The sequence below is a fragment of the Mirounga angustirostris genome, unplaced genomic scaffold, assembly GCF_029215605.1.
Source record: "Mirounga angustirostris isolate CCGP_5_RB_7025 unplaced genomic scaffold, mMirAng1.0.hap1 SCAF_2, whole genome shotgun sequence".
NCBI classification, from domain to species: domain Eukaryota; kingdom Metazoa; phylum Chordata; class Mammalia; order Carnivora; family Phocidae; genus Mirounga; species Mirounga angustirostris.
Window position 1 is genome coordinate 89,132,058 of NW_026991710.1, and position 572,185 is coordinate 89,704,242.

The window sequence follows — 572,185 nt, forward strand, 5'->3', positions numbered from 1 at the left end:
AAGGACATAAGAGCAAACAACAAAGATATACCTCTCTCTTTATGAAGCAAAACCATGTCAAAAGTGCTATGATAAATGACATACAAGATGCAAAGGGAGCAGAGAGGAGAGATGCCTAATCAAGATCTGAGGATCTAGAGAAGTTTCCCCAGAGCTAGCAATGTCTAAACTGAGACTTGAAAAATTGTCAGGAGTTAGGGAGATAAAATGGATTTTTAGTTTTTTTAAAAAAAAAGGATGAAGAAGTGGCAGAGATAAGACCTGGAAGTGATGGAGAAGAGCCTGGTTGAAGAACTGAAAAATAAGTACAGGCTGTCTAGATAAAGTGCAAGGGAGAGAATGATGAGTGGTAAGCCTGGAGAAGTAGATATGGGCTGAGTATAGAGGACCTTGTAAATCAAAACAAGAAGTCTGAAATTTATTCTGAGAGAAGCAAAGAGTTTCCATTTAAAGAGTTTTAAGTAGGGAAAGATCATTCTGGCTATTGTGTAAGGTAAGACCAACTACAGTTGATCCTTGAACAACACAGATCTGAACTGCGTGAGTCGACTTCATGTGGAATTTTTAAAATATAAATACAGAACTGTAAATATATTCTCTTTTCATTAAGATTTTCTTAACATTTCCTTTTCTCTAGCTTCCTTTATTGTGTATATACACAGTGTATAAGATATATAACATACAAAATATGTGTTAAGTGTTTATGTTATTGGTAAGCCTTCTGGTCAACAGTAGGCTATCTGTAGTTGAGTTGTGGAGGAGTCAAAAGTAATTCACAGATTTTCCACTATCCGGAGGTTGGTACCTCTAAGTCATGCATTGCTCAAGGATCAAGTGTATTATAAGATTTGCTACTAAAGTAATACTGGTAAGAGATACAAGTTACCTGGTTCTCACCATGGAAATGCTATGAAGATGATAGGTCTGGTATATATTGAGCCAGGAGAATCAGTTGGCCATGGGGAGAAACTGGGGATGGTGAGGGAGAGGGTTGAGTCAGATATCACGGGTAAGTTTTGGTGTTGCCAACAATGTGAGTGGTGATCCCACTCCCTGAGATATGGAGCACAGGAAGGAGAACACGGTCAGGAGGCAAAGGGCAAGTTTGTTTCTGCGCATACTGAGTTTGAGGTGCACATCTGGAAGTATGCAGATGTAATCAAAACTGGAGTTTGGAGAGAGATTGGGGCATATTGATGGTAACTCAATTTGTAGGACTTTAGAAGTTTACTACGGGAGAGTGTAGTTAGGTGGACTGGTGGGGCAGAGCTTATCGGTGGATTGAGAAGTTAATGGGTGGTGAAGAAGTGGGTAGGCTGGGTATATAACCAACCTCCAAGCTCTGAAGGGGAGGCAGCAAAGAGAGAGGGCAGCAGCTAAAGGGGTACATGGCGTTGAGGAAAGCTTTTATAAAAACAGAAGATACCTGAATATATTTAAATGTGATTGGGATGGAGTCTGAAGAGAATAAGTCGGTGTAACAGAACAAGATCTCTGCAAAGCCTGGGGTGGAAGTGGAGCATCTGGAACAGAGGTTAGCCTTAAGTGGGAAGAGTGACATTATTTTCTATCATAATAGAAGTGAAGAAAGAGATTAACGGTAAAGATACGGGCACATTTTCTGTCTTGGTGGAAGGATTTGAGGGAGTCTCTTTTGTGGATTGTTTTTCTTCTGTGCATGCAAGACCAGACACAGAGAGCAAGAAGGGTAGAGATTAGAGAAGAGGGGGAGAAGTTTGAATTACCCATCTTCACTAAGGAAACACAGATTGTTCATTGTTGGTAGTTGTTGAATGCACAGGTGAATTTGAAGACTTTGAATTTATGGTGAGAACAATCTGTATTCCCATGTGATTTTCTCCCATGACACTAAGCAAACTAGACCAGGTAAAGAAATAGAGAAGATGGACAGATGGGTTATTATGGGAGTTGGCTTTTCTCAAGTGGGCGAATGGAAGAACAATTAGATAATGGAGTTATCAGCATCATCGCAGATGAAAATTTGAATTGTGTAACCTAAGTTCAAGAAGAGAGGCAGTGGACTTGTGTGGGACCTAGTAGGGAGGGGGCTGAGAGATAAAGGGAACGGAAGTTGTGTAGGATTCCAGAACAGATATAGTGGGAGTTTTGGGGTGGGAAGTTCTGGCAGGGTAAGGGAGAGGGCTCAGAGTGAGATGTTTCAATATATTATTCCCAGAGTTGGAATAGTTCCAAGAATTGACAAAATCAGTGTGTCAGAGGAGGGGGTGGCAGAACTGAAGGTGCAAAAATTTATTAAAAATGAGATCTGAGGAGATAACGGACTAATGTGTGGGTTACACTGCCCATGTTGACATTGAAGTCACCTTTGGTGACAGCAGCACCAACAGTGAAGAAGATCACCATGAACAGGGTGCCAAAGTCTTCAGTGAATGTAGGGGAATGCCTAGGGGCCAGCAGACACTGTATTGAGGAAAAGTAGAGTGTGGGGAAAAGATAGTCATATGAGCCTCAAAGAAGTAGGGCTTTGTATCATATAGATGGAGGATTAATTGTCTGTTACTGGCAATGAGGAGCATTGTGGATGCTCAACTTTCTTTCTATCCTAAAGGTATGTGAGGGCTGTTGGAGAATTAGCAGCTTCTACTTGAGAGAATTGCTGAAGAGCAAGCTGAGTTTTAGTTGATATTGATGATGAGAGAAAATTTCCAAAAATGATTCACAACAAAAGGAAGGTTGTGACCCTCATATTAATGCCACCAACATTCCATTAAGATAGACTAGACTAACAGTCCTTCTCAAAGAGTGGACCCTGGACCAAAAGCATTATCACTACTGAGGACATTGTTAGAAATATAAATTCTGAAGTCCAATCTCAGACCTATTGATTCAGAAACTCAGGGGGCGGGGCCAGCAATGTGTGTTTTCAGAAACTTTCCAGGGGAGTATGATGAATGCTGAAGTTTGAGAGTTCCTGAACTAGATCTAGCTTCCTCATATGGAGGGGCAATGGAAAGATAAGAAACACAAATTGAGAGAAAGAAGATTTAGAAGGTAAACATTTGATATTTAAATGGTTGACAAACCAAGTGTACCACACAGAAGTTCAAATAGTCCCATAACAAAACCATGGTTCCCAGCTTCACCGCCTGCTCTATAGCCCTCAGCAATCATGTGTTTCCCTGCTGTTTGCTCCTAATCTCTGTAGAGGTAATTCAAATCCTCTCCACTTTCTTTAAACTTTGAATCCTCTCTAGCCACTTATTAGATGACACTGCACCTACTTCATACATATTTTTAATTTAGACTTGAAAAAGATTTTTTCTTTAAGAATCTTTAGTTTAAGAACTACTTGGAAGGCTAGGAATTCGCTGTGTGGACTGCTTTACTCAATGTGTATATTGATAAAATTGGTAAGTCCGAGTGAGTTTTGTTGTTGTTGCAACTTTTGTCATTCATTTAAAAATATTTATTGGGGGGTACCTGGGTGGCTCAGTTGGTTAAGTGTCTGACTCGATCTCAGCTCAGGTCTTGACCTCAGGGTCATGAGTTTGAGCCCTTCATTGGGCTCCACATTGGGTGTGGAGCCTACTTAAAAAATTTTTTTTTTTTATTGGGAACCTCCTATGCGTTGGGTTCATGTTTGGCTCACCATCTAGTGGAGGAGACAGACAAACATATACTTATTAACAATTGGATATGTGGTTTAGGTGACAAGTAAAATTATTGGAGCAGAGAGGTGGAGCATCTAAAGTTGGCAGGAAGGGGTTTTTAGTAAGTTGATGTGTGTATTGAGTGTTGGAAGAGCAAGAGTCTTTTAGATGGATAGTGGGGATGGGAAGGGAGACAATTTCTGGCCTAGAGAGCAGCCAGAGGGATCCTCAAATAGTTTAAGATGGAAAACCTTTGGGTGAGAGTTTCTGACCAGCAAGACATGATGTTATAAAGTGAGGTAGAGTGTGATCCCAAAAGGCTCTTGTTGTATACCAAAGTAAGTATCTGCATGATAATGGGGGACTACTGGAAGATTTTAAGCAAGCAAATGGCATGATTAATATTCTCCTGAAGAGCTGTTCTCAGTGGTTTTTGGCACGTACACTTGGCTTACACTGAGGAACATTGTAAAAATCTGCTGTTATGTTCATTATAGGGATGCCCTAAAAGACAGGATTTTGTATAAGAAATCTCACATAAGTAATTTCTTACCAATCAGCTTTGATTCTTTTGAGAAAATACTGTGGTATATTTTCACTTTATGGATGATGTAAACATGTTACTGACTTATTTCTCTTTTTTCTATGAACACTGTGAAGCTCAGAGCCATAAAATTTTAAATCTTATATCCTTTCATCACAACTTTCTTTGTGATCTTGAACTTGGTTTAGACATAGTTTTCTTGGTTATTTTTAAACATATATTTTACTTTCTTTATAAGCATTCTTTTAATTTGCCTCAAATTCTATGTGAAATGAAATGGGAGGATGAACTCACAAGTAAATAAGACATGGCCATATTTGCTTTCTTTGAATCATCACCTTCAGGGTGACATAGAGTTTGAGGTGGAGAGGAGGTGGTTATTAGAGGCAGGGAGGCCAACTAGAAGGCTTTTCTAAAAGTCCAAGGGAAAAATGGGGGGAGGGGAGATGAACCAAGGCAATAGTAATGGGGATGAAAAAAAGGGGGGAGTGGATCTGAGAGACATTTAGGAAGTAGAATTGAAGGGATTGGTAATGGATTAGATGCTATGTGAGGGATCGGGTCGGTGACAAGAAGTAGGCAGTGTCCAGAATGGTTCTGAAGTTTCTACCATGTTTGCTTAGATGGCAGGGGGGGGGATCGTATGTTCACTCTAATATGAAGTCTGGAAGAGAACCAGGTGTGTAGGTGAAGGTGATAAGCTATGTGGGTACATGCCCATCACAGTTGGTCTGGAAGTTGGAAGGAAATCTGTGATGGAGATAAAAACTTGGATTTCATGGGAATGAACAGGCTTTCCTAGAGTGTGTCAGAGAAGAGCAAAAGCAAAGGAAGGATGCAGGTCAGAGTTCTGAGGGTCACGATTTAACAAGCAGGGAGAGGAGGTAGAACTGGCAAAGGAAAATGAGGAAGAAAAATAGGAGGAAATATGAGGAGAGGGACATGGGGACTAAAGAGAAGGGTGTTTAAGAGGATAGCTGTGGACAACTACATCTGGTGGTGCTGGTGAGGGCAGGAAAGACGAGGACTGGGAAGTATGCTCTTTTAGTCAGGACTGGGAAACAACTGGTGACTTTAGTGGAGGCACTCAGTCGTTCATTATTCAATACATTTACGTGATTACTATGTACTGCATTTTACTCACACAATGATTGATTCGATGTGGTAGAGCTAAGAGTCAGTTGGTATAAGGAAGCTTAATTCACCAAAATGGAGAATCCTGGAAAAAAAAGTGAGTTTGGAAGGGAAGCCCAACCTAGAGGCATAACCTAATAAACAGAAAGTGCTAGTTGTTGTTGTAATTGTTGTTGTTTTAATAGAAAATCACCATAGCTAGTTATGTGCACTAAGTTGAACAGTGACATTACAGTATGGTAGAAGAATAGAACAAAATTTTTTATGGACTGTGTTTAAATCAGAGAAAACAGGCCCAGGTGTTCATGAACATCAATAAAGCTTTATAACAGTACAATTCATTACCATAGTTTGGATTAATATTGTAATAATTACACACTTTTTACATTATGAAAATAAGTCATAAATAGTGTAAAAATAATTCTGAAGATCAACTTCTCACAAACTAGGAACCCTGAAAACAAGTTAAAAAAGCAAATAAAAACAAATTAGAAACTGAACACAATGCAATTATCTCCAAACTGCACATCAAAAACCGCACGTCTTTTGATTCGGCACTATCAGCTGGAGAAATTATAACGAAATTGAAATAAGAAGTCAAACAGGGAGAATTCAATCTTTCAATTATGTACACTATTGAGAATATCAGGTTTGTGCCATATTTACAGTGATAAGACACAACACATTCTTAGAATAATCAATTACATGAGACTGGCCCACAAAACGTTAAGAAAAATATGCAGTGTAATGCTTGCCAAAATTTTTTTTTTCATTTTCCTCATTTTGTATTTATGTGATTTTTTGGCAATATAAAAATAGCTGCACGTAGAGATGAACTTTAAAATGTAAAAAATACAAATAAAAATATAATATTTTCTAATGGAAAATCAGATACATACATCTTTTTAAAATGTTATTAAGTTGCATGAAACATTTACAACAGTATAAAGAATATTCACATAAATGTCAACAATAGGTAAGACATTCTTTTGTGAATCCAATTTATTAATATTTCTAAAATACGTGAGAATATCTACCACATTTTGAGAAATGTTAGTAATATATTGATAAATCAAACATAACAGGTCAGGTTGAAAAAGTCTTCCTATTCCCCCAAGGACAGTTCTGTCAATAAAGCAGCATAGGGAATCTTATGCATTAAACACATTTAAAAAATCAGAAATGCCATTAAAATGTTTCAGTATTGGATTAGCAAAACAAAATCCACCAAAAGTTTAAGTTGGAAGCTTATCTCTGCTATGGCATAAAGTAAATCTAGCCAATATGAAAATATATCCAAAAAGTGGGAAAAAGTAGGGATGGAAGGTCCTCACATTTTAAAATAATTTTAGGTATGTTAATTCCACTAGAAATGATTTTTTAATTGTCAGAATCATATGTGCTTATTCTTAATTATTATTTTTGAGAACATAAGATTAGATTGCTATGGACTTGATTTTTCAGAGACAGCAGAGTTTTTTTTGTTTGTTTTGGTAGAAATTTAAAAAGTTCACTTTAGTAACATTAATTATTAATGTAACTTGATTATGAAGAAAGAGAAAAACAAGATTTCAAATATCAATCTTTGCATGTTTCTATGATTGCTTATTAGAAGATTAAAACACCACCCGCCATTCAAGCATAACTTATTTCTGGGTAAGATAATATATATAGTGCCAAAAAAAAAAGGATGAAAAGCAGTATTAGCTTTTTATGGTACAATAGTAACATAAAAAAAAATTGGAAAATTAAGCACACTTTTTAAGTGATAAAAACATAAGATACTGGACAATTTTTCCATAGGTCTTGAACGCTGTTCTGACCATTTTCCAAACTAGCAGATATATGTATGCATTGTAGACAGAGGACCTGTAACATGAACTACAGATGCATACGTTCTTACTGTCCCATCAGAACACCATGCACAGAAAGTAAATTCAAGAACAGACTTTTTTGTTTTTGGTAGAAATCCTAGATATTCTTATGTTTTCTATAAAATCAAACAAGAAAGAAAAATCCTCCAAGACAGCTTCTCATAATGAAAATGAAAGCTAGAAAAAAAAATTGGGGCATATTTGTGTGTCAGGTACTCTATGGATGTGTTAGACTTCTCTAACATTGGTTTTGTCAGACTTAATCAAATGAAATAAGCTAAAATATGAGGAAGAAAGTTGATAAAGGCATATGGTACATGAAATGAACATGAAATAAAAGGATCCATGATCCAAGTAAACACACATCATCTATAGGTACACTGTTTTGTTTTACATTAGGAAAGACTGGTCATTGAACCATATTACAGCAAATTCATGAACTTGAAAAATAAAATCACACACTAACAGTTTAGGAATGCTATTAAGCAGAAAAATGAAATTATCCATAGTAGAGTTGCATTGTTCATAAAGAAAAAAAATGCATTAGCACCAACATGAATGGAAAACAATTGTAAAGCTACAACACATACCAATTTGGCATCCTTAAAAGATGCTTATCAGAAATAGAAGTAGCTCTTGACTTATTTCCAATGTGTCTTTCATGTATTTTTTTCTCAATCCTCTACCCAATAATACAAATTAAGGGTTGAAATCTTGAAGAAAAATAGGTATCTGCCAACACATATACCAGCAGACATAAGTTATTAGTTCATTCAGCAATTATTTGAGGATTCTCTATATTGATGACAAAATAGATGGCTGGAAATATTTTAGTAACCAAAAGTTTAAGATTATCCATGGTGGTTAAGACCTAATAATTCCACTGAACAAAGAGAAGTACTATCATCTCTTTGTTTTTCCCAAGGAAATAAATGTAACAGGAGTCTACAGCTTCCTTTGCTCATAGAATAAAAATCAATGTTGTCATATCAGTTGTAGAGCAAAAAACCCAGTATACACATAGGACAGAAGAGTATTCTTAAAGGGCTATGTTCAAAAAAGTTTTTGTGTGTGTGTATAAAGTGTTTCTCTTTGATGTTGAGGTATTTTGTTTTGAAGCTGCTCAAGTTTTCAATAGTGATTCATCTCAATACCTCTTTCTACTAGAGGAGTAGAAAGAAAGATAGAAAGAAATATAGCAACCAGATTTTTTTCAAGACACTGCTGTTTGTTTTCCTGAAGAGACAGTAGTTCTACCTGCTTTGGTTCATGTTTCCAAACCATGTAAGACAAATTGTTTCAGACACTGAACAATACTTTTTCCTAACCATGTGAAACAAGAGATGGTTGGGAAAGGAAGGCTCTCTATCATTTTAAAAATGCTGAACTGGCTTCAGGTGTGGAATGTTACTAGAAATGTTACCAATTAGATTGATCTAATAATTTGGACATCTTTCCAGTCTCAAAAACTTATTAGAAATAAAAAGAAGGCATTTTGTATAATTGAACATTTGGTTATACAATATGAAAGAGATCACAAGCATCTTAGGATCTTTGTCTTATAGTCATATCTTAACTGTTGTCACCACAAGCCAGTGATGAACTAATTTCCCCTCTAATGGTGAAAATTTATGAATGGAACTAGAAATTTTCCCACAAAATGGCATTAAGTCAGGAGAGAAAGTATATTGTCCTATGGGCTGAAAGAGAGACTACTCCTCTTTGATGGTGTTTCTCCTAATGTAACCCTTCCACTCAGAATAAGCATTTCAAAACATTACCAACTCTTTACTGTGCAAAGAAATGCTCAGTCTAATACAATTAAGTAAGTTTTGAGCAAATAGATGAAAAAATACTCTATGGCAACTATATTTCACAGCTTTCTGACACAGATTTGGTCTGTGCATAAGACAAACATTTAGAAATGTAAAAAAAGATAAAGAAATCTAAATATGGACAAAACTTAGATCTAAATAGAATAAGAAATAGAAAAGAGTTAATACTATCAAATGTGACCAAATCTTGACTTAACTGATGATCACTATGTAAGTTACAGTCATCATATGAAAAAAAAGTCAAAAAGTACTCAAGAAATTGCTTAACTTTGACTGAACTGAGAGTGGAGTTTCTTTTATAGTCTCTTCGATTATTCAGAACAAGAGAGAAGTTTGTAAAAAGTCATCTTGACTATTGCTACCAAGTTATTAGGATTTGAAGACTTTAAAAAAAAATTGTTCAAAACAAATGTGACAAAAACTGAAACAAATCTTTTCTTAATATCTCCCGGGACTAGAAAAGAAAAGCATAAAAAAGGAATGAAAAATATCTTTCTGTTTCTAGAACTTTGTAGAAAATGTTTGAAATGGGCTGGATCTTGGAAGGAAGGAGAGCATCAGCTTCAATAGAGGTTGTAGGGTGAGCTCCCCTACAATTTCAGAAGAGGATATTTCAGCCAACCTATTCTCAGGAGTGGTACCCCTTCTCTTTGGTGGGATGTACGCATCCTTTGTCTGCGGAACAGGGGCTGCCATTCCAAGAATCTCCTACCCAAAAGAAGTGCTATATGCCCCTGTCAGTTTCCAAAAGCACCCATATTAACATTTGTTGGAATACAGTTTTTTTTTTTTTTTTAAAGTCTGTTGTTCTGGGTGCCCGCATGTGTAAACCTCTTTCCTACTTGGTCACAGGAGAGACAGTGCAGGATGCCGAACCAGTCCTCTTCCCTTATCTTCACAGTCAAGGGCAGCCCAGGGAAAAATAGTGGCGGCAACCAGCTCAACCCCTTGATATTTCAACCAAGGTGGCCATGTGAGCCCGCAATACTGGAAGTTGGAGGTCTGCAGTTGGGACTGCAACTCCCTCAAAATACAAGACCATTTGTGTGTATGCGCTCCGCCACCTTATCTCTTTTTGGCAATAAGCCATGGTGTAACCCCCTTGAGATGACAAAAGAAATAAAAGCTCAGATGTGATCAAAGGACTCATTAAGCGGCATGCTAGCATCTGAATGACAAGCAGGCTTGGCACACGGTCATGCTTTTTTAGTCAGTTTCAGTGGGTGGTGTGGGCACAAATCAATGCTAACAGTGAAGGTGAGTAGGGATGCGATGATAAACTTTAAAATCAGTTAGTTTGTATAGTACATTTTCATAGTTTTGAGTCCATATTTGGTCACAATTTCATGTAAACTATTTCATGGCACTTTTTGTCCATGCAATTAACAAGCCCAAAGTCAGAAAAGAGCAAGAACAATCATTCTGTATCACTGATGTGTCCATTTAAATACATATCTTCACATAAGATAAAGAGATACTGATTTATATTTTTTTTTGCAGGCTTCTCACTGGTTTCACATATTGCCCAATTTCAGATGTAAGTGGAGAAAAGATGGACATGTGTACTACTGCAAACAGGAAGAAGCAGCTATATGTAAACATATCTCAGACTTGTAAAATCTGCAATTCGATTTTCAACTATAAATATAAAAAGTGGACCCTTATATATACAACTTCATGCTCGGAAGGTTAGATTCATCACTGCAGAAAAACAAACAACAGAAAGACATATATAGGATTAGTGGTCTAGAATAAAAATTCCAAAGTAACATTTATTTTAAGAAAACTGGTAGAACCCTGAATATAGTTTTTTTTTTTTTTAATTAATGAGCCGAGTGATGTGTGTCCCAAACATTGCTTTTCTAAAACTCCAGGGTTTTATTAAAATTTCCATCCTGAGTTCAACCCACATTTTTCTTTGGCCACTGAGAAGTTTGTGGTATTTTTCTCAGTAACAATTCTGGGAAAGCAGAAAATTAGGATTTTATCACATATGTACCATAATTAAGATACATGTCCTATACTTATATGAGGGTTCTAGAGGGGAGTGGGGTGGGAGGATGGGTTAGCCTGGTGCTGGGTATTGAGGAGGGCACGTTCTGCATGGAGCACTGGGTGTTATGCACAAACAATGAATCATGGAACACTACATCAAAAACTAATGATGTAATGTATGGGGATTAACATAACAATAAAAAAATTTTAAAAAAAGGAGAAGGAAGGGAAAAATGAAGGGGGGGGAATCGGAGGGGGAGATGAACCTTGAGAGACTATGGACTCTGAGAAACAAACTGAGGGTTCTAGAGGGGAGGGGGGTGGGGGGATGGGTTAGCCGAGTGATGGGTATTAAGGAGGGCACGTACTGCATGGAGCACTGGGTGTTATATGAAAACAATGGATCGTGGATCACCACATCAAAAACTAATGATGTACTGTATGGTGACTAACATAACATAATAAAATGAAATTTTTTAAAAAATTAAAAAAAAAAAAAGCCACTGGGGAAGAGGCTGAGGATTCTGCCCTTGGTGGTACTGCTTACTTCACCAACCTGACTATGATTCTACTCTCCTTTGGCTCTTATTTCCTCTTGCCTTTTGCAAGCCCTGCTCTGTGCGGACGGTGTGCCCGGTAAACCTGCCTGCTCTCAGGTCTTCAAGCTGTACTGGAGGTTCCACGGTGATCTAAGGCACCATAAATCTCTGGTTGCTCATTCTGAACCGCCGTAACTATTAAGGTTTTCCTAGAACTAAAGTTAAGTCTGAGAGAACTGAGGGACAATGGTCTTTGAGATATAAATTTATATTGCAAATCTTGGGGACTTGACTTTTACTAAAAAAACAAAACAACACAACAAAACAAAACCCAATGAGAAAAGTAGAATGCCCAGTTCATTAATTAAAAACATTTGTTTTTCTCTCTCCAAGAAAAATAGATGCTATAGTAGGTGGGATTAAGAGGCCAGGTACTTTATGATCTTCAAAGATGGAGTTCACTCAATGCTTCTGCATGTCATGGCAACACCAGAGAATGTGCCTATGGAAGTATTCTTTTCCCCAAACTCAAAATTCAAAGAGATGTATTTTTTTGAGTACCAATGTTTGGTAAAAAATCTACACAATTTTAAAGATTCTCTTTTTTTTTTCTTCTTCCAGATTTTAAAACTTAACGAAAAGAATCTGTCACCTTGCTTTAGGAAGGTTTTGCTGCAAACCTGTCAGCCCTACCTCACAAAGTAAAGTTAGTAAAACATTAAAAAATATAAAAAATAAATAAAGGAATCTGATGACTAAAAAATATGAAGCCTATAGGTCTTTTTCCTATTACATAGTTTTTAATCTCTGGATGAGGATGGATAACTTTAATAGCCTGTAAGTACTTTCTTTTTTTTTTTAAGATTTTATTTATTTATTTGAGAGAGAGAGAGAGCACAAGAGTTGGGTGAAAGGCAGAGGGAGAATCAGACTCCCCACTGAGCAGGGAGCCCGATGTGGGGCTCAATCCCAGGACCTTGGGATCACGACCTGAGCCGAAGGCAGATGCTTAACGACTGAGCCACCCAGGCACCCCCTGAAAGTACTTTCTTAACCATAAATTCTGCCATTTATTTGCTGTACAAATTACACTGTGAACTGGTACATCATTATTCTAAAAAATTTAGAAAACAGAACTGTATCTAGAAAGAAAAGCCATTTAAACAAACACCAGTTTTGCATGAAAGTATTAGTATTGAGAGTATCATGACCAAGGAGACTTACTCATTAATCACAGTAATTTAAATTGCTACCACATTCTGAATTTTCAAACATTTACCACTGTACTCTAGAGGCTAATAACTTTAACAGTGTTTAAAAGGGTAGTCCATGTAAAACAGGACTAACTAAAATAATTGACTAGCCTTCTTTAAAAAATATCACTTAAAAAATAATTTGAGATAGCTAAGTTGACCACAGAAGAGATTTTAGAACATTTTATTTTTCTAATTATTTCTTTCTTCTTCCTCCTCTTCCCCGCCTTCTTCTTCTCTTTTTTTTTTTTTTTTTTTTTTTTGGAGTGAGGAGGTGTTGGCTGAGGTTGAGCACAATGATCTGCATTTGGGTGTGTTGGGGATGTGGTAAGCAGTACTAAAGTTTTCTTGAGTTTTTTGTATAAGAAGATGTTAGAGCGGCGCCTGGGTGGCTGAGTCAGTTAAGCATCCGACTCTTGATTTCGGCTCAGGTCATGTTCTCAGGGTTGTGAGATCTAGCCCCATATCAGGCTCTGCGCTGGGCATGGAGGCTGCCTGAGATTCTTTCTCTCCTGCTCCCCCTCTTCCCCACGTACTCCCTCTCTCTCTAAAAAAAAAAAAGTTATTAAAGAAGTCCTTAATCCTATGTAGAACATAGTATCTATTCTGTGGAAAAATGAGTCCTTAAAAGGGAAATTTCTGATTTTCTAATGCTATTCATATTACTACTAGGTTTGGCCATTTCATGAACCAAAAAGATGAGTCCTTTGCTTGGTGCCATGATTACTATGCCCTCACAAAAAGGAAGTGATTTAGAAGCAGCCAATAATTATGTAAACCCAAGTTCTGAGTTCTGTCAGAAGGCTGGATAAAGTAAGCCTTTCAACATCTCCCTCTATGTAAAGTGTACCTAGGACTGTATTAAAAAATCATTACAGTATTAGATTACAGGTCAACAGTTAAAGAGTAAATGGTAATTCCAGCTCAGGATGGTATTCAAGATTCTGAAAACAGGGATTCTGAAGGTGAAAGGATACTTCCCTCAGGTGAAGAAGAATATGATGATAGGCCCACCTTCCTGAGAACCCCCTGACCCCAGCTGTGATTGAGCTAATTCTCTGACAGGCTGAAAGTGAGTATGCGGAGCTGCTAAATATAAATGATGCTCCTGACAGAGAAGGTTTTCTTTCCCTGGCCGGGGGTAGGGGGGTGGGGGGACAGCTAAGCGGGAGAGTGAGTTACACAGGATCTCCTCACCAACAGAGCTGAGGAGATGAGACACACTGAGGAGAGTCAAGTTTCTCTCCATCTCTCTGCAATCCTGGAGTTCTGTATAGTTTTGCCAATGAGGCATGCCTGTCAAAAGTTACTCAATAAGCCACAAGGTGTTAGAGAAAAAAACTTCAAAATGGTCAAAGCAGCATGGTACGTCCCCTAGCTCATTTTTCCATCCGTGGAATTCCTTTATCTGTCAGTAGCATATATGCACAGTTCTTTATAATAAGTTCTCAAAGTTATTGTGTAAAGGGTTGGTATTCTTGGACTAGGACAGCACCTACAGACCTCTCCCCTGCTTCAAGTCCTGCCATTGTTTTCCACCGCCCACTTCTCATTCTGTTTGGGTCCTAGCTCTTGCCCTTGGAAGTGACTTAACTTCTCTGAACTTCAGTTTCTTCATCGGCATCATTCAGGATAATAATACCCTCTAGGGTTATCATGAGGATTAAATAAAATGCTATCCCCTGTATGAAAGGGCTCCTCATAGAGCCTTTGTACTGAGAAGGTTCTCTATGAAGTTCCCTTCCATACTGAATATATACACAGTGACCATGGGTAGCCATATGAAGAGGCTAGAATAAATGGATACCATAAAAAACACCAGCTTAAATATAAACAGATTCTCCTAAATAAATCATCACTGAAGAAAAAAAAATCATGCTTACACTTTCTGCTTTCTCAGCTTTGTGATTAATATTGGCAGGGTTCTACCATGTATTTGCATGTTTGCCTACGTAATTGGGCATAAATAGAAAAAGAACCACAATTAAGAATAGTTTTAAATAGTAGGAGGACAAGGAGTTTATTATGTAAGCAAACCATTGTCAAGATGCACTGCCCCTTTCCATTCCACAAAAAGGATTAGATAGGGAAGGTTTCCAAGTTAGAGTGTTTGTTAAGAACTGTTTTCACTCATCAGTTTAGGTGGAAATCAGCAGTAAACATATTAATCAAAAGATATTCTAGAGACAGAATCTTTTGCTTTTTAATGCCCAAACAACTTTCAGGAATGTCAAATTCAAAAGGTCTATTCTAACTGGAGAAAACCAGGCCAGGGGAAGAGACAGGGGGAGTGCTTCTTTTAGAAATAATTCCGTGAAGCCTACCTTTTGCCAACAGCCGGGCATGGGTAATCCATCTGGCCCCTGTTTTAAAAAGAAGAGTAAGAATTCTTCAGGCTCCACAAAAGTGAACATACTTCACAATTCACATGCTCACAAGCTTAAAAAATGGATTTCTACCCGTTAGGTGCCTGTAATCATAGGCATTTTTTTTCTAATTATCAAGTCCCAATAGAATACCCAACGTTAGTTAAAAGGAAGAAAATTCAAATGCTTTCTAGTGTGAGAACACATTTTGAAAATACATATAGAAAAAATTACGCCTAATTTTGAAAAAGTAGTTTACAAAGCATAGGGGCCTACCCAGTTCCACCTTTAGATAATAAATCTGTACTATTCCTTTTAATTTCATTAAAACACATTTCACAATTATCTTTATTAAATAAACAAAAACAACTTCTCTTCCTGGTCACTGTGGTCTATGGTTGAATGCATGATAATGATGAATAATCAATGATGAACCATTTGTATCTGAAGTTCATAGCTCTTCACATGCCAGTATCTTTTATTTTTCCATACTAAAAGCCAATATAGTAGAACGCATTCTATTAATTGAATTAAAAGACAGGCAGTCCATCGATATCTTTATAGTAAGACGTTATCCATAGCATTAATCAATTTTTTAATTAAAAAGTCTTTAGAAGTTGGTTAACCAATTTTGATTCAACAAAGGATTCTTAAACATTGCACAATTTACTTTCATTTAAAGTACAAGCACTCTTCAGATACAAATGATAGAAAAAAGGCAGGAAGAGTTGATATATTATGAGGCATGCTTGTGTTTTCCTCTAACAAAATGATTGTAAGATATTATTGATTACTAAAACAAGCAAATAAGACTCATATTGAGATTTTTTAACTGTAATTATTTACCAAATACATTTTTTCCTATAAATATAATCTCTTAAAAGGCTTAAGAAATATAACTTTGTCTTTAAAGAATCATGCTTAGCACTGAAGAATAATATAAGAACATGCAGACCAAGTATAACAATCAAAAAGTATAAAACAACTCTAAAAAGTTTTCTTTTATACCTCAGAAAATATGAATATACTTTCTTTTTAAATGTTAAAAAAAGAAAACCCACTTTGAGATAGCTTTATATTTGGGAAAAACTTGGTAATGCCAGATTGGTACAAGGAGAGGGTCACCCAGTAGAATTTTAGATTTTAGTATAAGGAGGATTTTGAGTTCATGCCAATGGGGATAGGGGAGTTCTGTCTACTTTAGGAAAGTGAGTTTCAAAAGGAGAGACCATTACATTGAAAAGGTTATGTGACAAAGAAGAGGGTTGGGCTGCAGACTATTACCATCTTTAGAAGCTCAGGGAAGTTTGGTTTCCTTCCCTATGGTCTCTTAACAGCATTCCCTTGAACTGGTTAACTCTTGACCACAGAAGCTTAACTCTGTCGGTCTGGCTTTATTTACAGCCTGACAGAAATGTAGTGGAAGAGGCAAAAATGTCTTTACTTCTTTCAGAGAAAAAAGAAAAAAAAAAAGAGAGAGAGCTAAATTTAGGGATAGAACCCAAAGTCATGGCCTAACAGTCCCTTTACATAGAAGATTTTTACATCATTTGAATGTACTCTTTCAATATTTTTGGAGTAGGTTAATATTCCCCAGAATGCAGACATGGCAGTCAGGTCATTTGTGAGGACAATGTCAGGAGGTTAATTTGCAGTCTTTGACGGAAAGGCGAGCTTGCTCTCTTCACTCTGCAGAGATGCTGAAGGAGCTGTTCATGCACATGCATGTAGTGTGTTTATCATGTAAAGCTTGTTCCAGAAGTACCACTTTACACTGATAGAAATGAATATGTAATAAACAAAAGAATTGCATGCAGGGTGGTAGGAAAGAGAAATACTGTACCAATTGGCAAGGGGCATCCAGCCCATCCAGGCCAGGCTGGCCTGGCTCCCCTTTTTCCCCCTTAACGCCACGGAATCCCTGTTTGTAAAGATTAACTCATAACGTTACTAACACAAGAAATCACTTAAGCACAAATTCTGCTAAAGAAATAACTACAATACCAAAAGGCTGGGAGAAGAGCAACTCTGAAGGACAAAGTAACATCCACTGAAGCTGGACGGAATAAGAGCTCGACCTATCCCTGTAATCAAGGCTTCTCTGGGAACAGTGACTTTCTCTTTTGAATAGTGTGGAATAACACCAATTCGTCTTCAGATGCTACAGTCACATTCCAGTTGCACGTCAGTATCTGAGTGCTAAGAAACCAAACAGAGCTGGTGGCCAGAAACGAGGCATGGAATATACCGGGATAGCCCGAGATAGATGCGTGTGGTCCCTTGAAGCCTCTGTTAAACACCCCCAATCAGAACCCCTGCTGTTACGGGTCCCTCCAATTTGCTCTTCTCCCAGTTTATTCCTTCACACATGATATCTGGATGGAGACAGAGTTCCATGAGTCAGACATACCAACGGGCAAGGTGCATCTAATCCAGGAGCACCCTGTTCTCCTTTCTCCCCTTTAGGCCCCTTTTTGCCTTTCTTTCCCTTTTCCCCCTGTGGATATAAGGGTTTAAATAAAAGACAGGTTTTATTTGGGGGGGAAATAATGGCGATTCAAAAGATGGTTTAGCCAATAAACGTCTGGAAGGTCATTTACCACTGTTTTCTGGTTTAGGTAAGGCATGATATTATAAAAGATAACGTAGACTTTCAAAGTGACAATGGATTCTGGGCAGTGATAGGTGCGATTTTACTTAAGACACTCAACAAGATGAAAGAAGGAGATTTAAAAAGCAAACACATCAAGTGCTGACTTAGACCCCAGCACCCTAGTCTTGGTGAATGAGGTGTTTCCGCTGCAGATCCGGCGAGGATGATGGATACCAACTGTATGGGAGCCAGCCGGTGGCAGGTCAAATTCAGAGGAATAATGAATACTTCACCCAATTTTCAATACTGTCAGCTTACTTTTTTTTTCTAATTCTATAACAGATGAAAGCTACACTGAGCCGGACGAAAAGGACAGAATATTAACAGCTTCTATCTTTTGGAAATGTATCCAATTTTATGACATTATTTTTTATAGCTCTCATTTAAAAAAATATTCAGTATATTGAAATATGCTTCTCTTTCTTTTAACATTTTTTTTTTTAGGAAACTAAAAGCAAATACTTTCTTTATTAAGTCAGGTAAACAAATTTTAAAAGTGCTAATACTTCTCAGCAATGCCAATTGGAGAAACGGGCTTATCTATAAATCGAGGGATTTTCTTTAATTCACTCTTATAGATCTCATGCCAGGTGTTCACAATGGTAAATGGGTTTCCAGCCTACTCACAATGTAACAAAAGCCAAAAGCCAAAAAAAAAAAAAAAAAAAAATTCTGTTCAAGAGAGGAAAAGCAGTTTGGACTCAGTTGAGCTAATGCTAAAAATGAGGTAGGCAGGATAATTACATAGTGGGAATGTAGCCATGGAAATTAGTATTTAGGAATCAAGGTAAAGGTTGTGGAAATCTGCATGGATCATGGGAATGGAGGAATTAAGGAAAGGAGGCAAAAGGAGGAGAAGGAAGGAATGCACCTCAGCTGTTTCTTATTAACATAAATATCTCTGCATATTTATAGACAAGAAGTTGGTGCTGTACAGAATACAAAATACTGTGCAATACATATTTAAATTAGTGTATTCATTCCACACTCAGGAAGGCAGTTACAATAAAAGTGAATAATTTCAGAAGCGAAACAACATGAATATTCAAAGACATATACATAAGATATATATGAGATAAGCATTCAAATTAATGCATTCATTCTGACTGTGTGAGTGAAAGCTCCTCATTTGTCTCCTGTGTGCCAAAAAGATTGCATCAGAAGGCTCAGAATCAAAAACACTTGGGTTTCTTGAATACTGGGGAAAGAGAAATTCTGTGTTGTTTAGTTTATCATGATCAAAGACGAAGACCTGAGAATCCGGGTGAAATGAGAGCAGGTGTGACAGGAAGTAAGCTGGGAGGATCGTTCAGGACTAACTTGCTCACTCATGTAGGATCCGTCAACATCCTCAGCAAATAACTTCAATGTCACGACGTAAAATTGTTTTAAACTTGTTTGGGTGAGCTTTTCCCTCCCAGAAGGCAGGGGACTCTTCATCACATAGGTGAGACAGGTGTGTTGGGTATTGATAATTTAGAATTCAATTCATTATTTGGTAAACCAACTGAAATTAATCACTCCCCAGAAAAGTGTTGTCATATGAATGTTGACTCTAACAGGCTACAGGAATCATTTTTCAGTAATATGTTAGCGGACCTCAAGCTTTATGGAAAATAGACACTTTTATACAAAGAACAATGAATCAGCATTATTATGAACCAACATAATTTTGTAACAGTTAGTGATTCCCTATGCAACACAAAACTATCTGCCCTTGTGTTCCTAGGAGCACATGAGGGCTCTTGCTAATTTTTATCTCCCATGTCAAAGAATGATATACATAAAGTGTTCCCATTTGAATCTAATTTTCCTAAATATAAAACTTCTAATCATGGAATCTAAAATATGGAAATATTTTTGTATGAGTGATTAACATTATTCTGAGGAATAAATTTATAGCTTTGTGTTTTCATAAGTTACAATACTGGTAATTTCTTCTTTGTTTGAAAGATCATTAAAATGAGTATCCCCATAATGGTGACATACTTCTGAGTGAATAAGATTTTAGACTCATACAACCCATTAAATAAACATAAAATAAATGTCTATAATCTTTAAAGCACCTCGACCTTGGGCCAAAAGCTTGCATGCACAATTATCTCAAATCAAAACATGCATATTTTATAGTTAGTATTTATAATTCAGAATAAAGGAATTTTTTTTTTTATGTTTCAGTTTGTCTGTGAAATGGGGACAATAACAGCACCAATCTCAGGGGGGGTTGTTACGAGGATTAAAAGACTTGGCGTATGTAAAGCTTTTGGGGAAACATATAGTAAGTGTTCAATAAATGTGATGATATTGATAATGATGATGATCTTGCTTTTACATAACTATGACAGGAGCTCTCTTACCAGTGGGAAGCTAGGTAATGTCTAAAGCCTAAGGAACACACAGCAGGCTTAATACCCCTCTTTCTTTGACAATTCTAATTTGACCTTGCTTTTCAACAGCAATCAAATTCATGGTTAGAGAGAATTTATAGGGTTTTGAAAACTGTTAAGTACAGCAGGACATAAATTAACCTGAGAAACACAATTGGTTTAAATTGGAAGTGGGAAGGTACAATTTCAGCCACTTTTACTTCTTTTGCTGTGTCCAGTGTAAACAATTACTATTCAAGGACCCAAGCAAAGGGGAGAGGAAAGGAGGAAATGATTTCAAAAATCCATTATCCAAATTTTGCTTTCAGACATAAAACCAATTTGCCTGATATTGGCTGCTATATACCCTGGGGCCGGTGGTCCCGAGATAGAACCTGAACACCAGCCTCATGAAATACACTAATATCTTCATTTAAAAATATCTCGAGCATCTGAAAGTGGCAAGTCCTAGTCCCTGATAAACTCACTGGGGTTTATCAGTCACAGTGCTTTCCCTCCATTTTCCGATAAAAAAATTAGGATACAGGACACGTCTACTAACTCTACTGGAATGCTGAGCATAAAAACGAGCTGCTGGCTTTACAGGGTTCGGTGAGCTCTGCCAGAAGACCCTTGCAGATTTGTGCTATTTAAGTTTACTTTGATGTAACAAATGCCTTTTTATTTCACCTTCAAGAATCCCTGGACATTACATCTTTCAATAAATTGGTGTCAGGTAAGCCTGCCAATTTTTTTCTTCTATGCTAGACTGTGCCCTTATTTCTAGCACTGTAGCCTTCTTCATTCCTCTGTGAAGACCTGGCTTTTTTAGATCAGGCACTGGTGTGTTTTTGGGGCACAGGATGGAGAAAAATTAGATATATGAAAGAATCGCATAGATTGAACAGCAAAGCACACGGCATGAGAAAAATCAAACAGGCACATGCTAGAATGGAGAGGTCACCTTTTCTCCCTTTTCTCCTACATCACCCTTCTCGCCTCGTGGACCAGGGAAGCCCTAGAGGATAAAAAGCAAACCAAAGAGATCTACTGATGTAACTGTGGCAAAATCACATTAAAAAAATGTAAGATTCCGTGCTCCTGAATGCAAATATGAAGAAAAATAGCACCCCCCAAGAATCTCAAAACTTAGATAGTTAAAATAGCTTAGGAGTAATAGTTGTCTAACATCTCAATTATCTATATGAAACACATTTCTTGCTTTTTCTCCTAAGATATATATAGTGGAAAGTATATCAGGATCCTAGTTTGACTCCTAGCAAGGACACTGACTTGTGTGGCCTTGGGCAAATCACTTACCTCACGGCATTTTATGCTTGCCCCAAACAGGTGCTTAATAAAAAGTTAACTATTATTACTTTTGCTATTATTATTCTTCACATAATAAGGCTGCTATGATATTCACATAATACAGTGATCATTTCAAGAGGCATTTACTTTTGACATTCTCTATTTTTTATAGAATTATGTTATTATAAAACATAGACACTTTATGCTAAGAGGAAAAAAATATTGCATAGCAGCTTTGAGAATAAACATAGTATACCATTCCCGAAGGGTGGCATATGAAAGATATTTCAATTTTATGCATATTTTTAAATAAGTGGTTCAACTGCTGATGTTCAGGGTGTCCCTAATTTGGGAAAGTATTTTGAAGTGCCATTATCAACTGTTGGTTATTAACTTTATACTAATTATGTGTTTTGCTTTTCTGTTTATCTCATGCAGACACTGGTGGTGTATTTTATATTGCAATCTACACACACAGCAATATATGCTGTATGCATAACTATGTGCACAGAAAAAAAAAGTATTTTTGCTGTTATTGATGATGGAGACCATCAGCATCTATTATAATAGGAAGATGTTCATTGTACATGTATTACTTACATCAAGACCAGGCTCTCCATCTTTCCCCTGCCAAAGAACCATAGTAGCTACGTTAGTGTTCCTAAGTTTCATGAATAGGTTATTGTTATTGTTTTATTTAAGGCTGCCTGGACATGCAACACTAGTATTAGAACAACTACTTCAGAAATATGAAAAAGAGTCTTTATTGATTGATTAGTAATACAAATTTCTTTCACCAAATCAAGTGAAGTGACCATTAATGCTGCAGTGAAGGGTCATAAAAATTTTTTTATTATAGATTAGTTTACATAGCCTGATATTTCGCTGAAGTTTAATGCTTGGCATCCAACTGATCAATCCAGGAATAAGTTGAAAGCACAAATACCAGTTAGTTGATTTAGAAACATACCAGCACTAATAAAATATGCAAATCAATACTGCTTCCACTTGGTAACTTAGTACTTGGCTCATAAATGAGAAAAGAATGTGAAAACTGTTTATTGTTAAGTATAGTTTTAACTTGGCTAGATGTGTACCTTGTCTATAAATTTTGAGGGTGTGTCACGATTTAAAAACTGTTTTTAAGTAAGCTTTGTCAATAAATAATTCCCAGATACAAAGGAGCCACCAGACTGTTGTGCTTGATAAATTTACCCCCGTGGTGCAGATTACTGGGGCCATGAGCCTATTGGGTCACACAATGGATCCATCCAAAGTTACTGGGAAGTTGCTTTAATTCTGACAATTAGATTTTGAAATCTATTTCAAAATCAGCATCTCTTTCAGCCAGCACTAATCCTGGCTTAAGTTTATTACTTTGGTTCACAAAAACTAAGGAATAAAGCATGTGGTAGGCACACAGGGGTTAAAAACCTTAATATACTATATGTTTCTATCGTAGCCCTACCCTGCCCTATCGAATTAGTTATAATTACCCCAAAGGGAATGTTCTGAAGCGTGCCCGCAGCCTCAATTTGAAGACTGTATAACAGAATTTTCAGAAGGCAGGCCACTATCAACATTCTACGTTCTAAAGAGGTCATTACAGTGCGTTAGGTCAGAAACGTCAAAGTCATTGTAAAAATCAATGTGAGAAATCACCTTTATTAGCAAGATGAGTTTTAGTAGGTAACCTATGAGAACAGATAAAGTCTGAAGAGAGTTGTCTTACATAAAACTTCCCCACCCACTTTTGGTAGCGACCTTCTGAGGAAGTGCCAATTATGGGCGTCTAGTCAGATGGTACAGAGAGGGTGGTTTCTGACAGTGGGAGTCCTGCTTTCAGGTTAGGTCTGTACCTTGTGGACAATCTCTGATCCTCTCAAGCTCATGATGTGTGTGTGTGTGTCTGTATGTGAGTGGGAGAATAGATGTGACTATGACCCATCGAGGACATGGTAACACTGGTGTTGTGGAGAACTAGTGGATGGTTCTTTGCTCCTCTAAGGTGATCAGTCTGTCCCCCCAGGGAAGGGTTAACCGTGCCAGTGTCAGGTCATCTATGCATGCTGAAGGTGGAGACAAGAGACAGAACTCACAGGCAGACCGTAGGGTCCTCTGGGTCCGGGTTCTCCCATAGCTCCTTTTTCACCCTAAAATGAAAGCCATAAAGTTCAAATCATATACAAATGCCTATATTCACACACTTTCCCTAATGGCCTGTATATAAAGCCTCCACGTGAGGTACCATTCTATCAAGATTCCAATGATGCAGGCTCTTCTGGGGTCTCTGTCAGTGATCAGGTAAAAGAAACCCACATTTAGGGGCACCTGGGTGGCTCAGTCAGTCAAGCGTCTGCCTTCGGCTCAGGTCATGATCCCAGGGTCCTGGGATCGAGTCCCACACGTCAGGCTCCCTGCTCAGCTGGGAGCCCGCTTCTCCCTCTCTCTCTGCAGCTCCCCCTGCTTGTGTTCTTTCTCTCTCTCTGTCAAATAAATGAATAAACTCTTTAAAAAAAAAGGGAAAAAAAGAAACCCACATTTGCATATTTTATCAAATTACCTCTGAAAGAAGGGCAGTAAGAGTGCTGCAGCCCAGTTGTGCAAATGACTTGCATATTCTGGAGTGCTGTACTTGGGTTTCTTTGGCATTCGTGTGAAACATTTATTTGTTACTATTTTAAGTTACTACATTTTTAAAATATAAGAATAAAATGTCTTTTTTTCCTATCAAATATCTCTTCTTTGGCAGCCTCTTCCTTGGCCGCCCTGGCCCTTTACCAAGGTATATTTTACTTTATAGCCTCCCACACAAGCAGACACGGGTGAGTTTTATTCTCTGTTGAGCTCCTCACTAGAATATGCACACTGGGGGCCAGGGCCTCTGGTTTGGCTCCCTCCTGCATCCTCACGGATCACAGTAGTGTCTGGTGCATCAGTAAATATTTGTTGAATTAATCAAGTCAAATCAGTACAATCCTGTACATGTTTTGTTTCCTTTCTGAAAAAGAGAGTTTAAAAACTTCTGTGCCTTCTTCTAAATGCCTGAGAAGGTAGGCATATATGACCTTCATCACTTGCTCTCCACGTGCCTATTTAAATAGAATCTTTTGCTCCAGCTATAACAATATATGTGATAATGATAATCTTGAGGGCTTATAAAGAATAACGTGAGATTGGAGGTCATCCCATGAATACAAAATAATAATAAAGAGATCTTCTGCATTTCAAGTAGTGTTTTCTTCTGCTGCCATCTCCAAAATTAAAGTGTTTGTCAGGATTTAGCATGCAAACTTCAGGAGTAATGGTGATATATACATATTTTTTTTTAGACAGAGAGAGAGAGAGAGCACAAGCAAGGGGAGCAGCTGAGGGAGAAGCAGCTCCCCACTGAGCAGAAAGCCTGACTTGGGGCTCGATCCCAGGACCCTGGGATCATGACCTGAGCCGAAGGCAGATGCTTAACTGACTGAGCCACCCAGGTGATTTATATGAGTGGCCAAAAAGAAAATGTTACCTTCTTCTATCACACCCTTAAAGTTTAAAGGTTAGCAAATCTTTTTCATGGTTAAAATGCAAACTTCCTCTAGTAGCTGCATTTGCTGATGCAAGTATTATGCTGTGTGTTTCTGTACTCCCGATTCCCGTGTGAGCAAATTTCAAGTCACTATTCACATTCTTCTTTCTAAACTTAGGGGTTGGTGGGACTAATGAACACTGTCACCTAGAGGCACATATCGTGTAGGGAGAGTACTGAAAATAAATATGATAAAAGCTTGTTGAACTTCTACTCATCATTACTTTATGTTTGTTACCGAGAGATCAGCAATCCCATTCAGGAAGGTGGCCAGACTTTGAAATGAAACAGATTTAAATCTGAATTCCAGTTTGGCACTTACTGACTCTGTGGTCTTAGCTACCTTTCTTAACCTTTCTATGCCTGAGTTTCATTGGCTGTTAGATAAGAATAATAATACATATTCTGCAAGAATTTTTCTGAAGATTAAATGTGATTGTAAAATATGAAATGATATGTCACCAAATAATATGTCCCCAAAATAGTAGCCATTGTCATTAATATACAGTTAGAGGTCTTGTTTTTAACAACAAGGGTTTGGCAACCCATTCAAATTAAATTTCTTTCAGTTTGATCTGGCCGTGTGATTTATGATGTTTTAAAGATTTTATTTGTTTATTTATTTATTTTAGAGAGAGAGAGAGTGCACAGAAGGAGAGGAAGAGGGAAAGAATCTCAAGCAGAATCCATGCTGAGCACAGAGCCTGACACGGGGCTCGATCTCACGACCCTGAGATTGTGACCTGAGCTGAAACCAAGAGTCAGACGCTTATCCAACTGAGCCAGCCAGGTGCCCCTATTTATGATTTCTTAAATGGTGGTGGTGGTGGTGTATATGTGTTCGTGTGCAGGGGAGTGGGCGGTGTAGTAGGAGGTGGGGGCTTTAAAAGGAAAGCTCACATAACCTGGAGTAGGTCTAGTTTGAAAACTCTCCACAGATTTTTTTGATATAACTATTCCCTTTTTCCTCCTCTGACAGAGTACTTTCAGCTTTATTGTGTTTTTAAAATGTATACACCATGGCTTGTTTGAATTAAGTTGTCAGTAAAGCATTTGTCTGTGGAACTGCTCTTATAGAATTGCTCATCCCAAATAATTATTTTTAGGTAATGTCAATTCCATTTCACTTGCCAGTGACAGCTTCAGAAATGGACACATGCCCCGATTCTGGCCAATGAGGTGCTGGGGCAAGTCTGAGGGGAGGCGATGGGGAAGGTTTGCTCGTGCTGCTAAGGAAGAGACACGGGAGAAGATGATGTGTGTTGGTTCTCTGCGGATGCCTCACCGGAGGGGAGGCTTGTAGGGACTGTGACCAGCTTGCATGATCAGAAGACCAAGCCAGCATGTGGAAAGGGCACAGAAGCAGAGCCGAGAGTCCCTCCTTTGAATATTTTGTTATATAAAACAACGAATTTCTCTATTGTCCTAGCCATTTTGAGTTGGGATTCTGTCACTTAGAGTCAAAAGCATCCTTGAAAATTTTTAATTTGAATATGAAATATCAAACGAAATAGGGATTTGAATTCTCCTGGATTAAATAATTCTTGAGGGGCGCCTGGGTGGCTCAGTTGGTTAAGCGACTGCCTTCGGCTCAGGTCATGATCCTGGAGTCCCTGGATGGAGTCCCGCATCGGGCTCCCTGCTCAGCAGGGAGTCTGCTTCTCCCTCTCCCACTCCCCCTGCTTGTGTTCCCTCTCTTGCTGTGTCTTTCTCTGTCAAATAAATAAATAAAAAATCTTTAAAAATAAATAAATAAATAAATAAATAAATAAATAAATAAATAAATAATTCTTGAAAAACTTCTGAACCTCTCAAATTTAACACCCTTCACAGAGTTCCAAAGCAGTTAAGGCCAGATGAAGAAATCAGCTCAAGGCAGGGAGACCATCAGGTCCTTGAAGGGCTCACGCTGTCACTCACGTATTTGACATTACTGAATGACACTGTAGAATGCCTGGTTTCTTTTAGGCCCATCTCATTTCTTTCAGGCTCTTTAATTTGCATGTCTACACTGAGGAATTCTTCTCCAATGGATTCCTGATTCCTCCCTCTTTAAAACTGGAAACTTTTCCAGGAGAGTCCAGATGGCCCCTCAGTCAATTAACTTGGAGAATCGCACTCCAGTTTAGCACTTTGGGTGAGGGGCACTTGGAGAGTACTGATACATGATCCAGTTAAGATAGTTAACGTGCTGAGTAAATACAAGTGTAACACTTTACACTGCACACCATTTGACTTGAACTATGTCTTCAAAAATTCTTAGCGACTTCATTTGCTCTCGCTGAGACCTGATACTCTTGTGACACTGTGGAGCTCGGAAGTAGCAGCTGATTTACCAAACGGTAAACCCTCTTGAGCCCCGAGGGCATCCTGCCAAAAGACTACTTGAGATTTGCTGCTCCATTTTTAGTACATGGGCTGGATTTCTTGACACTGCTTGAATGTGTCAGCAGCATGAGGCTCTTCGCTTTTAAATATTTTTATTTAAGATGATCTTCGTAAGTCGGTTTGATTTCAGAAATCAGACAATTGCAGAGTCAGATGATTTATTCCTTTAGGACTCACCTCTTTCTAGAAGCATTCTTGGATAAAGCCAGACTTCCTCATCATTGTACATACAGTCCGTGCTATTTGTATTCACTTTGGTCTCATTATCTGGCTATTTCTTGCCGATATTTTTTTCCCTCTGCAGTTAGACTGTAAACTCTGCTAGGTCAGAGAAAATAGCTGCTTCCTTTACAGTATTGAGTAAATATATACAGTGTAGTAGTAAAAGGTTATAGGATGACGAATGCCAATTATGATGGCGTTATTCAATTCACTGCAGCAAATTAGCAAAATAGACTACACAAATGGGAGGAGACTGCTTCCATTCCACACTAGGAGTACACTGTCGTTTTATAGATCATAAAATGTAATAAATATTTACTGAATGAAGGAACTCATTTTATAGAACACAGAATTATGGAATTGGGATGGATGCCAAAGAAATCACTCTGTGGCCCTCTATTTTTAAAGCAAATTACCCCAGACTGAAGAAACTCTATCTAGTTTTAAAAAGACTGCAGCTCGCACAATGAATCATCCCAACATTTAGAAGCCCTTACTCGTAGGACACTTTCTTTCCGGCCTATCCTGGATGGTGGGGAAATTGATGACACAATTCTGCTCAGACACAGAAAAAGCTTCCAAGTTTCCCAAAGTGAAGAAAAGAAAAAGTGGGAGAAAAACAGAAAGAGGGGAGAAAAGTTCCAGACAGATGACCAGCTGCTGAGGCTGCAATACATTTTTTGGTGTCAGATATTTATCTTCTGCTCTGAAAGTCTTTTTTTTGTTTTTGTTTTTGTTTTTTTTCTTCTCCCAAGGATATGGAAACAGGGCCTAGCAATAGGGAGGTTAGTGAAAGGTTTTTGTTCTATAGTGCACTGAAATTATTTCCTTATGGCTAAAGAAAGGCAGCCTATTCTTCTGCTAAAAAAATAAATAAATAAAGGAGCATGTGTAACTGTGTGGAGAAGAATACTTAGGTTTGGTAATTTCCTTTAAAAAATAAGTTATAACTTACTCTGAATGAATACAGTAGCTTTATATAAAAGATTGTCAACCAAATATGTAGTCCTGGATATTTTAGCCCCATGGACTTCAACTTTCTGGATTAAGGCCAAATGAAAATATCTTCCTTATGGGTTAAGAAGGAATGGTCTGAGCTATTTATTTTAGCTATATAGATGTATGCATGATTTTTGATTAAGGCAGCCACATTCTATTTTAATCAGTGGGAGAACTCTGATTAGGACTTAAGATGGCATATTTTCATTTAATATTTTAGATGGTCCTTTTTTCTTCTGGGGAATGAACAGTTCAACTAAAACAGAAAAGCCACACTGTGTTTTCTTTGGGTCACAGCTCAATAACCTCAGGAGCAACTTACTCTTTCTCCTTTGGGACCTGCGGGGCCATGGGGTCCCATAGGGCCATCTGTACCCTAAAAAAAAAGAGATAAAAATAAGATAATATGAGACATAGCCCAAGGGCCATAAGAAAAGCAGTTATAACTCATCCCGGACTTTTCCTGGGTGAATGATGCCTTGAACGCAAGTAAGATGACTCATCTGCTTTCAAAGAGCTCTATACTTGATTCTTTCAGGCCAGTGGTTTCCAAGAAACTCATGCAGAAAGGATGAGTTATGTAACTGCGTATTTCAACGAAAGGCACACACGAGAAGATGGAAGTTGGATTTAATTATATACCTCCTCCCTGACTTCACGGAACATCTTCAGGAGAGAAACGGAGTCGTTTTCCCCTCATACCACTTCCCCAAGTCCATTCTCCACCCACTGTCACCCCCACGCTCCTGGGCCACGAAGCTTTGTTTTCAGCTGGTTAAGAGGCTTGAACGGTCACACAAGTGGAAAAAAATATGAAATAACCGAGAACAATATTGAACTGCCCAAACCAAACTTCCTTCGGCTCTGCGGGGAGCAGCGGGGGGCTTAGAGGAAAGGAGTGATTCTCAGAGGCTCTGCTGCTGCTTATAAGACACAAACCCAGCAGCTGGCTGATTTAATGGTGTAATTGCCCCCTGGCCTCCTGGTGCAGGATTAGGATTTCTGTCTCAGACTGAATGGACATGGGAACACTAGGTCCAGTGAAAACAACGACTGCCTGAAGCAGGTTTTTAGAATTGAAGAGCTTGGAATTTCTTTTTGATTCTTAGACATGTAGCAAGGACTTCAAGTAATTTGCTCATTTTCAGGAAGACTGCGCTTATTTGCAAAGAATTTGTTCTAATATTTGCAAACATAGGAACTATTCCAGCATAGGTTTTTAACATAGTATTCCTATTATGTTCTAGTCTTCTTTTTTTCTCCTATCAGAGCTTTGTGATATGAAATCATTTAGGGCTTCAACCCATTCTGATGTTGGTGAATTCTCATCCTCTTATCTGATCTTTTTCTTACTGCCTGAACTCCCAAGTTCATCTTCAGAAGACTTCCAAATACTGATTATCTGTGGCTGATATTTAAGAGATGGAGCTGTTAAGAACCAAAGAGACAAAATGACAGAAGACAGACAGGTCTTTCGATGAACAGAGATCTGAAAGTTAGTGTCAAGGTAGAACTTACCTTTTTAATATGGACAGAAACATAAAAGGAAGAGCAAATTCAAATAAATTCACATTATTTTGATCCCTTCAGAGGAGCTTGCTCATGGAACTATAGGAAATGTCCATTAGCTCTGGAAAAATTTGTCTGGGATTCTAAGATAGTGAGGCTAATCAGACTGGTCATTCCTGCCACCTAGCAAGTTCTCCAGCCCGGAACTTGGGCTTCCGAAGGATGTCCTGCAGTTTAGGTTGTGAGTCAATCAGAGCTGCAGCCTCTGTTCTGCCCACCTTTCCCTTTTGTACCACATCTTTGTACACCTTCTCCTTTCACTCCAGTCTTATGTCCCCCTCATCACGTGATGGGAGTACATGGGGCAAAAGAGTCTGTCCCAAAGCACAAATTCATAGCCACAAAACATGTTGGAGCAAGATGAGGTACTGACTCACCCGGGATCCTGGCTTTCCGTCTAAGCCAGATGCTCCCTGTGTATTTGGTTGGTAGCAGGGTTGGTGGGTATGACACGAAGGACAAGAACAGAGATTAGTATGAGGTACTGATGAACAAATGTAACGCTTCAAACAACATCATACACAGTCACGGGGTTCTGGGATGAATATCACATCGCTACAAATTGTTAGTTTAAAAAAAGAAACAAAACACGTGACAATAAACACCCCACAGATGATGGCATTTTAATGACATTTCCATTCGACAAATTCTTGTTTAGAAATCAAGATAATGAGGTTTATAAAGTGGGCTTTAAAGTAGTTACTGGTAACATTCACAGACTGCTAATTTCCATATGATACACATTTTCTAAAAAGTGTACTGTTGACAATAAACTTCTTTAGGTTTTGAAAAAAACATAATGGCCGATATTTTAAGAAAGGGCTCATTATAATAATCAATCAAAGTTAGCATTTCAGAGGAGAAGAAAAAGGCTCTAGTTTTTCTTGTTAAAACAGCACTTATGAATAACAACTGCAGAATTTCACCATGCCAAAATGACTGTGGATTTTACATGAACAATTCTCATTGTTTTCTGGGTTTTCTTACTGTGTTCACATTAGTTACCACTAGAGGGACTTCTAGGAATAGGAAAAAGCAGGAAAAAAATATCACGAGTCGAAACAATAAATAACTGTCACAAACAAAATTGTTCCTCGATTCACTTCAAACAATCATTGCATCAAAGTCTGAAGGGGAGATGCTTTAAAAATATAATGTTATTCTCAGGCAATGCATGCCTTTTTTTTTTTTTTTTACCTTGAACTCCAAGCTATGCATAGTGTATGATTAAAATATGACATTTTCAATGCTTGTTTCAAGAATAAGCACAATTACTTCTTTGAATATGTCTTTTGTATCTCAAAACTCAAATACTGATTTATAGTCCTTTAAAAATATTGATTAAATCAAGGAGTATTTAAGAAAGACGATACACTAGCCCTATAAATTCTCTTGGCAAGGTTGAAGAACTATGTTCCCATTTTATGCTTCAGATATAGTTAATAATAAAAAATGGAAGAAAAAATCTATTCCAGCTGCAAACTCTACCAATAACGCTATATATATATACTAGGATGTTTTTGGTTTTTTATTTTACAATTTCTTCTGTATAGTTCTATTATGAGTCAGACTGTAATTGCAAAATGCATCTTTAGTTAGCAATGATTAAAATTTTTAAAAATCTGTGTGGTGCTTAATGCTAACATATGTAGAGCCTTGACTAAATATTGCATAGAAATTATCACTAGCTCTAACTATGAAATTAGGGCAAACTTTAATGAAATCAGATTCAGGGTTTAATAAAACAGAAACCCAAACTTCCTTTTGCCTTTTGATACTTTGTTCAGAGTCACCATTGTTATAACATTTAAAAACAAATAGGGAGATGGTAAAATTTTGTACTGATAGTATAACATTATATTTGTTTGGAATGTGAATTAATGACTCACATATATTATAGAGGTATTGTGCCTCTAGTCCATGGTCTAATTGGTGTGATTTAACCTATACTCTAATACACGGTTTATATCATTCACTCATAAACGAGTACATATTGAGCATCTACTATGTGCCTGATCTATGTAAGGCACTGGCTACTGAGTAGAATACTTTAGAACTTAAAGTACCAACATTTTTTAATATGTTAAAATATGTGTATAAACTATTTTCTACCAATTTTATGTCTTATTTTAATAACGTAATTTATAATGTTCTTTACTGACTTTTATCTGCATTCACTGAATAGTCAGCATGCTAAAACCTTGAAACTAAAACCTCATATTTAACAATCATTTTTAAAAATCTCTTTTTAGTTATAGGAAGAAGACCGGCATAAAGTGTATACAAGATGAAAATTCCCTTTTCACTAAAAATAAAAATCTCAAAAAATAAAAAACAAAAAAATCTCAAAAAAAATCTCGAAACTACTGCAAAATACTTCTTCCATCCTGTCCACTGTTGCCAAAAGAACCAGGTAAGAGGGCATTTTCAAAACAAACAACACAAAACATTGAGACCATGATAGGATTGATTAATGTAAGGAGCCACGGCACTGACCTCACGCCATCAGCAATGGCCAATTGCATACCTGCCACCCAACAGAGGGCTACAATTTTTGGTATCAAAAGAGAAAAAAAACTGAGGGAGGATTCTGAACTGCACTAAATTATTAAAACATTTGGGAGAAATTAGGACATAATCAGCACAATGCTTTTTTTTAAGGGCAGGGTGATGGGAGAAGAATCATCCGTGTTTGAAGAGGAAGGTTGGCATGTATGTAATTGAATGACAGAACACTTAGAGCATCGCTTGTCACGGGGTCTTCCTCTGACACAAGAGCAGGCATCAAACAAAACTGGGCTGAGCTCTGCTCTAATAGAATATGTTTTCCAGTCACAGAAATCTCACATGTAAGATAGTCACCGAGTAAACCAGAGTTGTTACTTAGGGTAGAAAGAAAAGTCTGAGATTTGCACTGAAATGGAAAGTTTTCTTTACTTACTGGAAGACCAAGGGGTCCTCTGTCACCCTTTTGACCTGGTTCACCCTTCAATCCTTTAACACCATTTAACCCTGGTTCACCCTAAATGCAAAAGCAAATGCCAATTTTGGTTGCTATCATGGGTGTTTCAACTGCGAAAGAAGAGAGCCAGTCTCTGAAATGGTTGCAGATTCCAGTTCTAGGTAACAGCAGAGTCAGGCTAGACTTGTCTTGCATCCATTCAAAATTCATTTCAGACATTTAAAAAAAATTAATAAACTGAAATTGACAAATAATATTCTAGGAAGCAAAACTCCTGAGCAAGTGTACTCTTTACAACTGAAATGCATATGACTGAGTTCTACAGTTTTCAGTTCTATATCAGAGAAACTGGTGTTATGCTACCTTGTTCTCACCAAGCAAATCAAAGACAGAGTGGAGGATGCTGAAGGAGGTTCAGTAGGAAAAACCCACTCTGCTGGAATGAAAAACTGGAATATGCAGGACAGTGTTATATACAGATATTTTAAGCCTTTAAGCATTTTGCCCTGGGGAATGAGCTAGAAATGTAGCAGCTGATGTTTGAAGTAGTGCCATTTAGTGAGTCCTCATTCACTGACATTGCCAAGTCAGATCCCTACATGGATTAATCCACAGAATAGACAACAAATAGCTAACCCCAGAAGAGAATATGAAGACCACAGTGCTTAAATGTAATTTTACTAACTGTATTTCTATCCAATGTTAAAATAAAGAAGGATGGAATTTAACCTCAGGTGACATTACAAAAGTCAAGGTAAGTGAGAAATTCTCTTGACTCTGATATTTAAAAACCTAAGAATACAGTACAACTATTTTCTATCAGAAGCAACATGTTAGGGGTAAGAGTTCTGACCTGTCCACTTTTCAACTTTTAAGTAAAGGCATTAATTTCATCACAAAAGTCTGGAAAGATTCGTGAAAGGAAGATGCAGTCTCGAATGCCCTATAGAGTCTCGCTGGGTAGGAGTGGGAGCGGGGAGAGAGTGTGCTTCTGTGGCAGGAGGAATTACTAACCTCGGCAGTATTTTCCCCATTTGTCTGACTGAGGGAAGTCAGTGTGATGTTTGTTAAACACAGAGTCCAGGGCCCCACTTAGCGTTGAACTTCCAAAGGGGTCACAACGTAATGAACACATTGGCATGACCTGGTGGGTTCTGGGGATTCTGAAGGCAGGATGTTTGCTGTGCTGCCACTATAGGAAGTCCAAATGTGCTGTGGTGGGTGAAGTGTGATCCTGGGAATGTCCCAGAGCTAAAGTCAATGTGAGGTTAAGGCCAAGGCTCAAGAGTCAGCTTTAGTTAACTGGTCTCAACTTGAGATTGATGGCTTTGCCTGTATGTGGACTTTCCACTAGAGGTCTTGTGATGATGAATAGGCAGGGCTGCCTTGCTAGGTCATGAAATTCTGTGGTGAGGAATCATACATTGACACAAGTGGGCATTAACTGAGAAGGTGAATTTATAAACAATCAAATGTAGTGGCAGAAAGACCAAATTCTAACTCTGGACCTAAGTTCCAGTCCCAGATCAGTCATTTAATTAGCAGTGTAACTCAGGGCAAATGATCTAAATTTCATGGGCCTATAGTTTATCATCTGTAAAATCAAGGAATGAGCACAGGTAACCTATAAGGTCTTTTCAACTTTATAATTTTCTGAAGTCTATGATTTAAGTGGTGCCTTGAAATCCAAGGAGAAGCCTAGAGTAGGAACTACTGATTTAGTCCAGAGTGGGGAAAAGAGACCCAGAGAGGTTTAGATAACTACCAAGACCACAAAGCTGATAGATGGGCTCTCTCTTCTGACCCCCAGAAAACAATGCCCTTACCCCAAACTATAATCCATACTTCTGAGACATTGTCACACACTGCTCTTACCAGAAGATAGGGTGTTCTATGAAGAGGCATGAACTCTTCCCATTCTTGAGTGAGTCACCTGCCTGACCCCAAAAATGAAACTTAGTTTTCTGGGGTCAGACCAATACTTCTACACTCCTAAAGTTGGGTGGGCCAGGGGAAGCCTAAGCTTTCTCATTTCTAGCTCTTGCATTTATGTGTTCTCCTACCCCTCACCATTTAAACGCACCAACTCTCTCCTGAGGAGCTTTCAAGAGTGCTTGAAGCTTCTCTCATGCATTTTTCCCCTTGAATTCTTAAATTCAGAACAAAGCATAAAATCACAAGATGCTAACAACTGACATTTATTGGGTGTTTATCGACAACTGCACCAGATATTTTGCTTAAGTATCTTATAAATATACCTCATTAAATTATCACAACACTAGGAGGTAAGTTGCCTAGTTGAGTAAGCAAAGGATCAGAGCAGGTAAATAGTCTGCCCAAGGTGACACAGCCTATCAGTGTCAAAGCTGAGATTAGAACATAGGTACTCATTACATACGCTCTCTAGAAGAAGGAACCTTTCTTTCAGGGCTCATTTTAATCTTCCAAAATGTCCTCTTGGTCTACACAAAAGCAGAGAACAGGTGCAAACCATCTTTACAACATAAACTGCACTAATTCTGACAAGGAGGGGTATTCTCTATTGTTTTCTTGTTAATCCAGAGTATAAAATACATGTAAGTGATGTAATCTTCTCTTCACTAGAGCACACCTGATCCACCCCACCCCATTCTAGACCAGTGATCTCTGGGGGAGCACAAAATTAAGATGTTGGATAGTCAAAGCATTTAGATGCAGTACTGTTATATGACAAACAAGGAGTACCAGTAACATCTGAATCTGCAACTAACGATACATAATAAGAAAGAGCATCTGGACTAGTCTGAGAATCTCATCAGATTCACTTCTAAATTGTTGATTTTGAGTATATTATGATTAGTAACTTAAGAAACTTACATAGTGTCATGGAAAAAGGCAAAATGAGGAATAATTCATCTCCAGGTGATAACACTTAAATTTGTTGTAAGTCATTCTGTGTTGTGAGATTTAAACATCTGGATACTTAAAGGCTTGTCTACGGCCATACCACCCTGAACGCGCCCGATCTCGTCTGGATACTTAAAGGCTTAAAGATTATCAACATTACTTGACAGATAAATAAGACAGGACAGACATGCTTCCGTCATGCTTCTCCATGATTAACAAAGAAACAGAAATCAAATAATCAAGGGATTTTTTTTGGATTACCTTTGGTCCAGGAAGTCCATGGGGTCCCTGAAAATGAAAAACACAGATTTTAATTAAGAATTGATTCACTATTTCCTAGCAGAAGTGATTATTGTATAGCATAACCAAAGAGATGTATAACAAGAATCCTCCTGTTTGAGCTATAGCTAGGAGCAAGCCAGTGGATGCTATCACCTAGTGAAAGTTCCTTCTAGCTCTCGGATTGTTCTGTAATTGGAAATTCACTAACAGCAATTCTTTCTGCTCAATACCTGTGAGAGGGAGGGAGAAATCTGCCAGGGTTATGTGGAAGAAAAAAATTTTTTTAAAATACTGTGACTATACTACCCCTATTTCTCAAATCCACATTTTTATAAAATCTAGGTGGAAAATGTGAAACATGTTATGAGTTTATATGGAATAGAGGTAGGTCTTAAAATACAGAAATTTGCCAAAGAAAAGTTCCAAACTTTAAGTATGGATGAAGAGGAGACCTTTTACATTATTGAGTCCTCCAACCCAAGAGGAATCTAAAGGAAGAAGGAAATGAGGAGATGACAGTCAAGTTTGGAGCCCTGTTGCAATTTAATTAATTTAATTAATTTAATTTAAGACTAAGGAAAGTATTTTAATACAGGAGCACTATGCATTATTAGTTAGAATGCATTTGTTCTTACAAAGATGAATTCTTCAAGGCTCTTGTAATAGTTGTTTACCAGTGGAAAGAAGTTATAATGCATACATGAATCAGGGTTTTTCCCCTGTATTTTGTGGAAAATCTAACTATAGATAGAGACTAATTTCCAACCTAGATTAGCTTAAGATTATTATGGGTTGTTTTAAACTTTTCAAGTGATTTAAATGAACTCTTTGGAGAGAGGAGTATTTAAATACCCAACAGCGAAATCATACAACAGTACGAAAAAGTTTTTTACCAAACAATATACAGATAGTTGTTACATATGTCTGTATTGGAATAATATTTTCCCTTTAGGTAAGTGGCAGATAAGCATTTTCAGGAAATGGCTGTTACTTTATCAAGTAGTCTTATTTCAGTAATGGTGTAACATCCCTTTAAAGTGATTGATTTTATATGAACAGGATATAGCATTTTAAAATTTAATTTTCTAACTTAAAGTGGAGGGAGTATTAAAAAAAGCCCAAAGTATGCCATTTATTTAATTCTTAATGAATTGTTTAGTTTCAAGAAAATAAGTTTAATTATAACTTTTTTGTGGTATGAAATAGAAATGGCAGTTAGTAAGAAATAGATGATTGGGTCTACGGCTATGCTTTGTGGCTTAGATCATTTCAGTGACACTCTTTCGTAGAGCACAACAGGAGGAAAGAGTGACCCATGGTTTATTTAATCGGTATGATTGAAGACATGGGGTTTATTGAGACACCTTAGAGATGAATGTGACCTTAGAGGCTGCCTACCTTGTCTGAGTCCTGCCCCAGTCAAAGGCATTTGAAGCACTCGGCCTTCTACGTTCTAGCTTTAACACTGGTGCCATTGGGTGGACATTTTAAGAATGACACCAGTTTAATGGCTGCCTTCGGCACCTGACATGGGTTCTATGAGAGCATGGCCATTGACTCTATTGGTCACTGAGCTATACTCGTAGTAAACACTGGATCCACCAGAGTACCATAAGGATGAGAAGAAAAAGAAGCAACAAGACATGTCATCTGTGGAAGTGAGCTTCAATTTTTACCATATTATTTTATAAGTGTTCCTATCAAACATCTCATTAAAGGATTTCAACCAAAGTTGGTTAGACACATTCATTAATGGCTACAATTATTAATTTTGTTATGCTACTAATGGCCTAAACGGTGGTTGGTTAAGATGATTTTTTGATGTACATACTGTAGGTTGGAGTAAAGCTTGTTAAATCTACCTTCAAGTCTCCTATCACAAAACTACTCTATCTCTTTTCAAGAGATGCGTTTGGGGGACTGAAAGACAGCACTATAATAAAGTCAGTATATCTCAAAGCACCTTGTATTTTCTGTCCATTCCAGAGAGTAGCACAAAATACAAACTGGCTGTTTTGAGGGATGGTGTTCTTGTTGTTTTCTAGTAGCATGCTTGTAAATAAATGATTACATTTTGTAGAGAAGAAAGGCTTACCATGGGGCCTGGTGGGCCATGGGGGCCTGGTGGGCCTGGTGGGCCTATGATCTGTATGTCCAAAACATAAACAAGGATTTGGTTACTTGATTTAGATAAGGCAGTTTGGCTTGAATCTTATGCTGGCGTTCTGCTAAGGCCATTAATAGCTGCAGTGGAAGAATACTAGAAGAAGTGATGCATTTGATTCTTTACCTTTAGAAATTCCTTCATGAGAATTAAAAAAAAAAAACCACTTAAAAAAATACAGTTGTTTTACAAAAACCAGAATAAATTTAAAGTACATTAAAAGAGAAGAGAGCAACTGATTACCAAGAAATGCTATAATGCCACAACCACTATTAAACTCTCAAATTATTTCTCCGAGTAGCAACAGGGCTCTGGAGAAAAAAAAAAAGTATGTTCTGTATTCACAAAGCTCTACCCAAAAGCATTATGGGAAAACCATTGATTTTCTCCTTATGATTAAAGAGTCCCCTAAAAAACTGCTTTTAACTCAGACCTCTGAGACAATTTGTCTCTCATTGTACAAGGCCGACAGACATATTCTCTACAGTTTGACAAACTAAGAGGTTCACGGTCTTTCTACTGTTGATAAGCCATCTGGCACAGGTCGAACTGGGTAAATAAAAGGTCTGTTTCAGAGTTCTTTAGGAACCATGGGAGTTCAGCTGCCATGGACTTACAGAAGGACCCTGAGGACCTGGCAATCCGGAGTCTCCTTTTTCTCCTTTCATTCCATTGGCACCCTACAAATAACCAGTAAGAGTTGAGATGGTAAAGTTGTTCCCAAAGTGTAAGACCCATCATTCTTTTGAAATTTTTATAACATTATACACATGATATATAAAAGAAGGATTTATCCCCTTGCATTTTAATCTCAAACAGCAAGCTTCTCCAAATCTCTAGGATTGTGGGTGATATGTGAAATAAAATATAAAGTAAATTAAAACTAGGGTAGGCTTGATTGGTTAAACTTATACATTGTTAAATATATCAGATTATAAATGTTCTATTTCTTATGATGGTGCTCACTTTAAATAGCAAAGTTCAGTCTTTTAACTTAGTTTTCATTGACATTTATTTATACACTTCCTTGCTTTAAAATAGATCTAGGGCAGTGCAGTTTTCTACATTTTTTTCTATTTTTCCTTCCAAATTCTCAGTAGAAATTATGGGGTAAAACCATAAAAACACCATTCCATTCACACAAAGAGAACACTTTTCAAGAGTAACTTGTTTTTAAATTGTTTTATATTTTTTAGTTTGTTAATTTTTTTATTATAGTTTATTTAAAAATGACCAGCTACCACCATTCTATGCATACCAAATTAAAGTGATCAACTATATTCATTTTACTATCTTCTGATGAAAATAATTCCGGAAAACATGAAGGTTTATTTTATAACTCATTTGGTTAGATGCTTTAAAACTTGTTTTAGTGGCCCAGTTGGAGTCATTTACCAACAATACCTCAAATATTTAAAAATAAAAATATTACATTTTTATGTAATATTAACCACTAGATGAGACTGCAGCTAATCATATAACTCTTTTTTGATTATTTAATTTATCTTAATATGAACACAACCTAAAAAGTATAAACATACCGGTAATCCAGGAAGTCCAATTCCTCCTTTTTCACCTGGCATACCTGGGTCCCCCACGTCTCCCTTTGAGCCTTTAAGTCCCTACAAATGATATGGTTTGCATGTAAGAATCATACTGACCCTTGATAATAACATTCTAGGGAAAACAGAATTCCAGATCAATTTTGTCAGTGGGTGGTCCCATGCTGAGATGATTCTGATTTTTACTATTAGGTAGAGTTATTTCTTATAGCAACCTTCCACATTGAATCAATACTATTTCCTCATGTAATGAGAGGGGTTAAGTTCTACTACGTAGGTCATTTAAGTATGAAAATCATGAATTTAGGTGTTAACATAGTTTCTCCTGATTCTATATTTTTACCTGGAAGCTAATTCGATACCACTGGTCCTGAAAACAATTTAAGGGATTAAATTCTCAGCAGGACAATATACATTTTGAACCAGGACTAACGTTATAGTAACAAAGGTTCCAATAAATTTCTCCCATCTCTATCCATACTTCCCTACCCCTCTTAAAAGCAGGCAGAAGTTCCAGTCACCATCAGTTTCAATGGTTCAATATAGAGAAAGGTAAATAATGTCGGCACCAATCATTAGGTGCCTAGTCATTAGGCACCAGTGCTCAATTAAGTTTAGAAACACTTCAACTTTTCCACAGTGTTATTTTATTCTCACGACATCCCTGTGAGGTGATCCATGAGGTTATTTTAATTCGTTTACAGTGAGAAAACAGATGTATTTTTTGAGTGCTAGCAAATCTGAATTTTGTAATAATAAGAATACTGAAGTTAATTTATATTGTTAAGCATTTTCATCCAAGGGTCTTCACTATCCTATGACCAGATGGCCCATTCTTGAGCAGGGATGATCATAGTTTTGATAGTCAGGGGCCCCTGGCTGCACAAACCTGTTCATCTTTTCCATACTACAAACTACTTAAGGACAGGAACACGTCTTTTCTTTACTTTTACCTATAGCACTTAGTTCAGAATCACTCGCTAGGTGGGTGGCTGGGTAGGTATCTGAATGGGCAGATGGATCCTACTGGTTAATCAGCTCCTGGTTGGTTTTAGGAAGCTAGTGATGGAGAGCAGCAGGGTAGCCAACCTCTGCTATTAGACTTAATAGCAGAAGAAGACCTTGTGAAGCTTATAGAAAAAAAAAATCCAGCTATTGTATATGTAGGGACCATGTAGTATGTTACTCTGCATGTCAGATTAATTATTTTTAATGACTAACATTGGGAAAGGAATACAACTAGCTTTTCTTTGTATTCTCTTTGAGAGAGAGAGAGAGAAAGAGAGAGAGAGCATGAGTGGGAGAGGTACTGGGGGAGGGAGAGAGAATCCCAAGCAGACTCCCAAGCTGAGTGTAGAGCCCAATGCAGGGCTCTATCTTAGGACCCTTAGATTATGACCTGAGCTGAAACCAAGAGTTGGACATTTAACCAACTGTGCCACCCAGGTGCCCTAATACAACCAGATTTTTAAATTCTAATGTGATTTCTGATTAATAATAGCAAATCATCTAAAGTCTCTTAATTTTTAAATTATCACATTTATTTAATGTGACATTATAGGATTTCAACATTCAACTCTGATACTAAAATAACTCTTAAACTTAATTTCTTTTTTTTAATTTTATTATGTTATGTTAATCACCATACAGTACATCATCAGTCTTAATTTCTTATCTAATACTGTCTCCTGGGGAGCATATTTTGCCAACTATATGAAGAATCTTTTTGATTTCTTATGATCTTTTTTTTTAAGACTTTATTTATTTATTTAACAGAGAGAGACACAGTGAGAGAAGGAACACAAGCAGGGGGAGTGGGAGAGGGAGAAGCAGGCTTCCCGCTGAGCAGGGAGCCCGATGCGGGGCTCGATCCAGGACCCTGGGATCATGACCCGAGCTGAAGGCAGACGCTTAACGACTGAGCCACCCAGGCGCCCCTGATCTTCTTGATTTTAGCCATTTCTTGGGTAAATAATGGAAGCCCATAAAACATCAAATATCTTGAAGCTAACCATTGTGATTTGACTCTGAATTCCCCATAGTGTCCACATTCTCCTAGTCAGATTCTTTTTGGGCAGAGGTAAACCACAACTTCTAGGCCAAATCCAGCCCAGGGATTATTTTTGCACAGCCTGAATCTTTGAAAAAAATTTTAAGGGGTGTTCAGATAAAAAACAAACGTGACAAAAACCCTATGTGACCTGCAAAGCCTAAAACATTTACTATCTGGTCCTTTATAGAAAAAGTTGGCCAACCTCTGTTTTAAGGGAAACCTTTGGAGATACTGCCATATTCTGTGAAGGTACAAATACCCAACTTGTTTCTGTTTTTTTCCAATGATCTTGAAATTTAGGTGTAATCTTTATTTGGGAAAAAATATTGTCAAAATAACGTATGTAAGCAATATCTAATTTTGTGGAAACTTTGATTGAGTGATTTTAATCTTGAATGATTTGTATTCACTGGCAAAAATTAGCCTATTCTTACTAAATTGGTAATGATCTTATAAGTCTAATAAAAATTTACTGAAGTGTCACTGGTAGATTGATAAGGAGTATTAAGACAAAACTAAAATGTCATTATTGCTTATATGTTTCTGCAAAGAAAACTAATGTCTAATTTAAAACCAATTGCTTTTTAGAGTTAATGTAATCTCTACAACAGATGGTGAAAAAAGAGAGAGGATATCATATATCAACACTCATGTCTTTTTGGCTCCAAATCTATAATAAAAGTGGTGATCAATTATGATGCTTTAAATGATAGTATATATCTTTGAAAATTACCTGCTCTCCATCAACTCCTGGGATTCCTGGAGATCCTGGTTCTCCCTGTTAATATAAAAAGTGATGGCTTGCCTCCATTTATCATTGGTAAATAAAAGTCATGTTAGCTGGTGACAGTACAATTTGACTTTCAGCAAATGCATCATAACCCAGGAACAGTTCGTTACATCATACACATATCAAAACTAAGTGAAATAACATTTTCTTGAAGATTATATATAACAATACTTATAAGTAGCTAAGATCCAATGTTTTTATTTTTTGCCCCAAGTGAGATGTAGGCTAAAGGAAAAAATGGTGAAAGAAAAACTGATAGAGATTATTTGGTAGCTGACCATATTCTATAAAAACAACCTATATGCCTTAGTTAATTTTTTTCTCCTTAAAAAATCTGTATGATTTCTCTTCATTTTCCAACTTGAGAAAAAAGCAAAAACATGACAGTTGACCTAAGAACAGAATGCAAAGCCCCATAAGTTTACAATATTTTAACTGATACCATTTGAACAATGGATAGAGGTTCATGATTGTGAATGTGTATTTCCAGATAGAATCAATCATAATATCTTTTAAAAAAAACTTTTATTGTTATGTTAATCACCATACATTACATCATTAGTTTTTGATGTAGTGTTCCATGATTCATTGTTTGTGCATAACACCCAGTGCTCCATGCAGAACGTGCCCTCTTTAATATCCATCACCAGGCTGACCCATTCCCCCACCCCCCTCCCCTCTAGAACCCTCAGTTTGTTTTTAAAAGTCCATCGTCTCTCATGGTTCGTCTCCCCCTCCAATTTCCCCCCCTTCATTCTTCCCCTCCTGCTATCTTCTTTTTTTTTTTTTCCTTAACATATATTGCATTATTTGTTTCAGAGGTACAGATCTATGATTCAACAGTCTTGCACAATTCACAGCGCTCACCATAGCAATACCCTCCCCAATGTCTATCACCCAGCCACCCCATCCCTCCCACCCCACCCCCCACTCCAGCAACCCTCAGTTTGTTTCCTGAGATTAAGAACTCCTCATATTAGTGAGGTCATATGATACATGTCTTTCTCTGATAGAATCAATCAGATAATATCTTAATCCACATAAAATTACTTTTGGATCGATTCAATTACCTATACTATGCTAGGTATGAATTAAAGTTTACTATTCATATGATTTATTAGAAATCTCGACAAACCCAAAGTCTATCTATTTATTTTTTCTTAACTGAAGATGTCCCATTAAAAACAAATGTAAACAATGAGCTAGATATTTATTCAAACAACAAATGCCCAGTCACTTTTCATTTGGAAAGGTGCTGAACAAACAAATTCTTTGAAAGGTAAAATATTATTTTAGATCAATGCATCACTTTTGTAGATCTCATTATATTGAAATTGTTAGATCATTTCCCCAGTAAAAACTGTAAGAGCTATCAGCCACAGCAGGAAATTTGAGCTTTCCAATGTTTAAAGAAAGCCTGACAAACAAATGCAAAAAAAAAAAAACCAAACAACAACAAAAAAACCACAAATGAAAAAAAGGAAAAAAAGGAAAAGTCTTTCCTTACTCCTGATTTCCGGTTCTTTGTGGTAGCAGCAAAGTTTATTTTGCCACAAGCAAGTCTGCTGAGGTTGGATGCACCTGGCTAAGACCTCATTTCACTCAGTCTGAATACTTGTCAGCACTCTGGGTCCAATAATGATTGTTTTGCTAAGCTTTTACCTTCAAAATGTGACCCGTGAGTGTTTAAAAGAAAACGTAACTCATGACTTATGAATTTATCTTTCACTCATCAAATGTAGTTTAGAGAGTTACTTGATGTGTAAGAAGTCAACTGATCCTGGTTTGATAAAGGAAAGAGAAACACTGATGGAATAGTTCCCATTCAGTCTGAGGTTGTAAGTCCCTGGTGCAAATGGGTTCTATATTTGACTCGGGCTGCATTTGCTGATTCTTAGCCATAGGCACATCGCCCCTCAATTATCCCAACCTTCCCAAGGAGAGATCATGGAAAGCTTGAAAGACTGTATCAGTCAGTCCAAGAGCTCAATTATGAGATCATTGTGCCTTGTGTGGGGTGGGGCAGAGTGGTCGCATAGTAGGAAGGCTGGCAGGGGTGCGAGGTAAGGGAGTCTGACTGATCCCCTCCCACAACCCACTTGTCATGACATTCATTTGGCCAGCGTCCTCCTATCTCAGTTTCAGCCCAAAAGTCATCCTTGATTCCCAGGACTGAGAGTAGCCTTCCCATATGCACATCCATAGCATGTATTCTTCATCAAAGAAGTGCCTTTACTTGCCTATCAAAAGGGTAATCTTTTTGTCTCTTTAGGACAAGGGAGGGGTACCCTTTGGAATTCTGTAGATCCTTTGGGCTTTAAAGAAGGGTAAAGTCCTAGTAGCTCTTGAGGTGTGTTTAGCACTGAGGCCAATTTTGGTTCTGGAGACTTACTCAAGTGAGGAGAAGAACAAGGAACTTAGATCCTAGTTGACTCTACACAGATGAAAAAGGAATCTGCAGATTTCCTTCTTGGTTGTCTAATCCAGCTCACCAAGATATTAGAGAGTAGGGATCCAGGCTGACATGCTTACCAGGAACAAATAACTGGAGCATTTTTGTGTTACATTTCTTAGGGACCAGAATGTGATAGAGAAATAGAAAGTTAAAAAACCCCAAACCTTACATTTATGTTTTACATGAGATCTGTTTGAAATTAGGCTCCATGTTCTAAATATATCTTACATGAGTAAGGACCTCAGCAATATTTTACTTTATACTCCTTTTTATAATAGAAAAAGAACTTTCTATGTGCTAGCTTTCTGTTTTTAAGTATCTTGAAAGAGAAGGGTACAAAAGCTGTGTGTGTGTATGTGTGTGTATGACAGACTTAGCAAATAAACTGCCTTAAAAGGCACCAACAAAAGATGAATTTCAAAACTACTTGAATCTCCAACAGAACTCCAATGATTAGTCATATTTCAACAAACATAGCTCAGTTCTGAAAAACTAGAGACACTGGCCATGTGTTAATTGCTCAAATGTGGTTAAACAACTAAGTTTAAGTTTGGAGGGATAAAGCTAACACCACTAATAAATTTGAAATATAATCAAGTAATTCTAGTTTTCTGCTATTCATAGGTGCTATGTTTCATTAGATAAGATTTAAATGGCAGAATGTCTGAATAAATATAATAGGATATGTTATAAAAAATGACTCAAAAATGATTCCTCCAATCATCATCTGTGAATACATCATGTTAAAGCTTCTCTTGTTCTTTTTATTACAAATGAATTGAAGGGAAAAATCTTTTTCAGTGTTAGAGTAAATTTTCCTTCAATCCTCCTCTATAGAAATATTTTCCTTTTTTCATACACTACATTAGTGGTTCTTTTACCTTTATAATTTCTGTAAGATTTGTTTTTCCCTTGTTTAATATTCTGTTTTTCTCAGTGTCCTCCCTCTAAATTTAATGTTACTCTTATTTCTCTCCCTTCTTTTCTAATTTTCCTTTTTTTTCTTCAATCCTGCTTCCTTCAGCCCAGACCTCAATGTCTATTCTTAGCTGCCTTAAGCAATATTGTGATCTCAGCTCCTTCAGCATTTTGTAAGAATGATTTTTCAAAGATACATATATTTAAGGTGGGATTCTCTATACCATATATGGTAAATGGAAACAAGTAAAATAAAGAATAACCTTTGGCCCTTGTAGTCCTTGAGGTCCAGGTGGTCCAGGGGGACCCTAAATCAAGAAAAGACAAAGTTATAAAAAGTAGCAAGTATATGTATTGCAATTTATGCTTTAAATAGTAAGTACACTATATACTTCCCTTATTTCTGTCATAATCAAACATCCCCCAATATTAATTTGCAATGAGGACAAATTTAACCAGCTATGGAATTATAAAAATGACTTACTTATATGCAAAAATATCAATACATTTAGGTAAAATAACACTGAAGATGCTTTTGAGTTTATTCTATAAGATAATGCAAAATTGCTGCTGTGTCCCACATTCATCTCCTTGGGATGAGTTAGCTTACTAATATTACCTGTGTTTCTAGACACCTGGCCTCCCCCCACACACAAGGGATTTGATTTCTCAAACACTAAGGAACACAGCTATATTATTATAAGGCCAAAGGTTTTAAGAAAAGTAACAATAACTTTTTTTTGGTCTTTTTCACTAAGCAAACAAATGGTTTAATTGGGGTAAATGTTATAAAAGGATATAAGGAAGCATAAAACTAAATATCAGACAAAAACAAGTGCTACATTAGTACCATTATGACTGGCATGCATCAACACCAAATACGAAGTCACAGACCACAGAAATCATGCAACGGGAGTTACCGTGACAGTTAGGGTGGTAATCCTCTGTTGGGAAAATGTATTGACAAAGACAGAATTACCTATTTTGTGTGCTAAAGTACAATAATACATTTCTGAAAAAATCAATTTTTGAATATGTTCTGGAAAGTGTGATGTCTTATAAGGGACTGACAAGATACTGAAAACATATCCTATCTTTAAATGAATATAGTATAGTTGTAAAGATTTTGGGGGGAGCAGGGGTCAGAATGTCATTCATCACCTGATAAGATTGTTTTTTAAACTATTTTTAGATTTTTCTTTAAAAAATCTATGTGTAAAGAAAAAAGAAAATGTCAAAATTTTAATTCACCTGATTAAAAAAATTTATGTAGTAAAATGGTATACCATAGAGCTTTGTTGGCATGACTGTGCACTGAGAAATTGCTATTCACAAAAGTTTCATTCTAGAGCAGTTCAATTAGAGAAAACAAATATCCAATTGTATGTATAAGCAATATTATTTTTCTTTTTTAGACTTTAGCTTATTTGTTGCATTATAATTAGCTTTTTTGGGTGCCATGGCTAAAGAGAGGAGTTGACATGGAATTCATCCAATTTCTTAGTGAAAAGTACTAAGTATGAATTTCCACAACATTTCATCCTTAATCCATGAATCATTTCTGCATTAATGTTTTCTAGACTAAGTCTTGTGCTAAAAGTTCTTTTTGTGTTGTGTGTGTGAGAGAGAGAGAGAAGACGTGTGGCCAGAGGGACGGAGGGGGGGGGGGTCGGTGAGGAAGGGCATAGGGAGAGGGAGAAGGAGAGAGAGAATCTCAAGGAGGCTCCACACCCAGCATGGAGCCCCAGGTGGGTCTCGATCTCACCACCCTGAGATCATGACCTGAGCTGAAATCAAGAGTTGATCGTTCAACCAACTGATCCACCCAGGCACCACTCATGCTAAAAGTTCTGTAGGGCCCATAACCCCCTGATGTGGTCACAGAGGGAGCACATTTTCCATCAGCGACTCTGGTCACAGAAAAACGTTACCCAGTTATTCGTAAAGTTGTGAATATTGGTTTAAAACCATCCTTTTGTTTTCCACTCCTCCATTCCAATTTTTGATTCAGGTTGCTGCTGTTGTTTATTATCGTTGTTGTAAAAAATAATCTTAATATTACCAATCTTGCTTCAAACACTTGGGTCTCTAGTGACATGGTGTCATCATTCCTTAGAAAACAATATATTTATGCATGTGTACAAATGGTTAAAGTTTGTATTCTATGATAAAATCAGTCGTGGTCATTACAGCTTCATGGAAAACACAGTAGGGAAAAAAAAAACACCACCAGTTCTTCTAAGACAAAAGGAAAAGTGGTCACAAATTGGGGGCAAAAAATTTTTTTTTATTTTAAAATTAAAAAAAAAAAATCAAGGTCCAGATTTTTATACTATCATATTTGTGTAACATAAGGCCCCACTTACTTTATTCTTAAGGGATTCACCTAGAGCAGGAGTCAGATTTATGGTTATGAGAAAGCTACTTCTTTGCTCCTATAAGTAGGTGAGTCATTTTAAAAAAGGCTATTAGAATATTATAGAGTAGAAATAATTTCTTTATCACTGCCTTCCAATTATATATTATATTTTTAACTACAAAGCAGAATCATAAAACCTTAGAAAGGGAAGGGACTTTACAATTTGAACTCTCTGACATTTTCCAAATGCATCATATTTGAATTCATTTTCCACCTGGACACAAAACTAGTTTGTCTTTTTTTAAAATGTAAGGATAACAACATGTTTTATAATGAGTTGCCTAATAAAGGCATATTATTAATGGTAACTGTACTATCTAACAGATGGAGTTTATGTCATCTTGTTAAATAACTACATTTTGTGAGACCTAACAGTTACATAGGGTAGGTTTCATCCAGCTAATAATAAAAAAAACAAATGACAAACTAAGCTTAACTTCTAAACAACATAGTTTTTACCACCATCCTGAAGCACCCATGTGCAGACACACAGACACATCCTAAAGATGTTGACTCACTCTGGATGTCTAAGTTAAACCTATGTGAACTCAACAGTGTTATCTCTCGAACTCCAGGAATGATGGGAAAACCAGAATTTTTGGTAGTGATGGAGAAAGACACCTTGTTCTCTATGAGGCACGATGTGAAATGGGAGACATGAACTGGAGCAATTATAAACAGGTTGAAGCCTTACAGGCTGTTTTGTGATTTATTTATTCCCTGAGATGCTTATGTGAATTTCTTTAGAATTAAAAGTTATTTTTCTTTCGTTTCTCAAATGATGCAAGCTGAAAATCACCCATATTTACACTAGACAATAGGTTTAAGTTAGATGGTATTGAACGTTTTTAAAAACTTGAGTTAGGAAATAGAAAGGTTTTACTGCTAATTTTGGAAACTTAAAAATCAAAATAAATGGCTTATGGCAGATGTTTATGTAAATAACAATTTTCAATAGAGGCAATGGTCAAATTTTATATTTCTAATGTGATGTTTTTATAATTGTAATATACACCTATTTACCTAATTATTCTAGATTTTGGGGGGCAGATTTATTTTTAGAGGAGGAGATAATAAAATGAAATCTGTGGAGCACCTGGGTAGCTCAGCTGGTTGAACGACTGACTCTTGATTTTGGCTCAGGTCATGAGATTGAGCCCTGAGTCAGGGCTCCACGCTCAGTGGGGAGTCTGCTTGAGATTCTCTCTCTCCCTCTTCTTTTGCCCCACCCCGCTTGTGCTCTCTCTCTCTCTCTCTGAAATAAATAAATAAAATCTTTAAAACAAAACGAAATCGGTAAAATGGTGAATATCTATCACTGGTTAAGAATAGAAGAAAAAATGTCTACTACCTCTTCGCAGGCTAATGGCTTAATTAATTTTATTAGGGGGTCCTTGTTCCAGTAGAGTACTATATCAGGAAAACAAATAGTTTTAAAAAAATAACTATAAGCTATTTACGAGCATAACACATAGTTGCCCTAACATCCCTATTAAAACAATAAATCTTTAGGTTGAGAAACATGAACTAGTTTGGATGATACATGGAGAAACATGAACTATGATGGATATTGATTGGTTTACTGTCATATAGAACTTGAGGTGGAAGAAGAAACTGAGCATATACACCATTTCATATCAAGACCTAGGTGTTAATTTTTTTAAAAAGTATAGTGCGTTTACACATATTAGCCAAGAGTGTTCAGGAACTCCTAAAAAATGACCCTAAGCATTTTTCCATATCCATATTTTATGGACTCTTAGAAAAAATCTATTCCAAAACATCTTTACTTTACAAATAAGATCAATGAAGTATAGATACACTAAGTGATTTCCCGAAAATGACTCCGCTAGTTAATAGCAAAGGGGAGATGAAAACAGATTTTTGGTTTTAGGTTTTAGCTTGCTTCATGCCTGGCTCTGTTTAAGCAAAGGTTACTTTAAAAGACACAATTTTTCCAAAAATGGCCATAGCCTAAAATATCAGAGCATTTCTTGGAAACTAAGAGAATGTACACCTTTTAAAAGTAGTAGTATGAGTTCTAGTGTCACTGAAAGAAGTTGAAGGGAAATTACAACATTGCTAATAAATTAAGTTTAAAAATATGTCCCTATATTTTGTAAGTAAAAGCTTTGAAAACACAGTAGGTATATCAAAACTTTTTATTCTCTTCTTCTCTTTTCTTCTACATGCAGTTATCAATTTGTGGGAAAAAAAGGAACAATTTAGAAATCTGGTTCTAGAACTTGACAATAGCCTAGAGGCTACTGCTTAAGTCTTATCCACTTGCATTGAGCACTATTTCAAGCTGTTGACTGAACATGCTGACCAAGCAACATATCTCCAAGCAGTAAGTATGCTTCCCTTTGTATTTTACCAGAAGAAAAAAAATGAAATGAAAAGAAAAATAGGCTGAGGGGCGGCTGGGTGGCTCAGGTGGTTGAACGTCTGACTCTTGATTTCGGCTCAGCTCATGATCTCAGGGTGGTGAGATGGAGTCCTGCATTGGGCTCTGCCTCAGCATGGCATCTGCTTGTCCCTCTCCCTTAGCTCCCCTAATCCCTACCCCCATGATTCTTGCTCTCTCTCAAATAAATAAAATCTTTTTTAAAAAAAAGAAAAGAAAAATAGGCTGAGCTGAAGGCAGATGCAAAAACTATTTAATAGATGCTTTACTAGTTAAAAATGGTAGTTGTAGCAAAGGACCCATAGAAATGTAGATCTATCACATTAGATACTAGGAGTGAAATCATAAAGATGGGGGAAATAACTCAATCAAGTACAAAATGGCAAATATTTAAAATTAATGTGGCTTTCAAGCAAAGAAATGGATTGTACATATACACTAAGTGTACTCACTCATCAATCAGTAACCATTTGTTCAATATTTACATGCCCAGACCTGTGCCAGGTATATTGGAGGATATAAAATAAGCATGAGACATATTTCTGTCACCAAGAAACTTACAGTCTGGTAAGAGGCAGGACTAAAATAAATTATGTGATTTGACAACAATTAAAGGTTAAGCTACTGGGGACCTGACTGCTAATGTTTGAAAGGATCAAAAGGAAGAATCATCTAGGTGACACCAGTACATTGTTGGATGGGATTTAGATGGATGAGAGAAAGGGAAGAAGAATGGGATAAACCAGGCAAAAAAAAGGGTGATTTTTATGGATATGGTAAATATGCCCACTCTTGGGGAAAATTTGTGTTTCAGAGAAATGGAAAATTCCATACAGGAAAGGCAGGATTATAGAGCTTTGAAAGTCAGATGAAGGTCAGGCTTGATAGAGTAGGTAAGGGGGTCATTGAGGTTTCTGAGCAGATTAGAGCCATTGAAAAAGAGATAGTTTAGGAAAATTAGTCTTAGAGTGATATGCAGAATGGGTTAGAAAGGGCAGGGAGGCACTAGGGCTAGGAGAGTTGGTCAAGGGCCTGTTGCAGTGTTAGCCCTGAAACAAATAGGATGTGGACCAAGTTGGGAATGCAGAGAATGAGATAACCTTAGGAGACACTTTGAGAAAGGAAATAGCAGCATGTGGTGAGATGTAAAGAATGAAGGACTAACAATAGTTGAAAATGACTCTAAAGTTTCTATTTCAAGAAAGTCAAAGAATTTTAGTATCACTAACAGACAATGATTAGTTAAAAAAGGGAATCATTTGATTGGTGGGAAAAGTGACCAATATAATTGTGTGTGTTGGTAGAAATTGATAAGGCAATGGTGCATTCCTAGTGGAAATATTCTTAGATAGCTGGAGGTACCCGCAGCTTAGACCCAGAGGTGAAAGATTTGGAAGCTACAGCCCAGAAGAACACAGAGGGAGTGACTGAACCAAGAAAAGATCAGAGACTTGAGTATACCAAAAATTAGGGGATGACAGAGAAATTGGAAATACTAACATAGAATGGATCTATCAAAGCAGAAAACTAGAAGAAATGAGAGTAGAGGATTAGAAAAACCAGAAAGAAAAAGTTTCAAAAGGAAGGTGGTTTAGTAGAAATGTCACAGAAAATCAAGGGTGAGAAGTACAATGGGCTTGACTTAGAGGTCATTAATGGCCTTTATAAGAGAAGTTTCAACAGAATGTTGATGCAGGCTACAATGGAGGAGTCCAAGCATGAAAGGATGAACAAAAAGCAAAGGTGATGGAGACAAGCCACATGGTCTATGGATTTTTACTCTATAGGTATTTCTCTATGGTAATACATTATATTATGAATGGTAATAGAAATAAGAAATACCTACAGAGGACTTAGTATGTGCCAGGCACTGCTCTAAGTGTATTATATGTATTTAGCTCTTTATTTCTCATAACAACTCTTTTTTTTTTTTTTTTAGATTTTATTTATTCACTTGAGACACAGAGATACAGAGAGGGAGAGAGAGAGCATGAGCAGGGAGAGAGGCAGAGGGAGGAGGCGAAGCAGGCTCCCCGCTGAGCCAGGAGCCTGATATGGGGCTTGATCCCAGGACCCTGGGATCATGACCTGAGCCAAAGGCAGATACTTAACCATCTGAGCCACCCAGGCACCCCTCATAACAACTCTTGAGACAGGTACTACTACTATCCCCATTTTATAGGTGAGGACACTGAGGCACAGAGAAGTTAAATAACTTGCCCTCAGTCATGCACTTAGTAAGCAAGAGATTTGCACCCAGGCAACTCTGATTCTAGAGCCACAGGGCTCTTAATTGCTTTGCGAGGCTTCCTTTTGAAGCAAGGAGACAAAAATTGGCAAAATGAGCACAAGGTTTAAACCAGATAACACTAAAGCATATCTGAAGGCAGAAGGGAAAGAAAAGGAAAGACTGAAAAATGCTATGAAATAAAGAGCATACACCGGGGCATGGAGAAGGGGATGGGCTCAGGAAGAGGGTGTGCTTGGAATAGTGGAGCCCTCTGGGATCCTGGGGCATGGGGCATGGGAGCTGATATTTACACATATTACATGGGTGTTCATTAGTGTCTCTGTGTCAGGGGAGGGGGCAGTCACTTGCCTGCAAGGCTTCATGGAGGTTGCCATTGTAGTCTATGATCTCGGTGGCTCCCTGATCTCCCTTTTGACCAGGTGGACCCTGTGAAGAAAACCAACCAAGGGAAAATCATGGAAGTTAAGCTAGGCTGTACAAGGGACTGTGGCAAAAACAAAAATAGCAACATGCAGCTCTCTCTGATCTATTCCGTTGTATGGCCCAACAGCACTTCAGAGTAATCACGTTCAAATTTTGTCCTTATTGCAAAGGAGACAGCGGTTTTAACTTCCTATAGATGGTAGATTAAAGATACGAAATCTGATTTTTTTAAAAAAGAGATGATTCAATTTCTGAAGCTGTTTTCTGAAAATTATAAAATGTAGGCTAATCTGATTTGACTTGCAATGTTTTGTTGGCTTTAACAACAAAATTAAAGCAACCCCTAATCTCTTTCTATACTTCTACATCTCATTGATTATTTCCTCATTCTTTAAGAAGATAGAACAATGTTCTGTAGGAAATGCTTGGCTTTCTCAGTAGGAACAGAATTCCATTAAAATTAAAGCAAAATAGGGTACAGATATAAGATGTCTACCCTAGACAATAGCTCTGCCACTGGATTTCCATTAGTCATGTCCTAATTTCCTGCCTATCTTTAAAAAAGGCTTTGAAAATATGGGCTATTGCTTTCTTTATAATTGGACTTAATTGAAAAATGGAAAATTCTATTAGCTGGATGGTTATGGGCTTGTTATTGCTCAGTTAGCAGAGGGAAAGTAGATAGAAAGAGTTCTTTAGACCTTCTTCTTGTGGAGCTTATTTTATGTGTTAGACTCTACATACTCATTGCACCTGGTGACCAAAATAAAAAATAAGAAAAACAGGGGAAGCAGCAGAAATAATCAGTAGTCTACCTCCAGTGCTGTTGTTGGGTAATATTAGTCCAGGTGCCATGTGAAAAGCCACGTGGACACATGAGTCAAATCTGGGCTTGTAGGGGCCAAAAGCTTAGATGAGAAGTGTACTCACCCTTTGTCCCAGGGCTCCAGAGTCCCCTTTCTCTCCATGATCACCCTTTCCCCAGTGAAAATAGAAAAAACTGAATTAGTAGTGGGGCCAATGGTCCAGAAATTTCTCAAATCTAAGGATGTATTTAATACCATGCAGCAGCACCTTTTTATGAACTTCTGACATGGAAGTAACAACTAGAAGAACAAAAACCACTGACATAGAAAATACTTTTTAAAGATGCACCGTAAATTCCCCTTCAGATGAGTATCTTGGAACAACAATATATACGGTAACTTTCTTACTAGAGATTTTCAAAAGCAAAGCAAGTGGTTTCTATGATACCCAAAGTAAGCTTTTATCTCTCAGACTGAGCCATGTTCTTGTTTTTATATTAAGAGATTTGGGGCAAAGGGAAAAAGAGCCGATCAATTGGGTTGTCTGTTTTCTGAGAAAAAAAAAGATGTGTCGATAACCTGGACAGGGAAGGAATGGAGAGCTCAGTCTTGGGAGGTTTAGAAGGGAAAGGTCATCAGTGAGGCCTCTCTTTGATGATGATGAAGATCTAAGGAAAAGTCTATAGGTATAGGCCTTTTAACACTCAGAAGGTGCTGAAGTGGACAGCAGCTAGTTAGAGCAGGTTGGCAGGGCTGAAGGTCAGGGGTAGGGCAAAGCCAGCTTTGTTTTTCAAATGCAGGATGAAAAATCTCTAAAGTTCCATTCATGGTGTTATGACCCAGCCTGGAGAGAAACCAGGAATAGTCCATGCACAAACCACACAGGCATCACTCTGAGAACACTCAAAATTCTCCTAAGTCTAAAGAAAAACTTTGGAGTAGAGATATATATGAACCTGTGTCAACTTGAAAGTTTTTTAAGACAGCCTTAAATTTGTAGTGTCCTTTTCCTAGGTGTAATTCAAAGCATTTTACTATATCTTTCTACATATTTCATAAAATGGATATGGACCAATGAAAGTAAGCAGGAAAAGGGTTTTTGATTTTTTTCCACCCACATTATATGAATAACATTGACCATAATAATTAAATTTGTTATGAATAGAGAATTAATAATTTCTACTCTCTGTTTTCCTCATTTTTTACCCATTTTTTTCATGTTATTAGCTGATAGCATCTTAAATAACATGATTCTGCTAACAGTAGTTAGCAGTAGTATATAGATAATGGCAAATATTATAAAGACTACGATCAAGGAAAGAATTTCAATCAGCGGTGAAATTTTAATGCCATGGAGGGAATCAACTAACTTAAAAGCAAAGTATAATTTGAACATTTATCACAAAGACAGCCAGGAAATAAATGAGATTATACCCTACATAATGTAAATTAAATAAAGTCCTTTTTTTTCCCCCAAGAAGCTATTCTCATGAAACAGGAAATACAACTTCTTTTAAAGAATAGTCAGAAGCACAAGAACACACAAAAATAAACAAGATGAAACAAACCAATTGTTTTGAGATAGTATCACAGGGATGAAAATATTGCAATCCCAGTGTGTGAGAATTTAAAACATGATTCTCTGTGGAAGAGGCAAAAGGCACAGCTCTTGAAGGCCTCATGTGACATTAAAATGGTTACTTGGTTACTGACCTTTGACCCCTTTGGGCCTCTAGTTCCTGATTCACCTTGTTTCCCCTATTATAGCAGAATATGAAGATGGAAAAGAGAAATAACAGAGGAGATAAGAACAGAAAAAAGAAATTAGCAGTGACTCAGAAAAATGAAAAATGGAAACACTTTATTGTAACTGCCTCAATATATGGCTGGACATAATTTTGGCTATTATAATACAAAGCATAAGTAGTTATCACCATATCATTAGCTCATTCTCTGGTCTCGCCACCACCTTCATTCCATTATAATTCTGAAGACTGCCCACCCATCATGGATGGGAAGAGTTCTATGAATAATCCTCATTAGTCTCAACAGTGTTGGCATAGATTTCTTTTTCATCAAAGAGTAAACCATTTCCTGTGTCTCTAGGATGGGTTATTAGAATAAAGTGTTACCATATTAGTTTATAGGAAGTTTAGAGGAATAAAGACTGAATAGTGAAATAAATCCTTAGCTCTGATATTTTCAGGGTGTTCTACAATTTCAAGTTACCACAGAAACTAACACAATGCGTATCAACATTTTTCTCAGTAAGTTTTTTTTTCTTTTAATTTTATTTTCTTATGTTAGTCAACATACATTACATCATTAGTTTTTGATGTAGTGTTCCATGATTCATTGTTTGCGTATAACACCCAGTGCTCCATTCAATATGTGCCCTCTTTAATACCCATCACAGGCTAACCCCTTCCCCACCTCCCTCCCCTCTAGAACCCTCAGTTTGTTTCTCAGAGTCCATAGTCTCTCATGGTTCCTCTCCCCCTCCGATACCCCCCCTTCATTTTTCCCTTCCTACTATCTTCTTTTTTTTTTTTTTTAACATATAATGTATTATTTGTTTCAGAGGTAAGTTTTAATACACACTGAGTGATAGCATGTTAATATGACAGTACCTCCCTCTTTACATTTGGATGTGTTATTAAATTTGTTTACTGGACAGAACAAACTGGAAAAGTTGAATTGTAAAATTCCTTTTGAAAAGAACCAAACAGTGTGCATTTCAATAAATTGTGATTTTTGCTGTTTTAATACCTGTTGAGGAACTGTATTTTAGTTTCGTGTTCTAAAGTAAGTAGGACACATTTCCAAACCAAAGAAAACTATCTTCCAATGCAAGAATAACTGACCTTTGGTCCAGGGGCTCCAGGCTCCCCTCGCTCACCTCTTCCAGGAGGCCCTGCCACCCCACGTTCACCCTGTCACAAAATACAAAACAAGTAAATGGCAATTCCTCCTTCCCCCCAGGCTGGTCCCTGTAGATTAACAAGTGAATTCAATAAAATCAAGGAAGGCGCAGAGTTACCATTTATTTACCATGTATCCTGCATTGTATTAATCTCAACATGGGTTATCTCATTTAATAATCAAAACAATTTTTCAATGTTTGTATTATCATTCCTATTTTATACACAAGGAAATGGTTTGGTAATGCCTATCTGATACCTATGTTGGTAAATGGAAGACCTTTAAAGGGAATTGATAAGAACCATCATTATATCTCAAGACAGACATGGACACAGTTTTCATTCTGTAGCCACTTTTTAAGATCTGCCAGGGAGAAGCATGGCAAAGTGGCTAAGTGCCAGGTTTTATAATTTGATGATATCCTGGGCTTTAATCCTGGCTCTGTTATTTACCAGTTCCGTGTTTGGGACAAATTAGTTAAGTTCTGAAAACCTCAGTTTTCTCTGTAATGTGAAGAAAAGTATAGTACTGATCTCACGATTTATGAAGGCAAAGTGCTCAGAATGGTGTAAGATACATAGGTGTTATAGCTTTTAACTATATTCATAGCTCTATGAAGTATGAACATGATCACTGCTCTCAAGGAGCTAATGATCTGGTTAGACAGACAAGATCCATATAAACAAAATAGTTAAGAATTAAGGAGTAATTAAGGCTAATGGTGAGAGAAGAGGAAATCCCATAGGGTTTTGAATGGTCCAGAATGGCTTGCTGGAGGTGAGATCTGAGTCATGTCCTAAAGGTTGTATTTTATAATTATTGTTGTTTATGACTATGCTGTTGATGAGTCCAGCAGCTGCCTAAAACACTTCACATGCGCTATCTTATTTAATCGTTGGGACAAAGGAGAAAGGTGATGGTTCTCAGAGTCTACAAATGAGGAGACTGAATAAAGCTCAGAGAGGTTAAGGAACTTGGCCAAAATCACAAAGCTTTTAAAGTGGGAGAGCTGTGATGTAAAACTGTGCTCAAACTTCTGTATTTTTTTGCATAATGTTTCTGTATGTAAATCTTTGCACATATCTGGTTATTTTATTTTTTTAAAGATTAGACTAATTTTTTTTTAATTTTTAAAAAGATTTTATTTATTTATTTGACGCAGAGAGCTCATGAGTAGGCAGAGCAGCAGGGAGAGGGAGAGGGAGAAGCAGACTCCCCACTGAGCAGGGAGCCCGATGCGGGACTCCATCCCAGGACCCTGGGATCACGACCTGAGCCGAAAGCAGATGCTGAACCGACTGAGCCACCCAGGCGCCCCTGGTCATTTTCTTAGAATAAATTCCTAGTTGGGGAATTGCTGGGTCAAAAAGTACAAACATTTGAAAAGCTTGCCAAATTGCTCTCCAGGAAGACAGTGTTGTTTTCCATTCCTAAGCACAGAGTAGAGAGTGTCCGCTTCCTGCCTGATAGGTAGAACTGCAATAATCAAAAAGGTTTGGAATTCAGACTGGTGATGGCATGTTTATGGGTGAGAAAGCCACCCTTCTCACTGAAGGAACTGATTCATCATGGAAAGGAGAATAAAATAGCACTGGATCCATCCTGGGTGATTTGGGGCTCTAAATTCCAAGATCTTTATCTGTATCATGCCCACTTTGGGATGCCTGTGGGGTTTTGCAGGGGAGATGGGATAGATTAGGGCAAGGATTAAAGAAGACTCAGCAGGTTCTTCAGCATGAACTGAAAAGAATGTGAAAATGGAGAGCCTGGGAGAAAGGCAAGGAACTTGTCTGGATAGAAGAAATGGAAGAGATCTTCCAAAAGGGATTTTCTAGGGATTAGAGACGGAAGGGTCTCTGTTGGTGTATGGAATTTTAATTTTTAAAAAATGTACCATATTCGGTCTTTCTTTTAATATTTTACAGAAGAATTCTAAAGTAGTAATTATAAGCTTATTTTAAAGAAAAGCAAAAACCTGAGAAAATCATTTATCTATAGCATATTACAGGAATGGAGCCTATATATGTGTACCTAGAATCACTTTTTGTCACAATGCCCCTAATTAGCTGCTTGTCACCCTATGGAATTATACTATTTATGTGTTTACTTCTATCTCTCCTTCCACCTCTGTCTCACATATACTGGAATGTAAGCTTCAGGAAAGTAGAGAGTTTTTGTTGCAGTTACTCTTCATCCTTAAATATTAGAAAAATCTCTGGCAAAAAAATGTGCTGAATTAATGAATAAAGATTTTACTCAAATATTCTGAATTATTTGTAATAAAACCCCATTTCTTTAGACTGACATAGGTTTCTCTCAGACACTTGATACAGATGCTGAGGAAACAGCAGTACATAAAAACAAATTTTTAGATACCATCATACAACTTCCTTCCTTACAATCTCTCTTCACTGTGTTGGGGATAAAATATGCAGGATTAGTTTATTTTTGAAGTCTGAATTTAGTGGTACAAATCCAGACTTGCCTACACAACTGGAAAAAGGCCACTCTTCGGCTCAGAGAGAATTTTAAATAAACATGACTTTTCCATTATGATACCAAATTCATGTTAAGCAATTCAGCTGAAAATTGCTCATATTGTTAATATAATTGTTAAAATATTGTTAATAAAACAAATTTCCTGTCCACATCCCTTCTTGTGGAAAGACAAAACAAGTACAGAACATTCTTTACTTTTATTGGGAATTCAGAGCAGTATCTGTTAAAATCAGGCTGGGTTCTTCATGAACAGAAATCAATGTTGATTTTGTGGCTTTACACCTGGATTTTTTTTGAAACCCCAGAGTAGTTTATTTTTATTTTTTTAAAAGACTTTATTTATTTATTTGAGAGAGAGAGAGACAGAAACAGCAACAGAGATAGTTAGAGCATGAGTGGGGAGGAGAGGGAGAAGCAGGCTTCTCCCTGAGCAGGGAGCCCAACATGGGGCTCGATCCCAGGACCCTCGGATCATGACCTGAACTGAAGGCAGATGCTTAACCAACTGAGCCACCCAGGCGCTCCAACTCCAGAATAGTTCAAAGATTTTGTTTTTAAGTAATCTCTGTACCCAGCATGGGGTTCGAATTCACAACCCTGAGATCAAGAGTCTCATAGTCTGCTGACTGAGCTGGCCAGGTGCCCTGAAACTTCAGGGAAGTTGAAAATCAGTGAACTAAAGAAATGATATTTAGGGATGAACTCCATTCCCTACTACCTGTGTTTCTTCTACTTCCCCCTTTTTAGCAAACAAAATGCCACAAACATTTAAAGATCTAGTTCACACCTGGTTCTCTCTGGCATTGACCAAGTTTTCTATTTCTTTTGCTAATCTATGAGGCTGGCTTCTTTCTTTACCTGGCTCTGAGGCAGCAAGCCTGAATAAATACAACAGTTCTCATATGAACACGGAATTCTCATTATTCTCTTGCTTCCTCTCTCTTTATTCCAGAAAGCACATTTCTTGTGTGAATCTGTTCAGGCTAAAACAGGCATTCCTCATATTTTGTTAATAAGCCTGACAGCTCATAATGTGAAAAAGAAATTGCTTGAGAAAACAGCAATTTTGCATAAATTCTACTGAGTTTCAGTCCCCCTTAGGCCACACATAGTTTCCATTTACTAGGATTAGAGTTATTTTTTCTTGATCAGCAGAAATGAGGACCCCTCTGTCAAAACAGACCATGAACATATTTCCCTAGCTCTTAGAAATCATCCTGGCTTATTTCTGGTGAATGCAATACACACTGAGGCAAGGACTTCTACAGTTTAAAAATAAAAGAATGTAGTTTGATCTAATTTTGCCCCTTTGATTCATGAGTCTGTCATGAGTAAAGTTCCATCCATACCTTTTTATGTCTTACTGAGTAGATAAAAAGAAAACTATGGGTCCAACTACATCCACAGCAACATAATTTTTTATATGGTGGCATATAGATTTTGCTTTTAGGTCCCTCTCTAGGGTTGCCAAGTGTAAGATCATGACATGGTTTTCATTACAGGATCTTTCTCAGACATTATTCACGATAGATCCTTTTGAGATGAGACACTTAGGAATCTATATGACATCAGTACTTGCCTTTGAAATCTAGGGAGTGAGCAGGGGGCAAGGGGAGGGGGATAATAATAATGTTTGATTTATAAGTATGTCCTAAAATTGGCGATAAGGAGCAGCAGTTAATGAGTTCTATCTCTCCTCATCAGAATTCCCCCACCTTTTCATATGGTCAGGAGGCAAACAGCATCATATCAATTTAGGAACAATTTGGGGAAAACAGGAGCAACTAATATATTTCATTATCCTGTTGTCTTACCTGAGGCTTTCTGGAATTAGCTTCCTATTACTCTATTTAATATGGTTTTCCGTTAGAAGTGTTAGTAGTAGGTGATAGGTGTTTTTGTTCTCTATTAGGCAAAAATATCTGGTCACCTAAACAATAAAGTCACTCCACACTTCTTTCAACACAATGGATTAAAAATATATGACAAAATATTTCAGAAATAAAGGAAGGAAAAAAACTCCACTAACCTTTGTTCCTGGTAACCCTGGTAAACCTGGTTCTCCTTGAGGACCAATGAAACCTGGTTCTCCCTTTAAAAAGATGGGCATATGAGATTGTTATTCATTTGGCAGTAAATAAGTAAAGTTAAACTGATTTACTTTTACTGGGATTTTACCCCTTTGATTGTATGCAGCTTTCCTGCTAGACCCAGCTACTGAGTATAAAATTAATCAGAATTGGTTTTGGTCAGTGAAAATACTCTGAGCAAAACTTTGGAGAATCTTGAGAGAGTAAAATTGACAAAGAAACCAGACCGATGTCTTTACAAATTTCTTTGTCATCTGTTGTCCTCTATTTCTTATCATTTACCAAATTAAGATCCATTATGTTAGGGTGGATGTGGTACGTGGCCTCTAAGACAGGCCTCAATGATCCCACCTCCTGGGTATTCATGCCCTTGTGTAATTCCCTCTGCTAAAGTGTAGACTGGACTTACTGGCTCATATCTAACGAACAGAATATATTGGCAGAAGTAATGGGATATCACTTTGGAGACTAAGTTATAAAAAGACTGTGGCTTCCATCTTGGGGGCCCTTTCTTGTTCTCTCTTACTTGGATCACTTGCTTTGGGGAAAGCAAGCTGCCATGCTCTGAGCAGCTCTATGGGGAGGTCCACATGGTGAGGACCAAGTTCTACCAACAACCATGTGTGTGAGTTTGGGAGCAGATGGTCCACCCCAGTAGAGTCTTCAGATGAAACCACAGTCCTGGCTGACAGTTTGACTGCATCCTCGTGGGAGACACTGAGCCAGAGGCACCCATCTGAGTTGTGCTCAAATTCCTTTTCTTCCAAAACTGTGAGGTATTGGATGTTGTTAGTTTTGGGGGTAATATGGTAGGCAGCAATAGATAACTGATATATAGGTGTGGCCAGGGAAGAGATTCAGGAATGTTCAGCATGAAAGGAGAAATATCTCTCCTTGGTATACCTCCATAACCTCTTCCTCACTACCTGGAGGAAACCCAGTTGTGATATATTAAAATATATATTTGGTCTTGTTCCTGGTTCCTTGAACAGAGCTCCTAAAGCCCTTGGAATTTCCTGAGTGATAAAGAGTAATAGGAGTATCTTTTGTTATTCATAACAAACCCCTTTCAAACATACCTGAATTTATGCTAATGAGGTGACTTGGTGGGTTCCTAGATAGCTTCAGGAGGGGGGTGTTAAAGTTGGAACTTTCAGTCCTTCTCCTCTCACCATCTTCAGAGAGAGGGACTGGCAATTGAATTCAATCACCAATAGCCAATGATTTAATCAATCATGCTTATGTAATGGAACCTCTATAAAAATCTTTAAACAGTAGGGATTGGAGAGCCTCCAAGTTGATGAACACATCAATGTGCTGGCAGGATGGTAAATCTCAACTCCACAGGGACAGAGGCTCCTGTGCTTGAGACTCTTTTGACCTCACCCTATCTACCTCTTCATCTTAATCTTTTATAATGAACTGTAATAGCATGACATTTCCCTGAGTTTTGTGGGTTATTGTAGCCAATTATCAAACTTGAATGGGGATGAGGGTGGGTTGGTTGCTAGTACCCTCGAATTTGTAGCCAAGTCAGAAGGGCAGGTAACCAGGGGACCCAGTACTTGTGATTGGGGTCCCTAGACCATCCTTTATATAAAGAGGTTGAAAGTGAGGGCAGCTTTGTGGGACTGAGCCCTTAAAGCCTGTGGAGTCTGATGTTAACCCTAAATAGTTGGTGTCACAATAGGACTGAATTGTAGGACACCCAGTTGGTGTCAGAGGATCAGAGAGTTGGATAATTGGTGTTGGAAAAGACACCACATGTTTGTCAGAAAACACCTGAGACCAGTGTTCATATTTTCTTCAGTATCCATAAAGTTTTATTTCTTTTTAACAATGTGAGCTCAAATGTAAGAGTCTAACTTCCTGAAATCTATAAAGAAGTTTTAAAGCAAAAAATGTAATGGCTCTGTTCCCAAACTTACTGCTTCCCCCACCTCCATTTGGATTATTTCTGGAGCAGTTGCTAATGTTATTAATTTATTTGATTTTTTTCTAATGTAGTAATATTTCAACATTTGTTTTTTGATACTTAGAGTTGAGCAGGAAGATACAGAGAGGATCTTTTATGAAAAGTGTTTAATGTCATCAAATATTTTGTAACACGTTAGTTTTAAAATATGCCACATAAAACCTTGGGTACTGGGTGGGGAACAAATGGATATCACTACCACAAAATGTATCACACTGATACAGAACTCAAATATATTCATCTCTAGCTCTGATGCTCATGGTACTGGTTTAAGAAAAAAAAAAAAGGTGGAGGCTAAGTAATGCTTTAGGTTCATGGTTTGTGAATTTTTTGAGACTCTATTCCCATATCCTTACACATAATGGAAAGGGCCTCTGAACAAATAATTTTTGGATGATCTCTTAATTGTCTAAAATGAAAATCAACAATATTCGGAGAAATCAATGATGACCATTCTACATTAAAAAGAGTTTTAACAAAAAAATCACATGGAATACATTTATTTACAAGTAAGATATTTCTCCCAGTAAAATTTCATATACAAATTCATAAACATTCTCTGTCCACCCTCAAGAAAAAATTGTAATAAAGTAAATGTGTATCATTAGTAATGACTTACTGTCATGAAAATCTAATGTTAGTTGATAGGTTGAAAATTTATAGGCAGAAAAGACTCTTGCATATCTTCAAGTAGAAATAAACTGATCTCACTATTTAGCAAAGCAAATAGAACACTATTAAAGCATACTAGTAAAAGAGAAGAAAAAAGAGTAAATGTTGAAAAAATGTATTTCTTATTCAGGTTAGTGTTTAGTTTATACAAAGATGAAGCATGCAGTTTCAAAATTCACAAATAACTAAGTAAGGCTTTGTGATCTCAGTGGTCAGACAAAAGTGATTTTTCTTCCTTTAAAAAAATAGAATATACATTAAATTTTCCTGAGGAAAGTATAGTAAGTTCCCTTAAATAGAATGTTCAGGGGGGAAATTTTTATTTCCAGATACACAATTAGCAATGCATTTGACAGTCACAATGATTTTAGCATTGCTAATATTGGCTAATTTTAAAGACTTTGAGTACAATTAGGTTTACCTTATTTCACTCTAAGAAAGCATCTACCATATTGATGTATTCATTTCTTATCTCAATTTATTCAAGGGGAAATAGCATACTTAACTTTAAGATCACAATTTTATGTTTATTTAATTCCAGAGCTCTCAACCACTTTGGAGACATTTTCTTAATCCTCTCTATATCTTGGCAGGATGGGGAGGAAATAATCAATGGTCTCTTTTCTGTCTCAGGCTTGAAAGCCAATTGTTGAAGTAAATAATGCATAAATATGTCTACTCATAGTCTTGAGCTGGTCGGGTGTTTCTTAACTTCCTAAGCTAATGACAGAGGTTCTCAACCCCTTTCATTTACCCGTATTAGTGTACACAGTAGGAAAAGTTCATTGATATGGTTTCAGATTGCACATTTCATTTAACCTTTAAGAAACTACCATTTGTAGAGTTTGGGTAGTACTGAAGAAGAATATCCACAATTTTATGAAAAGGCTATTAAAATAATCTTCCCTTGTCCAATGACATATCTGTGTGAGGCTGTTTTTCTTCATACACTTCAACTAAAACAACAAATTGCAACAGATTGAATGCATAAGCAGATATGACAATCCAGCTACCTTCTGTTAAGCCAGACATTAAAGCGATTAGCCAAAAAAAAAAAAAAAAAAGTATAACAATGCACTGTTCTTGCTAATTTTTTGTTTTGTTTTAGAAAATTCAGTTATATTTCATTAAAAAATGCTATTTAATTAACACATAATGATTTTTTAAAAATTCCTCAGTTTTAATTTCTTTTTTTTAAATTTATTTGACAGAGAGAGACACAGCGCGAGAGGGAACACAAGCAGGGGGAGTGGTGGGAGAAGCAGTCTTCCCGCTGAGTAGGGAGCCCGATGCGGGGCTCCATCCCAGGACCCTGGGATCATGACCTGAGCCGAAGGCAGACGCTTAACGAATGCGCCACCCAGGTGCCCCTCAATTTTAATTTCTAATACAGAAACCTCAATAGATATAAGCCTACATAAATGAAAATTCTTTCAATCCTAGTTTTTAAGTGTGTAAAGGAGTTTTGAGACCAAAATTTTTGAGAACTCTTGGTACAAAAGTACAGAATTGAGTTAAAGCCTGGCTTTGCAAATTGGAATCCTGAGGTGCCTAATAACAGAAGATTCTACTGTTTTTAAAGGGTGGCTTAGTCAAGAGTTATAAGATAATGCAAGCAAAACACTTAATGTTGTCTTTAGAATAAAGTGAACAATAACTTTGTTATTATTGTTGCCCTTATCTTATAGTCTCAAAAATGTTAGCTATCATCATTATTATTGTGCTTAGTAATAGTATTACAACATCTCTGCAACTAATTGGTGATATACAAGGTGACTTTTTGATTCTCTACGATCTATATGGGGCTATTCGCAATACCTCTCCAACTTCTTCCAAGAAGTAACCCTAAATTTTCTCATGTGAATATATCATCATTTCATGAGACAATATCCAGCTGTCAGAGACTATAGGACTACAAAAGCAGAAGTGTATAAGGTAGAGAAGTGACAGATGTACTAAGAATGAGTTTTCTTCCTGTAAGGAAGGAAAAGGAGAAAATGGTCATACCTAATGAATTTCTCTAAGTAAATCTAATCCTTTAAAAAAAATCTTGCCTCTTTGATTAAAACCTCAATAGATATAAGTTGATTATATTATATATATATATGAATATATATATTACATATAAATTGATTAAAAGTTCTAACCTCCTAAAATGTCTAGGAGAAAAGCCATGACAACCTATGGTTTTGTGGTGAAAAAAATAAGCAATTGGTTATTCTACCGTAGTCCCAATTCTAGTTAATCAGGATAGAGGAAGGAGGCTGACTTAGGAGAAGGTAGGGGAAAGCAGCTGAAATATAATCTAAACACAAAACACTCTTGGGAAAAAAATCTTTGGAGAAAATCAAACTATATAAAAATGAGGTTATATAAGTTTTCAGGGTAAAGAGCAGGAGAACTATTTTTATTGGACTATATAATAATCCTCAGAACTGTTTTTATACATCTAGTCTGATTTAATCAACAGGAAATAAGATTGCTAAATTGGAAATTATTCACACATATTTGTCTGAGCACACAAGGTAGGGTAGACAGACAATAGAGGAAGTTGGAACAACAGTGCAATTAAACCCTTACACTACTTTTAATGAAGGGGCAACTAAATTTAGAGTTTTAAAAAATTTATAAGACAATTACTTGAATTCGAAAATCCAAATTATAATTTCTATGAGTCGTTTCAGGAATTACATGCAAACATAAGGCAGAGATCCTTTGAAAAGGGAAGATGCTAACTGTCATAATCAGGGAAACATGTATTTACACAGGTAAACAGCAATTAAAATAGCTCCACCATTGAAGTGAAAACAATAAAATATGACATTTTCTGAAACAATATTAATCTTTTCAGTTTATGATGTATTAATGCTTTTTTTTTAAATGACAACAAAAAATATCTAAGAAAAACAGGGGAAAGGCAGAGCTTTAAACATTGGTTTGTCATGAACACCAGGGCCCCAATGAATAGCATAAAAATGAGTTGAGAAAGGGCGCCTGGGTGGCTCAGATGGTTAAGCGTCTGCCTTCGGCTCAGGTCATGATCCCAGGGTCTTGGGATCGAGTCCCACATCGGGCTCCCTGCTCCTTGGGAACTTGCTTCTCCCTCTGCCTCTCTCTCTGTCTCTCATGAATAAATAAATAAAATCTTTAAAAAAAAAAAAATGAGTTGAGAAGATCATTACTTCAGAGCCACTTTAATCTGTTCTTCTCTCAAGTTTCATATATGTATTTTCTCTCATTTCATAAATACATTTAAATTTGCCTCCATCTCTCTCTAGTCAATCACCATCTCTAGTGAGATAGCATTTTAGGTTTTTACTTTTGTTCCTATTGAGAACAAGATTACAAAGCCAACTGGGATTCCATTCCTATTGGTGCTGCTGATCCTGTATGGAAGGGAATCAAAAGAGTGAAGGCAACCAACTGACAGATCTTAAAATGTCATTGTAAAGTTGGTGCTCAAATACAGGGAAAGAGAAAAGTAAAAATTAGAGAAAGAAGGAGAAGAAGGAATCGTGGAGGAATGTTGGGACAGAGCAGGGAGAAGACAGGAGAGAAAGAAGAATGGAGAGGAACAAGTATCTTAAAATTTTCTGTTCCTCTACCATGACCATAACTATTAAATCCAGGTTTAATCAGTTACTTTTGTCGTCGTGTTTTCACGGGTCCTGGAAACATCCAACTACATCTATGCCTGAGACAGACACAGGAAAATAAAACAATATAATACCTAACTCTTAAAAGAAATACAGAGCTCTGATTTAACCAAAGCCCGGAGATAAAATATATACAGCACTATTGATCAGAACCCCTTAACACATTCCAAAATTTTAACTGCTTAAACACAGTTAATTGCTGGCACAATATTCTGCTCCCCAAGCCACATGCTAGCCAGTGATTAAATGGTTGTCAGAGAAATGGAAAGCCTTGTCTGTGCTATTGTAATATGGCACTAATGCAGCATTGAATTCCAAAATGAAGAAAAATTTGGTTTAATTTTCTGCTCTTGTCTTGGATGTTGCATCTGATTTCTTCCTAGGTTGTTTCATGAGTTTTGTCCTTTGTTTATTCTTTAATTAATTAGCTCACCACCAATGAGTTCAAAAATCAAGTCTCTTAGCATAATACCCTCTAGTTCCATCCGCATCGTTGCAAATGGCAAGATTTCTTTTTTGATGGCTGCATAATATTCCATTGTATATATATACCACATAACATAATAAAAAAAAATCAAGTCTCAATACCAAAACTGTAACATGTTTCCCTGTGTTAAGCTGGTAGGAAAAAAATCAATAATAGAGTAGCTGTGGTTTAGGCAACCAGACTGGGATTTGGGTTGGGCAGAAGAAATGCTATTTATTCAGCCCATAGCACAGTGTAGGCCTCAAAGTACATTGCTGGGAGCCGCTGCAACGCAGCAAGCAGTCCCATCTGAAAATCTGACACAAGTTGCTAATTTGAATGAAGGTTTTAATTAAGCAGCCAGGGCACATAAAGATGCAGAACCAAGCCTACAGAGAATAGCTCTAGCTGAGATCAAAGAGGTATCTTCCCATGACCAACTTTGGAGGGCCTAATGGTCTCACATTGACCTTTCCAACTGTAGCTAACCATTTCAGCAGCCACAACTTTGATCTTGCAGTATGAAGCTCAAGGAAGATAAGTCACAATAGCTAGTAAGTACTATATTTGAACAATTATCCTGATTTTGCACCAAAAATTTTCCTTGCTGATTAGAGTGTTAATATTAGATCTCTCTTCTTCTCTCTCTTTCTATCCACCTAGCTTTCTTTCATACATTGGCAATGTATGCATAAATAAGAAAATTAAGCTATAGGTAGGTGGGATCTATTCACTCTATAAGATTTAAAAAGATACAAAAAAGATAAGATTTTTGACTGAAGCCACTTTTACTTAACTCATTTGTTGTTACTTTTAAAAACTTTCAATAGCTGGGGCGCTCAGGTGGCTCAGCCGTTAAGCGTCTGCCTTCGGCTCAGGTCATGATCCCGGGGTCCTGGGATCGAGTCCCACATCGGGCTCCCTGCTCCGTGGGAAGCCTGCTTCTTCCTCTCCCACTTCCCCCTGCTTGTGTTCCCTCTCTTGCTGTCTCTCTCTCTGTCAAATAAATAAATAAAATCTTTAAAAACAAACAAACAAAAAAACTTTAAATAGCCTAATGGGGCGACTGGGTGGCTCAGCCATTTGGGCGGCTGCCTTCGGCTCGGGTCATGATCCCAGGGTCCTGGGATCGAGCCCCGCATTGGGCTCCCTGCTCAGCGGGAAGCCTGCTTCTCCCTCTGCCTGCCACTTCCCCTGCTTGTGCTCTCTCTCTGTCAAATAAATAAATAAAATATTTTTTAAAAAATAAATAAATAGCTTAATGAGATAGCTTATAAATTCTGTGTATTCTGACAACCGCCCCCACACACAAAACAAAACACCCTAAGACAAAACAAAATACCCCAAAACAATGCAAACAATTACTTTCTTTAACAAAAGAGGGCAACAAAAACTGGCCTTCTATATTAAAACAAGGCAAAGGAAAGGTAGAAAATTCCCTAAGAATATGATCTTTCTGAAATCTAACAATAACCGTCAAAGGTCTCATTAAGTTTTAGAATTCCATAATAAAATCTGGACTGATTTTCCTTCAAGCCCATATTTAATACATAGCAAGAAAGTATTTGAGACCACCTTCCTTTATCTTCGAAATGGCTATTGGGACAGTCTACTGAATACTCTTCTATCAAATTTACATAAAGGTGAGAATTTCACAAAGGTGAGAAGAGTCAACAAATACATAGAGGGGATTATTGGTCAAGGTAAGAAAGGAAGAGATGGCTTCATTCACACAGAAATGGCTCCCCGGGTGTTTCCCTATAAACTTCCAGAGCTTACCATCTGTTAAGTGGAATGGTGGCCAGAAAGTCCTAACTGATTAGCTCTCGCCCACAGAAAAATCTCTGGTTTTTCATTTATTACCATTTGTTTTATTTTTATGTCATTATCAATTAAAGCAGTAAAAGATATTATTTTTTTAACCTGTCTAAAAAATCCTCTAACATACCAGCTTAACCCAAGTCATGTTTTCCATGATATTTATTACTCCCAAGCAGATCCAATTTTCATTGCCCAAAAATAGTACAATAGGCCTTAAAAAATATGTGCTGATTTGCCTGGGTGCTAAAGCATCACCAATAATTTTGATTAATGTGTCTTGACACTGAATGCATTAGCCATACAATATTCTCCTTGCTTAAAGGCTAATTAGAATTCAAGTCAGCATGATACCTGCTTCTGAGGATTACAGCAAGAACATTTGTTGTAATAAGAACGTCCAGGCAGCTAGTTTTTGTAATGATTGATTTGTAAAATTATTGAGGGGAAAAAAAAAAAGAATGAGAAAGTAGAGTCTGTCCCCAAAACAGTATTTCCCTTAAGGATAAAATTTGAGTATAAATTAAAACATCTTGGTGATATGATGAAAATGAACTGCAATAGTAGATTTATTTAAAACTCAGAAACATACCTTTCTGCTTTTTTTTTTTTCTTAACAGGATTACATCATGAAAACACATTCAGTATATTTATTGGAGGTTTCATTATGGCTGCTAGAAAATCTCTGATTTCTGGTTGCATGAGTTTCCTAATTGTATTCTTAAACTACTCAGCTGCTCAGACACACTCTGTGCAGGAAGGAAATAATTATAAGTAACAATAACACAATCTTATCCTTTTAACCAGTATTTCTTCCTTTTCTTTTTTTCTTTTAGGAATACATTTCACATCCTATGTTACTTCCAAAAACTTTCCCCTCTCACTTTTAAAATGTGACTTGATGTTTCTGAGGAAGGAACCTCATCTCCAATGGATTTAGATGGTAAATTTCTATTAGATTATTAAACACTGTAATTAATCCTAAGAATGCCAACATAAATGTTCCTGCCACCTGTAAAGCTTAGCCTTTATATGATTTGGTGGCAATGATGATTTCATATAATGAGGTATAAAGAACCAATTACTGTCTCATACCCTCCCAATCCTCAAATTCTTAATCTGAATGTCAAATTTTCACTAATGTGGAAGCCAGAAGAAATCTATCAAGTTTGAGGGAAAATACTTAAAAATTTTTTTTGCCACCTAAAAGCTTTTTTTCATTTGATGTAATTTTTACTGTATTATGTTTCCCTATGCTATTAATTTTACTGTGTTATATAAATTTTTTCCAATCTACTTTCTGAATATGATGAGATAAACTGCTGGTCTCTGTTGAAAGGAGAAAAGCACGCTTTGAAAATCCATATTTGTAAAAAATGTCTTGGTCCAGGTAACACTATGACTGGGGCCTAGAAAATTTTCCTCATTACATGTTCAGTTTCTCTTGTGAACAGTGTAGGAAGGAGAATTTTGACAGTACCATGTCTTATGCACAGATGGTTCCTTCATCCTTTGTTCCTGGAATATATTTGAGTTATAGGAAAAGGGGATCGTGTGATGTTCAAGAGAAAGTAGGTTTCTTACTGCTCTTAAAGGTAATATTCATCTATCACAGCAAAGGAGTTTTCAGAATTTACCTCTATTAACCTATAGAATGTAAATGGCTTTACGTTCTCCAGGTTAAAATTACTCACATGAGGAAAGACTATATTGAACATGTACATAACCAATGCAATATTCTGAGCTGCTCTAAGAGAAAGAAAGAGTAATAGTTAAAATTTATATAGGATTTACTATATGCTTGGCAATATTTTAGGAGCCGCACATATATTAATTCACTTAATATACACAACTCTCTGAGTTATGTACAGTGATGATTCTCATTTTATAAGGAAACCAGAGGACAGGGAGATTATTGTAACTTGCCCAATGTCATGATACAGCTTCATTACTGGTGAGGGGTTGAACCAGTACCCACACATTGGTGGTCTGGTTCTAAAGTCAGGTCTCTTGATCACTGCTCTATACTGCTTCATTACTAGGGTAATATAATCATAAAAGGGGTAAGTAACATATTTACATATTTCAAAATAAGTGTGGAGAGAAAAAATTTTTTTAAATAGGAACTTCAGATCTTACCCTTTTATGTGATATCAGAAAAGCTAGTTACAGTAAGTTTTACCCATGAAAAACATATATGAAGGCTTGTTTATAAAAATCATTTTCTGAGCTCAAATCTTATTCCAGAAGATCAATGTCTACATGGTACATTGTGCATAATTTAATTTTCCCAGCTGAACATCTTGACACTATATGAACCATGAATGCATGAAACAGGAATTCCAAATGTCTTCCACATGGTGAGAGAACTTTCCAATACTTGTGCAGGAAGCTTAAGAGTAGTTTGAAATTAAGGTATGCCTGTTCTTGGTGACTTTTTTTATGTATGCCCAAGGTATCAGCACTTTTCTCTGAGTGGGACTCTGAGGTGATAGATAGATGAGTCTGCTGTCTGTATTTAGGTACTTTGCTCATTTCCTAAGAGCTATGTGGAAGGCATTTGGGTGCTCATTAAGTTCCCCACCATTCCCTGAGAGCAACAGGTGGTGAATCAAAGCTTCGCTGGTATGTCATGGCTGGTTTCCTCAATGTCTTGTAAAATAACGGATGGCATTTGCATGCTCTCTGTAGTACCAGCAGATAAGAAGGGGATGAATAGCAACAGGAAGTATTTCCAAAGCATGAACTATCACACAAGTTCTTGCTACCACACGTTCTAAATCCATACATGTGGTTTCATCTTTTAAATATTGTTACTCATTCAAACTATGAAATCACGATTAACTATCCTGTGGCTAGCAACTGAGTAGAAGCAAGGTATATTGAAGGAATAAAGAACAGCTCAAGTTAATGAAGCTATATCTTAAGGCTATAAACTTGTAACTCCACATTTATAAATATCCAATGCCTGCTAATGACTATGTGTTCTGAAATAGTCTCCTTCACAAGATGACTTCTGTATTCTGAGCACCTACTACATTATAAAGAACATTGCTCATATCCTGAACTAGAGTGAGACAACAAAGCTAATTAAACCAAAAACAGAATCTGTGATTTAAATCAAATACTGGGTAATTCCCCAACAGCACTTGCTAATTGCACAGAAAAGGATCTCTAGTGAAAGATAAAAGGTTTTGTCAATTGCTAGCTTCTTATCACAACAATCACAGTCAAGGTTTAAAAAACAAAGGAAAATATCAGCTATATGACCTTGACAAAATACATCTGGCAATGTCCTAGGACCCTTGGAATAAAAGCGTTTACTGGAGGTGACAAATCACCAACACTCTTCCCAATTTGAAAAAGTTCAAAATAGGTCATAAAGTTCAAAAGGTCACATATGACTAGGGAAAGGCCATGGGATATTTTTCGTGGTGGGAGACATAAAATGAATAAGAGGTAATGAAAACAAATAGAGTAATTCAAATTGGGTTTTGTTTGTTTCGGAGGGAAAAACCCCAACACCTTCACCGTAACCTTACATAATCTTTCTCACCAAGACAGTGCATCATACTCAGGAGAAGGGACAAGCGCATTTCAATGAAGCGCTGAGGTTCCTGGCGCACTAAGCCGGGCATTGGAAGTACAGCCCTGCTAACTTAGGAGTAAGTGCTGCAGGAAACCCTCCCCCAGCCCTTCCCAAATGTCCCTCCTTTCCAATGCCTTCCCCCTTATTTATAATGCAACAGTGTTCTTTTTAACTCATGTTGAGTATAATTTTCTTAAATTTGTTTTAAACATCTATGATCTCCCAATCATTTGTAAAAGGCTCTTTTTTTAATGTGTGGGAATTACTAAGGAACTGCCATAAATTAACTCTACAATATGAAATCACATATTTAATTATTTTGCTAAATATCAAGTGATAAGGAAAAGACTTGGCCCTTTAGTATGCTTTGTCATACAGTGTACTTTTTCACTGTGGAAGCCAAAGACAAAATATATTAAAAGGACATATCTGAATGTCCATGATACTAATCTGGAAACATCAAACAAAAAGCAGAAATTTCTGACTGCCAGACTGAAAAACACAGTTTTCATGTCTGTTACTTATACCAAATAAAGTCATATATTTTATGACCGTATATATAATATACGTATATAATACCGTACGATGTCTGGGGAACTCAATAATTTAACATGTTTATTTCTAAAGCCATATTATTTCATGTACCATACTTCAAACACAACCTTCATCTAACAGTATACATAACCCTCACACTGAAACTAGGATTATTCATTTTAGAATGGTCTAATGCACACTAAAGATTGATTCAAAATCTATGAGAACAATGTAAGGAAAAATATACTGGCGTTATGTTACTCTATCAAACTGTTCTAGAATTAAAAAAAAAAACCACTTTAAAGCTTTTAAGCTTTAGAAAGCAGATTTTAAAGGAGTCAACACTGCTAAGGCAGTAGAACTTTAAGCCTTGTCAGTTGCCATGTGAAAAATTTTCAGCAATTAAAAAAAAATGTATGTTTCTTGACATTTTTAGATGGTTTTAAAACATGTAAAACAATGTTTTCAAACTAAGCTTTAAGTAATTATTTCAAAAGATACACACAAAGTTTATGGAAATAGTATATGGGTCAGAATAGTCATCTGATTTGTCCTTTGCAGTGAGAGTTACTGACAGGAAGTGGAAGCAGAAGATACTTTAGAGCGATTGTTACAACGAATGAATTGCAAAAACAGCTGCCTAAATAGTTCGATTTATGGGGATGTTAAGACTCTGATTCCAGTCGGAATCTGACAGGATGTTAAGAATAAAATTAAAACGTGAAAGTGGACATTCTAGACTTTAAAGAATTCCTATGTGGCACTTACATTTTTTCAAGTGGCATAGTAGGTTCTAATAGTAGAATATACAGTCCAGATAGCAATGGCAAACGTCAGCAATACCTGTGCCTAGTTTTCAATTTAAAAATGCCAATGCGGGCCTCAAACCCATGACCCTGAGATCAAGACCTGAGCTGAGATCAAGAGTCGGATGCCCAACCGACTGAGCCACCCAGGCGCCCCTCGATTTAAAAAATTTAATTGACTGAGATGGTTGGAGAGTATTTAAAGAGTAGCATTATATTTTTAGTTTTCATTTTTACCTATTTTCCTTTGATTTCTGTGACTTTCACAATTACAGTTCTACGAAGCTGAGACTGTCAGTGCAGTATTTACCTTTATCCCCGGAAGTCCAGGAAGCCCAGGAAGCCCTGGTTCACCCTACATAGGAAAATCACATAGCATTATAGAACAATAGTCACTCAGTCATAGTATCTGGAGAAAAACATGGCAAATGTTCCTAACTGAATACTTGCTATATATATATGTATATGTATATATACATATATATACACATATATACATATACATATATATATACACACACATATATAAATACTGTCTAGTTTTAAGAACTTTGGTGAGATTATACAATTCAGTCAACTCTTGATTCAGGGATTGGTTGACCATTTTGCAGATTTTTCAGGGTTTTCTCTCTTCCTGCCATCTCACTGCTCATTAGCAACTCGACCAGAAGGCAAGCAAGAGAAGTAAAAGGAAAAGGAACTCCTACTTTTTATTATTTCCTGGTAAGTGATTTCTTGCGGAAGCTGAAGCTCTTTGCTGAAATGAGGATTATGTATGCATTTGAATAATGCATCCTATTCCCAGGCTCTCTTACCTCAGATAATCAAGAGTTGGCTGTGTGAACAGATGGTCACATCAAAACAATATACATTAAAAGTCTTGCTCACTTAAAAGTATAGTAAGATTTCTTTTCCATTCCTGAATGATGAGAAGATAAATGCATGGTTAAGATTATACTTAACTCCAGCCTGTATTTCTGACAATTGTTGAGTCTGGGTCACCCTGCTTAGCAATTTAGGGCTAATGGTACCATGCGTGCAGCTGTTTCTGAATACAGGTTTGAGATTAAGTGGTACATTTTGTGTGAGCACACTGGAGTCAAGCTAAATCTCATTTTCACAGAATTGTCTACATTATTTTAAGGACAAAGTATAGTGACAAGAGGTTACATTGCTTAGAAAATCTCCTGAATTCCACTAAAGAAGCATAAAGGAATCGCCGGGGAAAATGAAAGTCCATCCTATATTGGACTGAGGTGACTATTATTTGTGGAAACAACATTTGAGGGTCAAAGGCACACACTGTTTCAAAATGGTCAGTCAGTGGGACAGACAACTACACTAAAAGAGACTAGGGCATTAAACTAAATAAAAGTGGTAAAGGGAGACACTTCATCTAAATGCTTTAATAATCCTCATTCCAAGGAAAACCTACAATCAGATATCTTGTCTTTAATAGTATTACTTTCATATCATGAAGAGCCATAATTTGCTCTGGTATTATCAAAAAATGACTCTAGAGACTGTTTATTAAGCTGTATGGTTAGATATAAAGGGAACAATGAGTTTCCTGATGGTTTAGGTCACGGGTACTTCAGGAATGCAAAAGGAAACCTACGCTGTTTGAAACTATATAACTCAAATTTTGTACAGTGAACAGTAAGACTAAGATGAGGTTATGCCAGAGAAGAAAGAATGATCATTAAGAATTTGAGATTGCATTCAAAGAATACTTGTCCAAGTGGATTAAACTTCCCAAAGAAACATTATACATTATACATTCTATTTTATTTTTCTTTCCCCTTTGCCCTTCATTTGATAAATTTAAGAAGATCCAGTAGAAGGGCTGCATCCATATTTTACTGAAGATTCTCTTTTACTTAAAAGTAATGATAATACCAGAGCAAATTATGGCTCTTCATGATATGAAAGTAATACTATTAAAGACAAAAAAAAAGTACAAGGCCTTCGAATAAACAGTAAACTGCAGTAGAATACACAACAAATAAAAGTAAACCTATTGGTGACAAATCTATAGTTTTGTATTGTTTTCGGAAAGGCCCCCGAAACTCAGGGCATCCTGAGTTTGAAACGTGTGAAAATACAGCGGTCATAACACTGTTTCCCTGCAGAAGTTCTCACCATACACTTCCCTCCCACCATATTAAAAGGATTGTATGACTACTTTAAAAAAGATATTTATATACACATGCATACACAGACACACGCCCGTGTTTCCTGATAATGAGAAAATGAGAAATATGTATGAAACATTATGGGATATTTTACAATGTAGGTTGAATACTTACAGAGACTTTAGCATTTAGCTGTTCCTTGTATTACATGTGTATGTATGTAGGTATGTATTTATATTACATTATTAAATGGACTTTTTAAAGGAAAACTATTTCAGAAAGGAATTTGAACTTTCCAAATTTATGTTTACTTAATGTAGTAGTCAATGCAATGAAAGATTATAAAATATTTAATGTTACCCTTTGTGGAACATCTCAACATTCTTAGGAAGACTTTTCTTCCTATATAAATTCCCTGTATTTACACCATGAAGGCTTGTCTTCCAGTGAGACACAGTTTTTGTTGACTTCTCCACTCTTGCTTATTTCTTGGCCCAGGAGCTTCTCTGGGTTGAGTCCTTGGGCATGCATGGCCCAAGGTCAGATCTGGGTTATAATTAAGAATGGGTTTGTTCTTCCGTTCAAAGAATACTTGTCCAAGTAGATTAAACTTTACACATTATACTTTTCCTTTCCCTTGACTCTTTACCCTCCATTAAAGGAGACCCTTGTCCACTGTCAAAGTTGGGATTCTGCTTTTGCCCCCAGTACTTTTGGATATACTTCAACTGGGAGGGTCCCTTCCAGAGGGGGATCAAGTATTTTTATCCCCATGAAAATTAAAAAATATATTTAAAAAAGATGCAGAGAAGTTAGAAAGAACTATGTGATGAAACACAATACCTATTTTTATAAATCTACACATTCAGTTTACAAACATAAATACAGACTCTAACTCATGTAGCAATCACACACTTTACTGCTGAATCTATCAAAGAAAAAAAAATGATGATAAAATCATTCTACATTATTGGACAACACCAGAGAGTGGAAAGCTCATCAATGGGCTTTTCATTCTGTCACGATACTCTACATTTCTGGAATGTCCCTCACGCAGGAGCTTAAATATAGAATCCACAACACAGTTCTTCAATGATGAGGAAAATGCCATGGAAGATCTCTTGAATTGATTCTGTACTCAGTTCTGCTTGTCATTTTCTAATCTTAAGTAAGCGGCAAGCATGGGAATACTCTACTTTTAAAGCAATGTTGGGGTAAGTATTGCCAAATCCTGATATTAGACAAAGGAAGTCATAAATATTGTGGGCAAGTGAGATTGCGTCAAAGGATAGAATCTGGCCTAAATACTGATGAAAAAGATGCTGTTCGTTTCAGGGCACGTACTCATTCAGATAGGTTGTGAGCTTTTAATGAATCCACCCCTTCTCTCCATATAATCTAAAGCAGATTTTTAATGAAATACAAAGGAAATCCAGTGTTTCCATATGTAAACCTATAAACTTCCAGGAATGAATCTAAACTGTATTGCTAAATAATCATGATAAGGGAATATTTTATTAAGCAATTGAAAATCATTTTGGATCTTCCACTCTGAGAAGTGGAACCTCTGCAAAATTATAGCAGATTTGTTTTGTTTTGTTTTGTTAAAAAGGCATAATCGTCCTGCAGATATTTCTTTTAGTATATCACATATTTTGAGAGCAGTTTAAATTTAGCCTTTAATTTTTAAAGATGAAGGGGCCTAAAATTAGATCATCTGAGAAGATTATTTGCTTTTTCAAACCAAAGCAGACCACGGATCTCTGATGATACCGCTGATTTCAAATTTCTTACATAAAGAATCAATAGGAAATCTTAGGCATTAAGTAGCAAAATTTGCAGAATTCTGCTGGGGTCTTTGGAAAAGTCTGAACTTTGCCTGAAACTGGGCGTGATGAATCATTACTCTTACAGCCCGAGTTTCAAAAGAAAACTCTATTTTTAAATTAAAGGAATTTTAAAAGAACATGAAAGACCTGCTCAAAAATTACTTTAATCCTAAGTGTTTAAAACAAAGCAATCATCCTCCCAATGACTTCAAGAGTGTGGAAACATTATTTTACCAGGCCTTAGGATTCCAAACTCCTATAATGAGATTTATTCTTTCTTTTCATTTACACTAATGAGGTAAATTCTATGTCTCCAATCATATTTTTTCCTACAAAATCAGCTATTGCTGGATAAAGGGAGAGTCATGATCTTAAGAGATTTAACCTAATGTGGAATTCACATTTACTCGTTAGCTCCAACACATCCGTCACCTAAAATCTGACAGCACTGGGCACTGATATCCAGATGCTCAGACAATAAACTGCTAACAGTTGTTTCCTGCCTCAGACTCAAATGAGAATATGAATCTAAACATTATCACTGCATATCCTCTAATTTATCACTGAAGTGAAGTATAAATGATTAAAAGAAATCCATGTATGTATTCACAGATTGGTTAAAGTGCTTGGCTAGTGTCTCCAATTAAAACTTCGTTTATTAACAAATCTGGTTTGTATAACATAACATCACTGCAGAGGTAGATACAATTCACACAAAAAAATTATCAGTAGGGAAGTATTTGAAATGAAAGAAAAAGGAATATAAGGAATATAAGAAGCTATCATTCCCAACTGAAACAGTTTAGTAAATATTCATTTCTTCTCATGAATGATAGAAACATGCAGAGTAACTTTAAACATGCAAGATAAGTTGTTGGCATTCCAACCCGACGATCTTTGTTAGCCTCAGACAGCTGAGTATATGCAGACCTTAGTTTATAAAGCATCTTTTTCACATGTACAGGGCATTTCCTATTTTGCCATGGTCAGCATCAACCCTTTTAAAATGCAAAACAATCAATAACACTCCGCATGCAAAGCATGAAAACTACATCATTTTCCAATCATGGTTTTCATATCACACAGTGGATAGTAGGTATAAAATGGCAAATACGAGGCAGTACAAAGAACACTAGAAGAGAGGTATTACCTTTTGCCCTGGACGACCAGATTCTCCAGGTTCCCCCTGGCCAAAAGAAAACCAAAGATGATAAAAACAATCTTACAAGAATTTTCCAAAACCTTTAGGCCTCTGGACACTTTCACAGAGATGGCCTAGCCTTCTTGATCACATGCATTTCATTCACTTTATTCTATTACTCTATATCTCACCAGAGACAGGAAATTTTTTTTGCTGTGAACATACCTAAAGCTCACATACAAATCCCTATTTCCATAAAAACCAACTGCAGAGAAAGTGAAGGCAAGACCTCTTATTTAAGCCTTTATCAGATTTCCAGCAGATACTCTCTGTTGAGTTTGGGAGCTGATTATTGCAGAAGAATAAAAACAGTTATAACCATCAAAACTGGTACAAAAGAAGAGAAAGTAGAGGTTTATAAAATTCAAAACTGTAACTCCTGGGGTACAAGCACTCGCAAGGTGATAGTTACCTTAATTCCTGCAGCAGATGATCCAGGGTCACCCTAAAACAAAACGCATGAGAGATTAGTCCACAAGTTATGAGAATAGGAAACACACAAGCACACAGACAGCCATTATCAACATGGCACTCAAAGGAGCCCCATGACTAACAGGCCTGACTACGCTCCATAAGACCATTCCAACATGGCATCTATTAAGATGTCAACAATTTCCAAGCTAAACAATGCACTTTCTAAAAACATGGGTTTATTTTGAATGCAAAATACTTAAGGGCTATATTCCTTGAGGTCAATAGAAACATATAAATATGTATCTCTTCCCTTGATACAGTGCTAAAAGTGTATTCTAAAGTAATAAATTATAATTTTGAGATCTGGGATTTTGGTTTTCTCTATTCCTGGAATGTATGAATGTCACGGGCTCTCAGTTACTGGGAGTTCCTTGACCCTCTCAGTCTTCAGAAAGTCAGGGTTCAAGAGATAAAGTCAAAGGGTTAATGATGTCGAGTTGGAAAAAGCCACGTAGCAGGTCGGTTTGTTTAACTCACGAGGCACTGTCACAGTTATGACCAGCACATTTTCTCTAGCTTTACACTTATTTCATTGTGACACAGTCACCGGAAAATTACAGGATGATGGATGACTCCTGGGTGACAGGGACATATGTAAGACCTGAGAGAAAATCTTGAGGTAGAATCTGCTTTCCTAAAAGGTACTGTACTCCATCGGGATACCACAGAGGGTGACTACATTCCCAAAGCAAATATGCTTATAAAATCAGCAGAGAGGGATTCGTGGAAAAGAATATGGAGGTTAGTTAAGAATGTTGCTTCTTTCTTTTTTTACCCATGAGAGACTATGGACTCTGAGAAACAAACTGAAGGTTCTAGAGGGGTGGGGGAGGGGGGATGGGTTAGCCTGGTGATGGGTATTAAAGAGGGCACGTATTGAATGGAACACTGGGTGTTATACGCAAACAATGAATCATGGAACACTCCATCAAAAACTAATGATGTAATGTATGGGGATTAACATAAGAATAAAAAAATAAAAAATAAACTAATGATGTAATGTATGGTGATTAGCATAACATAATAAAAAATAATAATAAAAAATAAATTCAATTAGCCAACATATAGTACATTATTAGTTTCTGATGTAGTGTTCAATGATTCATCAGTTGCATATAACACCCAGTGCTCATTACATCACGTGCCCTCCTTAATGTCCATCTATTTCTAAAATGAGGCCAACAAAAGTGCCTTGGTTTTCAAATTCCTTCTAACCCCCCTGTCCCATGAACATGCTACAAGCAAAAAAAAGAGGGAGAAAACAGCCATTTGAGACTGTCGAGAAAATAGGAACTGCCACAGGAGGAAGGTACACAATGGAATTTCTTCAGCTGTCATATCCATGCAAGTGTTCAAGGAACTCCAGGGATCTGGTTCCTTGTTCTGGATTTAGGAAGCTGCTCATTACTCTCTTTTAGAGACACAGATGAGGCCTCAGGCCTCTGTCCATGGAGCACTGGTCCCCCTCGCCCAATTCTTCCCACCTCTTCTCCAGGCTGGCACCTTCTCTTTCTTGAGGTCTCAGCTTACGTGGTTTTGCCTCAAAGAACACTTCACCAACCAACTTCAGACACATACCCCTCACATACAATATCCTACTGCACAGCATTGAGCTCTGTTCATGTCCTGCATAGCTCACTTCATAATTACGTATTTATATTTTCTGCCCATTCATTGTCTGTCCCTTCATCAGACAATCAGCCACATGGGGGCATATTCAGTGTCTACTTTTATTCAGTGCTTAGCCCATAGGAGATGCTCAGTACCTTTATGGCAAGTGAATGAACAAATCTCAAAAAGAATGTTTTAAACAAGTCAGGAGTCAAGGATCAAAATGAAAAAAAAAAATTAGGAGGGAAAAGCTTAGGAAGGAGAAGGAAATCATAAATTAACTTACTGAAGAAACTGATACATATGTGAGCTTCTTTGATGTCTGTAATTGTTATTACCCAAGGAAAAATTAAAACATGACAAAATATAAGGGCCCTAAATACTGTCTTATACTGACTTCTCTTTCTGATCATTTACATTCAACTGAGTTCCAAATGGGGAGTGAAATAGATGTGGCTAATAAAATAATACTTATTTCTACTAAATCAAATCTGAAAGCTATCAACACCAATGAATCAGGTTTGCAATATTTTGCACAATAACACCTTTGTATTCCTAAAAGCAATTTTGACTTTGCTAACTCCCTTCTCTCATCTCATTTATACCCCATAAAACTCTGATGAGATAGGGCAGATATTACTATTTTCATAAGGAAACTGAAGGAACTAGAGGATAAGTGAATTTTGAACTTCCTAAGTTCCATTGCCATGTTCTTTTTATTAGAATAAGAATTATTGGTTTTTTTCATTTTGACAACAGGGCTTAAAAGTTGCAGTAAACTTGTAAATAAAAGGAAGTCGCTTGTATTAACTGCAGTTTAAAACCTTTTATTTTTAGTGTCCTAATGGAAAGTGGCTGGGTAATCTACCAATGAGACTAAGGACTAGATTTAGTTCTCATAGAAAGTGGATGGAGAGAAAAAGACAGTTTCCTGAAAGGCTGATTTATTTGTGGAAATTGGAGCAGTTTCATTTGAGGGGACTGTGAGTGATATTTTAATTCTCTTTTTAAAAACTTAGACTGTGAAATCTCGAGGAATTTTTATAACTTTTAAGTGGCAAGACAACTGCTGAAAGACAGTCATAAGTTAAACATTTTAAAGGATAGTCCTGCAAGTAGTGGAAATAAAACAGTCAGTGTTATAATCCTCATTCCTCCAAAAGTGAAAGTGAATACAGGATTAAAGTCAGAAAAACCCAACCATGTCTTAAGTACACTCTTTGCTTCATAAGTTGGCTGGTCTAGAAACACGTTTCCACAGGGCGAGTCACAAATGGGAAAATCCTTTGAGAAGACACTCGAGATAAATGAATTAGACTTTTGATCATTCAAACACAGAGAGTTTCTGTTTTTGGTCGTGATTATTTTCAAACACAATAGTTAGTATATAATGTTATGTATGTATTAATAAAGTCTAAGCAGATAAATGAAGTGAATGTGGTGACATTTTTATCATTCATTAATTCATTCGATAAGTTGTTTGTTGAGCACTGATTATGAGCCAGCCGTGTTCTGTTTGCAGGGATGCGGGGAGGTGGGTGAGAACAGGGAGCAATGCACTTACAGTCCCCGCCCTTGGCCTGTGCTCATGACAGTCACATACTAATACACACACACAAAAATGTTATTGATTGAAAGCATGAAAAATACTTTCTTCTTCTTCCTTTCTTTCCATTTTTTTTAAAGAAAAATAGGAAGATTCTCATGTTTGGGAAATACTGTTATTTCTGTATATAGCAGAAGACATGATAAACAAATGCATGTCACAGGAAAAAGTTCTACCATTCCATGAAAATAAAAAGCAGTTGAAAGGAAAACAAACTTTTTATTCAATAAATATTGATTATCTCACAAGTATGTGCCAGGACCTTGGATTGGTGCTGGGAGTAGTTTGGCATCATAGAGGTTTTTTGTTTATTTATGTGTTTTTTTCTTTCCCAATGAGCTAGATGGATGTCCAGTTAAACAAGGAATGACAATAAACCCTGATAACAGTTAAGAAAGGGATTTTATCGCAGGAATCAAACTGAGGGTTGTTGGAGTGGGGGGTGGGGTGGGAGGGATGGGGTGGCTGGGTGATGGACACTGGGGAGGGTGTGTGCTTTGGTAAGCACTGTGAATTGTGCAGGACTGTTGAATCTCAGATCTGTACCTCTGAAACAAATAATGCAATATATGTTAAGAAAAAAAAAAAAGAAGAAGAAGAAGAAGAAGAAGGTAGCGGGAGGGGAAGAATGAGGCGGGGGAAATCGGAGGGCTGGACGAACCATGAGAGACGATGGACTCTGAAAAACAAACAGGGTTCTAGAGGGGAGGGAGGTGGGAGGATGGGTTAGCCTGGTGGTGGGTATTAAAGAGGGCACGTTCTGCATGGAGCACTGGGTGTTGTGCACAAACAATGAATCATGGAACACTTCATCTAAAACTAATGATGTAATGTATGGGGATTAACATAAGAATAAAAAAAAAAGTAAAAAAAAAAAAAAGAAAAGAAAGGGATTTTAAAGAGTGTTGTGGGAGCACAGAGTAGGTAACCTAACCAATCTGAAGGAGACTGAAAGGCTGCCCCAGGGAAATGACCTACAAATTAAGGTCTCAGGGGACTGAAGAATTGATGGTGGAGGTGGGAGTGGACAGACAGTAGGAGTGTTCGAAGCCGAGGCAACCACACGTGCCGAGTTAGAGAGGGCCCCGCACTGACCGGGGGGTGTGGGCCCGCGGAGATAGACCTTCACATGTGATTTTAAGAACAGACAATTTGATGGTTGCTCCAAATATGGGTGCGGCTTCTGCAAAGGCTCAGAGGATGCAAATCAAAGATGCTATGTAGGCATAAACCAAGAAGGCAGTGTTTTTCCGGGAGTGGAGACTGAGGGACCAGAGAAAGTGAAGGCACCTGTCGGGTTGTCCCAAGACCGCGAAGGTGGAGCTTCCGAATCAGCAGACTGAATTGTGAATAACAGATGGGCACGATCAAACCATTCAGCTTGCCGCACAAACACCTACTTTCAAGTTGCTCGAAAGAGATAACAAAGCCATTTCTACATTTGTTGGTGGGATTACGCTCCGAAGAGCAGAACATGACCTTTGCGTAGTAACTCCACACATGATTGAAATCGTTCTTTGGTGTGTGACTCTCAAGCCTAGAGTATACTGCAGTTGCTGGCAGGGACAAAACCCAGCCTCATGGTTTTTACAGCTCCACAGCATTTCCAGATGACCAGTCTGGAAAGGTTTAGATTGCTTTACCATCCAAAGGCACAGAGTTGGATCAAAAGGAAAAAAAAATCCTATTAAAGTGAATCAGTCAATGACGTAATTTACTACTTCAATGGCAGAAAAAAGAAGAATTTTTTGATTTTACATCTCAAACTTGGTAAATGATGAATGAGTTTCACATACTGAACCCAAAGGCCGTGAGAAGAGTGTTTCCAACATACTGGAAACAAATTATATGACAGAAGCAGGAAATGTTTTAAAAAACGCATCAAAAATTATATTCCAATTACAGCATTCCCGGGATGAATGCTACAGGTCAGATTACATATTATACATTACAGATTCTTATTTACAATTCCCTTTTAGGCCCATTGAAAGTTTATAGAAATGATTTCCCTTTTAACTGAAGCATTTCTTGTACTTAATTTCAGTTGACTAATAAAATGTTTGATAAAAAAGAAAACAGCCCATCTAGTTGATTTCAATTTCCATGTGGTAAGAAAGCTAACATTTATTGAGAGTTTACTCTATGTGAGTCGGTATGGTAAATGATTTGCAAAGAAAAAAAGTTGCTTTACTACTGGAAAATTGAAACTTAAAATGTGTCATTAAAGAAACAATTATTGGCCTACATTCCAAAAATGAAGCTTTAAAAATACATCTTCTAAAGCATAAAATTCTCTACAGGAATCCACATAGGTGTAGTTCAGACTTGGCATAAGCTTTTTTCACTTGAAAAAAACGCCCTCTGTTTAGAAGATTTCCTTTCTTTAAGCAGAGACTGGCAGCTAAGGCCCGTGGGCCAACTCCAGCTAGCACCTGCTTTTGTGTGGCCCATGTGCTAGGAATGGTTTTTACATTTTTACATGGCTAAAAAAAAAAAAAAAAAAAATCAAAGAACAATAATATTTCATGACATGTGAAAATTTCATGAAATTAAAATTTCAGTGCCCAGAAATCAACTTTTATTGGAACATAGTCATACTCATTTCTGGACATACTGTTTATGGTTGCTGTCACACTGTAAGAACAGAGTTGAGTAGTGGTGACAGAGACCACAAGGCCCAGAAAACCTAAGATATTTATTTTCTGGCCCTTAATAGGAAGTTTGCTGACCTCTGGTTTTAAGTATAAACAAGAAAGTTAAATATAACATCCAAGTTTATATATCTGGGGTTTGAAATTCTGACTTCGAGAGTGATCGAAGTACACCATTGGTCTTATTAAGTATTAAGCATATGTATGTCATATTTGATTGCAGCATGATAATTAAATTTGACAGGTATATAAAATGGGTCTACAACAATGGTTTCAACTAGAAGTGATTTTGTGCCCCAGGGGCCATTTGGCAATGTCTAGAAATAGGTTTGGTTGTCACAACTATTGGAATCTAGCGGCCGCAGGCCAGGAGTGATGTTAAACATCGAACAGCCCCCACAACAAAGAATTATCTGGCCCAATATGTCAATAATGATGAGGGTGGGAAACCCCAGTCTACAAGAGACTGAGGGTCCACTCTAATTTCTGGACTGCTCTTTGAATACAAACATAACTGCGACTTGGTGATATTAATTCATTCCTACCATCCATGCCATATTTATATTAATATTTATAAGAATGAGAAAGATAAATTTCTCTTTATTTTATGGGGATGCTTTTATGACTAACATTATCCATCTGTACTGTAATAATTTTCAAAGTGAAATATTTTTATCCTCAACTCTAAGCTTAAATGAATAAATCTTTTATCGATAACTCAATTACTTAGCTTGATTTACATGAAAATCTGACTATTCTATTTTCAGTTTCTTAAAAGATCTTTTTCTTAGTCCTTTACAGCACAAGTGAAGTGAAATACCCTTCTTATGCCAGAGATATCTGTGAAGTATGAAGCCAAAGCAGAAGCTACAATGATAGACGGGGAGGGGGGTGTTGAGAAGAGGTAGAAAGATGAGCCACAAGACCACTGTAATATAGATGCTAATAATGATTTAAAAGATTAAAAAAAAGAAAATACAACACAAAGCCTGGCAAAATATCTGGATTTAGTAGATTTCAGGTCAAGGCAAATTTTCAAGATTGCATTAGAGTCTCTAATCAAATGACATTTACTTTCAAACTTTTAAATCTCATCCCAATCCTTATTCTCTCCCCAAATCGGAACAAATGGAATCACTTCAGAAACTTTATTTTTATATCTCTGAGTATCAAGGGAGTGCCCCACTTACACATGAATAAATGGTTTTCTTCTTTGAAGGCCATATTACTGCAAACCTAGCTACACATTTTCTAGAATTTGTGACATACCATTCTACTTTTAAAATACTTAAATTTGGGGGCGCCTGGGTGGCTCAGTCATTAAGCATCTGCCTTCGGCTCAGGTCATGATCTCAGGGTCCGGGATCGAGCCCCACATTGGGCTCCCTACTCTGCCGGAAGCCTGCTTCTCCCTCCCCCACTCTCCCTGCTTGTGTTCCCTCTCTCGCTATGTCTCTATCTGTCAAATAAATTAAAAAAATATATTTTTAAAAAATTAAAAAAATAAAATATTTAAATTTGTAGCTAGGAGTTTGTGGAACGATCACCTTCATAAGTTAGATATTCAAATGTTCTCTAAAATTGTGGAATTATTTCCCATCTTATCACACTAAGTTACTACCACTCATTTACCTGTCTCAAAATCTTCTGTGTTCACATACATGAAATAATATTTCTTGCTCATACACATACTCTTTCATATTTTACAACACTGTACCTTTTCGCCTGTGTCACCTTTGGGGCCATTCTCTCCAGCTTCTCCCTAAACGGGGTGGGGGGGGAGAGATATAGTAACATATATCGGTGACATTACACACAGTAGCCTTCATTATTTTGAGTTTGCTTTCATGTGCACTATATATTAAAATCTGTTGCAAATGTTCTACAGAGCTAATGTATTTTTACTTGAACAGCTGCCTGATATCAAGTGGTCCAAATAAAATTTATTACAATGAACATAGCTGAACAGTTTTAAACTATTCTATGATAGCAACAGAAAGCAGTACTTTCTCTGACTTCTACTAGCTCATTCTGGCACGTAAAGTCTCCTTAACGATATGCCTTTTCTCCTCAAGAAAGCCTTTTTCCTGACCATTCCCTCAATATGCCGCATGCCTTAGCACCAGCGTGTCCTTCCTTCCTGCCATTCCTGCCACCTGAGCTCCTGCCCCCCCGCCCCTTCTCTCTGTGTAAATCCTACTCTGTCTTCAAGTTCAGCTCAAATCAAATCTCCAGGGCTTCAAAGTGCATGACACAGCCCTCAAAACTGTGGGCGGAAGATTAATTTGTCTGCACCTATGTGTTTTGCATTTGTGAAATGAACTTTATATTTTATTTGAACACTCTCTTTTTTAATTATAGTAACAGAAATTGGAGAGTTTATGCTTTCTGGGTTATTTTTGAGATTTCCTGTGCTTATTCCCTCACATCTCTTTTCTACCACAAAGCAATGCATTAGGAAAAAAAAGTCATTCACTCATTATCCATGCTTTGATTCCTTCAAAGCTGAATTCTTTCATTTAAGTCTTACAGCATGTTATAGTGGAAACATCATGGACTTTGGCGCCAGAGAGATTGAGCCCAGCTCCAGCACCTACTGGGCAAATGAAATGCTCCCTACATCACGTTTCACATGTGTAACAGAAGGGCAAGAATGCTTTACGGGGTTATAAGAAATAAACAATATGCTGTGTGTAAAGCAACTAGGCCAGTATCTGATGCAGCATAAGCTGATAGCCATTAGCGGTAACAATGCATTATTGTTCATAGATTCCATAAGCTGGAACACCCTTCTGTTTAGCTTCATAAGAGGTCACTTTTGCATCATTTAAAAATTTCCTTTAAATAAGAGATAAAGTACTGATGATGGTTTCCCTGGAAGAGGGAAGAGATGTGGGGGAGAGAGACTTATTTTTTCTCTCCATTTTCTTTTCGTGTTTCACATACATATGAAGCTAACCTGCTCAGGTGTTTGTCTATGGTGATCGACACACCACAGAGCCTGGGAGCTGGAGCGGCTCTATCTGATGAATCCCTGGGATGGTGCTGGCACTGATCCTTTCCCCTCCTTAATTTCTACACAAAAGAGTGATCTGATGACTAATTAATTTCAGGTTAATTACAAGGAACTGGTTGGACACCAAATAAATATACTGATAATCTCTTATGAGGAACCTTTGACAGGCAGCCTATTAGCATACTTTTCAAAAGTTTGCTTGGAAATCCCTTTATTAAAAAACAAAACAGACACAACAAACTTTCTTATTAGGAAGACTGGCTCAGAGTGGTCACGAAATGAAGGGTTTGACTGAGCCGTCCCCTCTGCTTTGCTCTCCCTCCATTTAAATAAATCCCTTTTTAATTTTTGCCTCACAGTGCCGAAAAATACAGTTACATTCAAGAAGCGTGCGGGGTCTTTAGATGTACTTCTTTTAGGATTAGAGGTGATGATATTAATTTATCAGAACGATCACATCACTTCTGAAGAGCATGGTGTAATGTGTTGGTAGCTTCCTACGCAGGCAGCACGTTTCTCAAGCATTATTAAAGTAAATAGCATGAGAACCAGAAAAATTAGCACCACGGTATGCACTGAGAGTCTAAAAATAATCAGAACGCCCCAAAAGTAGTCAGGAAGGACATCTGTGAGAAATTTAACATATGGCACTCTCCTCCTCCTTTTGTTTCTCTTTTTGCTTTTTTATAGGAATTCTTTGTGGGGCAATTTCCAATGTATTTGTTGCAGGTAAACATCTGTATTCCTTTAACTTCATGACCTAAGAAGCAGTAGGGAGAGATATGGATGCTTAGAAAAGCACTGGGGTGGCAATAGCAAGTAGGTAAAAACAGAAGTTTTGCAGACCTAGGGATTTTTGAAAACCACTTAGAAGCTTGACATAGAATGTTCAAATATCTTCCTTTCCCTCCATTTCTTTAAACCTTTTTACCCAAACCTCTGTCCATACATAAGAATTACACTATTCTCTCCTACTAATTAAGAGTTTGACACGAACAGTGGTTGTTATATCTATCTATGGATCTATATCTATTGCTATGTAGTCATCCATACCTCTATATATTTTGGTTTGATACCTCTTTAGGGAAAAAAAAAAAAGATAATTACAGGCAGAATCATTCCTACCTTTTCGCCTTGATCTCCAGGTTCTCCCTGAGCAAAAGAACAAAGATTGAGTGACACATTAAATTATAAAACACCCAATTAAACACCACCTACCAAAATCAGATATTGAACATACTAAGTCAATTATATGCGACACTTTCTATTTTGGCAACATAGAATTGCTATATTGAAAACAAATGGTAAGATGAGTTTCCTGAAGAATTGGGCATGGATATCAATATCAAATGTAATCTTAGTTCTTTGCTTTTAAAGGACTAAAGAAAGGTATTTAAAATTATCATCCAGAATCCAGCTTTTGGGGCATTAAGAACAATGTGGTACCAGTTCAATGTCTTTAGCAGCTTCTTAGTTTTCAAGTTTTTATTTCCTCCAAACTCAGAAGCAGTAAGGTGGGCTAGCACATTCTTTCATGGTCTTTTACTCAAAGCAGCCCTCAGTGTATAGATCATTTCAGGGGTCTGGAGTCTGTGTAGTTCTCCCATCTGTCTTCTTCAAACATGATCATAAACACGGTCCTGAACTTGGACTCCTTCAGAGTGTCATGAATTCTCCCTAACCTGCTGGTAACCAGCATGTTCCAAATCAGGTATATTTTAGGCAGCAGTGGTACCTTCAGGAAAGAGACTAGAATGGGGCAGAGTCCATTCTAGTCCAGTCATATGACCTGGACCATATGAGGACTAAAATGCCAAACTGTGCTTTGAAGAGAATCCTTATTTTCACTTTACCCAGGAAGGCATAGGTGATGGAGTGGGAGAATTCTAAAGTGAATCATACACATTATGATAATATTCTTCTTATGAAAAGCATCAGTAAGTGTTGCCATGAGATCAGCCTGCTTAAAAAAAATTGGCTTAAGATGATTATTGTGTTTTTTAATTTAAAAACCCCTCGAAGTCAGTTTGGAGGCAAGACTCTTTTCATTTGCTGGGACTCAGTCTGACCCTTGGGCTTTCTGAATTTCTGGCCACCTTTCAGTGCTCAACATCCATCCTGATGGTTGCTAGGCAACAGAAGAATAGACCTGAGAACATGCATTAAGCATTAACTCTTATCATTTGGCTGTTTAGCATGGAGCAAGAGAGGGGAAAAGACAGGAGAATGGCTGTAGTCCCAGAAGGAATATTTCCTTTCCTCTCCTGCAGGACAAAGGGCAGGTCTATAAATTTTAGGTCTGTCCTAGGCGCCTGTCAATAGCAATGTGATCTGTAAAATCAGCTGACAGGCATCTGTGGGTACAGATACACACCCGCACAGCTGACGGGATTAGACATTAGTTATGTACTTCAAGGGATGTTCACTCATCAAAGGATTTGGGATTTGTCTGCCTGTTTGGTTTAAACTAAACTGTCACCAATCTTTTTATATTTAACAGATTCATTTGTTCTTCAAAAAAACAAAGAAAATTTGCAACCCCCAAAAATCCTCGTTATATGTTTTCCCTATTTAGTAATTCAGACTATATCCATTTTTAAATTTTAGACATGCCACATCAGCCAGTAGAGCGTACCACTCTTCATCTAGCAGTTGTGAATTGGGTGTAGAGATTACTTTAAAAAAGTAAACATCTTAAAAAAACAAAGCAAAACATGCCACATCTTTATTCTGCTCTTCATTTGATTAACTGCTTATATGTGTAAGTGTTGGAGGTGACCAAATATTGAGGAAAGGCCACAGTGGCACTGTGAAAATCATCTTTAGTAAGTCTTATAAATATTATGCACATTTGAGGCAGTATGGACAAGGCCTACATTTTAATACACTCATTAAGTGGCAAAATGACAAGAGTCATATTTGAAATATGGGCTTTTTCTCACGTTACTGAAGTATCCCAGAATAAAAATTTTGACAACTGTTATCTTATTTGTTTTTCTGCATTTTTAATGCTAATGAGGATCTTAAACAATTTAGTCATTAGTCACAAACTTCTATACTGCAGCAGATTATACTACTGACAAATATTCCATCCCAGTAAAACCAGTGGGATATAAAAAATTGTTACAGCTTACAATTTCATGAAAACTCATATCTCAAATGATTCTGCTTGGTTTCATTTGTACTAACCTTTGGCCCTGGTATTCCGTTTTGTCCTACTGTTCCAGGCAACCCGGGCTCACCCTCATGAAAAAAATAGATACTATTAAATAAAATACACAAAATCCATACATTATATAGATTATTACAGGATATAGCTATCCAATAATGCTCTAGAAGTAGAAAAATAAGTGCCTACTAGGGTAAATACAAACTAGCTCATTTGGTCCAAAATTCTATGTGCTGGGGGCCAAGGATAAAACAGGGTTAGTTTTCTTTGTTCAGTCTTTTCTCCATTAAGAAAGCTGAAGCAACTTACCGACGGAAATGAGTATCTAGCATGGTGCTGGGTACCTTGTAGGCAATAAATAAATGTTTGTGGAATGAATTAAAGACATCTGAAAACATAAGCTCTCTTGATGGAGAACTTTTAAGTGGTTCATCAGCTCAGGAAAATAAAGACTAAATCATTATATTTATGAGACTTAATCAAATGAGCGTTTCCAAACCTAAAGCTTAAAGAACACACACACCTTTGAACACCAACAAAATTAGACACATTTGACACAAAAGTCAAAAGTAAAAATGCCTTTGGTTTCTCTTCTCAACTTCGCTGTAAAAAATAATTAGAATAAGACATTCAGAACCGTGGCTCTCATTGTCCTATTGAGTGATAGGCATTCAGGAGAAAGATGATGGTTACTAGGTCAGACAAGTTTCCCACCTCAGCAAGAAGAGATTGTATAATAGCTTTCCTAGGCTCTGAACCAGCAATTGTTTTCCATAGAGGAGAAGTCATGAAGTGCCCAGCAGCAAAGGTAAGATAGGTAAGCTCTTGCTGCTTCCATGTGGCTCAAAGTCATATCAACTAGAATTTCATTTTCATTTAAAAACATTCCCAAAGCCCTTTAGAGTGTGCACCAATGATGGGACAGCTTTCTTCTTTCCAATGAGGGAGTAAAGTTGCTCCTTAGTTGATTAAAAAAAAAACAGGCTTTATTTTTAGGGCAGTTTTAGGTTCACAGCAAATTTAGTTGATTTTGAAGCACGTTTTCTAAGTCACCTACAGGGCAGAGATTGTGCCATTTCAATATTTGTGCTCTCAGCTTCGAAAACATGTACATTAATAATAATAGTACCATTTTTAAGTGCCAGGAACTTCACATTCATCAATTCACTTAATTCTCACAAATTTCTATGAGGTAAGTACCACTTTATCTCTAGTTAAGAGATGGAGAAATTAAGCACAGAGAGGTTAAGCAACTTTTCTAGTTTTACACAACTCTAGCCAAGATTTCAACTCTCATGATCTAGCTTAAGAGGTTGTGCTTATAACAATATGATGCATTCCAAAATGAATGAAAGCATCTAAAAATTGGGAGAGCATACATAGGAGTATTTCTATCTTCATTATCATTTGGCTTAGAGTCCTCATTTATAAATGACCCTTCAAGAATGTATGGAAACCTGAACTAAATATAACTTATATAAAGATGATTTATATTTACCTCCCAGATAAACCAAGAATACGAAGCTTACATTATCCTTCTAGAAGAGCAAAAAATATTTTACTACTATACTGGACTATTATAATTGCTAAAGTCTTAACTTCCTGGAAGAAATTCTGCTTTGTATATAAAGTTACACTATAATTGTAACTCTTGCACTTTCTTTGGATAAATGGCAAAAATGCTGACAGAAAAGCAATGGCTATTATAGGAAAATTTTGATTGGCTATTTGTACATCACAAAGAGTAAGAACTCAGAAATAGAATATGCCTGGAAAGAGGACTATCATTTACTCTGCAACAGAAGAAGAGCTATCAAGTCGGCTTTCTTCAAAGAATCCACAACAGGATGCACTAATATCATAACTCATGGTTTAATGTAAATAAGAGATGCTGCCAGGAAACAATACAAACTTTGTTTAGACTTTCAAAGAATAACCATGGTAGCCAGAATAATAATAAAAAAAATGGTTAAGCCCCTGGAACTGAACAAAGTACATGCTGAGATTTTGAAGCAAGGAAGAGAGACATTGCTTAGGTATCTGGTTAACATCCTCCTTAATATATGAATACCGAGGGACTAAAACTTGATCCTGTTTTAAAATTTTTATATACTGTTAAAATAATCTTTTAACATAATAGGAAACAAAAAATGCACCTATGATTCCACCCCTATAATAATTGTTTTCAGTTTGTCCTGTTTCCTTCTGGTCTTTTTTATTTATGCTTACATATTTTCAAGCAATTGTAAGCTTATTACATAGTATGACATTCTGATTTTTTATTATTTGATACTACAAATTTGTTTTCACATAGTATTCATGATTGTCTTGTGAATAGTTTGATTAACATCTATCAAACTCAGGCGTGATCATATGTTTAATCTGTCCCAAACAGTTGAATACTTGGTTGTTGCCAATCTTTGCTATTAAAGATAAACTAAAACACCCACCTCTGTAAATATTTCTAAGTTGCTTTCCAAAAGGATTCAAGTTTTATCTGTTTTGATGGACCCCCACTCTGTGTTACTTTTTTACAACTTCATCAGCATTGGATATCACAATTTTAATTATTTGGGGGGCAATTTTAATAAGCACAAATGAGAGTTTACTCTTGCTCAGTTCTACATTTATTACTTGCAAGGTTAAATATTTTTTCGTGTGTTTATAATTTCAATAGGTATCTCACAAAATTTTAAAGCTATTTAAATAAATAAAGCTATTTCCTGAATGAACCAAGGGAAAATAGAAAGAAGGAAAAGTGAGAAAGTGACTCACAGCATTTTACCTTTCTAATAAGTTATATCAAGAAGAATATATTCAAACTTAGATTAGGAGGTTCCTATAACCCTGAGCGCCAAGTCCAAGCTACGGGATTCTGGAAGGCATTAATTCATTCAACTAACATTTAGTGAGAATTTTCTACCTGTTCTACTCTGGCCTGAGTGTTTCATGGGATAAAGACGAAATAGGCATGATAGGAACCGGTGCCCAAAGAGCTGATTTTGAACCAGAAAAAAACGATACATACAAAAATAACTTAAGAGGACATCTAATTGAGGTCATAGAACTTTTTTTTTGAGCAAAGTTTTCTTGCACTTCATGAAATAAAAAGACCTAAATCAAAAGGAAGTATTGAAGAAGAATGAACCATATGTCGTGTAGTGTATTAATATTTTCTGGTGTGTGAGCATAAAGTATTATGAGTCCCCTTCAAATAAAGTTACAATGACATCACTACATAATGTAGTAAAAATATACATATGCAAGAAAGTCAGAAAAGTACAGACAAAAAATGACAATTAGGTTTCCTGGGTGTAGAGAGTAGGTCTCCTATTTGTTAAGAGAATCTGTCCATCTATTTCTGAATGCATTTCACAAGTACTGAAGGATATTCCAAAGATAGTAATAATGAAAAACAGCAGCTAACATCTTAACTACAGGTAGATTGATAAGGTTTTTCTCTCTTATACTTTAAATTCTAAAGCATTCCCTGTGTATTACTCACAAATGATGATGTGTGTATTTAAGCTAAAAATAAGTTGGACTGACTTTTAGGAAAGCCTGCTTGCTATTTTCTTTCTTCCTTCCTTCCCTTCTCTCTCTCTCTCTCCCTCAAACCAAATGCTCTTTAGAACTCTAACATAAGACATCACTCAAGACTCAATTATTTCAGGTACTGCTAATCAGGGGCAACTTGAAAGAACACTAAATGATTGGAAGGAATGGAGTTGTCTTATGAGGATTAAGTGCTAAAGGGAAATAGGTCATTTAGAGGTAATATCACTCGCCTGAGGGCAATTGTTTTCTGTTCTGGCAATGGGAATTTACAATGAGTTGTAGCTTAAAATTTTTAGCATGATATAATTTTACATTCACTTGTCAAAACCGATTTTGCTGCTTTTAAATACTGCATTTTCAAAGAGAACTCATTTAAACAGAAGAGGAGAATAACTACAAGGAACATGGACCAGCCGTGGATGGAAAGAGTGATACTGAGAAGAACATGGCTTTGGTCTTTTTTTATTTTTTCCCGGAATTTTCAACTCTTCCTTGAGGTTTATTTATCTTTATTAATTTTTTAATTTGAGTATAGTTGACACACATTGTCACGTTAGTTCCAGATGGACAGCATAGTGATTCAACTTCTTACCAGGAGCATAGCCACTATCTGTCACCATACAACGTTATCATAACATCACTGACTAGATTCTCTGCCCTGTGAACATGGCATCAGTCTTTAAGGTTTTCTCCTGCCTCTGGAGCTCGGGAGTGTTGGTGGTCACTGACACCTATCTGAAACACCAAGTGTACTTTTTTCATGACAGTGACAGTGCACGGAGGGATCTCAGTGGTTTGAGGGGTGAGCAGGACTGGTTTTTAGTCCCCTTCTGCAGGCAGCCATGGTGAGGAGTGGGTGTGCTTTTATAGGGCTTTGGGGCTTCAGTGGCTTTGGCAGCAATTGGGTAAGTAACACTTGGTAGAGGAAGATTCTTTGAAAACAGTGAGGCACCCAACAGGGACTTCTAGATACAACTGTTTGCGGAAGTGTCAAGAAAATGGGGTTTCTGCTCCCCATTCCTATTTATTCTCTCTAGTTTTCCTTAATTTAGTTTTCTACCCTGGTTTCCTAATGGCAAATGAATATGAACACAAAATTGGGTGAATGTAGGAGGTACAAAATGACGTACATATTTTGAAATTTATAGAAATGTAGCATTTCACGACACAATAAAATAAAATAAAAATCCTAGCCCCAACCTGTAAGTGTTATTAATGTTTTGGAAAAATCATTTGTCTTTTTGCATACCTCTCACATCCTTCAGGCTTGTCTCAAATGTCCCCTTACTACAGAGGTTGCCTGGATACCCCACCACGACTTCCTATGCCTACTATCTTATTTAATTTTCTCTACTGCACTAATTAACACATAAGGTATACTTTTTTTGTTTCAAATCTGTCTCCCCTACTAGGAATGCCAGATTTGAGAAACAAAAATATAGGACATCAATTGAAATTTTAATTTCAGATAAGCAACACAATTTTTCAGTTACATATATCCCAAATATTGAATGGGACATAGTCATTTTAGAAATTATGGGTTGTTTATCTAAAATTCAAGCTTAATTGGGAATCCTGTATATTATTTGGTGACCCTATTTCCCACCTCCACCCTCTTACCACACTAGAATATGAACTTTGTCTATTTTGTTCGCTCCTCATTCCACATTGCCTGGAAACTGTACCTTACACATAGTAATTGCTCAGTTACATATATGTTGGAGAAATGAATGAATATAGGATATGCATACACATTAAGCACACATGAAGGTGTAAAGCCCTTATAGGCCTGGTGAGAGACAGAGACAGCAAGACTTCTGGGAAACTGAAAAACATATAAGAGTGGTGGCAAGAGATGACTTGGTCAGCTATAGCGTGGCAGCCATCAGTGGGAAAAGAGATGGGGACCCAGGAAAAAGATGGGGGAGATGTTAACCCAGCAGTGATACCTACAAGTCACGTTGGTCAGTGTGAAACATTTGAGCTGAGGAAGGGAGGGACAGCTCCGGGTAAGTGAAGGGCAGGGTGCACTGCGGGGAGGAGTCCCGCGAGGGGCAGGATGCCTTGAATGAACAGAACTTTCATGGCTTCCAAGAGGCTCATGCCCCCGAGCACCCCCAGGACTCTATCGGGGAAGGGTGGTTGCAGAGAGCACTGAACGCTGCACAGTTCTGCCTGTGGGTACAGAGACTGGATCCTTCTACATATTTCCATATATTCTTCCATCTGCTCCTTCCTGCACCCCATGTGCCTAAGGGGAAGGGTGAGCAGTAGCTGGGGCAGTGCTGGTTATATGAATTATCATGTTGTCTAAAGTTCGCACAAGACCCTTTCAGAGCTTACACATGCCATCATTTACCTCATGAACTCACCCTGACTCACATCTGCTCTTCCCTAAGCAGAAGCACTCACAAAACAGTGAAATCTTTTAGTTGAAAGGAACCAAGCCAGTCATTCTTAACAGATAAAGAAGCACATTCAGAGAGTAACTTTTCCAGAGGCAAATACCTGCAAAGAGCGGATGTAAGGTCAGAGCCCAGGTCTTCCGATTCCCCATCCTGTGTTCCATCCAAGCAACTTGTATCTAAAGAAACCTCATACATTTTTATTATGTTTCTTTTCTGTTTAATTTGAGCATGAAAGAGGAAAGTGGCTTCAGGAAGCCTCCAGTCTAATTTCAGGTTTTCCTCCTCTGGTCTTGTGATATAGAGCAAATTGCTTAAGCTTCTGTGGGGCTCAGCTTTCCTTCTCTGAAGTGTGTGGGAGTAGATTAAATGCTTGCTTTCTCTTTGCTCTTAAGGACTAAGATTTGATTTTATTATTGCTTTAAATAGGAATTAGAAAATTTTATTGAACTCATGATACCTACATAATATTAATATTATTACTATTTGTTGCTGTTGCCGGACTCAAGATGTCAACTGGTGACTCCTTATTCCTCAGACACCTGATTAAACTCAGCTTAGGGCCCAATTTTACAGGTGAAGGAAGTCTAGAATCCAGGGCTCCCCTGGGCCCCTCTGCTGGGGTTCATCGCGGTTTTGCCCCAGACCATTTCAAATGGGTTAGTCAATTCCCTTCACCAGTTGCCTCCAGAACCCCACTTTCCCCAGGCCTTTTGTAAGTTCATGATTGACTATCTGGTGTTCCTGGGAAGGTGTCACATCAGAGAGCATCTTGCTGGCTTCCATCTCACCTTTCCCCCTCCTCCCCTATCTCTCCTAGACCACCCTGGGCATTCAGCTTTACTCTCTCTTACCTAAAGAGATTTAGTAGTTTCTAAAAGGCTTCTGCTTGCATGCCCAGTCTCCAATTCTTTTCCTCCTCCTTGCCTACAGGCAGAGGAGGCTTTGTAACTTGGCAAAAGAAAACCCAGTAAACCTGGGCACTTGGGTTTGGTTATAGGACAGCGAATCCGGTGTCCTGTAGAGGGCTCTGTCTTGTTTATCTAATCAGCAAAATCCCTCCCTAAAATTAGAATCTCTCTGTCCACATTGGTAATACAAATACTAATGAATAGAAAGTTGACGGGTATATCAGCCAGGAGCCTAATAAAAACATTTTATTTAAGATAATATACTGAAATGGGCCTTAAACTGATTAAAGTAATAACTAAACTGAACCTAGTAATCAAACCTTCATTACGCTTTTTTTAAAAAGTACAAATGTCTAAAATGCCAAATAAGTAAACATAGCAGTTGTAGCAATAATATTATGCCATGGACTATTTCAGAAATAAGTCTGCTACTTATGACTATTTCAGTTTTTGTTCTGCTAAGAAATGTACAAAATATCATTTGAACAAAGAAAGTCAAATTCGTAGATAGCTAAGAATTTAGTGATCACAGAAAATAGCTAAGTTGCATTAATTTGGTTGAAATTTACATTAATGAAAATTATGTGTCTTGAGCACACCCCTAAGCTTTGAAGGTCTGGGTAGAAGTACACATGGATGACCCCACATTCCACCCTACAGTTCTAATATCTTCCCATCTCTTCCCAACCCCAGTACTATTCTTCACCAAGAAGGGCCCTGGAGGTTGTATGTGAACATCACAGCCTGCAAGCTTTGCCCACAGCTCCCCACCCATAGTGGCTTTAGGGGTGCACACACCAGCTGTGTGGTCGCTCGTGGGACTCTGGACCCAAAGAAGAGGCCAATACAAGAATCAGGACAGTTGAGGCAGGAATTCTTGGGTTGTGGGTACCTAGGATGTGATCAAGAAGTGATCTTTCAGTAGGACTTTGAGTAGGCATGCCTCTTTGGCCCTGTGGACTCCTCACTCTGTGTGGGAGGGTCATACCACAGGAGGGACAGAGGAGGCATAATGAGAAGCACTGCTTGCCTGGGTCTAGGAGAAACACTATCCAGTACTTTGTAAATAACTTATGAAAGGTACCAAAATGCGCAAAAACCAACCAGAGAGCATGATGCCACAGAGGATTGCCTTTTCTGTGTATATATATAAAAAATTGTTCACTATGTGCATGCTTATGGGTGAAAAAAGATTAAGAACAAAGATGTATGTTTTAGGAAGAAATAATAAAAATGGATAAAATGGGTTATGTGAAGTGGAAGAGTTTCTTAGGACTGGGATAAGTCAGATATAACATAGTTGTCCAGCTCCCTCGTATTACCCGAATCTCTTCTAAATTACACAACTAGTGATTCCTGCAACTTTCCATGTGACTGGGGCTTCTAGAAAAGAAATTGCAGTGGCAGTAGCTAATCAGCCTCTGACATTTTCCAAGCCAGGGGAGAAGGGGGGGCCAAGACCTCTGTGTGCCCATTTACAAAGGAGCTCCAACATTTTGTAAGAGGTTTGGGGGAAAGCACTCATTCAGTCTCTGCATGTTGATACGAAAGAAGGAAGCCCCAGGCGTGACTGGCAGCCACCTAACAACCAAGGGGAGAGCAGGAACTAGGATGAAGGCAGCAAGGAGGAAGACAGGGTGAAAAGATAAAAGAACGTGGATTCTTAGTGATGAGGTTTAGTTGCCAGAGCAAAGCAAAGCTGAAGCCCGCATTAGCTTTCAAGTTCTATAACCAATAAATACCTTTATTCTAAAAAGTGGTTCTGTTAAGTATTCCAGGACTTGCAACATAATGTGCCCTTGATAATATATCGATTTTTTTTAAGTTTTAAAAGCCAGCTAATTTCTTCTTTCCTAAAGCATAGTCTTCAATGATAAATCTATGTATAGTTTGAATGATAAATTATTTTTTTCTCTTGGGAAGGGAATGTGCCCAATTATTAATAGAAATGTTAAGTGGTTATGTCCAGCTGGAAAAACTCTAAAGATCAGTGAAGAGTAGTAGAAAGAAATAATAGTTCTTACTAACATTTGCTTCTATACCCAGGAGGCTTCTGAGTTATGGAGTTATCAATGCCCCTCGTACAGAGAGAACCATAGTCTGTTCTTATTAATATTTTAAGAATATTTAACATATTTTAATAAAGTTACATTTATTACTTTATTTTTTCTGATTAAACTTCGAGGTAAATATTTTAATCTTCATTTGATGAACGAAGACACTAAGGCTTAGAGACGGTAAGTAATTTGCCCAAGGTCATGCAAATACTGAAAAGCAAAGCTGGGATATTCTGAATTTAAGATCCTCATTCTTAACAGTGGAAGCAGAGTCGTGTGCAGTGAGAACAGACTGCCTGGCTTTGAAGCTGAACACCACAGACACCTCGGTAACACTGGGCAAAATATTTATCCTTTCTGTACTCCCATTTGCTCATTAATAAAGTGGAGATGCTAGTTGCTACTTCATAGGATTGCTGTGAGGAATAAGTGAGCTAATAGGCACACAACACTAAGGACAGTACCTGATAGTAAATGCTGACTAACATGTTAGGAATTATTATATACTGCGCTCTTCTGTTCTCTGTATTGGGCAGAGAAGACAGAGCAGAGGATCCTGAAAGAAATTCAATTTCTCATAAATTAACCCCACTGGTGCTGTTTCGCAGTTGGAAAATGGTTACTATCTGCTTGGCAATGTGGCCTCCTATCAAATGGATGGAATTGGGTAGATGCTAACCTGTTAGGATTGTCACAGTAAGTTATTTCATTGTAGGCTTTATTTTATTTTATTTATTTATTTTAGAAAGAGAGAGAGAGACAGCACGAGTGGGAGGGGGAGAGAGAGAGGGGGTCATAAGCTTGGAGAAAAGGTAGACCATGATGAATACAAAAGCCCCACTGTGATTGATAATACGGTGTTTTAGAAACCAAATTCTAAGACCAAGGTTGTCTGTAATTTAATTTGTAAGTACAGCACCATAGGGGTAGTTTCTCTTCCCTTGCCAAATGCTGCCCACCTGTTAGGTCTCACCCAAAGTCACCTATCCATACGGAGAAGCATTACTTGGCCTTACTTGGCTCTGTGCACCAGGCCAGGCTGCCCTACGCTTCTCGGCCACAGTCCTTAAAAGAACTGTAATGTAACAGGTTTCTAGTATAACTGTTCATTTAATGTCTCCATCCCCAATTAGGCTGGAAATTCCATGAGGACCAAGAGAGATGCTGCCTGGCACTTAGTAGTAAGGGCTGTATGGATGACCAAAAAAATCAACAAGTGAATCAGTGGACGCATTCATGGGAAGTTTCTTTAAAAAGCTTTCCCAGATTACGTATACAATCGAATCAGATGTAGTAAATCAGTATTTTTGTGATCCCTTCTATAAAATATAGTGTTTTTTCAATTAAAATGGAAAATAAGTGGACCTGATGATATCATAATTCAAACACATTTGCTTTGTTGTTTGTTTTGGGATGGCCTGTGAGCAGCTTGCCTTCTCTCACACCCCTTTCCCCAGAAATCCCTTTCCCTCAACTTTTTATTCTTCCCTCTCCCAATATTTTAGTAGAATGATAGAATTTAGTAGAATGATAATTATTATCAAATTCTATAGTAACATGCCTTTAATGGAGTTAGGGGGAAAGTGGTTTAAAAAAAATCTTTACTGTACTTGATTTATTTCAAGCCAACATTAAACTACCTCTTGTAACTAACTTTTCATTCCTCTCTAAAGGAACTTAAAATTCATTACATAAAGAATAGAAATGTTGTTTTTCCCACTTAACAAGTAAAATTGAGTAAAAAGTCTCTTTAAGAGTAAGCATGTATATAAAAATGCCTGAGAATACATGAATCACACTTAGGGCTAAAGTGATTTGACCACATGAAATGTTCTGTAATAGGAAAATGATGATGTTTCTTTTAGAAGAAAGAACACATCCTATTATTATAGTTACTAGAGAAAAAAACTCATGTATTCTGAGAATTCTAATGCACATAATTGCTAACTTCAGAAGATAGAAAAACTAATAAAAATAATTTGTCTCAACTTTAACCTGTAAAATGATTGAATTGCTGTAAGATACTTTCCCTGAACTATTCATTAATCTGGAATCAGAAATCAATCACTTCATTTGCTCTGCGTATCTTTTCTTAAAGTCTAAAATCAGAAAGTCACAACTATATTGGGTAATGGGACCACTGAATAAATTCTGCTATAGGAAAATTTTAAGCTAACCAACCAGAAAACAAACAACTATATTCAAATCCTTCAGGAATTTAATTCAGACTGCTTAATGATAGAGCCAAGGAAGCCAAAGAAAAGAGTGTATTTAGTTGTTACAGTAAGTGAATCAAGGATAAAAAATATTGAGTTCATTGAACGGCCCACTGAATAGACTTGAATAAACAGCTTGACCTTTGGAAGTCTGAGAGCTTCAATTTATCTGCTCTCTAAATACACTTACAATAAAAATGCCATTAGAAGTATGTTGTGAGGATTAATGTCAGTGAAGACTGTGAGATCCATGGATAAGAGATGAAAAGGAATTCTAAATACCATAACTATAAATTAATTAAAGTTTAATGTTCCTTAAAAATTACATAGCTATCTGGGATAGATTCGTAGATGATATGCTAACATCATTTTTTATTTATTTTATGTTTTGAAGTTTTAAAAATAATAAATTCTAGAAAATACTTGGAAAATCCATGAATAAGATCTTCTGATATTTGTTTTGCTTTGGAAACAATCCCTATGATTCTGGGGTTTCAAAAATATTCTAGCTTGCTTAGACAAAATAATTGGTTTTTAATCCTAAAAATCTTTATTATTATTTTCATAGTAACAAACAGACAAGGGTGTTAACTGCACCAATTAGACTTTTAATGCTCCCTGTCTCTGTCCCCAGACCTCCTCTTCAGTTGTATTTGCCCAGTGCTGGGCATTGATTGCTATTCAAGTAAATTGTCATTATGATGATTTGCTTTTATGGGTGCCAATTAATGTGAAAATGTGGAAAGAATAGAAAAATATAGGGTTCTAATACCACCTAATAAAAGTTGAGATTTTAAAAATTCTGATACACACATATATACAAAAATTGATTATGTTCAGCTAGCCAGCATATAGGTACATCATTAATTTCTGATGTAGTGTTCAATGATTCATTAGTTGTGTATAATACCCAGTGCTCATCACATCACATGCCTCCCTTAATACCCATTACCTGGTTACCAAAAATTATAGACAGCAATTAATTTTGTCAAAGGGACAAAAGTTAAAAAGATAGTTTAAAAGATGGTTTGAAAGATGGTTCTACCACAAAATTATTTTTGAAAGCTCCCACTTCTCCATTATATCTGAGAAGTAGGGTTTAATTGTCAAATATTTAGATATACATCTCTTCATGTATGCATGTGTGTGTGTGAGAGACAGACAGACAGACAGACAGAGAGGGATAATGAATAATGGAGCACAAACAAAATGGTAATTATACCTTTAGACTGACAAGATCTAAAGGTATAATTAGATCTTTTTTTTAAGATTTTTATTTATTTATTTATTAGAGAGAGAGAGAAACAGCATGAGAAGGGAGAGGGTCAGAGGGAGAAGCAGGCTCCCCACTGAGCAGAGAGCCCAAGGTGGGACTCGATCCCAGGACTCTGGGATCATGACCTGAGCCGAAGGCAGTTGCTTAACCAACTGAGCCACCCTAGACTGACAAGATTTATTCTTGAGAATTACAAGATTTTGTGTCCAATACAATTAGCTAGGGAAGAAGAGGACAACATTTCATATTTTTAGGTAAGACTTAGTATTAAATCTACCCTAACTGCTTTGGCTGCTGGCAACAAATCTAAATTATGGAAACAACAGCTTTCAGAATTGGGAACAGAGAATACTAGAAGCTGGTTGAATCAAAAATGAGACACGGGTGACTTTATCTCTTGGAGACTTAGAAATAAATTAGTACAGCCCTTGGTCTCATTTCACAAATGCAACTGCCTTAAGACCAGACAGGAAAAGGGTCTTTCAAAGGCTGCACATGAGGTGGAAGAAAACAGAGCATCTTGACTCCAGGACAGCGCTCCTGGGAGGGTGAGTGGGGAAAAAGCCGGGGCACAGAGAAACATTTTACCTTCCTGTGTAATTTTGCATATTCATACTCTTCCTATCATGATTCAGCTGGCTTCTTCTCCCTGCTTGAGGGTAAACCTAGGGCTCATTTGCTGAAACTCCTACAGTGTGATACTATTCCTACAGATACTTGATAATATGTATTGAGCATCTGTAACATTACCTTCACTTTAGAGACATTATCTAGTTAATACTGCAAGGTCTGTATTTATATTTTACACCTAAGCCTTAGAAACATTATATAACTTGCCCAAATGAGAACTACGATCTGACCCATTCATTCTGACTACAGAGTCCACACTTTTTCCTCCATACCACACTGCCTTCCACATTTCACAGAAGATGTTCAGGAGCCCTTTGTAGATTGTGATGCCAGAAAAAGCTAGATTTGGGTTTAATGCCATGTTACTGCTTATGTAAGTCCTTTCTCCTAATACAATCTGAATCACTGAAAGACCATTACAAAATAAGAAATATTCAGATTAGCAGTCAAGGTGACCCGTATTTGAAGGAAAATAGTGTAAAAAAAAAAATGTCAGTACCAAGTTTATTAGCCAAAGCCAATCACCAATTTTGTCAATCTGGATGGAAAACAAAATACTTTTTAAAAATATTTTTCTTCCTTTTTTGTGAGAGAAAAATCTTTCTATTTTCTAGTTGTCATTTGTTGTATTTCTGATGGCTTAGAAATCATATTCTTCCTTAGCCATTATTTGAAAAATATTTTCTAAGCCACAAAAGTACTTCTTTGGAAAAGTGAAATTGTAATGTAGAAAAAATGTTTTCTTAAGACAGCTTGAGGACATTTAGGTGCTTTAAAAAATTATGTCATTGTAAGCTCTTTTCTTAGAAAAACAAATTGTAGAGATCCAAAACATATGTCATATGCTTAAGTACAGAATTATTACTCCATTTCCAGCTTTGTTTTTACTGTCTAAATGACCTGCTGTTTCGGTGAAGGACTCATGGTTTTGCACTTTATTTTCCTAGAGATGATACAGCAAATATTACAAATGTTAGATAATCACTAGTGTTAACAGAAATTTCATCCACAAAGTTTTAGGTTAAATTCTATGGAGTAGGAAAAACAATCGTAAACTACATTTTGCTAATACCGTCATAAAAGTGTGAAATTATTTACCTTCCCTAGGTCCTATAGAAAACACTTTAAAATGCCACAAAGATGTATAACAAGACATAAAACTGCAAATATTAACTGTCTATTTTCTTGAAATATAATTTAAACTTGGTGACTAGGACAAGAAAATGTCACATTCCTTTCTCTTGCTAAGGAAATTGCATATTTCCTTTGCAAAAATAAAGAATATGCAGTTTTCATAAACATGTATGTGACAGTTTTAAAGTTGTTTTGTTTCAGGTTAAAGGTTTCTATAAATTTTCATGATTGTCCCAAAGTTGAAAAAAGAAAAGAAGCAAAGAAGACAGAGCAAACATTAACCTTAAGGGTATAAGCTTTGTTCTTCACCAATGTTAAAAACATTTCTCTTATATCCATATCTGTCTTCTCCAAATATTATCTTGACTTACATAACTTTAAAATCCATCTTAGAATGAATATACTTCCAAATTTTTATGTATCCCTCCATGATCTGAAATATTCTAAATAGAAAGTTAATCTTTGCTCTTTACCAGGATTTGTGAAGCAAACAGATATGTATTTTATTAAGTGGCAAATAGAGCAGTGAGCTGGGCAGTTCATTCCCATGGAGTGCGCAGTGTTTGGTTTGTGGATTAGCGGATACCATAAGCCTTGGTTGAGGACATCAGTTTCACTGGGAATTGAGTAATCGTGGAAGCAGAGGACCTTGTTTAAGATACAGATCAATGAAGGAAACGTTTCATTGTAAGATCACCACTGTCATAAAGGCTTTATGTCTACTTGCCATTTAATCCTCACGTTGACCCTAGTAGGTAGAAACTGTTTTTGTCTTCCTTTTACATATGAAGAGACTGAGGCCAGAGAATTCAAGGACTTTGCCAAAATTCATGCGGCCTGTAAGTGGCAGACTCATGCTTTTTGCTAGCCACTGTAGGTTTTAAATAGTGATTGTTAGTATCTTTTTGAAGAAGAAAAGATGGACAAGATGGGAAAGGTCACTAGGAGGTCTCTTCTGTCTGTAAATATTCGGCTCCTTATGATTTCAGAATTTAATCCAGAGTGCACAGATTTAAAAATTTTCTGTTGAACACAAGCTGATGGGTCACAGGATTTTATAGGGTTAGTCCAAAAACTCTAAGGGAGACAAGAAAGTCCCTAGCTCAGCTTCCTGGCTCCTGGTAGACTGGCTTTGTTAGCTGCCCCTATGGTTTTCCTGGTCTCTGTAGAGGTTCCAGATTGAAAAGCCAGTCAGCACTATTGGGGAGCATAGAAAAGCAGACCCACTTGTGGGATGATGCTAGATGCTTTGTCCAACCAGTAAGTATGTTGAAGGAATAGATGTAACCACACATATAGATATGTCTATGTAAAGTTGTGGGGTTTTCTTATTTTATTTTCCCCCTCATTATTAACAGTACAGTAAAAGTGTACTACCAGAGCTTGGCGAGTCTATTTAAACCCTAATTTTTCTTGATAGTAAAAAGAGCTTGCTCCTAAATTCAGAATATTCCAATAGGTTCCCTCTGTAAGAATTTTTGTTAATGAAAGAAATAATACATGTTACTTTTGCCATGACAAGAATAAACTGGAGTATATTTTGTTTATGACAATTACTGTTAAACACAAAATTTTTCCTATTCTATGTATATTTATTATATATATATATATATATACTTTATAAGAAAGATATAGTTGTATCTCCTACAAAACTTATCAAAATAGAATGGAAATTTTTCTAAGAGTTTCTGACTATTTAATGCATCATTAAAAATTAAATTAGTTTGATCTTTTGCACATAATTTCCCTGCATTTCAAAAGTATATGTAGTGCTTTTATAAGTATATAAACTTTTTACTAGCATTACTGACTAGAATAATTTTGTGATTTTAATCCCTTTAAATGATCAAAAATATTCTATAGAACTTACCTTTTGACCATTCACCCCTGGAATTCCAGGTACTCCAACAGAACCCTAAGAAGACACATGATTAAATTAAGCATAGAATCACAAAATATTTCAATTCTAAGTTTGTATTGTATTAATTATGTCAGCCATAACCTTACCTTGCTAAAACATGTGTGAAAGGCTAAGTTTTTCAGATCTTATGCATGGTATTCAGATATATAATAATGTAAGCAGATTCATCAAGCATTCCCAGAAACTACGGAGTTAAATTTAACCATGTTTCTAAATATCCACTTATCCCTAATATGATTTTAAAGAAATTCACATCATAAATTGGGATCCACAGCTATCAGAAGGCCACATGGCTCTAAATTTTGGTGCTTTTAAGAAATAAACAGGCTTAGTTCCATCTGGAAAAGCCTAGCAGTAGCAGTAACTCTTGCATTTCAGGAGTTTAAATACCATAAAACAAAAGGTAATTAAAATAACAACCACTTGTTTCACAATTAGTCAAATAAGGCACTCAAATTTGTTGTATTTGAAGCATTTTCCCCTGGACTTTCAGGGTGTACATTTAAGCCAGGTGAGTGTGAATATGTCTTCCTAGACTAGAAAAGGTGTTACAAATGTTAAACACTGACTAGGAATAACACAACAACACATCAAATATTAAGTTAAGAGTGTGTGTGTGTAGACATGTGTGCACATCTGCACTGGGGTGATTACGAACGGTTGGATGTAGGTGGGGTGAACTGAGAATAAGAAACCTAATTATCACCTGAGAAAATCTATGACATTTACCTGGATATAGAACATTAACAAATGTTTTCGGATAGTGATGTCACCCCCTTTCAGGCTCTGGAGAAATCATTTTTAAATAAAATATGTTTATTCTTTGTCTAGCCCTAGAAAACAGATCTTTCTAAGTTGATGTATGATATTAAATTTCTTTAATAATAATGGGAAAAAAGTTTTTTTAAAGAGTAAATATAAACCTCAAGCTGCTCTAAAAGAGAAAGTTTATTAAAAATATAGTCACTAAAAAATATATAGTCATTATATGCAAAACAAATTGAGATGGCAAGTTCCTTAGTGTTTTGGTAATTATATTGAGTGGGTCATTAAAAGACTTCCTGAAGCCTCAGGCAGTAATTTTAGCCTGGTCGCATGTGGATTAGGGTAGCTTTACAATTTCACACCATGCTTAATAGAGACATTATTGCGAAGGACAAAGTGTTCTTATACACAAGTTGTCTCACAACTCATTGGCTTTGGACTTGGTTTGTAGGATTATGTTTCAACAGATGCCACATGCCCAGTGCTTGGGGAATAAAAAGTCTCTATCTTTGATGGATTCCAAAGATAAAGAATAATCACTTTTCCACCTGTTGTAATACAATTGTTTTCTTTAGTTTTCTGCAGGTTAAATATCCCCTTTTCCCCATTGCGTGGTGGGAGTTGTAACAGGGAATGGGAACTTAGCAATATTTTGTTGGCAAAGGGCCACCTACTTACTATTGATATATTTACTACTGTAGTATTGATGTAATTTTAGAAGCGCTAGACCCTCTCCATCAGAATGTAATGGTGAATTCTGATGACTGGGAAATGACAATCAGGAAGTCACTTTTCAGCTTACCTCAGCAAAGGAAAACACTAATGGACCAATGGAATACAGTCACCAAACAACAAGTACATCTTTTGTTCTGGTCTGTTCTACGATCATTTGGTCATAATCCTTGAGCAGGACCATGCACTCAGTCTGCAAAGTCATATGACCTTTCAAATTCTAAGTTTTGTCACAATGTTTTGCCAGTATTTTAATTAAAAATTCAATAACCTAAAGTTCGACAGACAGCTTAAAAAGAATTTACTCTGGATTTATTGGATTTTCTATAATGGAGTTGATTAGAAATCTAATGGCTCACATTAAATGATTGTATTTTTAGAAAGGAGAATGCACAATCCAGATGCTTCAGCATGGCTTACAGGAGCTAATTCTATTCACCTCTCATGCTAGGCATTAGGCAATGCAAGTATAATTACATCCCCAGTACTGTTTATACTCTACCTTTTGTCCTGGAGGCCCCAGAGGACCCTAAAAATAGAAAAATTATTCAATTAACATACTAATGTAACCATTTAAACTTAAACGGCCAATTAAAACTGTCCTAGTCTGCAAGGTTCTCTATGCTGTGCAGAAATATGCTGATGTTTTGTATGTCGGGGAAAACGGAAATTACTGGTTGGAAGTACACAATAGGTCTTTTCTTCTCTCTTGTTTTCTTTTGAAGACCATTAAGCATATGCAGTTAGATTCTGATTTTTCCTTTAAAAAAAGAATCTTTGCTGTTCTGGTGCATTTGTTTCTTCAAATATCTGTACATCTACCACCTCAATCTCATTTAGAAGAGGCTGGAGATGTTACTGCTAGGAGCAGTGAAAATGCAATGCAGTTCCCCAGCAAGCAGCACATTATGTGACTTATGCATCTGCAAAACTTCAGGAAGCGGATTTGCAAAGGGAATCATTGAATAGCATTACAAAGAAACATGTTTTGTCCTATTCTTCCTCTTATGAAATGTGGCACAAAAACTTGTTTACAAACTAGGGGATGCCAAGGTCAACTGTGGCACCTAGGGTGTACCAGAAAAGGAAACAAAAGATGCTGTCAGCTGTCGATAACTATGATACTGGGCGCGTGGGGGGAATAGAATATTTAGGAAGATGGATGGGAATATTTACATATAAAATGGAAATACGGCAGTTCTGAGATTTAGCTGTTTTTCAACCACAAAGTCAGCATTGGGATTCTGTTGGCTTTATGTAGAATTAGGCGAAGCTTTGGGATGGTGGAAAAGAGCACAAAGACATCCAGCTATAATTCTGACTATTTATGTCTATTTTTACATAAAATATTGAGCATTTTTCTTCTAATTCTTTTTACAAATACTTTTAATTTTAGTATATTTTAACAAAGTTATACTTTATAAATGATAGTAAATGATAGTTTACTCTATCACTTCATGTTAACTGGCTCTGTATTCCATTACACCTAATGAATGGCTAGCCTATTTTCAATGTGTGACATTTCAGTTAATCAGCATCTTAATTCATACTCTGTACTATTAAAGAAAGCACTAGAGTGCACATTAGAGGGAGAATTAGTCATGCATAACTTTTTTATTAAAAATACACCATGTTTAGGAACATTCAGAGAATCTGTTCCTCATAAATTATTTTGTAATCCTCACAGGAACACTAAGAATTTCCTCATAAAATCAGCTTTAGGTTGTTGAAAGCGCACTGTGCAATATCACCTTTCTATGTTCCTTGTTTATTTACTCAACTGACTAACCTCTTAATGAGCTGGTTATCTGGTATATCTGTGCAGTCAGACAGCCTCCCTCCCCATTTCACCCCTTCTACTTAAAATTCTCCCTGTTTCAGATTTTGCAGAGAAAATAGAGGATATCAAGTGTAAATTCCCTCAACATTATGTCTCTCATCAATCTAAACCCACGTGGACCTCCTTCCTATGTCAGAGGGAGAAGAGGCATCCCTCTTCTGCAGGCAGATGCATCCAGTAGACTCTGGAATCCATCCTTGTCTCTGTCCTCGGGGATCTTTCTCCAACAATTATCCATGCATCTGTATCAGAGCCTCCTGCTTTCCACTAGTTCCTTCCCCTTAGCACATAAACAGGCTTAATCATCTCTCACTTGGGTAAATTGTTTGGGAAGTGAATGCTAATGTTAAGTAAAGGCAGAATTTGGAAGTTGTAGCGATGGGAGAGCTGAGAGTCGAAGAAGACTTGGATTTTATCATGGTCTATGATTCCATTTGCCCCAGCATCTCTAGGGCATTTCATTTCTTAAAATGTTGATGTTAGAAAGGAAATCATATAACAAAAAGTACATTAATTCAGTGTTTAGACTGAGAATGGAAATGTTCAATTCAAAAAGGTTTGTTTCCATTTAAACCTAACTTTGCCACTTGAAAAAAGATTGTGCAGTACAGTTGAGTTTTTCACTACATTGATGGATAACCCAGGAAGGGAATATTTCATAGAAAAATCAGAGCAAATTTGAAATCAAGTGTTTTAACTAGAGACTGACATTTCTGTATTTTCTAATTTGGTCTCTGTTGCATGACCACATTAAAGATTCAGAAAGACTACCCATAACCATGAAATCTACAAAATTATATTGTCTATTTTAACACAATATTTCATGAAAATCAAAAGATAGCTATAGAGAAAATAAATACAAAATTTTTCTTCACGGTTAGGAAACTACTTCTATTTTTGCTAAACTCTAAAAATAAAAGCGGTTTTAAAGATGTAACATTAACTTTGAACTGTGAATACATGTCTTGTGGATTATTCATAACGAAGTTGCCAAGGATATATTCTCAGCTACCAAAAATGTGCATATAGTCCTTAGATCTCACTGGTGGGAAAAATGGTAGCAAGCCAAGTGTCATCTGTTACTAGCAGGGGAGTGGGAATAGACTGAAGCTGGATATAAGGCACAGACATACATTCGAGTAAGTATAGACACACACACGCGCGCACACACACACACACACACACCAAAGAGTTATTTTGCTGATCAAGATTTTGCTTAATGTGTTTTGAGTGTCCTTAGATTAATAAAACCATTATATACCTATGACATTGTGGTCATTAAATTTAAGTTTACAAATAAAAGCTTCACTGCTCAAAAATTGATTTTAAGGGCTCCTGGGTGGCTCAGTTGTTTAAGCATCCGCCTTCGGCTCAGGTCATGACACCAGGGTCCTGGGATCCAGCCCTGCATGGGGCTTCCTGCTCAGCGGGGAGCCTGCTTCTCCCTCTGCAACTCCCCCTGCTTGCGTGCTCTTTCTCTCTCTCTAGCAAATAAATAAATAAAATCTTTTAAAAAAATTGATTTTGAAGTTAAAGTGTGTTGCTACCAGTTGGTTAAGATGTTTACATTTGTCTAGTTTTGTGACTTCTAGAACAAATATAAATTAATAAAGTAACGGGCAAATGCCATACAACCATTCACTAACCTATCTAATCCTCTTAAATTTATTTATATTTTCAGTCTGATCAAAAGTCATTACGAATAATGACTCAGATGAACAATGTCGTAAGTTCATTACTCACTAGTCAAATTATTCCTTTTATTATTCCTTAAATTAAAGCCAATTGTTCTAGTGTTTTAAGATTTCTAAAATAATTCCATTATTATTGTCTCCATGACTTAAGTTTGGATCAAATATTTTTCCAGACTAAAGAGTCAATTTTTCATTCCATTTTTATTAATCAATAAATTGTTCTTTTTTAGATATTTTTTGGTGGGCACTGTTATGTTTGCATATACTTTGTAGAGGCTCAATTTAAATGGGAACAATCTGGTCTCTTCATTTTTCAAAATAATTTCTGTGTACATGTCTCAAGATTAAAAACTGTGCACCATATATAATCTCAACATATTAAACTGTATTTCTTTAAGTTTACCTCCAGAAGTGTAAACTATAATTTAAACCTTAAAATACACTTATTTTGGTACAGGTTCTAGATGATGTATTCAAAAGATAAAAACCAAATGAGCCACTGAAAAATTCCAAGTGCGGAGTAATAACATCACTCATCTGCAGACAAATTTTAAAACCAAAGTTTTTGTGATCTTTTTGGAAGAGGCCATGGAGGGCTATGCAATGTTAAAACTTATAAACAAGAAAGAAATTACACAGCGCCCTTGATTTTCTTTCCTGTTTACCTTCACCCCTGCTAGATTCCATTTTTAAATACTGTAAAATATGTGGACTATGGTGAGCAAGTAAGTCAGAGAAATACGATCGTCCTACTTGGTGATTGCCTTCTCCAAAAAGTGTGTGACTCATGGCCTGGGAGTGATCCTTTACCCCTTCCTGCTCAAGTATATCAGATAATTACTCAAGAATCTCTCCAGCCTGCCCTCTTCATCACCTGCATCACTATGCCCTTGTTCAAACCCTCTTCTCTCCCAGCTAGCTGATGGGCGTCCACCTGAGGGCCACTCTGCCTTTAGTCTCCTTCCACCTCTCTGCACGGTGCTGCCTGAGTGAGCTTTCTAGAAGGCTAATGGGTTCTTACCTTTCCTCTACTGAAAAACTCTTCAATGGCTTTCCATAGCTTTTGAGAAAAGCAGGAGCTTTTGTAAGATTGGTAGCTCACCACAGGAGGCATGCTTTTGCGTCTCTGCACCACTGTACCTCTGGCTGGCTATTCCTACAACTTCTCTTTGGTCCTCTCTCCTCTACCCATTCCATCACTTAGAGCTCAGTGCCCCCACCTGTGGGCCTGGTCCCCTTCTTTTGTTCTTCAAAGCGCCCCTATGACAGCACTTCTTTCATAAAATTTACCAACAGTACTGTAATCGTCTAGTTACTTCTTTCTTCACACCAAATGTCTTTTGTCATGCACAGTAGCTGGCATATGGTAATTGTCCAGTGACTCCTTTTGCATGCATTCATTAACTCATCCACTTAATAGTTTTCTAGTACCCACTGAGTGTCAGGCAATGTTCTCGGTACTGAGGAAACAGCCCTGAACAAAATAAGCAAAAATGCATGCCCTCCTAGACCTCATATTCTAATGAATGGAGAAAGACAGTAAACAAATAAATGAGTAAAATCAAAGTGTGTCAGGTGGTAAGTGCTAAAGCAAACGGGAATAAGGATTGGGAGAAGTAGATGTGGTAGTATTTTAAAGTGGGGGTGGTGGGGAGGTCAGTGAAGGCCTCAGTGATAAAGTGACTCTTGGACAGAGCCCTGAAAGAGGTCAGGCAGAGGCATGCCTATAAAAGGAAGAAGAATGTTCCAGGCAAGGGAACAGCAAGTACAAAGGCCAAGAGGTGGGCACATGCTAATTGTGTTTAAGGAACACCAAAGAGGCTATAGGTAGGAAGTTGAAGGTGGGGATATGGACCGGGAAGGGAGACTGTATTTGTGTGGACTTACAGATTCTTGTAAGCACAATAGTATTTACTTTGAGGATAATAAAAATTATAGGAATAAATACATATGAATAAATCAAGTTTTTCTTGTACCGTAGACAACAGTGTCTCAAGATGGGAATGAGATTTTTCACCCTTGCATTTACCCAAGTCATTCCAACACTACTGGAATATTCTAATAGCCTCTAGATTACCTCTAAAGACAAAAATGAGAGGAGGAATTCAGTTCATGCCTTTTATATTAAAACAGCCAAGCAAAAATCATCTTAGTTAGTCTCATTAATATGGAAAGTGTTGTGGATGTGGATGTAGGTCCAAGGTCTCTAATGCACTTCAGAAAGCCATTATGTAAACCATATCTAGAATTATCAACCCCAATTAATCTTCAAACACACAGTTAAGAAATGGATGTTTCTATAACCATTATGCATTGGCTGCACTTCCCAGCTTGTAAAAATTTTAAAAAACATTTTTTAATTAAAAAAAAGTCTTTTTAATTTAAGAAGCCTGATAGATCATGGAATGAAATGGAATGGAAAAAAATTAATGAATTCTTCTGACACCACCGATGTTAGCCCAAATTTGATTGAGGTATTAATTACTTAAACAGGATGCAGAGTTTCTAAATGATGTGCTTTAGGTTGCCTCTTGGGAGGTGTTTTAAGGCAAGTTCTGGTTGCCTGCTATTAGGAAATGATGTTTTGTGTGAGCAGGGGGCGGACACAGTTCCTGTTCTGTCCCTGATGGCTAACAGTAAAATTTGAAGCTCTGAAAGCTGCTGGTCATTTCTGGATACAAGAATATACAACCAGCTTCTATAATAAAAAACACAGGGAACAAAAAAGAGGTGGTCCATCTGTAAAGAGGAGGATAAAAGCCCCAAACGATTAAGCCATTTAAAATTATTTCCTTTTTGAGTTAAGAATTTTTCCATGACTTAATAAGAGTTAGGCAAAACGAAGAAAATACATTAAAGTCAGGTTCTGTAGGGAAGAATGATAACACATATAATCTAACTTTTGGAGTCATAAAATGTTAGTACCAGAATTTCTCAGGGACGTGGTGTAACAGACTTTAATTGTAACTTTTTCAAAGATACTAACCCCGTCAAATGCATTGCAAGATCAGAAAATGCATTAACTTGGTTATTAAAGAGTAAGAGGAAATTTGAAATAAATAATGAAAATTGGTCTTAAGAAGAATTCATTTAAGATATACTTATATAAAATTCCATATTCTACTTGGATGTGTGATGAGGGAAGGTCAAGAAACATAAACTCTAGCCACTATTATATGTATGTCTGGAGTATACTTCAAGTAATGTTTTACAAGATTCAGATTTCATAGCTTAAGTGTGTGGAAATGCCCAACTAGGAACTACTGGGAAATGTTTAGAATATAAGAGAGTGTGCTGAAATGTTTTCAGTGTAAAAGCCAATGATTTAGTTGAACTGGGTATGAAGGAATACAGCATAAACAAGAAAGAGCGGGATAGTGCTGAGATGGGAGAGCCTCATATCTTGTTTTGAGTCTTTCATGGACTCTGTCTTCAGTCACACTTAATCATTTATATTTTCCCAAGCAGTCTCCTATTAGTCTTCACGTGAAGTTCTTAATAATTCTTCGGGGCTCAGCAGTCATAACTCATGTCCTTTGTGAGCCTTCTCCACTGCACCCAGACAGAGCTGATTTTTATCCTCTGTGTTTCTCTAGCACATTTTAACCAGCTATATTTTAATATATTCACATATTTATAAAATCTACTTGACTAGGCAGCAAGTTCTTCAGGTCATATATTTTAAATCCTCAGTACCTAGTTAGTGCCTAGCAAATAAATATTGACTAAATTGAAACAATGAATTAATGAACATAAAAATTATTAAATTCCACTTACCGGATTTCCTCCATATTTTTACCACTCAAACCATTATTCTTCTATCATGGGAAAGAGTTCCCAGTTTTGAGGGAGTTCTTCCTCTGTAAGTTTCTGGGAGTTTTGTGTCAATAATATAGCTCCATAATTTCTACTATTTGAAGTAGTTCTTTTTTAAAAAATGATTTTATGTATGTATGTATGTATGTATGTATGTATGTATGTATGTATTTGAGACACACACACACACAAAAAGCACTTGGGGTATGGGGCAGAGGGGGAGGGAGAGGGACAAGCAGACTCCGTCCTGAGCACAGAGCCAGACCTGCAGTTCCATCCACCCTGAGATCCTGACCTGAGTGGGAACCAAGAGTCAGATGCTCAACGACCGAGCCACCAAGGCACCCTTGAAATAGTTCTTCTAAAACAGGTCTACTTTAGAGACTATCAGTAAGATGGCATGTAATTCTATTAATTCATGAATATTTGACCCCCAAAAAGTTTTAAATGGAGTAATTATTTTTTAAAAGGAATAAATTATTTCTGACTTCTCTATCTCAAGTGCTGAGTTTCTGGGGGACAAAAGGATGAATCATCCATTGGTGTTTCTCAAGATTATGAAGCTGTGACCTCTGTAAGGAAGGTCTCTTAAAGCTCAGGAAATTAAAGAAGTAATCCGTTTTTTTCACTACTTAACAAAACCAGGACCCAAGACTAAATATTGAGTATAAACTACCACCTCAGATTAAAGACAAATCTAGGTATTTGAGAATCTATGTTCTGAGTAGGTCCCAAAACAGAGACTTTATCACCTCTCACCAGATATCCAGAGCTGAAATTAGCTCATTCCATTCCTTCTAAATATTTAATAAATTGTTTCTTGTTGCTGAACTCAAAATGGAAATGACCCAGAAAGAAAGAAAAATTAACAGGCTTCCTCTGCCCTCTGTGATTAAGCATACTTCCCTAGCGTACCATAAAGGAAACAAATTTATGGTTCACGAAGGCCTATCACTGTAACTACACTCAGTAAAAAATATTTCTATCGAGTAAAGTGTAAGTGCTTTTCCTATTTTAAATCAACAATGCTGAGAAACACTAGCTGCTAAAATTTAAATATCCCATGATCAGCAGAAGGAGGACATAAATTTAGGACTATAATATATAGTCATCTACTCTTCAGGTCTATTTTCCGCCTAGACCACCACTGTCCATCAGAACATTCTGGAATGATGGAAGTGGTCTATTTTGCTTGATCCAGTATGGTAACCACTAACCACAAGTGGCTATGGAACACTGGAAGTGTGGCTAGTGCAATTGTTAGGAATTGGATTTAAAATTTTATTTAATTTTAATTAATTTACATTTAAAGAGCCACATGTGGCTAGTGGCTACTGTATTACAAAATGCAAATCTAGACTTTGTACAACACATAAAACTTCAATCAGGTGAACTGAATTCCAGCCTAGTTCTGCCACTGACTGCTTTGTGACCTTGGTCAAGTCATTTAACCACTCTGATGCTGTTTCTTTATCTGTGAAGTGATAAACTAGATGATTCCTAAAATTTCCTCTAAATCGGGGTGCCTTGGTGGCTCAGTTGGCTAAGCATCTGCCTTCGGCTCAGGTCATGATCCCAGGGTCCTGGGATCAAGTCCCGCATCGGCCTCCCTGCTCAACCAGGAGCCTGCTTCTCCCTCTCCCTCTGCCTGCTGCTTCCCCTGCTGTGCTCTCTCTGTGTGTCAAATAAATAAAATCTTTAAAAAAAAAATTCTTCTAAATCTTTTACACTCTGCTTTAAAAATAGCCACGTAGTGTGACTAGAAATAGATAGTTACTTTTCAACTATCCTCATGAAAATTATTTTTTTTAGTTACACCACACATATTCATGAACACACATATACTCCAAATAATCTATAATACATAAATGAATTTAAGAAGATGCAGGAGAAAAAGCAGTTTTATAGTAATCCTGTTGGATTTATCCTGCCTACTCCCACTCCTGGTGTGCAATGACTCCTGTTGGGAGAAAAATATAAAGCTGATTCCTTTGTATTAATACCTGATTTATTGATTCACTGATTTATATAATTTATAAATCTATATAATTTATATAATCCAGTCATTCAGTTGTACAATAAGTACCAAGCACAATTATTGTATGACATGATAAATGCTGTGGAGGAGAGAAGACAGCTTCTAACTTAGCTTAGTGTGAAGGGGTGTGAATATGTGAGTGTGCATGAAGTTTTCTCAAAGAACGTGAAGAAAGCGGAAGTCTAATCTTTAAAGAATCCACTCAGACACGTGGACTCTGTTCTGCCCTTAGCCCTGGGCCAGAGGGCTCTTGCTTTTGGGCCCATGCTCTAAACCCATGTACTCCTCATGGGCAGCCCACCCCCTGACCTCAGACTCTGCTTTGGGCAATAGGGACCCTGGAATTCTCTGCCCCAATGACTGGAGCTCATTTCAATGACTCTGAGTTGCCTCTACCTCAGGTCGGTTTTTCCAAAAGTGAACCACACCACTGGTGTGCACAAGTGAACTGGTAGAGGAGGCAAAGAGGTGGGTATTTCGAGGTGTGCGGACATAGTTTGATCTTTGAACATTCCAGAATGTCTACAGGTGACAGCTCTAGTCTCATAAAGTTGAGGGATGAGGTAGGTGTGGGAAAGAAAGGGAACAGGCCAGGGCCAGGGGCTGGGACTGGGTTATAGCTCTCTGCATGCTGCCACACTCTGGCGTGGATCTCCAAGGAGTGTAATAATTTTGCATTTCAACTTTCCAAGTCACTATGAGAACATTCCTGTGAAGGTCATAGGACAGAGCATATTTTACCTGTCACTTTATTAGTTTGGTTAATACCTTTTAAATATTTCAACACATTGTATGAGGGCATCCATTTATATTCTTGCCCTAAAATGTGCACGTTTGCCCTTAATCTGCAGATGTAAGGCACAGGACTTATACGGACACAACTTTATTTTGAGAAGCTTCCTCTTAATCTAATAATGAGATATGAGAATTTGGTAAAGAGATTTCAATGTCATTGATATCCTCATACAAGAGTGATTTATTTTGCCTCAGTTTAGCTCTACAGTACGTTGGATCCTACAGTTAAAAGAAATGATAACTAGAGAGGTTGATGATACATTTGAAGGAGACAATTTTTAAGGCCTTTTTCCACTGTTGTTTTTTGTACCTCATTATTTACAGAATGTGTAGGTGTGCATATATAACATGGATAAATGGCTATGTAATGTGTGCCTGTGCGTTTACAAGGAAAACAGAATAGAATGAAAGGACTTTAGATCTGGAAGGGGACTTAGATATCATTGAATTTCACCACTGTTATAGATGAAGAATCTAAAACCTAGATATTAAATTTGTCTGCTATAGCTTTCTAGACCTTTAACTGGAACCAGAGTAAGACAGTTAAAAATAGAGCTGATGCACATCCTAGAGGTTGTTACGAAAGACAAAATGAGATAGAGAAGAATACATACAGTAATCTATTCAGCCTTGTAGACTATCTTTTCATACTTCTGTTACTTGATTGTACTCTTTTTTAATGTTATGTTAATCCCCATACATTACATCATTAGTTTTTGATGTAGCGTTCCACGATTCATCGTTTGCGTGTAACACCCAGTGCTCCATGCATTTTTTAATTTTATTATGTTATGTTAATCACCACACATTACATCATTAGTTTTTGATGTAGCGTTCATCGTTTGCGTGTAACACCCAGTGCTCTTAAACCACTAATGCAAATGCTCCCTTCAAGGTCAACTCTTTGTCTCTAAGACACTGAGCCAGCTTTAAAGAAAAGTCAAATGTCACGCTCTCCTACCACACCAAGGTGACCTTTCAACACTAGAAGTCCATGCAGACAGGAATCCAAAGTGAGTTCCTCTGAGTTGGGCAACTAGACAGGGCAGTGGGACTGCACCAAAAGGAGGCATTACTTATCTACTCTCTTGGTCCATTTGGAAAACCAAACATTACAGGCTCTGGACAAAAGCACCAAGGAGATGGGAAGAACTCTGTTTTTGTGGCCTTTACTTGTACTTCATGGACAATCAGATTAGGTGAGGATAATAAAGCATTAGAATGGTTGCTAAGGCATCCCAGCAGGCAATGTACACAACTGAAGTAAACACAGTTTTACTCAACAAGATTCCATTGTTAAAATCTAGTCTAATAGCTAAATATCCTATGATGATTTTGGTCATTTTTGTTATTTGTGATTTGAAGGTTTGGGGTGTTGCTTTCTTCGCTAGATTAAAATCACAAAGAGAAGCCTACTGTTGTCTCCCTTGTCTGCCATTCTGCTGACCAAGATAGTTGGCAGAAAAAGTACAATTGAGTAAAATGATTTTTAGATGTGGGAGAGCAATACATTATAACTAAATATATTTAAAGTGAACCTTCACAATTTGCTTATTTCAATTTTATTTTAAATAAAGCAGAAGTGGGCGCCTGGGTGGCTCAGATGGTTAAGCGTCTGCCTTCGGCTCAGGTCATGATCCTGGAGTCCCGGGATCGAGTCCCACATCGGGCTCCCTGCTCGGCGGGGAGTCTGCTTCTCCTCCCCCTGACCCTCCTCCCTCTCCTGCTCTCTGTCTCTCGTTCTCTCTCTCTCAAATAAATAAATAAAATCTTTTAAAAAAAATAAAGCAGAAGTAATTATTTATGCTTACGTTATTAGCTAACATAAATGCATTACATTCACTTGACCCTAATGTATTAAATGTGTTTGCAGGCAAAATTAAAATAAACTGAAAATATCTATAACATGTTCATACATAAGTCCAAATTTCACTGTAAGGAACAATAACAGCAAAAGTTTTTCTGAGTTTTGAAAAAAAAAATCTCTGACACCACCAGGGCCCAATGAATGACATTTGAAATACTCTTATAATTCAGAAAGAGATGATGAATGGATATGCTATGGAGTTTGCATATATTTGGGAGGAGAATGAGGGATGAAGATAGGGTTTCAGAGTAGAGAAAGTGACTTGGTCTATAAAGTCTTGGATGTAGACACTTTGGGCCACAGAATAATTTCCAGGAAATTGGGATGAATTGGCATATTAATAAGATATTTATAAAACATCTATCTTTTATGCTTTTGAGAACTCCTGTATTTGCCAACAAAAGAAATAGTAAGAATATCAAAAGAAAAGCTAACTTCAAAAATGGTATTTGAACAACTATTTAAACCTCTGAAGAACTTGAAAAATAAAGATCACTTACACTAGGGTTCAGAACTTTAGCACTTCCAATTGTGGTCTGTCCTTCCTTTGATTCTTGGGTCTAGTTTACATTAAACCCAAGAACATTAGACCCAAGAACAGAGCTAAGAGCCGCTCTCTTCTTATTTAAATGGAGTCCAATTTATTTTAGCTTGAGATTCCATCTTTTAAAATCTCATCCTGAGCTTCTCAGAAAACCCAAAGGTCATGTTTACAGAATAGATGCACAGCAGGATTAAATAAATGTGGAACTGCTTGAGCTGCAGGCCTTCTTTTTTATTCTATCAGAGATGCTGTTAATCTTCAGATGATTGTTTTTGCAATATAAAATATATATCCTGGATTATGAAAACTAATTCCCCACCTGACACACTCATAAACAGTTTTGTAAGAGCTAATTTTAGAATGTTCCCAGGTTTTTTCATGTCATCATCAGAAACAATTTACATTTTAAAAAATTCTCCAGTGCCCCTCAAGACCCTTTTATAAGCAAACACTCCTCCACAATACAAAGCAATAAATGTAGTGAGTTTTGCATACTGTGGAAAAGATGAGAGCCATGCTTTTTATTATCTTTCCTTGTTTTCACTGGTGGATGAGAAGAGGATTGTTATGAAAAATTGATAATGTAAGATGATCAGAGAAGGCCAAAAAAAAAAAAAATGACAACAGCAAATACGACCAAAGGAATAAGTTGCACTATCAATCACAGTAGTTGATACATTGCAATTTAACTGATAGCTATAATCACACTGTTCTTAGCTCTTACATTCTTTCTGTGTGCTAAGTTATGTCAGCAGGGATTCATCTCATGAGCAATATTTCTTGTTTATGGAACTCTCTTAGTTCATAAAGCATTTTCATGTTATTATTATTTCATTTGCTTCACACCATAACCCAGTGAGATAGATGAATTAGGAATTACTGCCTATATGTTATAGATCAGTAAAAAAGATCACAGACTATAGTCATACACTCCTAAGCAGTTTTGAGGCCAGAACTACTGATGCAATGCACTTTTCTCCCTACCAGACTTTGAGTCAAAACACACATGAGCATGCAAACACACACACACACACACACACACACTACTTAAAAGAAAAAAAAATTTCCAGTGAAATTTTTCTCCCATGAAAACTGCTATTATTTTTCCAGGATCCTCTTCTTTCTTTGAGATGGGTTAAAATATATAGGTGCTATTTGAATTAACAAATATAACTAGTGGTTTTTTGAGAATGATAGTTTTTTAAACCATAGAAATATTTCATTTTAAGCAAATATAAGATATAAAAATTCAGTTTGCTGGGAAGAGGAATTAGAGGATTATATTGCTTTACAAAAAGACTCTGAATGGAATTGCTTTAAATAGCAAAATTCCCCAGAACATTTAAGATATGTTGATTTATGAAAATCTGATTCATATAGAACTTTACAGGAATACATCTGCTATATAAATCCGTGTTCACCTGTAATTTACTCTAGGGGGAACAACTGAGTGATAATAATAATAACACACTCATATAGTTCTTCGTTATGTATTTTAAAGTGCCTTCCCCTAATTTATTGCATTTGTCTTTGGCAACCTTATAAGGGAGGCAGAGAGGGTATTATTATCCTTTCTTTATAGATGAGAAATTGAGAGGTTAAGTGACTTGCCCAAGGTCAGACAGACTATTCATTCATTTACTGCTATTTGAGTGATGTAGTTTTAACGGGTTAGTCAAGGAAGTAAGGTTCTTCCTCCTAATTTTTTTAAGCAGCTGTGAAGGCTATTAAAACAGAGGTGGATGATCTCACAAATATAATGCTGAACAAAAGAAGCCAGACACAAAAGCATACAGACTGTATGATTCTACTAATATAAAATTCAAATGCAGGCAGAATTAATTTATGGTGGCAGAAGTCAGAATGGTGGTGAAATTTGGGAAGAGGCGGATGGTGACGAGGAAAAAGGGGGGCTTCTGGCATATGCTAATATTGTATTTCTTGCTCTGGTTTGTGGTTACATAGTTATGCTCACTGTGAAAAGTCACTGAGATGTATACTTGTGATTTGTTTATATTTCTTTATATATATTATGGAAGTTTTCTTTAAAAAAAGAGTTTTGTATCTTTAAAAACAGTACAGCACTTTAGAAGATCATTACATATCCTTTGAACATATGTGATTTCAACTAAGTTTCCTAGCTGCATTCTAAAATGAGAATCTGAACTAAATTAGAAGAGTTTAAAGAGAAGGAAAAGTTTATAAAAAACAAACATCTGGGATCATCTTCACCTGAAAAGTTGCTATCTGAAATGGGAAATCAAAGCAAACTAAGATAACATAATTCATTTAGGACCAGTGGAACATTTACATTTAATGACATTAAGCTGGGAATTGTAGAGAAATGACATTAAATTGTGATTCACATAGTGTATTCTAGAGTATATGTATGACTCTAAGGAAGATCCGATTTTAATTTTTTTAAAAAATCTGCTTTATTTTAGAATTTCGTATATTAGGATGCTGCATTGGGCATCAAGGTAGAAAGCCAATGGCAATGATAAAAATCTGAGGAGAATGTGCATACCTGGGGACAAACATGGGCTCCTGAGAATCCCAAGTAGCCTTCCATGTAAGAATGTTTGAGAGAAATATGTTTTGACCATCATGCAGGATAGAAATTACAGCTGCATTCAGTTGCTTAAGGCAGTTTCAAAATTTATATTGCAGTTTTCTAAGAATCCCTCACCCCCTGTGACCCTGTAACTCTGAGAACTAATACTGCGCTTGTACCCAAAGTTACCGCTGACGACATATGTTTTGTTTAATTTTCACATATTATCTTTTTTGTTGTTTTTCTTTCATTTTATTTTTCTAAAAAAGAATCCATTATAGTACCTTCAAGTCATCTGAATCAATTCTCTTATCTTGATATCATAGGTCGGGAACAAAGAATTTCCAGGTGTGTGTGTGGGGGGGGGTCAGACTCCATTTCAGGGTGCTTTCCTTTCACCAGTGATGTCTCAAAGCCAGCTCCACCACAGCTAGGACTACAGCTTGGTGAGTTTTTCCCCAGGAGGGCCCTTGAAGGCATCCTGTTCAGGGAGAAGCCTTTAACCTTTAACCCATTCACACATTTGTTTTAATTCCTGACCAACTGCCATATTCTTGTGGGTTAGGGCCTTGCTAACTAATTTTTTAAAAATACATGTTAGACCCGAAACACCTGTAAGTAGCAAGCTGCACATTGTGTATAAGGCACACAATCAAGTTCATTGTGATCACTGCATCCAGGACAAGTGTGAGACTTAGCTGTCTTCTGGAATCTGGGTTATTAGAAGGTCAACCCGTGTTCCCCAGAACACGGCTCCAGAGATAGGGAGGAAGAGACAGGAAGAGGTAGGTTGAAGGAATTCTACTCTTCAAGGCTCAGCAAGCTGCCCCAACTTCTCTTTCACTGTCAAAGGATAAACAAATCACGAGGAATGGGACATGAATGTCTATGGGCAAGTCCATGTGGAATCATTTCATGATGTTTTTTAATGACAGGGATCAAGAAGGCACAACTGTTTCTTTCTGGGGGAACCCTTCAACAACAAAAACTCCTTGAATCCCTGTGGAAGCCTCACTATATTAATTCACAGTTAGTCATATTCCTCTGAATGTGACTTTTGAAAACTGAAAACTCATTCCTTCGAAACTCATTCCTATTTAAGCTAATACACATATCCCTGAATTTAATCTTCCTTACAGCAGCTGAATAAAGCAAATTCCATCCTTTGACCTTCCTCACTGTTTCTCATTCCTCCCATCTGAAATCTCTCACTTTTTCCTTATCCACAATCTAGACCACAGTTTTAAATAACTTAGACTTCCATTATTTTTAGTATAGAAAAAAAATTGAGATACTTGCCATCAAGCCTTGTTCTCCTGGTTTCCCTGGTTCACCCTTAAAAAAGAATAGTGATAATTTTTATTAATGCCATAAACATTAAAAAGCAATTTCAATCTTTTTTTTTCTCTTTCACAATACCCACCGGGGTGTATGAATGTCAAATATACTTTTCAGGCTAAGTAGAGAAATGCAAACACAATGTAATAAAAAGAGAGCCAAGTTCTTTCTTCAAATGCATTTTATAAACATTTTAGGATTTAATAAAATGAGTCTAGATCACAGCAGAGATTTAAGAATCATGCCAAGAATGTATTCTAAATAAAACTAGTAGGGGTGATTATATTGTAAGTCAATAAATGGTCCTAGAAAAATATTTAATTGTAATTCTAGTAACATCTCATTTATTATGTTCTGTTCATGATGACATAAAGATGATGACCTGGGCCTCTTTATGAGAACTCAGAACTTCCATATACAGGACAGAGAGACAACCTGCTCTTAGTACAGGAATTAAATAATAAAATGAGCAGATTGATTTTGAATTTTGGTTTCCCTGGATTAATGATGGCTGAAATAACATGTTTTATTAAAAATAATAGCATATGTTAAAATACATAGAATTTTGTGCTGTATCATACCACTATCATAGTTTTCTAATACTCAGATTCATATAAAATTCCTTATTATGTTTTATTGTTATATTATTATATTGGCAACAGATAGCTTTTGGAAAGACCATCGTGTAATGTTGATAGCTATAGAAATTGTTGGACTTTAAAAATAAGTATTTCTCAGTTTGTTTTTATAAAACCTTTTTCTAGTGGTTATGATGGTACATAAAAATTAACTGTGAGACTATAAACACAGTTTAATTTCTCTGTGGAATTAAAAAAAAAAAAACCCTGTTCATACTTCCATGTAAAAGCTCCATTTCTTACTCAGATGAATAAACTATATTCATTTAGAGGATAACATAATTTTTCAATATTTACAGGTTGTCATACCTTACCTTTATCTTATTTCTTGAAAGTAATCTATACTTTGAATTTTCTGTAGAGTATACAATACCCAATGATCTGACTAATTTTGTACCACCAAAATGGTTTTAACTGCTCTTCTTAGTTGAAGAAACACTCATTGTATCTTTCTTGGCAACCAGCAATCATTTGGGGAGCTTTTAAATATCCCTAAAGGTGTGCTGTCTCTATCATTTGCAATATCATCCCAGGAAAATATCAGACCTTTGAAGACAGTTTCAAGATGAAACCACTACCTTTGATGGTTCAGTGAAAGCCGTCCTAACAACCAACCAATCATAGGTTGGGAGTCAATCCCTCACTTCAAATGACAAATTTACAGCCACTTTCAGAAAGGGAAATGGGACTTCTAAGAGATTGTCTCAGAAAAGCCATAAAGTACCCTATATTCTTACAAAGAGATTCACTCTTTGAAAAAAATATGTAAATATATGAATATAAAAATGAAATACACCAAAACATTAATGACTATGGCTGATTTTTTTTTCTTTTTGGTTCTTTAGTTTTAAAAACTTTCTACTTTGTGGATAACTATTTTCATTATTTTGTACTATGAAAACATTCATGAAAATAATTTAAGTCAAAGAAATAGATTAAAAAAAGGCAATAGATAAATAAATTAATTCAGCAATAAATTTGAATTTCAAGTCCTAAGGCCATAATATAAGTGTAAAATTTTTTTATCTTTTCCATATATTTCTTTCAATTGCTGGGTTGTCTCAACCAAATCAAACCATGTAACTACTGTATTATTGACACTTGATCAATCTTAGTGACTAAGTACTTAGATCTAAGTATTGAGATTGCTTTAAAATCATTTCTATTAATAAACTTCACATATAAAGGACAAATGATATTCAAACCAGACCTATTGATGTTTTAACCATTAATGTTACTATTTTATTAGCACTTTTTTCTTTTTTTTTCTTTTTTGGTCAATTTATTTATAAGAGAGTAAACGTTGAAAAGATTTACCTCCTTTGCTTTCCATAATTCATATGGGACTTTATTGTCTGCCACTGACTGATCCTTTGGAGAATGTTGCCAATCTCTCACCTAGATTTTCAAGCTATTCTCCCATCATTTAAGCCAAAGGCACTGATGTATTCCAAGGTAGTCAGGACACAAGTGAGATCAGGCATGCTCAATCATGGACTTCTTGAGGCTTACCTGAAAACCAGTTTAGTTGCCTTTTCCGGGTCTCTCTTTGTGTTTCATGTGGGTTCCCCAGAGATTGAATGGTAAAGCAGAATCCTGCTGGCAGTGCCCTTTCTGCTTGGGACTTTCTATCACCCCACTTCCTGTAACCCCCTAACCCTAAGGCCCCTCCTTACCCTACTCCATCCCAGTTCTCAGCCCTTAAAACGAATGGATCCAAAATGCAACTCACGGGCACTCCTGGCATTCCACGGGGGCCATCTTTCCCTGTGTCCCCTGGAGGCCCTCTTGGGCCAGGGGGCCCTGGGGGTCCTGGAGGCCCAGCCTGTCCTTGGTCACCCTGTAATGGAGAAGGGAACAGACCAACGATGACCATGAAAGATAAAGACCCAGGTCTTCTTTTCAACACTTTAAATTTGTATTATCTAATCCACATTTACACTATGAAAAGAACCAGAACAATCAGAAACATGAAGCCTGTAGGCAATTTGCCTGCCAGCAGGGAGCAAATAAATATTCATGCTGGGCAAGCTGAGTAGATGCTATTAAAATCAAAGGAGCTCAGGAACCAGCACTCTCAGCTCTTAGAAATAGTGTGTAAGTTATCATGATAGTCAGAGCTGGTATAAAACTTTTGCATAACTTGATTCATGACAATGCTGCATCAGTTATATTCATCTTAATAAAATGGCTGCATTTGTGGTTGGACAAATGTGTTTACTTTTTCACAACTTATAAAATTAAACATACAAGCTCTTGTCAAACTGTGTAGTAATTGATAAATTACCAAAGCAAGAGAGCTTAGAAACTGGATCTATTACTGGATATAATTTCAGCTGTCTTTCTTTAATTAAGAAAAAATTAGGCATTCTATGCCTTTTTACTTTGGTACTTTCATATACATTTCAAACAAATGCAGCTCCCTAGACATAGTTTTGCTCCAGGATAGTTCCAAATAAATACCCCCACCCATGAGAGATAAATGGTAAAGCAACTGTAAATGGAGTAATAACTGAATGTTAAGAAGAAATCAGACTTGAGCAAGAAGAAGCACTACCTTAATGAGGCGGCGTTTAATGAGCTGCTGATCAGCAGAGAGAAACCCATGATTGATTTTAGGAAACACCATCTGATCAGTCAGGTGAGGTCAAAGGTTGAAGTTCAGAGGTGAGAGAGTTGGAGAATAGACATCAGAAGGCCCCAAGAAAGAAATAAAGATATACATATTAGACTTAGAATGATCATTAAACAAAATGGAACTGGTGCTTGTGTCTGACGTCAGACTTTCTCTTCTTGTAAGAAACATAACCCAAAAATGGGACGGCGAGACTAGATTTGTAGTCAGAGAAGAGTCTTTTGTGTATCCCATCATTTTGCCGTGGGCGTTAGGTCTCTTTAATGCAGCATATGAAAGAAGCAGGAACGCTCCTATCACCCGCACCCTGCAGACTGAGCAGAAAGTCCGGAAACAAAGCACCAGTTCCAATTCCATCAGACTTGTCAACCAGCATAACGTGGCATGAACGCAACTGCCATTTTATAAATGCCCGAAGTCCAGAGTCCTGAGGGTTCTTTAATTGACCGAAAAATGTCACAGAGTGTTGGCATGCATGCAGATCAAACCATCGAGGTGTGGCACCATCCTAGACGGTCATGCCTGCCTCTCTTCATTATCCCTGCTCGACTTCAATATCCTTCTCTCTTCTATGTTCACGATTCTCCCCCTCTCAATAGCTATTTGGCCTCGTTGATGTAGGTGAGGTCCCAAGGATCCAAGACCTCAGTGCATATGGTGAAAGGGAGCAACTGGACTTGGCAAGCCAATTTAGCTGTTCTTGCTCACTCTTATGCTGATTGCAGGCTCTGACTGAGCAGCAATGGGTGTCAACCACAAACCTTGACGGTGAGGATCTGATTACTGTGCAGAGCAGCAACTGTGGGGAAGCCTGGTAGACCCTATGGACGTGGGACAGTACCAAAACAACACGACACAAAACGTCACACAGACATCCCACTGATAGACAAACAAAACAAGCATGTACCTAAGACCACCCTGTCCCGGCTCTAAGTCTTGTCTTGTTTGACACACTGTACAGGAAATCAGACACACAAGGCACCCCAGCAAAACATTCCTTTAGTGGAAAGGCCAGATTGAGAACTCATTGTAACTTGCCCTTGTGGCAGTTACACTGGGATCTGTGCACACACTCTTAACAGTTCTGGAATCTTACATACAAAATGTTAGCACAATATGGAGATAACTGCAGACACTGTTACGAAAACAACACTGTAATTTCCCTCCACTGATATTTTGTTTACAATTCAGGACATAACATATATTAATTCTTTTTTGGACAACGGTGAACAGAATTTTGCAGTCTGATCAGAAATATTCCTCAGAATAAATGCAGTCCTCCTCACAAAAGATAGTCTTAGCACCCACATATCAAAATTTCTCTCTCCAATCACATGATGATTCTCAGGTCTTTCCTGTTTCAGGAATTCCTGCAGAGGTGGTGGATGGAAATCTGTCTCTTATAACATGCGTATTTCATGTCAGAGGGATTTATGGTCACACTCTGCAGTAATCGCTTCTGTCACGTAACTTTTCCAAAAGAACTTGACAGTTCACACAACCCCTTGAAGCAGAAAAGTGGTTTTTGAATTCCTTAACCAGAGAGAACGGGGGAGAGATGTTTTAGACACTCATACTTCACTAACTTGTGCTAACTCGTGTTCACAGGCGTTACCAATTGGGTAGGTCTGAGAGAGAACTCTCACCTTTGTTCTGTTTCTTTTCCAACAACATGAGATATTGGAGCCTTTTATTCCAATTCTTTTTTCACACAGAACATGTTTATCATACAAATAAAATCAACAGCAACCACAGCTTACATGGCCTCAGGTGCCTGCAGGCTTCCTAGACGTTCTCTCCTCGTTGCCCTTCCCCTCTTCCGCTCAAATCTATTCTGAGGATATTTTTAGTGAAGGCCAGTAAGTTTCTAGTTCTTAAATGTTATTAATCGTGGTATGTTTTTCTCCCCTATTTCCCCCTTATTCAGGATATATTTTCCTTTTTAAAAGAACCAATAAAATTATGTCTGTGGTATGAAGACATCTCTTTAGCCCTAATGCCTTTGTGCTTCATTCCTTAGAGCTGGGACTTCTCAGGAAGCAAAGCAGGGGAAATCTTAATCTGTTTTGCCAAATCCTTTCTGATAAGGCTATTAAGTTTCTGGGTAATTTTGAGGTGACCTGTGTCTTCTTTTTCTTCTCCCAAAGTAAAAGTCCTTGAAACATAGACGCTACCCAAATTCAGAAATGCTACAAGTTGGAAAACAGATGTGTACAATTTGCTTTTGTTTTACTATGGAATATGAGCTTAAAATGTTATTGGATGGTAATGTGCCAGCATCTTTCCATCTGTGACTCATTAGCCCTATATTACACAGTCAGAATTTTATATATAAATCTCATATTTATGTAACAAAGAACAAAAACAGATACAAACAAGAAGTCTATGAGGGATCAGAATCTTGACTAGTGGCAATAAATCATAATGTCACTTTGAACAGGATTATCTTACAAAAATAGTTTAAAATTAAAAGGCTTTTAATAGCATACATGGTAGGCTTTACAAATGTTTTGAAATTTGAATGTATAAATAAGTCACTTCTTGTACTCCTATCTGAGCACGACCAGCTTGCTGTTTGATCATATTTTCTAAATGCTCACAAAAAGCATTAGTTTTATAACTTCTTAGTTTGGTTTCCAGTGTTAACGAGATCTAAAGAGGAAAGTGGATAGGTAATTCTCTCCTTGGACAGGTCCTTTTCATCAAACAGAAAATCTCTATTTGAGGAAGCTGATTTTATATTCCTCAATCATCTTAACTGTAGAAAATGCTACCAGTTAGGTGCTTAGAGCTACATTTTGAAGATTTTATTAGTCAGTTAGGCAAAAGGACTTCAGAAGTTTATATGTAACAGAGTAGAAAGAGACATGTGGAAGAATTCTCTTAAATTCTAACAAAAGTCCCATGGCCTGGGCTGTAATATCCTAGGACCCTGTGCTTTTCAAACCTAGGCAATGCTTAAAGGGTACATGCCAGTGTTGGGCAGGGGAAAGGCGAGGGGGGGGGGGTAGATAAGGGTTATTTAAAGGCAATAATAAATATGGCATATCTTCCTTAAGATTCAAGTTTGATAAACGTTAAATAATTTTAAATTTTTATGTAAATCAAACATTGTCATATTATGGGGTAGAATGTAAAATTTGTACAAATTTTAAAAAGTTTTACCATTTGCTGGTGGTAGAGAACTTCATGCCACAGGGGATACCTCTAGATTACAGGTAGATACTGAACTGACCCTCTCCTTCCCATGGGAGGTCTTTGGAGGATAAGTTTGAAAAGTACTGGTGCCGAATACTTATCTTTAAGTAATGGCTTTACGTGGCCATAACAGTTAGACTTCCCTGGCTGTTCACACAGAGTGTACTTTTTCATTAACTATGCCATTTTTTCCCACAGTATCATTAGTCATAGTCCTTTCTAAATAAATGGAATGGACATATTTCACTTGGTTTTACATCTTGGAAAGCTTGCCTGGTACACAGATGGTTCAACTGGGTGTGGGAAAAAAAAAATTTGTCTCCGGAAAAGCATGGAGAAAGAGTCCAGGAATAAGCTGAAATGCTGAAATAATGTGTACAATTTTCACTCCCAAATATTTTGAATTCTTTTTTTAAAAATTTTTTTAAAATATTTTATTTATTTATTTGAGAGAGAGAATGAGAGAGAGAGAGAGAGAGAGAGCATGAGAGGGGGGAGGGTCAGAGGGAGAAGCAGACTCCCTGCCGAGCAGGGAGCCCGATGCGGGGCTCGATCCCGGGACTCCAGGATCATGACCTGAGCCGAAGGCAGTCGCTGAACCAACTGAGCCACCCAGGCGCCCATATTTTGAATTCTTAAGAAATTGGATGTACGAGAGTATAAAACTACCTTCCACAACCTATTTTCCTCTTGAGGGCCTACACAGACAACTTCACGAATCTTCCTGACATTCCTCAAAGTAGGTTACAATCTCAGACCAGTGTTTTAACATCATTTTAGGAGGAGTTTTATGTCCCTTCATTACCTTCTAGAAGCAACGAGGGAAGCCTACCCCAAAGAAATGCTGAACAAATAGATATTTCATAAGACATGCTCCTAACTACTTAGAAGTCATAAATTCAAGATGCTATTATTTATTGTATACTCAGTAATGGTGTTAGATGATTACATTATAGTGAGAAAACTTTGTGTTTTGTCAAAAGTATTCAATAAGGCAATGTTAGAGCCAGGAATTTAATCCATGACTTCTAATTCCAGACTTTGTCATCATGCAGTATATGTGTTTATAATTTCTTTCTACCTTTACAGTTTGAATATTAGAAATATCAACAATATGTAAGAAGTATTTATTGAGTGCCTTCTGTGCAGCATTTGCTGTACTAGGCGAGGGGATTGAATGGTAAGCATGACCACAAGCTCACAGGGGTCAAGATCTAGAGGAGAAATAGAAAAAAAGAAGCAGGCAGTAATCAGATGGAGGGGTGACCATTTTGGTGAAGGAGAGGGGCTACAAAGTAAATAAAATGTACCTAATGGCAGATTTGAGGAACCCTGGAAGAATTCCCAAGCATGTGAATGAGGGAATGGGAGTTAGTACAGCAAGAGGAAAACTAAAGACAGAGATCTCATTTAGGAAAATATTACAATAGTCTAGTTGAGGGACTGGGCCCTAGAACTAGAGAAGGGACAAATCCAAAGTTTCAAGTGATATTAAGGAGGTGAGATTCACAGGACTTGTAGTCCGGCTGAGAGCAAAAGGGAGAAGGAGGAGCGGTGAGTGGTCCTAGGTCTCTAGCCTGAGGAGTGGAGGATGGTAGAGGAAACACTAGAAAAGAATGGGTTTTCTGGGGCAGCTAGGTGGTTATGGATGACGAATTCAGTTAGGGACCTATTGAATTTGAGGTGTCTCTGAACAGCCAAGGCATGGCAGTTAGATATGCATATAAAATAGTCAGGAGAGAGGTGGGGTTCACAAGTCTAAGGGCTGCTGAAGTCACATAAAGAGGCTGTAGAGAGAGCAGATTTAGAAAACAACTCTTGGAAAGACTTCAATTTAGGGATGAGCAGAGGAAGAAGCAACTACAAAGAGAAATAATAAGTGTGGTTGTAGAAGTAGGAGGAACGCTAACTCACCTCACAAAAAATTCTATACAGGCAATGATTCAAAATGACTCATTAGTGAAAATTGCATTAATTAATTGTGCTGTATAAATAAATATACATGAACTGAATTCCTCCACTCACTGTTGCACTGAGAGGTACTCTAGAGGCTAACAGTGGCCAATGCCACCAACAGTGGATGCTCACTAATATGCACAGGGGAGTATATCTGAGGTTGTAGAGGTATAAAGGAAAAATTAAACTATTAATTATAAAAGTGGACAAGGAACCTCAAGAGCAAATCATATTGGAAGAAAAAATATATTACGCTGAGAAATGAAAATCCCTGAGTTTCTCCATAATGGAAATAGTATCATGACTCTGCTGGCCTCAAATATATCATGCATTACAACACAACAATTACAGTGGGTATGTGTACAGCATAAATAAAGATGAATATTCCTAGAAGTTGATAAAACAATTTCTAGCTAAGAGAGACCAGATGGGGAAACATTGTAATAGTATGCAAACATATTTAGGTAAAAGAATAACTTTAGTTTAACAGCAGGAACTGCTAGAAAGCAAAATAAGGAAAGAAAAAAAATTAAGAGAAAGGAATTTGCTGCTAAATCATTTCATATTGCAGTAGATGGTATACTCTGTCTGAATAGAAAAATCAACTACATGAAGCTAAATAGCTAATGGAATCCTTTGAACAACCAAATACCATGAACCTATGAAAATCAGAATTTATAACTGAAGGAAAAAGATTGGCTTATGGAAATATTAATTATGGGAAGAACTAGCTTTCTGAGTTGAATATAATATTGGCTCAAAAAGTTAATTTCTTTTTTTTACAGATACTCTAAGTTCCAAGCTATTGGGTTCTATCATAAATGTTAATCCCAGCCACTCCAAGAATTATCTTTTTGTATATAAATGATACATCTGAATTTGAAAATTATTTAGAAGAGAAAGAGAACAATACAATCTCTACATTGACAAATGTCATTAAATACTATAGCTACTAAAATGCTAAGTAAAGACAAACTGCAAAAGATTTGTGAATAAGCAGAAAGATGGCAGATACACTTCAACACTGGCAAGTGTTAAGTATAAGAAAAACTTTCTAAATTACACACACTGAAAAAGGCTCCATTAGTTATGTATGATCTCGTAAGGGATTCCATGGGTTGTTGTAGTGTTTGCTAAAGATACACAGTTAAGAAAGGCCAACAGAAAATGAGAGCCCATGAAAAGAGGTAAGAGTCCTAAAGAAGCATTGTTCTGCCCTGAGGCAACGAGAGAAATGTAGACACAGGATACAGGGAAGAAAAATAAAACAGACTTGCAGTCTGGAAGACTGCACAAAAATAAAATTTTGTCAGTTTTATTTATATAAATTTAGCTATCATCAAATCAGAACAACTCTCTTGAAGTGAACATCAAGCGAACAGTCCTTAGAGGTTCCTCACAATAAAGATAATAAATAATGATGATGATGGTAATGATAGTGATCAGCATTCACATGATACATACTATGTGCCAGATATTATTCTAAGAGCTTTATAAATGTTAACTCTTTTAATCCTCACAACAACCATTTGCCAGATGAGGCATTTGAGGCACGAAACGGTTAAGGGTTTTGCTCACCTAACTAACTGTAAGTAGAGGAGCCAAGATTCACACTCTGGCCATCTGCTCTAGAGTCTATGCTCTTCATCATTACACTTTCCATAAATCCTTCATAGTTTCTGAATTTCTTTCCCATATATTCATTCATTTTTCAAGGAGAATTTAATAGCATCCTATTAGGAACAAGGCAATATTTGGACATTGAGATTAGAAAGCCTTATCCCAGGCTTCATGGAACTTAGAGGATAACCAAGAAAGGCAGATGTTAAACAAGCAATTACAAATGCGGCTGGGATCTCTTTTGAGATATATATTTATATATATATATACACACACTCTTTTTTTCTTATATTTTTTCCAATTCCTTTGGTCCTCAGTCAAGTTCTTAGTTAGCTACCTGCTATTGCCTCAGACGAGGTATAAGGAGGCAGGGTGGAAAACAAAACCTGTCTAACAACATGTCTAGAAACCAGAAATATCTAGGAAGACACTCCCTCAAACTGGAAGGAAGGAAATAGGTCTGTGGTCCCCAAGAGCAGAGGAAACCTAAGCCCAGCTTCCCAGAGGCACTTTCAGGAAGCAACAACACCCTGAAGAAAAATGGCCATGTGACAGGTCTAGATGCAGATCATGGGCAGCCTTGCAAAAGATTCCCCTGTATTAAGCATGGCACAGAAGTAGCAGAAATTTTCCCATGCCCTAAAACCTAGAGAATTTTTTTTTATTATGTTATGTTAATCATCATACATTACATCATTAGTTTTTGATGTAGTGTTCCTGATTCATTGTTTGTGTATAACACCAAGCGCTCCATTCAATATGTGCCCTCTTTAATACCCATCACCAGGCTAACCCATCCCCCCAACCTCTGCCCCCCTAGAACCCTCAGTTTGTTTCTCAGAGTCCATAGTCTCTCATGGTTCGTCTCCCCTTCTGATTTCCCCCCTTCATTTTTCCCTTCCTACTGTCTTTTTCTTTTTTTTTAACATATAATGTATTATTTGTTTCAGAGGTACAGGTCTGTGATTCAACAGTCTCACACAATTCACAGCGCTCACCATAGCACATACCCTCTCCAGTATCTATCACCCAGCCACCCCGTCCCTCCCCCCCCACTCCAGCACCCTCAGTTTGTTTCCTGAGATTAAGAATTCCTCATATGAGTGAGGTCATAGGATACATGTCTTTCTCTGTTTGACTTATTTCGCTCAGCATAATACCCTCCAGTTCCATCCACGTCATTGCAAATGGCAAGATCTCATTCCTTTTGATGGCTGCATAATATTCCATTGTATATATACACCACATCTTCTTTATCCATTCATCTGTCGATGGACATCTTGGCTCTTTCCACAGTTTGGCTATTGTGGACATTGCTGCTATAAACATGTGCTGCTGCACATACCCTTTTGGATCCCTACTTTTGTATCTTTGGGGTAAATACCCAGTAGTGCAATTGCTGGATCATATGGTAGCTCTATTTTCAACTTTTTGAGGAACCTCCATACTGTTTTCCAGAGTGGCTGCACCAGCTTGCATTCCCACCAACAGTGTAGGAGGGTTCCCCTTTCTCCGCATCCCCGCCAACATCTGTCATTTCCTGACTTGTTAATTTTAGCCATTCTGACTGGTGTTAGGTGGTATCTCATTGAGGTTTTGATTTGGATTTCCCTGATGCTGAGCAATGTTGAGCACTTTTTCATGTGTCCGTGGGCCATCTGGATGTCTTCTTTGGAAAAATGTCCGTTCATGTCTTCTGCCCATTTCTTGACTGGATTATTTGTTCTTTGGGTGTTGAGTTTGATAAGTTCTTTATAGATTTTGGATACTAGCCCTTTATCTGATATGTCATTTGCAAATATCTTCTTCCATTCTGTCGGTTGTCTTTTGGTTTTGTTGACTATTTCTTTTGCTCTGCAAAACCTTTTTATCTTGATGACGACCCAATAGTTCATTTTTGCCCTTGCTTCCCTTGCCTTTGGCGATGTTTCTAGGAAGAAGTTGCTGTGGCTGAAGTCGAAGAGGTTGCTGCTGCCTATGTTCCCCTTTAGGATTTTGATGGACTCCTGTCTCATATTTAGGTCTTTCAACCATTTTGAGTCTCTTTTTGTGTGTGGTGTAAGGAAATGGTCCAGTTTCATTCTTCTGTATGTGGCTGTCCAATTTTCCCAACACCATTTGTTGAAGGGACTCTCTTTTTGCCATTGGACATTCTTTCCTGCTTTGTCTAAGATTAGTTGACCATAGAGTGGAGGGTCCATTTCTGGGCTCTCTATTCTATTCCATTGATCGATGTGTCTGTTTTTGTGCCAGTACCATACTGTCTTGATGATGACAGCTTTGTAATAGAGCTTAAAGTCCGGAATTGTGATGCCACCAGCTTTGCTTTTCTTTTTCAACATTCCTCTGGCTATGCGGGGTCTTTTCTGGTTCCATACAAATTTTAGGATTATTTGTTCCATTTCTTTGAAAAAAGTGGATGGTATTTTGATAGGGATTGCATTAAATGTGTAGATTGCTCTAGGTAGCATTGACATCTTCACAATATTTCTTCTTCCAATCCATGAGCATGGAACATTTTTCCATTTCTTTGTGTCTTCCTCAATTTTTTTCTTTTTTTTTTAAAGATTTTCTAAATTTATTTGACAGAGAGAGAGACACAGTGAGAGAGGGAACACAAGCAGGGGGAGTGGGAGAGGGAGAAGCAGCTTCCCGCCAAGCAGGGGCCCAATACGGGGTTCGATCCCAGGACTCTGGGACCATGACCTGAGCCAAAGGCAGATACTTAATGACTGAGCCACCCAGGCACCCCTGTCTTCCTCAGTTTCTTTCATGAGTATTTTATAGTTTTCTGAGTATAGATTCTTTGCCTCTTTGGTTAGATTTAATCCTAGGTATCTTATGGTTTTCGATGCAATTGTAATTGGGATCAACTCCTTAATTTCTCTTTCTTCTGTCTTGTTGGTGTATAGGAATGCCACCGATTTCTGTGCATTGGTTTTATATCCTGCCACTTTACTGAATTCCTGTATGAGTTCTAGCAGTTTTGGGGTGGAGTCTTTTGGGTTTTCCACATAAAATATCATATCATCTGCAAAGAGTGAGAGTTTGACTTCTTCTTTGCTGATTCAGATGTTTTTTATTTCTTTTTGTTGTCTGATTGCTGTGGCTAGGACTTCTACTACTATGTTGAATAGCAGTGGTGATAGTGGACATCCCTGCCGTGTTCCTGACCTTAGGGGGAAAGCTCTCAATTTTTCCCCATTGAGAATGATATTCACTGTGGGTTTTCCATAAATGGCTTTTATGATATTGAGATATGTACCCTCTATCCCTATACTCTGAACAGTTTTGATCAAGAAAGGATGCTGTACTTTGTCAAATTTTTCTGCATCTATTGAGAGGATCATATGGTTCTTGTTCTTTCTTTTATTAATGTGTTATATCACATTGATTGATTTGCAGATGTTGAACCAACCTTGCAGCCCAGGAATAAATCCCACTTGGTTGTGTTGAATAATCCTTTTAATGTACTGTTGGATCCTATTGGCTAGTATTTTGGTGAGAATTTTTGCATCCATGTTCATCAGGGATATTGGTCTATAATTCTCCTTTTTGATGGGGTCTTTGTCTGGTTTGGGGATCAAGGTAATGCTGGCCTCATAAAACTAGTTTGGAAGTTTTCTTTCCATTTCTTTTTTTTGGCACAGTTTCAGGAAGAATAGGTATTAATTCTTCTTTAAATGTTTGGTAGAATTCCCCTGGGAAGCCATCTGGCCCTGGGCTCTTGTTTGTTGGGAGATTTTTGATTACTGCTTCAATTTCCTTGTCTGTTCAGGTTTTCTATTTCTTCCTGGTTCAGTTTTGGTAGTTGATACATCTCTAGGAATGCATCCATTTCTTCCAGATTATCTAATTTGCTGGCATAGAGTTGCTCATAATATGTTTGTATAATTGTTTGTATTTCTTTGGTGTTGGTTGTGATCTCTCCTCTTTCATTCATGATTTTGTTGATTTGGGTCATTTCTCTTCTCTTTTTGATAAGTCTGGCCAGGGGTTTATCAATCTTATTAATTCTTTCAAAAAACCAGCTCCTAGTTTCGTTGATCTGTTCTACTGTTCTTTTGGTTTCTATTTCATTGATTTCTGCTCTGATCTTTATTATTTCTCTTCTCCTGCAAGGTTCAGGCTTTATTTGCTGTTCTTTCTCCAGCTCTTTTATTTGTAGGGTTAGGCTGTGTATTTGAGACCTTTCTTATTTCTTGAGAAAGGCTTGTATTGCTATATACTTTCCTCTTAGGACTGCCTTTGCTGCATCCCAAAGATTTTGAACAGTTGTGTTTTCATTTTCATTTGTTTCCATGAATTTTTTTAATTCTTCTTTAATTTCCTGGTTGACCCATTCATTCTTTAGTAGGATGCTCTTTAGCCTCTGTGTATTTGAGTTTTTTCCGACTTTCCTCTTGTGATTGAGTTCTAGTTTCAAAGCACTGTGGTCTGAAAATATGCAGGGAATGATTCCAGTCTTTTGGTACTGGTTGAGACCTGATTTGTGATCTAGGATGTGATGTATTCTGGAGGATGTTCTATGGACACTGGAGAAGAATATGTATTCTGTTGCTTTGGGATGGAATATTCTGAATATATCTGTGAAGTCCATTTGGTCCAGTGTGTCATTTAAAGTCTTTATTTCCTTGTTGATCTTTTGCTTAGATGATCTGTCCATTTCAGTGAGGGGGGTGTTAAAGTCCTCTACTATTATTGTATTGTTGTCAATGTGTTTCTTTGCTTTTGTTATTAATTGGCTTATATAATTGGCTGCTCCCATGTTAGGGGCATAGATATTTACAATTGTTAGATCTTCTTGTTGGATAGACCTTTGAGGTATGATACAGTGTCCTTCCTTGTCTCTTATTATAGTCTTTGGTTTAAAATCTAATTTTTCTGATATAAGGATTGCCATCCCAGCTTTCTTTTGGTGTCCATTAGCATGGTAAATGGTTTTCCACCCCCTCACTTTCAATCTGGAGGTGTCTTTGGGTCTAAAATGAGTCTCTTGCAGACAGCATATCGATAGGTCTTGTTTTTTTATCCAATCTGATAGCCTGTGTCTTTTGATTGGGGCATTTAGCCCATTTACATTCAGGGTAACTATCGAAAGATATGAATTTAGTGCCATTGTATTGCCTCTAAGGTGACTGTTACTGTATACTGTCTCTGTTCCTTTCTGGTCTATGTTACTTTTAGGTTCTCTCTTTGCTTAGAGGACCCCTTTCAATATTTCTTGTAGGGCTGGTTTCGTGTTTGCAAATTCCTTTAGTTTTTGTTTGTCCTGGAAGTTTTTTCTCTCTCCTTCTAGTTTCAATGACAGCCTAGCTGGATATAGTATTCTTGGCTGCATATTTTTCTCATTTAGTGCTCTGAATATATCATGCCAGTCCTTTCTGGCCTGCCAGGTCTCTGTGGATAGGTCTGTTGCCAATCTAATGTTTCTACTATTGTACTTTACAGATTTCTTGTCCCGAGCTGCTTTCAGGATCATAAGTTTTAATAGTAGATGTTGGGGTGTTGACCTATTTTTATTGATTTTGAGGGGGGTTCTCTGTGCCTCCTGGATTTTGATGCCTGTTTCCTTCCCCAAATTAGGGAAGTTCTCTGCTATAATTTGCTCCAATATACCTTCTGCCCCTCTCTCTCTTTTTTCTTCTTCTGGGATCCCAATTATTCTAATATTGTTTCATCTTATGGTATCACTTATCTCTCAAATTCTGCCCTCGTGATCCAGTAATTGTTTATCTGTCTTTTTCTCAGCTTCTTTATTTTCCATCATTTTGGTCTTCTATATCACTAATTCTGTCTTCTGCCTCATTTATCCTAGCAGTCAGAGCCTCCATTTTTGATTGCACCTCATTAATAGCCTTTTTGATTTTGACTTGGTTAGATTTTAGTTCCTTTATTTCTCCAGAAAGGGTTTCTCTAGTTTCTTCCATGTTTTTTTCAAGCCCAGGTAGTATCTTTATAGTCATTATTCTGAACTCTAGTCCCGACATCTAACTAATATCCGTACTGATTAGGTCCCTGGCAGTCGGCACTGCCTCTTGTTCTTTTTTTGAGGTGATTTCTTCCGTCTTGTCCTTTTGTCCAGAGGAGAATAGATGAATGAGGGAACAAAATGCTAACAGGGTAACAACGACCCCAGAAAAATATATGTCAAACAAATCAGAAGAGACCTGAAACTGGGGGAAAAGAAAGGGAAAGAAAGAAAAAAGAAAAAAAAAAAAAGGAAAAGAAAAAGATTAAAAAAAAGAGTATGATCAGATATGATCAGGCTGGTGAATAGATCAGTGCCACACACTAGATTTTGGTTGTATTTTGTTCTGTTAGAAGAAAGTGCCTCCCAAAATTTTAAAGAAAGAAAAGCTTATATATGTACAAAAATAAGGGTAAATATGATGAAGGAATGGAATATGACTGTAAAGATGAAAATTATCAGAGATTTTATAAAAGGAATTGATAAGAAGTTGGTTGAAAAAAGAAAGAAGAGAAATTTAAAAAAAAAAAGAGAGAATGTGATCAGGCAGGAGACTAGGACAAAGCCATACACTAGAGATTTAGGGTATATTTTGGTCTGTTAGAAGAAACTGTATCCCAAAATTTTAAAGAGAGAACAACTTATGTATATACCAAAAATAATCTTAACTACTATGAAGGGATAGAATATGACTCTAAAAATGAAAAATAAAAAAGATTTTTAAAAAAGGGATTGATAAGATGTTGGTTGAAAAAGCAAAAAAGAAAAATTAAAAAAAAAAAGGAAATTAAAAAAATTAACTTTGAAAGACTAAAGAATCAGGGGGGAAAAAGCCACAAATTCTATGTGCAGTATGCCCCTAGCGCTGGAGTTCTGCCATTCTCATTGATAGGTAAACTTGGTCTTGGCTGGCTGTTCTTGTGGATCTTCTGGGGGAGGGGCCTGTTGCCGTGGTTCCCAAATGTCTTTGCCGGAGGCAGAATTGCCCCACCCTTGCTGGTCTGGGCTAAGTAACCTGCTTGGATTTGCTCTCAGGAGCTTTTGTTCCCTGCAAGCTTTCCGTACAGCTTTGGAGAACGAGAGTGAAAATGGCGGCCTCCCAACCTCCGCCCCGGAGGAGCCGAGAACTCGGGGCCCCACTCCTCAGTGAGCCCCCAGAGAAAAGCAGTCACTCACTCCCGTCTCCCCGGTCTCCGGCCACACTCCGTGCTCCCCGGCCTGTGACCAAGCGTCTCTATCTCTGGCACCTGACCCCATGTGGAGTCTCCAAACCCAGCAGATCCCTGCGGTGCACTCCCACACCACTCTTCCCGGGGGAGGAAGGGGAGTCTCCCCCGATCTGCCACTTGTTGGGTCCCTGCTGGAGGAGCAGTGACCTGACTGTGCTGCAGATCACGGTTTATGGCAACCCCCAGCTGAGAGCCCACTCCTCGGCTCCGTCTCTGCAGCCAGCTTCCCTGCTCCGATACCTGGGAGCTCTGCCGCACTCAGGCATCCCCAGTCTTTCTGTGACGCCAAGGGTCCTGAGACCACACTGTCCCCGCGAGGGTTCCACCCCCCGCTTCACCACTGGAGCGACGTCCCTCAGCATAGCTGACTTCTAAAAGTTCTGATTTTGTGCTCCACGGCTCTATCACTTGCCAGTAGCAGCTGATGGAGGCCCCCTCCCCACCGTCTATCCTCCCGAATATTGCCTCGGATTCACTTCTCTGCACGTCCTACCTTCCAGAAGGTGGTTGTTTTTCTGTTCAGCGAGTTGCTGCTATTCTTTTCTTCGATCTCCTGTTGAGTTCGTAGGTATTCAGAATGGTTTGATCCCTATCCAGCTGAATTCCTGGGACCAGACAAAATTTAGGTCTCCTACTCCTCCACCATCTAGCTCCTCCCCCCTGCCCCCCCATGCCCTATAGATGCAGCAGTGACACACTATTTGTGAAGGCCCTTGCAGGTCAGCCAAGCCATGCTGCCTTCTCAGTAGCAAACTGTGTGAACTGATGGCTGAAGAAGACGAGATGCCCCTCAATTTTCCCCCCAAAGCTTTTGATACTACAAGACCTCGGAAGTGTGAATCAGTCCAAAAGGAGGAGGAAGTGTGGAAATCCCAAGAAAAGTGATGTCTGGTTTTTTGTCAGCTCAGAAGAAGGGAGGATTGAGGTGCCTAGGTGGCTCAGTCGGTTAAGTGTCTGCCTTCAGCTCAGATCATGATCCTTGAGTCCTGGGATCAAGTCCCACTTTGGGCTCCCCGCTCAGCGGGGAGTCTGTTTCTCTCTCTGCCCTTCACCCTGCTTGTGCTCTCTCTTGCTCGCTCACTCTCTCTCTCTCAAATAAATAAATAAAATATTAAAAAGAAAGAAGAAAGTAGGATTCAGTTTCAGAAATCAAGTAGGATTCAGATTCGGAAATCAAATCGGATTCAAAAATGAAATTGTTACAGAAAATTAAGTCACACTGCTTATTCACCTGAGTTTTTGGATTGAAAATCATACCCCAGAAGTGAATATGATGACTGTTAACAAAACAAAAACTATTAAAATGTACAGAAAGTGACCTAACCCAAGTCAGCTGGTCAGGCAGGACTGCCCCAAGAAAGTAGTATTGATGTTGAGACCTGCAGAACAGAAACTCCATATGGACCCTCTGTATCTGGTCACTCTCTAAGGACACTGATACTTTTTCTTCCTGATAGTATCATCAAGGTGAATACTAAAACCAAAGAGAAAATATATTTTTCTTTTCCAAAGAGATACCAAATGTACACTCAGAATACAAAGATTGGGTCCTGTTTTAGGTATTCCCTTCAGCTCTAGGTGCCATTCTCCATTTGGGGAAGGTTAGGATAAGGGCAGTAGCAATGGCTGTGGGAGGTCCAATTGATGAGAATGAGAGCGAGATTAACTAGAATATTCATTCCTTTGTATAATAAATGTCTCTTAAGTACATTCTACATGCCAATTACTGTGAAAAAAAGCTATGGGGGTTTAAATCTAGTGGAGAGGGGAGTTTATCACAAGAATATCAATTTAAATGGAAAATATACTATACTAGTGCTGTAATTAGAGGGGCAGGCAGTAGGCTATTTAAACACATTCTGATTGGGAAATGGAATATGGCTCCTAAAAAGATGGGATTTGAGCCATGGGAGGAAGGATGAATAGGACAAATGTATTTGAGGTGGGGTGTGGACTTGGACTTGGGAAGCTGGTATTCCAGTCTGATGTACAGTAAGCAAAGAGGTGGAAAGTGGGGATTGCTGGTAAGTTGAATTTGGTTGGGGTGAAGCATATACTTTTTAGGGAAGAGCCTGGAGAAGTTGATAAGGTATAGATGGGCAAGGTCTTCAAAGCAGCTCAAAGAGGGAAGTAATGGGAAGCCACAGAGATATTTCCAAAATGAAGGTGCCATGGCATATGTAAGTTTGAGAGAGAGAACTTAGTAAAATTAAGAAGAATAGATTAAAAATCAAAATATAGTTCATGATCCCTTATCTGCAATTTCAAAATCCAAAGTCCCTGAAAATAACATTTCTTCATAAGTTTAACTAAAGGTTTTCTAAGTTGGCAGCAAACTCCTTTGGTGGCAAAAACTTATTTGAACAGATGTGAGGCTATTTATGGTCACTAATAATTCTTCTTAGTGTGAACATGCATGTGTTTCACTGCAGAAATTGATGGTTTGATTACAGGGTGCCTCAGACCTCTCTAAGGGTGTCAAACAATATGCGATGTATGAGTAATAATAACTTTCTAATGTCTAACAACTAAATTCTGAAACACATTTGACTCTGAGGGTTTCAAAAAAGGATTGTGAGCTTGTTCCAAAGTTGATGACAAAGATTCCCTTAACAGAATTAAAAATTATAGGAAGAATAGTAAGATTTAAAGTTAAAGCAATGAATTTGGTTTTGAACAAGAAAATTTGTTAATATAGGCCAGTTTGGCAATCATCCTGTCTAAACAAATGGCAATCTGAATTATATATTATATGTAACCAGTTTCTAGTAATTAAAGATACATTTACTTTTATGATTTCAATTTTATATGTTAATCAGAACTATCCAACGAATTGCTATCTAGTATATATCTTTTTTTATCTAGTATATATCTTTTATTTCACTGCTTTAATGAATAAATAAGCACATTATAATTAGGATATGTTTTGCAAGTAATTGTAAAAAAAAAAAAAAAAAGACCTATGAAAATGTTGCTCTTTCAGGAAATTAAAAAAACCTCCAGAAGTCTTGTTTAGAACATTGTTTGATTACCAAACACTGCATAATGATTTGCTTAACAACCTCCACTTAAAAAAAAATAATAATGCAAAAGTAAGCTTACATTCCACCCCATCTGAATTTCATGCAATTTGCATTTGAAATACAAATTCTGAATTATGGAACCCAAATGAATAATCTTTTAATTTTCAAGGAATCCTTCCTTTAGGGTGGTACAGCATCCTGATAGTGTGCAATACAATATTTTACATTTATTCTTCTGTAAAAACCAAGGGTGCTTTTAGTTGAGGGTGCCAGGTAAAGGACTCAACTCAACATGAATATGCTCTATCCATTTTATGAAAGGAAACAGTCTACACTGGGGAGAGGGAGGCACAGCATGTTTCAGGAAAGGACAGTGTCACAAAAATAGAGGATTCATTAGCAGACAGGGTACCTTATACTGAAGGGAAAATAAGCATTTGACCAGTAGCCTGTGAGAAAAATTCAACTTTTTCTGCAATCTTCATTCTGGAAGAAAAATCAGAAGTGTCCTGTTGTTCCCTAAAACCTCTAGTGTCTGGCTTGACGGTATTTGCTAAACTTCCTTTGTGTGATATTAGATTGAGTTGACTAAAATTCCTTTGGCATGCTCCCTGGATGGTAGCCTCTTTTTTCCTTCCCACAAAAGAGGTAGATGGCTGGAAGCCAGCCTATAAAAGAGCTGGTGACAGTACCACAGGGTTCAGCTACAATGGGTGGAGAGTTATCCTTGTATTTCCTCTCCACCTGTGAAGGTCACCATCTTCCATAAATAAATTTGAGCCCACAGCAAATGTCTAATAGTCCTTTGGGATAATGGAGCTCTTCAAAATGACCTAGCACCAAAAAAGATAATAGAGTACTTGGGCAAGTTCACCAGAGAGTAATGTTACTTGAAGTAGAACTCCTCTAGATACCTTCCTCCACTACTCTTATTTTAGATATCTTCCTAACTGGTTCTGTTCTCTGATGTCCCCCTTTAGTCTACATCCTAAGTTTTTAGTATTTTCCCAAGGGCTGTTCAATTACATAAAACTGGATTGTGGCTTGAAAACATCCCTGAAATTTGCAGGTTTCTATACCGGATAAAATATCTATTGCAATTTAGAACATGTTTGAATGCCCTACAGTTATCTTTATATTTGATGTCACTTGTGCATATGGAGTAAACTCAAATGACTACAAGGACCAGGCCGATGACATAGATAAAAGAACAGGTTTATGACAAAAAGAAGTGGGCAGACTTGCCTGAATAGGAGACAACCCAGGGCTAAAAGGAAACAATGAGGACTCAGTTGATTTTGCCTCAGGGAAAAGCAGAATTAGGGCTGCTACATCTTGCGTACTTTAAGAGAAGCCAGAAATCCAAGGATTCTGTTTTAAATGAATGCTTCAGATATTAAATGTTTGTAACCAATTCAAATTTACTTAAAAAAATTTTATAGTCCAAACAGAAATACATTTGAAGGGAGGATTTGGCTCACAGACCACCAATTAAAGGTCTCTGATCTAGTCCTTTTGAATACTGAATTAGAAATAAGACTAGTGTAGAAATGCTTTGCTTCGGAAAGGAAATAATTCAGTTAGTTGACTGAAGGAACTTTATTTTGTTGTATTAGCATTTGAAAAAAGCGTTACAAATTCTCATTGCCTCAATCACATGTTGTAATTCAGAGCACTGGTTCTTAAATCATAAAACCTTTAAAATGTGATTGTTATACAGGACCTCTAGGAGGAAGAACAGAACAAGATGTAATTCCTTTTTGAAAAGGAAGTACTGCATCCCATAGTGATGAATCCAGTTGGGAGGAGTCCCATGATTTGAGCTCCTAATGAAAGAGGCTGTTGTAATCTATGTGAGAGTTATGGGTTCTTTGGGAATCTCAGAATAGAATTTCCTGACTTTTGTGAAATTAAATCTAAACTTGATATGGATATTGGAAATCATAATATGAACTTTTACTTTTTGGTTTTAATTTCCTGGCTGTGGTTGATGATAATGTTATTTAATGAAATGCAGTACACTTTAAATATTAAGTTGTAACATACTATAATGCTTATTATATTTAAATTTTAAAAGGGGTATTTATTTGCACATATAATTTACTTGAAACATCTATACTGATCATATTCAAACTTTTTTACCTCAAATTTCTTTTTTACCTCCCAATTTCAAATATCTAGATAATAATATGTCAGCCAAAAATGTTAAGAGTAGATATTAACTTGTCTTGGAAAGTTACAGAAAATGAGGGCTCAAAATAAGCTGTAGCTGTAATTTCTGATAGGGTCAATTCTCTATTTAAATGTACTTAGTATTCCAGCTATCAAAGGAATTTGCCATATAAAACAGAAGCAAGATTTTTTTTCTTCCTATGATTACATGAATTAATTCAAAGTGTAACATGGTCTTTTAATTTAATAAACATTTAATGAAATATTTGCCAGTAAATAAAAAAGAAAAAAAAAAAGCAACAGTGAATAACCATGTTCTGTGTTTGAGCACATGAAGCGATCATATCACACATAAGTAAGACCAAGGAAAAATATTTCTCTGATGTCTTAGACGATCTGAAAGCAATAGCCCAGGCTCCAAAACACAAACATATTTCATAGGTCTTATTTTTTTCTTCAATGGATCTCCAATTTCAGCACCCACAAGGAAAAAGTTTACATTTTAAAAACCGGGTGGCATCTGGTTTACTCAGATAAGTAACTAGTTCTGCCACTTCATCAGCTACAACTTTTATGATTCCCATATGTGGCTAAAAGATTACAATATGTGTGCCTATCATATCATTATTGAAATTAAATTACTTATTTACACATAAGGCACTGTCAACCTTCCTCCTTGTGTGATAAGGGATATTAGTAATTATGGAACACAAAAGTGAGGAAGAATAATTTCATCATTTTCCAGGGCTGGGATGAAGCTTCATAACATTAACAGTACAATTATCTGTATATCTTGACTTATGAAATGGGGAAATTATTAAATATTGGGAAAATGGCACAAAAATGTGACAAAGAAAAAAAATATTTTCAAAACTACCACAATCAGCTTTTCCAAGGCATCATTATCCAATTTGTGAATTATTAGGCCCTTAATTTCCCTTCCACTCTCCTATTCTTTGTAAGTTTTCCTTTGTTATGATGAACATAATTAAATGTAAGGAAAGAAAGAAAAAAGGAAGGAAAAGTCAAACTAAAGATTAATATAGGAGAGTGGCATGGAGCATTTAAATTTATGTTAGGAGCACTAAGGTCCCACTGACTTTGGGGAAAAAAAACTAAGGGAAAAAAGAACATTTTTAGTTAGAATCAGAAGAAGAAGAATAAAAAAATAGACCTTTTTCCCCTCTTTGGTCAACCGAGAATAAAACATTAATAGTTGACAGTAGAAAGCAATAGCAACCAGTTCCTATTTAGCTTCTAACTCTCAAACAGAAAAAATATACAGATATTTTGATTAAAAATTGGCATACATGTTGGTAGTATAAAATACCATAAAAAGTGAAGAGACTATAAGTGAAAACTTTGGGAACCTAAATCAGTCTGAAGAAATGACTTTCAAAATACTGAGCATTTGCCACAAAAATTATCAAACCATTCAGATAATTTTTCAGGAATGTGAAAAGTAGAAGTAATAGAAGAAAAAACAAAGAAGAAGATAAATCCTGCAAAATATAGACAGATTGGTAAAATTTTATTGACTTAAGACTAGACTAAATCATTAAAAGGTTTGTTGGTGAAATTTTGCAAAAAAAAATGCTCTTTTAAAATATTTTCTTTATTTCCTTCTTAAAATAGGTAAAATAATAGATGGATACACATATATAACCAGATTGCAGCAAGAGGTATGTCCAGGTTTCTTATATTATCCTTAGATACTAAATTGAGAAACCTAACTAAAACCCAATAAAAATAGTGGATTTATAACCAATTGAACAGTTCACTTATAATATTGCTTAATTGGGCACATAGTTCTTGTTCTCAGTCCTGATCCATTCAACATTTAACATTTGTATCAATGAATTAGATTATTAGTCTTCTCAAACTTTGGGCCTGAGAATAATTTCTCTCTATATATGTATATCTGTTTTTATATCTATGTCTCAGATCTCCAGAAAATGTGACAAAGAGATGTAATATTGTTGGATGGCAGACTCAAACCCCAGAGAGAATCTCAACAGGATAGAGTGTACTTATACTATGGCAATAAAAGTAAGGAATAGTGTCTGGATCCAATAAACAAGCTATATAAAAACACAACTGAGGAGCTAAGGGTTAGTGACAGTGAGAAAAAAGACTTTGGAATTTAAGGTGATAATAAACATGTGCATCAATCTACAATACGACTGCCGATGTTGTTTAAAGCTAATTTGATTCCAGGCTATACTAACGTAAACAGAAGCAGATAGGCTACCTCCCACTTAATCAAGCTGCATTAATGTGTTTAATTTCTGGGCATTACCCGTTAAGGAGGACATAGACAGGAACATATGCAGAGAATAACCAAGATAGTAAGAAAGCGCACAACGGTCGGGTGAGGAATGGATAAAGGAGCTGGGGCTGGAGCAGGGGAAGATGAGATGGAATTTAAGAGCTACTTTACATAGGTTCAGAATTGCATGTGGAGCATAATCGCCTCCACCACTGCAAGGCGGGATGTAATGCATGAAGGTTTGCATGAGAAGGGCTTTGGGGTTCATTTTAACCTTAAGCTTCATTCATTGTTTCTATAAAATCACTGAAGGGTTGTCACATGTAAGAGAAATTATTTCAGAAGGCAGGACTAAAACTAATGGTAGAGGAAGTAGAGAACAACAGATATTGATTCAAAAGAATTAACAATAAATACTTGTTGAATAAATGATTTAATTATTTTATAACATTTAGAACTGCCTCTAATTATTAGTGTGCCTTCTAATAGCCGGAATTGTCTATAATTATTAATCTGCTTTATAAGAGAGTGAGTTCCTTGCCACTGGAGGTGTTTGAATAAAACTCAAGAACCATGAGCTTAGCATACCCTATAGGAGTTTTTAGGCAATTGGCTGGCTATGAAATGGGTTTATTTTGTAGTTATAAGATAAAATTTGATGTAGCCGCAAGTGAAATCTGTTACCCATATCATCTGCCTCCTCAGCACCTTTTCAAAATCGAACAATCAAGATTTATCTAGAAACCCTTTCTGGCATTGCCAAAAGATTTATTATTCTCACAAAAAGCAAATTTTTAGTTCCTGTATTATCCAACAGTTAAAAACACTATAAGAAAGAAATTTTTCAAATGCATACAACTCTTTTCTATAAAAAGAAATAGAGTCTACCTTATAGGACCCTTTTAATGCCATTAAATAAAAAATCTTTTGGACCACACCCTCAAATTGTGTATTTGTTGCACTCAGAAAAATCAGGTTTCAATTTAATTTTATATCAAGGAGAACACAGGGAAAAAAAAGATAAAATAATACTAGCCCAAATTAGTTCTTTTTCTTAAGATTTGTCAGTATAGCTATAAAGGGCAATTCCAAACAATTCATGAACTTGTTTTTTATTGGTGCTCCATCAAGACTATTTTGTTAGAAATGCTGTAAGGGGAAACGTTTCCATTAATCCAACTCTGCAAAACAAAAACCCAGAAAATATACACAGTGCCTTAAGATAAAAATGTTCCTAGAAGTACACTGACTAGTATCATAAAGGACATTATTTGGGCCCAATAAAAAAACATATGAAACTAAGTTTATATTATGATTTTAAATATCTACAAATTCAGCTACAACCTATATAATGTCTAACCTATATGATCTTCAGTAATAAACCAACATCTATACTTTTAAGAAAAACCAAAAGAAATTCTGAAATTTGGGGCCAGATTTCTCCTTAAAGCAGTGACTTCGAAGTGCAAGCCTTCAGAGTCTGTGTTGTTTCTAGTTTTAACATATAAAACTAAAGGACTAAAATTTATCTTTTCACTATTAATTTGCATATTATTTAATTACTATTCAATTCTCTATATTTATTCTCTCTGTTATTCTCTGAATATCAATTCTCTCTGTTATTCTACAATTCATACTTCAACAAAATTCTTAAAGATAGCATAAATTATGTTGACATCTTGATTAAAAAAACTACCAAGTTTGAACTAGTATTAAGATTTTCCATTTGAGTACAGATGACACACAATGTTACATTAGTTTCAGGTGTACAACAGTGATTCAACAACTTTATATTGTGATATGATTTATATATGTGATATATATATATCACAATTGTAGTTAGCACCTAAAACCATACAATCCTATTACAATACCATTGACTATATTCCTTATGTTCTACTTTTTACTCCCATGACTGATTCATTCCATAACTGGACGTTTGTATCCTCTACTGCACTTCACCCATTTTGCCCATTCCCCCCTCTCTGGCAACAACCAGTTTATTCTCCGTATTTATAAGTCAGATTCGGCTTTCTGTTTGTTTATTCATTTGTTTAGTTTTTTAGATTCCACATATATGTGAAATCATATGGCATTTATGTTTCTTTGTCTTACTTCACTTAGTGTAATAACCTCTAAGTCCATCCATGTTGTCGGATTGGTATACTAAATAAAAAATTCCATCGATTGACAATCACCAATGTAAGAAGAATTCTATGTAATTTAAAAACAAATGGTATACAAATAAATTAAAGGGAATAATGTAGCCTTCTTCCTAGAAAATAAATGTCATTAATTGTTTTGTTACCTGTGTGTCTGCATATTTTGATGGACTTCGTCATCATAATATCAGAGGCAAAATAATCTCAATCTCTAATTCAGGTATTGCAAACTCCAGTGCCAACAGAGACAATGGACATATGTAAATAAATGAAGAAAGTAGGCTAGGTGTCACTGTGTATAATGAAGAATGCATGCTCCATCTAAAGCAGATAGACCTGATTCAGCCTCAGCCAATGGAAATTATAAAGAAATGTGTACTCACTGGTTACAGATATTCCAATTTTCCAAGAGGAATTAAAAATTATATTGTAATAACTTTGTATGGTGACAGATGGTAACTACACTTATCATGGTGGGCATTTCATTATGTATATAATATCAAATCATTATGTTGTACACCTGAAACTAATATAACATTGTATGTCAGCTATCCGTTTTTGTTTTGTTTTTTTTAGATTTTATTTACTTATTTGTCAGAGAGAGAGCACAAGGAGGGTGAGCTGCAGGCAGAGGGAGAAGCAGGTTCCCTGCTGAGCAAGGAGCCCAATGTGGGACTCGATCCCAGGACCCCGGGATCATGACCTGAAGGCAGATGCTTAATGGACTGAGCCACCCAGGCGTCCCTCAGCTATGCTTTTTAATTAAAAAATTTTAAATGAAATTTCCCAAAACTAAAATGTTAGCAACTAATTTGGGAAAGACAAATAAAATTTATCTCCTCTCAGACTCTGGTCCACAAGCTACCAGCTTGTAGCCTCTCATCTGCCTCATTAGAATTATTAATTCAAAACATAGAGGGAAGTTTGCACAAAATAGTGTATATATTTCAAAAATATGGAAAAATAAAGACACTGAATTCCTTTCCCCTGCTACAGCCAAGGGTGTTACCCTCTACCTTAGAAAGAAATCCCATATAAATTGTGACAGTTTCTCAAACTACAACCCTGTTGGCACATGCCATTTCATTTGACACATTCTAAAAATCTTGAGTTATTGTAACAGTTACTATATAAAATTCAGGGTAGATACCATGACTCAAACTTTGCATTCTTCTGTGACACATTCTATTAGAAAGACAGGGCTCCAAAGTGGAAGTAATACTACAGACCAGTATAGAGTTACAGCATTCACATTCAACATTGTACTGGAGACATAGCAAGCTTTCTCTATTTCGGTTTTGTTTGACTTTTCTGCCTCGAAGTGTAAAATGAAGGGTAAAGTTGTAAATCTCTACATTAATTTTCTGAACAAATCTGAAATGTCTACTAGATCTCCAGATATTCCCCTCTTCCTGTAACTCCTCAAAATTAATTTCCTTTTATAATATTATTGAATAATTGTGAAAGACTACTAAACAAAAGTTTGTAAGACTGAAAAGTAATTTTGTACTAAGCCAAAAAAGGCAACAAAAATGGCTTTATAAAAAAAAACCGGCTTTATAAGGTTATACTCTAGAATTTCCCAACACTGAAGATTCTTTAGAAACTTCACTTTGTCAAAGTCAAAATAATGTGTGTTTATCTATACCAGAAAATGAAAGTGGTGAGTACAGGGTGAAGTTGTCAATTTAAACATAACAGTTATCTACTTGGCAGTGAAAGAATAACATATAATTAAAAGGTCAAGTATTCCTTACTATTGTTTCCATCATCAAAATTATATTGATTGTTATATAGATTATAAAGTCTTTAAAACAATAAAGACATAATATCACAGAAATGTTTAAAAAATCAATAAAAATGGTTAAGTTGTAGCTAGCAGCTTTTTACCATATCCCGGATAACAGCTATGCTAATAAAGACAAAATAGTTTCTGATTTTCAAAACACCTGATGAAACTATACTAATGATTTACAATCTTTCCAATGTTTACTTTCTCAAAGAACAGTTCAGTGACAAAAAATAAATTGAGAGTAAGGAAGAATCAGGACTGAAAAATTACAAGGTGCTGCTATAACTTACATTAAATGCAAAGAATATATTTGAGTCCCTTTCATATCAAAAAGTTTATATCCCTAAAAGGAAATTCTGGTGCTGGCATTCTAGAACCTTATGACTTCCTCAACCACTAAGAAATATAAGGAAGTGAGATAGCTAAGAAAATGCTACTGGGTTCTGAGCTAGGTCTCAAACGTTCCTCTGATGTTCAAGTCAAGGCAAGTATTTGTCAAATAATTAATTAATTAGTATTAAGCAAAAAAGCTTAAGCTTAATCAGTGGATATATCAACTTAGTCCAATAAAACTTCACAGATTGCTTTGAATGTTTGCCCTTCTTTCCTTCCTTCTTTCCTTCCTTCCTTCCCTCCTTTTCTTTCTTTCTTCTTTTTCTTTCTTTCTTTCTTTCTACAATACTTTGACTATATTCTCTATGCTGTACTTTTCATCTCTGTGACTTATTTATTTTGTAATTGGAAGTCTGTACCTCTTAATCCTCTTTATCTATTTTGCCCATCTCCCTCACCTCCCGGCCCCTCCCCTCTGGCAACCACCAGTTTGTTCTCTGTATTTAAAGAGTCTGTTTATTTTTGTTGTTGTTTGTTTGCTCCTTTGTTTTGTTTTTTAGATTCCACATATAAGCTTAATCATATGGTATTTTTTTTTCTGACTTATTTCACTTAGCATAAGACCCTCTAGGTCTATCCATGTTGTCACAAATGGCAAGATTTCATTCTTTTTTATGGCTGAGTAATACATTGTGTATGTACATGTACATTGTGTATATATGTATGCACATCTTCTTTATCCATTCTTCTATTTATGGATATGGGTTGCTTCTATATCTTGGCTACTGTAAAGAATGCTACAATAAACAGAGGGGTGCATATATCTTTTTGAATTAGTGTTTTCATTTTCTTTGGGTAAATACTCACTAGTAGAATTACTGAATCATCTAGTATTCTTATCTTTAATTTTTTGAGGAACCTCCATACAGCTTTCCACAGTGGTTGCACCAATTTACATTCCCACCAACAGTGCATGAGGGTTCCCTTTTGTCCCTATTCTTGTCAATACTTGTTATTTCTTGCCTTTTTGAAACTAGCCATTCTGACTGGTATGGGGTGATTATGTCTTTGTGGTTTTGATTTGCATTTCCCTGAGGATTAGTGATGTTGAGCATCTTATCATGTGTCTGTTGGCCATTGCCTATCTTTTCTTAATAGGAATTAGAGGATAAACAAAAGTAGGTTCAAATTTGAATGTATCTAGATCTTGTATATGTGAATAATAACCTATACTCATGGGGAACTGTTTCATAAAGATAGTATAGGCAACTGCAATTTTAAGTAAATATTCACACATAGTATATGTGTATATAAAATATCTCTATAGATAGAATAATTCCTTAATGAAAATTGATATATGTACAAACACCTATGTACAGAGTGATATACAATGTAATATTTTAATCAACTGGCTGTGTAAAAGGCAAGTGTTTGATAATTCTTAATATGAGAAATAACTTGTAAGCCTTGAAAAAGACAAAGTAACACAACCTACGCAACTTAGAACCAGGCATGTTTTAGAAGATTCTCTGGTGTGCTCTGCATTTGGGCATGTCTCCCTGAGTCACACTCCTCATTCCCTACTTCCTATCTTCCAGCAGAAGAATTTCTCTTCAGCCATCCTGAAAATCCCACAAAGTGATGACCTCCTCTAAGTCACAATGGGCTCAAGACTTGGGTGAGACATCGAGGTTGAGCCACAATTTTAATAGATTCTTCTGAAAATAAGCTTGATGAAAGGCCCAAGGAATAAAGAAATTAAAACAACAACAACGGAATGTAATCTTAATAAAAAAGTTGGTGGTATCTCATTCAGTCTTTTTTCAAACCTGCCAATAAACTCAGAATGTTCAGGCTGATATGAAGACGTGGGAATGAGGCAGGAATTACCACCTGTTGCCCCTCTGCACTTCCTAAGGTTACAGTTAATTTTTCTATTTCACATCACATCTCATGGGCTTCAAGTTGTAACAGCATTGACATGTGCCACATCAATTTCTCTCTCCTCTTGCTTACCCATCATCATTTCCCTATTTTCATTCTTAATTCTAATGAATTCTTTCAGGTCTGTTGCTAACTAAAGTTCCTGTCTTGGAATGAATGTTACTAGTTCTTTGATGTTTTGAACACTACGTTAGAGGGTTTTGATACCATCTTTTCCATCACTAAGGTTCTTTTATTAACAGATTCATGCTAGACTCACAAACTAATAAAGCACGATAAGACTGCCCAGTTTTCTTGGTATAAGGAACTATGAAAACAATAATGTTGCATTATTACTATTGCTATTATTTTTATTCTTATGACTACTGTTTTTATTATTTGTTTGTGTGTTAAATCATTCAAAAATTTGTGCAAAATATTTAAAAAAACTAGTGATCGGTAATGAATTCTCTGAATATCAACATTTTTCAAACAAAATTTAACTGACTTCTAAGAGATGAAAATCAAAGCTTCTTGCCTCCCTCCAAAGTCACTATAGAACTGCATTTGAAGTAGGACCTTGCAACTGACATTATTTTTCAACAAAGCCAGTCCTGTTTGCCACTTGTGATTTACAGGCTATGTCTGCTACCAGAAGCTGTTGGACACATTAATGCAGGTATGCTTATGAAAGGGTGCTGCTGTCTGGCACTAAATGACTTTCCAGAGATTCATCTCATTCAGACCTACAGGAACTGTTCTCTCTAAACATGATCTGTCAATGCATAAGCCATTATTTCACCCATTCTTAAGGGAAGAATCAAAAATATAATCCTGTATTCTAATCCCTTCTGCAAATCCTGATGCACCATTAAAAACCTGCTGTTTCATACTTTCTTGATTTCTACTTGGTGAACCCACTTCATTAACATTTTTGTTGCTGCATTTGGAAGTGATGGGAATAGAATGGTGGGAATTGTGTTGGATTTTGTTAGTGTCAATTGCTTTTAATTTTCTGTATTTCCTACTTGAAATATGCATGTTATTCATAGATATTATCAACTACAGTATGTTCAACCTTTTGTCCATTCAAATACAAATTTTAATATATTTACCTAAAGGCTACTGTCTCTTCCTTTTCTAATATTGAAAGTCACCAACCCCAAATCTATCTTTCCCTCCACGTTTCATTATATGCTTCAGCTGCAGGCATTAATGCAAACCATAGCTCCAAACTATATGGATTAATAAACATAAGACTCCTACATTTGAATTCAAGTGAAAATTAACTTGCTTAAATACACGATAAAAAAGAATAAAATATGTATAATTTTGTATTTGATAGAAGATCATGAATGTATCAAGGAATTATTTAAATTATTTAGAAGATACCTGTAAGTACTTAAAAAAATTCAAACAAAAAATATAAATGGAATAATATTAAATATATATGCATGTATCCTTTTTCATCTGAAAACTTTCATTCCATTCATTTTTTTTTTAAATGTGAAATGGTGCACATTAGCCTGAAAAGATTGAAAGGTATATATCCTTTCAATAAATCATGTACAAGAGTAAAAAGGAGACTACTGCAGTTTATTTAAGCATTGAGTACAAGACTGGGGACAAATGAAATCTTTGCTTCATAAAATGGAATGAATAATTATTTTATTGTGAAGTCATTACATTAAAAACATTGAAAGAAAACCCAATGGCTATTTATTTATTTATTTATTTATTTATTTATTTATTTATTTTTCCCAATGGCTTTTTAAACTGGTTGAAATCATTCTCTAGAATTCCTTGTCAGAGGATATGTTTAGGATGGATTTTTATTTAATTTTAATACATCCATGGTTATTAATAGAATTTTCAGCTAAAGGCTCAAATCTGAAGCTTTCCACTATTTTGTTGTTGTTTTAATATAAGGGTTGGCAAATTGTTCACTTTACTTCCAAATATTTTGTATAAAGGTTTACCCCACCGGATTACTATATTTATAGGTTTACTAACATATTTTTTTTACACTAGACAAAAATGCACAAGACCTGAAATGTTTTTCTTTTTCTTATTTGATGGGCTCAGCCATACAACCAATAACTGAGATATAATTCGCAACACTGAATTCCAAGGGAAATATCGTCTACATATCAACAATTGTTTGCAAAAACAACTTATTTTTTTAAATAGACCCACATCAGGACACATTTACAAATGTTCCTAGGTTTAGCTCAAAACCAGTTCTTAGTGGTTTGAAGTATGACAGAGAACACTCAAAAGAGAATTCTGATTATAAAAAATACAATCAGAACGTTTGCAAATCTTAATGAGCTTGCTGTTTCTATGCCAACTTCTGCTGAATCTGGAAAGCATTAAAATAATTTTCTCACAATTTATTTCTTTCCATTGTGTTTTATCCCTTCGCTTTTCACAGGCAATACATTCAGTACCAAATGAGTAGCGTATTCATTAGTGCTGAAGAGAAAGCAAGGGTTAAGTAAATAAGGACATCAAATTAATATCCAGGCCTAAATGTTTTAGCAGAGCCAAAGAATCTGTTTAATCATTCAAGTCAACAAGGTTAAGATAATAAAATAAACTTCTAAATGCTTTCCTCTTCTGGAACTTAATCTGTCTTGCCGAAGATGTTTTTAAGATGCTATCAGTTTTGCGTAGTCCCAGCTGTTATGAAAATTTACTTGAATACACGGGGAAGAGAAAGAACTTTATGAAAATAGTTAAGCGGAGCTCCTGGGTGGCTTACTGAAACTGTGAGAGCCCAGGACTCATTTAAAACCAGCTGCTGGCTGGTGATGTTAAGACCAATAACCACTAAATCTTTTACTTATCAGGTCTCTGTGTTATTTGGCAAGGTGATGGTAGCCAACTGATTAGAAGATTAATGTATAGTCAAAAGATAACTTCATGATGTTTGTTCATTTTATTGCCTAAGTTTGATTGATAAACTTGCCACAATTTCAGAACAACACAGTACCCTAATTTAAAAAGACAGTATTAAACATTAAAACAGTTTTGCTTATTTTTAAAAATATGTTTTTAAGTCCCTAAGATAGGGAAAAGAAATATGAGCCATTAACATCAAAGCCTTGAGTACCATTGTGATTCCCAGGGCTGTGGTTCATGACAAGGGCAGAGGCCCTTAAGAACTGGGCAAACAAGAAGTCCTCTTTGAAGAGCGATGGTAGTAGTAGTAATGGGTGCAGACAACAATGGTTTTGAAAAGCCTTGAAAATCTTGAGTCTTTTACACTTGACATTCAGGTTCTGTGACTGACGAAGAAATGTAAAGCAATCTTTTGCAAAGAGAGGCTCAGAATAAAAGCAGAATCAAAATACCTTGTAGAACATGTAAACACAGCATTATGAACAGCAAAAAACAGACTTTATTAATCTGGTTATCTATCCTAAAGGAAAAAAATCACTAATAGCTAATATACCAGGATCTTGATATTATACTATAATTTTCAAATTGGTGCCACCCAGTTGAGAAGAAAAATTGTATTATAATGAGGTGAATGGGTATTCTGATGTCCCTTGGATGGGGACCAGCATTTCCCTGTCCCCTCATGTTACATGAGGTTCTTGGGTATGACTATGGGACATTCACTCATTTGTTTTCTGGAAGGTCAACAGTGCATGAATTATAAAGATTGAAACTACCACGACTGCAAAGAAAAAGATGTTCCTATTTGCACTTCTGTTCCCCAGATTTTTCACTCTCATTACCAGAGGCATGGAACTTTAAAGTTGAAAAGGTCCTAGCAGCCTCCTGAAGGCAGCTTGCTATCGTGGAAAGAGAGTGGAACTTGAAATCTGGGTTTGACTCCTAGCATTGTCTTTTGGTAGATGTGTGTACAAGAACTTGTAGAAGTCATTTAACCTGCTTGGGCTCAATCCTCATCAGAAAAAAAAAAAAAGGTCATATTATGGGGTGTCTGGGTGGCTCAGTCAGTTAAGCGTTTGACTCTTGGTTTCAGCTCAGGTCGTGATCTCATGGGTCATGAGTTCAAGCCCCAGAGTTGGGCTCCACACTCAGCGGGGTGTCTGCTTGAGACTCTCTCTCCCTCTCCCTCTGCCCCCCGACTCTCTCTAAAATAAATAAATAAATCTTTAAAAAAATGGTCATATTATTATTTGTTCTACTAACTAACTCACAGCATTACTTTTCAGGATAAATGAGAAAATATATTGGAAAATGTAATCTAGAATTACATAGCCTCAAATCCTGGCTCTGCCACTGACTGGCTCTGTTATCATGGACAAAATATTTAAATTTTCTAAATCTTGGTTTCCTCATCTATTAAATGGAAGTAATGAAGACAACTATTTCATAGGGTTGTTGAAATAAGATATGTCTTCATAGGGGTGCCTGGGTGGCTCAGTTGGTTAAGCAACTGCCTTCGGCTCAGGTTATGATCCTGGAGTCCCAGGATCAAGTCCCGCATCGGACTCCCTGCTCAGCAGGGAGTCTGCTTCTCCCTCTGACCCTCCCCCCTCTAATGTGCTCTCTCTCTCTCATTCTCTCTCTCAAATAAATAAATAAAATTAAAAAAAAAAGATATGTCTTCATAGAATGGTTGGTGTATTTTAAGTGATCAATAAAATTGCTTATCCTTATTATTGGTGTTATTATTTGAGCCATAGGTATTTTTGTCATCCCTGTTGCTTCACATTAAAGATTTTATTTATTTATTTGACAGAGAGGGTGAGAGCCACAAGCAAGGGAAGCAGTAGGACTATAACAACTACCTTGTTGATAGGGAGCAGCCTGACCCACTGGCAAAGGTACAAAATGGGGGCCGGGAGAGCTGGGTATGAATCCATTTTCCTACCACTTATAAATTATGTAAACTTGGGCAAGTTATTCACCCCAGATTCTTCATGTGCAATATGGTGAGAATGATCAGCTATGATCTGTCAAGGACTTGTTACAGATTATTTTCATACATTATTTTATTTAATCCCTATCATAACCATAGGGGCAGATAGTGGTAGAGTCATAATTTGGTCCCATGCAGTCTGACCCCAGCCCATGTGGATATAATCATCTCACCCCACTGCATGCACTTTTCCTACTTTTCTTCCCTCGTATCCTATCTTGCTGAACTGTAGTAAGGCTCAGAGATGATGTGCGCAACTTGCCTAGGAAGGTGTTCAGCAAGTTGTAAGACTAAGTAATTATAATTATGATGTGGGAGGTATTATTTCCTGGTCCAATGCTTGTTCAGCCTAGGAATGCCCCTAAAACTCCCTGACAGCAGGTCTCCAACCTCTGCTTGAATGCAGACTACAGTCATAGCCTCAGAACTCTGTACCACAAACTTATGAGGATGAAACGGAGCACAGACTTGGTGACTGACATCACAGAAAAAGCCCCATCCCCACCATACAGCCCAAAGGCCTAACTGCTGAAGTATGGACATTTGCACAAATGCACTGAAGATTAATGGCAAATCTGTAATGACATCTCCCCAGGAAACAAGGAGGAAATGCAATTCTAACGTCAGGATGCATTCAGCTGTGGAAATCTAACACTCAGTGTCTTGTAGGATAAAACCAAATGATATCTATGGTTGCTATATTATACCTAAAATTGTAAGCTCAAAATTGGTTCAATGTACACTGACAGAAAGCAAGCACATGCCAAAAAAGTTAGCCCACTTTCTTCTGCATTAAATCATGCCATCAACAGTATTCAAAGATAGTCAACTCTCCTCCAATTTACCTTTTCACTTCTTGCAATCTGACTTCTGTTGTTTAACAAAATGTACTCCCTTAATATCTCATGACTCCAGAACATCAAAATCATAGGCTTTTTATAGACCTCATCCCTGTGGCTTTCCTTTTACTAAGAGCATTTCGTTGGCCACCTTTTTTTTTTTTTAAGTAGTTCCCCCTTGGGCACCTGGGTGGCTCAGATGATTAAGCGTCTGCCTTTGGCTCAGGTCAGGATCATAGGGTCCTGGGATCAAGTCCCGCATCAGGCTCCCTGCTCAGCCGGGAGACTGCTTCTCCCTCTCCTTCTACTGCTTCCCTTGCTTGTGGCTCTCACCCTCTCTGTCAAATAAATAAATAAAATCTTTAAAAAAAAATAAAGTAGTTCCTCCTTTAGTGTTCAAATTTTGTAGTGTCCTGGTTTTGCCTTTGAATGAATACTCACTCTCTTTTCTGACTCTCTTTCTTTGACCCACTCCCTAAATGTGGATATTTCTAAAGTGGTTCTCACTTCACTCTTTCGCGCACTATTTTTCCACTTCCACGGTTTCAGTTCTCACTCTGGGTCAGTCCAGCTATGGAACGGTTATGATACCATCTCAGATTCCCAGTCTCATGCTTCCAATTGTTTGCTACGTTATTCCAGTGAAATAATTCATCCAGATCACAAATTCAAGACAACTAAAATTTAACTTATTTATACTTCGGACTGTGACCTGACCAATTTTATCAAGCCAGAAACTTCAGCCCTATCCTTACACCCTTTCTCAACATCAGCCCCTACATCCAGTTAAAAGATTTGTGCTGAATTTTCACCTCAGTATCTTCCTATTTTATTCCCTGACTGCATTTTTTTTTAACTTGACCCTGGCCACAAGTCACCAATGATCACAGCTCTTAGATGTAAATCCAATATGGATTGAATTCATCTCCCACCCTCTGCTTAAAGACTCTTTCTTAGGGTGCCTGGGTGGCTCAGTCATTAAGCATCTGCCTTTGGCTCAGGTCATGATCCCAAGGTCCTTGGATCAAGCCCCGCATCTGCTCCCTGCTCAGCGGGAAGCCTGCTTCTCCCTCTCCCCTTCCCCCTGCTTGTGTTCCCTCTCTCGCTGTCTCTCTCTTTGTCAAATAAATAAACAGAATCTTAAAAAAAAAAAAAGACTCTTTCTTATTAATTTCTCCTCTACTAGTGTCATCCCTGGTTTTCCCTCTTTGAGTTTTTGCTTGGCACTTGTGACAAATCCTATTGATGAGATTGAAACTGTGCCCATAGGGTCAATGAAGTTGAAACTAGCAGAAAGTTTAAAGCTTGTTTTTCAGAGAACCATTTCCCCCTAATCAGCTATTCTGTCTTTTCAGACCCCACTAACAAATCCACTAATAGTCTCTACAGAAGGCTAGACTCAAGGTCAACTGATATGGTTCCAGCATATGAACAGGCAAGGCCTTTCATTCAAGCAAGGCCTAGGAGAGATAATGAGCCCAAGGTCCCATCCAATTATACTAGCTCTTAGTGGATTCCCATAGCACCTTCCACTTGCCCAATAGTTACCTCTGCCTCAGTATAATGTTAAAGTCTCTGCTCAAGGAGGAGCACAAGCTTCATTAACATAATGTACAATGCATGTATAGGCATGTTTTCTCAGTACGCCTGTGTAACCTTATGCCCGCCTTTAAATGCAATGGCAAATCTCTCCTTTCTGAATATCCATCCTAACCCTAAATGAAAGGAACCAACTCACTCCCTGCAGGGAGTCTGCTTCTCCCTCTTCCCCTCACCCCGCTTGTGTTCTCTCTCTCTCTCTCAATATCGGTCTCTCTCTCAAATAAATAAAAAATCTTTTAAAAAAATTTCAACCTATATGATATAATTTTTCTATATTTAACTTATATCCTTGGCAATTAAAAATATTATTGTCCTTTAATGAATCCTGTCATTTCCTACTTGTGTAATACTGTTTGTACTATTTCTTCTTTCTGGAATGTGTAATGTCTTCCTCTTCATCTTCTCTTCTAAAGATTCTCCATTTATCAAGTCCTAGCTCAAGTGTCACCTCTTCCACAGTGTCCAATGATCATTTAAAATGGAAGAATGTTCACTTGTTTAGCATCTCTTGGTATTGTTATTTAAGGCAGATAACACAACGACATAGTTTTCTTATTCAGGCACCCATGAGATTATCAGCAATTTGAGGGCAGTAATGATGTAATAATATTTTATTTTAACATTCAACAAATATTTATTGAGTCTTTATTGTTCTAGCTGATGGTGGTATGAACAAGGTAGACCAAGTCCTTGCTCTCACAGAGTTTATGTAAATGGTGGGGCATGTTTTACAGATAACAAGCAAGTAAATAAATACACAAAATAGGATAATCTCATATTTAGATTGGGTAGTCAGGGAAGTTCTCCCCAAGGAGGTATTTGAGATGAAATCTCAGTCATAAGAAGAACCCAATCACCAGAAGACCAGAATACAGCAAATAGAAAGTCATTCCAGTGTGATGTGTTTGAAATACACATAGAGGACTATGTGGCTGGAGCATGGTGGGGGGAAGAGAAGAGTGGTGTGACATGAGGTTAGAGAGTTAGGCAAGGGTCAGATCTTGAAGATTCATGAAGGCCAAGAAAAGTGGTTTGGATTTCATCTTAGGGTTTAAAACAGGGAGCAACATGATCTAATTTACAATATAAAATGATCTCTCTGGCTGCTGTGTAAAAAATGGATTATACAGGGTCAAGAGTAGAAGCAAGATTACTTGGAAGCATGCCACAGTAGTCAAGAAGATGAGATGATAGGTTGAATTTGGTGGTAGTAAAAGCAAGAGAAAATGGATCCATTTATAGTTTCTATAGTATTAAGCATGGTATCTTGAAGATAACAGAAGTTCAATGTATATTGCTAAATATATGTATAAGTGTTTCAAAATAGTTTCACCTTCTTAATGTATATATTATCTTCAACACTTTCCTGCTTTGAATCACATAATATGGCTTAATATATTCCTGTTTGACACTTGGGAAGCCAAAAAGAAAAAAGGGGGGGGAGCCCATATTGAAGGAAACAGTAGAAATCCTTTAACAGTAGGTAAGCTAACAAAGAACTGAAATGATGGAGGGTCATATTGTTAATTATGGAAAGAAATAAGCTACTTGAAACAAATGGTAAAAAGTTGAATTCAAAAACTATGATAGGATAAAAATGGGCACGGTATTCAAATACAAAGATCTACATTTTAGAAAAGAGATCTTTTCTCCATGAGCATTAACTAGATAGTGTGCCTACAGAGCATGTGAGTAAAGTGAATTCTCATTAAAATAGAAGACTTTTCCAGTTCTAACTTACCTTTGATATCTCTGGAAATATAAACCCTTCATTTTACTATCTTGATATGATAAATTTCCTAATAAGTAGCTAATACTTTCTTACCAGAAAGTAAGGTTTATTTTTCGGAGAGTGCTACATGTAACCTGCCTTGTTTCTAAATTAGGAATCTGAGAAAAGACAGGCAATTTGGTAGGTTCTCATTCTTTTTCACATATACTTTCCAGGACATTTTAGTTTTTCACCCATGAAGATTCACCCTGCATGATAAAATCAATCCAAATTCCTTCAACAAAAAGCAAAATCCTGGGGAAAATGGGATCAATTTTTGCCACTTTCCACCTGAAATGCTAAATGGGCCCTGAATTGTGTGAAACCAGGCCTCAGTCAGTGTGAAAACTGGCTGAAATCTGTATGAAAGGCAGTCTGGGTTCGTCAAAGAAGTTCATGAACTTTGGCCAAACTCACAAGGAACCTGGTCCAAGTCTTAGTTTGTAATGCAACATGAAACCAGGTGAATTTCACATGGTTTCAGGTTTCATCCTGAAAATTTGGCCTGGCTTTATAATCAATCATCACTTTTGGGAACGATGAAAGCCAACACACCTTTTTGAAAATGAGGACTGCGTGCATACTGATGACAGCTGAGCTGTGAACCACCCCTTCACTTCCTTTGCCAAAAGAAGATTTCTCAGAATGGAAACAGTTTCCCCCTTACCTGGAAAGGGCAAGTTGAGTGATTTTGATATGTCGTGCAGAAATAAACGATACTCGATACATGGAGACATGCCATGTGAATAATCACCACATACAGAGCAAGTGGCTATGTTCTAATCATTTAAGGTTATGAGAATTTTATTCCATTCACATCCATGACAGATATCATGATGTTTAATCTCCTTGACCATTAACATGAGCTTTTAGCTTGAAGCTAGTCATCGGCTAAAATAATTGCCTTGAGAAACAAAATGCTCTGAGGCATGGTCATTATTTTTATATAAAGAAATGGCTGAAGAATGGAAAGGAAAACAAATCATAGCCTACCTTCTATCTAGTTTAATAAACATGAAGAGATAAGACAAAAAATTTTTCAGGTTTGCATCAACTACATCTTTTGCAATAAAACCTCTATCTACTGCAGTATAAATGAATTCAATAATTAACTACACACAGCGCATTTTACAAAAACCCTACAGTTTCTGTTTTCAACCTGAAAGTTTTAAATGTGCTTTTCCACTGTAAAAAATGACTCTTCAACCAAATACTCGCTTTTGTGCATAGTGACATGAGAAAATTGAGAGGTATGTCTGAACGGAGCCACTACATCATTGGAACAGTATGTCTGAACATTTGGGTAATAAGGCACAGATGTGAAGCAGAGGACTTGGCACTACCAAGGTAACAACAAAGCATTCACCATTGTGTTATAATGGTTAAAAGAGCCACATTTGAGAAGAATAAAAGAATGCCCCTCCTCCTTGGAACACTGTTATATTACACCTTTTATCTGTTTAAAAATCTATAAAAAATAAGAAATTCAAATAAGTGTTATTCAAATTTATGATGAGGAATACAAATATAAAATGCATTAATATTTTCATCTATAATGTAACATATTTATGCAATAGCACATAAAGTTTAACTGCAGAAAAAGGCCAAATTCGACAGGAATCCAAAACAATGCATACAAAACAATGCATGCAAATCTGAAGGACCCAATAGCCATCGGAATGGTGGTTGTTATTGACTCTTTAGTAGTGATCTGGCCCTTCATCAGTAGGGCTAATTATTGTACAGTGTCCTACTTATAGGTATGAACTTAAAGCTATGCTACAGGATATACCCATTAATTATTATTAAGGCTATTTCACTTACAAGTGGGATGGTATTTTTTGCCAGCTATTACTAAACCATGACACAAAGACATGTTATAAAGCCAGGGCTACTTTAATTCAATAAGTTTGGAGCTGAAAACCAATTTTCTGCCCAGGATTGGAAGAATACAACTTACCCGAGGTCCCTGATCACCTTGTTCTCCCTGTAGAGTAGGAAGATGAGATGATAAATAGTTTTAGCATAAAGGCTGCATTCGATGCTCATTAAAAAGACCAAAATATAACATAGCATAAGTCATACCAATGGATTTCCACTAACTTAATTAGTTTCTGCTACACATTTTCTTACCTTATCACCTTTTGGACCAGGAGGGCCCTAAAAAAAAGAAAAAGAAAGAAAGAAATGTTTTAATAAATTTAAAAAATTGTAGCTTGAATATATCAGCTAGTTAGCTGCAAGATTCATGCAAAGGGCAAAGAGGTATACCGGTCAATGAGGTTTATCAAGGAATTTTAGGTTCTAAATTATAATTGTAAGATGGTTAGAATGTGAAAGTGGTATAATACACATACTATCATATATAGTATAATGGTATATATAGTATGGTATATATCATATACCGGTATGCATTGTACTATACCATATTGGTACATATACCAGTAAAATATGGTACTATACCATAGTATATAGTACATATATACTGCTATACTACACACACACACACAGAAAAGTACACAAAGTCCACGTGTCATAAGTATATAATATGCTGGATAAATTTTTACAAGCTAAATGTACCTATGCAAGTAGAAATCAGCTAAGGAAATCCAGAAGGACTGTGGTGACATTTTCTTGTCATTACTCTCAACCAACAGTGACTACTATTTCTGACCTCTGACAAAACAGTTTGTCTGTTTTTGTAGTTACAGAAATGGAATGATACCAGTATGAGTCTGACCTCCTTTGCTCAATGTGTAAAATGTATTCATAATTTTGTGTGTGCTGTAGATCGTTTGTTCTTACTGCTTTATAATATTCCACCATGTGAATAAACCATAATTTATTTGTTTATTCTACTTGGTTGATGGCCCTTTGTTTTCAGGCGTTTCTATGTCTTGACTACTAAAAATAATGCTGCTACAAATATCCTAACTTTATGTCTTTTGATTAAAAACTGTATGCATTTCTGTTGGGTGTAAATCTAGGAGTGGAATTTTGGGTTATAGAAAATACCTAATATGTTCAATTTTAGTAGGTACTGACAAATCGTTTTTCAGTGTGGTTCTAACAATTTACACTCCCATCACCAGTATACAAGAATTTCAGTTCTCCTATATCATCATCAATACTCGGCATTTTCCATCTTTTTTTGTTTTAGACATTCTGGTGGGAGGTGTAGTAGTTTCACACTGTTTTAATTTGCATTTCTCCAGTGATTAATTAGCTTAACTCCTTCTAATGCATGTGTTGTCCATTTTGTAACTTCACCCACAAAGTGTTTATTCACGTCTCTTGCCCTTTTTCTACTGAGTTGTCCTTTAGACTTACCAGAGTTCTTTACATATTATAATATCTATATATATCGAGAGGTGTGAGAGTACTTTACATTATTCTGATTATGAGTTTTCTATCAGTTATTTTTTGCAAATATATTCTCCCACTCTGTGTACTGTGTTTATATTCTCTTAACTAGGTTTCAATGAACAGAAGTTTTCAATTTTAATAAAACTCTATTTAACATTTTTTTCTCTTTATCTCTTTTTGTATTCCACTTAAGGAATCTTTGCTTACTCCAAGGTCATAAAGAGGTTCTTCTATGTTTATTCTAAAAGCTAAAAGCCTTATTGAAACTACTATAACACTGTATGTTAACTATACTAGAATTAATTTTTTTAAAAATTAAGATAAATAAAAAAGAGATGTAATATATACATATATATGATATAATATCACTCAACCATAAAAAAGAATGAAATCTTGCATATGTGATAACACAGATGTATCTAGAGGGTATGATGCCAAGTAAAATATGTCAGACAGAGAAAGACAAATACCATATGATTTCACTCATATGTGATATTTAAGAAACAAAACAAAGAAAAAAAAGAGACCAAAAAAGCAGACTTTTAACTATAGAGAACAAACTGGTGGTTGCCAGAGGGGAGGTTGGTGGGGGATGGGTGAAATAGGTGAAGGGGATTAAGAGTACGTTTATCATGATGAATACTGAGGATTGTATTGAATTGTTGACTCACTATATTGTACACCTAAAATAAATACAACACTGTATGTTAAACTTATACTGTCTGGATGGCATGGAAACTGAAAGAGGAAAACAACAATAAAAAAATAAAGTAAAAAAATAGAGGCTTTATTTCTTTATTTTTCATACTCAGATCTAAATTCATGGGGAACTGATTTTGTACATGATGTGAGGTCAAAGTCAAGATGCTCTTTTTCTCCTATGTGAATATCAAATTAACCCAACACCATTTATTGAAAATGAATCTTTTCCTCATTGTAGTACAGTGTTATCTTTGTCATAAATCAGATAACCATATAGATGTGGCTCTTTTTAGGATTTTCTACTTTGTTGGGCAGCTGTCTGTTCTTAAGCCACATTGAGATTTTTCTTTATCTTTGAACAAAAATGCCAGCAGGACATACTAATTCTAGAGACATCAATACTTTTTTCCCCTAGCTCTTAAAGACGAAATCATGTTCCAGGGCTCAGCCTACTTGAGGAATTGGAGCATTTCAGAGTTACCTTCAATCTCTCACCTTCACCTTCGGCAGGGCTGGAAGACAAGTGTAAGTCTAGACTAGAAGCACAGCCAAGGTTCTAGCAAAGTACTCCTTCCTAAGTCCCTGCAATGTCACTTCAGGTGGAAATGTGGGAATACTCTGTCTACTAAAACATCTCCTGCTAAGTATCTGCTGCAGAGGAACTGTACTAAATTCCTACTCTCAGTTGTGACACTTCTGGTAACAGCTGTGAGGTTATCATGAACTTAATAATAACAATAATATCATGTCTTGTAGTTTATATATTTTACCATCAACAAAGAACTTTCATCTGGTCCCAATCCAATGAAGAGAATATTATGATATTCCTTTTATAGATGCCAAAAATGAAACTCAAAGATTATCAAGGTTAGGTCTCTTGCAAGTGAGTTAGCCAGGACTTTAACCTAGTCTGTGTGCCTAGGTTAGGATGGTAAGTGTTGGGACACAGCCCTAGAACTAGATTCTCATAAAGAATGATGACTATGTGCCTGCCTTCAACAGATGCCTTCTGAAATGCTGCCAATTACATTTCCCAGTATCCTGGGTAGTGACCCCAAGATCTCAAGTTCAAAATGAGAAAAAGAGTAATTGTGGAGGGTCAGAGTGAGAGAGAAGAGAGAGAGCTAAGATAAGGAAATCAACTAAACAAACCCTTGTTTCTCTTGTCCCAAAAATAATTTTGCCATTAAAAAAAGGGAAACCAAGGAAATTATTTTCTTTATGTTTTCAGTAAAATTTTAATGTTTTATTAATGTTTTCAGTGAATGAGTAGTGAGTAATTGGTATAGACTGTGTGTCTACCTCTGTAAAATTAAGTTTAAAGAATTTATTTGGTTATTTTTAACACATGAAATGTTCTCTAATGCTCTACAAGTAGGGTTTTATTTTTGGTGGGGCAAAGGAAACCCCAAAAAAGAGTGAGAGGACACCTACCATCCAGTCTCAGAAATACAATGGAGATTCTAGTCTTGATTGAAATACCATGTTATTTAAGTGTATTTTGATTTTTATATACATTTATATATAAATGCCTATAAAGAGTTTGGCAATGTTCCAGGCACTGACGGAAGATATGGTGGGAAAAGCTGATTTAGAAAACCTGAGTGGTCTGTTTTGGAAAAGCTTAATAGTCTAGTGCCACAGTTAAACACTTCCCGATACCAGCATTAAGAAAAACTCCCTAGAAAATCCAGCTACTATAAAGATACTTATAGTTACTATGGAGCCCCTCCCCTGCTCCCACTCCTTTCCCCCCAAAAGCTTTTTCTCTTTGAAGTTTAGTTTGCTTTTGCTGGTGAGATTTCAGAGGCCAAGCCTCTCATTGTACCAGTCCTCGAAAGGCACTTTATTAGGTTATATGGCATGTTTGAGGTCAAAGCTTTTCTAAAACAATTTTACAGTGGGGAGCAGAGATGACTTTTTCCCCCAAAGTCCAATGACTAATGCCAAAGCCACATATGAAAACTAGACCTCTTTAGACAGTTTGCCATAAGCAAGGATCCTTAATTCATGAACACATAAAAATCTGCATTCACAACTGAGCAATAAAATACTGCTGCTTCAGAAGGGGATGTTTCTGAGCAGACAGAATGGCGTCCTGGCACCTGCCAGCTCAAGACAGAACCGAAGCAGAGGTCAACCTCCATTCACAGCTGTGGCGGCTGCTTCGGACACTCCAGACCCCACTTGTGCTCTTGGGATTAATGGCAGGTGTTTTCTTCTGTTCTGACTGAAATCCCACTCTCCTTTCTGAATTGGATCCTCTTCACTGCAAATATGGATTGAATTTGAAGGAAAACGTGGACGACCTTAGTAAACACAGATAGTATTTCAAAATTTGGGAGCCATGGTTTTCTTCTAGGTCAAAATATTACAAATGAAAGAAAGGTTTTTTTGATTATTAACTTTTTTTTTAAATATTTTATTTATTTATTTATTTGACAGAGAGAGAGAGTGAGAGCACAAGCCAGGAGACAGAGGGAGAAGCAGGTTCCTCGCCGAGCGGGGAGCCCGACATGGGACTCGATCCCAGGACCCCGGGATCACGACCCGAGCCGAAGGCAGCCGCTTAACCAACTGAGCCACTCAGGTGCCCCGATTATTAACTTTTAAAATTAAAGCTGGGTAACTAAGTTATTTTGTCCTTAGACTGATATTAACTAAAGGATAGGCAATAATTAAAATGAATGAATATTTGAATTATAGTATATTTTACCATGGCATTTTGTTGCTTCCAACTGCACCAAATTAGCAATTAATAGTGGACATATCTGTTGTTCAGGTATCAGTATCAGTGATTCATTGGTAACTATTTGAAAATAAAACTTTGTTGCTAAAACAAGGTTGAGGTCAATGATAAGTAAATATGGTAAAACTAGTGGTCATAAATAAGGGAATAGTGAGTCATTATTTATGACTCTTTATGTAAGGCTTGGGATTCCTGTCCTTCTGGTCTGGTCCAGTAGATTGGAGTCAGATCTTTTATTATGTCCATTTAAATAAATAAATAAGAATATTTGAAATGATTATTTTTAATTAGTTTTATCTTATTAGCCCTAATTACATAAATTTTGAAAGTGCTAACAAAGTTTTTATTATTAGTGTTCTTGGTCAGTAGTTGGAACATTTCTTTTAGAGTGTTGTTAGAGTGTTATTAATTTACTACCAAAGTATTTATAAATATCAGTGGCAAACTTCAAATTAGCCCTTATTCAAATTCAGAATTTATGGCAACAATCCTTCTGTTTGTACCAAGACTTTAATGTGGATCTTGGCCTATACCAATTTCAGTCTCCCCAAATCTATTTCTATCCAAGTAACTAAGATTTTAGATCTTTTTCCATGCTCTATTACCTATTTCAATTAAATTATAAAGCCAAACTAAAAGCATTATGAATGAGAGGCACAATAATTGAGATTCAGTAAAATGTTGGATTTCAACCTGCATAAAAGTAATTGAAATATAGCTGGAAAAGACATATATTCATGGAGCCTGGATATCTCAATTAAGTCCTTTCATTCACTAGAACTGTAAATTTGCCTACTTTGAATGGCAAAAGCTAAAGGGGGAATGATTTTTTATAGATGGCAATCATGAAAACAAAATTAAATTCTGCTAGAAGTTAAAAAAAATGGAAAAAGAGCAAACCCTGGATATTCTTGGCAGCCAGAGCTGCTGGAATAAGAATGGAGTTATGATTTTTATCCCAGAAAAGTGTAGATCATTTTCATTTTTGAAATGTAACAACCCTTTTTCTGATTAATCTTTTCATTACCATAGACTTATGAAGACCAGCAAGTTTCATTTTCTAAGCATTTATGGCCAACTACCAGCCAGTCAATGTGCTCTGAGTCTGGAGGAGGGATATGTAACCATAATTGTAATCAGTGGAATGAATGCTGTGCTGTGGCAGTACAGAGAGAAAAGAAAGTGGGAGAACTGGAGTTCCAAAGATGATTTTGGAACTGGCTCTTAAAAGTTGGCCAGAGATAAAGGGGACTGGCAAAGGGTGAAGCAGTTCAGGTGGAAGGGGAGAACATGCTAACTGTGAAAAAATATCATGCTATCAGAGAAAGACAAGGAGTTCAGGGGAGTAAGAACATATGTGGTGTGAGGAGTGGAAATGTGGAATAGTGAGATTTGGGAAGGTTGGCTAGTAATACCCAAGTCCCTGGGCCAAATTCTGTCATCAATTTAACAAGGGAGTGGTAAGATCAAGTGTGCTCCTTGGGACTCTGAGAGCATGGAATGTTACCCTTAGGAAGTTGTTGCCTTGGTCCAGGAGACAGATGATCGTGGGAACAAAGAAGAAGTTCTAGATTCAGAAGACATTTCTGAGATAGAACCAACAAGACCAGTTAGTGGAATGGACATGAGAGCCATTGACAGATCACCAACATGGTGATTCATTTGAAAGTTCACAACGTAGTGTATTAACAGAAAATGGTTGACCTACTCTGCTTCAACTCTGATGAACACAGGAACTCCAGAGCCAAGTGAACCATATAGAATTTTAAATCTGGTTTTAGGGGTATTCAAATCAAAACTGATTGTTGGCAGCCTTGGCTGGCCCAATCAGAAGTAGTTGAGAAAGAGAGAAAATTCTCTATCGTCACTGTTGGGTAAAAGGAGCACAAATGACGTATGGTGGCCATACTCTGCGGCCATCCTTCCTCTGTGTTAACTTATTAATAAAGTGCCCCTTTATTACATTTTTTCCTCTGCTTTTTAGACTGCATGATGAACGTGGGCTTACTATATTTAAGAGCTGTAATTTCCCTAGTTTTTTAAGGATAAGGAAGACAAAGTCTACAGCGTTGGTCATTCTCAGGCATTCTTGCAAACATTACTCTATCAATGTTCACAGTCTCCTACTGAGGAAGGAAACAGGGAATATCCCATTTTCCCTTATTCAAGTAGGATAAAAGCCTCAATTATACAGATGGTAAGATTTCTCCCTACTCTCTCACTGCATCATGAATTTGGCCCATTGTGCCAATGAGATAGATGCTCTTAAGCCATACATTCACGAATAAATTGAATTTGGTAGTTTTTAGCAGGTATCTGAAACTCACAAAATCATACAATGGATACAATCGTAACAATGGAAAAATCCAGTGCTCACTTGAAAAATAAGGACCCTAGCTATTTACATGTTGATAAATCTACCATACTTCTGAGTAAAGTGTTTTATGCAGTTAGCTTAGGCTCACTTCTAACTAAAATGTGAACGTGTGTTCTTCCAAGTATATACCTAAAACCTTGAACTCTATAGTTTTCTGTTTTACTAGCATAATATACATTTTTAGGGACATTTCTTCCTAAAATCACCTTTTTTTGTTTCATAGACTTTTCACTTTGCAAATAACTTCAACAGGTAATGTGTAAATTTTAAACTTTTTATGGAAAACCTGACATGAAAATGTAGGAGGTCCTATATGTAAGTATAGATCTGTGTGTGTGTGTCTGAGTGTGTATGTTTGCCTGTAATTTCTTTTTAAATGCTTCAGAAAAAAATAAAAATAAAAAGCAAAAGTATAGGGGTGCCTGGGTGGCTCAGTTGGTTAAGTGTCTGCCTTCAGTTCAGGTCATGATCCCGGAGCCCTGGGATTGAGCTCCGCGTCGGGCTCCCTGCTCAGTGGGGAGTCTGCTTCTCCCACTGCCCCTCCCCCTGCTCATACTCTCTCTCCCTCCTTCTCACTTTCTCTTTCTCAAATTAATAAATAAATCTTTTTAAAAATTTGATAAAAGCAAAAGTATAATTTGGAGAAATTATTTCAAAATAAACTACATAAAGTGTCTTGGTGGTTAAGAGCTCAAGATTTGGAGTCAAACAGATTCAGATTGAAATCCTGGTTGTGATCACTTGTGTGAATTTTGGCAGGTTAATTAAACTCTTTAAGCCTCAGTTTCTTCATCTGTAAAATTGGGAAAACAAAGCTTATTATTTGGCTAACATAAAACGTTGTCCATGAAACAATTTGTAGAATGCCTGATTGACCAATAGTAGTGATTATTAAGTACACAGTTAATGTTTTTAATATTTTAATTATGGTAAACATATAATAAATTTTTTTTCTCAGATATCTGACCTGAGGATAAATAAGGTAAACATAATTGATTTCCTAAAATCAAGAGGCCATGTGGTAAGAAGTATGTTAGGCATATGGTTGAAAATGTTTGGAGAATACAAGGTTTAATATAGCTTACCTCGATATTTAGGAACTATTACCAAAAAAAAAAAAAAAACCAAAGCAAGACAAAAACAGTTCATTGCAGTTTTAACTACATTACTTTAATGACTAACCAAGACTACATTTTAGGCCCTAGAACTACCTAGTTGCCCTCAGCATATAGTAGGTGCTCAATCAATTTTTTGCTGAATTGAAACACCCTGAAAGAAAAGAATGCAATAAAACTCCTGGTGTTCAAAGCAGCAACACATAAAGAATTATACAAGAACCAGATTCAATGTTGTTGCAGAAGAGCCGTGTTTATTATAGTGTCAAACTCTGCTAAACCAGGGAAGGGAATTATAGCCATAAACAGATTTATAGCTTCAGACTTTACACCTTTCATTTTGCATTGAAGATTAAAAGAGACCCAGCAGGAAAGGGGGTAGGTATAAACAGAAATTTCAAATATCAAAACCAGCCCCACTATTGCAAAACTAATTTTTACAGCTATTCTTTTCTGGGCATTTTCTGTGGTGAGATCGTAACTTTAAGTTCTTTTGTGATGTCAGTTCAAGCCCTGAACAAGGGACTGACTATATGTGCCCACGATCAGTCTTAAATCATAAGCAGCTGCCATAAGGAAGCAATTAGTGGGGTCTAGCACTAAAAGAAAATTTAGAAAAACTAAACATTTAAAAAGGACTCTCAAAAGTAAGACTGATGTAGCTCAATGGAGTTAAGGGCTTATAAAACAGCAGGAATCAGGGAAGCTCACTCTGGCTTTCTTTTCTAACACAATACAAATTAAATACAGCCAAATTACTGCTCCTGCCAATCAAAACCAAGGGCTCCCTTCTCTCCAGCCTCATCCCTTATATCCAAATGTTTTAAGTGACTGCTAAAATTTTTTTGTTTAACTTTGTTTTTTTTTTTTACTTATTTTTAAGAGGTCAAATAAAATGAACTCCATGGTGAAAGACTTGGAATCCTAAACATTCTTTTTGTTGAAAGAAAGTATCAACTTGCTCTCTAAATGCCCACAGTAGCCCCTGTGATTTTACAGCTAATGGTGTAAGCTATCCTATGATACTCTTACCCTCCTCAATAGAATTCAAATGTATAAGGAGGTATATCCATCTTTAACCTTGGGTTTAATCTACAATAGTTTATTTCAGCATGCTTCCTAATATACTGTCCCAACATAATTTTGCCCAGGCTACTCAAGAAAGCCTGCTTTGCAGGTCAGTTTGATTCTTTGCTTCATTCAGAGTATTCTATAAAACGATGCAGTTCTGTGAAGGGCAACTGAGCGCAACACAGGGATAAGGATAGATATCTCTTTGAGTCTAAGGAGATATGGAGAAGGAATAAAAAACAATCAACTGTCAAATGAGACTAGAAGAGCCTGAATCTCAGGGCTTGTCTATGATTCTCAAGCTTCTCATACAAATTAGAAGCCCAGTCTCTATCACTCTCAGTTGATGACTAAAAGATCAAAAGCTTTTCATGTAAGCTTCTACAACTACCATGCTCTCCATCTCCAGATTCTTCCGTAGCTTCACTTCCTCTCTGTGTGGAGCGAAGGTGGTATTGTACCTATGCATCCATGCCTCCTCCCCAACCTTGCCTGCTATGTATCATTGCTCTCATGTCTTTTCAACCAATACAGTTCCCTTCGGTTCTTCCCCTTGCTCTCCAAACACATCCATTCACCCTCCCCAAAAGTTAAAGGGAAGAAAAGTTGCTTTTGCCCTCTATTCCCTCACTTTAAGGTCCTATCTTCTCAAACTATCTCCATCAAACTTGTTTAATAATAGATTGGCCATAGAAAGAAAATTGGATTTGAGGAAAGAGAAGGGAGGTAGCAGAGTAGAAGTCATATTTTTATAATCTGGTTTTAGGAAAAATAAAGTAACAGGAGTTGAAATACATATTGGTCTTGGGGGCATTTCTTTCCATTAGGAAGAAGAAAGCTAAGCTATGAGAAGGGAAACTGCTGAGCCAGTCTTTGGGGCCCTGGAAAGGAGTCACCTTGGGCTGAACTATAACTAAATAAACCAGAGCTTTGGGGAGGAAGGGTTGACAAAACCCAAACATGTCACAATTGCCCAAATTTGTGTCTAAACCTTTTGTCTTTTCACTTTACTCCCTTCATCAGCTATCAAATGTACCCTCCAGGCTTTAATTATTACCTGACTCATGTCCTCAATTCTTTTCCAGGCTGCAGTGCTGCATTTCCAACTGCTCACCAGATGTCTAAGCCAAGATACACCATCATCAGCTAAAACTCATCATTCTCAAACCAAACTTCTCAATTTCTACTGCAAGCCACTCATGACTCCTGACCTTCCTGTTTTTGTTAAACACACCACTACTCCTCCAACTCTAAAAAGTCAGTGTTATGTTTGATTTGGCAATTGGAATCTATTGCCAAGTCTCAGAGATTTCATTCTCCACAAAATCCCTTGAATCTATCTTTCCATATTTGTTGCCAGCATCCTTATTCCTGGAAAACAAGAATAGTCTACAAGCCTCTCCAGGTCTTCCCTCACTTTATTTCATCCTATATACTTTTGTCAGATTAGATTTCCTAAAGCACATTCCTGAACATATTCCTCAGCCCCAAAACTGTCAAGGGCCCAACGAAAACGTCATTATAGGCAACAATCCTCCATGGATGCAAAAGCTGTTACAGGATAGGTTGCAGGGAATCAGGCCAATACCATTTGACCTGCTGATCAAAAGAATATTACCTGCCTCTTGATATAATGAAGAAGGGAGTATGCTACACCTTCATAAGAGATTATTCCTAAAAATTGAACCAGAACCTAATCAAACTTCTAAATGGAACTTGCAGTTTATGAGAAATACAGAAGACAGGGGAACAAGCTAAACAGCACCATGAGGATTTAATGAGATCAATCCAGAACATGGGGCATTCCGTATATGGAATACAGATCAACTGTTGTGGGAAAATTGGTGACGTGAAAAAATTTTTTTAGGAGAAGAGGCCTAGACAGTAAAAGAGACCGAAGAGTTATAGCAATTAAATGCCAACCGGGTTTGGGATCTTGATTCAAACAAGCCATCTATAAAGAGACATGTTTGAGACAACCGGGGAAATTTGAATATGATGATAATAAGAAATTATTGTTGATTTTATTAGGGTTGATAATGAAATGATGGTTATATTTTAGAAAGGCCCTATCAGAGATTTGTATTTTAGTATTTGCAGATGCAATGACATGATATCTAGGTTTTGCTTTTAAAAATATATCAGCAAACAAAACAAAACAAGAAAAACAAGGGAAAGGGATTTATGAAACAAGATTAGCCAGCCATTGATAATTCTTGAAGCTGGGTAGCAGTTCCAGGGCAATTTATGATACCATTTTCTTTTCCTTTTGAGTATGTTTGAGAATTGCCCAAAGAAGTAGTTACATAATTAAAAATTTTATTTTAGGCGATGCTTCAGATTCCCACCAAATGAAATGTTAACTTCTGCCTATGTCCAAAGTCCTCTATGATCTGCTCCTAACTTTTCTTTTCTCTTTTATCCCCTCTCCCACCCCTGCCCCAATTCCCCACATGAGGATCCTGTCCTCCAGTCAGCCTTGAATACTAGATGTTCTCAGAAGACCCTTCACAGCTGTCACCACTGTATCTCTGTTTATGCCATTCTTTCCACTGAATAAGCATTCTTAGTTATCATTAGACTTGGAATAATTATAGCACACCTTCTTGAAACCTCTTTTCTGGCAACTAGGGCTATGGAGCTATTTGGAAAAAAAAAATAACCATAGCAGAAATTTGAGTTTCTAAAAGAAATGTTAGTCCCAGTACAAATTTTAGTCCAGTAAGCATCCTGTATCCACCCCTCTACAATCTCACTGTCATTACGGCCCATCATTGATGGCTCATCTCAGTGATTTCTCTTCCCTAAGCTTTACTTGACCCTCCTTTGGAGATGTTTTCCCTGTTTTGAATTCCTAAAGCACTTGTGACTCTTTCATAAAACCCAGCTGACCATGCTAGGTATAAGATTTGTGCTTCATACTAAGCTATCAGGGCTCCTAAGGGCAAGAAGAGAGGTATATGGGAAATACAACAAACAATGCCTTTGGAGGCTTTAACATGTACTAAAACATGACCTTTGGCAGGTCACTTAACCTCTCTGAGCCTCAGTTTCTGCATCTGTAGGATGGAACAAACAATATTTACCTCATATGGGAGTTGCAGGAAGTAATTAAAAGAACATATGGTTTGTAAATATTATTTCCTTCCACTCTTCTCTTCCTAATTCAAATGTAGTCTTGTATTTTATACATGGTAAGTGTCAATAAATATATTATCAGGTTTCCTGCAACAGAGAGCTCTCAGAAGTTATCAGAGCCAAAATTAGTATTCCCTGAATAGCCTGCTGACTGTCAAAGTCACAGATATTTGTATGGCCAACATGCTTCCAGTGAATGTTTATGAGGATATATTTGATTTCAGCCAGAAGTTGTGCTTTTTGGGGTCACTATAATTTCTCATCTGTTGACTCATAACTCTAGTTCAGAGAGTAAAGACTAATAGTAAAAGGAATAAAACAACTTTGCACAGTCTCTTGAAGATGAACTCTACTCAGTTAAAGATCTTTTCTCACACCTCAAATATGGACAGATGTTTTTGGCTCCTGTCTGCCTCCTGCCTGTGACTCCCAACTTTTAGGAAGAATGTTCTATTTTTAATCTCCCCATATTTTCAATACTGAGTCATTCCTAAAACCATGGCAATATTGTTTTGAAAACCATCAGACCACTAAAGTTGCTAAGTAACCTTATAGCTGGAAACCCTGTGACTATAGTTCACAGAGCTGACGGCTCTCCTTTAGCTTCTCTGGCAATGCCTTCTTCTGGGTCTTCCACTGTCTTGGGGGTTTCTCTGTAGGAGACCTCCCTTTTCCTCCCTCTCTCTGTACTTCATAACTAACCCTCCTCCACCCATGACTTCTCTTACCCTCGATATACACTTTCTGGGCATCTCACTCATTTCCACAACTTCAGCTGCTACTTGTCTACTGCACACCTAGCTTCTCTCCAGGACAATGCCTACTGCCCACTCTACCTTTCTTCCCGAACACACTGTTCTCATCTCAGATCCTGCGTCCCACCACTAAGACTGGTTAGTTTTCTTCGAGTAAGTTGCTTGCACTTCATTCAGGGTCCTGATGGTCCACGCTGAGACTGTATTAATTAGATAAGAAGGCTTTCCTCCAGGAAGATGCAGCCCCATGCCAGAGCTCACAGGTTGGCAAACGAAGCACGAGCTGAATTTCAGACCTTCCCTGTCCCTTTGCTGAACAGCTTTGCACAGTACACAACCTGCATGAGTGTAAATGGTAGCCCTGAGTTTATTGCAAGGATAAGATTTCTTTCAGAAACTGAAAACCCCACTATGTTTATTCTTTTCCAAATAGCTCCATTGTTCAGGTTGCCAGGTAAAAGGTTTCAAGGGAAGTGTGTCATAACTATTCTTACTAAATGATACTCAGTATTTATTCAACTATATCAATTAAGGATGCATCACCTTTGATTTGTTTTCAACTCAGTGTATTTTTTTTAAGATTTTATTTATTTTTCAGGGAGAGAGAGAGCACAAGCAGGGGAGGGGCAGAGGGAGAAGCAGGCTACCCGCTGAGCAGGGAGCCCAACGCGGGGCTCGATCCCAGGACCCTGAAATCAGGACCTGAGCCAAAGGCACGTGTTTAACCCACCGAGCCACCCAGGTGCCCCTCAGTGTATTTTTTTATAGAAAGACTATTTACTGAACGTGAATTATGACAATAGATTATGCCTGATCTAAATCTTAAATAATTAGCATTGAATATACTGACCATTTGAAAAAAATAAACCTGAAGTATAAAGACTCACATTAACTTCGAGAAGTAGTAGTCTCCCGTAGTTATTATTTAAACTAAGTTTAATTGTGGCCTACCCAAAAGAAAGAAGGTAGAATAAAATGTTTCTGGAGCTATCTTTCTACCTACTATCTTATAGCATTCCTCCATTTTAATTTCCACATTGCACAATAAATACATTCTATATTTAAAACATGGTATCAACTAAATATGACTGGAGATATTTAGATATTTAGAGAGAAAATAAATTCAGCCGATTAAGACTATTGGTGATGATATCAAAATTGTCAAACCAAGGAATCCATAAAAACATATATGTGAAATTACATATATAATATTTAACACTTATATAATATTACTTGAGAAAATTCATAAATTTTTTTGAAGTTTGAAACATTTCAAAGTGAATTAATTTTACTTCACTGAAGAGTAATATTTTTAACTAAAACTCTCCACTAGCTTTGGAAAGAATTAGACACACAAGTGTACACTAAATATTTGTTTTAGAGAATCCTATACTAGAATCATCTCTAACAGTGATAATCACTTTTCATGAATTTCTTAATTTTAAAATTGAACTACTTAACCTAAATTTCTATATGACTTGAGGCCATTATTCTACTGGATGTTTATCCAGCAGATGAGGTCCCATTATAAGGGTTATATGATGTCATGGCTGTCTCAGTGTGAGTGCTCATATAAGAGGGTTTGTATGCAGATGTTTACATGTGCATAAATAGGACCTGAATAATAACACACGTGCCATACACTGTTCTAAATGCTTCATTAACTCGCGTATTAAGTCAAGCCAACCATCTTTATTTTACGTTGAAAAACTGAAGGAAAACAGATAATTTGCCCAAAGTCATACAGTTTGTAAGTGACCAGTATTTAAATGCAGGCATCTGCCCACGTAGCCCAGTCCCTTAACTCTACGCAGTGTATTCCGTATGCTCCCTTTAAAAACGGACTGCTAAAAGCTGATATTTTCAGCTGTTTCAGTCTTTTCATCATTAAATATATATAAAATTATCTTTAAATCTGAATTATTAACTGTAGGCATTTATTTTATATTTTTAAATTTTATTTTCTTATTTTAAAATGAGAGAGAGAGTAGGGAGGGACACAGGGGGAGGGGGAGGGACAAGCAGACTCAATGCTCAGTGTGGAACCCAATCTCAGGACCCTGAGATCACAACCTGAGCCAAAACCAAGAATCGGCCGCTTAACCGACTGAGCCACCCAGGCACCCCAATTGTAGACATTTATTCAATAAAAATTTATTGTGCATTTTATATATATATCAACACCAGATAAAGAAATTGAGATACAAAGATGAATAAGTTCAGGGATTGATAACAACTTCAACATATGTAAATCAAAGTTGGACTAATTTAATTGTTCATGAAAGTCTATGTGCCATTCACCTTTATTCAGGCAGAATTAAAAGGAATATGTTTGATAGAAAATAAAACATAAAGTTGGCAATAGAAAGTAGTTCTTCAATTAATTTCAGTGGGAAAGAATTTTAAGCTAAAATTAAATATTGAGATGACATTATACCATTTCAATATACAAATCACCATGTTAAAAAAATATATATGGATATAGTAAAATAAATAAGCTGTTATGCTATGTGTATAGTATATAAGTTTATATTTATATAGTATTAAGTATATAAATATATAAGTCTATAAATATATATATGTATAAGCTATATGGAGTACAATGGAATCTTTCAATTAACCAATTACTTAATCAAATACCAAAAAATCTAAAATGTTAAGACTTTTATAATCAATCTCTTCATCATATAACCACCACATAAAATACAGATAGTGGGGAATGATACTACTTTTTCAGATCTAGTGTAATTTATTCAGGAATGAAAACATTACTAGTTTAATATGATAGTTCTATTATATATTGAGCAAAATAAATACTTTCTATACATACACACACATACACACACATGCACACACTGACACATGCTTTTCAAATTTCTTGAAGAATGTACATGTCCTCCCCCTGCCCCCAAGTGAGACTATATGGATCTGAAAAAGGCTGGACTGGAACACAAACATGAAATATGGGAATTGCTAAAGTGTTAGGTTAGAAGGAGCTTAGTATATAATTAAAAACATATGAACAGAAAGTTAAATATTGTCCCAAAATATACTGTTTTATTTGGGAATAATTCCTTACAAGACACACACAGCCTGATTCTTTACATTTTAGTAAAATATTGTGAAATGGCAGTGACAATGTCAGAACAACAACAAAACAGCAAAAAGGGATTGGGGGGGAAGGCAATGTGACATCTTCTACTTCTTCTCAAGTGCATTTGAAAAAATACAAATGGAAGTCACACGCCTTCATGTGCAGTTGTCTGATGGTATTTGCTTGTGGTTTTCTCTTACATTTTTTTCTCACTGAGTAATACAGAATTACAACATACACGCCGCATTAGTCCTCCAAATTCCTAAGGGAATTATATCTCCTTTATGTTCACATGCAACTCCAAAGGAGAGTTATGAGGAAGGCTTTGAAATTCTGAAAATTGTACGCAAAAGAAATGCCCTTGGTACAGAAGGGGTACCTTTCAGTTAATACAGTGGTTCCACTATCTCACTACCTTCTACTGAACATACTGATGGAGTTATTGGAGATGAAGAAAAGGCCACTGTATCTTTATAATGCGTACAAGATGGACTCCTGAGAAGGTTTTTTAAAACCAGTTTCTATAATTTCTATTAAAATATTTATTAGTGGGAGAATGTTATTGTTTAAGAAATGTGGCCTGAAACACAACCACCATAAACTACTTTCTGTAACTGTCTTGATTATTAAAAATCAAAGATAAGCCTTGAACCCTACAAATAAATGGTTGAAAACTAAAATAGTACATCTTAAGTATGGCCCTGGGCTAAGGCTATCTGTTTATTTTACCAAATATTAAACATCAATATAAATAAACTACTATAATAAAAGGAAACAAAGGTATCCCAACTCTCCAAACCAAGGGAAGTGAGATATTAAAATTGACAAATGTTCAATAAAATCTCAGAGCTTTGAAACCTCAGAGGCCTGTTTTAAGTGGCATTATTGATGACACACAGTATTACTGACAGGATACTTAGAATCATGAAGAGCTGATAGTTTTCTCTCCTCCTCAGCTTCCTTTTCCTTAAACCCTTGCATTTACCGTTCATAACCCAACATTATTTTTGAACATCTACTATGTACCAGGTACTAAGTGAAGTGTTATGGAGGATACTAAAGATGAGAGAAGGCATAGCTCTGCCTTTGAAGACCATAAAAGCTAGTAGTCAAGAGAGAAGGGATGTGTATAAATGACTACGATACAATAGAAAGAGGAAAAAGTACAATGGAAGGAGGAAATTAATATTTACTAAGTGCCTGTCATGTACTAGGCACTGCATTAAAAGTTATACATCTATTATTTTAATACTCACACTATCTGTTGAGGTAAGAAATTATTATTATTATTCCCCAGCTTTACAGATGGGGAAAATGGAGACTCAAAGTGATTGAGTAACTTGCCCAAGGTCACAGAGCTTGTAAGTGAAAACCTAGGGTTTGACTTGCAGTCTATCTGGCTTCGTTGTCTAGGCCCCCCTCTAGTGTAAAGGAGTATAAAAAGCTGTACACAGGGATGCCTGGGTGGCTCAGTCGGTTGAGTGTCTGCCTTCGGCTCAGGTCATGGTCCTGGGGTCCTGGGATTGAGTCCCGCATCTGACTCCTTGCTCAGTGGGGAGCCTGCTTGTCCCTCTGCCTGCCACCTGCTTGTGCTCTTTCTCTCTCTCTCTCTCTGACAAATGAATAAATAAAATCTTTAAAAAAAATAGTTGTACACATAAAGTGTTGTGGAGATTCAGCAAAAGAGAGAGCAGATATCTTGATGGAAGAAGTGTCATGTAAGTATGAAAGGTGACCATATCTGGATGTGTGGAAACTGAGTATATCTAGGGGCTAAGAGGAAAACAGTTCTGAGAAAAGGCTATTCTAAGAAAAGACAAATGAAGAAAAGCATATTTGAAGAGAAAAAAAGGAACATGGTTGATTTTTGGTTTGGATGATGCATAGTGTTCAGAGCATTAAATGAAAAATTAGTGAGAGATAGGGCTAGAAAAACAGGCCAAATCAAAGGATTTAAATGTCGGGCAAATAATTAGATTTTGTTGGCCTCTAAGTGGTAATCACATTGAAATTTAAAGTTTTGGAGTCAGAAGAATTACATCATGAGAACCATGACAGAACAACTTTATCCAGCAGACATATATGGGATATTAGCTGCTGCTATGCTCCATCCTACCCCTCGATATCTCCATCATCAAGACAGGAAAAAGCTGAATGTTCACTTTCCTGACTCACCTCCCTTGCAGTCATGTCTGGCCAGGCAGGCAAGAGTCATGTCCTCACAGCATGAAAAGTGGCAATGGTCAGGATCAAAAGAAAAGGATCAAAAGACATAGAAATGTGGGATTCTGTCAGGTAGGCAGTGAGCAAGAGGGATTTCACTGTGGTTGCATAGAGCATGAGCACCTCGACTCTCACACCTGCTAGTAGAGAGGAGAGGAAAAGGAGGACCTGGGATGAAGAGCATCATGTAGACAGAGAATGGTAGGCATGGGGAGGCAGGACTCAGCTATCAGAACAGAGGTGCCTGAATGTGGGCAGAAACTCAATCATTAGAACTAAGGCATGGCACCAGGACCACACTTAGAGCAATGGGTCACTTGCATGTTGGAAAATAGTTTTCTTAAATGCCTCATATTTAAGGTCCCCATTACACCTGGGGATTACCAGGTGTGCAGGTGCTGGACAGGATTTGTAGGTGGGGTTGAACTCATCCTTGGAATGGTGGGTCTGCGAGAGTTGAGAGAACTTCAACACTCTCCTTGACTACTATTATTTAAAGAACTGTCAAAAGAACAGAGACTGGGTCTATCTTGTTCACCACAATTTCACAGCCTTATTGCTGTGCCTTGTACATAGGAGCTAAATAATCCTTGAGGTATTGACTTAAACTGTGCTAATATGAATTAATGAACAAATAGTAGGGTGACTTTCATTTCAATAGATTAATTTTGCCCCACCTCCCAAATAATTCTCATGACCTCTAGTTTGAAATACAAACTCCATCTGTCTTTTTTCTCATTTCTTTTCCTCCTTTCTTCCCTGACTTGCTCTCTCATCACTGATTTTTTCTCTTCTTACCCAGCCATTTTTTTCCCCGTGTCTGACATTATTTACTCTATTCCATTCTTTTTCCTCTCCAAGGATTTGATTTCCTTTGATACAACGGATTCACAGCAGCATTCTCTCCACTCACTTTCCTGCCTCTTTTCCCATCTTAACCACAGCTGCTAGAATTGCTTTTTTTTTTTTCTTCCTAATACCCTTTCACCGTCTCATTTCCCTTGTCAAGAACCATTTGCTCACCCATTTAGGTAAATGCAAAGACTCACCTCTCTTCCCTAAGGCCTATTTTCATATTCAGTTTCACACTATCCCTGCCATTTAGCTTTGCAGTCCTCACAATTTCTTAACAACCTAAGCTAAATCCATCTAGGCCGCCTTCAGCTTTTGGATGATGATCAGAAGAACTCCCTGAATAATAGACATTTTCTCTTTTTACCATCAGTCTACAAAATAAAACCGTATTAATCTGGAAGTCCTAACTAAAGAAGGCATCATACCAAAGAAGCAGAATTAAGCCTTTCCCTCTCTAAGGAAGAGTTTTGCACTGAATAATACCGTGAATAAGATGACGCGGGAATGTTCAACCTATGCAAGAACACTCTACTGACATAAATATTTGCACATGAATAACAAGTTGCCAATTATAATTCTGCCCAAGTACTTTACTAAACTTTAAAGGATGTGCAATCTCTCAACTCAAACATTGACAACTCTTTTTTTTTTTTTTTTGAAGTTAGTTGTTTGGAAATCTGATTGTATCTTCCCACAGGAATCCTAATAAAATATGGTTTATGTTCCCAGCTTAATCCACAAAAGCCTATTCCTAACACAACAAAAAAAAATTCTTATTGTACAATAGAAACAGTTTTGGTAATGCTGTCTTAATGGAAAATCCACTGTAAATTGGGATTTGGGATTTTAGAAATGTATCTCTCACAATGCTACCCAGTCAGTGGGAGTATGGATTTTCAGTGCAATAGGTAGTCCAGCTAACGAGTCATCCCTTGGTGACATGGTTATGACTCAGGGATTGGGTGAGAAACTTGGGTTTGAGGACTAGTTAAGAGAACTTGTTTGGAGAAATCTTGTTTAAGTAGCAAACTTTCTTCTTTTTTTTCCTCCCTTAACTAGTTGCAAAAGGAGATGGGGAGAGAGGGTAAAGAGAAAGTTTTGCAATGTTCATGCTCTTTCTTTTCCCCACAGTTAACAATATGTGCTAAGAAGACACAGGGATAAGGGAGGAGCAGTATTAGCAGGGAAGGAATATGGCACTTTAGTTGCATTGAAACTTACATGTATAAATAACAAAAAATAAGTTATGAAGAATTTTAGCTCAGAAATCTTATAAAATTAGGGAAATTAAAGAAGTAGATATTTCAAGAAAAAAAGTGGGTATCATTTTAAGTCACCAAAAAGTTGAAGGAAAAAAAGGGAAGACATACCCCAAATTATAAGTTCCTGTAATGATTTTATGCGAATAAAATCATTTTTAGTAAACAAGAAAAACAGAACATGAACATTTTAAGAGAAATTTGAACAAATAAAAGAAACCTTTCAACCATTTAAAAATCCATAAAATTTTCCTAATTTAGATTTTAAAAGTACACTGCTTGCTTATTCACTGTATGTACATTATAATACATATTAAATAGATTTAATGTGTAGTTTATATAAATTTACTCAAGGAAAAAGTGAATTTGTGGTAACTGGTAATGTAAAATATAATTGTATAAAATACTATAACTCTGCTGCACATATTGATAATCACGTTTACTACATCATTTCTAAGTGTTCATATTTTTAGATAGACAAAATTTGTTCTTGGAGGTAAAAGCCTATTTAGTTTCTACTTTTTGCAGAAGAAATTTCCCAAGAGTAGATTAGAGGCTGGGAAAGTAATACATTATGATAGGTGGTAGGGAATATAAAAATACAGATGGAAAGGAGCCTGTATATCAAGATACATCTATAATTTATAAAAATCTCAGTGCATAGTTAATAATCATTAAGCACTAAATTAAAAACTCCATCAAGAATTACTTAATTTAAAATCTAAAATTGGAAGTTTCTTTTGAAAAATGTTATGATGATGATGTAGAGTTAAGAGGTAGGTCAAGACTTTTCCTTGGGGACATACCAACAACTCTTTGCCTATTTTTTGTGCCATAGAAAGATGATGTGAGTTATTTCCTGGCTTTGCATTTGCCCTCATGCCAATTCTTCCTGAATCCATGGCTTATCATTTTGTTGTGACAAGTGGAAGACATTTTGAACAAAATGATCATGTGATTCGAGTGTCCACTAAAGGCAAACAGATAGCCAAGGTGAAGGAAAACCAGAGCAGGTCACCATTTAAAAAGGCCAATTCTATGTTCCTTGAAAGGTTCCAAAGTTTTCAAGTACAGACAGTTAGATAGACTTTACTTTTTTAAGTGCCATGATATATTTTCAAATCTTGGTTACAGTGATCTATCACGTTCTGCCCATTCTTGGCTCCCTACGCTGGTTTATCACTGGTTTATCATCTTTCCTCTGCTCATTAACTGTGGCTGTGAACTCAAGATTTATTATGAACATGTTCTTCTTCTTAGCTATTTTCTTTAACATCTCATTAACTAATATGCTTTCAATGCTGTCTTTTTGTCCCATTTTCCAAGTCTTTATATCCATATCTGAAATTTCCCCTCTTTGTTTTGTCTGTAAGACTCTTGCACTTGGACACTGTCGCAGATGTAGGTGCCAACCCTCACGGCTGCCTCCGTCCAAGGCAGCGTGAGGATAGAGGTCCCACATGTCCTACGGCTGCCTGCATTCCTCTAGCAGCTGGAGAGCGCTGGACCTTCTGGGCCAGACTAGAAGTGCCGGGGAGTTAACACCTAGGCACAATTCTCAACAATAGAGCAAGGGAAATTAGTAGATAAATACATCAATTTCCCCAGCTTTTCAGTGGGCAATTCTGAGACAAGCTCTATGGTCTCTCACAGCTTCCTCAGGAATACATCTATTTTCTGGCCCTCTTGCCTCTCCTGTGTCATTTCCCTACTCTCTCACAATGCTTCCTGGGATTGTCTCCCAAAGAATTATTTATAGTCAAATCCTTATCTAAAAGACTGCTTTAGGGTAGGCAGAGGTAATCCCAGCTAAGACAGAGGTCCTATTAATACTTAAAATATGTTGCAGATTATAATAATCTCAAAACCAGCACCCCAGCTTCTATTATCCTCTGTTATTCCACCTTTTCGTCTTCTCTTGAGAGCTGAGTGCTACGGGGGTAGAGGTTTTTACAGACATACTTGATTTCTGCCCCTAGTTTTATGGTGTCACCCCAGGTGAGTCATGGATCTCTTCTGATTCTCTGTGTGTGTGTGTGTGTGTGTGTATCAAATTGTTCTTCCCAGGGCTGTTTTAAGCATTAAATAAAATAAAGCATGCAAAGCACCTTTTACTTTGACTTCATCCCATTATAATGCAGCAGTTTCAAATTTAGGAAATAAGCTACAACTTTCTTTTCTGTTTTTTTTTTCCCTCCAGTAATTGAGCCAACTTAGAAAATAAGAGTGGAAATCACAAATAATGAGTATTCTCTGATATGAATATAAATTAATCACACATCAAACTTTTTCTCATGAGCGTGCTATGAGAGTACATGGGGTTTTTTGTTTTGTTAGATAGCCTTAGACACAGAGCTCATAAAAACTATAAATAATATTCTCATGGTCTAGTATGAGAATTAGCCCACAACAAATAATTTGGATATTGACTTATAAAGATATCATGAAAATTGTTTATTTACAAAATAATCCAGGGCAGAAAGAGCATTTGGCATATCAAGGGGAAAAAGACGTAAGAGGAACTCAATAAATAGCTATGTTATTTATGCGGACTATGGTGTTAAAGGTAAAACATTAATAATGGCTTTCCCTTTTCTATAGCTTCCTACAGACCACAATCAGTACTAATATTGAGTGTGTTGTTTTTTACTGACTCTTCATTTCTGACAACTCCCTTCTTTTGGACTTTCATCTTCCTACACATTCCTCCCCTTCCTCAAATTTCCTCATTTTCTTCAATATGATTTATAGCTCTAAAGATTTTTCTGTTGACTGCATTCACATTTAATTATAAATCATATCTTCAGCAGTTGGTTTATATTGAAAATGTAGATCAAATTCAATATCTGTCTGTAATGAATCAAAAGTCGCTGGTATGATCACAGTCTCAATAATCAGAGTCTGTGTGGATTTACGGCAACATTATTAGTACATGATTAATCAGTACCTAACGCAAACCAGTTCATGCCCAACATCCACTAAGTCATTTTATCTTACATTAAAGTCCTGTGGCACTGTTTCAGATCAGTTAAGAGTTCTGCTTTGTATGATAGTACATTGTTAAACTTGCCATCTGGCCCAACAGCTGATGTGGCTCACACAACCCTGGAGAGGCCCCAGAGCTTTACTCCTGGGAAATATTTGTTCTACTGTGTGGTGTCATGATTACTGGTTCATAGCTTTTTTATAGCCTTTGAAAAAATTGCAGAAAAATCTCCACATTGAGGAAATCCTAAATTGAAATTAATTTGTTAGGAAAAGAATTCACTTACGTGAGGACCAGGTTGACCCTGAAATTGAAAAGAAAAAAAGAAAAAAGAAAAACAGTTACAAAATTACCTTATTTTAAGTGACTATTTTCACTAGCAAAACTTAAACTAGTTCTGAAAATCTTTACAAAATGTTTTTGAAGATAATACTAGCTAACTACTGACAAATTTTACATTGTAGTTTTAAAAAATCATATTATATCTTAATATTTTTATGCTATTTATCTGAAATCTTGCTATCATGGTCTATTATATGTTAACTCCAAAATGACTCAAGGCCTTTAGTTTGCTCTAGAGTTAAATTGGAGAAAAAGAAGGAAAAGGTGAACTACGTTATCGTAATGAATGGGTTACCTCAACGGAGGGCCTTCTAGCACAAACTATTACTATGAGCTACTATTCAAAGAGCACAGTGACAAGAAAAAAAGAGGCAGATACTTTTAGTTTTAGAATTCCCTGAGTCTTTGGATTTCTCATTGTTTCAATAATACTTTGAGTCAATTTTGAAAATAAACACCTATCTTTTACGCTGTACAATCCAACCTAAGGGCATTTTAAAAGAATATAAGAAGCCTTAGGCTCAATTAAAGTGCATCATAACTCCTCACTTGGTCAATAGATTGTGGAACCATTGGACGATCTAATTCAATTTGAATGTCCCTTTCTTGTTGTTTAAGCTGATGAAAATTTCAAAGCACCGTAACTGTAAATGTTTCTCAAGGAAAATCACCTGTGAATAAAAGCATTGATTACACGTCGCCTTCTTAAAACCTCTAATTGGGTTTCATATAAGATGAGATAAAAGAAAAAGTGTACACTGAGTTAAGGAATCTTTAAAAATAAATTAATAGTGTACAATCTCATTGTACCAGCTGTATGCCACTGAGTATCAATATAGAAAAGCACAGAACTAATACAACTCCCAAAGAACACTCTCCTTCTCTCTCCCTCCCTCCCTCTCCTTTCTCTCTCTTTCTCAGACCCTCTCCAGGCTTGGAATTTCTCTAGGTACTTATTCTCTGACTGGGAATAGAACAGATGATTTTTAAGAGCTTTGTCTGAAAATGTGGTTAGCCAGGTTTTACCTGATCACGCCAGGAAAGGAAGCTAAACTAGTTACTGTGGATGTTACTCACACCACTCCTGTATCATAGTGGTGGAACTTTCCAAATACCGGGCACTTTTGGACATGTTAGTCCATTTATTCCCTATGACTGCTCTGCATTTTACAAATGAGGAATCTGAGGCTCATAGAAATAAACTAATAGTCACACAGCCTATAGATGGAAAAGCCAGATTTTAAACCCAAATCTGATGCCAATGTTCATGCATTTTCCACCAGGTCATTCTGCCTCTCCCAGTTGTACAACAGACTTGCTCAGATCCACAATGGTATCAGAGCACCTTTCAACTGAGTGGATGCTCTAAACTTCCCAACCACTCCTGGACTGCAAGCAACAGTGTGAATCTCTGCTTGGAGATGCAGACCTAGAACAAGCAGCCACCCAGTCTGTTAACTGATACCTGTGCACAAACCACATCAGCCAAAGTCCTTGAGGGTAGCAGACAACCTAAAATTAGCACTAAACATGGGGAACCTACAAAGGCAAGGCTCTCCACCTACATGTGAATGCAGAACTTCCCAGATCCATGTAATGGATGAGATTACAATACGTGCTCACTCCCACTTGCACTCTGCCTCCCTCTCTGGATGCTTTAAGCTTCTGACCTTCCTGAAGTTTCAAACTAATGCAAACTCAGAAATATGAACATCCATCTTTTAAAGAAACCCAGAATACATTACATCTTTTATAAGTTTTGTTTTTGTTTTTGTTTTTGGTGAAAACCCAAAGGTAGGATTATCTAAAATCAGAAATACTTTTGACAAAAGAATAGAGTTTAGCATCATTGCTGAGAACGTTTGATTCCTACGATTGTTCTACAGATGACAGACTTCTCCTGTCTTTAAAATGCGACATTCCTGGGGTGCCTGGGTGGCTTGGTGGGTTAGGTGTCTGCCTTCGGCTCAAGTCATAGTCCTGGGGTCCTGGGATCAAGCCCCACATCGGGATCCCTGCTCATTGAGGAGTCTGTTTCTCCCTCTGCCCCTCCCCACTTTGCTCATGCTCTCTCTCACTTTCTCACTCATGTTCTCTCTCCTCTAAATAAATAAATAAAATCTTTTTTTAAAAAATCTTTTAAAAAAAGATTTTATTTATTTATTTGATGGAGAGAGACAGCGAGAAAGGGAACACAAGCAGGGAGAGTGGGAGAGGGAGAATCAGGCTTCCCACTGAGCAGGGAGCCCGATGCAGGGCTCGATCCCAGGACCCTGGAATCATGACCTGAGCCAAAGGCAGACCCTTAATGACTGAGCCACCCAGGCGCCCCAATAAATAAAATCTTTTAAAAAATGTGACATTCCTGCCATTGCACTGAACAAAAGATTTTAGTACAATGTATGCATATATTTATGTTACTATAGACAAATATACATTATGTTCTGGATTTTATGTTAGTGGTGGTGAAAACAAACAATAAGTAACAGTAAGATTAAAAAGTTGACTTTTATATAAGCGTTAAAAATTATATAGTACCAGGAAACTCGGACTACTGTAATGTGTGATATGAATTTCAAGTGTCTGTGGTATACATGAGTGTGTGTGTGTGTGTGTGTGCGTGTAGGGTGGGGAGCATGAAAAGGAGGGATGGAAGTGAGTTGATAGACAGGCTTCCCCCAAAAACGATGCATATAACATGACAAATTTGATAACTCTCCCTAAAACGTGGATTACACAGTGCAAGCCTTACAAATGTTACACAAGATTCCAGGACTGCCTACATCAAATCTTCTCACTCAGTGGGATGTAACAAAGATTCGCCAGCAGATGCCTAGAATATTGTAAGGAAACAGTCTAATGGCTGGAGTCTCTTAGTCTTCCCAATAGAGCTATCTGGATAAAGGAGTAAAGTGATCAGAGGACAGGTTTCAGTGGGCATGGCAGTGCCAGCTTCCCTGATGGGAGTGCAGAGCATAGAAGGAGACTGGACAAGAGCCCAAAAGTGAAGAGCATCTCAGAAACTCCCTGGTGATTGAGGACACTGGCCATGAAGACTTCTTCACAAACAAATCACCAAAAGAAATATCTCAGAATTCCTGTAAGTTGCTTCTGAGTAGTTCATTGAGAAATCCAAGTATTCTCATTCATTCGTGGGTATTTTTCTAGTCTATTCTAATTTACGGGTAGTGAACCTTATTAGTAATCAACTGTGAAAGTTAATTTTTTTCGGTTTTCCAAAACACACTCCTAATGAATAGTTATCAATTGCGACCAAAGCTTACATAATACAACTTACGTTGAATTATTAAAAACGGAATTCCTTAAAAGGATGCTTTTCCCAAGCAAATCACCAAGCTGTTTCTAAAACTCAAATCTAGGATAATCAAGAGCCACCCCAAGGGTTAAATCACAGAAATACTGAAGTTTGAAAAATAGATGCAAAGGTGGAGAATGCTGAGTGCCATGAGTCACTGATTTACTGAATGTCAACAGCTCGATGCAATGCCCTCCAGGCAGTTAAGGCACCAGCGTGAAGAAAAAGAAACAGCAGGAGGAGTGACTTTAAAAAGTGGTAATCAGAACAGCATGGTAGAAAACAATCAGCCAGTAGCTGATGCCTGACAGAAAAGTGTTCAAAGCAAGTTGAAAGTTTTGTGAGGCAAATAAACCACAATGGAGCATGATAAATGAGATGACATATCACTTGAGTATGTATTGTTACTTTAGGCAATTAAAGAGCCATATTAACCGTTGGGTTAGGCTGTTATCACAATTATGGCTGCCAGAAAGTGCTAACATCCTTCTCTAAATCGACAAAGCCATTTAGATTTCTGAGGCAATTAGTTTCACTACATGATATTTTTTTTGGATGGTAAATCTGTGTCACTCCTTTTCAGATGGGAAAAATGCCGTTTTTCCATTAACACATGCACAGCTAGGCACACAAATTTGTACTTTCAAAGTACAATCTTACTTTGAAATACTAATTGAGATAACAGACCCACATACATCTTTATTGCGATAAATTCTGAAATAAAAACACTCTGATTTACAAAAACTTGAGGGAATATTAGTATTGTTCATGCAACTCTAAAAGGTGCTACCTCTGCTTCAAAGTAATTAGAAAGAAATTACTTCAATTACTTAGAAACTCACCCTTATCAATCCCAAGCTTGCTACTACATTTAGTACCCTCAGATGCAGATTCATTCCATTCCCTTGAACTGAAAGAAAATACTTCAAAATAATAATTTCTAGGTTTTGCATTTTGGAACCCTTACTGTCTAAAAAGGTCATTGGAAGATGATTCCTATAATTTCATTATCTCTTGAAAAGTCTCAAATCCACACATTCGGATGTCAAGTTTATTTTTCTTTTCAGGTGAAAATAGCATCTAAAGTAGGCATCCAGGTAAAGCTTTAGAACAACATCATAGCAACTCTGAGTGACAACAGGATTGTCCTGGTGGCAGGATGTTTTGAGGACCAATAGATCCTAGCATTAAGCCATCTCAGTGGGATTCCTCAACCTTTTAAGAATCGCAGGCTGACCTAGAGTCTGTGCCACTAAGTGGAACAGATACACTCTACCCCTGCAATACCAGGAAGAGGAATCTTGCCCATCCTCACCACATGGTGAATTTGTTGACATTTCATCCCCAGTATCCCAGTGCCCAAATAATAAGGTACTTCAGAACAATTATTAAAGTGCTAAAAGTGAGACTATTTTGACTGGCCCAAAGATGGTGTCCAGTATCTTTAAGGAGCTGCTAGTAAGTCTACTATTCTTACACTACAGGATTATATTTTAAAAATGTCCCTTCTCAATCTAGTAGCCCCTTTGCTTCTGGTCGCTGCAGAATAAATACATCTATGTCAAAGAAGAAATCTTCCCCCTCAATGGAATCTTATTCAGATAATAGAGATGGAACTAAGACAGAAGCTGGCGGAGACTTCAGAGGAGGATGTACATACCTGTAGGCAAGCCACTGAACAAAAGCATGAGAGTTCCATCCTGAAGAAAAATCCCTCCCTAGTTTGATTAAGCCTCCATATCCAATTAATGTGAAAATATTATATTCAATTACTTTGTAAATTATAAAATGCTATACAAATATAGCATGGCAATTTATAGTAGCATATAAAACCAATACCAACAATTCATTCTGCTAATTCAAATTTAGATAAAAAGTGTCTATTAATTTTAAAAACAAATTAACATGCAAATGATATATTACAGAGAAAAGCAATTGAAGAAATAAAGCATTATAGATTATGTGTATTTCATTAAAAAATGACTTTGCAGGGCGCCTGGGTGGCTCAGTTGGTTAAGCGACTGCCTTCGGCTCAGGTCATGATCCTGGAGTCCCGAGATCGAGTCCCGCATTGGGCTCCCTGCTCAGCAGGGAGTCTGCTTCTTCCTCTGACCTTCCTCCCTCTCATGCTCTCTGTCTCTCATTCTCTCTCTCTCAAATAAATAAATAAAATCTTAAAAAAAAAATGACTTTGCAAAGATCTGCATAATCTCTCAATGTCTGTATAAGCGGCTCATGCGTCCAAGGACTTACACGCTTGGATGAAATAAACATTCATAATTTATACTGCCTGTTGTGTTACCCTACAGGATAGATATTAATAATTCTTACTTTAGCAATATTCACATAATACTACTTAGATAAGAGTATTTCACTTTAAGGTTTTCTTTTAAAAATTACTTAACCCATGGTGGTTTTAATTCTGGGAAAGAAAAGCCATATTCTACTCCAAAGGGAAAAAAAAAAGCTATTGTCTCAAGAGTGGTGGGTGTATCTTTTCTAAAATTTGAGAGAAAGAGTGAGAGCAAACATGGAGATGGTACTGTTGGGTTCAATACAAAGAAAACAAAAATTGATTCAAAATGGAGGATTTTGGGGTGCCTGGCTGGCTCAGTCAGTTAAGTGTCCGACTGTGATTTTGGCTTAGGTCATGATTTCATGCACTGTGAGATCGAGCCCCATGTCAGGCTCTGCACTCAGCGGGGAGTCTGCTTGAGATTTTCTCCCTCTGTCCCTCACCCTACTTATGTGGGTGCTCTCTCTCTTTCTTTCTTTCAAATAAATAACTAAATAAATCTTTTTTAAAAATGGAAGATTTCTTCTATGATATTTGCCTTTCATAATTAAATAACATAACTTACTTAAAGATTTACTCTTATATACAGATTAACAAATCTTCACAATAATTAAAAAGATTATTATATTTTCTAACACAATACCATATTTATCTTTTCTTTCTGAAGATTAAATGTTCATAATGAGAACATAGAACAGTAAAGAATTTTATCATGTGCATGTTTTGTCATTAAAAATTCCACATACTAAATACAAGAAAGATAAAGACTCTGCATTAATTTATAATATTAGAATTTATTGGATGCCTACCATTCTACTGAGGTTGATTTGGATTTTTGCTTACATATTTCTATATAAATAATTCTATATTTATAAATATATAGATATGTTTATATTTTTTATATTTTATTTTTATTTTATATTTATTACTTATAAATATATATTATTTCCTTATGATACAACACTGAAAATTCAGTGTTATTCCAGTTATGACCTTCATATATTTTATTTACTTATATTGTGGTATATAAAATACAGATTATACATTTTTTAGGATATAATTTTACATGTGAATACATATGTATTCATTCAGTCATATATTTGTAAATCTCTATGAAGAGAAGAAAGGAAGGAAGGTAGGAGAAGAAAAGAAAGAAAGAAAGAAAGAAAGAAAGAAAGAAAGAAAGAAAGAAAGAAAGAAAGAAAGAAAGAAAGAAAGAAAGAGAAAGAAAGAAAGAAAGAAAGAAAGAAAGAAAGAAAGAAAGAAAGAAAGAAAGAAAGAAAGAGGAAAAGAGATGGGAGGAGGAAGAGAGGAAAATGTATAATTCTGGGTGGTGGACTTATGGGTAATTATTTCCATCTTTAGAGTTTTCTATACTTTTCAAAATGTTACTAGCCCCATGTCTTGATTATAAAAATATTTATCACACAATACCTAATTCACTGCAGAAAACCTTTAAACAGAATCTTAATTAGGTTGTTAAATTTTTTCCAAACTAAATTATTTTATTCAAAGATCTAGGCCAGTAATTTTGAATTCCATTTTCCAACTTCTCCCAATTCAGGCTGTTTTTAATCACTTGGAAGAATGTTGCAAAATTATTATTATTTTTTTAAAGATTTTATTTATTTATCTGAGAGAATGGGAGACAGAGAGCATGAGGGGGGGACGGTCAGAGGGCGAAGCCTGATGCGAGACTTGATCCAGAGACTCCAGAATCATGACCTGAGCCGAAGGCAGTTGCTTAACCAACTGAGCCACCCAGGCGCCCGAATGTTGCAAAATTATTAAAACTATTCTTCAAAATTCAATAAGTAAAGGTTTTGAATTCACTTTCAGTGTATGTCCCACATCCCTTTTAGAAGTAGACTAGGAATAGGGAAGGGGACGAGAGAGTTCCAGAGTCAATCACCCAATGATAGAAGGCATGGATCCACGTAGTGTAGGGATCCCTATTAGGCCAAGTTTGTTAGAACCTTTGCTATTTTGCAAAGGTTTGGGGATTTAGCTGTGTTATTTCATGGAGTCATTTGAAGAACTTATGCTTTAGGCTATCAGTGTGTGTAACAAATTTCTAAAACATAATACCTATCCAAATCTTTTCACCAACTGGCATGGAATCAGGAAGAGCTATCAAGGTGTAAATAAATGACATGTTTTACAAACATATGTTTAGTAGGACACAATAAATATACAGAATACATGTGAGGAGAAACACCTGCTCAGCTTCTATAGTTTTAAAAACACATGCTTTTTGAAGAACGCAAAGGCAATTTTTACTGCCTTGCCAATTTTTGTTACATTGTATAATTGGGTTTCTCCAAAATAAAAAGATGTTTATTAACATCTTTAAAAGTGTGCTATTTTGATTATTCCAGATAAATACTGGAAACGAATTTACAAACATCTGTCAGGCTTATTAAATTTACATCAGTGCCCAATTCCAATTTTCTAAATACTGTACAAAAGATGGACATAACAGTGCTCTCTGTAGCTGCCTGTTCTAGATGCTTTGCATTAACACATGAGTGCTAATGGAGTCAATAAGTTCATAATGCCTGAGTCACATAATGCTTATTGTTCCAGGGAGAAAGAACCCTAAGTATGAAAACTTATTTTAAAACTGGGGAGAAGAGGTTCTGCAAATTGAGAAGCTCATGTGCCTTAGGACCCAAGATGTGTGGAGCTGCATCGTAATAACTACCACTTACAGACTATCATAAGGCACCAGGAGTGTTATAAATGACACTTCTGCTACAATAATCCTACAAATTAGGGATTATTTCCATCATTTTGTCACTGAACTATCCAAGTCGCAGAGAGGTTAGGGTCCCCAAAATCACACAGCTTCTAAAAGGGGAAGCTGGAATATGAACATGGGTCTGACTTGAACCCTTTTGTGCCCTCACTTGCATCATGCTGGTGGCTGAAGCCATGGGTTTGGAAGAGATTCCCCCTGGGGAAGCATGAAGCAGTGATTCCTAACCCTCTTTTGAATTGAATAAAAGTTATTGTTGCTGTGAGAAATATTCATCCATGAAACACTTAAAATTTTATACATACACACACACAAAAAAACCCTCCTTAAGTCTATCCATCAATTCTCTAGTGAATCATTCACCCCAGGAAAAGAGAAATATACCCCTGGGTAGAGAAATAGAAACATTTCAGGAACAAGAGAGGAACAGTGTCCCAGAAAGGAAACAGGAGGAAAAGAATTAAAAACAGCAACAACTAGAGTTATAGAAGTCAAGATTGGAGAGAATTTCAAAAAGGGAAATTAAAATGAGGACCACAAAGAGTCCATCGTGTTTAACCAATAGGAAGTCAGAATCTTTACTGTAATTGAGTGAGGTGAGGAAATTAAGACAAGAATAAGCTCCTTAGATGGCAAGCAGGTGTCATCTGAAGTGCCGAGTGTGACAGGTTATTAATGGCTGCCTGGAATAATGGGTTACAAGAAGGTTCTGATTGGGAAAGGTATTCGGATTAACCAGCAAAGGGTAAAAAATAGAAAATATGTGTACCAACAATTTGCCAACCTGTGTAGACAATTCTTTTGAGAAACTGTGTGTGAAGGGAAGAAAAGAAATAGGATATTAGCTAAAAGGGACACACGGCTGAGGAACAGTTTTTTTCTTTGTTTTTGTGGGAAAGTGAGAAAAATTTGAAAATGTTTGCAAACTGACAGAAAACTTAGCTAAGAGAAAAAGAAACAGCTTGTAGGGGCGCCTGGGTGGCTCAGTTGTTAAGCGTCTGCCTTCAGCTCAGGTCATGATCCCAGGGTCCTGGGATTGAGCCCCGCATCGAGCGAGAAGCCTCCTTCTCCCTCTCCCACTCGCCCTGCTTGTGTTCCCTCTCTCGCTGTGTCTCTCTCTGTCAAATAAATAAATAATAAAATCTTAAAAAAAAGAAAGAAACAGCTTGTAAAGCAAAATAAATATGTACGAGAACACAAAGGAAGTGGCATCAGAGAATAAAGGTCAGGAGATGGGGCATCATTTTGTCTGAGAAGAGGAGAAAGTGAGGACAGATACAGATACATTAGGATATTAAGAGGCAGAAAATGGAGGTATTCCATGCCCTAAATCTCAAGGGACTCTGAAGTTTGCTGGGCATATGATGGGTGTGGGAAGAGTAAGGCTGAGTGTTTACTTATTCAGCTAACATTTGTCAAGCACCTCCAGGGTGCCAGGCATTCTTTGGGTACTAGGAATACAGTGAATAAAACCAAGTCCCTGCTATCATTCTTGTTGGGGGAGATAAGACTCTAAAAGAATGTTTATAAAGAATGTGGCAGGTGGTGATAACAGCTAAGAAAAAAAATATATGAGGATAAGGAGGCTATAAGAACCATTCAGTGGGAGGGTACCCTTTTATAGGGTGGTCACAGAAGGACTGTCCAACCAGAGGAAAAGGGCTAAAAAGAACAGCAAGTGGAGTGCCCAGTAAGGTGGAAATAGGGTGTTCAAGTAACTGCCAGATTTGCAGATAGATTGAATGAGAAAAAAGAGGAGTCAGGAATGACTCCAAGGTTTGCCTGGGACAACTAAAGGAATGGAGATGTCATTTCCTGATGGGGAAAGGCTGTGAGAGGAGCAGCTTTGGAGAGCAGAGGCTCAGGAACTGGTTTCAGACATGTTAAGTCTGAGAGGTCCATGAAACACCCATGTGGAGATGTTGAGTAGAAAGTTGGATATACAAGACTAGAATTCATAGAAGTCCAGGATAGACCTATAAATTTGGGAGCCTTTGAGATATAGATAATATATAAAACCATGAAATTATATGAGATCACCTACTGAGTAAATGAAAATAAGGAAGAAAAAAGGCCCAAGGACTGAGCCTTCGAGCATTCCAACATGTACTGACCATGAAGAAGAAAAAGAACTAGCAAGGCTGAGGAGAGGTCAGTGAGGTAGGAGGAGTACCTTGAAAGAGTTATATAAGCCGAGAAAGTGGCTTCAGGAAGGGAGCAATCAAGTGTGCTGAATATAGTCCAGTAAAATTTGAACTGAACCCTGACTACTAAATTTGTCATGGTGAAGTAATCAGTGACCCTGACAAAAATGTTTCCAGCAGAGTGGTAGAGATGAATGCCTTGTTAGATTCAAGAGAGAATGAGAAAACAGTACTTTGGTGACTGTGGACAACTCTTTCTATGAGGTTTGCTGTGTAGGGCAGTGGGAGTAAACAAATGCAACAGTGTCTGGGAAAAGGTATGGGGTCAAGGAAGCTGCTGTTGTTGTTGTTGTTTAAGATGGAAGATATGGCTTCATTTTATGCCAATAGAATTATCCAGTAAGGAGGGAAAATCACTGATATGGGAGGGAGGCAATGGCAAGAACAATGCCTTGAGCAAGGCAGAGAGATTAGCTCAACTGCACAAGTGAGGGGACAGTTGATCCCTTGTAACAGGAGGAGAGGAGGGTACAGAGGTGAGTAGATTATCAGATCTGGTGGTGGGAGTATATGGAAGCTGTATTCTGATTGCTTCTATTTTCTCAGGGAAATAGGAAACAAGGTTATCAACAAAGTTAAGTGGGAAGGAGATGCTGGAGGATTTAGGAGCAAGAAAAAGTTTGAAATAGCTAAAAAACAGACAGTGACTGGATTATGAACATCAATTGGGGGCCTGGGCAGCATGATGGATCCTCGTGAGATTAGTGGTGTGAATTGAAAATGAAACCAGTTAACGGGGTTGTTTTTGTCCTCCTTCATTCTGTGATATGGGTGCAGGTGCAGAGTAGAGGGTGAGTTGTATTTTACGAGGCTTTGGTTTCCCCAGGCCGGGCAAGAGAGAGGAAGAAGGGCGTTTGCAGGTGTATTTAAGAGTGTGATTAAAGTGACCACACTACAACATCCCATGTATTAAAGAGGAAAGTGAGGATATGGGAGGCGTGTAGGTAGCGGTCTCCATTTCTCTGTTAGATGTATTTTTGTTCTTCCGCATTACTTTGTGACATACCCACTGAACTGTATTTAATAAGTTCAACTGTACAAATATACTTTTGTAAATTAGTAGAACGTATGATGTGTTGATCTGTGGTTATAGGTTTTACCAGCACTGTTTTAACAATTTCTTTAAACATGCTTTTATTTTATTTTAGTTATTTTATCTTTCTATCTCTTTAGACTTAATTGTAGGAATATGGTCTCAAAAACAGGGGATAGCAATAATAAAGATGTCATCTATATTTATTCAATAAGGACTCAAAAATCATTGAAGTATAGAGTAATGACACAAATATTTGCCTAAAGCACTCAAGATTTTCTTATAATTCTTAGTGTCTTTAGACATTGTTCATGACAAGCTGCCATAGAATTTGTATGAATCACCCATTTCCTACATTTTCTATAACAAGGATAAATAGACTTTACCAACCAAGTTACAAAACTTTAAGTGTTATGGTGGCTATGCAAACAAGGCACTGTGGAAATGCTGGAGAAAGAAATACGGCCTTTTGAGCACTCAGGCACTGCCAGCAGAATGGAATGACCAAAGTTTAAAACTTCATTTTTACCCTATCAAAGGGAATGACATCTTATTTTGACCAAATCAAGGCTCAGGTAGACCTGGCAGTCAAAACCTGTGGCTCAGCCTCCGAAGAGACCCTTAGCCCTCACGACCTCCTGCAATTGCTCCAGGCTCCTGACATCTAGCACAGCCTTGCCCGGTTCTCCTCTCAGCCTGCCGTGCCCCCTGCCCATTCGTTGTCAAAATCCCATGCAATATTACACTAGATGTTAACTGACTAGAATTTAAATAAAAACATGAAACATGCCAAAAGAAAGAAAGAAAGAAAGAAAGAAAGAAAGAAAGAAAGAAAGAAAGAAAGAAAGAAAGAAAGAAAGAAAGAAAGAAAGAAAAACAAAATCCCATCCAGGCTTCAAGGCTGTCACAAAGATTTGTCTGGTTTCCCACAGCATATGGGAACTTTATTTCTTAATATCCACAGATTGTTTTCTTAATTCCTTCATGATGTTACATTCTGCCTAAAATCATAACTATCAGTATCTTCTCTCCCCTATTAAACGGTATGCTCCTTGAACAGCTAACATTTAACCATGCTGTTACAAGATACCAGGCACTGGGCTGTTTGCTTTGCACACATTAGTGGGTACAATTATTAGCCCATTTTACAGTTGTGGAAACTGAGACAGAAAGAGCCTGAGTGACTTACCTAAGATCACACAATTATTAAGTAGAAATACTGAGATATAAATTCAGGTCTGTCAGATTCCAGAGCCTATGCTTTTTAATTCTTATGCTCAACTGCACCTTGGACAATGGAAGGTAAACAATAAATATTTGGTTTAAAAAAATTCATCCTTATATGAATTTTCATTCAATCAACCTACTAAATTCTAGGCATTGTGGTGGTGCCAGAAAACAGAAGGAAAAGTATGGCATGGACTCTTCAACAGGGAACCCACAGTCACAGACAACTGAGAAGTGCAGACATCTTCAGATTCCCATATTTTTACTGGGCTTTTTCTTCCCACACGACTGAAAGGCCTGTGACAAAGGCTCAAATTGTGAAAACTAGTTATAGTGCTCTCTTGTCACTGCAATAAAATTGATTTTATTAAAAAATAAGCCACCTTAATTTAACTTTATATGGTTGTACAGTTAGTGATGCTGGGACCGAATTAGATACTGTAATGCATTCTTCAAGAGCATACTGAATACACTTCATTTCTTCTGTAACATAAATGTTCTCAGTTGAGACAGGGAACATAACTTAGCATTTTCAGAGCCACTGGCTAAATTACCTCTATTGATGAGGCTCGGCAGGTTCTTTCTGAATGATTCTAAATAACTGCCAAGGGATAAAAGATAGTGCTCCATGGGCTGTAGCCACAGCATGCTTAGAGCCTACTGGGGAGAGAATAAAACACAAGCTCCTGTGCATGAATGGTTCTATGTTCTGCCTGGAGCATGGCTGACTGACCATCCCTGAAATTGTATAAATGAAAGGAAGGAGGCCAAGGTAGACATTTGTATTAATAATTGGCATGCATGAAGTAAATTAGGCTATCCCATCAGGTCCTTCCTAAAGGAGTGGAAAGGCAGTCCAAGCCTCCAGAAATAATGTCTGCTAAAGCAATCTTTTCAAAGCTTTTGACAAACTGCAAACCTCAGCCATTTATTTTTTTCTCATTGAAAGGAGAGTTCAGGGAGAAGTTTCAGTCCGGTTCACACATGCGCGCGCACACACACACACACATAATGTATAGGTGTATGAAGCATGAACTAGGACATCAGAGTTACGTAGCATTGTCCTTATTCACAAAGGAAGTCAAGGGACCTGGTTCTGTGATTAATCGGAGGGAGGATTTTTCACCAATGTCAGAGGGCAGGTGGAGTGCAGTTCCAGGTTCCTTTAGCTCCTGTGTATATTCCCACGTGCGCAATCTGTAGTACAGTGGAATCTGGTCCCCTTATTTGTACAGTCAAGTTGAGACTGCAGGCAAGAACAGCAAGAGCCATCCCAATCAGTAGAGAGAAGTCCAGAAATTCAACCAAACCATAATTAAGATTTCCAATTTTTTGAAGAAAACAATAACTTTGAAACCTTTTTGCTTTCTGATCCTAGAGATAGAGTTTAACCTGCCTATTTCCTGGTGTAGGAATTTCCCAGTTTTCTAAATTCTTCTTTTCAACATTTCCCCTTCATGAAGAGCCCATAGTAGGGAAAGCATGGTGAGAAATAGTAAGCCATTCAATAATGCTATAGAATCGTGTTTTCTTCTAACCTCTGTAGAAAAATAAAATGAATCTGTTTGACCACAATATCCTTTACATCAAAAATATGTATCACTCAATCTTATGTCATTTCATAATGAATTTTTATTTTCACTTGCACAAATATTAACCATGTCTAAGTAAGATTTGAAACCAAAAGAGCAATCAAAGTTTATAAATAATGCCAAGTCATTCAAATACTTTAACTCAATTCAATAATAAATAGATTCCCAAACTTTCTCTTAACCTATTTTCATTTAAATTGGGGTAAAACATAAGATTTAACTCAAGTAATTAAGGAGTAATATTACTTAAAAGTAGGAAATAAATTTCCTTCATGGTGTTATTCTATTTCTTAACCACACGAGCATTTAAAAAACAAGAATGTAAAGGTTTATGGCTGATTAAAACCTGAAAGACATTATTACCTAAAAGCCCTTATTTTTCTTAAGAAACTGAAACCTCCATGTGCAGAAACAGAATGCACATGACTAATTCATCTTAAGCACTGCTCAAGAAATACACTTGATGTGGCTTGTGCCAGGATGATGAGAACACAATAAACTGTGAAAAATGTCATTTCTGGAAAATTATTTGGCTAGTATTCAGCAAGAGACCAATCTTTGTAACAGATGTGACATGATGACTTTGATGAATTGAACTTATTAAAATATGGAGCATTTTAGAAGATATTCCCTTAAAACTGAATTAATTAAGATAGAATATACTGCATACTATTATTCATACAACCATTTTCATCACTGCAGAATAGGTCTGTGTCAATGAGATGAAATCTTCCTTCAAATACCTGCTTGGGGTCCACTTTTAGTTCTCTAAGTTAAAAACTAAAGAGGAAACTTGGACTTACTCTCTGAGGTTTCCACCAGCTAGAATTCTATAATTTTTGTATTTTATGTACCCTGAAACTTTCCATATTTGAAGAGAAAAATCTCAGGAAAAGATCCCTCTTCTAAAAAAAAACGGTTTTTTTCTACTTAGCAGAAAATTCTGAGCTACAAGACATTCTGACTAAAGAGTCAATATCTTGGTCAACTGCTACAGATGTATCATTTTTCAATTTGTTAGAAAGAAATTAAAAGCCCATAAATACAAATATCAGAACTTAATACTCTACTATGGGGCTTTAGGGTCCCATAACATATATATTTGGATGTTAGACAAGGAGCCGGTTTTATATAAGTGCACATATTCATATTTCTGGGCTTCATATGATGCCCTTAATGGATCATGCCAAACCACATTTAGCTAATTTTGGTTATAGTTTAAAAGTAAGAAGTTTGAAGATCTGTAATTTAGGAATCTATTTAGATACCATTCTTGGTATCCTAAGGCATTTAAAAGGCTAGCCAGCACAGAGTGAGACAAGGTGAGAACAAATATGTAACAAAAGAGATGTCATTTTTAAGAGATTGATCATGTTGATTTTAAGAGTAAGCCACCTGCTGTAGCTACTGTCAGCAAGCAAAAGCAAGATGTAGCAAAGAAACATTTCACACTTAAAATGATGCTAACTTCTAGTCCCCAAAAAGAAACATTCTCATATGAACTGTCCGCTTTAACTGTTATCAAAACTCTTCCTAAAAAGAATGCTTATATTGTCCATGGCATCTAATTTACTGACAATATAATAAGGGTATTATAAATCACTGAAAGTACTAAAATAGTTTACAACTTAGCAATCATTGTACTTTAGGGTAATAGACTGAGTTCCTGCTTCTACAGAGAGATAAGACAGGTCAATTTTCACTAATAATTTACAATGAATGAAAGCATTCTTATTTACTCAATTTTTAACAGAAGTCTAGTAGATGATCAAGGTGCTTTAGTTACTAGAGTTTCCAGAAAGTATTGGAAGTTCTAAAAATGAAAGAAATTGCCTACTCTTTAATGACAAAATGAAAGCTTCCCCCGCCTCACAAATAGGAGGAGTTTCTCAATCCAAATTCATTTGCCTTGTGGTTTTGATTAAATATAAGCACTTCAGAAACTTCATATTACAAAGAATGTACAATTTTTGTAGTGAGATTCTTACAAATTATGATATTTGATACAAGGTCAAACAATCTTCTATTTTGTTCAAAATGTTCCTACAATCTGAAATTGCCATCAGTTTATGTTCTGCAAAGTCTCTCTTCCTAAAGTCTATTAATATCACCAAACTAAAGATAAAATAAAGACTTTTCCCTCCCTCTAAACAGGGGAGTTAATGCCTATGAGAAAATAACATTTTTAACAAATAAAACCCAGGGGATCTAATCGGCCAAAGGAATAAATCCTCATCCTTCTCACAACTTTCAAACTGGTAAACAATATGGGAATTCAAAAATCACTTCTTTTCAACTCATGCCATATAATGTACAAAGTAAGGTTTTATGTAATGGCCATGCCAGATCCACTTTGCAGTCAGACATGAGAATTCAATAGTTAGAGGTTTAACTTTAATATGCAAAATAGAGGGTTGGGTGGAAATGGAGGGGGGCATCAGGTATAAATAACCCACACAACTGGAAGTAGAAGATCAGGTCATTTCCTATCTGAGGATATACAGGGCGTATTTGGAGAACAGTCAGACTACCTGAAAGGAAACCACAAGCCGATTAGTTCCACTCCAAGGGATGGTTTTTAAAAACCCATTCTTATTCTTTACCATTGATTGAACATCTAAATGGAAGGCTACATATGGTGAAAGATATATACATTCAGTCATTACAACAGAAGGGCGATAAATTATTCGGGGTGCCTGCAGAGAACTCTGTAATCCACTCTTTCCATTTTCACTCTCACCTGTAAAAAAGCCTGAAACTGTATGCCAATTGGTTGCTAATAACGTGCTCTGGAAGGGAGCAAGTTGAAATTGTTCCCAAAACTGCAAATCAAGAGACAAAGTATGTGTGTCTACTACTGCTGAACAAAATTATATATCAGAACAAAAGACCGTGTCTGCAGTACAGGACTAAAGTATGCTTTCATGTGTCCTATAAAATCCAAAGCTCTGGGCAGCACAAAGCTCTGGAGTGCTTATATTTCTACTCCCAGAAGAATATCCTAACATAGATGTAGCTAACGGAAGCCTCCAAAAGGAAGTTTGTGATATGAAATTTAAAATAATTGTTTTTTAAATTTGTAGTTTCCAGATTGAGTTTCCACTGTGCCTGCCAAACATTCTCCTTCTTTTTCTGTGGGTTAGCTACACAAATATGGATTTCATTTGTTTATCAAGAAAAGGAAGTGGTGATTCAGCCACTTTGTATAGATGCCCTAGTGTTACTGTTTCTGTTCTTCCACTGGACACTGTAAGAGGTGACAGGTCAAAAGCTAAGAGGAAGGGAGAGCACAGTGGGGCAGTGATTAGGAAGAGCGAGTTCCTTGCATCTCTGGCTTGGTCTGCAGCCTAGGCTGCCTCCCTCAGACCTTCTGACTCACCTCAGTGCCTGGCCAACCCCTGCTGATCCATTTTTGTCCTTTTCCTCAGTCTGGATGGGCTCTCAGCAGCAGAAAAGCTATTACCAAATACTCTCTCTTTTACTCTCATTAGGTTCCAAATGCTAGTCTTCCAGGAATCTTTCATCCTCAAATGTGTCAAGTAGGAGAGACTCTCTTCTTGTCTTTCTCTAAAAAGTTTGTGGATCTGTATTTATTTGCTACAGGAACATCAAATATAAACATTCCAAAGCTTAGTGGTGTCCACATGCCACTTATGAGCCATGTGTCACAAGTATGTCACTCCCTTTCTCTGAGCCCCACTTTGAGCTGGTAAGTAAAACAGAGCAATGCTAGCAGTCCTGTCTACTTCACAGGGTTGTAGCATCAAATGATCTACATGAAAGGGCTTTTGATCACTAACTTCCAATTAAATGTATTACATAATAATTAGCCAAGAACGCTTGCAAATGAAGGATGCATATATATTTACACATCACAGGCAAAGTTAAAAGGCCATGCATATGGAATATGAAAGCTGAATCAACTAAAGGGACAAAGAGGAAGGAGGAAGGATTTACAGAGAAGGGAGAAGACAGAAATAAAGGACAAGTATGAAGGTAAACTGCATATTCAGCAGGGATCTGAAGAAGTATGGCTTGAAGAGGTGCTTATTTGAAAACATCACTATGATGATTAATTTTGTGTCAGTGTAGCTAGCCTATGATGCCTGGTTGTTTGGTCAAACCCTAGTCTAGATGTTGCTGTGAAGTTATTTTATAGATATGATTGACACAATCAATTGACTTTAAGTTAAGCAAGTAGTCCTTAATTATATGGGTAGGCTTTGTCCAATCATCTGAGGGCCTGAAGAGCAAAAACTGGGGCTTCCCAGAGAAGAAGTAATTTTGCCTCAAGACTGTGACATAGAAACTCTGTCTCAGTTTCCAGTCTGCTGGCCTGCCCAAAGATTTCAGACTTACCAGGTCCTACAATTATGTGGCCAATTCCGTAAATTAAATCTGTCTGACAGATATTCTATTGGTTCTGTTTCTCTGGAGAACCTTGAGAATCACCAAAGCCATTTTTATTGGAAAACGCAGTGGATTCTTTTCAGCCTTTATCTTGTTTGCCATTTTGCTGAAGCATCACTCTAGCCATGCCAGCAATACAGAGTAGAGAGAGTATAGCCCCAAGTGAATGATCATTTTTGGTCACAATGAGAAGAGTTTGGTATCTTCTAAAATCTTAATTACCTCCATTTAGATATCATACCAATAACTCAAACTCAAAATACTCAACATTGACATCTTTTTCCTCCATAAAATGTTCCATTTTTGAGCTGCGGCTCCCACGGTGTCCTATTCTGTCTCCACTGCAGAATCATCCTTCACTTTTCCTCTGGTTCACGCCTCATATTCATTCTATAAATCCTATAACTCTTCTTTGGTAACTTCTCTCAGATGAAGCCCATCTTAGATTTTCTTCATGTTTCCTCCAGTAGCTACCCTGCAAATTACTCTCAGATCAATCACTCTAAATAAGCTTTCATTTATTGCTTACCAACTGCCTATAGCTTTTTCTATTAAAATTGAAAACCCATATACTGCTAAGTCTGGCATTCAAGGCTCTCCGTGTGGAATCCTGACCAGTCCTTCCAGAATAACCTCTACTACTTCTATCAAGAGCCATCTACGCTAGACACCTTTGCCTCTCCAATGGCTCATTACCACCTCTTAGGCCACCTTCTCTTTCTTCACCAATCCAATTATTTCCCATCTTTCAAGTCTCAGCTCAAGTTCCAATTTTCCTAGCCATTCATATGCTTAATAGAATTTCTTCATTCAGAACTAGTGCTGTGACTATCTGGCTCATTCATTTGGCATTTAAGTATAAAGTGACTTGTATGGTTAATAAATAGTAAACAGAGGTGAAGACTAGTCTCTTCAACCAAATTAGAAGCTGTCTGAGACAGGGACTATATTTTTATTTTTATTTTTTGTTTGTTTTTTTAAGATATCTTTTATTTTTTTAATTTTTTTATTATGTTATATTAATCACCATACATTACATCATTAGTTTTTAACGTAGTGTTCCATGATTCATTGTTTGACTATATTTTTAAATAATTTAAGGAACAAAAGAAGGATAGGAGGGATGGAGGGAGAAACTAAATGAGAGACCTTCCTTTGTACCCATAGCTGTGAGTTACAACTTGGCACTGTGTGTATCTTCCATCCAAATGCTATATTTCCCATTGTGGGAATAATCAAAAGAGACATTTTAATAACATGTGCTGTCCCGAGGATACATGAGTTTTCCATTTGTGGTTGATTTGTATTATACCCATTTTACCCCCTCTGGGAAAAATGGCTGATAGGTATAGACCGTAGTCAGGGAACAAAGTGATGTTAATTAATGTGCTTGGGGATGCCCTGAAAAGCAGCACCAAGGCTTTTTGTATGGGTAAACACAGTGCACACTTCTCAGTCTTCATCCTATTTGCCAGTTTGCAGTATCTAACACTGTACACCACTCTCTTCATTTTAAGACTTTTCCCTTTTCTCCCTTGACTGTAGTATGTACTGATTCTCTCTCCATCTCCTTAAGCACTCTGTCTCAGTGTTCTTTAAGGGCTCCAATTTTTCCACCTATTTCTTAAATGACTAACTCTAAAGGAGAGTGGGGGAGGGTCTCATCTTCACGAGCTGAATAGCCTGATAACGTCAATCACTTCAACAACCAGCTATATTTTCCTACAACCACTTCATTATTCCTAAAGCTCTCACTCCAGCTCAAACCTCTCCCCTGAGTGGAATAACAACATAGCCAACTGGCTACTGGATGCTTCCATCTGGATGTCCCATATGCATCTATAACTCTCCATCAGACCAAACCTCCTCTGCCTTCTTTATTCCCTGTCCCAGTGGCCTGCACTATTATTGCCCAGAGCAAGACCTGCGAATCACCCCCACTTCTCTCTCCTCCTCACCCCTACATCTAGTCGTAATTTCTGCCATTTCTACCTCATTAATAGCACCTGAATCTATCCCAATTTCTACTTCTCTCCAGGCCATTATATTTCTCACCTAAATAACTGCAACAGTACCTTAATCATCTCTCACTTCCCTTTTGTCCCCTTGTCCTTTAGCAAGAATGAACTTCCTAAAATCTTCATCTGACCATGCCTCCCTACTTCTTAAATCCTTCAGACTTTGTATACTCTCAGGGTAATGACTTAGCATGGCCTGCATGGTCCTTCACAACCTTATCCACAACAATCTCTGTTCTCTTGATTTATGGCCCTGAACTTTACATTTCAACCTGTTTAAAATGCAGCTTCCCCCAAATGCCGTTCTGTCTTGTGCCTCAAAGTCTTTGAAAATGCTAGCCTCCCTGAAAACATTGCATTACTTAAATTTTTCACGTCAACAACTCCTTGACTTATCATAGATCCAGAGGTATCCCTGATCCCCTCCCTACCCAAATCTGGGTTATTTACCCCTCTATTGTTCTCCTATTGTACCTGGACATAACCGGAGCATACTTCTTCTCACATAATATTGCTATTTTTTTGTTTGTTTTGTTTCCACTAGACTCTTAAGTTCCTTGAAGACTGTACCTTATCTTGTTATTTTATCACCACCATATCTAGCAGAGGGCATGGCATATATTAGGTACTCAATATGAGTTTGATGAATGAATCAGTGATAAACAGCACTATATTTTAAACAACTGTATTAGCTAATTATTAATAACCCTTTAAAGTATCTCCTGACTCTATATCCTGATTCCATCCTTTATTCATTTCCTTGACCATAAAGAAATACTTTCTAATAAAAAATTCTGCAGAGATAAAAGCTAGAGGTGTATATGTATTTCTGAGACTGAAATTATTAGCAAGTAAGAAAATAAGAAAAAGCTTTATTTTATTTAACCCTAAGCAAATCTCAAGAAAGCATGGGGGGACCTGTGAAAATAAAAAAGGCATTAAAAATAGCATTCATAATGATTTTTTAAAAATCGTATGAACATTTAGGTAACCTCAGACACTTTAGATTCACGACTTGGTGTCTTTTAATTTCACCAAAGCAAGAACTAAAGTTCATTGGACATCTAGATAAGGGAATTCTTTCTATATTATAGTCTAGGACTCTATTCAAATCAAACAGGTCACTTAGTCAACTGAGGCCAAATGTAGGCCATCTTCATGATGTCCACATAATCAGAAATTAAGCAGGAGCCACCGTTTTTTAAGAGGAAATCATAGCATTTTAAATAGCTAGTTTGGAAGAACGGGGATATTGAGGACTTCTCTGTAATCACATGCTCCACAAAGATTATTGAGTGTATAGACATTCACGAGGAAACAATGAGGTACCCTTCAATCACTTGTTTGACCTTGTTCAAAGTGCTAACATTCAAAATGAGTCCAAACTGCTTTCTAACAGCACTTTATTTTAGAGTAGCTTTCTTGACCAGGGCTAGTTATTGCCCCACAAATCCACGATTGGGGGGGTCATATAACTACCTCCCCAATTTGTCCAAGAAGCTATCTGCAGGCTTGCATAGGCAGACAGTCCTAGGAATTCAGCAACATGAGTATCTGGTTACAAGAAAGTCAAACAGGAAAGAGTGATGTGACACCCCATTTGTGTGTAGACTGGATATTTGAAAGGTTTGCAGGTATCCGATCAGCAACTGACAGCAAAAACTTTAAAAGCAAAAAAAAAGTTGCTTACTTTTTAATAATTCTGACTGTCTTGTGCTACTTGTTCTGTTTTTTATTTTTTAATCTAAAAAGAAACACTCTTTTAGCTCTCTCTTATTTCTTCTACCAAGTATCTTTGGGAGAGAGAAGATCCACATCTAAACTCTCTTTGGTTTTAATCATCTGTTGCCCACCAAAGAGTGACAGTTGCTTACTTTTCAAACCTTCTAAGAGTTGCTTTAAGAACATTAGTCATTTTTTTCATAAAAGTATTACTAAACATTAAGCTTTCACCTGAAACAATTGGGAATATGAAACAAGATGGACAACCAGAATTGTTCCTAGTTGAGGAAGTTACCCTGAACCCAGAATTGTTGTAGACACAAGGTAATGAAGTCACTCAGTGGCATGAGAGACAGTAGAGAGAGGAAAGAAAAAGCCATAACAGAGTCTGATTGTGCTTAAAGATTTTGCAAGTGCTTAAAGTTAAAAAGCCCTCATTACCAATGATGTTACGAAGTAACCTGGGCAGAGCTGGGGCTCATGACCTGGCATTAATACCCTACTCTTCTTATAAACCAATGCCCAACTTAAAAAAATAAAATAAAACAAACTTTTCCGTTTTACTTTTTTTTTCTGTTCAAGGATTCTAGTGATAATAGGTTTTTTTTTAAGATTGTATTTATTTATTTATTTGAGAGAGAGAGTTTGTGTTGGGGGATGAGCAGAGGGGAAGGGGAAGGGAGGGGGAAAGAATCTCAAGCAGACTCCATGCTGAGCTGAGGCTGGATCCCATGACCCTGAGATCATGACCTGAAGGAAAACCAAGAGTTGGACGCTCAACCTACTGAATCACCCAGGTGCTCCATTCTAGTGATAATCATTTTGATGAATATTTTTCTTCTGTAAAATGTTACAATAAGACAGAAGTTACATTATTACCCAAGTGACATACCTATGTACATCTCTCTGAGGATTTCTGGCTCTTTCTATTCCTTTTTTTTTTTTCTTTCTATTTCCTAAGGAATTATTTCCAGAGATTGGCTGTTCACTAAATGTGTTTACTTTTCCTTCTGAGCCCACAGCTACATTTCTTGATCTTTCTTGCAGTTATGTGTGAAGATGGAAGTTGACTCTTGCCAAAGCAATGTGGTCAAAGTGATATAAACCATAAAACCCTGTATTTCAAGTGCTGGCCAAAGAAAATCCTTCTATCTAACCTTTCACTCTCTTTCCTTATTTTTCTAATCTGATGGCTGCATATCTATGCTCAGGGTAACCTTAGAACACTCAGATTAAAGATAGCAGTCTCCATCACTCTGGGTCCCTGAAAGATTGTCCCTCATCATGTATAAGAAATAAATGTATATTGTGTGGTAAACTACTAACATCTAAGGGTCTGTCTGTTATAATAAGTACAGTTATTCTAAAACAGATGGCATCTAGAAATAGACCAGTAGAAAAAATAACGTTGCAAAGAAAAGCATTGTCAATATTTTTGTATGTCTATTTCCTCCTCTCTCCCTCTTTTTAAATTTTAACACCCTTATTTACCTCAATTTGAGGGTCTTTACCCATTATCTTGCCCTTTTCAAGAATTCCAAAGTTCTGCTTAATCTGGCACAAATCCACATAAACAATATGAGAGGGAGCATTGAAATAAATTGCCACTGAGCGCAGTTCCCTCTTCAAACATGGCAGCTTGAATCACTCAAAACAAGACATAAAAAGACACTGGGGAATCTATTCTATGTAAGAATTATAGTTATATCCTCTTTCTCTACCTTTTATTCCAAGAGACAAACCTGTGTTCAGTGTCCCAAAATGAACTACCCATCTGTGACAACCTATGGTCATTCTATTATAGCCCTGTCCCCAAACAGCCTTTAGATGCAAACTAATTCTCCAGGCTTGTTTTGTCTGTTTCTTTGGTTTGTTATGGTGACTATATCTGAATTTTATCTAGCCATCCTAGTATATGGTAGTGATTCTGCTTCCTATGAGATAAATGGTTTGCTCTATAAACAATAATGCCCTATTATTACAGAAAAAAAAATAAGCCACTACACATCCAAAAGCATTCTCTTTGAGCTCAAATAGAAATAAAAATATGCTAATAATTAAGCAGGAATATAACAAAGAAGAAATTAAAGGAACATTTGCTGAAATACTCCAAGACAATTTTGTATTTATTTTTCTTCACTCAGAGGCAAAGCTCATTATCACCACACATTAGATGTGAATTAGATGATTTATAAGCTTGTCTTGAGTAACCAGCAGTATGAAAGAGCACATGGAAGATGGGAGATCTACAGATAACTAAGAAAAGCTTAATAGGAACTGCAGATAACAGAGGGTAGGATAAGACACAACAAAGAAGGTATTTGCAAAGAAAGTGGTAAATCTTAAACCTTACTTGCCTGAAAAACATAGAAATATGGGGGGGGATGGGCTTTGAAGAGAGATAGAGATGGCACGGGTTCAAATTTTGGTTCTGCTTCCTGCTAAATGTGAGTGCTTGGGCAAAATTACTTGACCTGACCAACCCTCAGTTTCTTAGTCTGTAAAATGGGTATAATAAATCTCTAGTTCACGGTCCTGGTATGAGAATTGGTCTGTAAAGTGACACGTGGTAGGAAGTTTACCATAAACTGTAATTATTAGTGTATCTGGAAAAGATTTACTATTGACTTAAAAGTCATATTGTTTTTTTCAATATGAAGTAAAGATATCAGAGTTTTTCATCTAAAATTTCCTCAGAGATTTCTTTTCCTAATTCATCTACCACATTGGCAGAAATAGCATTGTAAGCTTAACTTGGCTAAGTCTGCTTCATTCATCTGTCAACAAGATTCTGGACTTCAAATTGAGTTGACAATTGCTGAAGGTAGATGGGACAGAACAGGCTGCACAAGAGCATCGTATTTCACACCTCAGAGGGTTCTATGCTACCAACAATAACATCATATCTCTGTCAGTCAAGCACAATTATACAGCTTGATAGACTGATAGAAATAAAAAGCCAGTTAAAACAGGTCTCCTGACTCTTTTCTGGCGACAGTTATAGGACTCGTTTGAATCTGCTACCTATGAATATTAGAATAGCATCTCCTTTGGGGACAAAGGACAGAGAAACCACATCCCCTACTGATTCTAAAAAGGGTCCAAAATAGTGCAAAGTTTGCTACATTTGAAAACTTGAAGTCACTTTGTAAATTTAATCTTACTTTTTGCTTCTTATTGAAATATGAATGTATTTTTAAGACATCCAAAATAGAAGGTACAATTTCATGCCATAGGCAATCAGGTAACACAACGGTCAGGCAAATCATTCTAACAAACATATTCGTGATATCCGAGCTCCGCGATCAAAGCACTTTCATGGATTCCTTTAGAGCACTGTTTTAATACATGTTACCTTTATGAAAAAGAAAATAGAAAAAAGTATCTGATATTCATGTAAAAGTAAATTATGTTATCATAAAATTACTCCATTGTAGCCTTTTATAGTAGGGACTCCTATGGTAACGATATCTTTTTGTCAAAATGGGTAACTGAGTTATAAGCTGAAGAGATTCTTCCTAAAGGATAAATTGATATGTGGGATCTAATTTAAGTTGTATTTCAAGCTTTAAATTATAAATGATCTCAATATGCAAGACATAGAAACTGACAGAGAAAAAACACTTTAGCCACACATAATTCTAGTATAATGCATCCAAGTTTTCCAAAATACATCAAATGAAGATGTAAATGTAAGGTTGCTAAATTAAATTTTATCATTATGCTTTTTTTTAAAAAATTTACTTCAGGATATTATTTCAGAAGGGCAATGAAAAAGGTGACTCTTAGTGGCAAAAGAGATCTGTTACTGTCCCTCAGGTCAATCAATCTTTTATTTGTTTGTTTCATAAGTGCGTGAATGCTGTTTTTTACACTACTGAGCACATTTCACAACAAGTGAAAATGAATGACAAGAAAATACACACCAGGACACCAGGTTACACTTCATAATCTTTCTGTACATGCGAAGCCATGGGACCACAGAAGCTCATGGCTAGAAGGAGCTGGAGGAATTTACTTTTGCCAAGCATTCTGGCACAGACTCTGTGCCACGGATTGCTCACCAAAAGCAAGACCATGGAACTTCTCAGACTATCTTTGTGCTTTACACTGAATTTACAGGATGGAGGCAAGGGCAACTGCCATTAAAATGGCAGCATAAGCTTTGATATTTCAATTTCTTATTTATGAAGATAGTTAAATATACTTTTTTAAAATACAAAATTAGAAAAATAAAATTTCTCTAAAAATAAAATTACAGAAACTTAAGATTTCAGTTCATGGAAAAGAAATGGAAGGGGAAAATACACATAAAATTAAATGATGCTAAAACCTGGATGAGTATGGTCACTTCAAATTATAATTGTCAATAATTAGATATTATACCTCAATAAATATATCATTGGTAAACCTATTTAATCATAATAATGCCACCGCTCATTTATTTTTATTCAGATGCAAGAAATATAATGGAAATATTTTATAACTCTAAAGTTAAATTTGATAAAAGGCAAATACTTCTTGAAAATCATATATAAGGGTTTAGAAATTAGAGGCTCAAGAGGATTTCATTGTAAGATATTTCACCCATAAGGGTTCCCATGATATGGGGTCCCAAGTACTATAAGACTCCATTGTATTAGAAAAGATAACATGATCAATACATATTTTTCCTCTTTTTCACAATCAATGGTTCTTCATCTTTCCAAATGTGAGTGACTTCAATTATTTTTTAGTCAGTATTATTAAACTCATTTTTATTAAGTTATTTAATTATTAAATTATTAAAATTATTAAATTATAAACTCAATTATTATTAAAACTCATAATTATACCTCATTTCTTGGATTTGATGCAGTTTGCTAAACACATTATAACTTCTTCAAAACGTTGTCGAGATGGGACAGTATGAATGCTCATTTTATAGATTAGCTGCTTTACATTTTTTAGACATGTTTTTATTATATATAATTACTTATATCAAGGAATATGATTTGACCATAGCCTGACAAACCTGTGTGACAATGATCCATGTTGTAACACATTCATAATTCATAAGGGATAGAGATAGTGTGGTAAGTGGAAAGGGTTTAAAATCAGACACATCTAAATAATTCCAACTTTGTAAACCCTCTCTAGAGGTGCAACTATTGATAATTAACCTCTATGAGTCTTTTCCTCACTGAGCAATGGGAATGTTAACACTAGGATTTATGTGAGACAAAATGAAAGTATGTGTGTGAAGTGCCTAGAATATTACTTGCTGTACAGACATATGTCATTATATTACATTTCACATTATTGGGCTTCACAGCTATCGTGGGTTTTTTTTTAACTACAAATTGAATGTTTGTGTCAATCCTGCATCAAGCAAGTCCATAGGAACCACTTGTCTAACACCATTTGCTCACTTTGTGTCTCTGTGTCACATTTTGGTAATTCTCACAATATTTCAAACTTTTTCATTATTATTATATCTGTTATGGATCTGTGATCAGTGATTATGACTCACTGAAATCTCAGATGATGGTTAGCATTTTTAGCAATAATGTATTTTTTAATTAAGGCATGTACCTTTTGTTTTGTTTTATTTTGTTTTTGGAGATAATACATTACACACTTAAGAGACTACAGTATAATGTAAACATAACTTTTATAAGCGTTGTGTTATTCGCTTTATTGCAGTAGTCTGGAACCGAACCCACAATATCTCCCAGGTATGCCTGTACTCAGGGCTTAAACATATTAGTTCTATTTTCTTTTTATAGAATAAGAAAGGAAAGAACAATTAAATCTTTAGTGGAGAACCTGGACTAATAGATGGCCCCAAGAAAGGAGGGGCTGTGTGGCTGCTGAAACTTCTGAAGGACCAAAGAGGAAATACTAGAACCCGGACTGTCACCATATGGCAGAAGCAAGATTTAACTACCTCTTGGCATGTCTAATACTTACACCCACCAACAAAAGCCTGGAACACTCTATACTGGTTGTAATTTCCAGAGTTTCCTCTGGGTAGTAATGGCTTGCTTCTAGTTTTAAAGACAGAGGCTTACATATGAAGCCAAAGAATAAGGCTCCTAGACCTGGGCCATGCCATCTGCCTAGCATTAAGCCGGAGCTGAAAGTCAGTTACAGAAGCAAAGTCACTTCTAACATGATTTATGTTCCACCCTTGAACGTGGCAGGAAGACTGCAAAAGATATTTGGAAGCCAATGCTTCCTCTGAATAAAGTAAACGAGTATACGCTAAGCCCCTCTCCCCAGACCATGCTGGCCTGTTAGATAAGTTGCCAATGTGGAGTCTTTGAACCCTGGAGCAAACTGGCTATTCGGGATGAGAAAATATCTCAATGTCAATGATCATTGCTACCGTAAACGTACAGTGGATAATGCAAACACTGGAGTCAGACAACAGATATCCAGGATATTATTACTCAAAAACACATCTAGCTCAAAGCTGACAAGATAATCTGTTCCTGTGAGTGCAAAGCAGGCTGGAATGCTGCAGCTCTGACCTACTCAAGGAAAGAAAAAAGAAAGTGCAACTCTCCAAGGGCTCCATCTCATGTTCTTTATGCAGGCAAACTCCAACGGACTTCAAAGGGAGCGTTGCCTAAGGAGGGAGTACCGGACCAAGCCCATGGGGGGTATCATTTCCATGATCATGTTGCCATCTACATTTGGTGGACTGGCAAATGCAAATATTTCAAATACAAGTTTAAACAGATGAAAAAAGAAGTGCGAAATAGCTTGGGGATTTGCTTGCAAGAGAAACCTCAGAATTCCAGGAAAAGATTTAATATCAGGAGCTTCATAAGTTATCCCAAAAGTCCCAGGAGAGTAACTGGTTCATGATAGTATTAAAAATAAAGTTTTTTTTTTAATTGACACGTTTTGCACTTCAACATATCCAAAATAGTGTACCAGAAAAATAATTTCCCAACGTTAAATACTCTTCAAAGGTCAGTAACATTTTTCTAATTGAAATATAGACTATATTTTGATGCCTTAACAAAGTTTTAACATACGTGATCCCGATTAAGGTACAAGAGCCCAAATGCAACAAAAATACTTACGGGAGGACCTGTGGGGTTGGGGTGGGGTGGAGAGAATAAGAGAAAGGGGGAGATGAATTAGTGAAGATGCAAAATATTAAGATCAAATATAAGATGAAAGCATTGTCATAATCATCAGCAAAATACAAGATGATGAAGTCATCTAGAATTCAATGAATCCTAATCTTTTTTTTTGGTTCATGGACAACTTTGATACCATATCAGAAAAGTGCATTTACATCTATCTGCACACAAAATTTCACATAAAATTTTGGAAAATGTTCAGAGTCCCTGAGGCCTGTCTATGAATTACTGAGAGGTTCATCTTAAGATGGCCTATTTATACTTAAAAATTTAGATAAAATATGAATCAGGAGGATCTTTGGTTGTTTATGATAGCCCAGTTAGACAGAATTGATATATAACTTTCTTGAGTTTCGTAAAATGGTTAAATGAGAAATGTACCCATTATTTGTTCTAAGAATGTTTTTTCATTCAGTAGCATTGTCAATATATAAAAGACTAAACCCTGATATTTATATTTCTTTAAAACTTTGTATTCTCATCAAAACACAGGAAAAGTCTAGAAAATTTCAATATATCCACACTGTACACTCAATTAAAACACAAGTTTTTAGTAGCTAATAAGTTAGGAACTGACTTTTTAATTTTTCTATAAAACTGCACATCAGTACAAAATTTTTACTTTTTTTCCCTCAATCCTTTGTATTTCTTTTGACAAAGATCAATTCACTGATTATTTGATCCCACTAATGTTTCATTATTTCATATTCCTTAAAACACATTTATAAACCATCCTCTAATATAAAACTTTGTAAGGTGAAAGGGATACTTATACAAGTATCCAATTACTTAGATTAAATGAGGTTTAAGGATAACTTTTAAGAACACTCTTAAAGGAATTAAGCAAGTATACTGCCCAAATTACTGAATTTTCATAAATTCCTTTTACTTCGACATCTTTTTTTTTTTTTTTCGAAAAAGGAAATGAGACAAAAAAGCAAAAACACAACAAATCAATCTGCTGCTCTTTTTGGTAGGCTAGTATTTCTACTACTTCAACACTTAGAAATTGGTTGTTTTTAACACTGATAAATACTTATTAAAAAATACTGGAAAAGAGCATTTCTTAGTACACTAGAATGAAATCTTAAATTACCTTTCAAAGTGAAGAAAAAAACTCAAATAAAAAAAATTTTTTTGAAACCAAATATCCAAATGAGTGTGTGCACTTACTGTCTTGCTTGTTTTATAAAGTCTAAGACTCCAAAAATGTAAATGACCATGTGAAGTCTTATCAGGCCATCAGTTCTTCCTTGCAAGGTAAGAGGAAGATACATACAGAGATTCGGCCTGAAAGCAAAAACTCACTGAAGTGGGCATCAGGACAATTGGTCCTGTTTCAAATTCTGCTCATAAAATATTGCGTAGCCTTGGCCGAATCACCTGACTGCTCTGGGGCCTCCATTTCCTCAACTACAAAATGAAAATGCTGGATTGATTACTCAGTCTGCTGTCATCACTAAAATTCTAGGGTTATACAAGAGGAATAAAAATTCCAAATTTTGAAATGAATGAGAGTAAAAGCATGACAAAATTGTACCAGTTGGATAAAATAACAATAAAGTTTTCCAAGACATGTGCCCCAGTGTCCCAAAGCAGATGTTTTCATAAAGATCCTGCATTTGCTATCTGTGGAGACGGAAGCACGGCTGTATCGCCACACTGCGTGCAGCTAGGAAACCCTCCACTGTACGCGGAAAGGACAAACTTAACCTGACACAGTAAATAACCCAAAATTGGGTGCCAGTGGTTATCAAACATAACAAATCAACAATATTTTCCAAACTTCTACCTACAGTTTGATGGAAAGAAGAAGATTAAAAAAAATTCTAGGTCTAGCAGAGGCAACTTAAACACACAAGCTTACGCGCAACCTCCAGCAAGACAATATAATCATTAATTAGGAGGAACAGATGCAGGAATCTAACCAAAACATTAATGACAAGGAGCAGCTGAAAGAGAGACTTACCAGATTCTCCTCTTCGGCCCCTCTTACCTCGTTTCCCTGGAGGGCCTAAAATACAAAGAATAATTTTTTAAACATGGTTTAATATTTTGTTTCCTGTTCCAAAATGGCTAGTAAATAATTTCTACATATTTTATCACTGTTTTTAACAACTTCAAGAAAGGGACCAGATATTTGTAAAGGCCAGCATTATCCTACCAGCATAACTCTTAAGCCTCATTTAATTATAAAACCTACGCCAGATGTCTAATCATCTAGCATTACTTAAGAATGCTAAACATTTAGAATTTTTATTCATCCTGCCTGGATAACATCAATAAAGAAAGACTTTAATTGCAAATTGGTGGTGTTGAGATTTCATGTTTCTTAGGAAAATTTTTTTTCTAAATGTTGCAGTATATTAATAATTAAAAGCACTAAGTACAAATGACTATAGTTTCTCTTCAGTCAGCCATTGTGATGCCCTTAAAAATATTTAGTTGGCAATTAATTAAATGTATATATTCACAATGGAAATAATCCTTACAATATTTCTATTTTATTAAATATGAATTTTCATATATTGGAATTTCTCTAATTGAGAACCAGCTGAGTTAAAATCATACTCTTTTAATTGGAAAGTGCTTAGGTACTAACAATAGGTCTCATTTTTCTAGGGAGCTGGCTCATTATTGTCAGTCAGTAAATATTTAATCTTTATGATGATCCCACTTTGAAAGTGGAAGAAAAAACTTTTTTTTTCCCAGTGAACTGCCTATAAAGACCACCAAGCTAGTATGTATCAGACTTAACACAGGATTCTAGACATTCATGGCTTTCAAGCCATTATTCTCAATTTTATAATTTCTGCCCTCATTTCTTTGAGTAGGAATAGTTCCCACTGAATTATGGTTCAGGCAAATAGAAGAGAATAATTAGCCCACAATGAGAATTAAGGTCTTATAACATTTGCTGGAAGAAAGAGGCCAAGGAAAATGCAGACCCTCCTGGCTTTAAAGAATGAGCTTCTAAGTTGGACTGATGACTTCCAAACTCTAGAAAGTTCAAGACACAAGCAGCACAGGCCTTAGCAGCCAGCCAGGTCTCGACATGATCCTGAGTTACCAACTTCCACATGGAAACACTATCATGAGAATAGAAACATCAGTGGGCCAGTTAGTTTCCCCTCAAGCCTTTACACAGAATAAGTGTGGCCATCTGTGTTTTATAAGAGATTAAAAACAATCAAGCAATAAAATTGACTGAAAATGTTAGGAGAAGAATTTTTGCAGCAGAGTCCAAAATTGTCATTCGAAATTTCAGATTTCTCTCTGTATTCTGGAATAAAGATAAATTTCCTTCTTTCTTTCTTTCTTTCTTTTTCTTTCTTTCTTTCTTTCTTTCTTTCTTTCTTTCTTTCTTTCTCTCTCTCTCTCTCTCTCTTTCCTTCCTTCCTTCCTTCCATCTTTCTTTCTTTCTTTCTTTCTTTCTTTCTTTCTTTCTTTCTTTCTTTCTTTCTTTCTTTCTTTCTTTCTTTCTTTCTTTTTGAATAAAGAAAAATTTCTTGGATCCTATTCAGGATATTCTTGGCCAAACTGAGAGCAGAAGGAGAATCACATAAACAGGTAAATAAACTCAGTAGGACCCTAATAGGTATGAAAGACATACTTATTTACACACACACACACTCAAACACACATGCACAGAAATATATTGACATATTCTGATATATACAATGTCCTTAAGATTAGGAATCATATTTTCTTTTCTAAACAAAATCACTTAAACTAAGAAGTAGTTAGCAACAACTATATACTTATGATGTCTGTGGTCTGCATAGTAGGGGATATAGGCTATGTATAAGATGTATATCTGCCCTGAAGAGGCAAAGAAGTTGAAAAGATTCAAATAATACATACAAAAAATGCATTAGTACCATGTTGTAGGCACCATGAGTTTAGGTTCTGACTTGTTCTTTCTACTCAAAACATAAGGTCAATTATAAAAAGAGAAAGAAAGAAAAAGTTTTTAGAATAATTTGTATTCAAAAAAGAAATGGGCATGTCCACAGGCTAGAAATGGACCAGAAATGCAAAGTGGAAAGCAGGGATAAAGCCATGAGCCTGCTGGGCTCCAGTTCTAGACATAGGAATGATGGCCACAAGTACTATTTCTGGAGAATAAATACTCAAGAGTTCTCTAACCAGAGTCAGTGGCTTAGAAATGCTGAAGACAAGCTGAAAAAAACCCAGGTCTCTGGCTTAAAGGCTGAAGAATACAGATATAATCTCTCAATCAGAAAATGAAGTAAGCATCTGCTGGTTGGATGCCTAACTCTATGATATCTACAACATAAATCTGCGACAGAAGTCCAGAAATGCTAGTTTAGGACCAATCTGGTCTAGAAGGCTGAGGATGTCAGGTAAAGACAAATATAAAAGGGCTAGATAAGAAAGCGTGAGCGCAGAGAAAGGCATTCATAGTAAGAAACTATAGCGAAAGAAAGAAAATACCTCCTACTCATAATGGGTACACAAAACAAAAATTCCAAAACATATGAAGAAATCTAAGGCTGAGACAGGCAGTACTCAACAATAGGATCATGAATTCATTCCAGGTAAAATTAATTTTTAAAAAGCATCAGACTGGGGCGCCTGGGTTGCTTAGTCCATTAAGCGTCTGACTCTTGTTTTCAGTTCAGATCATCAGGTCATGATCTCAGGGTCATGGGATTGAGCCCCAAGTCCTGGGCTCCACTCTCAATGCAAATCTGCTTGGGATTCTTTCCCTCTCCCTTTGCCCCTCACCCTGCATGCATGCACACACACTCTTTCTCTCTCTCTCAAATAAACAAATAAATAAAATCTTTAAAAAAAAAATCAGACACGGGCCCCTGGGTGGCTCAGTCGTTGGATGTCTGCCTTCGGCTCAGGTCATGATCTCAGGGTCCTGGGATCGAGCCCCGTGTCAGGCTCCCTGTTTGGTGGGAAGCCTGCTTCTCCCTCTCCCACTCCCCCTGCTTGTGTTCCCTCTCTCGCTGTCTCTCTCTCTCTGTCAAAAAATAGATAAAATCTTAAAAAAAAAAAAATCAGACAAAAGTTGGTATGTTAATTATACTTTAAGAGGTAAATGAAGAAGTAACATCCATCAAAGAGCAAGGGATTTTAAAGATAAATAAGAAAAAAAATGTATTTGAAAGAACCCTTTAGAAACCTTGAAGATAATAAAAAGAAAAATAGTCATTGAAATTAAAAAAAAAAAAAAAGAACAGACCATTCAAATGCTAGCCTGGATATGGTTGAAGACAGAATTGATGTAGAAGGTGCAGAATGCAGCCCAGAGACAAATCCAATATTGATTATCTATCTATCTATCTATCTATCTATCTATCTATCTATCTATCTATCTATTACCTATTCTTCTCTGAATGTTTGTGTGCTCCCAAGGTTCATATATTGATGAATTCTAACTCCCAAAAATGATGGTATCAGGACATGGGGCCTTTGGGAGGCAATTAATTCATGATGCTGGGGCCCTCACGAATGGGATTATTACCTTATAAAAGAGACCCACACAGACCCCTAGCCCTTTCCCTAGCCCTTTCCACTCTGTAAGGATAGAGTGAGAAGACACCAGCTATGAACCAGGAAGAGAGCTCTCACCAGAAGGTGACCATGCTACCACCTTCATTTTAGACTTCTCAGCCTCCAGAACTGTGAGAAATACATTTATGCTATTTATAAACCACCCAGTCTCTGGTATTTTGTTATAGCAGCCCAAATGGACTAAGACATAGACATATCTATTTAGATATCTATATACCTACCTATCTACCTACCTATTTATTTGTGTCAAGAAGCAAAATGTTACTTATATCAATAAGAGAACCCAAAAGAAATGATAGAGAAGCCCTTGTTTAAGAGATAATAGATGAGAATTTTCCAGAATATAGGAGTCCTGAGGTTGAACTTATACCCCAAGTGGCAATAAAAAATAATAATAATAAGTAAATAAATAAATCACACTTAAGTTTAATAATGTTCAAGAATAATGAGAAAATGTTAATAACTACCAGAGGGAAAATTACACTGGAAGGTACTTAGATTGCCTGCTGTCCCACCCATAGAAAAGATGTCAGAAGAGCTGAGTCCTGATTTTTATAATAAATTTCAGAAATCTCTAGTTATTATTTGTTTATTGGAATTAGTTTCTCATTTTCCCCTGAAGAATGTTCCTTTTAAATAGTAGAATTTATCAATAAAAATAAATCGCATTAATGTTTAAAACTAGCTTGAAATAAACTATAACAATAATTTAAAAGATTTTAAATTATGAAAAGGTGATTGAAAAAAACAATGATATCTTTTGAAGAAATCAAGAAACAAAGAATATTTCTGAACATGTCTGTCTTAAATATTTAGTCAGAGGGTTAAAGAAATAAACCAGCAGCGCCTGGGTTGGCTCAGTCAGTTGAGCATCCGACTCTTGATTTCAGCTCAGGTCATGATCTCAGAGTCTTGAGATCAAGCTCCACACTGGGTTCGGCACTTAGCAGGGAGTCTGCTTGAAGATTCCCTCTCACCCTCTCCCTCTGCCCCTCCCCCCATTTGTGTGCACACTCTCTCCTTCTCTCTCTCTAAAATAAATAAATAAATCTTAAAAATATATATACCAAATGCTGTGGGAAATACATCTGTTATATTGAGAATTAAGACAGAATAGAATCTAAGTAAATGGAAAAGATATTTGGCAAAACATACCTATTGAAAGTCAAAGGTTTTACAAAGAATTTCATAATATGTGAGAGAGAAAATGAAGCTAAACTAAATTATGATAAAGTGAGAATCTAAACTCTATGGGATTTACAAAGAAAATACTAGATTTGAGAAGAGTATGTTACAGTTACTATAAGAAACAGAAGACTGGAGTGAGCATTATACTAGGCTGAGTGAACTAATAAATTATATAATCTCTCAGAAAGACATAGATACAGATCTTGCTTAAAAGAGAATAAATAGAAATTTTGAAAAAGTCTACTGTGCAAATGTATGGTGATTAACATAACATAATAAAATAAAAATTAAAAAAGTCTACTGTGCAGGTAAGACAATTTGATATTGCTTGTGAATTCAAGGATAAAAATAATTTTTAAAAATGATTGGATGGGGTGAATTTAACAATAGACAGCTGGCAGATCACTAGAGTGAGAAAATGAAAAATCAGAAAAGACAAATGATAGATGTTTCCCAGACAAAACTGATATTAATAATAGTGGAGAAAGATAGTGACCATTTCCATTCCAAACTGAGAGATGAAGTGTTGGCCAGGCATGAGCTCTAAGAACAAATAGAGAAGCTAAAACCTCACTCTTATTCACTGAATTTGGCCAGATTCTTAAAGCAGAAATTCTCAGTGAATTCTATCAGCAGAAAGCCATGAGTCTGCAAAAGAAACTGGTTCAAGAATATGAATGGGAAGCTATCAACAACAGAGAAAGTGAAAATTTACAAGCAGAGAATTCATGAAATGAAGAATGAGTTATGGAAAACAGAGGGAGGGCATAAAACCAGATTGCTCTTTATAATAAGAAAATTCATGACAATCGGTACTGTTCATGTTTCAGAGTTGTTGCTTGAAAGACAATGCAAACTGTCAGCCTGAGATAAACATTAATAACAATTAGCCATGATGGTAATGCTTTAAAGACCTGTGTCAACAAACCCAACTTGAGACAGATCCAGGTCATCAAATCACATCAAAGCAAGGTGTCTTAAGCCAAGCCAATTCTTTTGGCCCCAAACTAATATTGCTGGAGCACTCTACTCCTTACTAATGGCATACCCACCTGTCACAAGGCTCTTTTCTAAGGTGAAATATGTGCCAAGAAGTAAATATATGCTTATATATGGGCCTTCCCATGGTCTTGGGGATGAGTGGTTATGGCATATGTCTGGAATACCCTTATCTAGTTTATCAGATAAATTACCAAAACCTGTCAATTGTACTCCTATTACTTGAATCTATTCACTCTTCTCCACTCCTACTAGTATGTCATGGCTGAGCTTAAACATAACCTTTCTGGGTACTCAGAGATTTTTTACTAGGATTTTACTTGTCTTTTTTTTTATTATTATTATGTTATGTTAATCACCATACATTACATCATTAGTTTTTGATGTAGTGATCCATGATTCATTGAGTATAACACCCAGTGCTCCATTCAGTATGTGCGCTCTTTAATACCCATCACCAGGCTAACCCATACCCCCACCCCCCTCCCCTCTAGAATCCTCAGTTTGTTTCTCAGAGTCCATAGTCTCTCATGGTTTGTCTCCCCCTCCGATTTCGCCCCCTTCATTTTTCCCTTCCTACTATCATCTTCTTTTTTTTAACATATAATGTATTATTTGTTTCAGAGGTACAGGTCTGTGATTCAACAGTCTTACACAATTCACGGTGCTCACCATAACACATACCCTCCCCAATGTCCATCACCCAGCCACACCATCCCTCCCACCCCCCACCACTCCAGCAACCCTCAATTTGTTTCCTGAGATTAAGAATTCCTCATTATCATTGAGATCGTATGATACTTGTCTTTCTCTGATTGACTTATTTTGCTTGGCATAATACCCTCTAGTTCCATCCACGTTGTTGCAAATGGCAAGATTTTGGGGTTTTTTGATGGCCGCATAATATTCCATTGTATATATATACCACATCTTCATTTACCACCTATAAATATTTACAGTTAAACAGAAAGTATTTGAGAAAATTTCAGAACTCATAATGGGCTGGGGGTTTTGTTTTGTTTCATTTTTACCTCTTGCTTTGTATTTCAACACATATTTCTGGCTGTCTCTGTTTTGGGGGGAAAAGAAATAATGTAGATAGGGCATCTGGGTGGCTCAGTTGGTTGAGCATCTGCCTTCAGCTCAGGTCATGATCCCAAGGTCCTGGGATTGAGTCCCACATTGGGTTCCCTGCTCAGCAGGGAGTCTGCTTCTCCTGCTCCCTCTGCTCCTTCCCAGGCTTGTGCTGTCTCATGCGCTCTCTCTCTCAAATAAATAAATAAAATCTTTAAAAAAAAAAGAAATAATGTGGATAGAAACAAAGGGAAGAAATCAAATCAAATGGATTAAAGACTTAAACATAAGAACTGAAACTATAAATCTAGAAGAAAACATAGTGAAAGGCTCCTTGACATTGGTCTTGGTGATGATTTTTTGGTAATGACACCAAAAGCACAAGCAACAAAAGCAAAAAATAAATAAGTGGGATTAAACTAAACTAAAAAGTTTTTGCACAGCGGGGCGCCTGGGTGGCTCGGTCATTAAGCGTCTGCCTTCGGCTCAGGTCATGATCCCAGGGTCCTGGGATCGAGCCCCGCATCAGGCTCCTTGCTCGGCGGGAAGCCTGCTTCTCCCTCTCCCACTCCCCCTGCTTGTGTTCCCTCTCTCGCTGTGTCTCTCTCTCTCAAATAAATAAATAAAATCTTTAAAAAAAAATTCTTAAAAAAAAAGTTTTTGCACAGCAAAGGAGATGATCAACAAAATAAAAACTCAGTCTATGGAATGGGAGAAAATATTAGCAAACCATATATCTGGTAAGGGGTTAATACCCCCAAAATATAAGGAATTCCTACAATTCAATAGCAAAACAAGAAATCATCCAATTTAAAAATGGGCAAAGAACCTACATAGATATTTCTCCAAAGATGACCTAGAAATAGCCAAAAGATATATGAAAAAGTTTTCAACATAACTGACCATCAGAGGAATGCAAATCAAAACCACAATGAGATACCACCTAACACCTTGTGCACTGTTGGTGGGAATGTAAGTTGATGCAGCCACTATGGAAAACAGTATGGAGATTCCTCAGAAAATTAAAGCTGAAACTAACCTATGATCCAGCAATCCCACTTCTGGGTATTTATCCAAAGGAATTGAAATCAGGACCTCAAAAAGAAGTATCTGTACTCCTATGTTTATTGCAGCACTATTCACAATAACAAAGATATGGAAACAACCTAAATGTCCATCAATAGCCAAATGGTTAAAGCAAATGTGACATATATATGCAACGGCATATTATTCAGCCTTAAAAAAGAAAAAAAAATCCTGCCTTTTGCAATAATATGGATAGACCTGGAGGGCATTATGTTAAGTGAAATAAGCCAGATGCAGAAAGACAAATACTGTATGATCTCATTTATATGTGGAATCTAAAATAGTCGAACTCACAGACACAGAGAGTACAATGGTTATTGCCAGGGCCTGAGAGGAGAAGGAAATGGGAACATGATGGTCAAGGGTACAAAGTTACTGTTATGGAAGATAAGTTCTGGAGATCTACCATACAGCACAGTGCCTATAGCTAACAACAGTGTACTATATCTGTAAAATTTCCTAAGAGGGTAGGTCTTATGTCAAGCATTCTTACCACAAAATAGTACTAATAGAGAGTGGAAAGAAACTTTGGGAGATAATGGATATGGCTATGGCCTTGATCATGGTGATGGTCTCACAGATGTATATTTATCCTGAAATTCATTGAGTTGATAGATTAAAAATGCACAGTTTTTTACATGTCAATTATATTTCAGGGAAGTTGATTTTTAAAAAAGGAACAAAGGAAAGGCTCATGCCCTGAGTGATCATGCTTAGATGTATTGTCCTAAAAACCTGAGAACAGAGAAAAATGTGCTATCTCATTATGAGAATGACCTAATGGTCACTACTGACATGGATCATTTGAGAACTAGTTCCTGACTGAATTTCCATGAAAAAGCTAATGAACATATATAATGGCACAAACTAGGAGTTCAATAAATATTAGCTCCATTTTCTGCATTATTTATATTATCTTGTTATATTTAGTCAAAAGTAATAATGTATTTGAGTATTTAATAAGAAAAGTTGAGTGTGTATATGAATAAGATTGTGAGAAATTAACGTTACCTTCCAATTAAAATATTCAAAGGGGCAAGTTAGTATAAAGAAAGAACATGGAGGGCGCCCGGGTGGCTCAGTCAGTTTAGCATCTGCCTTCAGCTCAGGTCATGATCCCAGGGACCTGGGATAGAGTCCCATGTCAGGCTCCCTGCTTAGCAGGGAGCCTGCTTCTCCCTTTGCCTGCCAGTCCCCTTGCTGTGTGCTCTCTCTCTCTCTCTCAAATAAATAAAATCTTTTTTTTAAAGATTTTTTTAATTTATTTATTTGAGAGAGAGAATGAGAGAGAGAGAGCATGAGAGAGGGGAGGGTCAGAGGGAGAAGCAGACCCCCCGCTGAGCAGGGAGCCCGACGTGGGACTCAATCCCGGGACTCCAGGATCATGACCTGAGCCGAAGGCAGTCGCTTAACCAACTGAGCCACCCAGGCGCCCCTCAAATAAATAAAATCTTAAAAAAAAAAAAATAAAGAACATGGAATGCAAAGTTAAAAGACTTACAGGTTTTCACTACTGTGTAAATTGAGCTAATTTCCAATTAACCTCCTTGATTTTAGTCTACTAAAAGATCTGGTAAATAATACTAACTCTACCCCATTTATATGATTGTTGTGAGGATGAAAACCATAAGGTGCTATATACATATTTTAAGTGACTGTTTCCTTTATTTCTCATAAATTCATTGAGGCTTATAAACTATTTCCATGACAATATTAGTCATATTCATCAATAGAAGTAGTAAGACTTCAAAATTCAAATTAAACAATTTGACACATGCTAATAAAAAGCTGAATTTTTTTAGTCAGAGGTTTCATCTCCAGAGGCAAAGAGACTCTTTAAGGATGTCAGAGAAAATGATGTAAAAATACCACAAACAACAGTGAATATTCCAAAAATTAAATACTCTTATCCAGAGTTCTGGAGGCAGAAAAACAGAAGTGTTAAGGCAAAGGAAAAAGCAGGAGACTGAGCTGGTGGTCAGGGAGGGAAAGTGTGAGTAGGGAGCAGATGTTGAAGCCCTGTGTGCCCATGCGTGCTCTCGTAGGGGGGCCTACAGGAGAAATGTGTGCGAGCCTAGGATGCCCCTCCCCTGCAACTGATCCCAGGAATAGGTCTCCAACAGCTGCAGATGCCTCTTGGGAGGGAGGAAGCTGTCTGGGCACAGAGGAGACGGCAGATCAGCCTTCCTGAACCATCCTCCTCCATCCTCCAGCTCCTTTGAGAAGACTAAACCAGGTTTACCTTCATTCAGATCTTCTAGATTAACCTTACAAGTAGGCACAGATTAATTTCAGAGCCTTCCCCAAAGTCCTCCCACCTGCTTGCTTGCTTAATGCCTGAAATTCTTTCAACATAGACCAAAGCCTTTCATTCCACAATTAGAAGTAAAAGGCTTAAACAGCAAATGCTTGGTAGAAGTACAATATTAGCTAAAATGTATTTTCTCCATACTCATAAAATGTCTATACTACAATATACCCAAGAGGTCATATGGCCCAAAGGTTTTCACACTGCTTTATACCCAACTATATGAGCAGCTCCAATTTGCCATATTGAATTGCAACCATTTGCAGTAAAAGTTCACTGGCTAAAACAAGCTTATATATCAATGATTCATATTTCTGTAAATGTAAGATTGAAGCCAAGAGACGTGAAAACAACCTGCTGAGGGTACCATACAGTAGACCCCAGCTTCCGGATTCCAAGCTCAGTGCTCTCTGAGTCAGCACGCCACTTCTCACTTCTGATCTCATGCTCCATAGGTTGCAAGACTGGACACAACCAGCGCCAACTTTCCAAACTGCTTCATTTTCTCAATGGCCTGCTTCATCTTTTTATAACATGGCTACTTAGGCAGATGTACTATTATTACTTATTCCAGTCTCCCACTAGACTGTAAGCTCTTAAGGATACAAATTCCCTTGTTCATCTTTGTATCTCTAGCAACTAGCAGAGGACTTAGCACTCAACGAACCTTTAAAGGAATACTGCCTATGGGCTATTTGATGCATGCCAACATTATTTCATATGGTGTTAATTTTTAAAAGAAATGACTTTTTTATTCAAGAGATTTATTTCCCAAGATAATTTAAAGATCGGCATGTACTGCACTATATGTAATACAGGCTTGTTTGTTTTAAATATCTTTTATGTGTGTGTTTTTGTTTCAAATTTCCTCAAGTTTCTAATCTCCATGGAATTTCAGTTTATAAAAGAAAGTTAATCATAATAAATAATAGGTAATAATTTAAGTTTATAATATCTAAGCTCCATAACTCTCTACAGAGTATTAGTCAGATGTACATTATTTATTTTAAAGGCAATGAGTTCAATTGAAAAGTTGTAGAAGTATGTTTCCTTTTTTTTTTTTAACAACACAAGAGACACACTAACAAATGTTTCAGGGGATTCTATTCTTACTAGTTATTCCAGTAATAAAAAATATAAAAATTAATAGTTTGTTAGTAAAAATAGTTCATTGGTATTTTAGCTATAAACAACAAAAATGAAGTGGCTCAATTTTTATTTTTGAGCCCTCACCAGGCTATATCATAATTTCAGTAAGGCTAGGGATATCTATAATGTACCAGACTCCTAAGGTTAGTAATTAGAATGGTTTTGTCAAATTCCTGGAGGAGATTTTAAAAATCAAATAAAAAGATCAAATCCTTAAAGTAATCTTATGAATATTCCTTTCATAAATCTGCTTATTTTCTAGCTTTTACACCAGCAAGTTTTTCCTGGTAATGATTTCAAGTAAAACTTATGAAACATAAAATATGTGCAGAAATTGTGTTCTATTAATGAGGATAAAACAATGTGACTCATGGAAGATATAAAAAAAAAAAGGAAAAAGAAAACAAGAGAAAAGACTCCCTTAGGTGGATAATAAATGTGAAAACATTAGGAGTACATATTAGGACACCTAAAGCTAACTGGATGGATATGTATGTGTGCAAGGGCTTAAATGTAAAATGTAATACTTCCTTGGGGTAGTAGCCAAATAGTTTTAAAGGAACTAGTTTAGAAGAAAATGGGCTACTTATTCCAAAATATACTTCCCATTAGAATTTATAAGCAGCTAGGCATGCCCTTCTGGCAAAGTATGTTTTTATTTTCTCATGAAATGCATTGAGAACAAGACTTTTGATTTATCTCTTTCTACATTTTCTTCAATGTTAAAATGGAAATTTTAACAATTGCTATTTAAATGTTTTAAATAAATATAAGCAACTTACATCAGAATTGTGTTGAATGTGACTCTCAACATTACTATATTATTGGCATTTTTTTGATTGGTTGAGTTTCTATGCCTCATTGAGGGTGTCCAGTGGGCCAAAACTGCCTTCCAAATCTTCTTCCCAATTATCTCAATGTAAGTTTAGTTCTAGCTTGTGCTTGGTTTAAATGAAGCACTTCAAGGGCGCCTGGGTGGCTCAGTTGGTTAAGCAACTGCCTTCGGCTCAGGTCATGATCCTGGAGTCCCGGGATCGAGTCCCGCATCGGGCTCCCTGCTCGGCGGGGAGCCTGCTTCTCCCTCTGACCCTCCCCGCTCTCATGCTCTCTCTCTCTCTCTCTCATTCTCTCTCTCCAATAAATAAAAATCTTTAAATGAAGCACTTCAAGTTTACTCAAGAATTAATCAATATTTGTAAATTTTATAACTAAGGAAAAACGACCATATTTATGAGACAACTGGGGACTCTCATAAGAACATACTGGAAAACAATTGTACTTCACAATTAAAGAAAAGGATTTCTGAACCAAGGGCAATGGAGTCTTTTCTGGGCTTTATGTCAAGGCTTTGTTTCCAGAAATGGAATTCCAGCAAATGAGGAGTTGTCTTTATCGCTATTTTCAATATTTAGATAATAAATATAATACAATAGTCAATAGAAGCTGTTCAAGACTACAAATAGTCCCATGTTACAGTTCATTGACTTTAATGAGGTCTGATGTGGCACAGTTGTTATTTCTATGATTTGTCTCCCACACATAAAGTGTTTCATTATTTAGTACTAGAAGTTTTACCCCATGATCCTACAGGGGATTTGTCATTACAATCTTTTCTATTTCTACTTGCAGGGAAAGGGGCTGCAAGATGTCAGAGAGTAGGGGTTGGGAACAAAGAAAGATGTGTTTCTTTGTGAAATTATATACTATATAATGAGTGGTTATTACATATACAATGTAATATATTAACATGAAAAAAAAGTTTAGTTCCAAAGTTTACAGAAAAATTTAAATGAGCTCTCTAGATTCCATGTTTCTAATGGAATGCACAGCAGTGAACAGATCTTTAAAGATAAAGAGAATTTTTAAAGTAACAGAAAAAAAACAAGATCAATGGTTGAATGTAGTTCCTCATATATTCAGTAAATAATGTTAACTCTTAATTTATCAGAGATTGAAACAATGGAAAATGGGAAAAAAAAAAAAGTGGGCTAATGGTAACTGGGATTTGTTTTCCTTAATGGCTTTGCAATGTCACAAGCTTTTGCCAAAGAGCTGATGAATGAATTAAATACAGCAGCACCACATACACCATTACACACGTGTCAATGGCCCACATTTCTTTCAGCTGGTGCTAAATGAATTATTTAGCATGCCCATTGTTAAAGATAGTCACCAATGGGGAAAAAACGATCATCATTAGAGAACTGGTTTGACACTGAAAATTAGTGATGGAAAATAGTAAACAAGAAGTCAAGAGGAAGCCATCAGAATAGGAGTAGGAGTACTTCAGGGGGAAGGGTAGCATGGAAGTCCAAATCTGATGAAATAAGCACGAAAGCAACCAGAGCAGGCATGAGAAAGCAAGGGTCCGTCTATGCAAAAAAAAAAAAATCAGCCAACCTGATGGCCCCATAGTGTCATGGGGAGAAATAAAAGTACTTGGACATAATGAAAGATATAATGATGATGGTTAATATTTACAAGTGCTCATCATCTGTCTGGCACCAGACTAAGTACCACCCATGCATCGTTTCATTTATCTATACTAGTTGAGTGATCTCTATAAAATTGTGGAAAGCAATGCTATAAAGAGGTTAACTGTCACAAATTTAGTAAGTGGTAGGTTAGGGATTTGTACCCAGACAGTCTGACTCCTAAATTGTCAATTCCAAAACTAAAGACTTGCTTGTTTATTAAGCACACTATATGGATGACTCTGTTTTCTGACACACAGAGCTGCCATTAAGGAAAACAGAAGCTTTGGGCGCCTGGGTGGCTCAGTTGGTTAAGCGACTGCCTTCGGCTCAGGTCATGATCCTGGAGTCCTGGGATCAAGTCCCACATCAGGCTCCCTGCTCAGCAGGGAGTCTACTTCTCCCTCTGACCCTCCTCCCTCTCGTGCTCTCTCTCATTCTCTCTCTCGCAAATAAAAAAAAAAAGAAAAAGAAAAACAGAAGCTTTAAATGAAGTTGGAAAGAATTGGTTCATGAGTATTCCTGAAGGTCTCTGTTTACAATTCTAGTTTACAGGTTTATTTTTAGCTTCTCATTCTAAATGTAAAATAATCATGAGAAATACTTGCCAAAAGTTAATAAACTTTTATTTTACAAAGTTAAAAAGGAACCCTGGTCCCTTCATACACTGAAAACACTCATGGGGTAATTTAGGTGGATGTGATTAGCACATATTTTTATACATGCTCAGTTAATATACTCTTACACCATGTATGCCAGTTTTTTCTTTTTTTTAATGATGTTAAGAACACTTAATGTGAGATCTACCTCTTTACAGTATTTTAAGTGTACAATACAGTATTGTTAACTATAGCATGCATACCAGTTTCAACAAGCCTGTTACATATAAATGTTGAGAATGAGACAAATAAAAAAATATTGGTCTTTAAAAATGAGGGATGGTGCCTTTTTCACTATTGTATTCTCTGTACCTGGGACATAATTCAATATTAGTTAAATGTTATTAGTTAAAATAACAATAACAGTTTTGTAGTATTTCTTCTGCTTAAAAAAATAAAATAAATAAACAAAATAAACAAAAACCCAGTGGAGTATAATTTTTGAAACCAGCCATAGGGATACATGTTTGAACCTTATTCTGCAACACACTAGCTGTGTGTCTTTGGATGGATTAACTTTGTAAAACCCAGCTCATCATCTACAAACTGTAGATAATATCTACCTCAGAGAGTTTAGATCTTTGCTCTTTAGGTCTTAATTCTTACTGGTCTCTCCTCAAAACCATCTGCAAACAAGTACAAAGTTAATCATTTTAATATAGGGAGGAAGTACTTATTAACCCAACAGACGAGGTTTTCCCACAAGGAAAACGCAGTCCCACTATTTCTCAACCCCAGTTCTCCATGCCTAATCCCTGGTCTTTCACAATTCTTGTCCTCTCCTTACTTAAACTTAATTTCAAGAAGACGATATAATAGTGACAATCCTTTCTCCCTTGCCATGTATTTGGCCCATTTTTCTCTCTAGTGTTTTTTCCAATATACCCAAGATCTAATTCTGTTGCAATATAAATTCTGCCTTCTTGCAATATCACTACCAGTTTAATAAACATCTTAACATGGCTGTGAAGTAAAAGTACACAATTTTTTTTACCATTAGTCTCAGTTTCCTAAATAGGAATGGGAATGGCATTTCATACTTAAAACTCTAGTTTAAGGAGGAGTTGCTATTTGCCTGGGTGAGGAACTAATTTTCTCAATGCTATGATGTATTTGAAATGTCATGCATATGAAAAGTGCTCTACAAAATGTCAAATTATCTTGTTAAACTAACTGAGAACAAAATGTAGTACAGGTTAGGATAATGGTTGGCCTTCCATAGAAATGCTAATATAGGTGATCTTCACCAGAAAATCCAGGCCCATTTGGCAAAAAAAAAAAAAAGATACTTGAAATCTCCTAACCACCCCCACAGAGTTTCATTGCTTCCTTCAAAACAAACATAGTTGTTTCCTTACAGTTAAATCTCAGATTCATCCTGACAGGCAAATTCCCTAGAATACAAAAACATTATGAGTAGACTTCTATGAATAAAATATTTCCGCATATGATTTCACAATAATTCTGGCACTTTAATGCTGCTATATCCATCACACAGCGAGCAAACATTTTCCAATGAAACTGCAGAAGGACCAATCCAAGAATACAATTTTAACTTTGCAAATTGAGGGTTTTTTCTATGTTGTACAGGAACTAATACAAACTTAAAAAAAAAGAAAGTCTTTTATTTTGGTAGACACACACTCTTATGGCTTTAAACAATAAAGAAAACATGCACTAAATTCATATTGACTTTTTATCTGACATCTTTTATTTTAACCAAGATGGGAACCTCAAAGCATGCCAACGTTTAGATGTGTGTCAGAGGCCAATAAGTAAAATGTCTAAGACCTAGCTACAAATGCCAATCAACTTTAAAGGACTTATGAAAGACCTCTGATAGAGTAGACCAGGAGCTCTGGAATTAACTATCAGGGGTGAAAGTTCAAGTGTTACAACTTAGGTTATGAGGGAGAGGGTAATTTCAAAGTAGAATTTGAGTACTTTTATTTTGCAACTTGCTCTCATAACAGCTTTACATAAAATATAACAGTTTTTAAATATGGCGTTTTATTATGATACCAGGTAACATTAGAGGAAAAACTTACAAGGGAAATATTAACTGTGGGAAATATAGATGAAGCCATGATACTCAGAAATGGAATTGATCCATGAAATCTATTTTATGCTCCTTAGTAAAAGGACTCATATTTTTCATGTGCCAACAAATGGGCCCATTATGTGTCTTTCAAGACACAAAAGATTGTGTCTTGAATAAGATAAGAGTACAATATCAATAAAACAAATTTCTTACACAAAGAGCTTTGTGTAAAATGTTCAGTAGAATACATTTTCGTTTTTAGTGGTTCTCCATATCTATATTTGAGTGTGAACAAAAATGAGGAAATTAGGATCTTAATCCATTTCAACACTACCTATACTCCCTCCACATGCATATTTATGAATATGTATGACTTAATCAGGTCATGCATCATTAATCATTCTTCATATTCAGCCTCTTCATTTCATAATCATTGTAAAGAAGTTCTTAAGTTCTACTGGTAAGCTTTGAAGTTAGTTTTTAATAGTCAGCATAAAAAAGGATTCCTATAAATGAAATATATCCCCTAGATATCTGACTGAATTTGATTGTTCTCTGAATATTTTGTGCTGAGATAAAGGTGAGCATATCTAAAAATGTTGTTGACTTTTAAAATATTTTAAGTCAAAGAAGACAAGAATTCTGTATGCTATCAATAGTATATATGTGTGGTTTCTTCCTGAAAAGATCTCATGATCTTGTTAGAGATATAAGGCCTAAAACAAAAACAATTAAAGAACAATGTTAACCAGTATATAATACAATGTTATACTGTGCATGGCATTGGTTATACCACAGAAGTTCAAAGAAGAGAATTGGGAAAAGCTTCTCAGAGAGGTAAAACTTAGCTTGACTTAAAAGAGTAGACAAAAAAAAGAGGATAAGGCAGGATATAGAATAGGCATAAATAAACACAGCTAGCTATGTCCAGTGCAGCTAACCATGGGACCACCTTCACTGGAATATGAATTTTTGTTTAAAATAAGGTTAGATAAGTAAGGCGGGTCTAGATTACAGAAGGCCTCAAGTGGCAAGAGAAGAAGTAGGAAATAATGACATGAAGAAGGTATTTTGGGAGGACTAACCTTTCAGGAGTTAGCAAAGTCAACTGGAGTCTCTTACAAGAACTAAGGTATAAAGTAATAAAAAGTATAGTAGCAGTGGGACAAAAATTAGATACTAAAAGTAATTTTGATAAGAAGAATCAAGCATGGGGGCACCTGGGTCACTCAGTCGGTTAAGCATCCAACTCTTGATTTTGGTTCAGGTCATGATCTCAGGGTCATGAGATCAAGCCCCACATCAGGCTCCCCACTCAGCCCAGAGTCTGCTTGAGATTCTCTCTCTCCCTCTCCCTCTACCTCTCCCCCAACTCACTCACCCACATATGCTCTCTCTCTCTCTCAAATAAATAAATGAAATCTTTTTTTTAAAAAAAAAAAAGGAAGAATCAAGCATGAAGGCTCAATTTGATGTAGGGGATGAATAAGAGAGGTTGAACATCAAAGATAGCTCCACAGATTTGAGTCTTATAAACTAAAAAATAGGTGGTACTATTTATATTTGTTGGGTAGATTAAACAAAATGTCCTTCTCTCATTAACATAATAATCAGATGTCAACCTTGGAAACAGTATCAGAATATTGGCATGTTAATATGAATTAGATTCTCTGCAGTCTGCATTTCTTCTTTCAAGATGTGATGCACAGACCTTTACAATGAAGTTGCAAGCTCCAAAATTTGGAAAACATTGCTCTTGCATTTGGACATCTATAACATTCAAAGTCAGTTTTACAGACGTAATTACAAAGTTCCACCCAAGTAAAATGGATAATAACTTGATGATGATATTACAGAATATATAATAACAAATCACAAAACAGGTCAACCTGAAAGCATTATTTGTATCTTTCAATTGATTCCCTTTAAAACGTATGAAATTCTTTCCAATATTTCCACTCACATATAATGAGTTAATTCAGGGTTTTCATCAGTGGAATATTGATTTGAATCATCCTTGAAATAAAAAGACAGTGGGATAAGAACACTGAGAACCAAAGACTTCCTATGCCTTGTGGTCACTAAGTTTTGCAGAATCTTAGACTTCTTATCTGTAATATGAAGATATTGTACTAGAGCTCCTTCCAACAAGATGCTTCTAGGAGAAACAAATGAGAATGATTCATATTCTAATTAATGGCCACACCTGCTCTTGAATACCATACCAAAGTTATGGTAACTCTAGGTACACCAAAGTAAATACAAGAATGCCAGTTCAGTCGATTGATTGTGTGTCAAACAGGCAGGCAATACATTAAGTGGGTACAACAACAGCAGCTACTGCCATATTTGTCTGTATCAGGGGTGGAGGTCCTGCCTTGAGGAGGTAGGAGGAAGAGGCAGAGCCATGGTGTATCATACACCATGACAGGGAGATCAGCCTGAGCCCGTGATTATTTGGCTATTCAGAATTGTGGCAAGAAGGAGGCAGTGGTAATGAATGAAAGCAATGTGGTCTGCTTCTTTCAGGCTCATCTAACCCCTCGGACTGATGGCTGCAGCTGAGAAATTCCACAGGGATTGAGGAGGGGAAGTGCCCAGGGCATGATGCAGGCACACAAATCCCTCTGGAGTCCTAACCATCCTGCCTGAGTACACACAATCATGAGGCACAGTTGTTTGATCTTGCCACACACTCTGCCTCCCGCCTGAAGAAATGTTCAGAAGTAGGAACAGTTCCATTCAGTTACATCACAAGTTGTAATAAATCAATAGCCAGTCTTTGTTCCGTTGTGTCAATTATAATCTAACCAGGTATGTTCTACATTACAGACGAGTATAGAAAACTGTCTTCTATAGCTACGTGACAGAAACATTTTGTTGTATTTGTTGTGCTATAAAATATTGATACAGTAACCCCCAAAATGCCAAATGGCTGGTAAATACCTTTTTGTGCTTTATAGATGTGTATGTGTGTGTTTAAAGACTAAATTTCATCCCAATCTTATTCATTACTTCTATTCTATTGACTGAAATAACCAAAAATATCTAATATTAACTTAAAAGAAATAATACAAAGATAACTACTGAATAACCTTTATTTTTATTTAAAAACTGTCTCCAGTTTAGTCATTAAGCCCAGATTTTTGAGCCAAGACTGACAAGGCCTTCTTCATGCCGATAGATTAAAGTATTCACTGTATGGCAAGGTTTTTCATTTCACTGCAGCAACCAATGATGAAATGCAATATGGTCAGATTAAAGGTGGTACATAACTACTCTTTTGTAATAGTAATATCTTTGGTGAACCCACACATGTTATCAGTCATTTAAATCCAGAACCTCAAGCTGAGTAGAGTCCCATCAAAGTCTTTACATGTCCCACCTGCCCTAGGGTGATACATACATCATCTGAAGCAAAGCTTAGTGACAGCTGCAGAAATGTACTCAATGAATTTAAAATAGACAGCAATCTAGATTAACAGTGATAGAAATATCTGGACATTCATTTTTAAATGAATTGTAACACTCCAAATCCAGAGCTGATTCGCAGCTGGTACACATCAACGCTACCACACTGGTTATTAGTTAGCCAGTTTTGAAGGTACCTCCCCGCCAAGTACTCCTTTTACTACCCTACCATCCCACCTTCTTCCTTAAAGCTCCCTGGAACTCCACACACAATGGCTATTAAAGGGGGAAAGACTTGCCCCACAGGAGATCTCTCAAACTCTCAGCAGAGTTATCTATTTAGATTTGTTGGTGCGTGCATCATACTATTCGGTCAGTATTTTCAATACCACCCTGCCCACCTCCATCATCATTATAGCACTCCTCATGTTGTATCGCAATTCTTCCTGTACAATTCAGCTTCCATCTGCTATTCTCAAGTACTTGAGAGTGCCTAGAATAATGCTGTATTAATAGATGTTTGGTAAATCTATGAATGAATGAGCCATAAAAATCAAATTTCATCTTGTCACTGTGGTAGTATAACATTTACAGATAAAATTATTCTCATTCTTGCACAGGATTTGTGGTTTCTTTTCAGAATTTTCCTGTAAACACATGTGGCCTTTAAATTTTCTTTGGCTTTCACATAGCCAGATAACAATAGAGAAGTAAAAATCCCAAGAGAGAACTCTTTTGAGGTAGTTGTGCTTTTTATCTTACTCCTGCAACTTTCCAGGAAGTATAATAAGGTTTATAAGAGACCATCTTATGAGAATAAAACTGTAAAAAATTCTTGAAAAACCTCTTTCATCTGACTCACTATAGAAATCATCTTTAGAACTTGTGCTCTTCTTCAAATGTCCATACGTTTTTAATGGGTATGATTCCTGAGAGTCTCCACTGTGCCCCTACCAGCTCCAGCCCCTTCTCCACTTCAATGGGCAGCCTCCTCATCTAAACAAAATGTAACTCTGACTTTCAGGGGAAAAAGTCCTGAAAATGTTTTATCTTCATAGCATTTTAAAATTGGAGTCTCTGAATTTTTTTTAACGCTATGGTGCCAGACGGGAACCCAAATTTTGTTTCATCACATTGGGAACAATTTAGGATATCAGGAAGCACACTGGAAAAAATCTCTCTACAGAAGAATACATCCTCCATCTCCTGGTGAACAATTTTTGTTTTCTTTTCCAGGGAGTAGTTTATGTGCTATGTTTAGGCCACACATGAAAGTAATATCTCCCTCGTGAGACTGACTTTGGCTTACGCTGATTTTTTGAGGCCAAGATTATGGTAATGATTTAAAGAGGAAAAGAAGCAAATGGAATAGGAGAGAAACATGCAAGAAAAGGGATTAGTGAGGCAAAATTTTTCCCAACCTAATACAACACAAAGTATGTCTAAGGAAATTAAAAGGAGAGTCAGATCTCAAATAAAACCAAAGATACTGGGATAGTGTCTTCATTAGGTAAACAAGACTGTGCATTCTATAGCCTGATGCACCAAAGGAATGTCAAAGATTCCAACAATAATCTAAAACCAAAAACTTGTTTCCTAAGTTTAGGTCCTATTCTACGAAATACCCAGAAGTCTACTAGGGCACGTGCCGTTGCTTTCGGTGGCTCCTCCAAGGCCAGCTGTGCATATCTTCAGTAGCTTGGAAGCTGGCCAGTGCAGTAAGCCCCATGCTGGACTTGAGAAACTAATCCCCTCTATTATTGCTTTTTCACAGGTGGAACACCTGCTCTTTTCTTTTATCAAGCTCTTCCTAATGACATATTAAAGGCTCCCCAAACTCAACACAACATTTGGATCATTATATTTGGATGAAAAGATAAATGCAATGAAAAAACACCCGTAAAGGGTAAGTAGGATATTTAGTCTAAGGGCCTGGTGCACACGCAACAGATTTATCATTTTTGACAGCCAGACTGAAAGGGAGGGAGGTGGGAGGGAGGGTAGGAGGGAGGACAAGAGGAAGGATGGATGGATGGATCAGGACACTGTGCAAACCCAAACAAGCACACTTTCTAGGCTCTTTGTAAATGAAATACTCATATCTATCTACGGCTTTATTTTTTTTTTCTGGGGGAAAAACGAGAGATTGTCTAGGAGATCTGGAAGCTGCTAGCTCTTAAACATTTGAAAACTCACTTTATTTATTCATTTATAAGGTAGGCATAATGCTACTTACCTTAAATAGCTAAGTTTTATAAGATGCAATTAAAAATAATAGCAAGATAATCATATGACAAGAAATTTAGAAAATTAAGAAAAATTTTTAAAATTCTCAGTTTCCTAAAACAACAATTATTTCACTTTGGTGTATTTTCATGACCATATATTTGATATGTTTATTTTACATGTATAAGATTTTAATCTTTTTTTCTTACTTAATCTCACACAAAAAGCATTTTCCATATTGCATCAGTCATCATAATCATTATTATTATTCATATTTGGTTAAGTAGGTATTTCATTTTAGAGTAAATGACATAATCCTCGATCCTGTTAACATTTTGGTTGCCCACACATTTTGACTACCACTAACAACATCATGATGAACGTCTTTGTACATATGTTTTGCTACAGTCTGAAGGTTTGCATCCCCCTAAATCCATATGTTGAAATCCTACCCACAAGGGGATGGTATTAGGGAGTTGGGGCCTTTGGGAAGTGATTAGGTCATGAGGGAGGAATCTTCATGAATGAAATTCGTGGCTTGATAGAAGAGGGTCCAGAGAGATCCCTTGCCCCTTCTACCACATGAGGGCCCAGTGAGAAGTGGGCAGTCTGCAGTCCAGAAGAAGGCCTTTACCAAAACTTGACTATGGTGGTGCCATGACCTTGCACTTCTAGTCTCCTGAACTGAAAAATAAATTTCTGTTGTTTATAAGCTACCTGGTCTATAGTATTTTGTTATAGCAGCCCAAACAGACTAAGATAGCTGTTTTTTTTTATTTTGTTTTCTTAATAGGGACTATTTCCTTGGGATAGAGCCTCAGAAATATGACTCCTAAGCTAAGGGAGTCAAAGATTCTTTTTGTGAAAGTTGACCAGAAACATGTGATAATTCCAGTCTCCACATCTACGGCAACACTAGATAATCTCATTAACTTTGAAATTTTTTAAATTAATAGATGAAAGATTTTACCTCAATTTCACACACATTTCTTTCCTTACAGATCAGGGCAAGCATTTTGTATTTAATAGTTCTATCTCCTCTTCTATAAACTCAGTTTATGTCTTTTGTATGGGTGAGCTTTGAGAGAGAGTGAAACAAGGAGAGTTCTTTGTGTTATTTTCAAAATTGGTATTTGAGGTTATTAGTATCACTGAAGTGTTATTTCTAGTGTGAAGCATAATCCAGTCACTTTTTAAGGATCCCACATTTTGGAACTTTGCTCCTCCTGTAATTATAGGATCAATATGAGACTCTCATATCTGGTGGTTGATAGTGATTTCACTGTTTCTGTCCTCCCTGGAGTCTGTATTGCAGACCCACCCACATTCTCAGCTTGCAAAACCTTCTGCAAGTTTTCTTCTTTTTAAAACCTTTTGATTACTCTGAAATGACAAGCATCATGACCACTACAGACCCCCAACCTCACCAAGATGTCTGATTTCTCAATAATAAATGTTGCAATCAGTGTGATAGTTGCCAAGCTATTCCTTGCCCAGATGTGCTAAATCAGTTACATAACTCTATAGGGGGCCCACATAAAACTTTATACTACTCACCACCATCCCATTCCAACCCCCAACATGAGCAGCCCTGACTCTGCAACACGGTGTAGGATTTAATGGCTTATTCCATTCTTCTACTGTGTTCTGGGCTGGTACCTGCAATCCAGTTTTATGAGGTTGGAGTTTTTCCCTGTGGACAAATTTACCAAATTCACCACATTTTCCAGATGGGATCACTATACTATTATACATACAATCTGGGCTATCTCAGAGAACCTCTCATAAACTGTGTGTGTGTGTGTGTGTTAGGTGAATGGCAGAAAGGGTAGAGTGGTGTAGGAAGCACAGAAACCAAGCCCTAAGCCTCCTGTTTCAGAATAAACAAACATTCTAAACACTTTTTAACTCCTGCACATAATTTCTGCTACTAATCTTCTATTAAAATCCCTCTAGGGTTTGGAAACGCCCTAGAGATAATCTCCACCATGCGCATCATGAAGGCAGTGAGATCTTCAAAACTCATTTTCATCCTTTGAGCTGGTTTCTCTACCTGGTATTTATATTTACTCAAAAAGAAAACACAATTGCAAAAGATCTTTAATAAATGTCCCCTGGGATTTTGGCTTTATAATATAGCATTTCATTGTTGATTGCTAGATGTTTAAGGTTTAGCTCTGAATTACAACAAAATATATCCTTTGGAATATTGCAGCCTTATCTGCTTTTGTAGCCTACTGATAATCCATGTTCTTGTACTCATTCCAGGATTAACTTATATACTTTAAGATGCTATCATATCTTTCCTGGTTTCTTTCTGTCAACGGTGGCAACAGTCAGTTTTAAAAAATATCTTCTCATAGGTCATATCTTTTTTTTTAAGATTTTATTTATTTATTTACTTACTTACTTACTTACTTATCTATTTCACAGAAAGAGAAAGAGAGTGCACAAGTAGGGGAAGCGGCAAAGGAGAGAGAGAAGTAAGTAGGCACCTCCCTGAGCAGGGAGCCCGATGCGGGGCTCGATCCTAAGACCCTGGGATCACGGCCTGAGCTGAAGACAGATGCTTAACCAACTGAGCCACCCAGGCACCCCCTCAGAGATCATTATCTTCAAGCTTCTTCTATTCTGCTGTTCACCCTTGGATTCTACTAATTTTTCAGTGTCATGAGTTTCAGTTTTCAGTTTCCATGACACAATAGCTACAACTAAAAACAGTAGTTTAATATACAGAAAGAAAAACCAAAACAACGTCCTTTTGCTCAAATCCTAATCATTCAACTCAAAGAAAAGTAAGATGTAGATTAGCAAAGCAAGGTCAACAGTCAATATTTATGTAACTATTTGAACTTGTTGAAAAGTGAATCAAAGTGGCTCCAGAAAATAAGGCCAATTCTAGTCCCCCCTCCCCCACCAAAGTCCCATACACATAGTATTACTGGCTTATTTTGCTTTAAAGAGGAAATAAGCAACTACTCTGGAAAATTGTTATTACTGTCATAGAAAACAAAGTGTACAACATAGATGTGCCAAATAATACGAAAATGTTAAACAGGGTTAGCTATTGTATAAAATCCAAAGGGTTCTCTCAAGCTCTGTAAACGGCATCCAAATCTAATTCAAAGGCAGATGGATTCCTGATGACACGACTTGGTTTAATGAAATTAACATAAGATTCAAAGAGAGTTCTGTGTATGATTAATTATGAGAATATGATTAAATGATTCATGCTATAATAATGCCATCATTTAGGCATTCAGCGGAGCCTTAGAGTTCAAGAAAATCAGAAAACTTTCATTTTTAAGAACACTGAGCTTGTTTTCGCAAATTTTACAGTTACTAGAATGCCACTGATATTACTCAGGCCTAGTAGCATTAGGCTTTACTAGCACAATGTTTCTTTCTTAATAAGGCTGCAAGGAGTATGCACATGACTTTAAAAAACTGGTGACCCCAATTCATACATTCCTACCTAAAATAGTTCCCCAAGACCAAATAATAAAGGTGAGTTTTTTTCTCTTATATATCCTTATCCAAAAAGCAAAAAGACAAAGAAAATGCAACTGAGCCAAAAGAGGTGATTGAGTTTCTCAGTAACAGATATAGTCAGGTCCTCCTAAAGGCAACATTTCCCAGATAGCAACATCATCTCACACTTTTATGAAGAGAATCTGATAGTCAAATATCAAGTCAAAATCCAGAAAACACCAACACTGACTTCATTGTTAGTACCTGTGGCGGCAGCCTCGATAACCAGGACGAAGTATCGCTAATAGTCTCTATTTTGTTCTTTGAAAATTTAATTTTTGAGTAATTTATAGGCACTTTCTATCCTCTTGCAACAAAATACTTAATTACTAGATGAGGAGTCTATACATACTTTAAAATGGGAAACGCTTTAGAACTAGGTGTACGTACTAACAGATAAAGAAGAAATTTTAAGTTATTACATAAACTTGGGACTAAATTCAAGACACGGCCAGAATCATGTTTGAAGGAGGAATCAGTCATAAGGATTGGTATTACGTGATCTGAAAGGGGTAAAGTGACAAAATAGACAAAAGATAAAAATGTATTTAAACCCCACTTTTCACGTATTGTATCTTCTCACGAGCACACACTTTTATATTTTCCCTCAAAGACTTTCATCAACATTGAAAAAATACAGCCTCAAAGGAAAAATAGTTAACACAATATGTAATAAAAATACACTGAGAATTTTAATATGTATTTCACTTTCTGTGTATATTTTACTCTCCAAATAATCCATTTAGACTTAGTCAAATCAACAATCTGCATGATCTTATATGTTCACTTGAAAGCCCACATAAATGCCAAAACATCATATGCTTCCTGGGAATTCTGGCAATGTAAAATTTAAATGTTTAAATATTCACAATAAATATATCTATATTATGAGCATTCAGCAGAATTCTCTAGATGGAAGGGTCACACAGATATAATTTTTCAGGTGTTTTAAACTACCTGCTTTGTACTTCACAGTAAAATTATAACTCCCCCTTTAAGTAGAACTTGCTCTCTTGACCCACTGTTGATCTTTATTAACCTTATTAACATATTCACTTATTAATCAATTTAGCATTTTCCAAGTGCTTATTACTTGCCTCACCCTGGTGTTCTATAGACTCCTAATTGAGAAAACAAAATTTTGTGAATCTTTCCTAATAAGAATATTTGTTATGCTAATAAGTAGAGCAAAGGGTCCAGCAGTGATCCCTATTGTTGCATTTAAAGTAGATCATCAAAAAAAAAAAAAAAAGTCATCAGGTAAACCAAGTGGTACATTGCCACATAGTAAGGGAACAGTTTGATAAATGAACATGGGCTAAATGAAAATAGAAAACCAAATTAAGAAGTATTAAAGTCATATAAGGAAAAATTTTAAAACAATAAAATTTTAGAACATAAATCTAGTAGAGAACAAAAGACTGGGAAATCAATATACACTTCTTCCACTTACGGTGGGGTTACGTCCTGATAAATGCAACATAAATTGAAGATATCCTATGTCAGAAATGCATTTAATGCACCTAAGCTGCTGAACATCCTATCTTAGCCTAGCCTACCCTAAACATACTCAGAACACTTACATTAGCCTACAGTTGGGAAAATCACCCAACATGAAGCCTCTTTTATAATAAATATTAAATATCTCATGCAATTTTTTGAATACTCTCCTGAAAGTGAAGAACAGAATGGTTACATGGGTGCAGAATGGTTGTACATGAATCAGTTGTTGACCCCTGTGATCCACTGGCTGACTGGGACCTGTGACTTGATGCCCCTGCCAAATATCACAATAGAGTATCACACTGCATATTGCTAGCCCTGGGGAAAGATCCAAATCCAAAACCTGAAGTACAGTTTCTACTGAATGCATATCATTTTCCCACCATTGCAATGTCAAAAAATCATAAGTCAAAAACCATTTTAAGTTGGTGTGTGTGTGTGTGTGTGTGTGTGTACTCAAGCACAAGGCCAGACCATTGCTCTAGGGAGCATGGGATAAACTATCAGCTTGTGGAATTTCTTTCCAGATCTATATTTCCATAATTCCATTAAAAACAAAACTAGCTTCCCACCTCTTGCCTCTTCCCCCACTTCCCACCAAGGAACAAAGGCAGCAGCATAATCTTTAAATGGTCCTGCTCACACTGACAGCCACTATTGCTTCTAGCTGTCTAGGTCTAAGGACAGCTTGAAGACTTTAAATAGCCATAGGCCCGTATTAGAACCCCGCTGAACACCAGCCCCAGGCACTTCAGCCCCAGAACAATGGGCGGCCATTGATATGTGATGTCAACTGTCTGAAGGGTAAGAATGAAACCATTTTAAAACGGAAACAGACAAAAAGGCAAACTCCCTCAAGCATTTTCAAACTATATCATAATCAATGGTGTTGAAAGCTGCCCTGAGATCAAGTGCTGAAGGATAAGACTGCGGGAGAAAGCAAAATCTGCAATGTCAGGAAGTCATTTATAACTCTGACAAGGGTAGTCTCCCCACTCACTAGACTTTGGGTGACTGAATACACATTTAGAGTAGTTTGGTAGCTATATATTCAACTCTTTGGTCATCACCCATAGAGGGTAATTCTGGGAGGGAGGGAGATGGCCATGGTGTCTGCATAGTAAATGGTGGTGGGGATGTTCTCTTGTCTCTTCTTGACTGATCCTAGAACGTCACCATTACCTGGGTCTTTCCAGAGGGCCTCTTGACTTGTTTGTCTCTTAAGAAGCTTTTTGCAATGTTAGACTTTCTCTTAAACTAATTTTCTCCAAATTTTCCTATATCCTCCAGAACTCAAACCCTGGGATAATATTATCCATAACTCATTGCCTAGAATGATTTGAAAGTTTTTGTCTTGCTTCATCAGGGATCTCAGTATTATTTAAAAGTAGCCTCTGATATTTATAATGTTCCTTTAGAGCCTTATCATGGTGTAATTAAATCAGTTGTGCTGGTTTGGGAAATTTTAGCATTACTTTATGTAATTTTTGAGGTTAGCTGTTTATCCCATATTGCCAGACACTCTCAAATCTGCATTTTTTAACCGAATAAAATAAAATAAGAGACATAAAGCATGTGTATCATGAGAACTCTCAAGGAGGCTTTTCTCAAAAAATAAAAAAACTGATAAAGCACATTTTTTAAAAGTTTCTATTCTTGGGGCACCTGGGTGGCTCAGTCGTTAAGCGTCTGCCTTTGGCTCAGGTCATGATCCCAGGGTCCTGGGATCGAGCCCCACATCGGGCTCTCTACTCAGCGGGAAGCCTGCTTCTCCCTCTCCCACTCCCCCTGCTTGTGTTCCCTCTCTCACTGTGTCTCTCTCTGTCAAATAAATAAATAAAATCTTAAAAAAAAAGTTTCTATCGTAAAGCTGTTTTTCATAGCTTTCTAGCATCAGATTAAATACACATTTATAGAAACAAAATGGATCAAGACTTAAGTGCATTCTGGGGCGGCGGGGGAAGACACCATTTGCCATAAGCCCATTCAAATGTGGAAGTAGGGCTAATCACATGTGAGAGAATTATTTCTAAGTGGAATGCTAAAATACACAGGGGAAGAAACTAGAAGGCGGGAGTATAGTGTGGATGGTTGTGATGGAAGCAGCAACATTATGGAGTGCCTACAACTCAGCATCACATGTCACTTCACTCTGAAGTCCTGAGGGGTGTTCTTCCTACCTGCCCTTGTCACAGATCCTGAGCACCTTCTTGGTGTTCTCAGAGCTGTAGCACGCTGGCTCCCTGGGACAGTTTTCAATGTGAGTGTTGGGGGAAGAGCAGCCTATAGAGCTTTTGAAATCTGATTTTTGTTTCTGCTTACTACATGGCACACCAGATGCAAAAGACAAGAAGAAAAACATGCATGTTTTCACTGGCAAGCTTACAGAGCCTCACGGTCAGAGGAATCTTATAATTTCTGCTGATGTGCCTGGACACAGATAAGGGTGTGTCTGTGTGTGTGTGTGTGTGTGTGTTTTCAGGAAGTGAATGAAAGAATGTTGTTAAGACTGAACATAATGAGGGGTGCCTGGGTGGCTCAGTCATTAAGCGTCTGCCTTCGGCTCAGGTCATGATCCCAGGGTCCTAGGATCGAGCCCCACGTCAGGCTCTCTACTTAGTGGGAAGCCTGCTTCTCCCTCTCCCACTCCCCCTGCTTGTGTTCCCTCTCTCACTGTGTCTCTCTCTGTCAAATAAATAAATAAATAAATAAAATCTTAAAAAAAAAAAACAAAAAGATTATAATGAAATATTGTTTCATAATAATCCTCAGACTCAGACTGAACTAAAGCAAAGCCTCATGATTTTTTAGGTGGATTTTTTTCTACCTAAGACTTTCATTTGTTCTTGGTGTCCAGACAGATTTCCCCACTATTCAGTTCAATGCTCTTATTGTTCTATTGAGAATATTCTCCATTATTCACTATTAACCCACTTAAATTGTATAGGATAGAGTTTAGTGTAATTGAAAACTTTATAGTTATTTGGGCAATTCTTTTGGATTGATTCATAAATTCATTCCTTCAACAACAACAAAAAACGTTGGCACTTTCTGGGGTAGGTACTATGCTAAGCCCTGGGGATGAAAAGCTGAAAAACAACACATTGTCCTTATCCATAGAAGATAAGAGCCATAAAAAATTCAAGTCCAGAGAGCGAAGAAGTACACATAGTAAGGGAGTTAATTCTGTCTTTTAGGGGGCAGTATCTTGAAAAAGTCCTTGTCTTCCCACTGCAAAAAATAAGAAGAAAAAATATTTTTATTTATTTAAAGTAGAGTTTTCTGCATTTTGGAGTTGACATGCGAATTTTTATGTCACATGCTTCCAATGCTCCTGGAAAAGTCTTATTTTACATTTCCAAGAATTGAAGTGAGTTAAAGAGAGAAGTTTTGAGAACTTGATCACATCTACTGAAATAACTAAGACAACAAGGGCAATATGGAAAAGCAATGAATGATATGGAATTCAAATCCAGATCACAAACAGGGTAGAAATAAGAAGTGAGTCAAATGGCTTTCTTTCCCTTCAGTATAGAGCTGTTTACACTCACAGCAGGTGAGTGTTTGCTCAACTCTAGGAAACTAGACCGCGCCAGCTTGTTTGCACATCATAATCATCACCACAACCACAATTCATATATAGCACCAGCCACTGTTCTTTTACAAATGTTACTCATTTAATCCTCCCCATGAACTTTATGTGATCGATGTTACTATTATCCCCATTTTACAGATAAGAAAACTGAGGCATAGGGAAGTTAAGTAACTTCTTAACTACTTGGTTAGTAGTGGAGCTGGGAAATGAACCCAGGGAGTCTGGTTCCAGAGGCTTAGCTCCTAACCACTATATTAAACTGATTCTCTATAGATTTTTAAAATATGATAAATACAAGTACAGTAATATAATATTTACCCGAGAGAGTTCATCTTAATAGAAAGAAAAAGTTAAGTTTATATACAAGAAGCAAGGGATAAATCACCTCTGAGACTTCGTAAGTCTGTGATATCCTTACACAAACATGTTCTACTGCAAAAACCGACCAGTTCTTTCCCCTAAACTATTCTATCTTTCTCATCAAAGTGTACCTAATTTTTAAAAAGATTTTATTTAGTTATTTGAGAAAGAAAGAGTGCGCACGAGCGGGGGGAGGGGCAGAGGGAGAAGCAGACTCCTGGCTGAGCAGGGAGCCCGATGTGGGGCTCAGTTCCAGAACCTCAGGATCATGACCTGACCTGAGGGCAGATGCTTAACTGACTGAGCCACCCAGCCGCTCCTAATTGTACCTAATTTTTAAGATTAAACTTTAAATATGTAATTCATTAAAATTGCCTAGAAAGGGCAGTGAGCAGCCATTTTCTTATGTAACTCTCGAAAGACATTAAACCCAGAGTTCCAATGCATATCATAGGGGGTTCCTATGTTTTATGTTCTTTAGACATCTCAGGCTCACCTGCCTCGTATTTATTATTATTCTTTCACAACTCTGCTACCACTAAACTTTACCTCTTAAGTTTTATGAATAATTCTCAAATATATCCCTTCTTTCCCATCCCCAGTGAAAGTGCTCTCTTTTCAGCTTTTACCTTTCAGTTCAATTATTGCAATCAACTCCCTTAAATTACTGAGCTCTAACTATAGGCTATTCATTGTGCTAGAAGCATATTTTTACCTCATTTGATCCTCAAAAACCTCTGAGCAGGGTAGTAGTATCCACATTGAACAGGTAAGAAGAAGCTTCAGAGAGATGAAGTAATCTGCCCAAGGTCACACTACTAATAAGTGGTACAGCTGGGAGAACTCAAAACCGTTTCAGGTATGTTCCATATTTTTCCCAAAATACCATCTTAATTGACTTGTATCTCCTCTGCCTCATACATGTGAACTGATAAATACATGTTTTTGATGTATAATAAGAAAAATGTACAAGGTCCTTCCAATCTACTATACCATCATGGCTTAGCTTTCAATACTCTATCATCAACCAGAGTTTTTGCTTCATATCAAATAAATATGTTCTGGATCATCTACTCAGAAAAAAAGAAATAATATGCATAAATGTCTTTAGATTTGAAAGATAGAGAGAAAATTAATTCCATTTGTTTTCATTTCTTACTGTTATAATATTTAGTAAGCATTAGGAATGAACCCAGATCTAACTGTACCATGTTTTCAGGATTGATATTTTCAACAAAATAATTTTTTCTCTAAAGAAAAGAATCTCTCATGAAATATCATTGGATGAAAAATACAATATGATGAGAGAAGGAAGTTTATGAAAACTGTAGTATATAAAACAAGTCTAACAGAGACTTCTAAAATAAAACTTTCTAAAGGAAACAAGCAGTTTTTAAAATCTGATATTGTAATGAAAATTTAATAGGACGTCCAAACAAAGAAGCATTCATCTTTTTCAGGACCCCTGGAGAAACAAATCCAAGTATTTGCCTAAGAAGTCTAATCTTGGAGTTTTTTTTTACTGTTAACTCCATAATAGTCATCTATTTGATTTACTGATATAAATTAGTTCATTTAGTTACTGCTTCTAAAAGTCAAAAAATAGGATTGACAAGCTAAAAAAGAAAGTCTAAATAATAAAGTCTAAAGATAACTTCTAAAGGGAGTGTAACAATTTGTACCACTCTGTACATTCCAGAATGCTTCATTTCTTCTTTAGCTACATACTCACTATGACCAAATGCAGCAACACCAATACTTTTCCTACTAAAATAAAATACTTATATGCATTACTTGTATGCAGAGTAAACAGGTTTCTGTGATAATCTTCCATAAAGATATAAAATAAAAGGACAAAAAAAGAATAACTTTCATCTCCCCAGTTTTTCATGACGTTTCCCCTTCCATCTTTTCCCTCTATCATTTATTCTTTTAAAGTGAGCAACAGAAAAACTATTTAAATTTTTAAAAAGATTTTTCTTTTGATTTTTTTAAAGACCTGATTTATTTATTTGAGAGAGAGAAACTTTTTAAATTAAAGAAAAAAGACTACATGTACTTTTTTAAAAGGGAGATCACCTACCCATATTTCAAAACTCATCATAAGCATCACAAACTTTCCAAAACTTTTTCCTGATGACCCTACCCACAAGTAGAACAAACTTCCTTAGTTTGTCATCCTCTTGAAATCATGTACATACATCTTAGAGGCTACACCAGATTACTGTGTTAATTTGTTTCATCTGTCCTCACTACAGGATTGAAGGTTCCTTGAGGGCAAGGGACAGGTCTTAATTATTCACCTTTGAATCCTCAGTGCCCAGTACAGAGTTTGGAAGGGACTTCATTAACGAATGTTTGTTGAAAGAAAAAAATAATGGTAAGTGAAAGAAAAATAAATAAATTATATTTATTTTTATTTATAATCAGCAATATGAAGAAGAAAAAACACATTTTCCACTGTAGATTTTTAAGATCTGATAATTCCTGCTGACCCAGATTGTTGAAGCATGTTTATTTTCACATCACACAATCTCTATAACACTACAGGGGAGCCAAAACCACTTTTTACATTAAACTGAATTCCTTGAGAATTTATTCTGGTATGTTGTTATACAAGCAATGCTTATACCAAGAACCACATTTATGCCTAATATCCAAGTCTGTATTCCATTATGTTCTGTAGGCCCAGCATGATTCATTTATAATGCAATACCAATCTTTCACTCTGTAGAAATCAGCAGTTTTCACACTTGAGACCGACCTGGTTGGTTTTCAGATTGTTTCATTTCAGTTTGTTTTATTTTGTTTTCTGGGACATAGTGTTTATTATTCCTCCCTTTTCTCAAATAGTAATCACAGTAACATTTTCATATGTGCCCTATTCTTCCTTGCATTTTACTTTTTATCCCTATAGTTTTAAAAGAGCTCTTTCAAAATCCACCAATAACTTTCCAAGCTCAATGACCTTTTCCTTTTTTTGTCCCCATTCTTAGACTTCACAGCAGCATTTCATGCTTCTCTTTCTGGCTTCTGTGACACCAAAATATCCTGGTTCTCATTCCACTCCTCTCTGACCACTGCTTCTCAGTCCTCTTTGATATCACTGTGCTGTTCTTCATGTGCTGGTCCCTATTCCATTTTCTTCTCTGTTTACACTCTCGTCCTCTGCATCCTGGGCTCCATCACTTCTATTTGACCCAGTCCTGGGTCCTATACAGATGCAAGCGTGCCTTTCTAATTGTTTTATATGTCTGCCTAGAAAAGCTTCAGACTCCTCAAATACAAATTTTTGGAAACAGAACTGATCCTTGCCCTCAGATAGAGCCTTTGGATCTCATTTCTGTTAGTAACCATACTATACTCCTTGTGTCTCGGGCTCCGGTCTTGTAAATTTTAACTACTCTCTTGCTCCCTTGTCTATTCTGCAATATATCTTGCATCAATGCTTTCTTCTGGTTCCACTTACTTCACCTCAATTTAGGTCTTCAATTCCATCCACCTGGACAATTGTAAAATTCGAAGTGAACTTCTAGCTTCTTCCCCCTCTCTGATACAATAAGCATATTGCTCTTGAGTTAATCTTCCTTGAGGACATGTCTGATTATATATTTCCACTGAACAAAAAAAAAAAAAACATCAAGGGATAGAATGCAAAAACTTTAGTCTAGTATCCAGGATCCTCTGCAATATCTACCACTTTTCCAACCTTATCTCCCTCTGTTCCCCTTGAGTATTCAGCATTTCAGCAAGACCAACTTACTAAATCATCTTTGTGCATGCTCCAAGTGAATATGTTCATCTTCGCACTGCTAGCACCAAGAACATTGCCTAGCACATAAAAATGCTCAATAAATATTTGCTAAGGGAATAAATGATAGCATATAACAGTCTTTTATCCTGAAAACATATGAAGTATACTTTATAAGGATGAGGTAGAAGTTACTGTAAACTTTATTAAATGCAGACAGTAGAGTAAGCCAAAGGAGTAATGGGAGTGGAAGCTACTAAGAAAGCCCCAGGAGGACCTTCTCCCTAAAAATATTATTAACTTCATTGGAAAGCACTTGAGTTTTCTAGACTTAAAGTAAAAGGGCAAATGGTAACTTGCCAAAGAAGCTCCCAGTACTACACATTTTTTTAGAAGAAATTCAGTTCCTGCTGTTCTTTATTTACTTAAAAATGGGTGTGACCTATCAGAGTCATTTGTCAAGGACTGAACAGTTGCAGCATAACAAATTTGAACCTTTCACTATGAATAATGCATAATTAACATACTAGCCAAAGGATGCTGAATGTTCAACTCAAAAACATTCTGGTACCAAAAGAAAAAAGGAATCTTATTTGGTAAATTAAAACATATGTTGCATGTTTGACTCTCAACATCCATAAAACTGAAGGAATAGATGCCAATTTGTCTAATGATGATGATAAAGTAGGAAGAATAGAAGGAAATCAGCCCTTCAATGACTTTATTCCAGATAACCTTTGTCCTATCTTTGCTTTGAGAATGATTTGTGGTAAGATCTTTATAATAAGATTTGAACTACATAACATTAAAAATATTCAAAAATAAACAGAAAACCTGTGTGGGCTGTTCTGCAATTGGCATTCTTGATTCTGTCTTTATAACAAATAGAGGTTTTAAATGCATCTAATTAAGAAATCAATGTTATACTGTGCCCTATGCTTGACCATTGAAATTATCTCCTGACTATTAATAATGATTCATTACCTGCACCTGGCTGTTCAAATAAAATTCTTGTTAACTCTTCTGGGAAAAGTCCCCTCTTACTCCGAACAGCCTAGTAAAGCTGCATTTTCAATGCAGCAGGCTCCCATTACACGCCTTTAATGGAGTTAGTTGAATGTCTCTTGAAGTGCCCAAAGCATTATCAAAATACCACAAATACGGAGAATGTAACCAAGCAGTACTTCAGCCGGGTGATTAAGGTCAACATCAACAGTCATAAATCATGTAGCTGGTAAGTACCCTTGATATGATGTGATGAGAATGGTACTTTATCTTTATAGTCTTCTTCCCCAAAATCCATAATCCCAGTCTAATTATGAAAATTATCAGAAAAATCCCAACTGATGGACATTCTACAAAGTACCTGATAAATAAGTAATCTTCAAAACAAAGTTACCAAAAACAAGACAAGTCTGAGAAACTGTCACAGCCAAAGAAAGAAAGAAAGAAAGAAAGAAAGAAAGAAAGAAAGAAAGAAAGAAAGAAAGAAAGAAAGAAAGAAAGAAAGAAAGAAAGAAAGAAAAGAAAAGGCTTAGGAGACATGATGACTAAATGTAACATGGGATCCTGGATGGGATCCTGGAACAGAAAACAAACATTAGGTAAAAAGTAAGGAAATGTGAGTAAAGTACAGACTCTGGTTAATATTCCTGAATCCATATTATTCATTAATTGTATCAAATGTGCCATGCTAATGCAAGATGTTAATAATAGGGGCAACTGTGAAGTTGTGGTAGAGGGTAAGGAAACACTCTATACTATATGCACAATTGTTCTGTAGATCTAAAACTGTTCTAATAATGCCTATTAATTAAATGAAAATACCACAAATAAGTTCACTGATAGGATCTCCAACACAGGGTGGTGTATTATATGGTTCAGCAGGGTGAGAGGTTTGGGGGGGGGGGGAGAAGAAGAAAAGGGTCTAACAGACAGTGACTAACAGGACACCTGCTATCACCTAGCCTGGGTGGTATCCCTCCTATTCAGGCCATGAGTGTGAGGATAATGAGGGCTGAATATGGACCTGCCTATCAACCACCCAGTATGTGGGCAAAATGTTCCAAAAAGCTAGTGGAGACAACACAACATTCAAATCATCCAAGAGCCATGGCTGAAACTCCAGCCCTCAATAATGTCATTGTTCATATTCATGCTGTGCCATTATTTTTTATCTTAGCAAAAACAAAACCCAAAAAGTTTCTTTGGGGGAAACAGCATATACAGGATGATTAAGTTCAATATCAATAGTCATAAGTCCTGTGGACAGCAAGTACCTTAGGATCTTTAGGTTTATATAAAGGTTTTGACTAGGCAGAGCAAATAATCAATAATAACCACCTTACCTCTCCCCTAACCCCTCCCTTCTATCTGCCCTCTCCCACACGCCCTCTGGCCACAAAAATAGCACCAGGCCGAGAAACAAAACTGCCTAACCTATGCCTTTAAGTCTAATGGCCTTCTCTGAAGTGATCCACGTAGCACCCTTGCCTGAAAGACAGAAGTGGTCCCTAACTTATGTGCACACACCAGAAAATAGACTCATCTATAACATTCGAGATCCTTGTTTCCCGTTCTATGGCCCTCTGCTCTTTTTGACCCCTTTAAGTTAAGATCATAGACATGTAGCTGGCTGCTACACCTCCAGGAAGGCATGTTACTTTTCTTCTGCCTTCTTTATTTTAATAAGCTCTGTTATGAAATGCAGACATTCAAGTATACACATTAGGATTTATATTCCTCAAAAATTTATTGCTCTCTGCATAATATGTCTCACCTGTGTTTTTTCTTGAATAATTAGAATTCCCATAACAGTTAAATATTGGGTCAAATAGCTGCAGTGGACTGAGATATACACTGTTCTCTGATTATTATTTAAGCTTCATTCTATACACTATTCATATCATTATATTTTAAAAACAACACACAAATTGACTGGCATCCAAAAAGTTAGTGAAGGAGTTATTTAATACTCTGAAGCTTCTGGGTAATGATTAGAATCTAAGTTTCCCTTTTTTCATTGAAAATACATTTTTACAAAAAACATATTTGAAACTTATGTTTTAAAAATAAGCAGCATATATAGGCATATTTTACGTTGCTTATTTTAGTATGAGATAAATGCTTTGTAAATTTTAATCTTAACAATCTTGTCTGATACTAGGGAAGGTTAGTTAACACAGTTGAGGGGCTGTCTCAGTTGAGTTTAATTAATGAAAAGCATCTTATGCAGTGCTTTGAACAGGTGTTCATCAAAACACTATTGTGCAGCTACAAAGAGAAAAGGATTTATAAACTAGGGAAGACACCTTTAAAAGAAAACCTTTTATCTTAGAGGCTAACTCATAAAAACATCTATTAAAAGGCATTTGGGGCAATGACATATATAAGGGATTTAGTTAGTGTCACAAATATTTTATGTAGTCCATAATTATCAAAGTTAGTGGTAATATCTGTGACTTTGCTTTTGATTTTGTAACTTCATCATTCCCTAAGTTTCAAAAATAGGTAATAGGTATCCTTCGTTCATTAAAAAATATTTTTTTCTAATCTGCCTAGGTATAAATCTAAGTTGAAGGTCCCAAAGAAGAGTTAAATGTAAACAAAAGAAAACTGAAAACATCTTTTATTTTCTCAGCTTCATGAGCCTATATTTCTAATATCAGATGACAAAAATAATTTGGAATTTCTTAAGCATTGGAATATTTATGGCTCCCCAACAAAGGTCAGGCATGGGGGCACAATTTAAGGTTCTGATACCAACTGTGGCCAAACTGAGTTGAGGTTCAATCAGTGGTTCTGAGATCTTCACCACATACAGGTTGCAAGAACCAGCTCAAATTTTGAAAGTCCACATGAAACCAGAAATTTTTTAACTTTCTAGAAATAAAAGGGCTGGATTGCTTTTAATCCATATATATAAGACAATTCCAAGCCTGCTAATAAAGATTTCATCTTAAATATAATTCATAATGAAGAAATTGTTAAATGAGACCAATTTCACTTTTCCAATTTTATTGATCCAAAAATACAGCCTTCGAACTGTATAAATGAGAAAACTTTGCATTGTCAGAGTCTATGGGGAGGATCAAGGCGAAAAGCATCAGTGGTGAATAATTTTGCCATTTCATGAAAACACTACTACTTTTAGTGCATTTTGTAATAGCTCATATTTATTATTCATAATGTTCCAGGCTCTACGCTAAATTTCATATTCATTATGACCTCTACAGAGGTCACAAATTGTATGCGAACTCAGTTTCCCCTATCCACTAGAGACAGAAATAATAATGAATCTAATGATAAGAAAGCATTAAGATGGGGCACCTGGGTGGCTCAGTCCGTTGAGGGTCTGCCGTGGGCTCAGGTCATGATCTCAGGGTCCTGGGATTAAGCCCCACATTGGGCTCTCTGCTCAGTGGGGAGCCTGCTTGTCTCCCTCTCTCTGCCCCTCCCCCTGCTCGTGCTCGTTCTCTCTCTCTCAAATAAATAAAATCTTTTAAAAAAAGAAAGCATTAAGCTATATTTTAGGGGTACTACTCAATTTTTAAAACACCTCATTTTAACTTTGCCATAATCCCACAAATTAGAATAGACCACATATCTTATCCCCATGGGAAATATAAGCAAATACTTCTAGATAGATTAATTCATCACTTTAGAACCTGGGGAGAGATCCAGGACTAGAATCCACTTCTCTTTTATCTAAACTGCATTGAAGATATGAAAATTAAGTCTACTATAAAAATAATAGTGACTATCAATAGGTTTAAAAAAAAAAAAACTTTCAGGGTTTTCCAGGAATAGATTTGAGATGTTTGTTCTTTCAGTGAACCCATTGGATATCTCTATTATCACAAGAATCCTACTGTACTAAAACGGGTGATTTATCCATCTGCCTCCCTTACAAATCTGTAAACTTCAAGAGAGCAGGGACCTTGTCTGATTTGACTTGGTCTTGTGAAACTTAACAACTCTTTATAAACACAAAGCTGCAGAGGGGACCGAAATGGGAGCCATGCCTATACCTGACTGGCACCTGAAGATGGGGGCTGGACCCAGTGGGAAACCTGAAAGTGGAAGTTCAAGGACGTCTTAAACCAAAAAAGCCCTAAATTAAAAGGGTCATTATGTCCCAGGAAAAATTTACACAGAACAATGAAAGTGGAGACATAACCTTAAAAAGCGATAGATAAAGAATCATTTCATCATTCTGGCAGCAAGATCAGGTCATTACTAAGAGGAAATAAAAAAATCAGACTGACCTTACCCTTCCCCATGGCAAAATTCAATAGTAAAAGATAACAGAGTCGTGCCTATTACAAAAATCCAGGAAAGAAAAGTTCTTCCAATGATTAAACAACTTTAATCCATTTGGGGCAGGTCTGGTTCATTTCTGATCTTCAATTTCTACACAAGAATGCCTATCTCACGGGACATACGGAAGGAACACGGCAACATTTCTTTATACTAAACATTAGCTTCTCTTCCTTTCTACAAAGTGGAGAACTCAAAAGTGCTTGGAAGTAAGTTTTTATATATAACTGTACTGATTTTATTTATTCTGTTCTTTTATCAAAAAAATGCAAAGGTAAACTTCACTCCAGTTCTTATATGAATGATCCTAAACAATGAGGTCAGATTTATCTGAGGCACTTAGGACAGGTAATGTGACTTATTTGAATAGGTTTTAGAACTATATTGCTGAATAGGTAATGTTTTCTCAAAGATTCAGTGGAACTGACATAAATAGGAAGCACTATATTCTGCATGAAGTTTGAACTTACGAAATTTATTATATATATGTAAAACATTTCTATTTCAGAATAAAGTATATCTATAAATATAAAATGTTTCTACTTCAGAATAAAGTGAAGTTATTTTTGAAGCAAATTGCTTTTTCTCTAAATAGAGTTTGTTTAAATTTATACATTGGAACTAGAAAAAGCATAGAGAGCTGATGACTTTACACAATTTCTTCTATAACACACATCTTTGATAATTTTTATTCATGAATGTTTAATCTGAGTCTTCATATGCTCCTATTTCCCTGTTAACAGGTTTTCTTTATTTTTCTTCTATACTCTATCTTCACATAATAATTTTTCCCTTCGGTAAATGACTTTGCATCTTAATTAAACATAGAGGAAGATATCTGTCATCAGTCATTTCATTGAATTTATCAAAAATTCAAGAAGCTGTTAGGAAACCCTGAAATTGTTTTCAGAAATTAAATTTAAAATACACAGTTCTAGAACTTATAGAAACCAGAACTAAACAAATTGCTTTCAAGTGCTGAAATGTAGTTATGTTATGTCTAAATGTCTTATTAAAGATAATATACTTATAAGCAAGTGCTATTTTAAAAAAAACAAAGCCTTCTTTCCTCCTTAGGTTTCATACACTTATTCTTGGTCAGAATGCCAAGTAGAACATATCAGTTTTAAATTCCACTTAAAAGTTTATTTTCTTAATTAACATCACTGAGAACTATAGTGAGTCACATGATATGATGTAACAAGGACAAAAACTGTCTTTTGGACTCAGCATTAGTGATTGACATCTTTAAAAGATGAATGCGCATCACACAAGTTAAATCAAGGTTGCTAATATTCACAGCCTGGATTGAACAAAGATACATTTTTTTAAAATATCCACAACACTTAACACAGAGTTCACAATAGAGTGCTAAAAAGCATACATCACTTCCTGAGAGCCCTTTCAGAAGCCAGCCAAAGCATTTCCAGGACAATTCTTCCCTTTCCTGCTTACTAGTATTGGCTCACATGTCTGACTAATAACTCTTTGGGTGAAAAAAGCCCTGTGCAATGCTGTTGTCCTTAACACTAGACTCAGAGGGAATCCATTTTAATCTGAAATAGGCCAGGACACATCAGCACTTATTTTGAAGAGTCTGGCTACTCTGTATGAACACACAAGTGCAGGAGAAGTTTTCCAAGATTCATTGAGATGAGAGCCCATGCTGTCTACCTCAGATTAGGAGCAAGCCCAAAGCTGAAAGAGCAGCAGACTCTTCAAACACTCATGACATGCTGGTCAGGGGCAATAGATGACAGCCCAAGGAAACAGTAACGTGATACTGAGCTTTTCACCTTGAGGTGACTGGTTAAAACTCAGCTTGGGATCACGAAAAATTTATAGCCCTCTAATGCAATAAAGGAAGCTATTCGTAACCAAGGGAAAGCGGCCATTGGTCCGTGATGAGATCTGAGACAGAGGCACACAGCCTGAAAAGAAGTAAAATGCAAATAGGCACACATGTGCACACACAACCTACCACCCCCACGCCGCCCCCACACACAGTGGAATAAATATTACTTTCAGACCAGAATAAATTTCCTTTGGGGCAATCCTCAAGGTTCCATCTCTCACCCTCTTACTCTTTTAGAAGCTACCTTGAATTTTAAGGTATTTATACTAAATGATGGATGAAACAAAACTGCTAAAACGTGTTCTCTTTAGTCCATCAAAAACAAAAGTGTGAATTTGCTAACTGCATAGGTAAACAACAGTGTTTCTAGGACCACTCTAGTGCTTCCTACATGTATGACATTCTTATTAAGTCCCAAGATTTCTTGGAGGTAGCTAAGTTGCAATGAAAAAGAGGAAACAACTTGGCACAAGCAGATCTAGTTTGAATCAGAGCCCCAGACTTCTCATCTGTAGAATGGGAATGACAATAACCTAAGTTGAGAGGCTTGAAGGTTAGATGAACTATTGTTAGAAAAAAAAATATTTAACTCTGACAACCGCTTTGCAATTCATTTAAACGACAGTCAATTTTTTTATCCTCACTGGAAAGTTAAACTGAACATTGGTCAAATTTCCTACTCCGAGCTGAACAAAACCAGTAATCTTAGACTTAGGATTTCTTCCAGGCACATGGAGAGCTTGGATGATAAATTAAAAGGGAACTATCAGACATGACTTTAATAATGCTTTGAAAAAGACAAACTAAAACTAAAATTCACATTCCCCTTCCCCTCATTAGTCTAAGAACTAAGGAGTTCTCAACCCTTTTGTGAATTACAACTAAAAATTCTTTGACATCTCAACTAATTTAATCCTTCCTCTAAAAAAATACACACGGCCAAAAGGTAGGTTTAAAAATAAAATGCTGTGGTCTAAGGACTAAGAAAAATTTCCAGAACTAATGACAATCCTGTAAAATAATATCTAAGACAAAGCCTATTTTAAATTTTAAAAGCATGTATTTGCACTAATTCTTAATTTATCTAGATGATAACATTTTGGTTACTTTAAGATTATCATCCAAAGACTTCAACATTTTCTAAATCCATAGCAACTCTTCCTGATTTTTTTCAGTATTCCTCACTGCAAAAATGTTTTTAACTACTTAAAAGACTTTATTGGAAAACATCCATAACAAATCAAAAAAGCCATAATTTTAAAGGCCTTATTTTTTTATATTACGCCTCAAATCAAATTCACATAATGCCTGAAAGTGCTTTTAAAAATGTTCGTTGAATAAATGAAACAATAAATGAATGAAATAATGAATGAGTGAATGATGACCAAAGTCTGTCTTCCAGGGTTTTGTAAACCTTTCTACAAGTGTAAAATACCCTTTCAGAGAGGGACAGTGATCCCTCCCTTTCTCCACTGACAATTGCATAAAGTGCAGAGGAAATCCATCCAAACCACAGGCACATGTTGGATAAGAGATAATATTTAGGGCTGACTAGTCAAACAAGTCCTCATTCAGATTCTGCCAGAAGAACTGAGGTTTCACAAGGCAAACTCTTGAATTTAATTTTCCTCATTTCCATTACATTTGCTTGGCCCAAACTCTGAACTCCATCATAAGAGAGACAGCCATTAAATATATCATCATAATCCTCTTGAACATTCAAATTCACTTTGTACCATGACTTTTTTTTTACTTAACCTTTCTTTTTTTTAAAGTTTTAAAAACAATTACCCAAAGATAATGTGTGCCTTTATATTTGGTAACTTAGGAATCTTCTATTCCTTTACATGTCACTACAACTTTCTTTTGGACTTAGCTTGATTCATATTCATACCTAGTACTTGACATAAGTAAGCTTCTTATGTTTGGTAGCTGACTGTCAACTCAATCAAATCATTTACATCACACAGCATTAGGATACTACATTTTGGCAACATACTTCATGCCACATGTCTGAAAACTTAGGATTTCAGACATTCATCAGTGGAAATGTGGATTGTTGACGATTAGTTTGCAAATCCTCCCCTGAAAGTCAAAATAAGCCTTCATTTAAGTTGTCTGATAAGTTACAAAGACAACATTTGAGAACAGGTTTTTCAAAAACCACAGAAGGTAAAGCAGAGGCTTCTAACAAATTAGACAATAAATCAGCTAAAACATACACTAATCATGCATTTGAATCCTTGGCCATATTTCTATCTTTGTCTAATTTTTTTCAAGTTTTTAAAGAATACCATTTATTTTACTCCTACATAATCAACCATTCATTGTTAATGTGGCAAAACATTATCCTAAATAAAACTTTTCAGCTTGAATATTGTTGCAATATACTAGGAATTAGCCCATGTGACAAAATGAGTCAAATATTCAATGTGATGAATTAAAATTTCTGATACTCCTCAAATCCTACTTCTTTAGATGACAGTGAACAGACATATTATTATTATATTAATACTAACTCATAAATGATTCTCATGTGCGCTAAGAATCCATTCCATTTTACATCTGTCAAAACACCAAAGACACACTCTCTGAGGATTCCGCTTCCATTAGAACAAAGTAGATGATATATGGATTTCTCCTCTAAAAATACATAGTGGGGTTTTTTTTTTAACCTAGGAAGAGTGAAAATTTGGTGCTCAGACATACTTTGGGGAACAAAGGAAACTCACCCCATTATTCTTTATTGGAAGAGGGCATAACAATGCAAAACCAAAACATGAGGAAATGGATAGAGAAATTAGCCCATGTGACAAAATGAGTGCAGCACATGTGCGGCCAATATGTCTGGGCTCAAGGGCTTCATACCAAGAGATCATACAAAGACACTGCAGCTCATGCCTCTCTTGGGAAAGCTTGGAAGATCCTGAACCAAACCCTCCCAGACTCTGAAAATCAGCTGCCCTTCTGAAAACCCTTTGAAAAGATTATCCTGAGTAAGACAACAATAAAGTGAACCACGATGGGGTAGAACAGAGTGTTTGGAAAACAAGGCCTGGCTGGACTGGATACAGTTACCTTCTTACTTCTTACAGGCTCTTTTCTAGGAAATGAGAAAGGAGACCAAGCTGCCACATCAGCCCTGGCAAACCCTCAGGGACATGCTCACATGCTCAGAATTATGTAAAGGAGCAACAGAATTTGTTTACCAAAACTAGAAATTTAGTCTTTGCATACCCAAGATTCAGATTTGTACATAAGTTGAAGATAAATTCATTAACTGAATGGAGGTTTCAGATATACAAACAGTGAAAGCATGTGGAATTGGAATAAAGCTATGGAAAACCTTGAACTGGTATTATGAGAGCCAAATGGACATTTCCATCATCACTCAGCATGTAATACACTCTTTCTTCATGCACATTAGAATAAGGTGTCGGCCGTAAACACTCTGCCCTATTATCATCATTTTCTCAGCAGAGAATAAAACTTCTACAGTTCACTACCAAGAGACTGGCTTTATTATTATTATTATTAAAACTGCTATAGGTTTAAAATTCTATTTGCCAACTCCTTCACCTAAGAGAAACTTTTTTCAAGTTCAGCTTCTTCTATTTGTAATTTTCTTTTTTTTTTTTAAAGATTTTATTTATTTATTTATTTGAGAGAGAGAGAGAAACAGCATGAGAGCGGATAGGGTCAGAGGGAGAAGCAGACTCCCCGCTGAGCCGGGAGCCCGATGTGGGACTCGATTCCAGGACTCCGGGATCATGACCTGAGCCGAAGGCAGTCACTTAACCAACTGAGCCACCCAGGCGCCCCTATTTGTAATTTTCTATAAACACACCAACCAATAAACAGCCCGGTCAAAGCTGCAGAACTAACAAACAGCTCTTTCTCCTATCTGATTATGGGAACAGTTGCTGAGAGATGAACCATGTTAATTGAAATTATATTACCTTAGGTAAACCACCAATTTTGCTTTTTTAAGATGTAAACAACAATCGTTTGAAATGATGAAGTGATCACATTCCCTAGGGACAGATGGTATATCAATTTTGTGAAAGCCTCTACTTCAGTAAACGATGTCTTTCCAGCACTATATGAAGGTGCATGCATGAATGCCTTTTTGTTGCTCTAGACAGCACTTTTGTGACCCTACATCAACATCAGACACTTCCTGAAAATGTTCTCGATTTATGGTGTGCTACTTTTCTTTAAGCAAACATAGAAATACTAAATTGCTTAAGCTGATGCCTAGTTCCTAAAACCCAAGCTATCTTGCAGATAAGCCTCTGTGAGCCAGAAGGCGGCCTTGGGTAATCTGATGCAGAATGTGATGGTTAAGCAGAGGTGCTCTGAAACACAGGGAGACTGGGGCTGAGAATCCACACCTCTGGACAAGTGCGTGCTTCTGTTCATGATAGCAACACTTGCTTTAAGTGCAGAGCCCCATAAGCCATGAGGATGTAAGGCTTTGCATAAGATGATAAAGCAACCTGTCATATTTAGTTGAATAAATATTTCTCCGTATGGTAGATGCAATTTAAGTATAATTCAAATATCTTTGATATTATGAATCATCTTCACTCTCTGAATGATCACTAAACCTTCTTATTCTCAGAAAAACACAAAATAAAAGTTTGATCTTTAATCATTAAAGTTTTCATCTGTCTTCTTTATTTACATTAGTTTTCTTTACTAATTTAAATTACTGTCTAGGTCAGATAATCTCACCTGATAGAAAGAAATATAATTCACCAATAAAATAAAAAAACAAAATGATCCCTTCCTCCCAATCTACTTCAAGCACAAGACATTTATATAATCACTGTCAAATGCAAAGTCTGAAGGATTAGAAAACCAAATGAAATAATTTGGAGGCCATATTAAGTAGTGATTAAAAATATGGATTTTGAAATCAGACTGTCATGACTCATTTCTGGCTCCAGCACTTACCAGTTTTGTGATGTTGGATAGGTTCCTCAACCTATGAAAACCCAGTCTCCTTCTCTGTAAAATGGGTGTGATAACAAACTACTCCAAAGGAGATAATCCACGTAAAGCATTCAGGGCATACAGGGCTCACAGCAAATGCACAATGAATGTTAACTCTATTATTATTTTACACTATTTCCCAGTGATCTAAATATTTGTAACAAGATGTTTTCCTTTAAGAGGTTTTATGTACAGTAGGGAAAATAAGTCAAAACTACCAACTTAAATCTTTTGTAGAATTTTATAGCTAGAGGAATGATGGCTTTGTTTGGGAAAAGGTAGATTTAACAAGTAAGGAACTAGAAATCCACATTAACATGAAAGTTATGTCAAGCTGATTTGGAAAAGCCAGCAATAAACAGATTTCCAACTGAAGTATTTGAATTTCTAGACAAGAAGCAAGCATATAGTTAATGTTATACAAAAGAGATAATGTAGCAAAAATACAGTATTCTATTTTTACCGAAATTCTATTTAATTTCCGTGAAAGTGATGCTTTGGCTATATTACAAATGGAATATTTATGTGTAATGTCATAAAGAAATGGTGAGAAAAATTTAAGAAATTATGACAGCATAAAGGAAATGTGCAAGATTAACAAAGGAATCATTTGGGGGGAATGCAGCTTATGTAATCACATCTATGAGGGTAAAGACTGTTTACAAAGAAAGTAAGTTTAATGAGATTTAAGTTACATGCAGCTACCCTCATCTTCAAATATTGTTTTAAAGTTCCCTCAGTCAACTTTAAAGTCTTTATTCTTATCATCAAAATCCAATAGTACACAGTTATAACTCCTCTTTTTCCAATCCTAAAATAGAATTTTTAACATCCACCACTCTTTAGATTCCCACTTTGTCTCTCTCTCATGCGTATTTTCTTATCAAATATAATCCATCAGAGTATGTTGACTACATGTTTAGTCAAACTTCAGTCTTGAACTTCCAACCCCACCCATAAGATCTGCCCATCTCAGTTTCTAAGTGCTTTTAGATCATTTCTTACACATTGCCCATCTCGCAATTCAAGAACTTTTATTTTAAAAGACTGGGAAGGGGCACCTGGGTGGCTCAGTCTGTTAAGCGTTTGCCTTCAGCTCGGGTCATGATTCCAGGGTCCTGGGATCAAGCCCCACATCGGGGTCCCTGCTTGGCAGGGAGCCTGCTTCTCCCTCTCCCTCTGCCTGCAGTTCCTCCCGCTTGTGTTCCCTCTTTCTCTCTCTGTCAAATAAATACATAAAATTTTAATAAATAAATAAATAAATAGACTGGGAAATTGCCACGAATACCTTTCAGGGCATAAGGGAAAAAAATGATGAGATACTAAGCCCCATGCCCTAATTGTTCTTCATGTCTGGTGTGTCCCTGTGCCATTAGGAAACATAGTTCTGGCATCAGTGATGACTTCTTTCTAGATCAGTAGAAGGGACAAGTCTCAATGGCCAGAGGTTCTGAAAAACTACCTCTCTTCAACAGAAACATGTATCTTGCTTAGCATCATATCTATCATATTAAGAACAGTAGAAGATATAGAGTGGGTATTTAATAAATACTTATGGAACCAACAATTTAATATCAGACCTAAAACAGGATGGGGAGTCTTTTAAAGATTTACTTTATCTTAGAGAGAGAGCATGAGCAGGGGGAAGGGAAAAGGGAGAGGGAGAGAATCTCAAGCAGACTTCCTGTCAATCATGGAGCCCAATGCAGGGCTTGATCTCATGACGCTGAGATCATGACCTGAGTGGAAACCAAGAGTTGAACACCTAACCGACTGAGTCACCCAGGTACTCCGGATGGGGAGTCTTTTAGAAATAAGTTCCCTCAAAGATTAAAAAATCAAAAGAAAAAGAATGATAATTTGAACACATGAAAGTTATATCTTCTACATATCTAAAAACACTGTAACTAAATCTGAAAAGTCAACAACTGGGAGAAAAAATACAATGAATATATAAAAAGTCCTGATGCAAACAAATAGAAAAGTAAATGAAGAGATAAACAGAATATTTTCTAAAAGCTTAAAGACCAATAGACATATTTTTTTAAGACTTTATTTATTTATTTGAGAGAGAGAGAGAGAGACAGAGAGAGACAGAGCTTGAGCAGGGGGGGAGCAGCAGAGGGAGAAACAGACTCTCTGCTGAGCAGGAAGCCCAACACAGGGCTTGATCCCAGGACCTTGAGATCATGACCTGAGCTGAAGGCAGATTGCTCAACTGACTCAGACACTCAGGCACTCCCCAATAGATATATTTTTAAAAAAGATTTGAACTGCTAATATTTGGGTAATTATCCTTTGATCAAATTTAAAAAACAAAGAGATACTCTTTTTTCTTATCAAATTGGCAGATTAAAAATGATGACATAAATTCACAGAAAATTAGGCACATTCACACACTATTAGTGGGGGTAAAAAAGTGCTGTGATTCAACAGTCTTGCACAATTCACAGTGCTCACCATAGCACATACCCTCCCCAATTACACGCAAACAATGAATCATGGAACACTACATCAAAAACTAATGATGTAATGTATGGTGATTAACATAACATAATAAAAAAAAGTGCTGTGATTTTTCTGAAGGGCAGTTCAGCAGCTTGTGCATATTCTTTGATATATTATTTTTAGTAATTTAACTTAAGGAAATAATTTGGATATACTCAAAGATTTGTCTACAGAATTTCTCACAATAAAACATACAGTCATAAAAAAGGAGAAACCACTAAATATTCAACAATGAAGCATCATTTAATAAATTATTCAAAAAATACTAGCTCCCATTAAAAATTACAAAATAGAATGCCAATTAATAATATGAAAAATGTTATCAAAATATTGCTAAATGAATCAAAGCCAGTTACAAAAACTACATATGATACAAGCCCACTTTTGTAAAAAGAGAAAGACTAGAAACATAGGCTCACAAGTTAAAAGTAGCTCTCTTTGGGCAACTGAAATAAGGAGAACTGTTATTTTTCTATTTGTTAAACTTGTTCATATTATCTAAGTTTTTGACCATAAAAAGGAAAAAATCTAAATATTCATATTTCCCCTATAGTATTTCTAAACCTAAAGAACAAAAATATGTGCAAAAATCTCTTTAACACTTTCAATACCAAGTTTATCTTCTCCAGTGAAAAATATTAACTTATAATAATCACTGCTAATCGTGAATTCCTATGCAAGTAACCCTGGAAAGATTTGTTTTATAGAGCAGAGTTCGGGATGTGATACTGGAGATGGGTGTTGTATACTATACACTGCAATCCCAGAGACAGTGAAATACTCCCAAATTCAACTGCCACCTAATCAGACTTCAGAATGAAGGTTAGAAAACCACATAGTGTTGTGATGAGCACTGGGTGTTATACATAACTAATGAATCGTTGAACACTACATCAAAAACTAATGATGTACTATATGTTGGTTAACTGAACATAATAAAAAAACAAACAATGGAACAGTTAACAACAACAACAAAAAAGAATTAAAATACAAAGTTTTGTGCAATAGAAGAAAAAAAGACTACATAGTGATAGCTATGAAAAAGTTACATCATTCACACTTGTTGGTTTTCTCTGACAATTTGTTTTATTTTTTTAAGATTTTATTTATTTATTTGACAGAGAGAGCGCACATAAGCAGGGGCAGAGGCAGAGGGAGAGGCAGAAGCAGGCTCCCCGCTGAGCAAGGAGCTAATGGAGCTGGATTCCAGGACTCCAGGATCATGACCTGAGGCAGACGCTTAACCGACTGAGCCACCCAGGCGCCCCTTCTCTGAGTTCAATAAAAAATTATTAATAGCTACTTCTGGTCCCAGAATTCTGAGTTAGCATTGCAGGGAAATATAAAAGTGGCCACTTTGAAGGGGCCTTAAATGAAGATCTAAGTGAAATATAAGAGAAATAAGCTACAAATCATAATTTCCCTTTTAAAGTGCGCTCGGGGCATATTGTTTACATCACAGACTTGCCCCAGACAACTTGAACATACTTCAAAATAGAATTCAAAGGGTGTCAGGAAGAACCATAGCTATTCAACAGATTTGTCCAACACTATGTGATTTAGCCATGACAGCAATTGGAAGGGTAGAAGTTGACGAGGAATGGACACGTAAAGCCAAATCCTCCATGTCTACAAGTACAAGAGGACTAGATTGGTGGAGAAAGGCTGCAGTCAGTAGCAGGAAAGTCTGCTAAATAATCTATGGTAAATGGTTCTTGATGCCCCAAGCCTCAGCTTATCTGACTGCTTGGAAGAAAAAGTTGAAAAGAAATTTTTGTAGAAGAACCATGTGATTTGGGAAGGATAGTCCTTAAGATAGAGATTTCAATATATGTAGAAATGTAAAAAGTGTACAAAAGAAAAAAAAAAATTTTTTTCAGTATAACCACTTTGCTTGCAGAAGCTAATAAAACCCTCCTGCTTTCCCATAATACTTATCAATTCCCTTTCTGCAGAAACAAGTCTAGGTGTCTCTTGAATTTGGCTATGCTCTCCTCTGATTGCCTTCCTCAGTAATTTATTCCATATGTTTATTATCTCTTTCATGACATACTCTACCCAGCTCGGAAAGCAGACACAAGCTACTCTTCAGGCTGACATTTGGCTGTCTCTTTCACAAAGCTAAGACCCTTCTGATGCTTCTCTTAAATTTCCCCTTCACCCACCCTTAACTAATTGAGCTACTGCTAAAATGTTCTTTCTCATCTCCTATGAAAACCCACAACCTGGGTTCAGCGAACTCCATTCTATAAATAAACAACCCATTACACATTATCCAGGCTATCATTTTTATACAAAGCTTAAAGAGTAATGTGAAATGCATTGCATTTATATTTTTGTGATATTTTGTGCCTCTTGGGAATTAAATTCCTTGTGAGGAACATTTTCTATCATACAGAGCTGCAGCATAATTATCATGTTTGCCCTATAGAAATCAATCAGTCATGTTCAACTATTCAAATTCCATTCATTTCAAATAAGCTCAAACATGTATGAAACTTCCAACTATAAATGCATGCATATGTGTATTTATATATAAAATGTAATAACATAAAACTATAAATGTATAAATAATCATTTACACAGGTAAATAAACATGTTTAATTGCCTCGTGATTTTTTCTTCTTAACTTTTGTGTAATTTAGAAGTGTTATCTAAAGATACATATTTTCATATATTTTTTATTGATTTCTGATTAAGTTCATTAATAGTCAAAAAATATATTCTGTATGGTTTCAATCCTCTTAAGTTTATTGAACTTTGCTTAATGGCTCAAAATATAATGTAGTTGGTGAATGTACACTTGAGAATATTCTGCTGTAGAATATTTGTTCTACAAATATCAATAAAATCAAGTTAGTCGAAAGTGGTTTTCAGGTCTTCTATTTCCTTACTGATTTTCTGCCTACTTATTCCATCAATTTCTGAAAAAGAAGTGTGGAAATCTTTAACATTGTAGAATTTTTCTATTTTCTTTTTGCAGGTCTATCAATTTTTGCTTCATATATTTAGAAGTTCTGTTATTAGTTGCATATACACTTAGGATTGTTGTGTCCTTGATGAATTGACCCTAGTATCATTATGAAATATCCTTCTGTATCCCTGGTAATCATTAAAATAAAAATTAATAACCCACTTAACTTTTAGGATCACAAAGGCAGTCATACAAGCCTGCCCATAAAACACTAATATTTTATTTGCATACAGAACCCATATCTACTCTCTCTTAAATTAGTGAAAATTTCCAAGTAATTGTTCTTCAAAAAACAAAACAAAACAAATAACCAGAATTGTGGCATTGAAATACCATTTCACATAAAAAGGAACCAGGATTCCTTAGGATAATGTCTGAACTTAGGTCTGGGGTAGGCAATGAGCAAGATGAACCTGAAACATTTTGTCATACTATGTAACAAGGAAGCTATCAAGGCTACCAGAATTCAAAGGGCTAGGAGCCAACCTAGATAAAAGATGGGGCAATTTAAGCACTTATAAGGATAATAACTACAACGTATTGATATATTAAATTCATGAATTTTTATTGGTAGTAAAACAAACACACATATTGATCACTTTTGGCAGATGCTAGGAAACCAATTCATTATGTTGAACGCAGAAAAATAAAGGGAAAGAATTACACACCAATCCTTCCTCTGCTATAGAAATTCTAGCTCCATGTAACTTTAACAGATGATGATGGGAAGTTCCTCTTTAAGAAATATTTCAACTAATAAATGAAAAAGAAATACTAAAATTAGAAAATCACTTTTTCTGCAACCCCTAATGAATTAACGGTTCCAGTGAATGGTCATCCAAGTCAGATAATGAGAGAGAGAGGGCAAAAATCAGACATTATTTATCTCCTAACAGAAGCCCAAAACTCCCATTATGACACAGTCCTGCCAAAACATGAACTTTGTTTATTCTGATCAAGCCTCTAGCTCTAACTACCAATTTGAAGGAAATACAGGGAACAGAGGGACACATTAAAAGACACCTTTGGGAATGCAGTAACAAAATCCAGACTGTGGGAAACTCCAGGACAATTACTTATTTTCCTCACGAACAGCAACAAAGAAAAAAAGAGAGAGTCAGCCTATAGAGGAGAGAAAACTTAAGGGACATGTCAACCAATTATAAGAAGATTGGGTCCTGATTCAAACCAAAAAAATGCTAAAAATTTACAGTTCAGGGAATACTGTTTGAATGTTTAATGATATTAAGAAATTATTGCCATTTATTAGGTGTGATGATGGTATTACGATATGGCAAAGATTCCTAAACTCTTAGAGATAAATAGAAACATCTGTATATGAAATGATATTTTACCTTGCATTTTTTTTTTCAAAATAATCCTGGCAGTGGTAGAAAGTAGGTAAAGATAGACACCAATATTTATCATTGTTTAGGCTAGTTAAGGATAAATGAATTTCATTCGACTATTCTCAATACTTCTGCATTTGTTTGTAATAGTCTGTGATTTAAAAAAATCTAAAAAAAATTGTGCTCTCTCATTTTATTCAAACTAAATGATAAAACAATTGAAAGTCATGAAATAATTTTATTTGTGATAATTTCATAACATGTAACAGAAGGAAAAATGGAGTGCTATGAAAAGGTGAAATGGAAAGCTATGAAATGTCTCCACTCCTTGGAAATATGCCATTTTCCTTGTTTTAAAGACTGCAAAATGACCCTAGGAAGAGCTCTGGTACTTGTCCTTAAGGCAGGTTCTCCCAAGGAAACAGAAGGTAAAGATATTAAATAAAACCCCAAATCCTCTTCAGCAAAATTTAATGTACCAAGCAGCAACTTTTCCTTTAAATTTGCTTCAGTTTCCTTCATAAAACCTATCAATTTTATTTCCATTTATTGAATATGGTTAATTCTAGAAGCTGTAAAATTTTCTGTCAAAACTACTTTACTCTATAATAATCCTAATTACTAATTTACTCAAGAACATGTTATTACTAAGGATATCAGTCATGATCTTCTATTATATTTGATGAATGAACTGCTTGTACTTTCTACATTTTTAGTATGAGTTGATCCTTCTCATACAACTGGCATGAGAACATAAAAGATGGGACATTCTTAATCTCTATGTAAAAAACAAGTTTTTAAGATAAAAATGAATTATATATTATCTTTCTTCTTTGTCTCTCCAATTTCATCCCAAAATTTCGCATTAGAGATTACTGTTATAGTGCTATAGGGCATCTTTTTAAATTTTTGATTAAGATGGACAGTGAAATTTCTATTTCAATTCCTCTTCATTCCTCAAATTTCCACAAATTACACCTACCTAAAATCAATAAATCAACATTTATATTTACTCAAGAGCACAAAGGGTGCTTTCTTTATCTTAAAATTTGTCCAAAAAATAATCCAGGAAATTCTGAAATTACACATTTTCTAGGGAGAGACTTGCCATAAAGACTGATATGTTTTAAAATCAAAACTACCTTACAATATTATTCATGACACATGAATACCTTGAAGAGGTAGGTATTCAGCTACCTCAGAAACTACAGAAAATCAAATAAGGAATGTCATGTGGGAAAGGTATGAGAAAATGTCTTATTAACAGTGGACAAAATAAAGTCTATAAGAGCAGGAATTAAAAGTTCTCACCAAAATGGGGCAAAATTTCAGCCCAACGAGCACTTTGGGATAATACACATGTGATAATTATCAATATCCATTTGAAATTTAATAAATGTTCCAACAAAAGTGTTTTTTAAAGGCAATTTAGTATAAATCCTAAGATAAATTCAGTATCCATCATATATCCCAATGAAACAATTTAGACAAAAAATTATATTTAAAAAAGTAAGGCAGTTACTAAAAACACTCTTTTTCTTGCCTCCATGGAATACCCAAGGACAGATTTTTTTCTAGGTTTCGATATACCTTAATGAGGTCTTCAAGAGTTATTTTCTACAAAGTTTATATTTACAGATTTTTTTCCCATTTCATCCTCAAAGATGACTAGACATTTTAAAGTTTATACCTCAACATAAAAATTCAGAAGTGAGAAACATGCATTATAGTTCCCTTGAGGTAATATAAAAAGTTTTATCTATTTCTACTGAGAAAAGAAAACTGTTTGTCATTTAGTGAAATAATAGAATATTTTTCACCATTGACAACTGAAACTTGGAAATGTGGGCATGGGGAGAAGAAAAGATCAGAAGAAAATGGAAAAGATGAGGGTCAGATATCCCACCTCTTTCATCACCAAATTTCATCTAAAATAAACAGAAAGAAAAGAGAGATACCATACCCTATTCAGAGAATAATGCTGACATCTCTAAAGTCATACTAAAAAATATAATAAACAAAAGAGGACCCCTGATATGACTACTAATGACTTATTAAAACAAAAACATACTTGAAAATAAATCCAAGTTCTTTGTTCTTTTTCTCACTGTGGGTGCCTCAACTTATTATTGAGCAGAAGAAGGGATCAATATATAGCAATATATTTTTTAACATTCCATTTAACTTTGAATACCATGTGATCAACTCTTCCCATCCTTTTTCTTTTTAATAAAAAATCTGAATGGTATCAGCATAAACTTACTAGATATCTTAAAAACCTATTTAAGCAAATGGCCAATTGTCATAAACTCTAAATCTTAAGTGAAAATATAGAGAATTATTTATAACATATGGTAGGAAGCCTCTTTATTTTTATTTTATTTTTTTAAGATTTTATTTATTTATTTTAGAGAGAGGGAGTGTGCACATGTGCATGAGTTGGGGGAGGGGCAGAGGGAGGGAGAGAGAATCCTCAAGCACACTTCCCACTGACTGCGGAGCCTAACGCAGGACTCAATCCCAGGACCCTGAGATCATGACCTGAGCCAAAATCAAGAGTTGGCCACCCAACCAACAGAGCCACCCAGGCACCCCAGGAAGCCCCTTTCTGTATTTGTATATGTTAAGTTGAAAAATGCTAACGTTAAAATTAACAATTCAGGAAACGACAGATGTTGGCGAGGATGCGGAGAAAGGGGAACCCTCCTACACTGTTGGTGGGAATGCAAGCTGGTGCAGCCACTCTGGAAAACAGTATGGAGGTTCCTCAAAAAGTTGAGAATAGAGCTATCCTACGACCCAGCAATTGCACTACTGGGTATTTACCCCAAAGATACAAATGTAGTGATCCGAAGGGGTACGTACACCCCAATGTTTTTAGCAGCAATGTCCACAATAGCCAAACTATGGAAAGAGCCAAGATGTCCACTGACAGATGAATGGATAAAGAAGATGTGGTATATATATATACCATATATGTTAAAAAAAAAAAAAAAAGATAGTAGGAAGGGAAAAATGAAGGGAGGGGGAATTCAGAGGGGGAGATGAACCATGAGAGACTATGGACTCTGAGAAACAAACTGAGGGTTTTAGAGAGAAGAGGGGTGGGGGGATGGGTTAGCCCAGTGATGGGTATTAAGGAGGGCACGTATTGAATGGAGTACTGGGTGTTATACGCAAACAATGAATCATGGAACACTACATCAAAAACTAATGAAGTAATGTATGGTGACTAACATAATAAAATAAAATTTTTAAAAAATGCCAACGTTTACCTATGGACAGAGAAATCAAATACTGTGTTTAGGTTGTATTTATTTCTATGTATAGTCTAATCCACAAAATAGATGCATTTGCATAAATTATAGAAACATTTAAATATATACACATAGTATTAAAAAGTCCAAATAATTATTTCTGATATAGACATGCTCTGAATAATATGAGAAGATACAGAGTGAGCATGTGCTATAGAGTCAAAGGAGAAATCACTGCTGAAAAGAGCTTTTCTTTTATAGCTTTGTGTGAATTTATCATCCTTCAGGGTAGAAGAGGGTAGTAACTATTGATCATCGAAAGTGTCAAAGATCAACAATACATCCATGTTTCTGTATTTCTTATCCTTCCAACCATACCACATTGCTTCCTTTAAAGTACAAATTAGAGGAAATCCCTTACTCCACCATTCAGTGATGAGCTTGTGCTCTTGAGAATGCGCAGGACTCCCACCACAAAGGACAGAGGCACTACAGACTCCATCACAGGAGCACTCAGAGTGGGAGCACCCATTGCATTTTTCACCTCCTCTATTCTTGCTGACTTATAGTTATGTGCTACTTATTTTCTGTTGACCAAAAACCGTTACCACCCTTCAGCTTTGGACCTTTGTGTTTGTTACATTACAAATAACCCCTCTCCTTTCCTCTAGCCTTCATTAAGATTACTTCTTAAAACATAAAATGGTACTCATTACTGCTTCTTTTTATATTAACTAGTGACCATGCTTCCTCACACTCTGAATCATGGGGCTGGAGGTAAGCAGGTACTCCCCAAAAGGTACCAAATAAGTGTTTTTTGATCTTTTGCCCAGGGTTGAATTTCAGCTGGTACTTCTCCAGGAAGCCTTACTTACTCTCTGTAGTACTTGTTTTTGCAGCCTCCTTGAAAATTCTTTACTCTCGATTTCCATAATCCCATTCTGTTCTTTATAGACTCCACAACTGCATTCGTTCCCACTGTCCCTGGAGTGTTAATGTTTCTCAAAGTTTGTATCCTACACCCTTCTCTATTTCTTGTGGGAGTTTACCTACCTCTAAGGCTCATCCTAAATATTCATGCCTCCCAAATCTGTAGCTTTAACTCACATATCATTCCTGATCTCCAGGTCACTACTAGCAATTTCACATGGGCAAACTCTCCAAATGCCTCAAGTATAAGGTGCACAAAACTGAATGTTTCAGATTATTCCTTCACTCTTCCCCTTCCTTGCCCCAAACTCACACTGCCCTAGTTTATCCTGCTAAATGATAAATAGTCTAATTTCAATCAAGAGTAATGGTACCACTGTCCCCCAAGAAATTGGAGATTTATCCTGGACGGTTACCTCTGTATCACCTCACACATTTAATAGGTCTCCCAAACCTAAAGTGTTTGGATAACATCTATTTCCCATTCCCCTTCCTATGCCTACTACCCTTTCTCAGTTTAGCCCTCTAGCAGCTCTGTCTACACTACCGCAAGAGCAACCTACCTGGTCTCCATGACTCCAGTCCCGTCTCCCTGAAATTTTCCTCCAAACCAGGAACAGAGTGATCTTTCTAAAAGTCAAAGCTGGAAACACTTAACTCTCAAGGACACCTCATCTATAGGTCAGTTCAAAACTCCCCATGCTACACTAGGCCCTTCAGAATCTTTCCCTGGCCACTGTTCCATATTTTTCTCTACCCCCTCCTTGTACATCTACACATGGAATCTTCATTGAGCCATAAATTGTGTTTCTTCAATGTTTGCAATTACTGTTCATTCTGTATGAAATGTCTGCCCTCCCACTTCTCTGCATCCAGCAGGAATTGACAGCTTTACAAGTGTGATTCAGAATCTAGTCCAGGAAAATGAACCCTGGACTGACTCTACGCCATGGTCACTCTTCAGTTGCCGTTAGCTTGCTCTGAATTTGAAGCGCCGATGTATCTATTTTCCTGGCTTCCCTTTTATATTTAGTCATCTATCTATGGTTGCTCTTAGCTTTACAAATTCTTTAGCCCACAACCCACCACTTCTCCTATATCACAGCTTGTTTTATGTTTACCTGGGCCAGTACAAATTAAAGAGTAATGTGCCCTCTTTGTCTTGGCTTTGGAATCCTTCATCTGGATTTCTCTCATGATGCTATGGTGGGTACAGCCCAGTACTTCCGGTCTACATTTGCCACAGCCAGTTGGGCAATGGCCAGATCACCTGGCAAAATTCTTCTCATCCTGAGGTCGCAGCTGGAATGTTACACTCCTCATGAAGCCTTACTGACCTTCCCAATGTCATCAACTCTTTTTTTTTTTTTTTGAGTATAGTTGACACACCATGCTATATTAGTTTCAGGTGTACAACTTAGTGATTTGACAAATTTATACATTATGCTATGTTCACCACAAGCGTACCTACCACCTGTCCCGCTACACCACTATTACAGTATCAGTGACTGTATTCCTTATGCTGCGCCTTTTATTCCAGTGACGTCCTCATTTCATAACTGGAGGCCTGTATCTCTTAAGCTTTGCATAAACTCCTTTATATAGCCTTCATATTGCTTAATTCCTTAACTATTGCTTAATTGCTTAATTAAGTGGATGTTGAATGCTTAATCACATAATAATTGGAAAAAAATCATGTGATATGCAATATAATTTTTCTCCAGTGGCTATTTTCCTAAAAGTAAAGAAATTCATATTCTAGTACATTTGAAGAATCTCTAAATATTTAATATTTGAGACTAAGATTATGGTTTCCCCAGGCTTCTGATTATTCTCTCCAGTTTCTGTTTGCCTTTTTTCCTCTTAGGCCCCTTTGCTTTATCTTCTTATTTTATTTGCACTAAATAAATATTTATTGAGTGAATTAAAGAAATAGTAAGTGAATGACTGAACTGATTTAGTAATACAAATTAAATTATCTCACTATATTTCCATTTTATTATGAATAAACATGAGCAATAAACTCCGCTGTTCTGGAAGACTTTCAGAATATTTAATTAAGATCTGAAACTCCTCCCAAACTCTCATCCCATTCTGTAGTGATTTTACTCCTTCTCATGAGAAGTTGATGGGATTAAAAATAGTAACTACAGTCTATTTTTCTTAGGGTACATCAAAGCACACATATCTTTTCCAAGCTAAAGCTTATCTGTTCATAGCAAATATGGTGAATTGTGGAATGCATTTTCTGTAACCTAAATTCTTTTTTGTTTGAAAATTACACTTTTGCTTTTTAGAATATATGCTTTTCTAAAAGATTAGAGAAAGCTGCATTAGAACCTAACATCAAACTTTTCAAAGCAAGCTGGCTAAGAGCATAGGCTAAGAAGAGACAGACTGCCTGAGTTTGAATTTCAGGTCACAACTCATTAACTACACATGGCAGACATCACACACCACCCTTCCAACAGCCATATGCTCCCCACTACTCCCCAGTTTTCCTTGTTAATAAAGTTCCATTTAGTAACCTTCTGAGAGTCTATTTCTAGGAGAGGTAGAGCCCCTCTCCTTCTCCAGGGAGTGGATCTTTATTGGATTAAGCCAGTTTGGTGGTGGTTTTCTCCTTTCCTGGTGATTGGTTTAAACCTGAATATATGGTGTGATTCTGGCCAATGAGACACCAGTAGAAAATTGCCTGTGGAGTTTCTGGCAAGGGATTCCTCTTTATTAAGAAGAGAGCTCAGAAAAGGATTTTCCCTTTTTTTTTCTGTCTGGTGACAAAGTTTTCTGTCCATGATGTCTGAAAATATGGCAACCACCTTAGAGGGCAGCTGGTTTAGGAGGACAAGACAATTTGCTGAGGACAGCAAAATAGAAAGATGAAAAGAAAATGGGTCTTCAGTGATGCCAAAGAGTTAATCAGCCCTGGAGCAGACTTACCTTTAGACTTCTTCTTGTTAGGTAAGATAATAAATGTCCTTATTGTTTTGGTTTCTTTTACTTGTTATCAAAAGCATACTAACTTGAAATGCTGCGTGAATTTAGAAAAATTTCTTAATTTCTGTTTCATTTTCTTCTTTTATAAAAAATAAATAAAAATTTAACTAATCCTCATAGGACTCTTGTGAAGATTAAATAAAATATATGCAAAACACTGACAATAGTTCCTACTTAAAATATTAAATATTCAATAAAATTATTATTGTCATTATTATTACAAAGCTTTAAGAATTTTTTTATTATTTGATGCCTTCAAAGGTTACCTAAATTGATGAATAAATTATAAAAACTAATATTTCTGGGGCACCTGGGTGGCTCGGTTAGGTAAGCATCTGCCTTCAGCTCAGGTCATGATCTCAGGGTCCTGGGATGGAGCCCCATGTGGGGCTCCTTGCTCAGCAGAGAGCCTGCTTCTCCCTCTCCCTCTCCCACTGCCACTGCTCATGCTCTCTCTCTCTCTCTAATAAATAAATAAAATCTTTTAAAAAACCAAAAAACTAATATTTCCATCTTGCTATGCTACCTATAAAAAGGCAAATTTTATTCTTTATCCCTGGAATATCCTTCCTTAGTCTATATCAAATTTTAAGTATACCTAATACAAAAATATTTCTTATTAGGAAATCTTATCCTCAAAAAAAGAAAAGAAAAATGAGAGTCATTCCAAAGAAAGTACATTTTATGTATGTAACCTGAAAAATTTACATTATTACAGAGCAGAGAAAAATGAATAAGTGTATGATATAAACTACTCCATCACTTCCACAAAGGTTTTTTTATTCTCTGTGTAACATTCTTTCTGTTCTTATCCCAGATCTCTTAGAGGTGGAATCTTGCCAAGAATGCAAAAGTCTGTTGAACTCTCTAGCAGTTTTACAAAATTGGCAAATGTCCACAAAGACTTGAAGAAGGACCACCAAATTCAGCTGAGCTTTGAACTAAAGACCCCTGTACGGTCAAGTTAAAATCTGATTGATATGGGGAAAACCAAAGAACTGAATCAGCAGCAGTGGCAGGACATAGGAGCAGTTCTTCAATTTCTTTGATAAGTGGAGACTAGGAAAGCCGTCCACACTGGAGAGAGAAAAAACAAACAACTGTTTTAGTAGCACTGGGGCAAATGTGAATAATCTCCTCTTCTGATGTATTTCCCTGATCTCTTAGGGAACAAAAAAAAAAGTATCCCAACAGCACAGGAAGAAAACTGCTTCTTTAACCCCCTGATGACAGAAGCAAATTGTTTTGCAGCTTTGGGAGGAGATTTGTCACAAATGTGCAAACCAGACCCTGTATCCTGGACACTGTGCAGAGCTGCAATATCACATTTTTAGGGAATTCCAAAGTGATCTTCTAATAACACAAGAGATTTTTTAACACAAAATTCTGTCTTGGTGGTTTAGCATGTATGGATTTTGTGTATGTGTGTGATAACAAATGCAATTTTGGTTTTAGTTTAGTTATAGTTGCTATAATTCTCAAAGTATCTAGGAGACTCTGTACCAATACAGTTTTTGAAAATGCTCACTTTATTGCTGTTTAATGGATATGTTTAAAGCCAAACATATTTAAAACTAAATAACTATTCATGGTAAATTGGGCAATACAGAAGTGTTGGTGACGGAGCTAACTATTCTGTGAATCACTCCTGTAATGTTATTTCCATAAATGAAAATGTTCTTACAGTAACCTTTCATAAGCACTTCCTAGGCATTCTAAATGCATCTAAATAAATACTACATATACACATAGTACAAAAAATAGGAGCTCTAAATAATAGATAGACCTAGAATTCAAATCCTGGCACTGCCACTTAGAAGATATGAAATTGGGCAAATTACTTACTATCCCTTAGTGTCTAGTTTCTCAATTGTATAATGAAGATGATAAAAACCAATCTTAAAGAATCACCATAAGCATTAAATGAGAAAATATACTAAGCACCTAGTAGAAGGTCTAGCATATAATAGATGTTCAATAATTGTAAATTTCCATTCCTCACAAAAAATAAAAATAATCACAACAATAATAGTTCTAGAATAAGATCTTAATATATTAAGAAATAAAAAAATCCTTTGTATAGGATTTGTGAGTAAACTGGTATAACAGTAAGCTCTACTTACATCAGCCAGATACAACAGAAAAACCAGAATGAATACTCAAATAAGTATCTACAAGTCATATTCAGATCCATTCATTAAACATTAATTGTCCAAATACTATGTACTGGCAATATGGAAATAAATGGCATGGCTCCCAAGATCAACAGGTTTACAATTTAGGATACAGATTTACAAAACTGTACACTTGCAAAGACAATAATTATGTGTAAGTCTGAATGTAGAATGGATATTCAATCCAGACTTGAAGGAGAGAGTAGAATCAAAAAAGTCTTTCTAAAGGATATGACATCTGAGCTGAGTTCTGAAAGACAAGGAGTTACCCAGGTAGAAGGTGATGGAGAATGAGCTTGAGAGGTGGAATGTTACATCTAGGTTGAGAGAGTAGTGTGTGAAAGTCATGAAGACATAAAGGAGCAGTCTGTACCCTGGGAACTCAAAATACCTCAGTAAGGCTAGAGCACCGGATTCAAACACATTTACCAAGAATATCAATATGACACATAGGAATTTCATTTTTGGCAGGTATTCGAGTGTGAGGTTGCCAATGCTAGATAATAGGATCTTTTCTTTATACAAGGCATGTATATTACTGGTAGCAAATAAAAGTGGCAATCTGGATGCTAAAATTACTCTTGAATTTAAATTGTGGTAGTACTACACTATCAGGACCACCCAATGTTTTGGTCTTCTGAAGAAAGGAGTGGCTATATATTTAAGGCACAAGAAAATTACCAGCAGAGTGAAAAACACCTTCAATAAAGTATTTGTTCAGGCAAAATCAAACTGCAGTCAAATTAGACAGCTAGACCACTAATTGCTAGAACAGTAGGAAGCAGGATATTATTAAAAATTTATGAATATAGACATCCAATGAAATACTTGTAAAATAGAAACAAAATGTATTGAAATGGTTTTGGTCCAAAATCAAATTCATATGTTTAAATAAGAGTCAAAATAAAGTATAACATTCTAGTAATGTTACTTAGAATCATAAAACTATATATCAGAAAGTTCCTTATAAATCATCTTATGCCGTAGATTTTAAACAGCCACTGAAGAATACCCCCACCCCTACTTCTGGGTGATTTATTTGAACAGAAAGAAAAATTCTTATTTTTCTCCTTTCCATTTCCAGCAATTATTGTACATAACATGTTAACTCAAAATTTGAGATGGCATAAGCTACAGAAAAGTGTAATTTCAAGACCATGCTGAGAGAGCCAGGGAGCAGCCATCAAGTGACAGGTAATCCATAAGCCTATTACTTTTAAAAGAACATGATAATGGACCGATTCCTTATGCAATATTGACTTCTGAATACAAAATGGTAGTAAGAGCGTTGTGGACATGGGAATCTGCAATTTAGACTATATTTAGGGAAATATGTTTGTTTGGTATTGATCTCTACTGCTCTTCAATCAAAATCACTTTTACATTTGGGAAGTGGTATCCCTGTGTGTGGGTATGCATGGAGATGTGTGTGTGTTTGATCCAAGAGTTGTCCACTTGACTATAATGAAGAATAAAGGGGCAGAGCAATACTTTGTATTAGCAAGGAGACCTAAAAAGGATACAGAATTGAATTTAAAAAACCCACCAGACCCTTCACCTAATATTCCCTTTTTCATGCTGAACTGAATATTTCAGGCTGAGGGAACTGCTATGGGATTCATGCATCTTAAAGACTTTCTTGTATAGAAAGGAAAATGAATTCTAAGGAGTTCAAACTCTATGGGCTGGGATTGGGTGGGTACAGACAAAAAGCCAAAATGTAGGATTTTGTCAAAAGTCAAAGGGTAGCCTTCAAGTCACAGAGTAAATCTAGAAAAGGAAGAAGAAGAAAGAATGAAAGGAAGAAAGAAAGAAAGAAAGAAAGAAAGAAAGAAAGAAAGAAAGAAAGAAAGAGAGAAAGAGAGAAAGAGAGAAAGAGAAAGAAAGAAAGAAAGAAAGAAAGAGGGAAAAGAAAGAAAGAAAGAGAGAAAGAGAGAAAGAGAGAGAGAGAGAGAGAAAATGAAATAGTGAAATAGGGCTTAATTTTTTTAGCTTTTTTAATTTCAACTAGAGAAAGAGTCATAACATCAGTTTTATAGCTATCTTCCTCTATGTTCTAGTTTCTATCAGTCATTCCCATTCCTTTGGTAAAATTGATAAAAATTTAGAAAGTTGTGTGGAGATGTGGGAGGGGTCTAGCGGGGAGAAGATTGAAGTATTAGGCAATTAAAAAAAAAAGTAACTTTTCTTACATAGCCTCTCTCCTGAGGCCAGGATAAGGACAGTTCATCAAGGGTCAATAGTTTCTGAATTCTAGCTCCTAATGTATCAATGTGAGAAGTAGCCCCAGCAGTGCTTAGATCTATAAAAGGAGCATAAGATGTGGAGAAGCTGCTGCCAAGATGATGTCTCAACAGCGCACATAAAACACTCCCACTGTTTACCATGCATCTTAGAGAATGTGACCTTTGGGTTACATATAAAACAGATAAGATACAGTTTCCCTGACTGAAGCTGAGACAAATTCCAGTTACGTATTTCAATTGTTGTAGATTCAGTGTCCAGACATGTAATAATGAATGTGTCACACTTTAACCAGATGAAGGGGGGAAAAAAAAACAGAAACAGAATTTCAACAGCAGAAAGAGATCATAGAAAAATTTACAAAAGTGCAGACACATTGTCATTCATTTGAAAGCATTTATTGAAAACCAACTGTAGAAGGCACTGTAACAGTTATGTAAAAGGATATATAAAGATGAATTAGACATAATCTGTGCTTTCAAGAAACATAAGTAACTTCCAGTTTCCAGTTTAGCATACAAGGAACCTAGAAGTCACCACTCTGTCCTAACAACAAGTAAAAAGCTGAAGAAACTGAATAATCAACAACTCTTCTTAAATCTTTCAGAGAAGTGAGGTCACAGGGTCAACTGCTGCCCCCAAAATTGGAAGGATAGACAGACAGATACAGAGAATCACAACAGTCACAACTTACCAAAGCAGGACCCCACAAGCAGGAATCACTACCAGAACTAATGCCAGGTGGAAAAACCAAAACTGTAATTGATGAATTGCTGGAGGCTCAGTGTGGACAAGTCTGAGACATAAAAACTCCAGAGGGACCCAGTCATATGGGGGAGCCCATACTTCTGTGAGTTTTACCTCTAGGAGTTCTACCAGGTCCTCATAATGAACATTGGAAAAACATCCTCTCATGCTTCTGGCAGGGGGAGAGAAAAGGAACCATTTTTAAATGTGCCAGAGAATTCTGTTCTTAACAAGGTCCCATCCTCAGGAGAAACAATTTTACCAGACCAAAATCTGTTGAGTTTATATCAGGACCTAACTGGCATGAGTTGGGGGGGAATACCCAAGTCCAGCCCACTTTAGCCGTCCTGCTGCACCTTAGAGGGGGAAAAAAATCTTAGAAGCATTGATGAAATTGATAGTCCAGAGCAGAGGCTCACCAAAAGACTGAGACCTAATCATAGGATTATGGAATGCTTCCCCTACCCCCACAACTTACCACTACATTGCTAAAGGCTTATTTACCACAATTCCTTTATCCCAGAGCATCATGTCCACCTTGCAACAGAAAATTACAAGGCAGGCGCCTGGGTGGCTCAGTTGGTTAAGTGACTGCCTTTAGCTCATGTCATGATCCTGGAGTCCCGGGATCGAGTCCTGCATCAGGCTCCCTGCTCAAGAGGGAGTCTGCTTCTCCCTCTGACCCTCCCACTTCTCGTGCTCTCTCTTTCTCATTCTCGCTCTCAAATAAATAAATAAAATCTTTAAAAAAAAGAAAAGAAAAGAAAATTACAAGGCATACTAAAAGGCAAAAACACAGTTTGAAGAGAATGAGCAAGCAGTAGAGCCAGAGTCAGATATGGCAGAAATGTGGAATTATCAGGCTAATAATTTTATAAAAACTATAATTAATATGCTAAGGAATTTACTAGCAAAAACACACAACATGTAAGAACAAATGGGTAATATAATCAGAGAGACAGAAATTTTAAGAAAGAATCATAAGAAATGCTAGATGTGGCTGAGGAAAAAACATCTCTGAGCTTGAGAATATGCCATTAGAAATTGCCAAAACTGAAAAGCAAAATTAGAATGAATGAATGAATGAATGAATGAATGAATAAATAAATAAATAAATAAATAAATAAATAAATAGCAGAACATCCAAAAACTATGGGACAAGTACAAAAGGTATAAAATATGTCCAATGGGAATACAAGAAGAAAGAGAGACAGGAAAAGAAGCAATATTTAAAGTAATAAATACTGAACATTTCCTCAAATTAATGTCAAACACCAAACCACATCTAGGAAGCCCAGAGAACACCAAACAGATAAAAAACAAAAACAAATAAAACCCCTTTACCTATTATATTCAAACTTCAGAAAATCAAAAATAAAGAAAAATTCTTGAAAAAGTTGGGGGATGGGTGTGAGCGAAACACCTTATCTATAGGTGAGCAAATAATTACATCCCACTTCTCCTCAGAAACCATGCAAGTTATAAGAAAGTTGGGTGAAATATTTGAAGTGTTGAGAATTCTGTATTCTGTGAAATTACCCTTCAGAAGTGATGGAGAACAGGACTCTTTCAGACAAACAAAAATGAAGGGAATTTGTTGCCAGGAGACTTGACCTGTAAGAAATGGTAAAAGATGTTCTAGAAAGAGAAGGAAAATTAAGTTCAGAAACTCGGATATATATAAAAAAGGAAGAGCATCAGAGAAGGAAAAAATGAAGGTAAAATAAAAACGTTTATTTTTCTAATTCTTAATCTAATATATAACAGCTTGTTCAAAATAATAACAATATATTCAATTATGTATGATTATGTACATATAAATATGCTTATGTATACTTATGTATAAATGAAATAAATGACAGCAAAGATGCAAGGGACAGGAAAAAGAAATTAGTATTATGTGGTTTTTGTAAGGTATTTGCACTACCCATGAAGTACTATAATGTTAACTGAAAGTGGACTTAAATTAGTTGTAAATGTATATTGTAAACTCTGGGGCAACCACTAAAAAAAAAAAAAAAGAAGTATAATTGATATGCCAAATAGGAAGAGAAAATGGAATCATATAAAATGGTTAATTCAAATCAGAAAACAAAAAACAAAAAGTATGAAAGACAAAAATAAGAACAAAAAAACAGGGCAACAAAAGGAAAACAGTAACAGATATGGTAGGTATTAATTCAACTTTAAATTTCAATAAACACACCAATTAAAAGGCAGAGATTGGGTCAAAAACAGAGTGGATCGCAAAACAAGACCTATCTATATGTTGTCTTTAGAAACACACTTTAAATAAAAAGACACATAGCTTAAAAGTAAATGGATGGAGAAAGATATACCTTGTTAACACTAATCAAAAGAAAGGTAGAGTAGCTATATTAATTTCAGACAGAGCAGACATCAGAGCAAGGAAAGTTATCAGAGATAAAGTAGGTTTTGCACAATGATAAAGGGGTAAATACTCCAAGAAGACATAACAATCCTTAATGTGTGTGAACCTAGCAAAAGAGCATCAAATAACATGAAGCAAAAACTGATAGAATTGCAAGGAAAAATAGATGAATCCACTATTATGACTGGAGAGTTCAACACCCCTGTATCAGAAATGGACAGATCCAGCAGGAAGAAAATCAGTAAGAACATAGTTGAATTTAACACCACCATCAATCACCTGGATATAACTGACATCTATAGACTACTTTATCCAACAATAGCACATTATACATTCTTCTCAAGCACACATTCACCACAATAGACCACATTTGGGGTCATAAAATCTACATTAATAAATTTTTAAAAATAGAAATTATATAATGTTTGCTCTCAGACCGCAATGGAATTAAACTAGAAATCAATAACAGAAGATAGTTAGAAAATCCCAAAATGCCTAAACATTAAAAGATACTTCTATACTGTATGGGTTCAACTATATAACATTCTGGAAAGGCAAAATTATGGAATAATAAAAAGATCAGTGGTTGCCAAAATTTGGGGTGGGGAAGGTTGGGAGTTGAATAAATAGGCAGAGAACTGAGGCTTTTTAAGGCAGTGAAACTACCCTGTATGATACCATAATGGTGAATATGTGTCATTATTCATTTGTCCAAATTCATAGAATGTACAACACCAACAGTAAACCATAATATAAACTATGGACATTGGGTGATTATGATGTGTCAATGTAGGTTCATCAACTGGAACAAATATGCCTTCTGGGGGATGTTGAATATGGGGGAGACTATGCATGTGTAGGGGTAGGAGGTATATGGGAAATCTCTATACCTTCCCCTCAATTTTACTATGAACTTAAAACTGCTCTTTAAAAAAAAGTCTTAAAAAAAAAAAATTTCTTAATAACACATGGGTCAAAGATGAAATTGCAAGAGAAATTAAGAAATGTTTTATAAAAAATGAGAATAAAAATACAACTTATCAAAATACCATATGATTTCACTTATATATGGAATTTAAAAAAGAAAAGAACAAATAAAAAAATCCTGAAAGTCTAATAAATACAAAGAACAAACTGGTATTTGCTAGAAGGATGAGCGGTGAGGGGATGGATGAAATAGATGAAGGTGATTAAGAGGTATAAACTTCCAATTATAAAATAAGTAAGTCAGGGATGAAAAATACAGCATAGAGAATATAGTCACTAATTTTATAATAATATTGCATGGTGATGGATGGTAACTACACTTATTGTTTTGTGCATTACATAATATATAGAATTGAATCAGTATGTTGTACCTGAAACTAATAGAACATGGTATGTCAACTATTACTTCAATGATAAAAATTCTAAAAAACCAAAAACAACAACAAGAAAGAAAACAATGAGCCTTATTGGGAGTGGATGAGGTGGTTAGGGGGGAGAAGTGAGATAGTTCTTTAAAAAAAAATGTTCTTTACTATTAAAGCAGTAACGTCAGCAACTATGCAAATGATTCAATAAATGGCAATTAACACTCAGCCCCTATGAGGGAGCTGTAGGGAGTAGTGAAAACCACATCAGATTAGAAGCTAATTCTCAGTCTAAAAGGGATAACTACAACTAAAATAATAATGATAATAATAACAGAAATTAATAAATTTGAAAATAAGAAATCAATTGAAAAAATCAACAAAACCAAAAGCCAGTTTTTTGAAAAGATCAATAAAATTAATAAGCCTCTCACTAGACTATTTAAAAAAGGAATATACAAATTAACATCAGAAATGAGAGAGAGGACATCATTACAGCTATCATGGATGCTAAAAGGATGATAATAAATACAACACTATGAAAAAAGTGATGTCTACAAATTTAGTAACCTAGATAGAATGGACCATTTCTTTGAAAGACCCAACTACCAAAACTTACTCAAGAAGAAACATTCAATCTGACTGGTTCTATATCTATTATAGAAACTGAATCAATAATTAATAACCTTCCCAAACAGAAAGCAACAGTAGGTTCACCAGTGAATTCTACCAAATATTTGAGGAAAAAATTATACCAATTCTCTACAATCTTGCAGAAGATAGAAGTGGAAGGAATGCTTCCTAATTCATTCTATAAGGTGAGTATTACCCCAATACCTAAATCAGACAGAGATGTTACAAAAAAAGAAATATCTCTTGTGAATATAGATGCCAAAATCCTCAACAAAATATCAGCAAATTCAATCTAACAGTGTGTAAAAAGAATTATATACCATGGCCAAGTAGGATTTACCTCAGATATAAAAGAAAGGCTCAGTATTTGAAAATCAATTAATGTAACCCATCACATCAACAGGCTAAAGAAGAAAAATCAGACAATCATATAAATAGATGCAGAAAAGCATTTGACAAATCCAATACCATTTCATAATGAAAATTCTCAGCAAACTAGGCATAGAGGGGAACTTTCTTCAGTTGATAAAAAACATCTATAAACAAACATACTGATAACATTATACTTAATGGTAAGAAACTCAACGTTTTTCTACCAAGACCAGGAAAAAGGCTGGGAATCTCCTCTCACTATTGCTTTTCAGAATCATATTAGAAGTACTAGCTAATGCAATAAGACAAGAAAAGGAAATAAAATGTATATAGATGGTGAAGGAAGAAGGAAAACTGTTTTTGTTTATAGATAACATGATTTTCTACATAGAAAGTCCAAAAGAATCAATAACAACAACAACAACAACAAAAACCTCTTGGAACTAATAAACATTTATAACAATGTTGAGGGATACAAGGTTAATATACAAAAATCAATCACTTTATTATTTACTAGTAATGAACAAATAGAATTTGAAATTAAAAACTCATTACCATGTATTTGCACCTAAAAAATTTAAATACTTAGGTATAAATCTAACAAATATAAAGATCTATATGAGAAAAACTGATGAAAGATACCAAAGAAGAACCAAATAAGTGGAGAGATAATCCATGCTCATGGATAAAAAGACAATATTGTCAAGGTATTAGTTCTTTCCAACTTGATCTATAGATTCAACACAATCCAAATCAAGATCCCAGCAATATGCTGTGGTTATCAACAAACTGATTCTAAAGTTTACATGGAGAGTCAAAAGACCCAAAATAGTGAACTCCATATTAAAGAAGAATTAAGCTAATGAATTGACACTACCCAACTTCAAGACTTACTATAAAGCTGTAGTAATCCAGACAGTTTATATTAGTGAGAGAATAGACAAATAGATCAATGGAACAAAATAGAGAGCCTAGAAATAAACCTAACATAAATACAGTCAACTGATCTTTGACAAAGGAGCAAAGGCAATCAATGGAGGAAAGACAGTCTTTTCAACAAATGGTACAGAAAGAGTTGGACATCCACATGCAAAAAAGAAAAAAAAAGGAATCTAAGCCCAGACCTTACATCCTTCCCTAAAATTAACTCAAAATGGATCACATACTTAAATGTAAGATGTAAAACTATAAAACTCCTAGAAGATAACATTGGAGAAAACCTAGATGACCTTAGGTATGGTAATGACTTTTTAAATTTAACACCAAAGGCACAATCCATGAAAGAAATAATTGATAAGCCTGGACTTCATTAAAATTAAAAACCCTGCTCTGCAAAAGATAATGTCAAGAGAATGAGAAAGCAAGCCACAGATTGGGAGAAGATATTTGCAAAAGAGATCTGATAAAGGGCTAATATACAAAACATACAAAGAACTCTTAAAAGCAACAATAAGAAAATGAAAAATCCAATTTAAAAATGAGCCAAAGACCTGAACAGATACCTCACCAATGATATACAGATGGTAAGTATGCATACGAAATTATATGTCAATAAGCAATTGCAAATTAAAACAACAATGAGATACTACTATACTACCTATTAGAAAAGCCAACATTCAAAACACTGACAACACTAAAAGCTGATGAGGAGGTGGAGCAACAGTAACTCTCATTCAGTGCTGATGGGAATGCAAAATGGTACAGCCACTTTGGAATAAAATTTTGCAATTTCTTACAAAACTAAATACTCTTGCCGTATGATCCACCAATCTCACTCCTTGGTATTTACCCAAATGAAGGTGAAAACTTATGTCCACAAAAAACCTGCACATATATGTTTATAGCCACTATGTTCATAAATGTCAAAACTTAGAAACATCCAAGATGCCCTTCATCTTGGTGAAATGATAAATTGTGGTACACCTAGACAACAGAATATTATTCAGGGATAAAAAGAAATGAGTTGTCAAGCCATGAAAAGACATGGAGAAACCTTAAATGCATACTACTAAGTAAAAGAAGCCAATCTGAAAAAGCTACATTATATGATTCCAACAATATGGCATTTGGAAAAGAGCAAAACTATGGAGAAAGTGAAAAAATAGTGACTTCCAGGACTTAGGAGGGATGGAGGGATGACAATAGGCAGAGTACAGAGGAATTTTTAGGGCAATGAAACTATTCTGTATGATACTACAATGGTGGTTACATGCCATTATACACTTATCAAAACCCATAAAATATACAACACCAAGAGTGAGCTCTAACATCAACTATGGACTTTGGGTGATGATAATGTGTCAAGGTAGGTCCATCAATTGCACCAAATGTACCACTGTAGTGCACAATATCCATAGTGGGGGAAGTGGTGTGTAGGGGGAGTCGTGGAAGTGTGAACAGGGGTATATGGGAAACCTCTGTATTTTCTACTTAATTTTGCTGTGAACCAAAAACTGCTCTAAAAAATAAAGTCATTAAAAAAACACATAAATTCAGTGGCAAAATCAGACAGCATGAGATGTGCTCTACATGCTATGGGAATTAGGAAAGGAAGACAGTTCTTAAACTCTTAATATGTAAGTTACAATCTACAGTAATTCTGATTACAGGATTAAGGTGAAGGATTCCCAATGAACTTTCTAAGGGAAAGTATTCATAATTCTAATCAAGAGCTATTTTGGGCTGTGAGTGTATAAGGGATAAGAAAATAAAAGAAATATATGTATGATTTTTAGATATACCAAAAAAGTACATTTGGTACTAAATCTACTGAGGAATGACTTTCCAGTAAAAATATGTGAACCATGAACATGGAGAAATACACTTCTTGAATTATTCACATACTTTGATAGTCCTCTAAAATAAGGCAATTCCAAGGAAAGAGGGTAGAATAGAAAAAGCAAAAGGACAGCAAAATTTCTGAAAGATTTCACCATGTGCTGTTCATCTCTACTCATGTTCATCATACACAAGCAATGTAGTTAGTCCTCTGCAATTAGATTATTCAATAAAAGAAACTAAAATTTAACCATTGCAGACCCTCTAAGACCATGAAAGAAGAATCAAATATTCTTATAATTAAGCCCACTATTTAAGAGTTGTGAAACTTCTTCCCAAAGACCCCAATCATATTTATTTGGTATCTTTCAAGTATGGAGCATAATAATTGATGTGTAGGGTGTTTAGCCAACTTTTCTTTCCTGACAAGAACTTTAATAAAGATGTCTTCCCTCCTCAAAAAATGAACAGCAGCTAGAAAAATAAGGATCCAGTATTAGTGCTATCATATTTAGTGCCCCAAATCACACTCTTTGCTATAAACTTAAATCTACAGATCTTTGTTTAATAAAGCAAAATCAGGGGCTCCTGGGTGGCTCAATTCCCGGCTCTTGATTTTGGCTCAGGTCATGATCTCAGGGTCATGAGACAGAGTCCCACCATCAGCTCCATGCTCAGTGGAGAGTCCATTGGAGCTTCTTTCTCTCTCTCTCCCTCTCCCTCTGCCCTTCCCCATGCTCTCTTTCTAGAATAAGTAAATAAATATATTATTAAAAATAAAGCAAAATAATATCATTCTATTAAATATATCCTTCTAAATGAAAACTTATTTTTCATTACTTTCACAATCTGATCCATATTAAACCAAGAAATAAGTTCCTAACCCATATTAATAATATTTGTTGAATGGATTACTAAATGATTAAGTTGCTATGATTAAATTGTGACAAACATAGGGTTTAGATAAATCAATAAGTACATGGAAATACAAAAGTAAAGTATATCAAAGTTCTCCCAAATAATATATGTATGTAGTAATATGTTTATTTGGGGGCCAAAGATTAAGAAATAAGGCATTTCACAATTACAAAGAAAAAATTCTATTGATGATATTGGAATTGAAAACTGAAATTATTTCCACATTTGTGTAAAGAGCCATGATATATTTATAATTATTCTAAGGTACTTGATGGGGCCAGCTGTTGTTCTTGGACATGGGCCTGGGCCCTAAAGCCATCATGGATTACTTCTGTCTCCCTAGGATTTCCCCTTCATCTTGAAACCCCTGCATCTCCTGATCCTTGCTCACTGCCTCTGACACACAAATGCAAACAAACAGCAAGACATGTTTATACAAGTTGAGGAACAGATATATAAAACCCACATGCTATTTCAACCCATTCTCTCCAGTACCAGATTTTATACTGATGACTTTACATTAAAAGTTCAGAGTGTTTTTGATTCATGAAGAAAAAAAGGAAGGAAGGAAGGAAGGAAGAAAGGAAGGAAGGAAGGAAGGAAGGAAGGAAGGAAGGAAGGAAGGAAGGAAGGAAGGAAGGGAAGGAAGGAAGGGAGGGAAGGAGGGAGGGAGGGAGGGAAGAGAAAGAAATGAAATGAAATTCACAAAATGCAAAACTAGAAATATAAGAGAGAAAGCATTACTTTCTATGATCAGTTTTATCACACTGTTTCAGGCATTGACATTGTCTATAAAACATATCAAATTAGGATTTTACTTTGTGCAAGATGGTATTTTTTATAAGCTCTGCTCCCAATTTAATCAGTGTTTAATTTTATGTAGTAAGATACTCAGCTTCTACCCCCTCATAAATTTCTCAGCATTTTATCCTGACTTAAATTGACGGTTTCAATTAATGTCCTAAAATGTAATGTTAAATTACACCATGTAATCATGTGGGCAAAGTACTCAGTGGAGGCTACAAATTATTAGCTATAATCATCTTCTAAAATAAAAGTTTAAAATATGATTTTGAGAAATTTTTCCATTCTGGCTACAATTTCTCCTTAATGATACACAAACTTTTTATTTTATTTTCTGTACTAAAAGATTTTTTTGAAAGAGAATTTCACATGAGAGAACATGAGCTCACAAAGAAAGACAAAAAAATTGAAATGTTTTGTTTAGTTTCCTTCCAGAGTCCAATCTTTTATTGCTAATGGAGAGTGAATAGTTATCATATCTTTTTAAAGATTTATTTATTTGAGAGATAGAGGGAGAGAGAGACCAGGGGGAGGAGCAGAAGGAGAGGGAGAGAATCCCAGGCAGATTTCCTGCCGACCGTGGATCCCAATGCGGGGCTTGATCTCATGACCCTGAGATTATGACCTGAGCCGAAACCAAGAGCTGGACAAACAACTGAGCCATCCAGGTGCCCCTATCATATCTTTATTAAAAAGGTATGTTGACAGTTGAAAATAGTAAAATTTTACTTCTAGAGCAATTAACAACAACAGATGCAAAACGGTCCATCTCTACTTGAACTGTCCTAATTCCAAGAGAGGAAGATTTCTACCTAACATCAAAGAAGCAAAACACAGACTTATATAGCCAAATAATCTAATTCTACTACTTTGTTATCATATTTGGATAGAAAAACATAGCAAAAGATTAAAAATGTTATTTTTATTACCCCTTTTACTATAACTGAGAATTTCTTGATGAATACATTTAACTGTGTTTGATTCTTGGCCAAGTGTCCTGAAAGCTCTGTGTAGCCTATTTATTTATCATATTTGTTTAATACTTACAGAATTTTTTAAAAAAAAGAAAACCCCATTCTCTTTCCCTAGAATAATAACAACAAATTAAGCAGAAGTATTCTGAGAGGCAATTCCACCTGCCAAGACCATTCTTTCCAATAGAAGCTATGTCTACAGATGGGAACCTGCTTTCCTAAGAGCTGTCTAAGGGATGTAAAATTTAAACTTTATTCCTACAGTGCATGTGTGGAGGGATGGCAGGGAGCAGAATGTTATCCCTCAGGGAACAAACCATGATGGTAATTACATCACTAATGATTACAAGAATTTTTTCAAAACAGTTGCTGTCATCTAGGTAGTCCATTCAATACACAGATTTATCCCCAGTGAAGGGGAAAATAGCATTCTCAGGAAGTAACACCTCTAAATTACAGGAACTTTTTGCTAAGTGCAGCTGGAAGGGTACTGAACACCCAATTTCTCTCAATGGGAATATTTTCATGCTCAGTCTAAAGCTGCTCTGAATGCATCTTCAAAAACTGAGACTAAAATACAACAAAACCATAAGACAACCGACAGAATGGGAGAAGATACTTGCAAATGACATATCAGATAAAGGGCTAGTATCCAAAATCTATAAAGAACTTCTTAAACTCAACACCCAAAGAACAAATGATCCAATCAAGAAATGGGCAGAAGACATGAACAGACATTTTTCCAAAGAAGACATCCAAATGGCCAATAGACACATGAAAAAGTACTCAACATCACTCAGCATCAGGGAAATCCAAATCAAAACCTCAATAAGATATTGCCTCACACCAGTAAGAATGGCTAAAATTAACAAGTCAGGAAACAGCAGATGTTGGCGGGGATACGGAGAAAGGGGAAGCCTCCTACACTGTTGGTGGGAATGCAAGCTGGTGCAGCCACTCTGGAAAACAGTATGGAGGTTCCTCAGAAAGTTGAAAATCGAGCTACCCTATGACCCAGCAATTGCACTACTGGGTATTTACCCCAAAGATACAAATGTAGGGATCTGAAGGGGTATGTGCACCCTGATGTTTATAGCAGCAATGTCCACAATAGCCAAACTGTGGAAAGAGCCAAGATGTCCATCGACAGATGAATGGATAAAGAAGAGGTGGTATATATATACAATGGAATATTATGCAGCCATCAAAAAGAATGAGATCTTGCCATTTGCAACGATGTGGATGGAACTGGAGGGTGTTATGCTGAGCGAAATAAGTCAATCAGAGAAAGACATGTATCATATGATCTCACTGATATGAGGAATTCTTAATCTCAGGAAACAAACTGAGGGTTGCTGGAGTGGTGGGGGTGGGAGGGATGGGGCAGCTGGGTGATAGACATTGGGGAGGGTATGTGCTATGGTAAGCGCTGTGAATTGTGCAAGACTGTTGAATCCCAGATCTGTACCTCTGAAACAAATAATACAATATATGTTAGAAAAAAAAGAAGAAGAAGAAGATAGCAGGAGGGGAAGAATGAAGGGGGGGAAATCGGAGGGGGAGACGAACCATGAGAGACTATGGACTCTGAAAAACAAACTGAGGGTTCTAGAGGGGAGGGGGTGGGAGGATGGGTTAGCCTGGTGATGGGTATTGAGGAGGGCACGTTCTGCATGGAGCACTGGGTGTTATGCACAAACAATGAATCATGGAACACTACATCAAAAACTAATGATGTAATGTATGGTGATTAACATAACAATAAAAATTAAAATAAAATAAATTGAGACTAAAATAGGCAATTTCAATACAACTTCTTAAATAAAGTATTTATGAAGTATAAAACTGTCCATTTTTCACTTCATTTCTTGATCAAATTATTAGTCCTAAGGTTTTTGTGCCCATGATCATTGTCTGAGACGGCTGGTGGTTGTTAGTAAAGTATTTTAGCATCATTATTTTTGTTGTAATCACCATCAATTTTTGGCACTTGAAATCAATAATTTGTCTCCATTAAAGAGTAAAATGGAGATGGAATGACTCTGGTAGGAAGAATAGGTGATAGTTGTCCCACTTTTGAAGCCCCAGAAGGTGGATAAGATGAAAATCACAACTGATAGTAGATATAAACATAGAAAGAATGAGTCATTGCACATGATTGCAACATCAAATAAAAACATTTGCCATTTTTCTGGTAATATTATTCATAAGCAATATTTTGTGACTTTAAAAATACTGCATATTAACAGTTCCTCCTTTGGAAGAAACAAAAAGATGGAACAAGATGCACATAATGACTCAAATTCATATTCCAATACAAGTTTTGTTCTCATTCACTGAACTCTATAATTATTTCCTATGTGCTTTGTTATGCAGTAGTATTCATTTTTAGGAAAAACATAAGCATATGGGAATTTCATTACCTTGTTAACTGAAATGTAAAGAAGTATTAAAAAATCCAAAATTCTTTCATAAGTCTTGTGATAAACAAGTATAGAAAAGCATCCAAATGAAAAACATACTTTCTTTGTAAATGTTGACATTCTTTCTAAAACAAGACAAAGTGATTCTTTAGAGGCCAATTTACTTCATTTTCTATATACCTTTTTTTAAATCAAGACTTTCAAGGAACCAGAATATATTTCCACAACAATGAGATTCAACATCTTAAATTCATCCCTGGAAAAACAAGAAGGTAAAACAACATTTCCTAACCTGGTCTGCTCTGATTTGAGAAAAGAATTCAAGAATATTTTATTACCATATCACCATGTCCTGTACTGACAGTAAAAAGAAAGCACAATAATGATGTTAGAATGTAGTATAAACTCAAACCAGTGCACATTTTGATAATGTTCCAAAGTGTAGCAGCTCTTCTTGTTTTAAGGACAAAAGAAACTAAACTGTACCATTCATCTGTTACAGTCTAACACAATGTCTATTGCATTTATTCCAAAAAGTAGATAAGATGACCTGATAACTTTCATTTCAAAAGCTATGGGACAGGACCTCACAGGACACTTCTCTCTTCACTTGCCTTTTGCATTCTCACTTTCCCAACTCATTTTTTCATTCATTAAAGAATTTAGTGAGAGCAATAACAGAAATGGAGAAAGAGATGAAAAGCCTCAAAATACTGAATAAGAATCACTCATGATCAGGCAGAACATTGCACTCATACAGAGTATTATTTCCTAGCCATTAAATATTCTCAAGTGTTTTCATATGTCTGAGTATTAGGACCATGCCTTCATTACTTAGTATGTGCTGCTGGAATTAAACACTTATGAACCATAATGAAACCTCAGCATTGTTTGGTCATAATTTGGTCCATTAGTCTTTCCAATATTCAGAGAGGATTGGTTACTGATGCATAAGTAAATTCTAGTTGAAACAGTATGTGAAAGTAGAAAAATAATTGATTTTGAATTCAGACACATGTGGCACCTAAACACAACTCCATCATTTTTTAGTTGGGTGACCTCGGAGAAGTTATTCTCTGAGCCTTAGATTCTTCATCAGTAACAGGGAATACAATAGGAGAGTAAAATCAACCTCAGAGGGCTGGTATGAGGATTAAATGGACTAAAAATCACTTAGTACTTAGTAAACAGTAAATGTTAGTTCCTTTTATTTGAAATATTGTATATTTATATCATGTACCTATATACAACATGGATCTAATTAGTAAAAATATATTATTGAATGTCATGTGTGGTGATGTACGGTGACCATAATCAGCATGTGAGTGGGGAACAGCGTATATTGATCCTGTCTGTATGTACCACAAGCTTAAACGCAATTCCCAAACACTTGTGTAAACAAAAGGGTAGGTATGGAAACACTCATAATTTATGTGTTATTCAATTGAAGTGATTTTAATCCCTATGGGGGAAAAAACCTTATATAGAATTGAAATTGTCAAAAATGATGAGAAATGGCAAAATTATTCCCTGAAATGCCTCCTCTGGTATCTAGATATATGCTATATTCTCTTTTAGCAGCTGAGTCCCTACCTCTCCAAGGAATATCTCTACCAATAAACCATGGTGGGCACTTAGTGCTGTTAAGCTTGAGAGTTAAACTAGTCCTGAGAACTGATCATGATGAGACTGTTATCTTGCTAGGCATCCTAGAATAGGTCAATGACTACATTCTTGTTAGACTAAAACAAGGGCCCTTGGTACACTGAAGAAACCTTACAATGGTGATTTCTGGGGACTGTTTGCTATCCAATCACCCAAGTCTCCTTTGAAGAAGAGAGAATCCGAGAAGCTCATATCCAAGGTCCCTTCTGGTTTGTCAGGCCCAAACCAGTATTCCTTAACGAATAGCATGGAGGACATTAGGAGAAGGAAGGGAAAAATGAAGGGGGGGAAATTGGAGGGGGAGACGAACCATGAGAGACTATGGACTCTGAGAAACAAACTGAGGGTTTTAGAAGGGAGGGGGGTGGGTGGATGGGTTAGCACGGTGATGGGTACTAAAGAAGGCAAGTATTGCATGGAGCACTGGGTGTTATAAGCAAACAATGTATCATGGAACACTACAACAAAAACTAATGATGTACTGCATGGTGACTAATATAACATAATAAAATTAAAAAAAAAAAAAAAGAACTTGTAAAACCACGGTAGGAATCATGTGCTGTAACAATGTGTAAAACTGGGAGCAGGGGGAGCAGGGGACTTCCAAACTGGGGAGATCACAAAACACAGACTCCAAGGCTGAAAAGTATGATTCAATAGGTCCAAGGGAGGCCTGGAGATGTGCATTTCATGAAAGTTCTTCAGGTGATTTTGATGTACAACCAAGTTTGAGAGTAAGTGAAATAAAGCATATCTTTAGTTAGTTACTATATTCTTTTTTCCCCTCATCTTGTTTTGTTTTTAATTGTGGCAAAATACACATAAATCTTACCACCTTAACTATTTTGAAGTGTACAATTCAGTTGTATTAAGTACCTTCACATGTTTGTGTAAACATCACCATCATCCATCTCCAGAACTCTTTTCATTTTGCAAAACTGAAACTCTGTACCCATTAAACAATAACTCCCCAACTCCCATTTAGTTGTATCTTATTTTGTCAAATAATTTCTATAATTTTTCTCTAATTTTTCATTCAAATCCCAATTGCAATGTGCAAATGTAACATATATTATAAAATAATTTCTCATTTTCAAGATTAAAAAAAATAAATGTTCTAGAGGGATAACACAGAAGTGTTCAGAGAAGATAATTTATGACTAACATAGGCAAATTGTGAATTAAATGGTGATACGATGTGATGACACTGGAACCCAGGGCAAGCTGGGCTTTGATTTGTGAAATTGGTCCCATTCCCTCGACAGGTGTCAAGAGCTATCTTTTCACCTACACAATGTGACAGTATTTCTGCTACTAAACCACATGTATTTCCATTCCTGCTGGATTGTCATACTGAAATAACAAGTTATGAAAGATTATATAGACTTGGCCAAGTATATTAAGTCTTAATTGTCCCTCTCTCTTGCAAAGACAAAGTTGTTTAAAAGAACTATGGAGTTCTGAGATAAGATAAAATTTAAGCAATTAGTTATTTATTAAACTCATCTTTCCACAAAACATATACATATTAATCAATAAAATCCCTCAAGACCATTGAGACTAAGATAGGTCCTACTGATGAGGACAATTAAAGTTTTAAAAAAAAAAAGAGTATTTAAATCCTAATTCTGTCTCAGCTAGTATTTATTTATATAATATTATGTAGTTCTCTACACAATAATAGGCACTAAAAGGTCATACAAAATACATAGGAAGTCCCTGCTTTCAAGATATTTAAAATTTAGTTGAGAAAACAGAGCATACACTAAAAATAATAGTAATAATAATAGCAAAGATAAATAATAATAAAAGATAAGTCTATAAGAAGAGGTCAAAATAAACAGCACAGAAAAATAATATAAGAATTCAGGCTACTATGGACTCTGAGAAACAAACTGAGGATTTTAGAGGGAAGGGGTGGGGGGATGGGTTAGCACGGTGATGGGTATTAAGGAGGGCACGCATTGAATGGAGACTGGGTGTTACACGCAAAGAATCACAGAACACTACATCAAAAACTAATGATGTATGGTGACTAAAATAACAATAAAATAAAATTAATAAAAAAGAATTCAGGCTAGAAAGACAGAAATATAAGATGGAGTGATCATTCAGGTATGACATCTGGGAGGTAGAAATTGTGCTGAATCCTAAAGGATGAACATTGTTCCTATAGCTGAAAAGATGAAGGAGAGAAGCAAACATGAAAATAAGTTTAAGCTAAACTATAGACATGAGAAATTTAGTATGTGGGGTGCAAGCAAACAAAAACGAAAATCTGAGATTCATTGGTGGACTTAACTTAGAACCATGGGGGGAAATGTTGGTAGCTTCAATGGGGTTAATATATAGGCAAAGAAAAAGAAACCTTAAAAATTAATCTGAACTATTTGGACTTTATCCTGTGTGCCAGTGGTCATCAAACATTTTTGATCATGTATCCCTTTCAATTTTGAACCTGCACTCATAATACATAATTATTTATAAATTATGTATTACTGAACCATTGGTTTGTAATTCATATACAAAAAAGTTATTTTTAAAGAAATTATATAAAAAAATAACAAATAATTTTAAATATCTTACTAATAATAATAGTTCCATACCATCATTACTTAATATGTCAAGGCACAATATCTGCTAGGAATGAGTTTCAGCATAATAGTAGTGAATGAAAGTTCATATTTCTAACAATTTTATTTCAAATTACTTGGAAATAAGATCTGATTAGACAATCACATTTAACCTATATGACAAGCTCTTAAGAGGATATATCAACTCACTATGTTTTACACCTGAAACTAATGTAACATTGTGTGTCACCTATACTTAAAAAGAGAGAGAGATAAAGAGGTGGCTCTCCTAATTTTGAAGACTTAATATGAAATGAAGAATTTAAAAATCTCATTAGTGATGTTTTCTTGATTGTTGAAAAGAATATTTTGGATACGTTGCATTAAATAAAATATATTATTAAAATTAATTTCATCTGTTTCTTTTTACTTTTTTAACTGTAGCTATTAGAAAATTTTAAATTGCACTTGTTGTGAGGAGCACTGGGTGTTTTATGTAAGTGATGAATGACTAAATTCTACACCTGAAGCTAATATTACACTGTATGTTAATTAAGTGGAATTAACTAACTTGAAACTACAAAAATAAGTAAATAAATAACAGTAACAATAATAAAACCATAACAACAATTTTAAAAAAGAAAACTTTAAGTTGCATATGAGCTTAACACTGTATTTCCATTGGACAGTGCTACTCTAGATGATGAAGTGGCTGAAATGTCAAAGATGATTGAAAGTAAGATTATTCTGAATAAAGTTTTAAATACACTGCTGTATTCACTGCCTGACTTAATGAGATTATGTCTGGTAGGGTACATGGTTTATTTTTTAATACCACATATTTTACAGATATTCAATGAAAATATACAAAGAAAAAAGACGAGAGGAGTCCATGAGTATGGTACAGAGAAACAAAAGATATGTTATCAATATACCGTCAACCAGGGCAGTAAAATCTTTCCTCTTATACATCATTACCTAGATGTAATCTGTATTGGGGAGAGGTAGAGTGGGGTGCACATGGAAAAGTAAGGCAGCACATACCAAGCCAAATCCATCACAGAATCCAGTCTTCTGTCACTGCCATCTCTACCAGGAACTCAGCCAGTGCATGTGAAGGGTGACAATGCACGACCAGACACCCTGCAGGGCCAAATGGGAAAGAGTGCCACTGCTGGACAATGTCAGCACACTTGCCAATGACACCAATTAACAGAAGACAGAGAGACAGTGATGCTTGCTGTTCTCCCCTAGCTGCCAAGCTACCATGGAGTCAGATAGGAAGGAGCATTATCCTTTGATAGAGATGAAGGTTGCTAATTAAGCTCATCATAACTAAATATGGAGACTCATGGTGCTGAAAAGTGCCAATGATTAAAATTAAGAATAAGGGGGGGGGCACCGGGAGAGCTCCAACTGGGTGGCTCAGTCAGTTAAGCATCTGATTCTTGATTTTGGCTCGGGTCATGAACTCAGGGTTGTGGGATTGAGCCTTTGCACTCAGCGGGGAGTCTGTTTCTCTCCCTCTGCCTCTGCCCCTCTCCCCAGCTTGTGCGTTCTCTCTCCCTCTCTCTAAAATAAATAAATAAATATTTAAAAAAATAAAATTAAGATTAAAATTTAAAATATTAGATTTAAAAAAGAAAAAAGAACAAGGGTAGAAGGATGGCTAGTCACAAATGCATCAATAGACAGTGTCACAGAGAGAGACTGGTTAGTGCTCACTCAAGCATCTCAGAGAGAGAAAGTCATCAGAATTTAAGTAGTCTAGAGTCACATATGGGGCGCCTGGGTGGCTCAGTTGGTTAAGCGACTGCCTTCCGCTCAGGTCACGATCCTGGAGTCCCGGGATCGAGTCCCACATCGGGCTCCCTGCTCAGCGGGGAGTCTGCTTCTCCCTCTGACCCTCTTCCCTCTCATGCTCTCTGTCTCTCATTCTCTCTCTCTCAAATAAATAAATAAAATCTTTAAAAATAAATAAATAAATAGTCTAGAGTCACATATGTACATCTCTCTGTGTGTGTGTGTATATATATAGTTATATATATAATATATATTTATGTATATTATATATATAAAACTAACTTTTCTTGGAACCAAATACTACTGGATTGGTTATGATTGGTAAATATGAAATAAGGGTCTTATCTCAGATTTGCTTTTACCCACTTTTATTCTTGACAATATGCAAAAAGATTTTAATTTAAATAAAATCTCAAAAAGCTGTTTAGTAATTTGATTCAACAATATTTTAAATGAATTATATCACAACATTAATTTAATCATAGAATCTATTTTTTTTTTTTTAAAGTAAAAGAAGAAATTTCAATTAGCTCTTAGGACAACCGATCAAACTCAAATAAAGGTTTTGATACATTAGAATGTGTTCTCTGAGAAACAAACTGAGGGTTCTAGAGGGGAGGGGGTGGGGGGATGGGTTAGCCTGATGGGTATTAAAGAGGGCACGTTCTGCATGAAGCACTGGGTGTTATACGCAAACAATGAATCATGGAACACTACATCAAAAACTAATGATGTAATGTATGGGGTTAACATAACATAATAATAAAAAAATGCTAATGGTAGTTAAATAAAATTAATGATAAACACTATTGATTATGATAATTTCTATGAAAAAGAATAAAAGTTTAGAAAGTCTGCTTTAAAAAAATAAAATGTGTTTTCTGGGGTTATGCATTATCATCCGAAAATAAGGAATTAATGACAGATTTTTTTTTCATTTTTAGGAGATATAAGAATGGAAAGGATAACTTTAAAAGCCCCTTTTAATAATATAATTCTTTAAACCTTCCACAGTCTGACATTACTTTTTGGAAATATGTTCTGTTTTTTATTTTTCCACTTGCAAACACTGAATAGCAGTATTCAGAGCTGTGAGAACTAATTCATAGTGATATACTGCGGCACAAAAATAGTATAGTTTTACATATTCCTTTACATTTTTCCTAAGAAAATACTTGATTTTTGGACCTGACTTTTTCTCCTGAAAATGACTATATTCATTGTTTAGAAAGACAACTTTAAATATAGAGTCCATTTACAACATTAATTAGAACAAGATCTACTGGGGTGCCTGGATGACTCAGTCGTTAAGCATCTGCCTTCGGCTCGGGTCATGATCCCAGGGTCCTGGGATCGAGCCCCACATCGGGCTCCCTGCTCCGCGGGAAGACTCTTCTCCCTCTCCCACTCCCCCTGCTTGTGTTCCCTCTCTCTGTCAAATAAATAAATAAAATCTTTTAAAAGAAAATGGAACAGGATCTACTATCATTAGGCTGGATCTATGGACCTATCAATAAGATTATTCTACATTCCTAGTTTCAAAGATAAGATAGAATTTTTCTCTTTCTTAAAATGATATTTAGTATGATATATCTGTAAGGAAACGATTTTTACAATTTTCTTTGTACGATTCCTGAAGAAATAATACATTTTGTAGTTATGTAATATTGAAGGAAGTTTTGCTCCTGTGGTACAACAGTAGCAAAAATTTAACTGAAACACTAGATCTTATTTTAATATTACTTTTCACTATTGTCCAATGCTGTCTAATATTTACTATTATGACCTACATTTTTTTTCACAACCCCACCTAATAAGTACTTGCTCATGAAGGAATGTTTAAGGAAGAAATAGCCACAGTACAAATTAACAAAATAATTAGCAGAGATTCAATTATTCACCAATAAAGGGTCTAACTTATTCAATGTTTATCAGGAAAGCCCCTTCCTCCTTATCAACATGTTCATGTAACTATCAATGGTTATTATATTAACCTATATTAGCAAAATACTGTAAGATCTATGGGGGAAGGGATTTATTACCTTTTTGAAGAACTTATTGGTATAGTACCCAGAGTGCAGAATGGTAGTTGGCATGCAGCAGGAATACAATATATACATTCATATTTTAAGTGAAGGAATGGATAAAATACTTAAATCTATTAATTCACCCTTCCCTTCAACAAACATTTAAGAATATATAGAGATACTATATAGACACTAGAGATAAAGATGAATAAGACATGGTCTTCAACCTCAAAAAACTCTCATTCAATGGAATGAAGATAAAAAACAGGTAACAGTGAACTACGGCAAGTGCAATGATTTTGATTTTCACAAAATTATATGTGCACACATTGAATATATCTTGGGAGGACCATGGGGAAAGGGAAGGGGACACAAAATGTTTTTTGTAAGAAATGAGTATTATGTGATGAGCAACTGTCAGCCAAATAAAGAACAAAGGAATGAGCACCTCAGACAAAGGGAAGAACAAAGATGAGAAAAAGAAGGGGATGCCCAGAAATGACACATTCCACATGGCTGTGGATTACATGAAAGGCAGAGAGTTGGAAAGGGAGACAGAGGCCAGATCACAGAACTAGTTTTTGTTTTCTTATGGGTAATGGAGAGTTTTAAAAGTGTTAAGTAGGAGATGATAGGTTTTTATATTAGATAATTACTCTGGCAACTATGTAAAATGTAGACTAGAGTGAAGTTGAAGTAGTGTTCTAGTTGTCAGGCAGAGAATTGATAAAGATTTGAACTAAAACAGTAACATCTGTAAGCAAAAGAGAATCTGATTCCCACAAAGCTTTGGGTGGCAATTCTCAAGCTCGGGAATCTCTTGCAACCTGGCCTCTTCACCTGCTCTAAGAATTTCTCCTAAGGAGTGCACTCCCCTCCTTCAATGAGAATCACTGACATTGTGACCTGTTATTAATGATGTCTATAAGTGTGTCATAGCTCTCAGATGTCTGGGGAAAAGAAGGTTGGGAACCACATATGTAGAAGGTAAAATCATCCAGGCTTGATAATCAAATAATTGCATTTGAATGATGGAAAAGAAGGAAACTAGAATCATTATGCGAACTGCATGGATGATACAACCATTAACTGAGATGGGCAAGAAGGTACAGGAAAGAATCAAGTTTAGAGTCTGAGAATAGCCAAAGCAGTCTTGAAAAAGGAGAACAAAGCCAGGGGTATCACAATCCCAAATTTCAAAACATACTACGAACCTATAGTAATCAAAACAGTATGGTACTTGCACAAAAGTAGATACATAGATCAATGGAACAGAATAGAGATCCCAGAAATAAACTCATGCAGTTATGGTCAATTAACCTATAATGAAGGAGGCAAGAATATACAATGGAGAAAAGACATTCTCTTCTACAAGTGGTGCTGGGAGAACCAGACAGTACATGCAAAAGAATGAAATTGGATGACTTTCTTACACCATACACAAAAATAAACTCAAAATGGATTAAAGATCTAAATGTGAAATCTGAAACCATAAAACTCCTAAAAGAAAACAGGGAATAATCTCTCGGACATCGGCCTTAGCAGCATTGTTCTAGATATGCCTCCTGAGGAAAGGGAAATAAAAGCAAATATAAACTGTTGGGACCAGATCAAACTAAAAAGCTTTTGCACAGCAAAGAAAACCATCAACAAAGCTAAAGGACAACCTACTGAATGGGAGAAGATATTTGCAAATGACATCTGATAAAGGGTTAGTATCCAAAATATATAAAGAATTTATACAACTCAACAACAAATTATCCAGTTAAAAAAGGGAAAAAGACATGGACAGACATTTCTCCAAAAAAGACATACAAATGACCAACAGAAAATAAATAAATAAATAAATAAAGAGAAGATGCTCAATCTCACTCATCATCAGGGTAATGCAGATCAAAACCACAGTGTGAAATCACTTCACACCTGTCAGAATGGCTAAAATCAAAAATACAAGAAACAAGTGTTGGTGAGGATGTGGAGAAAGAGGAACCCTTGTGCACTGTTGGTGGGAATGCAAACTGGTGAAGCCACTGTGGAAAACAGTATGGAGGTTCCTCAAAAACTTAAAAATAGATATATCATATGATCCAGTAATTCCACTACTGGATATTTAGCCAAAGAATATGAAAACACTACTTTGAAAAATTATATGCACCCCTATGTTTATTGCAGCATTATTTACAATAGCCAAATTATAGAAGCAATCCAAGTGCCCATCAATAGATGAATGAATAAAGAAGTGGTATATATGTATACAACAGAATGTTATTCAGCCATAAAAGAGAATGAAATCTTGCCATTTATAACAACATGGATGAATCTAGACAGTATAATGCTAAGCAAAACAAGTCAGTCAGAAAAAGACAAATACCATATGATTTCACTCATATGTGGAATTTAAGAAACAAAACAAATGGACAAAGAAAAAAAGAGAGAAACCAAGAATCAGACTCTTAACTATAGAGAACAAACTGATGGTTACCAGACAGGAGGTGGGTGGGGGGACGGGTGAAATAGGGGATGGGGATTAAAGATTCCACTTATCATAATGAGCACTGAGTACAGAATTGTTGAATCACTATATTATACACCTGAAACTAATATAATACTGTATGTTAACTACAGTGGAATTAAAAATAAAAATAATAAAATAAGTAAGTTATGGAGATGAAAAGTACAGTGTAGGGAAGATAGTCAATAATATTGTAATAATGTTTTATGGTGACAGATGGTAACTACACTTACTGTGGTGAACAGAGTATTGTATGAAACTGTTGAATCACTATGTTGTACACCTGAAACTAATATAACATTGAATGTCAACTATACTTCAATAACATAGTTTTTCAATATTTAGTTTTATTTCAATAACATAGTTTTAAATATAAGTTATTTAAGTTATAAATATATAGGGGCACCTGGGTGGCTCAGTCGTTAAGCGTCTGCCTTCGGCTCAGGTCATGATCCCAGGGTCCTGGGATCGAGTCCCACATCGGGCTCCCTGCTCGGCAGGAAGCCTGCTTCTCCCTCTCCCACTCCCCCTGCTTGTGTTCCTGCTCTCGCTATCTCTCTCTCTCTGTCAAATAAATAAATAAAAATCTTTTAAGTTATAAATATATATAAATATATAAATATAAAACTTAAGTTATAAATATAATTAATTTTTAATTTAAAAAATGCAAAATCACATAAGTTGCCCCAGTTGTCAAGCCAAGAAATACAATTTTATCCACATTTCCAACACAAAAATTTTAATGCCACTTAAGACTCCATCTAGATGGAAAGAAAATATACCATGTTCAAACTCAATTCTTGATCATTCTTAATGTAATTGACTATCAACGTCAAAACAAGTGAGGGCATTTTAACTCAAAACAAGGACTGGTTCATACCAAAGAATTGCAGCTTCACTTAAATAGAGCTTTTTTTCTTAATCTTATTCTCTAAACTCCAAATTCAATCTGCAACACAGGTCCACCTATTTAGTCGTAAGAATGAGAGGAAAAAGAATAAAGTTATATAAAACTGAAATCTGGCTTTTTTTTTTTTCAAAGTAACAAATTTGAGGCCTGGCTCAATAAAATGTAGTCTGAAGCAGTTACAAGTAATGGCTCTCTGACAGATCCATATGCATGAGACCACAAGCTTATTGATCATATTGACCATATCTTATGCATATTGATATTTATCTAGCCACTAATTTAACAAATATTAGTAAGTGTATAGTATTGCATTAGGTAGAAGCCCTAGTGTTAGAGCTTACAATTGGCAGAAAAGGCACACAATTTTAAAAGCAATAATCTTTTTTTTCCTAAGATTTATTTATTTTAGAGAGGGAGAGAGTGTACGTGAATGTGCTCCCAAGAGTGGGGGGTGGGGGGTGGATAGGGACAGAAAGGGGGAGGGACAGGGAAAAACTCTCAAGTAGACTCGCCGCTGAGTGCAGAGCCCCACATGGGGCTCAGTCTCATGACCCCGAGACCACAACCTGAGCCAAAATCAAGAGTCAGTCGCTTAACCAACTAAGTCACCTAGGCACCCCAATAATCTTTTTAAAAGTAATTTCTACACCCAACGTGGGGCTCAAACTCACAACCCTTAGACCAAATTCACATGCTCGACTGATTGAGTCAGCCAGGCACCCCAAAAAGCAATAATCTGAAAGTCTGATATATCTAAAATTGTGGAATAAGCAAGAGTTCTTACTCTAATTTCGGAAAATGAGAAAGAATAGTCAGAAAATGCCTCTCCAGGGAGTGATACGTAAGCTGAAATCTTTGAGACAGGTGAGTTAGCCAAGTGAAGAGGCAAGGTCTGGAGGCAAGAAAGAGTGTGGAGCATTTCAGGAACTGAAAGTAGTTTGATTTGGCTGGAGTCTAGTGTGAATGGAAACCTGGCAAAGCATGAAGCTGGAGAGCTGGGTAGTTTGGGTCCAGACAATGTGAACTACATGTGGTAGGCAACCTCTGGGAAGGCCACAGAGATCCCTTGTTTGTGTAGCCTTCAGCCCTGGAGTTTGGGCTGAATTATTGCCTCACTACTAATGAATAGTATACAACAAAAGTGACAGGCTGTTTTTTCCACAATTAGATTTTAAAAAGGCTGTGGCTTCTGTCTTGAGTGTTCCCTCTCTCTCTGGATCAGTCATTCTGGGGGAAGCCACATGCCATGTCATGAGGTAGTCCTTTGGAGGGGCCACATGTCCTCTGAGGCTTACATGAGAGAGCTTAGAAGCAATTTTTCCCCAAGTTCCATACTGAGATGACTATAGCCCTGTTTGACACCTTGACTGAAGCTTTATGAGAGACCAAGAGTCAGTCAGTGCCACATACTTCTGGACACCTGACCCACAGAAACTGAGATAATAAACGTGTGCTGTTTCCAGCCACTAAGTTTTGGGGTAATTTGCTGACATAGCAATAGGTAGCTAATTTACCACGTTAAAGAATCAGATTGAGCATTAGCCTAAAGGAATAAGAATTTATTGAAGGGTTTTAAGCAGGAAAGAACATTAAACATGTCCATATTCACAATTTTAAGCATTCAGTAAACTGTACCTCTGAAACAAATAATACATCATATGTTAAAAAAAAGAAGAAGAAGAAGATAATAGGAAGGGAAAATGAAGGGGGGGGAATCGGAGGGGGAGACGAACCATGAGAGAGGATGGACTCTGAAAAACAAACTGAGGGTTCTAGAGGGGTAGTGGGGTGGGGGGAGGGGTTAGCCTGGTGATGGGTATTAAAGAGGGCTCATATTGAATGGAGCACTGGGTGTTATACGCAAACAATGAATCATGGAACACTACATCAAAAACTAATGATGTAATGTTTGGTGATTAACATAACATAAAATAAAATAATAAAAAAAACTGTCACAGTAAGCTTGAAAGAATAATCTAGAACCATCAATGAAAATAAACCTTTAAGCAAATCACAATTTCTGCTACAAATTCTAATTCTAAAGTTCAATATCCTGTATAAAACTTCCATCTCACTCCTCAAATTAATCAGTCAACAATTAACCTGATTAATCTCTTAAAAACTGTAGTATCTCTCCTTTCCTATTCAGATCCACTGGCTCACTGCCCTAATTTAGGCTCTATCGTCTCCAACCTAGAACACTGGCGATACCTTCCTAACCATTTCCCCACCTAGAGTCTGCTGCCTTTCCAATCCAATCCCAAAATACAAAAAGAAAAAAAAAAAAAGCATAGGTTAAAGGGATCATAAAAGGGTTGGCTAATTATATTATACCCCATCTATATTATACCCCATCAGATTATAGGGAACAATGTGATCGCTGTGCAAGTCACACATACACTGCAGTGACATGCCTCCTGCCTCTTCTTCCATCATCTCCCAATTTAGCATAATACTCCAGATTTAGACTCTCAAAAAATATCTGTGGCGTGCTTAGTAAAACTTTCATCAAATTAAAAGAGCTGAACCCATTAAGCAATGAGTAAGTTTGTCCAGCGTACATCATCTCAAAGAAGGAGCCACAGTGTTGAAGCACTCTTGGTTATTATCACTGTTTTCAAATATACACTCTAATGAAATTAAAATACTAGCAGAGGGGCACCAGGCTGGCTCAGTCGGTAAAGCTTGGGACTCTGGATCTCGGGCTCGTTAGTGCAAGCCCCACATTGGGCCTAGAGCTAACTTAAAAAAAAAATACTAAGAGAAAAAAAAAAGCAATTTTATTCTTTTTTATCTAAGCCAAACACGTTTGGGAAAAAAACTTCAGACTCACAGCTCATCGGAAAACTATTTCATTTGCCAGTTCGACACCTCTGTGTAGCACTTCACAACATAGGATAAGTCCATGGCCCACTCGGGGAGACACATTTTGTGAGTATTCAGGAACAAGGCAAGATTAGTACCTCAGGAGCTATTAGCATTTCCAAATGCATTATATGAATTATTCCTGTGTGAGACATTTCATTGTAAAAAGGAAACTGGTAATTAATTCGCAGTCATTTCAACTGCATGATTATTTCAAGTAATATTGATGTCATAAAATCCTTTAGCCAAATAACAAACTGTTAAGTGAATTCCAATAATCAAGAAAGGAAAGGTCTCTTTTTCCCTCTAAATCCAATGACCCTATCTATGCAACAAAAGTAGACAGAAGTTTTCAACTAAAATCTTAGCGTTTATTTATTTAAATATACAGCCACATTCTGTGAAGTTACTGAAAAAGTATACCTAATCCTTTACCTTTAAAAATGCCTTTCACTGAACAAAACTCCACTTCTTTACTTCATTCCTTTTATAACTTTTGAGAAGATCAAATATTGAAGTTCAGAGGTATCATCGAGATAGAAAGTGAAAAATACTTTTTCTTTTAACCACTTTGATATATCTCCAAATATGAAATAACTCTCCATGCTAAAGTAATATTAATTAGCCTATAAGGTAATTCTGCAAATTAAAACCCATATTTTTCCAATTTAAGCACGTAGGTCAAAATTAATGTCAGAAACATCTTCTGTAACTTATTAAGTAAACAATTAAATAAATGCTTCATTACCATATGGAAATATTAATATCAGAAGGAAATATTCACCTTGCTGTAAATTCAGTTTAGAATGACTTTTAAAAAGTCTTTTCATTTTTTTTCTAATCAGGATTAGAATAACCATAATGAAGAAGTTAAGATAACTGTTAGATAAACATATATATTCTAACATTTTGAGAACATGTCAATAAGTAATAACGCTCCCATAAATACCACATAACAAGAAAATTTCATTTACATCTTGCAATTTACACTTCACTTAGATGGTTCAGAATCATAAGAGCATCCATGGAGAGAAATTTTAAAAATCATTTTACAACGATATTTGTTTAATAGGAAGTGATGGCTTAAATGTTACAATATGTTTCTTGAATATCTTCATATTAAATAGTAATTGAACAAAAAGCCCCCTGGTTCTGCTCAAGGGCAAGTCCCACAAAGCTCCTCATTATTGGAATGTCCAACTTGGAGGCCAAACTAAATAACAAGGAGTAATTTGCCAATTAGAACTTCCTGCTCTTTTCTCTTTATTCCTTAAACACCATTCAGGGGCTGAACCGGTCAAACACTTTTAGCTTCAAAACAGCAACTGAAAGGATTTAATTTGTGTCTCTCCAAGGTGAACCTGTCAAGAGGCAGCGGTGATGTAGTCCATGTCCCCCTGCAGCGATTTCCCCTAAAGATAGAGAAGTGGGTTTCCACTCTTGCAGAATATGGAGTTTCCTTTTCTCATTTCCCATTATTTCATTTCAATTAATGACCTCCAAATTTTATACTTGCGTAACTAACTACTGGACTTAAGACGGTTGAGTCAGTATGTCCCTGGAATCTGCTAACATCTTCAGACCAAACCTGTTTATACAATGGAAATAAAGCAATTCACAGGGGCCTGACACAGACTGGAACTAGGACCATGAAAACTGTGTAAAACCCAAAACTTGGTGGACCTAGAGAGAATCACGAGATCCTCTTATTCATGCAGGCCTAGGCAAGAGAAGGGGTAAAATAACCAGCACTTAACAGACCCTTGGCAACATTTGCATTCCTCACCTGCCTTTTCCTAATTGCAATCCAAGCTTATATCACAGCTTGTTATTCAATTTAAAATGTCCAGTGATTAACAGAATTTAGATGCAGACTTCTAAATTGCAAACATATTCACAGATTAACACTAAATCAGTAAAACCCAGCCCTCTTTTCCAACCTAAGGAGACCCGACATGAGGCTCTGGGCTTTCTCATCAAAGACCCACTCCCACTAGAAAAAGAGGCTTCGCTTTGCTCACCGTAAGCCTGTACATGACCCCACGGGAACTGCTCACTCCTCTGAACCCTGGGCCAGGAAAATTAGTGAAGGATAAACTACTTTTCAAATGTTTACTTTCAAAAACTATTTGTAATCAGGTGTTTGGCCTTCTTTTTTTTTTTTTTTTTAATTTACCGTATTTTGGGTCTGTACTGACAATCTGTTGAAAATGCAGTAGTATATTTCTTTTTGTATATTTAAAAATCAATCTTAAAAGGAGAATATGTTGCTTCTATCAGTGAGTTGCTTGAATGGTTACCAAGGTCAAGAGAAGAAACTTTTTTGCTGTAGAAAATAGCAGGATCTCTGATCTAAGAGGTGACAAAATTCTCTCCGTGACCAAACTTTAGGCTCCTCTGAGCTCTTTTTCAATGAGGCCTCGACCTTTGGGCTTTCATATTTGTCTCTGCATTGTTCAATTTTAGCAAGAATCGTGTTAAGTTGGTTTAGCCAGAATCCCTCATCCTCTATCCAATGACTCAAAATCTGACCCACCAGGGTCACATGATCATTCTGGCCCGCCTTCAGCAAGAATCCCCACCCTGCTCCTTGGCTACAAATCCCCACTCTTCCTTGTTGTTTTTTGAATGCAATCTCACTCCCCCACTTCAAAACTCCATTGCAGTGGTCCCCATGCCTATCTTGGCAGTCCACCTGAATAAAGTCTGCTCTGCTGTTTTTTAACAGTATCATGAAAAATTTTTCTTTAACAGAGATCAGGAATGACTAAGCCTTTTTAAACTGGTTATTAGGGCAAGCTTCCACACTTCCTAGGCAGTTTTAAAAGGGTCCAGGAAGTATACATTGAAGTGAAAATAAATATGGTAGAGATAAAGTATAAAGAACTTGAACTTCATACCACTGTCTCACTACTACTGTTCTACTATGGGAATGTTTCAGTTCAAATAAACTAGGTCAACAGAAATTTATCGTCACAGAATTTAGAACTTTAGCAAAACTTAGTGATTGTTTAATTCTTAGCCCAAGCCACACAATTTTCCAGATAAAGAAATTAAACTTGAAGAAACTGGATTTAATAATAATATTTTAAGACACTAGCAAAGGTTGATTTTACTTATACATATGTTACAATTAGTTCCAAGTATTACTTAACATGCAAAAATAGTTTGTCCTTACCTTTACCAAAAAAACTTCAAAATCAGTTTATCCAAAACAAATATCCATTCTACCATCTCACCAGGTGCCCAAATTAGAAAAACTGAAACTCTCCTGGATGACTGTTCATCTGTCGCCACTCACAGAACATCTGACTCTCTCACCCGGGCTCTCTTCACACTGCCCTGCTCTTTCCCAGGACTCATCATTTATCTCCCTGCCACCAGGCTTACTCCGTTCCAACGCATCCTCCACACAGATGCAACCACCGCTTCTCATTTACAGTTTTGATCTTGTCGCTCCCTCGTTTTCCAAGCTCTGGTGGCTCCTCATCACTGTGCTTCAACATGTACTCAACGACTTTTCTTGCTCTGGCGGTAGCCTCTGACCAGTCAGTCTCCCCTTGCCCCTGCTCCACCCACATTTTGAGGAGTGGTTGCACCCACCTTCTCACCATTTCACAAATATCCACGCCATCATGACTTGGCTTGTGCTTCTCGCTCTTTTGGAATCTTCCTCCCGCCCACTTCTCTTCTCCCTCCTCTCTATCTTGCATATTTTCATGCATCTTCACCTCTTCTTTGAAGTTTTTTCAAAAACACACAAAATAAATCCAGCGATTGTTTCTCCACAATAATTTATTACCACAGCACATTTATTTGTATTATCAGGCCCGCCTCTCTGAACTACCTTCAATCTCCACATATACCCCCTAAATTGTGAGCTGCATACTTATTTTTGTAGCCCCGCTTTCCAGCAAAGTGCTCATATGTAGTAAGTATTCTATAAATGTTTGTGGAATCAAACCACTTTGGCAATGAATGCATTCATTGCCAATAGACAGTGCTCAAGAGCCATTTCAAAAAATGATTTCCTACAGAATCAGTTGCCATCATTAAAGAAAAGTTGAATAATATTGAATAATTTAATGTATATTAAATTTCAGCCGTTGAATACTGAAATACATGGAAAACGACACTATTCGTGAATATTTTTCTGTGAATATTGATTAAGCCTACTGAAGTGCATGATGGTGCTGCACACTAAGATGATCTTAAATAATACTAATAAAATATAATCTCTACCCATGGAAACTCACAGCCTAAAAATTATGACACTGGCAACATACATAGTTCGGATTGGAAGCCATAAGGATAATACATATGTTATGTCATCGAGGTTAGGAGTTGCTAAATATAAGTGAGTCTTCAAAGCACAGGAAATCAGACATCTATATGGATGTTGAATTGAGATAATTGTGACATCTGGTTCAGTGCTACCTGTATTTTCCTTTCTTAAATAATTAGGATTTTTAATTGGATATAATATATATTTATGAAAAAATGATGGAAAATATATAATAGCTGCCTGTTCTACAGGATCAGATGGATGATAATGTTGACACATACAAATGACCAAGAAGCCATTTCTGGTTTTTATACTTAATGAAAGTTTCTGGATTGACAGTCTGCTGGAAGTAATTTTATATGAACATGTGATGAACGCATGATGTAAATACACACATACACAGAATCTCTAATTTATCTAAGCTACGTCAAACAAATCAGCTGCTATTACTTTGAGGTACAGGAAGTAAAGCCACACATAGGCCATCGCAATACTATGAATGATCACATTCTGATCTATTTTTCTGTGATTTTTCTACAAGCTGTCTAGCCCCATTGCGATTCTTAAAAAGAGAAACTATGAGGCTTCTTAAGTTTCTAAGGTCTTTGGCAGTTCTCCCCTGTCTAGTTAATCAAGTAATACCTCCTAAGGGTACTTATGAGATGAGTAAAAACTATGGTCATAATTTCTAGACTGCCAAGAAAATGGGAATTTATACTTTGGATAACCCCCAGGGATGTTACATAGCAAGAAGTTCTATTTCAGGCTGAGGGTGGGGGGAGGGAGGAGAAATATAGAGATGTGGTGAAAAGTTTCTTGCAGCTATCTAATTTATTTTAACAGCATGTTTCAAAAAATTGTCATTAATATAATCAATAATTACGTGAAAGAGGAAAACTGCATCTATAGTTAAAGTGGGAAAAACAACTGTCTCTATGAAAATTAAAACTTGACACTGGAACCTTTATGTCTACTGACAAATTTTAATACTGAAATATATTTTGCATATATTGACATTCTTTATCATTTTTCCATGAGTGATCAATTTTAGGTCCCAAGATAATTTACATACCAAATTGTCACCGAATTTTGTGAAAGAAGCTATTTACTCTTGAGATTATATTTCTTGACTGGAAGCTTTGAAAAAGTAAATTATGTTCTCTATTCATCTTTAATTTAATATTTCCAATTGTATTAGCTCTGCAAATGCAAAAGGAAATGATTATTAGATATCAATCTCTGGGGGCGCCTGGGTGGCTCACTCGGTTAAGCGTCTGCCTTCAGCTCAGGTCATGATCCTGGGGTCCTGGGATGGAGCCCTGCATCGGGCTCCCTGCTCAGTGGGAACCTGCTTCTCCCTCTCCCTTTGACTGCAGCTCCCCCTGCTTGTGCTCTCTCTCTGTGTCAAATAAATAAATAAAATCTTTAAAAAAAAAAAAATATCAATCTCTGCTTTCCTTACTTCTATTTCAATTGGTTGAAAATTAATCAGGTATGACCTGCAAAAACAGAAATTTGGAATTTTTTAAAAGGTCTCTTATTTGGCAGAAGTAGTTTCTAAGAATGCCCTGGATATTAATATTATTCAGCACTTATTAAAAAAGTATAGTTTTCACAACATTGTGAATATACAAAATACCACTGAATTATATGCATTAAAGTGGTTAGTTTTATGTGAACTTCACCTCAATACTAAAAATGTATGAATGTTAATAGATATCATTGCTATTCCATTGACATTTACCCACAAATTAATAAGTGCTCTAAAGAATGATGTCTTCCTAACTATAAAGAATCTTCTAGAATTGCTGACCATTTAGTGTCTTTTCTAAGACACACTAGACTTAGCTGCATTGTCTTCAACAAATTTCCCATAATAATATAACTGAGATTAACTACATAATAATCACAGAATAATTAATTACTTTATGTCCATTAGAGTTTCAGCATTACAGTTTTATTAAAATTCCTTGGTGAGGAAATAATCTATGTAAGATAGATAGATGATAGATACAGAGATAGATAGATGATAGATAGATAGATAATTTCTAGTAACCTGATCTTTTTTAAGTTCTTTTATTTTCCTAAAAAAAAAAAAATTTGAAGTCCAGGAGCAACATCAAAAATTCTTTGGTTAGAATCAGCTTGTTCTTTTTTTTTTTTAAAGATTTTATTTATTTATTTGAGAGAGAGAGAATGAGAGACAGAGAGCATGAGAGGGAAGAGGATCAGAGGGAGAAGCAGACCCCCCGCTGAGCAGGGAGCCCGATGTGGGACTCGATCCCAGGACTCCAAGATCATGACCTGAGCCGAAGGCAGTCGCTTAACCAACTGAGCCACCCAGGCGCCCCTAGAATCAGCTGGTTCTAACAAGCCCTCCAGTTTTTCCTTAGGAATCCTAGAAATATTGGAAATAAAATCTCACACTCTTGGGATATATGAATCACCATTTTCTGTCTTATGTTTCAATTGCTCCAAAGCTGGCTAATCTCTCACATCAATTCTTAGAAATAGGATCTTTCACGTTTCTAAATAGCCCTAATATATGACTAGATTTTTATCTAACCTGATTACATCAGGCAATATAGGCCAAGACTAAAGAAATAGTTACTATCCAGTGAATAAAGCGAACTTAGCCTGCATAAGAAGGTATTCATTACAATTCTATGAATTTAAGGCTAGTTGCTAAACTCCACTTAATTGGGTGCTTGACTAGATCTAGTCCAGTATTCCCTAATGATGTTCCTAGATGAAATGTATGTGTTTAGAAGAACTGCAATTTCAAGCTTACCAATTCTCTATATAAACAGGTAATTTCCAAGAGAAAGCTTGACTTTTTAATTAAAAGGAAGTGGAATTTGCCTTATACTAAAAAGAGAAAAAGGATTCAATTTCTTTTTCTTTTTTTTTTTTTGAAGGACTCAATTTCAAGTGTATTGTATAACTTAAAACTCAATATTGAACTCAAAAGAAGATTGAAAATCCTCAATATTTACTGTAATGAAACACAAATGGAACAAAATTTAACTTAGTAAAATACAATAGTGGAGTTCAAAAATTATACTTGAATTCTGATTAGTTTATGTTACACAAACTCATCAGCATATATTTAATTATAGTTAGTGTGGAAAAATTCATATTTAGCAACTATGAAAGACAAGGTACCCTACATTCAAATCAAATCTGCACATTTTTTCTTAAAACTGTGTCTCTCCTGATAACATTAAATGTAAAAGTACCAGTATTTCGCTGCTAGTGGTATGGAATGTATATATGTAAATGCTGCCTATTTACGCCATTAAAAAACAAAACAAACAGCATTATTCATGATAACAAAAGGTAGAAGCAACCCAAGTGTCCACTGATGGATGAATGAATAAGCAAAATGTGGTACATACGTACAACAGAATATTATTCAGCCTTACAAAAGAAGGAAATTCTGACACATACTGCCCTACAGATGAACCTTGAAGACATAGTAGGTGAAATAAGCCAGTCACAAAAGGGCCAATATTGTATGATCCCACTTACATGAGACACCTAGAGTAATAAAATTCAGAGTGACAGAAGTGGGATGGTGGTTGCCAGGGACCTGGGGAGGAGGGAAGCAGGGAATGGGGAGTTATTGTCTAATACATACAGTTTCGGCTGGGGGAAGATGAAAAGTTCTGGAGGCAGATGGTGGTGACGGGGCGGTCCGTGGAGAGGGCTGCCCAACAATGTGGATGAACTCAATGCTACACAACTATACACTTGAACATGGTTAAACGGCAAATTTTATGTTACACGTATTTTACTACAGTGAAAAAATGTAAGTATTTTCTCACTTAAAAAGTATTTTATACATTTTTTTTTAAGATCTTATTTATTTATTTGACAGAGAGAGACACAGAGAGAGAGGGAACACAAGCAGGGGGAGTGGAAGAGGGAGAAGCAGGCTTCCTGCGGAGCAGGGAGCCCGATGCGGGGCTCGATCCCAGGACTCTGGGATCATGACCTGAGCCGAAGGCAGACGCTTAACGACTGAGCCACCCAGGCGCCCCCTTATACATTTTTTTAAAAGACATGTGTTTGATTAGAAACCAAAAACAAAAGAAAACAAGAGAAATAGCACTAGCGTAGCTAAGTTCTAGGCCAAAAGGAATCATTTGACAAAAGATAGCTCTGCTCCCTTTTACTGTAAAATGCGTCTGCCTCTGAAGAAAAAAAAACCACATATTTTACCACTTGCCTTAACAAAGCTTAATAGTCACCAACGACATTCTCCTTGGGTGACTTTCATGAAGATATGTAATATTTGAAAATAATAGAAAAAGGAGTCGAAATTAGTTCAGTAGAATTTATACATGTTTAATGAAAATATTAAATACTTATATATATATAATAACTAAATAATTATTTAATTAATATATTTCCACTGACTGTCTTCTGTATGCAAGGTTGTAGGCTCTATGTAACTTACAAAAAAGTTAAGACCAAGCAATAATTAACTTTTTATTAAGTGGCGTATTGTATACCAAGCACCATACATATGTTTGCTCCATTAATGTTTACTACAACCCTGTAGAGTCAATGTTATTATGCCTCTTTTCAGATGAGGAATCTGAAACACAGGGAGTCCGTAGCTTGTTGAGTAGCTCATACGGTGTTTGAGGGAGACCTGCCTGCCTGAATCTGGCTACCAACACATGACCCTGCCCCTAAGCAATCAGAAACCAACAGACTTATACAAATGAAAATGTAGAGCAGTAGCAAGAAAATTTTTTAAATAATCTATTTGCAAACTAGGAATATCGCAGGAACTTTGACTACCATCATTAAATCTAATTTAGGTTAAGTATATTTTATGTGTAGGTAGCAATGAAAGGTTACCCAGGGAAATGGGGAATTTCTACATATGGGACTCTTTAAGAAGACAGCATAGACAAAAACAACCATCTGTCTTATACAGCTTATATACAATATTTCCTAAGATCACTTCTTGAAGTCCTTAGCTACTGGAGAACTCTCTAGATTTCTATTAATCATGTATGCATTTTCTGTGCCTTAATTACAGCCCCAACTCAATTGCTGTGCTTTATCCAGTTTGTTTCTTAAAATTTCTCTCTCTCTCTCCCCTTTCAGTTCCTCTCTCTCTCCCCACCCTCTCTCCCACAGATGCACAATTACCCATTGTAGTTGTTTCCAAAGCCCCAGGGGAGAGGGAACTGCTGAGGGGAAGGTGGGTGTGGACAAGGTAAGGGACTGTATGATATAGCTGTGAGAGCATGACCGTGGGCACTTAATAGAGACCCCACCAGGACAGCTGTTCATCTCCACACCTGAGGCCGTTCCCTCATCAGCAATAACATGAAAACACCACTAAACATGAGTGGGAAAGAAAACATTCAGGGTCATCATCAATAAGCAGATGCAAAAAAGCAATGGGAAATTGAAATCATGAGCAGAAAATGAAAAACATCTTCCCTGAGGAATTAAAATCCCAAAGTGTATCAACTGAAACAAAGTATACAGAAAATTCCTCATCTTTTAATTTAACTTCCCTCCTCTTGAGACTTAAATCAAGAGAAATCCTTTCTAATATTTAGATACTCTGTCTTCTTTCTTTACTGGACAAGAGAGAAGGGCCTGGCAAATGTATCCTTAACTAGCAAGTGGGGGGGGGGGTAATCCTATTATACCCTCTCTGAGTCTCTATCCCCACCCCCAATATACTTAGATCTTTCTGACCACAAAGGAAGTTCTGATATCACTCAAAGTATTTCAAAGCAAGGCAAGGAAGATGTTTATGATGTTAAGTATATTCATAATACTAAATTTTCCCTTTTTGAATAACTCTGGTCAAGGGAGCAGAATGCTAATCAAACTTTGCAGTACTTAAAGATAAGAGTCACTTGGCACCCTTACATCCACTGTTCAGAAACAATTCCTCTCCTTCTTCTACAAGAACACTACAGAACCCAAGAAAGAGAAACAGACTTAAGTTGTCTGACCTCTCCTGTAATCCCTCAGGCTGTTGGGAAAAAGCAACACATACTTCACTCTCCAATTTATCACCCCTATTTTCACCATCATAAATTATTTCTCAGGCTTTAAAACAAGTGGATTCTAAAAGGACACTGTAAGTTACTTAAATTCCAGTAACTGAACTCAGATATATGAGGCAATTTAAAATCTTTATAAAAGCTTCCTGTTTCAAAATTACCCAAAATGGAATCTGAGGAAATCTGTGCAGCAAAATCCTATAGAAATAAGATTAAAATTAATGCCTTAAACATATCTTTTTAAAAAATCCTGGTACATGGGGGATAATCAATGAATCAATGAATCTTCTGAAAGAGACTTAGATCACATCCTGTCTTTGCTAATCAATTATTTTTGGTTCTTATAATATTCAGTATAAATTATTACCTATAAATTATTACCTAGTCTACAATGCATTATCTTCATCAATAGACCAACACAATAATTCAGGTGTTCAAAGTTCTATTTTGTTTACTCAAGCAGAATGAGATTTCCTATGAGGTTAACAAATCCAGGAGGTTGGTTAAGACAGGCACCATTATGTAAGTATGCTAGGTATGATACACAAACAAGAAAGTTAGCAAATGCTTTTGAACAAACTGAATCAGGGCAAACAAAAGGCAAAAGCAAAGAGAACAAAGCAGAAATAAGGTGCTTGAGGAAAAACCATGGTTTTGGCACTGATCCAGAAGAAAAACAAAAAACGTTTATGAAGTACGCAGAGTGGGGCCATTTGTCAAAAGTCTGTAGGAACAAACTCTAAGTGGCTGTCTTGCATGTCTCAAGATGCAGAACTGAGCGGACGCTGTCAACTGCCAGTGTTGTAGCTCCAACCACAGGAGCTCTAATTTGACCCTCCTGAGAAAGACTACCAATTAGAAACACATAAAGGAAGCCGTTTAGACATGGTGCTTTGGGACAAGTCTGACCCAGTGTGTCAATGTCAACTGAAACAAAAAGCTAAAGGAACTTTCTCAAACACGTTGTCTGTTCTAGATAAAAGCTAAGGACCTTTGAGACCCAGTTTTTGAAGTGGGCCTCCCCAGACTAAAACGAGGACAACTAAAATACCGGCTTGCCTTTTTTTTTTTTTTCCATGCTTGCTAGTGTGCTTTGTAAAAATTGAGGAGTACCATTCAATCTATATGTCATGGTCTAGCAAAATTAGCTAGTTAAAAGTGTCTAATTATTAGTGGCCTAAGAGCAAGCAATGAAGAATACGCATCTGTAAGATTTTAAATCTGGCTTCCTATAGAAAGTTGCCATCACTGACAATTCCTCAAATCTATATTACATTGGTATTATACCAACTGCTAAGCAAACTTATCTATCGAGATACAAAAACTAGGGCCTGGTCAGGTATTTAAGAGAGTAAGGGGTATGGGGGAAAAAAAATTTAGGATTTCAAACATAAATCACAAAGAAATAAGAAAATATCATGAAACAAAGCAAAACTCCACTCTATTTCATCCAGGAACAGCAGATCAAAGGTTCTTACTCACACTCCACCAAGTCTTTTAACCTCCTAAGAGTACAGTCAAAAAGTTGTACATGTGTACTTTTTCCTGTGTATAGGTACTTTAGCTTTCACCAGATTCTCAAAGGAGTCTATGATCCAACAGTCAAGAGCCACTGTTCTAAATTTATGTGAATTTGCACGTGGATTCTAGCCACCTGCGATTAACATCTGGAGCGCCTCTTTCACTTTCAACCTAAGCTTGACAAAAGCAAAAGCATTGTAGCAAACAAGTGCACAAGGTCTAATATAAGATCATGCACTTACATTCAAGTTCTTAAGTGATAGCTGATTGCCTTGCATATAGCTCCTGAATTGGAAGAACTTAACAATGTATTCCCAGGAACGGCCAAGTGATCAGAAGAGAAGAATTGTGTATTCCATGGACATTTTCCATTGATAAGGAAAATGAGATGAAAGTTCACAAAATAAATTTGGACTTAACAAAAATTACTGGGATTTTCGAAATCTCACGTCTTAAAGATCAAGCCTCAATTTCAAAAAATGCAAGTTAAGACAACTAAAATCCAAAGAGCACACTCCAGTAAGACCATAACAATTTTCGATTAACTCAGCTTAGGAAACTATCCTTGGCAGATGACCTCCAGAGTCCAGCGCAGACAAACTGTTCCATAACTTAGTCAATGAAATAAGTTCTAGTGCTTCCTGTGGGGTTTCTCCAATATATTCACTTGTACTATTTCGTAACTCCTCAAGGGAACCCTGGAGACAATATGTACAATGTGTTCTAACTTCCCTAAAGAAAGATAGCAATAAATTCAAAAGCATTTTGGTACTATTGCTGCTCTTGATATATAGTCTTAGTCATAATCAACGGAGGTGAAATAAAACCATCGCAGCAATTTTGTTTCATATTTATTTAAAATCACCAATCCTGGGGTGCCTGGGTGGCTCAGTCGTTAAGCGCCTGCCTTCGGCTCAGGTCATGATCCCAGGGTCCTGGGATCGAGCCCCGCATCAGGCTCCCTGCTCAGCGTGGAGCCTGCTTCTCCCTCTGCCTCTCTCTCTCTCTCTCTGTCTCTCATGAATAAATAAATAAAATCTTTAAAAAAAAAAAAGAATTTAAATATAAACTTTAATGTAAAAGAATAAAAACCTGGGTGGCTCAGTTGGTTAAGCATCTGCCTTCGGCTCAGGTCATGATCCCAGAGTCCTGGGATCGAGCCCGGCATCGGGCTCCCTGCTCAGCGCGGAGCCTGCTTCTCCCTCTCCCACTTCCCCTGGTTGTGTTCCCTCTCTCGCTGTCTTTCTCTCTGTCAAATAAATAAAATCTTTAAAAAATAATAAAATAAAATAAAATCACCAATCTTGTAAGAATTTTGAAGTCTACTGGTAACAAGACAACCCTCTGGTGTATAAAAAATGCTACTTCTACAAGTACAGCTGCCAATTCCTGCCCAGGAGGCACAGCCTCAGCCACGAGAACCATGTCAGGGGCACTAAGCACACAGCCCCGCTGTCCCTGCTGCGGAGCCCTGCGTGGAGTGCTGTGCCAAGCCCCACACCAAAGCACACGCAGGATCAAAGGCATGCACATAACTGGCATACCATCATCTCCAATGCTAAAGCCTCTGAATACTTCTATATAAAATTACATGGATGTTGACAAACCACCTGTTGGACTAAAGAAAAAATAAATTAAATTGTGCACCACTTTTCCCTATATGCTCCTATAAAACTTGTTCTTTGATTTTTTTCAGTGCATATGTTCTACTTTAAATGCTTTGCGGTATCCAACCGATGGAAAATCATGACCACTTAAGAAGAAAAGAAAGAGAGAAAAATAGTTTTAAGTTTTAATTTATCAAAATGCTTTAAAGCTGGCAGAGGGAGGGGGAAGGGCGGGGGTGTCTATCTCTGTTATTTACCAATCTGTGTACCTTCCTACGAATGACAATGTTCTACAATTCATGAAAAAAGAAAAAAAACAGATAAAGCATTTTCTCAATAATGCCTCCAACTCTCCCCACTAAATGTTTCTAGGAAATAGTGTCAAAAAGCTGCAGTTTCTATACTGTATAGTCTTTTATTTAGAACACGTTGAATATACAGTACAATGATAATTCAAGGTAGAAATAAATATAAAAGATAATTAAATGTTTATTCACTCATTAAACAAATACATATTTAAGTATTTTTTAAAGATTTTTTTAAAATTTATTTATTTGACAGAGAGAGACATGGTGATAGAGGGAACACAAGCAGGAGGAGTGGGAGAGAGAGAAGCAGGCTTCCCACTGAGCCACCCTGGCACCCCCATATTTAAATATTGACAACATTCTCAGAGCAAATCTGGGATCCAGAGATAAAAAGAAGAATGAGTCATGGCCCTACTCTCAAAACTATCTGTAAAGGAGACAGAAATATGAACAATTACTGGAATTAAATGTAATCAGTGGATTAATAGAGGTATGTGCGTGGTGTTGTGCTTCAGTGATTTATGGAAGGCTTTATGGGGAACGAGCTTAAGAATTCTAAAGAGAATACTCCAAGTTCTAAAGTTTTAACACTATTTCTAATAGGTTATATAGTCACCTGGTTCAAAATTCAAAAAGAATAAATGGCTAGATGATGAAAACTTTCCTTGCCACACCTACTCGTAGTCACCTAGTTGCTTTCCCTATTAACACCCAAAGTTAACATAGGAGTTTCTTATAATACCCAAAAATTGCTTTGCTTAGACTTTGCCTACTAATGACATTCTTCTGAGTCTACTGTTATGTTATTATGTATTGATATGCTATGCATTTTGTTATATGACTAAAAGCAACTCTGCAATTGGCTATGTTAATTAACTAGATGGGGGGACTCCTTTCACAATGTATATGTATATCAAATCATCACGATGTACAATTCAATTATTTTACAATTTTATTTGTCAATTATACCTCAATATAGCTGGAGGGGGGGAGCAACTTTGTAGTAGGTGGAGTGATCCATAAAAACAGACTTGCAATGTTACTAAATATCAAGTAAAAATCTCTCTGTATTAGTTAAACATGCTACAATTTCTCATAGTATTCCAAAATAGAGAATTTAATGAACAGGAAAGATATAGAGGAAACTAAAAGACATATTCTAGATTAAAACAGAAAACGGCAAGAATGTTGTAAAGAGTATTCTCCAGTACATGAAGCTAAATCTCAGGTCGCTGTCACAGGTTTGGTGGATTTATTAAGTGGCTCTTACTACGATCTCACAAAATGTTTTTAGTGCTAGTGGTGATCCTGGTAATAATTTTTAAGGAAATAAAAAGATAATTTCTACGATGAGTCAGTTCTCACTTTTCCTCATGATGGAGGCATGCATGAGAACACAAGAGAGCCCTCTGCTCCCCACTGCCCTACCACCAGCAGTATCCCACCATCCTTCGTAGGTCTTTGCCTCCACTACACCAGCTCCCCTCAGGCTTTCCTCCAAATAACTACAGTGGCTGACAGTTGAGTAACCGGACAGTGTGAAGCAGGGTGTGCAGGACAGAATAGATGATTACAAGAGAAAGAGCTACGGAAAGCATTCATTGTGAAGAAAACGATCAGGAAAAAGCCCTACTCTTAGATACTCTAAACTCACAAGAAAGGTTCTGGATTTGGGGTTAGAATGACAGCAGGTTTAGTGTATTATCAACATTTCTGGCATTTTGCAAGTGGAGGAGTGGATTCCTCAGGAATAGAAGAAATATTCATGAGCTGACAGGGTCAGTAAGGTATGAAAGTAAGTAGACTTGTCGCATCAGAAACAAACAGAAGACTACATAAAATAAAGCAATCAGAACAAAGAGATTGGTAGCAAGGAAATAAAACTGATTACCAAAGTATAAATAGAAAAAAATAAATATTTGAAATCATGCACTTTCAAAAAGGTCAAAGTGTAGAGTAACAAAAATTTGTAACTAACTAAACCAATTTTTCTGAGAATATGTAAATAGAAACACCATAAAAGGCATCATGCTTGGGTAGGAATACTGTAACAAAATCATGACTACATTTTAAACACAAGGGCCAAAATCCATGTTGCTTTTTCTAATTTATGTTCTATTATAGACATGTATGTCATTTTTCTTAACAGTGTCAAGATACATCCATAACTACATAAAGGTCTAAGTAAAAATATAATTCCATTGTTCATATCAGAGCTCCCTAAAAATTAACAATTTGTGTAAAGTTGAAGAGAGGGGAAAAAACATCTCTGATTCATTTTTAGTAATGTTTGAATAGCAAAATAACGTCAAAATTTTTGTTATGTTTATAAATAGAGCAAACTATTTGAAGAAAGTAACATTGTTTTGGAAATTGGCCATAATTAACCCAAAATAATAATTATTATCACAAGTTTTTTATTCCATTTTAAAGATATAGAAGCCAAATTCTCTTTAAATTCAAGGTCTTTAAAGCAAAGGGGATTTTGCTTACTTTACATTTTTATATCTAAGTTAGCCCTGCTCCAATCTATCATGGATAAGCCACTACCACCTAAACGTTCTCTTGTGACCAGGCTCTGTCCATCTGCACAATTTAGCACATTTGCTCTAATTACTACAAGAGTGGCTTATTGTTTGTCTAACAGACAGTCAGTGAGCCAGAGGTCAGCAGGAAGATCTGTATGACCCAATCACTGACCCTAAAGGACAGCCAGTGACCTGTTGGCCTGACCTGTAAGTGAAGAAAGGACTAAAAATTCTCGTTAGGATTCACTGTTTCTTAAACTCAAAAAATAAAGTTTTAAAGTTAAGGATACCCCAAGTCACTTTACCATCCTACATACTGTATAATTGACTTACTTTCTATCCCTACAATAAATCAGTTTATATAAATTTGAATATTAGGCTCTGGATATTTTATATAATCAACACAAGAAAAATTTACAATACTGTCCATATTTCAACTTCTTTATATGGATTCAAATAGAGCATGTCTAGTTCAGTGGTTCTCAATCAAGATCATTTTGCTCCAGGAGACATTTGACAACCTCTAGAAACGTTGATTCTCGCAACTGGAGCGTGCAGCTGGCATCTAGTGGGTAAAGGCCAAGGATCTGCTAAATATTCTACCATGCACAGAGTAGTACCCCCGATGTTCAGCTGATACAAAATCAAACTAGTTCTTATTACTGATTTGCCTTATAATCTCATAAATCAATCTTTCTTCCTTTACCCCTAAATATTACATCAAGTAATATCATAGTATACCTATAATGAAATTACCTGGATTGATTGTTTAAGTGTAAGCTTCCTGAACCCTTACCTTAACACTGAATCTGAACTGTTAAGGAAGAGATAATAGAATTTACATTTATATCCAAACCTACTTCCCCTGCACTCTAAATTTTGAAAGCCAAATCTTTTCTTTGATATAATAAAGCATTTCTTTCTTACACTTAAATTCTAGAAGTTATGGTCTATTTCCTTAAACATCTTAGAAAAACAAAAACAGGTACATCATTCCAATCACTACATTAATATTAATATTTTAAAATTATACTGAAACTAGACAAGAAGTTGGAGTTCACTTATAAAATGTTCATATTTTATAGATGGGAGGATTAAGAGGGCAAGTGCCTGAGTTCACTGAGCCAGGTATCTTGTGCTAACTAGTTTAAGGTATGAAGAAGTGGTTCACTCAAATCCTCAGGTAACAGGTACCATTTAGTCAGTCTTCTCTCTGCAGAGCCCTGAAATCTCATGGGTGGTTTCTGCCAGCCACTCCAACACTTTCATCCAAGGCTCTGCTTACAGGTCCAAGAAGGCAAGGTTGAATAAAGAATATTAAAAAACACTTGAAAACTTTTTTTTTCCCTCTTACCCATTTCAGCCAGCCTCTCACCCCACTCCTTTGGCAACCACTAGTTTGTTCTCTATATTTATGAGTCTGCTTCTCTCTTTTTTGTTATGGTTGTTGTCTGCTCATTTGTTCTGTTTTTTAGATTCCACATATAAGTGAAACCATACGGAATTTGTCTTTCTCTGGCTTATTTCACTTAGCACAATACCCTCTAAGTTCATCCGTGTTGTAACAAATGTTAAGAGCTCATCTTTTTATGGCTGAGTAATATTCCATTGTGTATGTATACCACAACTTCTTTATTCATTCATCAGTTGATGGACATGTACGTTGCTTCTATATCTTGGCTATTATAAATAATGCTGCAGTAAATAGAGGGGTGCATATATCTTTCCAAATTAGTGCTTTTGTTTTATTTGGGTAAATACCCAATAATGGAATTACTGGATCGTATGCACTTCTAATTTTATATTTTTGAGGAAACTCCCTACTGTTATCCACAGTGGAGATACCACTTTACATTCTCACCAACAGTGCACAAGGGTTCCCTTTCATCCACATCCTCACCAACACTTGTTTTTTCTTGTCTTTGTGATACTAGCCAGTCTAACTGGTGTGAGGTGATATCTCATTGTGGTTTGATTTTCATTTCTGTAACAATTAGTGATATTGAGTATCTTTTCATGTGTCTATATGTCTTCTTTGGAAAAATATCTCCTCAGGTCTTCTGTCCATCTTTTAATCAGATTGTTTTTCTGGGTTGAGTTGTATGTTCTTCATATATTTTGGACATTAGCCACTTACAGATATATCATTTGCATGTTTCTTCTCCCATTCAGTAGGTTGCCTTTTCATCCTGATGGTTTCTTTTGCTGTGCACAAGCTTTTTAGTTCTTCTATACCCACTTTATTGAGAGTTTTTAACATGAATAGATGTTGAATTTTGTCAAATGCATCTATTGAGATGATCATATGGTTTTTATCCTTCCTTTTGTTAATGTGATGTATCATGTTGATTGATTGCATATATTAAACATCCTTGCATCCCTGGAATAAATTCCACTTGATCATACTGAATGATCCTTTTAATGTATTTTAGAATTTGGCTTGCTAATATTTTGTTGAGGATTTTTGCACTTACGTTCACCAAGGACACTGATCTATAATTTTCTTTTTTTGCATTGTCTCTGTCCGGTTTTGGTATCAGGGTAATGCTGATTTTATAGAATGAATTTGGAAGCATTCCTTCTTTTATTTTTGAAATAGTTTGAGAAGGATAGGTATTAAATCTTCTGTAAATGTTTGGTAGTATTTACCGTGAAGCCATCTGGTGCTGGACTTTTGTTCATTGGGAGTTTTTTGATTACTAATTCAATTTCATTACAAGTAATTGGTCTGTTCAGATTTTCTATTTCTTTCTGATTCAGTCTCAGAAGACTGTTTCTAGGAATTTATCCATTTCTTCTAGGCTGTACACTTTGTTGGCATATAATTTTTTATACTAATCTCTTAAAATCCTTCGTATTTCTGTGGTGTCAGTTGTAACCTCTCCTCTTTCATTTCTGATTTTATTTACTTGATTTTTTATTTTTCTTGATGAGTCTGATAAAGATTTATTGATTTTGTTTATATTTTCAAAGAACCAGCTCTTAATTTCATTGACCTTCTCTACTTTTTTTTTTTAGTCTTTATTTCATTTATCTCTGCTCTGATCTTTATTATTTCCTTCCTTCTACTAACTTTGGCCTTTGTTCTTCTTTCTCTAGTTCCTTTAGGTGTAAGGTTAGACTGTTTGAGATGTTTCTTGTTTCTTGAGATAGACCTATATTGCTATAAACTTCCCTCTTACAGAATTGCTTTTGCTGTGTCCCAAAAATGTTGAACTGTCATGTTTTCATTTTGATTTGTCTCCAAGTATTTTTTTATTTCTTCTTTGATTTCTTCATTGATCTACTGGTTATTCAGTAACATGTTATTTAGCTTCCACATGTTTGTGTTTTTTTTTCTTATAATTGATTTCTAGTTTCATACCACTGTGACTAGAAAAAATGCTTGATATGATTTCAATCTTCTTAAATTTATTGAGACTTGTTTTGTGACCTATTATGTGATCCATCCTGGAGAATGTTCCACACACACTTAAAAAAAGTGTGTTCTGCTGTTTTGGGGTAAAATATTCTGTTTATATCTGTTAAGTCTATCTGATCTGATATGTCATTCAAATTCACAATTTCCTTATTGATTTTCTGGGTCTGGATGATGTATTCATTGATGTAAGTGGGGTGTTAAAGTCTCTTACTATTATTGTATTACTGTCAATTTCTCCCTTCATGTCTGTTAATATTTGTCTTATATAGTTAGATATAGACAATAGAGAGAGAGAGCGAGCCCAGGGAGACGGAGAGGAAGAGAGAAAGTTTAGCAGCCTCTGCACTAAGCATGGAGCCCAACGTGGGGCTTGATCTCAAAACCCTGAGATCATGACATGAGCCAAAGCCAAGGGTTGGACACTTAGCCAACTGCACCTCCCAGGGGCCTGAGGTGGAGGCCATTTCTATTCAAGGACTGGTACATGCAAAGACCCCAAAAGAGATATTAGCAAATCAAATTCAGAGGATTTTAAACAGTTTTAAGTTTCTGGAGCAGAAAGACCATATTAGATTGTAACAGAAATTAATTTGGTGAAATTAATAAGGCAATGCAGAGAAAAGGGAAAGATTTGGTAAAAGCCTCTAAGTGCCATGCTGTATGGACTCTCAGGACACTTAACCAATTACTGTACATCACCCTGTTTTATTTCCTACATGCACTTATTGCTTCACGAAATCATCATATTTATTTGTTTACTTGACTTTTGTTGCTCTCCCTAACCACAATGTAAGTTCAATGCATGAAGAGTTTGGATTGCAATGAAGAATATCTAGAGTCAAGGAGACCACTTTAAAATGAGTTGGACTAGATAGTATGGAAGATATAGAAATCCAAATGAGTATGGGTAAAAAATAATTAGATGGAAAGAATCAAAGTTTACTGAACTCAGTTGATGTGTCCCCACACTACTGCCCCCCCCCACACACACACATCTGAACACTACTTTCTGGCCAGAGCAGCCTCAGCAGCAGCAATTACTGAGGTCTTGGAGCCAGACCCCCACTACAGATGATGCCCCCATTCAGATGCAGTGGCCTGCAAGGCAGTGTCTGGACCAAACTCTTGAGGAACTGATAGCCTAGCAGTCTCCCGGAGATGCGAGTGACACAACCTGAAGGGGCAGAGAAGTTAACACTCCCCTCTCAGGGAGTGGGGAGGAGAGGAGTGGTGAATTCTAACTCATAGGAATTTTAACTAATTTTAAAAGGAGAGAGCCAGGTCTCCCTTTCTCTCCCTGAGAAGCTGTTCTGATATACAGTAGTTCATATGCCCTCTTTGATGATGGCCTATGAGACTGCGCAGTCTTTGGGGAGCTTATTAGAAAGTTGTGGCCAAAACCAAAAGACAACCGACAGAATGGGAGAAGATATTTGCAAATGACATATCAGATAAAGGGCTAGTATCCAAAATCTATAAAGAACTTCTCAAACTCAACACCCAAAGAACAAATAATCCAATCAAGAAATGGGCAGAAGACATGAACAGACATTTTTCCAAAGAAGACATCCAAATGGCCCACAGACACATGAAAAAGTGCTCAACATCACTCAGTATCAGGTAAATACAAATCAAAACTTCAATGAGATACCACCTCACACCAGTCAGAATGGCTAAAATTAACAAGTCAGGAAACAACAGATGTTGGCAGGGATGCAGAGAAAGGGGAACCCCCCTACACTGTTGGTGGGAATGCAAGCTGGTGCAGCCACTCTGGAAAACAGTATGGAGGTCCTCAAAAAGTTGAAAATAGAGCTACCTTACGACCCAGCAATTGCACTACTGGGTATTTACCCCAAAGATACAAAAGTAAGGATCCGAAGGGGTATGCGCACCCCAATGTTTATAGCAGCAATGTCCACAATAGCAAAACCATGGAAAGAGCCTACAAGTCCAACAACAGATGAATGGATAAAGAGGATGTGGTATATATATACAATGGAATATTATGCAGCCATAAAAAAAACCCCGAAATCTTGCCATTTGCAACGACATGGATGGAACTAGAGGGTATTATGCTAAGTGAAATAAGTCAATCAGAGAAAGACAAGTATCATATGATCTCACTAATATGAGGAATTCGAGAAACAAGACAGAGGATCATAGGGGAAGGAGGAAAAAATGAAACAAGATGAAACCAGAGAGGGAGACAAACCATAAGAGACTCTTAATCTCAGGAAACAAACTGAGGGTTGCTGGAGTGGTGGGGGATGGGAGGGATGGGGGGTTGGGTGATGGACATTGGGGAGGGTGTGTGCTATGGTGAGCACTGTGAATTGTGTAAGACTGAGAATCACAGACCTGTACCTCTGAAACAAATAATACATTATATGTTAAAAAAAAAGAAAAAGAAAAAGAAGAAGAAGATAGTAGGAAGGGAAAAATGAAGGGGGGAAATCAGAGAGAGAGATGAACCATGAAAGACTATGGACTCTGAGAAACAAACTGAGGGTTTTAGAGGGGAGGAGGGTGGGGGGATGGGTTAGCCTGGCAATGGGTATTAAGGAGGGCATGTATTGCATGGAACACTGGGTGTTATATGCAAACAATGAATCATGGAACATTACATCAAAAACTAATGATGTAATGTATAGTGACTAACATAACATAATTAAAAAAATAAAAATAAAAATAAAAGAAAGAAAGTTGTGGCAAGGTTGGGAATTCACCCTTTATATTTATTTGCCTATCTTCCACCCTCCCCGTCTTGTTCCCCTTTTCCCCTCACTTCTGCTTCCCTGGGTTTGCACTCCCTATTAAAGAACTAGCATGTAAGCTTCTCATTCAGGCTGTTTCCTGGGCATCCCAGGATAAGACCAAAGCTATCCTATCTAGTAAGTGAAATGCAACCCAAGCACTTAGCTGTATTGATTTCCAGTCTATCTGAGCAAATCCAGCAAGTTTTAGACATTAAGTTGGTGGCACAGATTTTAAGTTGCCAGTTCATCAGCCCAAAATTGTTTCCACCAGACTCTGGCCTTTGCTGTAGCCATGTAGCAATCAATTTTCCAGACTTTTTTGTTTTATATGACTAGAGGATATGCAAGATGGGATTTGAAGAAACTGAGGGTGAAAAAGAGGTGGGCTAGCAACATAACAGAAGAGAAGCAATGGGGAAATTGAAGGAGACTAATTGCAGAAAATCAACCATTTCCCCCCAGCAGGAAATTCTGCTAGGAATGTTGCACAGCAGCCTTTGGAAGCCTAAACAGCATAAATGGCTAAAGGTGTTTTCTGATAAATGAGGCTTTACTTCTTTGGCAGGTAAGTGAGTTCTGACTTTGGGAACAAGAACACCTGGAAGCCAGCTCAGTTCTTGAACTGCTCCAAATTCCTCATATCGAGTTCATTACGAGAAGCCACCTGTGCCTCTGCTCATCAAATCCTGCCCGTTTCTGGTTCTGATCTGTTGCAATACACCAAAGAGTCATTTCTAATTACAAAAGTAAAATAAATAATTCATGGAGATTTCCTGACCCTTCAGCTTAGAGCCAATGTGAAATTGGTCTATGTTGATGACCACAGAATTGCAAATTGCTTCAACACTTCTCCTAAGTAATCACCTAATCCAAGTAGTAAAACCTAAGTAGTATAGATGAACGAGTGGTATGGCTCAGTTTTAATTAGTGAAAATTATGAATTGCAAAATGTTTTCTTAGGAAATGCTGTGGAAGAGGATGCTATGTATTCACCAAACATTGTTTTCCTTTTTCTCTTAGACATGCAATGGAATGTGGGCAAAAATAAAATGGACCACATTTAGATCTGGCTTGTGCAAAAAGCCCTCTGTGCAAATCCTCCATGATTTTTCTCTTTTCCTATACATGGCTTGATAAGAGAGGAAGACAAGGTCCTGAAGGGATGTTAGCCCAGAGACACAATGAAAAGAGCCTGGATCCCTGAATGAACACACTGAACAGAGATAATCCCTCCACCTCACACCTCCATAACCCACTTTGACCTCCACAAGAAATATACATTTTTATGTTAAGAGACTAGATTTGGGGGATTGTTGGTTAAAACAGTGAGCCAATCCTGACTAGAGCAATACAATTTCAGATTGGTCATTCAAACTAAGTTAATAACATTTATTTAATCATTTATTTAACAAGGATTATTCACCTCATCCATTCATCTATTCAACAGGTCTTTAGGGATCATGTTTTAATGAACAGATAAGACAGAAGGAAATTATAGACATTGGGGAGGGTATGTGTTTTGGTGAGCGTCATGAATTGTGTAAGACTGTTGAATCACAGACTTGTACCTCTGAAACAAATAATACATTAAATGTTTAAAAAAAAAAAAAAGAAGATAGTAGGAAGGGAGAAATGAAGGGGAGAATCGGTGGGGGAGACGAACCATGAGAGACTATGGACTCTGAGAAACAAACTGAGGGCTCTAGAGGGAAGGGGGGTGGGGGGATAGGTTAGCCTGGTGACGAGTATTAAAGAGGGCACGTTCTGCATGGAGCACTGGGTGTTATACGTAAACAATGAATCATGGAACACTACATCAAAAACTAATGATGTAATGTATGGTGATTAACATAACAATAAAATTTTTAAAAAGGCAATGAAATTATGCACGCCAATTTCTCTAAATCGTTCTATGTTGTATGAGGATGCTTTTTGTTTTCTTAAATATTTTAAGCATTTCCACAACAATTTGATTTATGACATTAATTTACAATATGAAACTTTCAGCCCAGTCTCTATCTGAATAATCAGAATTAGGTCTAGTTATATCAGCATCTTCCTGCTTTTTAATACTTTGCTTATTACTAAGCCTGGTTGGATGTCTCAGAGAAATATGATCCCTGAACCTTTTAGCTCCACTTCATTATGTGGTTTTAGACTCTGTACTTGAACTCAGAGAGGCATCCTTCAAATGTTTGCAATAAAAACCATTACCTCCAAATGGAAAAGCAACATATGATGATATGTTGATATGATGATAGTTATGTAACACCATCTGCTTATAAACTAGATTGTATATTCTCTGAGTTAACGAAAATAAGAATTTAAGTATGCACATTAAGTTTAGGCTTTAACCTCAATAGTTAATAAACAAGAAATTTTTAAATTTTTGAATAAAATTTTAATAACTTTGAAGTAGAACATGTAAAATGGTCACACAGTCCCTCTGCATTAGGCTGAATATGAAAAAAGTTCTCAACTCTATCTAACAACAGTCGAGACCCAAAATTGGTTATCAGGGTCATCTCTATTAACTTCAAACCATCAACATGAAAAAAAGAAAACCAAGAAAACATGGAGAAAAATTAAAATTAGTGCAGAGATATAAATTTTAAAGATCTTTAAAGGGAATTTTGGACATTCTACATTGTTAAACAAATAATTAAGATTAGTGGTCATGATGGTGTAAACTAGTGAGAAAAATAACAATTTACATTAAGCTTATGCCATTTCCATGGCATTAGGAACTTTTTAAATAAAGTAAATGTAATGTAAATATTGTGTTTACAGAAGGTTTGTTTCTAGAAGAAGATTTGTACATAAAAAGGTGTTCAGTATAAATGTTCCTTAAGCTGAAGCATCTTCAGCATCTGGAATTTCCACATTAAAAAATATGTATTTCTTGAGTCCTTGCTTTAAAAAGATGACTGTCATTTTTACTTTTTAAAAAACTTGAACAAAAGATGAAATTAGTTCAAATTTTCTATTTAATAAGAGTCATACATATAGCACAAATCAGCGCTGTCTATTCAACAGGAGTTATCTATGAGTGTGTGAAAGTAATGTGTATTTTTGGTTACAATTTATAAGATGAGCTACAGGTATTCACTGGCATATTCCAGATCCCCCACCAAACAACCAATGTATTTCATTTGGCATGTCTGTTAGATCAATTATCCCAATCTCCTTCCTTCCATCACTACTTATGCTTAAAAAACCTTAAAGCTTTTATTTTAAATACAGCTGGGACTCATTAGCTCCTTTCTGCCAGTCTAACTCCTCATTCTGTCACTTTTCCCTCTTTCCCCTTATGTCCTCAACCAAATAAGTGTCATTTTCCTGCTTTCATTTTGGCTGGGAATTCAACTGAATCAGCTTTCTAACAAATCTGGGGTGTAGAATTCTAATCTTCCCCATTACTTTTGGCTCACAAATAAAAACAATTAAGCCATCTTCTAGTGGTGCTGAGACTCTGCTGTTTATTTGGGTTCTGCATTCAAAGTTGGAACAGGTGCCATTTCTTCCTAGGGCCTAAACATCAAAATATTTGTGAACTGGGCTTTGCCCTCTACTGATCTGTGTCAATTCACAGTTACAGTGAAACATATTTACAACAAAAGGATTTTCTGGCACTGTGAGAACACAAGTCTTATTAAGGTTCTAAATGTTTCACTTTGCCAATGTTTTTGTCTCTGGAAAGCAGTGCCAGATAATGCAGTCATTGAATATGAACCAAATATGCACATTATAGCTTGTGACTAATGGCTTTTTCAAGAAGTCTGAATTCCTTTTTTTTTTTCTTTCTACTTGTTGAATGATATTAGATATTTCTACAGGATTTGATATATCTGACAGTTTTCTTTGGTTCTACCTAGTGATTGGGAAATCTGCAAGAAGAAAGTTATTTTTAGATGTCAGAAATAATATGCCTCTAAAATTGGAAAATTAATTTTAATCAAATTTCTAGAAAATGGATATGCTCAATGAGGTCTTTTTTAGTTATTTTTTAAACAAATACACTATTCATGAATCTTATAAAATGGAAGGAAAATGAGAACTTTATTAGACAAAAGTTTGTAAGGGGGGAAAAAAAACCCTATAGGAATTTGTATAACATCTTAAGTAGGTTTAAATAATCCCTGAAATGGGACCAGAAGTACATTTTATAAAACTCATCTTTCTCTCTCAAGAGTCCCATTCAGGATAACATGTGTGCAAATCCTAGGCAATATATGGCTACAAAGTGAGGCAAGGGACACATCAAGATTTGAGCCAAGTTCTTTCTGAGTTATACCCCATAACTCCTCTCTATATTCAATCACTAATTCCACCCAGATAGCACAAAATAAAGTCTTTTTGTCTCTGGCTTATTGAATAGATAATGAACAATTAGGGGAACAGTCAAGAAAAACAAATATTTATTGCGCCAGCCACTGTTCTTAAAACATATCATTATAATGTTTTTCACATTTTAAGAGTAATGTCAATATAATTACATTTGGAACTATAATTGAAGTGATGAGATTTTGCCCTGTTCTCTACTAAGACCAGCTTCCCTTCTTTCCTCTCTCCTTCCCAACCTCCTCCTCCCTTTCTTTTGAGATGTATTTAATGTGCATTATCTTGGGGATAGGCAGTGTGTTAAGTTCTGAATATACCCCATCAACCAGATAATTATAGTCTCTTACAGTCTAGTAGAAAAGACCATCATTGAACAAGTAAAAGTAAAAGAAAAGAAGTTACAGGACATAATGAAGCAAAGAACAGAAGGAGATCATCTATAGTGATGCAACAACTTAATGATTTCAGATAGTGGGATGGAAGGTAGATTGACTAATGATTTCTGAAATGAGAGAGACAACTGAGTCAAAGTTGTTCATCTTGGCCTCCATTCATAAATCCTTAATACCTTCATCCAATAAATTTGGCAGAGATAACATGGAAAACAATAACAAGTTGAGCTTTTATGTGGCCATTTCTGAGGATCCTAAAAAAGAATGATGAACTAAGAACTGAGAATCTAACTCTCCCATTATGGCTCATCATTTCTTTTGAAGGAGGTTCTGCATCTTGAGGAATTACTTACATGGACTGTGATAGTCTGTTGGCTAGGACTGTTTTCAGGGTTATGTGAAATTTCAGTGATATCCCTCTGAACTCTTCCTTCACATTCTTGCTTTCTCTTCTGACTTTACAATGCTGAAGATGTGAAGTGAATTTACTATAGCACTTTCACCATCATGGACCAAAGAAATACTACCAAATAAATGTAATAGCTTAATAGCAAGTACCAGCAAAAGAGTGGGAGTTTTTGCTCATTCATGTTGGAAATGCAACATATTTCTCTCACTTTACGGTTTCTCTAGAAGTTACAGTTCTCCCTTAAACTTACAAAAAAAAAAAAAGATAATTATTATATCATGCCAACACATTTTATTACATCATTTCACATGCAAACATATATATAAACAATACTCAGTTATGAAAGATACACAAATTTAGGTTATTATTTATAGTATATCCTTTGCTAAACTCAAAATATACCTATGAAATTCAAGTTCTTGTTGACATATATGACTCTCAGGAGCTGCTATATATCATATTAAAGTTTCCTTGCAGGGGAGGCTATTTCAGAGCTGTGCCAAAAGTTTATCTGGAACTAGACTAAACTAAACCAAGCTGTGATTCAAACTACTATAAATGTGAGTTAGAAAGCTTCACAAGCTTATAAAACAAATGAAATATTAACCATTCTAAAGAGAATCAAAACTTACTGTTGCCAGAAGAGAGGTGGGTGGGGAGTCAGGCAAAATGGGTGAGGGAGAGTTGAAGATACAGGTTTCCAGTTATCAGTGAATAAGTCACGGAAATACAAGGCAGAGCAGAAGGAATACAGTGAATGATATTGTAATAGCGATGTAGTAGGACAGATGGTAGCTATTATTTGCGACGAACACAACATAACATACAAAGTTGTAAATCACTATGTTGTATACATGAAAGCTAATGTACCATTGTGTGTCAGCTCAAATTAAAAAAAAAGATATTTTGAAAAAAATTATAAGGTTTACAAATTTTTAAATATATATTAAAATTTGTGTTATGCAAGGGGACATTTTGTCTTTATCTGTCAGGGATGGAGTTGCTGGAGTCACGCTGCAATTTTGGTATAACTGTTTGGAACTCTGGTCTACCCTACCTTCCAGGATCAGGCCTCCAGAGATGATGAGGTGTTTACTAGGGTTCCCAGCTCCTTGGTGGGTTCTGAACTACAATATTTATTTCTTAAGCCTTGCAAAACTGCTGAAAACTCTGATTGTTTCAGGGTGCTACAGCTTATCTCCCTAACCTCCTGCCTCACCGCTACAGAATCTGGTAAAGGACTTGGGGAGAAAACCACGAAGCTTGCCCTTACTTCTTTACCCTTCCTATTTCTCCAGGAACTTGGTGTCTCAATTCCAGGCTGCCTTGGAAACCCTGAACTCCAATTTTTGTCTCTCCATTATTCTGAGACTGACAGTGCTCTGCTGGCCTTTTTGCTCCCTGGTCTAGATCTTGTACTCAAATTTTCACCTTTCCCCCAATGCCAAGAATCAGCAAAAGCCCAAGGTGAAGAACGGGTCATAGAAGTATGCTCATCTCTTCCTGGTTCCCTTCTCTCCAACACCTTGACCCCTCAATTCCTGGTTGTCTTAGGAGCTTGTGGTACCTTCAGACTTATGAGCTGTATTTTATCTGACTTCTCCAATTATGCTTAGTAAGGGCATCCTACTAAGGATACACTAAGCACTATCAATAGTAGAAACCTTGGCACAACTAACATTTTTCACTCAGCTTTTTTGAGTGATACTTGCAGTGTTAAGACCTCTTTTTAACTTAAAAAAGGTGATTTTATTGTCTTGTAATTATAACTTGGATGAATATTGTGTTACACATGATAACAGTGAACATACATTGTCTAAGTGAATAAAGAAGAGTCGAGAAAACTTATTTATGGGTAGATTTCAAAACATGATATGTCTTGACATTTGTAAAATCCCTATCCATGTACATCAAAACATTTTAGATACAGACCTAGTTTTATGAAAGTTAATTTTTATCAAAAGGCCACATACAGATTTTTATTTGGGGTTATTATTATTGTTAAAACAACATTATTATTAACAAGCCTTGTTCCTAGTCCAGATCACTTTTAGTAATCAATATCATAACTCAGTCATTTCACATTACACACCAGGAAATACTTCAATCCCTGATTTTTAGTAAAATAATCCGTTAAATCTACTTTACCCACATAAATAAGGTATTTGTCACAGGCTCACTGAAAAATTTCAACAGTGATAATGGAAAAATAAGATTTTCAAGCCAATTAAACCTGAACATGGAATTTGGAGGTAAGGCTCTGGTGGAAAAAGATTACACAGCCCTACATTAATTCAGCCAATAGCAAAGCCCTACTGCCTTTGTTTGAAAAATGTTGATTGAAGCTGATTGATAGACTTCATGGATGAAAAGAGAAACAGATTATAGGAACTGAATAGATCTACTCATGAAGCTAGGCTCATTCATTAGAGAGATGTGAATAAAATTTTACCATTTTTTAAAAAATAAAGAGAATCAAATATTTTTAAACTAAATTTCTTAAAATCTCTTTATAATCTCTTGACAAGTATTCACTGGAATGTCCAAATTTGCCATTCTCCATCTGCACACCTGGTGGCTGAGTATCTTTCTTGGCATCTCGCACCTGCACTCCTGCATGTGTCTCTAGTCTACTCTCCCCACCTTCTCCCTCCTCCACACATGCTAAAAATCTGATAACATCATCCTCCTGTTTAAAAACCTCCACATGCTTCCCACTCTCTACAGAATACATTTTAATTGTTTAACTTGGCATAAAATGTCCTTCTATAAATGTGTTCCCAAGCTACCTCTCCAGCCTCAGCTACTATCTCACTTCATTCATTCAATGTGTCCGGCCACATAGAATGCCTCACTTTGGCCCATATGAGCCTCTTAGTAAATCCTGTCCTATACTTTGCAAAAATTTCCCTTCCCTCCATTCTCTACCAGGAAACCTCTCTAACCTAGCCTCATTGAAATTTAGCCAGGAATGGCTATCCACATTGTCACAGTAATTTGTTCACCTCTGTTACAACAGTTACTCATATTGGTCTATATTCCCTTCTCCTTCACTTGCTATAGCCATCATACTCTGAGGGCAAGGGCCATGTCTTGATTAGTGTCTTGTGTGTGCATAACTATCTACATCTGCATCTACAGCTATCACCTTCCTGATACTTAGTATAAGTCCTCAATGACAGCTGAATAAATGAATTTTCTAAATGCATATTTAGACTGAGTTGAACCATCTTGGCTAAGCTAATCAGACTCCATCATGGCTCTAGGATTTTAATTAAGACCAAGTAGTCCAAATTAATTTATATAACAAATTATGTCCATCATACTATAACGAAGTGTACCTTTTCTTCAACTAATTTATTTGGATTTATATATACATATTTACCTGAAGCCATACAAATATTGTTTTTCTTTCCAAAAGGGTAAGGAACAGTACAGACAAATCAAAACATTTTATATTTCATTATTACATAGCATGTCTCTTTGCAGCGTATCATTATACTGGTATTGTCTAATTAACCACAAGAATTACATAACTCAATATTTAAAATCCCTGAGTTATTTAAAAACTATGTTATTTCATGTATTCACACATATAAAAGTGCGTTATATAATAGATGAATTAACCTCCACATTAATTATACAAATAAATAAATATTAAAATTAAGAATTTGGTATTTCTTGCTATGAACATGAGTTTGAAACAAAATATGTCTAAAACTAATCTGAATCCTGTTAGTTCAGATCATGAATTCATACTTTATTTTCCATAGGAAAAAATGCAAGTAAGGAGGAAATTAAACAGTATATATATTTTTTTCTTGATATTTTATTCATAAGGGAGAAAAGACAATTCCCTAATAGGAAAGATGAAAATTACAGATAAAATTTTGTTTATATGCTAAAAAGTATAGTTCTCGAACTAGGAAATCCATACCAAGTCCCTCTAGTAAGCAGCTTTCACAAGCTCTTTTGCTTAGTTCAAGTACAGAGCTGAATTTACTACAGTGCAGTGTAGGCTATGCAATGCACACATCTTTTTAGGTATTTGAATACTAATATCCAGTGAGAACTCTTGGTGTTGCCAGAAGCTGAGCAGAGAGGGAAATGGGGAGATGATGGTCAAAGGGTATAAAGTTTCAAGATGAATTTCAGAGACCCAATGTACAGCATGGTGACAATAGTTAACAATACTATATTATATACTTGTAATTTGCTAAGAGGATCACAAAATGGTAATTATGTATAGTTAATGAAAATACAGTTTCCCCTCAAGGAATTAGGACCTGACACAATAGCTCCAGGCATTTTAAGGACTTATATGTCCTTAAGGGTCACCTGAACCACCAGCTCTGGAAGCCTGAGACTATGTAGGAGATATGCTTACTGAGCTCACTTCAAACCTTCTCTGGTACACATACTTCTCTTTGCTTCTCTCTCATCCACTGTTCAGCAAATATTTATTGTGCAAGGCACTGTGCAAAGGGATGGGATAAAAACAGTAAACCACACAATTAAAGTCTTTGCCCTCCTAAAGTTCATAGTCTAGCAAGGGAAATAGATATTTAAGTGTGCAAATATAATAAAATGTGATTTAAAAAAAAAGAATAGAGAAAGAATGAGGTACTTGGCAAGGACACAACCCCAAGGGATGGAAGTAGGGGTTAAGAAAGGCATCCCTGAGGCAGTAATGTTTAAGTGGGACCTGAAGATGAATTTAATTGATTTAAGCCTTTCTACAAATGCACTTCCTGACCACAATCTGATCCTTCTTGCCTCCTGTGGTCTAAGTGTCCTGCCGGCAGGACCATAATCCATCTTGATTATAATCCACTTTGATTATACCACTTTGCCACAAACTATTTAAATTCTCCAACTAATGACTGGACTCCTATTTGTTCTATTAGGATACTAAACTCCAGAATCCCTCTCTGAAGCCAAAATTCAAAGTGTCTTTAATGCAGTTCAGTTGAGTAAACAGCATCCTTAATGCTGAGAGTAGCAGTACAATGCTTTGTGGACCTTTAAACCAGCCACATCTCCTTCCGTCAAGCACTCACTGTATATAAGGAGAACAGGAAAATAAATCAAACTTCTGTCATGGAAAGATCATCATGGGCTAAACAGTAAACATGATAGGTCACCAATCTACAAATATATTATGCAAATACTTAAAATTTCATACTTAAGCATTTAAAACATCTTAGGAAAAACATTAAAAAATAAAACATCTTAGGATAGATGAACATTCTATCTAGTAGCTTTCAATGTAGTAAAGCTTGATCCTTAAGAAGATGCTGCTAGAAGTTGCTAGGGTTCTTAAAATTGAACACAATAGAAACCATGCAGTGAGATGTAAGATATTTTTTGATAAATGTCTTTTAGTTATGGTCCTATCTAACATACTGTGGAAAATATTTTGAATGTATCAGGAAATTGCATTAAAGAAGTATGTAATTTTACTGCATATGAGGGCATGCAGTTACACTCTTTCTTAATAAGAAATTTAAAGTGATTGCTTCTCCATGAGCGTTCTCTGTGAGCTTCTCTATGAGCATTTCTTCTCTATGAGCCACCAAATGGTTTAAGCCTGAACTGGCAAAAATACCAATGTAAAAAAAATTTAATTATAGAAATTCTCACAAAGGACTCAGTTTGTTATAAAATATATTAATAATTGTAGTAAGTTTAAAATAAGTAGTTCAAACTCAAAAAATAGAATTATTGTCAGGTATAATTCTTATATATACAGTATTACTGTATTTTTTAATTTTATAAGGATTAAAAGCTAAGTGCTGGGAGAAATGCTTAGAACATGCAAAATACAAGCTTTAAGCCACTTTCTAAATTCTGTCTATAGACAAGTAAAAACTTATCACCTTCTAAATCTCTGAAGTTTATAGGAAATGAATACAACTCTGTACCTAAAAACATTATGAAAGCCTATCAATCATAAGTAACAAGTGTTGTATAAGGACAAAAATTAAGGCCCAACATTATGTGTTGCCTTGACATCTGAAAAAAACAGGAGGGCATCAAAGTGCCTATTTGCAAGTTCCCCTCCCCACTCTGATCCCACAGATACAGCCCCCTAGGCAAACCCCTTTTTATCAAGGGGACCAGGCACAATTCCTACTTATCCCTGAGCAGTGGGTTTCAGTTACCTGTCAATCCACAGAATTTTCCAAGCCAGACAATCACATCCTCCCAGGAGAACCAGGGGCATCCCATCCTCTTGATACTATGAGGCCTGCCTCTCACAGACTTTGGTTATGCATCCCCTATATGGTCTGCATGACATGTGGTATCCTGCTCCAGCTATGAGAATATGTGACTAGGAAACTGCTCTTGATCTCATCTGTTCAGTGGTAGGTGTTGTGTGTTCAGCCATCCCTAAAACTCTAGGGCAAGAATCCTTCCTTCACCAATGGGGTTAAAAGGAGGCAATTAAAACAACAACTTGATTGGTTGTTCTAATGCAAAACCACACACTTGCCTTTCACTCATACAGACCATTGTTTTAGTTGAGTGGTAAACTCTATTGACAGAAAAGGATATAGAAGCTTCCAGGGGCTTCTACTCCTGGTCAAGGTCATGAAAAATGACATAAAGTTTCTAGCATTACAAAGCAAATAGTCCGTACCAAACTCAAACCTGGGCTTTATGCAGCTAATATATTTTAATTTGAAAATCCTGAGAATAAATCTTTACCACTCAATGAATATCCCATGTTATCATTATTAACCAACTTTAACTAGTTTAGATTAGTGTAGGTTCAGGTGAGCCTTGTCTAACTGAGCCACAAGATTGGTGAACCATACAGTACTCCAATAAGAGTTCTTCATACATAACACACAACTGTGATTATATCTTAAAAATATGTGACATTTTTCTCTTCATACTTTTTAAGATTAAATATTTCCCTGCTGGTACATAATGTCAAGCTGCCCAAGTATTCACCAAACATGAGGTTTTATTTATTTACTTATCCCAAGATATTTAATTTTTACAAATAGTCTCAATTTTTCTGAGAATAAAATACTTCTATATCTATTGAACTTCTAGCCATTCAATAAATATGTCTAAGGCCACACACACCTTACCTTTAGCTAAGGTAGAGCTAAAATACAGGTCAAATCCTGTCTAATGAAGACCTACAGATGTCTTAATTAACCTAATAAATTACCTAATAAATTATTATAGGGGGCCCATGGTCTCAGTATTTCTTAATTTTAAAATATTTTTAGTTTATATTTCATGACCTACCAAATGTCTTTTCCAGCATAAGTCAATCCCTGTATTGAAGATACTGTTTGATGTAACTGCATTAGAGAATAGTATAACAGGTCATAAATGTTTGAAAAGTTCTACTAATTATCATATCATCATTCATCTAATCAACAAACATTTATTGGATATCTACCAGGGCCATCTACTAAAGCTACAATGATGAAATATACAGCCCTTGCCCTTAAGGAATTCACACTGAATCTAGAGAGGGGACTTGACTTATTAGAGGATCCAGGAAAAATGCTGATAATTAATGCTTCTCTCAGGGACTAGAAAGGGTCAATAAATACAGACTGGAGTAAAAAAAAGAAAAAAAAGAAAAAGAAAAAAGTGAAAATGAGAAAGTTCCTGTAAAAAGCAGAGTGTGGAAGGAATTAAGATGGCCTAAGAAGGGCGCCTGGGTGGCTCAGTTGGTTAAGCGACTGCCTTCGGCTCAGGTCATGATCCTGGAGTCCCTGGATCGAGCCCCGCATCAGGCTCCCTGCTCGGCAGGGAGTCTGCTTTGCCCTCTGACCCTATCCCCTCTCATGTGTTCTCTCTCATTCTCTCTCTCTCAAATAAATAAATAAAATCTTTAAAAAAAAAAAAAAGATGGCCTAAGAATGTTATAGCAGGTTGAACTGTACCCCTTCCCCTCCAAAGATACGTCCAAATCCTAAACCCAGTACCTGTGAATGAGACTTTGGGAAAAAACAGGGTCTTTGCAGATGTAATTAATGAAGAGTCCCAAGACAAGATCATCCTCGATTAACCAGGCAGGCCCTAAATCCAATTCAAAGGTCCTTATGATAAGAGAAGACACAGACATGAGAGGAGAAGGTCAAGTGAAGACAAGGCAGAGATAGGAGTTACACTATGACAAGCCAAGAAAAGCCTGGACCTATCAAGAGCTGGAAGACGTAAGAGAGGATTTTCCCCTAGAGTGCAGAGGGAGCATGCCCTGCTGACACCTTGACTTTGGACTGCTGGCCTCCAGAACTATGAGAGAATAAAGTTTGGTTTTAATCTACCAATTCGGTGGTAATTTATTACAACAGCCCTAGGAAACCAATTCTATGTACGGATTTCCTGGTCTGGGGCAGACAGCGGAGTCAAATATGACTCCGCTGAAACCAAATTTCTAAATTGGAAAATAACATTCTCTTCTGTGATGACAAGAGATGGATGCAGAGGAGTCTGTACTGGCCTAGATCAGAAGTCCCATCTGTCACTGCCTAGCTGTATCACTTGGACACATTCCTCTCAGAGCCTCAATTTCATTGTCTGTAGAGTGACTGAGACTGAGGAAGAAAATGTTAAGGTTAAAAATGTAGTGTAGGGGGGCACCTGGGTGGCTCAGTTGGTTAGGCATCTGCCTTCGGCTCGGGTCATGATCCCAGGGTCCTGGGATCGAGCCCCGGCATCGGGCTCCCTGCCCGGCGGGAAGCCTGCTTCTCCCTCTCCCACTCCCCCTGCTTGTGTTCCCTCTCTCGCTGTCTCTCTCTGTCAAATAAATAAATAAAAATCTTAAAAAAAAAAAAATGTGGTGTAGGGACACCTGGCTGGCTCAGTCAGTGGAGTATGTGACTTGATCTCAGGGTTGTGAGTTTGAGATTGGGTATAGAGATTACTTAAAAATAAAATCTTAAAAAAAAAAGTAGTGTTAACGAAACCTGAACAACAGCCTACAGAACCACCATCACTGCACTTGGGGATTGTTGATAAAAATATATATCCAAAAACATTAAACAGACAATCTTGTATTATTCCAGGGACTAAAGCAGACTATAAAACTTTTATTCCCACAGGTTTCCTCCTCACCCCATCCCCCCCCCTTTTCCAACATTTTGATGCTGAAACTTCAGGCCAAATGTAGTGGGCACCATCTGCTATCAATAGAGCCTACACTCTTCCCAGCCAAGATGAGTTCCAGGCCAAGTTTATCTTGTGAGTTAACAGGAGGTGACAAGCCTGGCAGGACACGAATTCTCTCTGCATGATTGATTCAGCCTGGCTGACCAACTCCATGCTAATGAGGATGTGCCAGAGCTCACAACAAAAACGTTTTAGAATAATTTAAAACTTTGGAACATGATTTGCCAGATAATGTGATTCATTGTGCAATTGTAACCCCAGTTGCATCTGCTTCTGTGGGTGCCTCCATGGCAAATGTCAGTGATTGCAAACTGCCTGTTATCAAAATTAACTATATAAATAATGCAGAAGAGCAGAGACATGTTAATCTTGTAAGGGAAGACAGTGAGGGCAGAGCTGGCCTAAGCTATCGCAAACTGCTGCTTTATAAAGAAATGAGTAGTATTTCATACGCAGGACTTTAAAAAGTATAAGTGAATTAAACACAAGGAAAATATCTTTAAATCCCTTATAATAGGCTTAAGTACAGACTGATACTTACAATTTCTGGGGAACTGATTTTAATTTCTTGCCCTAATTCAGTTATCTATTTAAATAAGTTTCTTTTTACCATTCTGGCAGTTTATGTTCCCTCCCGTATACATCCCCACACCAATGATTCAAATAATGTATAACAAAGTCAAATATCAGAAACATTCCTTAAAAGGGGGAATTGTCAAGCACCTGTCCTTAAAGGAATGGAAACTCAAAAACTTCCTCAACTGTGTTAGGTAGGGTTTTATTAACTACGGGCCCAGAGTTGTTTTAAAAACATGTTCCTTCAGGGGGTGCCAGGGTGGCTCAGCCAGTTAGGCTCAGGTCATGATCTCAGGGTCCTGGGATCGAGCCCCACCAATGGGGCTCCCCACTTAGCGGGGCATCTGCTTGTCCCTCTGCCCCCCTCCCCAAAGGTTCGTGCTTGGGCTTTCTCTCTCTCTCTCAAATAAATAAAAATCTTAAAAACACACACACACACACACACACACGTTCCTTTAGCCTGAATATCGGGGAGTTAAGGGGAAAAAATAATAACCAAAACTTTCCATCTAGACAGAGCCTAGTATAGTAGAAAGAGCATGGAACTAAATATGGAGGCAAATGATTCAGATCTACATTTGACCTTGAATTTGTTAGCTCTGATAAGGCTGAAGACAAATTTCCATATCTCTAAGCCCCAGTCTCTTCATTAGAAAAATAGATTTCATAATACCTAGCCAACCTTTAAGCTTCAAATCTAATGGAATATTGTATGTAAGAGTTTTTCTGTAACAATAGGCCTCAATAGGATACTAATAGTATCCTATATTAATAGTAGGATATTAAGTATTCAAAAAGGTAACACTTAGGAAAATACTCAGTTAAGAAATGCTAAACTTGCATTTTAAAAAAAGGAAAAAAAAAGTTGTCTAAAATGTTCTTACTGGTCACCACAGACAAGTATTTGAGAAATTACATCCTCACATCCTAGTCTGAAGGCACAGCAATCATCTACGACCAAGGACAGTCGAGGACCTTCAAGGTGACGATCACCACCTGTGTCCCTCTCTACTCAATCAACATCTCTGAGATTCCTCCAAACTGTGAAAAGCAGCACATCCTCTATTGAGTCACAGAGCTTTCCAAGCAACCTGCCTTCACTGTCCTCACCTCCCCCTGCTGCACCTGACGTAACAACTGTTTGGGCAGGCTCCCACAAGAGCTGCTGATTTCAAAGCCCCGTGCGGTGCAACTATGCGCGTCCAACCCATCCTGTGACTCCACAGTCATCTGAGACTTCTGATACGCATTCACGATCTAAACATTTGCTCCTCACTTCAACTCCTCTGAGTCTCAGAAACTACACTCCCTGTTAGAAACCTTGCATGATAGGGCAGAGCAAGGTAGCTCCAAGGGGAAGATGTCATTTCTCTCAATTTGTTTTATGGATCTCATTATTTGAAATAACCAGTCACAAAAGCATTTTACAAACTCCCGTCCTACGGATTACTTTCCGTGTTATAAACCTATTTTTCTCATATGTTCTGCAAAACCAAGTTTGAAGTTTTTTGAAGTTGTATTTTTTGTTAATGCAGTCTTCTGTAGAATTTGGAAACTCAGGGAAACTTACTAGAAGACTTTATCATAATACTGCTGTATTTTTAAATAGAAAGTTCTGCGTGTTTGTTATTTAATTAACAATTAAAACTCAATGACTAAATGCTTTGCATCCGAAATCAATAGGGATTTTCTATGAGCCATGACTGTAAAATCAGCCCCATTATGAAGAGATTTGCATATTTTAATTATTGTGTTCTAAGGCTTTTGTCAAATAGATGCTGCAATGCACTAAGCACCATGTGGTTTTTGGTAAAATGTTAACTCTCTGCTGTGAGAGTATGTGTGTCTATAGTTAGAAGCATAAATATGTTAAGATAGAACATACCTTGTTAGAGTGAGGCCTTTATTTTAGCACAAGTGTTTAATATCTCACTCTCAGAATTTCTTTAGAAAATGGAAATTTAGGAAGATTAGAATGTAGACAAATGGTTTATAGCCTCAAGTTAATTAGTAAATACAGACAAATGACCATAACATAAAACCTTTGGCAATATTGCCAAAGTGGCCTCAAGATACAAAACCGAGGTGCACCTGGGTGGCTCAGTCAGTTACATGTCTGCCTTCTGCTCCGGTTGTGATCTCAGGAAAACCTCTTCTATTAAGGTTTCCACTAAGAAGTTTGTAAGACAAGCTTCAAATGTACATTTTTAAAGTTTAAAGATCCCTTTGAAATAATGGCATAAAAGTCTGCAGTTTTGGAAAATAAAAGCAGTTTTTTCAAGTTTCTTAAATTTTCAATGAGATATAAAATGTTGGTTGCCTAATTTTTAAATATTTGAAATATGCTACCAAAATAAAACATTGATACACACATTTGTAACATTTCTAGAGATGTGTTTTTTCAGAAAGAAAGAAAATTGAACATTGTAATTCTTAACACTAACTTTGTGCAATGCAAGTTTCCATGAAGGCCTTGCAGAAGGTCTGTATTGAGGGAAGTACCTTCTGGACACCAAGAAGCACTTACTCACTGAGCTCTGGGTCATTAAATAATAGCAAACTTGGAAATAAACCCTTAAAGCTTTTCACCAGCCCACCAAGTTTTGCCAGCCCCTTCTCCTTAATCTTCCGATTCTTGAATTTTGTATGTGTTCAAGGGTGGGGATGGGGGACAGAACCTCTTTGAGAAATTGATAAAAGTCATGGACCCTCTCCCCAGAAAATTCACATAACATCATTTCGCATTCAATTTCAGGGGCTTCACAGACCAGAGTTCCATCCATAGTGCTCCTGATTCCAAATGGTGACAATTTGATTTTACCTTGAAATTAAGTTTAATAATTCAGCAAAATATCATTTACCCAAATGAAATATGGATGAAATTAATTGGCATAGATTTAATTTCTATGTAAAGGTATTAGGTTATGCTTTTATCTACTAAAGTTATTACTATCTATCTCTTGAAAGGAGACCAATTACTTTCAAGGCTGTGAGTTATTGTCTTAAATTGTTTGTACAAAGTACAGAGCAAAAAGTATGGGCAAAAGGGTATGTTCTGTTCAATGCTAAGTAAAGGGAACCCAAAAGGGTAAACTATAGTATGATCATATTGACCCCAACTATATTATATATTATAGTGTTTGAATAAGATAGGTTCCATTTTAAAAGACCAATCTAAGTGCTTCAAAATAACATATTTGACAAACATGGTAAAAATGTGGGCACTTTTCCTGGTGAATAGGTTCTTGCTATCCTCCCCGTAGCACTAACAGGGTAGAAAGCACCAAGAATGCCCAGGTATTGGCCGAAAAGAAAAATTCATTTAGATAGCACTACATCAAATTTATCTAAAATTTGCCTATGAAACAAAACTGGAATTACAGACATTTAGAGTTCCCTCACTTTATGGTCAATGACTAAAGTCACACACACCACAAGCCCATTAGAATTAGAGGCAGATTCAGAGCCCTGGTGGCTGGCTGCCCCAGCAGGTGTTAAGATAAATTGCAAACTTGGAGTCTAAGAACGTTTAGTATTATAAAATAGAAAAGGTTTCCTATTAGCCCTTCAAGCTTCAAGCTGTTTTTCTGGGAACAATAGAGGTCACAGTGCAAAAAAACAAAACAAAAAAAAAAAAACAACAGAACAAGCCTAGCTTCAATCAAAATCGTTTTTGTCCCCACTTCAGTGTTCATTATACCACAACCTTTTTACCTGAGTGTCAGGAATATCTAAAACAAGGACTGGCCTCGTTACTTTCATTACATTCAATTATTAAAAGTAGTATCGTGTATTAATCTTGTAGGAGTATTAATCTAAGTAATATGGTGACAGAGGGAGAAGCCCCCCACCCCTCCCATGGCTACAAACATAATAAAGGAGGTTGTAAAATGCATGAACACAACCAGGTTGTTCGTTTGCACCAGCATTTTGATTATACAATATCAAGGATTCTGATCCTTTGCCCCCATACTCACCTGCCACAAATCTAGAAACAAGGAAAAGAGAAGAGAATGAAAGGCCAGATGAGGGGGAAAAGCTGATGATGAAAAGTTTGTAACCATACCAAATGGGGAACAGAAACTCAAGTTCATCGATTTCCGTTCATCAACCACATCTCAAGCCCCAGAAACAAAGAACCAAGCATTTGTTTTGTAATTTGTGGGAGAAACGCAAAGACTTTTATTTCATTTTATAAGACTTACTTTTCTGTGCTTTTCTCTTTCTTTTTCCCCTACCCCAAGTGATTTCAAATATAAAAGGTCATTTTAAAGATGATTTGGAGCTAAAGCAGGCAGATTTTATCTTTATATTAATCAAGAAATGTAACGAGGCATTTCAGATTCTCTAGGGCATCTTGAAAACATTTGAAACTCGAATGTGAAGAAAATGCTACGTACTTTAAAGCATTCTTTGTCATTACAAACAAATGCAGAACCTAAAAGCAAAGTTTCCAAGGACGGCACAGCACATATGCCCATATGCACATTTCCTTTGTTGGATTTTAATAAAACAGTTAAAATATTCAGAATAGCCTTGTGATTTACAGTGTCCAGGCTGAAATGGTAAAGAATAAACTGATTTTTAAACTTAAAGTATTTATGAAGCCCATATTACTAATACCTTTGAAACACACAGCAGCTTTAAAAAATGATTGAGCTCCGGAAACTCTTTCAAAGGTTCTTTCACAAGTCTCCTTTGAAACCCACTTCATGAAGAAAATGCTGCTGTCTAAAATTCTTCAGCTCGGAGAATACAATGTTATTATTGTCTTGCACTTCAGAGCTAGGAAAAGCACATCCTAGTTTTCTTGGCTCTAAGGTTCCATGCCTGAGCAAGCACATGGCTTTGTTCCAGATAGAAGTTTTCAAGGAATTTAGCTTACAAGGAAGTGTTAAACCAGATATTTTAATTAATATTCATATTTACTTTGTTGCTAAATGAAGTTAAGGATTCTATTGGCATGGATTAACTGTCATTCCCATAAATCCAAAACCCTCTAGAGGCTTTTACTGTGGGAAGAGAGTCAGATGCATTAACACTCCATTAATATCTTCCTTGGAAACATTCTTTTTAACATTTATCTCGTCATCATTTCCTGAATCTGTAATGAAATGCTTGTGCTGGCATTTAACAAAAGGATCATGTCCAGAGCCTAATGAAGTGTTAGACACCAAGGTAAGAAGCGAGTCTGCTGCACTGGGTCCCAGGGTCAGATACACAATGGTACTTTCTAGACTATATTTAGCTCCAAAGTCATGGTCAGTAGCCCTAAGACTTAATGTACAATCTGAAAGAACTTCAAGTTCCAGGACTGCCTGAACAGGCACACAGAGTTCTATTTTCTAACTCATAAGCCAGACACTGAGGTAATTTCCATGTGTACATCCTCTTTGAAAGTGAGAGATTTCCTGAAAGTGACATTCTGGAATCACAGAATTTCAGGGTGGACGAAATCTCTGAGAGGTCACCTAGAGCGGCTTCCTGTCTATTTCTTGAAACCCCTACCATAGGATTCATGCCAAGTGATCCTGGTTCACAGAGGAGGAACTCACCACCTCATGAGAAAACTCATTCCTTATTCAGACAGCTCAAATTGTTCTACCACTTTTTCTGTAGTTGAGAGTAAACCTTTCTCTTGGGGAATCCATCTCTCAGTTCTGATTCTGTCCTCTGGGGCCCCCAGAACAAGATGAGTCGGTAGAAAATCTTCACTGGCATAAATGGGCTTGGTATCTCGATATTCAAAGATTTGTAGAGAAAAAGTGTTGTAAGTCGTTGTTAAGGTTAAAGAAAGTCACTTATGAAAGCATAAAAAAAGATATACATAGCTTAGCTTCTTCCCTAATTACATACTTTGTAATAATAGCTTTACTTCTCCTAAGATTATTCATATCATAAGACAGCCAAAGACCAAGAAATATTTGCTTATGACAGTTTTACTTGGACAAGGCAAATGGAGTCCTTGGGCTATACTGAATTTATGGGCTAATAATAATCACTTTCATATATTGAACACTTTACCATATGAACGACATTATGCTGAGGTGCTTTATACAACAGTCCTGAAGGATTATCATCCTCATTTTACACAAGAAAAAACTAAGGCTCAGAAAGATTAAATAGCTTATCCACAGTCAAATACGTACTAAGTAGAGGAGCCACAGGTTCAAATCCAGATCTGCCTAACTCTGAATCTGTTTTTTCCTGCTATCCCAAGCCCCTCTTGCCCTTTTTTTTTTTTTTTGAATGAAGAGTTTCTATAGTGCTCTCCATTCTCTTTATTAGAAGATACTACATGTTTCTTGTGAACTGGTTGTTTGTATTCCCCAAAATTCATATGTCGAAGCCCCAGTGTAGCTGTATTCGGAGATGGAGCTTCTAAGGAAGTAAATAAGGTTAAATGAAGTCATAAGGGTGAGGCCCTAATCTGCTAGTATTAGTGTTTTCGTAAGAAGAGATCCCAGAGGGGCACCTGGGTGGCTCAGTCGGCAAAGTGTCTGCCTTTAGCTCAGGTCATGATCCCAGGGTCCTGGGATCGAGCCCCACATCAGGCTCCTTGCTCAGCAGGGAGCCTGCTTCTCCCTCTGCCTGCCACTCCCCCTGCTTGTGCTCTCTCTCTCTGTGTGTGTCAAATAAATAAATAAAATCTTTAAAAGAAAAAAAAAAAAAAAAGCGATGCCAGAGAGCTCACTCTCTGCCTTCACCATGCAAGAACACAGCAAAAAGGTGACTATCTGCAAGCCAGGAAGAGAGCTCCTACAAGACCCAGCCCTGCCACATCTTGATCTGGAACTTCTAGCATCCAGAACCATGAGAAAATTAATATCTGTGTTTAAATCACCCTGTCTATGGTATTTTGTTATGGCAGCCCAAGCAGGCAAGGTCTTTCTGCCATTTGCCACCATTTACCAAATATATACGAGAAGAATGGCAAAAAAGCATCTGTCTCACCAGGGCCTTGATTGTTCTCCCAACCTTCAGGTGACTGTGATCTGGTGGAACCAAAGAGAACCACACTATAATCTCCTTCCCATGGCCCACTTGCTCACTTTAAAGAAACCACTTGAGTTCTTTATGGTTCTGTTTTCTCAGTAACTGAGAGATCTCAATTCTAATACTCCATTATCTTACATACATGAAAACAAAACTTTTTCTAATCTCTATTCATCTCCTGATCATTTTTGCATTATTTTTCCCACTTTCCTCTTTTCTCAGATATTTGTTAGTTCTTTGAATTTTTAAGTTTAAAAACATTGAAGACTTGATCTAAATGGTAGAAATTTTCAGGAAAAAAAGGATCTCTAGCTTTAAAGTTCATTTTGCTGGTGAATTCGTTCCAGTTCTCATCTTTTACATTATTGTAGGATGCCTATAAAAACATCCCAACATAATCTTTTAAAAAGCATCCTAAGGGGGCGCCTGGGTGGCTCAGTCGTTAAGTGTCTGCCTTTGGCTCAGGTCATGATCCCAGGGTCCTGGGATCGAGCCCCACATCGGGCCCCCTGCTCGACGGGAAGCCTGCTTCTCCCTCTCCCACTCCCCCTGCTTGTGTTCCTGCTGTCCCTATCTCTCTGTGAAATAAATAAATAAAATCTTTAAAAAAAAAAAAAAAAGCATCCTAAGAATGCTCTAGTAGATTCAAGAATTCTTGAAAATGCAAAAAGGCTCATCAAAGACAATGCAAGCCCTTCTGTGATAGCACTTTCAAGTGGTCCCCTCCAGAAGGGTAGCTCATTCCATAGTCTGACAAATGAGACATGGTTACTACACCCAGGAGATAATAAAATGTAGACTTCCTCAACTGGGGATAATTCTGAGTCCCTCTAAAGAAATGTGGGAAAAAGAAGCATTTACATAATGCTTGCCTTCCAGATGTAAATAATCTGCTCCCAGGAGCTGATTTGATTAGAGAATATTTCTGAGGAGATCCAAGGTCATGAATTCAACATCAATGTATGATTTGCTCTCTTCTCTGGCCAAAAACTGGCCTCAAAACTGTTCATCCATCTCACAAATTCAAACTATTGATGGTCTGTGGAAAGTGGTATGAAAAAATGAAGAATGAGCCAATGCAATTTTATCATTGTTTCAGAGGAAAACTCTTAAAGCTATCATATTGGAAAATCATTGCTGTTATTTCTATATACCAAAGAAGGCAACAATTTTAAAGCTACTTTCAAAATAAATACTTGAAAGAAAAGAGAAACTACAGAAATCATTGTAGTGGGATACTACAATTTTTACACTAATGTATACAGTGTGCGTATGTATTTGTGTATTTCTGTGTGTGGGTGTGGGTGTGGGTGTTCTCTCTGTGAATAGATGAGAGATTTTATGAACTTTTCCATTCTTTCTTCTTCTCAGAGACTTCTTCAGGTTTCTTTACTTGTACTTAAATTAATGACATTCAAAAATACTTGAGTTTGGGATTTTTGGATAAAAGTTCAGTCATTTGGCTTCTGGTTTTCTAACATGATGATTAAAAGCATAGATAATGGAGCGTTACTGCCTGATTACAAATTCTACCTCTGACACCAGCTATAAAACTTAGGGCAAGTTAGCTGACTTCTCTGTGCCTCAGTTTCCTCATCTGTTAGACTTTGAAAAGAACACTTCCTCATAAAGTTGGAAAGAATTAAATGAGTTAATATATACAAAATGTTTAAGACAGTACCTGGTACAATATAAGAGCTACAGTAGTTACACATTGTGGCATCATTTCAAAATGAAGCTACAGTACAATTCCACATAATTGTGTTTTTTCCAACCTCTGCAGTTGGCAGCTTCATTTGATTGTAGTGATATAACACGGCAAAGTCACTGCAGTGAAGAAATGTGGTCATTTTATTAAAATCAGCGGGACCGCTTGCCCAAGCAACAGAGGTATGTCTTCTCTCCCATGCCATTGCAAAGAAAGTATATCAACTGAAGAAAAAATGGTTTAAGGATTTTTAAAAAATCTTTTATTCCTCTTCCTACTTAAAATTATGTTTTGTTAAGCAACCCCTGAAGCAATCTTTTCCAACTTCATAATAAAGCACCTATGGAGACTCCCTCTCAAAAAGAAAAAGTCACATAATAAAAAATGAGAGTAATAGAAAACCTATAATAAGAATCTGGAATAATTTGCCACTAATTACAAAGCCAATGAAACTAATCAGGAATCAATCAATAGATCATAACTGCAGTGTCAACTCTAATGTGGGTCTATGGAGCCCATGTTCCTCATCTACCATCTCTTCTTTGGTTTACAAACATAAGGGCTACAACAAACATAAAATTGGCCAGCTACCCTTTCCCCCAGCTGCTCCTCAAGCCAGTCCTATCCTGTTCTCTGCTCAATAACTCCCCTTCCATGGAGACCAAACTAGAAGTAACTAGGCAACAAGTTTGGGAACAAGAGGTTAAGAACAAGTGGTGGTATATTGCATCCTATAAGTGAGGCAGACATAGGAAGCTCTCTGAAAAGCAATGGACTCCATATTGCAGTTTCTCATGATTCCATTTGTTCACAGGATCAGAGAAATGTGGGCTGGGAGAAAAATATAAGAGAAGATAGTATTTCAACACAGCTGAGATATACAAGATGAAAACCAATTAGACATGAAAAATTGGGCAAGAAGATATATGTATCAAACTTCCGGGGAGTTGCAGATTTGAGAAAGAAATTGCATCCATGTGGTCTGAGAATGGGGCCAAAGGCTACTCATTGGCAATCATCAATTATAGGTTGATCTCTCATCTCACAACTGAGCAAAGAAAAATCAAATGTGTAACCTAAGGAAAAAGGCACTGCAAAACAAAGTAAGGAGATCATCAGTCTATAGAATGAGAGATATCTAAACATAATTAACCACAGGAAATCCTCCATGGGATATAAGACAACATGTCTTCCATGAAAGAAAAGAAATCCAGAAGAGAAGAGGGTGTGATTAAAAGATCATAGGATGAACTAAATAGCTGAAGGCCGAGTACGCATGCATTTGCTTGTTTTTGTGTGTGTGTGTATGTGTGTGTAAAGAGAGGAAGGAAGTTAATGATAATCATGCACAATTTTTATTCTTTTTTTTTTAGTTAACATTAAAATAAATAAAAGGAATGTTTTCCCTACATCATTAAATTCTCTTTTAAAACCGGGTTTTTAAAAACCACATTGAGATACCACCTTACACCAGTTAGAATGGCAAAAATGGACAGGGCAAGAAACAACAAATGTTGGAGAGGTTGTGGAGAAAGGGGAACCCTCTTACACTGTTGGTGGGAATGCAAGTTGGTACAGCCACTTTGGAAAACAGTGTGGAGGTGCCTCAAAAATTTAAAAATAGAGCTAACCTATGACCCAGCAATTGCACTACTGGGTATTTACCCCAAAGACACAGATGTAGTGAAAAGAAGGGCCATATGCACCCCAATGTTCATAGCAGCAATGTCCGCAATAGCCAAACTGGAAAGAACCGAGATGCCCTTCAATGGATGAATGGATAAAGAAGATGTGGTCCATATATACAATGGAATATTACTCAGCCATCAGAAAAGATGAATACCCAACTTTTACATCAACATGGAGGGGACTGGAGGAGATTATGCTAAGTGAAATAAGTCAAGTAGAGAAAGTCAATTATCATATGGTTTCACTTATTTGTGGAACATAAGGAATAACATGGAGGACATTAGGAGAAGGAAGCAAAAAATGGGGAGGGGGAATTGGAGGGAGAGATGAACCATGAGAGACTATGGACTCTGAGAAACAAACAGGGTTTTAGAGGGGAGGAAGAGGCGGGATTGGCTAGCCTGGTGATGGGTATTAAGGAGGGCACGTACTGCATGGAGCACTGGGTGTTATATGAAAACAATGGATCGTGGATCACCACATCAAAAACCAATGATGTATTGTATGGTGACTAACATAACATAATAAAATTAAAAATTAATTAATTAATTAATTAATTAAAAAATAAAACCGGGTTTTTTAAAAGATGCATATTACATCATGTATGTATTCTATTATGTATGATTCTCTTAACATAGGATATTTAGGTTTTTATATTTTCCAATTTTAAAGCATAATGAGCAACCTCATACTTTCAATTTTCATAATTTTTTTATTATTTCTTTAAGATAAATTCTCACAAATAAGATTGCTGGGTCAATGAATTTTTTCCTTTTTAAGACTCTTAATACAAATCAACAAACTAATTTTAAGAAGTTTGTTGAAGCTTGCTCTCCTATTGGCAAAGTTCATAATTTATCCATCCACTTCACTAAATCTACTTCAGCATTGTATCTACGTTTTAATCTTGAAATTTCATATTTAAAAGTATTATGTTGGTTAAAATATTTACTAAATAGGTTGAACACTTGACTTGTATTTGTCAATTTGTCATCTTCTATGAATAGCGTGCAACTGCCTCTGCCAGATTTTCTCTCAGGGTGTTGTGAAATAATAGAATAAATATTGGTCTCTGTCCTTGGTTCATGGCACAGACTCCTTAAACCCTTGTAATTTCCTAAGTGACATACTAGAAGCATCTTTTGTTCTATATTTGGTCTTTGACTCCCACAGGGTCCTGACACAGGGCTCCTGAAACCCTTGTACTTTCCTGGGTGATAGGAGTGTCTCTTGTTCTAATGAGACAACTCTGGGTGGGCTCCTGGATAGCTTCTGGATGAAAGCTAGCCACCCGAAAAACCAAGCTGTAATAGAAGCTTGGGATTTTTCAGCCTCACCCCCCATTCTCTTAAGAAGGCAGAAGGGCCGAAAACAGAATTAATGATCACTGTGCCTATGTGATAATGTCTCCAAAGTGCCAATAATATCTATTTAGAAGAGCTTCCACGTTGAACACATACATGTATTAGGTTAACACACCCCAGTTACATAAGGACAGAAGGTCCTGTACTCAGGACCCTCCCAGACCTGAACCTTTGTATCTCTTTATCTGGCTGTTCATCTGTATCCTTAATCATATCCTTTAATAAACTAATAAACATAAGTTAAGTGTTTCCCTCTGTCCTGTGAGCTGCTCTAGCAATTTAAAACAACCTGATTGTTCTAATTTGACCCCAGGACTGTAGGTTTCTTAAAATAGGTTTTGAGAGGCACCTAGGTGGCACAGTCGGTTAAGCAACCAACTCTTGGCTTCCACTCAGGTCATGATCTCAGGGTCCTGGGATCAAGCCCTGCAATAGGCTCCATGCTCAACGGGGAGTCTGCTTATGGATTCTCTTTCCCTCTCCCTCTGCCCCTCCCCCTGCTCATGCTCTCTCTCTCTCTCTAAAATAAATAAATCTTTAAAAACAAATAAATGAAATAAAATAAGATAGGTTTTGATACTCTTTTCAGTTGAAAGAGCTTTTTTACATTAAATTTATAAATATTGGTGGCATTTTACCCCTGCCAAATATTTGTCCTTGCCTTTCATTTTATTTGTGGTATTTTTTAATGGTATTTTTAAATTTCATGTTACAAAGAACTAGTAAAGCAGGGATAAAATAAATTGAGCCTAAAGGCAATAAAGAAGCAAAAAGAATGCTTAATGAAATATAATCAGTGATACAAAAAAAAAAAAAAACTTGAGATGTTCTCTATTAATGCAAAAGAAAACAAACAGAAAAAAGAGAGATGACATGTTTGTAGACAAAAGAATGGATAGTCAAAAGCAATAAGAACAGAAACAATAATACGAGACATAATCAAAGAAAAACTTTCTTAGAATGAAACAAATCACAGACATTCAAATGAAATGAGTTCATATTTCAGGCAAAATCTCTGGAAAAAGACCAATACCAAGAAACATAATGGCAAATATTTTAACCACACAAATAAGGAAAACATTTAATAAACATTTAAATAGAGAAAGAAGAAAGGAAGGAGGAAGAGAGGGAGGAAGACATATAGATACATACATACAGCACAAATATATATCCCCAATCTCAGGATCTAGGCAAATTCCAATGTGGGGGTCACCTGATTATGGAACATAAACAGTGCAACTCTGGCAAGAGCAGATGAAAGACTGAAATTGTAAGTAGGGCAATAGTTTGGCCAGTGTCTAAGAGAAAGTCATGTGTGATATTAGCAAACTTAACAATATGAGTGGGTATATGGAAATGTTTTAAGGAATGAAGTTTTACATGCCTTTTCCTTTTATGAGTCTGTAGATTTTAATGCTAACTAATAAAATTGGGTACGCACATCAAACCCAACATTTAGAGCTACAGAGAGGCATCTTTCATCTGTTATTTCACATTAGGAAGAAAAATGATTCAAAGTAAGAATTTGAGAATGGCCTTAAGTTATGAGTTCTGAAATTATTTTATATCTGTTGCATAAAGCATATCATCCTTCTAGGTTATGGTAGTGTTAATTTTAAGGGAAAATAGCAAATTGCTTCAGCATTTTCCTGCAAGGTTGTTAATATACACCAGATCACTATCCCAAAGCAGACAGCTTGCTGGAATAGTACACAGAAAGTAGTGTTTTAAATGAGCCACAAACCATGCTTCTTGGTTTTGTTTACATTGGTTCTACACATTAGGAAAACAATTGGTTTCACAGTAAATTCAGTGATGAAATAAATTATGCATTTGCCCATCAGGTTAGGGAAAATACATTCTTGTGGGAAACCAAGAAGGACAATGCAAGAGGGAGGAGAGAATTTGTGCTATTTGACCAGGGTGACAAATTCAAACAGCTGAGGCCATGAACCCCAAACTCTCATTTTCATTCCCTTGCATGCCTTAGAGATTTGGTACTTGTCACCCACAAGAAAGGAACACACGAAACACAGAGATCTCAGCAGCTGCTCAAAAAGATTGAGGGCTTAGTAGGCCGCTCGCATTCAGCCACATTTCTGAAAGCCTCTCACTCTGACCAACCACCTTCAACCTTGAGGACTCCTCTGTTTTCCATAAGAAATGCATTCAACCCTCAGGCTCCACACATTTGGGGTTAATAGATCCAATAGTTATTGTCCAAAAAATGGATGTCATTGTTTAAATCATTCACTGAATGTTGACAGCAATAAGAACTATGAGCATGTACAGCAATATTCTGCCTTTTAAAAATTATACCACGAATTAGTGAATTTCTAAATAAGATACTACAGAAAAAACATCTAAATGAGTTTATACTCTACAAACTATATGAAAGCACTGTGGGCAACACAACATTCAATCTCTACGCTAAAGGAATTTACATGCTGGTTCCAAAGGTAAGTAAGAGTTATATAAATTACTGTAATCAAAGGAGAATGCAGCAACTTCTCTAAGAGAAATAAAACTAAGTGTAACGCAAGTAGCAGTCAGAGAGGAATTTATTCCAACAAAGAGTGTCAAGGAGAGCTACATAAGTTTAGTAGCCATTTAAGCTGAGTCTTGAAGAGCAGGTAGGATTAGAACTGGAGAGGGACAGCCAAGGGAAATGCATAATCTGCTCGGGACACAACAGTAATTTAGTTTGACTAGAACAGAGGGTATGTTGAAGAACAGTGGGAGCCAAACCTGAAAAGACAGGCAGGGCCCCATGGTGGATGGCCATATATGTCAGGCTAAGTGATAAGGTGTCACTGAAGAAAACAAAATATTCACTTTAGAGAGATTAATCTAGTGATCACAGTGAAAAAATAATCAGGAAATCCTGGAGGTGAAGTAGTACAATAGATGTTGCAATAACCAAAATGAGAAGTACAGTTGACCGTGAACAACATGAGGGTTAGAGGTACCACCCCCCCAACCAGTCAAAAATCAGCAGATAACTTTCGACTCCCCAGAAACTTAATAGTCTACTTTTGAGCAGAAGCCTTATCAATAACATAAACAGTTAACACTTATTTTATATGTTATATGTATTATATACTGTATTTACAATAAAGTAAGCTAAAAAAAAGAAAATATGAAGAAAATCATAAAGAAGAGAAAATACATTTACCATACTATACTGTATGTATCCAAAAAAAATCCATGTACAAGTGGACTCATGCATTTCAAACACGTGTTGTTCAAGGGTCAACTCTAATAAGTTGACTAAAGGTTACAGTAGAAATGGGTAGTGTTATAGGCTGAATTGCATTTCCCCCAAATTCATATGTTGAAATCCTAACCCCCAGTATTTCTGAATGCTGCTATATTTGGAGATAGGATCTTAAAGACACAATTAAATTAAAATAAAGTCATTAAGCTGGACCCTAACTCAATATGAATGGTGTCCTTATAAAAGAAGGAAATATGGAACAAGACACAGAGGCAAGACTACATAAAGACAAAGAGAAGATGGTCATATAAGCAAAGGAAAGAGGGCACAGAAGGAACCAATCCTAACAACATCTTGATCTCAGACTTCTAGCCTCCAAAATTGTGAGAAAATAAATTTCTGTTGCTTAGGACACCAAATCTGAGGTACTTTATTATGGCAGTATTAGCAAATAATATAGACAAAAGTAGACAGATGTGAGAGATTTGGGAAAAGACTAATTTAGAGCTGTGGGAAACAACCAGAAGGAGGTAAGGGAGAGGGGTAAAAGTTCAGAAGATGTGAGTTTGGTCAGCCAGGAAATAAGAAATAGCAGACATTTAAGAAACTGGGAGAAGCTGGTTTGAGGAGAAATGATAATTCAGTTTGGAAAACATTAAGTTTGAATTCTGACAAGACATCCTTACAAAAGCATAAATTAAAGTAACTGCAAATGTAGCAAAGGAGCTCAGGAAAGAGCTAAATTTTGGAATCATCCTGATGTAAGTGGAAGTTGAGGCTATAGGAATAGAGAAGGTTTTCAGTAAGGCTATGAAGAATGAGAATAAAAAATTGAGACACAACTTGGAGGAGGACCTAAGTCTCATTGACAAAATGAAGGGTCAGAGACTGAGGGAAAGGAGTGGTCAGTGAACATTGAAGTCTTCAGATTTTATGGCCTCAAAATAAAGAAGTGGCTTAATCACCACTTCTACTTCATTCTTTGTTCTCCTGATGTACAAACTTGTCAAAGACCCGACATATTTCAGTGGCTTTGTTTACTTTTTACTGGGTAACAAGATGCTGAGTGGGAGTTCCTCAGTGCTCCTGTTAGACTCCCAGTTGAGCCCCACGAGGCACTAAGTATGTCACATTATACAACTACCACAACTGGGGCTGGATGGCTTCTCCTGGTTCTTACTCAGAAGCTGTAGAACCAGCCCTGCTTTACCCCAACAGATACTCCCCCAGCATACATGTCTTACAAAAACTGAAAACTAGGTATAGTTTTAGATATCTGCTTGGGTAGTGGACTTGACCATCGTCCTTACCTGTGCCTGTCCAAACAGAACTGAAGGTACCTAGAGTATGATGATAAGGAGAGACAGGTACCCAGTGAGGCAGTTGAACTTCATACCATCCGGGGTGGAAAAGGAAGTATGAGTTTCCTGTGGTCTAATGGACACTGAATCAGGTGGCTAGGTTGAGGCACCTTGTTGATTCCCACCTCAGAGAACTACTTACTGGATGAGGGAACCTCATCCCTAGAACCTTTTTTCATTCTGTATATAGATTTACTAACCACTTATTATGTCCTCAACACTATGCAAGCTTCCTAGAATAAACAGGTGCATGGAACACAGCACCTGGCATACAAGGATTTACACAAAAAAAACTAGCTTATTGGGCAGTCACAACTTGTGAGAGTACCAACATGAAACATGGGGACCTAACATCAAGGAGCTGTGATGGTGAGAACTGTTAAGGAATGCAAGAGGTTGATTTATCTGGATCCCTCATCTCAAAGTGGGGCAGTGAAATAAACTCATACCTGCCCCCAGAATACAGCCAACATTTGAACCCTAGCCACATAGACAGCAACAAATATTAGTCAGTACTGATCAGAAAAACAATGATACCAACAAAGTGAGGATAAGAGCTGTTCCCCCACCTCAGGAGAGGGAAGGGTGGAGCTGGTGGAGTTCAGGCCACACTCTCCCACCACCACCCAGAGGTGAAGAAGTGGGATAAGGAGTAAAAAAGCAGATGACAGCCTCCCTCCCACTTCAGGTCCTGGGTCAAGTCACCTATAGACAGAGGAGAGGAGGTAAGATTTAAATCAAGTTTGAGAATAAAGTTCTAAACTGGACTAGATTATTAATAAATGAAAGTAACCAGAAAATTATGACATCTTTCCAAGTTATCTTTGAGAAATTAGAAAAAAAAATTTAACAGGACATTGAAGGTAGTGACTAGAAAAAAAATTAAGTTGCATGTTGTTACTCCCACAAAGTTGTGATGCCCCCAATAAACTAGTTTTGAATACAAACACTTAGATGCCAAGCATTGTGTTCTATGCACCTGTTTATTCCAGGAAGCTTGCATAATATTGAGAACACAATAAGTGGTTAATAAATTTATGTGCAGAATGAAAAAAGATCCAAGGGATAGTAATTTTTGGCAACCACTACAGAGAAACAAGGATGACACACCTTAAGAAAAGGATTTAGATCAGAAACTTGATCCTCAGTGAGCAGGGGCAGAAGTAGAGTCAGAATCTGGAATAAGAAAGTAAAAGACAAGGTGGAGGGTAAGGAAGTAGGAACAGCCTGTAAATATAAATACCTTCCAGAAATCTGGTAATGTAAGGAAGAGACATGAGATGGCCCTAGGAAGCCAGAAAATCAAAGACTTAGGATATAATCAACTTGAGTCTTTTTTACATCTAAAAGAAGAAACCACTGAAAAGAGAAAGAACAAAGATTTGAAGACTAAAGACAGTAACTGATGAACAACATCTTTGATTAATATCATTCTCTTTCTTAAACAATTAGACTATTTGTATCAAATAATTTGTTTTAAACACTATTAAAGTATTTTAGCTATCTCTAATTTAATAATCAAACTCCTTAATGACAAGATCTCAAATATTTGAGCAAGAAGGAATGATTTTGCTAGCAATAAAGCCACAACTCCTCATCCTGCCAAACATTCCTGTAAACTATAAAGAGAGCATTGCAGTTGCAAAAACCAATGTAAAAAAAATGAATATTTGTACATGTATTTTATTTCCTCTCTTTGAGAAGAGTGGTTATGCCTTTTACAATGTCATATCCCACAAGGTGCTAATCACAGTGTATCACATATCATAAGTGCTCAATAATAGTACAAATCAATTAATCTGGAAATTAAGAAAATAGTTGCATTTATAGCTGCATCAAAGAGAATAAAATATCTAAGAATAAACTTAAAGAGGTAAAAAACAAAAAACCTGTACGCTGACAATAAGAAGACAATGATGAAAGAAACTGAAAAAGACACAAAAGATATCTAGGGTTCATGGATTGGAATAATAAATATTTTTAAAAATGTCCATACTAGGGGCGCCTGGGTGGCTCAGTCGTTAAGTGTCTGCCTTCGGCTCAGGTCATGATCCCAGGGTCCTGGGATCGAGCCCCGCATCGAGCCCCACATCGAGCCCCGCATCGGGCTCCCTGCTCGGCGGGAAGCCTGCTTCTCCCTCTCCCACTCCCCCTGCTTGTGTTCCCTCTCTCGCTGTCTCTCTCTCTGTCAAATAAATAAAACCTTTAAAAAAAATAAAAATAAAAATAAATAAATAAATAAAAATGTCCATACTACCCAAAGCAATCTACAGATTCAAAAGTCCAATGATGTTTTTCACATAAATAGAACAAACAATCCTAAAATTTGTGTGGAACTACAATACTCCAAATAGCAGAAGCAATCTTTTCTTTTTGTTTTGTTTTGTTTTAAAGATATTATTTATTTATTTGACGGAGAAAGACACAGCGAGAGAAGGAACACAAACAAGGGGAGTGGAGAGGGAGAAGCAGGCCTCCCGCCGAGCAGGGAGCCCGATGCGGGACTCGATCCCAGGACCCCGGGACCATGACCTGAGCCGAAGGCAGATGTCCAACGACAGAGCCACCCAGGCACCCTTAGCAGAAGCAATGTTGAGAAATGAGAACAAAGCTGAAGGCATCACATTTCTTAATTTCAAACTATATTATAAAGCCCTGGCAATCAAAACAGCATGATGTTGGTATAAACACAAACATATATCAATAGAACAGAGCAGAGAGGCCAGAAATGTACCCACATATATATGGTCATTAATTTATGACATAGGAGCCAAGAATATACAATGGGGAAAGTCTCTTCAATAAATACTGCTGAGAAAACTAGACAGCCACACACAAAAGATTGAAACTAGACCCTAAATTACACCATACACAAAATTCAACCCAAAATGGATTGAAGACTTGAACACAAGACCTGAAATCATTAAACTACTAGAAGAAAACAGGTGGTAAGCTCCCTGACATCAGTCTTGGCAATGATTTTTTTGGATCTGACACCAAAAGCAAAAATAAAGTGGGACTACATCAAACTAAAAAGCTTCTGCACAGCAAAGAAAACCATCAAAATGAAAAGGCAACTTGCTGGATGGGAGAAAATATTTACAAGTCATATATGTGATAAGAAGTTAATATCCAAAATACATAGAAAACTCATAAAACTCAATAGGGAACAAATAATCTGATTAAAAATGGGCAGAGCGGGCGCCTGGGTGGCTCAGTTGGTTAAGCGACTGCCTTCGGCTCAGGTCATGATCCTGGAGTCCCCAGATTGAGTCCCGCATCGGGCTCCCTGCTCAGCAGGGAGTCTGCTTCTCCCTCTTACCCTCTTCCCTCTCATGCTCTCTCTCATTCTCTCTCTCAAATAAATAAAATCTTTTAAAAAAAATAAATAAAAATAAAAATAAAAATGGGCAGAGGATTTGAATAGACATTTTTCCAAAGACGACATCCAGATGGCCAACAGACACATGAAAAGATTCTCAACATCACTCATCATCAGGGAAATGCAAATCAAAACCATAATGAGATGTCCCCTCATACCTGTCAGAATGGCTAAAATCAAAAACTCAAGAAACAAGTGTTGGTGAGGATGTGGAGAAAAAGGAACTCTTGTGCACTGTTGGTGGGAATGCAAACTGGTGTAGCCACTGTGGAAAACAGTACGGAGGTTCCTCAAAAAATTAAAAAGTGAACTACTATATGATCCAGCAATTCTACTTCTGGATATTTATCCAAAGGAAACAAAAGCACTGTCTCAAAAGGATATGTGCTCTCCCACTCCTTGTTCATTGCAGCATTATTTACAATGACCAAGACATGGAAACAATATAAGAATCCATTGCTAGAAAGCTGGTGTAGCCACTCTGGAAAACAGTATGGAGGTTCCTCAAAAAGTTGAAAATAGAGCTAACCTACAACCCAGCAATTGCACTACTGGGTATTTACCCCAAAGATACAAATGTAGTGATCCAAAGGGGCATGTGCACCCCAATGTTTATAGCAGCAATGATCACAATAGCCAAACTATGGAAAGAGCCGAGATGTCCATCAACAGATAAATGGATAAAGAAGATGTGGTGTATATATATACATACACAATGTAATATTAGGTAGCCATCAAAAAAAATGAAATCTTGCCATTTGCAATGACATGGATGGAACTAGAGGGTATTACGCTAAGCTAAATAAGTCAATCAGAGAAAGACAATTATCATATGATCTCACTGATAAGTGGAATTTGAGAAACAAGGCAGAGGCTCATAGGGGAAGAGAGGAAAAAATGAAACAAGACGAAACCAGAGAGGGAGACAAACCATAAGAGACACTTAATCTCAGGAAACAAACTGAGGGTTGCTGGAGTGGAGGGGGGTGGGAAGGATGGGTTAGATGGGTGATGGACACTGGGGAGGGTATGTGCTATGGTGAGCGCTGTGACTTGTATAAGACTGATGAATCACAGACCTGTACCCCTGAAACAAATAATATATTATATGTTAATAAAAATTTTAAAAACAACAAATAAACAAAACAAGAATCATTGCTAGATTAATGAATAAAGAAAACATGGTATGTGTTTTCTTTACACACACACACAAACACACACAAAATGGAATATTATTCAGCCATAAAACAGAAGAAAATATTGTTGAGACAACATGAATGGACTTGAAGGCATTATTCTAAGTAAAATAAGTCAGACAGAGATCTGCTTGATCTCACTTATATGTGGAATCTAAAACTAACCAAACTCATAGATACAGAGAACAGATTGGTAGGTGCCAGAAACAGGAGGTTGATGAAACGGGTGAAGGTCATCAAAAAGTAAAAACTTCCAGTTATAAGATAAATAAATCCTAGGGATATAATGTACAGCATCATGATTATAGTTAACAGCACTGTGCTGTATACTTGAAAGTTGCTAAAAAAAGGAGATCTTAAAACTCCTCATCACAAAAAAAAAAAAAATTGTAACAATGCATGGTAATGGAATTTAACTAAACCTATTGTGGTAATCATTTTGCAGTATGTCAAATTATGTTATATATCTAAAACTAATACAATGTTATATGTCAATTATATCTCAATGTAAAAATCAATCACTATCTCAACTGATTTTGGGAGAAGCCTAGCTTTACATAAAGTTCACTGATTCCTTGCAGTAACGTAAGCTGAGCTTTCATGCCAAGAACTATTCTAGACCCTCAGAATAAATGATGAATAAAGAAGATGTCATCTTTACTCTGAGGAGCACATAGGGGGAGCAAGAGAAGGAGAAAAATATATATAATCATGCAATTATATACTCAATCAAGCAACAGATTGGGATGCATTACTTTATAAATTGCCTCCTTTGGTTCCATCAATCCATTCTATCTATATGCTCTGTTCTCATTAATAGCATGAAAATAAGTAATAACTCTTGTGATACATTGTGTTAATGGCCTCAATTCTTTGCCACTCCCTATATCCATGTACTTTGCAATTCCTCCAGTAAAAAGAATGATATTTCTCTGCTCCTTGACCTTGGATTTATCCATGTGACATGCTTCGACCAAAAGAACACTGTTGGGTGTAATGTGACTCTCCCCATTTAAAACATGGATGTGAACATGCATGAGCGTGCCCTCTTACACTTCTACCACTGCCATAAGGAGGACATGCAAGGCCTAGCCTACTGTCCCAGGAGGAGAAAGGGAGACATGTGAAGCAGACTAGTCCCAGCCAGTTACTCTAGTGAGCCTAATCTAGATCTGCTGACCTCCCTCTGACCGATAGACAAAGGAGTTTAGTAAGTATTTTTTGATTTATGTCATTGAAATAGTGTGGCTACTTGTTACACAGCATTATTATAGCAATAACTGATACAACTGTATATATAGTTATCTTAATAGATCCTAATGCTGTGTTCATCTAATAGAATAGAACAAGCACTTCACTGGAGTGAAAAAAAAAAAATGGTGTAGGATGTGAGGATGTGCCTAGACATGTAATTAGGTGCTGCAATCTCAGCAGTGAGAAACTAAAACCCAATAATATGAATTACATAAATAGAAGAACCAAATAGAATATCAGTCCACTTCTCATTACCAGACTTCTTATCCTGACCAAAATGAAGTTCACGACTTAGCCCTAAGACCTAGCTAAAATTTGCTGTTTCCCAGACTGTCATATTGAACAGATCATGACATACAGAAGCCAAGGAAAATATATGAAATTCATGTTTTGCTGGGCCCCACATGCTGTGGTGTTTTCAAACCCACATGCATCCACCAAGAAGCACTCATAATGTTTGATTCTGAAAACAAATCCATAACAAGAATAGAGTACAGAACAAAAATCAACTCAACAAGTCACCCCATATGTTTTTCATTTTCTTGTATTCTATAAAGGAAGTGAATGTGGTATTGTATACTTGATTCCCAGCATAGAAACTTCCAGCTATTCTTTTTAATTTCATATTTAAAGAGAGCCCTGTGTTACCCTCTGCCCTGCCTCTGAAATAGCAACAGACGTGAAGGAGGTAATCCACCAAGAAGTAAATGTTGTATCTTTCCTAGTGTAAGAGGTTTGGACTCATGCTCCACGCCTAATGCAAAGACGTTCTCTGTGTGTTGTACACAGGTTGCTGGGATCCACCAGAGAGGATAATGTACCTCCATTACAAGAGATGAGACCTCTGGCAAATCACTATTGCAGTGTTAAAAGGAAACTCACTCAGGCAGCCGTCTATGCTCTTTAAGTCCAAAGTAATATTTAAAGATATGCACTCAGTTTGGATGCCTATTTAAAGTTAGCTATGTAGGGGCACCTGGGTGGCTCAGTCAGTTAAGCACCTGCCTTCAGCTCAGGTCATGATCCCAGGGTCCTGGGATCGAGTCCCATGTCGGGATCCCTACTCAGCGGGGAGTCTGCTTCTCTCTCTGCCCCTCCTCCCACTCGTGCTCTCTCTCTTTCTAATTCTCTCTCTCAAATTAATAAAATCTTTAAAGTTAGCTATCTAAACAAACAAAAATTTCTCTCATAGCTAGGAATGTATAAAAAAATATGTATTATATGTATGCATATGTGTGTATATACATACATACATATATATTATACATATATTTTGTATATTAAATGTGTTAACCCTAATATAGCTATAAACACAGACACAAATCATGTATCTTTGATTTCATTCTATCAGGATTCTACAATAAATATGGCAGCACTCTACACTTCAAATCTTTCAGAAGAAGTTTGCTGGTTTTTTTTTTTTAATTGTCCTCAGAAATATGGAATCTATCATTTATAAAAATTTAGCACAGCCCCTGGGTAAAGTGAAACCATTTTTCAAAGCATGCTTCTGTGCATGTAGAAGTAAGAACAGACAAATGTACCCCATCTTCCATATCTTACACATCAAAACTACTACTTACATAGTGAATTTAACAAGAAAGCTATGGTACTCCTGAGCAGCACAGAAAATCAATCCATTGCTGAGACATTTTGATTACCAATATGCAAATACTGATAGGTACCAGTTATTTTATTTTATTTTTTTAAGATTTTACTTATTTATTTGAGTGGGAGAGAGAAAACAAGCGGGGCAGGGAGGAAGGGGCAGAGGGAGAAGGAGAGGCAGACTCCAACATGGGGCTCTATCCCAGGACCCTGGGATCATGAGCTGAGCCAAAAGCAGATGCTTAACTGACTGAGCCACCCCGGTGCCCCACCAGAGTTATTTTAGAAAGGCTAGTCTTTAACATACTTATCAGGTATGTTAAATTCAGGTAATGTTAAAATTCAAAATCTTTTGGATAAATAGTATTGCTACTTCTTGTTACTCATGGTCCATTTAAAATCTATTAACCAGATATATATAAGTCCCACAAACACATATATTTAGTCAAATTAAATATGCTCAAATATTAAATATTTGAAGTCAAATGATAATATTTTTAAATTTCACATTAAAATATGCAAGCCCTCATTGGGAAGCCTCTAAATTCAAAGCCAGTATCTTATTTTCATAAAACTAATACCGTAGAGGCTGTTTCTAAACCTGTATTCCATTTAAAATACCAGGCGAACACCTTAATCAGAAACTATAAAATCAACTAATAACTTCTAAGAATTAATACCTGACGACATGCTAAGTACTATTACACCTTCAAACTGACTGGGTCCAACAGATAAATAAGTTATTCATCCTATCAAAATACTTTATATTCCATGAAATTAATTAACAAGTATTAGTGGAAGGCCACTCTAGTACAGACTAAGATTATTCATTATACACCTGCAACTTTAACATGTTCCACATGTTATATCCATCCAATACATTTTCTCATTAATAAAAATCTATCTTAAACAAGGTCTGATCCTCAACAAGATTTTTTATTTTTTTGGAGTGTATATGTCTTAAAATTAATTTTGCCTTGTAACTTGCACATCAACTGTTTGCTTTTATTTTGAACCTTTTCCTTTTTATCTTAGCCCAGTTGTTTCAGAGATGAGTGTGGGGCTCTGACCAATGCTTACTTCTTTTGTAGATTCTAACCCAACACAACATTGGCCTGAAGGCCTTCTTCAGAAATAACTCCTCTCTTCTCAGCTTCCTTAGCCATGAAGTCTACTTTATTAACTACATCAGACTCTACCTATCCACACACACACACAAAAACTGATGTGTAGCTATTAATATTATACACTAATCAAGGGAAAAACAATGAAGACAAATTACCATTTTCTCTCTCTAGCAGACTTCTTGACATCTATCTGATTTCACTCTTCTTAATATTCCAAGGAACTCTCTCAGTACTGTAGAGAAACACTCTTTTTACCTCTTAAATTCACTGGTAACTAGGTAAAATCCACTGAACAATGAAGTCCTACAGAGAGACTCTTGAAAGACTACAGAGGACATCAAGGAAAGAGATGTCACCCAACAGTAATAACACCCTGATTGCATTCTATGTTACCACGGGAGCCTCAGCCTTTAATAGACACAGAAAAGTGTTACAGATAAATCTGTTTCAGCTGTGATGAGAAAAATGTTTCATAATCCATAAAATTGCTAGTCCTGCCCTGCCCACACTTAAAATGGTTTGTAATTTAAATTCTTAATAATGTTACACATGTCTAGGATGCCTCCCTGAAGACTTCTAATATGTACATTTGTGAAGAATCTGTCAAGTTCATGAGATTATGCTGGTACTTGCAACTGGGATAATAAAGGATAGCTCATGCTTTGAACGCTAAATACTCCCCTGTACAGCATTTATAAATTGCCATTGGTGACTGAATCTATGCTAACCCAAACATACATGGTCACTTATTCAAAGAAAATGTATCTTGCTGGGATAACAGGGGATGTTTTACACTGTGATGACTGCGCAGTTAGAGGGAGCTGAACTCCGTACCCTGAGAATTTGATTAGTGTGACCAAGTTCAGATCCTTGTTTCACCTTCTATTTTATTCCCTTGTAGTGCCTGACATTGTTTCAAAATTTTTCCCAGAATTTTAAAAAAATGAAAAGGGTCATTAGTGAACTAGTTCTAGGAAAAATGTTTGTTAATAATTTTATTTAACAGATTTCATTATTTCTAACTTTAATTTTAAAGTGATAATTGGTAAAATCCAGCATATTCTTTTCACATTTCTAACACCATATCACGTACTTCTGGCATATAGTTGAAATCACACTTCCAAAAATGGTATTATAAATGTAAATCAGCTATAATTCATATTTTCCCCTTAAAAGCAAAGCTGTAATATAGGATTATTTTCCTAAAGAAAAGTCTAATACCCAACTTTTTTTTAGAGATTTTTTTTTTTTAAAGATTTTATTTATTTGAGAGAGAGAGAATGAGAGAGAGCACATGAGAGGGGATAGAGTCAGAGGACGAAGCAGACTCCCCGCCGAGCAGGGAGCCCGATGCGGGACTCGATCCCGGGACTCCAGGATCACGACCTGAGCCGAAGGCAGTCGCTTAACCAACTGAGCCACCCAGGTGCCCCACTAATACCCAACTTTTTATAGAAATTTTTGATAACTATAAGTCAATATAGTAATGCAAGTCAGAATACTCCTTACAGTAGCCATTAGGGATGCTTGCAAATACTCTGGTTAGATCTCTTTTCCTTCATGTGTTAAGACTGTGCTTCCTTCCTTCCTTAGGAAGGCAGCATGGTCATGCGACTTGATTTGGCCAATGAAATGTGAGTGACAGTGACTGAAAGTCACTTGCAGTAGGAAGCTCTAAAAGCTAGTAAATAATTTAACTTGTCTTTTCCCTCTGCCAGGGTGCCTGGCAATGCTCAAGAAGAGGACGGCTCTATTAGCCAGGATCCTAGAACACTAATGAACCGCATCAAATCCCCCAGCTGACCTGGTATATAATATACACGGAGTGTCAACAAGAAATACACCTTAGTTATTATAACCTGCTGAGATTTGAGGATTGTGGGTTATTGTGAAGCAACCTAACCTAAACTAACGGATATATATATACACTTTACATATTAAACTAGTATAAAGCTCTCTAAAAGACATCTAAATCATTCAGTAACCAGTCACAGAAATGTTGAGCTATTTTTGAGGCAGCAATATATTGAACAGTAATCTCATTCTACCTATGAGTCCCCTTCTGTCTTGCATCTTCAACATCTCTCTCCAGTGGCTCCTTTCACACAGCAGTGAGACAAGCTAAAAGCTTCACTGCTGGTGAGATACCTCCTTTAACCTTACTATGTTTTTTAGTTCACTTCTCTTCTCTCTTCTCTTCACTGTCAATATTTCTGAAAGCACAGACTATGATCACTGCCTCCATTTCCCATTTTACTTTATGCATTCTGGCTTCCACTCCTTATACTTTAAGGAAAAAATTCTACCAATGAGCTTCTAACTATCCAATCCATGGCTCTTGGCTTTCCCCCATTTTTCAGTTTTTCTTTCATATTCAAGGTTGATTACCATCCCTGACCCTTGCAATTCCTCTTTTTCCTTCTGTGATAGTATATCAATTTAGTTCCCCCCTAACACGTGACCTCTCGGTCTCCTTTGTTGGTTCTTATTTCTCTATATATAAGTATTCCCTAGGGCCCTTTCAGATCTTTCATTCCTTTTCCATTTCTCCCTTAACAATATCATCCTCTTGCACAGCTTCAACTATCATTAATATCCAGAGGATTCCCAAAACTCTCTACCTTCAACTTGTTTCCTGCTTATTCAGTTACTTGATATATATTTCCTCCTGGCCATAATGCTGGAACCACAAAAATAAATATTTTTTTAATATCTTCACAAAAATATTATATTTTTAATATCTATTTCTCCTCTTGTCTTTTCTTTCTCCATGAATATTCTCAACAAGTCTCAACAGTGTAGAGTGATCTTCAATAATTTTCTTTTCCTCATTAACCACATTCAATCAGTTTTTAAATCCCATCTGTATTTAGTATTAATTTAACAAAAGACTACTATGATAAAAGGCTACATTTTCTGTTGGTATGACTTGGCTTACTAACTTATCATAAAGAACAGAGTTACACATAATAGAAAAATTGAATCCAATAAAGTAGAAAAAGAATTATATGCCACAACCCAGTGGGATTTATTCCAGCTGTGCAAGACTGGTTTAATATTTAAAAACCAATTAGTATAATCCATTACATCAACAGGATAAGAAATAAAATTCATATCATCAAATCAATAGATGCAGAAAAAGCATCTGACAAAATAATAAAAACTCCCAGGAAACTAGGAACAGAGGGGAACTTCCTCGGTTTGAAAAAGAACATCTACATAAAACAAACAGCTAACACCATACTTAATGGTGAGAAACTAGAAGCTTTCTCTCTAATATTAAGAACAGGACAAGGATGTGCCCTCTTATCATTCCTATTCAACATTATACTAGAAGTCCTAGTTAATGCAGCAAGACCAAAAAAGATATAAGAATTATATAGATTGAGAAGAAAGAGACAAAAATGTCTTTTTCACAGATCGCAAAATTGTTAATGTAGAAAATCCCTAAAAAATTGACCAAAACAAACAAACAACTCTTGGTACTAATAATATAGCAAAGTGGCAGGACACAAGGTTAATACACAAATACAACTGCTTTCCTATGTAGCAGCAATGAATAATTGCAACTAGAAATTTAAAACAAACATCATTTACATTTACCAAAAATGGCAAAAAAAAAAAATGAAGTAGATATAAATCTAACAAAATATGTATAAGATCTATGTGAGGAAAACTGCAAAACTCTGATGAAAGAAATCAAAGAACTAAATAAATAGAGAGATATTCCACATTCATAAATAGGAAAACTCAATACTGTTAAGATGTCAAGTTCTTCCCAACCTGATCTATAGACTCAATGTAATCCCAATCAAAACCCCAGCAAGTAGGGGTGCCTGAGTGGCTCAGTTGGCTAAACCATCCAACTCTTGATTTCAGCTCAGGTCATGATCTCAGCATTGTGAAATCGAGTCCCATGCCAGGCTCCCACTGGATGTGGAGCCTGCCTAAGATTCTCTCTCTCCCTCTCCCTCTTCCCCTCCCCACCCCCCAAAAAACAGCAAGTTATTTTGCAGCTATTGACAAAACAATTGTAAAGTTTACATGGAAAAGCAAAAGACCAGAAGAGCCAACATAATATTGAGAAAGAACAAAGTTGGAGGATTGACACTATCCAACTTCAAGACTTATTATAAAGCTATAGTAATCAAGACTGTGGTATCAGTGAAAAAACAGACAGATATATGAAACAGAATAGAGATCCCAGAAATAGACCCACACAAATATTGTCAACTGATCTTTAACAGAGGAACAAAAGCAGTACAATGGAGTAAAGGTAGCCTTTTCAACAAATGGAATTGGTACAACTGGACATCCACATGCAAAAAAAAAAAAAAAAAAAGAATCTAGACACAAACTTCATACCTTTCACAAAAACTAGCTCAAAATAGATCATAGACCTAAATGTAAAAGACAAAACTATAAAACTCCTAGAACATAACATGAGAAAATATATGTGACCTTGGATTTGACAATGACTTCTCAGATAAAATACCAGAAGCACAGTCCATGAAAAAAAATTGATAAATTGAACTTCATTAATATTAAAATTAAAAACTTCTGCTCTTCAAAAGACACTGTTAAGAGAATGAGAAGACAAACCAAAGACTGAGATAAAATATTTGTAAAATATATTATACATATCTATACCTATATTTTTGTGTATACAAATGTGTATATATAGAGAGATGTAGGTATCTATATGAGAGATTAAATATTTATATACATATATATATGAGAGACAGAGAAGGATGAGAGAAAGTATGAATAATGGAGAAGAGGGACAGGAATAATCAAATAAATAATACTCCCTCTCACCAAAAATCTCAGAACTAGGAAATTATAGATTGAAAAGTGCACTCCACCGCAAGTACCCATCTAAGTGACTGAATAAGACTCACACAAAAGCATTTCATACTAAAATTTCAGAAAATTGTAGATAAAGAGAAGCTTCATAAAATTACAGATAGAAAAACAGAATGCATGGAAAGAATAGAGAATCAGAAATGCATTTGAGTTCTCAGCTATAATAATGGAAACTGGAAGACAAATACAGCTATGCCTTCAAAATTTTGAGCTAAAATGATTTCCAATTTAGAATTCTTTCATAAGTAAACTAAAAAACAAACATGGCAAGTGAATAAGGATATCTTCAGACATAAAAAGTCTCAAAAATTCACTTCCCATATGCCCTTTCTCAGGAATTAATGGCTGATGTAGTCTGCCAAACCCAGACAGTCACCCACGGAAGAGGAAATGAGATCCAGGAGGAGGGAGAAGAAGCACAGAGAATGCATAAGATAGGCTGAGGGGAAGCTTTGGGACAACAGGTTCTCTGGCATAGAAAACACCAGTTCAGAAGGGAAGAGGATTGAAAGCTGTAAGAAAAGTGTCACCAAGAAAACAAACAAAAAAGAGTCCTATAGGTTGTCTGAGGGGGGTTTTTTTGTTTTTTTTTTTAAACCACAGTGACATGAATTTGATAGCTTTGGCAAAGTATCTTAAGGTGAAGTGAATCGTAAGAAGTATAGAAAGTAAAGAAGTAAACAAAAAAAAAGCAATGTTTAATTCCAAAGGGAAATGTAATCATAGAACACTACATAACTCAGTTGTGACAAATTTCTATGTAATCATAATAAAATAATCGCTGAATAATGATTGAACCACAGAAAATAAGACAGCTATATTTAAAGGGTAGGAGGGAAACATATGTGTGTATTGTGGGGTGAGCAGTTGCAGGTATAAGAATATAAAAATCTTCCTCTTAAAAGGCTATATATCAATGGAAAATGTGTGTAGACTTTTAAAAATAAAAATTAGTTCTGCAAGCATATTACTTAGAAATATGGAGATAAATAACAGAAATAACATCTAAATAGTTTCAAGTGGTTGCTTCTATGGAACAGAAATTAAGGGTGGAGAGAGAATGGGGCAGGGAAAAAAAACCATTTTATCACACATATGATTTTTAAGCTATATTCCTATATGAGCATAATTTATTGGCATTTGTTGGTCATCAATTTTGCTTTACAACTTAAGCTTCTTTTTTGACATTAAATGGAAAGAGATTTGATATTTTCATAAGTTCTATCCTGCAAATGAAGAAATTTTCTAAGATATGTTAAAAGAAATTTATTTTTTTGCAATACTTACAAAATAAGAAACAAAAGAAGAAAAATATATACCTACACCCCTAAAAACCACTCCTGGTACCCTAACCCAATAAGAATGTGTTCATTACCTTCTTTTGCTGCTAACTGGTACTTCTGATTGTACCATTACTGATAAACTTGATTTTGTAATAGAGTAGATAAGTAAGTAAATTCTTAATACTTCCTCCAGACTTTACTATCTTATGTGTGTGTATAAGTAATTTCTTAATTTCTTAATTACTCCAATATAATTAAGATTACTCCAATGCAAAGTATTAAGGAGCGTGGCAAAAAGTAATGAACTTGTATTTGCCCCTTTAATATAAGAAATACATAATTCATTATCTTAATGATTTAGTTATATCATTAGTCTCAATTGAGTTAAGGAAAATTTCTCAGAGAACATGTACTCATCAGCAATGTTGTCTAAAAAGTATGTTGGGTAGCATTTAGTGCTAAAACAATCATAAAGTCACTATATCCATTCTCCCCCCTTGCTTCAGTCATCAGATCTCAAATTTTAGCTGGGCTTATGGCTACCTGGCTGAAGACTACATGTCCCAGACCCTCCTGAAGCTAGACGTGTCCATGGTCCATGGAGAAGCAGGACTTCGGTTTGTGCACTCAAAAGTAAGGAGCAGGTTTTCCATACTTCCCACTGATTAGAATACTGACATGATATGGGGAAATAAGAACCATAAAATGAAAGGTTGAAGACAGAAGGATCCTGGGTTCCTGATAATGTCAAGCTGCCAGACCACCCAGACCACTTACCCAGACTTACAAAAGAGAATAAAAACTATCTTGTCATTCTATTTTTAGGTTCTCTATTGCCTTAGAAAAACTTGTATCCTATCTAATAAAGTTCCACCTAACACTTTCTTCAAATATCATTCAGGGGCTCTCAACAACATATTTGTTTTACCAAACACCTTTTTCCTAAAGAGTCCAATTCACTTTCCATAATTTTTCTTTTTTTTTTTCACAGCATCTCTGACGTAATATAGTAACAATGCTTTAAATCTGGCTCAACCTCTATATCCCGTGACCAAGGTGCTCATGTCAGGCTGCTTTCTGCCCTGGAAAATAACATCTGGTTCTACTTCATTACTGCTAGGCAAGCTAAATTTCCAGTTTTTAAGGACCGAGAACAAGATTATTTTAACCCATTTTTCAGACAAATTTATTTTCATTCATGGTCCTTTCAATTCACCAAAAATAGATTTAATATATAGGAAAAGTGATTTAACAGATAGCAACTGATATTGCTTTTCCCTAAAGTTATGGCACAAAATGGTTATTACCCTTCTACTGTACACAACTCACCCATAATTAATAGCTTCTCACATAATAAAAATAAGTTTTAAAAAATAAGTTTAGATATCTATCGAGTATTTTCATCTACTTGGAAAGAAAAACAGTACAAAGCATAAACATTCTGTGCCTTTTTAGTTTCCCTTGGCACCCCATTTCTCTCTCCATAAAAGGGGATAATTATACCTGCCACAAACTATTTCATGTTGATGTTATGAAGATAAATGAAATAACCTATATACAAAAGCATTTTGTGCTTTTAGGAAAAATAAATGCATCTAGATCTAAGATGGTATAATTCTTTACAATGTTTTCCAGGGACTTTCTGAACAGCTCCAGAGAGGTCATTACCCACAACAAACTTTTGGCACCGAAGGACCACCTTTCCAAAAAAATTTCATCCCCTGCACCTGACAACACTTTTCCATTAATTGAGGGTAAGTCCAGATGCTGTTGTGTTTGGTCATCTCCAATGTTCTAAAAGGATCCAGATTTCTCACTTCAATTTCTTGTACCAATGAAATGAACAAAAAGCCCTTTAAATCACAGAGGTTTTGGTTGACAGGTTAACAGTGAGACCCATTTCAATCAACTTCAAATGCAAAGCAGATTTGGCAAGAAGCAGGGAGGGGATAAGTGGGAAAAGGAAAGCCCCGGTGGCAGGCTGACAACTCCCTCATGTCTACCGTCTGCTGTAATACATCAGCGACCCCCAAGGACCGGTCCAATCAACTGAAATTGGCCTCAAACTAGACCAAATGGGGTTCTTTTCATTGATACTCCTTAGTTCTGTGTGTAAATCTGCTTTAGGTACCTAATTTCTGCAGAGAATTTGGAAATAAGATTTATGATTGCACACACAAAAAAGCCAGAATTTTACCAATCCGACCCATAAATTACATCCCTTAACTTAATACCCAACCTATCAGTGACCCTAGTTTACATCCTATTTACCCTCATGCTGGGTTCACTAACAGACTTCTTTGTTTCTTGGTGATGTGCCAAGTGTTTCTGCATGCCCCATGCTGCTTTAGGAAGTTGCCAAACAAAGAAATCAGCAATGAGTATACCAGCTGCCTCTGGACCTCACTGTGTGTATATGTGATATGGCTGAGTCAAGGCATCCCATAACAGATCATCAATTAGCTGTGGGGGCTGGAGGGGAAAGCTGTAACATCCTGGCAGTCTTCCTGGAGCATGGTCATAGTGATGTAAGGCAATATCAGAGTCTGAGTGAATTGGAGAGGATCACTGAGGTCCTTGGTACAGTTCTGTTCTCACTCCTGATGGCTTGTCCCCAAGGCCTCTGTCACTAACAAAAAACTGAGGATGCAGCTCAAGTGATAAATGTCACTTTTCATTGAAATTTCTCAAAATGCTGATTTTCCATGGCACAGTTTTTTCCTTAAGAAAATGTTGGTGAGGAAACAGCAGCTTATCCATTTAGATAGTGTGGAAGAAAACAGAAATAATTGGCAAACTATTGTTTTGAAATAAGCACTAAACATTGCGCCATAATTCAAGGTCTGTCCTAATCTTATTTACAAGGACTTAGTGATCGTTAACCATACTCGTTATTGCACATTAAAGAATATTCAGGGGCACCTGGGTGGCTCAGTCGTTAAACGTCTGCCTTAGGCTCAGGTCATGGTCCCAGAGTTCTGGGATCGAGTCCCACATCGGGCTCCCTGCTCATTGGGAAGCCTGCTTCTCCCTCTCTTACTCCCCCTGCTTGTGTTCCTGCTCTATGTCTCTCTCTGTCAAATAAATAAATAAAATCTTTAAAAAAAAAAAAAAGAATATTCAGGATGTTGAAAAAGCTAAAACCAAATGAAAGTGAATATTTAATTTACAATTCGTCCAAATAGACACGTAGAGTTATGTTTTGTAGATCAGTACTCCCTACATGGTGTTACCAATAACAGCAGTAGAGCCTGCTCTATGAAAGAGCTGGTTTTCAACATGACACCATGACACCGGGTGCTAAGACATTCTTAAACTCCTTCCAAAATCATTGGAAGGCCTTGCCTTGTCTTTCTAAAGCAGGCCCCTTATAATCACCACTTTTCCTGGTCATCAACAAGGTGTTTTGCAGCTGAAGAGAGCATTATAGAAAGCGGCACCCATAAACCCTTTCTGTTTGTCCTCAGCTAATTAGAATATATCATGCAGTAAGATGAGAACTATATCACTAGAACAGCTGAAATGTAAGTAACGACTCTGAAGTGAACCTTTTGTTTTATCTACCACACATCAATCTGGGCAAAACTGCTTTGACTAGAGAAATGGGTTTCCCCAGCTCTTATTAGCTAGCTCTTACTCTTCTGAACACGCAATGCAATACACCAAAAATAATGAAATCACTTAGCATACTATGTTCTTTTGGTCTGCACACATTCATTCAACAAACGTACACCAAGGCATTTCCTTTTAGCGGGCACTATCCAACATCCTGAGGTCGCACTCTCTACCTCTGCCCAGTAGAAGCTGCAGAACCCTACAAGCAAAAACTTTTTTTCCAAGAAAGAAAATACTGTCCATAAGAAAAACATGCACCTTTAGATCTCACTCAGGTAGTTTAAAAACAGACATTTTTCTCAAAAAATAATCAGTGTAGTGATTTTAGAATTTTTTCAAAGACCTCAATATTCTGTTTTGTGAAAAGACTATATTAATTTCATTGAAGACACTACAAAGAATCATATTACGGAGAAAAGTGATAACCGAAATATTTTTGTTTCCATTTTGGAGAGAAGAAGGTACACATATATAGGAGTCCACCTAGTCTTCCTTCATCGAGCCACATTGGATTTCCTTCATACTAAGCTACAGACAAAACCATCTCACATGGAATACAAGGTGCCCTGAACAAGATCATTTCCCTCTCCATCTTCTCTTTTCTCATTTATGCACACAAACATAAACCAGACTATTTCTTACGCTTATCTACCTCCTACTGTTAGCACTATCCTGAGAAAATAGATGGCATATGCTAAACAGCAGTTAATTGAATGAACTATTTTATCATTGTACTGTTGATTATACTCAGTAAATATTTCTTCCATTCCTATGATAGAGAATTTTTTAAACAAATCCTCTTCCACCAGATATCTGTTGCTAAAGCAAGATGAGTTTTTATTAATATTTTCAAGTAAACTTAATAGCCTAAGTGAGAGTTCTATGCCACAAACGTTGGCCTGAAAGCAATGGGTGTATGCTTCTCCATACATATTCAGAATAAGCTAGTATCTATTTCTGTTTCCAAAAGCAGGTGAAGATAATCACATAACAATACTGAATGGTAAAGACGTTATTTTTATTATACCAAACAGCTGATAGGAGATTATGCCAGAAAAATAAATGAGCGGTCTTGATATGCTCGTATTTGACAAGATAGCCCAGTAAAGTCCAGAAATAAAATCTCATCCAAATCAATAACAATATTTTACTAAAAAATAAAGGCAGCATTAAAATGTAAAATAAAACAGAAAGGATTAACTGATGAGCTGTATTTCTTTCCAGATATGTGGTATTTTGACATCTTTGGGGAAAACACTGCATTTACAAACCCAAAAAATAAAATAGAAAATGTTATCAATAACAACACTAATCCATTTCTTTTGTTTTCTTTCAAGAACCTTTGGTAAATAAAACACAACTATTATCTTTCTAAGACAAGCTCTGAGAATTTCTATATAATGTATCTATCTCACTGGAAAGATTATATGATTTCCCACTCTTTACTAATAATAATCTCTCAACAGAAACATTTGTTCTCAAGAATGAATATTAAAATACAATGTGTTCCCTGTTAGATATTAATTTTATTATAGTTCAATGATGGACCAATTTCAAAAAGGAAAAGGGAGGGTGCAATATAAAGGAAAGAAGCCTCAAAAAAATCACTTAAAGAGCTGAAAGCCTCCTAATAGTATAATTATCAAAACAAACTGCAAGTCACATAACATGGTCGTTAGAAGACTCCATTTTATATTGAATAGCTGTAACATTTTTTACTGACATTTTCACAATTTTAATAAAAGGGAATAGATTCTCTGAGTTCTATGTTTATATCAAAAGATCTTCTTTTGTTTAAAATTTTAAAATTTACTTCTATTCCAAAAGAAACCATAGTCTAACCATGTTCAAAATAGTAGCTCTTTCTTTTAGGTTTCTGTGCAGCTTATAAAATACTGCAGTGTCATCCAGCTGCAAGATACCTTAGATGACAGGTAACGGACCAGCTTAATTCAACAGCATCAAATAGCAATATGAACTCATTTTGTTTCCCACTGCTCTTTTAGAATTTTCACAGTGGATCAAGCTCTTCCCCTGCCCCAGATGAAAACTCAGATAATCATGACCTTTTGGATGGCCCTTAAGCAATAAAAATGCCTATGTTTTCTTTAAGTTGAAAAATGTCCCAATCTGATACCTAGAAAGTTAGTCCTGTGTTATAATTAAGGCTGCCAACATCACCCCATGTTCCAGCTAGTTCACGTATACCTAAATAAAGCCTACCACCTGGGAAGGGGGTAAATGGGACTTCTCTCTTTCTAGATCACCTCCTATCCTTTCTAGCTGCTTATTCTAACCCTTCCAAGGTGGTGGTTTGACTGAGAAATGGGTGATCATAATTGCAGAGAAAGAAGAGGTATCAGTGGCAGAATGTTACTTACCTGGCATTATCATAACTGGCTGTATGGCCCACTCTATGAACCTGGAAGATGGTTAAAAGCTCTTTCTTTTGCAGGGTGTCTATGGGGGTTTTTGGATTCACCTCCATTGCAGGGGGTCCCTGACCCTGCCAAATATATTTCTAGTCTGGCAGTTTATCTCTTTCTAAAGCCCTGAGGAACCCAAAAATCCAACTGGAACTTCTATTTAACATCCCAGGCAACCATGGTGAATAATATCTAATATTATTTCACAGTGGTATGCAGCTTGACCTGAAGAATGCTGTAGTAGAAAGAATATGGGCTTTCGTATCCCAAAGACTTACATTTTGAATTCTAGGACCTTTATTTCCTGTTTGCCCTTTAAGAGATATAATTAACCTCTCAGAGCCTCAGTTCTCTGTCTACAAAATAATACACAAATTTCAATGTTTTTAGTGAGGATTCTCTAGTCATGACTCATAGAAGGGCGTTAATAATTAGGAGACCTAGTAAGAGAACAAGGAAAAATGGTGTTCTGGTTATCTATTGCTGCATAACAAATCACTTGTAAACTTAGTGACTTAGGAGAATGACATTATTTTGCTCATGATTCTGGACACTCAGCTGGGTGATTTTCTTATGTGATTACAGGTGATGGCTGGGACTACAGCCATTTAAAGGCTTGACTGGACTGGACATTCAAAAATGGCTCACTCATCTGGCTGGCAGCTGATGTTGGCTATCAGCTGAGTGTTCAACTGGGCTGGCAAATACAGCACCTACATACAGATTCTCTGTATGGCTTGGCATTCTCACAACATGGAGGCTGAGTTCCCAAAATGATCATCCCACAAGCCAACATTCCAAAAAGCATGGGGGGAGGTTGCAAGACTTCCTAGAATCTAGCCTCAGAAGTCCCACAACATCATTTTTGCCATACTTTATTGGTCCAGAAATCACCAAGGCCAACCTAGATTAAAGGAAAGGGGAACTGGACTCTACTTCTTGACATGAAGAAGAGAATGCTCATATCAGAAAAGAAGGGATTACTTTCAGACTATCTGACATAAATGGATAGAGAAGAAAGTGGGAAGTCAAAGAAGGAGAAAAATAGTATCTGGAGTTCCCTAAAATAAGGTGCACAAATCCAAGCACATGAGGTTAAAATATTGTGACATCTTAAGTTTTTATCTTTTACTTTTTTAATTTCTACTTTTTATTAAGTAAATAAAATATTAGTACTCTGAGCATGAATAGTGTATGCTCAAAAACTTTCATTAACAGAGATGGAAGAAAAGAGTTATCTGTTCTCTACTGCAAAAATGATAGAGTATAAGAATTAGTGACATAAGGAACACTTAGGTGGCTCAGTCAGTTAAGTGTCCGACTCTTGATTTCAGCTCAGGTCATGATCTCATCAGGGTGGTGAGATTGAGCCCCACACTGGGCTCTAGGCTGGGCGTGGAGCCTGCTTAGGATTCTCTCTCTCGCTCTGTTCCTCCCCCTCACTGCTCATGCTCTCTCTCTCTCCCTTTCTTGCTCTCTCAAAAAAAAAAAAAAAAGAATTAGTGAGATAAATCTTTACTTAACATTCTTCACCATTTAAATAGAAGAAATACTTTCTTTTTTAAAGTACTAATAGAGATGCATGCATACTCAAAAACTTTGAAACCACTAATAAAGGATCTCCTGTCTTCTGGAATACTTGCTCTTATAATCCAGTTGCCATGTTGTTGAGGAAGCCCAAACAACCCAGTAGGGAGGCCCATGTAAAAAAGAAACTGAGAACCCTGGTCAACAGTCCCAGTTAAACTCCTGGCCAACACTGTCAGCACCAACTTGCCAGCCATGTGAATCACCTTAGAAATGAATCCTGGAGCCCTGGTTGAACTATCTTAGTTGACTACACATGGAACAAGGACAAGCTTGGTAAAAACTGCAGATTTCTGAGAAAATGAAATAATGGTTGCTATTTTGGGAATGGCTTATTACACAAAAATAGGTAACCAGAGTAATGTCCTAATCTAAGTTGCCCAAATTGTAAACTTACTTTAATGCTACCTTTATTCTCCAATAAATTAAAAATAATGAGTCTTGTTTAACATGAGAACCCATCATCTCTTATTTTATGACAAATAATGCAATAGAACTCTGCTATAACATGACATTCTAACACATAGATAGGAAAAAATTAGTGTCCTTTATACAATAATCTTCATGCCTGACAGTGACCCTACTGTCACACATCAGAATCTGATGTCCCATAGTCATGATGAATTAGCCTCAAGACATCGTCACCCTTTTTCCTGGATCCTCTCTGTAATCAATAATACATATTGGTGAGATTGCTCATCTGTGATTAAAGGGAGAGTGTGCAGTTATGAAAGACAAAACTTTAGACTCACAGGGTTCAAATCTGTTTCCGTGGTCTCATAAATGGTCCATTTTAACCAACCTAATCCCAAGCAAAAATAAATAAATAAAAAACAAAAGTAACAGCAAAATACATTGAAAATTTCATAGTATCAATTAGGCTCATTCATATAACAGCATTAAAATGAGATTCCACTATAGCAAACCAAAAAATTCTAGGGAGAATATAGATAATATCATTCCCTGACTTTATAATTAACATTTCATATACATAATCTATAGGAAACTGGGAGTGACCACAAAAAAGCTACATTGTTTCTGTGAAAGATCAGTAAGACTAAGAAAAGTCCTAGATTATCAACTTTGTTAGAAAAACTAATAAACAGTAGTTTCACAATTACTAAAAAGTATATATCTTATTTTCTAACAACAGGACTTTGACAGTCTCAGCTTGGATATAAAAAAATCTGTGAAACAAATTACATGTTGGAGGAGGGCCAAGTGGACAGAAAAAAAGTATCAGTGTCAGATAAAACATACCACAAAAGGGAAGCAAGGATACATCTATCCTCGGCTTCAGTAAAGCTGGAGAGCATCAGAACTGGGTGATGTGAGTTTGTCAAAGATGCCAGACAGAAGCCTTACTAGGCACTTTAGTGAATGCCATGCTTGCCCTTCAATCATAGCATGGCTGGCACAGTGCTAGTAAGAAAGATCTTGTGGGGTCCCATTCTGGTTTAATCGGGTTTATGGACTAGTAACAGATGCATTTCATAATTTTTGTTTTAACATGATATACAAGAAAATATAAATGTACAATGTGCCTATGTGTCTGGAGATTTTTCCCTTTAGCTTGATGCATTGCCTTTTGATGAATATTTAGCTCAGCAATTTTTATTTCTGTACACTAAGGAATTTTATAGTTCTAAAAGAGCTTTTAAATCCTTTGGCAGCGATTCATTCATCTTAGTAAAACAATAGCCAGCAGATATACACAGTCTACAGGAAATCAGGGTAACAACTTGGTCATTTTTTAGGTGAGCTTCTCAGCAAAGTTTGATTTGTCCTCTACAAAATGAAGATTTATTTTCTTAAATGAAAGTACAGGATTTCTTTTAATTCTATAGTCTAAAGGCCAATAAACAAATCATCAAATAAAATCTGGTCTATACCAGCTTTCATAATTCAATCTGGGGCTGTGCAGCTTACAATATTTTCCACCATAATATTTCTGTAAAAATAACCCTATAACATATTAAAATCAAGGAAGAAAATATAGTTGATCTGGGGTCAACCATCAACACTCGTACTAAAAATGTACTTATCTCCCTATTTTGATACATGACCTTCAGTCAATAAGGTATGGATATTTAGGAAATGTCTTTAAAGAGCTACTGCAATTATATTCAGTAGTGTCTAGAGATTAGCAGAAAGGATATAAGTAGTGTCAGATTCAAACTGATTCTTTCCCATAGAACAATCAGCTGCTGTTTCTTTGTTATCTGCTGTTCTTTGTTACGCTGGTTCTTTGTTTCCGCATACATCAGAATTTTCAGAGGCAGCCCTACAAACACATAGTTCCATGAGGGCAGAAGCTGCCTTTTTTCTTGCTCACGATTTTGCATGTCTGTGCCTAACACAGTTCTTGGCACACAGAATACATTTAGCACATTTGAGTTGAATGAATATAGCAAGAGACATTCCTCAAAGCCATCTTTTCTACCTTCTAAAATCAACAACTCGGTATTTGCACCACTCCTCTGAGTTAAGGGATTATTTCTAGAAAGATCTTTTTAATATACTACATAAGTGAATCAACATCGGGTTACTGATAACTAGCAAGAGTTTCAGATACATTTGTTTAGCATAGTAGATAGCTGGTACTGATCATCATGAATCTGAAATACAGCTCCCATACTCCTGCCATACCTATCTACCCCCATCTCTCTTGATCCATTTTCTCTGCTTTGTCTTTTTAGAAGTTATTATCAAAGATGTCTTATACATTTGATGTCTTAATTGTCTGTCAACTCCTACTAGAATGCAAGTGCATGAGGGCAGAGATTTTCTTGTATTCTATCCTGTATTCCCAATATCTGTGATAATGCCTGCCACACAGCAGATCTCATTCCATTTGTTGGATGGGTGGATGGATGGATGGATCGATCAATTGAACAAGATCCAAAGATACCAGAAAATAAGAAACTCAGTGGGCTGCCATAAAAGAGCTTAAGAAATTAAAGGTAATATCTGGGTGTTATGGGTTGAGTTGTGTCCCTCAAAAAAGAAATGTTCAAGTCTTAATCACTGGTTCCTGTGAATGTGATTTTATTTGGGAATTAGGCATTTGCAAATATAATCAAGTTAAGACAAGGTCCTACTGGATTAGAGTGAGTCCTAATCCAATATGACTGTTGTCCTTTGAGAAGAGAAGAAACAGACACCTAGAGAGAAGGCAGCCATATAAAAATGGAGGCAGAGACTGGAGTTATGCTGCCACAAGCCAAGGAACACCTGGGGCTAAAAGCTGGAAGAAGCAAGGAAGGATCCTCCTCTAGAGGCTTCAGAGGCTTCAGCGTGGTACTGCCAACATCTTGACCTCTGAGTTCTAGCATCAAGAACTGTGAGAGAATACATTTCTATTGTTCTAAGCCACCCAGTTTGTGGTACTTTGTTACAACAGCCCTAAGAAACTATTACTAATACTATTACTAATAATTTTATTATTCTGTTACTAATACTAATGCTAATAATGTTATTATTCTGTTAATTTTCACGATTTGGAGATATTTTATATTTTATTAAAGTTATTTCCAATTAAACCATTAAAAAGCTTTTTCCAAGGGGCCCCTGGGTGACTCAGATGGTTAAGCGTCTGCCTTCAGCTCAGGTCGTGATCCCAGGGTCCTGGGATTGAGCCCCACATCGGGCTTCCTGCTGAGCAGGAAGCCTGCTTCTCCCTCTCCCTCTGCCTGCTGCTTCCCTTGCTTGTATACTCTCTCTCTGTGTCAAAAATAAATAAAAATCTTTAAAAAATAATAATAAAAAAAGCTTTTTCCATTCTAATAAATTCAAGTATTATTTTTCAAACTACTGAGCCAATAAAAATAGTTGGACCCTACTTTTGATTAAAAAAAAAAAAAAAGCTAAAATATACCCTTAGACAAAACAGGAGGTTGTTAGATTTATAAAAGATGATTCATTTTATAATGATAATCTCTGAGTGGTAATCTCAACTGATTTATTTTAAATTATTCTACTTAAAAAATTTAATTTGCAATTCCCAGGAATATCACTATTTTATGCAGTAACAAACATGAACTAGACATATGTTCAAGCCACTCCTTTAGCTATTACCAGACCCATTACACAGAGAATTAAATGAGCTCATGAAGAGAAAATCAAGACTGCAATAAAAAACTAGAGAAACAGTTTTCTGGGTCCACTTAGCTCCAGCTGATGAAGTCCTTGAGAATACTTTTATCAACAGCTTCTTCAAATTCATAAAGGGTGTCTGGGGAAATGAATTTTAATCAGTTAAATAAAATCCAAAATAATCTAATATTTCCAAGGCATTTCTAACACAGGGGTAAGGGAGTATGCAAATTTTGTTTTATTTAGATCTTTCACTGATGTCTTTAAAAGGAAGAAAGTTAACTTACCTTCACTTCACATTTCAGTTTCATTTTTGCTAAATTCACACAAAATCAAAATGCCTGGTGGAAATTTTGCCAATAGCATTAGCATATCAAGACATGAAACTATTAGAGGTTTTAACAGTTCAGAAAACAACAGATGTTGGCAAGGATGGATAGAGAGGGGAACCCTTTTGCACTGTTGTTGGGAATGCAAGCTGGTGCAGCCACTCTGGAAAACAGTATGGAGTTTGCTCAAAAAGTTAAAAATAGAACTACCCTATGATCCAGCAATTGCACTACTAGGTTTTTATCTAAAGGATACTGATTCGAAGAGGCACATGCACCCCAATGTTTATAGCAACATTATCAAGAATAGCCAAAAATGGAAAGAGCCCAAATGTCCATCAACTGATGAATGGATAAAGAAGATGTGGTATAGACATATACAATGGAATATTACTCAGCCATCAAAAAGAATGAAATCTTGCCATTTGCAACAATGTAGATGGAACTAGAATGTATTATGCTAAGCAAAATAAGTCCATCAGAGAAAGACAAATATCATGACTTCACCCATATGTGGAATTTAAGAAACAAAATGGATGACCATAGGGGAAGGGAAATAAAATAAGATAAAAACAGAGGTGGAGGCAAACCATAAGAGACTCTATAGTTAAGAGAACAAACTGAGGGTTGTTGGAGGGGAGGTGTGGGGGGGGTGGGCTAAATGGGTGATGGGTATTAAAGAGAGCACTTGTTGGGATGAGCACTGGGTGTTATATGTATGTGATAAATCACTAAATTCTAGTCCTGAAACCAATGCTACACCATATGTTAACTAACTTGAATTTAAATTAAATAAATATTTTATTTATATATTTATTTTTATATATAAATATATATTTATTATATATTTATATGTTTATATTTATTTATATATATTTATATAATATATATATATTAGAAGTTAAATTAGAAGTTGTAATTGACACTATGATCTTGGTAAGCTTAAAAGATGGGAGGGAAAGGTGGGAGACTGCAAAGGTGATATCAAAATTTTGGCAACTGACTCAATCAAACAGATGTTGCTTGGGGGTTTTTTTGTTTTTTTTTAAAGATTTTATTTATTTATTTGAGAGAGAAAATGAGAGAGAGAGAGAGAGCACATGAAAGGGTGGAGGGTCAGAGGGAGAAGCAGACTCCCTGCTGAGCAGGGAGCCCGATGCGGGACTCGATCCCGGGACTCCAGGATCATGACCTGAGCCGAAGGCAGTTGCTTAACCAACTGAGCCACCCAGGCGCCCCAGATGTTGCTTGTTTTTTATAGCCTTTGCAGAACCTAAATAAGACAATGTCTCATAAAAATGAAATTCTAAGGAATAATAATAATCTGTAATTCAAGTGTATTTGAGGATTACAAAAAAGACAATGGGGGAATTTCTTTAAATTTTAACTCTTCTTTGTAAATTTTATTAGATCTTTAAATGAATTTTCTTCTAAGAGCTGTGAAAGTTTTCCCAATCTCTCTCAGATTTTGTTAATAGAATTATTTCATAACTTTCTTTAGTTATACAATATTTATCTTTTTGGTTACTAAAAATATCTGTTGATTATTATCTTACTGTTGGTATATTTTAGGTGCTTGTTGTTGCTATTTGTTAGAAGGGATTGCTTATTCTTATTTGTTTGTTTACAAAATTCAACATTTTAATTATCTAATCTTTTACAAGCAAATATTTTATCCTACTATGTTAATTCTTCAATTAAAAAGCCTAGGACTTTTAGAGTGAGACTAGAGTATAATCTATATAACTAAGATGTTAGCCAAGAAAAAAGAACACACTAGATGGAAAGCTTACAAGTAAAAAAAAAAAAAAAAAAAAAATTCAGGAATTTAAACTAACAAAAACTACAGTGATTCAAATGCATATGATATTTGTGGAAATTTTAATTTCGTTTACCACAAATGAATTAAAGAACTAGAATATAGGGGTGCCTGGGTGGCTCAGTTGGTTAAGCAACTGCCTTCAGCTCAGGTCATGATCCTGGAGTCCCTGGATCGAGTCCCGCATCAGGCTCCCTGCTTGGCAGGGAGTCTGCTTCTCCCTCTGACCCTCCCCCCTCTCATGTGCTCTCTCTCATTCTCTCTCTCTCAAATAAATAAATAAAATCTTTAAAAAAAAAAAAAAGAACTAGAATATAATGGATTGGCAACTCAAATTCCTTTGCTGCCAAAACTTCCATCCAAATTAATATTTTTCCTCTGAATGTAGTAAGTAACATCTAAACAGAATATTAATTTAGCAATGTATTGCAAGAACAAAATTATGGACTTCTAGAAATAAAAGAAAATTAGTTTCAGGTGAGACAAAAAAATTTGGCATAGTAATAACAAAAACTGCCCATGATAATGATTTATCAACTGAATGAAAAAAAAGAGATTTTATTATACAATATCTTTACGAAAAATCACACTCAGTTTTCCATTCAACAGGAACAAATTAGATAAAGTCCAGATTTTGAAAGGGATATGGGACTTAAATTTAGAATCGACTGCTTTTGATAATTTAAAAAAAAAAAAAAAAACTTAAAAAAAAAAAAGAATGCCAAAACCAGGGATGTGTGGGTGGCTCAGCCGGTTAAGCATCTGCCTTCAGCTCAGGTCATGATCCCAGGGTCCTGGGATTGAGCCCCACATCAGGCTCCTTGCTCAGCGTGGAGCCTGCTTCTCCCTCTGCCTGCCGCTCCCCCTGCTTGTTTGTTCTCTCTCTCCCTCTCTCTCTCTGTCTCTCTTTCTGACAAATAAATAAATAAAATCTTAAAAAAAAAAAAAAGAATGCCAAAACCGTTCAATAGGGAAAAGACACTCTTTTCAATAAATGATCCTGGGACAACTGGATATCCACATGCAAAAAAAAGAAGTTGAACCTTACCTCACACCATATACAAACATTAATTCAAAACAACTCATAGACCTAAATGTAAGAGTTAAAACTATAAATACTTTAGAAGAAAAAAACAGAAGCAAATCTTCATGACCTCAGATTAGGCAATGTTTTTAAAAATATTGCACCAAAGACACAAAAAATAAAAGAAAAAATAGACATCATCAAAATTAAAAACTTATGCTTCAAAGAACATCATCAGAAAATATTTGCAAATCACGCATCTCATAAGGAACTTGTATCCAGAATTTAAAAAAACATTTAAAATTCAACAACTAAAAAAATCTAATCTTAAAATAGGCAAAGGATTTGAATAGACATTTCTCCAAAGACCTTACACATATAGCCAATAAATACATGAAAAGATACTCACTAGCAAAAGAACTCTGTTTTCTTTCAAGCAATGTAACCACAATTGATGTGGAGTGCTCTCCCGTGCTTGGAAGCAGCCTTCCTTGCTATACTTTGCCACCAGGATAGAAAACAGTAATATTTCTTATGGCTTGTACATAAAATGATTTTAACAATCAGTCCTCTACATTTCTTTGAAATGAGATTTAGGTTTTCTTTGACCATATTTTAAGGCTAATTCTATTTGTTCCTTTGGCTATATAAACTTAATGCAAAATTTATATAATAATATAACAGCTAATATATTTAAGCACTTATTATGTGTTAGACACACATGTAAGCCTTTTTTGTGGATTAGTTTTTTAAGCCTCAAAATAACCCTAAGAGAAAGATACACCATCTTAATTTAACAAATAGAAACACTGAAGCTTTGACATGTGTAATGCAATGGTTTCAAGGATGTCAACTTGGTTACACATAGGATCTAAGAGCCAGGAATTTAGTCATGTGAAATCACATGTAATCTGTCTACATTTCCACAGCTGGTAAATAGGGGAGCCAAATTTATGCTCGGGTGACATGGCTCTAGAGCCTACACACTTTTGCACTATTCTATATTCATGCCTTCCTTTTGGAGGTATGTGTTTTTCCCAAAGTTGGCTTACTCATATAGATAATTGACAGAAGAGTAGTACCATAGACCAACTAAAAGTTTTACAGTACGATCATTTCCCAGTTGCCAGCAGTGATAAAGATGACACTCACTTTTAGGATAAATCCTATAACAGGGGTTGTTCTGTTTGACAAAATGTGATTTTGAGGCTCCATGATACTTTGTAGGTTAGGAAACATTGTTTATTATTGTACTATAATGGACAGTGTTACTAAATACTAAAGTTCTGTAGAATCAATTGCTACTTTTGTTTTTTTGGCTTTTTGGCTTTTGAACTAAACTTATTCTTTATGGCAGTTAAACAAAGAAAGCCCCGTGAAGGTTCTAAACTCTATCCAAACTCTGGACAATCCAGCCTCTGTCTAGATTTTGCTCCCACCCATTTCAGATTTTGATATAATTTGTCACTCTGCCATGTCCTTGTTCAAACCATACAGTCTGTATTCTCAGCTCTCATGGCAGAAACCACCATAACTCTCCTAACTTCAGGAAAATGTTGGATACATATTCTCACCCAATAAACTGCTTTCAAACTTTGTTTTGATCCTAATATACACATCACTAATTTTCACTTTCTTCACCTGAAAAAAAAATTCACCTCTTTAAGCACATATTCTGAATACGTAAGCCTTGTACTCATCTAGCAAAAGATCAAATTTCAGTCTGTGAAAATGGGAGTTTTTGTTTTAAGTTTTTATTTAAATTCAAGTTAGTTAACATATAGTGTAATATTAGTTACAGGAGTAGAATTTAGTGATTCGTCACTTACATATAACACCCGATGTTCATCACATCAAGTGCCCTCCTTAATACCCATCACCCATTTAGCCCAGCCGCCACATACCTCCCCTCCAGCAACCCTCAGTTTGTTCTCTATAGTTCAGAGTCCCTTATGATTTGCCTATCTTTTTATCCTCTTCCCCTATATTCATCTGTTTTGTTTCTTAAATTCCACATATGAGTGAAACCACATAGTATTTGTCTTTCTCTGACTGACTTGTTTCACTTTGCATAATACACACTAGTTCCATCCATGTTGTTGCAAATGAAGATTTCATTCTTTTGATGGCTGAGTAATATTCCATTGTCTAAAGGGGTTATATTTATCTCTACAACTCAAATCTAAAATAGATTTGGATTTAACACCAAAGTGATCATTCTTCCTCCTTTGTAATAGTCACTACCAAAATACATTGAGCTAGAATACCTCCACAACACTGTAGATGCCTTACAAGACTTCTGTAAGCCAAACTGTGGAAGAAGCCTAGATGCCCTTCAACAGATGAAAGGATAAAGAAGATGTGGCTCATATATACAATGGAATATAACTCAGCCATCAGAAAGGATGAATATCCACCCCCTTGGCATGGACATGGATGGAACTGGAGGGGATTATGCTAAGTGAAGTAAATCACACAGAGAAAGATAATTATCATATGTTTTCACTCATATGTGGAACAGAAGGAATAGCATGGAAGACCACAGGGGAAGGGAGGGAAAACTGAATGGGAAGAAATCAGAGAAGGAAACAAACCATGAGAGACTCTGGACTACTCTAGGAACCAAACTGAGAGTTACAGAAGGGAGGGGGTGGGAGGATGGGGTAACTGGGTGATGGGTATTAAGAAGGGCACGTGTTGTGAGGAGCACTGGGTGTTATATGCAACTAATGAATCATTGAACACTACATCAAAAACAAATGATGTACTATATGCTGGCTAATTGAACATAATAATAAAAAAATAAATTTAACTCCTGGGGCACCTGGGTGGCTCAGTCGTTAAGCATCTGCCTTCGGCTCAGGCCATGATCCCAGCGTCCTGGGATCAAGTCCCACATCGGGCTCCATGCTCTGCGGGAAGCCTGCTTCTCCCTCTCCCACTCCCCCTGCTTGTGTTCTTTCTCTCACTGTGTCTCTCTCTGTCAAATAAATAAATAAAAATCTTTATAAAAAAATTAAAATTAAAATTAAAAATTTTTAAAAAAGACCTCTGTAATCCAACAGGTCTCAACATGTCAGTTTAGCTCTAGGGAGAATCTCACTAGCCAGTTATAAATTCTAGAAATTAGTCAGGGACAAGCAAACTTAAATTTAGATTAATGACTTAATATAAACTTTTCCTGGGCAAGTTGTTTATGACTCTCAGCTGGAACCTGCAAGTAGGAAAGCAAGTACACCTGTCCAGAAACCTTTATTTATAGAATTGTCAAATCACGATAAGATAGAACTAGAAGGAAGTGCACAGATAATCTATAATTTTTTTGTTTCACAGGTGATAAAATGGAGGCCACAGAAGACTGATTACACACGACTAGATTTCTGTGTTCTTTTATTTCTAGCCCAGTGTACTAACCACTAATTCATACTGTTTCTCTTTTCTCAGAAACCTGTACTTTGAGGCAGCTAGTCACACAGAGAACGAGTTTTGTTCTGTCTTGTTTTTAAGACAAAGAAAGACTAAGAACAAATCATTTAAAACTTTCAACTACCAGCTTTTAATCTCAATCTCCATTCCATGTTATCTCCCCTTTTTCCCACTCTACCTCCCATGCCTACCCACCAGCCTCCCACAGCACCACCCTCCCAAAAGGAAACCTAAAGCAGGGTATGTTTTTAGCTGTTTTTTTTTTACTTCTCCTATGCCATGCCTTTATTTCCATTTACACCTCTCTGTCCTTGAGGAGCTGAAAAGGAGATTATGCATTCTAGTACAAGCAGTCTCCTATGACTTTGCATAGTTTAGTTTTGCTTAGCCTGAAGAAAAAGGCTAATGATTCCTTGAAGTCCAAGCTATAGCTATAATTTTAGTTTCTTCTTGAGATCGCCTTCTATATGATAATACAAAGTTACAAAATGTCAGTTAGCTTCTAACAAATCAACTTCTTTTGGTACCCTACTAAACAAAAAGTCTTGTTAGAAAAAAAAAAATGATCTTATATTTATTGTTTCCATACTATTAGAATCTCCTGAAAAATGAGTCATGTTTATTTGTATCTGTGTTCAATAACACAATGGGAAATCTATATGTATTTTTTATTTTCTAATTTGAAAGTAGGCTAGAAGATACCATCCATCATTTACAGCCTTTCTTCTAATCTAATAAGGCAACAGACTCATATCATAGCCACCAGTTGTTTTAAATTCTCAATCAATTGAGTCTTTGTATGTTCTATAAGGGAAAAATTCATCAAAATCATACTATGAGAAAATCTGTTTTCTGGAAGACATTTAGTATGATGTCAGCCACTTGAACCGTAGTTCTTTTATTGGTTCATTACATTTTATTTTAAAGATTAACTGATTTCGCTCTTCAGTGAACTCGTATTTCTGAACCTGAAGATTCCTTGAGATTAAGCAGACATCCAGTTCACTTTAGGTACTTGTGGTTTATATCAACTGATGAGATATTCAGAAATAACTCTACATAACAGGTTGTTAGGAAAAAAAGCAACTCAAACTAGACACAAAGATTATCTAAAAGGTTTTCACCATTCTGTGATTCCCTCAATGGAATGCAGAGATTTTTAATGTTATTTTTTAATGAAGATTTGAAGACTGAATAAATTGTACCATGTATCAAGCACAGCAGTAACATTTTTAATATATGCCTAGACTATCTATAATAAGTAGAGTTTTTTTCATAAATATATATAAATATGTTTTGCTATTAAGACCAAATGGAATCCTACAGGGATAACATCACTAAGACTACAATAACAGAAAAAAGTTCAAAAAAGTTTCAAAAGTACTTTATTGAAATCTAAATTGTGGAAACTAAATTCAAATTCCTTTAGACACATGGAAACAATTTTCTCTCTTTTTAGTAACCAAACATATGATTTATTTCCTGTAATATCGTTATTTCATTGTTTTTGGTGTCACATTGTTTATGAGTTTTCTTCATTCACAATTCCTCTGAAAACAATATAAAATAGACAAATATCTTACTGGTATATGTGACTATTTTTCCAGAAAATGTATGGCTGGAATATAAAACCAAGACCGAATAACAGACAAATTGAATGTGGGGGTAGGTCTTTAGAGCCAAAAGTTCCTAGGAAGCAAGAGTTTCCTAACCTAGCACAATGTCTTATCTACATCAAATACTAAATAATTTGGGTGAATAATTGACAAAATTCTATAGGGGGGAAAAAAACCGGTATTACCCTCTGTGTGAATAACTTTTCTATGAAAGTTGACACATGGGGCGCCTGGGTGGCTCAGTTGGTTGAGCGGCTGCCTTCGGCTCAGGTCATGATCCTGGAGTCCCTGGATCGAGTCCCTGGATTGAGTCCCGCATCGGGCTCCCTGCTCGCCAGGGAGCCTGCTTCTGCCTCTGACCCTCCCCCCTCTCATGTGCTCTCTCTCTCTCATTCTCTCTGTCTCAAATAAATAAATAAAATATTTAAAAAAAAAAAAAAAGCTGACACAGTTTCAAATTTGTTTTATACTAGAATGTATTATTTCTTCTTCAGCTCATTAAGAATGACAGACAGGTATAAATGAAAATAAAGGCATGGCATAAGAGATATATATTGCAACTTCTAATTCAAGTGATATTACAAAAGTGAAGAAATCTTTGGCAAAATAAATCATTTCTCCAATCATTATCCAAATTTTTGTATCTTGGTGATTTTTTTTTTTTTTGAGCTCTTGTTATTTTACAATAGGATAGAATAGAATGTAAATCTATGTAAATTTTTCTGATGAGTTCTGTGTCAACCTAACCTTTAAGATCTTTATCTGTACGGATCACATCAAATCGTTAAACTTGTCTGAAATACTAACAGATGAATTCACAGTTAATGTTGCAAGAGTATGCAGAAATAGATCTGAACCCAGCAGGCTTCTGCTGTCCTTAAAACTCATTATATAAGTGCTTCGTTTTTATCCTCAAAAACATATATTCATACCCGTTACAACAAGAAAGTGGAGTTAGAAGGCAATTGAGACATAAATACAAAATAACTCTTAAAACTTCTATAATTTTAAGCAATACTGTTTTTGAATATCAGATTGAGGGCATTGCAATGCTGTTAACAGTTAAGAGACCCAATTCGTACCTTCTGTATAAAGGGTCTAAGCCCATGTTACCAAATACCTAGCGGTCTTAGCCTCCCTTTCACTGATCAACCTACTAAATGTAGGGGCTCTTGATCATATCTGAGAGGTAAAAATTTTATTATTCAATAACTATTTTAATATTCCTTTTATGTCAGTCTTCAGCATTATAAGTTTTAAGAACTTTGTATGCAAAAAAAAAAAAAGTAAGGATAATCATGGGCCAATGTTGCTGCTATTATAACCCTTAAAAAGATGGGGGGGATAAAGTGGGTGTAAATCTTAACATAATAAGCATAAGTACTTCAAGAGAAACCTACAAAATTTAAAAATAAATCCAACCATTCCATCATGTGTTTGTAATTTTACTTTATTTTGTAATTATATTTATTACCATGTTTTATAATTCAAGCACAGTGTTCCAAATAACTCTTTATTCTTTAACCTCAATTCTAATATTTCCCAACATTTGAAACAATTATAATTTTTAAGAAGCTGGTTTTCAGAGAAAGTTGATAAACTAAAAACTCAGCTTTTTAAGCTTTGGGCTTGTTACTAAATATTTATAAGAATTTATGTTCCTGATAATTAATATTAAACTATTTAATAATCAGTTAGTGATTACTATATAAATATTTTAATATATTAACTTTTAAATTCCATCTCCCTTTACATTAATGCTAAATGTAGAATTTAGAATCCTTATTTTACACACCTAGTCAACTATTTCCTCAGTGACCCAAGAGAGTTTTAAAAGGTCACGCTGTCTTCGCAGCTATAAACCAGACATATTCCCAAAGGAAGCTGTCAGTCCTGGGCTCAAGATGAAGTAAATCTATATTGCTGAATGGAAAACCTGCATTGTTGTTTTTTGTTTTGCTTTGTTTTAAAGAACTTCCTGACTAAAAAAGATTCTCTACAAACTCACTTTATTCAGTAACTCTGCCTTGTATTCCTCTGGAAAGAAATGTGATTAGTTTCACTAATTAAATAAAAATCTCGGGGCGCCTGGGTGGCTCAGTCGTTAAGCGTCTGCCTTCAGCTCGGGTCATGGTCCCGGGGTCCTGGGATCGAGCCCCGCATCGGGCTCCCTCCTCTGCGGGAAGCCTGCTTCTCCCTCTCCCCCTCCCACTGCTGTGTTCCCTCTCTCGCTGTGTCTCTCTCTGTCAAATAAATAAATAAAATCTTTAAAAAAAAAAAAAAAAAAAAAAAAAAAAAATAAAAAAAAAAAAATAAAAATCTTTAATTAAATGAAAACTGATTAGAACTTAAAAAAAAATCTTATTGAGGAACGCCTGGGTGGCTCAGTCGTTAAGCGTCTGCCTTCAGCTCAGGTCATGATCCCCAGGGTCCTGGGATGGAGCCCTGCATCAGGCTCCCTGCTCAGCGGGAAGCCTGCTTCTCCCTCTCCCACTCTCCCTGCTTGTGTTCCCTCTCTCGCTGTGTGTCTCTCTCTGTCAAATAAATAAATAAATAAATAATCTTATTGAGTGATTGTGTATATATAAAAATGTATGTACATGAATGTTGTATCTAGGATGCTAAATGGGACCACAGAAGCTGATCCTCTTGCCTTCAGTTGATATTACACATAAACCAACTCAAATAGACCAAGAATTAATTTCTGAATGAGTGCTATTTCAGTATCTTTTCTTAAAGTCAGGGTAGGGTGCCTGGGTGGGTGGCTCAGATGGTTGGGCATCTACCTTCAGCTCAGGTCATGATCCCAGGATCCTGGGATCAAGTCCCACATTGGCTCCTTGCTCAGCGGGGAGCCTGCTTCTCCCTCTGCTCATGCTCTCTCTCTCGCTCGCTCACTCTCTCTCTCTCGCTCTCTCTCTCTGACAAATAAATAAAATCTTTTTTTTTAAGATGCTTTAATCCATACACTATCAGGAAATGCTTCTTTATTCCCAGCCTAATCTTCTCACACTATAATTTTTCATTTTCAACTACACAGTAATTTATAGTATAGGTCTAAAGAGGTAGTAAAATTTGAAAGTGAGAATGAACAAAATTGCAACTAGCAATACCAATATCTTAAGGAAAATCCCAAGAAAGGCATCTGGTAAAAACATAAAATAGTTTTAAGTTGTGGGCTTGCCACTCTCCTCTAAGAAAAATTGACTTCTAAATAGCTACATTTGAAAAGTCTTCCTGATTATTTTGGAGGCATTTTCTTATAACTCCAACTATAGTTTATTCTTTTTACTCACAGTCGTTAAGTTCTGTAATGTTCCCCCAAGAATTAGTGAATTCTGAGCCATTGCTCTTAAGGTAAATATATGGTTAGGTTCCTGTGAGCCTCTGATCACATCATTTTTGTCAACTATTCAGTACATACCCCTGTTTTATTATGTTTCTGTTTAAAGATATTTTATTTAATAGGCATTTCTAATTCATTAACATTAAACACAGGCAACAGCACTGATACTCATGACTGAACAAAGTTTGTCTAACATAATTTCTCCAAAGAGCATGTCTTTGTGCCTTCTTGTGCATAGGAATACTACAAAGCACTTCAACACTATTCTTGGAGGCCCTATTCACAGTGAAACAACGAAGAAAATGAACAAAAATACAAAAAAAAAAAGTGACACCAAACAGACTGCAAAAAAGACACTTATTTGCAGTTTAAGAGCTGAACCAAGAAGGTCAAGAATCACCCTGCTGGATGTTAGTTGGAAATGGGAGCATGGGATGACTCAAATTTGTCATCACTACATGCATAGCCACAGATGACTGCAAAAGTAATGCAGGTATTGATTTGGGGTTACAAATAAATTTTTGCAAGTAGATAAAATGTAAATATGAAATCTGTGAATAATGAGGATTTATTCTACTTTTACCATCAAGGTGAAAGTCCTTAGGTTTGATACACACAGAGTAGCATTTTCTAAGGCCCTTTTTCAGTAATATAATACTGAAATAAAATATATTATGATATCATAAGTAGTGTTACTTGCAATGTTTTCAACAATTTCCTGCCTCAGGACAATCAACAGATATACTTCATCAAAAATCTCTAACATAGTATTAATTATATGTGTACTTAACATTGTAAGTGTTAAGCGCTCAGAAGATGCTATATTTTCCAATATATGTTTATAGCCACACACAGGCCATTTAAATTGTCAAAAAGGGGAGCATCTTTGCCAATCTCAGTATGCCAATCCAAAGGTTCCATTTCAAAAATACTTAATCAAAAAAAGTTGAAAAGATGGAAAAAGTACATTCAAACGCACTGCTTAAATCAGTAGCACAGAGAAGAAATAGAGATTAGATGACATAGAAATACATTTCTATTACTGAAAATACAAACTTGATGCTGATAAAAATTAAAAGTTAATCAATAAAATTATTCACTCTCACAAGCCAGCAAGAGTTCCTCAATATAACTACTGTTGTTACATACTAATTACATTTCCATATTCAAAAACTACTAAAAATTCATAGTCAAGTCTTATGTGACAAACTAATGTATACATCTTGGAATTCTACAATGTAGAATTTGCAAGATTTAGCTATTATTCAGTTCAGTTTCTTCATCTTACATTTAAGACTTAATGATGACCAGCTCAGCTTAAGCCAATCTCAAGCTGCACCACATTCTTATTTGTGGTGTGTGATATTATATATCAAAGAGGGCAAAAATTCACAGAGAAATCCAGGAAAGACAACTGCTGGGAGACAGTGGGTCTTTTTACATGACATGAGGTGTGTGGTCAGGGATGCGATGAAAGAGGTCTATTTGGATGATCACTGTAGCTATTCTTACTTTATTTTTGTAATCTATCATGAATTCCATCCTGATCACCCAAACTAAATGTGATTTTCCAACCAACTTTACCAGGGTTTATTGAGAGAGACGTCTCTTTATTGCTGAAAGGCAACACGACAGAATGGAAAAGAATTCTCTTGCAATTTGGACAGATCTGGTTTAAACCTCAGTTCTGCCAGTTACTAAAAGTGCAATCTTAGGCAAGTTAGAAACTTGCTGATCTTGTTTCCTTGTGTGCAAAATAAGGAAATTAAACCCTTACACCAAATGGTTGTGTTGTGAAAACCAAACAGGTTAAAATATAAACAGCATCTAACATAAAACTTAGTTATATATGGTTACTCAATACCTGATAGGTCTTTGGCATAGGATAATGTCAAAGAACTCTGAAATCATCACCTCAATTTCTTAGGTTACCAGATGTTACCAAATATCTAAATATGATTGTTGTTGATTTCTGAGGTCATCTAGTTTTATATACAATCAATTTGTAGAGTATGTGAACAAAAAGAAAAAAATATGCTTTGAACTCATAAGTACAAACATCAATACTTTGTCAATAAGCCACAACATGAGCAAGAGAACATATCATAATCCATGCTGACAATTTTTCCCTCTGGGTCTTTGGCACAATATACTCAGAATTCATCATACCCAGTTGATTTTCCAACATGGCACACAGAAAAATAAGTAAGATAGGTAAGTATTACTGTTTCAGTCAATAAAAATTACAAGATGACTTTAGATATTGAATAAAAAAAAACACAGATGCTAAGCAATTCTCCTATAATTCCAGCTGAAATTTTGATTCGCTTTTCGAACATATAGAGTCAATAAAACTTTGTCTTAAACAGATAGACTTTCAGACTAAATTATCCTAATAGCTGCGTCATCATTTCAAAGCATTTGTGTAGCTAGCGAGAAAGACATCAAGAACCTTGCCCAAGATAATTCCCTAATGTAAGACTGAATTCTCCTTTACTAAAAAAAAAAAAAAAATCCCTTTCAATTGTTCTGCAATCACATCCATAGGATTTTTTTTTAAGAAATTCCCATAGGTAACCTCAGTGACAAATCACATAATTTGGTCTAGACCAGAGTAACAATGCATTATAAATCAGTGTCTCATTTTGCTATAATTGCCTCCTTAAAATAGCTACAATGGGATCAATGTCTCAAATTCTGCTTTATTATACACACATTATTAAAAGCATCAATGACAAAATGCTAACTGAGTAAGGCAGAAGAGCAGCTGGTTCCATGGCTCCATCAAAAGAATGTTCTGAAAACAGTTCAAGAATGTTTGATCTACTTCACAAGGATTCTGTTCTAAAATTTCAAAGCCACATTAAAAAGTGATAATTGCTATCTGCAGTGGAAAAGAGGAAGTCCAAATGTTGGAATTAGGCCAAACATTAGCAACAACTCTCTTTTGGGTACTTAATGAATTTTGCCTTCTTCCTTCCTACCAAATATGGCTTTACCCTACATATTACGAATTGAAGGACCGGGGATGTTTTTATTTCTTTAAGGCAGGCAGAGCTTTTTAAGACTAATCAGCTGTATAGCATTCCGATTCACTTAGCAAGACAGAGGAATGTGCTGTGCCTAATGAAAATATAATCACTCTCATAATTAAGTACTTAATAAATGTATTAGTTATAATTTTATTTTGAGACTACTAAATCCGTGTTCTCTTTCTCTTGTTCTTTCTTTGTCCCTGCATATTAATTACATTTGGGTTTCTTTCTATAGTTACCCTGACTGCCATATTCATTCTGGTTCAACTTGTCCAAAACTGTCTCACCTTATGAATATCAGGAAACAGAGACAATTAAAAGATAGTATGTGAATTTTTTTTCTTTTCCTGACTACTGAAAGAAATCATACTTAAGCCTGCTTATTGAAGGAAACTCACTGAGCATTGAACAAACACTGGAAGAACTAATTCAAAAACTTACTCAGAATATAAGCTATGTGTGTGATCTATAGGAATGTGGTTCATATTGTTGAGACTCAATTTATTTATCAGGTAGGAGACAGATAATGATTATAATAATACTGATCCACTTCACCAAGATATTGTGAAGAATGAAGAATAAACAAGCCATCTGACATTACTACATAGTACATGAAGCTCCATTATTCACACTGCAGTGCTCTGCAGTGGGCAATTATAAGCTTCTAGGGGCCAAAGAACATAATGTGCCATACTTAATACCACTTGATAGGTACAACTCTGTCACCCTTTTCCAACTACTAAATAATTCCATGCTTTTCTAATCATACTACCCCTTCCAAACATAACAATGCACTCTTAACAAGCTCCCCAACCTGAGTAACAGAAATGCAACAGATTACTGCTCAGTTTCAAACATACTCCGATTTCCTACTTACTTACTCCTTACAAATTTTTCTCAGTGATGTATCCATAGGGGGCACCTGGGTGGCTCAGCCCGTTAAGCATCTGCTTTTCCCTCAGGTCATGATCTCAAGGTCCTGGGATGGAGCCCCACAAAGGGCTCCCTGCTCAGCAGGGAGTCTGCTTCTCTCTGCCCTACCCCCCCCAACTCGTGCTCTCTCTCTCAAATAAATAAAAATCTTTAAGAAAAAAATGATGCATCCATAGCCCCACACAATTTCTTGAAGTAACTTCATTCAAAGCCTTACTATGTTACAGGTGGGGGAAAGTGGGTAGAAACCTATTACATAGACAAAAATTTTAATTATTCCATAGTGTGACTAAAGTAAATATTCTTCTTATATCAAAATGCATTTTGTATCAATAAAGAGGAAGGCAAAGCTGAAGACAAGGTGTGGGCAAGAATACTCATTGTCTCCAGTCTTCCCTTTCTGAGTTGTTTTTCTTCTTCAAGACTGTGCCTTCCCCTCATCTAAATTTATTCTCCAGAAGTAACCCTGCCTACAGTGTGGTTGACTCTTCAATATTCATTCCACGTCCAAATGGTCAAGTCAAGCCAACTATGATAATCTCCTCTCCCTTGCCAGCAATTAACATTAGTTTCAGAGAAGAGTTGGTCTACATCAATTTGGTTTGCACAGAGAAGATAGTTCTCCCTCCATCTCTCTCTCCTGCCCCGCAGACCGCAATATCCCTTGATGAAAACCAGGAAATACGTTGTTCCACTTGCTGTGGGCAGCCACCTTAGATCACCAGAGAAATTTGCCTCAAAATAAAGGGATACTTACTGGTTCAAGGTATTTAAGGAAATCTCTGCCAAATCATTAGCAGACCACTAAGCTAACTGAGCACTTCAGAGGCAGCATATGACAGAGTACAGACCTTACAGAAGTCATTTAGTAAAATCATGAAACAAACAATAAGGTAGGGGTGAAACCCAATCTATGGCACAGATTGTGCAATGAGGTCTTGATTAACCTCTTGTGTGGCACAGATTTTGCAGTTGGGTTCAGATATAATCTTCTCTATGGGAAAAGTGTTTATCATTTATTTATGGCAGAGTTATTTCTAGGTATAACCTCATATTTGGCACAGATTGGGCAGTTAGCTCTAGGTATATACTTTTTCTGTGGCACAATCTACACATCCTATGATATTAGGCACAAGGCTGAATACAGTTTTTGCTTAATGTAACACTGATTTCTTGTATATTGCTTACACTTTGTAGTTACTTCATTTGTATTCTTCATAAAATTACTTGAAAGTAAAATGTTATATCCTATTGTAAAATAACAAGAGCTCAAAAAAATCACCAAAATACAAAAATTTGGATAATGATTGGAGAACTGATTTTTGCCAAAGCTTTCTTCACTTTTGTTATATCACTTAAATTAGAAGTTGCAATATGAATCTAAAATATTTAATTTATGAAACATTATGTTACACAAAATGTTTCAAGAATACATCTGTTGGGTATACCTGAAGCTAATATAACACCATACATTAATTACACTGGAATTTAAAAAAACAAATAAATAAAATTTTTAAAAAATATATCTGCTGAATAAAGCAAGAACAATTTAATAAAAAGTTATGATAAATCTTCTCTAAATAAGAGTTATTTTAAATTTTCTGGTTTGCCAGGCATCAGAAGCAGAGATACTGGCAGAGAATATTAGTCCTCAATTGGATGAAACCCAAATCCATTCCCCAAACACCTGTAACTTCCCCAGTTCATTCTTAAAAACTCTCATAAACCTTATGGGTACAACCATAAATGGCCACTTCCCCATTCAATGCTTTAGGAAGTGAATAAATCATGTTAGGTCTATAAGCCTCGCACAAAAAACAGTTGATTGCTAAATACTGTTTATATTGAAAAAGTTATCTCAATCCAAAAAAGACATTTTAATTCTGATTCTCTTCCAAATAACTATTGTTTAGAAATGCCTTGTTATTTATTGTCCTACAACACTTTAAAGTAAGATTTTTTTTAGAACATTCTTTGACTTAATATTTCTCTCTAATGATGTTTACATTTTCTAAAATTGATTTATAGACCATGTTAAAAAGTGGTGGGGGGTGGGAGGGATGGGGTGGCTGGATGATAGACATTGGGGAGGGTATGTGCTATGGTGAGTGCTGTGAATTGTGTAAGACTGATGAATCACAAACCTGTACATCTGAAACAAATAATACATTATATGTTAAAAAAAAGAAGAAGAAGAAGAAGATAGCAGGAAGGGAAAAATGAAGGGGGGGAAATCGGAGGGGGAGACGAACCATGAGAGACTATGGACTCTGAGAAACAAACTGAGGGTTCTAGAGGGGAGGGGGGTGGGGGTGGGTTAGCCTGGTGATGGGTATTAAAGAGGGCACGTCCTGAATGGAGCACTGGGTGTTATGCACAAACAATGAATCATGGATCACTACATCAAAAATTAATGATGTAATGTATGGTGACTAACATAACATAATAAAATTTTAAAAAGCTATAAATATTGGATATTTATCCTTTTTATTGCATTAGATCTCAACAAAAATTGATATGGAAGATAGCCAGACTGCAGTGGGCTCTTTTTGCTCCTCCAAAAAATTTTTAATGTAAAAGGAAAAATTTCTATGAACATCATTATAGTTTTAAATTACATAGAACAATCATTAAAAGTAAAGGAAAAGCTTCAAAGTATTTTAGAAACATGTAAAATAAAGTCTGATAAATAAAATTTTTTAACTAGCAGCTATACTACCAGTTGGTCCGGTGAGCATGCTAAAAAGCTAAGTGAGTGTGATCTGAATCAATTACGTACAAGAGATACAGTTTATAATACACCCTGTTTCATTAAAATGCGAGATATTACCCCAGCACTCCAGGGGCAGTTCTTTGCTCTCCTTCATGTATATTAGAAAAGAAATATAAACACATTTCTAACATGATCCACACATTACCAAAAAATCAGTGCTGAGACATGAGTGCTCAAATAAATGGCACAGCCAAGGAAATGGAAAGCAAGGGCAATTCATTCATCAGTGGAGATGAATAAAATATCTCATGCCTTAGACATTGTGAAGAATTCTCTCTCAGAACTCAACATATTTGGGGGGGTAATTAGGGTTCATTCAGATGGAACTTTTCAAATGCAAAACTTGTAAGGGTATAAACCTCCAACTAGGGCAGTAAAAAGAGAAATAAAAATTATATGAATAGGGGCGCCTGGGTGGCTCAGTTGGTTAAGCGACTGCCTTTGGCTCAGGTCATGATCCTGGAGTCCTGGGATCGAGTCCCGCATCGGGCTCCCTGCTCAGCAGGGGGTCTGCTTCTCCCTCTGACCCTCTTCCCTCTCGTGCTCTCTGTCTCTCATTCTCTCTCTCAAATAAATAAATAAAATCTTTAAAAAAAAATTATATGAATAAACAAGGGAGTTACCCAAAGGATTATTTAAAGCCAAGATAGGTAAATTTCCACTCCTATTAATCAGAATGTATACTGGTAAGAGAATGGTGTAATTGCAATTTATGAACCAACTATTCTTGAATCCATCCCATCATTGCTAAGTGAAAATACAGCATCCTTAAACTTTTGAGAAATACACTTCTCATTAATATCTGTCTAAAATTCACCATCCCTCAAAGGCCATTACAAGGGCCACTATCTTCAGCAGACCCACTTCCAACCCTGCCCTTCATCTTGACAATAGTGATTTTTCTCCAATCTTTGAATTCCACATGTAAGGCTATATACATCTTTCTTAGAATATGTTAGTATTTTGCCTTGTATAGTCAGAGGCACAGAAATGTCACAGTTATGAACTGACTCTGCAGACAGACCTGAGTTCAAACTCTAGCATTGTCACTTGAGCTAGTGATTTAACCTCTCTGTGCTTCAGTGTTCTAAGCTGATACATAGGGAGGACAACAGTAACAGCACTTTATAAGGTCACTGCAAGAATTAAATAATATACTTAAGTTCTCTGCCTAGTAGTTTGGCAGTCTATTAGGTTCAACCACTACTACTATCTTGTGATCACTTATACATCTTTTTATCCTATATTAAATTATAAATCCTTTCTGAAACAAGCAGAGTATGAAAAAATAATTCCTTGAGTACTCATTTGCTTCCTTAAAATCAATTTGCTAATATTTGCTAATCTGAGTGTACAATGCCTCCCACGTTTGTTTTTTGAGTAAGTGTTTACTACCTTAGTATTCATGTCCCCAGCCTTTCAGTAGAAAAAATAAGCAAAAGTAAGGAAGACTTTTCTGCAGCTCAGAGGTTTTTTTGTTTTCCATCTATAAATTTAAAGGCTTGAGCTACATCATCTCTAAGATATCTTTCAATTCTCATATTCAAGAAACCTGTAACACCCATTGGAACCAAATCATTCTTGTTCTATGTTGAAGCTACTCCTTTTGAATTTTGCCAACATTCTTTGCCTTCTTGCTTCAATTCCCCCTTTCCAAAATGTGATCTCTGTGGTTTGTATTTTCTGGAGTGCCATGTTACTTCACTTTCCCTTTTGTCCAATCCCTAAAACAACAGATACATTGTCATAATCTTCAAGATCTATTGCTAAAAACTGTATTAAGTCATATATATAGGGAGGGTGATCTTGTTTTCTAGAAGGTTTCTGAATACATCATCATTAAATCACCTGTTAGCCACTTAATGGGAGACTTTAGAGGAAACAGGGCATATGCTAACTCAAATCTGTGAAATATTTGCCTAGCAAAAAATATTTGGCCTGAGGAAGAAATGACTCATATAAACATCACCAGTTTTCACCTTGGCACTCCTTTAGTCCCCAAGTCCTTCTGAGCTTACAGATGGTCTTAATTAAAAACAAGTAGTTTCTAATTTACAACACAGGAAACATTTAGAATTTGTTGTTGAAGTAGAGTTAGTGGAACCTAATAACCCCAATCTCACCCCCAGACAACTACCTCCATGACTTTAATTCATTTGTACAGATTCCTGATGTGTTCATAAGTCTCTTTTATTACAAGTATAATATACTTCTATTGCACTTTTTTTAAAGAAAGAGTTGGCAGACACCATATCAAGTCTCATCTTTTTTTCACCTTGTGTCCTTGAGTTGTGTCAAGCTTGTGATGGGAGCTGACTACAAAGACAAGAGGCCTGAGTCTAGAATATTAATGGCTGATGGCTTCCATCTTTCATATAGGCTACGTTCTTAACTGTGACACCAGTGTCCAGAACCTTTACAGAGTGCAATCCTGCTTGTTTTGCACACAGTTGTGTGCTTGTCACCTAGTTTGTCCTACAAACAGTCCAATAGCTGCTGTTTCACAGCCACGTTTCCTCAGCTTTGTATCATTTGTGTAACAAGAAGTCAATTCCACCAACAACTGTCTTTAATAGCCTATTCTGCTTGAAAATCTTTAGCCTCTTTTTTTTTTGAAAGGCAAACGTTAACATTGGAATAATAAATGTCCTTAACCCATATGCACTCCACTTCACTCCCTGCAATAAACACACACACCAACACACAATTTGTCAAAGTTTGTCAAGAGGTGAGGGGATGAGGTTGAAGGTCAAATTAAGAATGGTAGTTTTACCGTCTGGGAAGCTAGCCAATACTAGTGTTCATAAGATGAAGCCTGAATTGGACAGGGCTTATGATATTATCCCAGTAGACCAGAAGTTACATACTATGTTTCAATGATTCCTCCCTGTTACTTAAAACTCACATTCTATGTAAAACTTGATATTGACATTTTTGCATTTAGATACTCACAGTTTTATAAGACTAAATGGAAGTAATTGGCTTTTTTATTTTACTAAAGCTTTCTTAATGCTTTTATTTCCAAAGTCTGAGGAGTTCTTTATGCAAAATAGTTATTCATTATTAACTTAGCAAATGTACTTGTATTTATTTTATTAAATTAAAAAACTTTTTCTCTAGGTAGTTTTCAGATCTTTAAAAACTTCAATTTCTCAATATTAACCATCTACTTAAAATATTCTTTCCACTAATAGTTATATTCATAAACTAAATAAAATTTTTCAAGGTAGGAAGAGAAAATAGGAACTAGAAGGAGTATGGACTTAAAATTAAGCCTTCATCTCTTTTTGACCCCATGAGTTGCCATACCGTCAACACACGTAGAAGAAATCGTTCTGTGAACTTGGAAGGTCTAAGGATCAATTCAGCTTCTGGGATGAAAGGGGCCTCTGGGTGCAGCTGTAACTCTGCCAACAGCTCTGCAGGATCAGATAGTTACTCTTTATTTTAAAAGTAACAGTTTTTTAAAACCTGTACCCAATTTGTAAGGTTCAAATTTAACTCTACTAAGATGGAGAAGAGCCACAAAGATGATTAAAGGGTTGGAAAGTAATATGTAGGGGAAAGATTAAAGAACTGAGATTATTGCGCGTGGTGAAGGGAAAACTGATGGATGATATAATAACATTCTTAAGGTATTTGGTCAGTTATTCCATTGACCAGCTGCTTTCTACCTTCAATGAGGACAGAACCAAAGAAAATAGAAAGTATGATGGACTTAGGTTAGATCTAAGAAAGATTTCTCAGAAAATAAGGCTGTTTAATACTGGAACAGACTATCCTCTCCAAAAGTCCTCACATCTGACATAGATGACCATCTTCCTGGAGTTGGTAGTTGTAGTGCTAATGGAAGGTGGGAGAATAAATCCTCTCATGCCTCTTTTATACCTATGAAATCTAGGATTTGATTTGATTTGATTTGATTATTTCTGACAGAGAAAGAGTTGGGGGGAAGGGCAGAGGAAGAGGGAGAGAGAAAGAATCTTGGAGCCAGATGCAGGGCTGAATCTCACTACCCAGTGATCATGACCTGAGTTGAAATCAAGAGTCGGATGCTCAACTGACTGAGCCACCAGGTGCCCCTAAAATCTAGGATTTTGAGTCAGATTCTCTTACAAATATTTTAATACACAAAATTACGTATGTAAAAAGTTAGAAGTCAAAATTGAAACAGGTCTGGAAGATAGACACTCTTTCCCATATAAAGGATTCTCAGGCCTTACACAAAGCTGCCCTGGACTACAGTAAACCCCTCCTTTGTTGGTCTTACAAGCATACAAAAACACTAGCCTCTTTACCTAGCCTAGAATAAGCACTCAGATATAAGAAGAAAAGAAACAGAAGCAGATTTTTCTCCTCATCATGAAAACTAGCCCTCCCTAGGTCAAAGTAAAAAGGACATGCACAATGGAAAAGCGTAGTTTCTATACTGTGGACTATATTTTTTCCTTTTTTCAGTATCTTACTACCCAATGAAATACTAAGAGAAACAGGAAAATAAAACCTGTAAAGTTCACAAAATTTATCAGAGAAAGTGCTGTGTCACCTTGTAGGTCTTTCTATGATTATTTTTCACTTAAATGTACTCATGATCACACTGTTCCCTTTCTATTGCAGTAATCTGCAACAATTTTAGAGGACTTTACAAAGTGGATGAAAAGTAGTTGAGGCATCTGCAATTCAAGGCATTTAAACCTTAATTCACAGAGAGCAACCCTGAGAATAATTACCAGGGTCTCCTCATTTTCTGCTACACTGCTCATGAAAGACATGCCATCACTGTTTTTGGAAAAAATACCACAGATGCAATATTTTTAGAATTGTTATCATTTCTCACTTGAGTGATTCAATAACTGTAGCACTTGTTTATGGTCCCCAAAAGAGCTTACATAACTAAACATATACAATTATAGGCACTCAAAATTAAGTGTCTTAGGCAATTCATCACTTTACAGAATATTTGATGAAGGGCATGAAAGAAATCTTTTAAAATTGGCTTCCCAGAAATTCACAAGCCCATGATAATATAATGCACAAAAATGTGTGAGCCTTGAGAAATTTTTTTTGGCATTGTGATTTGTCCATTTGATATCTTTATATTTTATAATCTCTATTCAAATAGCTACAAGCTCAAAATCACTTAATTAACTTGATACTTCATGTTATCTGATTTAAAAAACTGAACTTCACCATTTCTTAATATGACTCTAATATGGACACAGATAAGACAAAATATAAAAGTTCAGTTACTATCATATCTTAGGAAGAGGTTAGATGAATATATTATATAATTTATCATCCTGAGATACTTTTGAAAGTGAAGAGGGTTCTATTAATAATTAAACCATAACAGCAGATGGAAACTAGAATTGTCCTAGGCAAACCAGGAAATATGGACACCCCTATCATAGAGCAACATGATCCAGTCTGTGATAGCCAAACACAGAAGCCTGCAAGATCTCCAGGGACTTGGTCCTCTGGGTTGGAACTGCTATGCAGGAGATAATTAACTGGTATGAAGGACTGGGGAGAAAGTTTATTTTGAAGGTCAAAGGATCTACCAAAAGGCCACCCCAGAGAAGCCAACAATGATGGAGGCCTAGCCTGAAATAACAGACGTGTCCTAGCACAGTGATGGGCAAAGAAAAGGCAGGAAAAACTCAGACCTTCAGGGAAGCCAATCAGCAAGCAGCAGGTTTGACTGGAGTTCAAGAGCTGGTCCCATTCATCCACTGTACAAATATTAAATGAACACCTACTATGTTAACCTTGACTACAGGGACTGAGAAACCAACAGAGGGTATTGGATAAAAACACAGTACATGATAAGTTACCAAATCTAGAGCACAAAATAAGGATTCAATCTAAAAGTAAAAGAGAAGCTTTATCTTAAGAACTATGCCCATGACGGGTGCCTGGGTGGCTCAGTTGGTTAAGTGACTGCCTTCGGCTCGGGTCATGATCCCAGGGTCCTGCTCTGCAGGGAGCCTGCTTCTCCCTCTCCCTCTGCCTGCCACTCCCCCTGCTTGTGTTCTCTCTCTCTCTGTCAAATAAATAAATACTTAAAAAAAAAAAAAAGAACTATGCCCATGGGGAGGAAAGGTATGCAGAGGCTGGGCCTGACAGCTACTGTTGTTTTTTAACAGATGATCCTGTAGTCGTGTTTTATTAAATAACAAAAAATATTTTGCTGAAAAATGAAAATATTTCCCACAGGGGAAAGCAAGTAAAGAGAGATCAGCCCAGGGGTGCATGGGTGGCTCAGTTGGTTAAATGTCTGCCTTTGGTTCAGGTCATGATCCCAGGATCCTGGGATGGAGCCCTACATCAGGCTCCCTGCTCAGTGGGGAGTCTGCTTCTCCCTCTCCCTCTGCCCCTACTCCCGCTTGTGCATGTGCAAATGCGCACTCTCTCTCTCTCTCTCTCAAATAAATAAATAAAATCTTTAAAAGAGAGAAGAGGAAGAGAGAGATAAGCCTGGAAAGATAGGAAGGAGCCCAATCATGGAAGGCTCTGGAAGTCAGGTAAGGAAAGACGAAGTGAAGTCAATTAATGTTTTTCTATAGCAAAGCAGGTAGCAATTACAACCAGCTCAAAGACTATCAAAGGAACCTACAAGGGGTAATATGGGCCTGAGCTAGGGCAGATGTAATGCTGTTTAGGTACAATTGCAGGGACTTTAAAACTAATGAATCGGAAAATCACATGAAAGGAAGACTGGAATATTGTCAATAACAAAAAGCCAGTAGGTGGCTAGCAGGGAGGAGCAAATTCAGCAGATGCAGTTAATCTTAGACATGCTAAATATGAGGGGAAACTAAGGCATTCTGCAGGATAACCACCAGGTAGGTAAAAACGTGGGCTTCAGCTCAAAAGATCAGAATTGAAAGCAAAGATATGGGATTCATCTGAACATATGACACCAAGAGAAAGAATATAAAGACCTAAGAGATGAGATCCAAGTAACAAATCATGAGGTACTGTCAACCAGCATAAGACAGAAGAGGATCTAGAAGAGAGAGATCAGAGAAAGAAGAGACTCAAGAGTTGACTGTCACAGAAGCCAAGGGAAAGAACATTGACAGAGACAATACAGTCAACAGAGTCAAATGCCAAAAGAGTTGAAAAGAATGAGAACTGAGAACAAGTCATCTTATTCCCCAGTCAAGGTAATATGTGAGAATATTTTGCCTGCCACACAACCCTATATATATTTACCGTTAGATTATAAATACTTTTATTCCCTAGTCCTTGGCCAGGGTAATTTGAAACCTTTTATTCTTCATCTAGCTTGATCAAAGTTATGATTAATCGAAAGATGATTAATATTTCCCTTTCTCAGACTCTCATCATTTCTATCATTAAACACGTATATATTCAACTTTGACAAAGGTTTACTTTGCTGACAAGTGCGTCCAGCATATATCTTGATTCTACATGGAGGTTGAAATCTTCATTTGTTATCTGGGCAGTTGTGTTGGACAAGTCCCCTGCGCCACCTACTCTTTCAATTAGCCAGCAGTAAAGGCGCATGAATCTCGAATGGCACTGTATTAGGTTCTGCACTATACCTGCCTCCAGGAAAACAGCATTTCAGAGCTGTCCCACAAAAAATTATCAGCATCTCTCTAGCCTCATAATTGGCTTGAAAATAAGTATCCCTCAGGCGCCTGTGTGGCTTAGTCAGTTAAGCGTCTGCCTTTGGCTCAGGTCATGATCCCAAGGTCCTGGGATTGAGTCCCAAGTCGGGCTCCTTGCTCAGTGGGGAGCCTGCTTCTCCCTCTACCCCTGCCTGCCACTCCCCCTGCTTGTGCTCTCTCTCTCTCTCTCTCTTGCTATCTCTCTCTCTGTGTCAAATAAATTAATTAATTTAATTTAATTTTTAAAAAAAAGAAAATATGTATCCCTCAATCTCCACCCATGCAATGCAATAAAGCCCAGCCAGAGCACCAGTCTCACCCCCTCCACACACCCCCAGCTGCTGGGCTACTCCTCCTCTCATTCCCTGCAGATGATCATCTGTTTGTCAGACATCGATCCAGCTCTCTGGGGAACAGCTGATCAGTGAGGGATGGGTGAAACAGCCACCAAGCAGCTGCACCATTTTTCTGGGACAAAGCATGATGGCTAATGTTTATGAGAGGATGAAATGTGGGAAAACTAAAGCCCTTGATAAGTGCAGAAGCACTGCTTAAGTCAGCACCTGGGTAAAAATTTTCCAATTACTTTTCTGACAGTACTCCTATCAGGAAGATAGTTGGCTAGTAGCATACAATTAACTATGAGGTTTGTGCACTTATTATGCATACATCTATTGAACACTGACTAGGTACCAGAATTTGTAGTAAGAACTAGATATTTTAGCCACCTTTACTAATTCCTATATATGATGGAAAGTATCCAGAAATATCTTCCTTTTGTTCAAATCCAGCCTGACAATTAAGAGTCTAGCTCAAATACCAGGTCCCCTAGAAAGGTTTCCTAAAGCCTCCCAGGAAAAAGTAACAACTCTTTTCTCTAAATTCTCACAGCACTCTATTTGGACCTCTTTTATGGAACATGATATCCCCCATTATAATTATTTACATGTGTCATCTCTATAAATAACTTGAAGCCAAGATTCATGTCAGTTTAATATACCATCATCTTCATATTCCTCAGGGCATAATGAATACATTAATGAGCTACCTGCGGTCCACCTTGGCCTGACAAAGATTAGATGCTTGGGAGAAAACATTTTCTTATTCTCTACACTGAAAACAATTTTAAACTATAAATGGAGAGACAAAATAAACAAAAAAGGTTATATATTTGAGTGCAATCTAGTAATAATCATAAATCCAATGCCAATAATACTGAATCTATCATACTTTGATCAAAATGAGATTTAACTTCACCTTTGCATCTATTAAAGAAAAGGTTAATTAAAAAGAAAAAAGTACTAAAGTAAATATTCATGACTTACTCAAACTTTCTAGGTGAACTGTTTTTCAGTATTTTAAAACATTAATTATACTTGAGGTTTACACAATCATTAAAGCAGGACAAATAAGGTTTCTACTTTCCCCTACCAACAAAACACTTGTTAGTAAGGAAATTGGGTTATATTATGTACTTGAAACAATTTTTTAAATTTATGCTTAGTTATAAGTAATTTATAATTCATATAGTTTGCTAATTCATGCACATGCCCTTCAAATGCTCTAGTTTATGAAATAAACCTTAAAGTTTAGGAATTATTCTGAAGGACTTATGGGCTAGACCCACTAAGTAAATGGGAGGTAGGAATTAAAACCCACTTTCTTTCTTGAGGAGCCGAGCACCCAGTAGTAGAGTGGTGTGGTATAGTGCAAAGAATAATGAGGTACAGGCTTGGAAACCTGGATTCTACAGGATGCTATCTATACACATGTACATGTTTATATGTATATGTATGAACATGTATGCGCATGCATGTACATACATATGTATATGTGCATATATATAATATTTTAAATATATGCCCCCCTCATTTTCACAAACCCTGGATTATAAACTCCTTGAACACAGGAACAATCTTGTACTCATCTTTCTATCCAATTCAAAGTCTATACAAGTACCTTGTTTGTAATAGATACTAAATAAATTTTGGTTAAATTGAGCTGAATTGAATGAAATTCCTTTAATAAGCTTGCCCGTTACCACGTTTTGATCAATATGCTTGAAAATTAAACACATTGCCCACCAGAGAGATTTTTCTAGGTTTTTGACAGGGTTTCCAAGCCAATAAATATATTAATTCCTTAAAATGAGTTCTAGATATTTCTGGATCTCTCTCGAGAAGAAAGAAAAGGGGAAAAAAGAAAATTAGCATTTCTTGAGCTTCTACCATGTACCAGGCACCATGTTAAGTGCTTTCACAGAATTCTTAGCTTCAAAAAGCACTGATGCAAATAACAATGCTTACAAAATAGGTTCTGTGAAATTGGAAAAAATAGGTAACAGGTAATCTGTTAGGGACAAATTATGGAGCCACTGGACAAAGAGAATGCTGTCTTATTCTATGATGTGAAATCTAGCAGTCGAACTATTAAAATAAATAAGTATTCTGTTTGGGTGGGAAGATACCTCTTCTCAATGCAATTTGTACTTGACAGTAGAGTTCTGTCACTTGGAGCAAATAAGAATATTACGTTTGCAATTTTTCACGAATTCTGAACTTAGCCATAATAAAAAAAAAAAACTATTTTGCTCTAAAATAATATCCTTGCAATATTTAAACTCATATTTCAAGAGTAACTTACTCTCATACTACAATTTAATTTAAAAATAAAACTTAAATCATCAAACCAAAAAAGTACCACATTGCTAAAACAAACTCAGACTCAAGGAAGTTGAAAATTTGGTGCAAATCTCACAGGCTTCGTGGTTTGAGTGCTTTCCAAATTTATTTTAATTCACTGCTCCAAAGCCATGGTTCTCCCCCAGGCAAGGGTCTCAGAATGGGAAAGAGAGTGAATATTTGTGGTTGGGAAGGGCTAACTGGAGAGTTCTGATGTGCAGCCCTCTCCCTCCCCTCAACTACATCCCCTCCCAAAGGAGAACCACTGCTCACTCATTTATTCAAATAATCTTTATCATTATGTACTAGGCTGTTTTAAAAACCTCTTTACCTTTTTTCTGGTTTTCCCCTAAACCAGGAAAGTACAGAGAGAAGCTAATGAAAAATCAAAATAGCAACCACAAGTAAATTCGTCTCATTAAAACACTTCGTAACTTCAAAATATTGATGCTTTCTGACAATTTCATACATATTTACCTCGCAATGAATACTACATCTGTTACACACTCCTACAACACTCGCCTTGAGTTTTGGACACATCAAAGTTTTCTCTTCCATTCTACTTTTATGTCTTTAGATAGTTAAGTAAAATGACTATTTTATAGATTTCAAGTGACAGTTCAGAATTCACAACTGGGCTTCAGAACAGAGCACACCAAGTTCCCACATTGTCTGTTCATCAGTGCTAATCTCACCTTCTCTCGTGTGAACTAGAAGCCTTTTGGAAAGGAGCCGCATAGAGATATGAACATTTTAAGAATTCCTGCGCGTGTGTGTGTGTGTGTGTGTGTGTGTGTGTGTTGGTATAGATTTGACCTAGGCAGGAAAGCAAAGGCGATTACCATATTGTTTTAAAGTGGCCTTTTGGTGCTCGATTTCCAATAATTTTCAAAATAAAATAAAATCTGATCAACAGTTAAATGGTAAAGTTTTTTTTCATTCAGGATACGTGTTGATAGATAAATTAATTTTCTTCACATCAAATTCACCTTGGGTGAATGCTTACAACTGCAACCAGCTTGTCCATCAGTTACCTTTGAGGTACCCTCTCAAACAGGAGTCCACGTGCTCAGCAGAATACCAGTGCACAGGGTGCCAACATGATGTAAATTCTGGAAGTACTAACTTTGTGTGAATATTTGAGATGTTCTTGAATTTCTCTGATCTCAAAGATTTTTAAATTTGTTTTAAAAGAGAAATAGAGTAGAAAGAGCAATCAACGATAATGACCGGAGAAGTTTTAGGTCCAAGTCCTATTAACTATTTTTTACCAATTTCACAGAAGACTCATTTCTAGACCAGTGTTTGGTTGAAGTAATGTTAATATCCACGGGGCTTTTGTGGCAAAGTGGCGAGAACCCTGGGAATTGAGAGAGCTCCGTTTGATGTTGGGCTTGCCACTTTCACTCCTGGGAGAGTCTTGGTTAAGTCCCGTTCAATCCTTAGGCCTTGTTTCTTCCTCTCTAAAACAAAGTGGCTATACTAGATCATACCAAAAGCCTCTTCCCACCCTCTGTTCTGAGATTATTTTTAATATTTTACCCCAAGAAAAGTAGGTGAGTCAAGGGAAAGTCTCCTGTGGGTCATATCCAAATCCCTAACAATTAAACTTAGCTAACTTGACCACATTGACTACTTGCCCATACCAAATATTACCTAGGCTCATTTATGTACAAAAAAGCTGCTTCCTATCATTCTGTGTAAGTCAGTATTTTGCTGAGATACATTCTCTTCACAATAACATCTGTTTAATCAAATGAAATTCCTATTCTAATTGCTACATAAAAGATCAATCATTATATCATCCATAACATCTGTACAAATAAAATTTCTAGATATGTAAGGGGTTTAGAAAATTTTATATTTCATATATCATGTTCCCACAGCTTGTCTTCATATTGCACTTAAGAATCCAATTTGAAGATAAATTTTCACCCCCAGTCTGAAATGTAATTTTGCATAAAACCCATTTATTATTACATCTCTTTGTAGTTCATATCTTATATTTTTAGAGTATTAACTCATTCCATGTTTAAAACAGAAAGACAATCACTGTGTTATTTATCCATGAAAGATGATAATGTACAGTTTCACATCTGGCAAGCAAAAGAAAATCATGACTATTCCTCTTAATGTAGGAAGAGCCTCTATCAGGGAAGCAACCTAAACTAAAGGGAAGTATTTGAATAGGAGGAAAGAGAACAAAAGGAGCAAATGAAACTTGGTACGAGACTACTGTGTTTGAGCCTTTTCCCTAGACACATTTCGTGCTCATAACTCCATAAGGTAGGTATTATTCTCATTTATAAATGAGCAAACTAGGATCAAAGACATTGTGATTCCACAGCTAATAATGTGTTGTTGGGATTCAGGCCCAGCCCTGTCTCCCTCCATGAGGTTACACTGCCTCCAGATTAAAGGTAACTGGACAGTGTATACACACTATAATGAAGTAGACATGGGAAAGACAACGAAATGAGTTCCAGATTGAGACTTTGAAGATTGTGCACCATTGGAAAGAAATCTGAGGAGGAATTAGGTAAGAGGAAAATCAAGATTTAACAATAGTCACCAACATAAAGAAGGAAGGAGAATTTCAAAAGGTTGGCTGAAATGTTAAGCATTCAGAATTGGCTATATATGAGGACAGACTGAATACCTGTTAATGATATCACCGTTACCCTAAGTGAAATACCTGCAAATCATCATTGACGCCTTCTTCTCCCTCACCAATTAGGAACAGAGCCCAACTGAATCTTCCTTTCCATCCTCTCTGCTCTCCCCCAACCTCAGACCCTTAGAATTTCAAAAGCTGCAATTAACTTGGTCTCACAGCTTCCAGTCCGTGTCCTTTATACTTTCTAGCTTAATCTTTCTAGCTTTATACTTAATCTAGCTTAAAACACTGTTCGACCATATTTACTCTTCTGTGTGGAAATCAAAACGGTTTTCCATTAACCATAAAATATTCATCCTTATAGTCTTTTCCATTACCTGTATGCATTCTTATAATTAACTGCTCCCCATTATGCTGTACACCTTAAAATTATATGCCAATTATATCTCAATAAAACTGGAAAAACAAAAAATGTTTTAAAGAGTGAAAAAAGTAATAAAGTGCTTCCCAATATGGCCCTAATCAACCTTATGAGCTCTATGATCATTATACTAGCTGTTTGACCTTGGGCAAGTTAGTGTATCTGTACTTCAGTTCATTATCTGTAAAACTGGAATAAATACTAGTATTTATCTCATATAATTATTTTGAGAATATTTTGAATTAAGTGTGAATTAAGTGCAAAGTAAATTAAGTGTAAAACACTTGAAATAATGGCAGTACTCTTCAATAAGTGCTCAATACATTTGTCACTAAATATTAACATCAGTACTGTCATTTTATTATTATTAATAATTTATAATAAAATTGTTTTTATTACCTTTTCAGCCAAATACTGTACAATACCCCAAGGTAAATATTATTAAATGAATATAATAGCAGTAGAGACACCAAAATTTGAACGTATATAATCCGCCTTAGTCTGAAATGCCATGAAGAAATTATCAACCACTATACTATATATGTAGGATTTACTATCCTACTATATTAAGATTTATAATCTTTGATGTGTGTGCAGGCAGGGAGCTACTATCTATTTCCCTTTTTTATAGCTATCTCTGGCATCTTTCCCCATTTAATCCCATTAAAGCAAGGCTAGTTTAAAACAACAAAAGAAAAACAGAAAGGAAAAGACACAAGCAAAACAGCCAGAGGCTGTCCTATCATCATTCATGCATTGCATGCACTGTAAGGAAGGCTTGAAAATAAAAATCTAACGTGTGATCTACAAGAGATGAATGAACTCTTTCTGAATTTTGTTATTGGAGAGCTAGAATTTCAATTTTTGACTCAAGATGCAACTGCACCAGGTACAAAGTGAAAACAGGCAAGAAAATTCTCCTTAGTTTAACCCAGTTTCTTAAACAAATCTACCTCCATTTATCGACATCAATATTTTGAAGATGTTTTCTTTGAACTGCTGGATATCATATTGTAAACCCTTTGAAATATCTTTTTATTCAGCGAGTATTGAGCAACAGGGTACAAGAGAAGAGAGATTTTCATAATAAGTTGATTCCTTAATTTGGAGAGAGCTACATAGCAAAGTGAACAGGGAAAAGAGTCGATCAAATTATGAGGTAAAATGGGGAAAGAATAAAGTTTTTGCACCTTAAACAGGAAGAAAATATTTCTACATATACAAAGAACAAATATTGCTTTGAACATATATTATCTCCTCCAAAATTTTACCTTGAAACTATACTATTTTTTAAATGTCTAAGGAAAAAATGTATAATGAAATAGGTAGAAGTATTATATGAATCTTTACCATGTAAATACTGACAATGGTGTTTATAGAGATTTTTAATAACATGGGAAATATTTACTGAATAATGTTAAGTGAAAGAATAAAATATTATTTCCAGCATATGATCTCAACTACGTAAAAACATTTAACATTTTTTTAAAAAAGAAAACATGTTAAAACATTAACAGTCATTGCCTTGGGTAGGTAGAACTATCTCTTCTATACGTTCTTATATTTAAGCTCATATTATCTTCATAATCAAGGGAGGAAAAAAATCAAAACTAAAAGAAAAAGATTTTCAAAATTTAGTTGAAGCAGAAAGTATGAGCCAATTCATTTCTATATCTAAATTGAATCTATAAGTTATAAAGAAAGATACAAATTACTGCTATTACTATAATCATTTTTTAAAATAAAGCAACCAAGGGAAATTTCCTATGAAAACTAGGAGGTAATAAAAACCATAAAAATGTTTAAGCAACCTTATTTCAAATTATAGTATTTCAAAGTGTTAAATTGCTTTGAGATTTAATTACCTTCTTAAAGTCAAAAATAGCATTCCTCATGCTAATACTATTTAATTTTTATTAATATTACTATACTGTGGTTTAAGACATGGGGTTCCTCCCAAGAGTGTCCAATCTAGTTTAGAACTTAGTTACAACCACATGAAATAAACAACATTGCAAGAAGAAAAACTATTTAGGACCACATCGGAGGTCAATATACCACTCTAGAGTCCAAGGAAGAAATCAGTAAGGGCAGGATCTGTCAGGAATGCTTCATTAGGGAGGCAGGAAAGGGAAAAATAAAACAGTGTTTGTCAAAATAGGAACTGAGGATCATCTGCAATTGGGCAAACTAGCAAAAATGTAAAACCAGATGGTGACTATAGTTAACAATACTATATTATAGGGCGCCTGGGTGGCTCAGTTGGTTAAGCGACTGCCTTCGGCTCAGGTCATGATCCTGGAGTCCCTGGATCGAGTCCCGCATCGAGTCCCGCATCGGGCTCCCTGCTCGGCAGGGAGTCTGCTTCTCCCTCTGACCCTCCCCCCTCTCATGTACTCGCTCTGTCTCATTCTCTCTCTCTCAAATAAATAAATAAAATCTTAAAAAAAAAAAAACAATACTATATTATATATTTGAAGGTCACTAAGAGAATAGATCTTAAAAGTTCTCATCAGAAGAAAAAAATTTTTAATAGCATTTATCATACATAGTACACAGTTTAATGCTATACACATTGTTAAGTGCTAAATAAATACTTCTTGAATTGAAATGAGACTATAAACTCTGATAAACAAACTGAGGGTTTTAGAGGGGAGGGGGTTGGGGGGATGGGTTAGTCCGGTGATGGGTATTAAGGAGGGCATGTACTGCATGGAGCACTGGGTGTTATACAAAAACAATGAATCGTGGATCACTCATCAAAAACTAATAATGTATTGTATGGTGACTAATATAACATAATAAAACAAAATTAAATTTAAAAAAAAGAAATGAGCTTTTAAATATAAAGAAATTAATTGTGTTCCCTTCTAACAGGCAGCATTTTCCCACTTGGGCATCTCTGTAGGCATCTGCCAAGGTGTTCTCATAGCAAATTGTCCACGAGGCAATAATACTATAGTCATCTAATATTTTGATATCTAGCAATTTAAAATGTCCTTGGCCTATGTTATTTGCCTCTGGTCCCCTATAATAAGGCACTGTTGGTCAGTGTAAGAATGAGTGGTAAGATAGATAACATGCCTTATGGTCAGCCTGATCTTGATTTCTGACCTATATATGTTCAGAGCATTTCCTCATCTCCCATGTATTTACCTACTATATTCTTAAATGTATGATATAATGCAAGCTCTAACTAAAACTCTCCAATATTAACCACAATCAACTTTACCTATTATTAAAAAAGATTATGCTATATAATAAAAACATAATACTCAATACTTATAACCACTGCAAGCCTGAAAGAGACATTCCTCTCAGTTCACTAACAAAAGTTATTAATTTTAAAAAAAAAGAGTGTCCAACAATTTTGCAAAGTACATATTACTTCCTTTAGAGTTTCTTTGACAAAAGAGTCATAATTAAGCCCAATCTGGACAAAACACTGAGCATAGGCATATATATTAACATCTCTATGGATCACACAAAGTGATTTTAAAACTTTATGCAAAATCATATTTCATTAGAAGGAAGGATTTTTCTGGCAATTTGTCCATCAAAACCTTTCAGACTAAGGGGAATAATTTACATTAATTGCACATTATGAAATCCTTTACAGTATATCATACAGAGATTTGCTGGAGATAAATTTCAGAAGAACACAATAGTGAACCTTTCAAGAGTAATAGTCTTTTCATTGCATTCAGTACTTGTCAGGTTTTGAATATCCCCATTTATGATTTAAAGGGTGGCGTAGCCAGAAAGGTTCAAATACTAGTAATAGAAATAATTAAGAGATAAGAAAATAAGATTGAGGGGCGCCTGGGTGGCTCAGTCGTTAAACGTCTGCCTTCGGCTCAGGTCATGATCCTGGGGTCCTGGGACCGAGCCCCATATTGGGCTCCCTGCTCGGCGGGAAGCCTGCTTCTCCCTCTCCCACTCCCCCTGCTGTGTCTCTCTCTGTCGAATAAATAAATAAAATCTTTAAAAAAAAAAAGAAAGAAAGAAAATAAGATTGATATGAAAGGAAAGAAAAACCCCTCAGATATTAGAGAAAAACAGGAAAAATTTGGTAACAGCCTAAGTATGTGCATAGACTTCTTAATTTCACCTAAGAAAGATCAGAAGTGAGTTTATATTATAGTAAAGAGAAATTTAGGTTAGATACTAGAAACAACTGTCTAACTTGAAGTTTCTTGGTTCCTATAATCCATTACTATGGAAAACTACAGATTCTGTTCCACTGAAAATTGGTATGAGGTTGATAGATAGATTAATAATTTGAACATTGTTTAAAACAAAGCCCTCTCTAGGGCACCTGGGTGGCTCAGTTGATTAAGTGACCAACTCTTGGTTTCAGCTCAGGTCACAATCTCAGGCTGATGAGATTGAGCCCCAAGTCAGGCTCCGTGCTGGGTGTGGCGTCTGCTTGGGATTCTCTCTCTCTCTCCCTCTGCCCCACCCCCGCTCATGTGTGCATGTGTCCTCTCCCTCTCTCTAAAATAAATAAATAAATAAATAGCCTTCTCTGCCACTGGAATTTTATACTATATCATTTCCTCATTTTCTATCACTGAGCCCTGTGCACTTTACTACTGATATTTTCTAAATTCTCTTCTTTCATGCTACCTTGAGAATGTATTTTGCACAGTAACATAAGAGATACTGTGCTTTACAAAAAAAAAAAATGCCTCAATCATTTGTTTATTAAATAAATATTTGCTACATGTCCTCTATGGGCCAACCACCATGAAAAAGTCTTGGCATACAAAGATGGGCAAAAAGAGTCCCTTCCCACATGTACCTTAGAATCTAATAGTATAGAATAAAGACAAATAATCTAACAAGAAATAGCAAAAAGGAATTATAAATGCGATTTTTTAAAGTACTGAGTTCTGTGGAATCCAGACAGAAGCACATAAGCAGAAGAACTTAAGCTTCAGGAAAAAGGAGAAATTTAAGCTGTAACTGAAGCCTGTGGAGGGTGAAGAGTCTCCCATAATATCATAGATAAAGGTCCAGAGGTTGAAAAGAGCACACAACATGAGACAACAGAAAATACTGCAATAGATAAAGCCCCATCAAAGGTCCTGTTAGCCATGCACAGGTGTTTGAATTTTTTTTATGATTTACCAGATTTCACTTTAGAAGGAACACTCTGGCTATGGCGTGGAAAATAGAATGGAGAAGAGCAATAATGTACTAGGGCAAAGCAGTCAGCAGGTTGTTACCATCAGCCAAGGAAAGATACTGGTGGGCAGGACAGAGTAGCAGCAGAAGGAGCAGAGGAAAGTAGACAGACCTGAGAAATTTAGGAGGAGAATAGATAGGGGTTGGTGAATGAAAAGTGATCGGGAGTGCAGGGCGAGTCAAGGGTAGTTCTCAAGTGACTGATGTGGACCTGACCACCATTTACTGAGAGAAGTGCAGAGGGAAAAGCAAATTAGATGGGGAAAGGGGAGTGATAAATTCAGTCTGAGCCATTCTGACTTTGAGATGTCCAACTAGACATCAGGCCTACCGATCAAATCCCTCTAAGGAGATTTCAAGTGAAATCCAGCAACATACGGTATTTTTGGCACCAGCAGTTTCACAAACATCTTCAGCAATCCCACTCATTCACAATAATGAGTTCTGACTTCTGCCATTTGGGACAATGTGGGTTTTGCCTCTGATGGTGAGTAATTCATTAAGCTTATTTTATTGTATAGAAACCAACGCACCATCGTTGAAGGAAGTAAATGTTTTCCAACTCAGAAACACAGTCTTGCTAAAAGACAGGTTAATAGGTATACACCATAATTTCTAGTTAATCTATCTATAATGTCTTTTTTTAATAAAGAAAATTGAAAGTGAGTTCAGGTTCAAGTCCATGAATCATAATCTTGGTCAGACATTTTTGACATTTCCAATTTTAACCATGTCACTAAGATGGAAAAATTCATGATTTAGTAAGCTGCACAAAGCTCACTGATCATCCAGTTTTTAATTAGAAAATCCTCAAATTTTCACAGCAAACCATGAGCTTTATCAGTTCAACTTTCCTACTCTAATCTATTAACCTATCTATTGAAGTTGGAGAACTGAGACACTAGAAAATATTTAGCATGGACTAAAACTTTGGACTAATGATCATATCTGCAATAAATACTCTGAACTGAAGACCAAGGAACAATTTAAACTGCACTGCTTTCTGTAAAGAAACTAACTATGCTTTCTCCTTAGTGTTTCTTTTCAATTAATAGTGAAATTTTCCTTATACTTTTTTAATTAAAATGAGCTTATAATTAAGGCAATACATGCCTATTCTGGCACATATTTCCTTGATGTAAGAACAGCATATACTAAGAGGAGCAAAAAGTGTTTGCGTTTTTATGTCATTTGAACCTTACAAAGAATTGAAGATAAAACAACTTCAGATTTTTGGGATTCTTCTCCAGAATAGCCACTGTTTAGCCCTATACTACATACTACCAGCCCTTCCTAAATTTTACTTTCAGAATAATCGATCTTCTTTTTCTGATTATCTACTTGCTGAAAAGCTATTAAAAAGAAGCAACATTAAGAAGATAAGCACTGAGGGGCGCCTGGGTGGCTCAGTGGTTAAGCGACTGCCTTCGGCTCAGGTCATGATCCCGGAGACCCGGGATCGAGTCCCACATCAGTCTCCCTTCTTGGCGGGGAGTCTGCTTTTCCCTCTGACCCTCTCCCCTGTCATGCTCTCACTCTCTCTCTCAAATAAAAATCTTTAAAAAAAAAAAAAAAGAAGAAGATAAGCACTAAGAAAGTCAACCTATAAAAAGAAAATAATTAAATGATGTATCCAATTTTGCTGGTATTACGTGTTTAAAACAACAGAATCTACAACCAAGACATCCGTGAATACAGTCCTTTGCTTTCATATTAACATAATGCTTTTCCATAAGTCATTCTCTTCTCGCAAGTACTTTTCTATTCCCTACCTGTCCTCCCTACTCCTACCTCCAAACATTTCCCTTGTTAAAGCTTTTTTTAATAGGGTCTTCTCTTCAATAAGAGCTGAAACTTTGGACTCCAGAATCAGACATAACTAACCTCTCCACTTTAAAAGTTAGGTGATGGGGGCGCCTGGGTGGCTCAGATGGTTAAGCGTCTGCCTTCGGCTCAGGTCATGATCCCAGGGTCCTGGGATCGAGACCCACGTCGGGCTCCCTGCTCAGCGGGGAGCCTGCTTCTCCCTCTGCCTCTCTCTCTCTCTCTGTCTCTTATGAATAAATAAATAAAATCTTTAAAAAAAATAAATAAAAGTTAGGTGATATGTGAAAGTTATTTAACCTCTTCAGGGCTCATTTATCCCATCTATAAAATTGCGATAATAGGTCATTATGCAGATTAGCTGAGATATAATACATGAAAAAGAGTTAAAACAATGATTGGTACATGGTATAATAAACATCAGCTACTACTTTTATTACATGCTTGGAAGGCTATGGATGAGCCGCTGAGGAAATGGACAAGTTACAATTATTCTCTGGAAATGAGATGAAGATGAAAGACCTCTGAAACCTGTACACACAATGCAGTGGTTTGAAGAAGAATGCCAGTATCAATCCGATGCCTTCAGCACAACTTCCAGTAGCCTAAAAATTCTCCATTGATCCCAAAATATACTTCATAGACTGTTGATGTGATTGACACTAAACTAATCAAGATGAGAAGGCCAAGAGAAAATGTTATGAATAACCTAGGGTTGGCTTTCATTAGTAAATTGTTGCATCCTAACCAGTCAGCATGACTTTGTCAATTTGTAATGTTTATACCCAAGTCTACCATCCTAGAAAAAGTATTCATTGTAGGAAGAGACGGTAAAGATTATTCCCAACCATAGGGGGGAAAAAAGACATAAAAAATGTGGATACAAATCTCTTTCTGTACAGCTGAATTACATCTTTCTTCCAAGCAAAAACCAAGTAGCAATTATCATTATAAAGTCAACCCATGACTTTTGTACTGTCAGCCTTTTGAGAGTCCTCTGAGAGCCTTCACTATTTCACTCCAAGCTTATTCTGCATTATGTCTTAATTAGATTAAGCTGCATCGCTTGAATCTGAGATCATCCTAAATCACATAGTGGAGAAACTAATGCATCCAAATGCTGAGCTACATATAGCTCTTAAAACCAAGTGGGAAAAATCTACAGAGTTTTTTGGTGGCGTTGTTAAAAATGGTCAATTTAGTCACCTTTCCAAATATATATCCTGTCAGACAACCCTATTCATCTAGCACTACTGGTGACAAATACAAGAAAATATTCTCACTCGGGTTAAATCCCATATTTACCTGTTTTTTTTTAATGAAAGCTTTCCAAACTCATATTAAACAAAACCATTTTCATATTCAAAACATTAAATTTTCTTTCCTATTCAATTGTATTTATAAAGATCCAGGGATCTAAAAAGAAAAAAAAAATCAAAGAAACCATAAAATAACTCAATTTTTTAAAAAAATGTTCAATGGGGGTGCCTGAGTGGCTCAGTCGTTAAGCGTCTGCCTTCGGCTCAGGTCATGATCCCAGGGTCCTGGGATCGAGTCCCTCATCAGGCTCCCTGCTCTGCGGGGAGCCTGCTTCTCCCTCTCCCACTCCCCCTGCCTGTGTTCCCTCTCTCGCTGTGTCTCTCTCTGTCAAATAAATAAAATCTTAAAAAAAAAAAAAAATGTTCAATGTCCCAGATCAAACTAAACAAAATTCCATTGCAAGTTTTGAGCACAGTAATAAAACAATAAAGTTTAACTTAATGTTTTTCTTTAGTCAATATGGCTTTGTACATCTCCCTAATGGATAACACAGTATAAAACAGTTTTAAAAAGCTTTAATCAAATCTGATTCATCTGAAGTTTGGATTAAGCCCACATTATCTTTCCTTACATATAACATCCATGCATCAGGATCATTTCATTAGTATTGAAAAACTGTGCATTGTGGAAGAGATTTGGGGAAAATTTGGGGAAAAATCTAAAACTATAATTTACCATAAAATCTAGACTGCATGTAAGCCATCACACTGAAACTCACACTTGAACATTTTTTAAACAAGTGTGAATATCTGCAGCATATTACATTATTTTAACAAAGCATGATATTCTCACCACGGCTAATACTGGATGCATTAAGAGATCTGAGTGACCAGAAGATGTCTACAATTATTTGAGCATTTCCTTTTATTTTGTTTTATTTTCTTTTCAACACACTGTTATGCATACATGTACATTTAATCACAATGCTTATATATTTTTATGTTGTAAATTACTGCTGTTATGAAATCAGAAAGTGGTGACCACTGTCCAAGTTTATAAAGCATATGGAACATGCATACTTCATGCATAGAACACCCCTGGAAAGATACACAAGGAATAGGTTACTGTGATAGATGTACAGTTTAGCTTAAGGATGGGGTGGGAAAGACTTCTTTTATCTTTTTATTCATGTACACTGAACCTGTATAACCCATTCAAAAATAACAAAATATTCTAAATTGAAAGGTATGGAGCCAAAGACATGCACAAATTTAGTCTTGTTGTTTATGAAACAACAAAAGATTACAAGCCAATATGATAACCTAATTATGTATGAACCATAATGGGTATTTGCTAAATAGGACTACTTCCACTGCTCAGGGAGTCAAATCCACATGTCTCAAGGCTCAGCAAAAAGCTGGCCCCACAGGTATGAGTGGGCTTAACAGGAGGACAAGCTATCTGACCTTGGAGATCTGAAGACTCCCTCTTGTAAGGAGATCACCTCATCAACCAGGTGGCTTCTCTTGATTCCATCCTTCATGGTCACCTCACTGTTGCTTCTCAACCCATCCACACAGGTATGTAAAATGTTTAGGGGCAGGCAAGTCCCTCTCCTGGAGCCGTTCCTTGAAGGATACAACCCAGCACTGCTTCATGACAGCTCAAGGATTTTAGGGTGCTTCTCCACCCTTGAGTTTTTCCTTAAATATCCCTATTTCACATTTATACTACATGACACTAATGTATATGTGATCAAGCACTTTTTGCACAAAATTATACTAGTTCATTTACTCAATAAATATTTATTGAGATGCTGCCATGTGTCAGGCTCTATGTTAGGCACTGAAAAATCTATGACATATAATTCCTTCAATAAAACTAGAATTTAGGTACACTAAGGGGGCTCAGTCGGTTAAGCATCTGCCTTCGGCTCAGGTCATGATCCCAGGGTACTGGGATGGAGCCCCGTATCGGGCTCCCTGCTTGGTGGGGAGCCTGATTATCCCTCTGCCTGCTTCTCCCTCTGACTGCCGCTCCCACTGCTTGTGCTCTCTCTCTCTGATAAATAAATAAATAAATAGATAGATAGATAGATAAATAAATAAATAAATAAATAATAAATAAAAAGCTAGAATTTAAAGACCATAATTATCTAAGACTTAGGCAGCACAATTATTATATTCCATTTATTAAACACCTTTCTATGTGCCAGCATTATGCTAGATGCCTACTGTATATTGTTTCTAAATCTTCATGGATATTAATATTTTTATTTTATTGATGAGAAAACTGAAACTAGAAGGATTTAAGTAATTTGCCCAAGGCCAAACACTTGGTAAGCAACAAAGCAAGAATTAGGACCAGTTCTCTCTGGTTCCAAGCCTGAGTTCCTCTCACTTGACTACACCACTGCAGCCTCAGTGGAAAATAACCAACCTTTTTTTTTTTGCATTTAGAATACGGTGTTATTTTTCTTTCTATTATTTTTACTCAAAAACACTTAAATTCAAAATTCCCAATAATGTAGAAAAGCAAAGCTAAAACATAATTTTAATGAAAGCAAATAAAATAACGTTGGCTGTTAAAGGAAGTTGGGAAAGAATGCCAAATTTACAGTATAATAAATTATATTTCACCTAGCTAAAAATGATATTATTTCCCCTGTCTTCTTTTCTCTTTGGCCTTAAATAAGTGGCTATTAAACAGAATCGTCTTTCCTTTGCTAAAATAAATTGGTGAATATAGCTCTTTCACTTATGTGATGAAGCACCCCCAGGAGTCCAACTATGTCAACTTCTACCTTGTCCTCACAGTAATGTGAAAATCCCATCTACCATCTTGGATTTGGTCTTCAGAGGCTTACATTTTCAAAGCCTCTGTAATTCATTATATTAAATATTATTGAGTACCAGTTACATGCTATGAACTATGCAGAAGAGAAATTTGACCAGCACCTTTCAAGGGAGTTCTTGATATAAAAAACTTCAACCCTGGACACCATAGTTATTTTTCATGCTGATAAGCTCCTTTTTTACTTCAAATTTTAAGATGGGGTTGAGAACTTGGGAGAAATTATAGAACTTTTACAGCATTCATGCTAAACTTTTCCAAAGAATTAACAGGGAAAAGAATACTAAATCTTTTCAAAAATTCAATATTTTCATTGTAAATGCTTTTTACAGGAAATTCTGACTCAAGTTGTCATGCAGTGTGTTTTTGTAAATTTTTGAACAGTTAAGAATCAAAACATCTCTTTCCATCTGTAACACAATAAAATTATGGGAGGGGATGAAGTTTTTCATTAATATGTACAACACTATGCAAATAAGCTACCACTTTCTACATGCCATTATTAAAATATACCAAATTGTTACTGCCCTTACATGGCCAAATTTTAAAGCAACTTAAAAGCCATATAAAAGCCAAATTTGACCATGTAAGGCCATTTGCTTTGGAAATCATTTAATCCAACTCCATTAGTTAAAAGATACAGAAACAGAGGTAATTATGAGAAAGCAGAGGTTTTCCATCAAATGCATACTGAGTATGTACTATAAGGGAGATACTGGGTAGCCTAGATAGGCCCAGAAATAAACAATTGAGAAGCAAAGAGGTTATTACAGAGAGAATGATATATCAAGTCCTCATGGAGCTTCTAACTATGCCTGGAAGATGTGGGGGAGGCTTATCATCTGGACTGACATGTGTGTGGGTCTTGAAGAATGGATGGGCATTTGCCAGGCAGAGAACAAGAGCAGAGAACATCCCAGGCAAGGTCACAAAGTAGAAAGCCAGCTAAGAGCCACACAGAGCATTATATGGTCCTGTGGAAGGACCCAGTTGGCACTGAACTACATCAGTAAATTATACTGTTGAGTAATCTTTAATATACAGAAAATTAATGTTACCTCTGTATTTATTTCTTGCCAGAAGATAATAAAATGCCAAGTTTTCAAAATAGTGTTTTTACATGACTATTACTTCTGAATACATATAATTAGTTGGTCTCAAGCAATTATGTTTGCCCAATAGTTTCCAATATTATTAAAAGTACTACAGGGCACCTGGGTGGCTCAGTCATTAAGCATCTGCCTTCGGCTCAGGTCATGGTCCCCGGATCCTAGGATCAAGCCCCTCATGGGGCTCCCCGCTAGGTGAGCCTGCTTCTCCACCCCCCTACTGTTCCCCCTGCCTGTGCTCTCTCACTCTCTCTGTCAAATAAATAAATAAAACCTTTAAAAAAAAATAGTACTACAGACCAGCTTTCTCAGCGTATCAACAATCACTCTGTACATCAGCAGAAGACCCATCCTAAGAATCAGAAAAAAAAAAGGCTAACACCTCTATCTTGGGTAAGTGGCATTACCACTGGGTCTCAATAGTCTTATATGTAAATTATAATAGTAATGTCTGTCATATCTGCTGTCCAGGTTGCTATAGAGATCAATTGACATAAGCAATGTGAGATCAGTTATAAACTTAAAAATTACAATCATACACACACACACATAAATAAAGGATTTTTAAAGAGCATTTCTACTATATGTAGTGAAAAGCAGCATTACCTGACACACAGATCTGAATCCTCTTTCCTCAGAATTCATAGCACAGTCAGTACCATCACTTGAAAAAGCAGTCATCATGTATTATGTTACATGATTCTAAATTTTTCAAACCATCTTTTATGTCCTTTCAATCAATTGTTCTATTTTTTATGTAAAAAAAAATGTTAATAATCAAAATCTATTTTTCTGATTCTCTCACTTAAAAAGCCCTAATTTGCCATGTACTGATTACTTTCATCTCAAATTTCTAATTTTGGATATAACAAAAAGAGATCAAAAGAAAAACACATAATTTGATAAGATTCTAATAAATTAACAGCTATTCTTTTTAATTTTAGTCTGGTTTACAGAAGGAGAAATCATTTCCACAGATTAGTTGACTACTATGGAAAGCAGAAAATTGTCTTCCATACAAGGAATACATGAAAAGATTCTTTCATGTAATATTTTATATTAATATTATTGAATCTGTGGGAAATATGCCAAAATGACCTAGGGGAAAGAGGCAATCCCTTAAAAATGCTACAAGTTATCTTACCAATTAATTTTTGTTAAAGCAAACAGGTTAAGAATTCAGGGAAACATATAAAACTATTTCCTTTTAGAGTTAAATTATGTGCTTGAGGTTCTTGAAAATATTATTGAAAAAAATCATATTCTATATATAACCAGAAAATAATTACTAAATTCAGCAAGTAAAACTGATCTAATGGATATTTAAGTAGCTTGGTGCAGAACATATGGTTATAATACTTATAAATTGTCTAGGAAATTATACTGTTCACCTTTTTATATAATGCAGATAATTTTCTCTATGAAAAATTTCAGTATGTGTTAGCACAGTAAAAACCATTGATATCTCCTACCACAAATAATTGAGACCCAGAGTTATTGGTTGTTGAACTTTCCTTTGATTGTGTTTAACATACAAAATTAGTTTTTACACAGAAGGTACATGTATATACAATGGCCCTTTTTATGGAGCTAATGTTTTACTAAATCCCCTTTTTGTCATTCTACAAAGGGACAGTTTTAGCCTCCCAACAAAACAGCTGAAAAGAACAGCAGCAATGAGTAAATGTCCCCCCGCTGGGTTTATAAAAAGTGTATGTTCCCATCATGAAGAAAGCGCTCATATAGCATGGTTGGAAAGCAAGTACTGGAACTATTGTATAATGTGTATGATCTCAAGTCGAGAAAACCATCTGTCCTTTTGCCCTGAAAAAGGACCCCCTGTGAGCCTCTTCCCATGGACCATTATAGTTTCCTTCAACCCTGACACTGCACAGGCTTTGAACTGATGGCTGTCTGTCACAAAAAGTTCATCTCAAGCCACTTATCCCGAGAGGTTTCATAGGGTTTAGTCTGAGGTGACCAACCATGGTTTAACAAAAAGATTAGTGTGTCTGGGCATAAAGCAAGACACAAAAATATGAGTGACCCTCTTTGTAACATCTTGCCACACAGAATAAAGAACAGTGAATGTGGTCAACGATAAAATATGCAGAGGCGCCCGAGGGAGAAGAAAAGAGGGCTGGAGAGGGGGTCTGTCTTCACTTGGAAACAAGTGCTCTTTAATGCCAACAGGCATTTTCCCAAAGAGTTTTAATGATTCTGTCTCCTTCACTCTTTTTATACAAGAAGTATTAATAGAAATGACAATTTCTATTCAACCCCAGGCAAAATTAAGAACAGAATGCAATGTTAGGTTTCTCTCTCTGTAAAGTTATTTTAGAAGGCAATCACCAGTAGAGTTATAGAATTATAACAGGCCCAAAGGATTATTTATCCACCATCCTGATGCCAAAGGTAAAAGCCTTCCTACAAAGTCTTTGACAGGACATTATGTGAGCATTTTTCTTCCTCTCAACCTCCCTCCACTGGCAAACAACTATGCAATGTTCAACGCTAAACTCAAAGTTAATTCCTTCTATAAAGTCCTCCCTAGCTCACTGTTCTCCTGCATATATACTGCTCCCATAGAACTGATAACATTTAATTATGCTTATTACACACCCGTTTCCTCTTACTAGATGATAAGCTCTCAAGGATAAAGATTATGTCACATTATTTTGTACACCTAACACAGTGTTTGACACATAATAAGCATTTAATAACTACTTCTACTGTAATTCTTGAACTCTCCCAATGATGAGGAGCCCACCACATAAAAAAAATGGAGCCATTTTTAAACAACCGTGTTGTTGGGCGGGGTGGGGTAGTGGAAGGCAGAGATTTGTTCCCTGTTAATTTCCCCACCTGGACCCAAGTTCTATCCTGTAGTTTTGAGTATAAATTGTGCACCACACATTCGAAGACAATCACCCTGCTTTCCTTAACGTCATTAGCACCTTGCCTTTTCACCTTGCCACCACACTTAGCTCTTGCCTTTTCAAGCTAAGTGTTCCCCTTTTCCTCTGCTGTTATAATGGTCCATGAGAAGAGGCTCACAGGGGGTCCTTTTTCAGGGCAAAAGGACAGATGGTTTTCTCGACTTGAGATCATACACAATATACAATAGTTCCAATACTTGCTTTCCAACCATGCTATATGAGCATTTTCTTCATGATGCTTTCAGATGCTTTCTACCCTCATTGCCATCCTCTAGAAGTGCTCTAGTTTGTCATATTTCCTTTAAATCTAAATAAAATACTGCGGGCATGGTTCAAACTGTGCATCACATATTAGAACTACTACCTACTTTGTTCCAGGCACAATACTGTTCTGTAGCAACAGATGCCCCTTAGCCTTCCCCTTGGTATCCCTCCATCTTCTGAGAGCCATGACTGGAAACTTCAGTGGGATAGGACCTCTGTTGTCTCAACGACCAACATACTTAACCAGACAGAAACTCCTGTATAAAGTTCATCACCATCCACACATTTGTACTAATTTAGAACTTTTCTTAAAGGCCCAAGATTATAAGCAGTTCTTTCAGTAATTAGCTGAATTGAAAGACAAGAGGCAGGAGTGAAGCAAGGGGAGAAAGAGGGAAATTCTGACTTGATTTCTTCTGTTTTAAAACAGAATTTTTTAAAATTTCCCTTCTCAAAATATCTAGCAACTAATTTGGATTTTTTTTTTTTGCCTGTAAATATTTTTTTAAATGTCCCAAGGAAATTTGTTTTTTCATACACTTCAAACAACAAATAGGCGTCTTTGTTGAAAATAGTAGTGCATAGATCAAGAGAAATTTTTACTCAATAGCAAATACCTGGAGATCTTTCAGAGAACTTAAATGACACAGCATTGCCATGTGTGTGATTTTACTTCTACAGTCCAATATTTGAGTTTTCTGGCCCAAGCAAAACATTTTATTCCTATTATGTTACCCTATGGCATGCATGTGAATATTTTTCTTATTGCCAGAACTGGAATACGTACTATTATGTTAATGAACTTGAATCAGCACATCAGGTCAGGCCACCTCTTTGCAACACAGTAACAGAACTTGACCTATATAATTTCAAACCCAGTATAATTTACTTCCTAGTCAGACAACATGCAAATATGTTTAAATGCTTTATAAATGTTCAGTGATTATATCCTCTGCTTAGGATTCATATTTCTTATATGTTGAAATGGCATATTAAAATAAGAAATAGTTGGCAGTTTCATCAAATAAAAGGCTAGATGCCTCAAACTATTAATTTTTGTTCAATTTAGGCCTATAATTTCTTGGGAAATATTTTCTGTGTTTTTCCTATGAAATTATATTTGTAGAGCTGAATGGCCATTTACCAGCTCCTACAATATTCTGAAGAACTGAATATACATGCTACCAAATATATGAGAAACACATTTCTTGAAAATTTACAATATGCTACACCAAGTACTTAGGTCTGCCTAATTGTGAGAAATTGCCTTCTGCTAATGATGTAGTTAAAATAAGAATATTGTTCCCACGGAACACCTTTCAGTTTCAATTCCGTTTGTGAAGAATTTGGTGACTTGGACATGATGTTCACTTCCTTTGAAGAATTCTCTCAATAAATTATTTTCTTAAGAAAGTAAACTAATCCCCCAATTTGTTACAACTGGTTTAATATTCAGTTTCAAGTTCTGCCTTAATTACAGCAATAAGATTTTCATAGTCAAGGATCAAGGAATCCAACTGATGTAGTGTTTGGCCATCAAGAAGGTAATTTTATGATTTTTTAAAAACTTACCTCTCTCACAACTAGAAGTGAACTGTGAGTTCTTGAAATATATAAAGTGTATAAAAGCAAATAACCATATAAAAGATATTTTATAAAACATGTTTTCTTCAGACCAAACCAGTTCTGAAAATCCTACAATTAAGAGTACAGACATGAACAGTCTGCTCTTATAAGGAAATCCCAAACTAATGATCCTAAGGGTACTGAAAGATGAGGCAGGTTCTAGGAGCTAGCAAAGGTTTTATACTATTTCATGAGGAAGGTACAGATCCTAGAGTTCTTCCACAAGCTGATCTGTAACCCCCAGTTTCAGAGCAAGCATATTTTCACAGAAGTCTTCAGACCAAAGCCAGTGCAAAAACATTTCAGCGTTTGATGATGATCCTTTTAACAGCTTTAACAAAAATCACACTGAGATTCAAGCATTTGCCTTGGTCCTAAACTGGTTTTTTCACACAAGTGAATGTTAACTTTCTGGGTTTGACATAGGATAAAAGAAAACATAAAAATATTCAGCACTTCAATAGGACCGACCAAGGAAGATGAAAACATGAGCAAATCTGAGTATTCCCTTGTCTTCACCGAAGTATATGTTTAAAAGAGGTTTTAAGATGAGAAACAAGCCAGAAGTCCATCCATTGAGAGTATTTTTTTAAATTACACATCCATTTAATGAAATTCTATTCAGCTCTTAAAGCAACAAAAAATGAGACAGTATCATCTATAAAATATTCTTGCCAAAAATTTTAAACTGAATCTTAAAGGAAATACACACTTTTGGCTCTCTGAGCAGTACCATGGTTGCTAGCAAGAAAAAGCACCTTACAAAAGGCAGCAAATGGAGCCAAGAAGAAAGTGATTGATATATTTTCTAAGAAAGATTGGCATGATGTGAAAGCAACAGCTATGTTCAATATAAGAAATATTGGGGGGCGCTTAGGTGGCTCAGTCGGTTAAGCATCTGCCATGGGCTCAGGTCATGATCCCAGAGTCCAGGGATCGAGCCCCGCATCGGGCTCCCTGCTCTGCGGGAAGTCTGCTTCTCCCTCTCCCACTCACCCTGCTCATGTTCTCTATCTCTCTCTCACTCTCTTTCTCAAATAAATAAATAAAATCTTAAAAAAAAAGAAATATTGGAAAAATACTAGTCACAAGAACTCAAAGAACCCAAACTGTACCTGAAATCCTCAACAGCTGATTATTAAACATGCAATCAAGCAACTACAGAGTATGAAGTTGCTATTAATTAACATTGTTATGCTCTGAAAATTGGTATCTTGAACAAATTCCTGACATCAACTTATTATATTTTTAAAATTTCTCTCTTTTCCAAAAATGATAAGAAAACCTAGATTCCAAATAAATAAGGTACTTTAAAAAGCTGGAGGGATGGGAAGAGCAGTTACTTTGACATTGTAGGTTTCTTTTTAATCAAACAGTAGAAGCTCTAATTTTGCAAGGAATAACTAGCACTCTCTCAAGCTGCTTTTAGAATGTTAGGTGGCCAGGTGGTCCATTCTAGAAGGCATGTGGTTATGAGCTGATTGTGACCTAAAGGGACAACTTAATGGTGGTTTACCACTAATAATCTGCTCAAAACCATATTTGCAAGCAGGAAGCTCAAGAGCATTCAAGAACAGGAAAAGGTACTTCCAAGTTCTTAAATGGTTATAATCTGGTTATTTCCCCCCCCAAAAAAAAACTGTTTTAAAAGATTTTATCCAGCTACTTAATAAGGAGCACCACTAAAGTAAAGAGAGCTCTATAGGGTGTTTTGTTTTTAAGACGATAGCTTTATTTTACAGCAATGTAAGCAATTTGCTAATCACGCTACTAAACTTTCTTCCTTGCAAACATTTCACTTCCTTGAAAACCCTTAGAACAAGGACTGTTCTTTCTAAGTTACAATCAAATCCACTGTCATTAATATAATCATAGATTCCCTTAGCTGAGCTTATGGGTTATGTCAATACGCCATCTTGCAGGCAGCGGAAAACCAACCCAATAAGGAAACTAACGAGTGATACACAGTTAAATCATATTTTGCTTCATGTTTTTAAAACTACTTAATCTCTCAAGGAAATCGTGTTTTTATATGAACACTAAAGTTCAAACTAAGCGATTCTTCAGCTACTCCAAAAAATACAGTAGAATGTTGATGGATTTCTGACTGGGTTTTAAATCCAGCTCCCCAAAGAAGAAGAGCAACAGAAACCAAAGTTTCTGCAAAGCCCTCAGAACAAAACTTCAAGAATAGAAAAAGTGTGTCAAGAACGATTATTATAATTAGAATACTCTTTTGTACTTAGAAGACTACCATATTTCTTCCCTCTACGGCACAAAAACTGAACCAGAAGCCAGAAGTGGGAAAAAAAAAATAAAAGTTGGTGCATTCAATGAAAGGAAAAATATAAAAAAAAAAGATATGAAGACTGTACCCACCAAAACATTACTGATTTGAGCTAAAAAGTGAAAAAATGAACAGACTTTAGAAGGAATTCTGAAAAGATTTCACTTAACTATTTATAGAATCAAGAACAGTTTAAAATATCGTAAATATCATTTGCTAATTTCTTATATGGTCCTTCTATCACACCCCTTCAAGAGCTCCCTACAACATCCGTGAGGGTGCCAACAGATCAGCACTTGGATTCACTTTCCAATGTGCAACTTGACTCCATGCATTATGGGCTGTGCAAATGTTCATAACCTTTGAATCACCAATTCCACTTATAGGTAATTATCAGCAATGCACACAAAGACCTATATATTAGATTATTCACTGCAAAGTTATTTATAAAAGCCCTGAAAGTAAACTTGAGACATAAAAAGAGAGAAATCATTAAATTATGGGAAATCCATATGAATATCATACAGAGATTTAACATGGGTCACAAGGAATGTATACTACCTTTATCAGAAACTATTTTTTCAGCAGTAGACAAACCATGAGTGACGATGGACTCTGAAAAACAAACTGAGGGTTCTAGAGGGGAGGGGGGTGGGAGGATGGGTTAGCCTGGTGGTGGGTATTGAGGAGGGCACATTCTGCATGGAGCACTGGGTGTTATGCACAAACAATGAATCATGGAACACTTCATCTAAAACTAATGATGTAATGTATGGGGATTAACATAAGAATAAAAAAAAAAGAAAAAAAAGAAACTATTTTTTCTACTTTTACAAGAAAAGCTTTTTTAAGTTTGCTGTGTTCTAGTTTTACCTTTGCAGTCTTGAGAATATTCATCTGAGCTGTATATTATTAGGTTACTTGATACAGAATTTACATAAAAGGCTTTGATATACCTTAAGTATTTATTGTAACTAATTATGTCCAGTTACTACTTAAGTTCTATTATTACTGCTCTATCCATAATGGATCATCAAAGAAACAAAAGATAAAGATCATATTATTTTTTTTGGAAAAAATCAGATTTTTAAGGAAAGAAAAATATCCTAATAATAATAGTCTGCATACCCTGAAATGTATCACAAAGAAAACTAAACAGCATTAATGAGACGGGATAATTGTATTGAAAAGGAAGAAGTTTATATAAAACATAAGTTCTTCAATTTTTCTCCAAAAATGAAAAGAGCATCTCTGTGTGTGGTTGAGCTAGATAGTGGCTATCATGAAGTTCAGCCCTTAGACCAAACTAAATAACACACAATGATTTGCTTTGTTTGGCAAAGTGCTTTTTAAAAATATATTTAAATGCTTTTGGCTGGGTCTTAACACCCCAATCTGACGATAGAATACTCAAATCTAACAAACCTCATACATTTGTATTATTTGCCTGGCATTTAAGTTTGCCTTCCGGCTTTAGACTTAAGTTCTACCTGGAGTCTCCCCAGTTACACTATGTTTTGCTTCTCCTTCTCCTCCATCTCCTTTCTACAAACTCCTCAAACCCTATTCCTGCAAGCTGGAAACCACTTTCCTAATTAACTTCGGACAATCTCAGCTAAAGTTCTGAAAACCTCCAAACAGCTTCTCTGTATTTTACCCTTCTATGTCAACCCATAGAACAATTTGCTCTTAGCCATATTATTTTTTCTAAAAGGAACAAAGTGTTCCATGACCAAACAAGTTTAGAAAACATGATACATTATATTCCCCATTTTAGAGATTCACAATATAAAAACCTACAGTGAATAAATCTGCTTTTATTTATTTAACCCAGTGTGTCTCTAATTTGTCTTGAAAACTCTTTTCCTCAGAAAATTTGTTAACATGAAAAAGAAATGGTGTTCTCAGGAACACAGCTGGACAAACTGCAATACAGCAAAGACCCCTGAGTGGATGGATCACTGGTAGAAAGACAATTTCAAAGGTGCTCAGAAATAGATTGATGGCAACCAAAAGTGAAAGACTACTAGAAAGCCACTGGGCTCTTTATGAACTTTCTCATGTTCAGACATTTCAACACAGAATCAAGAAAAAGCACTGTTGGTCAGCTCATCAAATTCCTAAATCATATTAAGCCAAGAGGAGTTGGAAATTTATTTTTAAAAATCATTATCCTGACAAGTCCTGATAAGGCTGGAGCTGCGTTTTAGGAAAATTTAGTGAAAATAAATATAAAGTCTTGATTTGCCTTCCTCTTCCAAAAACAAACAAAAAAGACCTGTACAATAAAAGGAAGACAGGACTTAACAGCAACATACATAAAAAAATACTTCGGGTTTTCATCAACGTTGAACTCAGTGTTGGTAAATACGATTATGGGACCAGCAAGAAAATTCCTGTAATTTTCAGGCTACATGAGTTAGCAGTACCTTATCTAGAACTAGGGAAATTTTCATCCCTCCCCCTCTTGTATTTGCCAGTCAGGACCTATCGGAGCTTTTATTCAAATCAATATTCAACACTTTAAGAATGCAGTAGGCAAACTGGAACACTTGAATGATTCCAAAAAATAAAAGCATCAATAGGAAATATAGTAAATGATTTCAAGCATTTAAAGAGTTGTCATAGTACAGAGGTATTCAACTTATTTTTTATGATGTAGGGTGAGGATGGTGGTGTACAAAATCAAATGGTGGATGCTCATAAGGAGATAAAATCAACCTAACAAGAAGATGACGCTTGTTAACAAGGCAGTCTGAAGAATGAATGGTTTATTCAAGAGATAATCATAAATTGAATAAACATTTAGCCGGAATGGCACTGAGGGAATTCAAGCAGCAGACGCAATGTAGATCTAGCTAACCTTTAAAGACCCTCCCAACACTGAACACTATCAGAGGCAGCATCAGCCTTTGGAGACGACATTACTAAAAACAACACAATACACTCTATATGGAAACAAGACAATTAAAGCCAGTGAGTGCTAGAAGCTGAGTCAGGAGAGCTAATTGTTCAATTTTCAGGATTTTGCAAGCCCACTGTTAAACGCAATCATTAGTGTAATTTTAATTATATGAACTTACAATAAAATAAACTGTATTAAAGCAAAGTTAATAAACACTCAAACTTATCACTTCCTAAGGTCACTTCCTTAACTTGAAATCAACCTTGGTAGGATATTTACACGCCAAAAATCTACAATTGCTACAAATCAGGACTTGTTTTGAGAGCAGTTGTTAGAGATTTGTAATCAGCACAACACATCAATAATACATGTAGTCAACAAGCTTGAGGCTGTGTAGAATGGAAGTAGAAATTGAAGAAATCTTCCTCGCTAAACAGGAGAACCAGAAATAAGAAGCAGCATCTGAACATGAAAAAGTGATCTGCTTTCTCATTGAATAATAAATGGTGGTACATTAATACAATAGAGTTACTCTACAGACTTTAAAAACAATGATGTGAATCAATCTGTGTAGGAAAGATAAGCAACAAATAACACTAGACTCCTCTGGAGAGAGATGAGATACTGTGTACCATTTTTAATTCAAATGTTTGCATTTCTTGGCCTATGTATTATTTTGATAATAACAACAATGGTGTAATCAAACACAAAGAAAGGGGTCAACATTGACCAGAGGGCAACAAACAAGCAGCAGCAGAAAGACAACAGAGGAAAGCAGCCTTGACAAAGGTAGCAGAAGCAGAGATCAATTCTTTTTTTTTTTTTAAGATTTTATTTATTTATTTGACAGAGAGAGAGAGAACACAAGCAGGGGGAGCAGGAGAGGGAGAAGCAAGCTCCCCGCTGAGCAGGGAGCCCGATGCGGGGCTCGATCCCAGGACCCTGGGATCATGACCTGAGCCGAAGGCAGACGCTTAACAACTGAGCCACCCAGGCGCCCCAGCAGAGATAAATTCTTAAGCCCAGAGAGCACTGCACTGAATGCCTCCTGCTGAGGGAAAATAATATATCCTGAAAGTTCTGATCACCCTCCATTTCCTGTTCTTCTAGGGAGCCAGCAACGATCTTGCTATTCTTGCCTTCCTTATTCATGGGATATCTTTAAAAGAAAGGTTCTCAACTGGGGGTGACCCCTAGGGGACATTTGGTAATGTTGGAGACATCTCTGGTTGTAGAAACAGAGGGGTACAAATGGCATCTAATGCATAAAGGCCAAGGATGCTGGTAAACATCCTACGATGCACAGAACAGCCTCCCACAATAAAGAATTATCCAGCCCAGCGGTGCCTGGGTGGCTCAGCCAGTTAAGCATCTGCCTTTGGCTCAGGTCATGATCTCAGGGTTCTGGGATAGAGCCCCAGGTCCGGCTCCCTGCTCAGCAGAGAGTCTGCTTTTCCTTCTCCCTCTCTGCCCCTCACCCTGCTCTCGCTCTCCTGTCCTCGCACTCTCTCTCTAATAAATAAATAAATAAAATCTTAAAAAAAAAAAAAAAAGAATTATCCAGCGCAAAATGTCAATAGTGACAAAGTTGACAATCCCTGTACCACAATTGCTTAAGGCCACCTGAATGGATCTCTATTCTTTATAACCCAAGGGAGTCTAGCCAAGACCCAGAGATTCTGTCTTCGCTAGAAAACATGGTCATAGAATCTGAACTGATGCTCAAGAGAACCTACAAGTCTTAAAAATAACTGCCATGAAAGGTAGCCTGGGGAGGGGTTAAAAATGTTGCACTTCACCTAACAACTGACAGAAATCATTTTTCTTCAGAAAAACCATTTAATTGAGGTGCCATTTGCATTTCTGCAAAGTATCATAATATTCACTAGAGAATTTCTCAATTTTCTTAGAAGAAAGTAAAATAAATTCAAACACCATCTTCTCTAATAACATGTTGCTATTTCTGAAATTGTGAAAGTAAATGAACTGGAATTATGATTTCAAATAACAATTACCATTGTAATTTTAAATCCATTAAAATTAGATACAGTTGGCTACAGGCTATACTTTTGTAGCTTTTCCTTCTCTTTTAGTCTTCAGTCTACATATCTGGCACCATTATTCCTCCACCAGAGCTTTGTAGCCTACTATTTCTTTATATAGTAAGGTACACAGCACAGGGTCTTGCCTGTAGTAAATCTCTTTATCATTTAATACTTAATCATAAATACTGTATCATTTAAGTGAACAAAAAAACTTTCAAAAGACTGCTATACACATGATCCTTTCACCTTTGCCAGAGATGACTGTGATGTGGGAAACAAAGGTAGAAGAAAAATTATAAATTTCCTTACCATCTACAGCCCATTGACAAGTCCTTGAAATAGGCAGAGTGACATTCCTCTAGGGACTCAACTGCTTCGATGTCAGTACTTTGCTAAGGGCAAAAGTCAATCCTAGCCTGAGCCCTCCCTCCTCCAGGATCCTGTAAATCTACTTTAACATATAAAAATTCCTTTGGAAACTTCCTTGATCTCTCAACCCCCCAAGATATGTGTTGGCAATCATCCCCCAAGCATATGGCCCACCGATATATATCTGAAGGGTCTCATGACTAAGGTTTTATTAGACAGTAATAAATGACATTTTCCCAACAATAGCTAGTCCTCTCAAGGTCCTGGAAACCTTGCTTCCAAAATTCCTTAGAGACTTACGCTATCCCTAACACCTTCCCAACTTGAAAGTTTATGATGGGCCACTCCTCGTGACCCTATTGCAGCTCTTTCTGCCCACAGGTCCTGTCCCTGTTCTTTAATAAAATCACCTTTTTACACCAAAGACATCTCAAGAATTCTTTCTTGGTCGTCGGCTTTGAACCCTAACGTCTTTCCTACGTCAACTGGAGTTAGGTAATGCCAGAAGTCAGTTACCACCCGCTATATGTAAGTTTTAGATACTAATATCTAAAATATTTAATATTTATAATTAACACTCTCCCCTACCTAGTAATATGAAACTGCCAGAACATAAGCTGCTTCTGAATGAAGGTAAATATCACTCTCCAAAAACCACCAATAACCATGTGGTTACAATGTATCCCCGCCCATCTCTGGCTGCCATTCTAAAATACTCTTTCTAGAATGTATAGGAAGGGCCATTATCTAGCTTCAGCTATTCTGACAAAATCTCAGTGGACTGAGCCAAAAGGTGTTAGCAACTGAATCAGGTGGGAGCAGAGAAAAGCATCCACATGCCTGGGCCGCTGAGGCTGAGCTGTTTGGGGTGCTAGTAAATAAAGTAAACTTGTGAGCTGGTAGCAGCAGAGGTAGTGAGAGATCAAATAAGTAGGGACCAACAGAAGAGACAACTGGCAAAGAATAAGCAAATATAGCTTAGAGTATGGACTAAAGACAAGTCATCTGAAGCAGCAACACATGAATATGATAGGAGTGCCCAAGGAAAAGCCAAACTAGTACATATTTGAAGTCAAAGCCAAAATGGCTGAAATAGCAGCACAAAATCCCAGAGGCAACCACATGCTCACAGCGGAGAAGCCTATATAAATAATATAATTGCCTGGATACAGTATCCCCAAACACAAAGGTAAGGTTGGCAACTCTTGCTTTAATATTAATGAAACTACTCCCTGATACTGAAATACAAGAGGCTGAGTCTTCCAAAGTGGTCTGTTACCTTAAACAAATATTCAGTGTTATGAATTTAAAGTCCACTCATGCAACTCGTGCCAGTCCTGTAGTCCCAGCAATCAGCACAACCCTCACAGGGCTAGTGCATACTAGTATATACATGTATATAAAGCTAAAGTGAAAGGAACCTTCCTTTAAATGATGAATTTTAGCAACACTAAGAAAATTAAGTACCGTATAACCCATAAGATAACAACAGGGACAGAGACAGGTTAATAAACAACCATTACTACACTGAAGAGTAAGAAAAAAATATTTCTTTGCTTACTTTAAGAATTTTTTCCTGTGAAGTTGCTTTAGTAAGGTAGGAGGAAATACGTGTTTCAGTGGAAAACTGTGCATTGGCTAAAGCATGCCCATCCCACTTACCTAATTCTGATTCTTTTGGAGCTATTTAAAACTGTAAGTTGTAGATACCTAATAGCAAAGCAAAATAACTCTTGTCATAGACATGTAAATTCTTTCTAAGTGCAATTGACATCCCATCCTCACTGTGGAAGAAGTCCAGTTTTGCCTCCACTTACACATCAATTTCAATATTCTAGAACTATAAATGTGTCTGGTTTTATATTCTCCTTTGAACTAGTTAAAACATCTTATCACTTTGTTGAGAGATTTTTTATTACTGCTTCAATTTCCTTAGTGGTTATAGGTCTGTTCAGGTTTTCTATTTCTTCCTAGTTCAGTTTTGGTAGTTTATACATCTCTAGGAATGCTTTATGTGGAAAACCCAAAAGGCTCCACCCCAAAACTGCTAGAACTCATACAGGAATTCAGTAGAGTGGCAGGATATAAAATCAATGCACAGAAATCAGTGGCATTCCTATACACCAACAAGACAGAAGAAAGAAATCAAGGAGTCGATCCCATTTACAATTGCACCCAAAACAATAAGATACCTAGGAATAAATCTAAACAAAGAGGCAAAGAATCTGTACTCAGAAAACTATAAAATACTCATGAAAGACATTGAGGAAGATACAAAGAAATGGAAAAACGTTCCATGCTCATGGATTGGAAGAACAAATATGGTGAAGATGTCAATGCTACCTAGAGCAATCTACACATTTAATGCAATCCCTATCAAAATACCATCAACTTTTTTCAAAGAAATGAAACAAATAATCCTAAAATTTGTATGGAACCAGAAAAGACCCCAAGTAGCCAGAGGAGTGTTGAAAAAGAAAAGCAAAGCTGATGGCATCCTAATTCCGGACTTCAAGCTCTATTACAAAGCTGTCATCATCAAGACAGTATGGTACTGGCACAAAAAACAGACACATAGGTCAATGGAACAGAATAGAGAGCCCAGAAATGGACCCTCAACTCTATGGCCAACTGATCTTTGACAAAGCAGGAAAGAGTGTTCCATGATTCATTGTTTGCTTATAACACCCAGTGCTCCATTCAGTACGTGCCCTCTTTAATACCCATCACCCACCTCCCACCCCCCACCACTCCAGCAACCCTCAGTTTATTTCCTGAGATTAAGAATTCCTCATATCAGTGAGATCATATAATACATGTCTTTCTCTGATTGACTTATTTCGCTCAGCATAATACCCTCCAGTTCCATCCACGTCGTAGCAAATGGCAAGATTTCATTCCTTTTGATGGCTGCATAATATTCCATTATATATATATACCACATCTTCTTTATCCATTCATCTGTCGATGGACATCTTGGCTCTTTCCATAGTTTGGCTACCCTGATGTTTATAGCACCAATGTCCACAATAGCCAAACTATTGGATAGACACTGGGGAGGGTGTGTGCTATGGTGAGCACTGTGAATTGTGTAAGACTGATGAATCACAGACCTGTACCTCTGAAACAAGTAATACATTATATGTTAAAAAAAAAAAAAAAAAGATAGTAGGAAGGGAGAAATGAAGGCGGGGAAATTGGAGGGGGAGACAAACCATGAGAGGCTATGGACTCTGAGAAACAAACTGAGGGTTCTAGAGGGGAGAGGGGTGGGGGATGGGTTAACCTGGTGATGGGTATTAAAGAGGGCACATAGTGAATGGAGCACTGGGTGTTATACACAATGAATCATGGAACACTACATCAAAAACTAATGATGTAAGGTATGGTGATTAACATAACATAATAAAAAAATCTTATCAGTTACTTCTTTAATGATTTTTTTTTCTTCTTTAATGATTTAAGTAAAATCTTTAACACATGTTCATTTTATATCTGTATGAAAGTCACGATTTTACCTTTTTTGAAAATTATCTTTAACAGTAATTTTTGAGAAAACAGTTCCTTTTGGAATTTTGGGAGAAGTACTGACCTTTACCATTGATTATTTCCTCAGTTATGCTGCTGGATTTCATCATAAGAATAGCTCTTGCCCAGGAAAGGCATAGATGTTTTGAGACCCAAGGGTGATAATGCCCCTGACAGAACAAATTAGAGGTGGTCCATAAGCTAAGCAGAGTGTCACCAATAGAATGCGGGCAAAATAGAGCTTTTATTCATGCTAGAGAAGGCAAGGGAGAGAGGGAAGATAGAAAGGAGAGTGGACTGACTCGAATGTGAGTTCTCATTTAGGAACATAGAAGATCCTCTATGTTTGTAGTTTCATAGATACATAGTTACATCCCAAAGACAAGCCTGTCTACTCTGTTTGCCAATCACAGATCACATCAGGGCAATGCTTGTTCACTGAGAGCCTGACAGAGCATCATGGGTGTGTTTGCTATGGGTGTGTTTGCTATGTTTGCTCTTGGTTTTCAGGAGTTCAATGAACATTGTTCATCTTATCACATCCTATAACTGTGAAAGCTGTGTGAATGCTCAAAATGCTAATGGCACAGATAAAAGTGGAAATTTGTAACAAATTGAAAATGATGAGAAAAATGATGAATGATACAAGGGATAAGTGTGATTGATTAGAAAATCCCTCTACCTGGGTTTCCTGCTTGAGGACTGATACCGGAAGCAAAGGTTTTCTGCTCAAACACATGAAAGGCTTGAAAAAATAAAACACATTATGAATCTAATGTGTTATTGGCTCACACATAGAAAACAGGAAGTATACCTCAGACCTCTCAAGGATGGTTTTGACATAAAAATAAATTAATTTCTTTCTTAATATTGTAAAACTGGTAACATAAATTCTACCACCAACTCATAGCATTCCTCATACAGAACTTGATTGTAGAACCAAGCCAATATCAGGAAAGTATCCTCAGAAGAAGCTGAAATTTAGAGCATTAAATAACTTTGCACAGAAGGAAACTATATATAAGAACATAAAAGCCCTGGTTTCTTTATGGATGCACTTTCTCAATGCTAGAGCTTTTCCTTTATTAAACACTTCCAGATGCATAACATGTATAGTAGTACTAAGCCACCACTGTCAGTCTTGCTTCTTAAACTCCTGGGAAGTTGTCAGCATAACTGTAGGGCTTGGGAAGTAAATTAGACCATAGAGTTTGTTCAGTTAAACCTCTTTTTTCCAGTTTATGAGAGCTTTGGTTGGTACATATGATCTCTCCAACATTTAGTACCTGGTCAGCCTTCCTATCTTTGCTGCTTTACTGATAATTGTCCTCTCTTAAAAGGAAAAATAACTAAAGTTAAATTAAAAAAAGAAAAGTCATTTTTCTCCTCCAAGACTTCCTGGAAGTCCATAGGTGGAGACTACGTATTAAAGAGAAAATAAACTGCTCACCAAAGCTCAATCACTTGTATAGTTGCTGTGTCATTCTATTATCTTTCCAATAAGACAATTGAGGAAGGTGTTGCACTTGGCCAATTTACTGTCCACAACTAGCTACTCAAATGGTAAATAGCATTGCTGATGACAGTGGACATTCATTTCAATGGGAGGTAGGGTATTGCCTTTCAAAATTGCCTTTTGCAGTACTTGTTACAGTATGATTGTAGCCAGATTTATACTTTCTCTGTGAAATGTACTGTACATATCATTCACTATTGGATAAAATACTGTTGTTAATTCTTAAGGTTTTTCCCTTTTTTAACATGAATGTCCAATTCATATATTCTCACTGTACTGTAAATTTCAGTTTTAATACATAAACATTATCAGTTTAACACACAAAAATCAAATCAAGTAAAAAAAGTCTCAAAGAGCTTAGAAACATCTTTAATAACAACTCTCTCACAGTATACTACTTGAGGGATAGTTATTTTTCATATATTACTTTATAAACTAAGTATTAACCATTAGTTAAAAAACCAACTGCTTTAAATATATATATTTTAAAAGGCAATGGATTACCATAACTTGGTGATAAGGCCCCATGTTAATATCTAGAATCAAAGAATAAAAATACAAAGAAAGAAATTTGAAAAAGCACAGAAAACTTATAAATAAACAAGAATAATACTGTGACTTGAAGGCTTAAAAAAAATGAGTGACTTCAAGAAAAAGGATGAGGCGGGATACTGATTTTCCAATGAACATTATCATGCTCAGTCACACAGCACACCTCCCCAGCTTTCCAGTGCTCCTACCATTATTATACTCCCTTTGCTGGACTGCTACAACCCAGAAAGAGACAATATTACATTAATGGTCATTTCTAGATTCTATTCCTTCCCCGTAATGTTTCCAGGTAGAGAATTTTAGAGACGAGTTCTGTGTTAACAAGTATATGGTATCCTTAGACACCGGAGCTGAGAGATCACACTGGGGATCAGACTTCCAGTGATTTTCTGTCGGTATCTTATGGAGTCCTAAGGTTCTTTGGATATACCTCAGGGGCTACACTGGGGGAGGGGGCTGGGAAGCAGAAAGAAAGAGCATGTAGGGTGTTGGCCTCTGTCCCCTCAGACCTCTGAGGTCAATCAGTGTAGCTAACATTGTATGTGATTTCATTTACTGAGTTTCCTCATAAGATTAAACAGTTCAGCCTCTTTAAGAAACGTTGGAAAACACCTGAACTACTTTACTTGATCTCCAAGATTCGTATTAGCTTTAATACATTATGGCTCACAAAGTCCTCAGAGAAAATGTTAAAAAGCCATGGGGATAAGAATATTAGTGCATGCAAAGAGATAAACCACAGTAAAAGTCCTCAACCAGGTCAAGTTGACAGATCTCCATTATATGAACTTTTACAGAGAATCTTCTGTGGAGAACTCTACAATAAGCCCTAGAGGTACACAGATACAAACCAGAACCCTGACCATGGAGATCAAAAATGACATTAGTAAATATGGACTCCCAACCACTCCCTCAGGAAGTAGAATACAATTATACTGTGAGACCACTTAGCAGTTAGGGTCAGGATCTGCCCACAAAAAATCACCTGATCTTTGACCCACTTCACTCATCTGACTCCTCAACCAGATTGATAACCATCCCCAGAAAGGCACTTATTTAAGAAGCTTGTTTCCATTGTAGCTTCATCTGCTCGGACCTTGAGCTCTAATTCTTTCAGGAAAAAATGATTTTTAGTTTTCCAAAGTTCACTTAGCCCTAGAGTTTTTTAGCATTTCTAGCATGACTTTAAAGTCAAAAGTTGGTTTTTTGTGTGCTTTGTGGAAATGCTTTACCTTATGATCCTATCATGTACCTCTAAATAACGCCGGCTGGATTCTAGAGTCCCTGAGACACAAACTGGAGTTTCACAACTCCTAGAAGGGTTATACAAACAGTTTACCTTTGACAGCTGTCAGAACTGACCTAAGATACAGGAATGCTGGGAAAGAACTATATCAATTTTCCAGGCTAGCTATTTCATTCTAGCATCTTAAGGATCAAAAATAAGAACACAATTCTAGCCCTGTAACAGACTTGAAGGAGGGACTCCTAAAAGATTTTTCTCTCCCATTCACTGTTACAAGAAGCCAAACAGAATGCTGGAGACAAAGCTATAATGGAGAATTCTTCTGACTCCCTTTACATCATAATAAGAACTCTAAAATACCAGGCTTGCTAAAAATGAAGGTAAGGCAATATGATTCCAAGAGATTATGGAATATAATCTTTCCTTTCCTCCTCCCCTTTTCATCCCCTTACATGTGAACTCTTTGATAAAGAAAGAAAAAATAGACTCTACCCCTGCCATAACCAGCCTACTTCCAGTCAGACATATTCTGACTCTCAATATTACCATAATGTGCAAACTAGAGTTGGCTACAATTCATCTGATTTACTCAGCCACTTAGCCTAAATGTGAAAATTGTATTTAAATATGTGCTGACCACATTTCAAATACAAGAATAAAAACTTTGTGTATATAGCCCAGAAGCCCAGAGTTTCTAAAATCTAAATTATTAATATCCAAATGAACAGACACAGTTTTTGGCATTCCTGGCAATCAGACTAAGCAGTCAAGTGAAGGAATACAATATGAGAAAAATAAGAAACACATTTCAACTATCATATGGTAACTGAAGTTGAAATGGACACTACAGATGAAAAGATGTCAAAATCATGAGAGTGATTCCAAATGATTCTTGATTCTGAGAAATTACAAAAGATGAGCACAAAATCCCCAACTGGTAAATGAAATTACATTTAATTCATTTACTCTAGCTATTGGAATACTGGCCTCAAGTTCATATCTGTGAATTTATCTACAAAATAACCAAACTTTTGACTAATACAAGTGTGAAATTTACTGTTTATTGTTTTAAATATCTTAAAGCTCATAGGATATTCTAGTCTTCAAATATAGATGGAAGAAATTACTGGCTTCCTCCATTAATCTTTTCCATTGCAAACAGAAGTCAAGAAATCAGCTAGGAATTTAACCAGGAAGGAACTAACAGAAGTCCCACTCCTTCAGCTCAGTTCCTCCTCCTTGTGGTCACAGAGGGAAGGTGCCTGCCATCTGGTGGCATTTCTTAAAGGAATCCTGTATTTAAATGACTTACAGAATAGTCCTTTGAAAGAATGTATGGTATCAATGAAAAGTGCTCAGTTTTAACTTGTAAGCAATTCCACTTACTTCTGTTTCCCACTCTTCTGCATTCTTGTTTTTTAAGAGTCGATTTAAAATATTTTTTTAACTGCAAGAGTGCTGAACATATCCCAAATGAAACAATACATATCTAATAACTCAATATGCGGGTATACCACAGTCATTGTTAACACACATTGGGGGGGGAAACGTGTTAACTATTATGATTCATTAAACCACAGCATGGAACTTCACCCATATTGGCAAATCGGGGAGGGTGGGGATGCTTCTGGGCTTAGCCGTCACATACTGGGCTACAGCCTGAAGCCCAGACCAACCCATGCATTGTTTGCACATTCTCAGCTTCCGTCAAATCACCAAGTAATGTGTATAAAGCTGTGGGATGGAATAAAAACACTTTTTCTTAATAGGTTTTAGATGGTTTCCTCTCAAGATAACAAAGATTGATGTTATTTTGATGAGTATCTAGTGAGGTTCCCCCTGAAGCGGGAAATGCCCCCCAATGTAAAACAGTCCTCATTATTTTGTCATGTTTCCCCACCAGCTCTCCATTTACCTAATTTTGTCTATGAGAGGATACCCTCCTTCTTCATTCCTAGACCTTATTTTGACATTCAAACAGTGGTTTTTTTAAATGCCACGTAGTTGACTTTGCTGTTAGAAACCAATCAGAAGTGTAAAAGGTTATTATGGCCCAGCGAGGCTACTCCTATCTACACATTCATCAAATGAGCTAGCATTAACCCCTATGTAGAATGTATGCCCTTTCCTTAAGTAATTCCCAGCTCATGGAAAAACAGAATTACCCAGGCAAGTCAGGGAAAAGAAGACCTGAAGAACTTGCTTTTTAGTACCTTTCAGACAAGAGAAAACAGAAGAGAAGCTAAGAACCAAGAACACTGCTTCAAGAGGCCACTTGTCCCTGGTCCTTTGGATGACGGGGCGTTTTGCCAGCTGTCATTACTGGGCCAACTAGAAGTGTTACACCCAAACTGTTGTCCTCATTAGGACTGAAGCCATTTAACGTGAATGCGCTGAGGCGCTTGGCTGTCGCATTGTATTGTCTGGCTTTGCCAAAGGAGAGGAAAGCCTGCTATTCTCATTTAAATAGTGTTTGTAGCATTTTAATTGGCTTTCTTTCTGCAAACCATTTCTGACTATTCTTTACCTTACATAATTGAAAATCTACACATTATTATGCCCTTACTTGATACACTCTTTCCATTCATTGTGCAGCTGGTTAGGAAAAATGTACAGCATAAGTGAAAAACCATGTTGTAGGAAATACAAGTTTTATAGGATAAAGTAAAGTTCTGTTAGCAAGATAATATAAAGGTCTTCTCATACGATGGGAAAAGGTGCACAACCTTAAAGCTACAATGAACATTTGTTTCTGCCAAAAATTGAGAAGATGCCACAAAGCCAGGCACTGGAGTTTCTATCACTCACATACATGAGTCAGAGGTACTTTTACTTGCCTACATTTACTCTTTTTTTGTATACAATCATTTTCATAGACTTGCAGGGGGTGTAAGGACCTCAAAAGTTATTTAGTATATCTTTATTATCTCTAGCCAAACTCTCCAAGCAGATGCCTAGCTGTGCTCCATTTCATCATTATCAGTGAATGGAAAGGAGCCAGGTCCAGGGGCACTGTTCGGGCAGGAAGGTACCACCAGGCAGGAAGTTTTGACTCTTATTCAACCCAAATCTCGCTGTTTTCAGAAAAAAATATAGAAGAATAAATCACCATCCTATTTACCACAAGACTTGAAAAGTTAAGTATCAGCATAGGTAAATCAGGTATCAGTGAACCTTCATCTGACTGTAAGTTCTTGGAAAGCCAAAAGCCAGGTGAGGTTATGCAAAGCAGTTTTTATCCATTGCTAGAGCTTTTATTTGCAATCAAAAGCCAGATTTTCTTACATTATGATTTCTCCTACTGTGAATTTCTCCGCCCACCTACCCCTCACCCCAGAAAAGAACAGAACAAAAAAGTCCTTAGGATGTACATGAAAAAAATTGTGGGCACGTGCTCCAAAGCACACAGTTCTTTTTCTTGGTCACACCTGTCATGACTGTAAATTCATGTCACATAAAAATAAACGTCTGCCTGTCATCCTCATTGAAATGTAAGCTCCATGAAGGCAGACCCCAAGTGTGTCTGGTTCATCAGCATATTCCCAGTATCAAGCATAACATTTGGCACACAGCAGGCTCTTTATACCTAGAGAAGCAACAAATGCACTTGAAAATCATTCTAGTCCAACACTCCTATTTTGGGGCTATGAAAATGGAGTCTATAAAAGTCATTCTTGGAAATGATTTGCCCAAGATTGTATAACATGTTAATGACAAAGCCAGGATTATAACTGGATTCTTTATTGCCCATCCACATTCTCTGTCCATTACGACATAGAGGTTCTTATATCTAATATCCTGGGCAAACAACACTACTACCGATGAGTAGGGTACAGAAATATTTCTGATCTAAACATCTTTTGGTTGGCTGCCTGCCTCCCAGTGTTCTTTACCAGTTGGAACATAGAGACCCTCCTATAAATATGCCTAGTTTATACATACTTTATGTAGGACTCCAAGAACAAAACCCAAAACAGGATTCTTTAGCCATAGCAAACAGCCAATTTATTCTCTCCTATGAGTGTTAAGTTTTACAGAGGCTAAGCCACAGATGCCAGCTGAATTTCTATGGTTCAGCTACTACTAACTCAAATATTATGCTAAGCAGAGCTTCACTTTGTATGGCTTTTTAAATTTTATCTTAGGGTTTCTTTAAAGCAAAGATTCAAAAAATAGAGCTTCCCCTGAGCCCATGAAAAAAGTAAATGTAAATGTTCAGGGAGCAACGAAGGTGATTTAAAATTAGATTATGGTGATGGTTGCCCAACTCCATAAATTTGTCTTTTAAATTTTTTTTAATTCAGACACTTAAAATGGGTAAATATCATAAATTATACTTTAATAAAGCTGTTAAAAAAGTAAGTGTGAAAATGAGTCAGACAGTTGAAGCACTTCTTTTAGAAAACATTTGGTATCAAAGCTGTAGAGACATATCCTCATACTCTTTTAAGCACAAATTCTATCTACTCCAATCATGGTTTACCTACAAGGTCAAAAGTTTTTCCTTCAAATTTGGTAAAAATAATTTAGTAGACTAATATAAATATGTGCAAAGAACCAATCTCCATTGATGTAGCACTAAGAGATACTGACTCATTTGATTATCTGCATGAATGATCTACAGATATATTTGCTTAATTAAGCATAGCATTCTCATCCAAAACCTGCCATTAACTAGCCATTGGGTTTTGAGTAAGCTATATACATTTCCAGGGCTCAGTTTTCCCACCTATATCATGTGTCTCCATGGACCAGATTAGAGTTAAGTAGTATACAATATATTAAAAAGAATAATAACTGCTATCATCTAAAATGAATAACCACAAAGAAGCCACATTTTAGGTAAATTATCAGTCTCTGAGGAAGGTAGTATGATCCACGTTTTTGCAGATGAGGAACCTGGAACATGAGAAGTTTGACCACGGCCCCATGGTTATTTAGTAATAAACCCAGGATTCCAATCTGTCCACCTCCAAAACCTATATTCATTCTCTACTGCTCATTAGACTTTGTGCTTTTGATTTTGTCAGATGTGGGCATGAATCCTGACCCTGCCTTTGCTATGCTAAGTCAGTCATCTTCTCTGAGTCCAGTTTCTTCATCTGTAAATATGAGATTATTAATACCTAACTTCCAAGGTTGTTGGGAAGAGTAAATGAAAGTCCTTCCCTTATACTTAAAAACCATTCAATAATAGTCTTTCCCATCCCTCTCCCACAAAAGTTCCTTCCTGTGTTAAAAAAAGAAAAAAAATCCATAAATTCTATGACTTCCTCGTAGCCTACCTGGATAAACCTCACTGGGACTGAGTTCATCAAAAGCAATTAAAGTGAACACAAACAACACAGCATTAGTCCTTTGTTATCAGTCCTTGGCTCTCTGATGGAGACTGTCAACAAGAGTGTCAACTTCAAGGGGTGGGCATCTGTCCACAGGAACTGAGCTGAGGTCACAGACTTGTCTCACTCTGCCCTACAAACAGATGTCTGGGTGACAACTCTTAGTCACTGCAAACCAGGGTTAAAGCCAAACCAGGTGGGAAGCTCTGTATCTCCGTTCTAATCCGCTTGGCCAGGCATTCATTCCCTAAGACAATACCTCACCGACCATAATTCAAAATAACTAGTTTTCCCCCAGGGTACTATTTTCAACATAATGCCTTTATTTTGATGATGTCTACTTATTCCACAAGCAGAAAAAAAAAGTGTATCTATAATAACGATTTGTCAGCAGGAAACCTGTTTGATTTTACAGATTAGAATGTGCACCTTCAAATGTTTACCTTGCAAGTAACCTGGTGAAAACTGATGTAATGTGGAGCTCTAGTGGTGGCAAGAAAGTAAAGCAGCCATTAGTGAGAGCCAACAAAAAGCCAAGGAAATCACCACTGATCATTTATTTATGTGTTATTATGGTAAAATCACCACTTATTATTAAACTAATATGTTAAGAAGAAAATGGTTCAAAATGATACTCCAACATAATATAAGGTAAGCTCTAACTATAATGGCTTTCCTCGGGCGCCTGGGTAGCTCAGTTGGTTAAGCGACTGCCTTCGCTCAGGTCATGATCCTGGGGTCCCGGGATAGAGTCCCACATCGGGCTCCCTGCTGAGCAGGGAGTCTGCTTCTCCCTCTGACCCTCCTCCCTCTCATGCTCTCTGTCTCTCATTCTCTCTCTCTCTCAGATAAATAAATAAAATCTTTAAAAATATATATATATATAATGGCTTTCCTCCAGATTACAAATTAGACCTCAACAACTAACTTACATCAAACATCATGAAGCAGATTTAACCACAAAAAACAACTCAGTGCTGTGGCTGTCACTTTTCTACTTTTTACCAAGTGCACTAAGAATCCTATTAATCAAACAGTAGGTACTTTTCAAATAGCTAACAAGAATACTGTATACAGAAAATTCTGGACTCTAAGTGGTATGATCAGTGAAGTCCTGTACCAACTGTCTTGGGAATTTAAATAATCCCTACAGGCTGATGAGGTTGTTGGAAGTTAATTCCTGCACTAGAAAAGTGCCTTCCTTGAATTTCTAACTTCTGAGGTCTTTCCCAACTTAAAACAACCAAAAATGAAACCTACAATGTCAAACATTAACTCTTTGTTTTCTTGTTATCTAATGTATATGTCTTCTCAATTGAAAGGGCTTCCTTAAATATATATATATATATATATATATATATATATATATATATATATAATATATATATATATATATATATATATATAGCTCCATTATGGTCAACAATGTAGCAGAACATAAATAATAAAATTTTTATGATACACAACCAGGAGTTGACATTTGAAACTTCTAAACATGGTGCCTAGCTTAGCTGTATCAAAATAAGTTATCATGAGAAAAAAAGAAAAAAAAACACCTCAGAATATGTAAATATACAGGATCTAGCCTTTCCACATATAAGTATCTTAGGTATCATGTTCCTGAACATTAAAGAAAATATAACAGACTCATTTTTCTATAAGTGATGATGGAAGAAATGAAAATGCTCATAAATGCATTAACGACATTTATCTGAAATAAAAATCTCAAGACTCATGGGAGAAAAAAAGAAGACTCATGGGAGATTTTCATGGCTTACATCAGTTGAATCTACTAGATGTTTTTCAGTGGACACATTCAATGGCTCCTAAACTGTTAGATCTACAGTTGACTGACTACCAAGCCTCAGAGGTCTGTGAATGTAGATTTAATGATTACACAGGGGTTTTTATTCATTGATGTCTCTCTTCTCCATCCTTCTATTAATATGCTGTCATTAATACAGTTTCCTAACACTACACAGAAAAATGAAAAGATATAACAGCCTTTTCTGAGAAGTCATCAAGAATGGAATAGTTTGAAATGAGAAGCTCAAGGTAAAGAACTAATTTCCTTTCAGCCCTCATCGTTAGCTATACGGTAGGAGAGAGAACATTTTTGATAGAAAAGAATAAAAGCAGGTGTGGAAGTTAAGGTAATTTACTAACATAACCATATGTCAAAGGGAACAAATGGAAATCTGTACTAATGCAATATTGGCCACCAGAGAATTCAGAATCTAACATGTTCTGCAGTCCTTTTCACCACATACATGAAACCTGAATAAAAATGAAGAATATTTTTCAATCTGTGAATCTAAGAACTTTGTCTTTGTATGCCATCTTGCCTGTATTTTCCTTGATGATTATCTCCTCTGTCTTCCCATAACAGGCCTTGGTATGCTGCTTAAAATAATATTTGGGGCTTTGTTTGCCATTCTTTTGACTGAGACATGCTGATTTTATTAAAGTAAGTTGGGCCTGCATTCTTTCTTTACTATTATTACAGGTAGACTTGACAGATACAGGACTTTGCTCTGCTATGGAGGAAACCTTGTTAAATAAGTTCCATTTTACCTGCTGGGCAGTTGCACTCTGAAGGTGCTTCTCTCGCAATTCTTATTTTAGCCATATGTTCGTAGGATTTCTGTAGGAAAAGAAGAGGATATTATCATCAGTAGCATGGTAGAGAAATGGATTCTTCAGGAACTCTCTGGTCATATGCTTGATTTACCAGCATTTGAGAGCCTGCATAACTAACATTTACATATGTACTTGGACTTTAGTCAAAAGGTAATAGTACCCAAGCCCTAAAAAAAGAAATGACTACTGACACCGTATAAAGACTGCTAGACTTGTACAATATCTTCCTCCATTCTTCAACTACCACCACCCTCCTCTTTCTCCCTCAGCTCAAGCATATGCAGTCAATGCAAAAACCTGGCTTTAACATGTTGTAGTTTTAGGTAAGCTATGGGCTTTAAAACAGCCACTATCTTATACATGAAGGTCAACTGCTCATCACGTTGTGCCGCAACCACTGCCAAACAGCTTCTCTGTTGGAAGGGCAAGTTCCAGAAAACCCCCTAACTCTAGTCTAATGCCCTCCCTGGTTGTGATAAATGTAACCTAGATTCCTTTCAACTCTCAACTGCAATGGCTCTGCATTCATAAACACCCCTACCACTGCATCCTTTATAAAAAATTAAGCTGCAGGTTTTTTTTTCTTTTTAAACATTGAAAACAAAAACATTTAATGTGGGCAATGATCAATCTAAAAATCACATATAGGGTTATTTCACTTTAAAGAGTGATTACCATTTGTGTATTAATAACACCTATGGCCCTAACCTTCTTATAACATATGAAGGACATAACAGATGTTATCACTGGAAGGAATATTCTCCACAAGATTGGAAAAGATTCTTATGTCACTCTAGAAAACTAAAAAGATAAAATGCCACCCTGATATTCTGGCCACCCTTCCCTCTTTCAGTCCTTCCTATATGTTCAGCATGCAAACGTTAAGAGTGAGGGAAGATGATAGAGAAAGAGAGGGTGATATCAAAGGATGTGCATATACAAATATATGCCAAAGTGAGCACAGAAGGTGGCCTAGCGTATGCACACCCAGCCACACCAAGTATGCATACAGTAAAGGTAGAGGCTGGTCCTGTACACAGAATCACGCCTGTGCAAGATATTATCCACGTGCAAAATACCCCAGCCTTTCACACCTGAGCCAGAAGTCGCTCCACTTTCTCTTGCACCATTGCTTTGAGCTGATCCAGGCCATCTGGAAGCAAATGGATGGAAGGGTCCCCTTTTGCGGATTCCAGAGCAGCGATCCTCGCCTGGAGGTCGTTGGTTTTCACCCCCAGGTACAGACAAGACATCACAGCCACCACTGACAGAAGGGCCGCCAGGGCGGTGCACGGGGGCATGGTCCAGGCACAACGCTGCCCGGCGGGGCTCTGGTCCTCAGAGCCTGGTTCCCGACCCCCACCTTTCCCTGCATGCTTCTTCACCAGCATCGTGGAGGGATCAGTTGCCTCGGCTTCGCCTCCCACTCTCTACCACTTCCAAGAATCTTGAAAGGAAAGAAAAGGGACGATTCCTCCAAAGTTCAGTCTGGGTGGCTGCACAACTATTTGGCGGAGATGGAGCCGGGGCGCGGAGATGGAGCTCCGCTTTCCTCAGCGCCGAGACCAGCAGCCGTGGACCATCCTCTCCGCTTTCTTCTCTCCGCCCAGCTGGGAGTGAAAAGCACCCTCAGTCCCGAGGACTGGTGGCAAAAAGGTAAAAACCGGAATGAAACGCTCCCGGCTGGCCCTCCTGGCCCCTCAGAGGACGGACACCTCGGAAGGGGTCCTCGAGAGCTGCCGCCCAGGGTCCGAGGAACAGCGCGAGAGGCGCAGCGAGGGGCCGCCGCTCGCCCTCGCCACCGAGCACCCGACCTGTTGCGTCTCTGTTAGTTTGCCTTATTTCTACCTATTCAGTGTTTTTCCGCACGCCGACCTGTTTGCCACCTAGATTCAGTTCCAGGCAGAAAGGCTGAGAGAGACCGCGAGAGCGCAGCGCAAAAGGGATGCTAAAAGGGGGAGAAGGGAGAGAGGAAAACGAAATAACCCAAAGAGCAAATTCGAGTGGCCAGGCTTAAGTCGCGGCTGCCCGAAGTATCTCCGCAGCCTCGCGGGTGCGAGCCTTAAATACCCTTCGAGATGCTCGTGTGTGAGTGTGTGTGAGTGCGCGCGCGCTCCGAGCGCGAAGTCCCTCCCCCGACCCTCCTTCCGGCGCCCGGCCTCCAGCCCGGGGCTCCGGCAGCATTGCGCCCCCCTTCCAAAGCCCCGGCAGAAGCCCGCCTCATTAGCATAATGTATTCACCTTCGCCCTGCCCGCGGGCTCCGCCGGAGACCCTCCAAGGGGGCGGAGAGCTCGGGAGGGAGCTGAGCGGGAGGTCTGTATTAGCATAATACATGCAAATAGCGGAAACGGCCACCGTGATTGGAGGGGAGCCTGGCGACCCCTCCCCCTCCACGGAGTAACTTCAGCGTCCCCTAAGGCCACATCTCCCGCCTGGGCCAGGGGCTGAAGCGGGGTCCACTGTGGGGAAGGCGGTAACTCTGGCTTATACTGACGCGGCCCAACGCCCCCTCTTTATCCCTGTTAAATATGGAGAAATGGCCTCCAGGGGGGAAGAAGTGAAGCAGAAAGCTCTAGCTCTCCAAATCTTCACTCAAAAGCAGCAGCGGGAGCTATTGCGATCTCGCCGTGGTGCAACCTTTCCCCCTCCTCCCTCACATTCCCACATGCCCCGAGGCGAAGTGTCTGATGACGCCCGAGGTAAATGTCCCCACTTCCCTTCTCTTCCCACGGCCGCGCTGCAGAGTGTCCGACTAGGGGAAGTTTTCTCTCCCCTCCCCCAGTTTCCTTCTGTCTTGATGGGGCTGAGTCTCCTCCCCGCTCGGTGTTCCTAGTCTGTTCTAGGGTGCTAATGCGTTTTCCTGATTCCCCGTTTTGTGGGATTGAAAAAGGGAGCATGGAGGTACACACATTTCTCAGGATTTAGGAAAGGACTGAAGAATGAGGTCAATTTTTCCTCTTACCTGACTCTCCGCCCTCTGGATCAAATTACAAGTTCTCTAATGGGATTTTTGAAAGTAGGTAATAAGTAGCATTTTACATCTAATTGATTTTGAAAAAAAAAATCTCACCTTTTACTCCAAAAAAGTCCCTTCTTATCTCCTCCTCCCCACGGGAAATACCATATATTTTTCTTATCCTTCTTAAGCTAATGTCAGGTCGATGCTCATTAATGTAAACGATCAAGGAAATACTGCACTAAGCTCATCACAATGTAAAGATATTGCTAGGTATGAAGCAGGGTAAAAATGTTTCATTTGTTGATGGAGAATACAGAAATGAAAAAGGAGTAGGGGATGAAACAGACACAACATCGGAGGAAAACAGTGAATTGTGTTATAAAAGCAAAAGCAAAATTCCTTACAGTTGTGTTACACAGTAGCCTCAAAGGGTGGTCCCAGACTGACAACATCAACTGAGAGCTTACGCAAAATTCAAATTCTGGGACCCCTCCCTACACCTACTAAATCAGAAACTACTACTACTACTGATTCAAAAACAGAGATGTGTGTTGTAAGGAGTCCTCCTGATGGTTTTGATGCGAACTTCAGCTTGAGAACCACTGGTGTAACACCTGACAAAATTGTTTCAAATAGGTTTTCTCAGGGTGCCTGGGTGGCTCAGTTGGTTAAGCGACTGCCTTCGGCTCAGGTCATGATCCTGGGGTCCCGGGATCGAGTCCCGCATCGGGCTCCCTGCTCTGCGGGGAGCCTGCTTCTCCCTCTCCCCCTCCCCCTGCTGGTGTTCCCTCTCTCGCTGTGTCTCTCTCTGTCAAATAAATAAATAAAATCTTAAAAAAAAAAAAAAATAGGTTTTCTCATTTGAACCTCATAACCCTGTGATGCCGGTAAGGAATTATTGGCCCCATTTTATATATAAGGAAACAATTTTCAAGTCACATTTAATTGTGATTAAACGTGTTTCCAAGGAATAGGTATAAATTTTTTAAATATGTCAATTCTTTCTGATTTTCCAATTACCTCTCTAACCATTCCTTTGTCTCTTTTGCAGGTGTTTTCCTCTGCCTGTTCTCTAAATGTTGGTGCTCCTTAGGTCTTTATCTTATGCCATCTTCTAACTTTGTACACAATTTCCAGTGGTGCTCTCAATTACCATCCATAAACTGATGAGTAATAAATCCATATTGTAAGCCCAAACCTCTCTCCCAAGCTCAGACCTATATAGCCAACTGCCTGTTTGCTAATTCTACTTGGATGTCTCATAAGCAATTCAATTTAACCTGCATCTTACCTCCAAACCCTACTTTTTCCTTTGTTTCCCATGTCAGTAAATGGAGTTGCCATCTATACGGTGTCCCCAAGCCAAAATACCACCAATAACCCTTAACTTCTGCCTTGTCCTCCTCTCCTCATCTACCTTAATTCCTTCAATATTTTCTATTGTCCTTAGGATGGAAATAATATATCTTACAAATCACCACCTGGTGTCTGTCATCTCATCTTCCTCATTGCTCATCTTCCCCCTCACACTCTCCATGCCAGCTTCTCTAATGAAAGTATGGAGATAGAGAATGAAGAACTTTCTTTGGGGTAAGGCACTGCTCTTTTGAAATTTCAATGGAAAGGCCACTTTGTGTGTTGACTGATGTTGACAGTAGGTCACACATTTAATTTGGATGATGCAGTGTTCTTCTACCATGCTTTATGGAAATTGGTCATGAGAAGGTTAACAACTCTTTCAAGCTTTCAGAACTGTCAGATCTTAGTAGACAGAGTTGGAATTTTGTGGATTTGGGGTCTTTAATCAGAGGATTCATTTTGCTTTATTTCTTTGGTGGGCACAATACCCCAGAAATGTACCAGTCATTAGCACTAATATTTCAAAACCCAATAGATTTTCTGCATCAAGCCCAGAGAAAGCATGGATCAAGAAAGCTCTGGGGATCTAAACCCATATTGTTCTATAGATTCATCAGGGCACAGTTGTTGTTTTGGTTCCTATGTGGAAAAGGATTCGAAAAGTAAAAATAGCACTAAAAATGATGCAGTCCAGCTGACTCTGATTTGCCTAAGACTTATATCAGTAGTAAAAAAAGGCAAGCAGCTGGTTGCAGAATAGGTATGTGATTGGAAGAATAGGAGACCCCAAAGATGTCCACATCCTATTCACCAAAACCTATAAATGGGGAATGTTTGGATTTGCAGATGTGATTAAGTTAAGAATCTTGAGATGGGGAGGTTTTCTTCTACCATGTGGGTGGCCCCAGTGTAACCACCAAGGTCCTTATAAGAAAGAGACAGAGTCTCTTAATAAGAGGAGATGTGACCACAGAAGCAGAGGTCAGAGTGATATGAATACTAGCTTCAAAGATGGAAGCAAAAGAATATGGGAAGTCCCTACAAGCTGAAAAAGTCAAGGAACAAATTCTCCCCTGGAACCTCCAGAAGGAATGTAGCCTTACTAACCCTTTGATTTTAGAACTTCTGGCCGTTAAAGCTATAATTAATACATTTGTGTTGTTCAAGACCCAGAGTTTGTGGTAATATGGTACAATAGCAATAGGACCCTAATAGAATCTTAATCACAAGAAATCAGTCTTCATCTGCTATAGCATCATAAGCACTGTTAAATCCACTATAATGCCCTATAACTCAAGTAGGCCCTGTAATAACAGTCCCTGTGTCTCAAATGTTTATGCATTCCTATTTTACTGACATGCCCATTGGGAAAGAATTGGAGATATATGCCTTCTTCCATGACATGTAAAATTAGGATGCCCTCCATTGAAGCATATTAAGCAGAATAAAATATGTTCTATTTCTTTGATGCCTCCCATTGGTGCAACTCAAAAATAACCAGTCAAGTTGTAAAGCTGCTCTCATCTCTCCTCCCTACTGTTAGCCTAGTCACAATCATGACCCAGGACTCAACATTACAGCTAGTACTACTGTTACCAATCTCCAGGCCCCTGAAAAAGAGAAATAAACAGATGTCTGACAGAGAAACATGGCAGGAAGTTGACGTGAGAAAGAAGGTGACCAGGAGAAAACAAAAATGAGGAAGGTAAAAGGGCTTTTTAAGTAGGTAGAAGAGTTTTTTTGTTTTTTTGTTTTTAGAAAAGGCAGCATCCACTCCTATTTGCCTCTGAAAGGCTGATCAATAGAGGATATATAGGATGGATGTAAATTAACACATACTCAAAATTTCGGTGTCTTATGTGTATTTTTTTTTTTTTTTTAGATTTATTTACTTATTTAAGAGAGAGTAGGCAGATACTCCCACCAGGGGAGTAGCAGAGGGAAAGAATCTCAAGCAGACTACCCCCCTGAGTGTGGAGCCCCACCCAGGACTTGATCTCAAGACCCCAAGATCACGACCTGAGCCAAAATCAAGAGTCGGTCACTCAACCGACTGAGCCACCCAGGCCCCCTCCAATGTCTTATGTGTATTTAGAAAGATTCCCTGACCAAAATAAATAGCTGGAATCATCATGTTATGCTGTTTTTAGATATTAATTATATGACAGAAAAGTATTTCACTTGGTTAGAAAATATCTTTTAGCACCACTAATTTTTAAGGTTAATTAGGTTCCTAAGACCACAGTTTTAACCAAAGTTCACCACCACAGTTCTCCAACAGAAGTAAATGTATGAGGGGGTTTGTGGCCATCTTTGTACACCCACAACCACCCACAGTGTGCCTTAATAAAGAAAATGGTGGAATAAATTATGTGTTGTATTGAGCATGTTATTTCATAAACTTCAGATGAGAATGTGCTCCCAGAGAAACATCTTTTAAGAAGACAATGTTTCCCAAATAGAATGGAGTAGGCAGTGAAGTGAATTTAGAAGATGCAGTTCTCCCACAGCCAGACAAATTTCAATAAATCACAAACAAATTATAAATATCTTTAGGAGTAGAAGAGCAGAAAAGTAGGATTTGGCTCTAGTCACAGGCTGAAAAATTCCCTTTCAGACAGATCAAGGAACTGATCCCATTTACACAAGCCTGGCTAAGCAAGGGGTTTACAGCTGTATGAATCCAATAATCTAGATAAGACAAGCCCTTCAAAATCCCATTCCTCTCTGCAGCGTCAGTTTAATGTTTGTTCGTTGTTCTGTTTTTGTTTTTGTTTCATTTGGAGGGAGGAGATGAACTTTTTCTCAAGCCTTAAATAACAAGATAATACTAGAGTTTCCCAAAATATGCTGGTTTAATTGCTGATTCTAACCAAAGCAACTTTTCATTGTATGTACCAAATCAACCTTGTGTTGTAAAGTTATGTGAACAGAACATGTTTGTAGCATTGATTCAGATCATGGTTCCAAGCACAGACTCTAAGGCCAGACTGCCTGGTTTATAACCCACCTCTGCCATTGAATAGCTGTGTGACCGGGGACAAATTACTTAAACTTTTCTGTGCCTCAGTTTTCTCATCTATAAAACAAATATAACAATACTTTGTTGCAGTGAGTAAATGGGATGATATGTGTAAAGCATTACAATGCCTAATATTAAGTGTAATGTAAATCTCCAAATGAAGGAGACAGACAGTAACAAATATAACAAATGTTGAGCAATGGGAACTCTCACACACTGCTGACTAGAATGGAAGTGAGCACAAGCACTTTAGAAAACTGCTTGAGGGGTGCCTGGGTGGCTCAGATGGTTAAGCATCTGCCTTCGGCAGGGAGCCTGCTTCTTCCTCTGCCTCTCCCCCTGCTCGTGCTCTCTCTCTCTCTTTCTCTCTCTCTCTCTGTATCCTTGTGTCTCAAATGAATAAATAAAATCTTAAAAAAAAAAAAAAAAAAACTGCTTGGCACGATCCGTAAGACCAAACATACATAAACCCTTTGTGGAAGGATTTTAAAGGGAATAATAACAGTAAAAGTCTGAGAGTCTAGGAATCTCTCTCAGTAGATGCCACATGGCCTTCCAGGAGACTTCAGGTGAGGACTCAAAGGAGAGTGAGAAAAATGTCATTGGAAACTATGAGGAAATAGATTCTCATTATGTAGAGCAGATGTTGCAACACTATTGCTGTGGTAAAATGGAAAGTAGAAAAATGTTCTTAATGAAGTGTGTGACTTAGCCAAGAAGATTCCATTCAGAAGACTGAAGATGCCAACAGGTTTCTTCTTACTGTGTGTAGTAAAATATAAAAGGAGATAGATACAGTAAAGGAATGACTCTTAAACAGAAAGAAGCCAGGAATTGTTGCAACTGAGACATTTTACATCCTCTCCAAGTGACAAGTGATACTAATATTAAGAAATAGCTTTTGGGGCGCCTGGGTGGCTCAGTTGGTTAAGCGACTGCCTTCGGCTCAGGTCATGATCCTGGAGTCCCGGGATCGAGTCCCACGTCGGGCTCCCTGCTCAGCAGGGAGTCTGCCTCTCTCTCTGACCCTTCCCCCTCTCATGCTCTCTATCTCATTCTCTCTCTCAAATAAATAAATAAAATCTTTAAAAAAAAAAAAAAGAAATAGCTTTTGGACAAGATCAAATCCAGAAACTCTCAGAAAGACAGAAAAGCTGAGTATACTATCTTTCGTTAAAATCTCAGAAATATCTGAAGTGATACCTCAGAGAGCTGTTTAATCAAGCAATAGAACATATACAAAGTTTAAGGATGCTATCCCTCAGTGGTCTCAGTATAAACCCAAATAGAATATGACTTATCTCAGTGGAATGAACACCGATAATATTTATAAGAGACCAACAAACCTTTTTAAAGAAAATTATACTGGAGAAAACATCAGCTTGAACCGAAAGAAGAGAGACAGTACAAAAGAAGAGGCCTTTAGACTCTAAAATCTCTACAGGCAGGAAGCAGGCTAAGAAAACTGTGGAGCTGAAAATACAGGATATATTTCATGGTAAAGAGAAAATAACTCAGAGCACAGAAACAAAGGGTCAAAAGGCAAAGCCAAAAGTTATGGGGAATCATTCCCAGGAAGGAATAAGCCTCAGCCCTAATCAAAGAACTTCTTACATGTGCCCAGGTGAATTACAGAAGCTCTGTGAACCAGTGATTCCTGGTGATATTTTTTTCCCACTTTAATTAAATAAGAATGACTAATGCAGTTATTCTATGCCTGTCCCACTATCATATGTTGGGTAGATATGGGGCAGATAACTTGTTTCTTTAGTTCACAGGGCTTTATATGGAAATTAACTGTACTTAAAGAGAGGAACTTGAGGTTCCTCATCAAGGAACCACACCTGAAGGGCCTCATTCACACGTGGATCTGATTTAGGTAATAAAATCTTTGACCTCCAAGCTGATGCTGTTATATCATGTGAATTTGGAGGCCTTAGGAGAGGATGACTGTGTTTTTCTACCTCTGAGGAAAGTAAGTCATCATGTCATGAACACATTCAAAGAGCCTAAGAAGAAACCCAAATGGGCAGGAACTGAAGCTTCTTGTCAGTAATTAGCGCCAACTTGCTATATGTGGATGAAATGGATCCTCCTGCCCCTTTTAAGCCTTCAGACGATGGAAGTACCAGCCAATGTTTTAACTGAAACTTCATGAAAGATCTAGAACCAGAAGTACCCAACAAAACTCCTCCCAAGTTGCTAACCCACAAAAACTGTGAGATAATAAATGTTTATTATTTTAAGCCACTTGGGGGGTAATTATTAAATGATAGATAACTAATATACCACATCCTGAATATAATGCTTAATTTCCCTTGCATTTCTTTAATTTTACTATATGTATATACTCATAATCAATCTAGTATTTAGCTTTATATGTTTCTTAACTTCATATAAATGTAGTATTTGTATAAATGTGTTTTTCTTTCAACATTGTATTTGAAGGATCTATTCAAGTTGTAACTCTCTTCAAATATTTTTACTACTGTACATATGCTGTTGTATGATTATATCACCTGTATTTATCCATTCTTCTGTTGATGGACTTTCGGGTGTCTCTGGTTTTTTTTCCTTTTTCCCCTCCATTTCAAGTAATGTCACTATAAGCATTCTTCTTTACATCTATTTTCATACAGGTGCAAGAATTAGTCTAGGCTATTATGTTAGTTATCTCTTGTGCAACAAATTTTCCCCAAACTTAGCAGCTTAAAACAACACAATTTTATTATTTCACAATCTCTGTATAACAGGGATTTGGAAATGGCTTAGCTGGATAGTTCTTGCTCAGAGTCTCTCATGAAGTTGCAGTCAGGATGTCAGCTGGGGCTGTAGTCATCTGAAGGCTTGACTAGGGCTGGAGAATCTTCTTCAAAGATGGTTCACTCGCGTGGCTCATTCACATGGCAAGAAGTTTTAATTTTTTTCTGATTTTCAGGAGACTGCAGTTCCTTGTCACTTGGGTCTCTCCAAAGAATTGTTTGGATGTCCCTATGACATGGCACCTAGCTTCTGCAAAGAGCGAGTGATCCAAGAAAGAGGTAAAGAAGAAACTTCAATGCCTTTTATAACCAATCTTGGAAGTCACACACTGTCATTTCCATCATATCTATTCACTAGAAGTGAGTCACTAAGTCTAGTCCCTCCTCAAATGGCTGAGGACTAAGCCCCACCTATTCAAGGGATGACTATCAAAGAATTTGTGGACATATTTTGAAACCATCAGAGCTGTATTTCTACTTCATAGAATGTATATATCATCAACTTTGGTAGATAAGCTGTTGTACCAATTTATACACCCACTATCAATACATAACAGTTTCCCTTGCTTCATATCCTCACCACAATGGGCACTGTACACTTTTATTATTTGCTTATCTTCACATATTCTAATAAATTTGTATTAGTTGACATTTCAGCAAAACAACAAAATTAACTCAATTACAGCACTTATTTCATTGCATTGAGCAAAGAACAGAAGATGATGATGGAGTGAGACATGTGGATAATGTGAACATCTGGAGGAAATGTACTGCAGAAAGGGGGAACAAGCTAAGGCCCTGAAATGGGTATATATGTAGTGTCTTTGAGGAAAAGCAAGGAGGTCAATGTAGCAGGAATAGAGTGAGCAAGGGGAGAGCAGTAGGGAGGATGTTAGAGGGATGACAGATGGAAGATAGATCATAGAGGACCTTCTAGAGTTTTGCAGAAAGTTCTATTGGACAATAAAGATCCATATTTGGGAGCCATCAGCAGGTAAATCAGTGGTTCTCAATTTTGGCTGCACATTGAAATCACTTGGACTGTCTGGAGCCTCGATTCTCACTGTCACTTGAGTTCCTCGGCTCTACCGCATGTTTCCTCAGGGCCTCTCCCTCTGCACTTAGTCTCTTTGTGTGGTCTTTTCACAGAGTCTCTCCAGCAGGGTAGCTGGGCTTCTTCTCAAAGAGCAGTGTCATTTCTACCATATGTTAGTGGTTAAAGCAAGTCTTCTGGCTAACACTGTTTCAAGGGGAGGGGACTTCACAATGGCATGAATACTGGAGACATGATTCACTGGGGGCCATCACTCCAACAGAGTACCACAAAGGGAAGTATGGACACTAAAGGTGTGAAGGACAATGAAAAGATGCTAAAATGAATGGGTTGTAGATCGCAGTAGAAGATTTGTTGGAATGAGTCCATTTAAAGCAGGGAGATGGAAAATTAGGAGGTGGCAAGTGGAGAATGGAATACTTGCTATAAGGTTAAGTATTAAAGTTATTGATAATGGCAATGTCTGGGGCAGTGTTTCACAGTCCTGGTGGCACATTAGAAATAATGATGCCCAGGTTATATCCCAGGAGATTTTGATATAATTAAGTTGGAGGAGGACTGTCATTGATATCGCTTAAAATCTTCCTGGGTCATCTAATTGAGAACTAATTCTAATTCTAATCGAGGACTACTGATCTAGAATGTGACCTTGGGTACAAATGGCTGAGGTAAGCTGTACAACAAGATCATCAGGTTAAGTAAAAAACTGAGACACAGGGGTATTGGAATAATCCACTGCATGGACATTGAAATCATTACGGGGTGCCTGGGTGGCTCAGTCGGTTAAGCGTCTGCCTTCAGTTCAGGTCATGATCCCAGAGTCCTGGGATCAAGCCCCGCATCGGAGCAGGCTGCTCCACGGGAAGCCTGCTTCTCCCTCTCCCACTCCCCCTGCTTGTGTTCCTTCTCTCGCTGTGTCTCTCTCTGTCAAATAAATAAATAAAATCTTAAGAAAAAAAAAAAATTGAAGGGAGCAGTGACTGAGACTGGTGAGCCCAGGGCTAAAATATTCAAAGAAAGAGGATGAGTAACTCGGGGTTTCCAGTTTGTGGGTGAGTGACACTACCATTGACAGAAATGAAGAAATATGGCAGAAAAACATATTTGTAGAGAAAAAGTTCAGATTTTTAGAAAAAAATAATATAAAGATATAATATGACTTGAACAACTGGATATCCACATGCAAAAGAATGAAATTGGACCCTACTTCATACCATATTAAAAAGATTAACCCAATTAAAGACCTAAATCTATAAAGTCTTTTTTTTTTAAAGATTTTATTTATTTATTCATGAGAGACAGAGAGAGAGAGAGACAGAGACAGAGGCAGAGGGAGAAGCAGGCTCCCCGCGGAGCAGGGAGCCCGATGCGGGACTCGATCCAGGGACTCCAGGATCATGACCTGAGCTGAAGGCAGTCGCTTAACCAACTGAGCCACCCAGGCGCCCCTAAATCTATAAAGTCTTTAGAAGAAACATTGAGATAAATCTTCATGACCTTGGTTTGGGCAATGATTTCTTAGATACAACATCAATAGCACAAGCAACAAAAGAAAAACAGATACATTTGGCTTCTTCAAAATTTAAAACTTTTGTGTTTCAAAGTTCAAGAACTCAAAGACAAGCCACAAAATGAGAGAAAATATTTGCAAATTGTGTATCTGATATGGGGTTTGCATTTGGAGAATACAAAGAACTCTCACATCTCAATAATAAAAAGATAAGTAACCCAGTTTAAAAATGAGCAAAGAATCTGAATAGACATTTTTCCAACAAAGACACACAAATGGCCAATAAATACATGAAAAAATGCACAACACCATTAGCCATTAGGGAAATATTTATCAAAACTGCAACAAGATACTTCACACTCACTGAGATGGCTATAATAAAAAATACAGATAATAACAAGTGTCATCAAAGGTGTGGAGAAAAATTGGAACCTTCATACATTGCTGATGGAAATGCAAAATAGTAAAGCCACTTGAGAAGAGTCTGGCAGTTCTTCAAAAAGTTAAACATTAAAAAAAAAAGAAGTGAGTTCAACACAGAGTTACCATATAACCCAGCAATTCTCCTAGGCACTCCCCAAGAAAAATGCCAACATGTGTCTACACAAAAACTTGTACATGTGTGTTTATAGCAGCATTATTTATAATAGCCAATAAGTGGAAACAACCCAAATGCCCATCAATGAATATGTGCATGCATGAATGAATGAATAAAATATGGTATATTCATACAATGGAATATTATTCAGCCATAAAAGGAATGAAGTATTTGATACATGCCACAATGCAGATGAACCATAAAAACATCATGTTAAGTGGAAGAAGCCAGACACAAAAGGTCACATATTATATGACTCTTTATATAATATATCCAGAATAGGCAAATCCACAGAGACTAAACATGCATTAGTATTTACCAGAAGATGGGATTAAAAAAAAAGAAGTGACTACTTCATGGCGTAGGGGATTTTCTCCAGGGTGATGAAAAAGTTCTGAAACTAGAGAGAGGTGGTGCTTGCACAACATTGTGAATACCCCAAATGACATTGAACTATACACTTCAAAATGGTTGTGTGTTTTGTGAATCTTACCTCAGTTTTTTAAAAACTTTATTATTAAACCTCTCTTTCAATTAAACCAAGTATTCAACTGAATGAGAACATTAAGATCATCAAAGTTTAGCATCTCATTCATAGAATATATCTACCACAGATATGTATAAACACTGAAATATAATGTGCAATTAGAGTTTATAATCTTGGGAGGGAAAATTTTTTTAAATAAATTTTATTCAGGTCTCCCAAAATGATATATTTGGTATGTTACTCCAAAATCCCTAAATAATTATCATTAAAGGCAAAAGTGCTTGTTTGTGAAAAGCATATAATTTTTCCGGGAGCATGTTGACATCACAAAGAATATTTGAGGTCTCACTTCTTGAGATGTCATTTACTATAATTGACAGAGGATATTTAGCTCATTGCTAACATGATGTACATGTTCTTACTCTTGTCACTAACATGTCTGGATCATGATTAAATGAATTCCTGGAAGTTGGTATTAGATGAAAATCTTTGCAAGTGGATAGAATGTGACATCAGGAAGGGCCTGGCAACAGGCTGTGGGCTAAGATCCAGGCAGGCTATATATTTTAATCACCTCATTTATTCCATTTTCCAGGCCACTCATTATATAGACAACTATTATACATCTTGAACCTGAATAGGAACTTTCTCTGATTTAGGGAACCAAGTCTTACAACAAGACTGATGTTAAGTACAGTTTTGTCAACATGAGTTGGCTACTCTCATGTTATCATAGCAACAAGTCCAATTCAGGGAACCTGACACAACCTCAACTTCACAAAGTTCCTAGATGACTGATTATTTCTTATGAGTTACCTGCTTTGAGTACTATAATCAAGCACCATGTGTAGCCTTGTGGGCCCCTAACCTCACAGCCAAAGTCTCTCCACACCAGCCACCCACCCCCCACATGCAGACATACAACTTACTTCTTGGCCACCTCTGGGACCTCCAAATGCACACCCCAATGACTAGATATGCCCTGTGGAAGATGGGGCCCAAGGAAGAAGCCTTGAAGACCTGGGAGATGGGCTTTGGCACCATTTGGAAGGGAAATCCACTGTCCAGTACCCTGAGCATGGTTGGGAGATGGAGAGAGTATACAGAACCAGCTGTAGTTGGACACATGGCCCAGTAGACCTTTCACTCTGTGGGGAGGGGACTGGTTGGAGAAAGATGCAGCCAGGTGCTTTCAAAAGGTAAAGACCAAAGCATAAGGTTGGTACTACCTCAGGCTAATGTTCAGCACACTCTGTAGAGCTTTAACAGTTCCATTGACCACAGGCTTAAGAATTATTTCACTTAAGATTAGCCTTATCAGTGAGTTACAAAGGAAGGAAGCTGAATGGGGAAAGTCAGAAGCCTGTTCAGGGGCAAAGGGCATGTCACATGAGGTTTCTGACCTCAGATGTTACTGAGCTTCTACTCCTGTCCCTCCAAAGCCCAAAGCACTGCTCGGCTATTTGCCAAGAAAAGCCACATATCTAATGTGGGGGAGGCAAGGACATGGGGAGAGTCCCAGCCAAGGGGCTGTGGGTGAGTCTCCAAGGTCTCCATCTTGTTTTCCAGTCTTACCCCACTTATGGAGCTCTTTCTCCTCTTCTCTGTCACCTCCTACACATGGCTAATGCCCCCAGGCTAAAAGACTTCTTAGTTCACCGATTTATGCTCTTTATTCCTGTTCTCTCAAAGCAATTCCTCACAGCTTGTTAAGTCTTTGATGCTATTAATAAGATGTTTTCTATATTTTGTGGAGATACTTTATTTATGAGAAAGTTGGGCTGAATTATAGTCAACTATCACTGGAGGTAGAAATCCCAAGATGGCTTTCACATCTTTGTTTTTTGGCAAACTGTGTTTCTGTAAATGGACCCCAAGTAGAGCTTCAAGTTTCCTTTGACCAGCTTTGAAAATGCATTATTGAACAAACATTTGTCTAACCAGCACTTACTGAGTGTTGCACTATTTAAAGCACTATAGTAATCTTCAGAGAAGATACAAAATTGAAGAAGATGCAAGCTGCGCCATCAGAATAAGGTATAATCTTGAGGGGGAGTCAGACATGTGTGTAAATAATAAAGGAGTGAGGGAGGAAAGTGAAGTACAGAAATGAACTGAGTCTGGAAGTAACAAGCCTTGAGATTACAAATTGGAACAGAAATGTCATGTTTTGTGAGGACTATAAATCAAAGGTCTCAAAATGGTAGGCCACAGACTGAATTCAGCCCACAAACGTGTTTGGTTTGGCCTACACAGTGTTTTAAAAATAGGAGATTTCCCATTTTAAAAAATCTGGATTTCCATCCTCTGAAAACTCAGAAGATCTGGCAACTGTCCTCATTGCCAACTGGCAGCCATCAACTGAAGCTAAGTAGAAGCAGCTTCCTTAGGGAGAGCTTAAGTTCTTCAACTCACCGCATTTCCCATCAGTCCTCCACTGCCGTCCTTCACCCTCTGCATGTTTCACTTTCTCCATCTAATGAAAAGCACTGTACAAATGCAGCTTCCAGCCCTTCTCGGAATCAGAGAGCAGTGGCCTTCAAGTCCACACCCCCTACACACACACACACACACACACACACACACACTCCCATACACACATTTAACCCTATTTTTCTATATAAAAACTGGAGATGACAAGGCCTCACCACCACCCTCTTTCAGTCATTTGTCTACTTTGTAGGTATTTAAGCTGAGGATCTCTGTGTGTGTTGATCCTGTCCCCACAGAGTTGAAGAAATGGTGCACTTAAGGATTCACCTCTCCTGGTTCTTCCAAAAAGAGAAAAACATCAGGCTCTAGTTTTCCTAGACTATGAGGGAAAGAAAAAAAGAGAATACAGCTTGCACTGCACTGAGGAATGATAAAAGAGAAACTGGACCCTGCGCCTGGGAGTGGGGATAGAGGAAGGCCATGGGCAGCTCAGAGGGAGTTCCAGTAAGGGGCGCCATTCAGGTGTGCGGGAGCTGTGTTATGTTGACGTCTTTGCCAACTGATCACCCAGCCTTTGCCGGAGAAAAATCTCCCACTGCCTCTGTCACCTTCTGAGTACTTCCCGTGGATATACTTCAGCTTTCATCACTGGGAAAAAAAAAAAGATCTAGCTGGGTAGTGAGGATGGCCTTCTCTTTCTGGTAAGGGCTGAGCTGAGGGAGACATACAGGTACATTCCCTGAGATTTCAAAGTATTTTTATGTGTGATGGTTAAATATAGTTGACAGAATAAAACAGCATACAGTTTGAAGTCAGACTAACCTGGCCTTGAACCCTGGCTCTACTCCTCATCACCGGGTACCTTTTCTTCTAAGTTTCACGGTAGCTGCAAGGATTAAACAAGATGATATATGTAAAGTGCTAGGGACAGTGCCTAATATACAGCAAGTACTCAATAATTGTTAGCTTTTATTATTGCTTCACTTTAGATAGGATCAGGTACTGATCATGAAATCAGTACAAATTTTACTTTGGGTCTCTGCTCATCTTAATTATATTCCTGCACTGATGAGAAACTCAGAATTAAATGACAGATAAAAGCTGGTGTACCTGTTACACCATATTTTACATGTAAAAGTCAGAACACAGTTTGAAAAACAGGGGGAAATTTACAAGTAATAGGGCATGTCTTCTATGAGTAAGTGATTTATAAATAAAATGGTAAGTCACGTCATTTTTTTTTTCTAGCCTTCTGTATAAACCGTAAGGCCTTGCTCATGGGCAAAAGAACTTTAAACCCAAGTAGGGTTTGGTAGGCCGTTCCAAGCCACTGTGTGATCCTCTGCTCATACCTCAACAGAAAGTTTTGCTCTCTGACATTCCAGCTTATCCCAGCCTCTGGTCTTACTCATTTGAAATCCATATTTGTGTCTATTCTGACTCAGGCTTGGATCTCCTCATCTTTTCAATATTAATGGTCAGTCTATGTTGTTATTAATCATGACCTAAGGTTTTACCCAAATACTCATTCTATTCCCCTAAGTGATTAGAGGCTGGATACATTGACCATACCACCCTCCCAACTTTTCTTCTTGTTCAAAGCTCTACATCACCCTTTCTTCCTAAAGTTCTTCCCTTATAGCTTGAGTTCCCAAGTTTCCACAGGACCTATATTTATTTAAAGAGGAGAGTAAATGTTTTATTGAAGATTAACACGCATACAAAAATAGAAAACTGCACAAATCATAAGTGTACAACTCCATAAATTTTTTTTCTTTTTTTCTTTTTTTTAGAGAGAGAGAGAGTGCATGCAAGCTGGGGGGCGGGCACCAGAGGGAGAGGGAGAGAGAGAATCTTAAGCAGGCTCCAAGCCCAGTGCAGAGCCTGATGCAGGGTTTGATCTCATGACCCTGAGATCATGGCCTGAGCTGAAATCAAGAGTCAGAAGCTTAACTGAGTGAGCCCCCCAGGGGCCCCAGCTCCACAAATTTTTCTAAAGTGAACACTCCTGTGTAACCCATGTTCAGATCAGGGAACAGTCATAACTCCCTCTCGCCATTCCCCATTTGAGAACAGAGTTTAGACTGACGTGCTTCTTTTTAACTTTCTATACATGGAATCAAACAATACAGATTTGTCTTTCCCTGACTACTTTGCTCAATACTGTGTTTCTGAGATTCATTCATATCTTTGCATATGGTAGCATATTTATTCTTGCTACTGTATGTATTTCTTTGCTTGAATATAACAATTTATTTATCCATTTTACTATTGATGGATATTTGGGTTCGATCCAATTTTTTGTCTATAACAGATATTGTTGCTGTAATGTATTTGCTCAAGTCTTTTGGTTACTATCTACCCACTTCTGTTGAACGTGTACCTAGGAGAACGCTGGTTCATATGATTTGCAAGCGTTCAGCTTTAATGGCTACGGCCACACACTTTTTCAAAATGGTTGCAACAATGTATACTCCCAGCAGTTGTGCAAGAAGGTTCCAGTTGCTCTGTATCCTCCCTAACACTTGGTGTTGCAGAGCCCCTTTTAATTCCTTTTTCATTTGTGCTGCACAGTTCCCCCACCTCCCACTGTATTGAGATAGTTTTAGCTTCCAATCTCACCCTCTATCCCTGCACCCCCACACCCCCAATTCAGCAGCATCCCCGCACTAGTTAGTAGTTACATTAAAACTAAACCCACCCTTGTGGTCCAGGATCTCCTTTGTATGTACTATCAGTAAAGAAGTGACATCATTGGGCGCCTGGGTGGCTCAGTCGTTAAGCGTCTGCCTTCAGCTCAGGTCATGATCCTGGGGTCCCAGGATCGAGTCCCGCATCAGGCTCCCTGCTCAGCGGGAAGCCTGCTTCTCCCTCTCCCACTCCCCCTGCTTGTGTTCCCTCTCTCGCTGTGTCTCTGTCAAATAAATAAATAAAATCTTTAAAAAATAAAAAATAAATAAATAAATAAATAAAAGAAGTGACATCATTGCTCATTACACCGTCCTCTTAGACTTCCCATATTGCATCTTGCCTAGCTTGGAGCTAGTTGACCTGAACAGTCATAGACATGTCTTTACACCTGGTGCTAGTCCTGTGAATGTGAAATTTTATAAACCTTCTATTTCAAAAATATTGCTGCATTAGATCCAGAAGTATAAAGGACCTTTAAAATGATTAAAAATAAAGTGACTGGGAAGGAGATAGCAATCTTAAGGACCTACTACTTTACAGCAAGCATGACTTCAGGGCCATAATGTTGGAGATATCATAGAGTGAAGGATTAAAGCAAAATGCAAGTGTATGACATCAAGGCCCTCTAAGATCTGCTTCTTATTAAACTTAGCCAAAAGAGAATCCACTCACATTCTTCTTCTCCTAAATGTAGTTCCTTTTACTAGAAAAGAGATCACATAAATTCTAATGTATTCCATTTCCTTCTAAAGCATTTCTCAGTGCTAAATTCAATTTTTTTCCAAAAGCAGAGGACAGATGAAACATTTCAAAGAAAACACTTCAGGTAAAACATTATTTTTTTTTTTCAAATTTACATTCATGCTCATGTATTCTTTAGTCAAAATGTTTGAGCACCTACTTAATACACATAGAATTATGAGGAATAAAGTAGAGGATTACAACACGCCTGGTTTCAAATAACTTATGGCTTATGAGACATAAGTAATAAATATTTGTAAAGAAAACCTTTATTTGTAACCCCCAACTTTTTGCTCTAAGGAAAAACGTCCTTAGTTTTTTATCTCTTCTGGGATAAAAACCTTTATTATTCACTTGGACTATAGCAAAGTAATCTCAAATTATTCTTCCAGAAACTATTTCTCCCTCGATTAAGAGATTTCCATCTACTAGTTCCCATACCATTATGCATTTTTTCAAAAATTGGGTTTGACTATGCTCTCTTTTGTAAATAACCAAAAGCCAGAATTTTATCTCTATGTAAGTGAATCTCTTTCTATCTCTCTCTCTCCTTTCTGATTGTGAAAGCTAGGAAAAATGTCAGTGGTTTTTGAAATCCTTATATAACTCAATATTCCAATTTGAATGTGAATTATAAATCTTTCAGAAAGGGTCAGTTTTACCATCTGGAGTGCAATAATATAACCCTTAACTTTAAGCAATGATTCCACAGAGCTAAATTTGGGCTCGTTTTCTTTTTGCCATTTTTATAACTTTTGTCTGTAGCAAAAGAAAAATGCATTATTCCATTGATTAAATTAAATGCCTCTCTTCCAGCTATCTTTAAGTCTATTAGACTACTAAACCACCATTTGTGGTTTTTAATTGACTTTTCCTAGACTTCATTTAACCCACATACACACAAGTCACTCTATTCTCCCCTTGAGTCATGCATTTAGGTCCTATTAACACTAATGGAATTTATATGCATGCACGCTGAGGGAGAATAAGCCCCTTAAACACCTTTTTAATGGAACAGTTTTGTTTCTTTCCATTCCTCTTCACACTCTCAGTTTGGACTTTCTCTCACCAGAACGTGCTTCCAAATAATGTAGTTCTGATTTCTTTTATTGATCATTCCTGGAAAAAAGCGGCATGACTAAATCATTACTACTGTATTAGATTTTCTGGTTTCACAGTGAAATTCACATGTTGCTTTCGTTCCAGTCCCGTAGTTTCCAGCAAATATATTTAACCCACAGAATTTTTTTTATCTTCCTGAAGGCTTGACTAGCCAGAAGTCAGTTAAGATAATGAATATTTACCCAGGAGGCTAAAGATTTTTCCACCTTAACATGAAAATAAATAGGCATGTTTTCAGCCTCGCCCACCTTACAGTGTTTTTATTTGTTTACATTTTAGGGATTTTTTTTTTTAAGTACCTATGACATAGGACTTGAACAACATGTTCAAATTTAGAACAGTAAAGTAACAAGAAAATAAATTGTGCCACAGGAACCATAAATCTGCAGGAAGTAAAACTATACCTCCAATGCATATGCTAACAATTCTATTTTTGTTTAGCTTGTAGAAATGTATTATTCTTTATTGTTCTTATAATGGCTTTATGGATGATCTTTACAAGCCAGCTTTGTTTTCCTTTCTCATTTGTGAAGTGAGGGACTGGATAAGACTATCAAGACTAAGTGCCTTGCAGAGCGCCAGAAAATTGCCGTTTTGGTAGATCAGAAACAGTTGATCAAGTGTTGGAGGATATCTGTTGAAAACATCTGTTAAAAATTGAATGAATGAATGAATGAATTCTCTTTCAAGTCTAGAACTAAGTATTTTTTCTATTTTCAAAAATTAGAAATATACAGGAATTAGTCTAAGTAGCAAAAGTATAAACAGCAGACGTTCCCCAAACATCCAATGGAATAAAACTAAAACTGACTAGTCTCTGTTTTATTCTTTCACTTTTTGGTATAACACCAATAAACCCGGCGTTGATTATTTGCCACTCTGAAGTAAACTTAAACTTTACATTATAAAGAGATGATATTCTGTTATATTTGAGTATTTGGAAAACTAAATTTATGTAGACAGATCTAATGGTGCATGGGGAAAGGATTGAGGATAAACATATGAAAAACTGGATAAGTAAAAGTTCATAAAAAACATTATGCGAGAAAGCAATAAAAATCATACTATATTTCTTAACTGTTTACTGAATAATATTCAGACACGACAATAATATAATGCTGTTGATTTATCCCAAAATATTGTCTAACAATATAAATGTCAATACCAGCAGGAACAGCTCAAAATGTCGAAGGAGATTACATCTGGGGACTGGAACTAAGGGTATAAAAGGGTGAGGGAAGAATTGTTGCTTTTAACTGTGAATTTTGGTATTACGGGAAAACCCCTTGATGACACACCCCACAATAACATGAATTCCAGTGTAATTGAATGAATTGGTGGTTGGTTCCTGTGATCTGTACTAGACTCACCCTAATAATTTTGTTAACTTAACAATGCTACAACCCCATATTATATCACACAACTGAATTTTTCTGGACTCAGTTGAGAGTGTTGTGTGGAATTTTATATATTTTACATAAATGATATCATTTGCGTTTTAACTACATACACGTATTAATTTGTTGAGAATAAAAATCAATTTAGAAAAGCTTGAATTTTATATTGAGTCTATCCAAGTTTTGCTCTTTTAAAAACTCAACTCCAGTTTAGAAGGTGAGCGGTTATAGTGAAAAAAGAGAAGTCAGCCCCCTCCTTGGTGATTCCACCTCCTTGGTGACTTAACATGACTTCCCCATCTAACTGTCTTTCTCTGATTGCTCATTGTTTCCAACCACCTTCCTCTCACAACTGACTGGGAGAATTGGTTGGGGCACTTTAAGTGGTATGGCCAGAATGAATACAGTAAGAATAAAGCACTCAGGTTCCTTAGTTTTCCTGCTGTAAACCTCAGTGCAACCTCATTATTTTTACATTAAATTTTGCATTAATGCAATAAAGTGACTTTCATCATATTGTAGTGATATAAAAAGTGTGAGAAGGTAATAGAATTCATGAAAACTATGACTTTATATTCTCTGACTTTCAAGGTTGGAAAATTTTAACTCTACAATAATGTATCCACATATTTTTTATTAATGTATTCTCCATTATGTATAATTTATTATGGAAATAAGGCTTTGTTAGAATAATTAATCAAATCAAATAATTTTGGGTACATTCTGAAGCTGTCTGGAGTCCTCGCATACAAAGATGAGCATTATGCATGAAGTATGGTACTTAGTACTTACTTAATCAGAAAAGCTTTTAGGTTCAGTCTTGGAGTTGAGGGAGGAGCATAATTAAACAATGGCTTTTAGCATTAGCCTTTTGATGATCAGCTTTTGTTCTCTCTCCTAAATAACTTCACTTCCTTCTCTCCCATCTCCGGTGGAAGGACTAGATATTCATACTGCAAATCTCCCCCCAAAGAATCTTCTGTCGCAGCTTCTTTGACCTCCATCATGTACCATGTCCTGAAAGGGCAATCCAGCATCTCCCATGGCACATGGTAATGACTGGGCATGTACTGTTTTACTCTCGCCTTCTACAACCTCAGCGAAAATTGTGATTGAAAGGGTCCTATCTTATATCACACTTGCTTTTAACAACTGCTCACCTCCAAGCCACTCCACATTCCCTGAGGTCTTTGACTGCTGGATCAATCTTCTTCTACATGCCAATGCCTTTTTCAGTAGAGAAATTTAATTTCTGTGAATTTAATTATACATGACTGTGGAGCGGTAAAAAAATAAACAATAATTTAAACAATGCCTGCATTGTTTAGTACTAAACATATGTTTAGTACATAGTTACTAATATTTTATGCAAACTTTTTTAAAAAGGGATTTCTATAACTTTTCACTGTGTATTTCTCAGACTCTTATACCATGAGGATGAAAAGGTAATGAACCACAGATAACAAAGTGGTCTACCGTCAGCCACACAAGAATTATGGGGAAGATCTAGGATTTCCTGTTCTTGGCCTGGCCTGCTGAGCCATTTTGTCCTGGTAAGTTACTTAACCCTATCTGGGCTTCAGTTTTGTTTTGTTTGTTTTTTTAATCTTTAGCCTTTTTAAAAAGAGACCATCTATTTCTGGCTAACTGACTGAATGATGGTGAGGATCAAATAAAGAAAATATGATAATTCATGTGACAAATCCTTACTCAGACCTCTTTTCTGCAACCTTCCAGGCCTCTCACCCTACCAGCTCATTTTGGCCTAGTCCTATGATTATTTTCTCTATTCCAAACATTAAAGTTGCCTGTCTGAGATTCCTTAGGGGTTTTTTTTCTCATTGTGAATGTCAAAAGAAACCAGTAATATGAAAAGAAGTCAAACCCTTGGCTAATGGGAGAAGGTAAATAGGTCTCAGTGTCCTTCTAGTTTACATCATGGGCTTCCTTCTCCATTTTTCTGGTCCAGAAAGGGTTATCTAATGATGGGAATATCACATCAGGTAGGACATGATGGCAAAAAATAAATGAAAGAACTATCTGAAGACAGCAGATTTTGGAGAATTTTCTAAAACAGCACTGACATCCATCACTGATTTCAACTCCTAGTTAACATCCTGAAATGACAGGATTCAGAGTCAGACACCCAACTGACAGATCCGAGTAGTCAAATTGAGGATATCAGATGAGTTTCGTTCTACTCCTAACAACTTTATATATTAGCATTAGATTTTCTAAGACTATGGCCATTTCCAAGGACAAGTATAGCCAAAGTTAGAAGAACAAAAATAAAACATATTCCAAAATTAGAAATATGTATCTGAAATTTTCACTCGAAAAACTAAGCTGCAACCAGGTTGGGAATATTCGTGCATAATACTGATGTCAGCAAGCATTAATTAATTAGTGAGAGTAACTGAGATGTGGGTCTTTTCAAATGACTGTAATCACCTTTGTATAGTGTGCTGGCTATTCTTCCTTTACCTTACAGATGCATTCTGTAAGAAGAAGCACTGCCAGGATACCAAACAGAACTGAAGAGGGAACAATTGGGGGATATATTCCACATCCTTACCCAGGTCCCTCTTCCTCCTAGCCAGGCTCCATTTTGACAATGACTGCATTATTCTGTGTAAGGCCCCAGCTCCTGCTGAGTGGTCCTGGCATCATGTCTACAGCACTCACAGCTTCTAGGAAAACTGCTTCCTCCTCTTGCCCCTCAGGTCTCAGGGTTATAACAGCTTCCCATTGATGCTAGTCTCTGGGTAGTCACCATTCATTGCTGGTTTTTTTAACTATGTTGTATTAGTTTGCCAGAGCTGCCCTCATGAAATACCACAGACTGAATGGCTTAAACAACAGAAATTTATTTTCTCACAGTTCTGGAAGCTGTCCAAGATCAAGATCCAGCAGGGTTTGATTTCTGACATGGGCTCTCCCCTGGGCTGCAGAGGGCCACCATCTTGCTGGGTGCTCACATGACCTCTTCTTTGTGCTGGGGCGGGGGCAGGAGAGATGAAAGAGCTCTCTGGCCTTTCTCATAAGGACACTAATCCTATAGGATCAGGGCCCCACTCTTATGACCTCATTTAATCTTAATTGCCTCTTTATAGGCTTTATCTCCAAATACAGTTACATTGGAGGTTAGAGCTTCAACATGTGGACTTTGCAGGGAGAGGGGCAGGGTTGGGACACAAACACTCTGTGCACAACACATGCCCATCCTTCTGTAAATAGTCTCTGTTAAACTGTCCGTCATGAACCCCTTTAGGTATGTTATCTTCTTCCTGCCAGGACATTGACTGATACGTGTATGAATGACAAAACAGTGAATTGAAGCAAACTCTGGATTATACAGGTTAAAAAAATGAAGAAGAAAAAGAACCTTTTATCTAAATTTTCATATAATTAAAGTATCTTCTTATTTCTTTTCTATGTAGACAATGCAAGAATCAATTCCTTTCAAAATAGTTGCTTCATTTTATCTAGCTCTTTTATACAGACCCCTAAAAATATCTTAATTATAATGTCAAATTTTTAACTATCTTCCAAAAGATTATTTGCACCTGTTGAGGCCATTTTGAAAGACCATTTCGGTGTAATGCCAAAAGAGAACATTACATAAAAATTTTTTTAGCTAAGATATGTATGAAAGCAACTAGCTCTCTTGTTTCCAAAACACATCAAAAAAAGTGAATATAAATTCAAGGATATTGGCCAAAGATATTGTCTGGGTGGTTCAGTCAGTTAAGCATCTGACATGATTTCAGCTCAAGTCAGGATCTTGGTGTTGTGAGATGGCCCTGAGTCAGGCTTCACACTGGGCATGGGGTCTGCTCAGGATTCTCTCTCTCCCTTTCCCTCTGCCCCTCCCTCCCTCCCCACCCCCAAGCTCCTGCTCCTGTGTGGGCTCTCTCAGGAAGGAAGGAAGGAAAGAAAGAAAGAAAGAAAGAAAGAAAGAAAGAAAGAAAGAAAGAAAGAAAGAAAGAAAGAAAGAAAGGAAGAAAGAAAGAAAGAAAGAAAGAAAGAAAGAAAGAAAGAAAGAAAGAAAGAAAGAAAGAAAGAAAGAAAGAAAGAAAGAGAAAGAAAGGAAAAGAAAGAAAGGAAAGGAAAGAAAGGAAAAGAAAGAAAGGAAAGAAAGAAAGAAAGAAAGAAAGAAAGAAAGAAAGAAAGAAAGAAAGAAAGAAAGAAAGAAAGAAATGAAGGAAGAAAGAAAGAAATGAAGGAAGAAAGAAAGAGGAAGGGAGGAAGGAAGAAAGAAAGAGGAAGGGAGGAAGAAAGGAAACCCTAGACTTTATTTTTTTTGTTATTGAACGAGAATCATTTTTAACGGTTCTTCAAAACAGACATTCTCAATTTTTTTAATTTAAATTCAATTAATTAACATATAATGTATTATTAGTTTCAGAGGTAGAGGTCAGTGATTCATCAGTCTTATATAATACTGATTGCTCATTACATCACATGCTCTCCTTAATGCCCATCACCCAGTTACCCCATCCTCCCACCCCCCTCCCCTCCAGCAACCCTCAGTTTGTTTCCTATGATTAAGAGTCTCTTATGGTTTATCTCCCTCTCTGATTTCGTCTTGTTTTTTTTTTCTCTCTCTTCCCCTATGGTCCTCTATTTTGTTTCTTGAATTCCACATATGAGGGAGATCGTATGATAATTGTCTTTTTCTGACTTATTTCACTTAGCATAATACCCTTTAGTTCCATCTATGCTGTTGCAAATGACAAGATTTCATTTTTTGATGGCTGAGTAGTATTCTCTTGTATATATATACCACATCTTTTTTATCCATTCATCTGTCAATTGACATGTGGGCTCTTTCTAGAGTTTGGCTATTGTGGACATTGCTACTATAAACATCGGGGTGCACGTACCCCTTCATATCACTACATTTGTATCTTTGGGGTAAATACCCAGTAGTGCAATTGCTTAGTCATAAGGTAACTCCATTTTCAACTTTTTGAGGAACCTCCATACTGAAAAACCCTAGACTTTAAAGAGCAAAACCCTAGACTTTAAAGAGCACTGCCATAGAAGACTAAAGACCGGTAGACAATAGATTCAATATCAAAGAGAAGCGGCTATAATCCAACTCTTTCATAATATGCTTTTACTCTTATAAAGCTCTTTGCAGTTTAGAAAATGTTTTTATATATGTGGAAGCTTGCTAATAGCTTCCCAAGTGCAATTCTCTTTAGCCTTGGGAATAAAACTTGAAATCTGGTTTTTAGCTAAGGATGTAGCTACTAATCCTAAACTATACAGTTCATATTATCTGATTTAATTATAAGCTAAATTATAAATTGTGTGAGGGCAGAGACCATGCCATTCTTTACTGCTAAATTTTCACAGGACTGACAAGAGTAAATACACAATAAGCATTTTGCTAATTAAATGAATGAAGAAATCAGCCATGATAAAAACATCCTCTTTTTATTTAAAAAAAAAAAAAAAGTATTATTGTTTGGCTAACTTTTCCCAGAAGGAGGAAGCATAGCACTGTAGATAAATTTGTGGGCTCTGGAACCACTCTGCCTGAGTCCATTCCTTGCTCTGATACTTACCAGCTATAGACTAGGAAAGTTCATTTCTTTCTGTAACACGTAAAATAGAGAAAATATTAATACCTACCTTATAGAGCTTTAAAAGAACTAAATGAGTTGGCTTTAAAAGCTTAAAATGAGTATTGGCATTGGCAAGTGATCAACAAATATTGACTAATAGTAAATATGTATATAATCAATCCTCATCATTTGTAGATTCCATACCTGCAAATCTGCCTGCTCACCAAAATTCATTTGTAACCTCAAAATCAATACTGGCAGCCTTCCACAGTTATTCACAGACAAGCAGAGTGGGGAACATTTTGAGTTGCCTGACACACATGTTCCCTGTTGAGTTGAACAAAGTGAAATTCTGCTTTCATGTTTTGGATCTCAAAAGTGTTCTTTTCTCAGTCTACTTAGATTTTCACATTTTTTTGTGCTTTTTGTTGGTGATTTTACTGTTAAAAATGGCCCCAAAGTACGAAGATGAAATGCTGTCTAGAGTTCCTAAGTGCAAGCAGGCTGTTATGTGCCTTGTGGAGAAAATGCATGTATTAAATCAGTGTTATTCAGGCATGAACTATAGTGAGGTTGGCCACGAGCTCAATGTTAATGAGTCAACTACATATCAAATAAAGCACCTTTAAACAGAAACACACATAAAACAAGGTTATGTAGTGCTCGCTTCGGCAGCACATATACTAAAACAAGGTTATGTATTGATTGGTTGATGAAAATGTTGTGACTAGAGGTCACAGAAACCTAACCCTATGTTTCCCTGAGGTTCCGTATTCAATAATTCTGTTTTTGTGGTGACTTTATAGAACATAACTACCATGAATAATGGAATTGACTCTCTGTGTGTGTGCATAAAATAATAAGGAATTTTCTTCCCAGGACCCATTTATGGCTGCCCTCAATTTATATATTTCGGCCCATGAGTTTTCAGGAGGAAGATGGGGTGATCCTTTCCACGGGGAGAAAATTTTCTAGATGGTCTAGATATACACAAAAAGGCTAATAAAACAGAGGATGAAAATGCAAAAGCCAAAATGGAATTTTAGTGAAAATAAAGATCAACAGATGATTGATCCAGAACAGTAGCTGGTGGACTGAAGGGAGAACCAGAAGTCCCTGGATGAAAGTGGGGTCTTTTGTGTTGTTTTAAACTTCTGTCAAGTTACTCGACCAACGTCAAGACATCTTCTGAAGTTAACTATACATTGTCTTTACCTATAGCAATAAAGCAAACAGTATAAAAGTCCCAGAACTGACAGTGTGGACTGGGGGCAGAAGTGGGGCTGCTCTCTGGAGAAAAAAGAAGGTAGAGCAAGACTGTGAACTCAACCTTATGGTTACAATTATAAGTTAAATAAACTCTTAATAAGTAAGGTAGCTTATTCCTCGAAATTAAAAAAAAATAAGTGTTGCACACTGGCATTAGCTCCAGCATCAGCAGACCTAGGTTTGAACTCCAGTTCCACTATTTCCTAACTTAGGAGTCCCAGACAAGCCACAAAGCCTTCATTTCCCTATTGGTAAAATCAGGACCTATTATCTCCCTCAAAATACTGTTTATGTGTTTAAATGATGTAGTCTCTGTGTAACAAATAACGCACTGCTAGGCCTACAGTGAGTTCTCAGTAAGTGGCAGACATCATATATACTCCCCGACTTTATCTTTCTCTTCAGTACTCTTAGCTAACATGTATCCCAAGCTATGAGTATTTCGGGACATATTTTTATACATTTTGGAAAGAACGTAAGTAAGTTGGGGCCCCTGGGTGGCTCAGTCGGTTAAGTGTCTGCCTTCTGGTCAGATCATGATCCCAGGGTCCTGGGGTCGAGCCCCACACCAGGGTCCCTGCTCAGCGGGGAGCCTTCTTCTCCCTCTCTGTCTATGGGCTGCTCTGCCTGCTTGCTCTCTCTATCTCTCTGTCAAATAAATAAATAAAATCTTCTTTAAAAAAAAGAACATAAGTATTTGATGAGTTTCATTTTGACTACAAGAATCATATGAATGTTCAATCCCTGCACTTCTTAATATCATAGGAATGTGGTGAGGAAAACAAAAATAACTTATTTTTAAAGTTTCTAATTATAGGCATCTGGAAACCAGCTCAGGATGCCTTCTTCTAGAGAACTCTGGCTGAGGAGAGCATAATTTTGTCACTGAGGCCAACGGTGATATTTATCTATTTATTTATTTATAAATGAACTCTTATAAATTAAGACATGTCAAGTCATGACATCCCCATCCCCTATTTCACCCATCCCCCCCACACTCCACCCCCTCTGGAAACCATCAATTTGTTCTCTATAGTGAATTGTATAAGACTGTTGAATCACAGACCTGTACCTCTGAAACAAATAATACATTATATGTTAAAAAAAAAAAAAGAAGAAGAAGATAGTAGGAAGGGAAAAATGAAGGGGGGGAATCAGAGGGGGAGACGAACCATGAGAGACTATGGACGCAGAGAAACAAACTGAGGATTCTAGAGGGGAGGAGGGTGGGGGTATGGGTTAGCCTGGTGATGGGTATTAAAGAGGGCACGTACTGAATGGAGCACTGGGTGTTATATGCAAACAATGAATCATGGAACACTACATCAAAAACTAATGATGTAATATACGGTGATTAACATAACATAATTTTAAAAAAGTCCATTTCCTGGTTTGTCTGGCTCTCTTTTTTTCTTTGCTTATTTTCTTGTTTCTTAAATTCTACATATGAGTAAAATCATATAATATTTGTCTTTCTCTGACTGACTTATTTCACTTAGCATTATACTCTCTAGCTCTATCCATGTTGTTGCAAATGGCAAGGTTTCATTTTTTTTATTGGTGAGTAATATTCTATTATATATATTTATATATCTAGGTAGATAGATAGATGATAGATAGATAGATATAGATAGATATCTTCTTTATCCATTCATCAGTCAGTGGACACTTGGGCTGCTTCCATAATTTGGCTATTGTTGATAATACTGCTATAAACATTGGGTACATGTATCCCTTTGAATTAGTGTTTTTGTATTTTGGGGGTAAATACCCAGTAGTGCAATTGCTGGATCATATGGTAGTTCTATTTTTAACTTTTTGAGGAAACTCCATACTGTTTTCCATAATGACCAAGTGTGATATTTGGAGATTAGAAATCTAAAACAGAATTCATTTACTCATTCATCCATTCAGTTATCATTTGCTGAGTGTTTGCCATGGGCCAGACCCTGTCCTACAGCCTGGGGAGTTAGCGATGAACAACCCAGGTATGAGCCCTGCCCTCGTGGTCTTGGGAGCAGGGGGAGAAAAGCAAAAACAATCACACAAATAACGGTATAATCTAAACATGACACACCTTAAGAAGTGTTGTTCACACCAAGACACACGTGGTCCAGTCTCAGTATTGTTGCAAAGAAAGCAGTCTAGGAACTAACAGGTAATTCCAGTGTCACAGTGGGAAGGAAATACGGATGCTCAGGAACACTCCCACAAATTCCCTCTCCTCTGTTACTTGTCTCACTCCTCTGAGCCACAGAACATCTCATCTCCCAGCCCAAGGTCACATTGGTCCCCTTACTTCTACTTATTCTCCATTTCCCACCTTCCCACTTTCTTCCCCACTCCCTCTTTCCCCCACAGTCTCCCAACATCCTCCTTGAAGGTGGGAAAGTGAAATAAAAAGACTAGCACACTCTTTAGCAGTTGACAGGGAAAAGGTCAGGATCCTCCTATGATATAAGTTTTTATCTCTGCGCAGAAGGAAAGGAAGAGGTTTTAATGTAAGTGTTCGGTAAAAAGACCTAACCAGTCTTGTAATGTGCAGAAAGGTCCCTGGGAAAATAACATTTAAATGGAGAAGAAGGGGTTAGCCAAGAGAAGGAAAAACATCAGACACAGTGAATGAGAATGAAAGGAGCATGGTGTTGAAGAAACAAAAAGAAAACCTATGTGGTTAGAGGGGAGGGAGAGGAGAGACTTGGGGAAACAGGCAGGATGGGCAGGGAAGGGCCAGATCATGCAGGGTTCTTATCCCAAGGCAACAGAAAGCCACTCAAGACCATATATTTTATACTTAAAAAGTAAATATTCTTTATATTTTTCAGATCAGACTTTATTAGTAGTATTTTTGGTAAAACAGCTGAACCTTGAACAATACGGGACTTAGGGACACCGACCCCCTGCACAGTCAAAAAGGCATATGACTTCTGACTCCCCCAAAACTTAACTACTAATAGCCTGCTGTTGACCAGAAGCCTTACTGATAGCATAAACAGTCGTTAACACATGTCGTATGTTATATGTGTTAGACACTGTTCTCTTACAAGAAAGTAAGTTAGAGAAAAGAAAAGGTTTTTAAAAAATAAAGAAAATATATTTACAATATTGTTCTGTATTTATCAGAAAAAATCCACATATAAGTGGACCTGTGCACTTCAAACCCATGTTATTCAAGAGTCACGACACTATTTTTAAGCTCTTTTTTTAAAAGAAAGATTTTATTTATTTATTTGAGAGAGAGAGCATGCACAAGCAGGGGAGAGAGGCAGAGGGAAAGGGAGAAGCAGGCCCCTGGCTGAGCAGGGACCCTGGCGTGGGGCTCCATCCCAGGACCCCGGGATCATGACCTGAGCTGAAGGCAGATGCTTAACCAACTGAGCCACCCAGGCACCCCTCACTACGATATTTTTTAAAAGCCAAGATCTATAATCATTTATTCTGAACCGCTCGTCCACTGTCATAACATTCCAAAGGTTTTTATTTTGGAATGAGAATGATCTGTATCCATTCGTTTCTTTCTTTAGGGAAAAAAAAAATCACATAGGAAAAATGAATATATCCTGCACTGACACACACATTTATCCCAGTTTAAACTGCTGTAGGCTGCGTACTGAAACAAATACTCCAACTAAAGTTGTTAAAGGGAATAGAGCATAATTATAGCTCAAAATGTAGCTCTCTTTGACTATATCGTGAAACCCAAAATAGACTTGTGAAGTTAGTATTTAAAAAACATCCAAATACACAAATTTTTATCTTGCTCTATGCTTGTAACAAAGATTCCTTTTCTCTGTGTTCACAGTGAACGGTTGTGTTCAGCAGGAAAGAAACCAGTCTCTCATACCATTCTTTTCCTAAACACCTGGTTGTTCAGTTTTAACAAGGTGACTGGTTTCCACCATAACTCAGCTATTTTTCCACTTGGCTGGGTCCCCCTGGACCTTAAAGTAAAAATCTATGTAACATTAGCTTTCCTACTAACACTATGTAGGGTTTTTCGCCTCCATCATGCCACTAATTTATGGGTGATTCTGTGAATAATGCAAATGGGGATTCCTTCCTCTGCTCTTTCTTTTAAATTTCTATTAGATATACCAAGAGGCAATATTAATGCAGATCTTTTGGGTTCTGTGTTCCATCTCAACCTGTATATCACTGATTTCTAAGCACAGGTAGAACTCCGACATCTGCTACTGGCTCATTTCCTAGTTTATTGTGTATATGAAGTAACCATAAAGGGAAAGGCTTTTCCAAGTTCCCTTATTTATAGGATTCGAATAATGGTTGCCTTTTACCTTTCAGACCAAAGTCCTGTCAAATATAGCTAACTAAAAGGAGGCTGTTCCACATTGGCAGTCACCCTTCCAAAGCCTATAGAAACACAGGGGAAGAATGATCTCCAAGTTGAACCACTGGGTTTTATATTTTATGTGCAGCAGTAAAGAGTTTACTTTGTCCATACTGAAATTATTCCCACTGTGAGGGCAGATGGGTCATAAACACCAGGTAATAAGTACAGGCTTTAACTATTCTTAATTGAATGGAGAACTTAGAAGTTAACCACAAAGTCTTCCTCCCTGGCCATAGCAGGAACAATATTATGTACTTTGAGGTTTCAAAGAAGAGTACTGTCCTTAGACCCATGTAAAAGGTCCCTTGTCCTGAGTCCCTTGCTGTGGAGGGCCCTGCTCTGGCCCTCTTCCAGCCCTACCCGTCCCCATTTTGCAAGCGAAGGGGATGTGCCCCCTCAGAGCCTGAGCTTTCTCTTCTGGACCACCTTCTGAACTCTAGGATCATAGAATTCCTTGTCCAAATTATCCTCAACCTGCTTCCAGAATTTCTTTTCATTTATTTATTTATTTATTTGACCAAGAGAGAGACAGCGAGAGAGGGAACACAAGCAGGGGGGAGTTGGGAGGGAGAAGCAGGCTTCCTGCTGAGCAGGGAGCCCCATGCGGGGCTCCATCCCAGGACCCTGCTCCATCCCAGGACCCTGGGATAATGACCTGAGCCGAAGGCAGGTGCTTAACAACTGAGACACCCAGGCTCCCCGCTTCCAGAGTTTCTAGGCATAAGGGTGACCAAGGGGCAGCTGTCAGAAAAGGGGTGTGGATGGAGCCTGGATATGTGAGTTGAGGTGTCCACATACGCACGTGAAGCCCCTAGCTTCAGTGAAAGAAGGAGAAGGGGACTGGGGGGACTGGCTCCCTTCACACCTCCAGGCTCTGCTAGAACAGCCCAGGTTAGGAGAAAGAACATCTCCTCCTTAACAGTTTGTCAACTTGACTTATAACTTATAGATATTTAGATATATGGTATGTGGATCTTTTTTTTTTTATATTCTTGCCCCAGATCTCACAAATGTTGGGAGGTGGGCCTTTAAAAGAACATCCTGAGTTCAGAGAAACCAATGACTAACGATAAATTGGGAAATTAGACTCTTTTGTAAACATAAATCACTGGGACTATAACACAAAAGATGTAAGGGAGGGAAGGGAGAGTAAAGCTCCCCCGTTTAGATCCAACAGTAGCTTCCATCTCCTAAGTTGTGCTCTTTGTTCACAAAGCAGGGGAGCCAGATAGAACATTCTTCTCTCTGCCACAAGAATTCCACCCGTAGAACTGTGGCTCCCAGGCCGTCAGCTGCTCTTCACCCCCCTGTTGTAAGAATGCAGCTGAGGTTGAAAACTTGTCACCAACTTGGAGCCGATATCCACCTGTCCCTCTTGTCAGTCTCTTTCTGTAAAGTCCTCCTGGGATTTAAAAACTGAAGCCATAAAAGTGGGGTTTGCCTTGACTGTTTCTAGAACAGCTATACACCAAGCTTGCATGCATCACATGTCCCGGGATGACAGGGTCCCTTTAAAATTGTGATATTTAAATAAAATAAAATAATAAAATAAAATAAAATAAAATAGCTATGCAAGACTATGGACAGCCAATACGCGTATTCTTAGGAATTATTTTCTTATTCAAGTCATTGGGTGTGGATTTTATTTTTCAAATAGAACATTTTCCAAAAAGAAAATGATAAATGGTGAGAGATATTCACGGTTATAATTTATACAAACATCGTATCAGTAACTTAAATCTATTCCTCATAGGTAAAAAAGTAAATATGTATAATTACATATGTCATGAGTGTAGGCTTTCTCATGCTATAGTAGGAAAGAAAGTGCTTTAGTAGAATGTGCATATTAACATACCATTATTTTAATACCTAATATATTTTGAAAATATATAAATCCTTAGTGGATTTTGGTTCAATTTTTAAGTTACATTTTAAAATAAATCTATCTTTTCATCAGATCATTGATAGGAGGAAAATGATTATGATATATGTAAAAAATTAAACTGTAACTCTTTGGAAGTACTATATAAAGATACTTCACATAATCTCAAACCTTGTGTCTCAAATAAAGAGGGGGCTTAACTAAAAATTCAGAAGGTATCCAAATATGACAAATCAGCCTGGAGAATGAACCTGGCTCCAGCTGTGAACCAACATGCCACGCCCTTGAGCAGGGCCATCTGAAGTTTCAGCTGGGTCGCTGCCGACCTACAGTGAGCAAGTCAGTCACAAATTTTGGAATACTTTCTTTGTTCCATGACGACCCCTGTTGCAAACAGATGCTGCTGCTGTTCCTGCTAAGTGTGTGTCTGTGTTTTCTTTTTTATTTCTATTTTTTTGAGAGAGAGCATGTGAGTGGCGGGAGGGGGGGGCCGGGGGGGGCGGGGCCGGGCCATGGCAGAAGGAGAGGGAGACAGAAAATCTTAAACAGACTCTGGGCTGAGCGCAGAGCCCCACATGGGGCTCGATCCCACGACCCTGACATCATGACCTGAGCAAATCAAGAGTCAGCACTGAACCGATTGAGCCACCCAGGCGCCCGTGTGTGTGTTTAAGATTTTATTTATTTACTTGAAAGAGAGAACGCAGAATAAGTGGGGAGGTGCAGAGGGAGCGGGAGAAGCAGGCTTCCCGCTGAGCAGGGAGCCCGATGCGGGGCTCGATCCCCAAGCCAAGGCAGACGTTTAATCAACTGAGCCACCCAGGCACCCCTCCCTATGTGTGTTTTAAGCAGTTTGCAAATGGTTATCTCTCCAAACCCTCTTATTGGAGAAATCAGAAGAGAATTTCTATACTTCCTAATGCTATATATGACTCTTATTTAGGAACCCGTGAAAGTGGAAAGGGGGAATGGTCATCCAGTTAGGTATTGCGTATACTAACTTTGTTAATTTTATCACACATAAATGGATTCCTGAAAGGACATCCTTTTCATATATCTTAACAATGCTCAAGCCACATATAATGAGGATTTAATAGGGATTCCATAGTATTAGAGTAATGAAAATACAAGAGAACAATAAGAGCCAGAATGCAGACTAAAGCAAGACATATCACACCTACTGACACAAAACTAATATGACACAGAGCTGTGGGATCAGATACTTAACAGGGCACAGTCCCTATGCTCTTCTTTGCAGTGAAATCTTTAAAGGTGGTGCCCAATTAGCAGATCTTGATTGAGTTCAAGAGAATGACTGCATAATGAGATATAATCAATTTGGATATACATTAATCTTTAGAGATCCTTCTAATTCTAATTTTTAAGAAAGAAAATACATATTTCTCTATCTGAGAGGTTAAAAGTAGGTAGGTATGCCTTGGAGAAAACATACAGTAGACGTACAGAGCCTCTTGAACATGTGCTTCGCATTCCGCTGACACTGAGATCAGAAAGCAATAAAGGAAGGCAATTACATTTATTGACTCCATGTAGCTTAGTTATTCCTGAAACAGAGCTTATCAATGAGAAATTGGCAAGGAAAGTCACTTTTCAGTTCTCAATATTTCAATCATGGAAAGTGACGCAAATGTCACAGGTTGGGATTTTTCTAACTCCCTAATTTGTTTTTCCTCATGCATAGCACTGTTTCCTTTGGAGAGGAAGTAGCGACTGGAAGCCAGCTGCTGGATGTTAGTCCCGCTCGATGACTGCCTCACTTCCCACTCCTCGTCACCCCTCACCTCACCACCGCCTTCACCTTTCATGCCGTGAGGTTCTAACCTGCCAGGGAGCCAGGAGGAGCTTTGTAGTAAAGCTTAGGTTTAACAAAACCTAAACCTGTTACATCCCTTCTTAAATCAGAACATGTAACTCCACCTGGCAAGAAATCACATCTGCTTTTAAATTATACACTGTGCCCGGCTACAATGAGCGCACTCAGTACCCCACATCCACGGGAAGCAGTAATAACTTAAACATTTGCCCATCATAACCTCCATGTATGTTCAAATAAGACGAACCACTAAAATTTTGCTACACGTGTACTTTTCTACCACCTCTACTGCACAGAAAGCTCATTCAAATTTAAGTCTCAGCAGCACTGGAATGTGTTTGTTTATAAGATTATTTTCCAGTTTGGGTGGAGAGCCAATTTATACACCTCCAATAATTTTAATAAATAAATACTGTATCCTTCCTATCACAGTGTTTATGGTAAGTCCATTATTATATATAGCAAGACTATTTTTTTTCAATATTGACCATGCCATATATGTGTATATGTGTGAATTGATACAGATACAGATACAGATATGGATGCAGATAGCTGCCGGTCATCAAGTGCTTACTATATGCCAGGCGGTGAGCTAATCACTTATGTCAATGGTTTAATAGATGTTTGTCAAACACCTCTGATGCGTCAGGCACTGGGTTGGGTAGACAGACATGGTCCTAGTCCTCAAGAAGCTTATAGTCTAGTAGATAGGGCAAACATTGAAGAAAAACAATATAGCAAGGCATCTAACCAGGAGGCCTGCCTTCATGATGAAACAGCATTTAAGCTGAGATCAGGATAATTCAACAGGTGAAAAGTGAAGGCAGAATGGTCCTATCAAAGGAAATGATCTGTGAGAATGGGAAGTGGTCCAAGGAAGTAAAGAACTCAAGCAGAAGAAGAGTGTTTCATGGTGATGCTGGAGAATGGACAATAGCCAGGTATAAATGGGCTTTTTTAAGCAAATTAGGGAATCGGGTCTCTACCCTGAAGGCAATGGACAGCATCTAGGGGATCTAAGCAAGCTAGTGTCATCATCAGATTTGTATTTCCTAAGATTACTCTCGTCTCACTACAGAGCAAGGATTAGAGACAGAGAGACCAGTTCGAAGCCATTGCAGGAAGCCAGGCTGGAGGCAAGATGACCTGCACTAAGGTGCAGAAGTAGAAAGAAGCAAAGGCAATGCATTCAAGCATTTGGCGTGTAGCATTTGGCGTCAGTAGGACTTGGGGATAGATCGAACTGGGGGAGCAGGGAGAGGAGGCGAGATGTGTGGGAGAGAGGAATCAAGATCTCCTCAATTGTCTGATGGGTACAGTTGTGGTAGAGGGCCAAACCAGATTCTTCCACTCAGATCACAGGCAGTGTTTTCTTTAATGTTGTGTCTCAGTTATCTGAGTTCTCAATTTTGATGACAGATACTCCCCGGGGACCTACCATGAGGAAGACCCTTTCAATTAATGGACAAGAACAATCTTCATTTCACACATGGAAAAACATATTTTATAAAAAGGAATTATTCTATCCTTGGCCTCTTCTGAACCTTTTGTGAGGGCGTCAATAGAAATTAAGACCTAACTCCCAAATGAGCGTGTTTTCCTAACACTATATTTCATCATTAAAATTATCTTGTTTTCCTTCTCAGGCACTCTGGGTTCTAATGTTGCTTTGAATTATTACCAAGAACCATAAAAAAAAGTGACTTTGAGACTCCAATAAGCAGACTCTTAAAAAACATTTAATTGTTCAGTGATCATGCTCATGGCATCATAAAAGCTAAATCGATGAGAAGTCAGCAGAGCCTATTTCAAAAGCCAGCAAAAATCTATGCCTGTCAGCTTCTAAAATTTGAAAATTAGCCCTACAAGACCAGTAAGGGATTGGAGTGAAGTGAAAAACCCCACAAAGCACACTTGTTAATAGGATAAAGTTCCATTTCATCTGAGTATGGGTAGAATTCCTATAGATCAAATGCAGGAGTAGAGAAAAAACAGAGTGAAAGTGTGATAGCTGGCACATCAACAACTCCATCTTCTCTAAATATATACAAAATATACATTGCTAAGGCATGGCTTAAGAAGATCTCTACATCATTTTTTCAGGGAAGAGAAGGAGGTTTTGTGGTTTCCCCGAGGGAGGCAGATTTGTTGATCTCCCATCCCATATACACATGGGCATAGACAATGCCCATGATGATGGCTATTGTCAATTCTAGTGATGGCGTTATAAGAATCAACTTGTTTGTGAGAACTCCCGAGAGAAGAGTTGTAATCCCTGCCTATTTGACAGGGAGAAGATACAGGTGGAGTGGGGGCATCTGTGAATGTGCTTTCTTATTCGACAAACAATTCCCCCAAATAGTGTAATGCTGATTCTTCAATTACTTACTGAATGAAAATAAGAAAGAATTAAAATTTAGGACAACGTCATCCAAAGGGCACACACACAGGAAAAAGAAGTCAAGCCAAGTAATTGAAATATTCTAAGAAGACTATATATATAGTCTTAGAAACTGACTAAACAGGCAAAGATGAATATTATTCATAGCTGACCATGTAGAAGAATATAGAATTAGCAGGAGGAACTATCCAGCCGAAATGTACACAGATACAGATGGCTCTGTGCTCTGATTGCCCTGAAATCCTGCAGAATTAAACTTGCTCTTGTTTTATTACTTTTTAACAAAAGTGTTTAACTTTTTGTTCTTACACTAGTATTTTACAAATGTGAAAATGCATTAATTATTCTTGGAACCATCTCACAGAAATTGCCCTTGGTGGGTGTTATGTGTATAGAGAAGAACAGGCGTCAGATAAGCAGTGTCAAAAGAACAGAGATCACCATCCTAATCAACAGGGATGGGAGATCAACAAATCTGCCTCCCTCAGGGAAACCACAAAACCTCTTTCTCTTCCCTGGAAATACGATGTAGAGATCTTCTTTCTCAGGACAAGTCCTTTAAGTCACAACCCCCCATAAGCCAAGTTCCAAAATGTTATTAACATTGATGAGTGAATTCACCAAGGGCTCAATATAACTTTAGTGCTAACAGGAAAGTTCCTAACATCATCTACTTCAAGAAGAGGAAGAGGGGGATGGAGAGGGAAAGAGAAAGAAAGGGAGGGAAAGAAGAAGAAAGGAAGGGAAGGAGGAAAGGAGGGAGAAAAAAGGAAGGAAGGTAGAAATTTTACATTTAGGAACTAGAAATGGTACCTCCCTCATCTCTAGGCTGCCTGTGGAATGCAGGTCAGTGTGAATGAATAAATTATTTCTCTTTCCCACACTGATGAAGCAGTTCTGCTCTCACATGGGTCACTTCCTTGCACTGCCCTGGGCATCAGAGGACGCCACCAGGTAAAGGACAGGTGAATCACAAAATCTGCAAGTTGGAAAGACAAGTCTAAATTTCCACCTGAAGAACTGTATCCCCGAGATGGTCATCCAATGTCTGCATCAACTTTTTGTGACAGAGAAGTAGTCACTTTGACTATTAACTTTGTACAACTCTAATAGTTAAAAAGTTCTTTCTTGATGTTCGGCTAAAATCGGTTTCTCTGTATTGTCTCTCCTGCAAGCTCTAGTTCCTCTCTGTAGCAATATAAAAATTTTGTTCTTCTTCTACCTCATCCCTTCACACACTGGAAAATTGTTGTGTCCCCACAAGTGTTCTCTTTTTTGAGGAAAATGCCAGTTCCTTCAGCCTTCTATCATAAGACATGGGTTCAAGAATCCAGTCACATTGCTCTAGATACCCTCCGGCACTAGTGAGTGGTTAAGAATATGGCTTCTGGAATCAACTGACTTCTGATTTTGAATCCTGATTCTGCCATTTCTTAGCTGTATGAATGGGGAAATTGAGTCAACCTTTCTGTGTCTCATTTTTTTCACTGACAAAGCAGAGTACTACCTTATCATATTGCTGTGAATATGCTGTATAATAGTGTATATAAAGCACATCAGTGCTCAAGAGTTTTAACTCTTATCTTTATTCCAGAGCACAGTGAGACTACACCTTCCTTCTTTAGAAATTATGATTCTACTAACATAGCCAAAAATTTGTGTTTCTTACCAGCCAATTATTTACCTTTCATTCAACAACTACTTGTCATGTTCCTACTGTGAACATTCGGAGGGAAGGGTGATTTAGAGGGAAAGATGCTATATTAGTTTCATCAGGATAGACCTCTTTGAGAAGGTGATATCTGAGCAAAGACTTGAAGTAAGGGAGTTAACTTTGGGTAGATATGTCAGGAAAAAGAGTGTTCTAGCAGAATCTGCGGTGCACAGATTCTAAGGTGGGACGTACATGGCATGTTCTAGAACAAAAGGAGGTCATGTGGCTGGAACACAATAAGTAAGGGGAGGCAGTAAGAGAGGACATCCTAGGGGCAGATCAGTTAGACTCCTTGGGTGGCAGGGGAGAGCTTTACTTTGAGGGAAATCAAGAGCCCCTGCAAGATTGGGAACAGAGTCAATGATGTGTTGTATTTTGAATAGATCATTCTGGATTCTGATTCTAGAAAAGACTTAGATTCCCTCCCCTCAGGCAGAGGAGAAATCATGTTAGATTATTGCCATGTTGGGAGAGAAAGGGGAGGGCGACTCAGACCAGGGTGGCAGCAGTGGAGGAGATGAAAAGTGAGTAGACTCTGGGTCTACCTTAAGGGTAGAGTCAAGAGGATTTTCTGATGGATGAGTTGTGAGGAGTGAGAGAAAGAGAGGAGTCAGTACTGCCAAGTTCTCAGCCTGATCACTCAGAAGGGTGGAGCTGCTACCAATGAGCTGAGGAAGGCTGCAGGTGAGGCAAGCTTAGAGACAAAAAGTGAGAATGCATCTTGGAGCATGAGCTGTTAGCTGTTAACTAAACCGAAGAATGGAAGTGTAGAGCAGGATGTTGAGTGTGGATACCTCGAGCTTGGGAGAAAGTCTTGGCAGCAGATGTACGTGTGGGCACATCTCGGGGGCAGGATGAGATGAGGCAGGAGTGAGTGGGGACTGGGTGAAGAGTGAATCCAATGGCTGAGTCCTGGGATACTCGAATATTCGGAGATTGAGGGAGGAAAGAGGGAACCGCAAAAGGAGCCCGAGAGGGAGCAAGGTAAGGCAGTGGGCTGTTCCAAAAGCCAGGGGAACAGAATGCCTCAAGTGGGAGACAGCAACCAACTGTACCAAAGACTGCCGACAGGCAAGTAGACTGAGGACTAGGAATCAGATGTAATCACCTGGCGATCAGTGATTACACAGGCAGCAGAAGTTCAGAGGATGGGCTGGGAACACGAATTAGGGGATAATTCTGTTGCTGGAAGAAATAGGTTGGTGGGATTGCTGAGAGGTGGATAGACGTGGTCATGGGAAGTAGGAGGCACGAGCATCAGCCAAGAAAGAGGACAAGGGAGGAGATACTGAGAGTTAGAGGAGAGAGGAGAATGTGTGAAATAGTAATTCAGCAAGGTGACACATGGAAAAACCCCAGTGCACCCAGCAGCCTTTATATGGTTCTCTGACTGGCAGCACTAAGGGCCTATTTGGTCATGAATTTGAAGTGAGGACCTCCAGTGCAGTCGTATTTTTTTCCAGCCACCTTCAGCTGCACAAGTGCAAGTTTAGGGTAATAGGGGTTGGATTTCACCTGGATTGTGGATTTGTTGAGTGAGTTAGATAAAGGGAAGGAGGGTCAAGCAAGCCATGTGTCATCACAATTGACTTGGATTGAACATGTAGTCCGTTCTGGTTTTTCTCCCACAAACTGCTATTAAGCCAGATCCTCTCTCCATTATATTTGTGTGATAGGTTCTTTTGAATCTAAGGCCATTCTGTTCATTCTGTTATCCCATCACCCATCCCCACTGCTCTCTTTCCAGCTTTGGATCAGTGAATGTCTCTCTCCAGCCGCCACCAGAAATATTAAACAGGACAAAGTCAAGGGCAGAGTCTATTGCTTCCTCTCTAAAAACTTCTTGTCAGGTTCACATTAATCCATTTGTCAACATAATAGGTAAATATATTTAACCAACTTTAAATTCAGATGTCCTACCACCATCAAGTTCAACGTCTCCATCTCTTTTGCAATGACATCAGAGTTTATTAAAAGCCTTGCTAAAAGCAGAACACTATATGTACAGCATTTTCCTATCTTTTCAATCTAATTCAGAACAATTTCAAGTCATGGGGACGGCGACAGAAGAGGGCTCTGGAGCCAGCCCGGAGCCAGGGCTGTCATGTCCCCTCCTCTTTCTTTATTGTTTGCAACAATAAAGGTCATTCGTACCCTTAAAAAAAAAAAAATTAAGTCATGAAGTTAGTTTGGCATGACTTGTTAGCAAACCCATATTGTTATTAGCAATTAATGTTTTGGGGTTTTTTCTTTTCTTTAAGATTTTATTTTTAAGCAATCTCTACATCCAACGTGGGGCTCAAACAACCCTGAGATAAAGAGTTGCATGTTCTACCAACTGAGCCAACCAGGTGCCCCTGTCTTGGAGTTTTTCTCTAAGTGTTTTAAATCAAGATAACATTCTTCTGGACAGGCCAGCCATATTCACTTAAAGTGGAAGACAGAGGAATTGTGATGGCTAATGGCCAGAATACCTTCACTAGAGCCAACCAAACACCTCTTACCTCCATGCTGGTTTTAATTTTAATCAAGACTAAAGTTACCCAAATGGTAGGCGTCTTGGTATTAGGATGCTGAGGCACACACTGCTAGTTGTTTACCCAATTCTCGCCACCTTCTTATTTACTGGACTCCCAATTCTGTCCTGGGCAGCAATGTACTAAGACAAAAAAAAAAAAGGAAGTGAGGAGGAATGGAGGGAGGGTGGGAGGAAAGGAAGGAGGGAGGGAAGGAGGGAGGGAGGAAGGAAGGAAGGAAGATAAAGTAAGAAAAAAGGCTATATTTCCTACCCTTTTTGCTGCCAATGTCCATGTTACTATCCAGGACAGTGAGACAAAAAGAGATTTCAAATTCCTGATACTTCCATAGGGAAAACACATTTCTCTTCATCAGTTCCTTCTTCTGCCATGGAAATGGATGTGATGTTGGAGGCCCTGAGATGGCAAATCTGAGAGTGAAAGCTCCCTGTCAAGGATGGTGAAGAGGCTAGCTAGAGGCGCCTACGCCATGACAGGGAGCCGCTGTTCCAGCCCCCAACCGCCTCCCTCCAGACTTCTGGTTAAGTGGAGACTACAAACCCCCTTTGGGCTAAGTCACTAATGCAGAGTTCCTGTTCCACGCAGCAGAACTTATACATATATACGTGGAGAGAAGCTGGAAAGCTGCCAATCACCAAGGCAGCCCTGGAAACTGGCTGCTCTCTCCATCTCTCCCCCTCCCCTGGTTGCTGCATGGTCTGTTTCTCATGGTGTATTTTTCATTTTTTCCCTGAACATTTCTTTATTTTTCTTTCTGTAACTACTTGCTTTTTTTTATCTCATTGCCCTATCTGTTCTCTAAGCCAAACCTTTTACTTACTAGTAATTTTTGCTCTTTTAACTTTAGTTTACTCACAACCCACCATGGCTTTTCCAGAATATCTTTACATCATTTTCAACTCTCAGTTCCCATGCTAATTATCCCGTTCTTTATTATTCTAATTTATGGAGAGAAGGAGTATATTTCCATTTTGTTTAAGCTCCAAGCCAACCTATTGATTAGCCACCCCTGGGGCTGGTGTCTACCTCCAAGCCAGGCAACTGTGTTTTAGGGGATGGATGGGTTTAGCAATATGGTAGGAAAATTGGCCCTCCAAGGCCCTTCGTGGTGGGGACTATAGGCAGGAGTGGCATGGCAAGCATCAGGATGAACCTCAGGTCTGGTAAGTTGCAGCAACAGAAATCATAGCCACCCTTGCAGACCAAAGCCAATTAAAGTCTCATTTTAAATTATTCACACTTTAGAAAATATAACCTAATAAACAATGGCTGGGAAATTCCAGGGCTCTAGCCCTAATCCCAGTTTTTCTATTAACACACTATAGGAAAGTTTGAAGACCTCCTTGTGCCTTATTTTCTTCATCTGTAAAAATAGGCAACTCATATCTATTACCTTTTGAGGTTACAGAAAGGAACAATAAAATTGATTTGCAAAGTGTTTTATTGTCATAAAGCGCTATGTTGAAAATGGCCTGTATTTAAATAGCCTGATTTGTTGCAGTAGGTAATAGAAAGAGCTGTTTAAAGAATATATTTTAAATAAATACATGTTTAATTTGTTTTCTTTTCCGTTGTTACTTTTGTGAAAGTCATTAAAATCAAGGAAGAATGGTATGAGATGCTAATCCAAGTCTTTAATCACACTAAACTTTTCTTCACCCAATAGATAAAATTCTAAGCTATATCCTTAATTTGCTCTTTCAGAATTCATTCAGCAAACGTGTCATCATGGCTCCGTCCTGGGCTTTATTTTTAAATGGGTAGAATCGGAATCGATGGGTAGAGCCAGCACTGACTTTCAAGAGTCAACTATGCTGATCTCCTCCCTGCTCCATTTCCAGTGATGCCGTGTTGGTACCCTGAAATTGGCCATGGTAGGAGTACTTACACCACAGAAATTAGCAAATCCTATAAATGAGACCTTTCATTTTCTTTTTCCAGAAAGCTGGCTGTTAAACATTTACCAGCCCATCACTGGAATGGATGTACCTAGAACAGAAATACACAGATACAAACATACATCATCGTCACCAACAAGGACAACAGCAAAAATAGGCCTAAAATCATCAGAGAGAGAATTTTAAAAAGGCTATATTGTCTCTTTTTCTAAAAACTTTTTCATGGGGCTCTGTAGGAATATACTTTAAATATTTGCTGTCGGTGGTTCCAGACATTTTCTTAGCCGAAAGCAGTAACTCTCAAACACAAGCGTGCCATCAGAATCACCCAGAGGGCTTATTAAAACAAACTGGGGGAGGGGGGTGCCTGGGGGGCTCAGGCAGTTAAGCATCTGCCTTTGGCTCAGGTCATGATCCCGGGGTCCTGGGATCAAGCCCCACATCGGGCTCCCTGCTCAGCTGGGAGTCTGCTTCTCCCTCTCACTCTGCTGCTCCCCCTGCTTTTGTTCCCTCTCTCTCTCAAATAAATAAATAAAAATCTTTTAAAAAAAACAAATTGGGGAGATCCAACCCCCAAGCTTCTGATTCAATAGGTTTGGAATGGACCTTATAATTTACATTTTTAGCAAGTTTTCCTAGGTGACGATGATGCTATTTAAGGACAAATGGAATAACACAAACCAAAGCAAAGAATAAACAGGCAGATTAGAGGATGGCACTGATAAATGTGGATTGGACTAGTGCAAATTTAGTGACACAAACGGAATTTTGATGAGTCTAATATGCTTGAAAACTATACAGAAGGCCAGTTTAGGATGCTGACAACTCCAGATTTCTTTGTTTCTAGGTTTCCTCACAGTAATTGAGGTTACTAGGACCGCCACAAGTGTTTGTTCTTTTTTTCTTTTTTTTTTTTAATTTTTAAATTTTATTTATTTATTTTTCAGACACAGAGAGTGAGAACACAAGCAGGGGGAGTGGCAGGCAGAGGGAGAAGCAGGCTCCCCAATGAGCAGGGAACCCGATGTGGGGCTCGATCCCAGGACCCTGGAATCATGACCTGAGCCAAAGACAGATGCTTAACTGACTGAGCCACCCAGGCATCCCTACTAGTGTTTGTTCTTAACAAATCTAAAATGTTGTAAATTTGGAGACAGGGGTTTTTTTTTTTGCTCTCACCAAAAAAATCACTTTGCTTCACTGGGCCTCAGATTCCTTATTTGTCAAAAGTGACAATTTAATTCCATGTTCACATTTCTCTGTTAGCTTTAAAATGAGAAGACTTCATCGCACATTTCCTTAATTAATGAAGGTGTGTTGTAAAATGATAATAATAAGAAGAATTCACTGAGAAATAGGAAACCAGGACCTAAGACCCCAAAGACATCCACAAACAGGACTCCCAACAAAGCCTGCTTTCGGACACAAATGGAGTTTGGGAAGTGGCGGTCCTTCAGAATCCAGAGTAGCTTTTACAACCCAGCTACCCTGAAGTCGTCTCATCAGCGGGCATGTGGGGTGCCGGTTCCAGGGTCCTAATGTTACCATGACTGTCATTCCTCCTCTCTACCTCTATGTCTCTCTTCACTTCTTTTCCCACTGCCAAATGGATGTAACTCTCTCCCTCCGGCAGCTTTTGCATTTCTGTGCGATACATCCATTGTGTACCTCCTGGCTTTTGCCACGACTTGCTGCTTGCCCTTCTGTGAGCCTTGCCTTCAAAGCCTAATAAAGGATGAATTTAGATCTTCCTTGTTCATGGTTATACCCAAAATGCCTAGCATAGCTGTTGGCACATTGTGGATTCTCAATAAGTATTTTTTGAATGAATGAACACCCCATTTAGGCCAACTTATAGAGTGGCCCACTCCAGATATATCTATATGTGTAACCAAGAAGGCAAGGCTACTTGGTTAAAACTCAATCAATTTAGTGTAAAAAATTTGAAGATCTGCTTTGCTCAGCCAGAGTTCTCAGAACATGAATATTCACCTATGGATATTTACCTGTGGAGCTCCCTTACCCTGTTTGGGTCCAGCAGCAGAGGAAAGAAACATTGGATTGGTTGAGGAGTATTGGGGAATGCAGAAGCGTTAATACAATTACCCTTGCCAACTGTCTAGGATCACCTAAAAGCTTCCATCAATTAGTCACTCTCTAGAACTCTGTGAATCAAGCCACAGGGTTATCCCACGGGAGGAGTGAAGGACCTGGGGTGTTTTTGCACCTACTCCCACTAGTTGTTGATGGGACTAGGGGAGTGCGGATGGGGGCATTAATTCTCTTTAATTCTCTCATATATCCTGCCTGCCCACACTGCCACAGAAAGTTTTCAGGCTGTCAGAATTCAGCCACAGTGTTACTACAATGGTAAGGTGGGGAGGTAACTGTCAGTGGCTGGGACAGACTTCCACCTTATGGTCATGCCTGAGATTTCACTGCCCTAAGAATATCAGAATTCCATCAGTAAGCATAACTCTATTTTGTTCCTTAATTTTCTTTTTTTTTTTTAAGATTTTTTATTTATTTGACAGAGAGAGAGAGTGAGTGAGTGAGTGAGTGAGAGAGAGAGCACAAGCAGGGGGAGAGGGAGAAGCAGACTCTCCACTGAGCAGGGAGCCCGACGTGGGGCTCAATCCCAGGACCCTGGGATCAGGACCCAAGCCAAAGGCAGACGCTTAACCGACTGAGCCACCCAGGCGCCCCTGTTCCTTAATTTTCTGATCCTCTACACCCATGCCCAGCCACAGTTTTGGCCCTCACCATCCCCCTCCTCCAGAAATTTTAGTAACAGTTGACCTACCCCACTACAAAATCCAAATTAGAAAATAAAAATCATGACAGCAATTGCCATCCGCTAATGCAACGTTCTCCTTACTTGTTCTCCACCCAAACCTCTCCCCCGCTCCACATACACCCTCACTGTGAGGTCGTTGAGAGAAAGACCTCATTGTTACTCGTTCTTAAATCTCCACCATCTGGATTAGCATTGGGCAGGTAGTTAGCACTCAAAAGTTTCTTAAATGCATCAACTAAATTGAGAAGCCTAGTTTGGATGCATGGCATCACAAAAGCTAGCCTCAGAATCCTACACATGCTGTTCTAGCCATTTAGTTCCAAAACAGAATATGTTAGCTGCTTTGCCAAATTCAAGCATCAATTCTGATACCTGAGATCACTGCTACTTCTCAGACAAAGCCATGTGGCTTATTTTTTCAGGAACTATGGAACTACGGTACTGCACTTACCACTCTTAGCATAAGAGAGAAAAAACACAAAATAAATACTAAATACTAATACTTTTATTTCCTGAACACCCAATGGTATGTGTTACTAGTGCCCTTGACAGAGGGGTAACACATCTATTACTAAGGGCACCAAGTACATTGTAGGGAATGGAGCTGGGTTTTGTCTCATCTATTATATTTACAGGTATCTGCTTCGGTTTTCTCTGGTTCTCTCATTAAATTGTATACCCCTGAAGAGCTTACCATTTGGGCGCCTGGGTGGCTCAGTTGGTTGGGCGGCTGCCTTCGGCTCAGGTCATGATCCTGGAGTCCCGGGATCGAGTCCCGCATCGGGCTCCCTGCTCAGCGGGGATTCTGCTTCTCCCGCTGACCCTCCCCCCTCTCATTCTCTCTTTCTCTCTCATTCTCTCTCTCAAATAAATAAATAAAATCTTAAAAAAAAAAAAGAAGAGCTTACCGTTTAACATGTAATGTATCTTCTGCTTCTTTCATAATCCTCCAAAGTACCTGGTAAAGGGCTTGGCATATGAAGGATTGTCAATAGACTGTGGCTGATGGATAAAATCTCCCTGTAAATAGGTGAAATAACCCTAAGCAAGCATTAATAGCTAGAATTTCTTCAGTCTTGAAAGTAGTCAGTGTCTAAAACCTGGAAAACAGGCTGCTCTGGCCACATCAGTACTCAGGAATGACTAAACATTTCATTGCTGCAACCAGTGTGTTTGGTTTTTTAAAGTCATCTCCAAAAGTAAGTAAGCATATAGTGACCTAAATTTTTCATTTTTATGACCCACTGGTACATAATAAACTGTAATCATAAGGTAGACTCAATGTTTAGTAGTAGTTGGCATAAGAGCATCCATTCCAAAGGTAGCCACTAAAAGACTCAAGTTGTGGAAAATATAACTGAATTCTCTGAAAGCCTATTAGTTAGCAGAAACGAGGTTTCAGTGGAGACTTTTCCACTCAAACTCCCGAAATATTCATCTTTGCTTTTCAGGCCTTCTCTGAGCAAAATCAAAAGCAAATGTGTAGAATAAAACAAAAATTAGGAACTCTAACTCTAGAAGGATAATTCCTGCACTGTGATTTGACAGGGTCGGGAGCGAGGAGGAAGAATTCAATTTTCAGCAGCTCGGCTCTGTCCCTGAAGCCTGCCATGTGTTTCAGCTTGGCCTCGGTCTGTGGCCATCCCTGTTTACTGTGTGACAGACAGCTGTTCCCTCCCGGCTCGCCGCCATCATTCCCCCACCTCACACACCATCCCTGTGTAAAATAAGGCACTTGCCGAAACTGTGGCCCCACGCGAGCCCTAGTCTTTGGCTGGAAGGCTCCATATCAGACGAGGACTGATCAATCAAAGGGACAGATAAAAAAGCAGGCAGAAAAGAAAATGCTCTGATACACAAGACTACCAAGACACAAAGCTTCCAAAACGCCACCAAAAATCTTCTTGTACTTTTTTTCATATTTGGTTCTATTCTCAGCTGTGAAAGCTTTCCCTAACCTGCTGGTCTCTTTTTGAAATAGAGACACCAGGAGGGGGAAGCTCAGTGCAGATCATGATTGAGAGTTCCCTGCATGGACACTCAAATCCCACCTGGAGACTGAGACACTATTGCGTCTAGCAGGACCCGCCATTTGTAAATGTCCTGTCCTCATTATCAGGCTCAAGAGTCTCACCACCACATTTTGATTTAACATTTTAAAAGCTCTTTACAAAAATAATTCGAGGTGACCTGAAAGAAGGCATTTAAACACGTGTGTTGGTGCATGCGTGTTCCTTATTGGCATATGTGTGTATATATATTTACACAAATGTATGCCATTAGAATAAAGAAAAAAGTAATGCAATAAAAAATAAAAGGAAACACCATGTCTTCTTTCAATTTTATAGGTATAGATTTTTTTTTTAATACAGTTTGCTTTCATTTTCTTTTAGATTTCCTGTTTCTGGAAGACAGCGATTTGAATGAAGTAGAGGATTATGGAGCCCAAAATACAAAAATTCACTTTTTTCCTTAAAATGGCTTATTTTATCATTCTGAATGATGAAGAGCATGGTTGGCCAACTGTTAGAGAGACTGTAGAGGGTACGCCTGCCGCAGCTGGGAGGTTAGACCCATGATCTCTCCTGTTCCTCCCAAATTAGCAATTTTATGATCTTCATGTGCTGGACAAATGGCTTTTAAAACATTTTTCCAAGAAAATCGTCAAACTCAAAAGTAGCTGATTCATACAGATAATTGCCAATACTTTTGGTATCTTTTCTGTTCAAGCAGGAAAAGAAGAGTAGAGTAAGGAGGAACAATTCCATGGGCTTCCATTCCATTGAAAGTAGAGACATCCGTTCAGGCAGTGACTGAGTCTGCGTCAGCTTCACATTTGCAATACTGCCATTACATGGTTGAGTTGTAGTTTCTATTGTGGCTCCCATTTTCAGACTTTGTGATTCACATCTAACTTGACAGACATTACCGACTTCAACCAGGGAAGAAATATTCCTACGAAAGACTATGAAATTTATTTTATCACTTTGCTTTTGAGATGAGAAAAAACAAGCAGGAGATGATTTAAATTTCAAGAAATCTCTTTACCATGTCTAGTTGCATTAATGTGCTATGGACATGGGTCATATTTTTAATTAAGAAGGGAATACATAAATACAGCAACAGCCTCCCAAGGGAAGAGTGGAACAAATCCTACTACACTGACCCCCATCCCAAAACATTTTCATGCTGGTGAGTCCTGATGAAAATAAAAATCTGGGGCAACTTTGAAGAGTGAAAGAAGTTGTTTGTTTGCTTGTTTGTTTGTTTGTTTGTTTAATGCAACTTAACCTCTAGAAAAGTGGAATGGAGGAGAGTAAAACTGTTGCTAACACCTAGCCCCAAACCTGGCAAAGCAAGTTTGAAGGATAATTGTATGGACTGTTTATGACCATCTTGAATTATTTTTAGCACCAGCTGGTAGGATCAGCTTCCTCTCCCGATAATGATGCTCCTTAGTACCTACTCACGGCACAGAACTTGGGCAATTATCCCGTTGAAAATAATCACCATTGAGTATTTCCACCACTTTCGACACTTTAAAATACATTTTCTGGCATCTTGAAGAGTAAGTACCTACAGTACCAGAAAGTTAAATCATTGATATCATTTCTACCATTACACAAGTTAGGAATAGGAAGCTCAGAAAGATTACTTACCTTGCCCAAGCTACACTGCTAGTATGATGACACTACAGAATTTGAAATTCCGTTTGACTAATTAAAGCCCCTGCTCTTCCCACTATCCCAGACTGCTTTTTGATCACTTCTCCCTGCTGAGGGGAGAACTCGGTAGAAAAAGTTGTTATGTGATTGAAAGTAGTGAGTTTCTAGTCCATTGGAGTGCATTGGTCTTAAAGCAAGTAGTGGAGACTCCTTTTTCTACTTCAAAACAATAACTAAAACATTAAAAAAAAATTCTAAACATCAGAAATTAGTGTATGAAAACAGTTGTTCATTTAGGCACAAATTAGTGCTTAATTTTAGCAACACATTTTAGATAGTAGCCCTTAAAGTAAGAATTTTCCTGGTAAAACTTCATTTGTTTTGTTCAGTAATGAGATGAATCAAATACATTAGAAACTGAAAGATCACCAAATCGCAAATGGGATTTGAGTTGACAACAGTGAGTAGCATCGTTTTGATTCCTTGGACAAAATAGAAAAGAGCACTGACGCAAAGAACCAGGATTATGTAGGAGCTAATCTTGGCTTTTCACTGACTACCATAGCCAAATGTCTTAAGCTCAGTAAATGTAAAGTTCTTGTTCTACAAAATGCACTAAATAACACCTAGCTCCACTAAGCTATAAACTTCTATGATATATTCAACTCACCCACTCACTGTATGAAAGTTTCAATTAGAGACCACCCTTGAATAGTATTTTTAAAGATGGAGAAGAAGAATTATTTGAAGAATTCATCACTGACACTTTGATTGTATTCACATATTCAAACATATTCCAATAACACTGTTGTCTAACATATCAATGAACATTCTATCCCATGCTTTAGTCTATCAAGACTACATATAATATAAAGTAGAATGGAAGCCCCTTCAAGGTTAATGAGCTGACTGTAATGGCCATCTTTGGATCCCTTACCCCCTGTTGCCTCTCTTTGCATTTTCCACATACCCACTAGTTAAAATATATTGGTTGTACTGGTTACCAATAGATATAAAATATATTGGTTTTGTGATTAAAGGATATTCCATAATACCTAGTTTATACTCTTCAAAAATACCAAGGTCACAAAAAGTTTGAGGAAACTATTGCACATTATAGGAGAGTGAGGGGACTTGACAATTAAATGCAATGTATGCTCTCGAATTGGATCCTAGACTAGGGAGAAAGTAGCTCTAAAGGATAATATTGAAATAATTGATAAAATTTGAGCATGAACTAGAGATTAGATAATAGTATAAAATCAATAACAAATTTCCTGAGTTCATGATTGCACATAAATTATGTAAGAGAATTCCTTGTGCTTAGCAAATACACACTGAGTTATTTAAGGGTAAAAGGGTATGATACCTCTAACACACTCAAATGGTTCAGAGAATTTTATAAAAACAAATAGTACCAAGGGGCACTTGGGTGGCTCAGTTGGTTGAGCGTCCGACTCTTGATTTTGGCTCATATCATGATCTCAGTGTCTTGGGATCAAACCCACGTCAGCCTCCCCACTCAGCAGGGAGTCTGCCTGAGGATGCTCTCTTTCTCTCTCTCTCCCTCTGCCCTCCCTTGTTCTCTCTCCCTCTAAAATAAATAGATAAGTCTTTAAAAAAAATAGGACCAAATCTAAACTATTGTTAAATCCGAGCAATAGGTATATGAGAGTTCCTTGTCCTATTCTTGTAGCTTTTTTGTAAGTTTGAAATTATTTTAAAACAAAGTTACAAAAAATTGGCTCAGAACAAACATTTTACAAAATATGTTATTAACTACCTCACGGGTAAAGACCTATTGTTTTGTATATTCAACCAATGCATCATCCAACACATATCCTATCTTCTGTGAATAATATCCTTCAGTGTCTTAGATCTGCTTCTTCTCTTCATTCCCTTTAGCCCTGACTCCGAGCGCTTTTTCCGCTATTCAACCCATATGATAGCTACCATGTCCCTGTTCCCATGGCTATAACCGATTGGACCATGGGTAAGCATTTGACCCAAGATGGGCCAATCTAAGAATTTGTCTGTGAGTTTTGTTGCAGTCGTTAATGTGGTTGTCTCAGTTTGGATCCTCCCAAAAGAAAAAAAAAAAGATTCTGAAAGAATAATTTGGGTACAAATAGTTTATTTGTGAGATGATCCCAGGAAGTGTGGTAAGGAAGTGAAAAAATGAGATGAGGAAAAGAAGAAAGCAATAACAAAAGATGTTGAGTCCTGCTGGGGACATCTCAGAGGCCCATAGTACAAAACTCAGAATTATCTCTCGGCAGAATGAAGAGAGTGGGTTGTTTATGCACCTACTCCCATCCCTCTCTGGCTGAAGCGAACTCCTGAGCATACTAACCACCTGGCATTTTGGCCTGCCCTCTCTGCCATCCCAACCCATTCCTCCAGCCAGTGTCCTCAGATAGAAAAATGCAGGTACTCAAGGTAGGAAGTCTGGGACAGAGAGGGAAGTAACTCTTCAGCCAGAGGTGACCTCACGGATGGGCCGGGGGCATGACCAGGACAGCAACAGTGTCTAGTAGAGTGGTTATTGGTGGAAATTTAAAAAGTTATCAGTGAGCTGTGCTTCCGGCCACGTGGAAGAGTCTGGTCTAGAGCAAAAGAGCAGGAAGCAGAATTGCAGGGAAAGAGGAGAGAGAGTTTCAGCAATGGACACAATAGCTCCAGCCGCTCTTGAGGCCCAGGCCCTGGTTTGTCCGTTCAACCTTTTCTAGGATTCAGTGAGCAATTAAAATCACCTTTATCGCTCAACACAGTTGAATTGAACATGAGTTCTGTCATGTTGTTCTTTGTTTTTTTGTTTTATTCTATTTTGTTTTATTATGTTATGTTAGTCACCATACACTACATCATTAGTTTTTGATGTAGTGTTCCATGATTCATTGTTTGCATATAACACCCAGTGCTCCATTCAGTACGTGCCCTCTTTAATACCCATCACCAGGCTAACCCATCCCCCCAGCCCCTTCCCCTCTAGAACTCTCAGTTTGTTTCTCAGAGTCCATAGTCTCTCATGGTTCGTTTCCCCCTCCAATTCCACCCCCCTTCATTTTTCCCTTCCTACTATCTTTTTTTTTTTTTTTTAACATATAATGTGTTATTTGTTTCAGAGGTACAGGTCTGTGATTCGTCAGTCTTACACAATTCACAGTGCTCACCATAGCACATACTCTCCCTAATGTCCATCACCCAGCCACCCCATCCCTCCCACCCTCCACCACCCCAGCAACTGTCAGTTTGTTTCCTAAGGTTAATAAGAGTCTCTTATGCTTTGTCTCCCTTTCTGGTTTCATCTTGTTTCATTTTTACCTCCCTTCCCCTATGATCCTCTGTCTTGTTTCTCAAATTCTTCATATCAGTGAGATCATATGATACTTGTCTTTCTCTGATTGACTTATTTCACTTAGTTTAATACCCTCTAGTTCCATCCACGTTATTGCAAATGGCAAGATTTCGGGGTTTTTTGATGGCTGCATAATATTCCATATTATACACACACACCCCCCCCACATCTTCTTTATCCATTCATCTGTCGATGGACATCTTGGCTCTTCCCATAGTTTGGCTATTGTGGACATTGCTGCTATAAACATTGGGGTGCACGTACCCCTTTGGATCACTACATTTGTATCTTTGGGGTAAATACCCAGTAGTGCAATTGTTGGGTCGTAGGGTAGCTCTATTTTCAACTTTTTGAGGAACCTTCATACTGTTTTCCAGAGTGGCTCCACCAGCCTGCATTCCCACCAACAGTGTAGGAGGGTTCCCCTTTCTCCACATCCTCACCAACATCTGTCATTTCTTAACTTGTTAATTTCAGCCATTCTGACTGGTGTGTCATGTTGTTCTTTGAATATGGTGAATGATAAACATGAATGCCTGCCTCTTACTTTATAGACAACTAATGCCAATATGATTTTCCTTTCTCTTCCTTATTTGGTGCAAGACACTTAGATGTCTCTTTTGAAAAGCAAAAGAAATCTGACTATTAAACTTACTAAGATATTATCAACTACATCCCTATGATGAGATACAATACTTTCACCCTAAAACCCTACCATATAAATGTAACCAAAGTAGAGTAAAAACCATGAAAACTTTAGCTGGGACCTCTGTATTTCCTTTTAATTTAGGGCCATTTTTAAATTTCCTCAAGTATTTTCTTTCTTTATCCACTGTTGTATATATCTTTGTACAACCAAAAACTCATCAGACTTCATAAAACATTCTCCATCTATCTTGAGGATAATCTTGTGAAAAAAATATTCCATGATTTCTTTTTTTTTTTTTTTAAGATTTTATTTATTTGACAGAGAGAGTGAGAAAGCACAAGCAGGGGGAAGCAGTAGAAGGAGAGGGAGAAGCAGGCTTCCCGCCAAGCAAGGAGCCCGATGCGGGGCTCGATCCCAGGACCCTGGGATCATGACCTGAGCCGAAGGCAGACGCTTAACCGACTGAGCCACCCAGGCACCCCAAAATATTCCATGATTTCTATCTCTAGAATGGATTTACATTTTTTGGAAAAAAAAATCTGTTTCCTAGGTACAAATTGCACATTAACTGAAAAAATGTCTGGTGGTAAAAAAAAAAAAATTCTAAAAGAAGGTGAAATACAATTTAGCTTGGAAAAACAACTCAAATAATTTATTTTGTGAGGCAGGAAACAAAAACATATTTATTTCCTGATCCTGAGAACACAGCAGTGTTTTGAGACCTAAGGAAGATGGATGATTTTAATGTGCAGCTAAGTTGAAAAAAAAAAAAATGAAAAAGAAAAAGTATTAAGATATATGCCACACACTACACGTCCACATACACACACACATACTGTAAAGACAACCCCTTAAAAAACATTCCTCAGAACACATTTCTCATGAGATTCTGGAATTTATATTGTAAAAGCATATATGGAGTATGTGCAAGTTAAGACACAGACAAGTCAATGGCACAACAAAGCAGATCATGAGATGACCAACATCACCAGTTTTTCCAGACCCATCCTGGCTGCTTAACTATGAAGAGTCCATTGTTCAGGCTGTTCTCAGCCTTCCTAGAGTAATATTTCATATCATTACATGGATGTATATAAGATACACCCTAAAGTAATGCTTATAGATATGAACAGCTCAAACAAGGAGCTCTTTTTTGTGAGAGTTTCACAAACCAGTCATCCTCTTTCTTTCTTAATTTTTATCTTATCTGTCTTATTATGGCTGTGTTTATACAAACAGGAAATTGAGAGTTGGTTGAATTTTGAAAATCTGAAATTGTCTAGGTTGCCCATATCAAAGCAATTATCTGAGTAATTTTTTTAAAAGGCAACTCAAAAGCAGAACATTCTCCTGAATTATCTGGATAGCTCTCAAATTTATAATTCATTCTGTCAGCATGATTTTTATTTCTTTTTTTTATTTTCAATTCCCTGGTGCAGGACACCAAGATGTCTCTTTTGGAAAATAGGATAGCATTGAGTTAAACATGTGAGTTCTGGAATCACAATTAGTTACTTAAACTCTATATGCCTCAGTTTCCATATCTATAACACTGAGGTATTAATAGTAACTGATTCATAAAGCTGTATTAAGGATAAAGTGAGGTAAGTCCAGTAAAGCACTTAGAAAGTAGTTGAAAGCAGAGTCTCAAAGAGATATTCACATACCATTGTCTTAGTAGCCTTATTCCCAATAGCGAAAGGTGGACGTAATTTAAGTGTCCATCAATGGAAGAATGGATAAGTAAAGTGTGTGTGTGTGTGTGTATATATATATATATATATATATATATATATATATATATAGTAAAATATCATTCAGTCTTAAAAAGGAAGGAAATTCTTTTTTATTTTTTTAAGAGAGAGAGCTCGAGCGTGTACCACAGAGGGGGGGAGGGGCAAAGGGAGAAGAGGAGAGAGAATCTTAAGCAGGCTCCTCCATGCCCAGCACAGAGTCCTACGCAGGGCTCCATCTCACAACCCTGAGATCATGACCTGAGCTGAAATCAAGAATCGGACACTTAACCCACTGAGCCACCCAGGCACCCCAAAAAGGAAGGAAATTCTGACACATGCTAAAACACAGATGAACCTTGAGGACGTTCTGCTGAGTGAAATAAGCCAGTCACAAAAAGATAAATACCGCCTGACTTCACTTACATGAGGTATCAAGGGTAGTCAAAGTCATAGAAACAAAGTAGAACGGTGGTTGCCAAGGACTGGGGGAGGGAGTAATGGGGAGTTGTTGTTTAATGGGTGTAGTTTCAGTTTTGCAAGCTGAAAAATTCTGGAGCTCAATTGCACAACAATGGGCATCTACTAAACACTATTGAACTGTACACCTCAAAGTGTCTAAGATGGTAAGTTTTGTTATGTGTATTTTACCACAATAAAAAAAATGAAAAAAATGGAAAAGGAATTTTTCTTAACAGAAGACTATTTTACCTTAAAAAAAGAACACTTAGAAAGTACATGGCATAGAGAGCTTCAATTACATTTTCTCTTTTCTTTTAAAATTTTCTGATTCAAGATGAGGCTCTTTTACATATTCTGTAATCTTGTATAAAAATTTAATAAACATGGGTTCAAATGGAAACAAGCAATTGACATTTTGTAGGGTTGTTCAGGGGGCCCTGGGTGGGGATAAGCCATGCAGGAAGGAAGTGCCTGGAATCAGATATCCAAGCAGGGATCAGAAGCACAAGTGGTGCACTCTCTGTGGGGTAGCCCTAAAAAACTGGCAGCCAACCAGTTAGCTGTTTATGTAAATGAAGGAGAACTACTACATACAGATTCTGGATCCTGATCCAGCAGTGGGTCACTATAAACTCTCTCCAGGCCATAAAAGGAGACCAAGAGGTAGGCAATTCAATCACAAGAAGAATCAATAATACCCCTCCGACCCAGGGCATTCAAAGCTCGGGTCAACTGCTCTGACAGTGTGGGTTACTACAGGGAGCCGCAGAGATGCTGAGTGAAAGACTATGACACAAAGTCGAAAGGACACGATAAAGTAACCCAATCACTGGGGAAGGGGTTATAAATTCCAACACCTCAGAGTAAACTCAACAAGAAATGTGCAGTGCCGACATTAAAAAAAAAAAATACAAAATTTCACTGGGGAATATAAAAATGGTCTTAAAAACCCTGATAACAAGAAGTCATGTTGTAAAATTTCAAATCTCCTACATATCATTTATAAATTTAATGTAATTCCACTTAAAATTCCAATTCCAAAATTCTATAACAAAAGAATAAAGAGTGGAATTAAAACTTTTAAGCAAAAAGGATTAGACAATGTAGTTCTGCTATGATACTAGACACAAAGGTCAACGAACCAGATTCTAAATTCTGTGATGCATCCAAGAATACATAGGGACTGAGAATTAGTGAAGCACTTTGGTGATCAATAGAGAAAGAGTAGATTTTTAATAATGGTTGCTTTAAAAATTTGTTAACTCTGGAAAAATACAGTTAGATTCCTAATGTAATGCCAAATATTAACATATTTGCATATTTCAATATAGTTTGTATCATATATCAGAAAAACATAATCCATGTATCACATAATTTTAAAAAAAGATTTAAAAAGAACTCAAATGACCAATATAACTTTGAAAAAGTGATTAAACTCATTACAATTTAAAACATGCCAGTTAAGGGCGCCTGGGTGGCTCAGTCATTAAGCGTCTGCCTTCGGCTCAGGTCATGATCCCAGGGTCCTGGGATCGAGTCCCACATAGGACTCCCTGCTCGGCAGGAAGCCCACTTCTCCCTCTCCCACTCCCCCTGCTTGTGTTCCTGCTCTCGCTGTCTCTCTTTGTCAAATAAATAAATAAAATCTTAAAAAAAAAAAAAAGAACATACCAGTTAAAATAATGAGATAGGAATTTAGCCCATCAAATTGGAATTTAAAAAATGATAGCACAAATACCAATGAGAATTCAAGAAAAGGGGCACTTCCATTAACTGCAAGTGAGAATTTAAATTAGTATTATCTTGCAAGGAGCAATTTGGCAATATGCTTCCAAAGTGTTAAAAAATGTTTAGACTTGCCTCCTTTTCTCTGCCATCTTGGTCTGTGCAGTTAACTGTTCCCCGCCATGTCTTCTTACAAGACTTTCAAGGTCAAGCAATTCCTGGCCAAGAAACAAAAGCAGAATCGTCCTACTCCCCAGTTGATTTGGATGAAAACTGGTAATAAAATCAGGTACAACTCCAAGAGGAAGCATTGGAGAAGAACCAAGCCAGCTCTATAAGAGGATCGCGCATGAGATAGCACACAAATTTACACTGCATAAAGGTCACGTGCCAGAATCCTATCGCTCTTACACATCACTACTGCCTGAACAAGAGACATGTTTTATCTGGGAAATTATTTTTCCCTGTTACTTTGCTTCTGCACCAGTAGGTTGGTTCAGTAATAAATATGTGAGACCTTTTGTTTAAAAAAAAAAAATGTTTAGACTTCTTCACCCAGCTTCTACCTCCAAATGTATGTTAAGACATAATGAAGACTTCAATCTAGAAATATTATGAACTATGTAACCTGAAAATACAAATTATTTTTCTGCTGCAAAACACCCAGGAATGTTGGATTAAAAATAAACTTATTTTTTTAAATGCTGGTGGAAAGAATGAGGAGAGGGAGAGGGAAAGATGAGGGATAACTGTAAAACAAAACAAATTCATTTATGAGCTAAAATTTCCACAGCCCCAGAGGGGTTCATTAGTGTGAGTAATCAAGGGGCTTTTTTTAAACATAGAAAATATATTCAAATGATTCAAGATTGGACTCTTATTTTAAAAAAGAGGTAGGAAAAACACTTATTCAAAACCTTTCCTGGGGCGCCTGGGTGGCTCAGTCGGTTAAGCGACTGCCTTCAGCTCAGGTCATGACCCCAAGGTCCTGGGATCAAGCCCCGCATCGGGCTCCCTGCTCGGCGGGAAGCCTGATTCTCCCTCTCCCACTCCCCCTACTTGTGTTCCTGCTCTCGCTATCTCTCTGTCAAATAAATAAATAAATAAATATCTTAAAAAAAACCCAAAACTTTTCCTCAAACCACTCCCTAGAGGCAACCACTGTTAACCAGTTGCTTGCGTGCCTTTCCACAGTCTTATGTTTATTGTGGTACATATGCATCTGTAGACTTATTTTTTTTAAGATTTTATTTATTTATTTGAGAGACAGAGCATGAGCTGGGGGTGGGGAGAGAGGCGGAAGCAGACTCCCCGCTGAGCAGGAAGCCTGACGCAGGTTCCATCCCAGGACCCTGGGATCATGACCTGAGCCAAAGGCAGACTCTTAACCAACTGAGCCACCCAGGCGCCCCTGTAGATTTATTTTTAATCCATACGGTAGCATAATATACACACTGTTCTGTACCTTGCTTTTTTCACTTAAGATGAGATTATTTCATTCCTACTTATAAAAAGCATTCTTGTTCTATTTAACCAATGCACAATACTCCATTTAATGGCTTAACTATATTTAACCAATCTCCAATGGATAGGCATTTAGATTGTTGCCATTCTTTAACTATTACAATAAAACTTCAATGAGTAACATTGAACAAAGGTCACTTAGCACTTACACAAGTATGTCCATAGAAAAAAATTCCAAGAAGTGGAAGGATGTAGAAAGATACAGCCATTAGATAGATAGATACATATTATTAAATCATCCTTCTTAGCTGTTGCACCAGTCCATACACTTACCTCTATGTGGAAGGGCCCCTGTTTCCCCAGACTCATGCCAATATTGTGTTTTATGAACTTTTTGGATATTTGCCCATTTAAGAGCAGAAAAACAGTGTCAGTGGAGCTTTAATTTGAATTTTTCCTTTCACAAATGAGGTCAACTATCTTTTCTTATGTTTAAGAACCAATTATTTTGCTCTTTCATGAACTGTCATATCCTTCACTCCAGTTGTTTTTAGGTTTTTTCTTATTGATTTGTTAGAGATTTTATATTAAGAAAATTAGCCCTAAAGAGGGCACATTCTGCATGGAGCACTGGGTGTTAATACACAAACAATGAATCATGGAACACTACATCAAAAACTAATGATGTAATGTATGGTGATTAACATAACAATAAAAAATTTTTAAAAAAGAAAATTAGCCCTTCTCATGATTTAAAAGTACTTTTTCAGTTTTCATTTGTCTTCTGACTCTTTTAACAGCTTTACTGAGATACAATGGATAGACAATATATTGCTTATCCTCAAAGTGCACAACTTGAAGAGCTTTTAATACCTTTACTTGAGGAACAATTGACCTGCAATACATAGTATATATTTAAAGTATACAGTTTGGTAAATTTTCACTTATGTATACATTCATAAAATTGTCACCATGGGGGGGCGGAGCAAGATGGCGGAGGAGTAGGAGACCTGGATTTCCTCTCCTCTCAGGAATTCAGCTGGAGAGGGATTAAACCATTCTGAACACCTACAAACTCAACGGGAGATCAAAGAAAAGAAGAGCAACAACTCTCTCATCAGAAAAGCGACCACTTTCTGGAAGGTGACGTGCGGAGAAGTGAATCCGTGGTGATATTCGGGAGGATAGATGGCGGGGGAGGGGCCTCTGTCAGCCGCTTCTGGCAAGTGATAGAGCCACGGAGCACAAACTCGGAACTTTTAAAAGTCTGCTCCGCCGAGGGACATCACTCTGGTGGCTAAGCGGGGGGTGGAACCCTCCGGGACAGTGTGGTCTCAGGACCCTCGGGGTCACAGAAAGACCGGGGGTGCCTGAGGGCGGCAGAGCTCCCAGGTACCGAAGCAGGGAAGCCGCCTGCAGAGGCGGAGCCCAGGCGCAGGCTCTCAGCTTGGGGTTGCCATAAACCGTGATCCCCGGCACAGTCGGGCCACTGCTCCTCCAGCAGGGACCCAACAAGCGGCAGATCCGGGGAGACTCACCTTCCTCCCCCGGAGGAGCCGCGCGGGAGTGCACCGCAGGGATCTGCCGGGTTTGGAGACTCCACCCGGGGTCGGGTGCCAGAGAGAGAAACGCGCGGTCGCAGGCCGGGTGAGCACGGAGTGCGGCCGGAGACCGGGGAGACGGGAGTGACTGATGGCTTTTCTCTGGGGGCTCACTGAGGAGCGGGGCCCCGAGTTCTCGGCTCCTCCGGGGCGGAGATTGGGAGGCTGCCATTTTCACTCTCCGCCTCCAAAGCTGGACGGAAAGCTCGCAGGGAACAAAAGCCCCGGAGAGCAAACCCGAGCAGATTACTTAGCCGGGAGGGGGCAAGGGCGGGGCAATTCCGCCTCCGGCAGAGACATTTGGGAACCATGGCAACAGGCCCCTCCCCCAGAAGATCAGCAAGAACAGCCAGCCAAGACCAAGTTTACCGATCAATGAGAATGGCAGAACTCCAGCGCTAGGGGAATACTACACATAGAATTCATGGCTTTTTTACCATGATTCTTTAGTCTTTTAAAGTTAATTTTTTTTAACTTTTTTCTTTTTTTTTTTTTGAATTTTTCTTTTTCCCTTTTTCAACCAACATCTTATCAATCCCTTTTTTAAAAAAAAATTTTTTTATTTTTCATTTTTAGAGTCATATTCTATCCCTTTATAGTAGTTACCTGTATTTTTGGCTTATATATATAAGTTGTTCTCTCTTTAAAATTTTGAGATAGTTTCTTCTAACAGATTAAAATATACCCTAAATCTCTAGTATATGGTGTTTTCTATTCCCCTGCCTGATCACATTCTCTACCTTTTTTTTTCTTTTTTCTTTTTTTAAATCCTCTTCTTTCTTTTTTCAAACAACTTATCAATTCCTTTTATAAAATTTTTTATAATTTCCATCTTTACAGTCATACTCCATCCCTTCATCATATTAACCCTTATTTTGTACATATATAAGTTTTTCTTTCTTTAAAACTTTGGGAGGCACTTTCTTCTAAAAGACCAAAATACACCCAAAATCCAGTGTGTGGCACTGATCTATATACCAGTCTGATCATATTTGATCACATTCTGGTTTTTTGTTGTTGTTGTTGTTTTGTTTTGTTTGTTTTTGTTTTTATCTTTATCTTTTTCTTTTTTTTCTTTTTCTTTTTTCTCTCTTTCCATTTCTTTTCCCCCTGCATCAGGTCTTTTCTGATTTGTTTAGAGTATATTTTCTGGGGACGTTGTTACTCTGCTAGCATTTTGTTCTCTCATTAATCTATTCTCCTCTGCACAAAATGACAAGATGGAAAAAATCACCTCAACAAAAAGAACAAGAGGTAGTACCGACTGCCAGGGACCTACTCAATATGGACATTAGTATGATATCAGATCTAGAGTTCAGAATCATCACTTTAAAGATACTAGCTGGGCTTGAAAAAAAATATGGAAGTTATTAGAGAAACCCTTTCTGGAGAAGTAAAAGAACTAAAATCCAACCAAGTAGAAATCAAAAAGGCTATTAATGAGGTGCAATCAAAAATGGGGGCGCTAACTGCTAGAATAAATGAGGCAGAAGAGAGAATCAGTAATATAGAAGATGAAATGATGGAAAATAAAGAAGCCGAGAAAAAGAGAGATAAACAACTACTGGATCACGAGGGCAGAATTCGAGAGATAAGCAATACCATAAGACGAAACACCATTAGAATAATTGGGATCCCAGAAGAAGAAGAAAGAGAGAGAGGGGCAGAAGGTATAATGGAGCAAATTATAGCAGAGAACTTCCCTAATTTGGGGAAGGAAACAGGCATCAAAATCCAGGAAGCACAGAGAACCCCTCTCAAAATCAATAAAAATAGGTCAACACCCCGACATCTAATAGTAAAAGTTACGAGTCTCATAGACAAAGAGAAAATCCTGAAAGCAGCTCGGGAGAAGAGATATGTAACCTACAAGGGTAGAAACATTAGATTGGCAACAGACCTATCCACAGAGACCTGGCAGGCCAGAAAGGACTGGCAGGATATATTCAGAGCACTAAATGAGAAAAATATGCAGCCAAGAATACTATATCCAGCTAGGCTGTCATTGAAAATTGAAGGAGAGATAAAAAGCTTCCAAGACAAACAAAAACTAAAGGAATTTGCAAACACAAAACCAGCTCTACAGGAAATCTTGAAAGGGGTCCTCTAAGCAAAGAGAGAGCCTAAAAGCAACATAGACCAGAAAGGAACACAGACAATATACGGTAACAGTCACCTTACAGGCAATACAGTGGCACTAAATTCCTATCTTTCAGTAGTTACCCTGAATGTAAATGGGCTAAATGCCCCAATCAAAAGACACAGGCTATCAGACTGGATTAAAAAACAAGACCCATCAATATGCTGTCTGCAAGAGACTCATTTTAGAACCAAAGACACCCCCAGATTGAAAGTGAGGGGGTGGAAAACCGTTTACCATGCTAATGGACACCAAAAGAAAGCTGGGGTGGCAATCCTTATATCAGACAAATTAGATTTTAAACCAAAGACTGTAATAAGAGATGAGGAAGGACATTATATCCTACTTAAAGGATCTATCCAACAAGAAGATCTAACAATTGTAAATATCTATGCCCCTAACATGGGAGCAGCCAATTATATAAGGCAATTAATAACAAAAGCAAAGAAACACATCGACAACAATACAATAATAGTGGGGGACTTTAACACCCCCCTCACTGAAATGGACAGATCGTCTAAGCAAAAGATCAACAAGGAAATAAAGACTTTAAATGACACACTGGACCAAATGGACTTCACAGACATATTCAGAAAATTCCACCCCAAAGCAATGGAATACACATTCTTCTCTAGTGCCCATGGAGCATTCTCCAGAATAGATCACATCCTAAGTCATAAATCAGGTCTCAACCGGTACCAAAAGATTGGGATCATTCCCTGCCTATTTTCAGACCACAATGCTTTGAAACTAGAACTCAATCACAAGAGGAAAGTCGGAAAGAACTCAAATACATGGAAGCTAAAGAGCATCCTACTGAAGAATGAATGGGTCAACCAGGAAATTAAAGAAGAATTAAAAAAATACATGGAAACCAATGAAAATGAAAACACAACTATTCAAAATCTTTGGGATGCAGCAAAGGCAGTCCTGAGAGGAAAGTATATAGCAATACAAGCCTTTCTCAAGAAATAGGAAAGATCTCAAGTACACAACCTAACCCTACACCTAAAGGAGCTGGAGAAAGAACAGCAAATAAAGCCTAAACCCAGCAGGAGAAGAGAAATAATAAAGATCAGAGCAGAAATCAATGAAATAGAAACTAAAAGAACAGTAGAACAGATCAACAAAACTAGGAGCTGGTTCTTTGAAAGAATTAACAAGATTGATAAACCCCTGGCCAGACTTATCAAAAAGAGAAGAGAAATGACCCAAATCAACAAATCATGAATGAAAGAGGAGAGATCACAACCAACACCAAAGAAATACAAACAATTATAAGAACATATTTTGAGCAACTCTATGCCAGCAAATTAGATAACCTGGAAGAAATGGATGCATTCCTAGAGATGTATCAACTACCAAAACTGAACCAGGATGAAATAGAAAACCTGAACAGACCTATAACCACTAAGGAAATTGAAGCAGTCATCAAAAATCTCCCAAAAAACAAAAGCCCAGGGCCAGATGGCTTCCCAGGGAAATTCTACCAAACATTTCAAGAAGAATTAATACCTATTCTTCTGAAACTGTTCCAAAAAATAGAAATGGAAGAAAAACTTCCAAACTCATTTTATGAGGCCAGCATTACCTTGATCCCAAAACCAGACAAAGACCCCATCAAAAAGGAGAATTACAGACCAATATCCCTGATGAACATGGATGCAAAAATTCTCACCAAAATACTAGCCAATAGGATCCAACAGTACATTAAAAGGATTATTCACCACGACCAAGTGGGATTTATCCCTGGGCTGCAAGGTTGGTTCAACATCTGCAAATCAATCAATGTGATACAATACATTAACAAAAGAAAGAACAAGAATCATATGATCCTCTCAATAGATGCAGAAAAAGCATTTGACAAAGTACAGCATCCTTTCTTGATCAAAACTCTTCAGAGTATAGGGATAGAGGGTACATACCTCAATATCATAAAAGCCATCTATGAAAAACCTACAGCGAATATCATTCTCAATGGGGAAAAACTGAGAGCTTTCCCCCTAAGGTCAGGAACGTGGCAGGGATGTCCACTATCACCACTGCTATTCAACATAGTATTGGAAGTCCTAGCCACAGCAATCAGACAACAAAAAGAAATCAAAGGCAACCAAATTGGCAAAGAAGAAGTCAAACTCTCACTCTTTGCAGATGATATGATACTTTATGTGGAAAACCCAAAAGACTCCACCCCAAAACTGCTAGAACTCATACAGGAATTCAGTAAAGTGGCAGGATATAAAATCAATGCACAGAAGTCAGTGGCATTCCTATACACCAACAACAAGACAGAAGAAAGAGAAATTAAGGACTCGATCCCATTTACAATTGCACCCAAAACCATAAGATACCTAGGAATATATCTAACCAAAGAGACAAAGGATCTGTACTCAGAAAACTATAAAATACTCATGAAAGAAATTGAGGAAGACACAAAGAAATGGAAAAACGTTCCATGCTCATGGATTGGAAGAACAAATATTGTGAAGATGTCAATGCTACCTAGAGCAATCTACACATTCAATGCAATCCCCATCAAAATACCATCCACTTTTTTCAAAGAAATGGAACAAATAATCCTAAAATTTGTATGGAACCAGAAAAGACCCCGCATAGCCAGAGGAGTGTTGAAAAAGAAAAGCAAAGCCGGCGGCATCACAATTCCGGACTTCCAGCTCTATTACAAAGCTGTCATCATCAAGACAGCATGGTACTGGCACAAAAACAGACACATAGATCAATGGAACAGAATAGAGAGCCCAGAAATGGACCCTCAACTCTATGGTCAACTCATCTTTGACAAAGCAGGAAAGAATGTCCAATGGAACAAAGACAGTCTCTTCAACAAATGGTGTTGGGAAAATTGGATAGCCACATGCAGAAGAATGAAACTGGACCATTTCCTTACACCACACACAAAAATAGACTCCAAATGGCTGAAAGACCTCAATGTGAGACAGGAGTCCATCAAAATCCTAAAGGAGAACACAGGCAGCAACCTCTTTGACCTCAGCCGAAGCAACTTCTTCCTAGAAACATCGCCAAAGGCAAGAGAAGCAAGGGCAAAAATGAACTATTGGGACTTCATCAAGATAAAAAGCTTTTGCAAAGCAAAGGAAACAGTCAACAAAACCAAAAGATAACCGACAGAATGGGAGAAGATATTTGCAAATGACATATCAGATAAAGGGCTAGTATCCAAAATCTATAAAGAACTCATCAAACTCAACACCCAAAGAACAAAGAATCCAATCAAGAAATGGGCAGAAGACATGAACAGACATTTTTCCAAAGAAGACATCCAAATGGCCAACAGACACATGAAAAAGTGCTCAATATCGCTCGGCATCAGGGAAATCCAAATCAAAACCTCAATGAGATACCACCTCACACCAGTCAGAATGGCTAAAATTAACAAGTCAGGAAATGACAGATGTTGGCGGGGATGCGGAGAAAGGGGAACCCTCCTACACTGTTGGTGGGAATGCAAGCTGGTGCAGCCACTCTGGAAAACTGTAGGGAGATTCCTCAAAAAGTTGAAAATAGAGCTACCACCATATAATCCAGCAATTGCACTACTGGGTATTTACCCCAAAGATACAAAAGTAAGGATCCGAAGGGATACGTGCACCCCAATGTTTATAGCAGCAATGTCCACAATAGCCAAACTGTGGAAAGAGCCAAGATGTCCATCGACAGATGAATGGATAAAGAAGAGGTGGTATATATATACAATGGAATATTATGCAGCCATCAAAAGGAATGAGATCTTGCCATTTGCAACGACGTGGATGGAACTGGAGGGTATTATGTTGAGTGAAATAAGTCAAACAGAGAAAGACATGTATCATATGATCTCACTGATATGAGGAATTCTTAATTGCAGGAAACAAACTGAGGGTTGCTGGAGTGGGGGGTGGGGTGGGAGGGATGGGGTGACTGGGTGATAGACACTGGGGAGGGTATGTGCTCTGGTAAGCGCTGTGAATTGTGCAAGACTGTTGAATCTCAGATCTATACCTCTGAAACAAATAATGCAATATATGTTAAGAAAAAAAAAAGAAGAAGAAGAAGGTAGCGAGAGGGGAAGAATGAAGCGGGGGAAATCGGAGGGGTAGACGAATCATGAGAGACGATGGACTCTGAAAAACAAACTGAGGGTTCTAGAGGGGAGGGGGGTGGGAGGCTGGGTTAGTCTGGTGGTGGGTATTGAGGAGGGCACATTCTGCATGGAGCACTGGGTGTTATGCACAAACAATGAATCATGGAACACTTCATGTAAAACTAATGATGTAATGTATGGGGATTAACATAAGAATAAAAAAAATTGTCACCATAATCAAGATAAAGAACATATTCCTGAGATGTCTGGGTGGTTCAGTGGGTTGAGCTTCCAAATCTTGATCTCAGCTCAGGTCTTGACCTCAGGGTTGTGAGTTCAAGCTCTGCATTGGGCTTCATGCTGGGTAGGAAGCCTACTAAAAACAGAAAGAAGAAGAAGAAGAGCATCTTCCTCACCCCCAGAAAGCTTTCTTGTGCCCTATTGTAACCCTTTTCTCTTGCCCTCTCCAGCCTCCCACCTCATCTCCCAGACAACAGCAGTTTTGTATTGTGTCACTATTGATTGCTTTGCATTTTCCATCATTTTATGTAAATGGAAACACACAATATATATACTCTATTATTTGGGTCTGGTTTCTTTTGCTCTGCGTAATTATTATGAGATTCATTCATATTGTGTATAAAAATAGTTCATTCTTTTCTTGCTGAGTAGTATTCCACAATCATCCCAAATGATTTTCAGAAAAGATATATACATATACATACATATATATGTATATCTAGAGAGAGAGAGAATATGACAAAGTAAATGGAGCAAAATATAAATAATTGATGAAACTGAGTAAAGGATAATTGGGAGTTCATTGAACTATTTTTAAAAAGTAGATTTATGGAGATCAAACTTATATATCATACAACTTATCCATTTAAATTATGGGTCACCTGGTCCAGGTTTATGCAATCCTCTAGCGCATCTCCAAAGCCCAGGTGGCCCATTCCAAGAAATATGTGGATGAGGCTTCAAGAAAGAGATCAAAGACATCCTTATCTAGTATGATCAGACCTTGCTGGTAGCTGAGCCCAGTCACTACAAATCCAAGCAGCTCAGAGGCTCTGCTGCACACTCCGGCTGCCAGAAATCCTACTGATAAGCCCACCACAGGAACAGCTTTCACTTTTATACAAGACAATCATTGTAGGATTTTAAGGTTTAAAAAAAGAAGCTGGGGGACTCTTGTAGGTTAAGATGATGTGAATACATACATCTACTTGTCTCCCTCCCAAAACTCCACAAAATTATAGTAAATGAGTTTTGTGTAATAGCCAATCCTACAAGTGTAGGGAAAACATTTTAGAACTTGGAAAATAGGCGAAGTGTGAAAACTGCTTTAGCATCCCCAAGGAACCCAAGTCCCAAGCTGGCAGCAACAAAGGTTCAAAATCAAGATAGTTTGCACCACAGTCTCAGATGGATGGGAGATTGGCAACACCAGAAAAGTCTGAAACAGAGTGTGAGAGTTCCTAAGTGGGTAGTGCTTGCTTTGGTAACACATATACTAACATTGGAATGGTACAGGAGGTGTGAGTAAAAGCTGTTTGAGAAACAGTAAGATCCCAGGTCTCTTACTCCAACCCAGAAAAAACAGAGAAGGGATGCCATGAGACCATCTGTCTAGTGAATTGCTGAATGCAAACACCCCTAGCCTTCTTCCCCAACACAACTCCCAACATGCCGATGGCCAGAAAAGAAACTGGAAAACTCTCTTCCACAGAATCTGACCTTCCTAAGAGCAAGAACTTAAGACACTGACCCCAGAAGTTCCCCTGTAAATGGCCCACCCAAACTCTGAGTCAGTGAAATTCAAAGTTGCAAAGTTCTTTCCACAGGCTCAGTGCGTGAATCAGCTTTTTAGGCTCACACTTTCTTGATTATGAGCAGAGAGCCAGGGAATTACAAACCTAGTGAAGAAAGCCTCTACCACAGGAAGTGGAAATCAAGATAAGCGAACAATAGGGAAAACAGAAAGCAAACATGGAGGAAAGAAAAACTTAGAAAAATACACCATTAAGTTATTTATTTATTTTTTTTAATTATTTTTGAGAGAAAGAGAGGGAGGGAGAGGGAGAGAGACCACAAGTGGCGGGGAGGGGCAGAGGGAGAAGCAGGCTCCCTGCTGAGCAGGGAGCCCGGGCATTGGGCTCAATCCAGGACTCCGGGATCATGACCTGGGTCAAAGGCAGACACTTAACCAACTGAGCCACCTAGGCGCCCCATTAAGTTATTTAAAAGAAAAAGAGGGAGAGAATGTTTTGTATCCATGAAACAAAAATAAGATGCCAGAAAGAAAGAAAGATAGGAAGGAAATAAGAAAGGAAGGAAGGGGGCACCTGGGTGGCTCAGTTGGTTAAGCGACTGCCTTCGGCTCAGGTCATGATCCTGGAGTCCCTGGATCGAGTCCCGCATCAGGCTCCCTGCTTGGCAGGGAGCCTGCTTCTGCCTCTGACCCTCCCCCCTCTCATGTGCTCTCTCTCTCTCATTCTCTCTGTCTCAAATAAATAAATTTAAAAAAAAGGAAGGAAGGAAGGACAGAGAAGAAGAAGAAGAAGGAGAAGGAGAAGGAGAAGGAGAAGAAGAAGAAGAAGAAAGAAAGAAAGAAAGAAAGAGAAAAGAAAGAAAACACAGAAAAGAGCCTTAAGACATTAAAAATACAACAGCAGAAATGAAAATGTTGATAGATGGGTAGAAAGATAAAGTTGAGAAAATCTCTCAGAAAGTAGAACAAAAAGTCAAAGAAATGAAGAACAGAAAAAAAGAAAGTTACAGCACCATTCCAGGGGGGCTAACATCTGAGTAATGAGGGAAAGAAATCCTCAATGAAACAATTTAAGAACATTTCATGGAACTGAAGACCATGAAATTACTGATAGAAAGGGCCCACAGAAACAGGCACATCACTGTAAAATTTCAGAACTACGGGAAGAAAAGTAATTTCCTAAAAACTCTCAGTGAGAATAAAACAAATTACATATCAAGGATCAGAAATATGATCCTTTATCTCTTTTAGGGATAATTACTGGATACTGACAAGTGAAACAGTATGATGTCTGGATTTTGATTTAAAATAATTGAAAGTTGAGTAGGAAGTGGGGAGTGAGCTATAGAGGCAACATTATTGGCTAGGAAATTGATCATTGTGGGAGTAGGGTCGTAGGTATGGGGGAGAATCGTTATATTACTCTTCTTTGTGGATATTTAAAGGAATCGTAGGAATGGTTTGGATTTCTCAGCAACCCTGGAAACAAAAAAGACAATGAAGGGGTGCTTTCAAAATTCTAAAAGAAATTTATTTCTAAACTAGAATTCTGTGCCTAGACAAGCTATAAATCAAGTGCAGTGGAAATGCCCAAGTAGATTGTGGCCTTAGATGAATCAATGGCAGCCCATCCATTGTACTAGGAGGTAAGACAGAGTGTTTGGCCACAGATACAGGTAAGTTGTATATTTGATAATAGAAATAAGTGTTAGTTCTCTTCAGATTGCTTCTGATTGCTTTACTCTGAGGAGAACCATAGTCTAGTAGGGGATGTGGATATACAGATAATGTTTAATGTACTAAAATAAAATGTACTAAGTTCTATAATAGAGCTATGTATAGGATCTTCTGGGACCTCGGCCATATTATGGCATCAGTGATGCCTAAGATAATTCTTAAGGAATAAGTGGTGGTTACACAAATGAAGAAGAAAGGGAAAAGCATTTAAGGTAGAAAGATCACCATTAACAGTGGTACAAAGGAATAAACATGGTGTGGATAGAATATAGCACAGAGCCAAGCACAAGAAAGTGTACAATAGATACTTGCATTAGTTAAATCACTTTGTGTTTTCATGGACTTGACATATCTAGCATTAGTGGAGGCCAGGGATGAAACCAGAAAAGTATTATGCAGCTGTCTATTATCCAAGTGTTAGGCTAATCATTATGAAAGAGCAGATTCAGGAAACAAGGTGCTGAAAACTGTATAGGATGCCTAATTTTATTGTGCTTTGCTTTACTGCACTCCACAGATAATTGAGTTTTTTACAAATTGAAGGTTTGTGGCAACCTTACATTGAGCAAGTCTGTTGGTGCCATTTTTCCAACACCATTTGCTCACTTGTGTTTCTGTGTCACACTTTGCTAATTCTCAAAATAGTTCATACTTATTATTATCACATTTGTTATGATGATCTGTGATCAGTGATCTTTCTTTTTTAAGATTTTATTTATTTATTTCAGATAGAGAGAGCACGCACATGGGAGAGAGAGAGAGCAAGAGTGGGTGCGTGGCGGGGGGGGCAGAGGGTGAGGGAGAAGCAGTCTTCCTGCTGAGCAGGGAGCCAGATGTAGGGCTCGATCCCAGGACCCTGGGATCAGGACCTGAGCCAAAGGCAGACGCTTAACTGACTGAGCCACCCAGGCGCCCTGAGCGATCTTTGATGTTACTATTGTAATTGCTTTGGGGCATCACAAATCACACCCATATACGACAGTGAACTTGATAAATTTTGTGTTTGTTCCAACTACCTGCAGAGTAGCAGTTCCCTGTCTCTCTCTTTCCCCTCAGGCGTCCTTATTCTCAGAGACACAACAATCTTGAAATTATGCCAAGTATTAACCCTACAATGCCTGTAAGCGTTCAAATGAAAGGAAGAGTCACATGTCTCTCACTTTTTTTAAATTTTAGTATTTTATTTATTTATTTTGAGAGAGAGAGTGTGCAAGCAGGGGGAGGGGCAGAAGCAGAGGGTGAGAGAATCTCAAGCAGACTCTGAGCTTGGAGCCCAACATGGGGCTTGATCCCACCACCATGAGATCAAAACATGTCCCTCACTTTAACTCAAAAACTAGAAATGATTAAGCTTAGTGAGGAAGACATGTTGGAAGCTGAGACAGGCTGAAAGCCTCTTGTGCCAAACAGCTTGCCAACCTCTGAAGGCAAAGGAGAAGTTCTTGAAGAAAATTAAAAGTGCTATTCCAGTGAACACTGAATGATAAGAAAGTGAAACAGTCTATTGCAGTGGTCTAAATAAAAGAACAAACCAGCTACAACATTTCCTTAAGCCAAAGCCTGATCTAGAGAAAGGCCCTAACTCTCTTCAATTCTATGAAAGCTGAAAGAGGTAAGAAAGCTGCAGAAGAAAAGTTGGAAGCTAGCAAGGGTTGGTTCATGGGTTTGAATAAAATAAGCTATCTCCATAACATAAAAGAGCAATATGAAGCAGCAAGTGCTGATGTAGAAGCTGCAAGTTCTCCAGAAGATCAAGCTAAGGTAGTTAACGAGGATGGCTACACAAAACAACAGAAGTTCAATGTAGATGAAACTCCCTTGCATTGGAAGAAGATGTCTTCTAGGGCTTCATAGCTAGAGAGGCGAAGTCAATGCCCGGCTTTAAAGCTTTAAAGGACAGGTTGACTCTCTTGCTGGGGACTAATGCAGCTGGTGACTTTAATTGAAGCCAATACTCACCTGCCATCCTGAAAATCCTAGGGCCTTTCAGAACTATACTAAATCTACTCTGCCTATGCTCTGTAAATGGAACAACAAAGCCCAGAGGAGAGCACATCTGTTTACAACATGGTTTACTGAATATTTTAAGTTCACTATTCAGACCAATTGCCCAGAAAAAAAGGTGCCTTGCAAAATATGACTGCTCATTGATGATGCACCTGTCACTCAAGATTTCTGCTGGACATGGGCAGTGAGATTAATGTTGTTTTTATGCCTGCTAACACAACATCCGTTCTGCAGCTATGGATCAAGGACTCATTTTGACTTTCAAGTTTAAGAAATACATTTCATAAGGCTCTAGCTGCCATAGACAGTGGCTCCTCTGATTGACCTGGGCAAAGTAAATTGAAAACTTTCTGGAAAGGGCTCACTATTCTAGATGCCACTAAAGGGATGCCTGGCTGGCTAGTCAGTAGAATATGTGACTCTCGATCTCAGGGTTGTAAGTTCAAGCCCCACATTGGGCATGGAGCCCATTTAAAAAAAATTTTTTTTAATTTAAAATCTAGATGCCATTAAAAACATCTATGATTCATGGGAAGAGGTCAAAATATCAACACTCACAGGACTTTGGAAGAAGTTGACTCCAACCCTCATGGATGACTTTGAGGAATTTGTGAGACCTCAGTGAACAAGTAAGTGCAGATGTGGTGGAAACAGCAAGAGAACTAGAATGAGAAGTGGATCCTGAAGATGGGATTGAATTGCTGCAACTTCATGACAAAACTTGAACAGATGAGGAGCTGCTACTTAGGGATGAACAAAGTAAGTGGTTTCTTGACATGGAATCTACTCCTGGTGAAGATGCTGTGAAGATTGTTGAAATGACTACAAAGGATTTAGAATATTGCATAGACTTAGTTGATAAAGCAGTGGCAGGGTTTGAGAGGATTGACTCCAATTTTGAAAGAAGCTCTACTGTGGGCATGATTTCTGTCAAATAGCATCGCATGTTCAGAGAAATCATTTGTGAAAGGAAGAGTCCATCGATGTGGCAAACTTCACTGTTGTCTTATTATAAGAAATTGCCACAGCCACCCCAATCCTCAGCAGCTCCCTGATCCATCAGCAGCCATCAGCATCAAGGCAAGACCCTCCACCAGCAAAAAGATTCTGACTTGCTGAAAGATAAGGTGATGGTTACCATTTTTTAGCAGTAAAATATTTTTAAATTAAGGTATGTACATTGTTTTTCTGACATAGTTCTATTGCACACTTAATAGGCTACAGTGTAGTATAAAAATAATTTTTTTATACACTGGGAAACCAAAAAAATTCATTTGACTGGCTTTATTGAGATATTTGCTTTATTGAAGTTATCTGGAACTGAACCCTTCTTGGTTAATATTCCATTTGTTTAATTCAGCAATATGTATTTATTCATTTGTTAGTTCATTCTACGAAAAAAAATTTTTTTCATCCTATAAAAAATTTTAAGCACCTATCTGGATAGACACTGTTTATACAAAATAGTCCAAAGATTATACTTTCAGGGATCATTTCTATAGTTTGTTATACAAAATAGTCCTGAGGGTGCTTATAGTCCAATGGAAGAGGCAGATGTTAAAGAAATAAGAAATTATGTGTGATTAAAATATAAAGTGATATTTTTTATAAGGCACAAGTTCCCTGTCATATGACACAACTATAAGGTTCAAGTATTTCATTATCAATAAGGTCTGCTTCAATCTTAAAAATACTTCCTAAGTAGGGGCACCTGGGTGGCTCAGTCGTTAAGCGTCTGCCTTCCACTCGGGTTGTGGTCCCAGGGTCCTGGGATCGAGCCCCACATCGGGCTCCCTGCTCAGCGGGAAGCCTGCTTCTCCCTCTCCAACTCCTCCTGCTTGTGTTCCCTCTCTCGCTGTGTCTCTTTCTGTCAAATAAATAAATAAAATCTTTAAAAAAAAAATACTTCCTAAGTACAACAGTCATTTTTAGTGCATGTTATAAACAAGGACCAGGACAGAGGCACCTGGGTGGCTCAGTTGTTAAGCGTCTGCCTTCAGCTCAGGTCATGATCCCAGGGTCCTGGGATCGAGCCCCGCATCAGGCTCCCTGCTCAGAGAGAAGCCTGCTTCTCCCTCTCCCACTCCCCCTGCTTGTGTTCCCTCTCTCTCTGTCAAATAAATAAATAAAATCTGGAAAAAAATAAAAATAAATAAATAAACAAGGACCAGGACAAAGACTGATTTGGTCTTTATGTCCCTTTGTTTTTAATTAAATACTAACCACTACTCATCTATTCATGTGAAACTCGAATTTTTGTTCAAGATGAGTGTAGGCCGACTGGATAGATTCTGAGTTAGCAAAATTACAGAACACACTACAGGGAAAACATAAGAACATATAGATTCATTCTCTTTTAAGTCTGAAAAAAGAAGTCATTGACTGAAATGGACCTTTGTTTGGTGAATTAATGGGTCACTATAACCAAACGATTATAAGTCACAATTTAACTGAAAACCAGAAGGGTAAAAATAGCAAAGACTAAACATATAATATCCTTCTTTCTTCATCTTTGCTTCTGGAAGGTGTGTCTTTCCTGCACGATGAATCACTGCCACAGACCTTGCAAATTTGTTCCATAAGAGGGAAGTACCAGAGCAGTAATACTCTCACTGTGGGCCTCGCTGCTCAGGAGGGAAAAGGCCCACTGTCTGCAGTTTGGATAACTCTCCTTCCCCATAGGCTGCATAAAATGGAAACTAATGTTAAAAGAGAAATATTCCATGTTGTTTCAACGTTACCTCTTCATAACAGCTACAGTGAGTATACCAGTGATTATCATAGAAGGCAAGTTCTTATTGCCTCCTAGCCTTCTTGAACTAGTCTTGGGTGTTCCCATAACCAACACCACCATAGAACTTTCAACATCTCAATCCTAAAAGGTAAATGAAAGCATGGTGCCTAAAATTTACAGTGTATGCCTGAGATTTGGGCAACTTTCCCTTCTCTCGGAGGCTGGAAATGAAATGAAAAAGGACTGAATTTGAACCAGAATCAAAATTAAGGTTTTCTCTTTCAAGATTTAGCTTGATTGCTACAGAATTTTATCAAATTGCCAGATTAATAATTGTTATAGTAACCAAGTGTTTCAATATTATTAAAAGCATAGCATTGTCTCAAGTCTATGTATATACTATATCTCTAATTTTTTGTGTGTTCTCTAAAATTTATATTTATATATTCCTTTTGTTGTTTTATTAAAAAATGAAAATCAGTATTGACTTTTTTTTAGCTTTTCTCCCAAGACATTTTTCTTTCCATCTATGAAACACAAGTTGCAAATGGCAGTGTCTTCAAAGTTATACAGAAATAAGTTATGTACCACTTATTTTCTTATTGCCTTTCCAATAATGATTGTGTAAACAATTACGATAAGGAATTCGTGGGTAGAATTATTAGTATTTTGTATTTCTTTAGGCTCTTTTAGCTAATTCTGTGTCCAGGAGCATCCCCTAGTGGACATTTTTGTACACAGAGAAGAATCATTTCATTACCTTTCAAAGTATGAAATTGGCTAAGGAAGGCACTCTGTACAGATATTACTGATGTTTATATTTCTTAATATTGCTCTCGTGAGCAAATATGTGAGCTAATAAAGTTCACCTAATACAAAGAATGATAACCAGCCTCACAACTATTGAGTATTTAAAGAGAGAAGCATTTCAAATGTGTGAAGATACACATAGAGTTTTCGCTTCAAATTTAATGTCATATTTATTTTCTAAAATAGACTTTATAAGGAAAACAGCCAATGCCCAAATTGCCAGTACTAAAAATTCTCAGTTAAGCCATTCATTCTCACTCACATTCCTGGATATCTATGGAAAGATGCTTAATAGAGACAATTAATGCTGTTGTGGTAAACCCAAGGCACAAGGGAGAAAATAATATATGTTATCCGGATGTTGATATGTAAATGCAGTTAACAAGGGAAAAAAGCTATGCTAATAACAACATTCTCATTTTCTTTTGTTGCAGTAAGGTTGGATTTGTCAGACATTCAATTAAAACCAGCGTGGGAGCGAAGATTTTGCACATTCATGGAGAAACACAAATAGCTGCCATCAAAATGCAATAATACAGTATTGAACATTGTTCTGATACTCTTACCACTTTTCTCCCCAGAATAATTTAAATTCACGCGTACAGCTCCCCTGCTGGATTGGATTAGAGACCCAGAGAGGCACAGCTGTGTAGGAGAGAAAACTCACCCCTGCCTCCACGCGTTGGGGGCTTCATCCCACTTGTTGCTAGGATCCAACACATGAAAAGAGTCAGGACTTCAAATGGTGTGCGGGGGGGAGGGGCGGGAGCAAAATGGAGTCATTTGCAAGAGGTAAAAAAGAACAGAGGCACTCCTATAGAGCTCAACCATGTCACCATTCAGTCAATGAGACAACATTCTTCACTTAACTTTTAGGGGCACAAAGCACTGATCTGGGCACCTGGACTACTTAGCAGGTATCAGTGAACTATGTTTTTGTATGGCCTGTGACCTAGGGATGAATTTTGTATTTTCAAAGACTTTTTTTTAAGATTGATTGATTTTAGAGAGAAAGAAAGAGAACTCTAACAGTGGGAGGGACAGAGGGAGAAGGAGAGAGAGCAGAAGTTTCCCCTGCTGAGCGCAGAGCCCAGAGGGGATGGGGGACTCCATCCCACGGCCCTGAGATCATGACCTGAGCCAAAACCAAGAGTCGGAGGCTCAACCAACTGAGCCACCCAGTTGCCCCTCAAAGATTTTTTTAAAAAGATGGGGAGCCTGGGTGACTCAGTCGGTTGAGCGTCTGCCTTCAGCTCAGGTCATGGTCCCGGGGTCCTGAGATTAAGCCCCACGTCGGGCTCCCTGCTCCACGGAGGGCCTGCTTCTCTCTCTCCCTCTGCCTGCCGCTCTGCCTACTTGAGCTCTCATTCTATCTCTCTGTCAAATAAATAAATAAAATCTTTTTTAAAAAGATTAAAAAAAAAAAAGAGGGGCACCTGGGTGGCTCAGTGGGTTAAGCATCTGACACTTGTTCTCAGCTCAGGTCTTGATCTCAGGGTTGTGAGTTCAAGCTGCATGTTGGGGTCCACACTGGGTGTGGACCCTACTTAAAAAAGAATATGTGCATTGGGAAAAACTCAGTTTTTTCCTCCTATAAGTCTCCTTTGCTCTTACACTATGACCATATTCACAGCCAGATATGGAAGTAGGAAGAGTTCCCCACTCAGCAAGCCTCTGACACCAGCTGGGTGTCCTTTGATCTCATTAAAGTCTGACCCTGTTTACTTGGACATGGCCTCACATCCCACAGGTTAATGGCCCATGAGACTGCCCCTGACTTGAGATGCCATTTGCAAGTAGTAGGTCCCCAGGTTACCCACAACCTGTGTCCAACTTGATTACAAATCAGAACCAAACCACAACCCCCTCATTGGGTTCAATGACTCTGTTAGAGCAGTTCACAGAACTCAGGGAAACACATTTACTGTTTTATTAAAGGATATAATAAAGGATACAGATGAGCAGCCAGATGAAGAGATACATAGGGTGAGGTCTGGGAAGATCCCCAGCACAGGAGTTTCTGTTTCTGGGTGGTTGGGGTATGTGGATATGTTCACCAACCTGAAAGCAATCTAAGCCCCATAATACTAGGATTTTGTGGAGGTTTCCTATCATAGGCATGATCAAGTATTAACTTCATTTTCAGCTCCTCTCTTCTTTCTGGAGAAGAGAGGGTTGAGTTGAAAACTCCAAGCTTCTAATCATGACTTGGTCCTTTTGATGACCCGTTCCCATCCAGGAGACCACTCAAAGTTGCCTCAACAAAACACACTCACATCACCCAGAAAATTACAAGGGTTTCAGGAGTCCTGTGTCAGGAACTGAGATCAAAGACCAAATGTCAGAACAAAAGATGCTCCTAGGGCTCTTATCACTTAGGAAACTACAAGGGTTTCGGTTGTCTGTGTCAGGAACCAGGGGCAGAGACCAATATATGTTTTTTCTATTATTTCGCAATATGTGACAAAGAAACATGTAGCCTGCAAAGCCTAAATATTGACTATCTAGTCTTTTACAGGAAAAGTTTGCTGATCTCTGCTACACAGATTTAAACCTCAATAAAGTTAAGAGTCTAGAAAGGAAATTAAAACAATAATAATAATAAACAAAATAACATAATTTTTGACCACTCACTATGCATCAAGCACTGAGTTAGGTGTATTACATTCATTACCTCATTTAATCCTCATCAAAAAACGTATGAAATAATTATGATTATCAATTTCCCAATGAAGAATGCAAGACGTAAAAAGGTTAATAACCAGGATCACATAAGTGACGAGACCTGGAATTAAAATCTAGGCTGTCTGACCCAGAGCACTTAACCGCTCAGTTCAGGCACACAAGTAAGAATGCCAAAAGGTAGAAAGTGGTAGGAATCTCAAGAAACATAAAAACACAGCATGCAGTGGAAAAGCAAAGGTGGCAGATAAGACTTCTAGAGGGATGTTCAGGGAACATTTCATGGACAAGGCAACTTTTTTTTTTAAGATTTTTATTCATTTATTTGACAGAGAGAGAGAGCACAAGTAGGGGGAGCGGCAGGCAGAAGGAGAGGGAGAAGCAGGCTCCCCTCTGAGCAAGGAGCCTGATGCGGGGCTCGATCCCAGGACCTTGGGATCATGACCTGAGCCCAAAGCAGATGCTTAACCGACTGAGCCACCCAGGTGCCCGACAAGGCAGCTTTTAAACTAGGTCGTGAAATATGGGAAAGATCGAGATATAGGACACAGTAGTAAAGGACAACCAGGTAGGGGACAATTTAGAGGTAGAAGCCTTGGGGGTGTTGGGGGGACAGTGAGTTTCATTTCATAGAAAGAACACACAGGAAGAACCTGGGAGATCTGAAGGACACTAGGTTAGAGGGGGACTGTGGATGTCGTGGAATGCTAAACCAAGGGGAGAAGGGTCATTGAAATCAATGTGCCTGAACATTTATGACTAAACAATTGGCACAATCAGCCCTATGCTCTGGGGACATTAGCCTGATCAGGATACCCTGGATGGATTAGGAGATTTAGAAGCAGAAAAATAAATCAGGAGACTATTAACAACACTCCAGATGCAAAATGGTAACAATCTGACCTAGAGGGGAGAAGGGAGAACAGAGTGGTGCAGAGAGAGAGATGTGCAGAGTATTGGTAAGGTCTCTACTTGCATCCCTTCCAAAGTCACAAAGCAATCCAAGAGGGAGGCGGTGAGTGGTCTGGCAACGACAGCCCACCTCCCCCCGCCCCCCGCTCCCACGGGCCCCCACAGGCTAAATATTGCCCCTTTTCATGACACTGCCACTGCAATTTTTTCTGGGCCTTGTGCCCCCCCAAACACCCACCCACCCACACACACACACACACCCACTAGTTTTACTGACTAAAGGTCCCTATTTTTGTTCTCTTGATAAAGTCATTCCTTGATATTTATTTCAATGGAATTTCGTCTGAATAAAAATGTCAACATTTGGGGGTTGCCTGGGGAGGCAGAGGAAAGAATACTCACACAGTGTGGTTTACCAGATCTATAATCCTCAGGAATTGTCTTCTAAAAGGGTGATGACATCTGTACACAGATCAATGGTTCATACTTCCTGACATACAGGCCTTGGTTTAATGAATCTGTCAGTTTGTCACTTAAAAAATTGAGTGTCTATTCAGCAAGGGAAATAAGAGAAATGAAAATTCAGTCTCTGCCCTTAAGAAGCAGAGAGTTTAATATACATACCAAATGAATCAAATAAATCAAATGTACATCAAATAAATCAAATATACATACCAAATCAAATATACATATCAAATGAATACTGAACATTTTAATATAACTACATGTTAGTACCATCAAATCATATTCCTTTGGAACACTTGAGGAATGAATTTATTTTAATAGCTACGTAATATGAACAGGTAAGTTTATGCACCCTCTCATTCTCCTTTTACATATCTTTTTGCATATCTACTTTTACACAGCTCTTCATTTCAACCTCCCTTGAATAGAAAAGTTCTTTTAAAATATGCTATCATTTTGTGAGGTGCCTGGGTGGCTCAGTCAGTTAAGTGTCTGCCTTTGGCTCAGGGTCCTGGGATCGAGCCCCGCATCGGGCTCCCTGCTCAGCGGGAAGCCTGCTTCTCCTTCTCCCACTCCCCCTGCTGGTGTTCCCTCTCTTGCTGTGTCTCTCTCTGTCAAATAAATAAATAAAATCTTGAAAAAAATAAAATAGACTATCTCTTTAAAAATATACTACCACTTATTTAACATACATGGATCTCACTGGAATGAGAATGTCCCAAAGGACGGGATATGGTTTGTTAAATCTTGAGAATGAAGCCAAGCATGGAAGGGCATTGTTACCCTGACCCTGTCCGTAAATGCTTCAAGACAGAGAGGAGAGATGAAAATGTGGCTGAGGGGAAAAACAAACTCAAGAGCCAAGAGAGGCTATTTAAGCATTGAGCTGAAAGAGTACAGTGAGGACCCAAACCCCAGAGAGGCATCAATCTGAAAGCCAAGAGGGTGAAAGAATGTGAAGGGGCTGGACCTGGTAGGTCAGGTCCTTGGGACAGGAGGTCCTTGAATAGCAGCATAGTGAAGTCTGGCCTGCTGGGGGGCGAGGGGCCCCTTGCAGGGGATGCCAGACTGGACAGCCCCAGTCTGCTGACCAGATACGTGTTCTGGACTGGTCAATGTCACAGGACAATGGCACTAACAAATCTAAATGCATACGTGCTGAAAGAACAACAAATGGTAATAGCGCACATAATCAAACCAGAGTCACCAGGTATGTTCTCACAGGGGGTACGTTTGGACTCAGCTTTTGAAGCCAGGATTCCAGAACTTCTTTGTTCTTGCTGACCCATCTGGTCCACTTCCCGACAGCAAGTTCTGGCTACTCTTCTGCCCTATGGTGCGTTTGAATCAAGTCCCACTGCCCTCCACGCGTGAATCATCGTTGAGCCCACAAGGAAGGATTCCAGTAAAGGAAGCAAGCCTGATTGTTAGAGGAGCTATTCTGGGAGCCTCATTCTTCACTGGACCCTGCTTATTTCACTTTGTGGATTTACAGGGCAGCAGCTGTGTTTCAATTTCTCCTGTAAAGCTAGCTGCAGAGAAATACCACGAATTAAAACAGACAAAAAGAGACCAAAAATTGTTTTACCAGTTACCCCCAAGTTGACAGTCTATAGGTTACAACCAAATCTGAAAGTGGTTTGCTGGTCAATTGTATTATTCTGTAGCTCAAGTGTCCATTTGAAGACCTAAAGCAGGTGATATTTTCGGCCCAGATCCAGAGTTTAAAACTTGTGTAATATAATGTCAGCCTACCTACAGTTTTATGAGAATCTCTGTTAAGCTTTTGGGGGTTTGGAATGTATGCTGTCATCCTTCGTTTTCAACAAATACTTTTTTTTTTTTTATGATGGCGTTTCCCATATCTACTTCCCATTGTCTGCAACCACTACCCTGAGTTATTTATAAACTGCTGTCAAACTCTCAAAACGTTTCTGCCTCACAGCATACTGAACTGATTCTTCGCCCTCCCTCTCTCACTATGGATGGAGAAACAGATGATCACTGAGCTTTAAGAGGCCCTTGGCGGGTTTGTGTGGTGGGAGAGAGCCTGGGGAGAGAAAGGAGGGACTGCAGTCGAGGCACAGAAACAATTCCTAGGAAAATGGCTTTGCACAGAAGTGACTCCATCCGATCGATACCTGATACCTGACTGCAAGCCTGTAAGTAGAGAGAGCCAGCCACGTGCCAATGGGGAAAAGGGATAGTTCCTGTGGACCCATAGCGGGAGTTTGCCCCACCCCTTCAAAATGTCATCAAGAGACCTCTCTGCCAATGAGTGCCTCCTTGGGCCACTGAACAGGGCACACAAATCCACATCCATGCCTCCAGGTGAGAAGCATAAGAAGAAGGTTTCCTCGGCTCCCTGCTCGGCAGGGAGTCTGCTTCTCCCTCTGACCCTCCTCCCTCTCATGCTCTCTGTCTCTCATTCTCTCTCTCTCAAATAAATAAATAAAATCTTAAAAAAAAAAAATTAAAAAAAAAAAAAGAAAAAGGTTTCCTCTCCCCTTTATTTAGGAGACCTGGGTTCTGGTTCTGATTTTACTCCTAGCTGTGTGGCCCAGGCTACAAACCCTTAGCATCTATGAGTTCCAGTAATGTTTTGTGATTCAAGAGGGGATCTGAGTACATCAGCCCCCTGGCCCTAAAATCCCCTAGGCCTATAATCTATCCGTGTATCTGGTAGCCTCTACAGAAGGAAAAGTCTGGTGCAGCAGTTCTTCTAAAGCTTCTATTGTCTGGTCATGTCTATGATCGGGCCAAGTCCTCTAGTTTGTGGGATTAACAGGAGGCACCAAATAACTGTGTGTCATCAGAAACAAAGGGTTTGGAAAAGACATTTCCCCTAACTAAATTTAATATCGCTGTTCGAAAATAATAAAATGCTACAGAAAGAAAATATCAACGCCACCACAAATCAACATCTGAAGAACAGCTCCAGAAAACATCTGGAAAATAGCAGTAAGTTAACAAACCACTAGATAAAATGTTTGACTTCCCAGGCTCTGGTGTTACTCACTGCAAAAGCAGTTAAAAGGTCTTATGAGGAATCCTATCTTGGCACTGCATGAACAGCAAGAAACCCAGGTGTTTGCACTTGCTCAATAACAAGTGCCAATGTACATACTGTAATCCACAGTCTGCCGAGGAGGGAGCAGCAAACTGTGGGATGCGATGCAAAATCCCGATCAGGTAGGAGTGATCAGGCTACAGGGACCAAGTAACAGGCAAATGCCTCTTTTTACTCCAACAGCCCACTTCCAGAGCAACTTCCTTGTGAACTGTTGTTTCTTACTATATATTCATTCATTTGCTTTTACTAGCAATTTATATCAGGGCCTGGAAAGAACTTCTATTTCCAGGCAAGCGTCCCCCTAAACCATAACAGATGTTGGGAACGCTATGAGACTGGCCAAAAAAAGGAAAAAAGGAGGGGATATCAGCAGGGACCCTATCAGTGACGGACACGAAAGGAAGGGGTCCCCAGGTGAGTGGACAAGAAGACAGATAAGCTGATAAACACAACAAAAGAAGATACAGTGAATCCTTCAAACTCCTCGCCTCAAAGGACCAGAGGATTGTACCTATTCTGCAGCTGAGATTTTGACAGAGAGGAAAGTAAGATTGCAAGCAAAGGAAAAAAGCGGGAGTGTTCAGACGCTCAGACGTCAGGACAGTATGATTATTCGCAATCCTATTTAAGCACTCACTGAAATAAAAAATTCTCTAGAATTTCAAAGGGAAAGTCTGATCAATTTTGCTATTGTTCATTCAATGATTAATTGTTAACCTCCTTACTATGTATCAGAAAAGCTTCTAGTGCAGGCGGGGTGGGCAGAATAACAGTAAACCATAAAGCCTGTATGGAAGACACATTATTCTGGTCATCTCACAAGTAAATAATCACCACCTACAATCACTGTTATGAAAACAAACCAAAACATATGCAGAAAAGGGGTTTCTTCTCTTCATTTATACACTAGAAAAGATAAACAGTAATCAAATAACCACAGAAATAAATATAAAATTGCAACTGTATGAGTGCTGCAAAGGAGAAGCAGGGGGTTCTAAGAAAGAACGATTCCAAGATTAGAATTTGTCAGAGGCTTCCTTGAAGAAGGGACATTTGAACTTTAATTTGAAGGATGAGTGGAGTTTAATTAGGTGAAGGAGGGACTGCGATGCAGATAGGGAAGAGTTCTCTAGGAAAAGATCAAAAGAAATGGACTGATCAAAGAGCTGCGAGGCCTGTGGTCAGGAATGGAGCATTCGTAGGGAGCATGCTGCAGACTGAACTGGGAAAAAATGTAAGAGCAAAATTTGCAGGAGTCTATAGGTCATATATGTCTTTACTCTCAAGGCATTAAAAGAATTTTTTATGGCGGATAACGTGATCAGATTTGGTGTTGAGAAGATCGCTCTGGCTGCAGTGTGTAAAATGGATTACAGGAACAAGAATGGATACAGATAGACAAGTCAGTAGATTATTTCAGTCCAAGTGAGAGAAGACCATAGCTTGCACTTGGGTGGGTGGTGGAGGAGATGGAATTTCATCCAGACTCAGGACCAGGACAAGGTGAGTATGTTGGGTCTATGAGAGGGTGGGGTGGGAGGGTCAGTGGTGTTTACAATCCCAAGAAGCCACACTTCTCAAACAAGAACTTGTTTGAAAGCAGAATGCAGAAAGACAGCAATGGCCTTCTAGGCACCACAAACAACCAAGGAATACGACCATGTCTTTTCTTATTCACATAACTCCTGATATCAACCAACAACTTATGCCCCAAAATGATGGCGCAGAAGGAGAGGGAAATATAAGCAAACCCATAGTTCCTTTTCCCTTTAGTTCAGGCAAATTTTGGTGATTTTACAAGTTAAATGCTCCTATATTTGCATTTAAACTGGTATTTTAGTTGGGACACCTGAGTGGCGCAGTTGGGTAAGTATGCCTTCAGCTCGGGTCATGATTGCAGGGTCTTGGGATCGAGTTCCGCATTGGGCTCCTTGCTCAGCAGGGAGCCTGCTTCCCCTCTGCGTCTGCTCCTCTCCCTGCTTGTTATTCATCAGGAAGCTGGAATGTTCTAGAGAATATTAGTAGGCTGTGCACATAAATAAGTGCAAAAAAGAGTTACCAACACCCGAAAAACAAATAATCCAGTCAAGAAATGGGCAGAAGACATGAACAGACATTTCTCCAAAGAAGACATACAGATGGCCAACAGACACATGAAAAATGTTCAACATCACTCGGCATCAGGGAAATACAAATCAAAACCACAATAAGATACCGCCTCATGCCAGTCAGAATGGCTAAAATTAACAAGTCAGGAAATGACAGATGTTGGCAGGGATGCGGAGAAAGGGGAACCCTCCTACACTGTTGGTGGGAATGCAAGCTGGTGCAGCCACTCTGGAAAACAATATGGAGGTTCCTCAAAAAGCTAAAAATAGAGCTACCCTAGGACCCAGCAATTGCACCACTAGGTATTTACCCAAAGGATACAAACATAGTGATTCAAAGGGGCACCTGCACCTCAATGTTTATAGCAATAAAGTCCACAATAGCCAAACTATGGAAAGAGCCCAGATGTCCATTGACAGATGAATGGATAAAGAAGAGGTGGTATATATATATAATGGAATATTACTCAGCCGTCAAAAAAATGAAATCTTACCATTTGCAATGGCATGGGTGGAACTGGAGGATATTAAACTAAGTGAAATAAGTCAATCAGAGAAAGACAATTATCATATGATTTCACTCATATGTGGAATTTAAGAAACAAAACAGAGGATCATAGGGGAAGGGAGGGAAAAATAAAATAAGACAAAATCAGAGAGGGAGACAAACCAGAAGAGACTCTTAACTATAGGAAACAAACTGAGGGTTGCTGGGGGTGGGGGTTAGGTAACTGGGACATTAAGGAAGTCACTTGAAGTAATGAGCACTGGATGTTATATGCAACTGATGAATCCCTAAACTCTACCTCTGAAACTAATAATACACTCTTTGTTAATTGAATTTAAACTTTAAAAAAAGAGTTAGTTTTATGCCACATTTCCAATCTTCTAGTAAGAACAAAATGCATATGCATGTACAAACTAAGAAGTAAAAATTGTGAAAAAAAAAAAGAAGTAAAAATTGTGTAATTTTGGTGATTTTACAAGTTAAATGCTCCTATATTTGCATTTAAACTGGTATTTTAGTTGGGACACCTGAGTGGCGCAGTTGGGTAAGTATGCCTTCAGCTCGGGTCATGATTGCAGGGTCTTGGGATCGAGTTCCGCATTGGGCTCCTTGCTCAGCAGGGAGCCTGCTTCCCCTCTGCGTCTGCTCCTCTCCCTGCTTGTGCTCTCTCTCTCTCTGTCAAAATAAATAAATAAAATCTTTTTTTTTTAAGATTTTATTTATTTATTTGTGAGAGAGAATGAGAGACAGCACAAGAGGGAAGAGGGTCAGAGGGAGAAGCAGACCCCCCGCTGAGCAGGGAGCCCGATGCGGGACTTGATCCGGGACTCCAGGATCATGACCCGAGCCAGTGGCAGTCGCTTAACCAACTGAGCCACCCAGGCACCCCATAAAATCTTTAAAAAATAAATAAATAAACTGGTATTGTACAATATGGATGAATGGCAAAATTCATGCCAATAATTCAAATTTTTATTTTTTCTTTACTTAAAATGACATGAAATAACACTCAAAAGACATCATAATGAGTTGAGACAGACCATTGAAGAAAAGACAAAACATATATTAGTCTCTTTAATGGTACTTTTCCCTGCTCATTTGAATAAGGCATCTAGCATTTTCATTTGCAATGGACCCAAAAATTATGTAGCAAGCCCTGCATACTACATTCCTTCTTAGCTTGTACTTGTGTATTTGCATAATTCCTACTAGACTGCCCCAATGCTGAACACAGGAAGACAGGAAAAGTAGACAGGAAAGAAATGTCCAAAGGAAACAAATCTGGACATAGGTCAAGAGAGAGTATATTTAAGAGGATTATTGCAAACAGAGGAGAGGGACTATTGCAATAGAGAGAATGCTCTGGCCAATCAAACCATCTGCAAGTGTCTCAATGGTCTAAGAAGAGGAGATGTGCACACAGACATGTGTACCCTCAGAGGAAAGACTGCACAAGGACACTGAGGAGACACCATCTGCAAACCAACGAGAGAGACCTCAGAAGAAATCAGACCTGCTGACACCTGAATCTTGGAATTCTAGTCTCCAAAACTGAGAGAAAAGAAATTTCTATTGTTTAAGCTACCCAGTCGGTGATATTTTGTTATGGTGGCCCAAGCAGACTAATGCAATCTTATTTTTGAGATACTTTATTATATTCTGTATAAAAGTTTGTGCTTTCTATGGGGTTTGTTGTTGTTGTTGTTGTTGTCAGATGTATGTATTGCAAACATTTCCCATTCCATTGACTGCCTTTTCATTTTCTCCATGGTGTCTTTCAAAGAACAGAAGTCTCTAATTTTCATGAAGTCACATTATTTAATTCTTCTATATTATGGTTTGTGCTTCCTGTGGAGTCATTCCCAACTTCTCCCACTGCCTCATTCAATCAACCAAGGTCCAATCAGGAGACAAGAAACACATCACTTATTTATCTCTTTTTTTTTTTTTTAAACACATCAGTTATTTAAACAGAAATGTTCAGTATTGTTAAGCCATAAAATGTGGTGAACCACCAACAGAGATTCTAAGAGTTTTCTAAGGAGCAGATGGAGGCTATTTCCTTTAAAGCCAATGGGAAGTGAACGAAGAGGGAAATGTCAAAATGGAGAGGCATCTCTCCCACCACAGCTGAGATGGAGACCTCCCAGGGGAGGGATGGCTGCCACAAGAGCCTTCAGCCTGCTGGTGGCTGCTAGTTGGGACACCCGAGTGGCTCAGTTGGGTAAGTATGGACCACTGGAGGGCACTAGGGGACAGAGAAAAGTGATGGGGGACACAGACCTCACCGGGTCAACAGGATTCCCTGACAACAGCTCAGGTCTCAAGATAGGTATTTGTTAGTTAAAACACTCCTAGCAAGAAAATGAGCAAAGAGAAGGAGAGGGAACTCAGAACCAAGAAGCCCGAGAAGGAGCCAGGCAGGAGCCAGAAGACAAGCAGAACCCAATACTGCTAAGAGAACGATCTCAACACCAGGTTTTTGTATTTGCAGTTTCCTGTCGGGGGGATCTTCTTTTCTAGCCCATCTCCATTTAATCCCATATAACCTTCATACCTTTCAGTATCAGTTTAACACATCTCCTCTTCTGCACGCCTTCTCAAATCCAACACATGGTTAGCTGCTCCTTTGGGTGCAGAATGTGGTTGCACTTACCCTGTGATAAAAGTTAAGTTCCTTAAAGTAAGAGATTGTGTGTATTCTGCATTGGATCGCCAGATCATAACTCTCTTCTCAGCACACTGTTGGTATTTTGACATTCAGTAAATGAAGTTGTTTTTATTTTGTTTTCTGTTTTTTGAAATCTGAATAAATCCCTCTTTTCTCTGTCCCAAACCACCTTATTCATACTTCTGTCATGGAATGTATTGCGTATGATTATTTTTCAATGTTGTTTGCTCTCCCAAAGAAGGTATTGTTCCTACTAATCTTTGCATTCCTGTGATTGGCAAGGACTGTGTTTTGCACCGAGTAAGCATTTTCTGAATATTTGCTGTATTGATTTCAGCAAACTCATAAAAGGCCATTATAATATAGTAAAACTGATTTGTGATTGGCTTGTGAAGACATTTCCTTTTATAACTATATCATATAACTTTGGAGGTATTGGTTTAAACTCATTTGGCTGCCAGAAACAAAAGAGCTTAAATAGGAAGGAAGGGAGTGTTTTGTTTTGTTGAGGGGAGTTTTTTCTACGAGGAGTAGGACTGTGGTTGAAACTCTGGAATGGGGGATGGCTGGGTGGTTCAATCGTTAAGCATCTGCCTTGGGCTCAGGTCATGATCCCAGGGTCCTGGGATGGAGCCCTCCTCAGCGGGGAGCCTGCTTCTCCCTCTCCAGCTCCCTCCTGCTTGTGTTCCCTCTCTTGCTCTCTCTCTCTGTCAAATAAATAAATAAATAAAATCTTAAAAAAGAAGAAAGAAAGAAAGAGAGAGAGAGAGAGAGAAAGAAAGAGAAAGAAAGAAAGAGAAAGAAAGAAAGAAAGAAAGAAAGAAAGAAAGAAAGAAAGAAAGAAAAAGAAAGAGAGAGAGAGAGAAAGAAAGAAAGAGAGAGAGAGAAAGAAAGAAAGAAAGAAAGAAAGAAAGAAAGAAAGAAAGAAAGAAAGAAAGAAAGAAAGAAGAAAGAAACTCTGGAATAGGCTGGAACGGAGCCCTTCATCACCAGCACTGCCCCCTCTGTGTGTCCTCTTGGCTTTGTCCCCCACTTACAGCAGATCTTTTATTCTTTATAGCATGCATTTCCTCCTTTCCTTTCTTCCCTCTAACTGATGAAATTACAAGTCACAGGAGGGAAATGCTGTTGATAAGCATTCCCTAGGGTTGAAAATGGCCTCCCACAGCTCCAGAATCTATAGCTCCTCCATGAGACAGATTCCAAACTGAGATAACTGAGATTGGGTTATTTTAGTCAGTTCCAGGTTGCAAGTGGAGGGACTCTGATTTACTCCGTTTGTGTCTAGTGCCTACTCCTAGTTCAGTCAACTGTAGGGTCATGTGGTGAAAGCCTGGCTATGAGCTACCCCTGTGACTATGGGGCTTGGAGGAGCAGAGGTGAGAGGTTAGGAAGGAAAGGAAACTAAATGGAACTAGACAGAAGGAACCTAACACATCATCCACCACCCCAAGCCACTCAGTCAGAGTTTAAAAGGAGGAAACCATGTCTGAGTGGGAGGAGGGATTCTACATGACTGACAGGGTTGGCCCTAAATTGAAGAGTCAGAAATATAATGTAGGGAGGAGAGGGTCATGTTGGATGTGACTTGTGGGACTCAAATGGGCCTAAACCTTGCCCCTAGTCACATCAGATATGACCATTTATGGGGCTGAGGCTTTTTTGGCAGCCCCCATCTTGCTCAGTAGTGGCTCACCAGTGGGTGAAGTGTGGCCAGCAGGTGAAGGCACTGAGCTGCACACAAACAGAGGTGTATGATTTCTACCGTATTTGCACACCAGCGACGTATCCTTGCCCACAATGACCAGTTTTGAAAGGCAGCATGTATGTATATAGCTAAATATGTTTAAGTGAGACTGGGAAAAAAACAATTTTATTGTATTTTATCACATCTCATACCATTTATCCTCTATTTATTATGGGAGAAGGTAACATTGAGCCAGCTGTAGATCTGTCTCATTTGTTTCATTAATGGAAAAATAACAAAGGAAATTAACTTTTTTAAAACCTGAGTTTTCCGTCTACTCTGCTGTCTGTTGTCAACTATTAAGTACTTTCCTAGAATCATATGGACTTTTAAACTCTTAATTCATAACTTATTGACCAGAAAGCGTCCCACGGCCCATCTGACCACCAAGGTCATTGTGCTGAAAGGCAGGGTTTTGGAACAACTCAGTACCCAGCACTTCACACTGCTGTCCCTCTGTCATCCACATCTCCGCCCTAACACTTTAAGGCTTATCTGTATTTTAAAATCAAAGGAAATAGAGCAATCTTACCAAAAAAGAGTTGATCCTTTATGTTGAGATTTTAGGAGTAAGAGAATTAGGATTATAGAAATAAAAATGGATGTAGAAACAGAACTTCCTGTCCTCTCAAACGAGACCACTGGATAAACATCTTATTTAAGTTGGCCCATGGTGCTGGGATTGTTTATGGAGTGATATATACTATGGAGCGTGGAGTTGAAGGACTCTAATTCTAGCAAAATTAGTTGAATATTTTCATTACTTCAGTTCCATATCATCCTACTTTGTGATCCAACACTTAAAAAGTGATTCCCCTTTATAATTACCAGGAAATAAACTATTTTTTATCCATGTTGTGTTTATATTCCCATGCATTCTTTTCAGATTCATTGCATTATAAAATTCTTCTCATTAATCCCACTCCTCTTCACATCCAGTATCTTCTCAAGTCAAAACACATCTACACATTGTCCACCAGATGGCGATGGAAGCCCACCGACACTTTATACCACAAAGCCGGAGAAGAGCGGTGGAACTTTCTAATTTGTTTTTAAACTTAATTGTTAAATGGAAGAGGGCTATTGCATCTTACAGCCTCAAATATTGGGCTTTTTAAAAAGCCCAATTTAAAAAAAATTTAGAAAGACATGCTAACAACAGAATGCTTTTAGTGAGCTAACTAGCTGAGCAGGGAGCCCGATGCGGGACTCGATTCCAGCACCAGAGGATCATGACCTGAGCAGGCACTTCACCGACTGAGCCACCCAGGCATCCCTATGGAATTATTTTTTAAATGTTTACTATTTTGTGGAGTTAATATACTAGCATACCTAAAGCAAAGCCTAGCACAGAGTAGGTGCCCCAAAATGGCAACAATTATTTTTTTTAATCCAACTTTTCCCTTATTTTGAAAGTGTACATGTGGCTTACTAACCATAGTGATTTGTATACAGTTCTTATCATTTATACCTAACGATCATGGGACAAAATTATGACTATGCCTTTTGTTTACGTACATGCAGATTAACTATCAAAATGACTACATTTTGTATCTATGAGAAACTCGTGTATTTGCAGCCATTATAATTTTTTGGTACTTTATCTTGGTTGGCTGATTATAGTAACAACATAATACACAGCGTGCACGCACACACACGCACGGGTATGTGAGCACACACACATACACAGAGAAGAAATGTTACCTAAGTCTGGAGTGTGTCTCAAAGCACATATTTTCCAAACTTCAGCTGGGGAGAAAACTAACAGATACCAGACCCACTGACTTTCTCTGCCTTGGTTATAGAAAAAGTACATGGATTATATGACCTGGTTTCAGCTCTACAACTTACATAGCTCTACTGGAACTCCATGGAGAACAAGGTAAGAACTCTTTGTCTTAGAAAGTAGACAGGAAATCCCCACTTCACTCATATATCAGAAATCTCCCAGATCTAGGAAATAAGAACAGCTAGGCCTTAGAGATACCTTTTGGATGAAGTTTTTGCAGTCTGCAACTGGGCACCATCCATCCAATTTCGGTGGGGAGTCTCACTCAAAGATAATAAGACTAATTTTTTTTAACGATTTTATTTATTTATTTGACAGAGAGACACAGCGAGAGAGGGAACACAAGCGGGGGGAGTGGGAGAGGGAGAAGCAGGCTTCCCGCTGAGCAGGGAGCCCGATGCGGGGCTCGATCCCAGGACCCTGAGATCATGACTTGAGCCGAAGGCAGACGCTTAACGACTGAGCCACCCAGGCGCCCCAAGACTAATTTTGATAAACAATAAAGATCTTTAGTAGGTTTACTTAAAGATGTAAAACAGAAATCTTTCACAGGAAAAAAAAGTAAAGCTTCCTACAACACCTCTACATACATTTCCTCACTACTCATGACAGATAAAATTCTCCTGTTCTTTCAATGCCTCAATCCCTCCATGTTGTTCTCTCAGTTTTGCTTCTACTTGGCTCACTACCTTCTTCCCACATGGTATAAAAGTGAGAAGCCATCAGTCTTGTGTGGCTGCACACCAGCCACACAGAGGACAGGGAGAGGCCTCTCTGTTCTCTTCTTGGTGAGAAGTATGTAGCATCCCTTAGAATGCATATTTCTCTCTTCCTGGATGTTTTTTCTCAAGAGAAATGTTCTCAGAGAATTTCTGAGGAATAACATTACCCATGTTGTTATATTTAAAAGGAGAAAATCTCATGGGAGAAATTCCTGTTTAAAATAACCCTCTCCCAGGCGCCTGGGTGGCTCAGTTGGTTAACCGACTGCCTTCGGCTCAGGTCATGATCCTGGAGTCCCGGGGTCGAGTCCTGCATCGGGCTCCCTGCTCAGCTGGGGGGGTCTGCTTCTCCCTCTGACCCTCTTCCCTCTCGTGCTCTCTGTCTCTCATTCTCTCTCTCAAATAAATAAATAAAATCTTTAAAAAAAAATAAAATAAAATAAAATAACCCTCTCCCATAACAACTTTCTGATAGCTCAACCCCCATAATATCAAATAAATTTGCTAGAATGTGATGAGGACTTGTTTTAGTCTATTACACAGCAACTGTGTATAGGAATCTACTTGATTTCTACTTTTCATTAGTGAAGAAGAAAGTTGTTATAAGAAAAAAAATCCTTTTTGAAAGAAATTATGAGCCAAGAAAATAAAGAAAATCTACTTCAATGCTTGAACAAAATATAGTGGGAAAAAAAGACCCCACAGGAAGAACATTGTATTAGCTTGCTAGGGCCACCATAACCAAATACCAGACTGGGTGGCTTAAACAATAGAAGTTTCTTGGGGTGCCTGGGCGGTGCAGTCGGTTGCGTGTCCAACTCTTGGTTTTGGTCCAGGTCGTGATCTCAGGGTGGTGAGATGGAGCCCCGTGTCGGGCTCTGCACTCAACTCAGTCTGCTTGAGATTCTCTCTCCCTCTCCCTCTGCCCCACCACTCGTGCTATCTCTAATAAATAAATCAATCTTGAAAAAAAAAACTATAGAAATTTCTTTTCTCATACTTCTGAAGGCTTGAAGTCCAAGATCAAGGATTCAGCAGGTTTGGTTTTACTGAGGACTCTCTTTGGCTTGCAGATGGTGGCCTTCTCGCTGTGTCCTCACATGGTCTTTCCTCTGGGCACACAAATCTGTTTCCTAATCCCTTCTTATAAAGACACCAGTTAAATTAATTAGGGCCAATCCATATGACCTCATTTTACCTTAATTACCTCTTTAAAGGTTCTATCTCCAAATACAGTCACATTCTGAGTTATTAGTGGTAGGGTTTGAAGGGGTTCTGACAGGCCCCTTGAGAAGGTGTCTCTTTGGCATGCAGATTATTTTGAGCTGTAGTCAATGAAGAACCTGCGGGCCCAGGAGAAACTTTTACCCCTCCCTTAACTACACAGAAGAATCTAAATTGGAAACTCATTCCAGAATAAGGGTATTAGCAAAGATAAATGTTATCTGAGTGACCCATCTACGTGGCAGGGCAAACATCTAATTACCAAACATCTGCTCTTCTTATCTTCCTGTGAATTACATTCCTTTTCCTCTGAAGTTCCAAGCCCCTACCCCCCTTCTTAGTCCGGAATGTCAAGTATATCTCATTTTGCCGGTCTTTGGAATTTCCATGCCTGTGTGGATTCCCTGTACACATGCTATTAAATTTTATTTTCTCCTGTTAATTTGCTTCATGTCAATCTGATTTTTACTCCAGCGAGGACCTTGAAGGGGACAGAAATTCTTGCTCTCCGACATACAAATTACGAGAGACACAATTCAGCCCACAACAGAGATTTAAATTTTTTTGGAAGTTTAGTTGGATATGTTTTTAAAGACTTTAAAGATATTAATAAGCATTTTTGTAATTATTGAAAATATCAAACGAAATGAAATCCAAGTGGCAAATAGAATGACAGGTTACAGAAGGTGGAATTGGGAGCAAGTGTGGAGCACATGTAGTTGAACTTCTCTCCCATTGTGGGGATAGCTTTTTCAGAATTCCCAGAATTCTGATTGAATGTAGCTCATGTATCAAAATTCAACTCATTTGTCCTTGTTCTGACACCTGAAACAACAGACTTACCACTCTTCAGAAGAAAGCTTTCTAATATTTTAGGAAGTTAGAGTCATCTTCTCTAGCCTACCCCCATGCACAAATTCTTGCACATTTTTTATATGTCAAGCTTCTTTTTTTTTAAGATTTATATATTTATTTGAGAGAATGTGTGAGTGGGGGGAGGGGCAGAGGGAGAGGGAGAGAGAGAATCTCAAGCCAACCTCCGCACCCACCTCCCCCCACTCAAGCTCAGAGCCCAAGGCAGGCCTGATCCCATGACCCATGAGATCATGACCTGACCTGAACTCCCGAGTCAGACATTAACCAACTGAGCCACCCAGGTGCCTCTGTATGTCAAGTTTCTTAAAAACCTTATCATCGTAGTGATTTTGAAAAAGTGTGTCCTAAGTGAATTGGTATGTTTGATGTATTTAATCAGGCATGTTTTGAAGAGAACTGTGCTTCACACAATTTGACTTTTTTATGTAATTGAAGCTTATCCTTTCAACTAGTAAAAAAAAAATGAACTAAATCTGTAATATGGAAACACCCCTTCTTAGGATGTTTTCGCTTACATCACTTCATAAATAAAAATCTACCTCCTGGAGCAACAGTATGTCAGTTTTGCCTGCTTCCAGCAGATGGCACTAAAGATTGTGCACAGTCATTTTAGTGACAAGCAGCCCTTCCTGGCCCCTTCATGGCCTAGCCCTGCTAGAAAATAAGAGTGTTTCTGATGGGGGCGCCTGGGTGGCTCAGTGGGTTAAGCGACTGCCTTCGGCTCGGGTCATGATCCTGGAGTCCCGGGATCGAGTCCCGCATCGGGCTCCCTGCTGAGCAGGGAGTCTGCTTCTCCCTCTCCCGCTCCCCCCTCTTGTGTTCTTTCTCTCTCTCACTCTCTCTCTCAAATAAATAAAATCTTTAAAAAAAAAAAAAAAAGAGTGTTTCTGTTGGGTAAACACACAAGGATGTTGCAGCCGAAGGAGACTAGGCTGGGGATCACCCACAAGCCCCCTCAGTTGTCCCACTGTCTGAGGAGGATTGATATTGCCACATCTTTCAATGCATTGTGGCCCAGAGTGTGCCCTAGCTCTTCAGTTGGGAAGTTCTGATCTAGGTCATCTTCTTATTAGTTTGGAACCTATAATGAGTTTACATTTTTTTTAAAGATTTTATTTATTTATTTGAGAGAGAGAGCACAGAGGGAGAGTGAGAGGGAGAAGCCGACTCCCTGCTGAGCTTAGAGCCCAATGCGGGGCTCGATCCCAGGATCCTGAGATCATGACCTGAGCCAAAGGCAGACGCTTAACTGACTGAGCCACCCAGGAGCCTCTGAGTTTACATTTTTAAAGTGTATTTTATAAATATTAATCCCAACGTTAAAGTCAGTGAGAGAGCAGTGAGAATTTTGAAGGTATTTAGAGTAAGGATTCAAAGATAAAGAGATTTAGGAATGGAAACTCATAATAATTAAATATACAGTGAATTGGGACAAACCACTTGAAAGTTGGGATAATTCTGAAGGGCAAACAGTGAATCATGCCGTTGTAATGGACTGAATTGTGTCCCCATTTCAAATTTATATGTTGAAGCATTAAACCCCACATGACTGTAGTGGAGCTAGATCTTTAAGGAGGCGATTAAGGTTAAATGAGATCATAAGGACGGAGATCTGATCTGATAGAACCAGTGTCCTTAGGCGAAGAGACACCAGAGAGGTATCTCTCTCCGTCATGTGAGGATGGAATGAGAAGGCCGGGTTCTGCAAGCCAGGAAGAGAGCTCTCAGCAGAGCTTTACATGCTGGCACCCTGAGCTTGGATTTCCAGCCTCCAGAGCTACGAGAAAATAAATTTCTGTTATTTAAGTCACTCCGTCTATGGTATTTTGTTATGGCAGCCTGAGCTAATGCACCGTTTTTCCTACAACAATGATCAGCAAGAGGAAAGATAATTGCCAAAATGCAAACACTGTTGAATGTGTGGCCAGATGTGGTCAGTGTCACCATTGGGTGGCCATTAACCCATTAGGAGCTGTTTCAGTATCTTAAAGGCCTAAGAAAGTACTGCTGCTGTAGAAAGACAGGGAAATGCCAGGACCAGCAGCATCAGCATTACCTGGGAGCTCATTAGAAATGCAAAATCTCAGGGCACCTGGGTGGCTCAGTCGGTTAGGTTAAGCGTCTGTCTTCTGCTCAGGTCATGATGCCAGGGTCCTGGGATCAAGCCCAGCATCAGGCTCAGCAGAGAGCCTGCTTCTCCTCCTCCCTCTGCCTGCCGCTCCCTCTGTTTGTACACTCACGCGCGCGCTCTCTCTCTCTCCCTCTGTGTGTTAAATAAATAAATACAATCTGGAAGGAAGGAAGGAAGGAAGGAAGGAAGGAAGGAAGGAAGGAAGGAAGGAAGGAAGGAAGGAAGGAAGGAAGGAAGGAAGGAAGGAAGGAAGGAAGGAAGGAAGGAAAATGCAGAATCTCAGGACATCCCCAAATCTACCAAATCAGAAACTTCCTTTTAACAATTTCCTCAAGTGATTCATATACACATTAAAGTTTGAGAGGCACCACTTTATAATTTGCTACAGGCAAAAAAAGAGAAGAGTAAGCTTGTTTCTAAAGCTTCAAAGAGCTGACTGGCGCACCTTTCTGTTTGGTGGACATGTATACGTGGCCTAGGAGGTAAACGTTTCTACTTACTCTGGACTTAAATATTGGGACTTAGGAATGAGGGGCTTTAGGAACCTAACCTGCTCATATGTAAAAGAGTTTCTAAGGTTCTAAAATAGGGTTGTATATCTCTGCTGTCTCCTGAACACATCTGTGTGTCTATATGTGTAGAGAGATGTCCTAAATAGATTTCAAGTTATATAGTAGGTGCTCAGTGAATGAGAATTCCATTCATTCAATTCCCTTTAGAATCCCAGGTTCAAAATTCTCAGATGGCAGATTTGTGGGCTATGTTTATCATGTTCCCAGTGGAATATATGAGGTTGTTCAATTTAATTGCTTCAGACTGCTGTGCATTTTCAGGTCTCCCATTTTACCAATTTTCTTGTCTTTCCTGTATTTATTCTGCCAACAGTGCTTGCCGCTCTCAGCCTATATCAATAGCACCTCCTCCCCCTGCCTTGTGGTTCGTTGTTTCTAACTGGGTATGGGCTGGGTAAGTACAGAAATTACAGTACTGTGTATCTCAAATAATAGCCAAATCTTCTAAATAAGAACCTGAGAGAATTCCCTGCATGCACTTTTGTGCACAGGTTGACTATGTGGTAATTATTTGCCTAACAATCCCATTTTTTTTCCTTTTAGGATCTTAGCTGTGTCTTAGATGTTCGAGACTGAAGTGATAGTTAAATGACATAAACATAAGCAACCACATAATATAACCTTGCTACTCAAAGTATGGGCCTCCTAAAAATGCAGTAAATGTGTAAATAGACCAGATAAAGGAAGAGAAAGAAGAAAATTGTTTTTCATTTTGGGAGAGGGACACCCAATAGGGAATGCTTCTGAAGGAGAAAAGGTGTTCCACTAAGATCAAACAGGATTTAAAAACTAGAGAATAAAAAAAAAACTGTCTGAGGAAGATGGGAAGCCAGGCTACAATAAAGAAAGAACTGGACTATCATCTTCTGAGATACACACAGGTCTTTAGTTGCGAAATCTCCTGCAACCTGTTGTAGAGAATAGGAGTCGTAAGTTAGGGGTGACAAATAGTAGCACGTGTGTCAGAACTTTACACTTGGCAAAAAATGTCCCTCCTGTACCTGCAAAAGGGCTTCATTTCAATTATACCACTCTGCCATTGAACTCAGACTTGGAGTCAGCATTTGCCTCCACCCTGCCCGTCAGTCAGAATGGACACAGGCACTACCACGTTTGGCATTTCTGGCACACTAGTCCTGTATCCACACATCTAAAAACTATGACTTTTAATGATTGGGAAAAAAAAAAAAATTGAAGAGATGTCCTGAAGAAAAGGAGCATCACCTCCTAATGTAAAAAAAAACAACGAACCAATTCAGCTTAACTTTGCTATTCAAAAGCAGTGTTTCTCCTATTTTCCTGTGTGTCAGAATCACCAGGAGAGATTGCTGTTGGGTGCCCTGTCCAGAGTTCAGAAGGTCCTGGGTGGGACCTAATAATTTGCATTTCAAACATTTTGAGATCCGCCATTCTAAAGAATACTGGAACAACTTTTAAATATGTAAAACTGAAAATCCTTTGACAAACGAAACACTACATCATAATTAGCATAGGTTTTTGAAGAAAAATGTAAAGGAACCCAGCATAGTCTGTAGTGAATAGAGCAAAGATTTTGGAGCTAAATAGACCTTGGTTTGATCTATGGTTCTGCTATTTATAGGTTCATGATTTTTACTAAGATTACTGAAACTCTGTTAAGTCTTGGTTTCCTCTGGTAAAATGGAGATAATAAAAACTGTGAGGACTAAAAATGTATCAGGTAACTAGTATAGTGCCTGGTACATGGTTAAGTATTCATTCAATCCTTCATCCTTTCCCTCCTTTTCTTCACTGATGGCAGTCATGGAACTTAAAGTAATGGAACGAAATAACATATTTTCATAAAGGTTGTAGGATCTGACATGCAAAAGATTTTTATAACCATGCTAGAAAATACTACGGTGAATTAGTGGACAAGTGGAAGCAGCTTAGGTCATAAAGACCATGGGGAAGATCTGCTGAAACCTATGGTCCCAGTCCACCTCTTTAGAAGTCTCCCCTAAAGTGATAGGGTTCACCTTCATTCCATATACCTCTGATTAAAATGGGCTTCTTATACCCAGGAAAATACATTCGGGGCAGAATGCCAATTACCTAGTTGTTCCCTTACCCTCATAATGGTAGCCCTTAATCCAATGCTTTTTCTTCTGAGCCTTTTTTCAAAGAACTCCTGGGAAGTGTTGGAACCCATAACCATGTAATCTCCTTAATAAAGCAGAGTGTGAGGGATGCCTGGGTGGCTCATTCATTAAGGATCTGCCTTCGGCTCAGGTCATGATCCCAGGGTCCTGGGATTGAGTCCCACATCAGGCTCCCTCCTTGGCGGGAAGCCTGCTCTCTCCGTCTCCCACTCCCACTGCTTGTGTTCCTGCTCTGGCTATCTCTGTCTCTGTCAAATAAATAAATAAAATCTTAAAAAAAAAAAAAAAAGCAGAGTGTGATCTTTTGCTCATGTTAGGGCTTAGGTTTCTGTGGAAAAGGTTCGAATGCTGTGGAAAAGAGCTTCCCCCTTTTGTCTATGTGGAGTATGATGTATCCTTGAAAATCCTAAAACTCAAAAGTACAAATCCAACCACTGAAATCCTATTTGTGGTGCATTTGGTGCATTAAAGCACCAAGTACCATT

The 572,185-nt window shown here is 37.1% G+C and overlaps 2 protein-coding genes across 2 annotated transcripts; one reads left to right on the forward strand and one right to left on the reverse strand.

Annotated features, from left to right (window-relative positions):
- Nucleotides 1–21,137: 21,137 nt before the first annotated feature.
- On the reverse strand, nucleotides 21,138–471,762 carry COL25A1 (collagen type XXV alpha 1 chain). Its single transcript, XM_045880612.2, has 33 exons — nucleotides 470,839–471,762; nucleotides 469,679–469,748; nucleotides 225,195–225,239; nucleotides 223,163–223,170; nucleotides 193,455–193,472; nucleotides 169,612–169,638; nucleotides 169,439–169,465; nucleotides 131,480–131,539; nucleotides 129,816–129,923; nucleotides 127,407–127,442; nucleotides 111,462–111,488; nucleotides 109,412–109,456; nucleotides 93,375–93,428; nucleotides 91,311–91,337; nucleotides 88,887–88,931; nucleotides 81,240–81,272; nucleotides 80,777–80,812; nucleotides 75,973–76,017; nucleotides 62,086–62,148; nucleotides 57,500–57,568; nucleotides 54,760–54,804; nucleotides 53,755–53,832; nucleotides 46,593–46,637; nucleotides 42,900–42,944; nucleotides 40,093–40,173; nucleotides 39,169–39,231; nucleotides 38,483–38,533; nucleotides 36,367–36,393; nucleotides 33,199–33,279; nucleotides 30,635–30,670; nucleotides 29,011–29,064; nucleotides 23,602–23,655; nucleotides 21,138–21,209 (listed from the first exon to the last, which is right to left on the reverse strand). Exons 1-33 carry the CDS (start codon nucleotides 471,133–471,135, stop codon nucleotides 21,138–21,140), a joined length of 1,872 nt encoding a protein of 623 aa, XP_045736568.1. The 5' UTR covers nucleotides 471,136–471,762.
- Nucleotides 471,763–529,913: 58,151 nt separating this feature from the next.
- LOC135362989 (putative ribosomal protein eL39-like 5) lies at nucleotides 529,914–530,069 on the forward strand. Its single transcript, XM_064582978.1, has one exon. It carries the CDS (start codon nucleotides 529,914–529,916, stop codon nucleotides 530,067–530,069), a length of 156 nt encoding a protein of 51 aa, XP_064439048.1.
- The last annotated feature ends 42,116 nt before the right edge of the window (nucleotides 530,070–572,185 follow it).

Coding starts and splice junctions, on each gene's coding strand:
- LOC135362989 (XM_064582978.1), top strand. CDS start 529,914: ATGTCTTCTTACAAGACTTTCAAGGTCAAGCAATTCCTGGCCAAGAAA.
- COL25A1 (XM_045880612.2), bottom strand. CDS start 471,135: ATGCTGGTGAAGAAGCATGCAGGGAAAGGTGGGGGTCGGGAACCAGGC. Junction 111,489..127,406: donor CAGGAGAACAAGGCTTGATG/GCAAGTATCTCA, acceptor TTCTATTTTTAG/GGTCCTCTGGGGCCTCCAGG. Junction 62,149..75,972: donor CTGGACTTCCGGGGATAAAG/GTAAATACTGCA, acceptor ATCTTTTTAAAG/GGAGAACCAGGTTTCATTGG.